The sequence below is a fragment of the Cinclus cinclus genome, chromosome 19 (genome assembly GCF_963662255.1).
Source record: "Cinclus cinclus chromosome 19, bCinCin1.1, whole genome shotgun sequence".
NCBI classification, from domain to species: domain Eukaryota; kingdom Metazoa; phylum Chordata; class Aves; order Passeriformes; family Cinclidae; genus Cinclus; species Cinclus cinclus.
In genome coordinates, this window is record NC_085064.1 from 8,941,242 (window position 1) to 9,505,564 (window position 564,323).

General features: G+C 50.7%; 5 protein-coding genes across 6 annotated transcripts; 1 reads left to right on the forward strand and 4 right to left on the reverse strand.

The window, feature by feature from the left end:
- The first annotated feature begins 15,818 nt into the window (after positions 1-15,818).
- Positions 15,819-37,464, forward strand: NIBAN2 (niban apoptosis regulator 2). Its single transcript, XM_062505655.1, has 15 exons — positions 15,819-15,956; positions 16,994-17,108; positions 23,388-23,566; positions 26,749-26,877; positions 26,961-27,066; positions 28,223-28,390; positions 31,947-32,062; positions 32,145-32,249; positions 33,435-33,597; positions 33,963-34,150; positions 34,321-34,476; positions 35,169-35,285; positions 35,698-35,805; positions 35,913-36,024; positions 36,413-37,464. The coding sequence occupies exons 1-15, from the start codon at positions 15,819-15,821 to the stop codon at positions 37,462-37,464; spliced, it is 2,952 nt and encodes a 983-aa protein (XP_062361639.1).
- Positions 37,465-39,033: 1,569 nt separating this feature from the next.
- SLC31A2 (solute carrier family 31 member 2) lies at positions 39,034-44,048 on the reverse strand. The gene is made up of 4 exons (XM_062505753.1): positions 43,998-44,048; positions 41,237-41,303; positions 40,225-40,402; positions 39,034-39,695 (listed from the first exon to the last, which is right to left on the reverse strand). The coding sequence occupies exons 1-4, from the start codon at positions 44,001-44,003 to the stop codon at positions 39,527-39,529; spliced, it is 420 nt and encodes a 139-aa protein (XP_062361737.1). The 5' UTR covers positions 44,004-44,048; the 3' UTR covers positions 39,034-39,526.
- Positions 44,049-45,729: 1,681 nt separating this feature from the next.
- On the reverse strand, positions 45,730-125,663 carry LOC134051704 (collagen alpha-1(I) chain-like). The gene is made up of 69 exons (XM_062505657.1): positions 125,572-125,663; positions 98,609-98,679; positions 93,888-94,038; positions 93,158-93,316; positions 92,505-92,700; positions 91,681-91,818; positions 79,511-79,754; positions 79,103-79,440; positions 76,582-76,626; positions 74,794-74,913; positions 70,001-70,039; positions 69,837-69,890; positions 68,967-69,020; positions 67,894-68,001; positions 67,135-67,188; positions 66,429-66,482; positions 66,256-66,300; positions 65,986-66,039; positions 65,383-65,427; positions 65,079-65,132; positions 64,949-64,993; positions 64,674-64,727; positions 64,345-64,389; positions 63,796-63,849; positions 63,106-63,150; positions 62,485-62,538; positions 62,013-62,120; positions 60,838-60,891; positions 60,576-60,629; positions 60,329-60,373; positions 59,721-59,774; positions 59,481-59,525; positions 58,834-58,887; positions 57,936-57,989; positions 57,675-57,728; positions 57,437-57,490; positions 57,090-57,143; positions 56,859-56,903; positions 56,519-56,563; positions 56,106-56,213; positions 55,781-55,834; positions 55,529-55,582; positions 55,297-55,350; positions 54,931-55,038; positions 54,481-54,534; positions 54,123-54,233; positions 53,796-53,849; positions 53,617-53,670; positions 53,329-53,382; positions 52,872-52,925; positions 51,952-52,059; positions 51,766-51,819; positions 51,573-51,626; positions 51,230-51,283; positions 50,798-50,851; positions 50,568-50,621; positions 50,285-50,338; positions 49,573-49,626; positions 48,677-48,730; positions 48,547-48,600; positions 48,329-48,382; positions 48,202-48,219; positions 47,991-48,044; positions 47,741-47,803; positions 47,352-47,517; positions 47,006-47,112; positions 46,631-46,711; positions 46,200-46,388; positions 45,730-45,879 (listed from the first exon to the last, which is right to left on the reverse strand). The coding sequence occupies exons 1-69, from the start codon at positions 125,661-125,663 to the stop codon at positions 45,730-45,732; spliced, it is 5,367 nt and encodes a 1,788-aa protein (XP_062361641.1).
- A 6,593-nt stretch (positions 125,664-132,256) lies between these two features.
- Positions 132,257-420,749, reverse strand: LOC134051787 (voltage-dependent N-type calcium channel subunit alpha-1B-like). The gene is made up of 49 exons (XM_062505763.1): positions 420,490-420,749; positions 417,180-417,285; positions 410,619-410,758; positions 321,335-321,426; positions 318,133-318,285; positions 313,243-313,430; positions 290,874-290,977; positions 275,742-275,857; positions 268,927-268,983; positions 268,214-268,288; positions 266,201-266,290; positions 262,458-262,667; positions 253,245-253,357; positions 247,428-247,540; positions 243,202-243,333; positions 242,326-242,398; positions 237,327-237,444; positions 232,028-232,095; positions 225,843-225,949; positions 208,322-209,146; positions 206,934-207,160; positions 205,104-205,224; positions 201,989-202,118; positions 200,558-200,617; positions 199,685-199,791; positions 190,841-190,937; positions 188,557-188,717; positions 187,375-187,512; positions 186,343-186,544; positions 184,642-184,806; positions 183,543-183,653; positions 183,267-183,350; positions 178,871-178,876; positions 172,439-172,555; positions 170,237-170,302; positions 169,559-169,650; positions 167,796-167,946; positions 164,707-164,834; positions 160,010-160,106; positions 148,634-148,742; positions 146,204-146,311; positions 144,860-144,969; positions 143,305-143,432; positions 141,629-141,755; positions 140,846-140,956; positions 139,058-139,093; positions 136,664-136,871; positions 136,294-136,502; positions 132,257-134,614 (listed from the first exon to the last, which is right to left on the reverse strand). The coding sequence occupies exons 1-49, from the start codon at positions 420,747-420,749 to the stop codon at positions 134,087-134,089; spliced, it is 7,074 nt and encodes a 2,357-aa protein (XP_062361747.1). The 3' UTR covers positions 132,257-134,086.
- A 27,789-nt stretch (positions 420,750-448,538) lies between these two features.
- On the reverse strand, positions 448,539-499,183 carry LOC134051571 (histone-lysine N-methyltransferase EHMT1-like). Of its 2 annotated transcripts, XM_062505382.1 has the most exons (25): positions 498,630-499,172; positions 489,377-489,554; positions 487,983-488,119; positions 486,866-487,054; positions 486,137-486,217; positions 484,009-484,129; positions 482,074-482,205; positions 479,421-479,566; positions 476,372-476,515; positions 474,424-474,650; positions 473,613-473,777; positions 472,470-472,552; positions 471,115-471,221; positions 469,098-469,220; positions 466,823-466,924; positions 466,035-466,139; positions 463,006-463,160; positions 462,117-462,284; positions 461,627-461,771; positions 460,640-460,717; positions 459,273-459,388; positions 456,989-457,075; positions 452,227-452,305; positions 449,979-450,154; positions 448,539-449,209 (listed from the first exon to the last, which is right to left on the reverse strand). In XM_062505382.1, the coding sequence occupies exons 1-25, from the start codon at positions 499,170-499,172 to the stop codon at positions 449,026-449,028; spliced, it is 3,771 nt and encodes a 1,256-aa protein (XP_062361366.1). In that variant the 3' UTR covers positions 448,539-449,025. The 2 variants fall into 2 exon arrangements, with proteins under 2 accessions (XP_062361366.1, XP_062361367.1); XM_062505383.1 differs by lacking the exon at positions 476,372-476,515 and having other exon boundaries at positions 498,630-499,183.
- Positions 499,184-564,323: the final 65,140 nt, after the last annotated feature.

Consider the following 564,323-nt stretch of genomic DNA (forward strand, 5'->3'; position numbering starts at 1 on the left):
GATGGGGGACACAGGGGGACATGGACAGAGGGACACAGAGGGACATGGACAGGGGACATGGATGGGGGACACAGGGGGACATGGACAGGGGACATGGATGGGGGACACAGGGGGACATGGACAGAGGGACATGGACAGCGGGACACAGACAGGGGGACACAAACGGACATGGGGACAGGGACAAGGGGAACAAACCCTCCGCAACCAGAATCACCCACGGATGCGCACACAGAACCCCCCATACACGGCATCACCCACAGACACTGACACAGACACGCAGACAGACACACAGACAGACACACAGACACGGGGACACAAACGGACCCACCTCGCTGGAATCACCCACGGACACACAGACAGGGAACCCCCCTGCAACCGGAATTAACACAGACACACCCCCAGCAGCGCCCTACATCTGAAATCACCCCTGCAGCCAGCATCACCCCCACACCCCCAGCATCACCCCCACACCCCCAGCATCACCCACAGACACGCACCCGGTGTCCCCCCACAGCCAGCACACCCCCTGCCCCTGCCCCAGGGCTCAGCTCTGCCACCAAAGCTCTGCCAAAGCAAAGCATTGCCCCCCACCCCGTGGTGGGGCTGGAGCCCTGCCACCCCCAGGGCTGCACTGGGGAGGGGTCTCTGGGGTGCATCAGGTTTATTTCCCAGTAAAATATCATACACACACACAGGGGATCAGTCATCCTGTGGCCACCCCTCCACGCTGGGCACAGCAGGGCTGTAAATCTAGGGGCAAAGGCAGTGTGTTCAACCTGCACCCAGCACGGCACCCAACACATTTCCCTCCAGGTCAGCTGCCAGGGCTGCCAGACTCTGTGGCAGACTCCCAGCGCTGTGCCCAAGGGGTTTAGGTGCTTCTGTGCTTCTCCTTCTGAGCCCGGGCTGCCCGTGAAGAAGGGGAAACGGGGAAGGAGGTGGGGAATGGCGAAGTGCTAGCCCAGAGCCAGAGCAAATGGCAGCGATCCAGAGACAGGCTGTGCCCGCAGGTGTGTGCTTATGGAGATATTTATATGTATGTATGTATGGCCATAGAGAAGTTCACCCTGTCACAGAGTGCCTGGGGACACAGGACAGAAAGGAGCACCCAGAGGGACAGCAGAGTGACAAAGGCAGCAGCCCAGGCCAGGCAGCTGCGAGCCCCAGTCCTTTGCTACAAAACCTGCTCTCGTCGATGCTTCCTTAAAAATAATCCAGAGATGAGTTTGTCAGAGGCTGGACTCAGTGCCAGGCGCAGGCTATAAATACTAGCACGTTATTTAGGAGCGAGGTATTTCTACTGCTCCTCCATCTCCCTGTCAATCTTCCCAGGGAGGCTGAGCATCGCTTGTCTGTAGGAAAAGCCACAGCGTGTGTAGGGAGCTGCAGGAGAGCTGGACCTGGCTGGAGGGAGTCCCCAAGGTGTGTCCCCTTGCCCTTGGGGACAGTCGGCTCCCTGGCAGCTCGGAGGTTCTCTTTCATTCATCACACCTGGTAGAAAATATAAATAAGGAAAGAGTGGAAAATTTTCATTGGAAAAATTGGAAACCAAGCTGCCCCGTTCCACAGGCTGCCTGGGGAAGGTGTCAGGCTTGTCAGGGATGGAGGCTTTGGAGGGGAAAGCTGGGAGAGCTTTGGAGGGATGGGAACATCCTCCCCATGGTGGGTGGAGAGGGATGCTGTGGGAATGATGGAGTGCCTTCCTGACAACACAGCTCAGGTATGGGCAGGCCCCATCCTGACATCCAGGACCCTGCTGGCCTCGGGGCTGGATGGGACCCAGAGGCTGCTTCCCACTGCAGGGCATCTGCTGGAGTACAAAATGCCTCAGGACGGTGGGTGCTCCAAGAAGGGACTATGGGATGGTTTGGGACCCCCAGAAGCCTCTTCCTGCTCAGGGGTATGTGGGTGAGGAGAGAGGGCTGGACACTCCCAGCACAGCCAGATGGGACGGGAAGGGAAGGGAAGGGACGGGAAGGGAAGGGAAGGGAAGGGAAGGGAAGGGAAGGGAAGGGAAGGGAAGGGAAGGGAAGGGAAGGGAAGGGAAGGGAAGGGAAGGGAAGGGAAGGGAAGGGAAGGGAAGGGAAGGGAAGGGAAGGGAAGGGAAGGGAAGGGAAGGGAAGGGAAGGGAAGGGAAGGGAAGGGAAGGGAAGGGAAGGGAAGGGAAGGGAAGGGAAGGGAAGGGAAGGGAAGGGAAGGGAAGGGGTTTTTTCTCAGCCACCTTTCCACACAGGGCTGGGAAGGAGCATCAGAGTGGATGGGGAGAGGTGATGGCTGCTCCCCTCACTCCATCCTGTGCTGTTTTGGTCCAAATTATGGAAATTGGGAAATTGGGATGGCCAAGTCTGGCAACCAGTGGCTGCTGGTGTGGGATGGAACTCTGGGAAGTAACAGGGAGCTGGGAGGGCAGAGAAGGGACTGGTCTTGGGGTCAGAGCTGCCTCAGGCTGGTTTTCCTGACAGACAAGTTTAAGGATGTCTGTGGTACCAAGGGGAAGTTGATGTAGGAGATGCCTCCCCCAGCAGCTTTGGGGCCACATCCTGATGCCTCTTTCCTGGTCCTCTCCTAAGGAGTCCAGGCCAGGAGGCCTCGCTCTGGCCTTTTCACCCCCAAAAATTCAGTTAAAAATTATTAAAATGCTGTAAATAGGTTTACTGGTAGAAATTGGGGTGCCCCACAATCTTCTGATTTCTAGGGCTGAAGGGGAAAACACTGGCAGCTCCTGCTGATCTGCTGAGCATCTTCCCTGGGGCTTCCCCAGAACATCTGGGATTTTAGGACACTGTGGAAGGGTGTGAGAGTATCCAGTATCCACTGGGGAATGCATTTATGGTCTGGGGTGTGGGATGGGGAGGGCACTACCACCTCCCCCTGAGTGAAGGCAGAGGCAGTGCTGCCTGTTAAATGCCTGGCCCCGGGGCTGGGAACATGTCCCAGGGAAAGGTGCTTGTAGGGACAGCAAGGGCACAGTGTCACCCATTGTTTGTGCCTGGGGCACAGCTGCTCGGGGTTAATCATCTCCAAGAGCCCAGTGTTTGTGCTGGGGGCAGTGATGGCTGCTGGCTGAGCAGACCCTGCTCTGGGGGTAGGCAGGGCCCAGCCTGGGTGCTTTGGGTTTTCCCTGTTTCCAGCTGTTCAACATTGCTCAAACACGGAATTTTTTCCTTTCCCTGGTGCAAATGCCAGAGCTGGGACCCAGCACTAGCCCCTGCACCTGCACAGGGTTTGGAAGTGGGCAGAAAACCACTCCTCCCAATATCCCACAGCAAGAAGCAGAGCCAGGGCCACATCCATGCCCATATCTATTCCTTGTGCTCATCCCAGTGCTCAGGTTGTACTGCCCATGCCAGTGCCTGTCCTGTGCCACATATCCCATGTCCCATGTCCCATGTCCCATATCCCATATCCCATATCCCGTATCCCGTATCCCATGTCCCATGTCCCATGTCCCATGTCCCATATCCCCTATCCCGTATCCCGTATCCCATGTCCCATATCCCATATCCCATGTCCCATGTCCCATGTCCCATATCCCGTATCCCGTATCCCATGTCCCATATCCCATATCCCATGTCCCATGTCCCATGTCCCATGTCCCATATCCCGTATCCCGTATCCCGTATCCCATGTCCCACATCCCATATCCCATGTCCCATGTCCCATGTCCCATGTCCCATATCCCCTATCCCGTATCCCGTATCCCGTATCCCGTATCCCGTATCCCATGTCCCATATCCCATATCCCATATCCCATGTCCCATGTCCCATATCCCGTATCCCGTATCCCGTATCCCATGTCCCACATCCCATATCCCATGTCCCATGTCCCATGTCCCATGTCCCATATCCCCTATCCCGTATCCCGTATCCCGTATCCCGTATCCCGTATCCCATGTCCCATATCCCATATCCCATATCCCATGTCCCATGTCCCATATCCCGTATCCCGTATCCCGTATCCCATGTCCCATATCCCATATCCCATGTCCCATGTCCCATGTCCCATATCCCGTATCCCGTATCCCGTATCCCATGTCCCATATCCCATATCCCATGTCCCATGTCCCATGTCCCATGTCCCATATCCCGTATCCCGTATCCCGTATCCCATGTCCCATATCCCATATCCCATGTCCCATATCCCATATCCCATGTCCCATGTCCCATGTCCCATGTCCCATATCCCCTATCCCCTATCCCGTATCCCATGTCCCATATCCCATGTCCCATGTCCCATGTCCCATGTCCCATATCCCGTATCCCGTATCCCGTATCCCATGTTCCATATCCCATATCCCATGTCCCATATCCCATATCCCATGTCCCATGTCCCATGTCCCATGTCCCATATCCCGTATCCCGTATCCCGTATCCCATGTCCCATGTCCCATATCCCATGTCCCATGTCCCATGTCACGCCGGTGCCCATCCCCGTGCCCATACCGTGCTCACGCCGGTGCCCACACTGGTGCCCGCTCCCCACGCCCCGTGACACGCCGGTGCCCACGCCGGTGCCAATGTCGCCACTCTGTCGCACCCTCCGCAGGCTGCACCGAGCCGGTCCCGGCTCCCTGCCAAAGCCTGGCTGGCGGCCACCAGTTATCCCAGTGCCGACCAGCAGAGGGGAATGATGGTCCTCAGGAGCCTCCCTCCTCCGGGGCTGCGCCCCCCCGGTCCCGCCGGGGTGCTCACCCACCGGGGGTGAGGGTGCGGTGACACCCCCTGTGCTGCCTGTCACAGCCCCCGGCACCGGCCTGGGGGGTTTTGCGGATCCCCGGGCGCCCCTCAGTCAGTGTCATCCCTCTGCTCAGAGCTCTGTGTCCATCCTGGAGCCGATGGATCCTGCTCAGAGCTCCGTGTCCATCCTGGAGCCGATGGATCCTGCTCAGAGCTCCGTGTCCATCCTGGAGCCGATGGATCCTGCTCAGAGCTCCGTGTCCATCCTGGAGCCGATGGATCCTGCTCAGAGCTCCATGGAGTTGGAGCTGGAGCTGGTGCTGGGGCTGGAGCTGGGGCTGGGGCTGGGGCTGGTGCTGGAGCTGGAGCTGGAGCTGGAGCTGGGGCTGGAGCTGGGGCTGGGGCTGGAGCTGGAGCTGGAGCTGGTGTTGGAGCAGGGGCTGGTGCTGGAGCTGGAGCTGGGGCTGGGGCTGGGGCTGGATCTGGGGCTGGGGCTGGAGCAGGGGCTGGAGCCTGAGCTGGTGCTGGAGCTGGGGCTGGAGCTGGGGCTGGTGCTGGAGCTGGAGCTGGAGCTGGGGCTGGAGCTGGGGCTGGGGCTGGAGCTGGGGCTGGAGCAGGGGCTGGAGCAGGGCCTCTGGCTGGAGCTGATGGATTCAGCCCTGATTCAGCAGAAGCCGGGGGAGGCAGGCCTGATTCAGCGCTGTGTAATCACGCTGTTATCTGGGAGCGCAGCGCTGGAGTCAGCAGCGGGACGGAGGGTGCAGCAGCCCACGGGCACGGCTGTGATGCTCACGGGGCTGGGCAAAGCTGCCCTCACCTTTATCAGCACTGGAAAGTTTTATTACTGCAATTACGATGCTTTTAATTGCACGGAGAGCAGTTCTGGGGAAGGCGAGCAGCTCCCGGCGCAGGAGGGCACCTTCACCCCTTCTCTGCCGGGTGCTTCTCCCTCCTGCCCGGCCTGGGCCGGCTCACAGCGCAGGGCACAGCGGGTCCCTTAACAAGGACACGTCCTAGGCACCTCCAAGCCCTGAGAGGTGACCCAGGTGGGTTTCCAACCCCACCCTGCGCATGGGGACCTGACCCAGGGATACCCCGACCTCCCCTTTGCTGCATCTCTTGCCTTCAAACCCCAACCACACCGGCTCTTCCCCCACCGCGATCGGGTTTCCCGGTGATCTGGCGAGGTGGAAATAAATCCTCGTGCCAGGGTCATTGAGAGTGGAAGGAAAACTCCACTGATTGCTCCTCGTGTCACTGAGAGGGAAATCAACATTTACTGGGCTGGAAGCTTTATCCTGCAGCGTTCAGTGGCTGCAGGAGCTCAGCAGCATTCGGAGGTGATTTGGAACAGCCTGTTCTGGGTGCTCTGCAGGTGCATCCAGCATCTCTGCTGCTGAGAGGTCAGGCTTTACACCGTGGTAATGGATGCATGGAAAACCCAACGGGAGCAAGGTGGGATAATCCTCCCCACAGGCACTGAATCCAGAGCGATCAGCTGAGAGGCAGGAGGGCAGGGAGCTGAGCACACAGCCCCTGTCAGGCTTGGTTTGACCTCTGTGAGCAGAAAAAAAATAGCCCAAATAATCAACTTTTTTTTTTTTTTAAGTGCTTTGTCACGGCCATGGATTGTGGCATCAGGATCACCCAGTAGAAGTCCTGGGAGGGTAAAGGACAGGTATGGAACACTCTGCTCATCATGATGGACGAATGCACTGAAGGCTTTGAAGGCTTTAATAATTTGGAAGCTATCTCACCTTGCTGTGGCCATCTCCACCATCCCAGGGGCTGCCTGAAGTCATGGGAGTGTTTATTCTCCTTGGCTGCATTCATAGGGAAATCCTTCATTTCCAAGCTGGGATAGTTAATTCATCACTCTAGGCAGATAAGCATTATTTCCATCTGTTCAGTGTGATGTAATTAGCTGACATGATTAGACTTTATCAGGCTGCAATTCTGTGGAACTGTACAACTCCAACGCTGCACAGCCTCTGATGGGAGGGACGTCTGTGCTGGGTCCTTTGGAGCCCCAGCGTGTGGGACAGGCAGGGGACAGGGTGTGACAAAGCCATTTGAGCATCACCTGTGCTGCTGGAACTGATTGTTTGCTTTCCTGAATCCAGGGACTTTACCTGGAGCCTTTGCAGAGGGATATGAGGAAGCAGAGCAGGGAGCTGAGCCTGCAAAGGGGGGTGGATTTAATGATATCCCTGGGAAGGATGGAGCCAGGAGGGAAGGCAGGAGGGGAGTGGGGGGCTGTGTCTGCACCCTCGCGCTCAGCAGGATGGGCTCAGTGCTTGAACAGGGCCAGGCTGGGCTCCCAGAAATTGCAGCTGGAGAGGAAGGAGAAACCACCCCCATCCCCGTCTTCATCCCCATCCCCATCCTCACCTTCCTCAGGCACCCACTGGGGTGGTGGGGATGAAGGAAACCCTGACCAGAAGCACCTTGGGGACAATCCCCTCTGCACATGGCCATGTGGGAATAAACCAAAATGTGCTGGAGAGGAAGGTCAAACCATTCCCATCTCCATTCCCCATCCCCATCCTCCTCGGGCATCCGTCAGGGTGGCAGGGATGAGGGAAACCCTCACCAGGAGCATGTTGGGGACAATGCCCTGTGCACATGACCATGTGGGAATAAGCCAAACTGTGCTCAGCTGCTGAGTTTTGAGCTTCCAAATGTCTCCAGGCACAATAAAACCCTCCAAACAACTTCTTTACTTTCCTGTCCCGAGCTTTAGCAGCTGAGTCTGTGCCTGCCACCAGCCAGCCTGTGCCAAAAGCTCACTGCTGTGTCACCACGTGGCACTGACAGTGCCAGGACATGGTGCCCATCCTCTGGTGGTTTTTGGAGCCCCCAAAGCAGCCTGTGTGTCTGTGTGAGAGCCTCCAGGCTCTGTTGACATGCTATTTCTGTGTGCCACAAACATCCCCTTCCTGTTTGCAAATACAATACCAATGCTGTCTCCTTTTTACCTCTTCATTCAGGTTTCACTATTTTTTTATTTAAGAAACACACCAGTGGGCAAAAGAGGCAGTGATGATTCAGTGCTCCAGTGCTTGTGCGGATTAATTTTTCAAAAATAAAGCTTTTAAACCACTTACTTGGTTTATTTAGCAGGACTTTGTATGCACTGCCTAAATCATATTCCATACATTGCTTTTTTTGGAAGGGATGAAGCTTCGTTTGTACTAATAAAGTTATTTACATGGATAGATGTTCCCATTTATTTTCAATTTGAAGGGGGTGGATGCATTTTCATCGCCTCTTAAATACCATCACCCTACTAAGACAGAATTTCAAATTAATTCACAGAGAGACTCCTCAGGGATCAGCACTGGGGAAAGTGTTTAAAAGCCTCAAGTGGAAAGATTTTTTATTGGAAATGAGATTTTGCTGCAGATAAATTTCCCACGAGAATCTATTGATATCAGCAGCATTTTGGCCAGGCAAACAAACTGCAAATAAGCCCCGTGCTAAGGGTAAAACCTTCTTATGGGGACATCTCAGAGGGAAAAAAAAAGGGGGAAATATTCCAGCTTTGGAATGATTTTCCCATTGAAATGAGTCGCAGGGGGTGAGAACAGTGCTAGGACAGAAAAGGCTGATGCACCGTGGGCATTGCTGGGGGGAGAAGGGGCTGGGACAAATGCAGGTGGCATCTGGGTGCCACTCGATGTCCCGATGCTTTTTTGGCCACCTGGGGAGGGTCGGGCTTCGGCAGAGCTTGGCACGGGCGCACCCGCATCCCTGCCCGAAAAGGAGGATTCTTGGCTCCAGGGTGGCATCCCCCTGGCACGGCGAGGGGGCAGGACCCGCTGGTGTCCCCGGGGCGGTGGCACCGCCGCAGGGCCGGGTGTGGCTGGTGGTGGCCACGGGCGGGGAGGGGGGTGCGCATCCCGCCGCCCCCTGCCCAGCCCCGCCGCGGCCGAGGGCAGCTATTTCGGGAGGATAAACAGGATGCCTCGCTCCCAGCCCGGCCACTTCCAATCCTCCCTCCCACCGCTCCCGGCTAAACAAGTCCAGCCCAGGGAAAACCTCCCGGAGCGTCCTGGAGCCGTTTCCACGCTGGCTGCCCCACACCGAGCCAAGCGGCTGAGCCGAGCTTCGCCCGGCCCAGCCCCAGCTTCCAGAGGTCTGGAAGCATCCAGGGACCCAGAGCGATCCCAAGGCGTGCGTCCACCTCGGCGGCGACTCCCCGGAGCCGCCCTGCAGCTGGGAACAGCGTGAACTTTCTGGTCACGCCACCACGTCCTCCTTCCTCCTCCTCTTCCTCCCTCGGTCACACCCCGAGCTGCCGGCGGTGCCCGGGCTCTGGGAATGACGGATGCGAGGCCTTTGGTCCCCGCGGATCGTGTCCAGGCAGCGCCGCAGGATTCTGCCCGGGCTGTTTCCGCCTGTTGCGCTCGGGGAAGGAGCCGCAGCAGCAGCAAGAGGAAGGAGGAGCTTTTCCACCGCTTCCTCCAGCTCCGCGGCTCCAGCTGCTTCCTCCCCGGCTGTGTCCGAGGAGACTTTGCAGGACCGCTGGCACATTCCCGGTTTTAGTGTCCCGCTCTGAGCGTGCCCTCCTGCTCCCTGGAGATGCCAGCCCTTATCCCGGGACAGCTCCTGGTCCCAATCCTGTGGCCGGGGCGGGTTTAAAATCAACTCGAGCGTTCCCATCCCGTTCTCCCACGGGCTGGGGAGGGCGAGGGGCCCCTCGCTGTGCCCGCTGCCTCCCACGGCCGCTCCCCAGTTTGGCACCAAGGTCAAGGCTGGCGGCTGCGGGGTGTGGGCACAGGTAGGACGGAGCCCGGGTGTGGCAGTGCCGGCGCTGGAGCAGCGCGGTGCCAGCACGGAGCCGGTTTTCCCGGTGGGAGTGGGGGGGGGACACCGGGCACTGCCCAGCTCCCTTCTGGGGGGCACGACCCCCTCCTCCATCCTGCCCGTCCCCCCCGCCGGCAATTAGCGCGGCTAATTACCCGGTGGGGGGACACTCGCAGCCTCTCCCCGAGCCTGGGGGCGGCGGGCGGGACGCGGGGCGGTGCGGGAGGAGTGGCCGGGGGGGGCCGTGGGGCGCCGCGCTGCCGGGCCGCCCCGAGCGCTGCCTTCCTCCTCCTCCTCCTCCTCCTTCTCCTCCTTCTCCCTCTTCCCTCCTCCTCCTGCCGCTCCTCCCGCCGCCCGGCCCGGCCCGGCTCCGCTCGCCATGGGAGATGTGGTCTCCACGCACCTGGACGAGGGTCGCCGCCAGCACATCGCGGGTGAGCCCCCGGCGCGCCCCCCTCTCCGCTCATCCCCAACGGGATCTCGCCATCCCTCCTCCCTCCTTCAATCCCTTTGGGAACTCCCCGCTCAGTCTTCCCGAGACCCCCACGCCTGCTTTTCGCCTCTCTGGCTCTTTAAACTTTTTAATTTTTAGTTTCCCCGTGGTTTTGCCCCCCCCAGCTGGTGGGGGGGTGGGGGTACCCGAGGTGCCCGTGTGCCTCCAAAATGAAAGGCGGGGTTGTGACAGGGGGTGTTTGTGTTGGCAGCGGGGCTCGGGGATGGGAGAGGGGAGTTGGGCTCCGGGGGATGCTGGAAGCCGGGTCCGGCACAGGGACACCGCTGTCAGCACGGAGGCTGCTGCCGCTGGCTGGCAGATGAGTCTCATCCCCCTTCACAGTGCTGGGAGATCCTTAGGGAACCCCCCCTCAAAGGTTCTGGGCCGGAGGGAAGGACTGGCTGCAGCCCTGGCTGCCTCCAGGCAGGACACAGCAGTGTCCAGCCGGCGCTGTGGGACGGGCAGGGGTGACAATGTGGTCATTGAGAGTCCGTCTGTCGGGGAGGCAGCGCCTCGCCCCTGGCACAGGATGTCTGGCCAGAGCTGCCTGGGAACCGCGGGGTTACGGCTCTGCACAGGCACGGATCGTGGGAAGCCGTGGCTGAGGGGCTCAGGGCTGCTAATTGGGGTCTGGTCTGTGCTGACCCCTCGAAGTGGGGTCACCCCTCCGCCGCGCTGCTGGGCTCCCCCAAGGCTCTTTGCGTCACTCGTGATGCGGGCGCTTGGCTCCCCGGGGCTTCTGAGCCCTTCCGTGTCCCAGCTTTGGTTTCGGCTCCCCAGGCTGGCAAAACCTCGTGTCCAGTGGGTAAAGCCACACCACGCACCTGGGCGGGTGTCACAGCCGAGTGTGGCTTCGTGCTGGACCTTGTGCATCTCACCGGCAGCTCTAGGGCTGGGGAGTGCCGATGTTTTGGAGGTGACTCCGCCGTATCACTCCTCCTGTGGCGGCCATAAAGCCACGGGAGTGGCTCTTGAAGTCCTTTTGTCCCCAAGGGCTCTGGGGGAAAAGCTGCTGCCGGCGGAGCAGAGCCGGAGCTGCCGTGGGGCTGTCTCGCCGTGCAGCCCATCCGCCCTGCCAGGCCCCATCCTGGCAGGAATGCTTACGTGGTATGCGGCTCAGCAGGACGCCAGCAGGTTTCTGAGCTTTGAAGGAGAGCTTGGAACTCGCTCTGGGGTTTTCATCTTGCATTAGTTAAAGCTCAGCCCGGCTGATCTGCGAGGCAGCACTGGGTCGGGGCTGCCTGTGGCGTGTTTGGATCCGAAGCACATTCCGAATTTCTCTGTAACTTGCTGGTTGTCTGTGCAGAGAGAGCTCCCTGTGCAAGCCCCTGTGATCCTAATCCTGAAGAATAACAGGGAGAAGCCTGGCTGGGTTTCCTGTGCAGCAATCTGTCTCTGCTGGGTCAGGGATTGGGTGTTTGCAAGGCCAGGCTGGATGGTTGCACCCTGGCAAGGACTGAGCTGTTTCCCCAGGGTGGGATTTAACCCATGCCTGGGGACTGCAGAGGGCTTTTCATGAGAGAAAGTTTTCATGGGGAAAAAGATTTAATGAGGAAAAACAGATTCCTCTGGAATAGGATTATGGAGACTGGGCTGGGACATGTCCCGTGCCATGCTGGGGTGAGCAGGGGGACACACACCTGTACTGGGACACCTCCCTGGGAGAGACTGGAGCAAACTGGGTTCCTGGAGCACCTCTCTGCTCCTGCCAGGGCTCCTGGCTGGCTGAGGAGCCCCCGGAGCTGGGAGGGGCTGGAACCCAACAGGCAAGGTACGACTTGCTGTCAGGCATGCAAAGCAACGTGGCGGGGAAAACTCCAGGTTTTCCTGCCTAGCTCGGCCTGTTCTCCGCTGCTGCTGCCCCAGGAGGGATCCAGTCCTTCTCCAAGCAGCTTTTCCCAGTTGTCCTCTCAGATTTGGGGGGTTTGGATTTGCTGCCCAGGCCACCATGACCCGTGGTTGCTGGAGGGATGGGAACTCTTTGGGCTTGGCAGAGCTTCCCATGGTTTCAGCCCCTTAGACCAGCAGAGCTGCTGGGGAGAGCCTGGCCCAGACCCCGACCCCTCCTGGCAATGGGTAAAGGCAGGAGGGAGGTGGGAAATGCCCACAGTGCCCAGCCCGTGAGGTCCCATGCCCTGTCCCAGCCCATTTGATGGTGGTTGTATGAGGCTTATGCCAATGTCTCCCAGAAGTCACGAGCCACGCACATGTGGCTTGGCTGGCTCAGGGTCTTTCCTCCCACTGGTGGGGCTGGAGGGCTCCAGGCAGTCACAGAGGCAGCTCCCTGCCAGCACTGGGGATGCTGGGGCTGTCAGGGCAGCCAGATGCGATCCACAGCTGCTGGCAGAGCTGCCTGCAGCTCCTGCATTCCATTCTCCAGGGTCTCTCGAACACTGCCACCTCCTCCTGCCACCCTGCTTTGGACATCTTCCTGCTTGAGTCATCCAGTTTGTTTGTCAACACTCTTCAGCTGTACTCCTCCTCCTCCTCCTCCTCCTCCTCCTGCTCTTCCTCCCAGATGTGGGTTGGGAGTTGCTTCCAGGCTGCTCTGTGGGCTGGAGCTGGGACTGGCTCATCCTCCTTGTGCAAGGATGCCTGGCGTGGGCACCATCACTTGGGCACACGAGAGTGGCAGGCATGGGGTGTCCTGGGAAACCAGGATGTCACTGGGTGGCCTGGAGTTCTGCACAGTGGCCTCTCATGTCCAGGGCAATGGGTGCTCTCAGCATGGGACTGGATGAAGCTCTTCCCTCATGCTGGAATCACTCCTTCCCTGGAGCATCCCATGGACCCCTTCTCCTGCGGGCTGAGGTGAAGCATGGCTGGCAGGAGCTGGCTGGCTCTGGGTGGAGCTGCTGGTCCTGGGCCCAGGGATGCCAGCACCCAAGGATGCAGCAGGAGCTCCTGGATGCTATCCAGGGTGAGTGGCAGAGCCCAGGGGTGCAGCAGGAGCTTCCAGATGTCTCCACCGGAGGGATGTGGGGTGGGTGGCATCACAGGGAGGGTCCCTGGGAGCTCACACCTTGCTTTGGCATCTCCGGGCAGTCACCAGCCCGTTAATTACTGAGTGAAGCAGCTGCTAATTTCGGGGTAGGATTTCCACAGGCACCACCAACCCACGCAGAGGTGGCAGAGTGACACTGAGCCTCATCCCTGGGGTGGACCTGCAGCCTCCCTGCTCCAACGAGCCTTGTCGGGCATTGGTGTGTGCATATCCCTGACTCCACCAAGCAGGGGGATGGGGTGGGATGGGGTGGGCTGCAGGGCCGGCTCCAGAGGTGCCTGGCAAACGCCAGAAGGCACCAGGCTGTGGCATGCCGCAGGGATGGAGGCTGCTGGCAGCTGGGGGAGGTTCGCTGTGGCTTCCCTAAGTGTGACACTCATTTCCCAGCCTCTGCCACAGCTCAGCTCCCGCCGGCGTGGGAGGTGGAGGCTGCTGGGCTCTGGGGTTGGTCTTGAGGCTGAAGCCCTCACCCTTCCCCGGGGGAAGCCGTGCAGGGAGGCTCCGAGGGCTCAGCGCTGCAGCCGTGCAGTGGTTTCTCCCAACGAAATGCGTGTCTTTCATCGCCAAATAAATAACTCCCCTGGCATGTCAGGGCTCCCTGCCAGCAGTGAGGGCTGGTTCTGGCAAGCTGGGGCTTTACCTGCAGCCGTCGTGTCGGGGCACGGGGCTCGCTCTGAGCCAGCGTGTCGGGGTGGGGGACATGGCTCTGGTGACCTTCCCATGGAGCCCTCCCGGCTGTGCTGTGCTGTGCTCAGCCCCAGGGCAGAGCTGCCTTCCCTCGGGGAGGGCTTTCCCTGCCTTCCCCATCGAGGGTTTAGCCAGAGGCCTCAGCTGGAGCGAGCTGGGGCACGCAGGGAGGGGATCCCTGCTCTGCCTGGGAGCAGCAGGGCTGGGACAGGAGGAACAGAGGCAGGATGGCAGCTCAGAGCTCTCCTTGGGCCAGCCCAGGGAGAGAAAAGCACCCCCAGACCAGGGAAGCTCCATAGCAGTATCAGACACCCCAAAACCCATTGCAGGGACACAGCCAGGAGCTGGGGTTTCCTGACTCAGAGCTCAGAAGGGCTCAGTGCCTCTGTCAGCTCCAGCCCATCCTCCTGGGACTCACAGGCTCCTGTGTCTCCGAGCTTCCAGCAGGAAGCAGGACTGGAGGGATCCAGGGATGTTTATCCATGGGCAAGGTGCGAAGGCAGCTGAGGACCAGGACCCAGCTCTGCTCCCACCACCCAATTTGTGGGGGATGTCACCTCATCCTGGGGCTGCCGCCCCCAGAGCCCCTCTGGTGAGGTCCCCAGGCAGGAGCTGTGCCCCCTCCCCAGCCCCTGCCTGGCCTTGGAGCTTTGTCCCATGCCTGGACGTGCCTGCAGTGGCCCCATGGAGAGGAGGGGAGGAAGGGGCAGAGCAGAGCAGCTCGTTGCTTCCTCCCAGTCTCTTGGACCGGTGGGGGAGGAAGGAATAAAACTCCACCTTTTCCCCCTTTTCAAAGGGAAAGAGCAGTGACATTTGACACAGGTCCCAGCTCTGGTAGAGCACAGTGCCCTTCTCCATGCCTTTCTGCCCTTTGCCATGCCCTCCTGCCCTTCTTTGTCCCCTTCTGCCCTTCCCTGGCAGGGATCTCTCCTGGGAACTTGGACCCCTTCACTACGGGAGTCCCGGATGGGACATTCCCACAGAGCAGGATGGATGGGACACTGCCCTGGAGGTGACAGAGGGCCTGGGGCAGGATCTCTCCCACCTCCTGCTGTGCTGGTGGCCTCTGGGGCACAGGACACTTGTCCTGGCTTCCTTTCTCCTGCCAGCTCTGCTCAGCCCCTTGAGGTGTTTTCCTGCATGGAAGGATGTGCCCAAAGGTGGGGTGAGCCAGCTCCCGGACCCCAAAATTGTGGTGGCTCAGCATCCTATGGTATGGGTACGGAGAAGCTGGACACAGGAGCCTCCCCAGCAGCAGGACAGGCTCCAGGACAGGTTCAGGTCTGTTTTCTTCAAATCCCTCCTCATCAGGTTGTTTTTTTTAGATGCACATAAAAATCTTTGTTTGGTCTCCTCCCCTGGGGCTGGATTGGTTTTCCCCCTGGGTACAAGGACAGTGTGCCAGGTTCAGCTCCATTCCTAAGGGCTGGGCATGAGGGGACACAGGGGAAGTGGCTGCTGGGACATCCCGGAGCAGGGATCGCTCACCCCCAGCTGCCCCCAGCGCAGGGGATGCCCGAGTTTGCTCTGTCCCCTTTGCCGTGGGGACCTCAGCTCCCGGGGGTTGCAGGATGTGGATGCCTGAGCGCAGCCCGGCTGGGCACGGCGGGATTGCGCCATTCCCGAGGGATGCAATGCTGCCCGGCCGGTGTGGGGGATGAGCCGGGCCTTATCTGGGCAGGGGTGGTGCTGGGTCCCACCCTGCTGTGGGGAGAGCCACAGTGGTGGCAGCTCTTCTCCACCCTGCCCGGGTGCTGGTGGGGGACAAGGGACGTGTGGGGCGATGAGGTTGCAGCCAGGATGAGGGCAGTGGGTGCTGGTCTAGCGCAGGGTTTGGGTTTCAGCTTGAGCCAAGCTGCCCTACAGAGATGCTCCGTCCTCCCACAGCCACCTGCCCGTCCACGGGACATATCCTGACAGTCCTGGGAGTGCAGTCACCTCTGCTGGTGGCTTGCACCTGGTCCCCGTGCCTGCTGTCAGGTGGCACTCTGGGCTGGGGTGCCCTGAACACACCTGTGCCCCACGGCTTTGGAGCATTGCCCCAAAGGCTGCTCCGAGGGAAAAGGGGCTGGCAGGTTGGATGGGGGCAGGGATCTCCTCGTCCCCCATCCCTCGGAGGCTGTTCGGGCAGGGAGGCTCAGGGCAGGGATGTCGGTCCCTGCTGGAATGGAAGCCCCGCTGCTGTTTGTTATTCACAGGCACATTCCTCGCACGCAGCAGCCCCGCACTGCTGTTCCCAGGAACCAGCGGGACACCGGCATCCACGCCACGGGAAAACACCCTCGGGCACGTAGCAGGCCACTAATCCCTGTCGTGCCGGGCTGGATGTGACCCCGAGCCATGGGAAGGGGCTGGTGCAGGGGGCTGAGCCCGGCTCACGGCTGGGATTGGGGAGCAGGAGCAGCGGTGTCCAAGGAAGCAGCAGCAGCAGCAGGTGTCCAAAGCTTCCCTGAGAGTGGCTTTTTCAGTGTTTTTCAGCTGTTCAGAGCTTGAAGAGCTGCTGTGGAATGTGCTGCTTCGTTTCCAGCCCCGTGGTTCCCGTGGTTGGCGCCGGAGCCCGGCAGGGCCACGGGAGCGCGGCTGTGCCCTGCCAGGTTGGATGGGGCTGGGAGGGCAGTGCTGTCGGCAAGCAGGGCGAGGTGCTGGGGATGGGCACGGAGCCCTGGCAGCACCCCCGGGGTCCCAGCTGGCCGGAGGGTGCTGCGGGATGGGGACAGCTCTGGCAGAGCCGTGTCCCCGGCGGGTGCCCCAGCCCCGCGCTGGCACCACGGGCGCTTCTGACTCATCCGGGGGCAGAGCCCGGCACGGCACAGGCACGGCCGGAGAGGATGAACCGGTTCAGGCCTGGCCCCAGCTGGTTTCTCCGGAGAGGCTCCGCTGCCTCATCCCTTCCTGCGGCTCAGCCCACCCTTCCCACCGCGGCTGAGTCACAGGGCAGCCGGCTGCTCCGAGGGAGGGAGAGAGGGAGGGAGGCACCGTGTGTGCTCCCTTTCCACCCCCACCGCCCTTCTGAGCTGGTTTCGGGCAATATTTTCAATTCTGAAAATATTTTCAATTCTGAAAATATTCCCGATGGATTTTGGAGTGGTGCTGGAGCCTGGCGGTGCCCCTGTCCTGCCAGATCCCTGGTGCTGGGCAGTGCCTGGCATCAGAGCAGCCTCTGCTCCCACTGGTTCCAGTCGAGCTCAGTCCCAATCCTGAGAGCAGCCCAGAGCAGGAACACCCCAGGGTGGGTTTGTGTGAAGGGTGCATTTGGGTTCAAGGAGATCAGAGGGGAAACTCTCCCACTTTTTGCTCTGCCCAGTTTGCTTTCCCTGCCCCAGCCTCTCCTGGTTTGTATGAGGAGGAAATACAGAGAGCTGCTGGGCCAGCCCCTGGGTTTTGCTGTGATCAGGAAGAAAACCTCCTCCAGCCCCTTCTCTGTGCCCGTGCCCTCGGGTGAGGAACTGGTGCCCAGCTTCCCCCGTGCTGCCATCTCCTCTGGATGCTCAGCAGGGCTGAGTCAGGCCCATATGAAGGCGTTTGTGTTTCTGTGTGGAAATGAGCTCACATCCAAATCCCCAAAACCCTAAACTGCTGGCTGGGGCTTAACCCTTTGGGTGCACCCGTTGGCTCTGCAGGATTCCTGTGCCCTACAGGCAGTGTCACTGTCCCTTGTGCTGGCTGTCACTGCACTGCTACTGTTCAGCCTGCCTGGAGCCATCTCCTGCTGTCAGTCTTTGCCCAATTCCTGCTGGGATGAGCTAGGGCAGCCCATGGCCATGGGTCCTCATGGCTGGGTGCTGCTCGGGGCTTGTGGGGTGCCCTGGGCACCTCATGCATGGCATCCTGTGACCCCCATCCATGTGTGCACCCCATCTCACTGTGCAGTGCCCTCAGGGGCATGCCCACACGCCCTGTCTGCATAATTCCAGGGTATGGGACACAGGGGGATGGCCAGGGGACAGTGGGAACACCCCTGGGTGTGCCAGGCACCAGAGAGGGCTGGCTAGAGCAGCCCCACTGAGAGGGGTGACCTGGACACAACCAGTGGCATCAGCCTCACTGCAGTGGCTTTGTTCCCCTTGCTGGAAGAGCCATCCAGGAGTAGCTGTCCCTGTCAATGCCACCATGGTGGTTGTCCCTATCAATGCCACTGGGAACCTGTGCTCCCCTCAGCAGCCCGCCCCCACTCACTAATCATTTACAGGCTAAATTAGTAATTAACTCCTCCCCCAGCAGCCTTGGCAAACTGGCCAGGCCAGCACTCACTGCCCCATGGGTCACCTGTCCCACCATGTCCTTGGCCAGCACCACCATGGCACAGAGGGACTGTCACCAGGGCAGGGTAAAGACGTGGCCCCCGCTGCCCTGCAGGCACATCCCAGTGCCACCCCCTGGCTGAGCTGGCAGGGGGACACAGGACACAGCGTGGGGCTGGGGTGAGCTGGCCTGAGTCCTGCTGTCCCACAGGGCTGGGAAAGGAGCCAGGCCAGGCCTTGCCCCCCCTCTCCAGCCTGGGGGTTCTGCTTCAATGAGCTGGTTTGGGCTTTTTGTTTTTCTTAATTTTTTCTGGACCAAGAGGAAAATTTCCTGCCTGGGGTGAGGCATCCCTGTGGCATCCCCAGGGGTTTGGGCACCTTGCTCCAGCCCCTGCTGTCACTCCACTCCTGGCATCGTGGGAGGTGTTCCTGCCTGTGGCAGGGGTTGGAAAGGGATGAGCTTTGAGGTCCCTTCCAATCCAAACCAATCTATTACTCCATGATTCCATGATCCTACATCATCCCAGGGGCCTTCTGCAGAGGGCTGGGGTTCCAAAGGCACCTCATCCCCTGGACAGATGGAAAAGGCAGTGGACACATGAGGACTGTGGGTGCCAAACGGGATGTGGGCTTGGAGGAGGATGCAGATGACTGTTCCCACTGGGGATTGCCAGCTGCTGGCCTCCAGCCCCTCCGAGGGGGTGTGAGAACACACGTGTGTGTGAGTTGTGTGCATGCTGGAGAAAAGCAGGTCCTGTGGAGACCTCACAGGTCCCTCCAGCATCTGAAGGGGCCACAAAGAAGCCAGAGAGGGACTTTCATTGGGAATTGTAGTGACAGGACAAGAGGGAATGGCTTCAAACTGAAAGAAAGGAAATTAGGTGAGATACTGGGAAGGAATTGTTCCCTGTGAGGGTGGGCAGGCCCTGGCACAGGGTGCCCAGAGCAGCTGTGGCTGCCCCTGGATCCCTGGCAGTGTCCAAGGCCAGGTTGGACATCGGGGCTTGGAGCAGCCTGGGACAGTGGGAGGTGTGGCTGGGGTGGCAGGGGGTGGCACTGGATGGGCTGTAAGGTCCTTCCAACCCAAACCAGTCCCTGATTCCCCACTGATGGGTGGGGTGCCTGTGCTGCTGCAGCCCCTCAGCCCCAGAGCTCTGGTCCCACTGCCTCTGGGAGCAGCTGCTGAGCCCTGGGGACACACCTGGGCTGAGCCACATCCCTGTCCCCATCAGGGACACACTGCATCCCCTGATACCCCTGTAGGTCCTGGGTGTGTTGAGCTGAGCAAGAATGAGGAGGGAGAAGAAAGACAAGAAAACCTTGGCACAAACCTGTGCAGGACTGACCTCCCTGTGGCTGGATCTGCTGACTGGGCTGCCCGGCCTGGGCTATTTACAGCAGCACTCCCATTTTCACATGATCTCAAGGGCAATGAGGAAAACGAGCTCCGGACACACACTGGTGCTGGAAGGGCTCTCCATGAGCCTGGGGCTGTGGGCTGGGTTCCTGGAGCTCTGCTCTTCCCACTGTGGTGAAACAACCTGCAGGCAGCAAATGCAGCAGCTGGGGGGAAGAGCAAGGTCAAGGCTGGGCTCCAGGTGTTCAGGGCTCTGGATCAGACCTGCAGCTCATGGATTGTTTTTCCCCCATTTCTCAGAGCTGGGGCTGGCTCTGGTCTCATGGGAGCTGGGGATCAGAGCTGGCTGTTCCCTCGGGATGTGTCTGTGCTGGAGAGAGTCCAGAGGAGACCACGGAGCTGCTCCAAGGGCTGGAGCCCCTCTGCTCTGGAGCCAGGCTGGGAGAGCTGGGGGTGCTCACCTGGAGAGGAGAAGGATCCAGGGAGAGCTCAGAGCCCCTGGCAGGGCCTGAAGGGGCTCCAGGAGAGCTGGAGAGGGAGTGGGGACAAGGGAGGGAGGGACAGGACACAGGGAATGGCTTTTCCAGGGTTAGATGGGATATTGGGCAGGAATTGTTCCCTGGCAGGGTGGGCAGGCCCTGGCACAGGGTGCCCAGAGCAGCTGTGGCTGCCCCTGGATCCCTGGGAGTGCCCAAGGCCAGGTTGGACACTGGGGCTGGGAGCAGCCTGGGACAGTGAGAGGTGTCCCTGCCATGGCAGGGGGTGAAAGGAGATGATGTTTCAGGTCCCTTCCAGCCCGAATCAATGCATGATTCCGTGTGTGGGACTGACTGTGGTGCTGGAGATGCTTCCCAGGGCAGGACAAAGCCAGTCCAGGCTGCTGGGCCAGCTTGGACACTTTGCCTTTGGAATCCTGAAGGCAAAATCCAGTTCCTGCCCTGCCTCAGAGGGACCAAGACCCAGCCAGGGCTGCCCTGGCCGGGCTGTGACCTCTGAGCACTTGAGGGCTGCACCTGCCCTTGGGCACCGACTGCTCCAGGGCTGTGCCCTGCCTGTCACCCTGGGCTCGGTGACAGCAGTGGTGGCAGGACCAGTCAGGGGGATGGGCAGGAGAGGAGCCTCCTTTCCCGGCTGGTTTCACCCACAGGAGCCTCGGGTCTCTCCAGGGACAAGGACGAGCCTGTGCTGTCCCGCTCCGTCCCCGTGTCCTTGCAGGGCCACTGCCCTGCTGTGCCCATGGCACAGGCTGGCTGAATGATGCCAGCAGAGTGTGGGGACCCTGGGGACCTGGCAGGGAGGGCTGGAGCATGGCTGGGAGCTGCTGTGGCCTGGCTGAACCCCTGCCCTTGCTGCCTGCATCCCGCCTCGTACCCAGCCCTGGGTTTGCCAATGCCCAGAGCCCTCTCTGTGCCCTCCCGGCTGTGCAGCCCCTTTATGTCGCTCCTGCTGGAGCTACCACGTGTGCCTGAGTCATGGAGAGGCAGGAGGGGAGCTGGAGGCTGGGGACAGAGGAGCTCTGTGAGCAGAGGTGCTGACACAGGGATCCTGCTGAGCCAGGCGTTGGTGCTGCCGCTGCTCTTGGAACCCCACAGTGGCTTCCCCCTGCCAGGAGTCGGGAGCCAACGGGACGTGCCAGGGCCTGCAGCAGCCCAGCCACCCCTCTGGGTGTGACAGGGACAGGGTGGTGGCAGGGGGAGGGTGTGGGTGCTGCGGCGGAGCGGTCCCAGAGCAAACACGGGGATTGGGAAAGCGCTGTGGGTGGCGGGCTGGGGACACCCGTCCCTGGGAGGTCCCGGGGTGCTCCTGTTTGCCAAAGTGCTTTGGGGTGTCTGAGCCCACACCCACTGGTGTTGGCTGTGGGGGTCCCTTCCCTCCTCTGCCGTGACAGAGGGGCTCAGGTGAGGGCTCTGGGGACAGGTGACAGTCTAGGGGGCTGTACCCCCAGACCCCTCCAGCTGTTGGCTGGATGTGCAGCCAAAGCTGCTCATGGAGGGAGGGCCACTCGTGGGTGGCTCTGGTCGTGGAGCTGGAGCACAGAATACTCTCTGTAGCCCTCAGCGCTCCATTGTGCTGGCAGGGAATGCTCTCCACAGCTCCCAGCACTTCAGGGAGGCTTTTTTCAGCCTGATGAAGGAGCCAGTGGGTGGCTGAGGCACTTCCTGAGTGTGACACACCAGCCCTGCAAGGGTGTTCCAGATGTGAGGGGTCAGGACACTCTCTGGCATCATCAGCGTGGGCTTTCCCCCCTCTGCTCAGGCACAGCCCACTACTAGCACTCCACTCTTATGTCCCTTCCTGATCCCCAGAGGTCCGTGTCCCTCTTGCTCCCCTGGGCTTGCCACCAGGGCTACCAGGCAGGGAGCATCAGTGACCCCCAGCATCCCCTCAGCACCCCAGAGAGTCCTGCTGAGCCTGGGGAGATTTAGTCACCTTGGGTGTTTGACTGCAAGTCTTGTTCCAACCTCTGCAAATAATTGACTTTTGCTTTTCCATTTACTTAAACCCTCCTAATTGGCCCTGCTGTTAATCAGGGAAGAATGAGTGACTAAGCCGTCTTGCCTGCCCAGGGACCGGGGGCTCCTTTTTTTCCCATGGACTGAAAGGAAATGAAACCTCAAAACATCCTTTTAAATCTCAGTTATCTGCATGGCTGCCCAGAGCCCTGACCAAAATCACACAGCTTGGGAGATGGGAATTGCAACAGAGGTGCTGCGTGGACACCAGGAGGAAAGGCCAAAATCCAGGCTGAGGCATTGCTGTGCCGGGAGGAGCTGGGGGTCTCATCCTTTGCTGTGAATTTGTCAAATTTCTGAGGGTTTCACCCTGGCATAGCGTGGTGCTGGTCTGTAGTTTGCTCCCATGGCTGGCAGTGCTGGCATCTCCTCAGGGATGGCTGTATCCCTCCTTGGGCAGCATTGTCCTCCGGAGCTGCTCATCCCATGGGGATTTGCAGCACCCTGCAGCAAAGCTGCTCCTTGTGCTGCATTGGCTGCCAGCACAGCTCCGGGCTGGCTCCTGCTGGAGATGTTGGCTCCTGCTGGAGATTTTGGCTGCTGCCAGGCTGTGCTGAGCCGGCGTGGGGGCTGTTTTGTCTGGGTTCGTGCCCCCAGCATCATGCTGGCTCCAGCACTGGGACGCAGAGCCAGGATCCGTCCTCCCGCACCCATCGCCAGCGCTCTGGCAAAGCCTGAGCTGTCAGAAATTGTTGGAGGAGACTCAAATTCTTCATTTTTCACAGGCTCTGGGGCAAAGTTGACTGGGGAGTTCAAAGTCGAGGCTCTGTGTGCCAAAAGCAGCTCCGGGGGGAGTTGTTTCTCCAGCTTTGGGATGCTTCAGGATGGGGTTTTGGTGTGGGACCTCCATCTGGGGTCTGGAGCAGGGGTGGGGAGGGCGCTGGGTGGCTCAGGGTGCCCAAGGGGCTCCTCTGGCCACATTGGGGCTGGAAAAGCCCTGTACCTGCTGCAGGGGGTGGGTTTGCAATGGGCTCCCACTCTCTGCATCGAGGGGCTGCTGGCTGGGGAAGGGGCTGCCTGTGGGATGGGATCTGCTCCAGTGTGGGGTGCAGGGGGATACCTGGCAGCTCAAGCTCTCCCAGGACTCTGGACTCATCCCAGACTGGAGTTTGGGGTCCTGGTGAGGGTCCCTGCCTCACACCAGGTGAGTGTCGGGGGTCCAGGCTGTCCTTTCCTCTCACTCCAACCCTAATCCCAACCCTGCTGCATCAGGAGCTGCAGGGCTGGGAGCCCCCTTGTGGGATGGCCCTTCTGGGGACACAGCAGGGTCAGGGGGATGTGAGTGATGTTTGGGATGGGGAGGGGGGGCTGCCCCCAGTCTCAGCCAGCTGAGGTGGCCAGAGCAGGGCCAGGAGCTGCACAAGGCACAGGAAGCCTCGGCACCGCCGGAATCAGCTCAATGTCAGGAATTTCCTGCTGGGGAGAGGAATCCATGAAATTAATGTGAAAGGCCAAAAAAAGAGATCATCCTGATCCTGAATCAGGCCCTGGGCTGCACAGGGAGGGCAGAAGTCAGCGGGTTCTGCCATGATCCCTGCACCAAAGGCTGTTCCAGCAGGCAGGAGGGTGGTAGGGGAGGGGTCTGGGGGTTTCTGAGGGGTCTCAGACCCCAAACTTAGCCCGTGCCTAACGTGGCTCTGCTGTCCCATTGCAGAGAAGACGGGGAAGGTGCTGGGAGAGTTCTGCCGGTGCTACAAGGAGCAGTTTGGAGTAGCTCTCTTCAACAGCGTGCGCTATGAGATCGAGGGCACTGGGGGCCCGCAGGCACAGCTGCTCCACCGCAAGGTAAGGGCTCCATCCCCCAGATCCATGTCCTTCCCAGAGCCCAGGCACATCCCCTCACCCTGTCCCAGCCTGCTGGGTGTGATGTGGCCCTGTGCTCCTGGTCCAGCCCATTTCTGGGGCATCGTGGGGCTCCCTGGGATGGTTTTCTTCCTACCCCATGGAAGGAGCACATGGAGCCAGCAGGGTAAGTCTGGCTTTGGATGTCTGTGCTTGATGCCAGGGCTGGCAGGAGCTCAGGGAGCCCTGAGCACACATGCCAGGCAGTGTCCTCCTGCTCCAGTGTGTGAGTGATGCTCCCACCTGGGCAAATTCCTAGGGAAGAATGGCAAACCCCTGGCATGTGTCCCTGACCCCAGAGGTGGCTCCTGATCTGCAGCAGCCACCTATCTCCTGACTGGTTAAAGGGATTTGTGTCTGTGGCCTCTGCAGGAGATCCTGCCTTCCTCTCCCTCCCTCCTCCAAAGGCAGATGCACCTCAGGTGGGGCAGCTCACAAGCTGACGTGGCTTGGGGACCTCTCTAGCATGGCTTCCTTGGGGTCTTGGCCTGGACAGGTTGCTCTAGCTGCTGTCCTGAAAGCAGGAAGAGATGTGATTGCACATGGCCACAGGCTCCTGCTTTTGTCTGGGGTTTAGAGGGGTGGCTCTGTAAAGGAATCTAGGAAATGCCTCCCTGAGCTCAGCCCCGAGCCCTGGGCGCTCACAGCGGTCATGTCCCTGACCCACCCATGAAGGTGATACCTTGCCCAGGCACCAGGACGTGCCCCATCTCCTCGGGGACCTGCCTGGGCACTGGGTGTGTTAGAAAAAATAAAGGAGTGGAGGTTCCTGGGGAGGAGCTGGGGCACAGTGTCCTCAGCACCCTTGGGTTCCTCGGATGCCTTCGGCCCCCCTGGGAGGTGCCTCCATCCCCAGGTTGGTTGCTTCATCAAAATGCTCCAGCAAGCAGCCCAGGAATGTCTGAGGGACAGCAGCGAGGTCGGGAGGTCAGGGACACCGCAAGTCTTGGAAAAACTCCATGTGTAAATAGGAATTCTCCCTGCTCAGTGTCCTGTCTGCTGCCCAGCCCCTCTCTGGGTCCTGGCAGTGCCACTGGGATGTCCCAATACTCCAGATACCACAAAAGTGAGGGATGAGCATCTCCACCTGCACTTTGTGCCCCCCAAACATGCCCCAAAAAGTTGTGGATGGCACCCCAGGATGGAGGGTGTCATCCTGCCTGGCCTCAGCTGGGATGTGGCACTTGGGATTTTTAAATGTTTGTTGTTTATTCCCCTTTTTTTGTGAGCTCTGTGGTGCTCGGAACAGTAACACCAGGGGTGACATTGGTGGCCCTCCTGGCAGAGGGGGACAGCAGGAATGTCTGTGAAGGATGATTCGGGCACCTGAAACTCCAGCAAGATACAACAGCAATAAGATTAAGGAATAAACACATCTGCCTTTGGACTCTCCAACAATCCAGAGCTCCTGAAAAATCACCCCTGACATCCTGTGCCCCCTGGCCATGTGGCAGGGATTTGGGCAGCACAGGGGCTTGCCAGCCCCTCCCTGCCCAGCCCCAGTTTGGCACACACCTGCGCGTCCCAAATATTTGCTGGAGCTGGGAGGAGCCCCCTGGGTGCCTCCCTGGGGTGGGAAGGGTGTGTGAGGTGGGGGACAGCTCTGTTGGGGCTGCCAGGATGCTGGTGGCTCTCTAGGGTCCCCAGAGCTGTGTCAGGGCTCAGCCTGGGTTTTATTCCATCAGCAGCCAGTCTGTGCAGCTCTCTGCCCTGAGGTTCTGGAACCAGTTTAGGAGGGCTCATTCCCCTTGGATGAGTCACTGGTGGGGACTCCCCAGAGCTGGCACCTCCTCTCTGTCCCCATCCCTGCTGGTGGCCTTGGGGCTCAGGTTCTCATTCCTCCTGCTGGCCCCCAGCCCTGCAGGGCTTGCTTTGAGCTTTCTTCTCCCTCTTCCAAAGGCTTTGGGAAGCAGTGGGGAGCAGTCAAGCTGCTGTCAGACCTCCCCCAGCCCAAGGGGGTGTGTGGTCAGGGCTCGGGGAAGGCAGAGAGGTTCCTGTGACCCAGGAGAAGGGCGGAGCAGGGAAAAGAGTGGGAAAAGCTCCTCCAGAAGGGTCCTGCTGCTGGGGCAGGGTGGGATCCAAGCCTTGGCTGGTTCCTCCTGGCGGCCACCATGGTGGAGGGTGGGTGGCCACAGCAGCAGAGGCGGCTGCCGCATGCTCTAGCCCTCACGAGAGCTCTCAGCTCTTGTTTATATTCCTGGGATCATAAAAATTCCTGGGACAAATTCTTGGCTCCCTCAGGCAGGCTGTGTTTGGGATGGTGTAAATGCTGCTGGCCAAAAGGTGCTGGGGAGGGGCTGTCATGGAATCATGGACTGGTTTGGGGTGGAAGGGACCCTAAAATCATCCAGTGCCACCCCCGCCATGGGCAGGGACACCTCCCACTGTCCCAGGCTGCTCCAAGCCCCAGTGTCCAACCTGGCCTTGGACACTGCCAGGGATCCAGGGGCAGCCACAGCTGCTCTGGGCACCCTGTGCCAGGGCCTGCCCTCCCTGCCAGGGAACAATTCCTGCCCAATATCCACTCAAAATCTCTCCTAGTTTAAAAAAGCTGTCACTGGTCCCAGTGAAGTCCAGAACATCTGAGTATTGTCTGGTACTGGGCTCTATGGGGTAGCTTCTTGCTTTTCCTCTGCCCTGTCACATCTGGAGACCCTGCTGGGTAGGGCTTGGTTCCTGCCCCCTGCAGATGCCCCGGCAGTGCCACACATCTCCCCCTGCCCCGAGGCAGGGAAATTGCAGAGTTGGGGCTGGAGGAGCAGCTGGAGAGCTCTGCTCCAACGTTCCACTCAGCTGGGGGAGCTGGAGTGGCTCAGCTGAGCTCAGCGTGTCCCAGGGGGGAGATGCCAGGGGCAGAAGTGTCACCAGAGGTGTGACCAGAGGAGTCACCACGTGCTGGATGAGCCACCCCTCGGAGATTTTCTAGGGCTGTGCCTGTGCTGCCCCTCAAAACATCACCCAGATGCACCAAAATTTGTGATACCATGGGAGCTAATCCAGTGCAGACCCTCAGCATAGCTCTAGAGAAGAAAAACCCACCCAGACCACCGTGGATGGACCTCGCTGAGCTCCCCAGGGCAGAGCTGTCCCCTCCCTGATCCCCTGTGCCTGTCCCTTCCCTGCAGGTTCCACTGGAGGACCACGTCATCTACTCAGGCAACATCTTCCAGTACATTGAGGAGAACAAGAAGTGGAGGAACCGCTTCTGCGTGGTGCCACACAACTACGGGCTGGTCCTCTATGAGAACAAACTGGTGAGGATAACCCCCCTTCCACCCAGCTCCAGTGGGGCCACTGCCCAGGGGACACCCCATCCATGACCATTTCTCCTGCCCAGGCCTATGAGCGGGAGCTGTCGCCCCGGGTGCTGGTCAACAGTGCTGGCTACAAGATCCTCACCTCTGTGGAGCAGTACCTGGAGCTGGTCAACAACAGCCTGCCTGGTGAGCAGCCCCTGGGGACCTTTGGGTGGGTTTAGGGGGGTGTGATCCCTGAGGGCCATCAGAAAAGGGTGATTTTGGGGTGTTGTATCCCTGGGAACCTTCTAGAAAAGGTGGGTTTGGGGTGTAGCATCCTTAAAGATGTTCTGGAAGGGGGAGTTTTGTGATGTAGCGTCTTTGAGGACCTTCAGAAAAGGGTGATTTTGGGGTGTAGCATCCCTGGGAACCTTCAGAAAAGGGTGATTTTGGGGTGTAGCATTCCTAAGGACCTTCTCAAAAAAGATGGGTTTGGGGCATTGTATCCTTGAAGACCTTCAGATATGGGTGGTCTTAGGGTGTAGCATCCCTGAGGATCTTTTGGAAAGGGTGGGGTTGGGATGCAGCATCCTTGAAGAACTTCTGGAAGGGGTAGGTTTGGGTATAGCATTCCTGAGGACCTTTGGAAAGGGGTTGTTTTAGGGTGCAGCACCCCAGGGATGCTGGAAGGGACCATTTTAGGGTGTAGAATCCCTGAGGGCCTTCTGGAAAAAGTGGATTTTGGGCATAGCATCCTTGAAGACCTTCAGGAATGGTTTTTTTTTTTTTTTGGGATATAGTATCCCTGGGCACCTTTAGGAAGTGGTAGTTCTGGGTAGTGGGGTTGTAGGGAAGGAGAACAGCCCTGTTCCCACAGTGGGGTGTGTGGGGTCTCTGCTGCTCAGGTCCTGCTACAGCCACCAGGGAGGGAGGGAGGAAGAGAGGAAGGGAGGAAGGGAGGAAGGGAGGGAGGGAGGGAGGGAGGGAGGAAGGAAGGCAGGAAGGAAGGAAGGAAGGAAGGAAGGAAGGAAGGAAGGAAGGAAGGAAGGAAGGAAGGAAGGAAGGAAGGAAGGAAGGAAGGAAGGAAGGAAGGAAGGAAGGAAGGAAGGATCCATGGCTCTGTGAGAATCACATGATTTTTAATTACCTTCAATTTTACTTTTCAATTTTCATTCTGATCTCCTTTTTGGAAAAAAAAAAGAGGCTCTTTTTGCATTTGGTTTTTTTTTTTAGAAACAGCTCCCAGCAAAGGCCCTGGGAAGGAGCTGAAGGGTCTGTGTGTCCCTACTGGACACCCCCAACCCTGCAGCTTCCCCATCCCTCTCCCCCATCTCCCGCTCAATCCATCCATGCTTTTCCACAGGTGTGACCCCAAAATCTGGGCACTCGCCCATTCTGAAGTGCCCCACGGATTTCCCCCTGATCCTATGGCACCCCTATGCCCGGCACTATTATTTCTGTGTGATGACGGGCAAGGAGCAGGAGAAGTGGCGGGCGGTGTTCCAGGACTGCGTGCGGCACTGCAACAACGGTGAGTGACACCTGGGGACACACCAGCGTCCTCCTGCTCCACTGAGGGACCCTGCAGAGGCCAGGTCTGGGTTTTTGGGTAGAGGAGATGGTGTGGAGCTCATGAGGAGCAGTTGGGTGGGAGTTGTTGAGTAATTCTGGAGAAGGGAAGGATTTGGGAGATCCTTCCAGTGCCTAAAGGGGCTCTAGGAGAGCTGGAGAGGGACTGGGGACAAGGGATGGAGGGACAGGACACAGGGAATGGCTTCCACTGCCAGAGAGTGGGGTTAGGTGGGGTACTGGGCAGGAATTGTTCCCTGGCAGGGTGGGCAGGCCCTGGCACAGGGTGCCCAGAGCAGCTGTGGCTGCTCCTGGATCCCTGGCAGTGCCCAAGGCCAGGTTGGACACTGGGGCTGGAGCAGCCTGGGACAGTGGGACGTGTCCCTGCCATGGCAGGGGGTGGAACAGGATGATTTTAAGGCCTCTTCCAACCCAGACCAGTCTGTAATTCTATGACTGATCATCTCATCAATGCCAGCATCACCCCCAGCTCCCTGGAGCATCCCTGTGCCCTGCCTCCATCCTCTCCCCATGAGGATACCTGCCCTGGAGTCAGCACAGAGCCTGGCTCCAGAGCTGCCCTGATGCCTATTTCCCAACCTGAGGGAGAAAATATTTGTTAATTAAAGTCATCAAACACCAACTCCCCCCTGAGGGCTTCTGGGGCTGTGGGCAGAGGGTGCAGGGCTGTGCAGCCAGCAGAGGCAGGACCTGACTCCCACGTCAGTGATACTCTGGCAGGAAAACACGATTTTCCTGCTTGGCTGTGGCCTGGGCACTCCTGGGCTGAGCCCCAGATCCTGGCCGTGCTTGGGATGGTGAGAATTTCCTGAGGAAGGCAGTGCCAGAGCTGAAACCTCCTCAAAATCGAGTGTTTTAATGGGTGTTCTAGATGGTGCCCAATTTCTAAATGCTTCTTTCATTCCTGGGAACTCTGGGTAACCTCAGTTTTGCCAGAACTGCTGTAATAGGGTAGGCTCTGGAGCCCGAGTTTCACTGAGGGTTTCCATCCTCCCATGTCAGATTAAATCTCCTAAAAAGCTGCTCTTTTTATTTTGGGCTGGAGGTCTCTGAGCTCGTTGGGCTGAACGTGTCCCCTCGGTACAGCCAGGGCTGGGCTCCTTTGTGTGGGGCTGGGTGTTGTGGCCCCTCTTCCCCCTGAGGATCATTTCTGGATGAGCTCAGCACCCCAGAGCCCCCCGTGCTGGCTGGAGCAGCAACTGTGAGCAGAGCCAGTTGTGGATAAAAGAGGACTCGATCTCCTGCTAACAAACCCCCAGTTTTTATCTCCAATTCCCCTCCCACCTGCTGGGTGCTGCTGTGGGACACAGGGGAGGTGTGAGCCCTCCACCACCCCCTCTGCCAGCCACGGTGGTGCCAGAAACTCCTCTCCTGCCTCTCCTTCTCCTCAGCATGTGATGGAAAAGCCTTCCCAAGTGGGCAGTGGCCAAGGAGAGCTCAGTGCTGGGGCTGCTGCATTCCTCTGGCCCGGATTTGTCTGTGACATTGTTCTTCCTGCCCGTCTCTGCTCCTGGGAGCTCCAGGATCCTGTTTCATATTCCATGAAGGCTCTTTTGTTGTTGTAAAGCACTTTAGGTTGTTCCCCCCCCCCCCACCCTTAAATTAGAGGCTCTGTTTCTGCCTCTGTTGTGATTCGTGTGGGAATTTTCACCTCCCTTTCTCAGACTGTGTCTGTGTAACAGCAGCTCTTCTGTAAGGACTGGGGATGTGCAGCTCTGTTCCTCACACAGACGGGGTCACCCTGGTGTCCCTGGAGCCCCTGGCTGCCCCAGAACTGTCCCTTGTCAGTCTGGTGTCACCTGGGGCTAGGCAGTGCCCACTCTGAGGGCTCTTGCCCCTTGTTGCAGGATGGTATGAATTAAAAAGGGGCCTTAAATCTCATCCAGTGCCACCCCAGCCATGGCAGAGATACCTCCCACCATCCCAGGCTGCTCCCAGCCCCAGTGTCCAACCTGGCCTTGGACACTGCCAGGGATCCAGGGGCAGCCACAGCTGCTCTGGGAATTCCACCCTGTGCCAGGGCCTGTCCACCCTGCCAGGGAACAATTCCTGCCCAATATCCCATTTATCCATCCCTGCCCTCTGGCAGTGGAAGCCATTCCCCGTGTCCTGTCCCTCTATCCCTAAACCACACACTGATGAAGGAAGTTCATTAAATTTGCCCTGTGAAGTGGCACGGGAGCTTCTCACAGCAGCCCTGCCAGGACAGGGCACAGGGCTGGGGACAGACTCGGGGGGTGTCCCCAGGCTCAGCTTGGAGTGAGTGACCTTGGGAAGATTCTTCGGGGGCAAATCCTGCCCCAGGCCCTGTAGGGACAGAAGATGAGAAGTTGTCCCACGTTGGAGAGGATCTGAGCTCCCAGGAGCTGTGGATGGAGCAGCAGCAGCCCCTGGAAGCTCAGCCCAGCTCTGGCTCCCAGTAAAGACTGAGAAAGGAATGTATTTTACTTTCTCAGCGTTTTTTGGTTTTTTTTTTGTTTTTTCCCAGTTACAAAGCTGCCCCTTAGCAAAAGCTGCTTAGGCTTGGAGTTAATTGTAATCACCTTAGAAAAGTCTGTATGCACTGGGATGGATCTGCTCACTGCCCTGGGCTGTCCCTCTGGGACACCTGGCCGTGTCCCCAGCTCTGCCAGGTGCTGTGGGACTGTCAGCACTGCAGGGATGATCCCCTGGAGCCTCCCAGCAGGCTCACCCTGGCTCAAATCCCATCCTGATCCCCTGCTCCGGGCATGGGGACGGGAGCTGCGGGTGGAGGGTTCTCTCCTAGGGGTGTTTCCCTGTCTGGCAGGGACCTCCACAGCCCGGACAGGCTGAGACGAGGCAGGGACACGCATGGGACATATGGGACAGCTCCTGGGCTGTCCTGCCTGCCCGATGAACCCATCTCCTGGCTGTGGCAGAGTGGGGGTGACACCTGAGCCCCCCTCGTGCTGCAGTGACTGACCCCAGGACATCCCAGCCCTGACTCACTCCTGAGCCTCTTGGCCACTTCCCTCTTCCATCCAAGCCACGCTGCTCCCTGCAGGGCCTCTCTTCCTCCTTCCATCCCACAGTGCTGGGGGCTCACTGGGTGCCATGTGCTGTTGGGGGGCACTGAACCCCCCCATCCTGGTGAGCCTCTGCTCCTGTTGTGCCTTTGGAGCTCACTGAGTCCCCAGATCCCTGTGCACCATTTGGGGTCATTTGGCCCCCATGCCCCATGCACCATTTGGGGGTCACCGAGCCCCCATCCTACCCAGCCCCTGCTCCTGGGTGCCTCCATGCCCTCGGGGTGGCTCTGGGGGGGATCACTCTGGATGTACCAGGAGCCCCCCCAACCCCTGCTGCCCACCAGCCTGTCAGGGACAGTGGCTTGGGACAGGACATCCCGGTCCCAGTGACACCCTGGGGGCTTGCACGGGTCCGAGGGTGTGGGGGAACCACACAAAGGTGGGCTGGGGGTGCTGGGCTGCCCCTCATTCCCAGTTCCAGGCTGCTCACAGGTATCCCCTCGGCAGGGATCTCCGAGGACTCCAAGGTGGAGGCTCCAGCCTTCACGGACGCCATCCGCATGTACCGGCAGTCCAAGGAGCAGTACGGCACCTGGGACATGCTCTGCGGCAACGAGACCCAGGTGAGCACCCGCACCCCCAAACTGGGCTGGGAGGGGTGGGGGGGGGCTCAGCAGGCTCCCCAAAAACTTCCTGCCTCCACAGGTCCTGAGCAACCTGGTGATGGAGGAGCTGCTGCCCGAGCTGAAGAGCACCATCGGCCCCCGGCTGAAGGGCAAAGCCCCGGAGCGCCAGCGGACCTGGATCCAGGTGTGGGGCTGGGGCTGGGCTGGGCTGGGCTGCCCGGGGGGGGTCCGCACTGCCTGCCAGCACACCCTGCTTGGGGAGCCTCCCTCCATCCCATCCCATCCCATCCCATCCCATCCCATCCCATCCCATCCCATCCCATCCCATCCCATCCCATCCCATCCCATCCCATCCCATCCCATCCCATCCCATCCCATCCCTCCCTCTCTCCCTCCATCCCTCCGTCCGCGCTGGGCTCGCTGCCCCCTTCTCCCGGCCCCTTCCAAAGAATCCGTCCTTTCTCCACTGCGGCTTTTTAAAGCTCCTCCCGTGCCCCTGCCCAGCCCTGCCCAGCCCCGCCTGCGCTGTCCCTGGGGCCGGGCGAGCAAACAGGAGGAAGCCCAGCCCTGGAGCGAAACCCGTCCTGGCTAAATTTAGCGAACCATTTTTAGAGCAGCACGGGCTAAATCCAGCCCAAACCCTTGCGAAAGACTGAGGGCTCTTCAGAACTGCCTGTTAAAAACCTTAAAGCCCGATAATTACCACCAGGCTCGTAATGGGCCACTTGAGCGGCCTGAAAACACACAAACGCTGCTTTTCCAGCGGCTGCGGTGAGCTGAAAGCCCGGGGGAGGGAGGAGAGGGAGCGCTCTGCATCCTGCCAGTCCCAACAACCCCCAAATCGCAGCCTTTGGCAGCAAAGTGAGCCTGAAGCCTCAGCGAGCGGCTCCATCCTGCTCAGGAGGTTGGCTCTAAGGAAACAGGGACAGGGAACAGATTTTAGGGTGGTCTGTGGTTCTCCTGCTTGGAACCACTGTCCCTGGAACACCAGGATCCCCAGGTCTGCAGCATTTCCTGACATGCAGCATCCCCAGACCTGCAGCATTCCTGGACATGCAGCATCCCTGGAGCACCAGCATCCACAGCATCCCCAGCCCTGCCTGGGGCAGGTTGCCTGGTGGAGGTAGCACTCAACCTCTCTGCCCCTCCAGCACCACTTGGAAGCAGTTTCTGCATGGCAGGAGCTCCATCTCACCCAGCTGGGGGTTCCCTGGTGTGGAAACCCCTGCCAGGCTGTGGGCAAGGGTCCTGTCAGGGCACAGGGGATGGTTCAGCAGGTCCTGCAGCCAGCCGGTGCTGCAGGTGATGGTTGGGGGTGCAGGTGGAGGCTTCGGGGGTCTCTGACCCCCCCGCCCACCTGTGTCCCCAGGTGTCAGACGCTGTCTATAGGATGGTCTATGAGCTGGCCAAGGCACAGTACGACGCAGCAGTGGCCAGGTGTGAGCAGGAGCGGCCGCAGCTGGAGAGCACCATCCGCACAGACATGGACCAGATCATCACCTCCAAGGAGCACCTGGCCAGCAAGATCCGAGGTACAGCCCTGCAGGGATGCACAGGGATGTGTGGCTGTGCCCATGGCTCTGGGGGTGGCTGTTCCCAGGGTGCAGCACAGCCCCTGGCACCCTTGGGTGGTGCACGGCCTCATTGGCATTGTCCCAGGAGGTCGGGGACAAGGTGAGCAGTCACCCCCCAAGTGTGATAGTGGGGCAGGAATGGGTTCAGTACAGACCAGGGGCACTCTTCAGGAATTCCTTGTGTTGTCCTGAAATCGGGAGACTCCTCCTGGAGGGGCTTGGAGGCAGGAGCAGCTCCTCCTCCCTGGGGTGGGTTTAGGGTGTGATGTGAAGGGCTGGAAGGACAGAGGAGCCTCACCATCATTATCCCTGCTCTTTGCCAGCCTTTGTCCTGCCCAAGGCAGAGGTCTGTGTCCGTAACCACGTCCAGCCCTACATCTCCTCCATCCTGGAGGCCCTGATGACCCCCACGAGCCAGGGCTTTGCCGAGGTGCGGGAGGTGTTCTTCAAGGAGGTCACCGACATGAACATGAACGTCGTCAACGAGGGTGGCCTGGAGAAGCTGGTGGAGGTGAGACCTGGTGCTGCTCCTTGCCAGCCTGGGGGTCACAGGGCCAGTCCCGCTTCCACCCCCAGTGTGGACAGCAGTGGGAGACCCCAGGCTGAGAAGATTCCCCCCATGTGGTGTGGAATGTCCCTGCCCCGAGTACGTGGAGAGGCTGAGCTTGGCTTTGTCCCCAGTACATGGAGAAGCTCTCCCACCTGGCCTTCCACCCCGTGAAGATGCAGTCATGCTATGAGAAGATGGACCAGCTGAAACTGGAGGGTCTTCAGCAGAGATTTGATGTCTCCAGCACATCTGTCTTCAAGCAGAGGGCCCAGATCCACATGAGACAGGTGGGATGGGGACCAAGGTCCTCCCTTGTCCCCCTGGGCTCAGAACAGAGGTTTGGGGAGCCCAGCCTGGTCCAGCCCAGGCTGGGATGTCTGTGCTGTCTCAAAGGGTGGATGATGGAACCCCTTTGGTCTAGAGCCCATGCTGGGCTTGGGCATCCTGGCACAGCTGTCCCTTTGCCACCAAGCCCACTGGCACCAGCGAGGCCAGTAAGCAAATTCTGGGGTCTGATCCATCCTGACCTGGAGCGGGATATAGGACGATGAGGGGGTGCAACACCAGCTTTGAGAACCCTCCTCTCCCAACACCCTTGATCCTCGGGGTGAGGGCTGTGGATGCCACGCTGGGATATCAGGGATTTCTCCAGAGTGAAGGCTCTTTACCTGTTGGATATTGGGAAGGATCTGTTCCTGGCAGGGTGGGCAGGCCCTGGCACAGGGTGCCCAGAGCAGCTGTGGCTGCCCCTGGATCCCTGGCAGTGTCCAAGGTCAGGTTGGACATTGGGGCTTGGAGCACCCTGGGACAGTGGGAAGTGTCCCTGCCAGGGAGGGTGGGGGTGGCACTGGATGATTTTAGGGTCCCTTCCACCCCAAACCAGAGTGGGGTTCTGTGCTGAGTCTCATCTCAGTGTGCCCCAAGAGCCCCCTGGCCACCTTTGGGTGCTCCCCACGTGACCACGTTCCTCTGGTTGCAGCAAATGGACGATGCTGTGTACACCTTTGAGACACTGCTGCACCAGGAGCTGGGGAAGCTGCAGGGCAAGGACGACCTGTGCAAATCCATCCAGCGCATCCTCGAGAGGGTGCTCAAGGTGAGGCCGGGGCTCAGAGCCTTTGGTGGCCTTGTTCCAGGGCCAGGGAAGAGGCCAGGAGTGATGTTACCTATTGCAACAAAAGTCTTCTGGGAAAATGCTTCTTTATATTGAGGTGTTTATGGGTTTTGCTGGGGGCAGACACGTGGGAAATCAGCTGGAAGAGCCAGGTCCCCTCTGACCACATCTGTAAAAGCCCCCCAGGGTTCACACTGGCACCCAAATCCTCCTGCAGCCAGCAGTGGAAGAGCCGGCTCCTACCCAGGAGCCAAAGAGAGGAATGTGAGGCCAGAGAGGTCTGTTCACGCCTGTGCAGATGGGCTGGGGGGCAAATCTCAGGGGTTTGTGCCCGCGGGCAGGGGGCTGCCAGCCCACCACCCTCGGTGACCTGGTGCACCCTCTCACCCTGCAGAAATTTGACTATGACAGCAGCACCGTGAGGAAGAAGTTCTTTAGGGAGGCCCTGCTGCAGATCACCATCCCCTTCCTGCTGAAAAAGCTGGCACCCACCTGCAAGGGGGTAAGAGGGGAAAGTCTGGGCTGTGGGGAAGGACTGTCCACACCCGTGGAGGGGCTGGAGCATCCATTCCCCACAGCCTGCTGGGCTGAGCCACCTCTCCCTGGCAGGAATTAGCCAAGTTTCAGGAGCTGATCTTTGAGGACTTTGCCAGCTTCATCCTGGTGGAGAACACCTACGAGGAGGTGGTGCTGCAGTCGGTGATGAAAGACATCATGCAAGGTAGGGTCCTGTGGCACCTGTGTGAGGAGGGGGTGACCCTCTGCAGGGTGCTGGGGGCTGTGTGAGGAGGGGGTGACCCTATGACAGGGGCTGGATAAGGAGGAGTGTTCTCATGCAGAGTCAGCTGAGGGCTGTACAAGGAGGGGTGACCCTGTGCAGGGTGCTGGGGACTCCATAAGGAGGGGTGACCCATGCAGGGTGCTGGGGTCTGTCCCAGAAGCAGCTTTCCCACCTGACTTCCCCACTGGCAGGGCTGAGCAGTGGGTGAGATACTGACCCCTCTGCCCAGCTCCAGCCACCTCTCTCATCACCCACGGGGAGGACTGGGCAAGGTGCCCCAGCCCAGCGGTGCCCACAGCCCCCGTGACCTGTCCCTCCCTGTCCCCAGCTGTGAAGGAGGCGGCCGTGCAGCGGAAGCACAACCTGTACAGGGACAGCATGGTGATGCACAACAGCGATCCCAACCTGCACCTGCTGGGAGAGGGCCTGGCCATCGACTGGAGCGAGGAGTACAGCGGGCAGCCCGAGGCCGAGCCGGCGGCCGAGCGGCGCCGCAGGGCCAAGCAGGTGGTGTCGGTCATCCAGGACGACGAGGGGGCCCTGCCCTACGGGGCCGAGGCACTGCTGCAGCCCGGCTCCCCCGAGCCACATCCCGGGGTGCCCCCGAGCCCCGTGGATGCAGTGAAGGAGATCCGGGAGGCGCTGGCACAGGAGAGCCTCGGGGACGGCGCTGGGGCGGAGGAGCGGCTGATGAACGGCACTGACCCCGGTGGTGCCAGTGAGGAGGGGGAGCTGCTGGCAGGGGCTGCCCAAGGGGATGGCACACAGCAAGGTCCAGCCCGTGACGGGGATGGGGTACGCTGTGTGGCACCACCAGCACCTGGAGCTGAGATCCCATCAGGGACTGGGGGAGAACGTGCCACACCAGCATCATCACCCGTCCCTGGAGCCGAGGTCCCGTCAGGAGCTGGGACACGCCGGGCTGCACCAGCACCGCCTGTGCCTGAAGCTGAGGTGTCATCGGGGGGGCAGTGTGCCACACCAGCATTGTCACCTGTCCCTGGAGCCGAGGTCCCATCTGGGACTGTGGGACAACATCCTGGACCAGCATCACCTGTGCCCAGAGCTGATGTCCAATCAGGGGCTGAGGTGCCACACGCCACACCAAGATCAACTGTGCTGGCATCACCTGTGCCCAGAGCTGATGTCCCATCAGAGGCTGAGGTGCCACACGCCACAGCAGCACCAGCCAGCCCCGGAGCCGATGTCCCAGCAGAGGCCGAGGTGCCCCATGTCACACCAGCACCGCCCAGAGCCCAGAGCCCATCAGCAGCGTGTCACCAGCGCAGTGACAACGAGACAGGCGAGCGCGGGCAGCGCAGCCCCCCGCAGGCCAGGGCCACCACAGAGAGCGGTGAGGGGGTGCAGACTGAGTTCTAGCCCCAGCCCCCTGCCATGGAACTGGCCCCGGTGACACTGGGGCTGGGGGAGGGGGCTAGGACCCCCGGGATGGAGAGCAGCACCGCGGGAGAGGGAGGGGATGGGGACACCGAGACCTTACTGCCTAGCGGGGGTCCCGCTGCCGTGGGGGGCTGCCCACAGCCACAGCCCCTGCTGGGTCAGACTGGGGATGGCCCCAGTCTGGCATGGGGCATCCCCTGCGCTCTGCTCTGTCCTTCTTCTGCCTTATTTTCTTTTCTACTGAGGAGATGCTTTACTGAAGAGCTTTATCTGCCCCCCACACCAGTGCCTGGGGCTGCCGAGGGGGGGGGGCTGGCACTAGCCCTGCTGAGGGTGGGTGTGCAGGATGCTCCTGGCTGTCCCCAGGGTTGTCCCTGCTCCAGTCCAGGGGGGTTTCCTGGGAGCCTGTCCACTGCCATTCCCCTGGCCGGCTTCGGGAGCGCCAGTGGAGCGGGGGCTGCGGGGGATGATGGAAAACAGGATGGCAAACGGGGACACGACAGGGACAGCAATGCTAGGGGACTTGAGCCACTGCCGAGTGCTGGGTCAGACTGGGTCAGGTGTGGGCTGCCGGTGCCCAGGCCGGGCTTACAGCATCCAGGCTGGGCTTACAGCATCCCAGGCCGGGCACAAAGCATCCCAGTCCAGGCTCACAGCATCCAGGGTGAGCTTGCAGCACCCAGGCCGGGCTCACAGCAGCCAGAGCCCATCCCCAGCCATCCTCACCCCAGGGTCTTCTAGGGGCTATTTTAAGTTCAGAGTTAAATCTCTGGGGGAAGGTGGCACTCACACCGTATCCCAGCTGTGCCTGGAAGGACTGGGATAATTCCAGGCTCAGCTTGCTGTGCAGTGGAGAGATCCCAGCCCTTGCCCTCCAGATCTCTTCAGCACCTTCCATGGATGGTTTCTCCATCCATCGATTTTGGCACCTGCTGAGACAGCTGAGCAAAGAGCAGGGGTTTGCTCACTGTGCTCACTCTGTCACGGGGATGGGGACAGGACTGCTGTAGCTCCCACACAGTGATGCCAAAAGCCCTGGAGGTGCTGTGGGTCTGCAGGACTCCTCGGTGTGACACCTGGAACAGGGACTAGCACCCTGACACCCACCTGTGCTTAGGTGCCACCATTCCTGCCTCAGGAGGGGGGTGCCCAGCCTAACCTACTCAGGAGGGCCCCCAAAGTGCCTTGGGAGGAACCCCTCAAAGTGCCTTTCTCTGTGAACTTCAAACCTGTCTCTTCCAGGATATTTTATTAAGAAAGTTATACAAATGTTTAAAGATATGCTTATAATAAATAATAAAATGGAAAAGCTTTATTTAAAGCCAGAGGAGACTCTCCTTACTCCTGACCTCCTCCCTGGGTAGGGTTGGGGATCCCCAGTCCCACTGGGACCCAGGGGTGTCACACCCTAAGCCCACCAAGCAGTGACACAAAGCAGGAGCAGAGCTGAGATGATTTTATTAAAAGGGGTGTCCTGAGGAAGCAGCAAGAGGCACCTGGAGCAGCATTTCCCCCCTGGCACAGCCACACCAGCGGCTCAGGGGTTGCTCCAGCCCCATCCCTGAAGCGCTGCACAGGAGCAGGGTGGGGGTGGCAGGATCCCCCCCAGTGTCCCCAAAGGCACTGTGTGAAGAGGGGCTTGGTGAAGGGCAGCTCTGGGCAGGAGGGCAGGGGGTCCCTGTCCCCAGCTTGTCCCCTCCCCCAGCAAGTCACCGGATCTTTCCCGTTCCAGCCAGGATGAACCTCCTCGAAAAGCAGGGAGGGGGAGGAAATGCCAGCACCCCCCCGCTGTCATCACCCGGACAAAGGTCCCTGAGAGCCGGGGGACAGCCACCAGCCGAGGCCAGTGGCAGCGTGGTGAGTGCTGGCCATGGGGCTCCCCATCCCCAGAGCAGGGCCAGCCCCGGGGGCCCCCAGCAAGTCCTTCAGGTTCTGCATCCCACAGAGCACGGGGACAAAGCCAGACCCAGCAGAAGTGGCAGCAGCTATTCCAGACAAAGGAGCAGGAGGTGGGACACGTGTGCCACCAGGGCGGGGGGCCCTAGCCCCGGCCGAGCAGGGGGTACACCATGAAATAGCCCAATGTGGAGCCAGCGATGGCCCCCAGGAAAATCCAGGCATTGTAGGACATGACAGCCAACATCACCATATAGCCCAGCACCACCTGCACCACGTGGAACAGCGTCTGGCCCACGTGGAACCAAAACCACCTAGGAAAGGAGACGGGAAATGCCATCAACGAGGGGCTGGGGCAGCTGGAATCACCTCCCATTGGGAGCCTGGAGTGGGCAGAGGGGGGTTTGGGGAGCAGGGAGACAGGTGGTGGTTGTGAACAGCAGTTCATGGGGGAAACCCTGCTTCAAAATCAATGAGGCTGGCAGTAAGAGCAGCCTCAGGAATGATCTGGGATTAAATACAAGAGGAAAAATCCTGGGCTTGGCTCCAAAGGAAGGAACTGCCAGGGCCAGGCTTGTGGGGACTCCCCAAACTAGTAGGACCCTCCTGCACCCACAACGGCTCTTGGAGGTGAACATGAGCCTCTAGCCACCACCCTGGACATCTCCCAGAGGATCCGGAGGGGCTGGGCTGCCCCTGGAGCCACCTCCCCAGGCTGTACCTACCCCCCTTCCCTGGGAGCCCACAACTCCTCCTCACAGCCCTTCTCCCCTCTGTGCTGGCCATGGAGCCACAAGCCACCCCTGAGCCGCCAGGTGGGTGCCGGGGGGGTCCCCGTGGTACCTGCCCTGCGCAGAGCTGCTGTCCCTGCTGTCCTCCTCCTGGGGCTCCGTCAGGGCCTCCTGGCTGAGGCTGCGGGGCAGGGCCAGCAGTGCTCGCTGCAGCAGCACAGCCTTGCCCATCTTCACGGCCTCGTAGAGCACGGACAGCAGCAGGATCACCAGCACCGAGAGCACCATCCCTGCAGGAGAAACATCCCAATGCTGCCCATGCATGGGGAGAAGCTGTGGGGCTCTGCAGTGCCCCAGCAGTGCCCAGCACGGGGTGTTTGGGAATATCTATGGGGTGAGGTGAAGGGCTCCTGGCACTGGGGTTGGGCAGCAGGGTTGTTAAATGTCAGGAAAGGATGTATTTAGCTTTTTAATTCACAGAATCACAGAACTAGGTTGGAAAAGCCCTTTGAGATCAACCTGTGACCTCACCCAACAGAACTTTGTCACCCAGACCATGGCACCGAGTGCCCCACCCAGTCCTTCCTTAAACACCTCCAAGGACAGTGACTCCACCTCCCCCTTGGGCAGCCCCTTCCAATGCCCTCTCTGTAAAGAAATTTTTCCTAATGTCCAGCCTGAACTTCTCCTGGCTCAGCTTAAGGCTGTGTCCTCTTGTCCCAGAGTGCTGCTGTGAAACAAACACACAGCTTTGCATCGACTCCACGAGAAACAAAGGAGTTAAAACATGTTGGGATAATCATCAAGAACAGAGAGTAAAGTGTAAAAGTGGGAAGCTGAGCCATCCCCAAGTGATCTGGGGAGTTGGCAGGCTGAAGGGGGATGCTCCACACAGCTCCCTCTTTGCTGCTCTTGGCTTGGGAGGATCAACTCCTGCCCTGGGCATGCCCAGGGCCCAGCAGGGCAGAGCAGGTCCTGCCAAAAAATGCTCCAGAAGCTGTGGGGTGATGACTGTGAGGAGTCCACAGCTCTGCCCAAGCTCTGCAGAGAGTGGATGGATGGATGGATGGATGGATGGATGGATGGATGGATGGATGGATGGAGTCCCAGTGCTAGCAGCCTACCTGTGGTGCTGTGGACATTCCAGAAGTCAAAGAGCAGCACTGCTGTGTCCGAGAAGTAGAAGGTCATCTGGAAGAGAGGCCAGGGAAGGAGCAGTGCTGGAGCCCCTTGGGGTGATGGGTGCCCACACTGTCAGCAGGAACCCCCTACCCTGGGATGCTCATCTGGGGATTCACCAAATGGTGCAAGTTTTTTCCCCAGTTCCGAAATGGGAAGAGGAACTTGCACAGGCAATCATAGTCACGCTGGCTGGGTTGAACTGTGATCTTCAGCAGGGCAAGTTTCACCCCCAGCAGCAGCTCCTGTGCGTGTCTGGGCCGGGACAAAAAAACAGTTTACCCCTGTGACAAAGAGAGATGAATCCAGGACTTGGATTGGGGGAGGGAAGGTCCCTGGGGACAGGTGGAGGCTGAGGGGAAGCTGGGGAGCAGAGCCTCTGCTCCCCTCTGCCTACCAGGGCAGAGAAACCTCCTGCACTGCCAGCACACCCAAAAACTCAACCACCAAGGCACCCAGAGCCACAAGTGTGACCCCCAACAATGGGGGCCAGGTCCAGGGCTGCCTGCCTGGCAGAGGAGCGTCAATCCCAACACTGCCAGGCCCTGCGAAGGCAGCACCCCTCCTCCTTCAGCCCGCTGAAACAGGAGGAGCAGGAATTGCTCTTGTGTAACATCAGCTGCAGAGCTCATAGCCAGCTGTCATGTCTTGCTCAAAAGGTGGAATTTTGTTGGGTTTTCCGTGCTCCCTTTGGTGAATCTCTCTAGGAGGTGTTTGTGGAGCTCATGGCTACTCCTCTCCTGCATGGATCCATGTTTGGATCTGTGTTTGGCCGCTCTCTCCTGCCTTTTCCAGCACCGGCAGGGGTGACTGACAGGACCAGGACCAGCCTCAGCCAGAAATACCATCCAATACCCTGTGGGTGTTCAGGCACAGCCCGGCTCCAGTTACACCCCCCGGCCCTTGTTACCAAAGCACATTAGCTCATGTAATTGGCTCGCCCTTTTAAGCCTCCTTTGGCCACAGGTTAATGATAATTAGCCTTCAAATGAAGCTATTTCTCCTTCACGGCAGGCCTGCAGTGTGGTGGAAGGAGCGGGTGACTGTTTTAGGGATGGGGGACAGAAGTGATGGGCAGAATCAGAGTCGTTAACTTTGGAAAACCCCTCTAGGATCATGAAATCCAAATTTTAACCCAGCACTGCCAAGGCCTTCACTAAACCCTGTCCCCAAGTGCCACCTCTATGTTTTTTGAACAATTCCAGGGATGGTGATTCCACCCATTCCCTGGGCAGACTGTTCCAGAGATCCAAAAAGATCCCTTTGGTGCCCCAGCCTGGGGTGCAGCCCCATGTTTTTGTGTGGCACCAAATGATGCTCCTTGGGCCAACAGCTCCTCTCCTACAGCGATGCCACGGAGACATTTCTTGGTGGGTGAAGGTCGGGAGGGCAAAATCCTAAAAATCCCTGCATTCTTCCCAATAGGGAAGAGCCACCACAGCCAGGGAGGTGTGCCAGGCTCAGAGATGTTCAGAGGGAGGGGATCCTGTCCTCCCCCACCTGCCCACGCAGCAGGGATTGAGCAGGTGCCCAGGTGAGGCTGCGCCCAGCTCCTCCCCCGCAGGAATTCACACCAGGAAAAAAGGGAAACCTCACCGTGCATTAAGGGCCGGATCCGCTGCAGTTTTGGGGTTATTCTTAGCAAAACCGGTGGTGCCTGCACAAAGCAGTGCCAGACTGCATCCCAGCCTGCTGTTCCAGTCCAGCTGGGATGTCTGAGCCCACACTTGGGGATAAAGCTGCCTTCCTGCAGCACCCCGACCCCACTCTGAGCAGCACAGCGTCCCTGCTGTGTCCCACACTGGGACACACTGCCCATGGGGGTGTCCCCAAACTGGGATCCCCCTCGGGACCGGTGTCATCCTCCAGACCTTGCTGCTCCAGGGGGCTGCTGCCAGCAAACCAAGGGGGCTGGGAGCCTTAAACATCAAACAGAACCGTGCCGTGGTTTGGGTTGGAAGGCATCTTAAAGCTCATCGTGTCCCATCTCCTGCCATGGGCAGGGACACCTTCCACTGTCCCAGGCTCTTCCAAGCCCCATCCAACCCGACCCTGGGCTCTGCCTGGGAGATTTAAGGAGTTTTGGTGGGGGGGGGGGGGGGGGGGGGGATATTCATGGGGTTCCAGAGCAGATTTGTGGGGTTCCAGGGAGACTTAAGGGGTTCCAGAGGGGTATACATGGGGTTCCAGAGTGGATTCTCAGGGTTCCAGAGAGGTTTTAAGGGGATCCACAGGGGATTTAAGGAGATCCAGAGGGATTCCCAGGGTTCCAGGGAAGTTAAAGGGGTTCCAGAGATAATTCTCGGGGTGCCAGGGGGGATCACGGGCTTCCAGTGATACCTGAGGTATTCCAGGAGGGGATTCACGGGATTCCAAGTTGAATTCTTGGGGTTCCAGGGGGATGCATGGGGTTCTGGGGTGGAATCACTGGGTTCCAGGGGGGATTCTAGAGTAGATTCACAGGGTTCCAGGAGGGATTCCCGGGATTCCAGGGGGGATTTCAAGGGGTTCCAGGGGGGATTCCCGGGGTTCCAAAGGGGATTCCTGGGGATCCAGGGGGGTTTCACGGGGTTCCAGGAGGGATTCCCGGGGTTCCAAAGGGGATTCCTGGGGATCCAGGGGGGTTTCACGGGGTTCCAGGAGGGATTCCCGGGGTTCCAGGAAGGTCTCCCGATCCCGGCCGTGCCCTGCCCGTCCCAGGGCTACCTGCATGGTGGCAGCGGCGACAGCGGGCGCGGGGCCCGCGCGTCCCGTCCGGCGCTGCTGTCCCGCCGATGTCACCGGGGAATCCCGGGACTGTCACGGCTCTGTCCCGCCGATGTCACCGGGAGTCCCGGGACTGCCACGGCTCTGTCCCGCCGATGTCACCGGGGAATCCCGGGACTGTCACGGCTCTGTCGCGCCGATGTCGCGGCGCTGTCGCAGCCGCGCGGGGCTCCACGGGAGCTGTAGTCCGGCGGGGCGGGGCGGTGTCATGTGTGTACCACGTCTGTGCCATGTCTGAGCCATATCTGAACCATGTCTGTGACATGTCTGTGACATGTCTGCGCCATGTCTGTCCCCCTCCTCCCGGATCCCCGGTCCATGCTCAGCATCCCTGGGTTTCAGGGTTTCACTTTCCCTTCTCTCCTGGCTCCACCCGCTTTCCCCCCGCCCCATCCCGGTCCCGGAGCTGATCCAAAGCGCTCAAGGGTTTTTGTGTTAGTCCCCCCTTCCAGCACCCGGGGTGTGCACCCTAAAAATGCTGAAAGTTTTTGGGGTGTTCACCTGGAGAGGAGAATGCTCCAAGGGAGAGCTCAGAGCCTCTTGCAGGGACTAAAGGGGCACCAGGAGAGCTGGAGAGGGACTGGGGACAGGGGATGGAGGGACAGGACACAGCGAATGGCTTTTCCAGGGATGGATGGGATATTGGGCAGGAATTGTTCCCTGGCAGGGTGGGCAGGCCCTGGCACAGGGTGGAATTCCCAGAGCAGCTGTGGCTGCCCCTGGATCCCTGGCAGTGTCCAAGGCCAGGATGGACACTGAGACTTGGAGAAACCTGGGACAGTGGGAGGTGTCCCTGCCATGGCAGAGGGTGACACTGGATGGTCTCTAAGCTCTATTCCAACCCAAAGCATTTAGGATTCTATGATTTTATTTTCCCCATAGACAGGCAGAACAAAGAGGAACTTTCCTTCCAGCTGTGGCTAGAAGCACACGGGTGCTTGCTCCATGCTGGGACATTCCAACCATCCCCATCACGTCTGGGAACAGCGAGGGCTCAGCTACCCCTGCCTCAGTTTCCCCAAGTGCTAGCAGGTGCAGATGCCCACAGAGGCACCCAGTGCTGCAGGGCCTGGCTCTACACCACTAAAATCCCTCAATGAGATGGAGACTCAGCAGCGTTTGGGGGGCATTAACATTTTCACCCCTTTGCAGCACTTGGTGTCTGGCTGGGATGGAGGTGCTGGAGCAGCTCCACACTGAGCTCTCCCAGGCTCACCAGGGCCACTTCCCAGCCCAGTCATGGGGAATCAATGTTCCAACCATTTCTGCATTGGAACCTGGCAAAGAAAAGCTCCTTTCCTTCCCTTTTCCCCAAGCTGGCACTAGTTTTGCTCCTTGCTTTTTTTCTTCCTTACAGACAGTTCCCAGTGATTATAATTACATGAACATCCCCTAAACAGTAATTAAGTCAGCACCTTCTCATATAATAATATATACATATATAATATATATATAATTTATAGAGAAATTACTTTTGTAAACAATATTCCTCTACTCCAGAAGGAAGTGAAGTCCAGGGCATAATACAGCTCCAAACACTGAGTTTGGAGAGAACCAGCAGCTCTGTGGAGCAGATGGGAGCCCTGTGCCACCCCCAGCATCCACTTGTCCCCAGTGGGATGGCTCCTGGGTGGGGACAGAACCAGCTGGCTCGGTTTAGGTGGCACCACTTTCAGCTGAAGCAAACTGGTCCGACTGTGAAACCAAACTGGTGCGAGGCGTCGCCGTTGTGGAAGACAGCCAGGTCCCGCAGGGGCAGCAGCCACAGCTCCTCCGTGCTGAACTGGAAGATGGTGTCGGTGATGGAGGACTCGTTGTCCAGCTGAAATGACCACCAGGGACAGCTGAGTGGCACCAAAGCCTTCAGCTGAGGGCCTGGAGCTCCCTCCATCAAGGCTGCTCCTTGATGCACCCACTTTCCATCCCCAGCCCTTCCTGGCTTTTCCAGGGTGGTGACCTCCCCCATATCCCCCAGGGCCCACCCCATCCCTTGCCGCATCTCAGGACCGGGGAGGAGAGGATGTCCTCCATCCTCAACCACCCGCTGCATCCCAAACTGTTGGAACTCAAACACCCTCCAAAGGGCTCCCCAGATGGCGGGAGGTTTTTCCAGGCACAAAGGCTGCGCAGGGCCGGGCTCACCAGGCAGCCCTGCAGGCTGGCAGCATAGCTGCGATCCCGGGAGTCGGTGAGGAAGCGGATTTCCTTGTGGGGCCGGGGCCGGCCGCGCTCGGGGGCCGGTGTGCAGGAGTACGAGACCTTCTGGGACGCGCGGTGGCTGTGCAGGCGCAGGAAGCGCAGCTGCACCGGGCTGGCCCCCGCGTATTCCAGCTGCAGGGACAGAGGGACAGAAAACAGCGGGGGATGCTTCGGGGGGCTCTGCTCCCCCCGAGGATAAAACCTGCCAGGGTCCACCGCCTGCTAAAGCACTGGAACTCCTCGCAGAAAGGAGGTGTCCCATCCCTCCGTGCTCAACCAGGGGACCCGGGTGCTGTCCCACCACTTCAGGGTGACACTTGGAGACCCCCGACCTCATTTCTGTGTCCCCCTGGCTGTTCCAGCCGGGCACTCACCAGGAAGCCCCCGGGCAAGGTGCTGAACCACTCAAAGGTGTTCTCAGAGCTGTAGGTGCTCAGCCAAGCCTTGATGGGGACCTAACGGGAGCAGGGACAACTGTCACGCTGTGCCAGCAGGGGATAGTGGCACTGACAGGACAGAGAGCCAGCACAGAGCCTGTGTGTGTGACCTGTCCCTGCAGCCTGACACACACGATGACCAGGATCCTCACTCCAGAGTGCTCCAAGAGCTCCCTGCCAGGGCAGTGGGCATCAGAGTGAGGGACTGGTCACCACAGCGTGGGACTGGTCACCCTGTTCATCTCCAGCCCCATCAGCCCACCCTGAGGGGTCCCTCGGGGCTGAAGCTGCCCCATAAAAGCCACCCTGTACCTGGTTGTGGACGGGGGCTATGCAGGTCTCACCCCCAGCTGTGAAGTTGCAGAAGGCCAGCAGTGCATCCTGGGGGCTGCCTTGGTTGGGGTCGATGTAGTATTGCCCTGGAGGGAGGAGAGGAGACCCCCTGGCACCCAGGCTTGGCAGAGGGAGGGTGCCACACAGTGCCATCCCACCCCAGCTGGTGGCCTGGCTGCCAGCCTGTTTCTGCAGGGATGCTCACAAAGCCCATCTGACCTCATTCCCCAAATCTTTATTCCCTCTTTATTTCAAATAGCTGCCTGTCCCTTCACAGGCTCTGGAGACAGGGCCAGGTCCAGGGGGTCCCCCATGTCCCTGGTACCATCGGGCAGGCTAGGGTGAGCCAGCAGCAGCTCCTTGCAGGTGGTGGCTGGGTTGGTTTTGGTGCCATTGGGATGCTCCATGAGAGCTTGGAGCTCTCGGCTCAGGGTGCCCAGCAGAGCCCAGACCATGGTGTAATTCAGGTGGTTGGAGGAATAAATGAGGTGCTGAAAGAAAAGGAGGGGATATCACCAAGCTGACCACAGATTCCCCCACCAGGAGCATCATCAGGTGCTGAGGAAGGGGATGACACATGCAGGGGACAAGGACAAATGTGGAGGGAGAGGGAGTAGCTCGATCTTCATGGTCCTGGTGCACAGGAGACCTCAGAAGCAGCAGGACATGGGACATTGCTGGCAGCCTCTTCTCTCCTGGTCAAGGGTCACTCACCTGCAGCTCCTCCTGGGACAGCATCAGTGCAGGACCACTGGGACCAGGGGGACCAGCCAGACCCTGGGGGATGATGGCAGTGCTGCTGGCACTGGCTGCTGCCCATGAGCCCCTCAGCAGCTTCTCCATCAGTGCCAGCAGCTGGACATCCCCATGGAATGACAGCATTGCATGGCAGGGCCTCACCGCCACATTTGGGGGAGTGGGGGATCCAAATTTTGGGATGAGGGGCATCTTTGGCTCTGCTTACCGGCATTCCTGGTGTGCCCCTGGGGCCTGGCAGGCCTGGGAAGCCTCTGAGCCCCTGCCAAAGGAGGAGGTGGAAAAGGGAAGGAAAGTGAGGTGGGAGCTCTGCTGTGCTGAGCTGCACCCCCACGGCCCCCCTGCACCCCTGGAGCTGGAAGGAGGGAAGGGATCCCATGGCAGGGCTGATCCTGCTCCAGCTGCTCCCCACGACTTACTTTGGGTCCAGACAAGCCCTGGAAGGGAAGGACAAAGCCAGGCTAAGAGGGAGGCAGGTGGGATCAAAGCTGCATCCCTGTGGGGCCAGGAGTGAACCCCAAACCTGCGGCAGGGGGAAGGACTCACCGGTGTCCCAGGTATTCCAGGGTGTCCCCGTGGGCCAGGGGGGCCAGTGTCACCCTGCAAGGACAGCAGAGGAGCTCAGGGTGCTACACAGGACATCCCCCAGCCTTGCATCCTTCTACAACCCACCCCCTTCCCCAGGTGGAGTTATATGGAAAAATAAGAAATTCACCCCAAATAGTCATTTTATATCCTGACATCCCTTTCCACCCTACCCTTACCTGCTTTCCCTTGGGTCCTGGCCTCCCAGGAACACCATGGGGTCCGGGCTTGCCCTGGGAAATGTGGCAGGACATCACACAGGGTGACAAGGGACTTAGAGAGGGGAGAAGAGCCAAACGTGTCACACACCTTGAAGCCATCATCCCCTTGCTGGCCAAGGTCACCCTTGCTGCCCTTCTCGCCCTAGGAGAGAGTCAGGGAGAGCTTGGTGGTAAAAGGAAGGACAGACCCCCCAGGACACCAGTGTGGGTGGAGATATTCCCAGTTAAGGCTGGCTGAAAAATTTCAGGACCAAAACCCCCAACCCCCCATCCTTTTGATTCCATAGAATTCACTGAAGCCACATTGCTGGGCACAGAGACAGCAGGAGGGATGATCAGCTCCAAACTGAAAGGATCATCCCAGACTGAAATATCTCTCAGGAAAACCTTGGAAGTTGTCAGACAGCACTTGGAGAGAATCAAGAAGATTCTCTGTCTGCTGAAACCAGAAGCAGGGGGGGAAATCCCAGCACAGCCTCCCCCCTGCCTGCTCTCCCAGGAACTGCTCACTGAGCTCACAGTAAATTTGAAGTTTTAATTAGTTTAATATTTTTTTTTTCCTGAAGGGTCTGATCAGCTCCCTATTGCCAGGGACTGCTTGTCACTCTTATTTATGGTCATGGGGCTGAGGGATGGGATGGGATGGGATATTTGGGATGTGCTCAGCTTCTCCAGCCAAGGCTGGACCCATCAGGAATAGCACAAGGGAGGTTCAGCTCATGCTGCATCAGCATCAATGCTGAGAGCAGGGATTAAAAGGCTCCACACTGCTGCTTGCAACTCCAGGAGGATAGAAAAGCTGGAAAAGCACTGGATTTGGGAGAAAATCCAAAGGTTCTCTTTCCCAGAACCTGGCGGCCAACCCCCAGAGAAGGATGGTGCAGTCATCAGGGTTCAAAAAGAAGGGAATTAGGGATGGCATTCAGCCAATTAAATGCCACCCTGTGCCCAGTGTCCCTGCTGTGCCTGGCACATGTCCCCTACCTTGTGTCCTTTTGGTCCAGGGTCTCCTTTGATGCCCTTCAGCCCTGGGATACCCTAAGAGAGAAACATGGAACTGCCTTACCCTGCTGCTGAGCTGCTCCTGTCAGCCCCTGGCAAGGAGGGATCTCCCCACCCCTGAGGATTCTGAGGATTTCAGGCAGTTTTAGAAATTTTGAGGCATTTTCTCATTGTTTCTTTGATTTTTGCTTTCAGGAGATCCCTCAGCAAAGCCCATTAAAAATGCACTGGAGGTGCCTTGGCTGGCTGAGAATATCCAGATTTTTTTTAAGGAACTTGCCAAAGTCAGGCTTTTTTTTTATTTTAAGCAGAAAAAAACCAAAACATTTTCTAGTAATTAAAATAAATATTTGAGTCCTTTTTGCTGGCTGTAGTTTGTCCCTCCAGCCATTACAGCTCTCTGGTTAGGTGGGCACAGTCCCACCAGTGCTCAGCAGTGCCTGGCTTCAGACGCACACCTGAAAAGAAGAATTTGGCTTCCAGAACCACGTTTTGGGAATGATTTGATTTGCCTGACTACACACACCATCCTGGGATGATAATTAGGGAGAAGAAGACAGAAAGAGATGGATGAACCACTTAAAAACTTCCATCATTTTAAACATGTCCCTGCTTGAGGTCCCTGCAGAGCTGGGTCACCCAGTGGTGTCAAACAGGGAGCAGTCAGCACCCCAAACCCCACACTGATACTCACATAGGGTCCCTGGGGGCCCTGGGGTCCTGGAAATCCTTTGTCACCTGGGTAGCCCTGAAATGCAAAGGGAGAAGCCCTGGCTGTGCCCAGGGTGATGCTCCAGGGCAGGGAGAGCAGCCCGTGGGGGGCTGCAGGTGTGGGAGATGCCCCTGTTGGGCTGGGAGGCTCTGGGGGGACAGAGCCCTCAGTTATCACAGTTAATTCTTTTCTAACCCGGGGTTCAGGCAGGTGGGAGCACCCCCAAACTGCCAGGGGGGCAAGGCAGCCTCACAAAGCCACCTACCTTGTGTCCCCAGGGACCCCGTGGGGGCTGCTGGCCCATCTTGCCTCGCTTGCCCTAGGGACCACAGATGAAAGACTCACAGTTCCAAATGAATCCAGACATCCCTCATCCCTCCAGGATCCCCTCTCCAGGGATTCCAAGACCCCAGAAAACTGGGACTCCCTGCACGGGCTCCAAGGAGCAGCTCCCCACTCCCTGCCACCCTCTGTGGGGACAGCAGTGCCATTTACCCGTCTGCCAGCTTCTCCTGGGACTCCTTGGTCCCCTTCCTGCCCTGGGTCACCCTGGGGGAAGAAGAGATGGGGGATGTGGGTCTCCCACAGCTCAGCCACATCCCAGGACTGGGGAGGAGGAGCTGCTGCCTGCAGGGAGATGAGGACAGAGCTCACCAGGCACTGGGGGATTCTGGAGATGGGCACCAAGAGCTGAGGAGACCCCCTGTGCCTCCCAGGGCCTCCTGGAGGCAGGATCTGCCAGCCCCTCACCCAAAAAACAACTTAGGGCAACCTGTGTTTGCCAATGGGGAAAAACAGGTTCCCCTGGGCAATTCCCAGTTTTCTCTCCATGGTACCCAATGGGATTGACCACCTCAGGCTTGCCCACCCCATGCCTACTGGGCCGTGCCCCCAGGTGCCATCCCCAGGGGAAGATTTTGGGGGTACCTTATCTCCTTTGCATCCTTTCCATCCTTGAGGACCAGCTTGTCCAGGAGACCCCTAAAATCCCAAAGGAGAAGGAAACCCCTCTGTGAGGATGCTGTGCCAGGGATGCCCCTCCTGGCTTCCCTCCCTGCCTTGCCCCAGTGTGCACAGGAGGATTCTCTAAGCTGGAATCTTCCCTTTGGGATTTTCCCTCTCTCTGGAGCAGGCTGGGCAGAAGGGGGCTGTGGGAGGAATCAACAGGAGCAGGAGATGGTGCCTGCATTGGATTTGACACATCCAGGAGATGCCAGCATCCCACGACCTCTTCCAGGGAATACCACCACGGCTCCATCCCACTCCTCACCATTTGTCCCGGTTTTCCTGGCTTGCCTGGCTCCCCTTTTGCACCCACCAGGCCCTAAGAAAGAAAACAGAATTCAAGGCAAATCCAAAACTTTGGGTTATTCACCCAAATCCCAGGCAGGCTGTAAGAGGGACACAGATGTAGGAGGCTGGAAAAGCTGAGCAGGGAATGGGGCAGAGAGGAGCCCGCTCACCTCGGTGCCACTCAGCCCGGTGACTCCAGCTTCGCCCGGTGGCCCAAGAGTCCCCTGAGTTCATTTGGGGACAAAACATGAGGCTGGCACCAGGGGAAGGCAGGAGGGCACAGCTGGGGCTGTTGTCCCCAGGAAGAGCTGTGCCAGGGATGTTCCCTGCCTGTCCCTGTGGAGCAGAGGCGTTACCTGCTGGCCTGGCTGTCCCTTGGAGCCCATCACTCCTCTGGCTCCCTCATGCCCGGTGTAGCCCCGGAGCCCAGGGGCACCTGCCAGTCCCTGAGCCCCCTGCGAGCCCTGCAGGGCACAGAGATGGGGACACTGCTCACCCCCAACCCCAGCAGGGCCTGAGCAGCTGCCCCTCGAGAGGCTTCAGCTGCACTATGAAAATCCCCCTAGGGTTTATCCCACAGAAAATACCCCGGGAGTTTATTCCACAGAAAATCCCCCTAGGGTTTATCCCACAGAAAATGCCCCTGGAGTTTATTCCTGACCTCTCCCAGTAAGTCGCCCAAGATAAAGGCTTGGAGCAATCTGGTCTGTGAAAGGTGTCCCTGCCCATGGCAAGGGATGGAATCCAATGAGCTTTGAGGTCCCTTCCAACCCAAACCAGTCTGGGATTCTGTAAGGGCACATCTTCTCCAGGCAGAACGGCGCTGCAACGTGGGAAAACTGGGATGCACGTGGGATTTTATCCTGCAGCTGAGCTCAGGGCGTCCATAACTCTCTGTCATGGCCATAATCCTCATCCTGGGGCACCTCAAATGTTCCAGGCACTGGGCAGCTCCCGGAGCCCCTGCGGATCTGCTCCAAGCAGGGGGAAATGCAGAGCCCTGGAGCTGCCTCAGGCAGATTCCAGCAGCCAAGTGCTACCTGTGCAACAACCCTGGCACTCTGGCACAGCTTTTAAGAGCTCTATTAAAATTCCTTTAGGGAGCTTTTGCTGTGGGAAAGCCAAGGAAGCGGTGACTCAGTCCCAGGGCAGGAGCTGGGAGCCATGGCCAGGCTGGCAGAGCTCACTTTGCAGACACCCCCAGGGTGAGACACATCCCAAAATGCCACCAAACCGCTTTTCCAGGGGAAATTATTGTGGGCAGACTGGTACTCACCACTGGGCCGGGCTTGCCACCATCTCCCTTCACTCCATCATCCCCAGCCAGTCCCTGTGGGAACACTGGGGGTCCACACAAAGCCCCTCACCACTGTGTCCTGCACCTCTGTGGGGACTTGGAGCATCCTGTCCCACATCCCACACTCAGCTGTCCAAGACAGCCCTGGGAGCCACGTGGGAGTGAACAGGATTCAGCAGCAGGAACAGGTTTTCCATGAGGCACCCCTGGGTGCTGGAAAGGGTCTGAGATATTTGGGGTTTAGGCACTGGGAGTTTGGGGTTTTAGGGTCCCAGGAGTCAGTGCTGAGGTATGAGGTGCTAAACCCCCTCCTCATTTCTGAGCCCCCCGACCTGACCAGTGAAGGGACAATAAATCCTTTGGGTTGTACTGGAAAGGGAAGAGCTGGGGAAGCCTTTGGCAATTCCCAGCTCTGCAACATTCCAGGCATCAGTACCTCAAATCCTGCAGCCCCAGCAGGTCCATCCATGCCTCGTGGCCCTGGATCTCCCTGGGAAAGGAGGGGAAACAGCTCTGTCCATGGAAAAACCCTTCCCTGCCTTGCTGGCTTTGGATCTCAGGCAACAAGGGAAGGGCTGTCCCATGGCAGGTGTCCCTGTCACCAGCCTGCCCAGGACATCCATGCAGGCAGTCCCAGCACATTCCCACCAGGAAAGCTTGGGAAGAGGCCAGAAAAGGGAGTTTCACCCAGAGATGAAGGGTTGGAGCCATCATCCCTCCATACCTTCTCTCCCTCGGGACCATCGATCCCAGGAGGACCTTGGAGTCCTGTCCCCCCCTGTTCAGGGAACAAGCAGAGGAGCGCAGGTCACTGAGCCCTGCCCAGTGCTCCCAGTCACTCCCATGTCCCCTCACCAGGTCTGTGACAGATTGAAAGTGGAGAGGGGACATGATCTGACTTACAAACCATCCTCTGGCTCCAGCAGGTCCTGCAGCTCCGGTGACACCGCCCTGGCCCTGGCACACAGAGGCAGACGTGTTCCCAGCCCGGCATTACCCCAAACTGCCCCACAAACCCAAACCATCCTTTTGTGCCAACAAGACCCAATCTGGGTGTCATGCCTGTGAGACATGAAACTCCCTAATTATGGAGATTTGATGATTCCTAGGACTTCCTGCAGCTCCCAGAGCCCCAGGTTTCCCACCAGGGGTGTGTCCCCCCCTTGGCACCCATCACCCGGCCTTTGGGGACACTGGAGGGTGAGGCAGCCCAGCCCCAGCTGTACTTGCCAGCAAACCTTCTCGGCCCTTCTCTCCCTTCTGGCCTTTCCCTCCAACTTCCCCCATGGCAGCTCCTGGACCAGGAATTCCAGGAAGGCCCCTGGGGCCAGCATTGCCCTGCTCAGGGATGGAGACGAGTGTCAGCACAAAGAGGGAAAAGTAACAGCAATAAATGAGCTTCTGCATGGACATGAACTGTGTCACCCTCTGGGCAGGTGCCACAGAGAGCAGGTCACCCTGGGGTGCTCCTCAGCCATGGAGATGCCCTCATCCTGCTCTGTCCCCACCTTGGAACAGCAGAGGTTGAGAGGGCTAGGGGTGTTCCCAAGCTGCTGGAAAGAGGGACAGAGTTAGAGACACCCCTCACCTTCTGTCCCTGCAGTCCTGGCTCACCCGGGTCTCCAGTGTCACCAGTGTCACCCTGCCCAGGGGGAAATGCCCATGTCAGACACAGCAACTGCTCCCCAGCCCCATCCCAGGGCGGGTTAAAAGCTGGCTTTGATTTCCATGGGCATTTCCACACTCCCCTGGCCGGGATTTTGATGCTGGGTAAGGCACAGCCTCACCTCCTGTGCCAGGAGATCACCCCAGCTGTGACCCTGCTACCCCAAATGTGAGCAGGGACAAAATGCTGAGCACACCTTGCCCAGCAGAGGGATCCCAAAATATCAACCCCCGATTCCATGGGAACATCCCAGGCTCTGTGGGACAAAGCCACGGCATGGGCAGGGTGCAGAGGCAGCACTTCTCCCATTCCCTTTCCCTTTCCCATCCCCATTCCCATCCCCATCCCCTGTGGGGACAATCCCACACGTACTTCCTTGCCTTGCTTTCCAGGCCGTCCTGGTGGCCCCTCTGTCCCCTCGTCCCCTGAGTCTCCAGGACTCCCTCTGATGCCTGGAGCTCCACAGGTTCCTGCCTCTCCCTGGACAGGATGAAGATGACCAGGATGATTCTTGACTGCCTTTTCCAGCTGAGTCTGATTCTGCCCTCCATCATTTCCCATACTGGGAAAAACCCACTTTTCTTATAGGACCCCCCTGCCATGCCCAGCAATGTCAGTCCCCAGGCATGAGGGTGCTGGGGAGCATTTCAAACAACTCCCATGGATTCAGGCACCTGTGTGACCCTTCAGGAGTGGGGTGAGCCCAGCACCACCCCCAGCATCAGCCCCAGCACCCACCTGCTCACCCTTGGGCCCCATCTGACCCTCTGCTCCTGGTGGTCCTGGTGGTCCCTGTGGAGGAAAGAGAAGCCCAGCCCTAGCACAGCTCGTTGACCCAGCTTTAACCTTCTGGCTGTTTGGAGGATCAGCAGCCTCTTCCTGCCCTTTCCTATCATTGGAACAGGGAATTGGGGAGGGAGAGGCTGGAGCAGCCCCATCAGGGTGGTGACACGGTTCCCAGGTGTCGTACCTGCTCCCCATCCAGCCCGCGGACTCCAGCTGCCCCAGGATCTCCCACCTCACCCTGCAGAGAACACAAAATCAGGACAAGCAGCCGTGGTGGTTCTCTCTCTGCAGCTCCTTGAGATGTAAATTCCCATCCCACAGGGATGGGGCCAAACCGGGATCGGTGCTGGCCCCCACAGCCCTGAGGAGCTCAGAGGGGCGAGCCCGAAGCTCTGGGCAGCTCCCAGGGAAAGCAAATCCTCTCCTCTGTCCTCACCTTCTCTCCTCTCATCCCTGCAGGCCCCTTGTGTCCATTTGGACCTTCCCGGCCCTGAGAACAAACACCTCACATCAGCAGAGAGGCTTGGCCCAAATTCAGCAGCCTTTGCAGCTCCCGAGTGGGGTCTGGGATGTCCTGGCACATCACACATTGCCACGGGAAGAGGATCCACGCTCCAGCTCCTCAATCCCCCTGCAACAGCTTCCCTTTTCCTTCCCTTCCTGCAGGTGCTTCAGGGAGCTCCCCAAAGGTGCTGCTGCAGCAAAATCCTTAATGCCTGTTCTCCTGAAAGGATCAGTGGAGAGGCCCCAGCAGCACTCACCGGGTACCCGGCTGGGCCAGCAGCACCAGCTGCTCCAGGAGCGCCTCTTTCTCCACCCAAGCCAGGCTTCCCAGGAATGCCATCCTGCCCTCTTGTGCCAGGAACACCCTGCGAGGCCAAAAATCCCTTTAGGCCCCCCAAAACACAGCTCTGGCAGGGCTAAGCCAGGGAGAGCCCCATGGCTGATGCAGCTCAGCCACCTCAGGGTCCAAAGGTGCCACCTGCTCCAGGCTCCATCCCTGCAGGTGTAGGACATTGCTGTCCCCACACCCCACCTGTCACCACCCACACACAGGGTTTGGGGTGTTCTCTGCCCCACAGCCACCCCAGGGATGGAAGTGCCCTGGAGTGGGCACCAGTGTCCACCCTGTGGGACATCACCCCAGCCTAGCAAGGTGTAGCTCTGCACTTACAGGCAGCCCTGGGAGCCCTCGAGGACCTGGGTCACCTGTTCTGCCCTGGGAAAAGAAGGATGTTCAGCAGCGTGTCCATGGAACGGGGGACCAGGGAACTGGGATCAGAGTGAGACTTTGCTCAGAGAAATGCCCATGGTCTTGGGACCATCTCAACGGTGTCTGTGCTGCATCAGGACAGAACTCAGCCACCAGGGAGTGGGACCAGGGTCCTGCCTGCGCCCAAAAAGGGGTTTGGGAGGGATCCATGCTGCAGGCAGCACAGGGGATGCACTGCAGGTCACACATCCATGCAGAGGGATTGGAGCAGCAGGAATACAGGGAGCAAGGAGAGCCCTACCTGGGAGCCAGGAGCACCACGAGGACCAGGGGGACCTGGCAGGGCCTGGGGGACAGGAGCACCATCAGTGACACAGCCCTGACTGAGCCCTTCCCAATTTAACTGCAAAACTGGCAAAAATTCCCCATGGCAAAGATTTGCTCTTTTCCCCACTCCTGGCCCAGCACAGAGAATTTGCTTGGTGCCTTCCAGGGGGCTGGAGCTGCCTGAACAGCGGCAAACAGAGCTTACCTTTGGACCAGCTTTTCCTGGAAATCCTGGTGGACCTTGAGCTCCTCTTTCTCCCTGTTGGAAGGCAAGAAAGATTTCCTTTCATCTGTATGTTTTAATGCAAAAACATCTTTTAAAAGCACAACAAAACAAACAAAAACCAGCTCTTAGAACATCCAGAGGTGTTCAGGCAGAGGAGGTGCTGGACTGCCAATGGTTCACCTGCTGTGGGACACAGATCCAGCTGTTCTCCTCCCACCATGGCTGATGGAGACTGTGGACACCTCCAAACCCATCCACTGGGTTCAAAACTCATCCCAAAAATGCTTCCAATGCTTCCAGTGCTGGAGTGGGTATCCCATCCCTACCTTGTCTCCCCTGCGTCCCAACCTCCCGCGGTCTCCAGCAGGTCCTGGATAGCCCTGGGAAGAGCTCGGGGTTAGGAGGCAGCTGGGGCTGCCTGGCATCTCTGTGTTTTTGGGAGAAGGTGGCTGAGGGAAAGGCAGGAGCCCTGGGAGGATGGTGAGTGCCCAGCTGGAGGCTGCTGCAGCCTCCTCCCAGTCCGGCCACCGCCGTGTCCCCTCTGTGGGCAGCTCCATCACTTACATAGGTGCCCACAGGTCCTTGTGGCCCCTCCAAGCCAGGCTTCCCAGGCAGCCCCTGCCAGGCAAAACAAGGGAATTAGCAAACCCTCACTCCTGGGATGCATCAGGCACCCTCCCTTCCTCAGTGATCCCACGGGATGTGAGGAGCCCTCTGGCTGAGTCCATGCAATCGCCCCAGGTCTCCCTGTGGCAGCCCAGAGCCTCTGGGGGCTGTTCACCACCATCACTCCCCAAAACAGCCCCCCCAAGCCCCAGTTCTCACCTTTGGGCCCAAGGAACCTGGGTCTCCATCAGGTCCAGGCTTTCCTGGAGAGCCCTTGGGGATTATTTGGGGAAGAGGTGTCAGTCAAAGGCTGAGACGAGCCCCACCGAGCCCCCACTGCAGCCCCTGAGCTCATGGCCAGGGTCACCTGGGGCCAGCAGGGTCACAGGGGGGCAAACTCGGCCACTGTGGCTGGCCCTACTGGCTCCTGCACACTGGCCCCCGTGGCTGGTGGGACTGTCACCAGGGAAGGGGACAATCCTTGCTCCCAACATCATCACCACACCCAGCAGAGTGCGAGCTCTCAGGGAGGAGCTGTTCCAGCTCCAGGAGCTGTTCCAGGTCTCCATCCCAGATCACTGAGCTGGAAGGGGCCCACCAGGATCACCCAGTGCAGCCCCAGTCCCTGCCCAGACCCCCCAACAATCCCCCCCTGTCCATCCCTGGCAGCGCTGTCCAAACGCTCCTGGAGCTCTGGCAGCCTCGGGGCCGGGACCATTCCCTGGGGAGCCTGGGCAGTGCCCAGCACCCTCCCTCTGAACCTGTGCCACCCTCTGCCACTGGGATCTCCTCCCAGGACCCAGAGCCAGCTCCTGATCAGCCATGGAGGGTTTGAATGAGCTGCCATTGCCCATGGACACTGTGCTGGGCTCAGGGAGACCCCTCAGTTCCTGGAGCTGGCTGATTCCTTGGGGGAGTGATTCTGTTCTTCCCTAGCCCCAGCTACTTCCACCATTGAGGCTTTTTAATGTCTTTTATCAACCAGGTAACACCAGGTCCTATAGATGCCCTGATTCCCAAGGAAAGTCCCACATTCCCCACCAGCAGCACCAGCCCCACTGATATCCCACCTAGAAAAACACACAGTTCATGCAGAGGAACATTATTTTTTCCTTACTACGGATCCAGGAGTTCCGGCGTGCCCACGGCCCCCTGGCAAACCAGCAAATCCCTGGAGGAAAGGGCAGCAGGGGAGCCATGGAGGGAAGGCAGGAGAGGAGGATGGAGACACTCAGCCCTGGTTTGAGCCCCCCACAAAGCACAGGGGAAAGGCACAGCCTTCCCAAGGCTGCACTGGGGCTTTTCCTTAAAATCCAGCTCCTGGATTTCTCATGGAATCACTATAGTTGTGTGTGGACAGAGACAGCACCCACTTGTGCCCCCACATGCTCTGTGTGATGCTGGCAGCACTCGGGTGTGTCTTTGACCCAGTTTTCATCCTCCCTTTTGAGGGAAGCACCAGGTTTTTTTTGTATTGTTTTGTTTTTTTTAATTTCAGAGCAAAGATAGATACATGAAATCCTGCAGAAGAAAACACCTACTGCCAGCTGTGGTCTTGCTGCTGGATCTGTACAGGATAGCTGTGCCAGGGGTGGAAAATCCCACTGGCCTGTTCCCAATCCCTCCCTGCTCAGCAGGATCCCCAGAGGAGCACCCTCTGGCTGCTCTTGCTCCACCCTATCCCACAGACATGTTTTGGGGGCACATTCCCAAAGGGATAAAGCTGAGCAGGGGGATGGAAGGCCAGAAATCAGTTCTACTCACCAGTGGTCCCTTCCTGCCTGGGCTGCCCATGATCCCTGGGTGGCCCTGCAGGACAAGGATGAGGATGAGGAGGCAGAGCAGCCTCTCCCAGTCCCCATTATGGCAAAGTCCACGGTGTCAAGGTCTTGTCCCACACAGCCACGGGGATGGGAGGTTGGGAAGTGTCCCCCTGGGCTCAGCTTCCCCAGTCACACATGCCAGCACCCTGTCCCCAGCCAAGTACAGATGTAGGATGGGAACCTGTGTACCAGGCTTTCCTTCTGCTCCCTCCGCTCCCGGCACGCCCCGCGAGCCCTGCAAGGAGAGTTTTGTCTCAGGGTGACCCCACCAAGGGCTCCTCTGGCCCCAGGGGCTCCCTGCAGGGTGACAGTGTGGGACATCAGCGGTGGCACTGCCTGGCGTGTGTGCAGCTGGGGGTTCCTCAGTGCACAGCTCGTCCCACACAGTTCCTGCAGCTCCCCCTGCTCCACTCCACCTTGGGATGGGAAATAACATCCGTGTGGGAGGGAAGTTGTTTTCACCAGGAACACCTCAGCTGGGTTTTCCTTCCTCCTGCCCCAGCTATTTATTCCTGGCTCCTTCACCAGCCACAGCTCTGAATACCAGAGCTGCCTTATAAAGTTCTTCCCTGGAATTTTCTGTGCTCAGCGTTCCAGAGAAAGTCATAGTGCTTTTAGGCAGGTGGTTTGTCAAAACGCAACGTGCCACAGCCTGAGCTGCTCATCCCCAACTTTTCCTGTGCAAATTCCCAACCCTCTGATCTGGCCACATCCCACGATGCTGCTCCCACGCCCCAGAGCTGACAGCTCCACGTGGCAGCACAGGGATGTGGGATATCCTCTACTTACGGGCAGTCCAGGGACTCCAACCAGCCCACGCTGCCCCACACGGCCCTGGAAAACACCAGGAATCACAAAACCACCCACCTGCCAGAGGCAAATTGCAGGTTTGGGGGAAAACCTTGTGCCTGAACGATGTGCTCTGTCCCAGCACATCCCAAGCCAAGCAAGGGATGTTTCAATCCAGGGTTTTCAATCCCCCACAGCCAAAGATGCTCCAAGATCTGGTCCCAAATTCCAGCATCCTATTAGTTACCCGGGCTCCCCGTGGTCCTGGGGTTCCCTTGGGGCCATCAGGTCCTTGGCATCCCTAAAATCCACACAAAGGAGAATGCAGACACTGCAAATCTATAGAGGCAGGGTAGGGGGATGCCATGCACAGGGAGGGGACCAAGAGGCTGGAGACCCTCCCAGGATGGTGTCCCTGGGTGCTGGAACCCTGGCAGGGTGGGCATGTCCCTGTTTTCCATGCAAGGAAGTGGGCAGCCCGTGGGAAAGCAGCAAATTTTGGTGCTGACCTTGGGTCCCTCGCTGCTGTTGAGCCCTGCAGGGCCAATCTGACCTTCTTCCCCCTGCAAGGAGAGAGGGGAGGAATCATTCCCAGAAATCATCAGCCAGCCTCTGATCCTGGGGGAGTCACCAGCCTGCTGCTGGTGTAGGGAAAAACACTGCGAGTGTGACCAGAGGTGACATTAATAAATGTCCCCAGTTGAGCTTTGGTGGGAATGGGGACTTCTCCCATCTCCCAGGGTTAAAAATCCAGGCAGAAAGAAAAATCTCAATGTTTTGGTGTGGCCCAAAGTGTCACAGTTGGATGTTCTTATTTCCTGGTGGACAAATTAAAGGCAGCTCCAAGGACCGCAGTGCCAAGGCTCCTGCCTGCTCCAGCCCCAGTGCCAGCAGCGCTGCCTGGGAGGGTGGACAAGGCAGGGAGATGATTCCTGCTGCATCCCCAGCCCCTGGAGAGGTGGGAGGAGTTGTTATGCCTCCTGAAGAGCACAAGAGCAGATCCACAAAGGTATCCCAAAAGCCTTGAGAGTGGGAGGGCATCCTCTGAAGACTAGAAAGGTGGGTGGGAAAATAATCCTCCTTTTCCTGAGAGCTGGGAATCACTAGAGAATCACAGCCTGGCCTCAGTTCCCAGCTCAAACACGGATCTGGAGGTGGGTTCAGTCACCCAGACAGCTCTCTGTGAGCACACGCTGCAGGAAAAAGCATTCCCAAACCCTCCAGGGCTGCCAGCACAGGCTCCAGGAGCAGGGAGCCTGGCAGGAGTCAGAGAGGGGCACAAAATGAGCAATCCATGAACCGTCTGCGCCCAAAAGCTGCAAAGGAGCTGGCCCAGAGAAGGGACCCAGCAGGATCCTGCAGAGCTGCTCGGGCTGGGGCAGCTGGGGAGGGCTGGGAATCCTCTGCCTGAGGCTGCTCTGGCATTAGTGAACCCAGCAGTGAATTTTGGGATGAAGAGGCATGGAGCAGGCACAGCAAAACTCGGTCTGGGTGCTGGGGGCACCTGCAGCCCCAAGGCCAGGGGCTCTGGGCCAGGCTCCCAATGGCTGATGCTGTTAAAGGCATCCCTTAGGAGAGATCCCATAAATCAGCACTGCCTGCCCCCCTCAGGGCTGTCCCCATGCTGTGACACAGGTCACAGGTGTGCTGCCCCAGGACACTCCAGCCCAGCAGTGGCACTCACGTCTGATCCCTGTGGCCCTGCTGCCCCTCGGGGGCCAGGGAAGCCCTGCAAGCCCCCCTGGCCCCGGGTTCCTGGGGGTCCTTTTGCTCCCTGTGCTCCTCGTGGGCCCTCGGAGGAATAAAACACAGAATGTCACAAAGGAGGGGCAGCAATTCCCTGATCCATGGGCAGGAATTCCCCTGGAGAACCCGTCACTGGCAGGGGTGAGCACCCCAAACCCTCCTCCCCAGCATCCCTGGGGCACCAGAAATGGGGAAATACCTTTCTCAAACAGCCAAAGTGAGATGGAGCAGTGAATGATGGATCAGGTGGTGGAATCAGCAAAAAATGAGCTGCCTGGCTGTCACAGTCCCCAAAACCCAGCAGAGACCCAGGGTCCTGGGCCAGCCACACCCACCCACCCGAGCTGGATGAAGCACATCTGAACAAGAGGGAGCAGCTCTGGGAATTCCACAGGCTTGGGAATTGGTACCTTGCCTCCTTTGGCTCCCAAATCTCCCTTGGCTCCACCTGGACCTCGGCAGCCCTATAAGAGCAGCAGCAGTGGAGGTTACACTGAGAAACTCCTGTTGCAAGCTGTGATCTGATTCTGGCACCAAATAAAGAGAATTTTGCCCTCTTCTAGTCGGGGTTTTCATCTGGATGGGCCTTTCTGAGCTGGGAGCAGGGATCTTCTGGATCTGCTCCTCGTGGTGGGGAGGCTCCAGGGCTTTGGGGCTTAATCCTCACCAAACCAGCCCCAGCACCCCATGCCAGCACCAGTTCCAGCTCCCAGCTGGTGGTGGCATCTCTGGCACCACCAAAACAATGACAAGTGTCTTATCCTGACTGCTGTGTTCCTTAACTCAGGCCAAAGCACTCCCACTTCCCTGAACCTCCCAAAGGCAGGGGATCCTTTAGGACACTCCCAAGTCTGAAAGCTCCTCTTATTACAGCAGAAGGAACCTGAGCTCAGCTCTGCCTTCCCAAACAGCTCCAGCTGCCACCTATTCAAACATCAAATCCAAGCACACATAAAGACTATGGAGCTACAGCTCTGAGCTGCTCTGCCATGCAGGATCCAAAGCAGGATCCCACGGATGCCATCACTCACCCGCTCTCCTTGGGGGCCTTTTGGACCTGGCAGGCCAAGAAAACCCTTCAGAGAGAGAGAGGGAATGCAAGTTAAAAAAGAAAAGCACAAAGGGAAGTACTGCATATGCTCTTGGAGGTGAGAACCCTGCCACAGCACTGGGATGGGATGGGAAACGGAAGGCACGGATTTGGCTCAGCAGAGTTGCTGCTGAGATCCCCCAATGGGATGTGGTCCCCAAAAAGGGACCAGAAGAGTCACAAACCCTCCCAAGGCTGCCCCTAAAATGAGGATGAGGACCTTGTTTAACTCCAAAGTGCACTTCCCCAGACCCCACCCTGCATCCCTGATCCCATTGCAAGCCTCAGTTCTCAGCTCTCTGGGTTGGGGTCCCAGGACATAGGAAAAGGGCACCTGGGCCCGGCAGGAGGAATGTTGGGCTGCCCAAAGCCTTTGGAAAAGGCAGCTGACCACCCAAACCCCTTGGGAAAAGGGTGCCCCAGGGAAGAGATGGGCAAGGCTGGGCCATCTCTGCTGATAAATCTAGGGAAAGAAAAATCGAGGTGCAGGAGTGTCAGAGGAGCTTTGGGGGTGACATGGGCATCTCCATCAGCCCTGTGGGAAGCCAGAGGAAACAGTGCTTTCCCTGCAGGATTTTATGGGGAGGATGAGAGCACCCCATATCCAGCCACCCCCTTCCCATGCACTTACTCCAGGACCCTCCTGTCCCAGCTGTCCCCTCACCCCAGGGGCACCATCTGTACCCTGCAAAAAGAATCCTGGAATCACAGACTGGAGGCTGGCAGGGACCCACAGAATCACCCAGTGCAGCTCCTGTTCCTACCCAGAACCCCCAACAATCCCCCCCGTCCATCCCTGGCAGCGCTGTCCAAACGCTCCTGGAGCTCTGGCAGCCTCGGGGCCGGGACCATTCCCTGGGGAGCCTGGGCAGTGCCCAGCACCCTCTGGCTCAGGGAAGAACCTTTCCCTCATCTCCAGCCTGAGCCTGCCCTGGCCCAGCTCCAGCTGTTCCCTGGCCCAGAGTGAAGAGCTCTCATCAGAGCACCCAGCCCCTCCATGTGCCCTCCCCAGCATGACCAGGGACCTCCAGGTGGCATTTGGGAGGTCACCTGGATTGCTGCCTCCTCTCCCCTCCAAAACCAGGGACAGGGACCCCCTCAACCCCATGGGTCAGGTCCCTGAAGGGAAATCCCTCCAACCTGAGCTTCATCCCCACCAGGTACAGAAGAACGCTCTTACTGTGTCTCCTTTGGGACCAGGGCATCCCTCCAGCCCCACTGGACCCTGGGGAAAGCAAAGGCAGGGGGTTGTTGGGAAGAAGATGGATGTGGCTCCCTGTCCTGCTCTGTGGATGAGACCCCAGGAGCTGCCTCACACCTCAGGGACAATATCCCCACCAGGTCACCCAGGGGACACAGCCCTTCCCACCCACCCACTCCTGGGTGGCCACAAGGACCCCCAAGGTCAAGGATTTCACATCCACTTCCCAAATATATCTGGGACAAATCCCAGCAGCTCCTGAAAGAGAGGCGGGGGGATGCACCCACCCCAGGACAGCACCCACTCACCTGAGAGCCCCTGGGGCCAGGGGGGCCACGTCTGCCCTGCAAGCCCTGGGGTCCCTGCAGAGGGGGGACAGGGAGCTGACATTAGGATCAAAACCTCTCCTGGGAATTCCCAGCTGCTGAGGAGTTCCCAGTTTTTGGCACACTAAGGGATACAGAAAGGATTCCGACTCCTGACACAGTTTTGGGGTGGGTTGGGATCGCATCCCAGCTGGAGGACAGCACTCCAGGCTGGGTGAGGCTCCATCCCAGGACACCCCAGCCCGGGGATCGCCTACCTTGGGGCCGCGGGGACCGGGCATCCCAGGAGGGCCCATTTCCCCCTGCGGAGAGAGCGGGGCAGGGGCGCGGTGAGCGCAGCGACCGCACAATCCCAAATAACAAAGGATGGGAGCGGGGCACACCCACCTGAGAGCCATTGATGCCTCGCCATCCCACGGATCCCGGCTGGCCGGGCTGTCCCTGCAAGGCAAGACCCACAGCCCCCACGGGGGGGGTGGGACAGGGACTTCTGAGCATCCCCGGGCTACTGGGGATGCTGGAGCGTTTTACTGGTGAATTTTAACACCCTGTGTCCTTTTGCGATTCTCCCCTCACTGCCAGGGATGGTTTTAACCAAATGCAGCATTTTTAGGTGTAAATTAGGTGCCACTCTGGGCAGCAGCAGCTCTGCCGCCTGAACTTCCCTCCGTAACAAACTCCTGAGACTCACCATGGGACCAGCAGGGCCTGGGGGACCCACGGAGCCACCTTCTCCCTGAAGCAGGAAAGAAAAAAAAATGCCTTTTTTTTTTTTTTTTTGCTTTGATTCTCTCCTTCATCCCAAGTCCCTCTTTTCCTTTACATCATTTTTTCACATTTCTTCACATCAGCTGCTTGATGTCCCCTTGGACATTTGCTGACCAACCCCAGCTGCCTCTCATGCTGGAGAATGCATCCATTCACCACCAAACCACTTCAATTTTCCTTTAAAATCCTTTTCCAACCGTTTCCTGGACAGGATGTCTCCCAGTTGTGTGGGAGCACTGAGATATTCATATGCTGAGAGCAGCCTGGAAAAACCAGGTGCTTCCAGCCTGGGGTTCATCTCAGCTGGAGGTGGCCACCTAAAATAAATCCCAATGTGCTCTGGAAAAGCTTATTTCCCTTCATTTCTCCTCATTCCCAGCCAGAACAGGGATGGGAAATGCTGGAGGCAAGGCCACAATGTGTCTGGATGCAAATCCCTGCTCCAACCCCTCTTCCCAGCAGGAATTCCTGGCTCCTGCAGCCCTCTGGGGAGGACAGGTGGCACAGGGAAGGTAAATCCACTTACCTCTGGCCCTGCAGGGCCATGGAAGCCCATGACCCCCTTCAGCCCTGCCATCCCCTAGGAGAGAAGGTGGGAATGAGGCGTCAGCACCCCGAGGTGACACTGCCTTTGTCCCCTCCCTCACAGGGACAATACAGAGACCACCAGGGCTTTGCCAAAGCCAGGAGAACGTGGGCTGGAGCTTGGGGACATGGCAGAGAGGGACAGGGGTCAGGCCAGCCAAGGGGATGGAAAGAAGGGTGAGAGACACCTCCAGCTCCCCAGGTGACTCACCTGGAGCCCAGCAGGACCTGGCAGACCATTCTCTCCCTTCACCCCCTGGAAAAGCCAAGAGCAGCCTGAGTGAGGGAGGAGAGCAGGACCTGGGGCTGGGGGGCTAGGGCAGGGAAGGAGAGACCCCTGCCCACCCTGGCAGGGCTGTGAGGGGCAGGGACAGCCATCCTCACCTTCACTCCCTTCTCTCCTTTGTCCCCAGCTGGTCCAGGGGCTCCCAGGAAACCCTGAAATGGAATGAGGATGACATGGGAACAAAGATGAGCCCCAGCTGGGCCACCAGGAGTTAAAATGTGGCTGCTGTGCCTCAGGGGACACAGTCAGGGTGGGACAGGAGGATGGGGACCCTCAAGGTTGTACTAAATGGGGCAAAGCCTGGCTGCTGGTCCCCAGCATGGTGTCACCTTCCTGCAGCTCCTGCTGCACCATGCCACCCACAGCAGGGACACAGGGCTGGCACAGGGCTTGGCACAGGCAGGAGGGCACCAAATGTGTCCCAGAACAGGGGGATCTGACAGCCCATGTAGGACTGCTGCTTCAAAAAGTAGAAATTAGGTCTCAAACCCACCAGGATGATCAAACCCTTGAGGAGCCCGAAAATCTCCTGGGCAACTCAAAAAATTTTGACCTTAAGAAGACTAAGTGTTGGTAAAATTAAAAAATTAAAGGGTGACAAATCACCAGCATTCACTCTTTTATGGACATTTTCCATCCTCACTGACAAAGCCCTGGATTGGCCTGGGGAGGAGCTGCAGGACCAGTGCTGGTACCAGTGCAACCAGTAAGGAAAGGTGCTGGTGTTTGGCACCAGGAGGATGGGCTGGGGCAGGGACTGGCACCTCATCGTGCTCGTGGCTGTGCAAGCCAGAGCCAACTCACCTCTTCTCCCTTGTCCCCAGCCAGCCCTCGGTCACCCTGGAAGCCCTGGAGGCCCTGGGAAGAGGGAGGAAGGAGGAGAGCAGGCACTGAGGGGCTGCCCAGCCATGTCCACCCATGTCCATGTACCTCCCACTCATATCCACCCCGCTCCCCAGCAGCTGCTGAGAACCCCAAACTTTCCAGCACCATCCAGTCCCTGTCCTTTAACCCCCCTGAGAAAGCTCCCAAGCCCAGGGGTCTGGAAAAGGGCAGGGATCGAGGAACCAGATTCCTGGATTGAACACTATCCAAGCATTCTGGAATTGCTCTCATTTCCTGGTCACCCTCCAAATTTTGAGCCCTTAAAGGGCTTGGAGCACCCTGGTCTAGTGGAAGGTGTCCCTGTGAATGGCACAGGGTGGAATGAGATGATTTTTAAGGTCCCTTCCAATCCAAGCCATTCCATGATTTGCAGTTATTTTCCACAAGGAGGTCCAGGTGCAGCAGCCCAGCCCTTGTGCTCAGACCCACCACACCCAGGAGTTGCAGCTCTTAATCCCAGCCCCTTAATGCACGTGTGGCATGCCCCACAACCCTTTTATTCCTGGGAAACCTAAACCTAACCCAGGCCTGCCTGGTTTGGGGGCTGAGGAGAAATATTCTGAAGGAGGCAAGAGAAGGAAAAATAGCTTTAGGAGCTCCCTGGCTCCTGCCCAGGGTTTGGAGCTCCAGTTTCCCCTGCTCCTGCCCATTCCCTGGCCCTGCCTGCCCATGGCTCACCTGCTCCCCTGGCAGCCCCCAGGGCCCAGGTTTGCCATCCAAGCCAGGGAAACCATCGGAGCCAGGGTATCCCACATGTCCTGGCAAGCCCTGGAGCCCGGGTTCCCCCTGCGGAGAAAAATCCAAGCACAGGAAACTTAAAAATCCACATTATGGAAGCAGTAAAGGAAACACTGGAGCTCTCCCTGCCTCTGGCTCTGGGGAAAAGCTCCATGCATCCAGGGGCTGCAAGTGTTGGGCACGTGGATCTGTCCAGGTCCTCCTCCAAAACCCTGGGGTAGCTGGAGCCAGGGGTTGTAGAGCAAGAAGCAACACGGAGGGCAGGGAAGAAGAAATGCAGTGAAAGCTCCTGCATCAGCTCCCGGCTCAAAGCCATTCCTGATCCTTTCCCACATGCAGGAGTCAGAGCAGATCCACCTCAGGATCCATCACCAGCTCAAGCTTCAGGGCAGCTTTTCCTTTACCCCTGAGCTCAGCGCAATCCTGAATTCAGGCAGGTGGAAGAGCAGAGTGGAGCAAAGCTGCAGTGATCTGCGAGAGTGGGACATTGCTCTCCTTTCCTTGTACCCACAGGGCACCTGAACCCCACAGAGAGCTGAGCTGGGCAATCCCAGGGAGATGGGATCCCATGAGGGAGGAGCGCAGGCAGAGCTCACCCATCCCATCCAGGGCTGGGGGGTTTCTAGAGGGGGACAAATGGACCCTGGGACAGCTGTTTTGGGACACCTGTGTGGGAGGGCATCACCCAAAGTGGGGTGCAGCACCCAAAGGGGCTGTGCTGAGCCGTGGCTGAGCCATCCCTGGTGCTGCAGGCACAGCACAAGAGGAGCAGCAGGAGAATGATTTCGTGCAGAGCCACCCCTGCCTGGTGCAGCAATGGCTGGGAAGGGACCAGGGCATCAATCCCATCCCCTCCAAACCAGGCACACCACTCCCAAACTGCCCCCGACCCCGTCACGACTCTCCCTCACCCATCCAGGGGCTGATCTAAGAGAAGCAGAGTTCCTGAGGGTCCCAGGGCAGTCCTGAGGGCACATTCAGCCTTTCCAAAGTGTCCCCGAGCCCTCACTCACCGTGTACCCCTGCTGGCCTTTCTGCCCCGGCTCTCCCGGCGCTCCGCAGGGTCCCTGTGCACAAACAGGGATTGAGTCACCCAAGGTGTCCCCTCATCCTGCCCTGTGCAGGCTGGGAGAACAAGCAGCAATGCCCAGAGGTGACCTTGGGAAAGGCAGAGTGGGAGAATTCGCATCCCTGGCACCTCCACCATGCCAGGGTCTGTGCCCAGGGCAGGTTTGGGGTCAGGATCCATTTTTCCACTGCTTTGGTTCCTGATGGGACATCAAGACAGTGAGCTTTCCTTTCCTTTCCTTTCCTTTCCTTTCCTTTCCTTTCCTTTCCTTTCCTTTCCTTTCCTTTCCTTTCCTTTCCTTTCCTTTCCTTTCCTTTCCTTTCCTTTCCTTTCCTTTCCTTTCCTTTCCTTTCCTTTCCTTTCCTTTCCTTTCCATCACCCAGCAATGCCAGGGTAGTGGACATGGGGCTGAGTCCCCCCCAGCACAGGCTGGCCCCACACAAATCCTGCCCCAGCCCTTCCCTGCCTCGTTTTGGTCCCTCGTTTTGGAGGGATCCACATGGTTCCTTCCCCAAAAACAAGGGCTACAACCTGATGCCCCAGGAAACGAAGGCAGTCCTGCTCAGCTAGCAGAGATAGAGGGGCTGTGGCTGCCAGGAAAAACCTGGGAGTTGGATATCAAACATCCCGGCTTTCAGTGGGAAGCAGACAAGAAATCCATTAGGCTGCTTTGAAACTCAATCCCAAAACCCCTAATTACAGAGCAGCAGCAGCCACAGCCCGAGTGCTTGGGGACATTCACCCTGAAAGTGTCCCCAGGGCAGCCAGGGTGGCAGCAGGGCCACCAAAGGGAGAGCAGGGCTTTTGTACTTACAGGTGCTCCTGTTTTCCCAGGATGTCCTGGGGGCCCGGGAGCTCCGGGTTTTCTCTAGATTAAAAAGAAAAACATTGGTAAAACCCATCGAGTGCTTGGAGCAAGGAGAAATCAGCTGCCAACAAGGAAAAATCCAAACACAAAGTGACTGAAGTGGCACTCACCGGCCAGCCTGCATGCAGGAGTTGGTAAAATGATGATTGCTGAAAGAAAAATGAGGGGGGAAAAGCAAAATGTTTTTTTAAAAAAATCCCAAATCCCTTTTTGCTGGCTTTAAGGATTTTCTCCTTGTCTTGGGAAGATGCAGCAATGAACCACTCCTTTAATTCATTTATTTATTTCACACTCTGCATGCAAGCCACAGGAGGAAGGACAATCTGAGGATAAAGTGTGGGAAATAAGGAACTACTTCAGTAGAGAATTAGGCAGAGAGCCCACTTCTTCTGGGGTTGGTGAAATTCAGCTCCTCCATGGATGCCCTGTAGCCCTGGGACACCAGAAATGTTTGGAATACGGAAAGGTCAGAAACCAAGGGACTGTTAGAATTTGGCCTAAAATCAGCTGCAGTTTGCTCTCAGTGGGGAATCTCCTCCAGCCTCTGGAAAACCCAGAGGAGCAGATGCTCAGTAGGTTTTCCTCTTGCTGCTCCCAGCAGCCAGTGGATGCACTTGGATGCACTTCTAATTTTTTCCAAAGAGCAGATGACCACAGAGAGGGGAAACCCACCTGAAAGGCCCAGGGTGAATTAATCCCATCCCAATCACAGCAAATCCCATTTTATTTCCCAACCAGCATAAAGCTCCTAAGACCACCTGGTGCAGCCTCCTCTCTGCACACTTCCAAGCCAGGTTTTCCCAAATTTTGGGAGGTGTCCAGGAAATAAAATGTCCATCTCCAGCTACCTGCAGCAGGGAGGCAAAACTCATCTTTCATCCTTCTCCTCCTCCTCCTTCCCATGGTGACCCCAGACCTCTGGTCCAGGCAGCTCCTCCAAATCCTGCCTTGCACCAGTGGCTAAGAAATCCTTTTCCTTACCCATTATCCCAATCCCAGGCAGCTGGAGGGGCAGGATTCCTCTGTGCTCCCCAATTTCAACCTCGAGGGCACCAGGAAACCCCTCCTGTCCCCTGTTCCAAGGAGCTGTTCCCCAATACCAGTGGGGAGAGAGGGGAAAAGCCAAGGGACTCATGGAGGAAAATAAACTCAGAGCTTTCAACAGATGGAAATGTTCCTAGCAACGAGCAGCACTCTCAGAGACATGATGGATGGCATCCCTGCTCCCTTTCAAGCTGATCCCAAACTGATTTGCGTGGGTGAACGGGTGCAGCCCCTGCCAGGACCACGTTCCTCCTGTCCAGCCAGCTCTCATTTCCCTCAAAATCCGCTCCCAAAACCTTTCTGAAGGAGGCTGGAGCGCAGCCAATGCTTTTGCCTTGTCTCAGGAATCAGTGAACTCTGATTCACTCAGGACAGGATATTATTTCATCCAACCTTTTAAAAAGAGGGAAGACAAAATCCCACGTGAGACACGGGCTAGGATTTCAGAGCACCAGATGCCAAGGAGGGGGGAGAGCAGTTAATTGGTTCTGCAATTCCAGCAGGAAACTGTTGGAGCTTTGCTGCTGCTGCTGCAGCTCCGGGAAGGGGGGGCAGCACAAGGGAGGGGATGGAGGATGGGGAGCAGCAGCCATGGGGATTTGTGTGGGATTGGGGATCTGTGCTCCTGGAAATCTCCAGCTGGGAGCTGAGCACAGGAACTGAACCCTTCAGCAGCCCTGAGGGGAGCAGGGCAGGCCTGGCAGAGTAGCTTTGGCTGCCCACCCTGTGCCACCCTCTGCAGTCACCCCAAGGCCATCCTCACCCTCTGCAGTCACCCCATGGCCATCCTCACCCTCTGCAGTCACCCCATGACCATCCTCACCCTCTTCAGTCACCCCATGGCCATCCTCACCCTGTGCCACCCTCTGCAGTCACCCCATGGCCATCCTCACCCTGTGCCACCCTCTGCAGTCACCCCATGACCATCCTCACCCTCTTCAGTCACCCCATGGCCATCCTCACCCTGTGCCACCTCCACCATGGCAGATGCCAATCCTACAGTAGCAGCACATCCCAAAAAAGTTCCTTCTTTTTTCATGGATCAATTTTTTCTTTCCCTCTGAGCTTCCCAGGCACCATTCCCCAGCCTGACCTACAGCTTTTAAAGGCATTGGCTGGATGAAAGGAAAGGAGCCTGGTGCTGCAGATTTAGCTCTCCAATAACTGTGGGAGCTCCAGTTCTCCTTCCCAGGATTCTGGGACTTCCCCACTGCTGAAGCCAATTCCAGAACAAGCCAGCAGCAGTTCCTGCCCCTCCAGCCTCACTGAGACTTCTTGACAAAGCCAACATCTGTCAACACATTGGGAACACAAACACAGGACAGGGGCTTGGGCTGGAATCACAGTGGCCTTGAGCTGCTTTTCCTTAATTCCCCTTAACAACAAAGGCTTTTTTTCCACGGGAAAGGAGCAGGAGAGGCTGCTGAGCACCACAACAGCCACAGCTGCTCTGGGACAGTCACCACATCCCTTGTTTTCCCAGCCCATCCTCCTGCAGTGCCCCTGAGCCTCAGGGGTGGCTTCCCTGCCCCAGGGTACCCCAAATCCCCCAAGCCACAGGGATCTGCTCCATGGAAGCAGTCCCACACCAAAGCACAGAGCTGTGGGGGCTGCAGGCACAGCCAGCCCCATCCCCAGAGCAGCCAGTTTCACCCTGGCCTTATCTCAACAGAGATTAGCAAATCCCAGCCCAGGGCTTTGGGTTTTCCTGCTGCCGCCGGCGGCACCGCCAGGGTCATGGGGCCACAGACACAATGGCCCTGGGCGGCTTGGGGGTGGCCCACGGCCCCCTTGGCAGACACTGCCTTCCCCTGAGACTGGCACTGGGCCAGCCCTGCTGGGACAGGGCCAGCACAGAGCCCAGGGGACAAGGGACAGCACAGAGCACAGGGGACAGCACAGAGCCCAGGGGACAGCACAGAGCCCAGGGGACAAGGGACAGCACAGAGCCCAGGGGACAGCACAGAGCCCAGGGGACAGCACAGAGCCCAGGGGACAAGGGACAGCACAGAGCCCAGGGGACAGCACAGAGCCCAGGGGACAAGGGACAGCACAGAGCCCAGGGGACAGCACAGAGCACAGGGGACAAGGGACAGCTCTCAGAGCCCACAGCCAGGATCCAGCATCTCTCCAGCTTTGGCTTCCCAAGCACAGACAGGACATAGTCCCTCCAGCATTCCAAAGTGGGGAGACCAAGGAATTCCCAGTCTACAGCAACATCCATAGGTGTTACTGTTTCTGCCTGCAGGACAGCAAAACCTGAGGTCTCCGCAAACACAGGCAAGGGGAAAATAAAGGGAATTCTGACTGCAGAGCAAAAGATGGGAGCAGCTCTGCAAAGTGCTGTAAGCATGGCCTGAGAGCAGGAATTGGTTAGGGAGGGGTCTGCCCTGGTGGAAGCATTTGCCAGGCATGGAGATCTCCAGCTCCCTCTCTCCTATCCCCGTTTATTCCCACATACACTGCGTGCCTGTGATGGATCTTGGGAGCACTGAGAGCTGCACAGCTCCTGCCCTGGAGCAGCAGGAGAATGGGAGAACAAGGAGGTTCTCCAGGTCACCCAAAACTTCTGCAGATGGTCAACTGTCCTGTGCTTCCCAGCAGGAATTTGATCTCTGCTTTGATCCAATCCAACCCAAAACCATAAAGGTCTGACCCAAGGACTCCCAGCAGGTCAGTCCAAGCTCAGATCCAGAGCAGCAGAGGACCATCCTCCTCCTCCAGCACCATCCCCACCCCGGATGTGCTGGCGGAGCAGAGATCCTCCCGCTGCATCCCAGAATCCCAGCATTTTCCCTGGAGCAGAGGATGCAATGATGGCTCTTCACCAATGAATGAGCTGAGGAAAACTCAAATATCCTGCCCAGGGTCATTGGAGCTCTTGGAGAGCTGGAGTGTGGAGCCTAAGCTCTCACCAGCCCACTGCTCTGGCCCTGAAGCCACTGATACCATCATGGCACCCTTCAGGGCCCAGAGGGTCAGCAGAGCCATGCAAAGCAAAGAGCATTGCCAGCCCCAGGAAAAGTGCCTGGGGCACTTAGAAACCCAGTGCCTTCAGTACTGCCCTGCCCAAGCCAGGCTCCACAGGGAGATTAAAATTAATTAATCACAGGAGCTGTGAATTCTTGATGAGCCTGGCTGGGCTGTTCAGTGAGTTTTGAAGTCATTCCATGGAGTTTTGCATCTAGCTGTGCAGTGCCCGGGGCATTCCTGCCTGCCCACAGATCCCTGCTCCAGTGGATCAGGTGAGAAAATACCTCAGCAAGAGCTGGATGGGCACAAACCCTGTGAGCCAAAGGCTGGGGCACAGCAGGGAGCTGGGATAGGGTGGAAAACAGGAGAGGGGTTTTGTAATCAGCAACAGAGAGCAGGAGAAGGGCTGCTCATGCCTGGCTTGGATCTTTCCTGAGCCCTGTCCTGCAGAACTGTCCCAGGGAGCTGATGGATGGACCATGGAGGGCCAAGATGTCCTGGTCAGTTCCAGGGGAGAGAGGGACAGGGCACACGCTGATCCCATTCCACTCACAGAGCCACCCCCAGAGAGCGGCACCTCCTTCCCTGTAATATCCCTCTGCCCTCATCTCCCACCCAACAATGAGGAATCTCAGCCGCAGCAAACCCTTCATCCCATCCCATCCCATCCCATCCCATCCCATCCCATCCCATCCCATCCCATCCCATCCCATCCCATCCCATCCCATCCCATCCCATCCCATCCCATCCCATCCCATCCCATCCCATCCCATCCCATCCCATCCCATCCCATCCCATCCCATCCCATCCCATCCCAGCAGAGGGCTGCAGGGAGCTGCTGGGGGAGGTGTGAGTGCAGCACGTGTCCAGTGTGGCTGTAACTCACCATGAAGGACTGCCAGTCCTCCCTGGAGTTCCTCCAGAGGACGATGGTGGGGACACCGGGAATGCCAACAGGGCCAGGGTCACCTGGGGGGCCTGTCCTCCCCATGGCCCCAGGGTATCCCTGCAGAGACAAGGGCAGCTCCTTAAAACCAGCAGGGATTTAGGCTGCAGACAGGCTCTGACTCAGAGCAGTGTCAGGGTCTGGGCAGGGAGGGCAGCCTGGGTCTGCAGGGCTGGAGGACAAATGTCCCTGCAAGATGATTTCATGGATGAAATGGGGCTGGACTTTGGGACAGAGCAGCGTCCCTGCTCCAGTGGCCTGAGCTGAAGCTGCTCCAGCTGCTATTGAGTGCTCAAAGGGAAGAGAGCAGCTCAGTCACAGAATCATAAAACAAGCTGAGCTGGAGGGACCCACAGGACCATCAATTCCAGCCCCAGTCCCTGCCCAGACCCCCCAACAATCCCCCCTGTCCATCCCTGGCAGCGCTGTCCAAACGCTCCTGGAGCTCTGGCAGCCTCGGGGCCGGGACCATTCCCTGGGGAGCCTGGGCAGTGCCCAGCACCCTCTGGCTCAGGGAAGAACCTTTCCCTGATCTCCAGCCTGAGCCTGCCCTGGCCCAGCTCCAGCTGTTCCCTGGCCCAGAGTGAAGAGCTCTCATCAGAGCACCCAGCCCCTCCATGTGCCCTCCCCAGCATGACCAGGGACCTCCAAGGTGGCATTTGGGAGGTCACCTGGATTGCTGCCTCCTCTCCCCTCCAAAACCAGGGACAGGGACCCCCTCAACCCCACGGGTCAGGTCCCTGAAGGGAAATCCCTCCAACCTGAGCTTCATCCCCACCAAGGTGCAGAAAAACGCTCTTACTGTGTCTCCTTTGGGACCAGGGCATCCCTCCAGCCCCACTGGACCCTGGGAGCCCTGCCCCTCCTCTGTCCATCGTGAGGATGTTGAAGACCACAATGAGCTCTGCCCCCAGTGTGCTCCAGGTGAACAATCCCAGTGCCCTCAGTGTGCTCCAGGTGAACAATCCCAGTGCCCCCAGTGTGCTCCAGGTGAACAATCCCAGTGCCCCCAGTGTGCTCCAGGTGAACAATCCCAGTGCCCCCAGTGTGCTCCAGGTGAACAATCCCAGTGCCCCCAGTGTGCCCCAGGTGAACAATCCCAGTGCCCTCAGTGTGCTCCAGGTGAACAATCCCAGTGCCCCCAGTGTGCCCCAGGTGAACAATCCCAGTGCCCTCAGTGTGCCCCAGGTGAACAATTCCAGTGCCCCCAGTGTGCCCCAGGTGAACAATCCCAGTGCCCTCAGTGTGCCCCAGGTGAACAATTCCAGTGCCCTCAGTGTGCCCCAGGTGAACAATTCCAGTGCCCCCCGTGTGCTCCAGGTGAACAATCCCAGTGCCCCCCGTGTGCTCCAGGTGAACAATTCCAGTGCCCTCAGCTGCTCCTCAGGAGCTCCTCCAGACCCTTCCCTTGTGTCCTGCTCTGAACACTCTCTAGTAACTCAATGTCATTTTTTATACGGTGCTCTCTAATAACTCCATGACATTTTTTCTATTGTGGTGATCAAAACTGCCCCAGAACTCAAGCCTGGCTTAATCCTGAGCCTGGGCTTAAAGTTCTCACTAAACCCAGTTACTTCCTTTTCCAAACCCACAGTCAAGGCCACCACCCTGCAGCCACAGGGGCTCCCACTGCCCTCTGGATGAAAAACCCCCAAACCAACCCAAACTGTCAGTGGTGTTTGCCCCACACCCCACACTGGACTTGCCCCTGTTTTTCTGGGTACTCACTTTGTCTCCTTTGGGTCCCACCAGTCCCCGTCTTCCAGGACAGCCCTGAAAGGCAAAGGAGGAGAGCTGTGACCCCAAAGGGGAGATCCCACAGTGACTGAATGACCAGGGCTACAGCCCCAGGGAAGCAGGGACTCAAATGGTTGATTCAGAGCAAATCAGCAGCTTCAAGTCCCCAAGAAATACCCCAAAAACCAGTATGGGGTGGGAAGAGCCTCCTGGTTTGGCTGCTCCAGCCCTGGCACCAGCAGCTGAACTGTGCCATCCTGAATAACCACAGAAACACCCTAGAGCAGGCAGGGGAGCAGGAGAACATTGCCTGACACCTGGGAAGGACAGGCAGTGTGTTAGGGAAAAAAAACAAACCCAAAATTGAATCATATCCACACTCCAATAGGTGTTTCGACCAGAATAAAAATATCTGCTGCTTTTAACTGCTGGGAGATGTGATCTGGGTAAAAAAGCACATTTTGGCCAAGGGCTGACCCCACTTCAGAGCTTGCCAAGGTGCCTGTGTAGGCAGAAACAGCCAGGTGGGAGATCCTGGCCTTTTGGGATGACAGCAATTCCCTGTAAGGTGTTCCCTGACAGCCTGAGCCTGTGTCTGCTACAGCTCTGACAGCTTCAGTTCCAGACACCAGCTTTGTTCTGAGCCTGAAGGTCATGAGATCTGAAACCCACAGAGCTCCATGGCTCAGATTCATCTCCCTGGGGGCCCCAGAGCCCCCCTGCCCTCAGTCCTTGGGAGCAACAGGACAAGAGGGAAGGCTGCCAGGCTGGGGACATGTTTTATGACTCTGGCCATGGCTAGCACATGCCACCACTGAGCTTCAGTCCTACACAGAATCCCACTCTGCTTTGGGTTGGAAAGGAATCCCAATCTTAAATCCCATCTCATCCCATCCCTGCCATGGCAGGGACACCTCCCACCGTCCCAGGCCGCTCCCAGCCCCAGTGTCCAACCTGGCCTTGGGCACTGCCAGGGATCCAGGGGCAGCCACAGCTGCTCTGGGAATTCCACCCTGTGCCAGGGCCTGCCCACCCTCAGAGGAAAGATTTTTTCCTAATATCCCACCTAAACCTCCTCTTTTTCCATGTAAAACCATTCCCCTTGTCCTGTCACTCCACACCCTTAAGAGCCCTTTCCCATCTTTCCTGTCAGCTCCCCAACCCCTAAAGCTTGGATGGAGCTCCAGGAATGGTGTTTCCATCCAGGATACTCAGGACCAAGGACAAAAATCCCATCTCCAGCCTTTCTCCAGGAGAGCAAAGCAGTTCCCCTGGCTGGGTCCCTGGCTGACAGCAGGGCTGTCAAACGTCGTGACGTTTCCTCTGCTCCTGGGATTTTTTCAGCCTCCAGCATCTGTTCCTTTTGCCATTTTCTTCTATTTTTGCAGGCAAGAGCTGCAGCAGCAAGGAGATGACTTGAGGGGGAAGTTAGCAGTCCTAAATTTAAACCAAGACTGGCTCAGGGATGATGGATTTAGTGCCAGGTCCCTCAAACACAGCCATGGAAACAGCCCTGCAGGAACCCCCCGAGCCCCAGGGCAGGGCCCACAACTTCCACAGGGGTGGAAGGACAAGGGAAAAGAAGGTGCCTAGGGACACTTCAATGGGGAAATAAAATAAAATTTTCTAAAGAAATTGTTAAGAAAATGGAACCAAACGAGGGGAATAATTTTAGCAGAATAAACAAACACAGAAAAATATTTGAAAACATTTTTAGCTACTCCTCAATGAAGACAAAACTCCTCTAAAGCTTATTCTATTTCAAGTTTATCTTTTTTGTTTTACAATTTTCCTTTTTTTCATGCTCATGAAGACATGACTCCTCTAAAGCTTTTCTTATTTGTTTACCTTTTTTTATATTTTTTTTTTCTCAATGAAGACGTGACTCCTCTAAAGCTTTCTCTAGTCTAAGTTTACCTTTTTTCCCCCCTGATTTTCCCTTTTCTCATCCTCTACAATGGTTGAATGGCTTGAGAAACAGTCAGAACTTATTACAAGATAAATTCAGTGCTCTGCTTTGAACCAGGCATCAGTTTGGGGGTGAAGAAGCCAAAACCAGCAATGCCAGTTGGGCCCATGGATGGATGGCAGAGGTTTGTGTGGGTACTGGAGGACATGGCTTGGTCCCCTCTGATCTCCTGAGCCTGATTCTGGGCTGGACCAGTGTGAAATAAAAACCCACAGTGTGATTTAATGATCTGAGACCATCTCTAGAGAAATGAGGACAAAGGAATCATCTTCTCTCCAGTTTACAGCGAAGCTCCTCCAGGAATATCAACAACCTTTCCACAAGGTCAATGCACAGCCCCACTGTGCCTGCATGGAGAGGGTCCCCCACTCTGGAGAAGTTTCCCACTCTGGAGAAGTTTCCCACTCTGGAGAAGTTGCCCATTCCGGGCAAGGTTCCCATTCTGGAGAAGTTTCCCCACCCTGGGAACGCTTTCCCTGTGCACTTTCCCCATCTCAGCAGGCTTTGGCCACCAGCCAGCCCTCCCTGCCCTGCTCCACTCACCGGCAGCCCCGGAGGTCCCGGCAGTCCCGGTGGTCCCGGCTTCACACAGCCCTGGTGTCCACGTGCCACCCACAATCCAGGATGCCCTGCTCCAGGGAGAGGCTCCGGGACACCCAGCGCTGCCCCTGCCCTCAGGGGACCTCTGGGGACGTTTCCTTTGGGAGCAGCCCCCCGATGAGCTGATGGGGACACCTTGGGGAAGGGCTCCAGGTGGGGTTTGCTGGGCAGGAGCCGCCGTGTGCCTGCGTCCCCCGACAGCTTCTCCGTGGTGACATTCTCCTCCCGGGGGTCAGAGCCACGCTCCTTCTTGGCTGCTCGGGGCGGTTGGATGGAGGCTCCTGGGTGGAGGAAGCACTGTCAGATCCCCAGAAACTGTGATGGGGAAAAGGAGGAAAACCATGGACTCACCTGAGCTTCTCCTGAGCGCTGGCCTGCCAGGCCCGGTGATTTTATTGTAGGTGGAGTTCAGCAGCTCAAAGCCTTCGTCCTCAATAGAAAGGCTGCCCTCCTCCTCCTCGTCAGCTGATGGCATCTCGTGAGCAGAGAGGGAAGCCAGGGCACTCCCATCAGGCTGGAGGCTGAGGGTCCCCTGGGTGTCCTCCCATGGCCAAGGTGGCCCCGGGACCAGATCTGAACTGGTGAGTCTGGAGCCCTGAAAAAGGAGAAGGGGAAAAATGAAGATTGAAGGATTCGCTTCTTTCCCCCCCTTTCCTGCTCAATGGACTGTGCAGGAGGGGTTGGAGTCCCCATCCCTGGAGGTGTCCAAGGAATGACTGGACATGGCACTCAGTGCTCTGGGCTGGGTGACAGGGTGGGGATCAGTCACAGGTTGGACTCGATGAGCCTGGAGTCATTTCCAACCTTAATGATTCTATAATTCCTCATTTCCCACATGCAGGAATGCTGCTGGGGGAACAAGGCAGGGCACAGCTTGTGAGTGCCAGGCAGGAGCCATCAAATTCTGGAACAGTTAATGCAGAGTAAGCAGGACACTGCATCCACGTACAAACAAAACTCACCTTCCACAAGGGACACGGGCTGCTCTGGGCACCCTGTGCCAGGGCTGCCCACCCTGCCAGGGAACAATTCCTGCCCCGTATCCCATCCATCCCTACTCTCTGTCAGACTGAAGCCATTCCCTGTGTCCTGTCCCTCCATCCCTTGTCCCCAGTCCCTCTCCATCTCTCCTGGAGCCCCTTCAGGCCCTGCCAGGGGCTCTAAATCGTCCCCAGAACCCACAGCCTAATGACAGAAATCCAATCTTGACAGCAATCACTAAAAGAGTTACAGCAAATGTATGAAGTGACACCAGGGATCCATCAGTCCCTCTAGGCTCTGGATTCTGCTGCTCCTGCACATTCCAGGGCTCCTGGTGCTCTCCTGGGGGAATGGTGCCAGCAGGTCAGAGGGGAGCTCGGAGCCCCCACCCCACAACTTCCCCCTGGAGCAGCTGCAAACCTCCCAGGGCTGGGAAGGGGAGACAGGCACAAGGCCAGGAGGAGCCTCCTGGATGCTTCCAGCAATTTAATCTGAGGCAGTGACTTGCAAAGGGCTCTCTCTGTCCTCAGCAGTCACCTTGAATGGTCCCTGCAGCTCTCAAGGGCCCAGGCACTGCCCTTGGATGGGGGCAAGCTGCAACGCTGGGAGAAATATCCACACTCAGCACACAAACACTGACTGTGGCAAAGGAATGAAACTCCAGAGTTCCCTGCATTTCGAAATCCCACCACTTTTCCACTCAGCACCAGGGAAAACACCTCGGACTGGGCTGGTGGGTGGGTGTGGAGGTCCTGGAGCATTTCCAGCAGCCCCACATGGCCACCAGCCCTGCCTGGAGCCTGCTCCAGCTCCCCTTGCCCCCATGGGGACACGGGCAGTGTGTGGCACCAGAGCTGGTGGCTCCTGGAGGAGCTGCTGGGGAAGCAGCTGAGAGAAGTCACTAGAGGGAGATGCAGCCCCACGCTTGCCTTGCAGGGTCGGGAAGGAGACCTGGAGAGTCCTTCCCATCTTCACATTCCATGGGCTGAGCCATCACCTGGCTCCCGTTCTGCTCCGCTCCATTGGCCTGGGAGCACCAAGGGGGATGTGCAGGAGCAGCAAAAACAACAATTTCCCTGCCAGAAGGGGTGATCCTTCAGGTGAGAGCCCAACATTCCAAGTCCCATTTGGGATGACCAGGGAAGGCAGAGGGTCTCCAAAGGCACCACGAGGTGCTGAAGCTTTGACTCTTTGACTCCAAGCTCTTCCCATCCCAAGTGTAAGAGAAACATGAAATTTTAACTTTTTCATTTTCAAATTGTAGGTTTGAAGAGATTCTTTCATAAACACCTGAACTGGTTTGCTCTCAGTTATGAACACTTATTTTACGGGTGTCTTGTCTTTTGTTGTCACATATAATTTTTTGCAATTTGATACAATGATAACAAATTTACATTAATTTTGATTTCAAGGAGTCAGCAGTGCTCAGCACAGGGAGAAATCGCTGTAATAAGGGTTGAAGTCTCTTTATGGTTGGACTCAATGATCTTAGGGATTCTTCCAAGGTTAAATAATTTTATTGTACTAAAAGCAACCCCAATTCATCCAGGTGAGCCCCTGCATGGCCACACATCACCCAGACAGGGATGGGTTGGGATTATCTAATTAAGGGAAGAGTTACCCTGAATTAAATCGGCCTCCCCAAATCCATCAGAATCAATGGATTCAGGTGCACGAAGGGAAAACCCTTCAGAGGCTCCTTCAAGTAATGTAAGAGCCAAATTTCAAACTCAATTAGGAGCCACCCTGTCATTACTTTAACCAACTTGGTTTGTGGTTCTGTTTCTGTTCCAGCAGGATGGCTACGAGCTGGGGGTGGGCAGGAAAGAGCTGTAACAGAGATACACTAAAACAATACCTTTTTAAAAATCCTTTTTAAGCTAATATATATATTTTATAATAGTTTATTTTACAAAGTCTTTCCAGGCAAGAAATCAAATAGAGAACTGCAGAAAAAGGATCCTGGCTAAAACTCAAGACCCTCATTTACCCAATCTAAAATGGGTTTAGCTGGTAAGTGTGAGTAACCACATTCCCTGCAAGGTCACCTTCCCAGGAGGAGCCAAAGGGGAACTGAATGGATCTGGAATTCATCCTCAGCCCAGTGCAGCACTAGGATCTATTCAAAATCCTTTGAACAACACAAGAAGTTTGTGCTTTTTGGTGCTGCAGCTCTTCACCTCCCCAGCATGCAGCTCCTGTGGCATGTCCAGAAGATATTCCTGGACAGACTGAACCCCAAGAGGGACACACAGCCCCAGATGAGCCAGGCAGGCACCAACAAGACCTGGGACCGAGGGAGAGCCATTGGTTCAGGATGGCCCTGCTCCCACTTGGAGCTGCCTCCTAATCCAGACGTTTGCAAATAATGAATTTATTGCAGTCACAGGAATACCCAAAGGAGCCAGGAAAGAGGATTCAGGCACTGGATCAGACTCCAGCTCAGGCCCAGGGAGCTGGAGAAGGGGCAGAGGGGGCAGGAGCAGCTCGAGACTTCCCCAGTGGAGGGATTCACCAGGACACAAAGGACAAGGACAGCCAAGTTCAAGGCATGAGGAGCTGCAGCAGGAGGAAAACGTGGCTGGATGATGTCACACCCCCTGCTCTGGATGATTTCCTGCTCTGGATGATGTCACACCCCCTGCTCTGGATGATGTCACACCCCCTGCTCTGGATGATTTCCTGCTCTGGATGTTGTCACACCCCCTGCTCTGGATGATGTCACACTCCCTGCTCTGGATGATTTCCTGCTCTGGATGATGTCACACCCCCTGCTCTGGATGATGTCACACCCCCTGCTCTGGATGATTTCCTGCTCTGGATGATGTCACACCCCCTGCTCTGGATGATGTCACACTCCCTGCTCTGGATGATTTCCTGCTCTGGATGATGTCACACCCCCTGCTCTGGATGATGTCACACCCCCTGCTCTGGATGATTTCCTGCTCTGGATGTTGTCACACCCCCTGCTCTGGATGATGTCACACCCCCTGCTCTGGATGATTTCCTGCTCTGGATGTTGTCACACCCCCTGCTCTGGATGATGTCACACCCCCTGCTCTGGATGATGTCACACCCCCTGCTCTGGATGATTTCCTGCTCTGGATGATGTCACACCCCCTGTTCACACCCAGAGCCAGCCCCACACATCCATCTCCAGCAGGAGCTCAACACCCAGGTGTTCACAGTGCTCTGCACCCCTCACCAGCTTTTCCAGGACATTTTCCTCTCTCCATCCCTGGCTGCTGCCATGGAGACTGGTGTCTGCCAGTGGGAATGCCTTGAGCAAGAAAACCCTTACAATCAATGGGTTGTAACTTGGATTGTAATTTTTTTTCATTATTTTGCTATTAAAATGCTTAAAAACAGAAGGCACTTTATGATAAGGCAAAGAAGCTGCAAGGGTTGCAATTAATCAATGAAAATAAATTAGTGGAGGCACCACTCCACACAGAGAAGCAGAGGGGTGGATTCCAAAACTCTCCTTTCAGCCCCTCACCCTGCACCCTCACAGTGTCCCCCCACAGATGATGGCTGGTCAAAATCACCTGAAAAGATGCTAATATTGTGTCCCTGATGCAACTAAACCCACCTGGGCTGGACCTCCCCAGCCTTGTGGAGTTAGAAAGAAACTTTGCCCAAAATTTGGAGCATCACCAGGTCCTCCCTGTGCAGCCCCTGCCAGGGGCACCTCAAGAGCCCCATTCCTGAGAGGGGACAAGGGACAGCAAAGTCCCCACAGGACAGCAGCTCCCTCAAGGAGAACACAAGGGATATTTGTTCTCCTAAGAGCAGATCCTGGAAGGGATTAACCCCACATTTTATCCCATTTTATCCCACACACATCCATTTCTTGTGGAGCTGAAATAAAGAGTTGAAATAAATAATTTTTCTTTCAGAAATTAAGCCATGAAGCAGTGCTGCTTTGGTGGTTTGGGGGGGGTGGGTCTCTGATTAAGAGCAGGTCTTGAAATACACCTTTAATGATGAAAAAAAATATACATTAATGTACTTCAGCTTCCCAACTTGATCTGTATTTCTCCCTCCAACCAATTTTTCTAGTTTTGGTCCAAAGTGGTCTTTTCCTTAAAGCACATTTTGCAATCTCCAGGACTGGAAAGTTTCAGCTACAGCAACCTGGTGCCTCATTTTATACACCTTAAAGTGCAAAATAAATGGAAGACAACAGCATCTCTCTGCTCCACAGGGCTGGAAGATTAACCCCAGAGGTATCAACAGCCAAAAATTTAAAACCCAGTTCTTCCCAGGACAGTTACCTGTGGATAAGAGCTGGCAGGTGGTGTCAGGGAATGGTTTGGGTTGGAAAAGACCTTAAACCCCTTCTCATTCCACCCCTGCCAAGGGCAGGAACACCTTCCATGGACCAGGTTGCTCTGATTTCCATGCAACTCGACCACCAGGTGAGAAAAAGTGCTGTGAGAATTCCCAAATCCTATTAACCATGGGCTGTGAAGTGCTGCAGGGGCAGGAGCTGAAGTGTTCAGGTTCTCAAGAGATGATGCTGGTGCAGAAGAGCCCCACAGGATGTGCCAGCCTGGGAATCCCAGTGGGAAGCCACATCCAGGACTGGCAGCTGGCACTGGGAGCCCAGAATTCCCACACAGTGAAGAAAAAGGATTTTTAATTCAACGCTTGACATGGGAAAGGTCCACACTGGAAGCTCCCATCTGGCAAGGCTCTGGGGAAAAGGGTCTCTAAAGAAAAATTATTGAGGCACAAGGCTGAATTATATTGGTTTGTGTAAACACAACTAAAAGCCAAAATCAATAGAATCCACCCTTGCTCCTCCAAACTGGCCAAATTTAGAGGAGAACCAGCTGAGAGGGACAAATTTGGAACAGCTCTGAAGCTGTCCAAAAGCGTGAGAGTTGAGTGAGGCATGTGGGGTTGAACTCCCAGAAATTCCAGCTGGGAAGTGGGGAAGCAGCCCAGATTGAAAACAGCCATTAAGAATGATAAAACAGAAGGGGGGAAAGAAGGAATTGGCACATGACAAGCAAGGCAGGATCTGTGATTTGCAGAAAACTGGATTAAAGAAGGAAAATAAAAGGCAGGGGAGAAGTCTCTGCCCCAGCCACATCTTGGGTCCAGAACTACAGCAGTGATGTGGGAAGAGCTGGAGAACCCCAGTTCTGCCCACATTTAGAAAATCCAGATGACATAACCAAATGACAGTGAAATATTTCCCATTCCAGAGGGGACACGGAACAGAGGTTTCTCAATCCCAGCCCCAGAACTCAACCCCAAAAGCATTAAAACCTCAGGCTCTCCCCAGGATGAGCACTGAATTCTCACTTTGGCTCAGAGAGCTGGGGAAGCTCCACGGGATTGACTGGGAAAAGGCTTTGTGTTGTGCCAATATGGAATTTAAAAAAAAAAGGCAAAAAAAAAAGGCAAACAGGAAGCTTTGAGTAATTACAGGCCTCTTCCCTCAAGCTGAGCCCAAGCAAAATAACAGAACAACTGACATGGGGCTCATTAATAAAGAAACCACAGATATGTAATTAATGCCATGGTTTTGGAAAGAGTTTTTAACTTGGGATCTTGCCTGAGGAGCCTCAGAGTGTTTTATTGACAAAGAAAACAATGTTGCTGGACTTCTGCAGGACTTTCCAGTGGGCACCATGCTCCAAAAACTCCTAAGTGGCAAAGGGGTTAAAGCCCAGCTTGGAGCATCCCTGCTTTCAGACAACCAGCATAACATTCTGCCCTAAATTTTAGCTGGGTCAGGCTGGGTAAAAGAGACTTCAAAGCTTAGGGTCTTCTCCTAGGAAACAGATTTTTTTTTTGTTAATAGAAGCCTCTTCCATCCAACAGCCAAAGGTACAATGTGACTCACTCAAGCTCAAGATCAGAGATACACCATTTTAAACTATTTTTTCCAGCACTTTCTAGCATCAAGGCCCTAGAAGAGGCTGCATTGTAGAAGGAAAAGAAACAAAAAATCAAGGTTGGACTGATTTAAAGAAGGAATAAGTGCCAGGAAATGCCATGGGCTGTGTCCAGCAGCAGATGAGGTCACAGTTGTACCTGAGGAGCTGCAGGAGCCTGCAGGGGATAAATCCCTCCTGGTGCTCAGCACAGCCCCATCCTTCTCCAGCTGCTCCAGGCCAGAAATGCAGGAGCCTCTACCCCATGGAAACAGGGATAGATCAGCACAAGCATCCCCCACCCCACAGGGCCTGAAATGTTTGCTCACAAGTTTCCCATATCACACCTAAGATTAGTTATTTCTAGTGCCAGCTCCTAAAGGGGCTACAAGAAGTTTGCAGAGGAGACTTTTTACAAGCGCATGGAGTGATAGGACAAGGAAGAACAGTTTAAACTGGAAGAGGTTTAGATGGGATATTAGGAAGAAATTCATCCCTGTGAAGGTGGGGAGGGGCTGGGATGGAATTCCCAGAGAAGCTCCGGCTGCCCCTGGATCCCTGGAAGTAAAAGAAAGGCGTAACACTTGTTCTTGGCTTTAAGTGACAGCAGAATGCTCCCAGAGTAGCAATTCCTTAAAGTATAATGGTGTCCAGCCTTAATATATTGTGTGGCATCAACCTAGGTTTGTCAATAATACATAACTTCATGTCTGAATCGATTACTTCTTTAAGAACCCATATAGAGTATTAGTTTCCTAAACATTAGCAATTGTTCTAAACCTAAAGATGAATCACCACTGGTGAGCTCCCATCTGGAAAACAAAATACAGTTTTTCCTGCAGCACAGAAAAGAATTGCATCTAAGAACCGTAATTCATCCACAAGACATTAAACCCAAAGTAGGAAATGAAAGGAGAACTTTTTCATGTCTGTGTGATCAGCAGACATTTGAATTTCTTATGACCTGAAAGAAAAACTCAAACAAAGGAGCTATCAACTTATAAATCCTTGAGATAACACTGGGGAAAAAAAAAAAAGGGGGGGGGGAGGGTGGGGTGGGGCATGGGGGATAATTGCTGTTCAATGCCTTGAGTGTCCCAGGCCAGAGTGGGGGGGCCTTGGAGCACCCTGGGACAGTGGAAGGTTTCCCATGGAAACAGGATGGTTTTCATTTGGGGATCCCTGTGACCCCTCAGCAATGCCCCATTTCCCAGGGGGGATGTTGGGGGCTCCCTGATGTCCTACCCAAGCTCAAAGTGATGCAACCCAAAATCCTGAACATCCCTGCAAGACCCCATCCAGGGGCCACCCTGGGAACCCCGGGAGGATTCCATGTGCTGCCTGCCACACTCCCACAGCACTGGTGCCTCACCTTTCCAAAGGAAAGGCAGGACAAGCCCCATTCCCTCCGTGCCCTGTTGGGATTTCCCAGGGATGTGGCTCCTCAAGGACAGGGCCATGAAGCTGCTGCAGGACATGAGATACTGGTGGGCACAACAACAGCCTGGGAAGCTTCTGGAGAAGCTGAAGATCAACCAAGGTCATGCTGCCACACTTCTGACACAGGAGAAGCCCTAAAAGTCAGCAAAGGGCACGAAAGCTGCTCCAGGCAGGAGGCCAGGCCATAGAAGGTTGGAGAGCAGGATAATTCCCACCAGAGGTTCCTCACAGCATGGCTGTGTGGGACAGAACTTGCTTTGGGGATTAAAAACCTCTGGGGTTCAGCTCAACAAATTCCTGCCATTATGTTAATCCCACAGTGAGTTTTTGGGACAATAAATTATCCAGAGATTTTATCCTACTGGAGAAACTGGATTCAGACTCTGAGATATCAGAGCTATCAGGAACAACATCTCAAGATACGGCCTGAGAGCAGGGAGATGGAGCAGGGATATTTGGTTTTATCCATGTTATCCAAGGAACCAGCAGCACCAGGGAAACAGTGGGGTGGAGGAGGGACAGTTCCCCCATGAGGGCTTGTCTTTGTTAGTCAGGATGGGTGAGCCCAAGCCTTTTGTGACGGGTTTTAAAGCCCAGCACCAGGAGTACATGCAATCCTGATTTCCACAGGCTCCAGACTGCTCTGATTGGACAGGAAGGATGGAATTCCAGGATTGAGTGAGCCTGAAGGAGCGATTCCCATAGCAGCTGTGCTCACTGACACACCCAAGCACGAGAGAACAGAGGTACCACGACCCAAACAAGTGTTTGCATAGAGAATTCACAACATTTTTAAATCAAGAAGGAATTTCCCAACTAGTTTGAACTGCCCAGAAAATTAAGCCTGTGAAGTTTTGTCTCTTTGGAAATCTGTGGGATTTAAGCTTTGACTGTTTGGGGAATGGCTTTAGGATCCCAGGTTAAGCTGCCTTGGAAAAGCCATTCAGTCCAGGAACCAGCTCAGCCCTCCTGTCCTCCTTCACGTTTAGGACAGGCAGTCAAAGAGAAAACAAAATGCAGGAGAAGTGGCTCAGCACCATCCATGTCCCAAAAATTGCTCCGAAATGGCAATTTATTCCTCAAAAAACTTGCCAAAAGGAGTGGGCTGCAATTCAAATACCACTGCCAGTAACAAACTCATCTATTGCCTTCCCCCCATTACATCTTCCTCTGCCATCACCCTGAGCCTCCATAATTATTTAGCTCTAATTAACAATTAAGGAGTCCACCAATGTACTAATTTACTCCTAAATGAACAAAGGAATTAGAAAGTAGAGCTGCGGCCTGTCCCTGCAGCAGAACTGGGCTGCTCCTCATTACTCCCAAACTGCAGTGCCTTTTTTATTCCTAATAAATCTTAATGCCAAAGATTCCAAGGCATCTCTGCTCCTTATTAAGTGCTTGAAAAATAAACTTGTCCCAAATCCAGAATATTGTTCATTTTCCCCTGCAGACTGCTGAATTTCACCACTTTCCTTGTTATGGCAACGTCTTGCCAGGGTCTGGAAGAACCAGCAGCTGGGAATCACATCCCAAATAGGATCCAGCAGGATGACAGAACCCACCTTCCGTAAGTGCCCAGGAAAGGTGATTTTGCCACCTCAGTTCATTATAAACTCACCCAGCAAACCTGGAGCATGTTCCCCCCTGAGCTGCTGAGCCTGCAGCAGAGGGATGAACCTGGCTGCCAAAGATCACCTGGCAGGTTCCAGTTTAGAATTATCCAGGTGTAGCCAGGCAGTGAAAGCCAGCTGAGAGAAGAGAGACTCTCCCCAAAGAGTTAACAGGAACCAGGAGGGTGAGGGGAATGAAGAACTCCAACTGCTCAGTCACACACGCACACACATCTCGATTTGCATTCGCTCTTGGTTTTCCCCTCAGGATGTGTTTGCGGGGACTTGAACACCAAAGCTTGGCTAAAACCCCCAAATAAAGCAGGGACATAGAGGCAGCCTCACTTAGAGCACTCCCTCATGTCCCCAGCACATGCACAAGAGCTGGGGACACGCCGCAAGCTCCAGCTGGGGGACAGCAGCTCCAACAAGGAGCTCAGCGGTTTTGGGGGGCTGCCACCCCTCTGCCAGCACCAGATCCCAGGAAACCACACCAAGGAGGGCCCAGAACCACAACCACCTCCTCCCACAGACAGCTCCAGCCCTTCCCAGCTCCTCAGTGACAGCAGGGAGATCCTGAGGATGCTTCCCCAGGTAGGCATCACCTCCCACTGCGGGCAGGGGCAGCGGTCATCCTGCTTTATCCCAGATCCTGCCACCCTGCTGACCTCACCTCCTTCCCTCCCGGCTAATCCTGCCTGGCTCAACTCCTAGGCAGATCCACAAATCCTCTGGGCAGGCAGTGGCCTGACCCACATCATTCCCTGCTCCACCACCACCCCTCCAGCTCCATGCAAATGCTCGGGAAGTACTTGAGCACTCACTGTGACCTCCACCAGGTCTGGGACATGGCAAGGTATGTTCAAACCATTAAAGAGAGAGGTTACAGTAAAGAAAATAACAATACCAGCCAAGGAAAATTAGAATTAGTGGCCTTGTTTGAGTATTTTGGTTTTGCCTTATTGCTTATCAGAGCAACTGCTGTCCCTAGGAGACAGCCTGGGGGTGACAGCACAGGGACACGAGGAAGGACAGTGCAGGAGTCGTACCTGAGCAGATGAATCCCGGATTTCATTGGTTTCCTTTGGCACCTGGAGAGTTGGAGAGAGAAAAGAGGAAAAACATCACTGCCCAAGGACCAGCAGTGACTTCAGCACGTGTTTATTGTTGGCTCCAGGACTGAGGAACTGCCTCTGCCAGCACAGGAAGCATCCAGGGAATGCACAGTGGGAGCCAATCCTGCACAGCAACATGAGGGAAGGGCTTCTGATCAAACCTCTCAAGAGTTTGGGTGGGTTTTTGCAGTTTCTGTTCATTTGGAAACTCAGCCCTGAGGAGGGCCAGCAAGGGATGGGAATGGGGGGGATGTGGGGCAGAATTATCCTGTGGGGTTCCACCTGCAGGCAATTTACTGATGATTAAAGTGACATTTTCTGCTTGACGGGTGAGATCCCAGAGCCATTCACGGAAGAGCTCCAGGCTTCCAGAGCTCGGGACAAGGTTTCATTTACAGGTTTCATTTAGGGGTGAGCAGAGGTTGCACTGGACACTCGGCCACTCGTCTCTCCCTCAGAGCAGGAGGGAAGCAGTGTGACCAGCTCTGTGTTACACTCAGCCCACTCCACACTCCCCAGCAAAGCCAGCTCCTCAACCCCTCATCATCAGGGCTTTCCCAAAAATCCTCCTCTTCAAATAACACCAACCAAAGCAACCCATCCAGGACTGCAGCAGCCACTGTAGGGCTGTCCCAGGTGTCACCACTCCCTGTTCCCTGCCTGGATGTGCTGGCTCCAGCATCCCAGAGGAATCCCTGGGCAGGAGCCAGGCAGGCCAGGTGCCCCATCCCACACCCAGCTCCCTCCCTTGGCGCTGCCCCTTGCCAGCAGCTGTGCCAGCTCCTCACCAGAGCACAGAAATGGGTCACACAGGGGAGGCTCGTGCCAAGGTCTGACATCCAGCACTTGCCTCTCTCCAGCTTTTCCCAGGAGCCTATGAAGCACTTCCTATGAAGGTACCTGGCCTAAGATGTGAGGAATTTCCCTGGGTCAACTCCAGCTCCTGAGGAAAGCCTGGGTTCTTCGTGTTTTGGGGGATTTATGATGTGATCCGAGCTTTTTGACACAAATACATTTGTTGAATGCTGCAATGTCTCCCAAATTTCCATTTTCCAGCAATGCTGGCAGAACAGAGGGACAGCTTCTGGAAGGATGATGTACCAAAGAGTGCAAAGCTGCTGGGAGTGGGCAGGAACTCCAAAGTGGTGTCCAATTCCCAAGGACAGCTTTCACCTCCTCTCAGAAGCACAGCTCCAGCTGCAGCATTACTCAGAGCTTTCCTGTGCCACACATCCAGTCATAGCCACCCCCAGGCTTTCCCTGGATCCCAAACTCTCCCTTTAACTCACTCTCCTTGGCACCAAACCCATCTGTGACTTGAAGGGATGGAAAAGATCCACCCCACCTCCTCCTATCCCACCCCAAGCTGGAGATCCCAGCAATTCCAGCCAACGCCCTGGGTTGGGTTTTTTGGAATCGTGTGACACCAAGGAAAATCTTGGTCCAGCAGTCCCTAAATTTGCCAGCTGCCCCAGCCACACCTGTGGCCGGGCTGTTGGGAGGTCCCAGGGTGCCCTGTTGAGGCTGGAGGAGCCAGGGCAGGTTGAGCTGTAGCTGTGGCACTGCTCGGCAGCAGCTGCTGGGTCTCCCATCACGAAGGTCAGCTGTTGGAGAGTGCCCTGGAAGAGACACAGAAACCAGAGTTTATGCTCCTGCTTCTTCCAGAGGAGAGGGAAAGGTCTGGAAGGGACTGAAGGGGAGGTCATCTCCAGCTTCTCACAGCCAGGAATTTCTTTACTCGATGGTTTGGGCAATCAATGTTCCCTCTCCAGCCTCAAGAGTAGCACGGGAAGATGCCATGCACAGGGACCTCTCCCACTGTCCCAGGCTGTTCCAGACCCAGTGTCCAACCTGGCCTTGGGCACTGCCAGGGATCCAGGGGCAGCCACAGCTGCTCTGGGAATTCCACCCTGTGCCAGGGCCTGCCCACCCTGCCAGGGAACAATTCCTGCCCAATATCCCATTTATCCATCCCTGCCCTCTGGAAGCTTGAAGCCATTGGACATGCTTCCCCAACCAGATCTTTCCATGCTGACTGCTCAGAGCCTTCTCTGCATGGTCCAAGTCATGGCAAACACCAAAGGATGAGTGGAAGTCCAACCCAGAGGAGACCTGAGTGCTGCTCCTTGGGCTGCCCTGACCCAAACCCAAGCCCTCTGCACAATTCCAAGCCTTTGCTAAGTTTATCCTGCAAAAACATGAAAATAAATGTTGTTTTGGGAAGAGAAGGCGATGAAATGGATTCCATCAGAGGGAATTTGCAACCTCATTCATGCAGGTAGAGCAGACTCTGGCCAGCTCTCACCTTAAAGGGGATCTCGAAGGACTCGATGAGGCCCCCGATGATGATCAGCCCCTCAGTGTTCACTCCCATCCCAAAATAGTTGGACCAGCTCACTCTGTCCAGCAGCCGACAGTCCACGTGCAATTCCAGCCTCTCCAGGGAGATGCTGAGAGCCACTTGGTGCCAGTGCCCATCTCCCAGGAAAGACACAGGGAACCTGAGGGAAAGGGGAGAGCACAACAGGAAACTTCATCCCACACCTTATCCAGGACCAGGCTTTACCCCATGGCAGCTCCCAGGGTCCCTCACGTATCCATCCTTATTGCAGACTCAAGGAACAATCTGAGAACTGCTCCAACACCATCACTTGTTTTCCATGGATTTGGGAATGCCTGCAACCACTTGAGAAATGACTGGGGTTTGTGTCTTGATGTATCCCCCAGGGATCTGAACCTTCTTGTTCTTTGCTTTGTTTTCCAGAGCTGCACCATTTTGGCAGAGTGGAGTTTGGAAGTGACAACCTGCACCAGGTCTGAGGGACATCACCTTCCTTCAGCTGAGGGGAGCCCAGGACTGCCCAAAGCCCACCAGAGAGAGAAACCCTAACCCTTGGCCTTGGGATGAGAAAAGGAAGGATAGAAAGGCAGAAAAACAGCACCTGGGCTGGGACTTACTCGTAGTGTCTCCTCCTCGTGGTGACAAAGACCAGGGCGTGGGGGTTAACCCTGATCTGGAAGAGCACGTGGCTGCGGTGGCTGAGGATGGTCACCAGGCTGGTGTCCTCCTTCAGGGAGTACCTGAGCTTCAGCAGCACGCTCAGCTCGTCTGCAAACCTGGCAGAAAGAGGGGACACGTGGCATTGTGCAGCTGCTGCTGTGCCACCATCAGCTGACCTCTTAAGATAAAAAAATTCGAGTCACGGCACAAATGAACCGAGTGAGAAGGAAAAATAAAGGGAAAAAGAGCCAACAATCATTCCAGTTGAGAGGTTCAAAGAGGAGCAGCCAGGCCTAAATTAGCATTGCCCACACAGCCTCAGCACGGGGTGATGGGGCCATGCCAAGGTGTCCTTCCTGTACCCAGCCAAGAACGATCAAAGAACCCCAGAATCATTTGAGCTGGAGGAATTCAAGCACATCTCATCCCACCCCTGCCATGGGCAGGGACACCTCCCACTATCCCAGGCTGCTCCAAGCCCCATCCAACCTGGCCTTGGACACCTGCAGGGACAGGACAAACTGTTCCAAAATGTAAGAAACTAAGGAAGCTCAGAGCACAGAGTGGCTGAGTTATTTCCATGTCATCATGGCATGGGCTCTCCAAGGAACTCCTCAAACCAAGAGCCACGCCTTAGATGATTTTTGAGCCCCACCAGCCCATTCCCAGCCCCTGAAGGGAGGTTACCTGTCCCCAAAGGCCTCCCTGGTGGGGATGTTGAGGGTCGCGTACTGCCCGATCTCCAGGATCCTGCACTTGCTCTGGTCATAGCCAAAGGAAACATTGCTGAGGTCCTGGGCATGGAGAGTGATTTTGTCCAGCAGGTTCACCTCATCTGCTTTGGGGGAGAAGAGAGAGATGCTCAGTAGGCTGAGAAACCTCTGCTGCAGGGCTCTGCTCTGTTTATTCTCCAGCAAGAGAAAAACAGACAAACTGGACAGCACACAAAACCCATAGGAAGAAGAAAGGTAATTTGGGAAAATAAAAACTCAGTACACAAATTCAGCAGACTCAGACCCCTAAATCCATTCAGACAACTTCATGAACAGCCAGGTAAGAACCACAACATAAGATAGGAGGTCACAGTCCCAAGGGTAGAAAGGGGCATTCCTTCCCCAGGTGTGGTGGTCCCTTTACAACCACAGAGTTGGGATGCTCAGGGCTGTAGGGTAGAGCTTGGGACACAAATGTCCCAAATCCCAAGTCCTGGAGCAGCTGGGCACAGGAATACTGCTCATCCTTTCCCAAACTTCCTTGTTGATGCTGTAAATAAAGAATTGGACCAAGGAGTGGGAAGAAGTCGTTGTGTCCCTCAGTGTGTCCGGCCAGAGGGTGGGGACACCCCTCTCTGCCCACAGCAGGGTTCAGCCCTATCACAGGGTCAGGAATTCAAGTGGGAATTCCCAGGAAGGAAAGGATCCACTCTCAGAATGTGCTGTGAACTTTTGAGATGGTTTGAAAGGAGGAGAGCCCCTGCCCTGGGCTGTTTGGCATCACCACAAGAAGCTTTTCACTCTCTTGGTGAACAGACTTCCTCTTTCCAAGTTCACCTTTAACTAAAGAATCAGGAACACCTGAGGAAAAACGTGTTTAAAACCTCAAGGTTTCTTGTTCCTCTCCATTAGCAGAAAGACTCGCAGACTTCGGACATCTAAAACCAACAACGCTGCCACCAGCAAGGAGTGGGGACAAGGGACAGACTCAGATCAGCACCCTTGGTCCAGCCTTGCAGGATCACTGCAGACCCCACAGTCCCATTCCTGGCAGGGTCTGGATAATCCCACTCGATGATTTATCAGTGGGAATTGTCCCAGCACCATCTGCACCAGCATCTGCCATGGCTTGGGAAGCATCCAGCCCCTTCACTCGCTGTAATTCGCGCTGTGGATGAGGCGTGAGATTGATCTGAGGGCAGACAAACAGCCCCGGGCATGCTGTGACCTGCCAGGAGATAACCACAGCCCAGAGAAGGAAAATAACAAATCAATCAAGAAGAAAGCAGCTTTGATCTGCTTCAGACACTCGTGTGTCAATCCTGACACCATCTCCTTGGAAGATTTTGCAGGGGAAAGAGCCCTGAGATGGGAAAGAGGGAAAGGAATGGATGGGACATGGCTGTTTGTGGGGAGCTGCGACTTCACCTGGGATTTCCCCAGTTCCCCACGTGGGCACAGCATACACAGCATCCAGAAAACCTAAAGCTCTGCAAAATGAAGGTGCAGCAGGAACACCAAAAAACTGGAACCAAGCTAAGGGGTGCAAGGTTGAACACCTGGGAGCCCTGACCAGCCAAAAACCCCCAAAGGCAGAGCCAGAGGTTTATCAGCACAGCATGAGAGTTATTCCAAGACCAAACAACTCACAGAGGGGAAAATATCAGGAATGGTGTCCCTCTCAGTCCCGAGCATTTTTTTGGGAGTGATTCCCTCCCTCACTGCTGGCATCACTGGATGTGCAGGACCTGCACAATTCCACCTCCAGGGGCTGCAGCCCCCACCAGAGCCCAGCTTTGCTGGAGATCACAGGCAGTGAGAGCTCACTGGATCCTGTCAGGGATGAACCTTCCCACATCTGCTGTAGCTGGAATTAACACACAGGGAATATTCCCTGGGCAGGCTCTGATGGCAGGGAACAAAGGGGGAATGTTTTTATTCTAAAAGATAGATTTAGATTTGAGGTAAGCAGTTTTTTTTACAGTGAGGCTGGTTAAACACTGGCACAGGGTGCCCAGAGCAGCTGGGGCTGCCCCTGGATCCCTGGCAGTGTCCAAGGCCAGGTTGGACACTGGGGCTTGGAGCAGCCTGGGACAGTGGGAGGTGTCCCTGCCATGGCAGGGGGGGGGGGATGGGATGGTTTTTAAGGTCCCTTCCAACCCAAATTATAACAGGGTTCCAAGAGTAGATTTCTGCACTCTCTGCAGCTCATTGCTCCACAATTTTTGGGCAGGAGCTGCTGCACGGTGAGGTTGTTCACAATACTGAATTTAGGGCTCAGCCAGCCTCAACACCAAAGCTTTTCCTTGCTGCTTCTCCCCAGCATTAACCAAGGGCCACCTCTCCCTCCTGGCACAGCTGGATTTGTGGTTACTACAAGAACATCACAGATTTGCTGTACCTTTCCAAGCAGGTTCATTTTCTCCCTTTGCCTTGAACTCAGGGAGCAGACAGGCTGCTTCCCAAGGACATGGATTACCTGGGAAGCAATTCCCAGCTGCAGGTGCTGTCCTCAGCTCAGAGAGCAGGGTCACACCTTCCTGGGAGCACACTAATCCCAGGCAGGGGATGCTGAGGCTGCTCAGTGCAGTTGTTGCAGCAGCCAGAGGCAGGAACAGGCCAGGCTGTACAGCCACTACAGGAATTCTGGTTCCTTTACAAAAATCCCTCTTTCTGTGGGGCTTTCAGCATTCTCAGGGCTAAGTTGTTTTATCCCCACCACCAGGCTTCCCTTCTCCTTCCAGAGCCATCAGGGAGCAGCTCTGCTCACAAACACTGTTTCTATCCCTTCTGAGCATCCTGCATCCATAGCACCCCCCCCCACCTCCATCCTGGACCCCAAAACAGAGCTCACAGCCCAGCTGTGCTCACCTTGGGCTCTCCATGTCCACCCCACAGAGCGCATCCAGCATCCCAACCCAACACCTTTGCTATTCAACCTCTGCCCAAACACCTCCAGAATGGCTATTCCTGCACTGGAAAGGAGATCCCTGGAGTTCAGCTGCAGCTGTCAAATCCAACTTGCCCCTAAAAGCAGCACAGGAATCTTCCCAGGCATCCCAGTGCCAGGGAGATTGGAGCAGGGGCCCTGGGGCAGGGAGCAGCTGCTCTCAGGAGCTGCTATGGGGAGTTGGGGTACCCCAGGACAGGCAGGGCCTTGTTAACAGACACAGATTCCAAGGGGAAACATCCCAGGCAATCAGGAATCAGGCACAGACCCCTCCTGGAGCACCCTCAGTGGTAAAGGGAAGCACAGGAAGGAGCTGGTGTGGAAACCAGGCTGTAGTGAGGTGTAAAGTCCATCCAAGGGACAGAAAGCAAAAGGACCAGGAGAGAAATTCCATCCGGGGAAAGTCCATGGTCCATCCAGGCAGTAAAAATCCTCCACCAGAACCCAGGACAGGGCTGAGGGCACAGGGCTGAGCTTAAATGGGGCTGCTGGGATCCCAGGTGAGGCTGGGATGAGCTGGGGGTCCCAAGTGAGGCTGACTGGGGTCATTAAGGCCCATTAGTGTTCTCAGAAATCAGTTGGGTTTCAACAGTGACTGTCCACCATCCCATCCCATCCCATCCCATCCCATCCCATCCCATCCCATCCCATCCCATCCCATCCCATCCCATCCCATCGAGAGGAAGGTGTTCCTGAAGGGGCACCCCGAGCTGCAGACACAGAAAAGTGACCACCCATGTTCTCCTCTGATTTGTTTCAATGTGTGAAGCTTACACTGAGCTTTATGTTCTCCCCAAAAGAGGGAAATGAGGGAAAATTATATTAAACAGCCAAAAATCAGGGCCTTGGAGAGCTCCTAAGAGGGTCTGTCAGGCTGAGTCATTTCCCCTGGATGTGGCACTGGTTGGAACCTGAAATAACAGGGCTGGCCAAGCCCTGGGGACAAGGGCAGGGGACAGCCCTGGCTGGGAAGTGGAGCCTATGACCTAATGGGCCTTTCCTCCTTTTACTTCCTGCGTGCCTGATGGAAATGTCCTGTCAGGACTCTGCTTAGGATCACTCCAAACTCTGGATCAGAGAGGCTGGGGCATCACAGCTCCAAAATTTAATCAGGAAGGCTCCCTGCATTAAGGGTTGGCAAACCAGGGCTCCATCCCGGGGCCTCACACCAGCGACACCAGCAAAGCCCTCCCAACACTCCAGTGCTCCTCCCTGCCATCCCACAGCAGTGCAAAGATGTTGGAGGTTGTGCCTGACTTTCTCTGGAGCAAGGGCAGCAAAATGGCAATTTCCCACTTGTTTGGAATTGCCTGGTGACTCCATACATTGAGGAGGCTCAAGGACACCTTGCCATGAAGATTTTTTGTAGGCTGATCTTCCTGCTTCTCCTTCTATCCCAGAATTTCTGGTGCCAGTGATCATGGCAGCCACCCGTGTCACTGCCAGTGCCACATCCATTCCCTACTGTTCCCATTTCCATCCCCATCCAGCCATCCCTTTCTAAGGGCATCTCCAGAAGGCACCCGAGGTGAGCTCTGAGCTGCAGCACTCACAGCTCCCAGGGCTGCTTATGCAACAGGATTTCAACCTTCTCCTTCCTGCTCCGGAGAGCAAGGATAATTTGGGTTTGACCCCGTGGCTGCAAGTCCAGGAGGGGACAGTGCCAAAGCAGGAAGAAAAGGAACCAGGACATTTCCCACGGAGGACGCTGGACCCATTATGGAAGAGTGAATGCAGCCACTCACCCACAGAGAGGACAGCAAATTCCAGGGGAGAGAAACCTCCTCGGAAGAAAGAGCTCAGCTGCACGCATTGTCTGGACAGGAAAAAGGGAGCACAGGTTCTCCTGGAGCTCATTACCCAGAGCTGCAGCTGTGCTGCCGCCCTTTGTGCCCGCCCAGCACGGGGGGCTCTGCGGGGTGGGGATGGGGATGGGATGGGGATGGGGATGGGATGGGGATGGGGATGGGGATGGGATGGGGATGGGGATGGGGATGGGGATGGGGATGGGGATGGGGATGGGATGGGGATGGGGATGGGGATGGGGATGGGGATGGGGATGGGGATGGGATGGGGATGGGGATGGGATGGGGATGGGGATGGGGATGGGGATGGGGATGGGATAGGGATGGGGATGGGATGGGATGGGGATGGGGATGGGGATGGGGATGGGGATGGGGATGGGGATGGGATGGGGATGGGGATAGGGATGGGGATGGGATGGGGATGGGATAGGGATGGGGATGGGATGGGATAGGGATGGGGATGGGATGGGGATGGGGATGGGGATGGGGATGGGGATGGGGATGGGGATGGGATGGGGATGGGGATGGGGATGGGGATGGGATGGGATGGGGATGGGGATGGGGATGGGGATGGGGATGGGATGGGGATGGGGATGGGGATGGGGATGGGGATGGGGATGGGGATGGGATGGGGATGGGGATGGGGATGGGGATGGGGATGGGGATGGGGATGGGGATGGGGATGGGATGGGGATGGGATAGGGATGGGGATGGGGATGGGGATGGGATGGGGATGGGGATAGGGATGGGGATGGGGATGGGGATGGGGATGGGATGGGGATGGGGATGGGGATGGGGATGGGATGGGGATGGGGATGGGGATGGGGATGGGGATGGGGATGGGGATGGGGATGGGATGGGGATGGGATAGGGATGGGGATGGGGATGGGGATGGGATGGGGATGGGGATGGGGATGGGGATGGGATGGGGATGGGATGGGGATGGGGATGGGGATGGGGATGGGGATGGGGATGGGGATGGGGATGGGGATGGGATAGGGATGGGGATGGGATGGGGATGGGATAGGAATGGGATAGGGATGGGGATGGGATGGGGATGGGATGGGGATGGGGATGGGGATGGGATAGGGATGGGGATGGGATAGGGATGGGGATGGGATGGGGATGGGGATGGGATAGGGATGGGGATGGGATAGGGATGGGGATGGGATAGGGATGGGACGGGGATGGGGATGGGGATGGGGATGGGATAGGGATGGGGATGGGATAGGGATGGGGATGGGATGGGGATGGGATGGGATGGGGATGGGGATGGGGATGGGGATGGGATAGGGATGGGGATGGTATAGGGATGGGGATGGGATAGGGATGGGACGGGGATGGGGCTTCTGGGGACAAAGACTGGGCAGGAGGAAGGGCTGCTGGAAGGCAGGATGAACCCGAGTAAGGAAAAGCTGGCTGCAGGGAAAAGTAGAGCAAGTGGCAGGAAAGGAAGAGAGCTTTGGGGGCACAGAAGGGTTTCAGAGCTGTTCTAGCCACAGAGTGGGCACAGGACTGTCAGCTTTGTCCTCCTCAGGGCAAATCCCAACTCTCCAAGCCATGAGCCAGCATGAAAATCTCATCCCATTAACTGAGGGGGAGAGGTCTGAGAGATTTTCTGCTGCCCTTTGGGGATGTGGAAGGGTTTGGGACATGGAGCAAATGGATATCCTGGAAGCTGAGCAGGAGACCCTTCACAAGGAGGTGCTGGGAAGGGCTGGGAGGGAGCCTCACAAGGACCAGCTGCTCTGCAGGGTTTGCTGGCATCACTTGATTTGGGGCTTTTTAATAAGAAACCAACAAAGAAGCCATTCCAACCTTTCCAAGATGTGCTGAGATCACAGAATCACGATGTAGTTCGGGTTGGAAGGGACCTTTAAAGGTCACCTCACCCAACTCCCCAGACCTCTCAGCGCTCCTCATCCATTTCCTTCCTGGGCAACCCCAAGAGTTAACCCCACCAGAGCTCCTGGTCCCTGGGGAGGTGCTCTGGTGTCCCCCCAGCCTTGCCCAGCCCTCACCACACCTTGGTGCATCTTCCATTCCCTGTTCTCCTCATTTCCCCTCCAGATCCTCCTCCTCTGCTCTGTGCATTCATCTCCTGCCCCTCCTGGAGCACTGACAACTCCTGGGCTGAGCTCAAACCTTCACTTATCTCAAGTCAAACACCACAAAAATTATGTTTTATCCACATTCAAGGCCTATAAGTTTTAGCTGGAGGAGCATTTTTACATGGTTTTAATTTAAATCCCCACACAACTGCTCCTCAACCTGTTCAAGTTTGCCTCGCAGCAATTAAATTAATTACTGAATTACAGGGAGTCAGCATTGGAATTGGTGTACAATGTCTATCCAGCAGATTCTGTGGGATTCCTTTAAAAAAACCCTAAAAACATTCCAATAAAAATTGTGTGACACTGAGTGGGGACAAGTTCCATAAACATTGGCCCTCACTGTCTCTTGTAAATAAATTTCTCTTTATTGCTCCATTGTCAAAGTTAATTAACAGCAAGTTCTCCAGCCTCTCCCACTCCAGGGACTTGCTTCCAGCACCAGCCTTCCAAGAGCCTCCTTATCTGTGGTTTTATAAAAACAACCCCATGTTTTATAGGGTTGGAAGACAAACAAAATAAACACCAAAGCCATGAAGGGATAATCCCGAAATCCTTCTCCGGGTGGGATAGACACCCCAAGCTGGGAAGAACACACAGCCAGGGATTTTAGCCCTCATTTCCACCATCCTCTGGTTTTCATCATTAAAACCCAGGATCATCTAGGTTGGAAAAGACTTCCAGGATTGAGTCTGAGCTGTGCCCAGTCCCCACCTTGTCCCCAGTCCAGGGCACTCAGTGCCACATCCAGGCCTTCCTGGGACACCTCCAAGGATGGGGACTCCAAACCTCCCTGGGCAGCTCTTCCAATGTTTAAAAATGTTTAACAACGTTTTCCATGGAGAAATTCCTCTTGATGTCCAACCTGAGCCTCTCCTGGCACAGCCTGAGGCCGCTTCACCCTGAAGAGCACATGAATATTGGTGTAAAAACACCCCCAAAACTCCCAGGAATCGTCTGGATTTGAAAGACTCCAAGGTCAGGACCAGGAGGAGCCTCCAGCCCCAAGCCCTGGCTCCAACAGCAGGAGAGGGAGAGGGAGAGGGAGAGGGAGAGGGAGAGGGAGAGGGAGAGGGAGAGGGAGAGGGAGAGGGAGAGGGAGAGGGAGAGGGAGAGGGAGAGGGAGAGGGAGAGGGAGAGGAGCAGGGCAAGTCTTTCCTGCTGGCTCTTTCCAGCTCCCTGCAGGGTGAGGATTTGCTGATCCAGTTTGTGTTTCCATCATCAGGAACTGGACCTCAAGTCCCTCCTGTCCCAGGAAGCTCAGGTTGATATTCCTGCAAGGGATCCCTGGGCACACAGAGCTTTCCTTCTCTTCCCCCTGAGCCTTCCTGATGCTTTGTGGAGCCTTAAACTCCTCCTGAGGCAGCCTGGGATGTGCCTGTACAGCCTGAGCCGGGTGTTGAGGCCAGGCCAACAGGAGGAGCAGCGATGCCAAGCCAAGGTGTGCCTGTTCCCAGGTGACAGATGGCTCCTGGCACAGGTGCCACCCTCCCTGGCTGCCTTTCAGCACTGACTCACATCTGGGCCATCACCCCCCACCTGCCCCAGGGATGTCAGGTTTATCTACAGGCTCCCAGCCTCCCCTGACATTCCATGCCAAAGGAACCCACCAGCACCAGAAGGAGCAGGAGCAGGAGCATTTTGTGGTGTAGCAAGCCTGCATTTGCTGAAATGAGAGGAATTCCCAGGGCAGGCTCTCTGGATGTATTCATTTGGATTTTCTCAGGCTGTAATCTCTCCCAGACGTGTGTCTGCAGCAGCAGATAACACCAGGCCCAGCATTTCCCTGCTCACTCAGGACACTTTTAACACCGCTGAAATAATAGCCCAGACTGAGCTGCTGCCAGGCTTTAAAACAACATCTCTGAGACAATGGCAGGTTAAGCTGGAGAATCATTCATGGAGATCAGCTTGGAATGGAGAAGGAGGGGACCAGGGTATCCCAAAATTGGATATTTCCCATCAAATTGTTGCTTCATTCCAGAACCCTGACGTTGCATTTCCTGTATGTATGGCCTCAGGCTGGGCCAGGGGAGGCTCACTGTGGACATCTGCAGGAATTTCCCCATGGAAAGGGTGATTAAACATTGGAAAGGGCTGCTCAGGGGGAGTGCCCATCCCTGCAGGTGTCCCAGGAAGGGCTGGAGGTGGCACTGAGTGCTCTGGGCTGGGGACAAGGTGGGGACCAGGCACAGGTTGGACCCAATGATCTTGGAGGTCTTTTCCAACCTAAATGATCCTGGGATTCTAAACTGGTTGCTGTTTTATTCATGGCAGCCACAAAACCAGAGTGTTTTTCCCCTAACCTGATTCCCTAATCAGCAGATCCACCTGGCAGGAGCCTCAGCTGAGCCAGAGAGGCTCAGAGCAACCTCCAGATGAGCCAGAGATATCCCAGTTGCATCTTCCCAGAGCTTCCCTGTGCTCAGAGCTCTGTCTGCTCCACTCCTGCCATCCAGCCTGGCAATCCCAGCCCTCTCTCAGTGGGTTCATGACAAACACGTTTTATCAACATCCCTGAAGTGACCCAGGAGACAAAGTGCCCGGGGGCAGGCCAGGGAATCAGGCAGCTCCATTTACCAGGGACAAGAGCCAGTGACTTCAGCCAGGCAGAAATCAGAGAATGCCCTGGGAAGGCCTGGCTCAGGTCCTGTGGCTGAGGGAGCACTGAGTTATCACATCCCAGCAGGAGAAGCTGGAGGATGGGCAGGAATCCCACCTGGAATCTCCCGTGCCCTTGGCCTCATGCCCCCAGCCCCATCACACACCCTGCACCCAGCACAGAGCTGCCAAATTCCCACTCAGGTCTGCTTGGACTCAGAAAAACTCACAGGTTTAGGGGAGATAAGAGGTCAGAGAAGCGAACTGAGGGGATTTAACAATGAACCCTGTGGTGAGCAGGACCCAGAGCTGGTGATAGGAGATCCAGGCACCCCTCGGCACCCCTCGGGGGGCAGGATGGAGATGCTTTCACATTTAAACTTGGCTTTCTTGCCAGCCTGCCGAGAAAACCTGGGAAACAGCACCGTGGGGTGATCAGTGGTCCTGAAAGCTGAGGGCAAACATGACAAACCCTGCACTGCCCTGCCCTGAGCTGGCATTCGGGGAAAGAGCTGGAGGCCAAAAGGCAGGGGACACGCAGGGGACACGCAGGGGACACACAGGGGACACACAGGGGACACACAGGGGACGCAGGGCTGGGCGTGAGGCTGCCAGGGACAGGCTCCTGTGCTGTGCCAGCGGGCACAGAGCCAGTGCCCAGCCATGTCTGGGCTCCTGGGAACGGTCTGCTGCCTGCCCAGCAGCGATGGCAGCTCAGGGGAGCCTGTGGGAAACTCCAGCATCCTCTCAGGACTGTGGGGTTTGTTCCAGGACTGTCCCTACTGCACCTCTTCCAAACCCATCCCAACTCAGGGACAGCCTTCCCTCGCCCTGCCATCCTGCAGCCAGGACAATTGTCCCGTTAAAGATTGGCCACAGATCAGTGCAGGGTTGAGTTTAACTAAAATGCAGCCACTTCGTGCTGCCAGCTCCACTCTGGGGACACTGACACCCCCTGAGGAGGACCCAGGCCCTGTGCTGAGGGACAGGGGACAGGCAGATGCTGCTCCTGGGAGCCCATGGGGGAGCTGGACCTGCCTAAGCTGAGCTTTGCACCTTCCAGTGCCTCCCCCAGCTCGTGTCACTCTGGTGTGACCAGTGCTCCCCCCAAATCATCACCAGTGAACTTCATTAGAGGGAGAGTGACCAGTTCTCCCCCCAAATCATCACCAGTGAACTTCATTAGAGGAAGAATGACCAGTTCTCCCCCCAAATCATCACCAGTGAACTTCATTAGAGGAGAGTTTTGACTGCAGGACAGCAAAGCCCCTGGCACCTCACAGAGATCCCAGTTCTGCTTCCTTTGCTTCAGGTGCTGCTGTTCCAAGGGTCAGAGCTCAGGGTCTGACCTGGTATTAAAATTCTGGACCTGGATCAGTGTCTGGAGGTTGCATTTGGCCCCTGGGCATCGTTTTCCCTGGGGGATGTGCAGGAACAGAGCAGGAGTGAGAGGAGGAGGCACCAGAGCCTCATCCCAGCCCAGCCTGGGGCAGAGCAGGGCAGGAGCACCAGCCCCAACCTTCCCCTCCAACACAGCTCCCAAGAATAGAAAAAATAAATTCAAAATGAGGGTTTCCAAGCCTAACAAGCTGCCATTTCACAGCCAAACAACACTCAGATTTTCACCCCAGGCAAAACATGTGCACGTTCGTGATTCACTCCGTGCTGGTGGCTGCCAGGTTTCTGTACAAACGATTGAATTGCTGCGGTTTCAACCTTGACTCAACTCCCAAATGCTCTTCCAAGCAACTCTGACAGAGATCATCACCTCCCACCTCTCCTCCACCACTGGTATTTTTACACCCAAATTATCTTTGGGTTCCTGGGAGCTTTCAGAGTCCCTGACGAGCTGCTGCAAGCCAGGAGCTGCTGCTTCCCTGGGTGTGGGAGTCACTGAGAGCCCCAACCAAAAGATTTCTTCTTGTAAACTCCTTTCAGCAGCTCAGGTCGAGCCCATAATGCTGGAACCAGAGCTCAGGAGGCTCTGGGCAAATAAACATCTCAACCAGGACTTTATTCACGTGCAGAGAAGCTGCCAAACCCCAAAAATGGTGCTGGAGGCACCACTTTGCCAAGCCCCAGCAGAGGCTGAATGCTCTGGAGCTCCCTGGGCTAGATCCTGGGCTGAGGAGGATGCACAGTTGGAAATTTGGATGAGGATGAGCATGGATGAGGCTGAAGAAGCTTCCAGCAGCTTCCAGCATGGACAAAATCCCAAGGAGGACACATTCAGCACGAGGGCATGGGCCAACCTTTGTGCAAAAGCCCTTGCTGGATGTGGACATCTCTGTCCCTTTTCCCTCTCCAGGGTTCAAAATCCTCCTGTTTCCCCTGAAAAACTTCCTATCCAAAGCCTGGCTCATGCTCATTCCTGCATTTTCTGCTTCAAAGGCAGCATCATGAGTATCCCACCCTCAACAACGATTTCCCAGCTCAAACCAATTTTCGTTTCTCTCTATTTCTTCACTAACCTAAAGAATTTCCCAGAGTTTTATTTTATGCAGTAGAACCAAGAGGAAAAAATCTTTTTTTTCCCCTCAAAACTCCATGTTTTGAGCATGGATTATTTATCACAAGACAAGCTGAGAAGGGCCTGGGTCAGACACGCTCCCCCATCCCACTTCCTCTGCACAGAGAATTGTGTGGATTTGGGGAGAGCCCCAGACAGAGCTAACAAGTCTTGTTTGAACAGCAGAGATGCCTCTGCCTTGCAAAAAAAAAAATAAAAAATAAAAAAAAAAATATATATATAATCTGTTCTTCATTCCTCCCTCTGCCTTTGAGTGGGGGAAAACATTTGTTAGTGATTCATCACTTCCCTGAGCAGCCCAGACTGAGGAAAGGATGGATTTGGGATGTGGGGGAGCTCTCAGGGTTAAAGGGAATTGCTGGAAAGAAATCGTGTGTCAAACAGAAAACTTTCCCAATGTTTGAGTTTGAAAAAAAAAGGAAAATGAGTCAGTTTGAGTCAGCCCAGAAAGGAAAGGTTTCACCTCTGTGGATGAGCTGCCTCTTTCTTGCTTTCTTTTATTCAGTGCAAGTTCACTTTAGTTAACTGAAACTGTTTGAAAGTGAAAATTCAGTGTTATTTTTAACCCCTGGAGATGACAGGACATTTCCTCCCTCCCCCATTAAACCACTTTTTGGGTTTTTTAATCTTCTCTTTTTTTCACAAACCCCAGGAAACCAAACAGTTTTAACAGGCAGGCGTTTCACTCCCCCTTCCTGATTGGGAATTTCCCACCTGATCAGACCCAGTTTCACCAGCCTCCACCAAGTCCACTGAGCTCCAGACTCCTGAGCCCTCCCTCCCTCAATTCCCTGTTCCTTCACCTGGAAGCAGCCACCCTGAGGAACATATCCAGGCAGAGAATTCCTCTATATTCTATTCCACATCTTCTGTTCCAGTGCCTCAGAATCCTCTGGATTCTCTCATGTCTGACAATGCAGCCAATATTTTGCTGCATCTCCATTCCACCTCATTTTCAAGCCACCTCCAGAAGAGAAAAACTCTGGAGCAGTGAAGAGGATCCCTGGAATTCCCACCTCTATGGACACACGCTGGTTGGAAAACACCAGGACATCACCTGTAACCCATCCTGGAATGCTTAAAAAGAAGAAAACCGAAATCCATTAATTAACCATCCTGACTGGAAAAAAGGGATTTCCTAAACCAAAACAATATTTCACATTGTCCCCTCAAAGTGGCAGCAATTATTTTTTAAGCCATATCCTGTATCGCAGTATCGCAATGGGAGAAATCCACCTGATGGAAGGTTTCAAAGTTTCTCTTTCCAAGACATTAAAACATTCCCAGCTGGTGAAAAGCAATCCTGGCTTTGCCTCTCAGCGCCAGGAAGGGAGAGAGCCCTGCCAAAGCGTAGGTCAGGGGGTTTCCCATGGATCCTGGGGGTGATTCCCAAGGGGTCTGGGCTCTGAGAGCTGCCCAGCATCCCTGTGGGACCAGTAAAGCCCTGCCCCAGGGAGAGCCACTGTCACTGTGCAGCATCCACAGCTTGCAAAGGCACCCCCTGCTCCCTAACCTTGGGCTCCACCATTTTTCCCACCAGAAACGTGCCAGGGAAGCCCAGATGTGCCCAGGACAGATGTGAGGTGCAGACACAAACACCAGAGCAGGTGACTCTGCAGCGGGAGTGGCCCCAAGGAATGAGAGGGTGGAAGAACTGGAATCCCACTGGATAGAAATCTCCAAAAGCCCTCTGCACACCTCACTTGGGAGCTCTCAGACATGGACAAGCCCCTGCTGCTGCACAGCTCTGCTCCTCAGGGCTCTCCCAAAAACATCCTTAAAAAATGAACTCCTCTACAAAGCTCCCTGACAGTCTGGAGTGCTGCAGACACCGCAGGATGCTGCTCCTGCTCCCGCACCTGCATTTCCTCAGGGCACAAAACCTCACTTTCCTGTCGAACTCCAGCAATTCCTGCAGGATTTATCCAGCCAGCAGTGAGCAGCTCTCGCAGGGCTCCTCCAAACCCACCGGGCTGGGTTTGTTTTGCAGTCATCAGATTAAATGTCCTGGAGATTGCTGCAGCATCTCCCCCGCTGGGCTGGAGCAGCGTTCCAGCCTTTCCAGCACACTCCAGTGCTCTGGGAGCAGCAGGAGCACATGAAAGAATGACTTTGCTTCTTTTTTTCCTGGTTTGGAAGTGAAGCAAACAACGAAAAGTAATGTAAAAAGTGGAGTTGGCCTGAACTGCTGTGCCATTCCCATCTAACCTGCAGCAAAAGAAATACTCCAAGGGATCAGCTCAGCCCTAAATATTGCGTTCTTTTAATTCACTGTAACATCTGACAAAAGGTAAAATCACACATCTGCACAGCCATGGGGCTGTTCCCTCTCTGCCACAGCCACACCAGGACACTGCTGCAGGATGTGGACAGCCTCAAATACCTCTTCTCCCTAAAATATTTGATTCCTGCATTTCAAGAGCCTGCCCAACTCTCCTGAGCCCAACCATCCCCCCAGCTCTGCCAAGGCCACCTCTGGCCCAATGTCCTCAAGTGTCACATCCACACAGCTTTTAAATCCCTCCAGGGATGGAACTCCACCACTGCACTGAGCAGCCTGGGCTTGAAAACCCTTCCCATGAAGGAATTTTTCCTCATTTCCAATCTAAACCTGTCCTAGTGCAAACTGAGGCTGTTTCCTCTTGTCCTTTCAAGAAAGAGCAAGAAGCAGTTTCTCTTCTAGGGAAAACCACGGGGAAGGGAATGGGATTTCCAGTCCTGGGCGAGGAGCAGGGAGCCCCATGTGATGGTGTTTGGCAGCAAACTGTGGATCACAATGAGGACAAATCCCAGCTGGGGTGTGGGGGATCCTGAGGAGCTGCAGGGGAGTCTTTGCTCTGCCCCTCTGCAGAAGGAGCTCCAAACACGAGGAATTCAGGGCATGGTTTTAAACACAGCATCAGCCACCAGTCAGCTCCTGGCTCCTGCACCCTGCTCAGAGCCAGCAGCTCTGGGAAGTCTTGGAGATGACAACTCTTGATGTGAGGACTTAAAAAAAAATCCACCTACGGTCCTCCAGCCTTAACCCACTTCTGAGCTGAGAAAAATCCACTCATTTATCCCAGCAGAGAAACATTCATCTGCATGCTGTGGTAATTCCTGTGCCTTGCTCCCTGGCAGTCAGCTCTCCAGTACGGGCAGGAGTGTAAAGCAGCAGCAAACATGGAATTGTGGAATTGTTCAGGCTGGAAAGGTCCCCTAAAGCCACTGAGACCCACTGTTCCCACAGCTCTGCCAAGGCCACCACTAACCCAGGTCCCCAAGTGCCACATCCAGGGATGGGCACTCCAAACCTCCCTGGGCAGCCCCTGCCAATGTTTAATCACCCTTTCCATGAGGAAATTCCTGCTGGTGTCCACCCTGAGCCTGCCCTGGCCCAGCCTGAGGCCGTTCCCTCTGCTCCTGTCCCCGTTCCCTGGAGCAGACCCCAAATCCCCCCCCGGCTGTCCCCTCCTGTCAGGGAATTGTGCAGAGCCACAAGGTCCCCCCTGAGCCTCCTTTTCTCCAGGCTGAGCCCCTTTCCAGCTCCCTCAGCCTCTCCTGGTGCTCCAGCCCCTTCCCCAGCTCTGCTCCCTTCCTTGGGTGGCAGCAATTCCCAGGAGCGCGTCATTCCTGGCTGCCTCAAGCCCTCTTGGAGCAGGGAGAAGGGGGTGAGGACAGTCCCAGCCAGCCTCTGGCTGCTTTATCAGCCCATTTATCTCGGCTACTTCCAGCCCTATTCTGTTTCCAATCAGCATCCCTGACCCACTCGGCCTGTGGGAATTCCAGAAAAAGCCTGGAAGGAATATAAAAATGAAACAAAAACACATTCAGTGAGATTAAAGCTGAGAAAAGGCAACTGTGTGATGTGAAAGGGAGCAGGGTTCATGTTCTCAGATCACACTGGGTGCATTCCCTGGCAGGGTGGGCAGGCCCTGGCACAGGGTGGAATTCCCAGAGCAGCTGTGGCTGTCCCTGGATCCCTGGCAGTGCCCAAGGCCAGGTTGGACACTGGGGCTGGGAGCAGCCTGGGATGGTGGGAGATGTCCCTGCCATGGCAGAGGGGTGGTAGAATGGGATGAGCTCTAAGGTCCCTTCCAGCTCAAACCATTCCAGGATTCCATGAAAAAAACATTTCTTGGGTCAACACTGATCCAGTCCCTTCCAAGCTGCAGCAGAGCCATGTTCACAACCTGCTTCTGCAAACTGTTTCTGAGGGGGGGGAAAACAAACACAGCAAATTAAAAATAACAGCACACGAGTTGTTTTAATCAGGATCAGGAGGTCATTCCAGGGTGAATTCCCAGCCATGCCCATTCCCTGTGCTGCTGTTCACGTGCACAGCAGCTCTGGGATGCACAGACACCTTCCCGGGGACGAGAAGCCAGAAGTGCTGGGAAGGAGATTTAATGTTGTCCAACATGGGCAGGATCCTCTGGACTGAAAATCCAAGTCCAGTTCAGGATAAAAACCACAGAGCCCCTAAGAGAGAGCCCAGGGCCTTGGAGCTGCTTTTGGGAGCACTCCCCACTTGCTGATGCAGACAAAGACTTAATGCTCCAGCTGCTGGACTCATTAACAGCCTTAAACCTCTCTTTAATTAAACTTCCTGAGCCTCACAGCCATGGAGAAAAGCACGGGAAACCTGACTGCTCATGGTTTAAGCACAAAAACTGGATGCAAAAAATTCAGAGGCAATTTTTATTATTCATTCTTTTAAAATTTTGGTTTTGTTTTTTGGGGGGTTTTGGGGTTGTTTTTGGAAGGGATTTGTTTTGGGGGTTTCTTTGCATTTTGTTTGTTGGGTTTTTTTGTTGTTGGGTTTTTAGGGTTTTGTTTTAGTTTTCTTTTTAAGACAGGAGCTTATGAGCTCATCTGGAAAATCATCCAGCCTCTCCCCATGCTCAGGATCATGCCAATGTCCATCCACACACCCTAGCCCTGATGAAAGCTTCCATCCCCTCATTAATCCTAAGACCAGGCTGGTGTGGGCAGTGCCTGCCCCACTCCTGTCCAACCCCAAACCCCCTCCCTGGCTGCAGCACCACAGTCCTGGATGGCCCCAGATGGGAAATTCACACTTGCAGTGACCCACCCCAGAGAGAAACTCATCACCTTCCTCCACAGGGACACCTCCAGAGAGCTTCTGGGCAAGGGACAGCCCTAGGGAGACCCTTCCCAGCTCACAGGAATTGCTGAGGTTGTGATCCATGTCCCCCTGCCCCCTGTGTCACCCCTGCCCCCTGGCCATGAAACATCCCAGAGACCTCTTGGCTCTCTGGATGGATGAACCCTCCCCAGCCCCAGAGTGACCCATGGAAAAGGAGGAACGTGTTTTCCCTTCCTGCATAGTCAGGAGAGGACCATGGCATGAGGCCTCTGGGTGTCCTTGTGCTGGTCTGCAGCTCAGCCCATGGAACATCCCAGCTGCTGCAGGCATCAGGAAGGGATTAACCAGAACCAGAAGGTTTCCTCTTCAAAGCATCCCCTAAAATGCACTCCTGGAAGCCAGGAGTGCACAGGAGCCAAGAAGGGATCAGGTTGAAACCATCCCGGATCTCTCCTCACCCTGTGACACTCAAAGTCCCAGCACAGCCCCCAAATCCTTCACTGGAGGAACCTTTTCCCGAGCAATTGAAAGGAGCAGGGATGCTGGGGCCACCCCTTGGGGGTGTCCCTTTGAGAGGTGTCCCCTTGAGAGGTGTCCCCACCACCACACCACAGCTGGAGAGGGAGCACATCCCAAAAAGGAGCCTGGAGAGACCCCAGAGCCTGGGAGACTGCAGCAGCCCTGGGCAGCACGTGCCTGCCAGATGCTCCTGTTCTGCAGGAGGGGAGGGGAGCTGCAGGGTCGGGGTCACCAGCGATGCCTGACGGGGTTCATGGAGAAGGGGCCATGCAGGGGGAGAGGGAGCTGGGAGGAAATACCAGCCTGGGGGAGGAAAAGCCATCCCGGGTGGATTCCCGGTCACGTTTGCACATTCTGGTTCAGGAAGCTGCAAGGGATGGGGGTCCCTGGGCTGAAAGGAGGAGGCAGAGCAGCCCCACACGCTGGGACAGCCTGGGGTGCTCCTTCCTGCATCCCTGTAATGCTTTGGAGAGCTGCAGATGCCCAGTCTGGGCTCAGCCTCCTCCCCCTCTGCTCCTTCCCTTTTTGGTGAGGGTGAAACGCTGCTCTGGGAGCTGCAATTCCCACAAATTTGACAAAGTCTGGAGCTCTCTCCATGCCCTGGCACCTCCTGGAGAGTGTCAGCCCTGTCTCCTTTGCCCATTCCGGTATCACTTGGCTCCTTGCCCTCGACAGGAGGAAGCTGCAGCCTCTGATGTAACCCCAGACCCTTGTCCCCAAGGCTTGAGACCAAGTTAAACAAAACCAGACTGTGAATCTCAGAAACAAGAGCCCAGACACAAAGGAACAGCTTTGGAATTGCCACTCCTGTCCCCACAGGAGCCAAGTCCAGGTCCCTGGATCAGGCTGGAGCTGCCCAGAGCAGCTGCACCATCTCCAGAAGTCTCTTCCAAGGTGAATTATGCCCTGGAAGTGTCTCTAAAACACCTCCTACCCCTCCTGCCACTGCACAAACACACCTGCCATGTCCCAGCAGCCATGAAAGGAGATTTTTTAGCAGCCCAGGTCTTCCAGAGGCCAGCTGGAACTACACCAGTAACACCAGTTAGTGTTGCTGGAACACTGTCACCCCTGCCCACCAAGATCCTCAACCACCTGGCTGATTTAAGACAAAAAAAAAAATATAAAATCTGAATCATTAAACAACAACAACCACAAATATGACCCCTAAGCACTGCCTCCTATAGCTGTGCCTGGGATAAACAGAGAGGCACAGCATTTTTCCTGCTCTAGTTTAATTTTGGGTCACTTTTTCTCAACCAACATTCAAAAAATGGTGATAGAGGGGTCACTGAGTGTGGGAACTGCTCCTATTCATGCAGGAAAAAACCCCACTGTGATCTGGCCCAGAAAAGCTGTGGCTGCCCTGGCAGTGCCCAAGGCCAGGTTGGACACTGGGGCTGGAGCAGCCTGGGACAGTGGGACCTGTCCCTGCATGGCAGGGGTGGCACTGGATGAGCTTTAAATTCCCTTCCAACCCAAACCAGCCTGGGATTCCCTGATTCTGTGGTCTGCTGTCCTACAGAGAACTGGCCAAAGAAGACCTCTGGCTGAATTTGGAAAAAAGATCCTTCCCTTTAGGAAAAACATCTCATCTGGATTTAAAGCCTTGCCAGCTGCTGAAACTATCACAACCCAGCCTCGGGGTAGGCCAAGAGCAAATGAAATAATAAATACATGAAACATGTGGGTTGTTAGAGCTGACGTGGGAGTCACAATTAAAACCAGCAGAGCTGGGGGAGAAAATTAACAGCACTTTTACTGCAGAAGGTGGAAGGTCTACAGGATTCCCCAAAGCCTCCTCAAATGGAGAGGAAAACCACAAGGATGAATTAATGTGGATTCAGAGCTCAGTGTGCCCTGGGCAGGAGCTGAGCTCTGCTTTAGGAAGAGCCACAGAGGAAGGGGGAGCTCAGAGCCTTTCTAACAGCTGGAAGGTTTTCCCTGATAAAGAGGGAACCATCACAGGCCTCTCATGGCCAGTGATCTTCCAGGACCTGCCCAGTGGGAGCAGGGTGGCTTCACAGGTGCACAGGGAGATCATGGAATACTGGAATATCCTGAGCTGAGCAGGATACACAGGATCACCCAGTGCAACCCCAGTCCCTGCCCAGACCCCCCAACAATCCCCCCTGTCCATCCCTGGCAGCGCTGTCCAAACGCTCCTGGAGCTCTGGCAGCCTCGGGGCCGGGACCATTCCCTGGGGAGCCTGGGCAGTGCCCAGCACCCTCTGGGAGACTTCTACTCCTCTTCAAGTCGCTCAAACTCCACATGCAGAGTGCAAACCCTCTGGTTTTCTCTCTTTGTCCCTATTCTTGGCAGCTCATTTTAACTCCACACTCCTCAAAACGTCACCAGGCAGGCCAAGGGGGACCATGTGGCACGATGGGCACCGTGTCCTGTCTCCTGACATGAATCATACCCCACCTTTCATTTGCCATCCTCAAAACTGAAACATCCACAAAGCTCCAGAAATGAAAAAAAAAAAAAAAAAGAAGAAGAAAAAGCACAGGAGTTGATTAAAAATCTGCTCACACAAAAGTCGCTGCCAGAAACTGAGATCTGACTTCAAAACTCCTCTGCATCTCTAACGACCTTTTAATAGCTCTCATTACAGAACATCTCCCCGAGCCCTGCCAAAACAGAGCCCAGCATTTCCACAGGCAAAGCCCAGCTGTTTCATTGATCCATTCCAGGACTTCAAACAAGTATTAATAACGCAGCTCTGTCAAATGAAAGGTTCCACTCCTGGGTGCTGCTGCCTTCCTTGCATGGCAGCTCGTTTAACCTGCCTCTTTAATCAAGCATTTCCCACTCCCAGCAGGAGCTGCCGTGAAAAATGTGGCTTAGAAATGAAGGTACAGCAGCAGGGAAGCAGAGAAAGTAATAAATAAAATGTATCCCTTTCACTGTGAGCAGAAATTACCTGTCTCATGTACTCCTAATCTTCAGTATAAACACATTTAGTTGTTTATAGAGGAAATGGGAGTATGATGGAATGGTTTGGGTTGGAAGGGAATTTAAAGTTCATCCAGTGCCACCTCTGCCATGGACAGGGACACCTCCCACTGTCCCAGACTGCTCCCAGCCCCAGTGTCCAACCTGGCCTTGGGCACTGCCAGGGATCCAGGGGCAGCCACAGCTGCTCTGGGAATTCCACCCTGTGCCAGGGCCTGTCCACTCTCCCAGGGAACAATTCCTGCCCAATATCCCATTTATCCATCCCTGCCCTCTGGCAGTGGAAACCATTCCTGTGTCCTGTCCCTCCATCCCTTGTCCCCAGCTCCTCTCCAGCTCTCCTGGAGCACAAAGGGGCTCTGAGCTCTACTTGGATCCTCCTCCTCTCCAGGTGAATACCCCCAGCTCTCCCACATCCCAAAACCCCTCAACTCTGGGTCCTACTGGGTGCTGTGCTCGTGGATAACATCCCAATGAATCCTCCTCACCCCACAGTTCCCTGGTGTTCCTGCCTGGGATTTCTTCTTCTCTCTCCTTGGATTTAGGGACCTTTCAGTCATGGGTCATGTCCTGTCATGTCCCTCAGCCCATGACCTGCACCATGCTGGGATCTGCTCCAGGGAATTCCATCAGTTCCTGGAGGTCTCTGCTGGACCTGGAAGGGCACAAACCTGGCTCTGCCAGGAGTGGCAAGGAGGGAATACTGCAGGGCCAGACAGAGAATGCTGGCAGGATCACAGCTCTGCTTCCAAACACGTCTGGCAGGTTAAAAAAGGAAAAGGAGAGGAGCTAATGGAACCAAATCCCTGCCTGGCTGCATTTTCCCAGCTCAGATCCCAGCCTGGAGCCACTGCAGAAGGAGGGGAGGCGTCTGTCTCACACCATTCCCCGCTGGGCAGATGGGAACCACGGGCAGAGAAGCATCACAGTTAGCCAGGGCTGTGCAGAGTAAGAAACCAGGGAGCTGCAGCCCTGCTCTGTGCCACAGCCACCCCACCCCACTGCTTCCCTCTGCTCCCAGCCTCGCAGGCTGTGGATGTTTCCTTTCCCAGGAATCCCCACCCTGGTGCTGTTAGGGCACATTCATGGAGAAGAGGGAAGAACATTCAGCCCCAGCCACAGATTCCCAGAATGCCAGGAAGGTCTGGGAGGAATCCTTTGAAGGAACCTTGGAAGGAATCTTAAGGATCCCCCAGTTCCGACCCCACCGTGTCACCTCCAGTAACATTGGGCATCTCACAACCAGACCTCTCCCCATCCCAAAACCATGGAATTATCAGGGATGCTGGGGAGCTTCTGCCATCAAAACCCTCCAGAGGAGCCAGTGTGGATTCTCCCTGCAGGCCTTTCCCTGTCCCATGCTCCCTCTGTTCTCTCCAGGTTTTCCAGCTCCAAGCAGCTGGGAGCATCAGCTGCATCCTCCTCCCCAGCTCCCCAGCAGCCTTTCAGCTCTCACGGCTGAGTTTGGGACTTCAGAACATTCAGATGTCTCTGCAACCCATCACCACCTCCTCCTCCTCCTCCCATTCCTCCGAGCCCTGGTGGAAATATTTTATGTATTATCCAAATGAATCAACTCCAGGACACATCCATCTTCTGGAGTGAGGGGGTAGATCTGGGACTGGGATAGGAAGGTTATCAGATTCCAACAAATAAAAGTTAATTACCTTCCTGCACCTTTTTTTTCCCCCTTCAAGTAAACAGTAACTGCCATTTGAATGATTTTATAAGACCAAAAGTAATACTTTAAAAATTACTTCATTCACACTCTAGTAAATGCAACAAAAATCAAGTGGATTTTCCCTGGGCTAAATCTGCTTGACATGTGCCTCAGCCCTGGAATTTCCCTGCAGCAGGTTCAGATGAACCCCCCAAGGCACACCAGGCACAATGGCAGCAGCTCCCTCCTCAATGCTGGGTCCCCACCTTGAGCAGAGCTTCCAAAAGAACGTGAATGCAGCTTATGGGGCTCCTTGGAGCAGGAAAAAGGTTCCATGGACACTCAGAGATCCTTCCCTTCCCTTCCCTTCCCTTCCCTTCCCTTCCCTTCCCTTCCCTTCCCTTCCCTTCCCTTCCCTTCCCTTCCCTTCCCTTCCCTTCCCTTCCCTTCCCTTCCCTTCCCTTCCCTTCCCTTCCCCTTCCCTTCCCCTTCCCTTCCCCTTCCCTTCCCCTTCCCTTCCCCTTCCCTTCCCCTTCCCTTCCCCTTCCCTTCCCCTTCCCTTCCCCTTCCCTTCCCCTTCCCTTCCCCTTCCCTTCCCCCTTTTTCTTTTCTTTTTCCTTTCCCCTTTTTTCCTTCCTCCTTTTTCCTTTCTTTTTCTCCTTTTTCCTTCCTCCTTTTTTACTTTTTCCTTTTCTCTTTTCCCTCTTCCATTCCTCCTTTTCCCCTTCCATGGATGTGTTGCCCATCAGTGATCAGAGGGATCAGGTATTAGGTTTAAACAGGACACTGGGAAGGAATTGTTCCCTGGCAGGGTGGGCAGGCCCTGGCACAGGGTGGAATTCCCAGAGCAGCTGTGGCTGCCCCTGGATCCCTGGCAGTGCCCAAGGCCAGGTTGGACATTGGGGCTGGGAGCAGCCTGGGATGGTGACACAAGGATCATTTTCTTTAATAAGAGTGAAGAGTCCCTGGATGAACCTTCCAGGGATGTGGTGGATTCCCCAGCACTGGAGGTTTTCTGACACAGCTGATGGGACTGGCCCATCTGCTCTCAGTTCCCTTCCCAGAGCATCTCCTGAGGTTCCTTCCAGGTCATTCTGGGATTTGATGGGGGCTCAGGCTGCCACAGCCACCCTGGCAGCCACCGTGTCACCTCGGTCTCCCTGTCCCCTCCCAGCACTGCTGTCCCCAGCAGGCACCAGGGACAGGACAGGGAGGGAAAGGAATCACAGCAAACCCTGGGGACCTTTCCCTGGAACCACCACAGCAAAGCCGAGGGGAAACGTTTGTGGATGGAGGGGCTGCTGTGTCCCTCTGTCCTGCTGTGTCCCTCTGTCCTGCTGTGTCCCTCCATGTCCCTCCATCCCTCCATGTCCCTCTGTCCTGCTGTGTCCCCCTGTCCTGCCGTGTCCCTCCATCCCTCCATGTCCCTCTGTCCTGCTGTGTCCCTCTGTCCTGCTGTGTCCCTCTGTTCTGCCGTGTCCCTCCATGTCCCTCCATCCCTCCATGTCCCTCTGTCCTGCTGTGTCCCTCTGTCCTGCTGTGTCCCTCCATGTCCCTCCATCCCTCCATGTCCCTCTGTCCTGCTGTGTCCCCCTGTCCTGCCGTGTCCCTCCATCCCTCCATGTCCCTCTGTCCTGCTGTGTCCCTCTGTCCTGCTGTGTCCCTCCATGTCCCTCCATCCCTCCATGTCCCTCTGTCCTGCTGTGTCCCCCTGTCCTGCCGTGTCCCTCCATCCCTCCATGTCCCTCTGTCCTGCTGTGTCCCTCTGTCCTGCTGTGTCCCTCTGTCCTGCCGTGTCCCTCCATGTCCCTCCATCCCTCCATGTCCCTCTGTCCTGCTGTGTCCCTCTGTCCTGCCGTGTCCCTCCATGTCCCTCCATCCCTCCATGTCCCTCCATCCCTCCATGTCCCTCTGTCCTGCTGTGTCCCTCTGTCCTGCCGTGTCCCTCCATCCCTCCATCCCTCTGTCCTGCCGTGTCCCTCTGCCCTGTCGTGTCCCTATGTCCTGCCATGTCACTCTGTCCTGCCGTGTCCCTCCACCCCCCTGTCCTGCCGTGTCCCTCCACCCCCCTGTCCTGCCGTGTCCCTCCATCCCTCCATCCCTCTGCCCTGCCGTGTGACTCTGCCCTGCCGTGTCCCTCTGCCCTGCCGCGTCACTCTGCCCTGCCGTGTCCCTCTGTCCTGCCGTGCCCCTGTGTCCCTCCATCCCGTCCCCCATCCCCTCGCCCATGCCGCCCCAGCAGCCACGCGCCGGTCCCCCCTTGTCCCCAGCAGCCCCGGGATCAGCGCGATGTGACCTGAGGTGCCTTTAACCCTGCAGGGATCACACAGCCGGCAGCGCCGGCAATTAGTGCTGCACTAATTGCCGTCTTTGTGGCACAGAAAAGCCCCGTCAGGCTCGAGGTGCGCTAAACAGTAGCTGCTTTTTGTCATTTTGTTGCTCTCTCGAGTTCCTGGAGTGGCAAACGCACGGGAGGAGGATGCTTAAACCCCGCAGAGGTTGGTTGTTGTTTTTTTGGTTTGTTTTTTTTTTTTTTTCCCCTTAATTGACGACCCCAAGAGAGCAAAGCTTTCCAGCCGAGCGCTCCTCGCGGGTAGAATGAAGCCTCTGCAGCATGAAGGAACAGCGGGGACACGGAATCCCTTTGCCACCGGCCGGCAGGAAGGGAGGAAGCGTTTCCCTGGGCCAGTGTCCCCAGGTGCCCCCGGCAAAGCAGAGCCCGCGGTCCCTGCGAGCCGCTGCATCCCACGGAGCCAGGGATGCTCAGCCCCTCCGCGCTCTCTGGGGGATGGGAAGGAAGGGGACAGAGCCAGCCTTGGCAGCCGGGATTGTCTAAAAAACCGAGAGCAAAGCACAGAAATCCCGCTAATCCCATAATGGGGCGGTGGGTTGGGAGAGCAGCCTCTTCCTGGGGGAAGGAAATGGGGTTTCTGTGCTCAAAGTGTCCCCCAACACGCTGCCAGGGCCGACAGGGGCAGGTGGAGCCCCTTACTCCTGCAGCACAGCACAGCCCAGAGCTTCCCATGGACGAGGCATCCTGGTGGGGCCCTTCCAACTCGCCACGTTCTGTGATTCTGTGACTGATTCTGTGATTTATGATTGATCCTGAGATTGATTCTGTGATTCTGTGACTGATTCTGTGATTCTGTGACTGATTCTGTGACTGATTCTGTGATTTATGATTGATCCTGAGATTGATTCTGTGATTCTATTACTGATTCTGTGATTTATGATTGATCCTGAGATTGATTCTGTGATTCTATTACTGATTCTGTGATTCTGTAACTGATTCTGTGATTTATGATTGATCCTGAGATTGATTCTGTGATTCTGTAACTGATTCTGTGATTTATGATTGATCCTGAGATTGATTCTGTGATTCTGTGACTGATTCTGTGATTTATGATTGATCCTGAGATTGATTCTGTGATTCTGTGACTGATTCTGTGATTTATGATTGATCCTGAGATTGATTCTGTGATTCTATTACTGATTCTGTGATTCTGTGACTGATTCTGTGACTGATTCTGTGATTTATGATTGATCCTGAGATTGATTCTGTGATTCTATTACTGATTCTGTGATTTATGATTGATCCTGAGATTGATTCTGTGATTCTATTACTGATTCTGTGATTCTGTGACTGATTCTGTGATTTATGATTGATCCTGAGACTGATTCTGTGATTCTGTGACTGATTCTGTGATTTATGATTGATCCTGAGATTGATTCTGTGATTCTATTACTGATTCTGTGATTCTGTGACTGATTCTGTGATTTATGATTGATCCTGAGATTGATTCTGTGATTCTGTAACTGATTCTGTGATTTATGATTGATCCTGAGATTGATTCTGTGATTCTGTAACTGATTCTGTGATTTATGATTGATCCTGAGATTGATTCTGTGATTCTGTAACTGATTCTGTGATTTATGATTGATCCTGAGATTGATTCTGTGATTCTGTGACTGATTCTGTGATTTATGATTGATCCTGAGATTGATTCTGTGATTCTATTACTGATTCTGTGATTCTGTGACTGATTCTGTGATTTATGATTGATCCTGAGATTGATTCTGTGATTCTGTGACTGATTCTGTGATTCTGTGACTGATTCTGTGATTTATGATTGATCCTGAGATTGATTCTGTGATTCTGTGACTGATTCTGTGATTTATGATTGATCCTGAGATTGATTCTGTGATTCTGTGACTGATTCTGTGACTGATTCTGTGATTTATGATTGATCCTGAGATTGATTCTGTGATTCTGTAACTGATTCTGTGATTCTGTGACTGATTCTGTGATTTATGATTAATCCTGAGATTGATTCTGTAACTGATTCTGTGATTTATGATTGATCCTGAGATTGATTCTGTGATTCTGTGATTTATGATTGATCCTGAGATTGATTCTGTGATTCTATTACTGATTCTGTGATTCCATGATTGATTCTGACTCTGTGACTCAGTGACTGATTCTGTGGTTGATTTTGAGATTCTGTGATTGATTCTGAGATTCTATGACTGATTCTGTGATTTTGCGATTGATTCTGTGATTGATTCTGAGATTCTATGACTGATTCTGTGATTTTGCGATTGATTCTGTGATTGATTCTGAGATTCTGTGACTGATTCTGTGATTTTGCGATTGATTCTGTGATTCCATGATTGAGCCTGTGATTCTGTGACTCTGATTTTCTGACTCTGTGGTTCTGTGGATTCTGTGGTTCTGTGATTTTGTGGTTCTGTGATCCCTCCTCACTCCCTGCAGAGCTGAGCCCTGAACCTGCACCCAGCAGGACCACGAGGACCCAGCCCAGCACCCAAGAATCCACTGATATCCCCCAGCTTTCCCTCCCAGACAAGCCCCAGACACCCCAACCCCCTGAGGAGGGACTGATCCCACAGCCTGCAGTTGGAATGGAGGGACTGATCCCACAACCCAGGGAATGGGGCCCCTCCTCAGAGCTGAGCTGTAAAGCCATTCCCAGCTCCTGCCAGGGTACCACAGCCAGAATTCCTGGCCCACACAGGCAGTGCCAGCCCCAGGCTGGCTGCGAGAGCCATGTCATGTGTATATAAACACAGAAATACATCTACAGCACACCCCCAATGGACACAAAGAGCTCCAGCTGCCTCAGCCAGGGAGGCACCGACGTTACGTCACCCCCACAGCCAGGACCTCAACCAGGAGCAGATGGTGGCTCCTCCTGCAAGAAATTAGGAACTTTTTGGGAGCCTGCCCAGAAGAAGGAGGTGTGGACAGCAACTCCAAGCTGCTTCTCACACCAAATTCTGTGTCTGCCCCTGGAATCTTCCACCTAAGCCCAGCCTGGCTTAGTTTGGGCTTGACACCAGGAGCTGGAGGTCCAGATAGGGTTCAGGCAAGTTTTAGGTGTGACACTCAGCCCAGACTGCCCATTCCCCATGGGAATGGTGTTTGTGCCTTCCAGCTCAGGTCATGGTGAGCTGATCTGATCCTAAGCCTGCAGGATGTTCCATTACACTTCTCTTGAAAAGCTTCCCCTAAGGAACAGCGCTTGAAACCCTTCCCCAGCACCCCAGAGTTTAAATGGAATGAGATGGAATTATTTCCTCCTACTAAGGTGCAGAAAATAGAGGTGAAAGTAGCTCTGGCTGCTCTGTGGTGGCACAGGGGACTTGGGCTGTGAGTGCCAGAGCCAGCTCAGAGCAAGGTCTGGATCTGGAGGGAAAAAGGCTTTAGGAAATGAGGCTTGTGCAGAAGTTTCAGGTTTTTAACTTGGTCTAATCTGGAGGGGTCTCGTGGGGATGCAGCGAAACACCAGCTCTGCACTCCAGCTTCCAGGAATACCAACATATTCTGGAGACAGGGATCCTGGGAACAGCTGGCAAGCTTGGGCTGGAAGTTTTCAAATAATCCAGCATGAGGCAGACTTAAAGCAGAGCGAGACTTTTCAATCCAAACAGCTGCAGCTGGGCAAAGTTAAAGAGCAGAGCAAAAAGCACCACCCCAGCAGCTGGATCTGGCAGCCCAGGATGGATGTGCACCCATCCCTCAGTGTCCCTGCATCCCAGTGTCCCATCCCTCAGTGTCTCCTGTCAGCCTGGGAAGGAGGCAGTGCCAGGGACAGCAGCATTCCAGGGGGACAGCAGGAAAATGTCCCTCATGTGCCACAGCCCGAATGCAGGGCCAAGCCCTGGGCCAGCATCTTCCCCTCCAGATGTGTCCAAGGAAATTGGGGCCACTTCCAGGCTGGAATTCCCAAAGCAGCCAAGCCAGAGGCACCTGGGTGTACCCAGGTCAGTGCAAGGGGGGTACAATCACACAACCCCAAGGGATCAAGAGAAGGTCTTTGAGGGAAAGCAGGAACTCATCTCTTCCCTATTCCCAGATAAAAGCACGAGGATTTTAGGGAAAAGACTCTTTCATCCAGCAGAAAACAGCTGGAAAATGATGCTCAGCAAACCCAGAGTTCAGGTAAGGGAGTCCTTCAAATGGATCTGAAGCACAAACCCAGGCGGGGTTTTTCCTCGTCCCTCTGGAGCACAAAGAGGAGCCCACGAAGGAGCTCAGGGATAAAAGCTGGATTGTAAAAATACCCTGGTGGGCTCCCAGAAGTCCTGAGAGCCCTCAGGGTTTGGTTTTCCAGGGGCAAAGCCTCAGGGGAAGGCTCCCAGCTGCTCTTTGTGCTGGGGGCACAGGCAGTGACCTCTGTGTTTATTCCACTTCAAACGCACAATTTAGGGTCTTGTCAAGGGGAAAAAAATTGGTAATTTCATATAATTGCCTAATTAAGGACATCATGACACTCCATAGAATGGAGGGCCATATGGAAATGACACAAAAAGTACAAATCTGGGATTTCTGGATTTTTAAGAAGTCCGACTTGGAATTAGTTAAGATTATCAGCATCAGGCCCAGACACAAACATGATGTAATATAAATAAATACATATTCAAAAAATATATATGTAAAACACATGCAACTGTACATAGACAGCAGTGATGCAACACAATTTATGTTTCCATATTTATATTTTCCATATTTTCATCAGGCTCAATGCTTAATTTACCAAGTCCATGTGCACATTTCCAAAAGACCCCAGATTTGAGGACCTTGCACAGTGCTGGATCTGACATTTTTGGAGTCTCAGACCTCCGGCAGGATAATTTCCTGAAAACCTCAAAGCAAGGAATTTTTTTTTCCCCCAAAACCTCAAGCAAGAAATGCCATCTGCAGGAGCCAAGCTGTGCATTTTCGGATGCATCCCTTAATTAAGCAGATTTTAATTGGATGACTCCAGCTTTAATTAATGGCAAATTGTTCGTGCGCTTTCCTTTTTGGATCTCACTCCCAGACAGGATTTTCTGGGTTGATTTGGGGGAGTTTTGTGTTTTGTAGAGTGCGGTTGCAATTATCATTTATTTCATTTCCTGAGGGGAAAGTGGCTCCCAGGAGCTCAGGAGCTGCTAGGCTCCCAATGAACCAAGGAGTTCCCATTTTCTCTTCCTTCTTAACCAGAGCATCTCAGGAATGGTGGGAGGAGCTCAGCAAAGCCCTGGAGACCCCCAGGTTGTGAGGACAGGAAGGGGAAGCTGGGGATCATCCCACCCTACAGCATCCCAAATCCAAAAATTCCTGCCAGTGCCATCCCCCATCTCAGACCCACAGCACTACAGGGGGAATTCTTAGGAATTTTTGCAGCTCCTGGCAATAGAAGAACCAGAGGAGGCCACGGAGCTGCTCCAAGGGCTGAAGCCCCTCTGCTCTGGAGCCAGGCTGGGAGAGCTGGGGGTGCTCACCTGGAGAGGAGAAGGATCCAGGGAGAGCTCAGAGCCCCTGGCAGGGCCTGAAGGGGCTCCAGGAGAGCTGGAGAGGGAGTGGGGACAAGGCATGGAGGGACAGGAATGGCTTTTCCAGGGTTAGATGGGATATTGGGCAGGAATTGTTCCCTGGCAGGGTGGGCAAGCCCTGGCACAGGGTGGAATTCCCAGAGCAGCTGTGGCTGCCCCTGGATCCCTGGGAGTGCCCAAGGCCAGGTTGGACACTGGGGCTGGGAGCAGTCTGGGACAGTGGGAGGGGTCCCTGCCATGGCAGGAATGGCACTGGATGAGCTTTAAATTCCCTTCCAACCCAAACCCTACCAGGTTTCTACAAAACCACAAAAAACAGACACAAGTTCAATAACTGCTCCCTTAAAAATGAACCTCTCCACCGTCCCCAGACCAGCTCAGCACTCCAGCTGACACTTGCTTTAGAGTGCATGGGATGGATTTGGTTCAGTGCTAAAGGATATGGGTGAGCTGCAGTGGGAGCTCTGGTCATGGGGACAGGACACCAGGAACACCAACAGCTTCCTGCCCAACCCAGAGAACCAGGAGCAACAAATCGCCCTGTCCTGAGCTGGAGGGAGGAAAGAAGACAGGGATCCTTATTTCCAAAGAAATGGATCCCAAATTCCTTCCGAGCCTAAGGTGTCACAACTGCCACGTGCCCTGCCCTCTTCTCTGCCACTGCTGGAGCAAAGGGGACACAGAACCTCAATAAGGTCTCACCAGATCTGAACACCAAGTCCTGGCTCCAGCCATGAGCTGCTCTCCTCTGGAACTCTTTCCACACTTCAACTATTCCCCACCTGCCTCAGGATCAGCACTCAGGGCACCCAGCCAGGCACAGCACTGCCACGGGTCACTGCTTCAGCTCCTGAAGCCAAGCCCAGCACCAAGGGCAGGAAGTCCAGCCAAGCTCAGCAGACAGCTGCCCCTCGCTCCCCATCCTGCTCCTCGAGGGTGTTTCCTGGAGCTGTGCCACCACACAGGTCTTGCCTGGAGCAGAACTGCTCCATCAGTAGGGACTGGCCAGGGAACAAGAGCCTCAACCCCAGAGAAGTGTCATGGTTTAGGCCAAAGCCCAGGAAAACCCCACGTTTGGAGGATAGCACCATGCACCAGTCAGATCTACAATAAAACCCTCCTGAGTTCAGGACGTTCCCCAGCCTGGGCAGCAGTGACCAAAGGGCACAGCCTCACACCTGGATGATGCTCAGCCAAAGGTGAGGGTGGGCAGGCCCTGGCACAGGGTGGAATTCCCAGAGCAGCTGTGGCTGCCCCTGGATCCCTGGCAGTGTCCAAGGCCAGGTTGGACACTGGGGCTGGGAGCAGCCTGGGACAGTGAGAGGTGTCCCTGCCCATGGCACAGGGTGGATCAAGCTGACCTTTAAGGTCCCTTCCGACCCAAACCAGCTTAGGATTCCATGATTCTGTGATGTGAGAGATCCAAGAAGCCACACACAAATCCCAGCAAACCCAGCCGCTCTGCCCCGCAAGGAGAGGGACCCAGACCCCGCTCCGTGCCCCCCTGTGACACAGGGACACTGCACAAGGGTCCGTCCCGCCCGCCCCCAGCAGCTCACGGGGGACGCCCCTCGCCGTGGGCGAATCCTTTTTACCTCATAACATTTTTCGCTGCCCCGTGGCCGGGAGGCCGGGAGATCTGGGGGGGGGTCTCCTTCACCCCCATGGCCAGGAACCGCCGCCGCATCCCCCCAGAGCCCCGGGGGTCCCGGCCGAACTCCTCTCTCCTTTCCCCGCTCTCCACTCCGCGGCGCCGGGCTCCCAGAGCATCCCATCGGGGACCGCCTGCATCCCTGCCCGGGATGCCCCGCTGAGCCCCAGGAACCCCCCAGGACCCCCGGCCGCCGGTCCTACCTGTGTCCAGCCCGGAGCCCGGCTCGGGGGCCGCCAGAGCCGCCGGGGACAGGGACAGGGACAGGGACAGGGACAGGGACAGGGACAGGGACAGGGCACAGAGCAGAGCCAGCGCCCCGGCGCGCATCGTGCCCGGCGCCGGCCCCGCCGCATCCCGGCCCCGCCGCATCCCGGCCCGGCCCCGCCGCCGGGACAGGCACGGCCCCGGCCCCGCCCCCGGCCCCCGCCCTGCCCCGCACCGCGCAGCGACGGGAGAGCACCGGGGCTCGTGTCCCACATCACCCCCTCCCCAAAATCGGCCGCGCTGCCAGCGCCCCCCGGGGATGAGCAGTTTGGGGCGTGGGGGTCCTCCTTCCCCCCCGTGCAGGGCTCCGCGGGTGACAGACGGACGGACACACAGACGGACAGACACACAGATGGACAGACACACACACACACACGGCTGCGCTGCAGGGGTTGTTGACTCCCCTCCTGTGCTGGTTCGCCCTGCACAGGTAAAGGACGCATCCCACATCCTCCCGCTCCCAGAATCTCACTGCAGGTGTTTCTCGGGGTGCTTCGGTCCCCCGGCTGCGCCCAGCTCGCCCTGGGGTACGCGGCCCTGCTCCTGCAGGACGGGGACAGAGCATCCTCCCGCCCTGGCATTTTGGGGTGAGCGAGGCACCGCAGGTCTCCAGTGGGAGCCGGACTGGGTTTAACCCCTGTTTCCTTAGGGTCTGGGCCAGTCCAGCCCCTTACTGAGATCACAGGGGGTAAACCTGACACAGCCACGCCACCATCCAGTGGGAGGGATTTGCAGACTCACCCCAAAAGTGAGTACCCCCAGTCCCCACTCCACAGCAGACCCCGCCGGGTCAGCTCTCCAGTGTCACAGTGTCACACAGCCCTGGGTGCTCACAGACGCCCGGGGGGCGTTTGGCTCAGGCCCATGGGGGACGCAGGCTCATTCCCAACCCATGATAATATTTCCCCTGCAGCAATTTCCCCTCTCATGCAGAGACACAAAAGACTTGGGAACCTTCAGCAAGAGACAGGCAGCCAAACTCCGGCTGGATATCCCTGCCAGGGAGCAGGAGATGCTCAGGAGTGACACCCAGCTGTCATTTTGTTGGTGAATGCCACACTATGGTTTTGGGAAAAGAGATTCTGGAATCCTCAGCTGAAATCCTGGTTGACACATGAGCAAAGCTCGCTGCAAAACGTGCTGTGCCCACCTCTCTCTGCCCCCTCCCAGCCACTTCCCCTGCCACGCTGGCTCAGCTTGCCAAGCAAATGAAGGTCAGAGACACTCCAGGAGCCTTTGCTTTGCCATGTAGAGGACTTTATTTGTCAAGAACATATGACACGGGTTTGCCTTTCCTTCCAGAATTGCACTGATTGATTCCCTTGCATGTGACCATCTGTCCCAGCAGCACATGTCCCATCCCTTGGCACGTCCTGGAGCCCATTCCTGCTGGGGGACCCGTGGGACTCCGCCCTCTGCTCCTTGCACATCCCACCAGGTCTGATTTAGGTGGATCACCTGCAGAACCAAATCTTTCAAACACTCTCCAATCCACGAGGAGGAAAACCCCCTTGTCAAATTCCCAGGATTATCGTGCCACAGTCCTGTCTCTCATCTCAGCATCCTGTTTTTAACCACCCTCTCGTTTACTGTATCCATGACACAACCACATCCACACCCCACCTCAGCCCTCAGAGACCCAGTTCGGGTTTGCAGCACTGCAGGTATGCCAGCCTTTGGTGCAGGAGTAGCTGGACAAGGACCACACCTCCTCCTCCTCCTCCTCCTCAGTGCCGTGCTGGGCAGATAAAAAAAGGCTGCCAGAACCCGAGAAATAATAAAAATAGACACAGACAAAGCCACGGCTGGGATATTCTGTTCCAGAACAATGACAGAAAGTGAATGTGAGGCTAAAATGAATAAACCCTGGTAATTGATACAGTTTGCTTCAAATTAACAACTCTGTTCCATCAGCTTGTTCCTGCCTTCTTCCTTGGGTCGAGGGGCTCCATTCTGGATTTCCATCCCTTCTCTCAGGGTTGGTTTGCTCAGATCTCCATTCTCCTGCTGACTCACCCACCCCAAGACTTCACCCCAAATATCAGAGCCCCCAATGCATCAGTTGCTGCCATCCCTCAGTCCCCAGCCTCCCAGCAACCTTCCGAGTGAATTCCTTCCTAGGGAGATGACAAATTCCCAGTGACCTCCCCTCACTGGGATCCTACTAAAAATTTGTGAATGTAAAAAAAAAAAAAATGCTGCACACACCAGTGACTTCAAACAGGAAGGAAGAAGCAGAGCAACCTTGACCTTGTTCTCACTTGCTGGGTGACCCTGGGCAATTTAGTCCCTTTCAAGGGTCTAATTTTTTTTTTAATCACCTCTTTTTTTTTTGTTTGTTTTTTTTTTTGTTTTTTTTTTAAATTCACCTCTTCTGCAAAATATTTTGGAATGTACTGAGTGACAGCATTGAGTTGAGGTTTGTTATCACGATCAGGCACTTTCTGAAAATGGTGTTTTCACAGCCTGGAAAATATCAGGAGATCTGCTTAGGCTTGATAAAGAGAGATGAATACACTGGGATGAGTAATCTGTCACCTTGGAGGGGATGTAGGAGTCTGTGGGTGCTGTCTGAAACGTGGCTGGAATGAGGAATCAGAGGATGATCCCAGCTTTTCATGCTCCAGGGAATAAAAAAAGCCAAATTACCTGAGTACCTTGAACTCAGGTGTGCTCAGCATCTCACCCTGAGTTTTCTGCATCCTAAAACAAATATTCCAGGGAGTAACTCTCAAGCCTTTTGAATCAGTGTTTCAATTTTTTTTTCTGTTTCCCTAGAAAGTAGAAAAAGCCTGAAAATGCTACCCCCTAATGGCACAACCGGGTGTGGGGTGCTGGCCTAGGAAAAGCTGATCCAGGTTTTATCCACAGGGAATAAAGGAAATGGAAATCGTGTGATCTCTGCTAGAAAGATGTGCCCCTGGGGGGAAGAGACCTTGTGCAAACACCCTGACAGCAAAACCTTCCACCAGGAATGGGATGAGGAGCAAAAATAAAGCCATTTTTGGGATTCAGCTGAACTCAAACCCAGAGGTTCCAGCTCTAGCATCTCAGATGTGGGAGAAGCTTTGAGTGTGGGATCAGGGATCCTGCCTGTTCCAGCTTCCTCAGCCCTGGAGAAGCTGATGGGTTCATTGCTGCCTTGGACCCAAAGAACACAACTGGAACAACGAGAAAGAAAAGAAAGGAAAGGGGGAAAAAAGCTTTTAAAGGGCAGGGTCACCAAAAGGTTTTTGGATTGTAAAACCCCTGTGGGGTTGTAAAGCAGGTTTGGAGGTCTCTGTGATCCAGGTGTGAAGGGGAGAGGTTGCTTGGCTCTCCCCAGGCAGACTGCAGTGAATCCTGCAGGGTCCCTGTGGTGGTTGGGGTGGACACTGATCCACACTGATTCCCAAATCCTCCACTTCAAACCTTCCCTTGTACCCTGCTCAGAAATCTCCATTTCATGTTTATTTGGGATATTTCAAAAACTTAATAAAAATCCTGCTCTTCAGTGTCATGCAGCCAAGAACCCCAAACCCCACACAGAGCACACTGCAAGCCAAGGAAAGCTCTCCTGCCCCAAACCTTGCTAACCATCAACTGTGTGACCTCAAGCAAAACATCTCCTTCCCAAGCTCCAGCCCGACCTGGAGGTCAGAGAGTTGAGGACCTTTTCCTTTCATTCCACACCAAATCTCAGGTGGGATCTTGGGTGATCTCATCACAGAAAAGATGCAACAAGAGAGAAGAGTCAAGACCTTGTGCTCTAAAAAGTGCTCTACAGCATGCAAGAATTTTTGGAGAGTCCTTGGTGTTGTGTGACACCAGAAGACCTCGATGAAGGAGGAACACAGTGGATTTCTGCCCCTGGAAAGGAATGAGGGGGATTCTCCAGTTATCCAGAGAAAAGAGAAGTTATTTCCTTCTGTCCCAACAGCCCTTGGGATTTTCTGCTCAGTGCAAATCTTGGAAGTACAACTTCCAATTAATCCCACAAGTATGATTATGACTAATTCTGTTTTCTCCAGGTGCTACAGCAGGGTCTGGACACGAGCCAGACTCTGCCACCAATGCGACCCCTAACTCACTCTGCTGATTTCAGGGCTGCCTGATGGAGCCCCAGGAACCAAAGGAAGCAACACACCCAGCACATAAAATAGTCTGGGTTAGATTTCGGATTAGACCCTTTAAAGGTCCTCAAGTCCAACCCTTCTGGGATGAGCAGGGGCACTTTCAGCTTGTTCAGAGCCACATCCAACCTGACCTTGAATGTTTCCAGGTCTGGGGCATCCACAGGTTCTCTGAGCAACCTGTGCCAGCATTTTATAGGAGAAACATCCCTCTGTTAAAAAGCTGGCAAGAATCAATCACTGCTGGGGGGTTTTAACCCTCGACTTTACAGTTCTGCTGCCTGCTGGACTCCAGAAACTGCCATCTCCATGCTGGATCCACACCACAAACTTCCAAACAGCTCCCTACTCAAACCGAGCATCTGTGAAGCCTCTATGGACAAAAAAAAAAAAAAAAAAAGAAAAAAGAACAAACCCACAGCCGCAGTTAATTCGTTGCAAGCTCCCAGTTTGGGATGCAGTTTGTCCCAGGCTGTCACTCCTGGAGGAGGGGAGACCCTCGGCGTCTCCCGGTCAGCAGGCACACCGCACACACCGTCTGGGAATTGTTCAGGTTGGTTTTTGGTTTTTTTTTTTTTTTTTGCTAAGTTTTTATTTTAATTCAAGGACTTTGCTTCATACAAAATGGAATTGTAGAAACAACTGCAGAATTCAAAGTTTGGCTGATAAATATTACTCAGGCAGCAAACTAGGCAATCACAGAACCCTTTTTTTTCTCAATTTTCCCCCCCCCCTTATTTTTTTTTTTTTTTTGGGTAAAGTTCCGCTTGTGTTGCATGGTTGGAACTTTGATCGTTTTTCACACTGTTTTTTTAAATATAAAGTTTTGCAACAAACCCCCAAATTTATATCAAATATAATTAAAAATTAACAACTGATGAATACATTGTATCAAAAAAGTACGAAGATAAACATTTTCCATGCACATACTTTTTATAGATATGTATATATGTATATATATTACATGCAAACATTACTTATTCAAAGTACAGCCACTACGAGACTGGTTCTGGATGCAGAAAACTGATTGGTGCAATTCAAGTTTGGCAACTCACTATGAGGATTCTTGGAAAGATGGAGAGACAGCAGAGAGGCTGTAAAAAAACATCAGGAAAGGGTTATGGATAATTGTGGTCAGGCTTGTCTGTCACTGTCATCGACCCCTACGAGGTGGGAGGAGGATTTGGACAACTTGAGATTCTTCTTCATGTTCTGCCTAGTAACTGAGGTGACCCAAGGCTGTGTTAGTGCAGGGCTGGGGGGTTGGGGATGGAAAATGGGAGAAAAGACAGAATTATTCCGTACAGAAAGGCATCTCTGTTGCTTTCCAGTGTGGGTTCAGTGTTTGCATGCACGGGCAGAGAGATGGTGTTGTCCCTTCCCCTTGACTTGCTGGAGTAAAATGGGAACGTTCCCTTGGAAAATTTCAAATAAAGTGTTTGTGCCTTCATTTCAGGAAAAAATGTATAAAACATTTGGTCACAATCGTGCGGAAGCCTGAAACAGGAAAATCCAGCAGCTAAAGCTACAAATGGGTGAAGGTCTTTGAGTGGCGGTGTGTCCGGACGTGTCATCTGGTTGCATAGCCCTCCGTTTGGGAATGCCAGGAATGCCAGCCGTGACCTCTGGCTACCACACTGCCTTTATTCCGAGTGCACGCAAGTACAGAGACAGAGATACAGACGGGAGTTATCCTTTAGCAGAATCCAGGGATGAGATTGGCCAGAGTTTGCTACTGAACAGAACAAAATTAAAACAGAACGCCGGAGGGAACAAAACCAGGTTGAGTTTCCTCACGGGAAGAGCTACGGGAGATGTGAAGAACCACCCTAGAGCAGACTGCTCCTGCCTGAGGCTGGCAGACTTTGCTGAGAGCTCGAGAGACCTCCTGAGCATTTTGGTGGCATCTGATCCCCTTCAAGCACCCCAGGGACAGAACAGATCACCAGGGCCAGCGGAATTTCCACCTATCCCATGCGACCGCTGCACTTGGAGAAGTTCCACAGGTCTGGGGCTTGGGAGATCCTCTGAAAAAATTCACCTCTCCAACCATATCCTCTTTCCTAGCAGCGTTTTTAGGGACGTGCCCAGCACCTCCCACCCTTCCTCCTTTCACCTTTCAACCTCTCCACGTCCTCTGGCTGCCGTGTGTCCTGAACCAGCCCTACAAGGGCTCAGCAGAGCCCCAGGCACAAGGTCCTGGCTGAACTTTGTCCCCAGCCTCCCTCCCTGCCAGCACAGTGCATTTGCCCCTTTCCCAGGCTCACAGTGCAGGAATCCACACGGGCACAAAAGAAAGAAACCAGCCAACACAAGAGTCATTGCAAAGAACGCAGAAATCTCATCCCTGAGAATCAGAGTTAGAGGTTTGGATTATTATTATTATTATCATTTTTTTTAACCTTCTCTTATCAGGCAATAAAAACAACTCACTCCAACTGCCCTCCACACCAGCGATGCATGGCCAGAGCTCTCTCAGCTGGCCTGTGGGATATGCTGCTTCCCCTGCAGGAGCTGCCCTTTCCCACCTGCATTTCCTCCACTGGGCAATGAGACAAGGCTGGCTTTGTTTGCTGCAATCACTTCCCTCCCACCCATAAAAGTACATCTATATATATATATATTTATATATTCTAAAAAAAAAAAAAAAAAAAAAAAAATTAAAAATGAAAGGCCAACAAAACCCAAACCAACCCCAAATCATATTTGCCTTCCCCACTGGAAGCTCCCAGCCTGGGGCGCAGTGTCTGGGCCGTGGTGACCCCATGGCCCCTCCGAGGCTCCTGCCCCAGCCCCCTCTGCCCTCCCCACGCTCGCCCAAGCTCTGATGCCTCGAAGCAAGAGGTTGCATCGTCACTGTGAAAGATTTCAAAGGTTAGGCACTTAGTAGTGAACAACTGGAGCATTCGGTAGAAACGGTGGGACCTGGAATGACAACTGGACTACTTCTCTACAGAAAGAGGAAAATTTTTTCTGTTTTTTCTTTTTTTTTTGGTTTTGTTTTGTTTTTACTGTACAATTTACAAAAATGCACACAATGAAAAGTTAAAGTTTTCTATCTAATAGCTTGATATAAAACCAATAACATTTCTTCCTGTCACCCCTACGCTTTTTTTCCTCCTTTTGTTTGGGTTGTTTTTGTTTTTTATTTTTTTTTGTGGACTTTTTTTTTTAGGTTGTTTTTTGCTAAATCAAGCTTATATTGTAAACAAGACAAAACAGTGAGGGCGTGTTGCAGTCAACAGGAGAGAGGGATGGATTGAAAAGTCTCAGCAGCAAGGAAACAGTCCTTACAAAGGAGCTCTCTTGTGACTTTACCGTGTGTCAGTGTGAAGGACCCGATGTGGTGAGTGACATTAGAGACCCCCAGGGCAGCGGTGCCACAGCAGGGTCAGCTCCGGGAGTGGCACCAGCTCTGCCCTAAAGGATTGCAGTGGCTGAACATCAAGTCCCAAAGGACTGTCCTTTGTTCTGGGCTGTGTTTCTCCTCTCCCAGTTTCTTGGGTGCATCACTTCCTTCTCAGCGCTCAACGAGACAGAACGTGGGGGGCGAGCGTTGTTTGCGCGAGTCCCTTTGAGACCCCCGGCTCCTGCCCTGGCAGGGGGGAATTATGATGGGAAATTAATTACGAAATAGCCCAACAAAATTGCGCCAATCTCGAGAAGGACCCACAGTTCTGCTTTTCCACCATGGAAGGTGAGGATCGCTCTCCTCCCGGCTCCTTGCGTCCGTGGCCGGGTTGGCGCCTGGTGCGTGTCTCGGGATTAGACAAGGCAGTGGGGAGAGGGCAGAGAGGGATGTGCTCCTCCCCCTGCCTTCCCCAGAAGGAGGGAGCCTTCTTCCTCCATCTGTCTAGTGCAAAAAAAAAAAACAAAAAACAAATCAAAAAAGGAAAAAAAACTGAAGAACAACAGAGGAGAGAGGCTGCAAGGGCATCTCCGGCCCCGGGCGCTGAGCAGTTCTCGGGGCTGCCCTGACGGCCGCCTCCGGCCCCAGGCCCCCGTGGGAGCTCCCAGCCCTCCAGATGATAAAACTCATCCTTATTAAGCACGCACACCTCGCAGGGTTCCGCCGAGCCGCTAGCACCAGTCATCCTCATCGGCTTCGTGGTAGTAACTGCGTCCTCTGGCGCCGGAGCCCGTGCTGAGCCCCAGCGTGTAGTGGTACCCATTGGGCACCCGGCGGATTTGGTGCGACTGCGAGGTCAGGGAGGAGACGTAGGAAGTCCTTGAGGAGCGGCCCGAGTTGGTGGCCACGGCCTCCTCGAAGGTGAGCGTGTCCTCGGGCGCGGCGCGCTGCGGGCTATCGGCGGCGGTGTCTCGGTGGCCCAGGTAGGGGTCGGAGCCGATGCGGGCCACGGCAGGTGGGGGTGGCTGCTGCTCCCCCCGCAGCAGCGCGTTGTGCTCGGACAGCCCGCGGCTCAGGCGGCCCGGGGAGAACGTGGGGGTTTGGAAAGTGGTGAAGTGCACGGGCGAGGAGTTAGCGGTCTTGTAAGTGATGCTGGGGCGTGGGGTCAGTGGAGTCTGTGGGAGCTGCCTCCGACCCCGGCAGGGGGTACTAGCACCAGATGTCGACAGCAAGGGGCTCCCATTAACTGAACCACTGCCCTACATCAAAATTGGAACAGAGCAAATCAAAAAATAAAAAAAGGGAAACGCCGGACAAACACAAAGGCAGGCAGGTATCAAACAGAAGGAGAAGCAACAGAAGGCGGAGACAAGTCACAAGAGGAAAGAAAAGCAAAAAGAAAGAGAGAGTTTAGACAAGCACAGTCGAGGGGGGAGGCTCTCGAGAGATAATTTAACACGAGATGTGAAGAGCTGGAGAGTTCAAGTCTGGGAGCAGTAGGAACAGAGAGGGGCAGAGCATCGGTAGGACGCAAACGGGAACACGGCTCCAACAGAGGGGACACTGCCCAGGGGAGGCACCCACAGCATACAGGGCTTGACATGCGCCTTACCTGGCCGGGGAGCAGCTCAAAAGCACCAGTTATTTGGGGTTTTAACAAATTGTTGCTGTTTTTTTACAGTTTAGCTTCGGGGTGTGTCTGTGCAGAACTTCACCCCACAGTTGTGCGTGCTGGGTTTGTGGGAGGTGTCCCTGCCCACAGCAGGGAGCTGGAAGAAGATGAGCTTTAAGGTCCCCTCCAAATCAAACCAATTTAGGATTCCATGAATCTATTTCTGTTGCCAAAACTGGATTATGGGTTGTTATTATTGCTATGGATTCTGCATAGAAGGAGGATCTGGGTGAATTTTTTGCAGGTTGGGAATGAAATGCCTTTAGATTAAATAGCCAATTTCTGAAAAAATAACAACCAAAAGCTTTTTGGACAGGCTTTAACAAATCCTTTTAACAGAAATGTGTTCACATTCTCTTTTTTTAATATTACACATTTGATTTTGGATTGGTAAAAGGGTCTGCAGCTTCCTGGGTTACTACTAATGCCTTGTGAAAGTGAACTAAGCTGCAATAATTTACAGAAATGCCACGAGTGAGAGGAAAGGGCCCCTGTCTTCCCATTTCTGATTACATTCTCCCAAGGCAGGACATGAATGCATTGAACAATCCCTCAGCCTTTCCCAACCTAACATTTTGAGACCAGATCTTTAAATGTAAGAGCACTTTTTCCTTCCAACCCAAGCCCATCAGGCTTGTCAGGCTGTCAGTCACTGCTTGTTCTGCCCTGCCTGGCTCTCCCCGTGACCAGCAACACTCCAGCATCCAGGGGAAGCTGCCCAGCTTCTCCCAAGGGCCTGAGCACCTCACAGTTACCAAAGAAAGAACTAAATTTTAGCCTGGAGAGAAGGAGGCTCGGGGAGGACCCTTTTGGCTTCTACAACTCTCTGACAGAAGCATGGAGCCAGGTGGGGCTCGGGCTGTGCTCCCATGTAAGAGGAAATAGGACAAGAGGAAACAGCCACAAGCTGTGACAGGGAAGGTTCAGGTTGGCCATCAGGAGGAATTTCTTCATGGAAAGGGTGGTCAGGCATTGGGAGGGGCTGCCCAAAGAGGTTTGGAGTGGCCATCCCTGGAGGTGTACAAGGAAGGCCTGGATGTGACACTCAGTGCTCTGGGCTGGGGACAAGGTGGGATTGGGCACAGCTTGGACTTGGAGGATTTCTCCAGTCCTGGTTTTAGGTAGGACCTCAATGGCTTTATCTACACCTGACTGACCCTTCCCCTTTCCACCTCCTCCAATTTAAGCAAAACACAGAAAAGCTGCAGAAATCCCTGGCAGAGCTCAGGGTTTCCTGAGCTGTTTCCCCACCCTGCCTCTCCTCACCTGTCTGTGTGGGCCATGCTCCGGGCCCCCGTTGGGGGAGGTGGGCCTGCTCTGGTCAGCAGATTTGGGCTGGGCACGGTCCCGGCTGCCGTAGCGGTCGCAGGAGTAGAAGCGCTGCTTTTCGGAGGAGGAGGAGGAGTGCTGCTTCCTCTCCTGGGAGCGGCCACGCTCCTGCTTCTTGTCCTTGGAGGAAGACTCTCCAGACTGGGCTACCGGAAGGAGAACATTGGGAAGGGGTCACCAGCGTGTGTGGGGTGGGGAGGTCCTTCCACACAGGCAGGACCCCAAATCCCACCTGAAAGGAGGTGGACAGGGGACACACATCTCCTCCTGACCTCCCAGGGACCACTCCTCATCTCAAAGCACTCACCAGCTTGTCCATCAGGCAAGTGATGGGCGGCCCTATCCAAGGACTTCTGCTTCTTCTCTTTGCGCCGGTGGCAGCGGTGGTGGTGGTGGTGGTGGCCTTGCTCCGGAGGCATCCTCTCCAAGGAATACTCGTAGAGATGCATGGCGTGAGGGCGCTGCGGGGCCAGCGTGGAGACGGAGCGCTTCATGGGGCTCGTGTCCGGGATGGGCTGCGGGGAACAGGGAGGGACACGCAGCAGGGTGAGGGAAGGCGCCGGGCCCCGCTCGGCTGCCTGGCTCCCAGCATGAAGGGGTTAAAGAGCGAGAGAAAGGGGGGCAAGGAGAGGAAGGACAGAAATGGTTAATTGGAGACAACCGGAATGGGCAAGAGGGTTTGTGGGATGCAGGTTGAGTGTGAAATTTGGGGTGCGAATGGGATCTCCGAGTGCCAATCCACAGGGACCACGGGAGCAGAGGCACAGGCAGCACTGCACAGCACAGCCAGCAGGGATCTCAGCAGGGACACAGGGCAGAGCAGCAGCCAAGCGCCTCACAAGGAGAATTCTCCAGCACTAGGGGCACCCGCAGCTGCTCCAGGGCCTGCATCCCAAAGCAGCTCCAAACTGGAACGCAGGTAGCATTGCTGAGCACCACACGGAGGGGGAGAAAGATCAGGAATCGGGGCAAGGTACAGGCCAAGCCACCAGGAAATGTCATCTATCTATCTCCCTGCAGTGAACACAGCCCCATCAAACATTTAAACCTCTCTTGTCCCACCATGGCTCCCTGAAGCCCTTTGCCTGGGGCAAGGATAGTGTGTACATCCTGCAACCCACCAGGACAACATCCGAAAGGAATACCTGGGTTTGCTATTGCTGTTTTTGAAACATTTGTGCCCAAACATCTGGGCACCAAGAGCTGTAGCAGCATTGCTGGACCTCCCTCCCTGTGCCAGTGGAACCCCAGACAAGTGTCCTGCAGGACAGCTCCTCTCACAGCCTCTGCCCTCCCTCTGGCCAGGGATAAAGCTCAGAAAACAGGGACAGCTCCCACATCTGTGCTGGCATCTGGTGGGTTCTGTGGCCACCTCTGCTGGCCACCTCATCCATCCTCTGGAAGCTTCCCTGGGTCTGTCTCTGCATCTGAGCCGTGTGCCAGAGGAAAGACCTCAGAGTGCTCCAGCTCGACAGTGAAATGCAGGATGTTCCCCAGTCCCTCAGCCTTACGCGTGTTTGAATTCCCAATCCAATAAGTGCCTCCAACAACAGCTCTCAGGGAACATTTACTCTGCTCACTGTAACCTTTCCTAAGAGCTCTGTATGATTTTTCCTGTCTGCTCTCCTTTGTTTGCTTATCCCAAAATCCAGATCTCTTCTTCCCCGTGATATTTACCCAAAGCAAAGCCAATTGTTTCACAGCTCTGCTAATAATTTTGAGTGGAAAAACCAGTCTCCCTCCCTTTGAGGGCAGATTATCCTGGGTGTAAAGGCACAGTTTGGGCAGTTACCCACATTTTAGTGCTTCCCACTTAAGGGCAGCTGGGATCCTGGTGCTGCAAAGTTTATCAGAGGCACAAAGCTGAGATGAGGGAGTCCAGCAGTCTGTGGTGTGGCCTTGGAAGCAGCAGTTCCATCAGCAGGACCACGTTGTGCTGTTTTTGTGTCCCCTCATTTGTGTGGGCAAGAAATTACACTCAGGAGCTTTGTATCTGTCCTTGCTTAGTGCTGAGCCTGCAGTTGGGGGAAAGCAGGAGGGGCTGTAAACTGGACAGCCTGATGGGCAAAAATTTGGGAAGTGAAAGTATTTCCCAATGAAAACACATTCAGATTTTCAAAATCCATACAGGGGCTGCCAGGAAGAAAGCAACAGAAAAATCCCAAACCCAAACAGACAAAAAACCCAAACAGACAAACATGTAGATTGACAAGAAATGAACTTTTCTTTCTGGGCTTTGGTCCTGCTTCCACACTTATTCCAGGGACAGAGGTCCCACTGACACGAATCAGTGGCAAAGCAATCAATCCCTTTTTCCATAAATCCTAGCAAGGTTCTTGTCATGGGAGGCACAGGCTCCCAAAAAGCCTCTGGAGACTGCATGCACCCCTGCAGAGAGCTCCTAATTGCTTCTTCATTACCAACCCGACTGTTTTCACTGCCTAAATTCTTGAGCAACGAGGCATGAAAATAAACAAATAATAAAATAAAAAAAAAAAAAAAAAGCAAACCACCCACCCACTCACCCCCGGCTACCAGAGCGAGCAGCGTGCAACCATGGATCGAGGGAAAAGTGGGGGGAGAGAGAGAGGCTGTGCTGGCACAACTCCAGATGAGAGGGGAGAAAAGTCAAGGGTTAAAGGAAGGTTCATTAATTGTTAAGATGAATTTAATAGGATACGATTTAGTGCAAACTACATACTGCCAGGTAACTCCCAGGTGACCGCGCTTTGCTCCTCTGCAAACAATTCGGACAAGGTGAGGGACATTATTGGAAGCAGCCCCACAGTACAGCCAGTGTCAGACATCAGATGTGCAGCAGACATGATGACGACCAGGGAGGGAGGTGATGAGGGCAGGACAGCAAAGAAGGAGGGTGGAAACACAGGAGGAGAGGGTTTTTTTAAATTAGTGGAACATAAAAAGAGAGAGGCAAACGGAAAGGGAGATGTCCAGGAACAGAAAGTGTTGCAAATAAGAGTTAGAAAGAACTCAAAGTTTGGGGAGAGGCAGGGCAGCACGTGAGGGGGGGTAGGGGTGTGGAGGGGGAGACACACACAGAAAGGACATCAGTTATTCACCCAAGCTACAACCACTGAACACTGTATTATTAAATGGTTAGATCTGAGATGCCGGGCCCGATTCACAGCCAGGTGTGGCACAAGGGGCAGTGACACCCTGGGGACACAAGCCATGCTTCTGTCAGGGATGCTCCTGCAAATACATGACTGCCACAGAGAGGAGCTTCCCAAGGGAAGGCTCTGCCAGCTGCAGTGCCAAGGAAGGAAAGACCTATCCTAGACCTGTGATGCAGGACAAAGGATAATTTCTGGGAAGGGGAAAGGCTTTACTTTGTGGGTTGTTGCTTTTATTAAGCACAGTGAGGAGTGCTCCTGGTAATTCCAAGAATCCCAGAACATCCACAGAGGCTGCAGCTTCTGGAGCCAGGTGGGAAATCCTCTGGCTGGCGAGGGGCAGCTCCAGCAGGTTGGCACAACAATTCCATCTGTTGGAGCTGCTGCTGTGTGTGCACAACACAGGGTTTCACTTTAGGGTGCAGCAGATCTTCACATTCTGCTCTCCACAGAGAGCCACAGAAACAGAGCCCAAGGCAAGGCTGCTCCCTCCTGGCTGTGTGAATCAGGCCCTGGGAATGGGGCAGGACACGAGTGGTGGGTGAGATGTTGTGACACAGGAGGCAGGATTGTGGCTGGGTAGCACTGAGGACAAACAGCAGTGAATGTGTGAAATGGCCAAAAATGAACTGTGACATCCTACACACTAAGCAGTGCCCACAAGCTGCTGTGAAAGTCAACTCCAGTGACGAGGTTTCTTTAAAAAATAAATTAAATCAACAAGGGAAATCCTCAACACCAAATTACTGGCCAAGGTCACAATACAGGAAAATAGAGGGGACACTCTCAGTGTCCCAGTGCAGCTCCCTGGCACAGCTGCCTGCTGGTCCCTGTGCCTGCTGCATCCACCCGAGTGTCAGAGCACATCTCCAGCTCTTTGTAAGGATTGGGCACAGGAACGTGGCTTGGCTGGCTGGAGAGATAACACACAATTAACAAGAAGTGTGAGTTCCATGAGTACAGTCTGCAACTGGCCTTGTCCCCAAATAGTGACCCAGACACTCCGGGTGGCCCAGCCAGAGGGATCATCCTGGGCTGCTTTTTGCTGCAAGCAGGGAGGAGTAAAAGTGGGGACAGGGCTGTGACTGCACAGGATAGCTGCCACCCCTGCAGGGAATCACTGCCACAGCCTGCAGGGAAGCCTGGCATCCCTTGAAGGGAACCCCGGCCATCCCTTGAAGGGAACCCTGGCCATCCCTTGAAGGGAACCCCGGCCATCCCAGCACAAGGCCTGAATTCCTGTCTCCTTTTAAAACCAACATTCCCAAGCCAGTTCCAACCCACGAGAAGCAGAGAGAAGATGCTGAGACCTTGGCCTGCTCTCAACCTCCCACCCTCAAACCCCCATCTCTCACCTGGGTTTCAGCAGCCAGGCGTGGCATGGATGCTGCCCTGCCCTGGCTCTCCAGACCTGGTTGGGGCTCTCCATTGGCAACTGTGGGGCTGATCTCCTTCATTTCCACCACCTGACCAAAACATGGAATGGTTTCAGTAGCAAGAACAGGAGCACCAGCTTCTTGCAGTTTGATTTGACTGGGAAGAGATGCTGGTGTGGGAAAGAGAGCAGCTGAAGAGCTGTGGAGTGCCCAGGTTACTCTGTCCTCAGCACAGACATCCCACAAGCAGTGGGACGAGCTCCTCCCAGCTGTGAGCTGGGAAACACCTCAGGTCATTCTGACCAGAAACCCCTCATCTGAGCTGGGACAATGGGATTGGAAAAGGGGAAGAGAAAGCCTGAGGCAGCAAGACACAATTCCAGGAAAAGGCAGACCAGGCTGTGGGAGCTGCCAGGTTTGGGGTTTCTTCACAGTGCTCAAGCAAACAAGAGAACAGTGCTTGCCTCAAGGACAGAGTTCCGGCTAACGCAGGTCCCCCTGTCTTCACCTGGATTTTCTAAACACAATCTGAAACTTCTGAAATTCCACCACAGCTCTACAATTTCCTGCACCTCACCTTGTCTTCACCTGTTTTTTCTAAGTATTTTCTAAAACTTCTTAAATTCTACCACACCTCTAAAATCTCCTGCATCTCACACCATCTTCACCTGCTTTTTCTATACGTTTTCCTAAATTTCTCAAGTTCTCCCACTACTCTAAAATCTGCACCTCCCCCTTCCCACCTTACCCCCATTTGCTCACCCTCTCAATGGGGATCTCCTCGGAATGGCCTCTTTCAAAAGCTGGGCTTCTGGTTTCATAAAACACATCCTGGGTGCGCTGGGTCCCCCAAGAACTGGACTCTTTGATCCCTCCCTCTGGGGGTGGCCTGTTCAAAGGAAAATAGGGAAAGAAATATTCATACTTTTGCAAACAGATTTTGCTGAATTTGGCAAACCAAACTTGGGCACCCTTTGGGGTTTCCCATGTGAAAGTCAGTTGCAGGATGGGCACAGTGGCTGGTGAAGCTCTAAGGTCTCCTGGGTTTTTCCCCTGTAGAGCCTGAAGATCCCATGAGAACGAGGAAATCAAACTAACCATGACTCTTTTTTTTTCAATAATTAAGGAAAACAACTTCTGCCACTTAATTCCTGATGGACAATGAAGAATTTGGGAGCTCAGGCCAATTTTGTATGCAGAACCAGCTGGACACTGGTCAAACACCTCAACCATGCTGAAGTCCCTTCACCAGCTGTCAAGCCTGGTGTTGCTTTCCCCACCAGGACTATCTGGGATGCTTAAACCTCAGCTGTCACTAAAAATCCATAGTGCTCATGATCCAGAGGAAAAGCACATGGAGAGCAGGAAACAGAGAATTGATTAGGGATCATGTCACTAGAACTGTTTGGAAAGTTCTCCATGAAGGGATAATTTTCCCAAAGAGACAAATTGTGTTGTGGCAAGCACTTGCTGTTGCCCAGTGCCGCAAGCTCGAGGGATGAATTTATTCCCAACGATCTTTGGCCTTCCAAAAACTCACTGCTGGGATGCTCAGGGGGGTTTGTTTAGTTGTTTTGCAACAGTCTCAAATTCCTGTGAACAAACCCACACTGGGAAGCTCTCCAGCGAGGATCCATGAAGGAAACACTGAGATCCCAATGCCACCAGGACAGGGATAACCACAGTGGGAGCATGTTGGATCCCACAAACCTGGGATTTTTGAATTTTCTCTGCTTTCTGGCACTGACACCCTGGAGAACACTGCTTTTGACCTGAGGCCTTGGAGAAGGCTTCCAAATTTGAGTGATGGAGTTAAAGTCACGAGTGTGTAGTTAAATAGAAGTGAGTGATTTCACATGGTGAAGGGTTTTGAATTTGAGGGCTTTAGAATATAGTAATAGGTATGGGACAAGATTGAGGATTTTGGGTGGTCTTTCTGTGTTCTTCTTCTTCTCCATGGTTTCAGGTTGTAGTTTCTAGTTGTACAGTCAGTGCTGCACTGCAGGGCACAGGAGTTTGGTTATTGGGTCAAAAGTATAAATAATACAGGTGTTAGTTCTTTATTGGACTGTTTAGCTTTAAAAGACCATGTAGCTAGCTAGATCTATCTCCATTTTGCTCAATTACAGCTGGTAGTTAGAAGTGTTGCAGAACTCTCTGTACTTTAGATAAGATTTAATAAACAACCAAGCCTGAACACAAGAAAATTCACCTCCTTTGTATTTTCAATCCTGACTCTGAGTAAAGACAGAATAATGACAAACCACTAAATAAGCAGTGCAAATACCACATTTACAGGAGCAGAGCCACCAGCGGGAATTGTCCTAGCCATGGTGAGAAGGGGCTGCTGGCCTTGGTGTCACCAGAGCCACTGGGGCAGCAGTGGACGGGGTGACCCCCAAGGTGTGGTGGCTCTGGAGGGGGTCAGGGATACTCACAAGGCTCCCCCGTTGTTGAGGGAGGCCGAGCTCTTCTGGCGCAGGAAAGCCTTGGCATTGCTGAAGGTCGTGGGCTGGGTCTGCTCCAGGGTGGCCTTCAAGGGATGGAACAGGGACACCGGCCCGGGCTACCAAGGACAAGGGAAGGTGGTCAGAGCTGGCATGGGCTGCAGGGCTTTTCCTACTCCATGGAAAGGCCACTTTGCCACCCCGGGAGAGCAGAAAGGCTACGCCAGCCTGGGCACAGCTGGGAGAGATCTGAGGGACACCTGGGACCAGTCCTGCTTCAGTCCCCTTCCCTCTGAATGTCCTCCCAGTCCCTGCTGCAATTCCTTCCCTCTGAATGTTCTCCCAACCCCTGCTGCAATTCCTTCCCTCTGAATGTTCTCCCAGTCCCTGCTGCAATTCCTTCCCTCTGAATGTCCTCCCAGTCCCTGCTGCAATTCCTTCCCTCTGAATGTCCTCCCAGTCCCTGCTGCAATTCCTTCCCTCTGAATGTTCTCCCAGTCCCTGCTGCAATTCCTTCCCTCTGAATGTTCTCCCAGTCCCTGCTGCAATTCCTTCCCTCTGAATGTTCTCCCAGTCCCTGCTGCAATTCCTTCCCTCTGAATGTCCTCCCAGTCCCTGCTGCAATTCCTTCCCTCTGAATGTTCTCCCAGTCCCTGCTGCAATTCCTTCCCTCTGAATGTTCTCCCAGTCCCTGCTGCAATTCCTTCCCTCTGAATGTCCTCCCAGTCCCTGCTGCAATTCCTTCCCTCTGAATGTTCTCCCAGTCCCTGCTGCAATTCCTTCCCTCTGAATGTTCTCCCAGTCCCTGCTGCAATTCCTTCCCTCTGAATGATCTCCCAACCCCTGCTGCAATTCCTTCCCTCTGAATGTTCTCCCAGTCCCTGCTGCAATTCCTTCCCTCTGAATGATCTCCCAACCCCTGCTGCAATTCCTTCCCTCTGAATGCAGGGAATTCCCCCATGGATGTGGCCAGAGGGGCTGAGCAATCCCAGTGGATCTGGATGGATCAGCCTTAGCCATCCACACAGGACAAATCTCCACCCTGTGCTGGAGATCAGCTAGATGCTCATCCTAAAAACAACAGGGGTTTGTTCTACTGGAAAGAACTGGGCTTTCAATGCCAGTTGTGTGAAAATATTTTCTAGAATTTGTAAAAACCTTCAAATTAGAGTCAGTACTACTTTGAATAATTTCTATTTTCAAAAATAACTTAAGCCTTCTATAGCCAAACTATCAGCAGCTTTCAATAGTTCTTTGGTTTCCTAAGGAAATCTTTTGGTATTCCCCAGGCCCTAGGCCATTTTTAAATACAGGATTTAGACTTTCAAAGATCAGTTGTCATTTTTTTGGAAAAGATCTTTCTTTATCAGAAAAGGCAACTACAATGATTTTTTTTAAATATTTTTTTGAGAGAGACTTTCAGGAGATATTTCCATTTTTGAGCCAGAATTTTTAAACCCTGCCTGGAAGAGCAGCCAGGATGAATCCTGCTGGTGATTCTTGCTAAAGCTGTCCAAGAGGGAAGATGAAAAGACCCCTTTTGTACCTGGCACAGGCCCCCAGGGGGCTGGACTTGCTCCCTGCTGTTCTTATTCTGCTTGTAGAAGTCAAATATCATCAGGGCTGCGTAGACCTTCCCCACAGTCATCTCATCAGCTGCCAGAGCATGGGGAAAACACAGCAGAGACATTCCAATGATGAGGAGAAGACAGGAATAAGAAATAACAGCAAATGGGTGTGAAAAACAGGGAGAGGCAGGAAGCAACACGAAAATAATGAAGCAAAACAGATGCAGAAAAGTAAGGGAAAGAAAAAAAAAGAAAAGAAAATGTTACAACAGATTCTTCAACTCTTTTCCTGTTACTGCCTTACCTTGGAGCTCTCTGTGGCAAACGCAGGGATTGTGTAGGAAAAACCAGGCAGGAAAACTCACAGTGGCATTGTCAGCATTGCTGAGAGAATTCCTAAACTCATCCCAGACCCACAGCCTTGCTCCTGCTTCACTGAATTACCGTAAATGGGGTTTAATGGGCTAATATATATATTTAAGGATTATTCTATTTCTCCAGATGGTTTTTTTTTCGCCCTCAGAGCCGTGGGACAGCCCTTTCCTGCCTAGCCCTGGAGCACTCACCATGGAAAAAAGAACTGCAACAGCAGATACATAAGAACTAATAGAGGAGGGGAGGGAAAGACTTTAGCACTCACTACCCACTGATTTGCACCACCTCAGCTCTCTCATTTTTCTTAATTAGCAATGCCTTCTTCTTAATTAAAAATGTCTTTACTACTCTACACTACTTCTCATTAATCAGGAATCCAGAGCTAATCAAGATAACAGCAAACTTTCCATTTTATCTGCATTTTTGCCCAGGATATCACCAAGTAACACAAAGGCTTTTAACCCTCAAAAACCTCACATCTGATTCTCTAAGTCCTCAGCAAGCTTTAAATTCTTCTCCCTGTTTTTCTGGAGCTCTAATGGCAGAAATTGCTCTCCCACCCTGCAAGGCACAGGCTGGAGGCTGACAGCTGGGGAACAGCTCTGGAAGAGACCACTCAGAGCACTGGTGTTTTCTGGGCACTGTTGGGAATTTGGGTTTTTCCATGCACAGGACACCTGCAGCACAAGGAAGTCCATGCCTAGAGGTGAGCTCAGCTTCCCCAGTCCCTGTGTGACAGAGCCAGGGCAGCAGAGAGGCTGCCAGGGAGGTCAAGTGCCCTTGGTGTTTTTACTGCATCCTCCAGGTGACCCAGATGGGGCTTGGGACAGAGCAGGCAAGGAGGGAAAAACCTCACCCGGGGTTTGACAGGGCAGACAATAAAAAGGGAGAAACCTCATCGGGGGTTCCTGGGTGTCCGGGATGGACCCAGTGCTTGAAGCACTTACGTTTGTGAGGAGGCACCAGCAAATCCAGAGTCTTCTGGGACAGGTTGGGCCAGACCAGTGAGATCTCCTTCCTCAGCTCAGCATCGCACTGGTGCTGCTTCACACCACCTGCAGGCAGGGAGGGGAGGAGAGCAGTGAAACCCTGTCCTGGCAGCACATCCCACTGTCCCCACCCCAGAGTCCCATTCCTGGGCAAGGGCCAGCACAGCCCTTCCTCGCCCAGCGAATCCAGCAATTCTCCGTGGCAGAAGTGCATGAACTCAGCAGGACCGTCCTGGGTTCACCCTGGGGACCCTGAGCAGTGATCCGGGACTTAAATTTGAGCTCCAACTTATTCCATGTAACTGCAGGTGCCTCTTCCTTTGGGGGGTGCCCATGGAGGCGGCAGCACCTCCCAGGTGAGATGCAAAGGACCCGGACAGGAATCACAAAATCCCATAATCACAGATTGGTTTGGGCTGGAAAAGACCTTCAAGATCCTCTAAGCCAACCCCCTGTGCCATGGTCAGGTTCACACTGTCCTGATGGATTACAAGCCTCCGCCACCAACCCTTCCCAAAAATCCCTGGCAATGGCACACAAGTACAGAGCTCTCCCCCAGCAGCTGCACCCTAAGCTAGAGCAGAGCCAAACCCACAGCTCTGCTCCAAGGGCCAAAGCCAGGCCTAAATGCACACGTGGAAAAGTGATTAAAGGCTGAGGGAGCCCCAGGCCAGCTCCAGCCGAATTCCCCACGCAGCAGGCAATTAAGGAGTTCATCTGAATGACAGAGATTATTTTCCTAAGAGCAGAGTGACTGGAGGAGGCTCTGGGTACTCTGTTACACCATGGTTTGAGCTCCCGCATGGGAACTCATTAGGGAGGTTTATTAAGGGCCTGTTAAACTCACTAAAGACTCAATTAAATTTAGCACATGAAACCTATTCAAAGGGAGCTCATAACAACAAAACAGGTCAGAACTCAGACCCCAGAGCAGAGCTAAACCACAGAAATAATCCAGGGCATCAGCTGAGCTCTCCTCTCTGGCTCCCTTCCAGCTTTCAATAGGGTGAGGGCAGTTTTTCCAGTTGAAAAAGGCTGACAGGTAACCAGAAACTGAAAATTAAACTCTCAGCATCCTTATCTAGGAGATATTCCTGAAATAAGGTGCTGGCTCTTAAAGTCACAGGAAATCCTAAAAGCATCCATAGAAATGTCTGATCCTTGTCTTGATCCCACTCCTCTGGGGAGCCCCAGGCACCTCGAAATTTTGTCCTCTTCCAGCAATACCTCCCCAAAGCATCAAAGGCAAAGTTTAAGCAGCATAGGAGGGAGGAGATGAACTCAGATGTTTGCACTGGCCTAAAACTGCTTAGGAAAGCACAAGAGCCTAACCCTGCCTTGCTCCCTGCTCCTGAGAGTGTTGTTACCTCCTGTTAACTTTTAAATTAGGTGTAAGAGTGCTTAGGTCAGGCATGCCTTGACTGTGACCCCAGCCAGGCTGATGAAATGGGGTAACGACCCAGAGAAAAGGCCGGTGCATTTCATTACATTGCAAAGTTTAATTGGGAGGCGAGTAAACGCCTGATTAACCACTTCACTAATTACATTTTATCTCAAGGCAGAATGTGTTTGGGGGCACTTGGAGCTCCTGCCTTTCTCCCAGCATGGAGGGATTGGAGAGGCAGGGCTGGAATAGTTCAGAACAGAGGGGTGGAAGCTCATTTCTGATTCAGAGCACAGAGGACATATCCTGGGCTTCTCCTCCCAGGGGTCTCAATTGGGAAGGGCAAAGTTTCCCACTTTTCATTGCCACCCCAAAGGCACAGGGATGCTCAGGACCCCTCTGTCCTCTCCCCAAGCTCCCTTGTCCTCAGGGATGGGGAGACAGGATTCCCACCTGGGGCAGAATTTCCATGGTTTTGGAAGGATGCCAAGGCCACAGATTCCACTAAATACTCTGAGCTAGATGGGACCCACAAGGATTAACTCAAACACTTCAGTGAATGGCCCATCCAGGGACCAGTGTGAGGCCTTGGTGCTCCTGGCACCTTGTTCTGACCAACCGAGCCCATCTCGGGGACAGGAGCTGGGCTTTGAGCCAACGTGCTCTCAGAAAACTCCACTTTTCTCCTGGTTTTCTGGAGCTCTGATGGCAGAAAATTCTCTCCCATCCTGAAAGGCACAGGCTGGAGACTGACAAAGCTGGGGAAAAGCTCTGGAAGAGACCACACAAAGCACTGGTTTCTTACTGGTGCTGTTTTGGGATTTTTCCACGTACAGGAAATCTGCAGCACAATGAAATCCACACCTAGAGGAGATTTCAGCTTTCCTAATCCCCGTGGGACCGTGCCACAGTCACAGAGGATTCCAAGGAGCTGAGCTGCCCTTGGTGACTTAGCTGCATCCTCCAGGTGACCCAGCCACCCCCTCAGGCCCCCTCCCTCTCACCTGAGGCCAGTTTGATCTCCAGGGCTGTTCGGATCAGGGCCATCAGCGTGGAGGTGAAGTGCACAGTTAAATCCTCAGGAGAGATGGGCATGTTCATCCTCACCAGGCGCTGGGGACACACAGGGCTGGCTGTCAGTGGGGGCCAGCAGTTCCTCCCCCCACCCTCACCTGCCCCTCTCTGAACCCACAAAACACCCAGAAATACAAGCAGGAAGGAGCTTTCTGTGTGCTGAGCTGAAATTCTTCTGCACGCGGCTGTCAGCTCGTGCCCAGGATTGGGTTTGGGGTAGAACTTCAGTGATTTGCCAGCACTGCACTGCAATCCTACAGAGCTCTCCCTAAAGAAGCCAGCTTGGAGGCTCATCCCATTTCCTGACTGTCTCCAGGGGTGGCTGCAGCATCCAGACACACAGCTCATACCTGTCCCCCCTGCCAAAGAGTACGTGCCAAGGAGATAAAAACCAGAACTCCACCTCCTCCACCCTTTCCCACACTTAGTGAGTTGGCCTCGCTAAGTCCTTCACCAAAATCCTAACACAGGACAAAATGGGCCCTGGCACCACTGACTCAAGTAAGATGGTGCAAGGTCTGCATTTGCCACCCGAGGCTGCAGCTCCATCCCGAATATGGCTGTGCCTCTTCCAGGTGATCAGGATGTGAGGAAGGCACTCCCAGTGCCAATGACACTGTGAGGGCTTTGTGCAGGAGCTGTGCTGTCCCTGGAGGAGGTTGGGATGGTGGATTTTGGTCCCAGATGGAAGCACGCTTGGGAACAGCTGCTGAGTCCCGGAATGCGGCTCAAGCACCAGGTGTGGCGTGGTTGGTGACAGGTAAAGGTGACAATGTCCTTCCTGCTGGGGACACCTGGATTCTGGCTCCTATCTCCTTCCCTTCCAGTCACTGAGCTGCACAGCTCATCCACAGAGAGGAGAGAATGGATTAACATGGGTAGGACTGTAATTTCCACCCTGTTCAGCATCAGTATTTTCCAAGATCTTCAGAGCTGGGAGCAACTCATTCCCCAGCACCAGCACCTCTGGCAGGGCAAATCCATCATTCTCCTAAGCAGGGAGCACCTGAAATTGCTTTGGAAAGCTTTGACCTGCTGGCAGCAGAACAGGTCCATGCTCCAAGCCTTGCTGATAACCTCAGCATACAGCGAAAGGATGGAATTGTCCTCCTTCAGCAGCCTGATGATTCCTTAGCTTTCAGGAGCTGCTTGAAAACCTCCCTGTGTGGACCTGCATCAGACAAAGCTCTGCATTCGGTGTTTCTGTTCTCCAGAGGGATTTTCAACCCAAGAAGTCCCTGGGTGTTGATCTGCCTGAGCACAGCCTCAAAAACCCAGTGGCAGCTTGGCCTGAGCCCCTTGCTGGGGAGAGAATTTCATCCCCATCTGAAAGCTGCCTGGGCTGTTATCTACATCCCTCTGGCTGCCCAGAAACCTCCTCTTTGTTTAACACCAGCCCCAGGATGCTGTTGGAGATGCCAGCTGCCCTCACACCCCGTGGCTCTGGGTGCTGCAGCAGTGGGCACAAGCCTGGCACTGTTTTCAGACGTGCAGATTTTGGTGCAGCCTCTTTGCTGTCCGGGGGAAAATCTGCAGCAGAAACTCCTCTGCTGATGGGCATTTTCCTGCTGGTGAAGGGAACGTGGCACAGGGACCTGCTGGAGCCTCGGGCAAGGTGAGTGGCTCAGCAGGAGCCCTAACTGCTGCTCCTGTGTTTTTCCCAAACCAAGCCCTGGCTGGGGCATGAAGACTTGGCCAGGTTTTCCATGTCTGGGATAACCTCCCTGCTTAGAGAACCTTCCAACCTCAACTTCCCAGATGTATGGGTTGAGCTGCCTTAGAATCCCAGATCGGTTCAAGTTGGAGAAGACCTTAAATCCCATCACATTCCACCCCCTGCCAGGGACACCTTGCCCTATCCCAGGTTGCTCCAAGCTCTGTCCAACCTGGACCTGGACACTTCCATGCCCTCAGAGAGGGCAGGCCCCAAACCTGGCACCTTCTGCCAGCCAAGGAGACAATTTCCCCCCAGGGGGACAACGAGCAGACAGAAGGCACAAAATTCTGCTCCAGTGTAAAATCTGCTCAGAGGAGCGAAATCTCTTTGTTTATGTACTGGCAGATTTTCAGCTCTCACTGCCTCCTGCAGGGACAAGAGACCACTGTAACCACATCCCTGTCACCTAAAGTCTGGGACAAACCCTTGAGATGTCCCGGATCTCCCTCACAGCATGCCCAGAGGTTATTCCATGTCTGCCCAGGGACAGGGAAATCAAAGTCCAGCCTTTCCTCCCCTTTCAGTCAGTGACAGTAGCAAGTGCTGGCAACACCACCAGGTTTTTACTGTTCGCTCCTGTTAAAGGAAACAGGGTTTAATTCACATTCTGCCCTCAGCACACAAAAAGCTACAAAAACCATCAATGAGAGGCCACAGTTAGCAATCAGGGAGTCCCAGAATCCCACTGGAATAGGAGAGAGTTCAGGGATGCAGAGAGAAAGAAGATGCATGGAAGTGAAGAACAGGCAAACAAGGAACAATTCCCCACAGGAGAGCTCTATCCTCACAAAAAACACCACCAAAAACCACTTTGTGACTGGCACATCTCAGTCTCCCCAGCTACTTTCCAGGCTGAATTCCCAATGGATATGGATGGAGAACACAGGCCACCCACAGCTGTACAGAGCAGGGCTCCCCTCCTCAGTTTTAGCCAGGGACAGACAATTTAGGGGAAGATTTTCCAAGGGGATTCCCACTTTTGGAAATCTGGTTGAGCAAAAGCCACATTTTGCTTCAAACAGGTACCTAGAAGAGGCTCTCCCTGCCCCATCCTTGCCTTCCTCCCTGCATCTCCCTCTGCACTGGCATTTTCTCCAGCCCAGTAACCAAACTGGTCAAACAGGTAACTCTGACACCTCCAGGTCATTGGAATTCCCAACCTGAGAACCCAGCAATGAGCAGAAAGGGGGGGTTTGAGTTACTCCTCCATCAAGGATAGGCAGCTGTGATGGGATGAGTCCCTGTTGAACCTTCCAGCTGCCCATTTCTTGGCCCCCCCAAAAAAACCAAAAAAACAACAAACGAAAAAAAAAAAAACCCACATAAAATAAGAGAGAAATGCTTTAGAACCTGCAGCAGCCAAAGACAACAGGCCTCAGCTAAAGCCACCCAAGATGCCCCAAAAGCAGTGGAAATGCCTTTCTTAGATACCCATGGCTTGAGAAAATCTGTTCTTTAAATGAGTATCTGGCATGTCTGGAGAACTCCTGCTGAGGATGGAGCACTTGGAAGAAAATAATTGATTCATTTTGGATCCAAAATAGCCTTGCCACCATGCTGGGGTGTTGAGGAGGGCTCGGATGAGACATTGCTCACCCCAAATCAATGTCCCAAATCACTGTAAGCACCCAGAGGAATCAGCCAGACACTGGCACAGCCAGGAGGGATTTGATCCTTGAACATTGTCTGGTGCCATTTCCCAATGCCAGAAATGCAGCCAAAAGGCTGAAATAGCATACAAAAAGTTATATTAATATTTTTTCCTTTCAGTATTATAAAAGAACCTTATACGTAAAAATATCTCCTTGTGCACATTGTGAAATTTCAATCCTTTCCAGGCTACTTTCTAATTTTATCTGTATTTAATTCCTCTCTATTTCTAGAGGATCCATTTAAAATGAATCCAATTGAAACTGGTAACATTTCTCAAACTCACAATATTCTGCTCGACCCAAAATTTCTCCTTGAAATATTCAATCAAGATTCTTTTGATTTTCATCCTGAACCAGGCTAGAAGGAAAAAAAAAAAAACCCTCACGTTTTCTCAAAAAGTTAGGGGCAATAACATAAGCAACAAAAATTGAACCAGTTCTTAAAGGTGTACTCATTTTTTAAGAAATTAAGTTTTCCCCCATTTTTTGCTGTTTCTTCTGCCTGAAGTTGTGCTTCAAGGCTGTGTCAGAGCAGTGGCTCATGGGGGGGAAAGGAAGGGGAGGGTGTGAAAAAAAGAAAGGGGGGGGAGTGCGGAAAAAAAAAGAAGGGGGGGGAGTGCGGAAAAAAAAAGAAGGGGGGGGAGTGCGGAAAAAAAAAGAAGGGGGGGGGAGTGCGGAAAAAAAAAGAAGGGGGGGGGAGTGCGGAAAAAAAAAGAAGGGGGGGGGAGTGCGGAAAAAAAAAGAAGGGGGGGGGAGTGCGGAAAAAAAAAGAAGGGGGGGGGAGTGCGGAAAAAAAAAGAAGGGGGGGGGAGTGCGGAAAAAAAAAGAAGGGGGGGGGAGTGCGGAAAAAAAAAGAAGGGGGGGGGAGTGCGGAAAAAAAAAGAAGGGGGGGGGAGTGCGGAAAAAAAAAGAAGGGGGGGGGAGTGCGGAAAAAAAAAGAAAGGGGGGGGAGTGCGGAAAAAAAAAGAAAGGGGGGGGGAGTGCGGAAAAAAAAAGAAAGGGGGGGGAGTGCGGAAAAAAAAAAAAAGGGGGGGGGGAGTGCGGAAAAAAAAAGAAAGGGGGGGGAGTGCGGAAAAAAAAAGAAAGGGGGGGGGGAGTGCGGAAAAAAAAAGAAAGGGGGGGGGAGTGCGGAAAAAAAAAGAAAGGGGGGGGGAGTGCGGAAAAAAAAAGAAAGGGGGGGGGAGTGCGGAAAAAAAAAGAAAGGGGGGGGGAGTGCGGAAAAAAAAAGAAAGGGGGGGGGAGTGCGGAAAAAAAAAGAAAGGGGGGGGGAGTGCGGAAAAAAAAAGAAAGGGGGGGGAGTGCGGAAAAAAAAAGAAAGGGGGGGGAGTGCGGAAAAAAAAAGAAAGGGGGGGGAGTGCGGAAAAAAAAAGAAAGGGGGGGGGAGTGCGGAAAAAAAAAGAAAGGGGGGGGGAGTGCGGAAAAAAAAAGAAAGGGGGGGGAGTGCGGAAAAAAAAAGAAAGGGGGGGGAGTGCGGAAAAAAAAAGAAAGTGGGGGGGAGTGCGAAAAAAAAGAAGGGGGGGCAAAAAAAGAAAGGGGGGGGCAAAAAAAGAAAGGGGGGAACCCAAACGAAACAACAACCAACCAAAGAATCCCAGCAACAACAAAAATAACAGAACCCAAACAAACAGAATAAAAAATTCCCCAACTCTAATTTAGATAACTTCCCGCATTTCTGGAGCCCAGAAGGAAATTTTAGGAGCCCGCTGCTCCTTCCCTGCTCTGACAAAGACCGTGCCTCACTCGGGATGCGCTGGGAATCGCCAGCCACATCCCGGGGCGCTCGGGTGAATTAACGATGGGCAGCAGGAACGAGAAGGTGAAAACCTTGTCCTGACCCGCCAGGAAAAGGAGTCCCAGCCCCTCCGGGCCAGCAGCCCCCTCTCCCCCGGGTTTAATTAGCGGATTTGGAGCTCGGTAATTCAGCGCTGCTAACGAGGATTTCATTAGAGGCGGGCTCGGGAGGCCCCGGCGCTGCTTTAATTGCCAATTAACAAAGGCAGCGCTAACGAGGAGCCAAATCTCTGCCACGGGAATGAATTCCCTTTCACCTTTGCTCAGGAACTCCTTGGACAGCGGCCTAAAAAGCAGGGAAAGCGTTGGAGGAATCAGAGGGGAAATTCATCCCGGATCAAGGGTGTCTTGCTGGTCCCCAGCCTGACCCACAAAAACTTACTGCACCCTAAATCCTCTTCCCTGGCACGTTAATCCAGAGGCAGCTGGAAGAGGAGCACGCAGTGCCTGAAAAACTACTGGCACCCCAAGGGATTTGAATTATTAAGAGCACCCCGTCAGCCTCTGGGACAGGAGCTGCTCTGGGAACGATCCCCAGACGGGAATAAATTTAGGACAGTGGAGCGCTGCTGTGGGAAATGAGGTCAAGTTTGGTGAATAAATTATTTGTCATGAATAATTCACCCCGACCTAGTTGGAATGATTCTATTCTGATTTAATTCTGCTGGCTTCAGAGAGGCTTTCCATGGCCTTCATCCCTCTCACTGTGCCCTGCTCTGAGATCTTCCCAGGAATCCTAGAATCTCAGGATGGTTTGGGTTGGAAGGGACCTCAAAGCTCATCCAGTTCCACCCTCTGCCACAAGCAAGGACAGTGAGCAAATCATAAGACACCAGAGTGAAGTCAAAGAGGTTTTCTTTCCCCTTTTCATCTGATGGGGTAGAAAAGACAAAAATTCACGGAATCACAGAATCATTTAGGATGGAGAAGAGCTCTAAGATCATTGAGTCCAAACACTGATCCAGCACTGCAAGGCCACCACTGACCCATGTCTCCAAGTGCCACATCCACATCTGTAGGGTTTTAAATCCCTCCAGCAGTGGTGATTCCACCACTGCCCTGGGCAGCCTCTTCCAGGCCATGAAAACTCTCTCCATGGATAAATTCCTGCTGGTATCCACCCTGAGCCTGCCCTGGCCCAGCCTGAGGCCGTTCCCTCTGCTCCTGTCCCTGTTCCCTGGAGCAGATCCCAAATCCCCCCTGGCTGTCCCCTCCTGTCAGGGAGTTGTGCAGAGCCACAAGGTTCCCCCCTGAGCCTCCTTTTCTCCAGGCTGAGCCCCTTTCCAGCTCCCTCAGCCTCTCCTGGTGCTCCAGCCCCTTCCCCAGCTCTGTTCCCTTCCCTGGACATGCTCCAGCCCCTCAGTGCCCTTCTCACTGTGAGTGGCCCAGAACTGAAGACAGGAATTCGGGATTTTCCAGCCTCTCTCTTCCCCAGCCCAGTGTAGGATAGAGCTCCCTGATGCCCGAGCAGCACATCCCGAGGATCCCATGCACCGTGGGGAAGCAGCAAAGCCACGCACACGGAACTGCAGAGGCTGGTCAGGCTGACCAAGGAGAACAGCTGAGAAACGGGAACCAGAAAACAGCAGAAAGGAAGGACAGCAGCCAAAGAGGCTGCAAAGGGGGGAAATCCAAACAAAAACCAGTGTGGATGTACTGAGAAGGCAACGAAGACGTGGGGAAAACACACAACACCTCTGAAGAGGACTGGGGAAAATAGACATGGAAAGAAAAAGGGGGGATATGTGGGGCAAAAGAGCTTTTGCTGGACAGAACAGTCAGGGGGGTTAAAAATCAGAGGGTGAAAATAGGGCAGAGACAAAGCCCTGGCTACACCTGCAGGAGCAGGGGCTCGGTGCCCCTCTCCAGGCTCTGGGGAGAGATTTCAGTGTCCTCCTGAGTCTGTCATCACTTGGGAGTGGATGTCACATGAGTGACACCACTGGGGACGCCTGGCAGGAGCAGGGCAGGGGGAGCCACATCCCACCACAGCCACGGGGGAAGGTGCCCAGCACCAATCCATGGATGTGCTGCAGGGAGAAGTGGGAGAGGGAAAGGGCAAAAACCAGTCCTAACCCACAAGGGTTTAATTTTATCAGCAATAACTGGGTGAGATCAGCCCAAAGTGCAGCTCTAATCCATGGGGAAAATCCTGATCTTGTTTTAAATCTGTAGTTTGTAGTTCAGGGCTCTTTGATAAGGTGGGAAATTAATGTGATCATCTCCAAACTCAGAGAAATCTGATGTTCACCTAGACTGGAGCTGTTTGAACCCATCTCTGTCTGTGCTTGTGACACACAGACAAAATCCAGAGATGGGGAAAAAGGTCTTAAAAAAATCAGGAGTCTGAGTTATAAAAAAGAAGCCATTCCTATGTACCCAGGTTCTGTGGGTTTGTTCTGTAGGGACAGACAAATTAAAGGAGGTATCAGCAAATTCTCAGGGAAAAGCCTGGCTGAAGAAAAGTCTGCTATGAAAATCAGCCCAAAATCTTATTTAAAATGCCTGTTTTAACACATGATCCCTTTATCCCCTTTTGTTTTCTTCCTTTTTGATTTCTGCAAGATTTAGGGGGGGAAAAAGTTTTATCCTTCTGGGACAGCCCCAGAGCAGATCTGGTTGCCCACCTGCAAACACCTTAGTTCAGCAGGACACAGCTCTCCTACACCAATGGACCCTCACAGGTGGCAAATCCTTGGATTTCTGTGGATAATTGGTGCCTAAACTAGCTGAGACCTGGAATTTTGATGTAGTTAGGCTCCTCAAGCTCAGTTATGGTGGCCAGAAACAAATCAAATACAGCATAGCCACCTAACTGGAGAGATTTAAGGTTGTGTTTCATTTTCCTTTTATTTTAAATCCTGGTACACTGAGGAAGGATCTTGTAGGAAGATTTATGTGAATTCTTCTTGCTGCTATGTGCCCTGAATGAATCAGACCCAGGTTTGGGTCTAGCTTGAGCCTCTTCACAAAAATCTTGGGTTTACTTGGTCTCAGTGAAAAATCCCTCAGTACAAGAAGGGCTGTTGTGATGTGGATCCATTGGATGGAGTTTTGGGGTTTGGGGGTGGCTGGACTGACATTGACAGCCAAGAAATCTTGTTGGGTTTGATGGATTCTCAACCACACCAGTGATAAATGGTTCTGAGTAACCTCTCCTTCTAAACTGTGAGCTTCAGTGGTGAAAATTCCAAGGAATCACCCTGGAAATGGAAGTTTCCAAGCACCCAGAGAGGTTTTGGGAGTGAAGCCTGGCCTTAACTGGCTCTGCTCCCTTTCCACCTGGATTTCCACCCAGGCAGCAGCCTTTGGGATAGAATTCATTCTGGTGACTCAATTAAAAAGTTTTAACAAATCAACAATATGCTGGAGTGATTTCTCCATCTCCTTGTCCTAAATGTTTTCTGTTAAAGTAATTTTGTCCACAAGGGTGTTTAAGGAACCCTTCTGGTGTTGTCTCCGCTTAATTGCTTGCTCACTCCTACAATACTGCCTACTCTAATTACTCCAGTCTAATTAAGAGGAGGAAAAAACAACATTCTGTTGAAGGGTTAGTGAGACAAAGAGCCCTAGGAAGAAAAATGGGGATCTAATGGGGGGTAATTTGCTCATTAGCACAGTCCCTCCCCAAATTAACCTAAATGGAAGCAGAATGAGAGAAGAGAGAGAGAGAAACACTGATAGAGAGAAAGCAGAGACATACTTGGAAAGACAAACTGATGTGCCAGAGTTTCAAAGACCAGAAAAAAGTTACCCAGAAAAAAATTGTGTATACATATATATATATATATATAAATTAAAAAGAAAAAAAAAACAAAAAAAACCCCAGAAGATCCAAATTCTGGCTTGGAAAGCAGAGAAAGCACCAGAAAAGTCCCAAAGAACAACAGCAATGCCACAGAAACCCCACTTCAGCCACTGCACAAAAAGCTGCTGGTTGGGCAGGAGCTCCTGGGGAGGTTTTCTACCTTATAGGCAACACGAGCTGGGCATTTCTTCCCAAGGCCTAGAGGTGGGGACATGTGTCTCAGCATCTCATACATGTCTGTGTAACTGATGCGCCCGCTGGGACCACAGGGATGGAGGCAAAAGCACCAGGACACAGAAATCCAATCGGATTGAGGCGAGGAAAATGGGGAAGGGGTGGGGGAAAGGCAACACAGTGGAGCAAATGAAAAGGAGGAGAGAGAGAAAAGGGAAAGCAGACAAGAAAACAGAGATCTGGTTAATCAGATTTCTCCAGGGAACAAAACCAAACTCAAGAGATGGGGCAGGAGAAAGGTGGCTCTGCTTCCATTGCTGTGTTTGCACCCAACATCTCCTCCTCCTGCAGGGCAGCCCGTGGCCCTGGGGAATGCTGGATGTCCCCTGGGGAATGCTGGATGTCCCCTGGGGAATGCTCCATGTGAAGAAGGGGTGGCAGGGCTGGGTTTGGCTGGCTCTTGGCAGGGTGGGGATGAGGGTTCTCCCATCACTCCCCAAACCAGTCAGGTCACCATGCCAGGGGGAGCTGGGGGGCAGAGTTATGGGACAGGGTGGGAAAACAGCCCAACTTTCCTTCCAGGAAGCAGCACTTTGGGTTTGGGTGATGGGATGAGGGAGAAGCCATCATGGGGGTTTTTGCTGAGGGATGCACTGGGACTGCTCCCACTCCCACCTGAGGCTGGGATTCTGCAAATTCCTGCTCCAGCAAAAGCAGAGCCCAGCCCTGGCAGGAGGTGGCAAGGGGACCTCCCTCACTTTTGGTGGGGCTTGTTTTTCACCAAGCCAACCTCAACTGGGAATGGCAGAGGTTTGGGAAAAGTTCCTTGCTGAGGGCATCTCCCTTCAGCACACAGTGGTGGTGGTGAATAAATTCTGGCCTGAAAAACAAGGGGTGCAAAACAGCAAGGAATTCCTGCTTCACTTTTTAGTGCGTGTTGGAACTGGAAGCAGAACTGTGACAATCTCCTTTAGTTTCCCCAGTGAGCTGCCTGCTTATACAGCGTGCAAATCTCTGCTGCCTGGCACCTGAGGAGACCCAGGGATGTTATTAATTCAAGTTTAATCCCTGGAAAAGCAGGATAATGTCATCATTTCTATACCAGCAGGGAAAACCTGAGCACCCATTTAAACCTTTTCTGAGCAGGAACCTTCCCACCAGCCCAATGCCCTGACACAGTTCCTATGTAAGCTTTGATGGAGGAGGGGGAAGAGGAGGAGGGAACTCACCCAGCCCAAAATATCTATTCCTGGCCCTGGTAACTGCTGCAGATCAAATCCCACCCAGCTTTCCCTGCCCAGAGCTGATTTAAAGGCTGCTGAGAAACACAAATGGGAACTGGAGTCCGTGTCCTCCCCTGGCTCCTTCCTGCTCCCGGGCTGGGGTCTCCTCTTCCTCTGCAGAGCTCCTGAGCTCTCGATCCTCAGTCAGGTGAGGGAAACACCTGGGCTGGAGTGGAGAAGGAAAGGGAGCTCTGGACCGGTTGCATCCAGCCTTCTTCATCCTCTGTTTTCCAAGAAATTCCCTGCCTGCAACTGGGTCCCCACTGAAGCTGAATCCACCCAGGCTGGATACTCAGAAGATCTGTCCCAAATCCCCCACCTGGGCTCCCAAGCACAGTGAACTCTCCCTGTGCCATCAGCAGCTTTCCCTGGGTGTCCCCCACAGCTTAAAGACATCACTGAACCCCCAGGCCATCCCTGGCTGTGGCACCATGAAAAGCTCATCCCTCATCTCTGCCCAGATCCAATGGTTTTCCAGCTCAGGAAAGGGCAAGTTGATCATTCAACAATGCTGCAAAGCCAAACCAAAGTTGCTGCTCCCTGGAAACCTTGGGATGCCATTTCTCTCTGGAATATATTGAAGTGCTGGGATGTTTTTCCCCAGCACTTCCCACCTGGAGCTGGCAGGATGGAAGCTGGAGGGTTCCCTGTGCCATAAAACTGCCTGTCCTCAGCCAGCCAGGGTGTGGGAGAGACAGGGAAGGGATGCATGGAGGGAAGAGGAGGCAGTCACTCAATCATTCCTTGGTTCAGGCAAGGCATTGGTTATGGTACAGTTTCTTTTCTCTACTGGTTGCATTTGCAGTCGGGGGAGAGAAGAGGGGATAAAAAGAAACAGAACCAGGACTAGAGATGCTGCAGGGATCTCTGAAATTCCAAACCTTGTAGGCCACCCTATGAGGGCACTTCTTTCCTAAGCCCAGGGGTGGAGCAATTACACGTAACAAATTGTACATATCCTTATAATGAATGCGGCAACTGGAAAGGAAACACCAGAGGTTATGACAGCAAAATCCAACAGGAAACAGCTTTTCCACAGGCAAACGAGGAAGAGTCAGCTTTTCCACAGGCAAACAGGACAAGTTGGAAGGGGAAAACACGCTGAAAAGAAAAGTTAGTGAGGAAAGGAAGGAGCCACTTTAACACACAGAGAGAACTTCCAGCTGCTCACCCAACTTTGTATCCTTGGATTCTCCTCTGGGAAACCCTCAGTGCCATGTGCAAGGCTTCCCAAATGTTTGGTTTCCTTTCCCACTCGTGTTTTAATTCCCTGTGCCTGAGCATCAGCCTCCAGACTCTGCTGCCCAACACCCAGAGCCTGCAGGCCACAAAGAGCCTCTCAAATGGAATATTGCTGGGATTTTATTACAGCTCTTCAGTGGATTATTCCCAGGATTCAAATTAGCTGCTTCAAAACCTTGGGAACTTTCCCTGCCACTGTCACCCCTACATAACCCCAGCAGGGCCATTCCTGGGCAATGAGGAATTTGCTGGGAGAGGAGAAAGTGTCACCTGCAGAGCCATGTTGGGCATTGGCACTGGGAAAATCCAGCTTTCAATACCAGGAGGAGAAATCAGACTCCTCCTGGAAGCTTTATGGTCCCTCTTATTAACTCCCAACAATAATTTCAGCTAATTAAACAGCAGGATTATATTTTTCAATCTTTTTTTTTTTTGTGTAACCAACTCATAGGCAAAAAGAACTGAATTTCAAAATTACCTCTGAAGAAAACTGGGATGCTTTGACCTCCCTGCGTTTATTTTGGTGCATTCTGTAAAGAAGGCTGGAATATTTTGGGAGAACTCCTTCAATGTTGCTGCTGTTTGGGATGTGAAGAATTAAGATCTATTCAAAGCCTTTCCCAATCAAGTCCAAGCTATGAATTCAGAGGGAGAGCAAATGGAACCATGCAAGTCTTGGCTCCAGGCCTAATTGTGGGTCTAAAAGGGGTTTGGTTTAACTGAGGCACCAAGTTTACACTTTCCTTACAATTTTAGAAGGATTCTGGAAAATCAGGTTGTGGAAAATACAGCTGAACACTTCCCTGAGCTCTCCAAGAGTCCGTGGAAGGCTGGAAAACCAATCGATGCTTTACAGTGGAAGATCATGGCACAAAATTAGGACAAACAGGGATCCTTTTCCAGGTTCAGAGAATTCCAGAACGGTTTGGGGTGGAAGGACCTTAAAGTCCATCCCATTCCATCCCTGACATAGCAGGGACACCTCCCACTATCCCAGGCTGCTCCAATTCCATCCAACCCAGCCTTGGGCACTGCCAGGGGAGGAGAAGCCACAAATTTTTATTTCAATCTGATTTTCCTCAGCATTCTGTTCTCCCGGAGAGCAGAACTCCCTTGGGAGCACCTGCAGCTCCTCCTGAGTGCCCTGGGGGACAGCTGATGGCAGTGGGATGGCCAGAGTGCCATCACCACTATCTCCATGAGCTGTGCACTGGGAGAGGAATAAAACAGATAAAGAACTCACTTTCTATATGTTGAACAAATAAAAGCTCCTAGAAAACCAATTATATTTTCTTTCCCAGTTCATCCTTAAATCCTGTTTTCTCTCCTTTCTTAATTAACTCCCACCAAACCATCCTGTTCCTAATTTCTATCAGTCTTTTTTTTTTTTTTTTTTTTTTTTTGGTGAGCTCAAGGCTTTTGCCACCCCTAAATCCAGCATTTTTCCCATACTCATCCCTAGGGCATGTGGCACAGCTGGAATAACAGCTCTTAACTGCCTTTTTTACTTCCTTTTGAACGTTTTTCCCCAGGAAAGTTCCAGGGAGTTGGATTTTATAACAAAACCAAAGGTTATATGGGAAACAGAGGTAAAACCTCATATTACATTGTGTTTAAAACATTATCTGTATCATAAGAATAAAAAAATTCTGGAGCATCTTCCATTGAGGGTCTCAAGCTAAGAAAAGTGGATAAACACTATAATTCCCTTTTCCTTGGGATAATCAAGGAAGGGACCTTGGGAAAAGTGATCAGTGAGTGACCACATTTGGCTCAAATGATGGAATAATCAAATCATAAAATCAGTTGGGTTGAAAAAGACCTTCAAGATCAGAAAGGTGTTAAATCAAAATCGTTGAAAGCTCAGTTCTGGTTTAAAGTGTGAAAAGATTTTAGATTTATGGAGATTTTAGTCCTGCTTCTGAAAATGTGATTTCAGTGGAACTATTCACACTCAGTAACTTCCCACCAGAGTGAAAAGGGTACAGGGTTAGAGGAAAAAAATAGCAGAATTAGCATCTTAATATCTGACATTTTCTGCATTAGCAGCTCTGGGAGTGGAAAGGTTTGGCCTCTGAGTGACTCAGAGTTAATAGAGCGAGAAATCTTCCTGTAAACTCAGTGCTGGTGCCTCTTCTGGGTGGAAAGTTCCTGAATATAAATATTAAAAATCCACATTGATCCAAATTTTTTCCCTTGCAGGTGTGTTCCTCCTCCCACGGATGTAGAGCCAAGGCTGGTTTTTTTAAGGAGCAACCAGGCACTCCTGTTTTTTCAGCCTCATTGAGATTTTCTGGTGGGAAGGGACAGGAGTGGATTGGAAAAAGGGAAGAAGAAAAACGATTTATGCCTGCTAAATCCCCACAAAGGACGTGCTGTATCACAGAGCTGGTGGGGATGAATATCTGCCTGGAGATTACAAGCTGGTAGTAACTGTGGAGTAAATATTCAGGTTGGCAGTAGGGGTGGCTTGGAGCAGTTAAAATCCCCCACAGTTCAGAGAAATGCAGGTTTTTGGAACAAGTTTCCATTTAAAGTTAGGCTAAATCATTTAAAGTGAGATTTTAAAGCAGTTTAATTGCATCCTAGCAGGGAGTTGGAGATGTTGATTATCCAAACACTCCCTGCCTCTGTCTCTGCTGAAGGGGGGGAAAAAAAAAAGAAAAAAAAAAGAAAAAAAAAGAAAAGAAAGGAAAGATTGGAGGAGCTGGAGGCATCACAAATCCAGAGGAGAGTCACGGCAAAGGAACTCATGGGGAAGAAAAAGGGATCCAAAATTAGGAGAGCTTTAAATTAACAAAGAGTCTCCCAACGGGCAAATTCCCAAATAGAATATCAAGGGAATTATTGGGACAGAGCATCCAGCAATGAGAATAACCCTGTCACCGGGGCTGGGGTGCAGCAATACAGAAAAGCAATTTATTAAATCAGTCCTTCTTCTAGAAGTGGTCATTGGGCAGGGCCATTCCCTTAATTTTAAAAAATTCCTTAATTTAGGGTCTGTGCTGCTGCTCCAATGCCTAAGCCCAGTGTGCAGGGATCCCTGTGTCTTGGAAGAAATAAAATTTTCAAGTAAACCCCTAAAATAAACATCTCATTGTCAGTCTGTGAAAACCATCCCCTCCTTTAATCAGCTTATAAATCAGAAATATTTTATCGGAGAATATAAGAATTAAACACTTCCAAACTTTGGCCCATTTCATTTTATCCTGATTATTTTGCAATATCTTATAACCTCAACTGCAACGCCAGAGCTAAATATTACTCCAAAGGCCAAAATTCCCATGTAGAGTTTGATGTCATTACAAGGAGGCTTCCAGAAGAAAAACGTTGCGTTTAATGGGGAAAGGCTGTTTCAAAAAATCCCATCTTTTCAGGAAAACACCCGAAGGCTGAGGAACATCACATCATTCCCTGTGGGAGGGGTGGGATGATGGAAGCAGAGCCTGCAGGACCTGACTCACGTTCAGCCTGGGCTGTAGTGCAGCACTGGGGAAACCACCAAGGTGCATCTCAATTAGAAAAACGCTGCACAAATGAGATGTGAACCTCTCCCACTCCCTCAAGGCTGCCAACAGCCAGAGATTTGCGGATTTTCAGCTCCCGTTGACACGCAGGAACCAAAAGCTCCTTTTGGAAGTGCTAAATAGCTTTTCTCCAGCACCGCGTAGCCAGGCTCAGTGGATTGAGGTTGTTAATCTGTTAATTTTTGACCGAGTTTTGCTTTCAAGGAAACGCCCTTGCAGTGACACCAGGTTTGTTCCTCAGGGAATCGGAGCATTTAACACCAGTGTTACCTCAAATCCTGGAGTTGTTCCCGTTAAAACGGGCTCTGGGCGTGCCCAGGTGCAGCATTACAGCCGCAGTGTCCCCCTGTCCTACCCCGGTGTCCCCCTGTCCCACCCCGGTGTTCCCGTGTCCCCCTGTCCCTGTCCTACCCCGGTGTCCCCCTGTCCCACCCCGGTGTCCCCCTGTCCCACCCCGGTGTCCCCCTGTCCCACCCCGGTGTTCCCGTGTCCCCCTGTCCCTGTCCTACCCCGGTGTCCCCCTGTCCTACCCCGGTGTCCCCCTGTCCCACCCCGGTGTTCCCGTGTCCCCCTGTCCCTGTCCTACCCCGGTGTCCCCCTGTCCTACCCCGGTGTTCCCGTGTCCCCCAGTCCCTGTCCCATCCCGGTGTCCCCCTGTCCCACCCCGGTGTTCCCTTGTCCCCCTGTCCCTGTCCTACCCCGGTGTCCCCCTGTCCCACCCCGGTGTTCCCGTGTCCCCCTGTCCCTGTCCTACCCCGGTGTTCCCGTGTCCCCCTGTCCCTGTCCCATCCCGGTGTCCCAGCACGTACCAGGCTGCGGGATCGTACTCAGCCCACACCCGGACAAACTCGTCCAGGTGGTGCGGCCCGAGGATGGAGGAGTCCCGGGTCAGGTACTCGAAATTGTCCATGATCACAGCCACGAACAGGTTCAGCATCTGCAGGGAGGGGAAGGGAAGAGAAAGGAAAAGGAAAAGGAAAAGGAAAAGGAAAAGGAAAAGGAAAAGGAAAAGGAAAAGGAAAAGGAAAAGGAAAAGGAAAAGGGAAGGGAGGAAAGGAGAAGAGAAGAGAAGAGAAGAGAAGAGAAGAGAAGAGAAGAGAAGAGAAGAGAAGAGAAGAGAAGAGAAGAGAAGAGAAGAGAAGAGAAGAGAAGAGAAGAGAAGAGAAGAGAATGGGAAGGGAACGTTAAGAATTAAAACCTGGAAGGGGAACACGCATGATTCCCTTAACTGGATGTTTGTACAAGGAGCAGCCTCACCCCAGGAAGAAACTCTCCGAACAGAGCCTGGATCCCTGGGAATGCCACTGCTGCCTCCTCCTCTCCTGCCCACTGAAGGGGAGGGCATTTTTCTACATCCCCATCACTGGGGGTGCCTCCAGCATGATCCAGTGGATCCCAGCTGGATCAGCCCCTCTCCCTTCCCTTCTCCCCTCCAGCACAGCCCCGTGCAGGGGCTGCAGCCACTGCTCCTCCAACCAGGAGATGGAAACTCTTCCAGCACTTCCAGATCAAGGCACATCAAGACCAGAACAGCCGGAGGAAATCCCATTCTCCAGCCTAAATGTGGTATTTCAGACTCAGAACAATTGCAGCTTTCAAAGGTCTCCAGAAAGATGATGGGCAGGACACACAAAAGACTCCTGTCCCTAACAGCCGCCAAGAAGAGCCTGGAAAAGCCTCTGGCACAGAAAATTTTCCTGGTATTAAAGCCAATGGAGAAGTCACAAGGACTTCAATGGAAAAGTCACAAGGATTTCCATGGGAAAAGATCAATGTGCAGAGTGGAGAGCAGGAGGACAGCTAGGAATGGATGCTGGATAAAGCCCCAGGATCTCAAACTTTCTATTTTTTAAATATACATTTCAATTTATATTTTTCTCCCTCCTGTATATGCGTAACTTCCATTTGATATTTCTCAACCTCAATTTCAATTTATGTTTTTCTCCAGCAAATGATAGGAGGAAAATTCTGTCAAGCTGCACATCCACAAAGAGCCAGAAACACCATTCAAACCCCCTGTCTATGGGGTGATGTTGAAGAAACCATAAAAATGTGCCCTCCTGGCAAGGCTGGGGCACTGCAAAGTTTTAATTGCTCATGGGGAAGCAATGAAGTGCTGAATAGTTTTTAAAAGCTCAGTTACAGCCTTGTTCTATAGCAGTTCAGCTCCTTGGCTTTGCCTGGTTTGGGGTTTTTGCTCCTTCGAGGGCTCTCCCCTTTCCTGGTCCCATTTTCTAGGATTTTCTGGGAGTGCTGACTCGTGGACAAAGCTCACACAGAGCTGGATTTGCACGGATCTGCTCCAGCCTCCAATTCTGCTGCCACATCTTGAATGGAACAGTTGACAAACCCAGGGAAAGGACTCTGGGGAGGATTTGTTGGTGTTCTTGATTTGTTTCTTTTTGGGTTTTTGGTGGGTTTTGGGGGCTTTTGTTTTGTGCTTTTGTTTTTTTGTTTTTTTTTTTTTTTTAATAAGCTTCAGAAACAATAATACACTTGAAAACAACAATGAGAATGGCTGATGTTGGGTTAGAGTACAAGGGAAACATTTGTGTTTAAAGCCCAGAATGCTGAAGGAATCAGTAAATGGAGCATTAACTTTGGATAAGCTTTCAGGGCTGTAGGTTTTTTCATACATGCACAAGAAATAATCCACAGGCGATCAAAGGAACACCAGCAGCCACACAAAGAATTTCAGGGGAGGGAATTGAAGTTGGTGTGTCCATATCCAAAGTGCCACATGGAGCTCCTGTTCCTGCTGGAGGGGCTCTGAGGACAGCAGGAATTGGCTGCACAGAGCATTAAATGTGGGATTTTATAGCAAACCCCTGGATCTGAGCAAAGGCTTCGTGTGCTGCTTTTGGGACATCACAGAGCTTTCAGCTCACCCTGCCTGAGCTGTCATTGGGTCCCTGTCCCTGCTTTTCCATTGCTTTGGCTTTTATATTTTTCATATTTTTGTAACCCTGCAATTCTTTGGTGTATAACTCTAAACTCCATACCCAGTGTGAGCTGCTGCTTTCCCATTTTGGGCAGACACAACAATTCCTCTCCAGGCTGGGAATCAAGGACCCCTCACTGCCTCAGGCCCCCCAGAGATGGAAACAAAAGTGAGTTTTGGGGGGAGCAGATTTGGGGTAAATGACTTCATTACCTGAAGCTGTAATTGGAAGATTAACCCCCAATGTGCAAATGGACCAAACTTATAAAAGTGTGAAAACCTGTGACCCATTGTCCCTTTTGGGTGTAGCCCCTGGGGGGCTTTGTCTGCCCAAAATGTACCCGAAGGCCCTTCCATAAATAGAACTGCTTTTTATTGCCTCGATTTTGTCTGGCCTCTGTTTTTAGGTATCCCCAAAAGGCATTAGCAGCTCATAAAGATCAGCCCCACAACAGCCACAGGCACAAACCAAGCCCAGCAACTCTGAGGGTTTTCACGCCCAAAGCTTTTCTGGCAGAAAAAAAAAAAAAAAGTGATTTTTGCATTTGTTTGGCAAACAAATGATGATCCTTGAGGGTCAATGCCACCTCAGCAGATCCTGGGATTCTGTGAAATGAGTGTGATGCTCCCAGGAAACACTGCTGAACTCACACATTGTCCCCCTGCCCTCCCCGGTGCCCTTCTTCAAAGGGATGGTATAAATCAAGACAAACCCGATTAATGCTTAATTCCAAATATTAGACCCTCCTGTGAGAAGAAAGATAAACCCTTGCCCTTTAATGACTAAATGACCTCTTTGGGGATTTTATCAGCAGGATGATGAATGGGGTTTAGCAAAGCTGGCTTGGTTGTGTCTAAATTATAATTAGGGATGAGGAAGGAGGCACAGGGGTGAGGAGGGAAGGGTTTGGGGGATCCACACCAGCACCTCCACTTTGGGGGTCAGGACTGACTTACCAGGAAGGAGCAGAGGAAAATGAATGACACGAAGTAGAAATAGGCAAAATCACTGCCACATTCCTTTTTGGTGAGGCCAGAGAGGGGGTCACAAGCTCTGTTGCTCAAGCAGGACAACATGATCTCATGCCAAGCTTCCCCCGTAGCGCTCCTGCAACACCAGAGCAGAGGCTGAGTTTATCCACCCTTCCCTATGACAGACATCCTGCAATAATACTGCACCCAATTAAGCAAATCAATTAGGTGGAACGTGGAAGGTTGTGTTTAGGAGCAGAGACTGTATTTGCACTGGGAGTTGGAACTACTCTTAAAAAAGAAAGGAGAAAGAACATTTCCCTCTGTTACAGGGGGGTAAAAGAAACCAGACAGGCTCAGGTAGGCTAAAAGCTGTATTGCTTCTGTGGAGAATAAAACCAGATTGATTTAAACAGCAGAAATCTGAGTAAACAGAGTTTAGATTGTTGCCTTTTGAACCCAGTGCTGGCTCTAAAGCCAGTGGAGAGGATGGGAAATTAAACCAAGATTCTCCACTGGAATCTCTTATTTCCTTTATCAGACAGATAAATTCCAGCATGGGCTCTTGGACTTGGGTCTCTTTTTCATCACAGCCTCCTGGGTGTTCTTCACCAATTCCCTCCTCCCTCTCTAACTTCTACTATTGAGAGAAAAGAGCTACAAGGAAAAGCTTTGGAGTTCCAGAGAATTTGTCCTTAAATAAAGCAGTCCCTGTGAAGTGCACCCTGTGAAGTCAGGGATTCTCCACATGCACTCACTCTGAATTCCTGCTTCCCTCAACATTCATCTGCCTTGTATTCCCACAGCCAGCACACAAACTTTGGTCGTGGTCTTTGGGAAAGCTCAGTGCTCCATCTAACCTGGAGGAACTTCCAGGCTACTCTGAATTACAGCAAATTCCCCTACTGGTGCCTGGATGCTGAAGGCCCATTCCTTTTGTGGGGAATTATGGAGAAACCAACTCCCATCCCAATCCTGCTGCCCCTGCTGCTCACTCCCACTGCTCTGGGGCTGATAAGGGACCATGAAGCTGAATAATGACCCAGTTTTATTACAATTCAGAGCTCTGAGCCCAGTGATTATTCTGAGCTAGAGAGGGCTATTTCAGTTTCTGTCTGGTTTCACAGAAACTCCCAGGCAAGGCATCCAGTTCCAAGCACCAAAGAATCCTCAGAGCTGAGCTTTGGCAGGGCTGGAAGGGACTGGTGTTCACTGGGGGTCTCCACAGCTGGATGAGGAACATCTCCACCAAACTGCCCCAAGCTGGAGCAGGGCCCGTTTTGCCAGGTCTTAAAATGAAAAATCTGTTCTTTGATTGGTTTTTCACTTGAAAATGCTTCTCTTCCAAGCAGGATGAACCCAGAGGGAAACACATGAATTCTGAAGCAGAGGTGAGGTTGGTGTAGGAGCTGTTGACTTCTGCTTATGCAAAAATGGCCAGTTAAAGCAATTCTCACTTAAAAAAAAGAAACATTAACCTAGTTTCAGGACAGGAAACCCATCAATCAGTTAAACCAGTGGGATTCTATATTCAGCTTCTGCCTGAGCTGCCACGGGGTGTTCCAGCTCCAGGTGACATTTGTGGAGGGGTCGAATCTGATCTGCTGAGGATGAGGAAGCAGGAATGGATAATTTACACAAATACCTATTTTAAAGGATGTCTAAGTCTGAGCAGCTCAACTGGCACCTGCACAAAGCTGTTTTTGCTGTTCACACACGAACCAGAAGGTGTTTTATCCTCTCCTTACCTGAACAGGAGCATCAGGGCTTGGAGGAAGGTCCTGAAGTTGTTGTGCCTATTAATGGAGGTTTCATCATCTAAGGCAATGTTCCCAAATACCTGCCAGGGAAAACAGAAGGGATTCAGCCAGGCACATCAAGCACAGTTGGAAAATAAGGCAGGGAAATAATTTGTCCTCATTTAAGGGCTTTCAAAAGCTGGGATAATTTCTGTGCCGAAAAGGGAGATAAAAATGTGTTGTGGAGATGAAACACAGATTAATGTGCTTTGTATTCACACAGATCCTTTCCAGCAGTTCAGCTCCATCCCAGGCCAAGAAAAGTTTATTATTTCTTCTCTGGAAGGTGCAGTGCCTGGGCTGCTCCCTCCTCTCAGCCTCTTGATGTGTCCATAGCCAGGGGTAGGGATGTCTTTTCCTGTGGGATTCAGGGATGTGCAGTGCTGAAATGTGATCCAGGCTCATGCCCACAGCTGGTTTGTCCAGCTCACTGGGAACACTTCAACATAAAAGCTGACAATTAAAGTAGGAAAAAGAGGCTTTTTTTTCATTTCTAATTTACCTGACAACAGACAAGAAGAGCTTTTGCCTCATCCCAAATCAGTGCTGCTGTGGAGGCAACAACCATCTGCACCCTGGCCAAACCCAGGCTGCTTATGGCCAGAATGAAAGAATTAAATATTTTACCTGCATGCCAATAATGGCATAGATGAAGAAGAGCATTGCAATGAGGAGACACACATAAGGCAAGGCCTGTGGGAAAGGAAAACGTGGGATTAACGACAGCAAATGCAAACATTCAATTCCCTGGCAGGAATGAGTTTTGTGGCATTTGTCCATCAGGTGTAGGAACTGGGCAGAGGATATGAAGAATTCTGGCAGCCTTCAGGAGACAACACCCTGAAGCAGGCATTCATCAATCACTCAACACTCAGGGCTTTCCAAGGGCTCTCTCTGTATCCTTGGAAGCAGCAAGCAGGGAAAACACAATCCGAGGCTCGCCAGTGAACACTGGAGCTACCAGCAGGCACTGGCACTTTGTGTGCATAATTGTATGAACATTAATTGTTAATAATTGTATGAATATTAATTGTTAATAACCTTGATGTAAATTCAGTCTGAGGAAAAAAATCTCCATCCCAGAAATGAGTTCCTGCTCCAAAACAGGCCCAGTTTGGGATCCCAGGAGGACAAAAAGATTGTGAGCTTTAGCAAGAAATCAGTGAAGGCTGCAATATAATTATGTCACCCAGGCTAAGAGTGACAGCTATTTTCTACTTGGGCTAAATGAGTGGGTAATTAATGCTTCTTAATTAGTAATAGCTCAGAAAATGGAGAAGTCTTGCCCTCTGGCCAGCGCCTGCGGTGCCTGGAGCAGGAGTTCTGCAGGCCAAGGGAGCCCAGCAGGAATTGTAGTATCATGAAATATCCTGAGTTGGAAAAGACACACAAGGGTGATCCAGTGCAGCCCCTTTCCCTGCCCTGATCCCCCAACAATCCCCCCCTGTCCATCCCTGGCAGCGCTGTCCAAACGCTCCTGGAGCTCTGGCAGCTCTGATGTGGTGTCTGCTGGACACCTCTGCACGAGGGACATGGCCTCAGAGCTCAGAGCTGGGGGGGACAGACACACAGACAAACAGCTCCTCCTGAAGCCCAGGAATGTCCTGGCTCTGCTTCAGGGCCACACTCTGCACACAGGCTTTGGGAAGGGTTGGAATTGTGCTGGAAAAGGCTGGGCCTGAGCCCCTTCTCCCAAAATTCACCCACCGTCTCCTGACTGGGAGCACCTCACACCTGCAGCCCCCACAGAGGGACTGGGGGCCTGCACCCCCAGCCCATAAATACTGGTGTGGCTGAGCCCAGTATCACTGCCACAAATCCTGGTTTCACTCCTGTGTTCTCCTCCCTGCACTGCAGAACCCGAGCAAGCCCCAGGACCAGGGTTAAAGCGTAAAACAATGAAAAATGGGCTGCAGACCAGCTGAGAGCAGTAAAAATAACCAGCTTTGGGGTTATCATAAGGGCTTTTGTTTAGATCTAGAAAAGAGCTAATTCAATGTGCTGAGGATTGGTGGGAGGAAAGACGGAGGTAAAGGAAACCAGGAAAAGCAACTGCCTCAACTTCACAACAAAACATCGTTGCTTTAATCCTCCACATTTAAACCCAGGCCTGTGGCTCTACAGCTTCAGTTTGTGTTAGCAAAGCCCAAGGGGCTGGGTTTCAACTCTGCCAGATCCCACCACACCCAAATCCTGTGGGAGGTAATTTAACCTTACACGCACTGCAGGTGAAGAACAAGGCACTCATCAGCCAGGCCACCACTTCTTTATGCAAATTCCTGAGCGTCCAGACTTTGCCAGAGGGATTTTTGGGTAGTTTCAAGGGCAAGCAGAGCGTTGAGCACTAGCTGAAGTCTGCATGAGCAAGCAGCCCTTCAGCCTCATCCTCCAAAATGCAGCATTCAGGGGATGGTCAGTGCTAACCTGTCCTCTTTTCTGTAGAAAATTAATATTTCTGGGGCTGGACAGTGCCCACCAGCTGTCTATTAATTTCGCAGAATTAATATTCCTAGGTATGGCCAGTGCAAACCAATTCACTTTTAGCAGAATTAACATACCTTGTTACTCTAACCAGTTGAATTAATAATGAATATTGTTGATGCTAACCAGTTTGATTTTCTGCAGAACTAATATCCCTGTGGCTGGGCAGTGCTCACCAATCCTCTTTTCTGTAGAATTCCTGAACTGTGAATTCCTGTAATGGCTCTGTAGAGGTGCAGAGAGGCCGTTCCAAGACAAGGGAAGTTCTTGGATCCTCACTGGAAGATGCTCCATATGTGCCAAGCACGACCCTCTCCCCAGACCTCTTCCCACATTGCCAAGGCTCACCTTGAAGGACTGCACGAACGTCCAGAGCAGGATGCGGATGGTGTAGCCCTGGCGGAGGAGCTTGATGAGCCTTGCTGCTCGGAAGAGCCGCAGGAAGCTGAGGTTGATGAAGTTGTCCTGTGGAAAGTAAAGGTTTTGTGTCCTTCAGAAACGACCGCGATCCAAAACCACAGCCCGCAAAAAAGAAATTAAAATTACCAGCTTCACGATCTAAGCAGCAAATCGGCCACCAGAAAACCTTCCAAAAGAAACATTCGTCAGTGCAGATCACTCCACATGCAGCAAGAATGAGAAAACCCCTCTCCACAAGAGCCCTCCCCTCTGCTACTGGGTCAATGAGAGAAAAGGCCCTGTCACGCTGTCCTTGGAGGGCTGATTTGCTTTGAGCAAGGCAGATTTTCTCTCCCTCAAGACTCAGGGAGAGGGGGATGGTGCCGGATTTTCATTTAGAAAAGGAATGAGGTTGGTTGAAAGTCTTGGTCAGCTCAGTTTCGACAGGGAATTGAACTTAAGCCAAGACACAAGAAAGGCATTGTCCAGTGAAGATTCAAACATCCTTGGAAGAATGAGGATGTTTTCCAACCTGGAGGTTTTCAGTGTTTGTACAGCGCGTAACTGGACATGTTTGCCAAGGAGAAACGGCACCAGAAGATTGTTTGGAAGATGGATCAAGGGCAGCGAGTCAATTGGGGAGGCTGAGCTTTCACCAGCAGGAAGATGCCTTAGGAACCTGCTGGTTTTCCAAATTCTCATTAAAAGTGTCTGCACATGTGGATCAAAGAACTGCTGGAGGCAGGTTCTGATTTCCTTTTTTTTTCTAGGATTTTCCCCACCCCTCACCCCATTCTTGAAAATTTTCTTCGGGGAAGAGGATTCTTGCCCCAATGAGCTAATCTAGAGAGGGTTCTTTCCAAAACAAAACATGCAAAAGCCAGATCCCTCTTGCCCTCCTATTTTAAGGAGATGAAAAAATATTCCCCCTTTCCATAATTCACTTTTTTGTGGATCTCAGATTACAGCCACTTATTTGACTGAGTGAGCTAAAGAGAGAAAACATCCCACTTTAAACTATTGAGTAGTGAAGCAGCAAATATAATCATAAGGAGCTCTGCTTGATAAAGATGAGCAAAAATTGTATTTCCCTTGGATTATTCTTTTACCAGAAGTCACATTGAACTGACCCACATTGCTTGCTCATTTGACTACAGAGCTCATGCTGAAATTGGGGGGCTTGTTGGATCTATGGATTCTTTAAATGCCAGCTCAGTTTTGGGGCCATTAGCATTGCATTCCACCAATCCCATCAAAGAGTTCCAGAACTCAGTCTCAGGCATGCACTGGGTTTCTCTCAGGTTAAAAACACAAGCAGCTCAGAGTTAGGCACAGACCAAAAATCAGACTCGATCTTCAAATAAAGAGAAAAGAGAAAAGCACAGGGATGTTCAATGAAGGAGCAGACAACACTGAGCTCATTCAAGCCAGCAACAGAAGCCATCTCTGGCAGGCAAAGCACGAGCGAGGATTCCCCTGGGTTGGGCAGTAAAACAGGCACTGAAAATGTCCAGTTTGTCTCAGCATCAGCTCCAGGTTTGTTTTCACAGTGCTTACCTTCCCTTCACAACAGTCCAGCTGCACTCACCTGAGCAGGGCAGGGCTGGGTAAGGCCCCTGGGGCAGAGCTGGAACCCAGTTGGGTAACAGGGACCATCACTAATGGGATTTTTCTTCCCCTGGTCCCACTGTGAGCCCGTCCCAGGGCAGAGGTTTAACCATGAGCCCTTTTAATCAGGAAAATCTCCCTTCCAGTGGGAACTGGATCAGCCCTCATGTGTAATGCTGGCAGCATTTAGGTCTGAATGCTTGATTTTTAACTTCAGAGTAATGCTCAAGTAAAGCCAGATCTTTCCTGTGCGCAATCCTCAGGCTCCAAGGAGGAGCAGGGGCACAGGATCCATCTCCGTGGGATCCTGGGGGATCTCCCTCTTCCCACATTACTGCAGCTCAACAGCAGGAACTGTCCCTGCTCAGGCTTTGCTAAAACCTCACCATCACAGCTGACAGGATGTTAACATCTGCTTTGGGCTGAGCTACCCCAATGCTGCCTGTGGAAAAGGGATATAAACGGGAAAAGGGCTCAAGACTGTGCAGTTATGTCTGTGACCCCCCCAGTCCCTGGGATTTAGATGAACAAACAGCCCATAGATTCCCCCGCCCCATTCCCTATTTGACTCTGGCATTGCCATTTCCTAAAGAGCAGTGAAATTCCTGGCTCCATGTGGAATCACTCCCAACCCAGGAAAATCCCCCATCACCGACACCCTGGGAGTGTTGGAAGGACCATTCTCAGCACTGCCCGGAGAGAGGCAAATTCCCCACGCTGGTGGTGGCTGCAAGGGCTCCACGTGTGTGGCACCCTCAGCACCCCACAGAGAAAACCCATCCTCCCACACCTCAATTCTCCAGGCAGGAATTGGGATGGCATGCAGCCAAAGGGGAAACTCCACATTGCCATATTTCTCAGGTAAAACAGTTTTGGCATCAATTCTCCTCCCACTGAGCCACCTCTGTGCCATGCACACCTCTGATATCTGGGTTATCAAAGTCATTCTTTCCAAGGTTTTTTTTTGTTTTTTTTTGCTTTCCTGTTGCACAGATGCTCACGGTGCTCACAACAGGCACTAGAGCTTTAGGACTTTATCATCCATCTGAGGAATAACAAATTATTTGAAAATCATTTTGGCCCCTGGCCTGTCACTATTTTCCTGAAAAAGGAAGGGATGGCACTGAAGGGACCCAGGCACCAACCAGGCTCTGGGGGTCTGGGCATGGCCAGGCACTGCCACCATTTCCCACAACATGAGATGGGCGACACATCCCTGAAGAAAACTCGGAAGCAGAGGGGAAACAGGGAGAATAAATACCACGGGTCAAAAGCTGCCCTTGAAGGCTGTCCCACTATGGAAGCCTGCTCTGTTACCTTTTCTTAGGTTGTCTTCATAGAATCCCAGAATGCTTTGGGTTGGAAGGGACCTTAAAGCCCATCCAGTGCCACCCTTGCCATGGCAGGGACACCTCCCACTGTCCCAGGCTGCTCCAAGCCCCAGTGTCCAACCTGCCCTGGGACACTTCCAGGGATCCAGGGGCAGCCACAGCTGCTCTGGGCACCCTGTGCCAGGGCCTGCCCACCCTGCCAGGGAACAATTCCTGCCCAATATCCCATCTAACCCTGGAAAAGCCATTCCCTGTGTCCTGTCCCTCCATCCCTTGTCCCCAGTCCCTCTCCAGCTCTCCTGGAGCCCCTTCAGGCCCTGCCAGGGGTTCTGAGCTCTCCCTGGATCCTTCTCCTCTCCAGGTGAGCACCCCCAGCTCTCCCAGCCTGGCTCCAGAGCAGAGGGGCTCCAGCCCTTGGAGCAGCTCCGTGGCCTCCTCTGGACTCCAGGAGCTCCATGTCCTCCTTCTTTTGGGGGCTCCAGAGTTTTCCATACTGAAAATCAGGAAAGCCATGAAGAGCAGGGCACAGGCAGTGCCTGCATCTGTTCCCCAGTGCCTTCAGCAGCAGAGTGGTTTCTTGCCCAGCACAGGAGCTGCTCCCTCTGTCCACAGGGACGCAGAAGGAGCTGCAGGAAGAGGCATCTGACCAAGCCAAGAATGGGATCACTTAGGAAGCTTTAAGACTTCTCTTCACCTGGCATCAACAAGAATCACCTTATTAATCAATTAAGGAATTACTGATGAGGGTGAGTTCCCATTTAAATGTCCATGGTATTGCCAGCACTAAAGAAGTTTTCCTGAGCCTTGCACAGGGTCTTGGATTCATCTGGAGCTTGGGGAATCCACTGCTGATTTTAAGAGGCTGAAGATTTTTGCCACCCTTGTCTGTGTCTTGAGGACTCAGTCTTTGGAGGGACACCCTATCAGTCCATTCCTTCCATCCTGAGTCAGGAATGCTGGAAAAATTATTTCGTGTGGGATGCCCAGAACTCTCCTCATTCACTACTTGACAGAATCACAGAATATCCTGAACTGGAAGGGTCCCACCAGCATCACCCAGTGCAGCCCCAGTCCCTGCCCAGACCCCCCAACAATCCCCCCCGTCCATCCCTGGCAGCGCTGTCCAAACGCTCCTGGAGCTCTGGCAGCCTCGGGGCCGGGACCATTCCCTGGGGAGCCTGGGCAGTGCCCAGCACCCTCTGGCTCAGGGAAGAACCTTTCCCTCATCTCCAGCCTGAGCCTGCCCTGGCCCAGCTCCAGCCGTTCCCTGGCTCCTGTCCCTGGCCCAGAGCAGAGCCCGGAGCTGCCCCTCGGGAGGAGCTGCAGCCCCGGGGAGCTCTGCCCTCAGTGTGCTCCAGGTGAACAATCCCAGTGCCCTCAGTGTGCTCCAGGTGAACAATCCCAGTGCCCTCAGTGTGCCCCAGGTGAACAATCCCAGTGCCCCCAGTGTGCTCCAGGTGAACAATCCCAGTGCCCTCAGTGTGCTCCAGGTGAACAATCCCAGTGCCCTCAGTGTGCTCCAGGTGAACAATCCCAGTGCCCCCAGTGTGCTCCAGGTGAACAATCCCAGTGCCCTCAGTGTGCTCCAGGTGAACAATCCCAGTGCCCCCAGTGTGCTCCAGGTGAACAATCCCAGTGCCCTCAGTGTGCCCCAGGTGAACAATCCCAGTGCCCCCAGTGTGCTCCAGGTGAACAATCCCAGTGCCCTCAGTGTGCTCCAGGTGAACAATCCCAGTGCCCTCAGTGTGCCCCAGGTGAACAATCCCAGTGCCCTCAGTGTGCTCCACGTGAACAATCCCAGTGCCCCCAGTGTGCTCCAGGTGAACAATCCCAGTGCCCTCAGTGTGCCCCAGGTGAACAATCCCAGTGCCCTCAGTGTGCTCCAGGTGAACAATCCCAGTGCCCCCAGTGTGCTCCAGGTGAACAATCCCAGTGCCCCCAGTGTGCCCCAGGTGAACAATCCCAGTGCCCTCAGGTGCTCCTCTCCAGGATTCCTCTCAGCTTTGCTGCTCCTGCTGTGTCACTGCAGCAGCTCCAGAGGATAACATGGTGCTCCAACAACCTCATGGATGCTGAGTGGTTGAAGGAGCCTGGACCTGTCTCTATGGAACAATGACCCCAATCCTAACAAAGTGCAGGATGAGTTTTCAATCTTTAATCTCCCTCTCTAACAGGGAGAGCAGACAAAATTTAATTTTTTTTTTTCACAGCTAGTGCCAGAGCCTTTGTCTGTGCTGCCTGGGCCAGGTGTGCAGCAGACAAAGTCTCCTAATTTATCCAGATGTCCCGCACATCTGGAAGTGATCCAGCACCATGGAGGATTCCCTTCTTGGCTTGCACTGGGCAAGCTTTGAACTTACACATTGTCTTTTTTCTCTGCTGCATCCCAGCAGAAAATTCCCCCAGGACCCTCTATGAACATTCATTGAGCTTCTGTGCAGCCTGGAAATTAAAATTCACCCTGAATTCTTTCTTAACAGCATCTGTGCAACAGGAAACGTGGATGTTCACAGATTCAAGAGCTGGTGTCAGGTGGCTGACCCAGGATTTTTGAGAAGCTTTTGGTCTGTTTGTGTTATCAACCATAGCCAAGATTTAAGAATGGAAATATATATATATTTCTGATTGTATTTTTCTTTATGGATTCTCTTTTGCTTAATTGGTGATTTTGAAAGAAAAAGGTCAATATATCCAAAGGCATTTTTGAAATAAATTTGCACTTTGGCACTGAATTCCCAGTGGGATCTGGTTCCTGGTACTTTTCAGCTCTGGTCATGACATGATTTATTCATTTTATTTGGGGTTTTGGGGTTGCATCCATTGACTCTGTGTCCACTGTGGTGGCAAAGTAGGTTCTTTGGGTTGGTGTCACAGAGAATTTTGAAATTTAGGATCCCTCTTTCCCATCCCTTTTGATTTGAGGGAAGCAAGTCTGCCATCACCCCAATAATATTTTTGCCTTACAATACACAGGTTAAAACACCTGTTAGGCTGTCAGGTGCTTCCTTCAGCAGAAAGCTCCATCCTCTCATCCTAAAAGAAGCCAAACCCCCTTACAGAGAGCTGGATTTGGTACCACCACCTCCAAAACCCCAGCGTTTGCAGGTGCAGAACATCCTTCCCTCTCCATCTCCTCCCATTTCCCACGGAAATAAAGCAAGTGGCAGCGTCCCCTTTGGCACAGGGGGTGGCACAGGGGGCAGGGATGGGCTATTGGCAACTGCTCAGGTCACCAATGAGCCCAGGGAGGGAGGTGCAGGGCAGAAGCCACTTTGGGGCACGCTGCAGTGAGGCTTTTCCACCAGTGCAATCGGAACTTTCATTAAAAAAAAAAAATACCAAAAACAAACCAAAAAAACCCAAAAACGGATCAAATCAAAGAAAAACGAGAGAAAATCAAAGCAGAGAATTTAAAGAATTGTTTAAATTCAATGAAACCAACCGTGTCCTATATGTGATGTTGTCATGGATGGATATTTGCAAGATTATTTACAAAGTTTTATATTTTTTTGAGCAGCAGGTGCACAACATACAGACGGAGACATGGTTTTCGCATTGTATGTTGATTGGATGGCGTGATTCAGCAGGTAGATAAGGAAAATAAGGAACAAAAACAGGAAACAAAAGAGAAAATGAGTAATCAGGACAAGCAAAAAGGAAACTCTGAAAAATTTCACTGGAAAAAAACCATTGGGCTATCGGGGGAGGTGTTATTTTATGGGAACTCCAGAAATAAAAAATACTTCGAACCAAAACAGATTCGGAGATCCTTGAGGTAACACAGACAGTGCAGTTGTTATTTGCATTTCAGTTTGTAATGCAAATTTGGAGACAATTCACAAACACTTCTCAGGATGGGTTTTTGTATTTCCAGGCATAGAAATAGATGTCAGTTTGCCAAACATCCCCTCGGCCTCCCAAGGCCAGCTGTGTCCACAAGGACACCTTTTCCTTAATCCCACCTCTTTTCCCTCAATTACTGAGGGTTAAAAAACTGACATTCATGCTTTTGCCTGAGGAAATAAAAAAAAATAGATATCCCACTACAATCACAAAGTAAATTACATGTGACATGACCAGGAAAATTAAAAGAAAGCAATTAATCCACACATTTCTCTTCCTTTTGTCTTTACTTCTCAGAGGGTTAAAGGTACCAAACAAGGCTGGTGGAAGCCAGGTCTCTCAAGGTGAGGCCACTCAGGATTATTTACCTTTGGAGAACACTTCTAGCTGGAAAATACAGAGGAAAACGGTGCTCTGGCAACTATTTGTGAGCCTGAGCTCAGTGTCACACCTAGGGAACATCTCCACCTGGGAGCTGGAGGGCAGTGGGACAGGGACAGCCTCAGGCTGGCACTCAAGGGCACCTTGTGGCTGCCACCTGGATTTCCCAGCTGAGGAAACTCCTGCCAGGAGGGCTGGAGGAACTAAAGGGGCTGCCCCAAACTGTGCCCAGCAGAGGAGGGGAGGCTGGAGCTGAGGAAGGCACATGGAGAAGGGGCCATTCCCTGCTGGGACGCAGCTCATCCAAGACCTGCTCTCCTCTCGGGTAATTCCCTGCCACAGGACAGCTCCTGCACCCTGCTCGAGCCCTGAGCAAGGTGAGGTGGGGTTGGTTCAGCAGCAGCAGCTCAGTGGGTGTTCATCCCCAGCCTTTATTTCCTGCTCTGCCCTACCTGGAATTGCAGAGGGAAGGAGGCTGGGCAGAGGCCACAGCTGGGCTGTGCTCTGTGAATGAGGCACCTCCTGCTCCTCACCTCCATCCCTGCTCCTTCACATCTCTGCATCAGCTCTCTCAGCCCTTTTTTCCTACATTTTTCTAAAATTGGTTCTATTTTGGAACTGCTGGTTCAAATTTGGATCAAACTGGTTCCGTTGGTTCATTTTTCTACATTAGTTCTAAATACCAGAAGTATTTAATTTTGGTGAAGATGCAATTTAACAAAATATCCTAAAGCTGGCCACATGGGGCAGGAACAGAGGGCTGCATCCTTCTGCTGCTTTTCCATCCTCAGGACTGGAAGGGGAGAATCATAAAATCATGGCATGGTTTGGGTTGTAAGGGACTTTAAAGCTCATCTCCTTCCACCCCCTGCCATGGGCAGAGACCTTCCACTGTCCCAGGCTGCTCCAAGCTCTGTCCCACCTGGCTTTGAGGGCAGGAAGGTTTTAGTGGCAGTGGAGAGCTTGGTACAAGATCACATCCACAGCATTTCACTGGCTGAAGTGGAGTGAACTCCATGAGGGGCATCCTGCCAGCTGCCACTAACAATCCAGTAATCAATCCAGTTATCAATCCAGTTATCAATCCAGTAATCAATCCAGTTATCAATCCTGTTATCAATCCTGTTATCAATCTCATTATCAGTGCGATTTTCAGGCCACCACTGCCAACACTCAGCGCCAGAACTAAGCAGGGATGTTCACTGTGGGCATCACTGTGCCCTGCAAGCACTGAGCTGCTCAGGGCACTGTGCACAGTCCCTCTGATCCATTGTCCCCGGGGAGGCTGCCGTGGATGTGTGTGGCCTAAGGAAGCGTGTGCTGGTGGCTGTCCCGTGGGGCTGGAGAGCTGCTGGAGAGGGATCAGGAAGGAGCTGCATTGAAGAAGTGTCAAAGACCAAGTTTAGAGAGAAAAGTGGCAGGGGATGAGCCCTAGGCCATCTCTGTCTGAAGGGAAAAGCAGGGAAGGGGACCTGGCTGCTGCACAGAAATCAGAGAATGGTTCAAGTTGGAAAAGATCTCTGAGATCACTGAGATCATCGAGTCCAACCATTCCCCCAGCACTGCCAAGGCCACCATTAAACACTGTCCCCAAGTGCCACATCCACACAGCTTTCAAAGCCCTCCAGGGATGGGGACTCCACCTGTTCCAGTGCCTGACCACCCCTTCCATGAAGCAATTATTCCTAATATCCACTCAAAACTTCCTCCAGAGCAACCTGAGGCTGTTTCCTCTTGCCTTGCTGCTTCTTACTTGGGAGATCAATCCCCACGTGGGTGCTGCTGAAGGGGAATATTTAGAGAGAGCAGAGGCACAAACAAAGAACCAAGAGCTCAGGGCTGGAGTGCTCCTGGGGACATCTGGCTTTTATAGGAGAGATGTTTGGGATCAGCTCCATGTTGGATACTGCCAGTGGAATCTGGTGACCTCCTTCAGAAAATCCTCACTATGGACTGAATGAATCCAGTTCTTCATCAACCAAAAAACCTCTTCTTCCCCACCTGGGAGGAGAAGGGGAAGGCACATGGCTCCCTGGGAGCTTAGCCCTGTTGGGGTTTTTGGGGTAATTCCCTCGACTTTGCAAAGCTTTGGAAATGTCTCACAGCCCAAGCTGATCCAATTCCCTGCCTGGGCCATCCTGAGGGAGCTGTGGGGAGAGGCAGTGTCCCATTAACTGAGCAGGGAAGGGCAATGCTGTGGCTGCTCCCTGCCTGCAAAATAGCTCCAAAAATGAGGATTTTAGCTGCATGGGGCTTGGTGTTGAGAAGTAGAAACCCTCCTGAAGGAGAAGACACCAATCTGGGAGCAACCAGAGGCTCCCTTACCTCGTGTGAGCTGTCAGTGCTGCTTCCTCCCAGGAAAAGTGGCCAAAGTGGGGGTGGAAAAGCTTCGGTCTGTTTGTGGCTGATTTGCAAAAAAATTCACTAATTTTCAAACCGTGGCAAAAGTTTGGGTGCCCTTGGCAAGAAAACACATCCCATGGCAGAGGGAGTGGGGACAAGCACCCTGTGCCATCCCACAGCACTCAGAGAGGGTGAGCTGAGTAACTTTAGCCTGGCTGCAGTGAAAATCAAATCCAAAGCCTACAACATCGGATTCACCAGCAGATAAATGAACATCATTTGTATAGGGAGGAAAACGTGGGGGGGGGGGGGAGTTATGCATTATTTTGTAGCAAGGAGATTAAATAAAAATGCATTTTGTTAGAAACAGTCACATGGTCTTCACCAGCACCTGTAAAGGAATGTGGGGTGCATAGTTCTGAGCACACACAAAACAGATCTACAGGCAAACCCCTGGGACTGAGGAAAAAAGTTACAGTCAAGTTCAAATTCATCACACTCTGATACATCATCAGCTACACCATGCACTGGGAGGGGAGAGGAGCAATTTATACATCAGGGAATATCAGACTGTCAGGGATTGAGACAGACATTGACTGCCCTTATGGAAAAATCCTCCAGAATTTAATGATGAGTCTGTCCACTTTGTGAGGTGTACAAGACTTGTTAGCAGGGAGACAGCAGCCCTTGTAGGGGGCTGAAATCCTACGTTCCCTGTAGAAATCCTATGGGAAAGCTGTTTGTTTCTTCATTACCCCACAGAGCTTTTGTGACAGGAACATTCCCCCAGTCCAGACTCTTCACCTCTTCCCTTCCCACTGTCCCTGTGTCCCTGTCACTTCCCTTCACCCTCACCCTGCCCTGTGACCCAGACTGGGCAAGAACCCCAAGGACCAGACATGTGCCCTGCAAAAAACCTCCCACATTAACACAGCAGAATCCCTTTGGTCTTTTCCCTCTCTAAACTCAGCAGGATTTTTCCATGAATAGGCAGAAAAGGCCTGGGGATAGAGTAGTTTGCTGCAGGAGACAGGGAGCTGCTTCCTGGCAGAGTCATGAGCACCGTGGTTCTCATCACAGCTTTCCCTCTTTGGGGCAGACAGCTGTGCTCAGCTCCAGGGAAAAGCAGAGCTCATGGAACAGGGTCAGCCAAGGCCATCATGACTCCCAGAGGCAGCTCCAGGGAATAAGGCTGGTAGGGAGAAGGTTCAGTGTCTTGACAGGGCACAGCTTTGTTTATAAATGAAATAAATTGAGCAAACTGTACTTACCGCAATCTCTGTTACTAAAATATCAGTAATACTTCCCAACACTGTTACAAAATCAAAGACATTCCAGGCATCTCGGAAATAATTCTGCCAAATGAGAACACAAGGGGAATAGAGGGATCCAGGGGTTATTTTCTTTTTGCTCTTTTTGCCAGCACAGGTGGGGGGGGGGGGGGGGGGGGGGGGGTTGTTTGCTTGTTCTGAAATGTGCATCACAAAATGCGAGCATTTCATAGAGAGAGGAGGACAGAGGTGGAAGAGAACGAGGAAGGCACTTACCAGTACACCAAAGGCAATGATCTTCAGCACACATTCCATGGAAAACATGGATGTAAACACAATATTCAGGCATTTCAGCATTTCTTCGTATGCTTCTGGAGCATCATAGAACTAAAGCAGGATGGAAGAAAGGCTTTTACTGGAAGAACACTGACAGAGTAAAAGCTTTCCCAGCTGATTCCTGCTCATTTTAGTCAGGATTCTGTGCTCACTCGAAGTGGGATTTGGGGTTACAACACAATTATTCCTGTCTCTCTTGCTCCATCCTATACTGAGGGGGCAGATGGAATATCCCCAGAAGTGGGGACTGTTGCTGAGGGACATCCCCCTGTAAGCACAGCATGGACCAGGAGGGGGCAAGGACGTTTTCAAACCAGAGGACAAGTGCACAACTGTGTTTCTTCCACTGAGAATATGGGGACTCCTTGACTGTGAAGAAACTCTAAGATAGGCAAGGGAGAGGTGGGGACATCATCCACCTGTGTCTCTTTCCCCACTCTGGATCACATCCCAGAAGCCTGGTGCTGTTCCAAAATTGAGTAATTTCACAGAATCACAGACTGGCTTGGGTTGGGAGGGACCTTAAAGCTTATCCAGTGCCACCCCTGCCATGGCAGGGACACCTCCCACTGTCCCAGGCTGCTCCAGCCCCAATGTCCAACCTGGCCTTGGGGCACCCACAGCTTCTCTGGGCACCCTGTGCCAGGGCCTGCCCACCCTCACAGCCAGGAATTCCCTCCCAATATCCCATCTAAACCTACTCTGTTTCAGTTTGAATTTCCATGGCCTGACTGGACTTTGAGCAGCCCCAAGACCCTGCTCTGCAGGAGAAAGCCCAGGCTGAGCTGCAGATCGGGACCTGCAGATCCCAGTTCCCATCCCATGTTCACACACCAAAGGGGCTGAGCCCAACCACCACTGTTCAGGGAAGCCCCCAGTGGGATCTCATCCCAGCTAATCCACCTCCCTCAGGGGCCAAGGGAATCCCACCAGGCACATGGGGAGTAGTGGCTGCTCTGCTGAGCCCCCCCAGCTCTCAGGGTGAGGCTCTCCCTGTCCAACAGCCCAAATTTCCAGGATTCAGGAAGATCCCACTCACCTTCATCATGAGGACAATGGTGTTGAGAGCAATCATGACCATGATAAAATACTCAAAGGGAGGGGACACCACGAATTTCCACATCTTGTACTGAAAGGATTGCTTGTTCTGAGGCATGTAGCGGGTCAGGGGCTTGGCACTTATGGCAAAGTCTATGCAGGCTCTCTACAAAATAAAAAGGGGATGAAAAGATGCCAGAAAAAGGGCTGGAAGTCTTTATCCATCAGGATGTGGCTGGGAGAGTGAGCAGAGCATTTACACCCAGTGAGTATTGATTGTTCCTGTAAAACACAGCACAAGATCCCCAAATCCTGATCAATTTTCCTGGAATATTTACCCTGTAACATTCCTATGCCTCTTGCAGTCCTACCCCGTTCCATTAGAGCCCAGCTCCTCCTGAGTCCTGATCCCTTACCACTTCTAAAAACACTTCCAATTCCTCCTGATGGTCAATTGTAGGAGCCAGAGGATTGGTAAAGATATTATTTGTGGTTTTTAAAAAGTATTGTGGAACTCAGGGTGTTCTCACACACAGCAACACCCAAACAGCTCAGAATGCTTCATAAAATGAGGACTGAATTTAGCAATAAATTATCCACCAAAAGCACTGGGGGAACTCTCAGAGACGCCTTTCACTGGCTATTTCTGTTCACTTTGTTATAAATATAAAATGATGATAAAATTTGCTTTCTACAAGAGGTTTTGATTCTGGAGCGTTTTCTCATCTTGGATTTACATAAGAATTACAAGTCTGAAATCACTTTTTGCTCAGTTGTAAAATAATATAGGTAAAGTTCTGTAAATATTCTGCTTTATTTTGGACTTTTTGTTCATTTAGACAAACAAGGAACTGATTTTAAAATGATTTTAAAATTCATCTCTTTTCATCAAAAATCAGGTTCCAGTTTCAAAATACATGAAAAGAGATGGTTCTTCCCAAAAGAGGCCGTTGAGGCTGTGTGACCCTGAAGGAAGGATGCTGCAGATGCTAAAAACCTGCATGGATTGAGAAGGAAACTGGATACACCCATGGAAGGAAGATACACAGATGCCAGTAACTAAAGAAAAACCAGCTCAGGAGGTCTCTGAGTGGCAAACAATGGTAGTTTGGGGGGCATTAAAGAAAAGCCTCACAGCTTCTTGTGCTGGTGTTACACTTTTCTCAAGGCATCTCCTTTCAGCTGCTGCCAGGAGGAAAAACCCCAGCCAGGCACAAAACCAGCCTGGAGAGAGTTTTCCTCTGGTCTGGCCTCAAGGTTTGCCTCCTTCTACCCCTCCACACTTGAGCAAACATAAAATCATGGAATGTTTTGGGCTGGAAAGGACCTTAAAGCCCATCCAGTGCCACCCCAGCCATGGCAGGGACACCTCCCACTGTCCCAGGCTGCTCCCAGCCCCAATGTCCAACCACAGCTGCTCTGGGCACCCTGTGCCACTGCAGATCCATCCTCACTTTGCTGTGCTCCAGGGGGATGTGTGACAGTGCTTCCCAACAGGAAGCACTTGGGGGCTCTCTCTGGGTTTGTTTTTATGCAGGAGCTGAAACAGCCACTCATTTCTTTGGTCTCTGCACCACACACCCTCCAGTAACCCCTGCTCTCCATCCCCCCAGCACAGGGGGAACAGAGAGTGGCCTTCCACCAGTATCCAGGTGCTCTGAGCCCCTGGGACACCAACTCTGGAGCCAGAAGAGGTGGGTACCTCGTTTTTCTCGAGGCTGCACTCTGACATCACTTTATCTCCTTGCTCCTGGAAGGTGATGATGATTAACGCCACAAAGATGTTGACAAAGAAAAAAGGGAAGACAACAAAATACACCACGTAAAAGATGGACATTTCCATCCGGTAGCCAGGGCTGGGCCCCTGTTCCTCGTAGGTGGCATCCACCGAGTGCTTCAGCACACTGCAAGCAAATGCAAAGAGAGAGGAAAGGTCAACACAATCCCTGGGAAGCACCCGGGACCCCCTGAGAATCACTCCCTGGCCTTCACTCACGTGCAGGGTTTCCCACATATGCTCAGGAAAAGCTTGGTCACATCACTGAGGCTGGGAAGAAGTTTTCCTGGAGGATATTTTTAGGGAAACCCTTTGTTCTCACCATTCTGCAGAATGGCAGAGATTTGCTGTGCCCAGATCCACTGATTCCCCCTGGCCAAGGGGAGAGGATCCAGCTGGATCTGGCTTCTCTTGTCTGGTCAACAAGGATGGAGTAAGAGTGGGAAAAGAGGAGTGTTGATGACATCCAAGTAGGGGAACACAGTGAGGGACTGGAAAAGGGAGGCTGATGCTGTTTTAGTCTTTTTTTTATGGAAGAGTTGAACGTGGAGGCAGAGAAGCCCTGGCCACACACTGCACTCCACACGTGCCAAAATAAAGTCACGTGCTGAACAGGGAATGTCATTTGGAGACTGTCACACCCAGCAGACTTTCAGCAGAGCTCACAACACTTTCTCCCCTTCATTTTCTTACATTTGCATTATCAAATTCACCCCTGAGAAAGGTGTGTGAGTTCAGAAGCCTGAAGCAAGAGCTGAAAACTTTCTGAGCATCCCTGTGCAAGCTTAGAAGGGCACCAAGGAAAATGCAAAGCTCTGCCTGCTGCTTCACCCAAGAACCACACAAAACTTAGCTGATAAAAGACTTTTCTCATTTCCCAGGTCACCTGCTGTCCCTCAGAGCTTTGGGGACCTGCTTTACCTGCACCATCAGCCCCTGCCAGGGCCGTGTACTCACGTTGGCCACCCTTCCCCTGTGGACACGGTGAAGAGCGTGAGCAGAGCCCAGAGCACATTGTCGTAGTGGAACTCGTATTTTTTCCATTCCCTGGGCTGTGCCTCCACCTCATTTTTTTCATAATCGAGGTACTGACCCCTAGGAAAAAGAGATTCAGAGCCAATGAGATAATTAAATCAGATGAGGCATTTCTCAGCACTCAGGAGTATTGGAAAGCCCCAGCAGCACAGTCTGGACTGTGCTGTGGGTTAAAGACAAAGGGACTCCCTCAAAGTCCATGGCAGAAGTAAAGGCCAATTTTTGAGCCAGTTTTAGCCATGGGAACTGGACCTGAGGTCTGAAAATGAAAGAAATTTTAATCAGGGCATTCATTAATTCATTAGGCAAAGCCAGCCATTAACACCATGCCTGCCCTTCAATTGTCTGACCCCACAGAAAACTTCTGCTTGATGGGGAAGCATCTCTGGCTCCTACTCCAGGGTTGGACCTAACTTCTAAACGTGTCCCACTTCTAGGGGCCTAGCACATGGAGAATCTTCTCCAACCTACCCTATTCTGTAATTTCACATTCCTTTCTGTAATTTATCTGCATTTTTCCAAGGAAGAACTGCAGTGACAGCGCCCAGGATCCCACCAGGGACATGCCCTGCAGGTGCCAGGCAGCAGGAGAGGGATGGGCAGAGCAGGGCAGTGCTGAGGAGGTGCTTTGGGTGCCAAGAAAAAAGCTAATGAGATGCACATTGTGGAGTAACAGTCCTTGCCAGCCTGCTGGGAAGGACAAAACATGACAGGGCTTTTAAGATATTCACATCTCATCCCTCTCCTTGCTAATTATTAGCTCTTTAACATCCCACGCTTCTGATTATTTATTCAGTGTGTTTTTCTAATTCATAGGAGCTCTAAGAATCGAGGCAACAGGTGGAAAGAGGATTCACACTATCAAAATCCCTTCTCAAAAATCACAGCCAGCTTTCCCAGGAAAGAAGCTGCCTCCCTTTAGCCTGAAGATCAGAGCCAGGAATGACACAGCTGATAAAGGAGAAGAAGGGAAAATTCACCTCCAGAGTGCTGTGCTGAATTATTGCTCTTATTTACAGGACACTGTTCCCACGCAGGAAATCCCTGCCTTGGGGCCAGCCTAGGGAAGCTGCTCCCTCCCACATTCCCTGCTCCCAGCTGTACCTGCAGTCCTTCTCCAGCTCCTTGGACTCGTCCGTGCAGTAGAAGAAGCGGCCCTTGAAGAGCTGCACGGCGATGACGGCGAAGATGAACATGAAGAGCATGTAAACGATGAGGATGTTGAGGACGTTCTTCAGGGAGTTCACCACGCAGTCAAAGACAGCCTGGGGGTGCAGTGGGACAAGGTCAAGGGGTGGGAAGAAAGGAAAAGTTCATCCAAAATCTTGGCACCACCATACAACCACACGCTCAGAATCACAGAAGGGTTTGGGCTGGAATGGAACTTAAAGATCATCTCCTTCCCACCTCGCCCTGTCCCAGGCTGCTCCAAACCCCAGTGACCAACCTGGCCTTGGGCACTGCCAGGGATCCAGGGGCAGCCACAGCTGCTCTGGGAATTCCACCCTGTGCCAGGGCCTGCCCACCCTCCCAGCCAGGAATTCCTCCCCCATATCCCACCAAAATCTCTCTCATTTGGGACTCATTACCCATCCCACCACCCATGGATGCTTCAATGGATTTTTACTTCCCAAACACTTCCCAAAGCTGTGAGAAATACCTCCAGCTTCTTTCATCTCCCGCTTTATCTACAACTTTGGCTGTGAATTTTATAATACTGCTCATAACATTTATAAAGACAATCACAGCTTGTCAAGACAATATTAGTCCTGAGCAAACATTTCATTATAAAATGAATTTGCACTTGTTTTGATTTTACTTCCAGTGGCTGGGTAAAAGCTGTTGGAATAATAAGGAAAAAATATCAGAAACAAAACAACCAAATGCTTTGAATAAATATTTTTCTAAAGAGCTGTCTGTCAAAATGAGGTGTGACTAATGTAGTCAGCACGTGCACTCCTGAACTCCCTGCAAAGAACTCCTCAAACCCATTTCCTATGTGCGTATGAGGCTCTGATTCATTACAAGTAATTTGCAGTTTCATTTTAATCAGAAGTTTGTCATAATACCAGAAATTGAGCAGTCCCTGCCTAAGCAGAGGGTTTGTATAATCCTGCTCCTGTTCCTCTGAATGGAATCATTCACAGAATGACACTCCTGATGCAACCCAGAAATCCTGATGGAAATCCCAGTGATCAGCCCAGAAATCCTGATGGAAATCCCAGTGATCAACCCGGAAATCCTGATGGAAATCCCAGTGATCAGCCCAGAAATCCTGATGGAAATCCCAGTGATCAGCCCAGAAATCCTGATGGAAATCCCAGTGATCAGCCCAGAAATCCTGATGGAAATCCCAGTGATCAGCCCAGAAATCCTGATGGAAATCCCAGTGATCAGGCCAGAAATCCTGATGGAAATCCCAGTGATCAGCCCAGAAATCCTGATGGAAATCCCAGTGATCAGCCCAGAAATCCTGATGGAAATCCCAGTGATCAGGCCAGAAATCCTGATGGAAATCCCAGTGATCAACCTGGAAATCCTACATGAAATTTCTACATGGTTCAACATTAATGTTTCTTTTCAGATAAATTCAGTGTGCATAAAACTAAAATTATTTAAGCATGAATGGTGGGCTATGACAAAAGCAAATCTACAGAACAGCTGACCCTTATTTTGATGTGAAAACAGGAATTGTCAAACACATTTTCACCCTTCCTAAACATTCATTGCTTTTTCCCCAGCTCTCAGAGAGAACAGCCCACAAAAGGTACTGAAGAGTCCCTAAACCTTAGAAATTACTGAGTTTTGTTAACTCTTTCCATTTTCTCTTTGCAGGGCCTGGCTGTACCTCAGATTGCTGGTGTTGGATAAGTAATCACAGGTCATTAAATTTATTTTATTTTTTAGATCAGTGTTCTAGGGATAAATCCCTGAACTATGGATTCTTGAAGAGAAAGATGAATAAATTAAAGCTTCTCCCATAGCAATGACAAATCTCTTTGAACAGCCCATGGAAAACCTTGCAATATTCATATTAAATTCTCTAGGGAAAGCCAAACCCTCCCAATCCCATTTCCTCCTTTATCGCATTGAAAAGCATCCCACTTACAAACTGTAATTCAATTTATTTGTGGGGTTTTTTTCTATTTGTAGAGGTTTTATTTTCACGTGGATTCAAAAGAGTCCCTAACATTGCCCATAATGTTTGCACAAGCACCAAGTGTTTGACATGTGCTCAACATCTGCCCAGCTGTGCTCATCTGGCAAAGAAATTCATTGCAATGAAATCACAGCAACAGAAACAACTCAGATTAAGTGGAGTCCACCAGCTTCCACTCAGAACAGCCAGAAACCTCCAAAGAAGGAAAAATTTGGGTTATTTTCTAACCTTCAGTTTTGGCAGCCGTTTTATGGTCTTCAGAGGCCTGAGCACCCGCAGGACCCGCAGGGACTTGATGGTGTTGATGTCCTTGCCCTTGGTTCCTCTGCAAGGGAGAAAGAGGCACAAGAACAACAGAGGGAATCATTTGCTTCCCAGGTCACTCACTGGGATATTTGGGTATCCAGGGTGGCTTTGGTGGTGGAATTGCTTGGGTTTGGGATGTTCTGACAGGTTTTGTGTCCATCCTCATCAGGGCTGCAGGCAGGATGACCCAACCTCACCTGGGATGTCTCCAGCTGCACAGAGGAGAAGGCTGGGGCAGGACAGGGTCCTGGCAGGGCTCAGCCACAGGTGCTGGCCAGGCTTTGTCACCTCCCAGCCACTCGTCAGGACATGGGACCCTTCCTGCTCTGACTCCACAGCTGGACAACGCTCCCAGCCAGGGCAGCGGCACCGGGACAGGAGGTTCAGCTTCTCCATCCCGTTCCCAGCAGGAGAAGGGACAGAGCCACACCTGGCTCTTCCCTCCCAGCTAGGTGAGGCAGGGGGTGTTCCTGGGTGAGGCAGGGGGTGTTCCTGGGTGAGGCAGGGGATGGTCCTGGGTGAGGCAGGGAATGGTCCTGGATGAGGCAGGGGATGGTCCTGGATGAGGCAGGGAATGGTCCTGGGTGAGGCAGGGAATGGTCCTGGATGAGGCAGGGGATGGTCCTGGATGAGGCAGGGGGTGTTCCTGGGTGAGGCAGGGGGTGTTCCTGGGTGAGGCAGGGGATGGTCCTGGGTGAGGCAGGGAATGGTCCTGGATGAGGCAGGGAATGGTCCTGGATGAGGCAGGGGGTGTTCCTGGGTGAGGCAGGGGGTGTTCCTGGATGAGGCAGGGAATGGTCCTGGGTGAGGCAGGGGATGGTCCTGGGTGAGGCAGGGAATGGTCCTGGGTGAGGCAGGGGATGGTCCTGGATGAGGCAGGGGGTGTTCCTGGATGAGGCAGGGGATGGTCCTGGGTGAGGCAGGGAATGGTCCTGGATGAGGCAGGGGATGGTCCTGGATGAGGCAGGGAATGGTCCTGGGTGAGGCAGGGGGTATTCCTGGTTGAAGCAGGGGGTGTTTTTGGATAAAGCAGGGGATGTTTGTTCCTGGTTGAAGCAGGGGGTGTTTTTGGATAAAGCAGGGGATGTTTGTTCCTGGTTGAAGCAGGGGGTGTTTTTGGATAAAGCAGGGGATGTTTGTTCCTGGTTGAAGCAGGGGGTGTTTTTGGATAAAGCAGGGGATGTTTGTTCCTGGTTGAAGCAGGGGGTGTTTTTGGATAAAGCAGGGGATGTTTGTTCCTGGTTGAAGCAGGGGGTGTTTTTGGATAAAGCAGGGGATGTTTGTTCCTGGTTGAAGCAGGGGGTGTTTTTGGATAAAGCAGGGGATGTTTGTTCCTGGTTGAAGCAGGGGGTGTTTTTGGATAAAGCAGGGGATGTTTCTGGATGAAGCAGGGGGTGTTTTTGGGTAAAGCAGGGGATGTTCCTAGATGAAGCAGGGGGTATTTCTCCGTGCACTTCTCTGGCAGGAACTTTATGCCAAGACGGTTTGGGAACCTTCCTGGTGAGGGACAGAGCTCTCCTGGGGGTCAGAGCCTGTTCCCTCTTCCCTGAGTCTCCCCTGGAGGACATGCCACCAATCCCATGCAGGAACATGTAATATGGCAATATATTACATGCCTGGAACAGTGCTGGGCCAACTCCCCACTCAGGCATGCAGGTGCTGGCAGTCACATTTGGGTTTAGGTTTTGTTAAAACCGAGTGCAAGGCTCAAGAATGTTCCTCTTGGTAACATCAAGAGGGGTTTTAGGGGAAGGATAGAGTTCTTTTCCTCGTGCACTTCCAAAATAAAGAAACAAAAGAAGACAAGAGGTACATCTTCTTCCAACCCCACAGCAAAACAACGACATTCCCTTTGTTTCACATGGAGTGGAAAATGGGATGGAAATCTGGAACAGAGTTTTATTCATGGCTGGAGGTTTGGCTCTGGGACTGTGCTGAGAACACAGGTGGGAATGATGAAGAGCGTGTGGGACAGATGCTGACACACCTATTCTGTGCTCTCCAGGCTGCTGAACATTCCTCTTCTCCAAGAGGTGAATAATGGAAATCCGAGAGACCCGAGAGACCCCCGGAGGTTTGTGAAGGACTGCAAAGCTTCCCCAGCCTGCCCTACACCCTGTGCTGAGGGACGAGCACCAGGAGTGGAGGAAACCACCCAGTTTTGTGGCTGCCTGAGCCTGCTCAGCCCTGCAAAGGGACTTTTTGGAAATCCATCCACTTCCAAAGGATGAAGAACTCGCTCCTAACCCCATACTACTCAATAGTAATGCTGGGCAGGAATCTCCAACCCAAACCCATGTTCCTGCCTCAGCTGCAGTCTCAGGCATTGCAGTTGTCTGGAAATGCAGTAAGAGGGAGACACAGGAGTTTTTGGAGGATTGTGGGTTGTATCCCAGGGATGTATAACTTGAGGAGAAATTTCCTTTCCGTAAGATTTAGTAGAAGTGGAGGAGAGGGGGAACAGGACAGAGAGGTCCCCGACCTCTCCCTCTCTCATCCTTCAGGGCTGTTTTAGGGCCATTTTAATCCATCCCAACTGGACCCCGATCATTGACGTGGCTCTAAATCCAGGCACTAGATTTACTCCCGGAGCTACAGGACTAATTTAAAGCCACAAAATAACTATTAAATATTTTTTTTAAATAATATTCAATTCTGATGCGATACCTTTGATCTGCTCTAGATGAAGCAGGCACTGCCAGCAGAGCTTTTACTGCCTTTCTTGTCAGGTTTTAGCAGAGCTGAAGGTCTGGCCTAGGCTTGGCTTTGGAGATTTGCTTTCAGCTGTGTCCCTGCCATGGTCACCTGGGTGTCACCAGAGCCAGCAGCTGACCTGGAGCTCCCCAGTGTGACTCCCAGCAGTGCCCTGGCTGCAGAGCAGATTGTTCAGCCTCTCCAGGAGGGTGGGAATGGCAGCAGGGAAGCAAAAGGGGAAATGGGTCATGGCCAAGGAGATGCCACAGCAGATCCCACCTGTTCCAGGGCTGGTGGCCACCCCATCCCCGGGGCTGGCCCCGGTGCTCCCTGCACCCCTCTGCTCTGCCAGGCCCAGCAAATCCCCTGCACTGCCCCTGAGCAAAGCCAGGGAAGCCGGGGAGCTGGGGAGGGTGGGGTGAAGGAGGAGTGAAGGGGAGACTCTCTGGGCCATGTGGTTGGGGCAGCAGGACGGGGAAGAGGGTGGGACACAGGACACCAAGCCCAGAGCTCTGCTCTGTTCCCCACCAGCCCTGGCCACGCTTCTGCTGTGCACATCATCCCCCAGCCCAGCAAAGCTCAGCTCTGCTCTCCTGGGCTCTCTCAGAAGCCCAGAATATTCCCACATGGTGCCTTGCCCTGCTCCTCACTCCAGGAGACCCGAGCGTACGGCGCTGCTCTTGTGCCAATTAACAACTGCACTAACGAGAACTGAGACACGGCTCTGCTCTGCTCTGCTCTGCTCTGCTCTCCCAGCGCAGGCTCCATGCCTGAAGCCAGAATTTCTGTGGATTTAATATTCCCAGGAAGGTTAAAGAGACGTGGGGCAGAGCAAATCCTCGCTCCTGCTTTTCCCTGGGATGGGAGAGGCGCGGATGAGTGAGCTCAGAGGTGGAGCAGACAGCTCCAGTCACACGGAATTCTTTCTGCCTCAGCAGAGGACACTAAGAAGGGCTGACTGATTTTTTTCCATTCAGCCACTTAAGTGAATAAAGAGCGTGAGCCAATTAAATTTTAATGGGATTTATGCTCCGAGCCATATAGAGAATCCTGAGGAAAAAAAAACCTCCCATTTCTTGTCACAGTAAGGCCCCTGCTATAGGAAAAGCTTTTCCTGGTGCTCTGACCTAGAGTGATGCAAATTGCATTTTAATTAAAAGGATCCTCTGCAACTCTTCTGTCAAATAAAACCCTAAGGGTTGGGTTTGGGTGTTTTTAAAACCCTCTCTGCCACTATTGGGGTTTTATTGCTGCTTTCATACAAAGCCAGATGTCCAAGAAAATAAAAGGTCCAGATGGAGCTGGGGTTCAGTGAAAAGGTGTATCCAAGCACACATCTGACCTGAATATTCCTCACGACAAAAACAAATTGCCATGGAAGGACAGGGTTTTAATTGACTGCAGAATAACAACTGCAACATTCAGGAGAGCTGAATCTTGAATCAGAGCTAAAGAGGAGCACAGGATAATGGCAGACAGAAAAAAAAAAAAAGAAGAAAAAATAAAGATAATACCACTAAAAAAAAAATTGCATTAGATCAATTTTGGGTGCATTAGGCCAGTGCTGTTTTGTTATTTTCTGTGTCAGTTTGCTGCCTGTTTATTTAAAACACTAAGAATATTTTAAAAGAGCTTTGCAGAGCCTTTTCCCCCTTTAATAAATAAAAGAACCTTTAAAAATTTAGTGGTTCTTTCAAATGGAAGCTGTTTGTTCCTGTTGCTGCTGCCAGCAGCTCTGATTTCAGGTGACATGGACCTCTCAGAGTTCAGGGCATCAAAAATTCAGGGTGAGCTGGAGCCTCTGCCTTCTGTGATTGCCTGGAATCCTCCTGGCAGAGCGAATTCCTCCCTGGAAGAGTAAATGAGGTCACCCCACCCTGCCCAGGCACAAAAGCACCCTCTTCCTGCCCTAAATCCTCTGCTTTCCTAGAGAGAAGAAGGAACCAAGTGCCAAATTTCCTGGACCACTTTTCTTGGCATCCTTCTCCTTGCTGTGGAGGATCCCCTTGGAGCTCCTGGGATGTGGGGACAGAGGACACAGCTCTGCCTCCCACCCTGACAGCACTGACAGCAAAACTGCCACTTGCACAGGGTTAAATACAATTTTTAGAACCTCATTCTTCACAAATCACCCCTGCAAAAAGCTCCCTGAGCTCTGTTTGCATGGCAGAGGCTTTCCTCAATATCAGAGCCTGGATCCCAGCTGGGTCACTAAATTAGTCCTGGAGCTTCCAGCTTGGCTATTCAGAGGTGAAATCCTCTAAAAGAGACTCAAACTGCTTTAGACCTGGTTATTAAGATTTTCATGAATTGTACCTCACCCATCAGTGCCCACTGAGTCAGCCCCTCAAATCTTTTTGGTACAGATATATCTCCTTGTGCTTTTTGATTCTCTGGTTTGGATTTCTGGTCAGTTCCTATCTCTGCTGAAGGAAAATCAGGATGGATGAGGAAAAATAATACATTTCACTGGGTAATGAGCAGTAAAGGGACAGAGGGGTCGATGTGATGGGTGGAACACGGCTGGGTTGTCTCCACAGTGGCAAAGTGTGTGGACACAAGTTGGACAGGCAAAACAGAGCAGCAAGAGACAGGAAGAACATATTACCCCATGAAACTCCTAGAGAGAGATTCCAGCGAGGAGAAGACAAAGAAAGAGCAGAGTCAATGACAAACAGAAACATCAGAGAGATCCCCCAGCCCCTGGCCCGCTCCCACCAACTCCACAGGATAAACCCGAGGGGAAGGGACAGAAATCCCACATCCCCTACTGGATCAGCCCTTCCACTGGCAAAAACACCTCCCTAGCTCTCTTCTCTCCCGCTTCGGGAGGGATAACCTCCAGTATTTGGGTTTTTTCCAAGAGCATCCTGAAATTCTGGGCATCTCAGCCACCTTTCCTCTGTTCCAAATTTTTCCAGGCCAAATCTTTGCTGCTCCCCCTCAGCTCTTCCTCCCAAGTACATTCTGCACCTGGAGCTGAGATTTTGGTGACAAGTTTTCACAGGTTTTTTGTTTGCTTCCATTTCCCTAAGGACTCAAACGTGTCTGGATGTTTGTGGCATGTTTATCTCCAGAAAAAGAAAGGGATTTCTCTTTGAAATGCTTTGCTAAATGGAAGACATTAGTTTATTATTGTCATCATCATATTATTGTTCCCAGCATCACTCTGGGGGTGTTGTTTGAAATTTACTTTTTATTTTTTTTTTCTAACCACAGAGCTGCTTCTAAAGAGCTGCAGGCAGAAAGAAAACCCATAGCTGCTTTGAGAGCTGGATTTTATCAGTCTTGTACCAGTGACTGATACCATCTCAGATGCTTCAATTAACACAGGCTGCTGCAGTATTCCAGATGGGAGCATTTCAGGGAGATCTGTTACACCCAGGTTTTTAGGGGTGGGTTAATTCAGCAAGAAATTGGTTCACATCACCTTCAGTGGACAGTGAGGAGTCCAAAACCATGAATTAAATCCCACCTTGCCTGTGACAGTGGTGGGTTCTTGCAAACAAAGTGGTGACAGCCACGTTAAATCCCATTTTTAGTGACACTGGGGAGGGTGATGGAGCTGTAGGATTTGCTGGAAAAATCCAACTGATTGAACAACAGTCTCCACAAGCTCCTTTTTGGGATGATCAGCATTCAGTGGGCTCTGTGTGTCCATGTGGTTTAAGCAAACCAGGAGCTGGGCCTGAGTGACAGCTCTGCCCTGTCAGGATTGAGAACTGGAAGAGGGAAAAGTCATTTCCTAGGAATGACTGATTTCCCAGCTTTTGGGAAAGGCTGCGGGGATTCCCTGGGTTGGATGTTCCCTACTGGAACAGGGGTGGGGAGCAGGGCTTACCGAAAGCAGAAAAATCACAGAAGAAATTCAAATTTTCCTGAGTCTCACACATAAGCTCGTCTGACTTTAATCTGGGAGACAGAAACTAGGCAGGGTTTATGCAGTCCCTGGCTGTAACACCCTGCTCAAAACTCACTCACAGTGGAAAATAAAAGCAGCTTGGGGCACCTATTATAAAGCACAGGCAGGGGATGTAGAAGTAATTTATTTAGAGGCTGATGAGGTGCTGTTAGATATTCATGGACCAGCATCAGCAATAGAAGAAAACCTGAGCACGAAAAGCCTCGGAAGGATTAAAAATTATTCATTTTAATGCATAACTCAAGCAAGGAAAATCTCCCTCAAAAGAAAATCGTGTTCAAAGATTAGGTGTTTTAAAGGCAGAGCCTGAGGTTGGTTCTCAGCACAGGGAGCTGCTCTGAAGGGCTCCCAAAATTCTCCTTCTCCCATCAGGCTTGGAAGTTTGAATTCCTGATAGAAAAGGGAAATTCTCATGGAACCCCAGACTTTGAGTTATGTTGTTGGTTTTTTTTTTTTTGTGATTATTTTACTTCTCTACCTCTCTTCAATTCAGAAGAGCTTTGTTAAATTTTAATGTTGTGACATGGCTTTTTTAAGTTAAATTTGTGGTTAACTCAGTCTGTCTTAAGTCTGAAAGATGTTCCACAGATATATTTCATGTGCAGGGAAGCAAAAATGCCCTTTTGTCTAGTCAAGCTTAAAAAACAGCTTGGTTTTGGATATTAAATTTTAGGTTAGCAGGACATTCACCAAGACAACATTGCTTAGGACAGAGCAATCAGCTCCTCCAAAAATCTGATTTTTAACAAGGGACATAATGTTTAAAAAAGGGTGGGCAGCATACCTTTGAAAACAATATGTTGGATACTATTTTCTCCAAGACCTAACTAATTTGGTGAAGGAAGAGGCACAGCCCAGATTTCAATGTCCCCAAAAATCACACCTAAAATATCAATCCTGCCCATCCACTTTTTGGTCAATTTAACTTAGAGGGTTTATTTGTATTCGGCATTTGCACTGAAGAAAAGCAGGTCTAAAACCCAAATCTCACAGCCTCGATGCGACAGGAAATTTTGACAGGTCGGAAAACAAAAAATTGCTGAGGAACATTTTAGCCGGAAGGCAACTTTTGTGCATTTTTTTTTTTTTTTGTGCAGAATTGAGGGAGGAGCAGGGATTTACCTCTGTTAAATAAATTTCTGAAGCAGCCCAGCCACGCTGTGCAGCTCCCTGACAAAGGTGGATGCTTTTCTCATTAGCGAGTGGAACGCTGCTAATTCTCATTAGCAAGTGAAACAATTTCCTCTTCTCTAATCATCCTGTCTCCAAACGTGAGTGCTGGGCTGCTGAACATTCCCCTAATTACTCGGGGCTAATTTAGCAGAAGATTAAACTGGTCATGTCCCGTTGCCTGTTTCCAGGTCTCTCCTATTGTTTCTCAGGAAAGGATTTGCAAACAACAATCCGAGTGGAAAATTTCTTTCCATTCTCCAGCTCGGCTCCTGAAGGTTGGAAGGACACGCATTGCTTTTCCTCTGGTTGTTTCCAAAAAAAAAAAATGGGCTCGAATGAGAAGCTAATCTTAATTTTTAAAGTTATTTCTCCAATTCCCTCTATTGTTTGTCACTCAAAATCCTCCACGACGTGAAAGAAGAACGCGGGTATTATTTAAAGGCATAAATACAGAGTGGGGTTTGAGGGAGGGACCACTAAAAGTGAAACTCAGTGGAAATACAGAGAGAGGAGAGAAATAGCAAAGGTTTTTGAACCAGAAATATCCACAACTCTGGAAATAAGGGTTTGCCAAGAGTTCACGGAGTTGTCAGCTGATTTCTTGAGCTGTTTTTTCAAAATGAGAGCAATTCTCACAACTGGAGACACTGGACTGCCACAAAGCCTTACAGGGAGTTCCTGAGAAGAACTTGGCCACAGAGTCACAAGAATCTTGGCTTCGTGTTTGAATGAGCAGTGAATGGACTCAGCCTAAGGCTGGGAGGATTTATACAGGATTCCACAACACAAATTCAGTTGGGTTTATTCTTTTCTTCCCACCCCCACAGCCCGCTAGCTATGAGAGGAAAAAGGGCAGGCACAGAACATTTCACTGAGAAATGGAGCCACAAACATTGCACATCCACTGTCCCTGTGCCGGGATCCTGCCCCCCTCGCTCGTTCCCTGGGATTTGGGAGGAGAAGGAAAATGAACTTACGAGAAGGCAAAGGCCACCAAGGCCCCACTGACCACAATGAAGTCCAGGATATTCCACAGGTCACGGAAGTAGGAGCCAGGGTGGAGCAGCAGCCCCAAGTCAATCATCTGCAGAGAAAACCCAGGAAAAGGAAGAGTTTTAATAAAACACGGCCCAAATCCGCCCTGCCGAAGGGCAGGAGAAGGTTCTGGATCAAAGGACTCTTCACAAATTGCTGAGATACTTGGCCAAGCTGCTCCTCTCTAACAGGCAGGAAAATTCTCCCAGAGATGAAGCTCAAATCAATAAACCACAACCAACAGCTGTAGAAATGAGGGCTCCCACTGCTCCCTAGGGCTTTTTGCACACACGTGCATTAATCCTGCTTTTATTCTGCATCTCTTTTGCATCTTGCGCTGACAGGAAAACCCAACTCCTGCCTTACCCCAACACTGAATCCTGACTTTATGGAATTGTGCTCTCTGGGAAGTTACTGCCCCACAATCCTGGCAAAACCTGTCACCCTGCCAAGTAAAAAGATAATTCTCAGCTTTATGAAACATGCCAAACCAAGAATCAGTTGTTCTTAATATTCCTGCTCAGTGCCAAAGGAACAGGGAAGAATCAGGAGTGTCTCAGGAAGGTCTGGCAGCCCCTGTTGTCTTCCCAATTCTTATCCTCTGACACAGCCACAGTTCCTAAAGATATCCTGATTTTCCTGCATAAAATATGAGATTAAGAAAGCCAGGAGAGCTGCTGCCTCGGATGGTGAGAGCTGTTCCCAGGGTAGAGCTCTCCATCCTTCCCATCTCTGTCCTGCCCCACCTTTTCTCCAGCTTCTCACAAATAAATCTGAAAGAGGAGGTGAATCTTTCTGCTTGGAGAAGTTCTTACCTTGATCACCATCTCAAAGGTGAAGACTCCTGTAAATATATAATCCAGGTATTTCAGAGCCTAAGTGGGAAAGGGAAATGTGTGTTAGGGAAGGCCACACACTGAAATAACCTGCACATGAGCAAGGAGTAAAATACCTAATCCAGCAATGGTCTGTCTGCTGGGAAGGACAAAAATCATCTGGTGGGAGGATTTCAGATCATTTAGGCACTGAATCACCTTATTTAAAGCAGCATTTTCCCAGTCCTTGCCACACTGCACCCAAGGCTGGCTCCAGTGCACCTGCATTTCTGGCAGGTTTACAGAGGCAAAAGGGCTCTTTCAAAACGAAATGTCTGATCATCCTTTCCTCAGGAGTTTATCCAGCAGCTTTCCCACTGCAGAATGGAGTGCAGCTTTGCAGCTCCTCCAGCAGAGCCACAGCAGCCACACAACCCCTGATTTCCCAGCTCTCAAACTCAGATGTGGTTGAAGCAGCAGAAAGGGACAGGAATTTGAGCATTTTGATAGTGAAACAAAGATAATTGGAGTGTGCGCAGTGGTTTTGGTTTACTAATTTGAAATTTTCTTGTTGTGAGATAGGATTAGGAGGAAGGTAAAACAGGCTTAACTTTAAATGGTACAAAGAGAAACTTTATAGCTAGAAATTATAAGAAAAAAACTTCAAATTAAAACTTTAGACTACTTTTTTTTTACACGCTGTTTTTTCACACTGAAAAGGTATAGAAAACAATTCAGTGAGTTTACAATTTTTAAAATAGTTTTTCACTAATTTACTTGGAAGAGGAAACTTTCTTTTTTACGTCTATGGAGATTTTTCTACAAGAAACAGTTTTGTTGCAGCTTTGATGTTATAGTGATCAGTTGCCTGGGAGAATGGAAATTTGATTACTATGTAAAAACACATTCTTTAACTAACAGGTTTTTTAATATATTGAGGACTATATCAACTTATGAGGCACCCTTTAAGGACTATAATAGTTTAAACAAAAATTCACTTCATCTTTGAAAACAGGTTTTCAAAAAGAACCTCTGAACCTTTGTTTTTTTCTGAAAACAGAGATTTTTTTTTTTTCTTTTCCTTCTTTCTTGGAGACCAGCAGGGATGTTCTTACTATTTAAACTTGGGGGATCACAGTAATTTTAATTTCTGTTTAACACTAATGCTTCTGCTCTACAGTTAGAACAACTATATGTACCTTATTTTTCTGTGTTATAGGGAAACACATCCTTGTCAGGTACAAGGGAGACTGCCCAGGTCTTGGCAGGTAAATATTTCAGGAAACTTTTCCAAACCACCAGAGTGCGTTAGCAAAGCCAGCTCTAATTCTGCACTGCCAGCACAGGGCGTTATCCTGAGCTGGGAGCGGACGCGGCACGTGCTGGGAGGAGAACAGCGCCCGAATTGTGGGGATTTTGGGTGGCACTCACGTCATTCCTGGGGGACTCAGCTTGGACAGGGTCCTCTGCAGCCAGGGCGATGCTGCTGAGGGCGATGACGATCAGGATCACCATCTCAAAGTAGCGCAGGTTGACGATGTAGTGGAACAGGCGCCGGATCCTGCGGGGACAGGAGCACAGGGAGGGGTCACAGTGAGGGGGGAGACCTGGCACAAACCCAGCAGGAGCAGCACCTCTGGCGTTCCTGCTGTAATAATGGGAAGAGAATTTAAAAAACGGGCTTTGAATTCCAGTTTGCGGCAGATCTGTGGTGAGAGTTCAACACCTCTGCACGTCTCTCTACCCCGTCTGCAAAGCAACAACATCCATTCATCTCTTCATCTCTTTATCTACTTATCTCCCTATCTATTTATTTCTCTATCTATTTATCTCTCTACCCATCTGTCAAAAGAGCACTGAGAGCTTTCAAGCATCCACACTCAATTCTACAAATTATGTTTATGGCACTTCCCCGTCCTTCTCCCTCTAACTGACAGGTTAACGCCCTGTGAGTTCAAAACAAGGTTTGAAATCTTTTTAATGTCAACTAATCCCTTTAAAATGTTGAGGCTCTCAGCTGAATCTGCATTTGTGGCTCTGAGTGTTCCTCCCACCAATTTCTCTCTGCCTGCACTTTCCATCAACTCATACTCTACAGCACAAATACTTTACAGGAATAGATTTGATTACTTCCACCTAATCTTTTTATTGACAAATTGTGTCCAAGGAAAGTGGTAAATGCTTCCATTTCTAAGCAATCCAAAGCTCTTCACAAATGGCAGCTAATAATTCCTTCTGACCACAATTCCCAAATCCTTAACTGCACACAGAGCTCTGCATTTTCACCATATCTGTCAGCTGAATAAAGGACTTAGCCCAAGAATTAAATTATAGATTTAACTCACCAACAACTTTGTTATCTGAGAATGTATTTCAGCTCCTCTATCCTATTTTCTCTTAAGCAAATATCTGAACAGTGAGAATTAAAGTCTATTTTTCACATCTACTTACAAACTCCTTTTCTTTGGCTTGCTAATGGATTCAGAGTGGAAAAGAGCTACAAATACCAAGGAAGCAAATTTGATAGAAAATAACCTGCAGAAAAGTGCTTTTGTGGACCCTTAACTGTGGTTTTCAATCTGCCAAGAGAAGATGATCATCTCGGTGCTCCCAGAACCCACAGAAGCGAAAGGCAACATTTCCAGGAACATTTGTAGCCATAATTCCTGCATCAAACTCAATTCATCAAAGCAGTAACAAACCCCTATTTTTAGCTCCTGATCATTCATAACCAGCAGTGGGATGTGGGAGCATTTGTGAACTGCCAGCGGGGCTGGAGAAATCACAGCCCTGTGTGCTCCAAAAGAGTGGTGGCACTTGGGAAAAAAGGAAATTTATTTCTGCTTCCCTGAACTGTTTTCCCCTCTGGCAGCACCCAGGTCACGGATCCCCAGCAGGGTTTGGAAGGAGATGGCAGCACTGGAGTGGGGAGAAGCTCTGGCCCCAGAAAGAGCTCTCTGGAGGAGTTCCCAGCAGCCAGAACACCTGGGGGATGCAGCTGGCGCTGCACCTTGCCCAGAGGAGGAAAAACAAGCTGCTCTCATTCCTGGAGTTTGGGTTTTAGCTATTATTCTCCCTTGGCTTGCTTGTAACATGTTTTTTTATCCCAGTGAACTTTGTTTTACCAATGGTTTTTCAGCACAGCTATTTCTTTTTTTTTTTTTTTTTTTTTTTTCCCCTGGGGGGAAGTGTAAACTGGAGGAAGCTGAAACAACAAAGTAAGTGAAAGAACCCCCGGATCCTGGACTCTTAAAGCTCAGAAGGTCCTAAGTGGGATGAGGGGAGAGAAAAGAAGCAGCCATAAGGAAACAAGGAAATTCTGCTGCTTCTCTGCCTGCCCAGCCCAGCCCTCAGCTCAGAGCCCCTGGGCTCAGCACCTCTCACTCCCCACCAGCGATGCCGCCTTGGCAAATCTTTCCCAGCTCATTTTTGGTGGTCACTTCACAGCAGAAAGACCAAATATTAGGGAAATACCATTTCCTTATCCATCCAGACAGAGGCCAAACTCCATAATCCTAAATTGGCTCCCTAGGTCAGGGTCCCAAGGCTGCCAGAGCTCCAGGAATGTTTGGACAACCTGGGATGCCCAGGGTGGCATTGTTGGGGTGTCTGTGCAGGACTGGGAGGCAGATCAATGATCCTGGTGGGTCCCTCCCAGCTCAGGAGATTCCGGGATGCTGTACAGCCTGTCCAGGGACTGGGGGTGCTTCCACCACAGGGGCTTTTTGGATGTCAAATCTGAGAACTCAGAGCCTGTCTTGTTCCATGACTGCACAGAATGTCACAGTCCTCAGCAGCAGGAGGAGAACTCATCCTTCTCTTAAGTCCAGCTGCCAAAGAAGGGCCTGAGCTCCCCTTTGGTATCTGGGCAGATAGAAATTCTGAGATGTACAAGTTTACCTGAGCCAGAGAGAAACCTCTGCTCCAAGGGGATCTCCACAAGTTCCAAACACCCTCCCTTAAAATGCTTAAAATGACTCACAGCCCTTCATGCCACAATAATTCCAACCCCTCTCCCCGCTGATCCTGCAGCCCTCCAGAGCAACAGATTCAGAATTTCCAGGCTTTGAGTCCAAAGCTCCCCAGGAGGCAGCGCTGCCTGAAGGGGAAGAAATGGCCAAATCCCAGCAGATCCCACAGGCTGCACTCCCAGCCTTGGCAAATAAAAAATATTCAGGTTTTTCCCAGAAGTTCAAAGTTTGCAGTGATGCAAAATCACTTTATGGAAAGAACAGGAATTCCAGCTGAGGAACCTGCAGGAATTTGCTGTGATCCAGATAGTCCTCAGCCTGTTATTCCAGATAAAATCTTTTCCCAACAGAACCTGTGCTCCCACTTTTTGGGATCTACATCAGCAGTGTCTGCCTAAAACATTTCATTTTCCCTATCCTGATAATTTATGCCCCCAAGAAAACTAACAGAACAGCATCTGGCCCACAGAAATAAGCTTTTATTTCATGTCCCAAGGTGTTTTCAGAGATGAAAATCCCACTCAGTTATTGCTTGGAAGCACCTGGAGCCCCTAATTGGTATTAGAAGAACTTACGGGTTTGTGGGACTGAGGATGAACATGGAACTGTAAGGCAGGATTGGTTTAGGCCCATTTTTCGTCAAGTCATCGACGTCCTTCTTCTCCTCTGTTTTGCTTTCAAACTCCACGTTGTTCACTGGAAATGGGAATTCAGGGAGAACACAAAGGAGAGGGTTAAAAATGGATCTGCAGCCTTCCTGCTGCCTGAACAGCTGGAAAGGCAAACAGTGCAGCTGGGAGAGCAAACAGCCTTCGGAAGTGCTGATTAAATGGGATGAACAATCACTGCATCATTATCAGGAGTGAGGCAGCTCTGCCCCTCCACTGCTGATGAGCCACGGAGCAGGAACAGCCAGGAAATGAAACCATGAGCTGATTTATCCCAGAGCTGCCAAACTGGGGCTGCAAATCCCATCCCAAAGAGCAGAAATTCTTAGTGAGAGGGATCAGCTCGGGATCCTTGAAGGAAAATAAAAAGGAAGTTGGACCAGCCTCGTAGTTCAGTGTTCTCTCCCACGGAGCAGGAGCACAACTGGCTTTGGAACACATAGAAGAGCAGGTTCATGGATGAGGTTTAATAATCTGGGGGCTGAGACTGCTGAGCTTCTCAGATATAGGAAAAGAGATATGGGAAGGACTTCTTGGGCATCCCATAGCTGTGCCTGCATCGTGCACCTCGGTTTGGTCAGAATTCCCCATGTGCAAAGGTCAGCAGCTCCATCCTGCAGCAGATTTTGGGATCTCCTTCTCTAAGATTGCACCCAACCTCCCTCCCAAAGGCTGGAAATTCTCCAGTTCTCATCTGACTTCACTTGCAGGGGGTTTATGGAATAATCTACTGAAGACAATTTCCCATCTACTAATTGGGTAACATTTCATGCTGCAAATACTCTTCTTAGACACATATAAAGGTTCTTCCATTAATTCCCAGGGCCTAAAGTCCAACAATCCCACCCTTTGGAATGTGTTTAGTGCAGGGCTGTTATTACTTTTTATCTTATTTTTCAAGAAAATGACATTTCGTTGTGTTTGAATGACATATTCAATAAGCTCTTTATTGGATCTCCAGTCAGATCCAGAGGAAATGGCCAGGAAAGGGAGAGGCTGATAAATCGTGATTGACAGAAAGTCAGCATTGCACTACAGGAAAATTACCATTGAATAGGGGAAAAAAAGGAGAAAGAAGAAGAAGAAGAAGAAAAAAAAATATATATATCTTGTGTCTGACAACAGAGTGAAAAAGCACAGAGATCCTGCCAGATCTTGGCTGTGCCTCTTGGAAAGCAGAGTCCTGACAGCCTGAAGTTTAATGTGGACCTCTTGGATTTCATACTGGGATTCTCCTCAGCTCTCCAGAATTCTCCAGGCTGTTCCCACCCTGCCAGGGATCAGCCCCAAGGTGGTGGGAACAGGCTGGCGGTGGCTGGGCACAAGGATTTGGGACCGTGTGTAAATCTGTGCTGGGAGCTCTGGACAAGGACAGGAGGGTGGATCTGCTCCAGCTGTGATACAGAAGACTGTAAAAAGCTCTGGAATGTCGCAGGATCCCAGAGCAGCAGGATCACACAGGGATGTTGTCCCTGCTCCTTCACCTTTCACCTACACAAAGGGAGTGGCCTGGCTGAGCCATCTCCAGGGAATCTCAGGTGAGTCCCAGAGCCACCAGGCACCCAGGAACCCTTGCTGAGTTCCTGCAGTCCGTGCGGCAATTACAGATCCTGTCTCCAAGTTCCCTGCCTGCCTCTCCCGAGGACGGCAGCACCCAGAAGAGCCCCCATCACTCCTTGGAACTTTCCATTTCCTGCCAATCCCGCAGCAGGAAAAGCAGGGGACAGAGGCACTCACTTGGAATGACAGTGGTGTCCCCTGGAGGGGCAGTGATGGTGACAGGGATGTTCACAGCAGTGGTTTTGTCCAGGGGGGGCTGAATCATCCTCGTCACATTCTTCTGGTTGTCAGCATCCTCCGGCTGCTCGGGCACCTTCTGCAGGTAAGTGCTGGGCAGGGTGTGCACAGGGACACTCCCAGGGCCACTGCCACTGCCACTGGCCTCCAGCTCACACTGGTTCTCCCTAGGAAAGAGCAGGATTTGTTCAATATGGCCCGGGAAAGGTTTGGAGAACACGTCTCTGATTCTGCACCTCATGCTGGGTTTGTTTCCTCCATGGAAATCCTTTATAGGACAACCTCTGACAGCAAAATTTGGGTTATATTTCTCTGAGATCTCCCAAGCCAAACCCAATCCCAGCATTAGGAGGGGACTGTGGCACTGGACATCCCTGGGGTCACTTTAATGATGCTCCTAAGATCCATGCGGCCCTTGCATGTAGCAGTGCCCTGAGCCACTCCCCAGAGCATTTGCTGGATGAATCCTGACACGCTGCTCCCTAATGCTCTCCCCAGGACTTATTTAAATGTGCTGATTCTCTTTCCCAGCTTGGAACTGTTCTGGAAGGTGGCTGTCAGCAGCTAAATGGCTCCTGCTCTCCTCTGCAGCAGCAGCTCTGCTCCAGTTAAGAGGAAAGTGAGCCCGTGCACATGAGCGCGCTGAACAGCAGGCAGAGTGTTTGGAAATTCAGCTGAAAGGAAGATAATTTAGACAGGAAAATTATTATCTCAGTGCCACTCACGGCTCTCCACGGTGACATGAACTCTGTTCTAAAGAATCCCAGTGCAATTTCTTTTCCATCAGACTAATAAAGCTGAAAAGGCAATCTATCCTTCTTTATTAACTACTCCAAATGCTTCACCAGGGCTGTTTTTCTCACTTGACTTACATAAGAATTAAAGCAAATGGGGGCTATCGTTGCTCTTAATGGAAGAGGCCATGTGCTGGAACAACTGGTGGTGCAGCTGAAGGCTCCCCATTAAAAATGAAAATCAAAGGGCTGTAAGCAAGGCTGGCTGAAATTTAAAAAGACGTCCCTCAGGAGCTTCCTTCGGAAGCTGGGAAATTCTCTGCTCCACTTGGTGTCCTACAGGGCCTGTTGGTATTTACAGCAAGGATATTTCCTGCCTTAAACCTGAGCTGGTTTATGAACCAAAATCATCTTTGGGAGCCTCTGTCACTGCTGACTGAGGCAAAAGAGAACTGCAGGTTGTGGTGGGGGCTGGTGTAGGGACAGGGACAGCAGGGAATGCCACGGGGAGGGTGAGAAGGGATTTTCTGGAACGCATCTGGGGCTTTGTGAGCCCCGAACCGACCCGGGCAGGGTCTGGCAGCACTCACTCACTTGGGCTGGTGATTCCGGTGCTCCTTCTCGCCAGCCTCCCCCTCCTTCTCCACACCATCCTTCTCCACGGACTCGTAGGTGGACAGTGCCCTGCTCCTGAGCCGGTGCCGCCGGTGGGGCTCCTCTCCGTTGTCCCCCTTGGCCCCGGGCTCTCCATCCCTGTTGGCAGAGCGGGGCCCAGCGCGGTGCCGGGAGCGCCGCTCACCGCGGGCACCGTTGGCAGTGCCATTGCCCTCCTTGCCCGGCCGGTCGGACGAGTGCCGGTGGCTGCGGTGCCTGCGGTGCTCCTTCTCGGCCCCTTCCTCCACCGAGCCCCGTCGGTGGTGCCTCTTCCCCCCTTCCTGCCCCCTGTTTCTGTCGCTTTTCCCTTCCTTGCTGCCCCCTTCCACCTCCTTGCTGCGGCTCCGGTGCTGCCTGTGCCTCTCCTCCTTGTTGCCCGCCCCGGTTTCACCGCTCTCATCCTTGGTCACGTCTCCCTTCTCTTGCTCTCCCAGCTTCTCCTTCTCCCGATGCCGGTGGTGCTTCCGTGGTGCTTCTGCCCCGTCGGTGGAGGTTGGTTTGGGGTGCTCCACCACCTCCTGGACATCCACGGGGCTCAGCTTGGTGATGTTGTTCCTGCCTTCGCTGCGGGGCTCCACGACCAGAGGCCGGTCCAGGTGGGTTTTCATGTCGGGTCGGATGTGCAGGGTGGTGGCGTAGCGGACGCGCTCCTCGGGGTCCAGCTCGTTGTACAGCGCCTCGCAGCTGGCTCGGAAGTTGTGCATCCGGATCTGGCTCGTCCTCTGCTCCCAAACCGACTTGGATTTGGAGGAATTCTGCTGTTTGCTAAGGGTGGGAGAAATGGGAGAAGTCAGCACCCGACTTCGCGCCAATTCCCTAAATACCAACCAAAAAAAAGAGGGAATTTTCAGCTGAGGTGGGGAATTAGAGGGTCGAACCAAAGGAGTAACAGGGATGGAGAGAGAACATGAGCAGGGAAAGCCAGCGGGATCATCCGTGTTAGTTTGCCCACACACTATGAAATCAGCCTTCTGGAAAGGAGTTATTCTGCGTTTCGAAAATGTGGAAGCCTTGGGAATAGTCTGAAGGATTAAAACGTCAGCACACAAAAATCACACACCCCAGCCAGAGCTTTGGAACAGCCCACAAAGTTTCCCAAAATTAGCAGCACTTTTCTCCCCACCTGGAAATATCTGGATCAGGAAATTAGCGGTGGGCAAGAGAAGTTAGATCAGCAGGAGGAGCAGGGAAAATGAAACCTGTCCCTGAGGATCTGAGCCTGCCACCAACCCCTTCCCCTTCCAGCCAGCCCCAGGGGTTGTTTTCCAGCTGTGTTGCCCTGCTGGCTCATGGTTCAGAGCCAAGTCTAAAACTGCTCTAAATCCACAGCATACTTCCAGGTGAGCATGGACCAGCCAGCCCACACATCACTGGAGAATGGGAAACTGTCCTGTGCACCAGGAAAAGAGCCCAGAGAGACGGAGAGTCACACACAGATCCATAAAAGATCCTGAACTGGAAGGGACCCACCAGAATCACCCAGTGCAGCCCCTGTCCCTGCCCAGACCCCTCAACAATCCCCCCTGTCCATCCCTGGCAGCGCTGTCCAAACGCTCCTGGAGCTCTGGCAGCCTCGGGGCCGGGACCATTCCCTGGGGAGCCTGGGCAGTGCCCAGCACCCTCTGGCTCAGGGAAGAACCTTTCCCTCATCTCCAGCCTGAGCCTGCCCTGGCCCAGCTCCAGCCGTTCCCTGGCTCCTGTCCCTGGCCCAGAGCAGAGCCCGGAGCTGCCCCTCGGGAGGAGCTGCAGCCCCGGGGAGCTCTGCCCTCAGTGTGCTCCAGGTGAACAATCCCAGTGCCCTCAGTGTGCTCCAGGTGAACAATCCCAGTGCCCCCAGTGTGCTCCAGATGAACAATCCCAGTGCCCCCAGTGTGCTCCAGGTGAACAATCCCAGTGCCCTCAGTGTGCCCCAGGTGAACAATCCCAGTGCCCCCAGTGTGCTCCAGGTGAACAATCCCAGTGCCCCCAGTGTGCTCCAGGTGAACAATCCCAGTGCCCCCAGTGTGCTCCAGGTGAACAATCCCAGTGCCCTCAGTGTGCTCCAGGTGAACAATCCCAGTGCCCTCAGTCCCACATTGTGTGACCCCTTCAGACCCTTCCCCATCTCAATATCTCAAGATGAAGATGAGATGGGAACAACTGGAGACACCAGCTCAGCTCTGTCACCTCTTGTGACGAGGACACCTCCTCTGGCATGGCCTGAATGCTTTGATTTTTCAGCACAGCAGTTGGGTTCTCACCACCACATTCTAAGTGGCCATAAACCCAACCAGGGTTTGAAGGTTGTGAAGGGAAGACATTTTCCTTTCCTCCTAAAAACTGCAAGTCAAACTCTGCTTTTCACTGGCTGCCAGGGCAAGTTCTGGATTTGACCTCGTGGAGGTTCAGCACTTATTTTCCATTTTTCCTTAATGAAACTTTTTCTAGCAAAACAAGGAAAGGCATTTTCCTCCTCCCAGCCTGCTCTTACTTCTCCATTCCCCACACCTCAGCGTGAGCTGTGCAGCTGGAGGGAGCAGAGCCCACATGGGAGGCAAACACAACTTCCTTACGCATTTTCTGATCTCTCCTGGCAGTGGAAAAAAAGCAGCTCCTGCGTGTTGTGGTGCTGATTGGGACTGTCTGGTTCTGTCACCGTGTGCACACCCTGGGGAGGTGACGTCCAGCCACGCTCATGTGGCACAGTGGGAGCTGTCAGAAGGGTTTTGTGTCGCTGGGCTCTGCTGGGGAATCGCTTCTTTACCGAGGCTGCTGCTGCCTGGTGGTGCTACAGAGGCAAAAATTCACTAAAACCCTCATGAGAGCACCCAGGCAGATGTGAAGAAACCTCATTTAATCCCAAAATCAGAGCCGAACACCAAAATTAAATATCTACACCCTGTTGCCAAGTTCTGGAGTAATTTTCCAGCAGCCGAGTCCCCCATTTGCACCACAGCAGGAGAATAAGTGATAAAGATCACAGTTCTAAATGTAAATAGTACCAGAAGGTCCTGGAGAAATAACTCGGAGCCCTATTCTCCCCAAATCCCACATTCAAGGGAGGACAGGCTCCTCCTGAGGGAGAGCCCCTCCAAGCTGGCACAAGGATGAACAGCCCCATCACAGTGGGCACTCACCACTTTCTTTAGCTCAAAATTATGAAAAATTAAAATATTCTCATTCATCAGCAGCTTTCCTTGGTTTGAGAAGGAGTGATGAACATGCAGAGCCTCTGACTGCCCAGCCCTGCTGCCCTGTCCAAGGATTTCCCATGGGAAGGCACAGGAGAAGCTCTGCACAGGCAGCAGAGGTGGAGCTGCCTGGGATGAGCATCCTGGGATGTCTTGCACATCCTCTGGTGTGGGTGGGTGCCTTACTCTGCCATGCTCCAGGTTTTAGCTCTGCTAAACCCAACTAGGCTACAAATCTCTTCAAGCCCAGACTCAGGGAAAGCTCAGGGATTTTCCGTGCCTGGCTGAGCTCCCTGAATGCTGCCACAGACACCTCTGTGCCTAGGGAATATTCCTCACTCCATAATGAAAGTCCTGGGGTGGGGACTGGCCTCTGTCCTCTACTTTGGGCAGCTGATAATCAGCTTTAATGATTAATTAGCAAAGTGTCTTTGTGCTGAAGCTTCCAGTTTATCTACAGCCCAAGGGCAGAGGGAGGAGCACAACCACCCCTGCTCCATCCTGCGCTCCATTGCCACGGGTCAGAAACAGCAGGGCTGGGACAAAACGCCTCAGTGTCCCTGCAGTGATTCCCCAAAGCAAAACAGTGAGAAAATCATCAGGCAGCTCCCACGGACACCGCCTGTCCCTCAGTGCCTGTGCTGAGCCCATCCCAGCCCAGCAGAGTCCCCTCGGGCAGGATGGATGTGGTGAGGAGGAAGGCTGGGATTCAGGGCTGATCCTCGAGCTGTGCCACTGCAGGAGGGCTTTTGCACTTGTGCTTCAGTTCCACCAGGGACATAAATCAGCTTTTAAATGATCTCTGAGCCGTCCCCACTGCCCATCACTCAGGGCTAAGTGAGAGGTGCTGCCGGGGAACTGCACCCCTGAGAACCTGCAGGAACCAGGCAGGGCACACATCACCCCAGCCTGTTCTGCTCTGATCCCTGTGTAAAACAGGCACTGACATTCCAACCTGGAACTTCCCAGAAGCTGCAAATGAGCTGCATCCTTAACGCTGACACAAGTCACGGAGGCGAGTGCCAAAAACCCCGGCACAAAGCCACCCGCTGGCTCTGGGCACCAACACCTGCAGAAAGGAGCTGCAGAGGCAATGCCTGCACAGCCATTCCTCTTTCCACAGGGAAAACACTCCAGATTTATCTTCTCTTAAAGGCAAATCAGGATATAAAAGCCCAATCAGGAAAACACAGTGCATGTGAGCTCAATTCCATCTCCAGAGCAGCGAGGAGCATCCCAAATCCTGTCATCCCAAAAATACCACTCAGGAGCCAGAGCTGGGCACAGGGGCTGCTGTAGCAACAGGGGCAAAGCACCTGAGCAGGATGGGCCCTGTGGGGACAGTGCTGAGAACTGCAGAGCCAGAGCAGTGGGTAACGTTCAGCTGCTTGTCCAGCTGCATTTATCCAAGCCTGGTTCTCTCCGAGTCCCCACAGCCACTGAGCTCGGGGATTTGTGGCAGCTCCTCCTGTCCTGGTGCTCTCTGGGCATGGGGACAGCCTGGGAGCTGATTTATGGCACCCCTTAAAGCAGAGCTTCAGCCCAGCTGCCTGCCCGGGGGCAAATATAGCAACAGGAGGGGTTCCGAGAAGATGGAAAAACATCAAAGGGGCAGAAACGAATTCCTCTGCTTCCCCCCTTGTCTGGGGCAGGGAATTCTGCACAAATCTGGGCAGACACAGCCCAGCTACAGCACGAGCAGAGGGGATCAAAACTAAACTGATCGAAAAGAGGATTTGTGATAACAAATATTTACTCCACCAAAAAAAAGAAAAAAAAAAAACAAACAAAAAAAACCCAACAAGATAAAAAAACCATAAAGCCAACTACTTATCTGAACCCTGCTCACCGCTGGCTGCTTCAAACCCTCCTGAAGCCATTAGGGAAATTGCCCTGTAAATCACTCCTGACCCGCCCACAACCACTGCTGCTAATTCACTGCTTTACTCCCCATCCCTATTTTCAGGAATATTTGGAACTCTTTGAAGGCTCTGCTCCATCCCCAGATCCTCCAGGCTGGAAATACTGAGCTGGCACCAGCTCCACTGGTTTTCCTTGGATTGAGACACCAACAAACAACTCCTGCCTGTGGCTGGAAAGAAAACCCTGCAATTCCTGGAGAATCAAATAAAATTGATATTAATGAACCAATGACTGACATTGGTATAAATAAAAACTGCAACTGCTGTGTGGTTTGTTCAAGAAAGGGAAACGTGTGTTTAGTCAGACTCTAATCTTAAGGTGCTCCTTTAATGATTCAGGATTTTGTTCCCACAACCTTTGAAATCACTGCTGCACTTCATGGAAATCCTTAAAATTTTGCTGCAGTAAATAATGAATGAAAGCAGCCTATGGAAAGATAATAATTCTATGTTAAAAATAACCACACATAACACGGTGGCTGTGAAATTCTATGTTTCAGATAGAAGGGAATTTTTTGTTGAAATGCAACAAAACCTTTCCACTCAAATCCTATTTTCTGTTCATGAACTCAGGGTTCATAAACTCCATATCTCCATTTTCCACTTGGAAAACACAATGGGATATTTCACTTCGGGGTTTGTGTGCACAAAGCCCAATGTTTTATCTCTCTGTGAGTTGCTAAGACAATTTTCTCTCAGCTGAACTGAGCTCTGGGGTTTAAATAATGTGTTTTGCCAGTGACCCTGGAGTTGGTGCTTGAATGCTTCAGCACCTTTTTTATCCTTCTGAGCTCCATCTCCTTCCTGAGCTCCCTTGGGAGATGCTCCAAGCATTCCCAGGAGCTGAAGCATCACAGACACCAGAACCAAGGTGCAGAAAACACCTTTTAAAGTGTTACTATCTCTGAGGGGAATAACAATCTTGGTTTTAGGTAATTTTTCTCCAAATTTTAATCACTCCAAAATTATTCTTGAACCCCTTGTTCCGTGCAGCTCTGAAGGGGCACAAAGCTCAGCCAGGCCAAAGCTTCCTGCTGTGAACAGATCCAAACATTTCCTGCTTTCTGCTGGAGTTTTCCCTATCAGAAGGGAAACCAGCCAGCCACAACTCAGTACCCTCATGCTGCTCCTTATTTCTCCGAGAAGAGGAATTATGTCAGTTTTCAGTACCTGCCATCCTCGTCCCAGGAATACAAATCTGGGGGTTTGCTTTATGCACATCCTGATCCTCAGAAAATGCCAGGAAATATTCCTTCTGTCTCAAGTGGTTTTGCTGTCCTTAGGCACCAGATCCCTCTGCAGGCATCAAGCTCTGGTTGATATTTCAGTTATGAATTGTGATCAAAGAATTCCACACTCAGTAATGAAAAACAGGGTGAGCGGGTTAAAACAGAATAAAAAATGGAGGTTTAAAGCCTGATTGCTGTGGCTTGATTGAACAAAGAACACAATGGGATTAAATTCGTGGAACCATTAAATTCTCCCAAACCCCAGGCAAATTCTGCTTTATTTACAGAATATTTGCTTTAAGTTATTTCTTTCCTCTGAAGTGTTGAAGCCCCACTCTCCAGAAGATGTTCTGGCTAATAGTCCAGACCAAAATCCCACCCTAAACTCCAAACTTTTGATAAAAACCAAGCCAAAACATCACAGAGGGAGAATGGAGAATGGAGAAGGGAGAAGGGAGAAAAAGAAAAAAGGAAAAAGAAAAAAGAAAAAAGAAAAAAGGAAAAAGAAAAAAGGAGAAAGGAGAAAGGAGAAAGAAGAAAGAAAAAAGAAAAAAGAAAAAAGAAAAAAGAAAAAAGAAAAAAGAAAAAAGAAAAAAGAAAAAAAAAGAAAAAAGAAAAAAGAAAAAAGAAAAAAGAAAAAAGAAAAAAGAAAAAAGAAAAAAGAAAAAAGAAAAAAGAAAAAAGAAAAAAGAAAAAAGAAAAAAGAAAAAAGAAAAAAGAAAAAAGGAAGCGGGCTGGGAAATGAATCTGAGTTTTAATCTGGAAAAGAAATATCAGTGGCAGGTGCAGGAATTCAGCATTTCCATTTTATGGAACTGTTTTTCCCTTTATTTCCCACTCTAGAATTTGCCTTAAGAACATGGAATGTGTCACACCCAAGCAAGGACTGGCAGCTTGGGGTCCTAATAAAAATAAACAATAAACAGCACTAAAAGAAAACCTCAAGTTACTCATTGGTTTTCATCACCTATTGCAATTTAAGGATTCATCTGAAAATTCAACATCCCACAACTCTTAAAACTATTGGAAAAATCCAGCACAATTATTCCCTTGGCTGTGTGTCACCACCTATGTACATTTGAATTAATTGCCAAATTCAGTGTGTATTTTAGATAAATCTACTCAAGGAAATAGAGCAGATGTGTATTTAATTCCCTCTGCTCAGTGAATGAAAAATTCATTTTGTCCCATGCTGGAATTGTGGAACGTTTTTGTGACAGCACCAAAGGCTGGAATTACCACAAGAAAATGACTCAACTTGAGATTATTTAAATTTTTTAAAGAAACTGTCTCCTGTATTTTGCACTTAATGTCTTACTATTTAAAAATTTATAGATTTTTTTAGTTAGAATTTTTTTTTAAATAATCGAAGAGCACATGGAAAACCCAACCCTCTGTATCTCAAAAGATTTTGGGATAAGTTTTGTTCTTTCAGAGCAAAGGACCACGGCTGAGTCCTGGTTCTCACTGAGGCACTGTTTGAGCAAGGAAGGGAATTAAAGGCATTGGGATTTTTTGCAACCTTTGAAGCCCTTCTTGATCACTAAATTACTGCCCCATTTCCACCTGTGCTCAAAAATTAGCCCAGTTATCAGAGTAATTACAGCAAAACCGTCCCACAGAGGCATCCTGAGCTTATCCCAACATTCCCAAAGAAAAGAGAACCCTCAGCACCTGCCTAGCCCTAAGAGGGGCTGGTCCAGATTCGTGATTTGAATTTAAAATTTAAAAAAAGATAAAATAAAACCCATTTCTAACCATGACATTTGCACTGAGTAAATAAAACCTTCAGCTGTCTGCACACTCCACGGTGGCCCTGAAGCTCTGGGGTGGTTGTACTTTTATATATTTCACATTCTTATGGGGTTCAGTCATTTATTGAATCTTTTTTTTTTTTTTTTTCCCTGGGGGATTTCTGGAGGTTTTTGGGGAAATGCTCCTTAATATTCATAGAGGAAAAAAAAGCACATTCAGCTCATCCATCTCTGCACCTTTCTGCCTGTCAAAACTCCCAGCAGCCAGGAAATACATTGGAAGAAATGATCCAAAAGATGACTAAATCTAATTTATTCCCCTAATTTTCACTGTCCCAACCCCATGAGCCATGAGACCTGGGCACAGACAGGTCACACCAACTTTGGGCAGTCACAAAAGCTCAACCTTGGTCACAGAAGCTAAACTCCAGGGTGTCTGCTCTGGTGGGGAATTAACAACAAGCCCTGATGAAAAATGCCTCAAAATGTGGCCAAATCCTCCTTCCAAAAGGATTTTGGTACTGTACTTTGATTTCATCCTTTTAGAAAATGCAACTGTGCCTCTGGAAATTTGGAGAAGGGGATAAAATAGTTGTGTTGGTTTTGGGGGTTTTTTAAGGCTTTGTTCCTCGTTGGGAAGACATTGATTTGGGGCAGTTTGGGGTAACTTCTGCAGGGGAAATTGGAATTCTGGGGAGAGGGCAGCTCCCAGCACCTCCCTTTCTCCATCCTGTCCCCTCTGTCAGGGTGGGAGGCACCCAAAGTGCAGCTGAGCCCTGTCTGTGTCTTTCTGCCAGTCAAAACTCCCAGGAGCCAGGAAATACATTGGAAGATATGATCCAAAAGGTGACTAAATCTCATTTATTCCCCTAATTTTCCCAGGGCACAGACAGGTCACACCAACTTTGGGCACTCACAGAGCTCAGTCTTGGTCCCAGAAGTTAAACCCATATAAAGCATTGACAGATTTTAAATCCCAACTTGTCCAAGACCCACCCAGTGCACGAGGAGCCCCAAAACACCCAGGGAAATGTCAGCGAGGAAAAGCTGCTGGAAAAGCTCCTTGGCTTCACAGTACCTTGGTCCCTGCTGTGGGGCCAGGACAAACCCCCAGGCTGGAATTGCACTTACTTGAGTCTCCAAAAGCATTAAAGAAGAAAGACAAGGTCACATAGTTAAAGGAGAAGCCAAAGGACACTCGCAGGGGTGGGACAGGAGCTGATGAGGAGTTTTTGGGGTTAGTCAGCAGCAGTAATGATGTTTTTACCAACCTGCTCAGTGTCAAAGCACACCCTGACTCACAGCACAGCCAGCAGGATTGGATTGGGAGGAAGCACATGGACTGAGAGAGAGTTTGCCACGGTGTTTGCTCAACTCCAGCTCCAGAGGAGTTGCCAAGAGCCTCATCTGGACAAAATCTGTCGCTTTAAGCTCCAGCTCGAGAAGGTCAGAGAGCAAAGACATAACCAGCTTTGCAAGAGTTTTCCAATTTAGTCTCATTTGGACCCCATTTCCAGAATTCTTTTGAAGTCCTCCTCCAGTTTTCCCTCCAAAAGAACTCTCCTGGTTCTCCCACTGAACCCAGAGTGCAAACACTGGTGGAACATCAAAGCCAACAGCCCAGCACAGAATAAACACAAAGAACAGAAAGAAATACAAGTGAGAACAAGACAAACCATCAAATGAGGGAAAACAGGAGAAGAGAGGGCAGTAGTTCAGGAGAAATGATGGAAAGGAATTAAGGGAGAAAAATGGAGGAAGGAGGAGGAGAAGTCACAGTCAATGTATGAAACACAAGAGTTGCTCACAAGTCACAAGCATCAAATGACAATGACACCTTCCAGTCCTTTCCCTGGATGTTGGTCTGGAGGCTTTCCACAATGATGGGAATGATTTTGGGGGAAAAAAACCACAGGGAGAGTGAAGGCACCGGGAGAAGGGGAAGGTTTATAGAGCTCTAAATGAGAAATCCATGTAGTGAATATCGTAACAGAGAGCAACTCACGGTGAATTTACGCTGGAGACTGACGAGCTGCGAGATACAGTACCTCGAGTTTGCTTTACAAAACTGCACATGCAAAAAAACAAAACAAACAAAGAAAACAAAAAGTGAGAAAAGAAAAAGCCAAAAAAAAACCAAACCAAAAAAAAAACCAACCAAACAAAAACAAACAAACAAAAAACGAGCAGAGAAACCATAAAAGACATCAGGAGGAGACTCGTACAGGCCGTGTCCTGTCGGATGCAGACGGGGAGGAGACCGGGCAAGCTCCAGGATTGTGGAAGCCATGGACACGCCACCCCCTGGAGAACGGGCACACAACCAAAGAGTCCAAAACGGAACCAAAATGGAGCCAGAAGGCAAAGGTGACCAAAAGGCACGCGACGATCTCGGGGCTCCAGGGCTCCCTGGTACTCACACCGCCAAAATCCTGCAGGAGCCACCTCGGGGGAGGTCTGGCTGCAGCACGTGGGGATCGTGCTGCAAATCCTCCTTTCCAAGGGGAGCAGGATGCCAGCTCCTGCTCTCGGCACCAGGAGGAAGCTCCAGCACGGAGCAAGGGCTGGGGAAAGGACCTCGGGCTCCAAAATCCACCTGAGCTCCAGCAGCTGGTGCCAGGCAGCTCCTCCTCAGTCCCTGCCTCCCTGGCTCTTGGAGACACCACCTCTCCTTGGACAGGGACTGGGATGGGCCAGGCTCAAAAATGGGGCACTGGGCCTAAAAGCTCTGCTGCAGCTCCACCGGGGCAGGACCCGGGGTGAAAGGAGCTTCCTGCAGCTCAAGGAATTTTGTAGATTCTCCTCCACACCATTTATGTGGTGTGGTTCTAAACATGGAAATTACTGAGTCACACAGAAAAGGCAGGAAACCCACAGAAAACCAGAATACTAAATATCCTCATCAATCCTGGCGTGAGGCATTAATTTTTTCCTAGCTCTAAATGATTATTTTTAACAATCTACAACATTCCAAAAACTGTCCCCAAAACTGAAAATAAAATCCCTTCACCTCCTGATTTGCCTTTTCAGTTGCAGCATTTTTCCTCCTGCTTTCACAAGCATTTGAATTCGTTAATAATCAATTCTAGCTAACCAGAAGGCCCAGTTAAAATCTAATGTTCTTTGGGTATCATAGAAGTAAAGTTTTAAACATACATTTATTAAAATTAATGGATTGTTCTAAACAGAAATGTTGGCTCAGATAATGCACATAACACAAAATCCAGAGGTTCAGAAACCTGGAGTGAATATAAGAAAAATTATGGAAGGCATCATTAAAGTTTTTCTTGAAGCAAATAATCTACTGAGCAGCCAGGTGAAATATTTAACCTAAACCTCAGGATTTCCCTAATTGTCTGGTGCCAAATGAAATAGGAGCAGAGGCAGAGTGGGGGTGGCACGTCCTGCATGCTGGCCAACAAAATTATTATTTCCAAGTTGCTCAAGCTGGGCACCTTTTTACTCTTTGGCAGCAAAATCCTGTAGAGAACAAGCCCCTGCCTGCACGAATTCCTCAGGCATAACCGAGAAATTCCTTTGGGCTGGAAGAGAATGCACGGGGCTGCCCTGAGTTACCTGGGAGTCAGCACCAAGCCCCTGCAGTAGGTGTGGAGCTTTTGGGATGAATTGTGGAGAGCAGATGAACATCCCTCAGCGGGAGGCTGGGATGAAGCTCTGTGTGTCTCCCTGCCTCATTTGGAGCTGGGCAGGATGGAGGCCACGCTCTGTCCTTGTCACCTGTGCAGGGAATGTGACACAAGTCCTGCAGCACTCCAGGGTCACTGCTCTGCTCCCGTGGCTGGATCTGCCTTTTTGGAACCAGGAATTTGCCGTGGGTGAAACAGCAGGGCCGGCACAGCCTCCTTTTCCAGGGTAAAATGACAGCAGGAGTTGACTTTTACCAGATGCTACTTACCAGAAAGGAGGGACAGAGCCCAGGGTGGCTTTGGGTGTGGCTGAGGGACACCAACAGCGAGGACAGAAAGGAAAACCCACAGGAGGAACCAGAACCTCACACACAGACACACTCCAGGGGAGGAGGAGAGGGAAGAAATCACAACCAGCAAGAGAAAAAGAACACCTCTTCTAATCTACACCCCCCAGCACAGCACAGGGCACGGGCTGGGTGTTCAGGCAGCTTCTTGCTGGGTCCTGTTGGGTCCCCAGAGCCCAACAGAGACGTGGAAATCAGCCAGGGCACTCCCAAGACAGAAGGAAAACATGGAACCTCCGAGATGGAAAACCTGGAGAAACAGAGCAGCTCCCCCCTCCCTGCACCCCCAGACCTGTACAAAAGGGCCAGAGGAGTCAGGCTGAAGTGATTGAGGGGCCACCTTCGGTGGCTTTTCTGCCTTGCTCACACTGACAGGCACTGTCCCCCTGTGGGGCTGCAATTCCAGCACCAGTTCTGTGAGCAACCCCAGGAGGAGCCAGCAGAAACCAGCCCTGGAGACAGAAGGAGGTCTTTGCAGGCTGGAAAGCTGTCCTGGGAAGCCCAAATCACCCTGGAGCAGCAGTGGGCAATGTGACAAACGGTGCTTAGGTCTGGTGCCCACATCCAGGAGCTGTCTCTGCCACTGCCCACAACGTTTCACCCACCACCCAAGTTCTCCTCCCACCCAAAACTCACACCTCACACCCGTGATTAAATTATTTCCTTGGATCTGGCTGCAACTGTAATCCATTACCTCATGGAATTCAAAAAACCCCAAACCTCATAAATCACAGAGTGCAAAAAGGTCCTCAAAGTGTGGCTGACTACCTGGAGGGCTCCTACAAATTTAGGGGTGCTGAAAAATTGCTAATTTAAGGCTTTTGCCAATAAAAAGTGAGGAGAGGGCACTGTGGGTGCCAGGTGAGCCCCAGGTCATGCCCTGCCTGGGGCAGGGTGTGCTCCTGGCAGCCCCTTTTGTACGGGCCATTGGTGCAGCTCTGGCTAGGATAGGAAAGGCAGAGGAGGAACCCAAACAGGGGATTCAGGCATCAGGCCAGGCAAAACCAGGAAAAAACCCATGTTTGCTTTGGGGTCTTTGTGTGACCCACAGGGTCAAGCCTGAGGGCTCTTTCTTCCACTGACAGTGGCACCAAAAAGCGCTTTGGACATCCAGTGCCTCGGAATTGTCCCCTTGTCCCCCCGTCCTGGGGTCTGGCTGCCAAGGAAGCTGCACCAATGGTTTGCCCTAAAGACCCCTGGCTCTGTGAAGTCCCTCAGGTGCAGAGGCTGAGCAGGGCAAATGACACAGAGGGGCTGAACAAACCCAGAACTCACCTCCAGAAACAACAAAGCAAGGAAAATGCTAAACGGAAAACAAACAAAAAAAGTCACCAAAAAAGAAGAATGAAACAATGGGCTCGAATCAAACACATCTCCTGTTTTCAGCCAAACATTACAAACAGTGACAGAACCAATGCACCACCCTTGCTTTTCATCCTAAATAAATCCTTCTGGACGGAGTTCACCAGGTGAAAAAACAACTGTGGTCAGACAAATCTGCTCAGGTGAATCCCTGTGGTGGAGCAGAGAAATGCTGGGAGCTGGATGAAGCAGGAGCTCCAAACCAAGGCACCAGCCTCATTTTTTCATCCAGAGAAGCCACAAAATAAATCCTTCAGGATAGAGTTCACCGGGTGAAAAACCAACTGTGATCAGACAAATCTGCTCAGGTGAGTCCCTGTGGTGAAGCTGGATGGAGCACGAGCTCCAAACCAAGGCACCAGCCTCGCTTTTCATCCACTTTAGAGAAGCTACTAAATAAAAAAGGCCCTTTCAGGATAGAGTTCACCAGGTGAAAAAGGTCAGAAAAATCTGTTCAGGTGAATCCCTTTGGTGGAGGAGATTTCTGGGAGCTCCAAAGCCAGTGCAGGATGCTGTGAGGCAGATGCAAGACAAACGATGCCTCCCCAGCACTGCAGTGATAAGCCTGTTATTAAAGGAGATCCCTGGTGTCCATCAATCACAAACCAATTCCATCCAGCATCCAATTCCAGGTGGGAAGGTGAAGGTGCCTCTTCAGAGCCTCTGAGCAGGCTGGAACCCTGGATAACAAGAGCTCCTTATGCTTAGGAAATGATGTTTAGTCACCAACAGAATAAACGGAGCTCAGAGCAGAGGAGGGGGGGCAAGGGGATAATTCCAAGGCACTGAATGTGTAAATCTTATGGGGCTTGGTTAGGAGGGGAGGCTGGGGCAGGAGAACTGGTGATGAAATTATGCCCTTGGATCTGGCTGCAACTGTAATCCATTGCCTCACAGAATTAAAAAAACCCCAAACCTCGTAAGTCACAGAGTGCAAAACAATTCCTCTTCAGGCACAGCTCACTCTGTATTGGCACAGGAAAAACGCCAGAGGTGGAGGATCCAGCAGCGTGGGAAGGGCTGGAAGGAGGTTTAGGGGGAGCCACACTCAGTGCTCAGAGCAGGACTGACAAGGGAAGGGAAGAAAACAGCACCTCAGCCCTGACGTAGCACAAAAAATGTGACTTTTCCCAAGGCTCAGCCCAGGGACAGCTTTGTCACCTCTGTGGGAGGTGGCCAAACACTGGGAACATGAACATCATGATTAAGAAAATCCACATCATGGTGTTCTCTGCCACCACCCTGTTTAGACTGATGCAGGCAGGGAAAATATCAATGTTTTCAGAACATCGATCTGTGCCATCGATGCCTGCTGTTGTTATAGAAATCCATTTTCCCATGTTGGAAAAATAACATTAAACGATATTAAAAAAATCCTGAGAGGAAAGTACAAATATAAATTGATTGGGTGAAACCACCTTTGCAGGAGCTCAGTCCCAGTTTTACTGGGAAACCTACAGGTTGGATCTCAGTCCTTTGTACCTGAGTTTTACAGGGGTCTGGTTTCCGGGGATATTTCCATTTGCCAAAAATCTCATTTTTAAGAACACCCAGCACTGTGGCATGTCCAGCTCTGGATCTGATCTGCCAGGACACAGCATCTGCTCTACCCTCAGAGTACCATGGGGATGAAGAGCAGGAGAAATGAAGTGTTGGGGTGGGTTTGGGTGCCAAAAGGTCCCTATATCGGCCCTGCTGCACTGGAGAGAGATATCCAAAGGATTTAATGCTGTAAACCACCCCTTATCCAGGATTTAGGGCTGCAAACCACCCCCTATCCAAGATTTAGGGCTGTAAACCACCCCCTATCCAGGATTTAGGGCTGCAAACCACCCCCTATCCAAGATTTAGGGCTGTAAACCACTCCCTATCCAGGATTTAGGGCTGCAAACCACCCCCTATCCAAGATTTAGGGCTGTAAACCACTCCCTATCCAGGATTTAGGGCTGCAAACCACCCCCTATCCAAGATTTAGGGCTGTAAACCACTCCCTATCCAGGATTTAGGGCTGTAAACCACTCCCTATCCAGGATTTAGGGCTGTAAACCACCCCTTATCTGGGATTTAGGGGCTGCTGAGCCCTCTGGAGTTTCCTGACGATGGACATTCCATCCCTGTATGAGTTGTTCAGTTGAGCACTTGATTTGATCGTTATAGGTCTCTCCCAACTCAGAATATTCTGGGATTTATGCATAAAACAAATTGCTCTGCCATGGATTCCTGAAACCTGACAGATTTCAATCTCACAGATCACGAGCCACCAATCCCTGCCCATCTCCCAGAACCTGTCTCCTCCCTTGCTGTTCCTCCAGGGCATCATCCCTTTGGGTACCAACCTCTGCACCTAAATGCTGGGTTTTTCCCCCAGAGCAAAGCCTTGTGAGCTCTGGGAGTGGTTGTAGGGACTCAGCCTGGCCCTGCAGCAGATCCCAGGAGATGTCACAGGGTCAGAGATGTGGGAACCATCCTTCCCACTGTGCTCCTGGGACTTTTCACACAGTCGGGGCAGGACAGACTCAATTTGAGGCAAAATAAGCAAAACTCCACAGTTTTGTCCTCACTTTGAATTGTTGTCACAAAACCCTCCTTGTGCTTTTGAAAACCTGGTGAAAAACCACAGGAAAAGGTGGTTTAAGCAATTTCAACCTTAGCTCCATAGAAGGGAGTTGTTTTTTTCTCCTGATTTCTAAGAAATCTTCCCATGCAAAATGCTTTGATTAAAACAGAAGCAAATAAGTACCATCATCATCTTGCATTTTAAAATACCAGAACCAAGAAATTCATCAAAGAGCAGGAGCAATTATCCTCATCTGACGTCTTTTCAAGGCTCGCCAGAAAATAATCGTAAGGAAAAAATTGTATTTAAAACTATCAAACAGCCAGAGCATAAAGAGGAACTGATTACAGCAGTAATGACAAAATCAAATGTTAAGAAGAATAAAATAGGCAAATTAATAATATTCTTTTCCTTCACATGGAACAAACTGGCTCCACTTGGCCTTTTGTCTTTGCTAAAGTGGATTAAACTCCCAGTAAAAAGAGATTTCCACCAAAGGAATCCGGCTGCAGTTCAGTTTTCTTTTTCCAATAAAATTCAGCAGGAATTTTTTTTTTCCCATGCTTGAGCTTCTCCAGCCCTTGGAGGTCTCCCCTGTAAAAAGGGTCTGGAAAACATAAGCAGCTCCCAGTAAAAAGCAGGACCAAACATTTTGGTGCTGATACTGAAATTCCAGAAGAGTTCAAGGAACCTTTTCAGCAAATCCTTGTGAGGTATCCCAGAACAGAATCATGGAATGGTTTGGGTAGGAAGGACCTTAAATCCCATCCCATTCCAACCTCTGCAGGGACACCCTCTACTGGCCCAGGTTGCTCCAAGTCCATCCGACACTTGGATATTTCCAGGGATGTCTCAAACAGAGGAGCCTGGAAAATTATTTCCACCTACACCTCATTTTTGCACCTCTAGGATCCAGGAAAAGTTGGGCCCAAGGCAAAGCTTTCCAAGGGTTTCAGTATCACAGAGCCTGTGCTTGTCCTCATCCAGGCATCTGAGAATTTCAAATGGAAGTTCCTACCTCCAAGCCAGTTCATTTTATTGCACCCAGCTTTTTCAAACAGCAAGGAAAGGGAATTCAAGCACATTTTTCATTCATTTTCATTTAAGAGGATGCCTTTGCATTGAATTCTCAAGATCATTAAAAAACAGTTATTTCTGTGTACACCACTCTCCTCATTAAAAATCCAAAGTGGAATGTTAACACTTCACCTGGTGAAATCTATCCTGGGACAGCTTATAAAAAAAATCCTCCTAAAATACAATTATTCAAAGATGAGGCATTACAAAGAGAACCAAACTGAAAGAAATCCTTCATTAAACTCCTAATTAAGTGCTCAGCACTGATGTATTTGGCCTGTGAGTGCCAGAGATGGTGCAGGAGGGCTCCCAGACCCCAGGGGATGCTCCAGCTGGACAGACACAAAGTGACATTGAAAAAGGGGAATTCTCTCCCAAGGAATCAAAGGTGCTTACGCAGCTATGGAGATGTTGGCTGCAGACATGGGGCTCACTTCGGCCACTTCCTTGGCCTTCTGCAGGGCCAGCTTCTGGTTAGTGGCTTCCTCCATCTCTTCCTCATCCTGGGACACAAAAGAAAGAGAAATCCAGGAATAAATCATGGAATAACAAACACCAGAGCTCCCCAGTGCCTGGGCATGGGTGGCTGCCACTGATGTGCTGCAAGGACACAGATGTTTTAATTTAGGGCAGATTTTCCTGCAAGGAGTCCCTGGTTTGGCACAAGTTGAGGTGAGAAAGGCAAGGTTTGGTCAAGAGGGTTGTCTTAGGCTGCAATACAGGATGTGACCAGAAGTATGGATTCTATCACCATCTGTTAAATCAGCTGGGGCAGTGAGCCTTATCTCAGTGGGAGATATCTCCTGTTAATGGACCATGTGTTTAAACCAGGTGTGGCGGTGATCCTTCTCTGTGGGGAATATCTCCTGTTAATGGGCCATGTGTTTAAACCATGTGTGGCAGTGATCCTTATTTCTGTGGAGATATCTCCTGTTAATGGGCCATGTGTTTAAACCAGGTGTGGCAGTGATCCTTATTTCTGTGGAGATATCTCCTGTTAATGGGCCATGTGTTTAAACCAGGTGTGGCAGTGATCCTTATTTCTGTGGAGATATCTCCTGTTAATGGGCCATCGAGTCCCAGTGTACGACTGATAAAATTCCATCACCCCATTGGGAAATGCTCCACCCAGGGGGAGGAGCCAAGCATTTCCTACCTAGATAAAATCTGAGATTTGGAACATCAGAGCAGCCTTTTTCCACTGGATCCCAGAGGAAAAACAGACCCTTCTACAGCATCACTGGTCCTTGAGAGGAAAACTGCACCTTCTACAGGATCATTGCTCCAACAGAACCACATCTGTCACTGCAGGAGGACTGCAGCCACCAATTAATGGGACTGCTACCCACACCCTGACTGACTGATGGGGTGTCAGGTTGGATTCTGACCCTCAGTGGTTTTTTTGGATTTGTTGCATGGGCTTTTTGGGGTTGGTTTTTGCAATACTGTATTTCTATTTTATTTTTTCCTGGTAAAGAACTATTATTCCTCTTCCCATATCTTTGCCTGAGAGCCCCTTAATTTCAAAATTATACTGATTTGGAGGGGGAGGGGGTTTACATTTTCCATTTCAAGAGAGGTTCCTGCCTTCCTCAGCAGACACCTGTCTGTCAAATTAAGACAAGCTTTTTTACCCTCACAAACTTTCTTCACTCTCCTGGCTCTCCTCTCAGCACACAGCACTGGGGAAGGAGACTCTGAGGGAGCAGGGAGAGACCTGAGCAGGAGTGGGCCAGTTCCAGGTGGAATTGCCTGTGGATCCCAGAGCAGTGTGTGCAACAACCCTCAGCAGCCAACGTCCCGCTGAAACACAGGGACAGGCTCCTAAATCCTTCCTGACCTTCTGCCAAGGGCACTTTTCTGAAACAATCATAAAAAACCATTCATTTGGGACTGGTCCTGCTCCTATCAGTTATCCACACCCACCTCAGAACCCCGAGGACTCAGAAAACAATAAAAGAACCATTTAAATGTAGTTTGTAGAGCAAAGCAGGGTTCTGCTCCTGCTTCCTGCATATCCCTGCATCATGAGGATTTTTAACCTCCGGTGGCACAGAAGTGCCTGAAGACTTTATCTGGGATTTCTCTCTTCCTCCCCAACATGAAAAGCACCACTAAAACTCAAAATTAAGGATCTTAATTAAAAAAACAACAACAACAAAAATTGATTTTAAAAATTCAAAATTTAAGGATCTTAAACATTGAGGTGAGAGCAAAACCCAAAGAAACAGCCTGGCTCCCCTTCAATGGTCACCAAGGGTTGGCTTTCCTGGAATTTTCTAACCAAAATAAAGTCAAATCATGGCAGCGTAAGCACAGAGCTCTAGTAGCAATGCCAACATCTCATAAACCCAGGGAAAACCACAGTGAGAGCATTCACAGGCTCTCCTGTCAAACTTTATGGAATGCCACAGGTCTGCTCTGCTCTCCCAGGGTGATGCTGGAAGGAGTCATGATTAGAATAATAAGAGCAAACAGATCTCCAGCTTTGGAAGAGGAAATTATAGAGATTTATCCACCCTGAATTCCATCTGCATAAACAGCTCCTCACTCTGCCTTTGGTGCTATTTGCTTCAACTGAACTCATTTGGAAACTGTTTTCCTTTTCTCTTTCAGAAGGAAAAAAAAAAAGATGGTAACTTGATTTTTAAAATTGTTACCATATAAATTTCTTTTTTTTTTCCTCTTTGTAAATATTTGCAAGTCTATAACCAGGCCTGAACAAAAGACTTGTTGGGCAATTATACAAAGTCAATATTTCTCAGCTGCCAAATTCCAGTAAATTTATCACAGCTTTGTGAACTTGTTGCAAATCAAGGGTGTTTGGTTTAATCCTGGCCCACAGCTCAGTCCCAGGTACCTGTCCTGTCACCCTGGTGGGATGGGAAAACACCATGGGGCAAAGTGCCTGTGGATTGGGATAAATTCAGTTTGTTTGGGAAACAAAAAGACATGGAGAGAAGCAGAGAAAGGAATTAATTCCACATTTCCCATCCCAAGTTTTGCTATTCCCCAGGACTGCAGAGCTCCCTTCATTGGAACAGGACTGGGACAGACAGATGTTGTCACTCTGACTGGAATATCCCTGGGCTCAGCTGTTCCAGCTGTGTGTCCCCAAATCCTTGTGCCCCCAGCTCCCCCCCAACTCTGCAGGTTCACTGTTCAGAAATAACAAAATATCCCAGAGTGGTTTCAGCATAAATCCTCGTTCTCCACACAAATCCCGCAGCAGCTCCTGTGAATCACATTAACTGTTCCCATCCCAATCCAGCAGAAATGTTATCCTCAGGACACAAATTTTAAAATAAATAAGACCCCAATAATAAAAAAAATCAGCTTTTCCTTTCATCCTCCAGGTATATTCAAGTTATTTCTTCCTTTGAGGGATCTCCAGCAGCCTGAAAACCAAAGGCTGCTGATTTTTCTTTCTCTGCCCCTAAAGCACCAGGTGCAGGTATTAAAACCTCTTTTAAATTTGTGGCTTCTGCTCCATTCTCCCAAGGGCCTCTGTAATTCTGCTGGATTTGACATCCTGAAGGAGCAGCAAAATGCAGCTGTTTCTCACTCACAATGAGTTCAGTCCTCAGCAGATGTTTGCTTTATAATATCTCTGTATCTCCTTCCATGCAAATATTACAGATGACTCCAAAAATAGTTAATTTTTTACCTGATATTTAAAATTCCATTTCACACTGAAGCTCTGAACAGCTTCACTCCCATTTCACAGAGGCAGGTGCAGATGAAGTTGTTGACCATAAGGACATCCCCAGTTTATGTCCCTTTCTGTTTTCTAGATCTCTAAATCTAAATTTAAATCCATTTCTCACAGGGTAAAATCCAATTTTGGTGCCACCCATCATGATGTGCATCATGAACATTGAATTTTCTCTCATACATTCAGCCAGTTAAAGCCTTTTCCTTAGGGAGCAAAGGGAGGGGGAAATATGGATGTTCAGCTTTTGGTTTAGCCACTCCCTTCAGTCCAGAATTTCTGGGCATTCCTCAATAATTTTATACAAATTCATATAAAATTCCCACATCCCTCATATGTGTTTTTATCCTGCTTTTTCAGGGATCACTGGCAGTGGACAGAGATGAGAAAACACTTCCTGCTTGAAGATATTCAGGAAAATAAAGCCTAAGTTGTAGTGCTTTTAAACTCCAATTTAATAAGGATGAAGCAGGAGCTGCTTGATGTCACCAGAGGCATTCTGGATAATCAGCAGAGAAACTGAAAGGCAAATTTTGGAGGCGATTGTAGATTCCACTCTGAGTAAGTGAACAGGAAGTAAAACCTGTCGATATATTGGAAAAAACCCTCAAGGTTAGGGAACCCGAAGAGATTCAGGAGAGCTCTCAGGAATCACTAAAAACTGGGTTGGCAGAGTTTGAGTCAGTGCAAGGCCAGAAAAAGAAGAGCGGGAGAGGGATCCGGGAGCAGATTTTCTATAGATTGAAAACAAAGGTGGTGATTCTTTACCTTTTCCCCAAAAAATGAGTCATTCCTAAGCACTGGTGAGTTCTGTAACAACCACAGGATGATCAAGCTGCAGCTAAATATAGTCCCAGCTCTGAGAACTTCTCTTACAGGTCACAAAGCCCAGAAATGGTCAAATTGCCACCAAAAGAAATCCAAATTAGCATCCAGAAGTGGGGAGAGTTGAAATGCTCCAGTCGTGAGGCAGGAAAGTTTTCTGTCTTCCCTAAACAGAGGCAATTTCAATTGCTCCTGGTTCTCCCACATTAAATTCAGCACTGATCTCAATTCATTTCCCAGAATAAATGGGGACCTGGGACCAACTGACTCCTGAGTAACTTCCCTGTATCTCTGAGCCATTTTTGGGGTTCCACGATCATATTTACTCAGCAGGAAATCCCTCATTCTCCAGGTATGTGTCTAATAGAATTTTAGCTTTTTCCTCCTCTTTTGAAAGCCTCAGTGATTTGGAAGGGGGGGGGGGGGGGGGAATCATAAATAAAATTTAACTAAAAAAAATCCCCAAGAGAGTTTCTGGAGAAGCTTTATGATTTGGCACTGCTGCAGAATCCATCAATATTTAATTAGACTTTATAAACATCCCCAAAGTCAGGTTTCTAACCCACCCTGTCAGCTGCTGAAATATTCACAAGAAAGCACTTAAAGGATTAAGAAAGAAGCAGGATGAGCTTCATTATCCAAGAATTGTGCTGGGGCCTCATCCCCCCTCTTAGCACATGCAAGGGATGCCCATAAATCTGAGAGGATCTTTGCCTCCAGGCTGGAGATTTCTGTAAGCACACAAACAGCTGAGCTGCTGAAAGGGAAAAAAATTCCCATAAAAAAAAGGAAAAGCTGCAAAACAAGAGAGAGCCATTAAATACAGCCCTGAGCAGCATTTTAAGGGAGGAGGGATGCAGAACACGGAATTGGAACATTTATTTTTCACCTGGGAGCCACCAGGGTCTTTGGAGGGTCTGTTGGGAAACAGCTCCAGACAAGCTGGGAGCTGGATCCAGTCCTGCAGGAAAAGTGGAACTGGAGTGGGGATCCAAAAAGCCATAAATGTTGGAAAAAATTTAGTCCAGCAGTGCCAGATCCACCTCAATCCTCAGCACTAACCCTGAGCACCACATCTCTATGGTTCTTTGAACAATTCCATGGAATGGTTTGGGTTGGGAGAGACCTTAAAGTCCCCATCCAGTGCCACCCCTGCCATGGGCAGGGACACCTCCCACCATCCCATGCTGCTCCAACTCCATCCAACCTGGCCTTGGCCACTGCCAGGGATCCAGGGCCAGGAATTGCTGCACCTTCCCCTAAAAGGAAAACCACCCTTGCCTGCTGCTGCCTCAGCACATGGCTGCCACTGGCAGGAGTACAGAAATTAAAGTTATAAAACACAACCACCCCAACGGGGACACTGCTGCCTTTGCCCCCAGCAGGTCACTGTGACTGGTGCCAATGGCAGCAGCACAGGAATGGGTGAGAAAAGCTCAAAACGTGCAAAAAAACCCCTTAAATCTCCTCAGAAATCCACCTGAATCCACCAAGAAATCAAAACTGTGTAATAGCCCAAGTACCAAGTGCAACACTCACAGTCCTCCCTGCACAACCCTGGGGCTGAGTTGCTCTCCCTGGGGATGCTCCAATGCAAACATTCTCCCGTGGGGATTCTCCAACAGAAATCTGTGCCCACATCCAGCTCTCTGCATCCAACAAAGTCACATCAGTGTCATTCCCATCCCCTGCCAGGACCTGCCTTTCTGCCTCTGATTTCTCTTGCACCTGGGGAGAGGCAGGAATATTCCAACATCTCACCTAAGTACTCACAACAGCCTCTGCAAATTGTTTTGCCTGGAGCTGATTGGAAAATTTTAATTCTTTAATCCATCACCAACCTTGGCGAGGTAAGTGACACAAATGTGAGACCAAACTAAACACAAAATATTCCCTGCAACCTGAAATAAAGAAACCTGAAGGGGAATAAACCTCCAGGTGCCTCTCTGCAGTGCAAACCGGTCACCAGCTGTGAGCAGGGCTCCAGGGGACACCTCAGGGTGTCACCCATGCTTTGGAACACAGCAATCTCCCACCCACCTACCTTGGTCAGCTCCTGGGCGTTGGCCAGGTTGTCCACAGCGATGGCCAGGAAGACGTTCAGGAGAGTATCTTTGGTAGCAGCTAAGGGAAAAAACTCTTTGCACAGCACAGATATCAAATATTCCTTTCCTGCTGCCCCTCTTTCCCTCCTTGGTGCTTCATGGATTGATCCCTGGAAGCTTTGCCACCATTCCCAGCCCAGCAGGGGCTCCACACACGTTTGTGTCCCCATGACTGGGGCAGGGTGAGACCTCCTGCTGCTCCCAGAAGCACCACAGCCTTGGTTTTCCACCCCTCCGGCCCAGAAATGCAGATTTCAGCCTCATGTTTCCCTCGAGTTTAAAAGGACAACCAGCAGAGCTGCAGGAAATTGGTCGTTTTAAGCCAACGTTTACATTTTTATATGCACAGAGGTGAATAAAGTCATGGAGTGCATGGAAAAATGAATCTCAGGTCATTGCTTCTGGGAGGAAACGATCCTGGCTTATCCCTCTGGAGTAAGGATGGCAATGAGGGCACCCCAGCCAGAGCTCAGCTCCACCAGAGCAGCACACCCAGCCCCATTAATGAGCTCTGCTTATAGAACAGCCCCTAAACCCAGCCCAGAGCCCAGCTAAGCCAGGGCAGTGCCCACACCAGGCCTCTCAGCACAGCTCTGCATTCCATCACTGAGACATCAGAATTCTTTATTCCTATTTTACTTTTATTTTTCCACTTAATGATTTCAGCTATTGCTGAGTTTATTGTTGTTATTCCAGCCTTGTGGCTGCAAAACAGCCCCAGAGCAGTCCTAAATCAGCTGCCTTTGCACATGGAAGGGGGGCAAACTGAGCAGAACCAAGCAAAACCACTCTCCCAAGGAGAAAATGCATTTGGCTCTTGCACATCACCTGGGGACAGGAGAGTCACTCGTTCCAGAGCTCTGTTTGCTCCTCCAGATAGGAATGTGCATGAGAATTGTCCATAAACCCAGTGAAAGGACTGCAGGAGTTTTAAGAAACTAATCCAGGTATTGGGAGGAGGCTCCAGGAGAGCTGGATAAGGACTTGGGACAAGGGATGGAAGGACAGGACACAGGGAATGGCTTCCACTGCCAGAGGGCAGGGATGGATAAATGGGATATTGGGCAGGAATTGTTCCCTGGCAGGGTGGGCAGGCCCTGGCACAGGGTGGAATTCCCAGAGCAGCTGTGGCTGCCCCTGGATCCCTGGCAGTGCCCAAGGCCAGGTTGGACACTGGAGCTGGGAGCAGCCTGGGACAGTGGGAGGTGTCCCTGCCATGGCAGGGGTGATCTTTGAGGTCCCCTCCAACCCAAACCTGGGATTTTCTGTCGGGTTCACTTTCTCCTGCCTTGAGCTGTGGGGTGGAAGGGCAAGGGCAGGACTGGGGTCAGGGTGATGAGAAGGGGAAAGCAGAAATCCCTCCTGGGAGGGCAGGAACAGCAAGGAATGAACTCTGAGGTACTGCCAGCCTGCAATAAGATTTTGGGAACCCATGGCCGTCTGTCCCTCAGAGGGCTGTGTGGAGGAGCACCGAGCCAGAGGAGCCAGGAAATTCCAATCCATCTCTCCCAGACAGCAGTCCCGGGGTCCCTGCAGCTCCCCCCGGCTGGGCTGCTGCAGGAACCTGTCCCACACACACCAGGAAACTTCCCAAGGCACACAGGGACCAAAGCTGGCCCAAGCCAGCAGCTCAAAGCCCCTCTGCTTCGCTTCTCCAGGGTTTTAGCAAACACAATTCAGGCCAGACTTCAGAAGCAGGCATTCCCAGCTCTAACTCCCACTGAGGGAGTGTCTCCAGACCTGGAGCCCTGTGGCACAGGAGCTGGAGCTGGGTTCATCCCTTTCAATGTTTCCACATCCTCCTGGTCTGCCAAGCCCTGCAGGGCATGGACACAGAGCCCAGGGGTTTCTCCAGCCAGGTACCAGCATTTCTCCTGGGTTTTTTTTCCCTCTGAAGATGATTGTTCAGGGACAGAAGGAGGTTTAGAATGTGATGCCCATTCCCTGCTCCTTCCTCCATCCCAGCACGACAGCAAGGAGTGGGTGAGAACACCTCAATCCCAGTGAAGCCGGTGGATACAGAACAGGGAAAAATGATGCTGGAGTCATCACCTCTCCCACAAAGAGCCAGATTTGTCCTTTACAAAGACATTAGCTCCCCCCTTTTCTTTGAGGGTGGGGGGCTGAGGGCTCCCCTGGGCTCTGGGCTGTGCTGGGTGTTTGGGTTTTTTTCCTCTGGGGTGCTTCCAACAAGCTGGAAACACTTCCAAGCTTCCAATCTGGGAATAAACATCTGGGCAATAAAATTGCCTCCCTACCCCTGCCTCCCACACATGCTGCAAGGGGCTCGTGTAACACAAGCAGCCCCTGGAAATGGAATTAATTTATTTTTATCAGATCAGACCGGCCTGATCCATTTTGAAGCAGGCACAGTCTGGCAGACTTGGTGTTTCTGCCCCAAAAAAGGTCCCTCGGTCCTCTCTGCAGAGCTGGGGGACTCCCAAGTTTCTCCTAAACACCAGGCTCTGGCTCAGGCTGTGTAACCTGGATGAGGCAGTGCCTGGAGCCAGGAATCATCTCCTGCCTGGCACTTGAGGGCCAGGGAAGGACAGCATCCTCTAGGCAGTTCTGCTTTTCTTTTCAGGCTCCTCTGCAGTTTTTCTTGGAGTTTTTTTCATTTTTTTATTGTCTCAACAGATGCCTTAATTTATCAATTAAGTGGATAACAGTGAACGCAGGCATGGTGTAATTTCCTGGAAAATGGGCCAAATCCTGTTGTTACTTTAATCATAAAATTTTCATTAAACCATTTCTGGTTCCACAGAGACTCTCTGGAAATGGAAACGTAACATGAGATACTTCCCACTTAGAAAAACAAACTTTTCCTAGCCATGATCCTCTGAAAAAGCAAATGGACTCAAAGAACCAAAAATGGATTCCAAAAGCCAAGTGCAATGAGGAGCAGCAGAATCCAGCCCCACCACGACCTTTCTTCCTCAGGAAAAGGAATAATCACAGAGCCCTGAGCAGCTGAGTGCCCCTCAAGGAACAAGGGAGAATTCCCCTCTGAATTCAGGGTGAGGAAGGGAATGAATGCTCTGCTCCTCAAAAACGCTGGATCTTAGCAGCTCGGAGGTGAAAAGTCTCTCCCTCAGCTGTGCTGTCAAGGCTGATTACAGTTTAATCTCATTTCCAAATGCCAAACCCGGAGGATTTAGAGCTCTCCCTCCTTCCCTGCTCTCCACTGACCCAGTTTTCCAGAGCCTGGTGTTTCTGGAAGGGGCTGTGCTGGCTGCTGTGAGGAGACATCTGAGCATCTCTGCCACGGCTCTGGGAATGGGATAAATCCTGTGGAGACACTCGTGTGACAGGCACAGCTCCCACTGCCTGCTCTGCCCTTCCCTTCCCTGCTCCTCATCCTCAAGGAGAGAATCCCAGCAAAGCCAAAGGGCTGGAGCACTGCTGTGCCATCCACAGGCACCAGTGTCACCACTGGCACATTTTGTCACCTCCACTCCAGCTGGAGCAGCCCATTGCAGCAGAAACTCTGTCTTTAGCCCCAGTATTGCCCCCACTTCACCCATCCCTTTCTCTTACATCTCCAGCCCAAACAAGACTCCCAGGAAACAAGGAATGTTGGGACTGTCACCAGCAATAAGGTTGGGAAGTCCTCGTGGGAGCTCCTGGGGGGAGCAGCAGTACTGGGCATCCTCATCCCCCTTTGGGATGTCCTCATCCCCCTTTGGGGCATCCTCATCCCCCTTTGGGATGTCCTCATCCCCCTTTGGGGCATCCTCATCCCCTTTGGGGCATCCTCATCCCCTTTGGGATGTCCTCATCCCCCTTTGGGGCATCCTCATCCCTCTTTGGGGCATCCTCATCCCCCTTTGGGGCATCCTCATCCCCCTTTGGGATGTCCTCATCCCCCTTTGGGGCATCCTTATCCCCTTTGGGATGTCCTCATCCCCTTTGGGGCGTCCTCATCCCCCTTTGGGATGTCCTCATCCCACTTTGGGGCATCCTTATCCCCTTTGGGGCATCCTCATCCCCTTTGGGATGTCCTCATCCCCTTTGGGGTGTCCTCATCCCCCTTTGGGATGTCCTTATCCCCTTTGGGATATCCTCATCCCACTTTGGGGCGTCCTTATCCCCTTTGGGGCGTCCTCATCCCCCTTTGCTGAACAAACAGAGCAGCCAGGGCTGCCTTGGCTCTGCCACAATTCCTGGGTTTCCTGGCTGCATCTACAGAATCACAGAATCAATCCACTATCACAGAATTAATTAGGCTGAAAAAACCCTTTGAGATCAACCTAGACCTGGCACCACCTTGTCACCCAGAGCCACATCCAATCTTTTCTTAAACACCTCCAGGGATGGGGACTCCAAACCTCCCTGGTCAGCCCCTGCCAATGCCCAACCACTCTTTCTAGGAAGAACTTCTCCCTAAAGTCCAGCCTAAACCTGGCCTGGTGCAGCTTAGGGCTGTGTCCTCACACCAGTGGTGCTGTAGCTGGTTGGTGCTGGCACTGTCACAGAGCATTGGCCACCACTGGGACAGGGACAGGGCCACCACAGCCCCTCTGCTCTCCTCTTAACACCAGCTGATCCAGCAGGGAGTTGCTTTGCTTGTTTGTGTATAAAATGTAAAATACACATAAAAGGCCATCCTGGTGTCACTCTGTCCCTCTGGGACACACCACCCCTTCCCCAGCAGACACCCTGGGACACTGGGGGGATGAAAACTCCCAGTTTCTTGTTACCCTCAAGAGACTTGCATCTCTCAGAAGAACAAAACAGACACTTCATGTGCCAAGGCTTGGAACAGAGAACACTCCCAGAACCTGAAACCCAAGATCCAGAATTAAATTATAACCATTATGTGGAGATAAATCCGAGCATTTGGGACAGCACAGCTGGTTAAGGTGCCCTAGACAAAGGGACAAAAGAATGGAGCCTCATCTCCACCAAGCCCATCTCAATCCTCCCCTGAGTAGAAACAAAGTGTTTATGAAGATACTCAAGGTCCTTAATTATTTTTCCCACAATCTAAATTAACTCTTAAGAGAATATTTTCAAGGTAAAACGCAACAATTAAAATGAAATTTATTTAAATTAAATTAAAAATTCTCACACTGCCGTAATGAAAGCAACACCAAGTTGGACAACTCACCTTCAGCGCTGTCAGGAGCACAGCCACGGCAATAATTTGGCTTTTAAAGGATAAGGCTGTGAGAATTTAGGGATAACCGGGGATTTCTAGCAGCCTGGGAAAGACTGTGGCTATCTGTGGAAGGATACAGTTACCAAACAGGGTGAGGACGATGAAGTAGATGGAGGAGAACATTCCCGAGTGGACACCGCCCTGCGACTCGATCCCGTGGTACATCACAGCATTCCAGTCCTCCCCAGTCAGGATCTGCAGGGAGGGACAGAGAGAGGGTCGCTCACAGGAAAGCAGTTCGGGGGGAGCCAGGGAAAGCAAAGGCAGCCTGGAATGTCCCTGGGACACGAGGAGCACGTGGGGGACACCAGGCACAGCATCACCAGGTGAGGGAGGGATTGTCCTGCTCTGCTCAGGGCTGGGGGAGTTTTGGGCATCTCAATATCAGAGAAAGATCTAAAGGTGTGAGGGAGTGTCCAAAGGAGGGGCACGGGGATGGGGCAGGGTCTGGAGGGGCCATGAGGAGCAACTGAGGGCACTGGGATTGTTCACCTGGGGCACACTGAGGGCACTGGGATTGTTCACCTGGGGCACACTGGGGGCACTGGGATTGTTCACCTGGGGCACACTGAGGGCACTGGGATTGTTCACCTGGAGCACACTGAGGGCACTGGGATTGTTCACCTGGGGCACACTGGGGGCACTGGGATTGTTCACCTGGGGCACACTGAGGGCACTGGGATTGTTCACCTGGAGCACACTGAGGGCACTGGGATTGTTCACCTGGAGCACACTGAGGGCACTGGGATTGTTCACCTGGGGCACACTGAGGGCACTGGGATTGTTCACCTGGGGCACACTGGGGGCACTGGGATTGTTCACCTGGAGCACACTGAGGGCACTGGGATTGTTCACCTGGGGCACACTGGGGGCACTGGGATTGTTCACCTGGAGCACACTGAGGGCACTGGGATTGTTCACCTGGAGCACACTGAGGGCAGAGCTCCCCGGGGCTGCAGCTCCTCCCGAGGGGCAGCTCCGGGCTCTGCTCTGGGCCAGGGACAGGAGCCAGGGAACAGCTGGAGCTGGGCCAGGGCAGGCTCAGGCTGGAGATGAGGGAAAGGTTCTTCCCTGAGCCAGAGGGTGCTGGGCACTGCCCAGGCTCCCCAGGGAATGGTCCCGGCCCCGAGGCTGCCAGAGCTCCAGGAGCGTTTGGACAGCGCTGCCAGGGATGGACAGGGGGGATTGTTGGGGCTGGGGTTGGACTGGGGTACCCTGCCCTGCCCTTCTGGGTCACCTGCCCACTGCCCACCTCGACCAGGTGCTCTCACACAGGTGGAGGAAACAAAAACCAAATTCTGACACTTCATTCCCAGCAAAATCTCTCTCCTGCCCCTTTCTAAGCCATGCAGAGATCCCAGGTTTCACCAGCCCCCCAGCCCCAGGAAAACCCTGAGCTCCCAGAGCAGTGTCCTGAGGGGGAGCTCTGCCAGTGCCAGCCCCTGTTGTGCCCTTCCTGCAGGCAGGGTTGGGTTTGTTTGGCTCCTCCAGCCCTCATTCATTGTCCCCAACAGCAGGAGCTCTGTCACCTCCTGCCACCCCTCCTGTGCTCCTCAGGGCTGGGACAGCCTTCCTGCAGCTGGAATGTGCCTGGGCATCACTCCTCCAACCACTGCAGGGGCTGCGCACCATGGGCTCCTCTTCAGCTTCCCCAGGTTTGACCCAGAGGGCCACAAAGCCCCCAGAAAATCCCTAAACAGAAGCAACAAGCTGTGTGTGAGTGAGGACAGAGCAGGGACAGCTTGAAGGGGACTCTGATCCTCCTTGTCCTTGAGCAGGGACAAGCACAGAGATGCACCTCTGATTAGTGACCCAGGGCTAATTAACAAATACAGGAATAATAGGAAAACTAATCAGTATACAGGACTCTAACAAGCCTTGCCATGCTAAATGCTCATTTTGCACCAGTCTGAATTGTCTGGTGTTCCTTCCTTCACCAAAACGTGGAACACAGCAAAAATTCTGGGCACATCAGCACATCCTCTGCCTGCCCTGGCAGAATCAAACAATGACCACTTTTAGTGCATTAAAACAGCAGGATGTGAAGATCCAACTCCTAAACAGGAAAATGTCTTTGGGTTTGGTAGGTGGGAAAAATAAAACAACAAAAACAAAAAAGAAGACAAAAAGCCTGAAGCCTGATGCATGCTGTAGTAACAGGGCTCCATGTGCACACAGGAAGCTTGGAGTAAGTGCAAATTCCAGCCAGCAAATTCCAGCCAGCAAATTCCAGCCTGGCTGTCAGCTGCTGAGAGAGGAAATTTCTGGCTGCAGAGATGGTGCTGATGACAGCACTGGGCTAAGAATGAGTCTAGACACAAGGACACCCAGTACAGACACCAACTCCTCTCCCACATGCACAATTCAGCCTCAAATAATTCCAAAATCAGGACTGAGACCCAACACTGCTGGAGCTATTCCGGCTTTACATCACAGAATAGGAAACAGGGCTTTGGGCTTTCAAATCTGTCACTCAATTATGCAGAGCATTGTCCACAAATGTGCATTCACAGAATTTCCATGAATTCACAACTGCTCCTGCTTTCTGGGAATAGCCATAAAGGGATTTCTGATAACAGAAACATTCATGGAAAGGGCAGCCACTGAGAACTTTTCTATTCCCAAGCAGAAGACCAGTATTTGCAGGTATGACAAAGTCCAGCAGGATCTGGGTTCAAAATCCAACTTTTGGATTATGTGGAACAAAAAGTCCAGGGGAAAAAAAAAAAAGAGATGTTTTATAGGGCTTTTGCAGAGAGATAAATAATCTAAACTAAGCAGCCTGCCTGGGCAAGCTGAGGATGCTCCCTGAGACCCTGGAAAGAGGAGCTGGTGTCCTTCCCATGTCACTGATCAGCTGCAGGAATTATTTAAGTCATTAGGGAGCAGCCTGGAGGATCCAGGATCTTCTGGATCTGTCCTCAAGCAGGCAATGAAATTCATTCTGCTCGCTCAGGTCTGTTTAGGGATGCTGTAAGGAATTCCTGCTGAGGAGAGGGAAGGACAGCACTGCAGAGGGAGAGGCACAGGCAAGGAGGACCTGGGAGTAAAATGAAGCCTTTTGTTATTCCCTGGGCTCCAAACTGCCTCAAATGAACATTTTGAGTGCATCCCACTGTTTAATACTGAGGAGCTAGCAGGTGATGGAATAACGCAGCTGTCAAGAGCTGCTGTGAAATGTTAATGGAGTAACGAGCAGGGAAGGGGTGGGAGAGGAACAGGAACAGGACTGTGCTGCTCCCAGGGGCTGCAGTGAAAGGGAGATGCCTGGGGAAGGCTGAATGCCATCAGCTCCATGGCAGATCCCACAGGCAGGGTGCTCTGACATCAACCCGGGGCAGACATGGGCAGGGCAGTGCCACCCTGCCACTGCCACTCCTCATCTCCAGCTGTCACCACTGCTCGGCTCTGCCCCGACAGCCTGCCAGGATTCCCAGAGGAAATCAGGGAGCAGGGAACAGGTACCTAACACAGAGCTCTGCTTTCCAGAGGCTCTGTGCTCATGGATGTTGTTTGTGAGTGCATTTTGATTATTCACAGCTGGGTGATAAAGGTGTGATGCTCCTCTAAGGGAATTTAGGTGGAGCTCAGCCAGGTGCCAGGTGGACAAAACGCTTCCTGGGTGCCCAGTGACAGGACCATGACCCAGCCAGGGCTGCTGGGATAATAATGGGCTAAAGCAGAGGGCAGAAGAGTTTGTTTGAGAAGCTTCTCACACAGAGAATCTCCAAAGGTACAGGGCTGTGCAGGGTGTATCTAACTGTATTTATGAATTTATGAATTTATTTATTGAATGCTGTCTCCGAGTGCTGCTGCTCTGCTTAGCCTGGCTGAGGTTATGGAAGAAAGGCTTGGAAAGGGATCCCAACCCCACAGTGAAGAAACACTGCCCTGGAGTTTGCAGTTCAGGGAAGGAGAGGGATGGAAGGAGAGCAGAGAGCATCAAAGAGCCTTGGGACACCACAGATAATCCAGAGCTGATGGCTTTGGCTGGGTTTAATTCCTACCTCTGACATTCCAGACAAGTATCTTAAACCCATGTGTTGTCCTTCACCCCACCACCCCACACTGCAGCGTATTTATCTCAGGACTAACAGGAAATATTCCAGCTGAGTATTCCAGAGTCCCAAAGCAAACCTAAACCAACATTCCCATTGCTCATATCCGGAGCTGCTCCTGGTCCCAGCTCCATGGCAATACCTGTCTCTGAGCCCTTCTTTTGATGAGCACTAAAATCTTATGCAAATCCTAATCCCTGTGATGGGCAATATCCTGGGAGGTGAGCACTGAACCTGCCTCCCATCCTTCCAGCCAGTGACTCCTGCAGAGCTCACAGGAGACTTTTCCTTGAGACTCTTTTTCTGTCTTAATCCAGAAATTATCATCATCCCCTTCCCTTCCTTTTTATCTCCTTTTCAGGTGCTGACACTGAAATACATCAGCCAGACCTTGCTGAGATCTGGGGAAGTTTGGATGTGGGGGGAGCCCACATTGTGCAGGACAAGGCTGGAAATGTTGATCTGTGAGGGTCACCTGCACCCGGAACAGCCCCAACTCTCTCGAGTTGGGAAACAGCTGAAAACATTCCTTTCTAATTATTTTAGATGATTTTTAATTATTTTAAACCATTTAAAATTATTTTTTTTAAAAAAAAAAGACAGGTAGGAAACAGCTGCAAAATTCGGCTTTAAATCCAAGCATTTGGATTTGCATCTGCCAGAGCTGCAAGTCCATGGGCAAGGGCTGGAGAAGACAAAGGGCACACACAGATGTGGCACAGCCTGGGCACACACAGATCTTAATTCAGCACAAAAATATCTGCTTTATCAGCATTCCCCCCCCCCCCCCCCTTGCAATAAGTCTTTTGTTCTAGCTTTCCTTAATACCACAGCATTGATTTTTAATTGAATTTTTAGTGATACATGTATTGGTCAGCAAAGTAAAGCACATAACAAGGAAGTATTTCCCCTTTCCTAAATTCCACAGGGTTTTGGGGACTTGTTTTCCTCCCTAAGTAGTAAGGAACACCAAGGAATTTCAATTCTATCACTGCCCCAGGACAAGGAATCGCTTTACCTGGAAGACTGTGAGGATGGCAGCAGGGAAGGTATCAAAATTCGTGGTTGGAGTTTCATCTTTGAAATTGAACCTGGAGAGAAGGGAGAAATAAAAACCAGAGTGGGAAGGGACAGGTAGCTCCAGGCAGCCTTGGAATACCCTTTAACACCCCATAAACCAAGTTCAGGGAGCAACATTTGTTCCACTTGGCTGTAACACCCCAGGCAAGCTCGGTGGGGAACATCTCAGAAGGTGCTTAACAGAACCATCAGCAAAAACTCAATTTCATTCCCAGAGAAAATTCTGATCCTTTGAAATTCATTTTCACCTCCAATTAAAATAAACAGTCAAAATCTCCAATGATTTTGCAGAATTAACCATTCCAAGAAGTTTTCATCCTCAAGGGAGCCCAAACTGAAATTACTCTCTTAGTAGATAATTTCTTCTTAATATTTTAAAGATAAAATAGGGATTGACTGGGAAAAATAAAAGAAAACAAAACCATTCCATTATTTCAGTTCAGAAGCGAGGCTGGAGTTTAAATGGCAACACTGTGATGGTTTTTACTGCAAAGTTCACCACTGCTGGCTTTTCTAATGAGAATAATCAGATCCAACAAAACTGTGTTTGCCAGCAGGAAAATATTCCAAGTGGATAAAGCTAATGGCACTTTGGTTATCAGGGAAAGAACCAGCACAGAAAGTGCTGCCCCCCAGTCCTGTTTCAGCCCTGGGGACCACGGGATGATGGAGGAGCTTTGAACTGTTGACATTCTTCCTTAGGAATGAATCCATCTCCAGGGAAAACACCAGAACAGGAATTATTTCCCTATCCCCAGCACTGACATCAGGGATGTGAACCCTTGCAGGCAGAACAAAGATTCCTCAGACTTACTGTCCTCCAAAGAGCTGCATCCCCAGCAGAGCAAAGACCACAATGAACAGGAACAGCAGGAAAAGCAAACTGATGATGGATTTCATGGAGTTCAGCAAGGACACCACCAGGTTCCTCAGGGAATTCCAGTACCTGCATTGGATCAGAGCAGCCAGAGGAGAACACGAGTGGGGAAAAGCCTTTGGTGAGAAATTACCAGGAATTTATTTCCCATGGAACAAGGGGCAGTGGCCTCAAGTGGCACCGGGGGAGGTTAAGGTTGGATATTGCTCCTGGAAAGGGTGGTCAGGCATTGGGAAAAGCTGCCCGGGGCAGTGGGGGAGTCCCCATCCCTTCAGGGATTTAAGAGATGTGGCACTTGGGGACACGGTCAGTGGTGGCCTTGGCTTTGCTAGGAATGGTTGGACTTGAAGATCCTGAAGTCTTTTCCAACCTCTCTGAGTTTGTGCTTTATTTATTTCTTATTTTAGAAAGGAAACGAATGACAAGGAATATCAGAGTCCTTAAACTCCCTTCTACTGTTGGAAAATACAGCTCAAGTAGTGGCAAAATCTCTTGGAGAACCACGAGAGCGGAGATGGTCACTTGGAGTGGGAGCACCCACACACAGCAGTCAGTGAATGTCTGGATTAGTTCCTTAGGAACCTTTTCCTGGGATTTTTTTCTCCTTCTGGCATCTTCTCACCTGGCACAGAAGTCAGGAGGGGTGTCAGAAGCAGGGATGTATCAATGAAGATGAGACTGGAGATGGGAACAGCGAGCCCCAGCCTCCATTACACACAAATCAGGAATAAAATCAGGAATCAACAGCTCATTCCCACCTGGACATCTCTGCAGAGTGTCCTTCCAACCCATCCACTGCAAGTATCCAGCAGTGGGTTAAATCCCCCCATATTAAACATTCCTGTGGGAATCTCACATCCAGGCATGCAGGACCAAGCAGTGGCCTCAGGGTATGGAAACAAACGCAGAACGTTAATTCCAGCCTGGCAAGAGGGAATGGCTCAGCCCAGCCCTGACTGACCCATCCCAGCACACATGGCCTGGTTTGGTTTGATGTCCCCAACCCCTGGGACAGCTCCTGGCACATTCCAAGAGGGTGCTCAGGAACAGCTCTTCCCTGGATTTCTTGCCCTGCTGGGAACAGGCAGGGAGTGTTTGTATGAGGAAAACCAATGGATCAGGAAATGCAGAGGGAGCTGCCAAGCTTTGACAAGCTCACATGGGAACCTGGAACAAGGGGGATGGAGCAGGCAGGAGGAAAGGAGGGATTTAGAACCATGGGGAGGATTTTTCCCTCTCTCTCTCCTTTCCAGCTCCTGACACTGGGAGCTGCCATCCAGAGCCAATTCCCTGCAGCAGCACATGACTCCTTCCCCCCTGAGCATCTCCTTCCCACAGTGGCTATCCAGCAGAAGGCATTCCATGGATTTGTCTGAGAAGTTCAGAGCTTGGAGCTGCTGAGGAGAAACACCATCCTTTCTTTCTGCCTGTTTTCCCCCTCTTCATTCCCCCAGACCTTGCTGGGAACATTGACCCACCCCAGGTTTCTCTGATATCCATCCCAGGAGAAGCAGGATCTCACATCCCACTGCACCCATTCCAAGCAAAAATTACATCCACAACACAGTGACAGAGGTTTCACGGGAAAATTTCAGCTCTTGCGAGAATATCTTCAATTTTGAACAAGCTGAAGCAAGCCTGCTCAGGGTTTAAAGGGGCTGAGTTGCTCTCCTTGGAGGAGAGGAAGGATTTCATGTTCCCAAGGCACCAGGAGTTGGTTCCTGCAGCAGCCAGACCCCGCTCAGCTCTGTCAGGACAATGAGCAAAATACAGGGAGCTGCTTGGTCCTTGTCCTCCTCACTGAATTTCAGCCCCTCTTGGGTTGTGTCACCTTTTAACCATTTAACTCTGCTGTCCATGGCCAGGCTGATTTGGGACATGGGAACCAAAATCCCAATCCCAATCATAATCCAATAAATTCAAATTATAATTTGAATAATCCCATTGATTATTCAAAGCAGGAGCACTGCAGCCTCACCTGCTAAACACAAAGGAAAAACAAACCAGGACAGGGAGTTTCAGACAAGAATTGCCACAAAAGAGATGGAAAATGAAGAAAACTGCTGAGGGTCAGGATGTTTATCCAGCAAAACTGCACTGAGAGGGGTGGGCAGCAATCTGTGCCTGCTGCCAGCACTTTGGTGACTCTCCTGAGGCAGGCAAACACTGAGCTGTGCACTCAGGAACTGGGATAATGCAGGATCCCCTGGGAGCTGAAAAAAAACACTTAATTAGGGCAGGGGGACTTCAGCACCAGTGGCTTGAGAGTGTCACTTGCTGTCCTGAGAAGGGGCAGAGCCCTCAGCTTGGTTTGTGAAGTTAAATCTCCCAAGGAATGAGCAATAACAAGAGGGAACAGCCTCAAATTGTCCCAGACCCGTTTAGGTTGGGTAATGGGAAAAATGTCTTCATTAAAAGGGATGTCAAGCCCTGGCCAGGCTGCCCAGGAAGGGGTGGGGTCACCATCCCTGCAGGGATTTCAAATCCTGCAGATGTGGCAGTCGGGGACATGGGTGAGTGGTGGCCTTGGAAAGAATAGCTGGACCCCATGATCTTGAAGGTTTTTTCCAACCTAAATAATTCCATGATTCGTCCCTTTATAGTGCTGACTGCAATCACTGGTCAAAACTCATAAAAATAAAATTGTAACTTGCAAAAACATCCAAAATTTTCACAGAGTCTAGCACCCAATCAGCAACAGCAAATCTCAGCAGCTCTGGGTAAAATGAACTTGTGATAATTGCTCCGAATTTGCTGCAAACCCAAGAGTTCCCCACACATCAATCAGTGCAAAGCTAAAGCACAGTGACACTTTTGGTGCAGGTACCCACCTTTTTTGCTGGACATTTACAGAACTTAAAGTTTCCTGTCTGTCCCAGAGGACAACAAATTACTCAGTACCACACACAAATCAAGGATCTGAATAATAATAAGTATCAGTAAACAATTAGCAGGTACAAATCAGCCCACAGAGCTACAAAACTCATTCCTGGTTACTTCAAATGACTGGTTTGCTTAAATTTTCTTTATCTATTTAAGGTGGTTGGGGTATTTTTGGAGGGAAGGGCTGTTCCTTCTCCTGTTACTTCAAGTTATGAAGAATTCAGGGAGTGATGGGAACAAGGGAGGGCTGAAGAAGTAACGGTGTAAAAAAATAAGGTGGAAAACAACAGCAGGAGCACCTAAATTTGTCATTTATTTCCACTGCACGCCTTAGAAATCCTGCAGAAAGAGTTCTGGATGGATTTGGAGAAGGCACAGGAGCCGTTTGCTAATGCCAGCACACATTAACTCAAGGCAGGAGCACAAAAACAACAGAAAAGCTGTGACAGAAAAGCTGAGTGAAAATTCCACCTCAGAGTCTCCAGGCTGAAAAATTCCAACATTCCCGGGCAGCAGAGAAACATTTCAGATTCGTGTCAGCACAGAGGCTCAGCCCTGGGATTAGCATCCAGCAATCCCCAGGGAAGCTGCTTTTCCAGAGCCTAAATACTTAAGGAATTGTCATCACATCAGAGGGAAGCTGATGGGACTCAGAAAGAAAATAAAACTTGGGGTTTTTACCACAAAATATGAGTGATAACCTGAGATATTTGTTTCAAACAAGCTTAAAACCAAAGCAGAAAAGGACATTCTCCTGTCAGCCCACTGTCATTCCCACTTAAGGAATTGTCTTCAGATCAGTGGGAAGTTGACAGGACTTAGACAATAAATAAAACTTGGGGTTTTTACCACAAAATACAAGTGACATTACAATATTTTTGTTTTAAACGAGCCTGAAGACAAAGCAAAGCACATTCTCCTGTCAGCCCAAGGGCACACAAACCTGGACGTGAGGCTGGGCAGAGAAAGTGCTGTCAAAATTCCTTGTGGGTGTAAATACAGGCTCAGGAGTTCCCAAAATGTCCAACTGCCAAGCAAAGGGGAATTCTGTATCTGCAGTTTTAATCTGCTCCTGCTCCCCAGGTTGGGCTTTTGTGCCAGCTACCACAGCGGGTTGGGACACTGGGGGCTTTTTTGGTAATTTTTAACTTTTTTAGCTATTCAGTGATTAGTTTATTGGTGATAAAGGTGGGAAGCACTTCTCCTGGCCCTGGGGCTGGGGCCAGGGATTTCCTGGGGTGCTCCAAGTGTGCTGTGGGTGCCAAGGGAGCTGCACTTACTTTGTCACTTTGAAAATCCTCAGCAGCCGCAGGGCGCGCAGGACGCTGATGCCAAAGGAGGTTCCCGGCTTCACTGCAGCCCAAATCACCTCAAAAATGCTGCCCACGATGACCTGCAGGGACAGATCACTTTAGTGATGGCACTGCTGCTGTGGTGCTCCCAGAGAGGCTCAGGAGAGCTCAGGGGTCGCAGTTCGGGCTGTTTCTTACAAAAACTTCAGGAGAATCCTAAATTAGCCAGGAGAACTGGAAAACCTCATCCCAGCTTTGTCCATACCCAGGAAGGGAACAGCCTGTGATTTATACACGGAGGGGAGCTCGCTGCTTTCTTCTCTAGCAACCAAACTACCTTAAAATACTTTTTTTTTTTTGAAGGACGCTGTAATTTTTAATTAGATTTTTTTTAATGCTGGCTCAAGTGTAAAAGCCAACAGTTCCTTTTCCAAACGCCACACAACCTGCAGAGCTGCAGGAGGGCACTGTCCCATCCTCCCCTTCCCATCAGAAGGACTAAAACTCCTCATCTACAGCAGAACAGCAGCTCTGGGTAAGATCTACCAGAAACTTCTGGCAACTGAGAGTCTTTAGGAGAGCAATTAAAGCAATAACTATTATTAGATCCTGCAAAGCCTCTGGCACACACATCCCATCATCTGCCTGGCCCCCACCTCAGGGGACTGAAAAATCTGTCCCAAATCAAGGTGGTTTTTTTAAGTTTTGTTTTGCCTGCTTGGTTTAAGGATGGCAGAATTCACCCAAAGAAAGGAAAAAGTCTTCTTAAAAATCCTTCTTTAGGAGAAGGATGAACAGTGATGGGTTCAGCACAGCTGAGAAGGATAATTAAACCCACACAGGTTTCTGCAGATTTAATAGGACCAAACAGGCATTTCCCTGCCAACTGCTGGTATAATTCACATTAACCCAACACTTCTGAGCTCCCACTGCCCGTGGGCCCCAGCTGGGCAGAGCACACCATAAAAACCAGTTTAGAACTGGTTATCACCAGAGCCCAGCTGGTTTGTGCTGTGGGAGGGAGGATTAATGGGGGAAGCAGCACTGGGACCCCCTTTCATGGATGTCTGAAAATTCCAGCACTGCTTGAGTGTCCTGCAACACAAGCTGTGCCTGGAGCTTCCAGAAAATATAGAGGGAAAGGGAGATAGATCCACAAGAGTCGATAATTCCACTGACTCCCATCTGAAGAAGAAGGAACTAAAACTTCTCTCCCACTGGCAGGAATGTCGAATTTGTCTTTACAAACGAGCTGTGGATCTGCTGGTAGGTAGGACCAGCACTGAGAGATAAAAGAAACAATGGGATGGATTCCACTGATTGATGAATGGAAGAATATATTTGCCTTTACAAACAAACTGTAGGTTTGCTGATAAATGAAAATGGATATTGAGAGATGAAAGAAGAAATGGGGAAAAGCTATGAATTCTATAAGAGTTGAAAATTAAAAGGGAGGGTTATATATTAAGAGGGGAATCTCAGGTACCAGGTGTTCTGGGAAATCTGTGCCTCTCAAGTACCTCAGCCCATGGGGAAAGAGAGAGGGAAATGCAGCTGGGAAATCAGAATAAAAAGGAGGCTGCATCCTCCAAAAATTCAAGAGATCCCAGGGAAATGGCCCATGGCCTCTCCCTTTATTCAAATAAAGCAAAAATGACTCCTCTGTCTCCTTTTTGGACATAAACTTCTGGTGTTTGTGGATTAATTTTCTTGATACCACCATTGGGAATCCCTCATAAATCAGCAAAAACCTTTCCCCAGCCCCTCCACACGGCACTGGTAATTAATTTTCCTCAGCAGACCCTCGTGGGAGCTGTTTCACACCAGACCCCACGGCACTGGTGCTCCCCAGGCACCAGGATGTCGCTCCGGTTTCTTGTTTCACCCTTTGGTTTCATCTCCGTGGTTTGTCAGACAAAACTGGGGACAGAGCTCTGTGATGCCGCAGTGCTGAATTCATTCTGGGGGCTGGAAGGTGGGTGAGGGAGGAAGAAACACAGACAGAGAGAGGATCCCTATGGATTCTGTGAGGGAGGAGGAATTAGTTATTGTGATTGTTAACAGACCAACAGCTTTCCCTCCTGGGAAATCCTCAGCAGAGCTCCCTGCCTCCCCGCACACCCCTCAAAGCTCAGACACCTCCTCAGTTCAGCTTTTGCTTTGTGCAAGCTCCTAAATCACCTGCCCCAAGAAGCTCTTGCTGTGGAAGGAGCATCCTGGATGCAGGGATCCAAGGAAGGGGCAGCCAGCCTGGGGGCAGCTCAGAGCCCACCCAGGGCAGGACATCGACCCCGCGTGGGTCACAAGGCAGTGACCCCCGAATTTATGGGCACGTTACGGGCAGTCTGGGACTGCCACTGTCCCTTGGGCTGTGAGGACAACCCACCCCAACCCTCCGAGCCACCACAGCCGCCGGGACACCCCAAAAGCAGAGCCCCGCATTTGGGACAGCCTCGTGCAACACCTCGGGCTGCCGGACACGGGTGGGTGAGCTAATCCCAAATTCTATTTACTCTGAGCTTTGCTGCTGTCACGGCCAAAAGGAGAATAAATTGGCTCTACTCAGAGCCTTGGATTTAGCAGGGTCACTCACTGAAGGCGACAGCACCTCCTCCTCCTCCCTTATGGGAGCAGAGGATTTTGGCTTCACGGAGGAAGAGTCACTCCCAGGATTTTGGCAGATTAAAACTACAAACACCAGCCTGAATGTCAGAGCAGGGCTGGGTGATGAGTGCAATGACCCGAGCCAGGCTCCCTTTGCCCCGGTGATGTCTGAAAAGCTCTTGTTATAAAAACATATTATGGTATTGGCTCTTTGCAAGTATTAGAGTAAATACTATATGTGTAGTATTAAAATAACTTTTTAAATAGTTTTCTTTAAAAAATAACGTTAATAAAATACTTTACAGTAAATAAACTACTTAATTAAATAACACCCAGTAAAAACACCTACTACTAATATACCAACTACCAACACCAACCATTTATAAAAATTAAAAACCGCAACCCAAACTAAAACTATTAAAAAAATAAAGCTCCATATCTGGATTGTTCCAACAGCCTGTGGCTGCTGTGCATCCTGAGAATGCTGTGAATCCTGTGGCTGCTGTGAATCCTGTGGCTGCTGTGAATTCAGTGAATTCTGTGGCTGCTGTGAATTCTGTGAATTCAGTGACTGCTGTGAATCCTGTGAATTCTGTGAATTCTGTGGCTGCTGTGAATTCTGTGAATTCAGTGACTGCTGTGAATCCTGTGAATTCTGTGAATTCTGTGGCTGCTGTGAATTCTGTGAATTCAGTGAATTCAGTGAATCCTGTGACTGCTGTGAATTCTGTGGCTGCTGTGAATTCAGTGAATCCTGTGACTGCTGTGAATTCTGTGAATTCAGTGAATTCAGTGAATCCTGTGACTGCTGTGAATTCTGTGGCTGCTGTGAATTCAGTGAATCCTGTGACTGCTGTGAATTCTGTGAATTCAGTGAATTCAGTGAATCCTGTGACTGCTGTGAATCCTGTGGCTGCTGTGAATTCAGTGAATTCTGTGGCTGCTGTGAATTCTGTGAATTCAGTGAATTCAGTGAATCCTGTGGCTGCTGTGAATCCTGTGGCTGCTGTGAATTCAGTGAATCCTGTGACTGCTGTGAATTCTGTGGCTGCTGTGAATTCTGTGAATTCTGTGGCTGCTGTGAATCCTGTGGCTGCTGTGAATTCTGTGAATTCTGTGGCTGCTGTGAATTCTGTGAATTCAGTGACTGCTGTGAATCCTGTGAATTCTGTGAATTCTGTGACTGCTGTGAATCCTGTGGCTGCTGTGAATTCAGTGAATTCTGTGGCTGCTGTGAATTCTGTGAATTCTGACTGCTGTGAATTCTGTGACTGCTGTGAATTCAGTAAATTCTGTGGCTGCTGTGACTGCTGTGAATCCTGTAGCTGCTGTGAATCCTGTGGCTGCTGTGAATTCTGTGAATTCTGTGACTGCTGTGAATTCAATGACTGCTGTGAATCCTGTGGCTGCTGTGAATTCTTTGAATTCAGTGAATCCTGTGGCTGCTGTGAATTCTGTGGCTGCTGTGAATTCTGTGAATTCAGTGAATTCAGTGAATCCTGTGACTGCTGTGAATCCTGTAGCTGCTGTGAATTCTGTGAATTCAGTGAATTCTGTGGCTGCTGTGAATTCTGTGAATTCTGACTGCTGTGAATCCTGTGGCTGCTGTGAATTCTGTGAATTCTGTGAATTCTGTGACTGCTGTGAATTCAGTGGCTGCTGTGAATCCTGTGGCTGCTGTGAATTCTGTGAATTCAGTGAATCCTGTAGCTGCTGTGAATTCTGTGGCTGCTGTGAATTCTGTGAATTCTGTGGCTGCTGTGAGTTCTGTGAATCCTGTGACTGCTGTGAATTCTGTGAATTCAGTGAATTCTGTGAATTCTGTGACTGAGTCCTGCTCAGCCCATGCTGGAGATAAGAGAGGCTGAGTTCTCCTCTGCGAGCACAGATTACAGCTAATAGCTCCTAATGAATAAATCACCATCCACACGCCGGGCTCTTTGTGAGCTGCAGCCAAACCCAGCCCTGCCATTCACACCAGAGCTGCAGTTTGAGCCTGGACTTCTGCACTGAAAGAATCTGAATTATCGCCCTGCTGTCACCTCATCAGGTGCTTACTCTTCTACTCCTGGTGATGTCTGAAAAGCTCTTGTTATAAAAAGATATTATGGTATTGTCTTTTTGCAAGTATTAAAGTAAATACTATACGTGTAGTATTAAAATAGTTTTTAAAACACAGTTTAATTTAAAAAAAATAATAAAATACTTTACAGTAAATAAACTACTTAATTAAATAACACCCAATAAAAACACCTACTACTAATATACCAACTACCAACACCAACCATTTATAAAAATTAAAAACCGCAACCCAAACTAAAACTAATAAAAAAAATTAAAACCGCAAATAAAAACACACATACTCTAAAATCACCAAAAAATAACTATGTAAAATTATTCCTAAAATAGAAAAGATAATTTATAAAAAAAGTTTAAAAATATATAATAAGTCTATAAATATACAAGAAACTAATAAATTTTAAAAATATTTCCAAAACAAGTATACTCTTAACAAAATACTACTAAACTTAACTAAATACTTAACTATAATATATTATAACCTTTTACTTTATCTCTTACTATCTTCTATTCAACTTTTTTAAATCTACTAAAAAAAATTAACCTCATTTTTCACACTTGGCCTGTGTGACTCGAGGTGAAGGCTGCTCAGTGGGTGACATGAGCAGGAAGAAGCGTGGGGGTTTTTTGGGCTTTTTTGTTTTTCAATCAGCTCATTGAAACGGGAGGGACAGAATGTGCTGATGCTGGGAACCCGCTGGGGGCTGCAGGAAATGAAATCCCCCAGCTGTCACATCCCTTCCAAAAGCAGGATAACCAGGGAAGCTTAATGCCTTTCACTGCTCATTTATACAGGGACTGCTGTGGATTTCCACACTCATCCTTGGCCACCCAGCACTGAATGACAGGAGAGACCTGCCTGGCACAGGGAGGGCTTGCAAGGACATGAAGTGACAGGATAGAGGTTTCCCACTGCCGCGGGACAGCGATGGATGGGATGTTGGGAAGGAATTCCAGTCCTGGGGCTGCCCCTGGGTCCCTGGCAGTGTCCAAGGCCAGGTGGGACATTGGGGCTGGAGCAGCCTGGGACAGTGGGAGGTGTCCCTGTCCATCAGATGATTTGAAGGTCACTTCCATCCCAAACCATTCCATGATTTATCCACCCTGCTGGACGTTACTCACCCCAAAATCAAAGCAGTTGAAGGAGGAGTGGAAGTAATTCCTTGGCCCCAGCCCATACATCTTCAAAGACATCTCAGTGAGGAACAGCCCCAGGAAAACAAACTCTGCGAAATCTGGAAACGGAAGAAGAGATTAAATCGATGCATGAGCCCTTGGTGGGCAGAGCTCTTCATGTGGGGAATTTTTGTTCCTTTTGCCACAGCACCGAGGCCCTGCTGGCAGAAGAAAATCCCCGTGCAGTTGCAAACAGGAGCCAGGCACCGTTTGTCACAATTCCTTCTGTGTGCCCATGAGCTGGCAATGTTCACCTGTACTCTTGGGTGGGGGCAGGAGCATTAAATGATATCCTCATCGTCTCTATCAAGGAATTTCAAAGCAAAGCCCTGGATCTCATATTTTTTAAATGTCAAATTTAATTGCAAAGATGTTTTGGGAATTCTATACTTGCAAGAGATGGAAACTTTTGGGTGTGGGGTGTAAGTTTCTGTACCATCCTCTGATGATAAAAATACCCTTCTACCCAACAGAAGTGCTGACTCTGAGGGCTCGTATTCAGAGGTGTTGTGTCTCCTGTTACCACATTTATTTTTATTATGCCTTTATAGCCCTGTAATTATGGAAGAGCCCCTTCTGTTTCCTTTTCCTTCACATTTCACAGGCTGGGAAGCTTTTGATGGGGAAATTTATCACCTATGATGAAACAAAGGGCAGAAGGAACAGAGCTAGAGGTTTCAATTTCCACATCAAGTTTTGAGGACTTGAAGCTACAGCAAACACTGCTTTTGGCATCTTAAGTTTGGATCTGGAGGCCAATAAGCAACAGCAAGAGTGAAAAATCACCTACACTACCAAGAAAAACCAAACAACAGAAGGCAAACATCTCTGGAGAAAAGATGAGGAAAAGAATCAAACCTCAAAAGGTGGGGATAAATCACCTTGTTTTGTCCAGCACAGGAGGTTCTCAGAGGCTGCAGCAGCACAGATGCTACAAGAAAGTGTCCTGTAATTTCAGTTTTATGATTCCAGGAATGATAAAGAGGAGATGGTGCCAAACTTTACTCAGAGGTGCAGAGACAGACAAGGCACAACAGACACAAGGAACATTTCAGCAGGATAATCCTGGATTCCAGATGCTTTGCACTTTGGGGCAGCTCCGGGCTCTGCTCTGGGCCAGGGACAGGAGCCAGGGAACAGCTGGAGCTGGGCCAGGGCAGGCTCAGGCTGGAGATGAGGGAAAGGTTCTTCCCTGAGCCAGAGGGTGCTGGGCACTGCCCAGGCTCCCCAGGGAATGGTCCCGGCCCCGAGGCTGCCAGAGCTCCAGGAGCGTTTGGACAGCGCTGCCAGGGATGGACAGGGGGGATTGTTGGGGGGTCTGGGCAGGGACTGGGGCTGCACTGGGTGATCCTGTGGGTCCCTCCAGCTCAGGGTATTCTGTGATTCCACCATTCTCTGAGCTCCTGCAATCTGCAGCTTCAGCTAAGTGTGGGGAGAGACAGAGCAGGGAATGAGGGTCCTTCTCACCTGCCTGGATTTCCATTCCCAGCCTTGCACATCCACAGGGAGTGAGCAGAGCTGACCCTGGTCTATTCTGGGTGTCTTTGGAAATGCCTTGAAAAACGCAGCTTCAGTTGCCCAAAAATAAAAAGGGGTTTTAAATTTTAAATGAAGGCCAGTCATGGAACACCATGGGCATAAAGTTCCCTGAAATCCAGGAAGCAATAAGGAGATGAGGGAGGCTTTATTAACACCTTAGCGAGGAGCCTGCAAGGACACCTGTGCCAACATTTGCAAAAGGGGAGGAAATTTCAGGCAAGTATTAATTATCCCACGTGTCCTGCTCTCCTTGAAAACAGGAGCAAGATCATTACAGGAGACTCTCAAGGGCAATGTGTTCCCAGGTGAGGAATAAGATAACAAAATCTGACATCCACAGCCTTTTCCCCAGGAAGAAGCAGGCTCCACCCTCTGGATCTCAGTGCTCAGGGAAGAGCATGGCCACAGGAGCAGCACAACTCCCTCTCACCTTGAGCTCAGAGCTTTTGAGGAGAAGCCTCTTCACACCTGACCCAGCTGCAGCTTTCCTGTCCTTTCTGACAGGAGGTGCAAGGGCGCAGGGAGGAATCTGCTGTCTCCAGCACCAAGGACCCCGGAGCAAGGAGATATCCATCATTACACTGGGAATCCATCTGACCTTCCACCTGCTCTGCTGAGGCCTCACCTGCAGAGCTGCCCCAGCACTGGGACCAGCAGGAGGACCTGGAGCTGCTGGAAAAAGTCCAGAGCAAACCTGGAGCTGCTCCCAGGGCTGGAGCCAGGCTGGGAGAGCTGGGGATGCTCACCTGGAGAGGAGAAGGATCCAGAGAGAGCTCAGAGCCCCTGGCAGGGCCTGAAGGGGCCCCAGGAGAGCTGGAGAGGGACTTTGGTTTCACACTCAGCAGGTGATGCTTACTGGAATGACCTGCAGGGGTAGACTCCCTACCCCAAGGATTGACATCCAGCCAGTGCTGTGAAACCTTGTTAAATCAATTGATGAAGTCACTGGGAGAGATTGTGGATCCTCCAGGAAGCAATGCACAGCCCCCACGTGTGTCATATCTCCAGCAGGGAGATTCTCATCCCCTTATCTCTGCCCCAGCCTCACCTGTCCAAGTCACACCTCAGGTGCCCCCCAGATTCTTCCACACAACACCAGAATTCCTCAGTAGTGCCTTTTAACTGCAAGTTTGCACCAACAGACCTCAGGAAACTTTGCCAAGGCAATTATCATCATCCCAAAGGAGAAAAAAAGGAGGAAGGAACCAAGGATTAATGTTCAGTCACTGCTCCAGCAGGAGGCTGAACACACCCCAGGTAGTACCAGTGCAAAGGTGCCACCATCAGACTGACACATCCTGCAAACACATGTGCAAATCCTGAATATCACACCAGAAAAAAAAAGACAGAAAGTGGTAAAAGAGAATTAAGAAATATTTGACTATATGTATAGAAAAAAAAAAATAATTCAGGAAATGTTTAAAACTCAGAGCCTCTAAAATCCAACTTCCTTCTGTTGCTCTTGCAAGAGCCACCCTTGGCCCTTCCCAGCTGATGAATTCCAGAGCAGAGCCCAGAACTGGCAGCAAGAGCTGTGTCTCAGCAGGTACCAGATGCTACAAATCACAGCCCAGTGAGGCTGGGATGGAGGGAAAGGAAATTCAGACCCTGAACTCCTCGGGCAGAAGGAATTGGCTCCATGGAGAGGCTGCTGCATCCAACACACGATTTCTTCTGAGAAGGCCCTGCCTAAATAATTGAAAATACAATTTTGCTGTTTGGGCCTCCTGGTATTCAAACCTCCCCTAATTTCATTTGCCTTACTCAGAAGCATTTTGTGATGTGATTTAAGGAGGAAAAGCTTGATATAAACACTCTTATTTCATTTCCAAGCTGTGCTGTTGGCAAAGGCCATGCAAGCATCCCTTCACCCCACACCTTTGAATTAGGTTCCTAATTAGAGTTACCAGCTTCTCTCTGTCAGTCACAATGGATTAATTCCACTTCTGCCCCATCTCCAAGTCCAATAGCATCAGAAGCAGGTGCTGAGCCTGACACTTCCCTCTCCTCACTCTCACACTAAACAGAGCAGGAGAACCTCAGCAGGGCAAAACTTCCCCCTTTTTGCCCAAGCAGATGTGAAATGCTCAGCAGACAGAAATAAATATGCTCCAGAAAGCCTTCTCCTTGCAAATGCTGCATATTGATATCCAGAGGGAGCTGGGTCTTGACTTCAAAGGCAACAACAGCATCCAAAAAAAAAAAAAAAAAAAAAAAAGGCAAAACTGCCCCAAACATGAGGTTCAGCACTGGACAGGGAAGGGGCTCTCAGGCCACAATAGATCAAATGCTGTGTTCAAATACTGGATTTATCAGAAAGGAGACATTATGGATTTGGGGTTTAGACCTACATGGATGAAGGAGCCAGGAAGGATCCCTGCAGGATTTGCTAGAGAAAGAAGAGAGCTTTGGGAAGGGCAAGTGAAACTTCAGTGATCCAGTGCTGAAATCTCATCCCCACAGTTCCTAAACCCCATTCCACAGCTCCAGAGAGCTCTGCCCCAACCTCATCCCACAGCTTTAGGCAGAGGAAGAGGAGCCCCATCCCTGGGGCCTCCTGCACTGCCCCAGTGCCTGCCCCTTTTGAGGCAGGAATTTTCCATTGAAAATTCATCCTTGCTGCTCCCAGACCTCGGTGATGCCATTCCAGAGTTGGTTTTTGACAGAAATCTCTTCTTCCTCAGAATATTGGCAGTGGTTGGAATAAACATGAAGAGATGGTAATAAAATCATGAAAAGCATGCATGAAATATATTCTTTTATAGGCAACTGCAGCTTATTTAACCAAAGTTCCGTGCTTCAATGAGCAGTGTCCATCTGCAGCATGAAAGAAATCCCTTTTGGCCCTGGAGTCCTTTCCATACAGAGAAGGACAATCTCTGATTGAATTTGAGGATAATTACAGGGGCATGAAGTATGTCCTGTTATTAATGACGCCACAAGAATTCAAAGAATTCCTCATCAGTTCTTTCAATAAGGCTAAAGAAATCCCAAGCCTCTCTCCAAAGCTCCTGCAGTCCTTTTTTGCAAAGCAGTTGTAGAGATATGGAGCATCAAGCAGAGAAAGCTACTCAGAACAATTCAAAACAGAAAAGTTAAAAGAAAAGACCAAGGGAAAAATAAATCAATGCAGACCCGTAGGCTTTTACCAACCGTTCTTTAAGTAAAATTAATTTGTAATGTAATTAAACTTCTCCCCAGAGGGACAGGTATAATTGAATTAGAGGTGCCTGGGTAGAGTTGCAGGGTTTAGCAGATCCTCCCAGGCTTTCCTGTGCTCCTCTCCTGCTGCTACAGTTCACAGAAAGCCTCCCCAGTTCATTCCTAAGCACCTTCCCTCAAACAACACCATCAGAATTTTTGATTTCTCTCTTGCTCTGCATCACACCAGCCAGGTCCTGCTCCTCTGCAGCGATGTTCCCTCTTCATGGATTAACTCCTAAGCCATTTTTAAACTCTGTCACTCTCACAGTTAAATGATTTTGCCAAGTATTTCCAGGAGCTCATTCAAATCCCCTGGTTTTGTGCTATCTCGTTTTGCCTCTGTCTAATGGATTTGTGGACAGATCTTGGGCAGAACGGGGCTTTCCAAGAGAATTCCTGGAGGGCTCAGCCCCAGCTGGGCTCCTTCCCAGATGTTGGTGCTGCAGAGTTATCCAGGCAAGAGTGAGGGGACACGTCCAGTGTGGCCATCACTGCAACGTCAAAACAACCAGCAGAGTCCTTAGGGCACCAAGCATTCCCTGCACTCAGTACTGCATTAGGGATTGGTAGAAATATGAGCTAGGAAAACTCTGCCATCCCCCAGGAAAGGGGTAGAAAGGTTTAGGTCATCCCTAATGCACAGCCAGGTGTGCATGCAGTCCCACATCTCCTCATCCTGCAATTCAGGAGGGTTTGGAGGTATGGGATACTTGGAATTTAAGAGGTTGAACTTTTAGGACTTTTCAGGACAATTCTCCAAAGTTTTTTGTTCAAAAATCACACTAAAATAGGTTTCTGCCCAGAGCAGAGACAATAGTCCCCAGAAGGAGCCTGCAGAGCCTCTGCTTCTTCTCTTGGAGAAAACCATCTTAAAAATAAAATAAACCCCAAAACAAATCATCCTCTGAAAGAAACCCCAGAGTGGGGCTGGGAAAGGACCTGAGAGGGTCACCTGGTGCCACCTCCCTGCTCCTGCAGAGACATCCCAGAGCACAGGGCACAGGATTGTGTCCAGATGGCTCTGGAATATCCCCAGGAAGGAGACTCCACACCCTCCTGAGTTACTTGTTCACCTCACAGGGAAAAAATTCTTCCTCGCATTCAGGTGGAACTTTTGGGATCAGCTCCTGCCTGTTTTACTTGTCCCATTGCTGAGCCTCTGGAGCAGAGACTGGGCCCTGCTCTGAGCCCTTCCCTCCAGATATCTTTTTGAGACTGAGATTCCTCTCAATCAGCTCTTTTTGAGGCTGAACAGCTCCAGCTCTCCCAGCCTTGTCCTCGTAAGAGACATGCTCCAGTCCCCTCAGCATCTTTGTCACCCTTCATCCAGGAGCTCCTGTGTGTTTCTGGGATATTAAACAACACTGGCACTGGTGGAGTGTAACCCAACCCAGTGTGGGTTACAGAAAAAAACAGATTATCCAGAAATAGAGAAAGGTTTTGTGGATGCTGACATTGGGTTTTTAGACAGGGTGGTACAAGATTGGTCACTGTGACGATAAGAATAAAAAACCTGGTTTGGGTTAGAAGGGACCTTAAATCCCATCCCATCCCACCCCTGCCATGGGCAGGGACACCTCCCACTGTCCCAGGCTGCTCCCAGCCCCAGTGTCCAACCTGGCCTTGGGCACTGCCAGGGATCCAGGGGCAGCCACAGCTGCTCTGGGAATTCCACCCTGTGCCAGGGCCTGCCCACCCTCACAGGGGACAATTCCTGCCCAATATCCCAACTAAATCTCTCCATAAAGGTCATCATGGAAATTCCAATGCACAACAGACAATTTTTGTTTGTTGTGGGGTTTTCTGCCTCTTCCATTATATGTAAGGCACTGGGATCCCCCCCTCCCAGCTCAGTGGGGAACTGGCATTTCTTTCTACACCAACAAATTCAAACTTGCTGCCCAAGTGCTTCTGACACTAATTCATGTTATGGACAACTGTAGAGCTCCTGAAAAATTGATCCATCCCTAATTCCAACCTATTCCTTGTTTTTTGTCTTCACCTGGGATAGACTGGAAGCCTAATTTGTAGCCTCTGTCTCAGATAAGTTTCCCAGCTGGAGGTGGATCTTTAATTCAAGAGACAGAACCAGCCCTTCCAGCCCTCACTGGAACATGAAGGAGCTTCTGGCTCATGGGTTTCTTCCCTTGGAAAAGTCACTGCATAAAGTGCTCCCAAAACTGAGATTTGTAAATCTGCAACCTTTTTATGAGTTGAAAGACTTCAGCTGTGGGGTTTGTTTCCTAAACATTTAGTCCTAATTCCAGGGGATATCCTAATCCTCAAACTTTTAATTACCTTGCCAATCTAGCTTATTATTTCCTCTGGTAAATTGAGGTAATGAATAAGCAAGAGTGACTTTTCTGTATGGTCTGCCTCTCTTTTCAGTTGAAATCTTGCAAAAAAAAAAAAAAAAAAAAGGACTTGAAAGAAATTTCTGTCCTTATTATACATCTCTCATTAGAGCTCCATTACCTGGTGGCATTAAATATTTCAACGAATATTAATAAGGAGCTTTTGATGTCAGAGCAGTCAGTATTCCTGACCTCTTAGGTCTAATAAAAAAAAAACTTCAAAAGTTTGCCTTCCCTGTAATAAGGTAAGACCTGAGGATCTGAGGCAAGAAATATTTAAGTGTCTAATTTATAGAGAAATCGAGGCAAATTAGGTAGACAAGGATCTTTAAAGATCTAAGCCAATATTGTTAGATTGTTGGAAATATTTGATGTTTTTTCCCAGCCCTCTGTTTGCTTTTTTCAGAAGTTTTATTGATTTTTCTTCTGGTCAAGTGCTGAACAACAGATTTGTTCCTGGCCATTTTATAGGGTCAGAAATGGCCAAAGGAATGGCTTTGTCTTCCAGGAACAAACCTCATCCCATCTCTTCAGAAAGAAAAATTTGCACTAGCAGCATCAGGAATTTCTAGGAGTTTATCAGCACTAAGGGTCTCAGCCTCCAAACTTCATTAAAATAAACAAAAAAGCTCCTCACCTTTCACATTCTTTTAAAAACCAAAATTTTTGAGTGAGTCTGTGACCTCAGAAAGACACAATTTCTTATTCATCAGAGCAATTTAAAAACCCAAAACTCGTATTTCAAAAGCACTTCTGGACTCTCTGAGCTAAACCAGGTGACCACAGGAACCAGCTAAAATAAAATCTCCTCACAAATAGAGGATAATCTTCCCTTTGGGATTATTTCTGTCACTTAATGTCACAGGAGGGCACCGTGACACCCATCCCACGTCATCACACCCCATCAGGGAGGGGGGCACAGACCCAGAAAGAGTTGTAAAGTCACAACCTTTCAAAGGCTCTGACAGGAATCACAGCACATGTGGGGACAGTGCCTGACTCCATAAGCACTGGCAGGACTTTTATCTCGCAGGCCATTCCACCTGCTGCTATCCTGGTGATATCAGAGCTGGCAGAGCTGAGTGTGTCCTCAACAGGAATCACCCCTGGGTGCAGATGAGCTGCAAAAGTGACACAGATTTGCAGTTCTTTGGGCACAGGTTAGCCAGAGAATCCTGCTTTTCCCAGGCACCTTGCCCTTCCTTTTGTGCATCCTGCTTCAGGACAATTCCTCCTGCCCTGCTCCAGGACAATTCCTCCTGCCCCATTCCAGGACAATTCCTCCTACCCCTTTCCAGTACAATTCCTCCTACCCCTTTCCAGTACAAGTCCTCCTACCCCTTTCCAGGACAATTCCTCCCGCCCCATTCCAGGACAAACCTTCCTGCCCTGCTCCAGGACAATTCCTCCTACCCCTTTCCAGGACAATTCTTCCTATCCTGTTCCAGCTTTTACACGTGACTGAATCTCAACTTTGCAATAACTTTTAGGATAACATTCCTCTCTCAAACTAATACCCTGGTGGATTTTTTTCTGAATTGTGTGCTTCTGTAATTTGAAATAAGATTTGAAAGGGAATTGGAATTATTCAGTCTGGAGAAGGGAAGCTTTGAGATGACCTAAAAGTGGCCTTCCAGGACCTGAAGGGACTGACAGGAAAGATAAAGAGAGACAATTTACAAGGGCCTGGAGTGCTAGGACAAGGGGAATGGCCTCCCACTGCCAGAGGCAGGAATAGATGGAATATTGGGAAGGAACTGTTCCCTGGGAGGGTGGGGAGGGGTTGGAATGGAATTCCCAGAGAAGCTGCGGCTGCTCCTGGATTCCTGGAAGTGTCCAAGGCCAGGTTAGACAGAGTCTAGGGGAAGGTATTCCTGCACAGGGGAAAGAATAAGCTGAGCTTTAAGCTCCCTTTCCACCCAAACCAGTGACTCTGTGATTCCATGACTGGTGAGTCAGGAGAACCAAGCTCTGAGGGAAGCTGCGAGCGGGGACGCGACCGCGGCACTGCGGGATCAGAAACGCCAGAGCTGCTGAGGAAACAGCAGTGGCCAGTACTCACAGAGAGCAGTGGTCAGCTTCTCAGGCTGGTCATAGTGCACCATGGCCACACACAGGGTGTTGAGGGCCACCACGCAGAGCACGACCCAGTAGAAGCTCTGAGCCTTCACCATGCGGCGGATGAAGAAGCGGAACATCTTCTCTTTCCTCCTGAAGTAGGACGAGCTCTCGTTCTTCCCACTCTTCAAACTGGCACGGGCAAAGGGAGACCCTGGGACAGAAAGAAGAGTCACCACACCTCCATCCCAGCAGGGAAAAGGCTGGAGGGGGTTCCTGGGCACACAGAGCCTCTCCAAGCACCAGCGACAGCTCAGCGGGAAGCTGGGAATGTTGAGAATGGGCCGAGCAAGGGAGTCTCGCTTGTAATGAGGGATGAAGGCTGGGATTTTAAACTTCATGGATCAATGCCCAGCTCCACCATCTGAACTGGGCTTCCAAACCTTTGCAGCAATCCTGACTGTCCCAGTTTAACTCATCACTTTTTCCTGGTTGGCAGGGACAGAGAGCAGCAGGCACAGGGTATTCCTGCCCACGGTGTGAGGCAGTCTTCGTGGAGCTGGGTAGGTGCAACAGGAAAGCTGTTCCCTATTTTCCCTGCTCCAAGGACCAATTACTATGGGATGGAGTGAATTCTCCTTATTTTACTCTCCAGCCTCAGGCATTTCCTCAGCAGAGGGCTCAATCTGCCTCCGTGCATCAGATTTTGGGTGCAGCCACTCATTTGTCTCAATTCTGCCTCTATGAGCTCCATTACCACTCCGGGCCAAAACCCTGGCAAAGAGTCAGGTGTTTCAACAATAGGAAGCTGATGGAAGAAATGATTCCTGATGTCAGCTCTCTGCACGGGGTAGAGGCACTGCTCAGATGAAAAGGCAATCTCCAGCCAGTGCTGAGGCAGGAGAAATCAGGAATAAGGGAATAAACACATGGACCCTTGGGGCTCCTCTGCAGCAGCCACAGAAGCTGCTGCAAGCAGGGGAGATGGTGACTGTGCCAGGCTGGCCACAGCCTGTGCCAGTGGTTTGTGACACGATATCATTATTGCCCTTCCCCATCCTGGGATGGAGCACCCCAGCAGGATGAGCAGGACATGTCCTCGTCCTGTCCTGCAGCAGGTGACTCTCCTAGGCTCAGTGGCATGAACAAAGAGTTCTGCCTTCAGCAGCCAAATCTCGGAGTGTAATCACCTCCACGTCAGCACTTGGAAAGGGTGGGAGTCTCACCCAGCCTCATCCTGCAACATTAACCACAGCAGCCAGAGAAAGGATCAGGCATGCAGAAGTGGCATGTTCTCCAAGCCTTACAGCCCCACACAAGTGTGATGTTCCTCCATAGAAAGTGAGCTCTCTGCTCCATTTCACATTTCTGGCCATCCACCAGCACTCCAAAAGCAGAGCTGGCTTGGCCAGGCTTTGAACAAACTCCTTGATGAAAAAATCAGTGTGTTCTTCTGTTGGTTTGAAAATCCTGCCTTTGGCAGTTTGGAAGAGAAGAAATCACAGTGCTCCTCCTCTGCTTTAAGACAACAAGAGCCACAGGTTGGGATTAAGGCTGCTTCATATCACAGCACTCCTTAGCAGCTACAGAGCTCTTGGATATCCAAGCCCCTCTGTACACCCAGACTGGCAAAGGAACATTGCTGCCCTCTCATTCCTCTCTGCTGATCTTCCAGAAAAGCAAAGCTGTGATATTTAAACTGGTCTAACATGGGAAACATCTCCTCTGGGCTTCGGTGTCTGGGAATCAAGGCAGTGCCCTGTGCCTGGTACAGCACAGAGGGTGTGAAGCCAGTGGGATTGGGAAGAGAAGAACAAAAGCTAAGAACAACTGCAGAGAACACCCTGGGAAGTGTTTACAGAGTTTTATACTACAGAGCTTTATGCTGCGGTTATAAAGCTCATCAAGGTGCTTGTGTCTGAATTAAAGTGCAACATTTTCAGCCAATGGCCAGAGAGACACCTGGCAGTCTCCTCCACCCTGAACTGCATCTTCACGTGGCACTCAGGGATTATTTGTTAGTTCTTCCACACTCCTTCTGTCCCCATCTGAACACATTACAGAAAACCATACAAAAACCCCTTTTCTCCAGAACAGATCCTTTATGCATAATTGCTCACGTGATCTGATTGTTTATGCTCTGCATCTCAGCCTCTTCACAAGCGTGCAGAAGTAGCTGTTTAATCCAGTCCTTCCTTTCTGCCTCATTCCATGAATCAAAATCAAAACCACTTTCCCCAAGTGGGTGGAGCACTTGCAGAAGGTGGAAAGCACTGCTGTTATTTTCCCTGCCATATGCTCCCGAGACAGTTCCCAGCTCTGCCTCGGATTATTCCCGAGCCCAGATGCTCTGTCATCCGTTGCCACCTGAAATGTTGAAATGTTGAATTCCAAGATCTGTTGGCGTGGCACTGGCTGCCCAGAGCCTGGAGGGACTTGGACTTGGAGGCAAAGATCTCATAATTATTGTAACCATGAGCAAATATTCCAAAAATGACCATTCTTTGTTATCCATGCAGGGATCTGAGAAAAAAGCAACAACAAACCAAACCAAAAATGCACACAGGCTGCTGCATTTTTACCCTTTTTCGGCACCAAACCTCTCCTGGGAGTGGCAGCAGTTTCACCACAATCTCTGCAGCCCAGGAGATTGTGGCAGCTCAGTGTAGGTGTCAGGAACATGCCAAGCCACACACATTTTTTGCAACCAGGTCTTCCTTTAAAGGGGGGAAAAAAAATGCCAGCAGCAGCTGTGATCCCTGAAAACACCAATGCCAACTTTCCAAAGGGCAATTGAGGCACTCATGCTTTGTAAGCAGCCACGGGCATGGATTCTCAAATGTGCTGTTTGTGCTGCTCCTCCTGTGCATCCTGGATTTGCTGCTTCGTGGGGACTGGGCTGCCAAGCCATTTCTTTGGAAGATAATGAGAACATCTGCTGCTTCAGCAGCAAAACACACTCTGACAACAGGGGATAAGCAAAGCACCCGACCGCAGAGCAGCAGGAGACGCCTCTCCCACGGCTGAGAGGCTTTTGGCTCCAGCAGCTCCCTGAGGTGGGTGCTGAGTGCCCAGAGGCTCCCCTGGCAGCCCAGAGCTGCCTCTGCCTCCCCACCTGGGCAGATCTCAGCAGGGATCAGCTCTGAGAGCTGCAGAACAAGCAGCACCTCCTCAGCCTGAGGATCCCACATTCACCCCAGCAATACCCCCCAGTGCAGGATGCTCTGCTCTGCACTGGATCTCCAGATCTGGCTTTAAAATTGCTTTAAGATCTTCCTCTAAGACAAGAATGAGAGAATTGAGGCCGCTGCCCAGCACTTCGCAGTGACCATCCCCACAGCAAAGGCTGTGACCCTTCAGCTGGCCATTAGTGGACAATGGGACTGTGGCCATCTCCTCTCCTCCCTCCAGCAGTGTTGTTTGGCAGATTTGGGGTTCGTTAGCATGAATGAGAAGGTTCCGAGCAGCATCCCAGGATGGCCAGCCCAGCAGGGATTGTCCCAAGGCTTTGCAGGGCTCTCTCAAGGGTGCAGCATGCAAGAGCTGAGCCAGGCAGCGCAGGGAGAGCGTGAAGCCACGGAGCTTTTTGCTTTGGGAAGTCAAGTGCTGCTGCAGCAGCAGCGGAAATTCATTCTCCTTCAGGAAACTGCAGCTTCTGGAGCAAAGGATCCGCTCCAGAGGAGGAAACATGACATGGAGAAGTTCAGGTGGAGTCGAAACCTCAGGGGATGCGAAGCCAGTACTCACCAACGGAGCAAATGTCTGTGAAATGGTCCTCACCTTCTTCTGCATGAATCAGGTCATTTTTGCTCTTCTTTATTGCGGCTCTTTTCAACACTGCGTGCAAATTAAAGAGAAAATGCCCCATGAGGATGCAGAGTGGATTCTGTCTCCCCCTCCCTTCACTCTCCGGGGCCAGCATTTCCTTCCCAATGCCAGCTGAAATCTCTCCCACCAGGGTACCCTGGAGCAAACCGGACAACCCACAACCCTGCAGGGCCTCTGCACGCCTCAGTGCCAGGGTGCTTCACTTCTTTGCCCTTCCAGCTCTTGAAGGTTTGCCAGGCACAGCTCCGCACGTTTCAGTGCATGCAGCAGATGCAGGAGGATGGGGGGGTCGCTGCAGCTGCTGGGCCTTTCAGCACAGCACAAAGGCTGGGCAGGGACTGGAGCTTCCCGAGCCCCACGGGGCTGGGAGATGAGTGCTGCCACCCCTGAAACCACCAGTGATGTTCTCAGTGGGCACCGTGAGGGAGTCAGCATTTACAGAGCTCAGTTGGCCACCCAGTCATGCCTCAAGGAGCAGAAATGCTGCACGGAAAAAGCGGCCGCACATCAGTGAGCAGCCTCTCAGCAGCACCCGGTGTGCAGCCCCTGCCCTCTGGGGATGGCAGAATTCCTTGAAAACACTTTTTATTTCCGCCAAAAGAAGCTTTTAGTGGGAAGGGCAAACACCACTACATTTACTCCAACAGGGAATGAGAGCTCTGCACTGTCCACCCACAGCACGGGGGGGTGAGGCAGGAGCACTGAGGATGCTGCTCCCAGGACCACCTACCTGCAGAACCTTGAGAAGTGGCAGAAAAAAAAAAATCACGTTGGTACAGTTTGGTGACAGCTTCGAGACAGACAGTAACTAAGCAGCACTTTCTATCAGCAGTAAGACACCCCACGGTGTGGTGATACAGACTGGTCCGTGGGCACACACAGCAAAGCCACTCACGCTGCAGAGACTGCCCCGGGGAGGCTCCTCCACAACATCCCCTCACCCTACACGGACTGCCCTGCCCTGCCCTGCCCTGCCCTGCCCTGCCCTGCCCTGCCAGAGACACGGATGCGCTTCCTCCTCCTAAGGGCTGTGCTTGAGTCACTTCCAGGGAACACCCAGAGCTTCACCCACGTTCGGAGAGGCTCGGAGAGGATGCTCCTGAACCTGTGATCTGGATCCATTGTTTTGCAAATAACCCTTTGCTCTCCTTGCTGCCCCACCCGGCTCTAGGCTGAATCCTCAGTCCCAGCAATAGCAGCTTCGGGGTCCCTCGGGCTGTGTCTGTCCCAGTTCACTCCAGCATGGCCAGGGCCATCCTCAGAGCTGGAACACAACCAGCACTGGGATTAAAATGTCCCAAAACTCCCTGGCATGAATTGAGCAGCTTTTTTATCTTCTCCCCCAGAAAACTCCTCCGTGTGTTTGGCAGTGAGGTTGTGCCACCTCTCCAGGCGCCCTGGACGCCGTGCCTCTCTGTTTTGGGGACTCAGAATTCACCACCACAGATGTGGGCTGCTCCATAGCAGCTGCCCCAAGGCTGGGAACGTTCTCAGGCTCCTTTAGCTTTAGGATAAGAGGAGCCCGAGTATGTCTGTGTCTTTACACCGTGCCTTGCGCCCACCTGGAGTTTCTCACAGCACTCAAGCCTCTCAGACCGCTCCTCCAGCCACCGAGCCCAGCTGAAGCGGGCAGCCCTGGCTGCACCCAGAGCCGGACAGGCTTCCCCAGCTCTCACACACCCCCGCACGCACACGAGGACTGGCCACGCACACCTCGGCCCTGACCTGCTGCAGCCCCAGCTCTTCCAGCCCCAAATCCTCCCCGGCGCAGGTCACCGGGCTGGCCCGGGCCGGACCAGCTGATGCTCCGGGAGCTGCAGGGCTCGGAGCCAGGCGAACAGCGCCTGGGGACTGGCACCGGTGAGCTGGGCACGGGGGCCGTGGGGGGAAGCTGCCCCTGTGTGCCACCCTGGTGATTTGCAATCCACTCACTGTTGTAGCTGCTGCCGCTGCCAGTCTCTGCCGGCGCCGTGCCTTGAGGAATCGGCCCTTCCGAGGCGGCCCTCCCTGACAGTGAATGGGAGGAGAAAAAAAAAGAGGGGGGGGAGGGAGGGGAGGGGAAAGGAGGAGACATGGGAGGACGAAAGATGGTCAGAAAAGGGAGAGGGAAGAGTCTTTAACTGAGCTTTGAGTGGCTGGCGCATCCTAAGAGCTGTCGGGGCTGGAGGCACAGGGGGAGCATCCCCGTGGCCTCGCTGCTCGGCTCCTCCGGCCGTCCTGCCACGCTGGGCTCGCACGTCGGAAGGAAGGATCACCACACCCTGTTATGTCTTACTGCTTACAGCTAACAGGGGGCTCAGTCCCTTGGTCAAATCCGTTCGGAGCCCTGCCTTCTCTCGGTCAGCGCATCCGCTCTTCTCCATCCTCCGGCAGCCTCTCCCCCCTGCACACACAGCCAGCCACCCTCGGCAGGGCGTGGGCACCGACCCCGGGGGCACATCCCCATCCCGGGCCGGTGTGGGGTGTCCCATAACTGCTCCTCGGCCACCTGCAGCCTGGAGAAGCCCCGGGAGAAGGGGCTCTGCGGCCGGATTCGTGCCGGGTGCATGCGGGAGGATCCTCCTGCTCGGGAGGAAGGCGTGGCAGTGACAGCGGTGGAACCTCTCCCGTGGAACAGGAGGAGAATGCCCAGCAAAGCCACCTACCGTCCAGAGGGGACTTCTCCTCCGCGTTCTTGTCCTCCTCGGCCAGCATGACCTCCTCTGGAAAAGGAAAACCGGGCAGGGTCAGCTCAGGTTCCTCCCAGCCCTGCCCCGACCATGGATGATGGAGCAGCAGGTGCCTGTCCCGGTGCCACCCACCGCACCCCGACAGTCTGCAGAGGGATTCGTGCCTCAGGGATGTGTTTCTCAGCCCCGTGTCCCTCTCGCACAGGGAAAGGGCTCCAGACGAACCGCTTCCCCCGTGAGGTCCCTCCTCACCACCACCCTCTGCGGGTTCTTTACCTGCTCTCATCCCCGAGCACCTCTGGACACCAAGGAACTTCCTCCAGACCAGACAGGACCACAAGTCCCCACAAGCCCCAGGAAGGTCGCTCATGGCCATTCACACTGGAGACAGTTTGGGAAAGGTGCTCCACACCCACCACTGCTCTTTTGTCTCCAAAAAAATCAGGATTCAGCCGTGGGGAGCAGAGTGAGGGTGAGAGCAGCAGGGCCACATGGCAGGAGACTCGCTGTTACCACAGAGCCATCACATCAAATCTTTGTCCAAATAAAATCCACCGCAAGTGGATTTTTCCATGGGGGTGCTCTGCCTGGAGCACCGATTACAACACCACCCTTCCATTCCTCTGCAACTCTTCTCCAAAATACGACCTTGCGCTTGCCTAAACTAAACAAAAAATCAGGAAACACTAAAAACAAACCTCCTAAAATGGAATAATTTTTATCTGTGTGAAAGACAGCCCAATTTCCTGAGGCTTCCAGGGCACTGCCACCCCCCTGTGCCAGTACTTGTGACCACACTCAGAACCACAGATTTTTAGTTTGCTCCTGGAAACTGATGTGGGGATCTGCTAAAGACAACCCAAAGCAAACAAAACATTGAGTTGGCAGCTGGTAAACTCCACACTTCCTTCTATTCTTATAAATGGTAAAATCATGTGCCTGTAATTCCATCGATGTGATTTGGGCTCTTACTAAAACATCTGACACAATGTTCCCACCAAATTTTGCTTTAAAGTCCATTTAAGCCAGTCTAGATGGAAGAGTAACTTCAGAAAAATAAATACAAACAAACCAGAGGCCAAACATCAAAGTGTGTAGCTGAGAGCTGTCTAGAAGGATCCCAGAGGGATCAGCCTTATATAAGCCTACATAAGCCACACAAGACTTATATAATCTCTTTATTAATCATCTGGGAGAGAGAAGGAATGATACTGTAATAAGACAGCAAATTGAGAAGGCTGAGAAATAATACCAAGGACTGAGGAAGGCTGGAAACCCAAGCAGATGGGAAGGAAATAAAAAATGCAAAGTAATGGACCAGAGATGTGAAAGAAAGGAGAGGTGAGAGGGTTAAAAATGTCAGAGGAGCTCAAAGCTGCATTTTCAAAGGTATATATAAAAAAAGGTATAAAAAAGGTATAAAAATGTATAAAAAAGGTATAAAAAGGTACAAAAGTCCTTCCAAAAACCCACAAGTTGTGCCTGCAATTCCCACCTACAATTCAGGTAATTTTCAAGTCTTCTTAAGTCAGGTCAGAAGAGTGATATGGGCTTTTTTAGACAGGTCAAAAGACTTCTCTGACCAACCAGCACCTCAGACCAAAAGGTTCTTCTGAAGTCCTCCCCAAGAAAAGCTGCACTGATGTTCAGGGACTAAAATATGGGAGGAATGAAATGGCAATTCCCAGTCTGAGTGCCCTGAAACACAAGGAAGGAATGGGTTAGGCAGGGAGAGCCTTCCCAAAGGCTGCTGCTGTACTGAAGTCTCACCTAAAAATTGCTTTTACAAGAAAATTCTGCAAACCTTTGCCCCTAATCCAGGGTCCTGAATTGGTGCCCAAACAAATCTCCATCCATAAAGACAGCTGGGCTCAGTTTTGCTGTTCCTTTAAAATAACCCAACCCTCCTTCACCTCTGAAATTCCCTCAAGCCTTGCTCTCCTCCTGCAGTGCTCCCAGGTTTTCTCCCTTGATAACTATTCTGTCTGCCTCGTGTCCTCTGGGAATCCAAAGGACCATGCTACCCCAGGAGGTTTTTAAGGCTAAAAAGGGAGCTCAGCAGGTCACTGAGCACTGCTAGGAGGGGTTTTTAACCAGCCAGCATCCTGAACAGAGGCTCAGGGGCTGCTTTGATCTTAGTCATCACTAACAGAGCCTGGAAGGAGATAATTGGGCACCTGAAAACCCTCCCCAAAACGGTGCCTCTGTGTTAGGAGGAATGTTCAGTAGAGAGATGGGGCCAGATCAGCAATTCTGAGCCTCCAAACAAAGGCTCGAGGGCTTTGTCGGGGTATCAGAGCCAGGGGTGCCTCGGCAGCAAGAGAAATTTTTGGTCATTAAGTGCTGGGTGTGACTGGTCTGGAAATAAAGGCAAAGCAGCTGAGAAAGTGGTGCCCCTTCTCCTTCTCTTTGGTGTGGGGAGAGAAGACATTGGGGGCTCAAAGGAGCAGCAGATTACTGGAAATAACTCACACTCAACAGGTAACAGAGGTGAGGAAAAACAAAGACTACATGAATTTAATTTCTGGCTGGATAAATAGAAAAAGTTGATAAAAATGTAGCCCTCAGAGGTGGCTGTCACAGTTTCCCGGGGAACTCTGCTTTGTCTTCGTGGCAGTTCCCCTGCCTTGGCAGCTCACACGGGGCTCATTGCTGGAGGTGTCTGTTCCCATGTCTACCCAAGGGCTCAGGGCTCTGCTCCTCGAAAAAAGCTGAAACCTGAAGTTCAGCAAGTTCTGTCATGCCAAGGGATGGCCTTGAAGTTACAGAGGGCTGGGAGAGAGAGGTGAAACCATTCCCAAAGCCTGGTGCTCCAGGAGAACAGAAGCACTCCAGTTTTCTGTGAAAGAGGTGGATTTGGGAAGAATTAAAATGCAAAAAACGTGAAACTTGATTAGGCTTGAACAGGAAGTCTTTGATTCTCTGAGCAAAGTGTTTTCCAAATGATTCATGTCCTTGTAAGACAAGAGAAACATCTTCAAAAGAATGTTTGTGGGCTTACAAGCTCTTTACTCTGTGTGGAGAACTTGTAGGTCCCTGTTTTCCAAAAATTCCAGCCTTGGAGTTCCTGCAGTTCTGCAGAGTTTAGTCGAGAAAGCAACAGGGGCAAAATTATTTGTATGGATTGCACCGCTTGGCTTCCCCACTTTTCATTCTTCTGGAAAGCACAACTGCCTACAAACTGAAGGAGGGCAGGGTTAGATGGGATATTGGGAAGGAATTGTTCCCTGGGAGGGTGGGCAGGCCCTGGCACAGGGTGCCCAGAGCAGCTGTGGCTTTGCCCCTGGATCCCTGGCAGTGTCCAAGGCCAGGCTGGATGAGGCTTCCATCCCAAACCAGTCTGGGAATCTGAGATAATTCAAATTACAGATATTAATGGGAAACATTAAAGACACTTCAGAGTGGTCAATGAGCAATAACCACGATGTTAAATTAAAATTACTGTTGACTGAAGGGAGGTAGGGCACACATAAAGGAGTGATTTTAGTCACTCACACTTCCCTTGGTGCTAAAACAACCCTTGAGGTGCAAACCTGAGCACTACAAAGCACAAGGGCACCTCCTGTCCAGGTCCAGCAGCTACACAGAGTATGTAAAAAATTACAGAGCAAAAACCATCTAGGGATCAAGACATCATTTTTTGAAGCACTGGAATGGAGCTTTCCACTCTTCCTGCCTTGCATCAAAGATAAATGAGGGGGGAAAAACCCAAGCAATCCAAATGCTCAGGGAGTATATTAGAAATATTGGAAACCTGGTGAGGCTTCCAGGGGAAGACGGGGGAGGCTGATTGGTTCTGGGTGCTCTAGAGCAGGAAAAAAATAAGATGAAACAACACAGAGGGAGATTAGAGAAAGAAAAGTAATTAAAAAAAGCCAATTTTTCCTCTTGCTGCACCAAGGCAACAGATTTCAAGTGAACCCACAGCTGGGTGGGGTTGGTTTACTTTTTAAAATCAAACTGAGTGTTAACATGTGGCACTCTTTGCTCCAAGAGTCAAGAGGTCAAGGCCGGCAGAAGGATTTAAAACCAATTAGGTAGTCCCAGGAATAATGACCAAATCCTCCAGAGTTCCATTAGAGCAGAATCCCAGGAGTTTCTGCTCTTCCTTTTATGCAAACAGCTCCTGCCTGGGGCTGCTGCAGGGGATTTCTGTCTACTTCTGTCTGTCCTCCCTGGCTGTATCTGGCCCCCTCCCTCCCCAAATCCTGCACAAGGAATTCCAGATCACTTCAGAGCTGCAGTCCCCAAAACAGACCTGGGAAATCCCTAGGGACGGCACAGTCCCAATTTTCAGTGCCTCACTCCTAAAGCTTGCCTCTGCCTTCACCCTGCATTTTTATTCAAAGATTTTATTAACACAGCTAAGCTGATTTTAATTACTGTTATTATTCAGCTGTACTAGGAGGCTCTTTTATATTCCTATTGTATTCTCAACAATGCCTTTCCAGAGTATTTTTAACATTCCCTGATTCAGCTCTTTCGCATGCACTTCCCTGTTCTACAAAACCTTCTGGATCATGTGTTATTAGGCTAAAAAATGTGCATTTTCCAGCAGTTTCACTTGAGATTGGTGTGGCATTTACTCAGCCCTGGCAACAAAGAAATGGAAGAGCCAGGAATTCCCACAGGGATGGGAATTGGAACAGAGGTTGACTGTACATTTTAGAATTTCTCCATCCCAAGTTGCTCACAAGTTCAGTTGGTGATGGGCAGAGCAGGCCCCAAAGTGACACAAAGCCATTCTCAACCCTGCAGGGGAATTCTCAGCTCTGTTTTATTGATGGACATCAGGAGTTAGAAACCAGAAATCACCAAGAGCTTAAAAGCAAAACAGGATGAGAAAAGGAGAAGCCCAGAGATCCCTGCTCCAGCCACTGGGCAAGCCAGGAATTAATCTGAGTTTGAGGCTGCACAAAAGCTGTAAACCAATGAGAACACAAATTCTAAATGGAAAGGAAAGGGAGTTCTTTATTTTCTGATTCCTCCAGAAGCACAGAATGAAGGATGGTTGCCTGAGTTGCTGCTGAACAGTCACGGTAAATAAAAGTCTGACAACACAAGTGGCCCTCAATTGTCACCCTTGTGCAGCACTCTTGTGCAGTGCTACAAGAAATAATGAGTTTAAAGCACCACAGAAACAGCTGATACTTCTATTTTACATTTCAGTTGTAAAGAGCAAAGATTAAACTGATCTGTCTAAAATGGCACCCAGGAATCCATTTGAGAAACCAGCACTTGCTTTCTTCCCCATCATTGTTTTAAAAAGCCTTTTGACTTGGCTCAGATGTTGAAAAGCAGGCAAGGAGGAAATCACCCCCCGTTTGCTTGGTTGCTGCATGAAAGAATTGACTGTGGTTATGTCAATATATAAATATCAGCTCCTTCATGAGGCAGGAAGGTTATTGGTAATCATTGCAGTCCAATAAAAATGCTATTTTCTGTTAAATTAATGTGTCTGGGTCCTGGTTAAAGTTGCTCACGTCTTGCAATAAAGAGCAATGTTCAGTTCCAGTGGTTATAAAGCAATGTTAATATGGGCTGGGGGGAGTTTCATGCAAGTGATCTTTGTAGCTCATAAAAAATGGCACTTGGCTGGGTTTCACCAGCATAGAAAGAAAGGCTGAGAAACCAGCTGGGACAGTGTCCTAGGTTACAATGTGAAGATGTGCCCAAAAGTATGGATTCTATCACCATCTGTTAAAATCCAGCTGGGCCAGTGCTCTTTACCTTTTCCACAACCCATCCTTCCTCCATGGAGATATCTCCTGTTAATGGGCCATTGAGTCCCAGTGCATGACTGATAAAATTCCATCATCCCACTGGGAGATGCTCCAGCCAGGGGGAGGAGCCAAGCATTTCCTACCTAGATAAAAACTGAGATTTAGAGCACCAACGTAGCCCTTACCCATTGGTTTCCAGAGGACAAGAGCTACCAGACCTTTCTACAGGATCACAACTTCAACAAGACCACTTCATCTGGACTGCTACCACCACCCCAACTAACGGGGTGTCAGGTTGTATTCTGATTCTGTTAGTGGTTTTTCTTTTGTACTATAGCATGTATTTTATTTTTCCTATTAAATTGTATTTCTGACTTGGAGTCTCTTACTGGTTTTGCTTTCAAAGCAGTACAGGCAGGGAGTAAATAAAACAGCAATTACTCATGGAAGGGAACAGTTCCCCTCTGTGCAGGCTTTGAGCACTTGATCACTTTTTATATTATCCAGTGGTAGGATAATTGCTTTGATCTCAGCAATAAAGTTGCCTCAGCTGCTTTAGTTTTGCTCAGTGCAAACCAAGATCATCTTGCAATAACTTTGGTGCAAACGCTCAGAAAGAATTCCAACAAAACCAATGAGTGCTGCTGGGCCCTCCCCAGGCTTGGCCACACCAAGGACTGTGGTAACTGTAAATGAGACTGATAGTACTGTAGATTTAATTAGCTCATGCAGTTTGATAACCAAGATGCCTTGGCAAGAGAAAACAGAGCTTTGAAGATGACAAGAAGACTGGATCAAGTCCAGCTGACAGGAAAGAAGATTTAACTAAGTAGAAATGTAAAGTTTGTCTGTGTGATGTTTAACCCAATGAATGTAGTAAAAAATTCCTAGTTTTCCTGAAAATGGTATATAAGCATATGTAGCTCACGGTAAATTTGGATTCTGATCACGAATCAGTAGTCCCCATCTCACTCTCAATCATCGACAAAGGACTAATTCTGGAGCCCATCACCAGACCTCACTTGCCCTAGAACCCATCCAAGCAAGCGCAGGAGATCCCTGCCTCACCTGCTTTGAAGATCCACTCCAGGTACCCGTTGAGCTCCCGCTCGATTTGCTGCTGCCTGCGGAGCTTCAGGAACGCCCGGCGGTTCTCCACCCGCTCTCGCTCCTTGGCAAATTCCCTGTGCGGAGAGAAGAGAGGCAAAACCCATCACAGGCAGGCACACAGCCCTCCCTCATCCTTCCAGAGGAGTTTAGGGAGCCTGTGGAGTCCAGGATGGGAGGAGGGGGTGGAAACCACAGCAAGGGACTTCTTGTCGTCCAACAAATTATTCCTCAGCGCTCCTCTGCCTCTCTCATCCTGAAAAAGAGCTGAAAAATTCCATGTGCACTCACCACAGCCAGTCATGAAACACAAATTATCATCCTCAATGCTAAAAACCATCCTCCAGCTCTCTCCTCAGCACAGTCTCCTCTAGAGGCCAAGATTGTCACAGACATCAGCACTTTTCTAAAGGGATCTGCTCTTCCCTGTGAGCCTTTCTTCAAGTTTTTCCAGGCTTTTGGTGATTGTGACAAGCACAAATCAAATGAGAACTGAGTGGGGATAGGTTGAGGTGAAATAGCCCAGATGTCATGGGCTGGGGGTAGAAATGATCCTGCCATTTTCTAAAATCACATGGAAAGCAAGAAAGCTGGTCTAGCTTGAAATGAAGGTGACAAAAAAGTGCAGCCACCAGCCTGACAACCCATACTGGGGCCTTCCCCAAAGTAATTGCTGGCATCTTTGGAAATTTTCTGATTTTTCTGGACACATGAAGCTGTCCAGCTGCCATTGATGGAGCTCTGAAACATCCCCTGCAATTCCTGTTTTAAGCACACACTGGAGTGTTTCCCACAAGAGCATTGTGTGCATAAACGTGGGATAATGAGGCATCAGTCCCCCAGCACATCTCAACTCTTCTGTGTCCTTCACACCTTCAGTTAACTATTAATTAATTAACTAGCTAATGATTTTTATTAAAATCCCACCTAATCAGCCCACATGTGCTCATCAAAAGCCAGCAAGGAGCAGGAGCTGGGGGAAGGGTGGAAGAATGGGGGGGAAAAGAAGCTCCAAGTGCCAGGGGCAGCTTTGCATTCACAATCTGCAGCTCCTACCTCAAAGGTGCCACTTTTGCTTTGTTTGGCAGGAACTGACCCACAGAGAAGGGACTGAGGGAGGACCCAGAACTGATGGGAGAACTGAGCTAGAATCTTCATTTTAGCAGCACATCCCAGTCTCTTGACTCCCCTGTCCTATCCCCCCTGCCAGGAGAGCCCCTGACCCATCCTTGGAACAGAGGCAGTCAAAACTCTGAGCTGACAGCTCCCCCTTGGCACTCAGCACATCCCCAGGGTGATCCAAGATCCTGCACGTGTCAGCTGGGTCACCCCTCTTCCCTTTTCATGCTGTCATTCCTGCTTCAGCCCCTGCTGCCTGGGGCCAGGGACCTTTCCTCAGTCTGGATTTGTGTCTGGAGGAGGAGGAATGAGATCAGACAGCACGAGGTGACAACGTGTGTTTCATTTTCCAGGCGTGGGCTTGCATCAGCACAGATTTCCCAAAGGACGAGACAACAGCAGTGGGAAGTTTCCTGGAGGACCCCTGAGGGCAGGAAGGAGAGCAGATGAGCCATGGCTCTGCTCCCTCACCCCTCAGGAGCAGCAAAGGGAGAGCTCTCCTTGCAGAGCTTTTCATCTTTTGCCAGGTCCTGTCTGGCCTGAGGACAGTAAAAGTTACCCACGACTTGTCCCTTTTATCACAACTTTATATTGCAAAATCACAAAACAGAAAGGACCCACAAGGATCAGAGTCCAAAATCTCAAGTGGAAGGTCTGTACTTTGAAAGTGTGAGAAAATGAGGGAGAAACTGCTGGAAGTTGCAAACCTTCAGCGGTTTCTGTACAGCCAAACACAGATCTGCCAAGACACCAGTGAGGTTAAAATCACCTGTGCCCTCCTGCTCCCTGGAACTGACAGCTTTGGCCACAGAATCCCAGAATGGTTGGGGTTGGAAAGGATCTTAAAAGTGCCCTAGTCCCACCCCTGCCATGGCAGGGACACCTCCCACCATCCCAGGCTGCTCCCAGTCCCAGTGTCCAACCTGGCCTTGGACACTGCCAGGGATCCAGGGGCAGCCACAGCTGCTCTGGGAATTCCACCCTGTGCCAGGGCCTGCCCACCCTGCCAGGGAACAATTCCTGCCCAATATCCCATTTATCCATCCCTGCCCTCTGGCAGTTTGAAATCGGGGTCCCTTGTCCTGGCACTCCAGACCCCTGTAAATTGTCTCTCTCCATGTTTCTTGTCAGGCCCCTTCAAGCCCTGCAAGGCCACCCTGAGGTCACTCCAAAGCTTCTCCTCTCCAGGTGAACAATCCCAGCTGTCCCAGCCTTTCCTCCCAGCAGAACTGCTCCATCCTCTGATCCCCCTGGTGCCTCCTCTGGATCTCTCCTTGAGCTCCAGCTCCTTCCAGTGCTGGTTCCAGGGCTGGGGCAGCTCTGCAGGTGGGGTCTCACCTGAGCCCAGGGGCAGAATCCCCCCTCCCCTGCTGCCCAAGCTGAGGCTCAGCCCAGGGCAGGGGGTTCAGGGCTGGGGCATGTCCAGCTCTCCCCCACAGCACCCCCAGGTCCCTCTCCCAGGGCTGCTCCATCTGCTCATCCCAGCCTGGACTGATCCCAGGGGTTGTCCTGACCCAGGGGTAGCTCCAGCACTGGTGAAACCTCGTGAGGTTCCTGTGGCCACTGCTCGAGCTTGTCCAGGTCCTTGAGCAGTGCAGGCACTGCTGTAGAAGGTGGAAATGTAACTTCCAGGAGAAGGCAGTTCCTTGGGTGTCTGCCCATGAAATTCCTTCTGAATACTCCAGAGCTGCTGCCCAATCAGGTTCAGGACTGGAGGGTCTTGATTTAGGATCTTCCTGGTGAAAGGTGCTCCACTTGTTCTTTCTCATTTCAGAAGATGGGAGAGGTTTGGTGAAGCTGGCACTTGTTAAAATGAGGGTTTTCTATATGAAATGTAATAATAAATGATGTGTGTCTCTTCCATTGCATCCATCATCATTCAGGAAATGAAATATTCCCCATTTGCTGCAACTGGAAAACTCCCAGAATTTCCCTTTGAGAGCTCTTCAACAAATTTCAGAACACATTCAAAGAAATGGGGGAAAATTATATCAAAATGCCATATTTCATCTAAAAATATTTCAACTGAAGTTTCCTTGCCAGCTCCAAATGAAAACAAAGAGGGCCCCACGGGAAGGATTGGAAGCAGTAAATAGGTTTCCTCTTCTATTCAGAATAATTCCCATTTATGCCATTGACTTGCAAAAATCTCCCAAATCACCAGAAAGGAAAAGCCTGAGCAGAAATTTGCTGCTTTCTGCCCAGTTTTGCCTCCAGGATTTTTTTTCAGAGATGGTTTTCCACCCTTTGACCAGTTCTGGAATGTCTAATGATGTTTTTTTGTGAGGGTGGAGAAGTCTCAGCACAGAGCAGCTGTGGCTGCCCCTGGATCCCCGGCAGTGTCCCAGGCCAGGTTGGACACTGGGGACACTGGGGTTTGGAGCAGCCTGGGACAGTGGGAGGTGTCCCTGCCCACGCTGCAGCTGATTGCACATGGCCAGCAGGAGCAAACAGGGTTCCAAGGCAGTGCATCCATCATGGAAACCACATCCACTCAGGCTCCATGTGTCACATTTTTGTCCTCGAGAGTGGCCGGTGCTTAATGTCACCAAGAAATGGATGGGCTGTTGCTTTCCACCTTGGTGGGTGGAGGACTGAAATCAATCTCGGTGTGAAATATGCACTGAAACAGCCACTCCAGGGCAATTCCAGAGTCCCCCGAGCCACACAAGAGACAGAGGCGGCTCCTGAATAACCACCAGGGTCAGTAAATATAACAAACTAATGAAATTCTTACAAGTACTTTATCCACGCTGGCCCTAAATTAAAAATACTGTCACACCAAAGAGGGGGGGGGGAAAAAATCAACAAACCACAGTCGTCATTCCCTGAGCGTGTGATTAACTTTTCTGTGTGACAGCAGAGAGCTGGGATGGAGCATCCTAAATGCTCCTCCTGCTTTGGTTTTCATGGCACACGCCCAGGGCAGCGGCAGTGCAAGACTGATCGCATCCCCAACCCTTCGCAATTCAGGTTTGCTGCTCAGAAATCAGCCAGAAAAATCAGCCAGAAACGCTTTCCCACTTGCGGGGAAAGGCAGAGAGAGATGAGACAGCACCGCTGTCATCCTACCGCTAATAGTGCTGGTGATTAGCGACTCGTAATTACAGCACAGGTAATTAGCTCCTCATTGAGAAGGATCCCCCGTTCAGATCTCAGGAAATCTCAGACTTTACACAGGAGAGCAGCCCCATCCACGGAGTGTTGTTGAGAAAGCAGCAGATCTTGGAAGGATTCTGCCAGCCGCTCCTGGAAAGCAGCTGTGAAGTACTTTAAGAATTTCAAGTCTTCAAATTAGCATAAAAAAAAATCCAAGGAGTTTTAGGATTTGCTTTGGCTCCAGCCCGAGTACATCCAAGGAATGCATAAAGCTGAGCCTGGATGGTATGGGGACACCTCAGGAGGGATGGAGACACCTCAGGAGACATGAGGACACCTCAGGAGGGATGGGGACATCTCAGGAGGGATGGGGACACCTCAGGGGACATGAGGACACCTCAGGGGACATGAGGACATCTCAGGAGGGTGGGGACACCTCAGAGGACATGAGGACACCTCAGGAGACATGAGGACATCTCAGGAGGGATGGGGACACCTCAGGGGACATGAGGACACCTCAGAAGACATGAGGACATCTCAGGGGACATGAGGACACCTCAGGAGACATGAGGACACCTCAGGAGGGATGGGGACACCTCAGGGGACATGAGGACACCTCAGGAGACATGAGGACATCTCAGGAGGGATGGGGACACCTCAGGGGACATGAGGACACCTCAGAAGACATGAGGACATCTCAGGAGGGATGGGGACACCTCAGGGGACATGAGGACACCTCAGGAGACATGAGGACATCTCAGGAGCGATGGGGACACCTCAGGAGGGATGGGGACACCAGTCCTGCTGTGGGCACAGAGCCCTGGCCCTGGAGAGCAGCCAGGGCAGCAGAGGCTCCTCCAAAAGCAGGAGTGCTGGCCAAGAGAGCAGCCAGGACTGCAGGTGTTGGGACGAGCTCCTCAGGGCCAAACCCATCACATGTGCAGGTGGAGAACCCGGGCTGGCCCCGACTGGAGGCAGCGTGAGGCAGCTTTGTTGGTTGAAGGTGGAGCAGGGATTTGGGAGCTGCCAGCAGCCCGGGAGCATCCCTTGGGAACAGGAGCAGGAGATGGCAAACAGCAGCTCCCTGGCTGTGGGACAGAGCCAGAGCAGCAGCTTGGGACAAAATCTCAGGTTGTGCTCCTTGGGGGCTGCCTGGGTGAGGAGGGGGAAAGCGTTTAAAATTCCTCTCCTCAGCAAGGAAGGACCCTCCAAATGCACTTGGTACCGATTTTCTGCTGAGGTTTGAGCAAGAGCAAGCTCGGGAGGAATTTCCCCAAGGATAGGAAAGATGAGTGGTGATGGCTTTACAAATGTGAAGGTCTTTAGGGAGAAATGAGTGTCGATATCTTTGAAATGGGTTGTAATGTCTCTCCCAACCTCAAGCCACACAAGTTTGTTGCAGAACCCGGAGAATTTAACAAGACAACTTGAATTCCTAAACTTCAGGGTAACGGGAGAAATGGGTCGATGACCCTGAATTTCCTGAACAACCACCAAGGTCAGTGAACTAAATAAACTAATTAAATTCTTACAAGTACTTTATCCACACTGGCCCTAAATTAAAAATACTGTCACAGCGACCAAAGAGCAAAACAAAATCAACAAACCACAATCTTCATCCCCTGGGCGTGTGATTAACTTTTCTGTGTGACAGCAGAGAGCTGGGATGGAGCATCCTAAATGCTCCTCCTGCTTTGGCTTTCATGGCACACGCCCAGGGCAGCGGCAGCAGCTTGTGCAAGACTATTCACACCCTCAAACCTCTGCACTTTCTGCACCTGGGGGAAAATGACAGGTTCAGGAGGTAGAATATGTGGAAAACAGTAAATTTCTAGTGCCTCAGCAATGGGGAAAGGAGGAGGGAAACACGTGGCCGGGAGTTTGGGATAAAAGGAGGCTGCACCCTCTAAAACCTCGAGAGAAACCCTGCAGGGATAATGCCCCAGGGGATTACTCCCTTTATTCGAGTAAAGCTGCAGCATTTCTCTGTCTCCTTTATGGTCACCGGCTTTTCCCAGTGGGATTTTCCACACCCTAGGAGGTTGCAGAGGAAGTGCAGAGATCAGAAGATGCTCCCGTAGCACCCCAGACACTGCACAGGTGATAAGAGAGGTGAGAGCAATGCAATGCCATCTCCACCTGTCAGTAAAACCACAGCTCGTGCTCTTGGCAGGCCACAGCCACTGCTCAGGGGTTGCACATCGCTCAGGAGATCCTCCAGAGTGCCTTGGGGAGCTGCTCAGCACTGGCACCACACACCTCCCAAATTCCCATGTCCTGAGAGCATCCTCAGGCAAGCACAAAATTGCACCTTAAGGGTGGAAGCCCATCTCCTACCATTTATTTTGGTTAATCAACCGTGAGAAGGAAATAGAGTTAATTTTCCTGTCCCTCTCAGTTCTGCGTTTTTATGCTGGGATTTGCCACCTTGTCCCAGTCCAACCAAATTCCAGCTGCTTGGGTGAGCCAGAGAAGGCAGATCCCTGCTGAGCAACCTCTCCTCATGCTCCTGCCATTCTGTGGGTCCTGCAATCCCTGTGGGATTGGGTTTCCCACCTTAAACACAAAATCCTGCAAAACTGCTCCTGTCGCGCCGCATCAGGATGTGATCCAGTCAATATTCCCAACATTTCACCCCCACCCACAGCAGTATCCACGTACTGTAGAAAAGCAGATTTTTCCTTCAGGAGCATAATTTGTTCTGCAAGTGCAGAACTCTGTGTTTTGTCTTCCTGGGGAGCAGCAAATCCTTTATAAGGGGAGGCCTCTGCAGGCTGCAACAAAAAAACCCCAACACCTTTGTGCCTGGGACTGTTTGTGCAGTGAAGGAAACAAAGCCTCAGTGGGGTTAAACATTTATTTTACCTTCTGCAAAGCTGTTCTTTGAAAGGCAGAGGCAGCGAGGGGTCTGAGCAGACAGAGCCCACAGAGAGGAGGGAGAGGGGCACTGGGAAGGGGGAACAGGGAAAAGCAGGTGCTCACTGGCCTGGCTAAAGGTGCAGAAGAGCTGGGGAGCTGCTGAGCGTCCCCACCACTGCTGGGTGCTGAGGGGGCTCCTGGCAGGGCAGGGGGAGGCAGGCAGGACACCAGGTAGGAAGGGGGAGATCTGAAGGACAGCAGGATTGCCCAGGGGCTGAGCAGGGACAGAGGACACCGTCTCTCCTCGGTTCCTGAAGCATTTTCCTTCAGCAAGGTGCTCTGTCACCAGGGACCCATCATCACCAGCAGCACCGAGGGCTCTTTGGTCACTCAAACGGCACAGCTCAGCCCACAGCCAGCTCTGAGAGCCTGGAAGGGGCTGCCAGGGAGGCAGCAGCCCTGCAGGGATCAGAGGAGGGATCAGGCGCCCCAAAGGCACCAACCTTTGGAGTTTCTCACTGAAACTCCTGAAAGAGAGCAGGAAAGGCAACCACAGCAGAGGCTGAAGTAGCCACAGCAGCAGCAGGAGGCAAGGGACAAGGGGAAGGGATGGGAGAGAGGAGGGAGAGAAGGGAGATGTTTATTCCCTGTGGCACACAAAGCTGGGAGGATGTTGGTGGGTTAGAAACACACTGTTAGAAGTTAGAAACTTGGCTCGGGGAAGAAAAATCTGAATAGATCCAGGAGTGAATAGAAAAGCAGTGCAATTTCCAGCCTGGACATGACTCAGAGCTGGGAAGATGCAAACCCAAGAGGACAAATCTTAGCTGGCAAAGCTGGCATTTTGCACCCACAAGGGCTGCAAACAGAATGACAGGAGGGCAGCAAAAACACAGATTTCTTCTCCATAACATCAGATCTTCACCACAGCAAGGATCAAGAAAAGTTCAGGATGAACTGACTTTGATTATTCTCATCCACAGACAAAATCCTCAGAAATCTGCAGGCAAAACTAAAAATAATTTGATGCCTCTGACTTACTGCTCTGAAAACATGAATAGAGATGGATGTGGTGTATTGTTAAATCACTGGTTTCAAATAGTTCTAAAAATCAGGACCAGGTCACCATTGAACACAGGCAAAGTATCTTGATTGGAAAGGCCACATGGAACAAGAAGAAAAGCATGGAAATGCATCTCATTTGGGCAAGGAAAAAACCTGGGAGAGGTGCAAGGAAGCCCATCCATGGGGCACAGGGAGAGCACTCTGAAAACTGCTGGAATGAGAAGAAACCAAACAATGGATTCACTGAAGAGCCAGAATTTTTTTAACAATTTCTTGGTGCTGGTGACAGCACCTCTAAGTTAAGTTTTACTGCAGTTTGCTGAGAAGCCAGAATTTATTAAAGAAGGAAAGCCCAGAGATGACAAAGCTCTGTGGCTCCTCACCCACCCCAGGCTGTCCCACCAGCTGCTCAGGCTCCCAAAAAACACATTTTTGTTTTTATTTCACTTGAAGCTGCATCCAGCCAGGATCCCACTGGGAAAGGTGCAGACTGAGCCCAAAGAGCTGCTTAACCCAACCCAACCCAATATCCAGTGCTGAGGAAAAAGTACTGGCTCCATCAGTCCTGCATGGGGAGAGCTGCTCCTGCTTCCTCCTCATTGCTCTAGAGAGGGGAAAACTCAGCTCTCCTCCAGCAGCTGATAAGGGATGGAGTAGCTCGGAGAGAATGAGCTCTGAGCACCCAGTGAGGCTTCAGAGTCACTTTAATCACTGCCACAGCAACAAGAGGCTTCACATGCAGGCCAGATATGGGAAATGTCCTGTATTTCTGGGAAGAGAAGAGGAACAGCAGAGGTGAAGCCTTCACTGCATCCTCCTTCCTCCTTTCCTTTGTCTTGTGCCAGTTTGACTTTGATTCCCCCTAATCTGATTTGAAAACTGCAAGTGCCACAGCTGGGCAAACCTGGCTGGAAGGAGGCACCAACAAAGGGAGAAAAAGGAGCTCAAAAGCCCCATTTATCTCCTCGCCTCAGCCTGCTGCAATTGTGGGATGATCCTCTGGTTCTGTTCAAGTTTCCACTCCTAGGATAAAGCAGAGGCCCCAGGAAATTCAAATTTAGGTCTCCTCTGTATCATTTTTGTGTTCCAGGCTTTGATTTCCATTGTGGCTTAAGAGAAGGGCAAATAAAGGAAGTCCAGCTCTCCTGGACTAACCAAAAACACAGAAGGAGCAAAGGACCCACATTCAGTAGGATCAGTCACTGCTCTCTGCCCCCTCCTGCAGGAAACACACATTTTTCCCTCATTTCATGTTTGCAATGATGGCTTTGTTAAAAGGGTGATGAGCAAAGAAAAGGGAGAAAAAAGTTCTGCTTTTTTCTTCTGTATCCCTTCCCTTTTAAGCACAGCCTTGGAACAGACTAAAAGCAAGGAGAAAGCCAGGATCTCATCTCTTTCCATGATGCAGCTCTTCTGCTGCAAATAATTAACACCAGGCAAAGTCAGATCACAGCAGGTACAGTGAACTGGGAACAAATGTGCAGGGAAATGAAGGATTGTCTCTGTAATGAGGGGAAGGAGGACAGAAGAACACTTTGCCATTGTGACAAATTAATCAGCACCGCTCTCCTCCAGCCCCTGCACGTCTTGCAGGCGGAGGTTTTATGATCTCAATCTGGCAAAAGTCCTGAAGATGGAAAAACTTGGCATGAAATTCAGCAGGACAAGTCCCTGAGCCAGCTGGGGAAGGTTCAGAGAGGTCAGGATGGGGCTGTGCTGCCTCTGAGGAGCTGCTTCAACACCACAAAAACCTCAGTGACCCCAAAAAGCAGAGACACGGAGATGCCCCAGGAGCCTGGAGCACAGCACAGGGAGGGTGTTTGGTGAGATGAAGCATTCAGGCTCAGGAAAGGGTGAAAAAAAGAATTAAATCCCTTTTCCCTGCCTGTTTTTCCCTGCCCCTTGTCTCCTGCAAAGTCCAGTACAGCTGGAGCTGTGTCCCCTGTCAGGCTCCCACTGGCACAAAACTGCTGCACCCATTCCAAATGTCTCCCCACAGTCCCTGCGATGCCTTAGGATTTCAGCTTTTATATTTTTCATATTTTTGTAACCCTGCCATTCTTTGGTGTTTAACTCTAAACTCCATACCCAGTGTGAGCTGCTGCTTTCCCATCTTGGGCAGACACAACAATTCCTCTCCAGGCTGGGAATCAAGGACCCCTCACTGCCTCAGGCTCCCCAGAGATGGAAACAAAAGTGAGTTTTGGGGGGAGCAGATTTGGGGTAAATGACTTCATTACCTGAAGCTGTAATTGGAAAATTAACCCCCAATGTGCAAATGGACCAAACTTATAAAAGTGTGAAAACCTGTGACCCATTGTCCATTTGGGGTGTAGCCCCTGGGGGGCTTTGTCTGCCCAAAATGTACCTGAAGGCCCTTCCATAAATAGAACTGCTTTTTATTGCCTTGATTTTTGTCTGGCCTCTGTTTTTAGGTGGCCCCAAAAGGCATCAGGTGGCCCAGGTGATCCCATAAAGCACAGGCGTGGCACATCCAGGACAGAGCAGTCCTAGCCCTGTGGAGCATCTCCAGGCTCGGCTATCACAGCCAGATGAGTAAACCCTGGCAGCAACCATCACTCTTCCAGCCTGGGCTGGAAATACCTCAGGCTTCACCATAAATATTTGAGGATATGACAAGCAGCGTTTTTCACACCCGAGAGGCGCAGACTCGCAGGATCCCAATGCATCATTCTGGGACTGTGGCCCCTCTGGCCACAATTCCTGCTGTCTCGCCACCCTCGGCGCTCCCCCTGCCTGGATCCGTGCCAAAAAGCACTTAGCCTTGAAATAAGTTCAATCATCTTCCTCCCAGCATCCCAGGATAACGTTTATCCTTTTTGCATTGTGTAATCCAATGCATCGAAACAGTTCACCAATGTATTGTGTGGCATCATCCAGCTCATTACCAGGCAAAATTAATTCCCCAGCTGGAGGAAGCTCCATAATCCCAGAGCCTGTGGAAAAAAGCTGAGAGCTGGGATGAGGGGAGGCTGAGGGAAACAGCAGCAGGAGGGAAAAAACAGCACTGAAATGGCTGGGAACAGCAGGAAACCAAGGTGGGAATGGGATGGGATGGGATGGGATGGGATGGGATGGGATGGGATGGGATGGGATGGGATGGGATGGGATGGGATGGGATGGGATGGGATGGGATGGGATGGGATGGGATGGGATGGGATGGGATAATGGGATGGGATGGGATGGGATGGGATGGGATGGGATGGGATGGGATGGGATGGGATAATGGGATGGGATGGGATAATGGGATGGGATGGGATAATGGGATGGGATAATGGGGTGGGATGGGGTGAGGTGGGGTGGGGTGGGGTGGGATGGGGTGGGATGGGATGGGATGGGGTGGGGTGGGGTGGGGTGGGGTGGGGTGGGATGGGGTGGGGTGGGGTGGGATGGGGTGGGATGGGATAATGGGATGGGATGGGATGGGATGGGATGGGATGGGATGGGATGGGATGGGATGGGATGAGGTGCCCAGCCCTAAGGAGCACAGGACAAGGAACCAGAATTAAGTCAGAAAAAGATTCACTGTGGGGCAGCACTTCTCAACTCTATGTGGGGATTTTTTTCCTTCCTCGCTGCAAACCATGCGCGGAGTTCAATAAAAAATTCATCCGGATCATCCCAGGACATTGTGTGGTCAGAAGTGAAGCCTTGCCATCCCAAGTAGCAAATGACCCTGTGTTTAAGGGACACAGGAGGGCAGCTGGGGTCAGCACTTTGTGCCATGGTTTGCAGTCAGAACAATCTCATGGTGTCATGGTGCCACCAGAGGCAGCCAATCTTTCTTTTTTTTTTTCTTTTTTTTTTTTTTGTTTTAAAGTTGTATTCCCCTTTATTGCCACCTAGATCATAAACGAAGAGTTTACAAATGATCTAATAAAAATAACCCCCTACTGCAGTCAGCACAGAAAGCTGTGGATACATTATGGATACAAATTCCTAAACTTTCTGTAAAATCTCTCTCATGACTGCAGTTGCTCCACCCTCAGGAAATGCCACCTCGATTTCTGGGAAGCAAGGTGCCCCAGCTTTTGGAACAGGGATAACATCACCTGGGGGCCTGGAGGCCAGCAAAACTTCAAGCAGGTGTCAAATCTCCTAATTCCACCTAGTTTTCAATTATTTATTTTTATCATTTATATTTTCCCCTTTCTTGTGTGTGTCTGTGACTGGGGAGTCACCCCAGCACAATTCCCAGCGCATGGATGGGCAGAACACATCCATGTTCCAAAAGCCATGTTCTAGAATTCCATGGTTCACATGCAGAAGGAAATTAGCTCCTGAATGTTACTGGTATCAAAAGGGAGAGGAATTTCCCCTCCTGCTCCTGCTCTCCTGGCCCTGTGCAGTCCTGAGCTCCCAAATCAGCTGTGGCACTCAGCAGAAGCTCCTGCAGAAGGAAATAATCTGTATTTTTCTGCTCTATTGGGCTCTGCAGGGCTGCTGAGCTCTCTTGGTTCATGGAAGAATCAAGCACCAGGGAAGGAAAATGAAAAGGAAGGGGGGAGTATAAAGTGAGGAGCAGGGAGGAAAATCCCCCATAAGGGACACGAAACCACTGCTCCAGAGCAAATGGGATGCTGAGTCCTGCTGGAGAGCCCTGGATATTCCATAAAAATCCCCAGGATCCTGCAGGATCTCAGTAAAGGCCACGAGGTGCACAGGCCATGAAAATCGGCAGCGGATGAGCAATTGCTGAGCTAACCCTGTTCAAGGCATGTTTGTGGATTCCCTAACCCTCAATCAACTTTGTTTTATTGAAACAGGAAGGGAAGGTGTTGCCAGGAGTTTCTGTGTCAGGAGCTGGGGCTGATGCTGGGATGTGATGGCTTTGTGTCCCTGAGTGAAGCTCTGTCCTATGGAATTCAACTTCTCTATGCCTTTCTCCATGCAGAAACCCAGGCCAAAAAAACCTCCAAAATAAAATTATCTCTTTTTTCTTTTTTTTTTTTTTTTTTCTTTTTCTCCATGGTGCTATCTGGGCTTTTGGCTGCTGAGCACATTGACAACAGTCTCTGCTTGCTAAGGGACTTTCATTTTATTCTGGTGTCTTCTCATCACTCCTCCATTCTGACGCAGAATCATGGTCTGGGTTTAAAAGGCCTTTAAAGCTCACCCTGTTCCACCCCTGCCATGGCAGGGACACCTCCCACTGTCCCAGGCCTCTCCAAACCCCAATGTCCAACCTGGCCTGGGGCACTGCCAGGGATCCAGGGGCAGCCACAGCTGCTCTGGGGCTCCCACCCTCACTGGGAAGGATATTTCTACATTTTATACCTTTTCCCTTCCCTGCTCAGCAGCTCCAAGGCCACCAGGAGCCCTGTGCTCCACACCTGTGCTGTGATGTTTATTTCCTCCGCCTCTCCCCAGGAATTATTCCAGGCAAGGACGTCAAAGCACTCTGTGGAACAGAAATTAAAAGCTCCCCTCTGTGAGGAAGATTTTCTCATCCACTGACAAAGGGGATCCTGCACAGAGCTGTGTTTTTAAGAGGAGATACACATTTATATAATATTCATATTTTGCCCCAAGCAACAAGAGGCTTTCAGGAGAGTCAGACAGAGGTCCCTAGCTCCTCCTCACCAAACCCCTTTGATTCCAGCACAAAGGCACAGGAGCCTGCAGGATTTTGGGTTGGTTTAAATCCCACTGGGGAACGAGGATGATGAGGCACCTAATGAACCACATTCAGCCCTGCTAGGGTAATCCTTGCAAATCAGCCATCAGACAAGGCCTCCGACACACCAGGATGCCCTGTAAATGCATCTGATCATTTGCTGACCTTTCACAAATGGCTTGGGTCAGTTGTTGATCAGTTATAAATGGCTTTGATCAGTTATTGATCATGATGATTGTTCCTGCACTGAAGGGTGAGACACAGCCTCACCCACAGCCCTCTCCCCTCCTCAAACACCACTGCACTGCTGCCCACAGCCTGTGCTTCGAGGAGGAAAATAATAACAAAATAATACAAATCAGCATTGATGTGTTCTTTGCAAAACACTTTCCTTTCCCCAGTCACTCTAAAAGGAAGAGGAAAGGTGTAGCACTGAAAGGCTTTTACCACACAGCAGCAAGAGCTCATTTTTTTCTTCCCCTGCTGCCAAGAGGCAGAAAAAAAATCCAGATTTTAACACATCTATATGATCTCAATCACCTGCATGATCTAAGAAGAAACTCAGTGCAGAACGAGGTGCCAAAGTCTGAGAGCTTTATAGTCCTGGAGTGTGTTAATTCCAGATTACATCTCCCCTGACACTGGGAATGTTCCAGGTTCAGACTTGGCACCTCGATTCCTGCAAAGGTCCAACCCCAAAGCTCAGCTGCAACACACACCAAATCCCTGGCTGACCTGGGGTTTGAACATCAAAGGACCAGTGCGTCCCCAAAATCCAGACATTGGATCAAGCAGGTAAAGATCAAACAAATGAACCAAGTCAACAAAGAAATCAAACACAAGAAAAACAAAAAGCCACCACAAAAAAAATCCCAAACCTGAGATCTTTTAATTGCCTTGAGTTTGAGCTTCCCCTTTCCCCAGGCTGCACAGTTGCACCAAATGCATTATCAACATTCCCATGTCCCATTCCAGCATTTTCTTGGCCCCAGCAGGTTCCTGATGGCTTTTCAAAGCAACACAGAAGTGTTGGCTGCACTGACCCAAATCAGTCTCATTCCACAGAGCTCACTTCACTTCACTCTTGGGTCTGGATTCAGAACCATCTCAGTTCAGGGTTTTTCACCAGCCTGTCCCCATCCTAGAACTTTACAGAAATACCCTCCTGAGAGGAGAGGATGGGGTAGAATATGTGGGAAGGGGACACAGTGTGATGTGCCACCCACCTCTGCCAGTAATATCCCCCAGTGCTAAAATCATCACATCTTCCCTTTTAATATCCAGGTGGGGACAAAAATTCATGAGTGCCTTACCCTGATAAGACGCCCAGCACCAAGTTGAGCATGAAGAAAGAGCCAATGATGATGAGAGGGATGAAGTAAAGCCAGTTCCAGGTATTTCCTGCAGCATCATTTGTCTGGAAACAAACGGAAAAGGGAGAGACAAACACAAGTATTATTTCACCTCAGAAAGAAAACATAGAACCTGCAGGGCAGAGGAGATTCCCCTTGGAATTCCACAGGAGTGTCCCACTGATGTCCTGGTCAGTTCTGCTGTGTGCACCAGCTGAAATTCCAGCCAAAGAACTGAGTGTCCCAACATCCACACAGTGATTTTTCTGATGGGGAGATGCCTCTGCTCTCTGTCAATGGCCTGATGAGGGGATGGAGCTCCCAGGTGACACCAGGCTGGGTGGGACATGGATGTGCTGGAGAGCAGCAGGCCCCGCAGAGGGGCCAGCCCAGGGTGGATCCATGGGTCACACCAATGGGCTGAGGGTCAACAAGGGTCCTGTCCTTGGGCCACAGCTCCAGGCTGGGGCAGAGGGGCTGGAAAGCTGGGAAAGGCCCTGGGAGTGCTGTAACAGCCCTGGACACGAGCCCAGGGGTGCCCAGGTAGGCAAGAGGCCAATGGCACCTGGGCTGTGCCAGCCATGGTCCAGCAGGACCAGAGCAGTGACCACCCCTGTGCTGGGGCACCTCAAATCCTGTGTCCAGTTCTGGGCTCCTCAGGAAGGAGCTGGAGGGGCTGGAGAGTGTCCAGGGAAGGGGATGGAGCACCAGGAGAGGCTGAGGGAGCTGGAAAGGGGCTCAGCCTGGAGAAAAGGAGGCTCAGGGGGGACCTTGTGGCTCTGCACAACTCCCTGACAGGAGGGGACAGCCAGGGGGGATTTGGGGTCTGCTGCAGGGAACAGGGACAGGAGCAGAGGGAACGGCCTCAGGCTGGGCCAGGGGAGGTTTAGATTGGATATTGGGAAAATTCCTTCATGGAAATGCTGCCCAGCCGTGGCACAGCTGCCCAGGGCAGCTGAAGGGATTTAAAAGCCATGTAGGGGACATGGGTCAAAGGCCTTTCCAACCTAAACAATTCCACAGCTCCAGGCTGACCATGCTGCAGGACCAGAACACATTTTGAGGTGGCCTAACCCTGGGCAGGTTCTCCATGGCAGCCTCCTCCCTCCCCAGCTCTGCTCTAACTCCCTCTGCTCAGCATCAGCAGTGAATTTCCATCTGAGATGAGCCACTCCAGCAGGGAACCACAGCCTTCCCTAAAGCCAGGCTGCAGTTTAACCCAGAATCTGCTCACACACAAACAAAGAGACTGCAAGAAACCCAGGATCTCTGGAGCGACACAATTCCACAATTCCACACAAATCTGCTCACTCCGCACCTCGGGCTCCTGCCAGCCAAACCCACCCTGAGTGGGACGTGAACAGGAGGGAAGGATGGTGGACTTTATGACAAAGTTTCTGCATTCATCAGCCTCAGGGAGCATTTTGGGGAAGTGCTGAAAAGGAAAATGCCACATGGCCATTGACAGAATCCCAGTGCTGAGGAAAATGCAAATTGCTCTCTTGTACAGGAAGAATGCAGCAATCCGAGGATCTGATGTTGGGTGGAAGGAAAAGGAGAAGGGAAGCAAAAAGGAAAGATCTAAACACATTCCCCTCATCCTTATCCCTCCTCCTGCAGAGGGTAAAGTAAAACAGGAGCCCTGAGCTCACCTTCCTGCCCAAAGGCAGAGCCTACAGGGAAGGGCTCAAACACCTCCAGGCAAAAACTGCATTAATTCTGATATTGGTGCTTAAACTTATTATCTGTGATGCTTTTTGGTCACTGCTCCCAATCATATTCCCAAGAGTAATTTTGCTTGCAGGATTCGCAGAAGGAAATGCTTTAAATGTGTTTTACCTCAGCCATGCATGTACTCGGTGCCACCTCAAAAGTCTCTGTATAAGAAGTCACCCAATGAACAGGCAAAACCTACATCACAGCATTTCTGACAGGTGATAACATTTATAGCACTGATACAACTAAATTCTTACATTTTCCTTGTCCTTCTCCCTCCTTCTGCAGAGGGTAAAGTAAAACAGGAGCCCTGAACTCACCTCCCTGCCCAAAGGCAAAAACTTCTCTCAAACACCAAGTGGCAAAAACTGTGTTAATTCTAACTGATACTGGTGCATTTAACTTATTATCAGTGATGCCATTTGGACAGTACTCCCAATTGTATTTCCAAGAATAATTTTGCTTGCAGGACTCAGAAAAGGAAGTGCTTTAAATGTGTTTTACCTCAGCTGTGCATGTATTTGGTAGCACCTCAAAAATCTCTGTATGAAAAGTCACCCAGTGAACAGTGAAGTGAACCCCAAACTGTCAGAGTATTTCTCACAGGTGATAACATTTATAGCACTGACACAAGTAAATACCCTGGGGTTGGCTAATAGGGTGCATTTCTGAAGAAATCCTTCCTCCAGGAGGGATCAAACACCAGACAAGCATCTCTCAATGACTCCGAGGAGAGGAATGGGCACTCGCCAACCTCACCACAAACCCCCTGCTCCAGGCAGAACCAGCCCGTGAGGGATATGGTTATCTGAAGAGAAACAGGCTGGGAAAATGGGAGCAGAAATGCAGGGAAAGCTCTGAGCTGCCCAGTGAGGGTTTTGAAGGCCTTTGGAATACCTGACATCCCACCCTAATTCTTCATTCCCTGTTTTGTCCTTCCATTTTTCTCTCTCTTTGCTTTCAGCTCTCTCCTAGCCCTGCTCTCCTGCCCTGCATCTCTGCAGATGGGCTCAGAGGGAGCAAGGAAATTCATTCTCGGTGCTTCCTTCCCAACATGAGGGAAAGAAGTGCCAGTGATGATGACAGGGATGAAGTAAAGCCAATTCCAGGTGTTGCCTGCAGCACCATTTGTCTGGAAGCAGAGAAAAAGGGGGAGTGGGGAAGTGCCTGGGGCCATTTTCAGAGCAATCCCAGGGTTTTATATTTCGGGGCTGCTCTTCAGCTCCAATCCTGCCTATGAAACATCTCCGGTTGCAGGCAGCGTCCCATCCAGCGTCCATCCAGCCCATCCAGGGCTCCATGGGTCCCTTCCAGCTCAGGATATTCCGTGGTTCTGGGAGGCTGGGAATGCTGTCAGCCAGTCAAAGGGGCTGGAGAGCCCGTGGGGAGGAGCTGGAGGGAGGAACAGATGGGAGAAGGGAAAACCACATAAACATGCAAAGGGAGTGCAGCAGGTTCACTGCTGCCAGATGATAGTTTATCATTTATTTCTCCATTTGAAGCCCAAACTTGGCGACAGATCCACAATTCCATGCCACGATCAAAGCCCTTAAAAATGAAATGTGTTAAAATACAACTAATTAAGCGCCCTTCCCTGAGCATTTGCTGGATTACCTCCTGCTCAGGGCAGGGCAGGGCCTGGCTCTGCTCTGCCTCGCTCACGAGGATCCAGGGCAAACTTCACTTTGGATGGGGTGACAAACACCAGACAAACTGCCCCAAAAAAGCAGAGCCTTCTTGGACGTGCTACACCTTCCCCAGTGCTCCCAAGGGAGCTGGAACCCCAGCACAGAGTACAGCACTGGCTCTGCCACAGGGAGATGCTTTAATGACTCAAAACCTGTTTGCTGCCAGGAAAACCAAACTCCTTCCCCCAGGGAAAGCCCCCAGAGTCTCACAGGCAGCTCTGTCTGCCCCAAGCCCTTCATCCACAGAGCCCCCGAGCTCCAGGCTCACTCATTAAGCAGGAAGAGCCAAGAGATCAAATCAATTTTTATGTTCCAGCTACAGCATCTCACTGCTTTAACGTCTGGCTGTCTGTCAGTGCCACTTGTGCCCACAGAGATGTAACACGAGGGCAAGAGAAATGAAATACTCAACACAGTGTGCCAGAATTACATCCAGAAATTCAGGAGGAGCTCTCACACTGCTCCTGAGCCTTCTGGTGAAAAACAGCCACGGGGCTCTTCCCGAGCACCCCCTGAGCAGTGCCCACACCTGGCCCCAGGAGTGCCCCAGGTATGGAAAGATCCTTATCCCCTAAATGTGACAGCACAAGGCTCCCACAGCTGCACAGAGGGAAACTGAGGCATCTGAGGGGCACTTTCAGGGCCACAGGGATCACCACCTCAAACATCTAAAGCTCACACAAACTCTCCAGCCCCTGGAGTGCTCTCCCTGAAAATCTGAGCTCTGCTCAGCCCCCAGCTGCTCCTACCCCTGACCTAGCTTGTACATACCCCTGACTTGTAGCAGGATGCACCCAGTGTGCTAAAATACCAAATACCCAATTCCCAAAAGCATCTCTCTAGTCTGTTCCAGGTGACTCTGCTCTTCAGGCAGACAAAGCCCCCCAGGGGCTACACCCCAAATGGACAATGGGTCACAGGTTTTCACACTTTTATAAGTTTGGTCCATTTGCACATTGGGGGTTAATCTTCCAATTACAGCTTCAGGTAATGAAGTCATTTACCCCAAATCTGCTCCCCCCAAAACTCACTTTTGTTTCCATCTCTGGGGGGCCTGAGGCAGTGAGGGGTCCTTGATTCCCAGCCTGGAGAGGAATTGTTGTGTCTGCCCAAAATGGGAAAGCAGCAGCTCACACTGGGTATGGAGTTTAGAGTTATACACCAAAGAATTGCAGGGTTACCAAAATATGAAAAATATAAAAGTTAAATCCTGAGACATCACTATGGGCTTTGAGCCCCCAGGTGCTCTCTCCTCCCTCCGTGCACAGTGCTGGTGTCCCCAGGCAGTGACAGCACAGCCACCCCTCGAGGTGCAGGGGGCTCTGGGGGAATACTGGCAGCTGTCACACACTCAGAAGCCAAAGGCTGCTGTCCTGCAGGGGGACTCATGCCCTGAGCTGCAGAGCAGGGCATTCTCCAGCACAGCACATGACACTACCCACCATCAGGCCTTTTGTGACTTGTCCGAGAGCAGAGCAAGGCCAGGATTAATCCTCACTTTGTGTCTCAGGCACACAGAGCTGCTCAGGCACCGCTTCCCCGTGTTAACAAGGTGGCAGCTGTGTCTGGTTATTAATTCATTCCAAGATATGTTTTGAAACAATCGACTTGAAAGCAGCCAACTGCTGCTTGTGCTGTGCTGCAGAGCCCAGAAATGCTTTTGTATCACCTTTCATCTCTTTTCCTGCAGCCCTGGCCACCACCCACCTTCCCAGGGCATGCTGGGCTGCTCCAAGGGGAGTTTTCTCACCCCTGGAAGTGCCCATGTCCAGCCTCGATGGGACCTGGTGCAACCTGGGATCTGTCCCTTCCATGGTGGAGGTGAGATGATGTGATCTTTAAGGTTTCATCCAGCCCAAACCAATCTGGAATTCTCATGGTGGAGGTTCTTGTTGCTGCAGTACCAGCAGCAGCTCTGCTCCAACCCCATTCCATCACCAGGCAATGGCCAAAAAAGCCTGGTCTGCTCCAGCATCCTTCTCCCATCCCATTATCCCATCCCATCCCATTATCCCATCCCATTATCCCATCCCATCCCATCCCTCCACTGGCTCCCCAAGGTCTCTGTCTGATTTTGGTTCCTTATCCCCACCCCAGGGAGCCTCAGGGCTCACCAGATAATCCCAGATCCCACTGCTCAATCAAAGGGAGCAGGAGCTGCTTTGGGAGGGGAAGGAACTTCACATAAAATAACCTTTAATGTGAAAGACAAACAATTAAGGGGCTGCCATGTAAATGAATGGGGGTCAATAACAGGATTTAATTGGACAGATACAGCCAAACACCACAGACCATTTGCTTTTACCGTGTTTTTAATCAAAATGCAAAATACAGCACACCTAGATTTACTCATTGAATCTAATCAGTGGCACAGCCTGACTTATCCAGGGCAATTAAAGTGTAATATTCCCTTAGTTAAATGTTTTTGCATTGAGAACTTTCAGGTGTCTTGGAGAGATGAACTCTCTTTACCCTCGGTCTGATTTTTCACAACTCTCTTCCTCACTATTTCTGATAATTAGCAAAGCTGTTTACGGGTGATTTATTTCTACCTGCTCCTATTCCGACATTTAAATGAACATAGAAATTACTAAGATTAAAATCAAAAATCTTACAAGCATGTACAAGAGCACATGGAACCTGTCTTACAATAAAAACACGAGGAAAAAAAACACCTTTTAAACCTTCTGTAGCCTTTCTGACCCACAACCACCACTGAGGAGGTCTCTGCTGCAATTCCACCCTCCCAGGGGGTGAAATTGGGTCACAGCCAGGTGAAAGGTGAGCAGCTCCCACACTCCCCAGCAGAGCAGTGAGAGAAATCCCATTTCTCAAGTGCTGACCCCGTGTGCTGCTCCACACAGAACAGCAGGATCTGCAGAAAACCTTCCCTTACTCTCCCCATCCCAGTTTAAATGTGATCTTGGCTCAAAACCAGCCCAGTTGCTCTGGTTTCTGACTCTCAGATGTTCCAGCCTGTTTCAGGGAGCATCTGGTGCTTGGCTCTGCAGGGCAGCCAAGGCTGGGGCGTGCTGACCCCCCTGAGCCAAATCCAACTGGCCCAGAAATGTCCCCATGGATGCTCCAGGGCTGTGCCACCACGGGAGGGACATGGCAGAGCCTGGGCTGCTCTGTGGGAAGGATAAAATTGAAATGGGCTTAATGAAATTAGTGATTGGTCCAAATGCTGCTGTGAGTAAAGAGAGAGATGGGCTTGGGTTAGAGTGTGAAAAACAGAGACCTCTCCGAGTTCCTCAGAGAGATCAAAATGCAGGGTTTGAATTAAAGCCTTTAGAGAAATTAAAATATATTAAGCCACGCAGACATGAAATACAGGTGTAAGCTTTAGTTTTAATTAAATAGAAATATTATTAGGTTGCATAGATACGAAGTAGAAGCATAAATCTTAGTTTTAAGTGAGTAAAAATATGTTTTTAAGTGCCTTAAAGAGCAAAAGCCTTAGAATCTGGTGTAAAAAACAAGCTTCAGTGAGAGCTCAAAAACATAGTCCTAGACATTAGTGTAAAAAACAAGCTTCAAAAACAAGCTTCAGTGAGAGCTCAAAAACATAATAAAAATATAGTAAGAATATTGCTTACATTCTCCAGATAGAACAGATAGGCCATATGTGTAGATTATACATAAACTTTTGTATTAAAAAAAAATAGAATTCTAATAGGTTTAGAAGAAATGCTTCAGATTCATGTTTTTAGCTCATTGGGTAATTTGTAAATAAAAATCCACGTATTGGAGTGAGAGCTCCCTCGCTCTCTTCCTCCACCATCAGCATCATCACTACCACCACATGAAAGAAGAAGAGGAAGAACAAGAAGAAAAGAACAGAAGAAGAAAGGCCAGGGAGCTTCTGCCTCTGAGACTCTGTAGCAGGCTGCAGCTCCTGCCTCTGCCCAGGATTCTGGACCAGAGAACTGCTGCTCCTGCCTCTGCCCAGCACTTTGCACCAGGGAGCTGCCTCTGCTTTATTCAGGACTCTGCACCAGAAATCTCCAACACAGACTTTAGAGCCTCGGACTCTTGTACTTGAGACTGATGTGCCTTTACCATAAACAACTTTACAGCAACCAACACCTGCTCTGCTCCTTTAAAGGTACAAACCCATAACAATTTCAGCAGGTTGGAGTTCAGAGCCTTCCCCCAGCTGGGGTCGCAGAAGGTGCCCCTGTTCAGAGAGGGAAGGAATTAAAGTAGAACAGCTCCCACCAAGGTGCAGGGGACTGGGAGCCAAGCTCAAACACCACTTTAGGATTTTACCTGCTTATGCCTTCTGGGAGGAAAACCCCTCAGCTAGAGGTTCCCATGGCTGGATTTCAGGAACCTTTAAACTTCATGCAAGGTCCAGACAACAATTTGAGACTGGAGACACTGCCTGAAGCTGCACCAGGGGAAGCTTAGGCTGGGAACTAGGAAGAAATTCTTCACTGAAAGAGGGATTGAGCCTTGGAATGGAGTCACTGTCACTGAAGGTGTTTAAAAGAAGACTGGAGGTGACACTCAGGCCCATGGTTTAGTTGACAAGGTGGTCTTAGGCCATAGATTGAGATCATCAAGTCCAAAGGTCTTTTCTCAAGCAGTTCTGGGATTCTGTGATCTGATCTCCTCCTAGATCAGGCATCATAACTGTGATGATCAAAACTCCACATCATAACTGCGCCTCTGTGGGGGTTTGGACACCAGGAAAGATCCCATGGCAGAGGAAGGGTTTCTGGGAGCCCTTTGGGATGGGGTCAGCAGTTGTAGGAAAAGCCCTCAGAGAGTCACCAGTGAGCTGCAAACCCCTGGCACATTTACACTCAAACCCATGTTCCTGAGGAGATCCTCTCTCTTTGAGGTCTTTGAGCTATTCCACTCCTCCTTTTCACCTTTGCACACACCTAGATCACCTTCCCCTTTAGGATTCTCATTTTCCACCTTTTATTTCCTCTGGCAGGACTCAGAAAGTGCCAAGGAAGAGTGAAGGGAGAGATAATTCCCTCCAATACACCAATCCAGAGCTGGGCTTTCCTCTGAAAGCATCCAAACACATAAAATCAACCTAAATACAAGAGGACTCCGGGTAAAATCCTCAAAGCTGGCAGCATTTTAATTTTGCACAATAGCAGTAGATGTAGGAACACGTTTTAACTGTAGTTGTTGCAAGCAATATTAATGTTAATTCAGCCTAGTTTAAATAGAAGCAAATCCTCTCCTTTGTTTCTCCCCTTCTCCAGAGCTGGGGAGGCTGAAAAAGCAGAACCACTGCTGTTTTATGCCTTGATCCAAAGGCTTATGGCACCAATATATCAATACATAAATATGCTAACAGGGTTTCTTGATAAAAAATTCATTCTTTCCCCCGCTAGATTGAACACACTCAGCTGCTTTATTCATGAGCCTGCCTGGCACTGGGAAAGCTCTGCCACTGTCAAAAATAACAGACTGGCCAAAGGACTCTACCTCTTTTTGAATGTTTTTATTTTGATTTCATACCCTCTCCTCCCTTTCTTTTATTTTTAAACAGCTGTGGGCTTGAATTATGGATGGGAGCTCAGTCCAGACTGTTCCTGGTGGGGATAGGTGAGGCACGTTCAGGGTGAGGAAGGGAAGGCCTCTGGCAAGGGTTCTCAAGAGGAAGTTTTGCTCCAGCAAACTCCTGCCCCCAGCCCCTCTCTGAGCCCCACAGGGCACTTATCTGGAAGATAAGGAGCATTAAGGGCCAGGTTAGATGAGGTTTGGAGCACCCTGGTCTGGAGGAGGCTGTCCCTGTCCTCAGCAGGGAGGTTGGAACAAGATGAACTTTAAGGTCCCTTCCAACCCAAACCATTCTGTTGTTCTCTGAAGATGCATTTTACACACTTCAGCACAAATCTAGAAGCCACAGAGCTCATGAGACCAAGTAATTCCAACCGTTTCACAAAATGTGACTCTAGCTGAGATGCTACAGGGGCAGCAGTTCATCCAGCAAAACTCCAAATATTCTGATTCCCACCAGCAGTGCCTCAGTCACCCATGTTCAGGTGTCTCTGAGCACAAGAACTGCTTTTTCTGGGAGGGGACACAAGGAGAGCACAGGAATTCTTGGGGTTGGATGGGGAAGGGAGGAAGGAAGGAGGGAAGGAGGGAAGGAAGGATTCCAGGAAGGAAGGAAGGAAGGAAGGAAGGAAGGATTCCAGGAAGTATTCCAGGAAGGAAGGAAGGATTCCAGGAAGGAAGGATTCCAGGAAGGATTCCAGGAAGGAAGGAAAGAAGGAAGGAAGGAAGGAAGGAAGGAGGGAGGGAAGGAAGGAAGGAAGGAAGGAAGGAAGGAAAACAGGCTCTGCTGTTGAGGTTAGAATTCTTATCAAGCACAAATCATTCATTCCCTGGGAGAACTCCTGTTTGAGTCAAGCTGCCCTTGGAGTAAATTCAGCACTCTCTGAACATGGTTTTCTTGCTCTGCAAAGGCTTCACATGTCTGAAGAGCCAGAGCTGTCCCCAAATGTGCTCTGAAAGTCATGGGGAGGGAGAAATATCCCCAGGTATAAATGTATAAAACACAAAGAGAGATTTAGAGCCCTGCTCACTTTGGCTGCTCAGGGATACATGAGATTTTCAGATAAGAATGCATTCAGACCCACACAGAGTTTTTCTGGTCTAGTGAGTAAATGCAGAATAAACTTTTCCTGCCATTCAGCAGTCCCTGGGCCCTGCAGCCCCTCGGTCAGCAGGGCAGAGCCAGGCACACAGAGCCATTCCCAAAGCAATCCAATACTCCATCATTTGCTGGCTTTGAGCAGAGGAAATTGTGGGGCAAGGCCCAAAATCCCTGCACATAACAACAGCCCTAAGAATAATGCACAGGCTTCCTCTTCATCCTAATGCAGATCCAGATTCTTCTTGATTTTTCCTCTAAACATTGCCAGCAAAGATTCCTAAGACATTTCCAGTAGCAGAAAATTGTTTCAATGAATTAAAGCCTTGATTCCATTGTATAAAATCATATCCAAGGGCTGTTGCACACCTGCCTTCCCCAGCAGAGGATTGGGAATGAGCAGAGTATCGATTTATTTAGGTTAGTCCACCTTCTCATTCTTGTCTTCTAATGAGACACCTCCAGCAGTTCAGCTTTTTCTTAATTATGAGCGAAACATATCCTTGTAGCTGAATCTACAGGAGCTGGAGCTGAGAGCTCAGTCCCACAGAACTGAGAGCACAGCAAAGCCCCCAGGCCATACAGCCCTTTGTCAATGCAATCCCTACTCAGAACAAGATTCCAAAGGTCTTTTATCCATCCCATTTCCCTGCTTCAGACAAAACAGAACAAAAAAAACAGTTGGGAATGATCCTCTTGGCTCCATCTAAAGATGTTTCACAAGGTTTTGGGAAGACATTTCAAATAATAAGGACTGTCTGCTATAGGAAAAAAAAAAAAAGGTTTTTCTAACCACAAGCCTTGCCAAGTTGTTCCAAATTTGAATGAAAACTGCCTGTGAAATTCCAAATTGAAGTGTGAAAATATTTACTACAGTGTATATTCATTAAGCCTGTAAAAAATGATGAGAGCAACTCAAAGCTGCTCCTCTCTGGACTCCAGGAGGAGGAAACAACCTGGGAACAGGGATGAAAAGCAAAGGTTTTGTCACAGACTAGTTTATAAACAAACCAAACCCAGAAGGGACAGGGACACCCAGGGCTTTTTTGGGACGAGCTGCTTCCCACAGTTCCTGGGTGATTTTCCTCCCCTGCAAGGGATTTGCTGGGATTTAGAATCATAGAAGGGTTTGGGTTGGAAGGGACCCTAAAACCCATCTCATCCCTCCCCCTGCCATGGGCAGGGACCCCTCCCAGCATCCCAGGTTGCTCCAAGCCCTATCCACAACCTGGCCTTAAACTCTGCCAGGGATGGGGTGTAGAAGAACAAGAAAGAATAGAAGTGTTGGTGTAATAAAAAAATGGGTTAAAAATGTCCTATTAAAGGCTCTGTCATGTGAACTTTGATTGCCCAAGCTGCTGCTCAGGGCCAGAAAGTGCCATCATTCTCTGCCACTGGTGACATTCCAGCCTCCCTGCTTCCTTTCTTGGAATCCTGGAACGCTTTGGATTGGAAAGGACCTTAAAGCTTACCCTGCCACAGGCAGGAAAACTTTCCACCATCCCAGGTTGCTCCACACTCCATCCAGCCTGACCCTGGACACTTCCAGGGATGAGGCAGCCACCACCTCTTGGACAATCTGTTGTTTTTCCTCCAAAAGATAAAGTTCCTGTCTTGACAGAGGCTTTAATAGGAAATTTTTAACCCTTTTTTTTATTATTATTACACCAACACTTTTATTCTTTCTTGTGTTTCCACACCCTATCCCTGGCAGTGTCCAAGGCCAGGTTGTGGATGGGCTTGGAGCAGCCTGGGATGGTGGAAAGTGTCCCTGCCCATGGCAGGGTAAGCTTTAAGGTCCTTTCCAACCCAAAGCATTCCAGGACTCCAAGAAAAGAAGCAGGGAGGCTGGAATGTCACCAGTGGCAGACAGAGAACCACAGCCCTAAGCAGCTCCAGCTCACAGCTGGTTGTAGCTCCCCATGGAGCCCAACACAGTGACCACAGGTGAGCTCTCCCCCAGCACAGTGTGCCCCCTCATCCTGCTGGTGACAAGCACACACCCAGCCCTGCCAGCTGCCATCTGTGCAGCTCCCCAAGCCCAGCACCCCCTGAGCAGCTTTGCCCCCGCATGGAGCATCCAGCTCATCCCACCACACCAGCACCCAACATTGTCCCGTTCCAGCAGCTTCCCTGTCTGCTCCTGTGCCATGGGTTGAGGAAAGAACAAAAACCTTCTCCCAGAGCTCCCACAGCCTCTTCTGTTAGAACATGGATTTGGGACTGCCATCAGAACTACAAAATCAAGTGGAACCTCCCCTTCTGCTTTTCTCAGACCCATTCTGTCTCTCAGTGTCACTGCAGCCCCTGATGCAGCAGGGATGGCAGAGCACTGGCATGTTCTGTAAGCACCCGGCTGCCTTTTACTTCCTGGGCATGAGAGCAATTGTCAGGCACGTTCAGAGCTGTTTGTACCCTGGGTGCTTTCATGCTGCCGAGCTGCAAGTGGATTTCTTCAGCTGGAGGTTTTTTCCTTGGCAAGCCCCCACGATTACGCTGCTGTTCAGACAGGTTTCATTGCTTTTCAGAGAGCAATGCTGCCTCGGAGAGACTCTTGCAGGTTGTCTGATATATGTCACTCTCCTGCTGTATATCTGAAATGTCTCCTATTAAACCTGGAGGTGGCCACCCCACAGTCATTTTGAATAAATCGTCCCTGAGACACTAAATCAACCCCAGAAGATTCAGGGAGATGCTTCAGCTCTGCTCAGCTTCATCACACATTTGCTCAAGTGCTGTTCTGAGCAGGGTTGAAATGTCTCAATCCTCTCAGGCTCGGAGGGAATGCCCACGTGGGCATGGGGTCAGCCAGGCTGTGTTCCCACATGGATGGAGACCCAGGCGTGGGCACAAACCTGCAGCACTCTTGGCATTTAAATATTCCAAAGCCATTTTAGCCTTAGGCTTGCTCCACACATTTCCTATTCCAGCATCTTTGGGTTTCTGCAAACCTTCCAGAGGAGGAGGAGGAAGGCAAAGCCTGCATCCCTTAAAAGAGCTGGGAATTCAGCCCTTTGGCAAACAGCTCCTGCAGATTCCAGGAGGAAAGCAGGAATCCTGAATATCAGCCAGGGCAGAACTGGGACTGGTGTAGGATTCTTGTACTGACAGCTCACACAGGATCCATCAGCTGTGCAAATTCCTCCTTTTCAGCTTGTGATGCTGGTTCAGTGCTCCACAAGGGATTTTTCCTACAAATCCATGGATGCTCACACCAATTTATTACACTCCTGAACTGCTACACCCAACCAGTAGTAGCAAGTTAGTTACTCCAAAGCCTGGAGTGAGGCTTCTCATTGGGGAAAAGGGAGTTCAGAAATATACTCCTGCTGCTCAGGAGAGTTGGGACACAGAGCTCTGGGGAGGGGTTTAAGGCACAGAGAAATTTGGATATTTTTACACACATGTTGGTAGGTGAGTCTGTTTACACTCAATTACACAAGAATTTCTGAAATTTGAGATGCTGAGATGTCTGTCACACACCAGTGATCAGCTAAGTGAATGAAGTTTGACCTAAAAGACTGATTTTTCTATATAATAATAAATCTGATACTCAAAAAAACCACAGGCTGTAACAACACAATGGGATGGAGGAAGCTTAAATCCAGCAGGAAACATGGATGAAATCCACATCTCAACTGGCAAAGTCTGTGCCAACAGCAGGGGGGTAAGGGGGTCATGGGGGGGACACAGCCACGTGTGGGCTCTCTCTGTTGGGATGGGTTTCACACATCCAGAACTCCCATTGTGGTTTTGTGCTCAAGTCAATCATTGGGTTAAGCTGGTTTGGGGGTTTTGTGCAAAGGTTTGGCCACCTCAAGTTTCCCTGATTTCCAGTACCCTTCTACAAAAGCAGCATTCACAGGAGAGGTTTTTCCTTTCTTCCCCCCCAGCCTTTCCCTCTCAAACCAGCCCTGCACTCGGAGCAGCTGCCAGGCTCTTGGCTGCCTGCTCCAAACTCTGCCATCACTGCCCTACTTTCCTGCAGATGATTGGTGATACTGAGCCACAAAATCTACAAAATCAACATTAACCCCACAGCTCCAGGCTGGGAATTATCATTTATGTGCATGCCAAAGGTGGCTGGTTCCTATTAGCCAATTCAAATCACCCTAACTCGATAGTGAGTGCAATTGAGCACTAACAGCATTAGATTTTTCTCTTCTTTATGAAGCTGCAGAGAGAAAGAGAGAGCACAATTACACCATGGCACAGCTCAGGAGCTCAGCTCCCATCTCCATCACGGGTGCATGACACCAGCATGTGACATGTGCCCTGCTGGCTTTGTCCCCAGCATGTCCCTAGGCAAATGCACAGTGACAAGAGAAGTTCAGCACTGCTGAGCATCAAGTCCCAAGGGTAACCTCTCCCTAGGTCAGGGCTGTAGGGGATCTTACACTAAATCTGTGGCACAGCTGAGGCAGATGCTGTATGCTCTTGGCTCCAAGATGCTCGAAAAATCTGAGATCAGAACAGGCTCTGCTGCAGACAAAACCATGGTGACATTTCTTCACACACCTGTGGGCATTGCATGTTTCAGCATTCATTTTTCATCTCTTGGTTCCTCCCTTCCCACATGTGCTCCATTGCTGGATTCCCCAGAGGGTGCTGGGCACTGCCCAGGCTCCCCAGGGAATGGTCCCGGCCCCGAGGCTGCCAGAGCTCCAGGAGCGTTTGGACAGCGCTGCCAGGGATGGACAGGGGGGATTGTTGGGGGGTCTGGGCAGCCCTGGTTATCCTTTCAGCTGTGATTCCCTGATCTCCACCTCTTCAAAGACCCAGCTGAATCCTGAGCTGTGTTCCAGAGGAAGCAGAGCACCCTTGTTCTCATGTTGCTCTGATGCATCTCTTAATGCCAAGGCTGGCACAGTCCCTGCTCTGTTTTCCAGCCCTGGATTCTGACACCCCACACTCACCTGGAGCAAAACTTAATCCTTGGACGCAACAGGGAATGCAGTGGCAACAAAGGAACCATGTCAGAAATGTGCTGTGGGATTCAGAGTGGCAAAACAAAGCCTCTCCTTGTCCTTCTTTTCCCTGTTATTGTAAGGAAAACCCTTCAGCAGCTTTTCCTTTTGCTGTCCGCTCACACTTTTGCTGGTTAAACAGCTTTGCCTCTCAATATTTATTCATAAGGAGAGCTGATGGATGAAGAGAGTGATCATAGGAGACTGAACCCACCCTAAACCTCCTCCCATCACTGCTGCCAGCCCCAGGACACACAGACATGACTGCAAACACAACTCTTCTTCTCATTCCTCTCAATATTCAGCAATTGTGGGTCTGTGATTTAGTGAATTGGCTTCAGGTCACTTCTAACAGAGAGCAGACCATCTGCTCACAGTTGTACGAGGAGAGAAGAGCAATTCCAGTGGCACCAGTGACACAGAGCAATTCCAGTGCCACCTGCAGAGTCCCACAGGCTCTGCTGGAGCAGTCACTGCACCCCCAAATCAGCTGGGACAGTCCCCATGAGCAAAGCCAAGTGCAACCCCCACCCCCAGGAAACCACAATCTGAGCAAAGGGCCAGCAAAAAGACACTGAAGTCACCTGTAAGCCTGACCTGGCAGGTTTCAAAGGTGTTTCAAGTGTGGAGGTTCTTGAGCCCAGAGGAATCTCAGGAGCAGCCAGGGAGCAAAGAGGAACCTTCATCCAAGTCTGAGATGAGGAGATGAGCTTTGTGTGATTTATTTCCCTTCTGCTTCCTGTAGTGCATTCAAACTGCACCCTCAACCACCTCCCTGGAAATCACCTCATGCTCCAGGTAACCAGTGCTGGTCACATCCAAACTTCTGAGGAGCATCACCTTGGATCCCCCAGCTCACACTTGTGAGTGATGGAGACAAAGAGTCACAGGTTTGATCTTCATAAAGAAACCTTTCACTGGCACAGGGTGCCCAGAGCAGCTGTGGCTGCCCCTGGATCCCTGTGAGTGCCCAAGGCCAGGTTGGACACTGGGGCTGGGAGCAGCCTGGGACAGTGGGAGGTGTCCCTGCCATGGTGGAGGTGGAACAAGATGAGTTTTAAGGTCCCTTCCAACCCAACCATTCCATGCTTCTCTGAAACACCCCAAAAAGACACATGTGAGCTCCCCAGACTGGGACAACAGAGTCTCTCCTGCCTCTACAGCCCCAACACCATCCCACCAAGAAAACCATCTCTGGGTTGGGCTGGAAATGGAACAACAATTACATCCCAGATTTTCATTTCTGTATCTTCTTAGGAATAAAGACATTCAAAGGCACAAAAAGGAATGAAAAATACCAAGTGAATCATAAGCTATTTTAATTCAGGGAGGGTAAAGTTCCCATTGGGATCCAATTTAAGGTAGATTTATATCTTGTTTGAACTGTTCATCCCTACTCACAAGAATATTAGGTTAGGCCCAGTCCACAGTCTCGGAAGACCCACTGGACACTAATATTTGTCAGTAGGAAATAGAAGAAACATGAAAACCTCTCACCATTAAGATCAAAAGAGAATGAGGGTGCACTTTGACATTTCTCGTCCCCTGCAAGGAGCCCCTGTTTTGCAAAGCAAATTCCACTGTGGAGGTTTGAACTCCTGGAGAGGAAAGAGGAAAGGTGAAAACCCAGCTCACTGAAAGCCAGCACTGAGGTTTCTCACAGCTCCAGATGGAGCACGTTTGACCCATGATTTTCTGGGACCACAAACACAATTCTCAATTCCTTGGAAGTTCCTGGTGCACACCAAAGGCACAACTGCCCCTCACAGAGGGAACAGAGCAGAGCAAACTGTGCTGGCTCTGGAGGACAGCGAAGAGCCCCAGCCCCTTCCCAATCCACTGAGGATCTCACAGAAAGCTCTGAGCTCCAAACTCATCACAGGTCCGCAGCAGCTCCCTCAGGATGGCTCCCAGCTGGCTCCTTTTTGTAAGGAATGCTTAGACTCAGCCTAGCAAAAGAATTATTTTAATTGAGGAATTCATGGGCAGGCACAAAAGTTTTCAGGCTTTTCTCACTTTGCAAAAAAAAAAAAAAAAAAAAAAAGGAGCGCTCCCCATGACAACCAGTGGAGGGTTTGATGATGGACAATAAGGATCTAGCATGGGCAAAACTGGGAATTACTGCTCAGAAAAGGAAACCAGAGTTGTACTATTGCCTCTTTAAAAGGTTTTCCACCTCCACAGAGCCTATATTAGCAACAGATGAATCACTGTCATTCACAAACACCAAGCACGTAAACAAGAGGATCTAAAATGATCCAGAAATTATCTTAATTTGAAAATGAGATCTGGAGGGAAAACAGGGCTCAGGAGGACTCAGGTCCCAGGGCACCACAGCTCCCCTTGCTGAGCAGTGGCATTGTTTCCTCCCACCCCTGCACAATGGTTTCTTCACCCAGACTCTGCCCTTGGAGTCCATCACTGGAAATATTCTCCCTCAGCTGCACCAGCATCCCCTGGTTTTTGTCAGAGCCCTGCTCAAAGCATGATAAAAAATTTAGCAATACTTGTCATATCCAGACCCTTCATGGGAATAATGAATAAAGCAACATAACAGGCCCCAGAGCTGATCCAAGCACCAGTTACCTCTGACCTCAGGCATGAGCTAAGTGGGTCCTTGCTGTCCCAACCTCAGCAGCGACCTGTGGTGTCCCATGTCACCCCAAGGCCAGTGGGATGCTCCAGGTGAGCACCACAAGCTCAGAGAGCCCGGAGCAGAGACTGGCCCAGCAGCACCACACCAGATGCAGAACAATTAATGGAACCCAATTAATGCTGAATGCACACAGAGAGACACACAACTCCTGCCACAGCCCAGCCTGCACAAAGTCAGGTCTAGGTCATGTGGCCCCTGAGCAGCATTGCCCCCACAAAAGCTGCTGCTCTAGCAGATACTTCCCTAATTTTTTGGTCCAGAAAATGCTCTGCCCATGCTTGAGGAGTTGCACTGGGTTGGACTGAAAACTTGGTCACAGCACTGGGCTCCCACCCTGAGTAAAACACTTGGGTTACTCTATTTTAATACATTCCCAGATGATGCTGAAGCTTGGAATTAGCAGGAGGTGCTCCATTTGCTGGAAAAAAACATTCTTCCCCATCACTAACTTGTCTAAATCACCTACTGCCCCCTGGGCACTTTTGAGCACAAACAAGCCACAGCTGAGACAAACCTGCAGCTCCCAGAAGAGCTTGGTTGGAGTCATTGTTCCAATGCTTTTGTGCTGCTGAGGCAGCAAGGCCTTTTCCCCAGTTTATCATTGAAGAATTTCACCCTGCTGATGATTCAGCCTCTTTGCTCCAAGCATAAATCACCTCCTAAATCAGGCTACATAAAGCCTTGCTAGAAAGCTTTCATGGGCCCCAATTAAAAGGAAAAGTCTCTGGAAGTATAAACAGTGGACCAGCAAGGAAAAAATGGGCTGAGATTGGTGAACTTTCTTTCCCCTTGCTGTCCTGATTCATCAGTTTATCACAGGACAAGGAGTGAATATTTACAAGGTAAATTTCCAAATGCAAAGGCTGTGCTGAAGCCTTTGACGCTGTGACTTTCTAAACCTGTAGGAAAGCTGGATCTGGACCACATATAAAGTCACCTCAGTCCTTTCACAACAAACCTCTCACTGAGCCAAGCCATCAAACCCCAATCCCTCTTTGCTGAACCCCCTTGACACCAAACTCCTCAGTTTGCCTGATGCCGTCACAGACCAACTTTTCCAGCCACCAATCTGCTCCCAGGACAGAGCAAAGCTTCCCAGATTTCAATTAATGCTGCACTGGTGAAGCACATCCCACCCAGTGACTGATCCCTGACATCACCACTAGAGACTAAAACCCTGGCTCCCCTAAACACCCCCAGCCACAGCCCAGCAGGAAGGGGGGAGTGATGACAAAGCCCTGATGCAGGACAATCAATCCAGCAGGAAATGAAGGGGCCATTAAGGAAGAAGTTGTAACCTCAGCCTTCCCCTAATGGTCTCAGTCCCAGACTGCCTGGCTGCAGAGGGATTTCAGTCCCAGCAGGGCTGGCTGCTCCAACAGCATCAAGGGAGGGGTTTGGACAAGCAGGAGGACAAACCTACCCCAACCAGAGCCAGCCTGTGGTGGTGGCACACATGGGAAGGGGTGAAGGAAGGGCTCAGCTAAGCCTGAGGATTAGCAGCTTTCACAGAATCACAGATTTTGGTTGAAGGGACCATAAAGATCCTTTCATCCCACCCCTGCCATGGGCAGGGACACCTCCCACTATCCCAGGGAACAATTCCTGCCCAATATCCCATCCAGCCCTGCCCTCTGTCCATGTGAAGCCATTCCCTGTGTCCTGTCCCTCCAGCCCTTGTCCCCAGTCCCTCTCCAGCTCTCCTGGAGCCCCTTTAGGCACTGGAAGGGACTCTGAGGTCTCCACACCTCTTCTGTGTCTTCCTCTGTGTCTGTAGGAAAGGTGCTCTGTTCCCAATTTCGTGGCCTCCTCTGCACTTGATCCCACAGTTCCATGTCCTTGTTACGTTGGGGGCACCAGAACTGTGTTTTCCCCTGCTTTCATGAGTTAGCAGGAGAAAAAGCTCCAGCCTTTTTTCTTACTAATGCTTACTCACAGTTTACACAGACCATATCTTGCCTCCCATGGTCCCACAGCCTTTTGCAAATCTTAATTAAGCAAAAGATTAAAAGTAGGTCCAGAGCTCAACTCTGATGAGTATCCTACATCAGGGGAATGCTGCTCTCCTTGAGGAGACCAGAACCTGGGGCTGACAGAGAAACTTCTCCTGATAAAATTTTCCTGACAAAAAAGCATTTTCCTCAGCAGTGGAGAACTCGGTGAATCAGAGCTCCCTGAACAAGGAATGACCTCTGACACTCCCCTTTTGACTGAGTCTCAGCATTTGTTCAGTTACTCTACCAGTTCTGGATTCAAGGAGAAACATCTGCCAGATTCTTCCCAGTGTGGGTCCAGGAAGGATCAGGCTGGCTCAAGCAGCAAACCTGGGCAGTTTCTGAACTGCCTGGAGCTGGATGGATGGATTCCACCTAGAGGAATCCAGGATGAGGGAGGTGATTCCCCCACTTGGGGTTCTGTGTTCAGGTCTGGGGTCCTCAGCATCACGAGGACCTGGAGCTGCTGCAACAAGTTCAGAACAGATCATGGAGCTGCTCCAAGGGCTGGAGCCCCTCTGCTCTGGAGCCAGGCTGGGAGAGCTGGGGGTGCTCGCCTGGAGAGGAGAAGGATCCAGGGAGAGCTCAGAGCCCTGGCCAGGGCCTAAATGAAGTTATGAAAATGAGAGAGACTTTTTATATGGGCAGAGTGAGAGAACATTGGCAATTATTTCAAACTGAAAGAGAGCAGACTTAGATGGAATACTGGGGAGAAATTCTCCCCTGGCAGGGTGGGCAGGCCCTGGCACAGGGTGGAATTCCCAGAGCAGCTGTGGCTGCCCCTGGATCCCTGGCAGTGCCCAAGGCCAGGTTGGACACTGGGGCTTGGAGCAGCCTGGGACAGTGAGAGGTGTCCCTCCCATGGCAGGGGTTGGAATGGGATTGTCCCTTCCAACCCAGACCATTCTATAATTCTATGACTTCGCTGCTGTTGTCTGTGCACAGCCTGACAATGCATCCACAAACCCCATGGGGGATTTTCAGTCCCTGCTGCAGCATAATCTGGGCTTTGGTCTCCTTTTTCAATTTGATGAACTTGGAGTAGGCACAGAAGATGCTAAACCAAAAAACAAGTGGCCAGAAAACAGCACATGACTGAAGCTGTGAAAAGGCTGAGGGCTGCACAGAGTGGATCTTCTCCACCCACAGCTTCTCTCTGTTTCCAGCCTGTAAAAGCACAGCCAGGTCCTCAGCAAGCACAGCAGCACAGGGAGGGGGTGACAGCACTTCGGGACAAGGGACAGGTGGCAGGGGTGGCTCCTGGCATCCATCACTTCTGCTGAGAGTCCCATGGCACAGCACAAACCACTCACCCTCCCCTCAATGAGAACATCCAGTGTCCCTCAGATCTGCCAGATCCAAGCACTCAACCCTAAGCTGGGGTCTCAGACACATCAAATCCAACTCTGCATCTGCTCCAGGACCTGTTCCCAGTTAATGGGTATCTGGAATGAAACTACAGCAGCTTCAAAGCAACCCCCAAAATCAATACCCCCATAGTAAGCTTGGGGTTTTGCATGTGGTACGAGAGGCAGGTTGGGAAAAGATGATCTCATACACCACATATTGATTAATCAATTCCAGCCAGGATGCTAATGGGCTTTTCTTACAACACTTGGCACCAGGAGGAAGGAGCAGGAATGCTGAATGAGAAGCAGAGAAACTGGTGCTGTGGTGAAGCTTTAGGGTGAGGGGAGAAATGCATTGGGGAAACCTTCTAGAGATGGCTTCTAGAGTGGTCAGAGACTGGGAATAAATGGAGGAACTGAGCAAGAGAGGGAGAAGGGAATAAATCAGATTTATTGGCTCCAGCACAGCGGAATTGTACCTGGCAATTCAGTGTGGCTGAGGATAATCCTTCCCTGTTGCTACAAAAGCCCTCCCAGGAAGGACTGAAAGGGCCCAGCATGGCTCTGGAGTCTATGATGAAGAAAACTGAGCACAGCTGAAAATCCCTTCAGCCAGAGAAATGGGCTGAGGGCATCATTAATGTCTGACTTTGTGATTTTTCCACAGAAACTGCACACTCAAATGAGCATTGCACTGCCTGGAAGGCAGCAGAGGCTGGGTGAGATTGTCTTGCTCCTTGTAAAACTGGGAAAAGCAAAACTGGCCAGCCAAGAGGTTGTGCCAGTCGTGCTCCTGCTTTGCAGGAGGCAGGAAAATTCAGCCTGATCCCTCTTCCCTGCAGCCCACAGGGTCATGCCAGGGGTGAAGGAGAGTGATTTGTCAAACTGAACTGGACTAACCAAAACCAGTACTGGAGCTCAGTGTTACAAGTTTGATCAACAAGGGCTACACCTGGTCAGGAGGGAAAACCTCCAGGTACAAAATACTAAGGAGTTGCTGCTTTTGGCACCCATTTTTGTACAATCTGGATTTTCTGTGGGGCATTGTGAGAAGCTGCTCCTAGTCACCCAGCAGAGCACAGGAGCACTTTGGGGTGACACCAACTCCTGCACTGCCACCACCCCAGTGCCAGCACCCATCCCATTGCAGCTGAGCAACTCTGTAGCCTCAAAGCACCACAGATTCAACCAGAGCCAGATCCTGAGGAAAACAGAAACAATCCTCCTGAAAAGCAGGGGGTCAGGAGGTGAAAACCACACTAATAACATTGCTTTTTTCTTCCAGAACCATCTTTTCCCAAGCAGCACCCCCAGCCCCAGCAGAGGACTCACGTTGTAGAGGATGTCAGTCCAGCCCTCCATGGTGATGCACTGGAAGACGGTGAGCACAGCGAAGAGGATGTTGTCAAAGTTGGTGATGCCATAGTTGGGACCCTGCCAGTACTCCCTGCACGTGGTCCCGCTCTCACACTGCCTGGCAGGAGGCTCCTCTCCACAGGGAAAATCCCCCACCTCCTCACCTGCAGAGAGGGAAGAGAAGTTACTGCTTGGAACCATCCTGAGACATTCCTGCTTGTTGGAACCATCCTGAGAAATTTCTGACTGAAACCATCCTGATTAATTTATGACTGAAACCACCCTGAGAAGTTCTTGATTGGAACAATCCTCATTAATTTCTGACTGAAACCTTCCTGAGAAGTTCCTGATTGGAACAATCCTCATTAATTTCTGACTGAAACCTTCCTGAGAAGTTTCTGCTTGAAACCATCCTGAGAAATTTCTGACTGAAACCTTCCTGAGAAGTTCCTGATTGGAACAATCCTCATTAATTTCTGACTGAAACCATCCTGAGAAATTTCTGACTGAAACCATCCTGAGAAATTTCTGATTGGAACAATCCTGATTAATTTCTGACTGAAACCTTCCTGAGAAGTTCCTGGCTGGTACTGCTGCATCCTTCCAGCACCACAGCAAGGATTCAATTCACATTTTAGGTTTCTTTGTGCGGCTATGGACATGGAGAAGTGGTTGTGCCCCTGTAATCATTTCCACACTGCTGGGCTCTGAGAGACAGGTCAGTGGAAGGTGGAGCAGAGCCATCCCTGAAGTGCCCAAATTTGTAGTTTACCATCTCACATTGTGGAATTGTTTAGGTTGGAAAAGACCACTAGGATCTTCAAGTGCAACCATCAACCCAGCACCACTAACCCATGTCCCCAGGAACCACATGAACACATTTCTGAGCATTTCCAAGGATGGGGACTCCACCCTGGGCAGCCCCTTCCAATATCTGACCACCCCTTCAGTGAGATTTCCCCTAATCTCCAGTCTAAGCCTCCCCTGGTGCAACCTGAGGCCATTTCCTCTTGTCCTGCCACTTCCTACCTGGGAGAAGGGGCTTCCAAACTGCAAATATTTTCTGGCTCATGACAGCTCAGTACATTTGAGAGGCCTGGGAATGGTTTAAAGCAACATGAAAAATTCTACACATAACCTTCCCCCTTAAAAAAAAAAAAAAAGCAACACCACAAAAATAAAACCAACAGTGGCAGGGCTTTGGGAATAGCACACACTTCAAACAGCCTCAAAGTGCTAAATATTTGCTCTAGAACATTAAAGCAAAAAAGGCACTTCCTGCATTAGTGCTGGTTTGGGGGTGTGGACTGCCCCAAAATTGCCCAGGTACAGATGTTCGAGCACAGCTGCATGAGGAGCCCCTGGTGTCACACCAAGGCAGCACTGCAAGGACTCCAGCTTCTTCATAAAGTGCATATTTTTGTTCCAAACAGAGGGGAAGGATCCATGTGGGATGGTGCTTCTCTGCTGAGTTTCACTGCTGACCCAGAGAGAGCCAAAGTGGAGAAATCTGTCAGGGCAGGAGCACCAGGAATGGCCAGGAGGTTGTCCAGCACCTTCCAGGCTCAGCTGGGAAGTGTTGCAGGTTGGAAAACTCCAGTGCTGTGTTTTCAGAGTAAGCAAATATCCCAAGCAATATCCCTGTTTGGAGAGCTGGGATTTTGGAAGCATTAAAGGGTTTCTAAAGGGACACGTTATGGTAATGGAGCAGCAAAAGGCACAAAACCCAATTCACCAGGGGGAAAAGCAGGACCAGCACTAACAAGAATTAGGAATAATCATTCCACGGAGCAAAGCCTGCAGGAGGAAAGCAAAATTGTCACTGTGGAGCAGGATGTAAGTGTGTGTAGATATATATAAATATATATGTGACACTTCCCTGTTGACTCAACACCTCGATGCAGGGCAAACCTCCAGCTCCCAGATGGGTCACCACAGGCTCTCACAAGGGTTTGGTGAGAGAAGAAAATGCCAAAGCTGGCTCCTGCTGACCGTTTGTGAGTGTGCATTAAAAGAGGATCCAGTTTCATCTCGGTTTGGCCTTTTGCTGCCAGGGAATTCTCTGAAAATGCAGTGCACATCTACCACAGAGGGGTGGGTGGGGCATTTTCTCCTTTTTAAAATAGTGACAAGAACTGGCCCTTACTACTCATGGCTGGAGAAGACAGAGAAAGGGGGAACCTCAAGGAAAAATGGGAAGTAAATGTGGTGCCCCTTCTTGCTTTGGGGCATCTGGGCTGGGTCAGGTGCTTGAAAATAATCCTGTGTCAGCAGAACAGGACAGCAAGGAGGGTGCAGAGAGAGGGAAACAAGACTGGAGCATGCACTGGCATGGAGTTTTACCCATTTTTTTCATTAAAATAATGACATGTTTCCAGCTCAGAACAGTCAGGCTGAAGGGGAAAGGCCTTAAATAACCCTTTGGTCATATTTTGGTACCCAGCACCCCTTTGTGCTGCAGTTCATCACTGACCTACCCAGGCTATTGGCTCAGCAGAGCAACGCTCGGTGCTGACATCTCTGCTTGGTCCCCTCATGAGGCACAGTTGGTACCTCTGGCTCTTCATTCCAGGGAAAATCCCAAGGGTTTGCTCACTCAGGGGATTTGGAACATAAAGAAGCATGAGCAGCTTTCCCTCCTCCCATTTTCTACCCCCTACCAGAGGCATCCCTTTAATGAGTTCACATTTCCACCCTCAGGCTGGTTTGGAGCCCGTGGTCTCTGCCCCAGCTCCTTAATGCACCTCTGTGCAGATGAGGAGCACTTAGATTTTAAAAAGCTTTGTGGGTTGCTCTGCTGTTCTGCTCCCAGGGGATGCAGTGCCAGGAAACCTCAGCCCAGTCTCCTTTCCAGAAGCAGCATTTCCCACCCAGCAGCTGGAATGGATCCTCAGAACTCACCCAAGGCAGCTCTGCAGCCCTGGAGCACGGAGTGACCAGGCACAGGCACCTTGCCCTCCTGCTCAGGGGCTGTGGGAGCTGAGCCACAGCTCCCACTGAGCTGCCAGCGATGCCTTCAGTTTAGCTTTTATATTTTTCAGATTCTCTACTGCCTTGGTGTGTAACTCTGAACTTCATATAAAGTGTTATCACAATAAAACAATCCTTTTCCAGCCCCAGAACCAAGGGCTTGCAGCTTCAGGCCCAAGAAGTGCAAACAGCAGAGAATTGAGGAGAGAATCTGGTAGGATGGGACTGCAGAACCTGGAGTTGGAATTGGACAATATGGAAATGGACCAAAACTTATAAAAGTGTAAAAACTGGTGACTTGGGTCCATCTTGGGTGGAGCCTTGTACTGCCCGAGGTGAATCCTTTGAAGGCCTTTTAATAAATCTCTAGTTTATTCCTTTAATTCTGTCTGGCCTCTGCTCCAGGTCAGCCTCTTTAGGCATCAGCAGCTGCACAAATGCAGCACAGGCAGCAGAGCTCCAGCTGCCCTCCCCATTCCGGGCTGGAATGCACCCAGCCAGCCACAGGTGACATTACCCATGACAAAAACCTGTCCTGGGTCCCCAGAGCTGGTACAGAATCCCTTGGTCACCACAGATGGCAGAGATGAGGCTGCAGGGAGCACACACGGCTTTGGGGGTGAAGAAAATCCTCCCTCAGCAGGAGTCAGCTGCGAGGGCTCTGCCTGCAGCTGCCTCCTGCACACAAAGGATGCACAAACATCCCCTGCCTTGTTTGCAGTCTAATAGACCTGAAGATGCTCCTGGAAAAACCCAACCCATGCTCATCCTCCCCAGCACGAGCTCTGCTGCTCCCTCCACACCCATCCTGTCCCTGCTGTCCCTGTCCCTCTGCCATCGCTGCCACAGCCCCTTGCAGGGGCCACACCGCCCACAAAGAGACTTTTTCCTCCAGGAATTGCCATGATTTTCTCACAAGTCACAACTCCCAGATCTCCTTCACAACCTGTGTTATGTTTTTCCAGCAGGAACATGAGCAAGAATTCCCTTTGCAAATCTCTATGCACACTGAGTGTATTAAACTGTTCCCATCTGAAAGCACTGTGAAGGATGCCCAGAGATTTGGCAAGGATGTTGTTTTATTTCCATTGGATTGCATGGAAATAAATCACTATTAAGACCTATTAGTGATAATGACTGAAAATACAAGGCTGTGTTTTAAAGAAAGTCAATCGCACATTAAAATGCAACGATTTGAAGACAAGAACCACACTTTAATGTGTGTTATCAGATAACAAACACATATTAACACCACTATAAAGGAATGAGATGGAAAGAATTTAAGGTCCCTCCCAGCCCAAAGCATTCCACAATTCCATAATTTGACACAGCTGTTCCCAGCCAAGAATCCCTGGGATCATCCTTCTCCACCTCCATCTTCTGGAGTTTATCACAGTCACTCAGTCCCACTCAGTCACAGGCAGACACAGATTTACCCTTCAGTGCCCAACTGCCCTTCTCTGAAGGTCATTTTTATCCTTTCTCCATCAGAGCACTCCTTGCCTTCCATCTACTGTCCTTTTATTTTTTGGTTGCTCCCAGACTTTTCAGTGTTTGACTATTCCACACCTAAGTTTCCCCAGGAACCTTCCCAGGAACCTCAGCCGTTATTTGTATGAAACAACAGGAATTTGGTTCTGTGCTTCTGCTATGAAAAAAAAATTATTTTGGGATAGGAGGCCCTAAGAACTTTCATCTCACCCTTGGGCAGACTGGGAATAGCCCAGAGGCATCTGGGAGAGGAGAATCTGTCCCAGTCCATGTAAGGGTGGGCACAAAATTCTGTTAACTCTCAGAATATGTGGGTAAGGAGAGAGACAATGCAGGGAATGTGGAAGAGACAAAAGGAAAAGCAGCACAGAAGCAGGAGAGAAAGGTCCAAAGGCCAGAGCTCACCTGTCTCGTTGGAAAAACAGGTTTTATGGAATTTGCCCATGTAAAACTCCAGCCCAATGATGGCAAACATCACGATGGCGAAGAAGAGGAGCAGCCCAATCTGCAGCAAGGGCACCATGGCCTTCATGATGGATTTGAGGACAACCTGCAGACCTGTGGGGACACAAAAACACCTCAGAGAGGGAAGGAAAAGGGGGCTTTGGGAGGGGGGAGAGGCTGGGAGAGAGGGGCTGTCCAAGGGACAATTCAGGATTGGCAATACCAAGCAATGCTGCTTTTCCCAGGGCTATAAAATAACTTCCTGCCATGTGAGCAGGAGAGACATTTGGGGGTTATCCTTTTCTGATGTCTTTTCTTCAGGTGACAGATCCAATGGTTTTTCAAGCTTCAGAGGCACTCAAAGGATTTTTCCGGAAGCTGCTGGAGCCCTGAGACTCAGCCTGGAGTTGGACCAGGTCCTTGGGGAAATTGTGGTGCAGCTTTGAACTCTACCTAGGACACCTTAGGGCCAAGCAAGCCAGCCTGGTGTAGAGCAGAGGGAAGAAAAGTTTATTCCCTCTTCTCCACAGATATGCTGGAAGTGTCAGCTTTATCCCACCAAATATACACAGTGGCTGGACTCTGTGGTAATTAAGAAATTGGTGTTAAATTGTTATTACTGTTATTATTTGACTGTACTGAAATGTAAGTGAGACCATAACAGGAGATTAAACCTCAGCTAATACAGTTATTTAGCTGCATCAGGGACTCTTACAGATATTTAGCAAAATAAATTCCAATTTCTGTCTGTACACACGAGGCTAAAGCATTCCTTTGGAAGGAATATTATGGTGGTACTTGAAGACATCAGGCAGGATTTGGGCTGCAGAGAAAACCTGTCCTGAGGAACTCCAAGTGAGGGCAAAGAGAGCATTTCCCAGCATCTCATATTGTCACTGAGTTTGAGAGTGGAGGAGGGAAGCAGAACCCTGTGGATGAATGTGGATGGATCCTCCCCGTCCCAGGGATGTGACCCCATTGTCCCAGGGATGTGATCCCATTGTCCCAGGGATGTGATCCCATTATCCCAGGGATGTGACCCCATTGTCCCAGGGATGTGACCCCATTGTCCCAGGGATGTGATCTCCCAATGTCCCAGGGATGTGACCCCATTGTCCCAGGGATGTGATCCCATTATCCCAGGGATGTGACCCCATTGTCCCAGGGATGTGATCCCATTGTCCCAGGGATGTGATCCCATTGTCCCAGAGATGTGATCCCCCTGTCCCAGGGATGTGATCCCATTGTCCCAGGGATGTAATCCCATCGTCCCATGGATGTGACCCCATTGTCCCAGGGATGTGATCTCCCAATGTCCCAGGGATGTGATCCCCCTGTCCCATGGATGTGACCCCATTGTCCCAGGGATGTGATCCCATTGTCCCAGGGATGTGACCCCCATTGTCCCAGGGATGTGATCTCCCAATGTCCCAGGGATGTGGTCTCCCTAACCCAGGGATGTGACCCCATTGTCCCAGGGATGTAATCCCATCGTCCCATGGATGTGACCCCATTGTCCCAGGGATGTGATCTCCCAATGTCCCAGGGATGTGATCTCCCAATGTCCCAGGGATGTGATCTCCTTGTTCCAGGGGTGTGATCCCATTGTCCCAGGGATGTGGTCTCCCTAACCCAGGGATGTGACCCCATTGTCCCAGGGATGTGACCTCCCATTGTCCCAGGGATTAAATCTCCCTGTCCCAGGGATTAAATCTCCTTGTTCCAGGGATGTGATCTCCCTGTCCCAGAGAGTCTGGGCTGCTCAGGTCCTGCCTCTGCCTCCACACCACACAGAACAGCCTTGCTGCTGTCCCTGCCCCAGGCTCTGCAGAAACAAACTCTGCCCCCAGGGCTGCCCATCCGCAGCAGCCCTGAAACTCATTTTCAATTAAGGGCAGGGGAGATGAGGGAGAGAGGATGGAGATGGAGGTGGCTGATGATATCCTGCAGATGCACACAACAAAACCCTGCAGTGATGGGCAGCAGCTGCCTTGGTGGCCTGTCCTGAGGGGTGGGGTTGAAGGATCTTCCTTGTCTTGACCAGTGACATTTAAAAAAGCATCAAGGTCTCTTTGACAGGAAATATACCGAGGGTATAAAAGGGAAGAATATTCCGTGTTTGTGTGTGGTTGCACCTCAAGGTTATACATTTACTACAGGGGAAAAAACCTGTAAAATATTCTGCTTTCACCACGTCACTAAAAACCTGAGAGCAATTATTGTGGGGAAATGTGCTGGTCTAGGACACATCCCCAGGTGGGAGCACGTGTCCCACAGCAGGACAGGGACAGATGTGAGGGGCAGCCTCACTTTTGTGACACCCTCAGACTGTCATTGCCATACCTTGTACAGGCTAAAGGTCCAGGAAACAACAGCCAGCAGCATCTCCTTGGTGGAGACCCTGCTAACAAATGCCACCTTTCCAAGGATCTCTCCTGAGTGGGAATTCAGATTGATGCTGTGCCCATGAATGGATCCTGATTTCAGGATTTTTTGGTGCTGTCATTGCCCTCAGGTAAATTCAGGGAACACCAGAGCATCCCACAGTGCTGCAGCTCCTTCCAGCAGCCCTTGCTGGAGGGTACAAATCTCTGAATTCCACATCCAGGAATGAAAATGCTCCTGGAAGTGATCCCTGCTGGGAGCAGAGCAGCTGAGACTGTGACAAATGAAAAGGCAGAAAGCCACGGTGTGGGCACTGGGATGGTTTCAGTGTGTGATGCAGCTCCTCACTGGAGAATTCAGACCCTTCAGGTTCACACATAAAATATATAAATTGAGTAAGCAAGGGCAGATCCCACCAGCTCTTTCCCTTTATTTTCTCCCCCTTATTAAAGGGGTAAAGTCCTCAGTGCGGGATGCTCAGAAGATCCAAGCTGAAAAGCCTGAAAGCGGCAAAAATTCTGCTCTCAGGTCTTCACACCCCAGAGAATTAATTCACCCCCAGAAGCAAAAGGGTCCTTGGACAAATCCCTGCCCCTCACCTGCAGATTTGGGAGCGCTGAAATCAGCACAAAGTGGGATGAGAGACAACCAGACCCTGCCAAGGGCAGGAGCCAGCGACCCCAGAGAGGCAGGGGGAGAAAATACTGCTCAGGAAAGCAATAACACCCCAAACCTACAGAGCCCTTGGGCTGTGACACGGCCTTGTCACGACACTCACTTGGGATTCCCGACACGAGTTTCAGGGGCCGCAGCACCCGCACAGCTCGCAGGGTCCGCAGGTCAAAATCAGTCCCAGCAGTCGCCAGAATCCTGAAGGGAAACAGGAAAAAAAAAATCCAGATTAAATGTAAATTCCTCTTTTTGAAGCATGGATAAGTGTGGTGTAAAACCAGCAAATATTGGAGCTGCTTTAAACTCTGCAGCCGTGATCATCTTGTGGATTGTGTTCACTGAAAGGAATTAATTCCCACAAACTCCAGGGCTGCTGGAGGAAAATCCCCAATCTCTGTCTGTTTAAGAGGCCACTGGATATCCTCAGGCTAGTAAAGGGCTGCACCCTCTGCCCAGGAAAGCACAGCCCAAAAGGAGACAGAGAGAGGGAACTGAATCCCTCAGTTATGCTGGAAATTACCTGCCAGAACTTCCTATAATAAATCCACAAATTCCTCAATTTGATGTCTTGTGTTTCCCAACACTTGAAGCAGTTTCTGCACATAGTTTGTTCTCTGTGTGCAAAATTAATTTTTGTTCAGAGAATCCTCTTGGAGGAGAACAGGCAGAGAGCAGGGTGTGAGTCTGAGACACTGAAATCCAGCCCTCAGAGCAAAGGAGGGGGCAAAGGAGGGGACATCACTTAAAAATGTGATGCTCTGCACAGAAAATGAAATGGATTCCCTGGTTTAGGGCACAGCAAGGGAAGAAATATTGTCCCAGTGTCCAAAAGTCCCAGTATGAGAACTCACTAAGCACAGAGAGCACAGCACAGCCACCTTCATCAATTCCTGCAGCCCTTCCTGGGATGCTTCAGCAAAAACATCCTTTGTTTGGGCCTGAGCTCATCTGAAGGTGGGATTTAATGATCCTGGAGGGCTTTTCCAACCTAAACAACTCTGATTCTAACACAAGCCAACCCAACACCCCCCACCAGCCCTCCATCCACTGCACCACTCCCAGTGACCAGGAGAATTTGGTCCTTTTTCCTCCATTTCCTGATAACAGGAGCCCTTTTTTTTTTCCATTTTCTTGCTAACAAGAGCCCCTTTTCCTCCATTTCTTGACACCAGGAGACCTTTCTGCTTAGCTTCTCGCTAACAAGTGCCCTTTTTGCTAAGTTTTTTGATAGCAGCCCTTTCCCCTCCATTTCTTAATTATGGGAGCCCTTTTCCCTCAGTTTCTTGATGCCAGGAGCCCCTTTTCCTCACTTTCTTGCTAACCAGAACCCCTTTTTCTGCAGTTTCTTGGCACCAGGCTGCTGAGCATTCAGCAGTGATCAGCCACCATGAAAACCAGCACAAGGAAAAGCAGAGTTTTCTGAAAGCAGCCGTACAATTGCACTCTGAGCTGTGCAGGAATGGCTGTGGCAGTGCAGAGAGCACTCCCAGAATAAATCCCTGTCCTTAAGTCACTGACTTAGCCTGGCCCAGGGAAGAGCAGGCTCAGCATTGCTGGGCGGAAAGGTCCAGACTCCATCAGCAGGAGGTGCTGGAGATCAGGTAAAAAACCTGCTGGGATCTTGGATGGCAGGAGGCAAAAGCCAGCCAGGACCTGAGGAGCTGACTATTTATTCTATAGGACACCTGTCCCCACATTTTCACGACCTTAAAATTCCCATGACATCAGCTCCATGCATGCAGTTGGAGCACGAGCAACAGGAGAAAATTTAAACCAAGAACCAGCACGTGCAGAGCCTTCTAATTTAATCTTCTGCACCCAGGCCAATGATTTCATCCTCTGCTCCCTTCCCTCCATCCTCCCGGCTTAATTGCTCACTTACGGACCTGTGCAGTGTGGGAACAACACAGGGAGGAGATAATCCTCAACATCCACCTTGGATGATGCTCCCAACAGCACATCAGTCTGCACTGAGCCAGGGCGGGTTTGTGCCGTGACAAGGCAGAGCCTGCCTTGGGACAAGCTGAGAGGAAGGGTCCTTCATGCCCTTCTTGTTATGGTTTTAAATTCAAAGAGAAAACAAGAGGAAATGGGTGCCAGTAAATGTTCCTATGGGTTGAAGTCTTCATTCAATAATTCTTTTCTTCACGGGCTTGTTGTTAAAACCAGCCCATTCAACTCTGGCAACACACACAAAGCCCCTTTCCCAGGAAAAAAATCCTGGGTTTGACCATTTAAGTCATGAATTCTGACATAATTTTCACTGTCAACCCCCGGTTAACCTGCACAGGACATCCTAGAGCCATCACTTCCCATAGCTGCAGAGCTGCTCCACAGATTCCATCACATCCCACTCAAATCCCACAGACGACCCAGCAGGGCTGAGCTGTCCTGCTCCCTCTGCCTATGAATCCACCACTCTTGGAAAACAAAACAGCCCAGGTGTTGTCTAGACAGGTAAAAAACAGCTGCAGGCTAAAGAAAACTGGAAAAAAAATCATAGAATGGTTTGGGTTTCTCTGGGCACCCTGTGCCAGGGCCTGCCTACCCTCCCAGGGAACAACTCCTGCCCAATATCCCATTTATCCATCCCTGCCCTCTGGCAGTGGAAGCCATTCCCTGTGTCCTGTCCTTCCATCCCTTGTCCCCACTCCCTCTCCAGCTCTCCTGGAACCCTTCAGGCCCTGCCAGGGGCTCTGAGCTCTCCCTGGATCCTTCTCCTCTCCAGGTGAGCACCCCCAGCTCTCCCAGCCTGGCTCCAGAGCAGAGGGGCTCCAGCCCTTGGAGCAGCTCCATGGCCTCCTCTGGACTCTCCAGCAGCCACTGAGGGGCTGAGGGGGCAGCTCTGGGGCTGAACCCCCTGGGAACCTTGCAGGTCACTGAGGCAGGGGCTGAGAAAGCCCAGGCTGGGCATCCAGCACCTTCCCTGCTCCAGCCAGAGCTGGATCCTGCAGCCTCCTGGTATTCCATGCCCACCCCCAGGACTCTGCAGCCCCAGCCAGGCTGTGCCAGCAGTGGAACCAGGGCACAGGGCGCCCTGAGGCTTTTAAGAAATGTTGTGGTGTCAGCATCCATGCCAGGAACCCTCAGGATCTGAGGAAGGACCCAGGGCAGCAGCTGGAGCGCAACAAAGCAGCTCAGGAGGGGAAACTGTGCCAGGGTGGGGATGGTGCCTTCTCCCCCTACAAAAACAAAGCTCATTTACAGGATTCCAGTGCCCTAAAGTGCCTGAAAAAGCATCTCAGTGAGGGGGAGACCCTAATTAACATCATCTGGGGCATTTGCCAACGTGCTACCTTTGTTTTACTTTTTCCCTCTGAAAGCTCATAAAAGCCACTGCGAGTTAGGTCAGGACAAGTGAGAAATCATCCTTAAAAGTAAGAGAAATGGAGAGATCAAAGAAGCCAGCTGACAGGCACATCCCAAAATCCTGATGGAGCATCCCTGGCTGCACAGCCAACAGCTGAGAACAAAGCAGAGGTGATGGGGGACCCCGTGCCAGAAGAGAAAATCAGTTAAGAAAAGTAAAAGCAAAAAGGAAAAAATCAGATTTTAGGTGGTGAGTGGCTCGATCTGCAGCCATTTCTGTGTCTCAGTGGGGTGTACAGGACACAGAGATTGAACATGTTTGGGATGTTGCCTTGGATTGCACTTTCAAGGGTTTAAGTGCAACAAAATCAATTCCTCCATGGAAGTTGTCTTTTTTGTGACGGCCAAACACCAAACCTTTCTTTTTCTTGTGCTGCTGAGGAGGTCCTGGGCACCCACCCTGCCATCCCTGGGGGCTCAGGACCATGGCACTCATTCCCCAATTTCCACAACACTTGATTAAATGCTGCTTCTCTCTCTCTCTCTCCTCCACTAGCGAGCCCTGACTGACAGCTCTTCCCAGAGACAGCCCAGCTGTGGAATAAATGCTTGATAACTTTGATTCCAGCAACGCCTGGAATAAATTATGAAAGCAGCTTGTTCCTCTGGGTATAAAAGAGAGCAAAGAACGAAGGGAAAGTTCCTTCCCTGAACATTCTGATAACATAAATAATTAGCAATCCCTTCCTGTAAGGGCCTGGGAGCTCAGGATTGATTTGTTCTGGATCAGCAAGACCCCAGCTGCCAGACGTGGGGGATGAGCATCCTTAGTGAAGCCTTGAGCAAAGAAAATGCCTTGGAATTCCTTCAGGTTTAGCCCCAGTGCTCCAAATCCTGAGGATTGGAGAGGGGAAAAGCAAGCCCTGTTCCTCAGGATCATCCCCACCTTGTCTGGGAACCACTGATGCTTCCCATGGGATCTCACCTCTGGATAACACTGGTGCCACTGGTGAAGAGGAATCACTAGAATAACTTATAAGTATTTTAATTTAACCTTGATAATTTTTATAAACTCTAGTCCTAGAAATAACTCCAAAAACTCTGAGAGAGATAAAACTCCAGTAAATTATCCCCATTTCCAAAACCTGACTTTGAGCAGCCCCGTTCCCAAAACCTGACTGAGCACCAACAATTAACAAGCCTCAGTGACCCCTGGGAATGGAATCCAGTGGGAAAAACAAAATAAATAACTTCATGAAGATTGTCTGAGTAGTTTAAGATGTTTCCCTGTCTGTGGCTCACCTGCAGGCTGACTGTCACCTCTGTCCCTCCCAATGTCTCCTCCGCTACCCACAGGCTGGAGAAGGAATTGGGAAAAGAAATATTGCATCATTCTGGCCCTGAGGTGCAGCAGAGCATCAACAGCAAACAGGCAGCACCTAGAGGTGGCACTCTGTGCCAGCAGGGCACCCCCAGCCTCATTTCCCTGAAGGTTCCCAGTGGATCAGGAAGGCCTGGAGAGGATGAAGCCCACAGGCAAGGGAGAGCCCACCCAGCTGCACCCCCTGAGCACTGCAGGAGGTGCAGGGAGCGTCCCAGGGTCTGCCTGCTCAGAGCCCTCAGCTGCAGGGCACAGCAGGATCAGCCACTGCCACCTCCCTGCCACTGCCACCTCCCTGCCACTGCCACCTCCCTGCCACTGCCACCTCCCTGCCGCTGCCACCACCCTGCCACTGCCACCTCCCTGCCGCTGTCACCTCCCTGCCCCTGCCACCTCCCTGCCGCTGTCACCACCCTGCCACTGCCACCTCCCTGCCGCTGTCACCTCCCTGCCCCTGCCACCTCCCTGCCGCTGTCACCTCCCTGCCACTGCCACCTCCCTGCCGCTGCCACCTCCCTGCCGCTGTCACCTCCCTGCCACTGCCACCTCCCTGCCGCTGCCACCACCCTGCCGCTGTCACCACCCTGCCACTGCCACCTCCCTGCCACTGCCACCTCCCTGCCGCTGTCACCTCCCTGCCGCCCACCCGCAGGCCGGGGACGCTGCGCGGTGTCACCGCGGGATGTCACCGGTGGATTGCCCCACGCAGGACCTGAGGGCAGCGCAGGCACCCAGCCAAGGGGTGCCCGTGGCCGTGCCCTGGCATGTGGCTGTCACTCTCCCAGCTGGCTCGTGCCAGGCCTGCGCTGGCAGCGCCACAGCCCCGAGCGGGGACACGCGGTGACCGGAGCGCTTGGAAAGGTGCCCCTTCCCACTAAGTTTGATTTCACGGCGTGTGAGCTTCATCTTGACTACCAAAGGCACGGAGCGGAGCCCAGCCGGGGCTGATAAATCGATGTGAGGTGCTAATTGCTCAGTTTAGTTGATGGCAGCGCCAGGTTCTGCTGGTGGCTCTGCCACTCTGCGCTGGTGACTCCCCACCAGCTGTCCTGTCCCTGCCACACAAAGGGCCCGGCTTGGCAGGTCTGTGCCTCTCCTTTGGATCACCAATACCCAGCCTAAGCATCCCAGCAGAGCCCTGCATGTTCCATCTGCTCCTGATCCTGACTCCCACACGGACAACACAATGGACAGATCCCACCCTTTCCTTCCAACAGAGCACCTCAGGTTGATCCCCGGCCTGAGATAAACCTGTCTGTTCCCAAACGGATTGTATCCATCAAAACTTTGTGGGGTAAACCTCTCTTTAGCTCTAACATGAAGGGAACATAGGGCGAAGTTAAGTACACCTAGGAAATAACAATATTTGGCACCAAAGGACTTCAGAAGCACAAAAAAGCCATCCAGAAGAAGAGATTCAGAGGGGATCCTGTCAATCCATAAAATACCTCCAAGGGGTCTCAGAGGATGGTGCTGGACGCTGTTCAGTGAGAGGATGAGGAGCAATGGCCATAAACTAAAACACAAGTTCCACTTCAACATGAGGAAGGAATTCTTTTCCTGAGGGTAGCAGAGCCCTGGAACAGCTGCCCAGGGCAGGTGTGGAGTCTCCCCCTCTGGAGACATCCCAAACCCACCTGGACGCGTTCCTGTGTCACCTGCTCCAGGTGACCCTGTCTTGGCAGGGGGCTGGCCTGGATGATTTCCAGAGGTCCCTTCCAATCCCAGCTCTTCTGGGATTCTGGGATTCCCTGGTCTCACCCCAAACAGGTGCATTTCTGAGCCTTTTGTAGCCAGCATTAAATTAATCACCAGCATCCAGCAGTGCCCAGATGTGAACACAAACTCCCTCCTCCTCGTCTGCATGGCAGAAACACTCTCAAGTCCTGGGGGAAGACAGAGCAAAACAGGAGCAGAATCCCCTTCCCAAAGCACCTAAAGCCCACTTTTGTGAGTGTAACTCCTGAGCCAGGCTCCAGGGAGAAGTCGGGGAGGGAGAGTTTCTGGAGCCAGACCCTCCTGTGCTACAGCCAGCCACAGCAGCCAGGCAGGGAGGGCCATTCAAATCCATCACACGAGGATTTGCAGGGCTTGGATTGCGCCCAGGATGAAGGAAGATGTTCTGATTATGAGGTAGCTGCTCAAAGAAGTCCTTGTTGCTGCTAAGCAGGAGAGACAGGGACATGCCCCACTGCAGAGAGGCAAAGGAGGCTCGTTTGCAATCAGCAGTGACAGCTGGCAGGAAAACGCACGCGGCCAAAAGCATTCCTGGGAGCTCACGCTGGGAAAACGGAGAGCAAAGGAGTTAAAACCATCCTGCACTTCACTGGGGCTCGGAAAGTAGGTCACACCTTGAGCCTCAGCCATTAACAGCACAAAGGAGAGATGCTGCTATCTGTCCTTGGGAATGAGTGTCCCAGAATGTCATTCCAGAGGTTTCCGAGGGCAGGAGGTGGGAGCAGAGAGCATTTCCTGGGGAGTCCTGGAGTCACCCACCCCACGGTAAGCTATGAAGGGTTTTGTCTCAGTAGCAGACAAAAGGGGAATTTCAGGATCAGCAAAACCTTTCAAGTATTTTTACTTTAGGGGATGTAAATGAGAGAGCAACAGAACAACATTTGGGGATTGTTTCATTTGTCAAGTTCTAAAATGAAGCATTCCTGGCTTTAAATACATTTTCCTTTTTAGTGGAAGCAATTCTTGTCAAGCCTGCAAATAGTTTTGCCTTGATTTAACGCTTCCATTTTCCCAAAAAAATACAAACTCCCAAGCCCTGTGTGAGTGAAAAACGTCACCCAAAACCAAACCCTGCCTTTCAGAGCTGTGCCAGGAGTGCTGGAGGAGCAGGGCTGTGCTCTCCACGAGCTGGAAGCACAAAGCAAAGAGCACAGGCCAGCTGGTGGGTGGATGGGGGATGGATTTTCCTGCCAGGTGGGCTAACAGGACAGCACAGACTGCAGGAGGACAGAGCTCTGAGTCACCGAAACACATCCCAACCCTCCTTCCCTCCAGGAGCCACGGAGCAGAAGCTCCTTGCCAGGCTGCCCTAGGAGCTGTGATGAAGGCTGTGTTATTTGGAGGTACAGCCACCTCACCCTCTGCACTTGGCCAGCCCCCAGGAGGAGCAGCTCATGAGCTGGGCAGAAAATGTCAGCGCTCTCAAATCCCATCAGTGTTTGAAAAGCAAAATAAAATGGGTGGGAAGAAGAGCTCAGCATTCCCCACTGGTGCTGCTGGAGCTGCCAGGAGAGGGATGGGAGCAGCAGCCAGAGAGGGGAAGGAAAAACACCTGCCAGGGATGGGCACATCTGTCAGGAGGGAAAGGAGACCTCGTGGCAGGTCATTCTTTCCTGGGCCCCTGCACTGCACCCAGCCCCAGCTGAAGCAAGCACTGGACTCTGCAGAGCTGGGGGATGTCCCAGTGCAGCCACCCCACCCCAAATTACTGCTGGGGTGGGCAGATAATGAGAAAAGATCAACACCCGTGTAGAGTGAGATAAAAACATCCACAAAATAAATGGGAAAGCAGAGAGGACAGGGAGGTGATTCCTGCTGCCACATTTGCTGTTCTGTGCTCTCTCCCCAGCCTCCGAGCACAGCCAGAGGGGGAGAAGTGGCCAAAATTAGCACCACCACACCTGGGACTGTGAGACCAGTGAGAGCCCCAAACCCACCAGGAACTCAACCAAGGTGGAGGACTTCACCAGTATGTCAAACATTCCTGGGCTTGCCTTCCTGCAATATCACAAAATACCAACAAACCAGGGCTCCCTGCTGCCATCAGCACCCCCAGCACCTCTGCTCCTGCCTGCACTGGTGTGCTCACCCAGCAGGGACACCCAGGGAGGGACATGGGACACCCAAGGAGGGACATGGGACACCCAAGGAGTGCTGCAGGACATCCAGGGAGGGACATGGGACACCCAAGGAGGGACGTGGGACACCCAGGAGATGTGTGACACCCAGGGAGTGCTGTGGGACATCCAGGGAGGGACATGGGGCATCCAGGGAGTGCTGTGGGACATCCAGGAGATGTGTGACACCCAAGGAGTGATGTGGAACACCCAAGGAATGACATGGGACACGGAAGGAGGAACATGGGACACCCAGTAGATGTGGGACACACAAGGAGTTCTGTGGGACACCCAGAGAGTGCTGTGGGACACACAAGGAGTTCTGTGGGACACCCAAGGAGGTATGTGGGACATCCAAGGAGGGATATGGGGCATCCAGAGTGTGCTGTGGAATACCCAAGAGATGTGTGACATCCAAAGAACAATGCAGAACACTCAGGGAACAACATGGGACACCCAAGGAGGGACATGGGATATCCAGGGATGACTTAAGCCATGGATAAAAGCCAACATCAGGCTCCAGAGGGGCCAGGACAGGACCAGGATTGGTTGCTATCCCCCTGTAGATGTTGAATGGCTCCAATGGCTCCTCAGGGGCTCCAAGGAACCATCCTGAGGGACATCACCAGCGCCCTCCCCTCCAGCTCCCCCCTGTGCCTTCTCAGGAACAGCTGGGACACGAGAGGCGTGCTGGAGTGGAGTTCAGCAAGACCAGAGAACTGCACTCCATCCATTCCAAGGCAATCCCTGTAACAGGGCAGTTCCTGGAGAAAGGCAAAGGCTGGGAAGGCACAGGTGCCTCTCCCAGTGGGAACAGTGGAGGGAGCTGGTTCTGAGTCACAGGACCCTTTGTCTCCAAGCTGGGAGGGCTCTGGGGGAGCTTTTCCCAAGGAATGCCCTGAGCAGGCACAGATTTTTTGTTCCTCAAACACCTCCTGTCCCAGCCTGCTGCCTCAGAGATCCCAAATCCCAGCAGTTTTCCACCTGCCCCTCGCTCAGATGTCCTGTGGTGCCAGTGATCACATAGGAAGGCAGCCCCTAAATCAACAAGGCTGGACTAAAACTCAGGAGATCCTTAAAAAAGTAATAAAATTTAAACTCTCCCTTTGCCTTGTGATCCCTCAGCTTTTGGAGGTAGCTGAGGTCAGGTTTTCAAGCTTTATCCACAAACCACAAAAAGACAGATTTCCAAGTGAAATCAGAAACTCTCCTCTTGCCACAAGGATTGAAATAAGACCTCAGATCTCCTAATCTGACTTGCAGTGTAATATTTCTTCTTTAAATACACACCTTATTGCCCCTCAAGGGATATAATTATTCCTCTTTCCCTGTTTTGTTGTTTTATTTTTGGCCAGAACTCTCACACCAAACATGCAATGTTGTTCTAAGGAAAACACAGTTTGCCAAGACATCTAAAATATTGTGTATTCCCTCCATCTGCTTCTCCTAAATAAACCCAGGGTCTTATCTAATATAATGAGTAGCTGTTGGCAATAATTTCACAGCCATCTGTACCGTGCTTTAAACCTGTTGCAAGCTGGGCTGTGGATAGGGAAAAGTCAGAATTTATTCCTTCAGTATCAAAACCAGAATTTGTAGCTCCCCCCTTCTGTTTTTTAGGATAATTTAGCCATGACAGCTCCCATGCTGGGTGTTTGGGGAGCAGTATTTCATGAATGTGGCAAATAAATGCCATTTCCCCCCTGTTTTTTGTAGATAAAAGCCAAGTTCTGCAGCTGAGAAGGTGCAGGCAGTTCCAGGTGGGTGCTGCCTCCAGGAGCTTGGTCTGCCACCACCATATGAGATCCTTCACACCCCCACAGGCCCTGCTGGGGATCACCAGCCCAGAAAATTTAATTCTTTAATTAAAAAACCTCTTCTGGCTGTACTCAGCTGCAGGAACCACAGCCTGCAAGTTCCCAGCACGCAAATATGTTGGGGAGTTCCTAGGATCATAAAATCCCAGAATATCCTGAGCTCAAGGAATCCACAGGGCTCATCCTGTCCAGCTCCTGGTGCTGCTCCACCCCACCACGAGCCTGAACACAGGGTCCAGATGGCTGATGAGGTGAATTCTCTCCCCAGCCCCACTCCAACAGAGCCTGGACCAATTCATCAGCTCAAAAAAAGAGATGTATTTTGTTATTTTTAACCCTTGTTGTTGCCCTGTGGGAGTGGGGGGGAGCTCCCACAGCCAAACCACTCCCCACTGGCAAAGCTGGGGAAAGAGGGATCCAGCTGTGATTACAGGCCCAGGCTGCCAGATGTGCAGCAAGAGGATGTTTGAGTGAATTTATAACCTTTAGGACATGACAAAGCATCTGTAGGACAGCAGTAATGCTCCACAACTTTGCACAGGATTCCAAAAACACAAAAGTCTTTGGATAAAGAGAATGGGGGGAAGAACAACTCAGTGTCAAGGGAATCTAAAGAACTCGATGTACCCAGGTGAACATGGGCTGGAATTCAGATATTCAGAGATCCCAGCATGGCTTCTGTGTTCCCAAAGGCCACCTCTAATGACCCCAAGGATCTCCTCAACACCAACACAGCTCACACCCATGCTTGCACTCTCCCTGGGCATTGGTTTGCCACTCCTGCTTTCCTCCTTCTCCACCCCATTCTTCTCCACCTTACCCATTCCTTCTCCCCCAGCACAGCACCACAGTCCCCTTCCGAAAGCCAGCACGAGCTCACAGACACTCCCTGGGCAGCAATCAGAGAATGACAAAATGGTTCAAGCTGGAAGGGACCACTGGAGAACGTCAAATAAAATCTGAAAGAGGGAACATTTCAACAGAGATCAGGATGGAATTGTTCCCTGGGAAGGTGGGCAGGCCCTAGCACAGGGTGCCCAGAGCAGCTGTGGCTGCCCCTGGATCCCTGGAAGTGCCCAAGGCCAGATTGGACACTGGGGCTTGGAGCAGCCTGGGACAGTGGGAGGTGTCCCTGCCATGGCAGGGGTGACACTGGGTGAGTTTTAAGGTCTCTTCCAACCTGTAACATTCCATAATCCAGTCCCTTCCTGCCTAGCAGGGTCCCTGGAGCTGCCACCCAGGACTGTGTCCAGATGGGGTTTGGATGCCTCCAGGGAAGAGGCTCCAAACTTCCCTGAGCTCCTGTTGCAGCAAATGAAAGGGACAATGCAATGGGCAGGTGGGACCTCAGGGGCCAGAGCAATGTCACTGGCACAGGGAAGTGACAACTCTATAGCAGGAGAGGGGAATGTGCCTAAATTAATTGGCTATTCAGATAACAGAGGCTCCTGCTCTCCACTGGGCTGTTACCAAGCCTGGAATTGCTGCAGATAAAAGTCTGGCAGCGTTTTCATCATGAACTCCACATTTCTGGGCTGTATATTGCAGCTGAAAAAAATCCACACTGCGGGCAGAAATCTGCTATCCCAGCTCCCAGCACGGCAGCAAATGTTTGTGTTTTCCAAATCTCCAGAGCACTCCCATGGGGCAGCTCTGGAGCAGAGATGGAAACTGCCATTTTCCAAGGTTTCAGAGCCCAGGCAGGGAAGTTTGTCCATGTGCTGCAGCCACCTGAAACACAGAGCACGCAGCAGGGATAACCCCGGGTGAGCTGCTGCTGCTGCTGTGCTGCAGCCACTTCTCATATCACAGATTCAGACCTGGATTTATGGAGCAGAGAGAGAGATCCGTGGGGGATTTCTTGGGCAGCTGCAGGAGATGAGCAGCCCGTGGCCCACAGCAGCTCTGTGCGAGGCAGCGCAGGAGAACATCGCGCTCAGGGCTTTGGGATGCCGGCCAACAGCATCAGATGCTCGCTGTTGATGCAGCCCATTGCTGTGAAATGGTCCAGAAACTCCCCCCAGCTCTTCGGCAGCCGAGTTAAGTGTTGTGTTCGGAGCTAAATCAGCCCAGGCTTAGCTCTACAGAGAGCACGGGCAGGGAAAAAGAAACCCAGAGCAGCGCTGGCAGTCCCTGGGGTGTCCTAAATGTGCAGGAGGGGTGTGAGACCTGATGAGTATAATCATCTGTGAGACAAGTCACTGTTTCACTCCATGCTGCCGTTTCCTCTCTAAAATACCCTGGTCTTGCTTAAGCTGGCATTTTTGGGGAGAAGATGCTTCGTGTTTGACTGGGTTGATATCTCAGGTGGGTGGTAGTGCCCAGCTCCAGTCTCTGCCCCCTCAGTCCCTCTCAAACCCTCCTGACTATGCTCTAAGAGCGCAGAAACGCCCCAGAGGGGCAGCTCTGGAGCTGCAGCCGCCCAGGCGGGCGGGGAGGGAGCTGGGAGCGCTCTTCCAGCCGCTTTGCCATGATGGTAACTGGGATTTGCGCGGAGCAGACCAGCGTCTAGACAGCGCTGAGCTGTGAGCCGGGAAGGTGCGGGAGGACTCAGCGCGGTTTCCAGAGTAAGCGATTCTGACATTTGCGGAGTCATCGCCTTCCCCCCGCCCGGGATCCGGGATCCGAGCCCTCGCCTCCTCCCGTAGCCCTGGAAACAGCAGCAGGAGGCAGCTCCAGATGTGCCCGCGTGGGCTGCGAGCTGGCACTGGGGGCACTGGGGGCACTGTGGGCACTGGGCTTTGTCTCCCCAGTCCATCGGGGGAAACGTATCTAGTAAATTCTTTATCTGCTAATTCCTGCATCCAGCCTCAGGGCACGGGACTGCTATGAGGAGGGAGGGCTGGGGAGACACCAGCACCTAAAACCAGTCAAATCTTACAAAAATTCGACTCCTTCTCTCCAGCTTGTTTGGGATTCTCGTTCTGCTTTGTCCCTGCTCCGACTGTTCTCCCCAGATGCCCTGGAGCAGTTCACAGCTCAGGCCAGACACTTCAGCAACCAGTGGCCAGCACGGGGACACTGCCATCATGTCCCAGGCTCCGAGGGGAACAGCACAAAACAAGGACAGAGCACTCCAGCCTCTGTTCTAGCATTAGGAGCTGCCCTGGCAAAATGCAAATAGAAACACTGGATTCCAGAATGGTTTGGGTTGGAAGGAACGTTGAAGTCCATCTCATTGCATGGGCAGGGACACCTCCCACTGTCCCAGGCTGCTCCAGCCCCAGTGTCCAACCTGGCCTTGGGCACTGCCAGGGATCCAGGGGCAGCCACAGCTGCTCTGGGAATTCCACCCTGTGCCAGGGCCTGCCCACCCTGCCAGGGAACAATTCCTGCCCAATATCCCAGCTAAATATCCTCTCTCATAGATTGGTGTGGGTTGTAAAGACCTTAAAGCTCATTTCATTCCAAGCCCTTCCCAAGGGCAGGAACACCTTCCAGGTCACTCAGGTAAGTGACATCTCTGTGGCAATAACTCCAGCAAACTAAGAAGTGTTGCTTGTTCTTAGAAAAAAACACTCAAAGAAAGATGGATAAAGCCCCTTTTTTCCACCAAAAATGTTTGTTTTCAGGGAAACATCAATTTCAGTTTTCCAGTGGGAAATAACAAAACATTTTGGTTTCGCTTTAAGTTCAAATATGACTTCAGATTTTATTTTTATTTGCTTTTAACTGCAGCAATATTGTAAAGCAGGCTGAAAGCAGCATTTCCACTTAAAATCAGGCTGAAATATCCCAGGGGGAATCTCTGCTTTCTAAACCAGAAATTTTTGGAACGGGGATTATTCCTCCAGTATTTTTCAGTAGGAAAAATGTGGATTTCTGGGTGACCATCCTTCAAACCTGGAGGGAAAAACAGTCACCCTAAGTTGTCTCATCACCCCTTTCCATTGGGATGAGGTTTGGGGTCTGAGAATTTGGGATGGAGCCAGTTTGGTGCTTCCAGCTCACCTTCAGAGCCACAAGGAGAGGTGGGCACAGCAGGACCCTCCTGAGGAGTCCCCAGCCACCATTCCCAGCTCTCTTTCTCCTGGCTCAGGGAATCCCACTCACCTTTCAGCTGTGACAGCTCTGATGACTGATGGCACTGTGATATTTACCCGAGCGTGCTGCTTGTCACAGCAGCCTTCAGCACATCATACTTTTGGCAAGAGAGGAACTCCTTCAGTTCCTTGCAGCTCGTAGAAAAGCGATGGATTTATGATGGCCCTTCCCTTGTCACACTCCCCCAGAGCCTGGCATGGCATGGAAGGAAGGAAGGAAGGAAGGAAGGAAAGCTCAGCCAGGTACAAACACCAGGAAAGGGAAGAGGCTCCAGGGGGGTTGGATCAAGGGGAAGTTGGGGAATGAAGCAATGGGATCAAGCAGGATCCACCCAGAGGGACTTGGCAAGACTCATCCTGCTCCTTGAGCACGGGTCCTGGAGATGTGCAGGATGCAGAGTTCCAGCAAATGAGGAAAGTCAGGCTGTGGCAGGGGGAGAAAAGGAGGGAGCAGAGAGGAGGGAGGCTGGAAGGTGCCAAGCACCATCAATGCCATGGCTTTGCCAAGAGCTGGAGGGACAAGGCTGACACCTGGGGTTTGCAGATAACAAAAGTTACAGGCTGGGCTAGACTCAGGATTTGGATTTTATCTCAGACCCAGCCTTTCTTCAGGGGAAAATAAAAAGAGCATTCTAGACTGGAAGTTCCTAAAACCCACTCTGGAGTGGCTCGGATGGAATGAGCAGGTTTTGAGGGACACAGCTCCTCCCCTTTCCTTTCACTCAGCTGCAGTCTCCTGGCAGTGAGACACCCAGTCAGTGTCCATCACTGCTGTCCCACCCTGCCCCTGCCACCCTACCCCCTCTTCCACAAGGGATGCTTAATCCTGGAGTATCCTGGACTTTGCTGTCCCAGCCCTCAGCACCTCTGAGCCAGCAGCTCATCCTCACATGCTCTCATTCCAGCTAAAATGACACAAATGGACCTGCCAGGATCGATGTCTCCCCATCCCAGCATCTCCTGGATTCTGAGCACAAGCTCTGCCAAAGACCAAGCTGATGAACCCAAAGTGAGGGGAAGCTGAAGACACCGAACCCATTAAAGTAATGAGTGCCCTGGAGCAGGATTGTAACTCCTTTGCACAGAAAGAAGAGGCTGAATCTGCACACGCAGCTACATCAAACCCCTGCAAGTCACAGCTGAGTGCAAGAGTTAAACTTGCAGCTTTTCCCTGTCCCAGTTGCAGGAGGGAAGACTTTTTTCCCTTTTATTTTCCTCTCTCTCCTCTTGCCTCCCTTGTTACACGAATGAGGCAGCAGAATTTCAAAGGCTTTTATGTTCGACAAAAGCTCAGAGCAAACGGGACTGCTCTGACCTTTGCAGTGCTCTGTAATTCCAGCAGCTGTCCTGATCCCCTTCCCTCCCCAGGGAGAGGGACAGCCAGGAAAATCACCTTGCTGCTCAGAGTAAATCAGCCATGGGATTTTCCTGGTGGGAGAAGAGCAAGGAGATGCTTCCCACATCATCAGCATTTGTAGGATCAGCCAAGAGGGAATACTGGGAATAACCAAGGGCTGGATGCAGGAGGCTCTCACCAGTCCCTGCCCCATATCCCTGACCAGGTGGGACCAGGGTGGGGAAAACAAGGGCACAGCACCCCAGGGAGCTCCCAGGGATAGAGTTTTGTGCTTCAAAGGGGATGAAAGCAATGGAAAACACTTTGGTGCTGCTCAAGGGGAGAGGACAGTCAGCCCTTCTGACAGCACAGAGAATGGATTCCTTTGGGAAATGGAGATGCAGTGAAGTCCTGAGCCTTACACAAGAACCACCAAGACCCAATCCCAACCCCAGGCTTTTCCCTGAAGCTCTGCCTTCTGTTTTCCTCCTTCTTGGCTGAGCTGCAGCTCCACAGTCCCATTCCCATTGGATGGGACTGCCACAAAACCCATCCTGCACATGGGTTGCTGCATCTCCCTCCCAGCTGCTCAAAAACACAAAAGGCTTCTCCCCCTGTTCCTTCCTCTTCCCCAGTCCTCCTCTTTCCCTTTCACCTGAAATCCCCTCGAAGCAAACAGAGAAAACAGCCCTGGCTGCCACAGGCAAGCAATAACCCAGGACATTTTAATCCCTGTCTGTGATTGTACAGAGGAACACAGAGCGAGATAAAAGGCTCACCAGCACTGGCATTATTATATTAGAAAGGTAATTATCTCTTCTGCCACCTGACTTTAGGCTTTCTTCATATAATGAAGTTTCCAGCTCATGTTTGCGAGCACAGGAGCAGCCACCAAACCTTGCTAGGAATATGAGAGAGAATTGTCTGCTCTGAGGGGAGAGCCAGCAGAGCCAGGCTGGAGGAGAGGGAAAGGAGGGGAGAGGAAATCAGAGTTCCTGGCAGCTTCTGGTCCCACCACAGAGCCAGGCCCGAGGCATCCTCAGCTTTCAGCCCAAAGCACAGCAGCACACACCCAAATTTACATTTGTTTCAAGGCACCTGCCCCACTGGTCCTGGTCTTTTGGGCTCTTTCCAAACCATCATGAGGGCTGAGGGGATGTTAAAACAAAAAGATAGTTTTGCCTTTTGATGCTGCTGAATAATGCAGAAAAGAGAATGCCCAGCCCATCAGACAAGCCTGGAATTATTTGGATGGAAGAGACCTTAAAGCCCATCCCATCCCACCCCTGCCATGGGCAGGGACACCTCCCACTGTCCCAGACTGCTCCAAGCCCCGATGTCCAACCTGGCCTTGGGCACTGCCAGGGATCCAGGGGCAGCCACAGCTGCTCTGGGCACCCTGTGCCAGAGCCTGCCCACCCTGCCAGGGAACAATTCCTGCTCAATATCACATCTAATCCTGGAAAAGCCATTCCCTGTGTCCTGTCCCTCCATCCCTTGTCCCCACTCCCTCTCCAGCTCTCCTGGAGCCCCTTCAGGCCCTGCCAGGGGCTCTGAGCTCTCCCTGGATCCTTCTCCTCTCCAGGTGAGCACCCCCAGCTCTCCCAGCTTGGCTCCAGAGCAGAGGGGCTCCAGCCCTTGGAGCAGCTCCGTGGCCTCCTCTGGACTTGTCCCTGCAGCTCCAGGTCTTTCCCACCATCACCCAACCAGGTCCCCATGTTTCTGGCAAGTTCCAAATGAGAAGGGAAACTGAGGCACAGAGCAGGAAAGGGACCTCAGAGCAACACCAAGGCCTCCCCCAACTTTCACCCACATCCAACTCCACCCAAAAGTTTCCTGTGTGAATTCAGACTGAAGCTTCTCCAGGCCCCTGATGCACCCTGGTTTGTGTCTCTAAGCATGGAAGCAACAGGAGGGTTTGTCTCCTGCAGACAATCAATTATCCAGAACAGAACAACCGAAATACAATTTAAACGAGGACACGTTGTACAGATCACACCATGAAGATGTTGCCTGACACATGTTGGCTGCATTGTTTCATAGAGGGATTTTTTTTTTTTGCGCTTTGTACCCTGAGTAGAATGAAATTCCCCTTGCAGACATTTAATTGCACTAATTACAACCTTTGGGGGAACATTTTGAAAAATTACTGTCTTTTACCAGTACACAAGTGACCATATAATGTCCCCTGCATCACTGCCACCAAAGTTTCAGTTTAAGAGGTGGGACAGTGCCATGGAAAGCTCCAGAAGGATCAGTTCCTGGTCTGTGCTGTTTGTCTTATGCCTTTGCACAAGAGGATTTGCTTTTTTTCCTTAATGGTAAGTGATGCTCTAATGACTGCGAACGATATCCTACAAGACCAAAAGTGACAACAGGTTTCAGCTGACTCCTCTCAGCCTCAAAATCTGCACTGGTTTTGCTCAGAGTGAAGGCTTGGTGTCTTTGGGTTGCTGTTCTCTACTCCCAGTGCTTTCCATTTTAAGATGGAGATGAACTATCCCAAAACTTTGGCCTTCAGAAACCTCTCAGCACCCAAAACCTCTGGGCCCCAGAGAAGGACCAGCACAGACCCTGCTCCACAGGTCCACCAGGGCATCCCTGGCCACCCCAGCTGAGATTTCCCTGTCTCTTCCCACTCATGGCTTACACAGAAATACGAGATTTCATTTTCCCTTGTGCTCTTCAACATCTCAGCACCTCAGACTGCTTCACCTTCACAGGAAACATGGAACTCAGAGCTTCTCCATGCTTGGCCCCAACCTTCCCACCTCCCTCAAGGACCCACCACCCACCCCAAACAGTTTAAAACATCCCTGCACAGCAAGGACCCTCCTGGGGACACCTGGTGTGACAAGGGGACATCCAGGGGAGTTTCTGCTCCCTGATGAGCAGTTCTGTGGAAGCTGCGGGTCTCCAGCAGCATCAGCAGGGACGGGGGACAGTGGCACTGCAGCAGAACACAGCAGGAAACGAGTGCCTGCTGCATCCACAGCTGCCCTTCCAGCATCTCCTGACCCTGCACAGCTGCAGCAGCAGCCCTGCAGGATGCACTTCCCAAAAGCCATTCCAGAAAACTGCCTGGGAAGGAGCCTGACACCAGCTCCACATGGAGGTGGGGGCACAAGCAGAGGGGATTTGGCTGGGGCAAGGTTTTGGTAGGTTTAAAACTTTCAGCCTGCAAACAGCTCTCCCCAGGATGCTGCTGGCTGCGGCTGGACTGTGTGGATGAAGCAGAAGAGAAGTAAAAGCAGAAAAAAATCAGTTTGTGCAATCTGATGTTCCTTCCAACAGCACTGATCCCTTCTGCTTTGCAAGGCATCAGTTCAGGGAGCCCTCTGTGCTCACAGAAACCCCTCTCCAATCCCTCATTTGTCCCTGGGATTTGCCCCACACAGCATTCCCAGGGAGGTACCAGGAAGGGCAGAGCAGGATTTATCATCTGCTCATCTGGGTGATGCTGAGCCTCCAGAGCCATGCACAGGACAGCAGGAGCTGCCATCTCCCTGTGGCACTGCCCTCACAGGGACAGCTCCTGGGTAGTGCCATCTCCCTGTGGCACTGCCCTCACAGGGACAGCTCCTGGGTAGTGCCATCTCCCTGTGGCACTGCCATCCCCCTGTGGCACTGCCCTCACAGGGACAGCTCCTGAGCTCTGCACTCACACCAGGGCCAGGCACTTGGGAGGCCCAGGGCCGCAATGCTGATAACACTTCATGAAGTTAAAACACAAATAGATAAAATAATTTCCATGAGAATCCTCCTCTCCCAGCTCAACCCCCAGGGGATGCTCTCTGCAGCACAGACAGGTCCTGTCCCTACACCACGAGCACACAAGGAAATTCTGGAAGAGTAAATGAGTGGCAGCCGTTCCCTGCACCTCTCCCGGGCCAGGCCCTCACCACCAGCACTGCAAGGTGGCTCCTCCAGCCAGGCTGATCTTTGATTTTTCAGACAATCCCTTAATGGTTTGGGCTGGGATGGACCTTAAATCTCATCCAGTGCCACCCTTGCCATGGCAGGGACACCTCCCACTGTCCCAGGCTGCTCCAAGCCCCAATGTCCAACCTGGCCTTGGACACTGCCAGGGATCCAGGGGCAGCCACAGCTGCTCTGGGCACCCTGTGCCAGGGCCTGCCCAACCTCACAGGGAACAATTCCTGCCCAATATCCCATCCAGCCCTGCTCTCTGGCAGTGGAAGCCATTCCCTGTGTCCTGTCCCTCCATCCCTTGTCCCCAGTTCCTCTCCAGCTCTCCTGGAGCCCCTTTAGATCCTGCCAGGGGCTCTGAGCTCTCCCTGGAGCCCCTTTTCCCCACCTCAATGACAGATTGTCTTCCATCACAACATCCAGCCTCTCACAGGGTGCAAGGTCAGCAAATGCTCCTCCCCAGCTCAGCCTGTGCTCTCCTGCAGCCCAGATAATTAACTCGTGCAGCTTTCATCTCCTCCCTGCGCTGGGAAGATGAAGTCAAATTCCACCTTCCAAATTCCAGACACCTCGTGCCACCCTTGCCAGTCCATAGATCCCTCCCCACCTCCCCTGTGCTTTGCAGCTCCAAGATCAGGGCCATGGCTCCTCTCATCTGTCACACAGCTCGCCCTGAAACACGAGCAGCCTTTCCCCTGCTTTTACTTATTTATCTCAACAGGAAAGGAGAGAGGAAACACCCCCAGCCAGCCTGTGTCAGCAATTAGGAGCATGAAATATCTGGCATGAGCAGCTTTAAAAGCAGAGCTCTGCCCTGTCCTTCTCCTGAGGGTCAGACAGGGAGGTAGGGCTGGCTCCAAGGACCAGCAGGAATTCTGCCCCAAGGGATTCCTTGGCTGGCCTGAAGCCTTTCACCCTCCAAGGTGCTGTTTTAGCCCTCAGACCCACAGCAGCAGAACCAGCTCTCAATTATTGTTCCCCACTCCCCTCAGGCACCAGGCACTACATTCCTCCCCAAAAATGATCATGGCCACAAAAACCATCACCCAAACTTCCTCCCACACCTGCACACCATCCCTACACACCACACCTCCCATCCCAGCACCGTGACCAGCAGGAATTCTGTCCCAAGCAATCTCTTGGCTGGCCTGAAGCCTCTCAGACCCACAGTACCTAACACGGCAGAACCAGCTCTCAGTTACTCCCAGTCCCCACTGCCCTCAGGCTCTGCACACTCCAGGCTGGCACCAGGCACCACATTTTTCCCAAAAGCATGTTCATGGCCACAAAAAATTTCATCCAAACTTCCTTCCACACCACATCTCCCATCCCTGCCCAGGTAAGACATGGCTTGCTTTCCACACTCCCAGCCTGCTCCACAGCAGGTGTCTCCATTCTGTCTTTTAATCCTGACATCCCAGGCTGCCATTTCTGTGCTACTCTGACACCACAAGCTCTCAGGCTGGAATAAATAAGCTGAGCCTAACATCTGTTCTTTAGTGAGATTAAACCTGACAACAAGGACCTGTGGTGATCACCAGTGACAATAAAAAAATTAATAATTAAACACAAATACAGAATCCCAGAATCATCTAGGTTAGAAAATATTGAGTCCATCCATCCCTGGATAAATTATATTTATATCTACAGGTCAGACCAGCCCTGGTGTCCCAGGACTGTGGCCACATCCACCTTCTCTCTTACTCCAGTGAATTGGAGAGACTCTGCACTGGCTCATCCTGGCCCCAAGGGATTTCCCTTCCCCTGGAGTGGATCCAGAAAGACACCAATAATTGTGTTAGCAATGATTTCAGGAGCCTCAGGCACACAAAACTAGCTGAGCTCAGAGCCAGCTCTGCCCCAGGGCTCCTCGGGGCAGGGACTGTTGCTGTCTGAACACAGCATTCAGCCCAACCTCAAAGATCCTCAAAAATGACAAAATTCGAGTTCATCCTTTAGGCTCCCTCCATGGACATCCCCCAAGGAGAAGAGGAGCAGCCAGGAAGGGTGAGGGTGTGAAGGATCATGGAAAGGGCAGCATGAGGTGACCTCCATGACATTTCCACCAGGAGCCATGTGCTGGCCTTCCCCTTCCAAGCTCTAAGTGCCAAAATCCCTTATAAATTCTATTACCCCCATTTATGCAGTTTCCTCTGCTCCAAAGCTTCCAGCCCCAGCTATAAATGGCATTTAACGAGGAGCTGCCGGTGCCTGCTCATATTTCACTTCCAAAAGGGCTCTGCCTTTGGCAGGGACCTGCTTTCCAGGAGGAGCCAAGGTTCCTCCCTGCCTCCCCCCTCTCTCCTGGCCACCACGAGGAGGTTGAGGGCATGGAACAGTGACCCCATGTCCCAGTAATCAGGCAGGGAGTCAGGAAAAGGCAGGAAGCCACCTGAGGAGTGGCAGAGGGGTGATGCCTGTTCTAGTCAGTCCCTGGCATTTTAATATTGCCCTAAAAATTCTATTTTTCTGCTGCATCTGAGAGGAGCCTTTAAAAAACCCTTTTTGTCCCCACACAGCCCAGTTTCACACATATCCCACCACTGCCAAACCCCTCTCAACCCCACAAAAAAATCAAGAGCCCCTGCAAAACCAGCGGGGGAAAGGCTTTTGGGACATGGCCTCAAACCCTGCTCACATCAAGCCAGGACATCACACACTTCGCCTCCCAGCAGGCTGGCAAACGGCTGCTGGGATCTCAGGGAGCTTTTTCATCTTTAAAAGGCATAAAAGAGAACAAAAGGCAGAAATCCGTGTGCAGCATACACAGATCTAACAGAGCTAATGAGAACTCCAGCTCCCGGGCTTGCAAATGCACTCAGCGTTGCTGAAATCCCTCTGTAATTTCTTACCCCAGTGTTTTGGGAGCAGCTGGATTCACCTGCAGCCTCCAGTGTCTGGGACTCACCCACAAAGGAGCTCCAGAGGCTGTGGAAGGGAGCCAGGGAATTCCAGGGGAATGGTCTGTGGCACAGGCTGGGGGAATGAGTGCATGACCACCGTCCCCAGCACCATCACCTGGCCAGGGCTGGGTGACACAATGGGGACCATTCCCAGCACATGAAGGACCTGGAGCTGCTGGAGTCCAGAGGAGGGCATGGAGATGCTCCCAGAGTTGGATCCAGGCCAGGAGAGCTGGGGGTGCTCACCTGGAGAGGAGAAGGATCCAGGGAGAGCTCAGAGCCCCTGCCAGGACCTAAAGGGGCTCCAGGAGAGCTGGAGAGGGAGTGGGGACAAGGGATGGAGGGACAGGACACAGGGAATGGCTTCCACTGCCAGAAGGCAGGGATGGATAAATGGGATATTGGGCAGGAATTGTTCCCTGGCAGGGTGGGCAAGCCCTGGCACAGGGTGGAATTCCCAGAGCAGCTGTGGCTGCCCCTGGATCCCTGGCAGTGTCCAAGGCCAGGCTGGACACTGGGGCTGGGAGCAGCCTGGGACAGTGGGACCTGTCCCTGCCATGGCAGAGGTGGAACAAGGTGAGTTTTAAGCTCCTTCCAACCCAAACCAGTTGATAAAGCCAAACCTTCTCAGCCCAGTAACCTGCAGCACCTTTGGAGATCTGCAGTACTCCTGTGCTGAGTGGATTTCAATTAAGGCCACCACAAAGAGACAGGGCCTCTCTTCCCCTCGAAATCACAGCAGCTGATCAGAAGGAGCAGAAAAATTATTTTTGAACTCTCTACCTCAGTCGGTGGAGAGCCCCATCCTCTTCCACTGAGGGGAAAAACAAATTAATTGATACAGGTCAAACCAGAGCAAGACTCTCAATTACTCCCCGGTAATTACCTCCATAAAAATTTAAACACACATAAAACCAACTTGGTAAGGTTTAGCCTCCAGACTTGCAACACAGGAAACTCATCTTGTAGAGAAAGAAATTTAAGAGTCAGCTCCCAATAACAGCCAGATGTCCAGACAGGTCTCATTTATACAAAAAATCATTCAGGGCACACATAAAAATGAGCTGCCAGCACACACACATGCAAATTCCCAGCTTGTGTGTGAACTTGAGGAAACGAAAATCTCTTTATAATATTTTACAGCATCTTCCCTCCACACACAGAATATCCCTTACAAAAGCACTGGTGTGCAGCCTAAATAACACAAGATTCCCATTCAACAGCCTGGGAGGATGAGAAAACTGATTTTTATTCTCATTCTAAACACTGGGAATGGAAGAAAGCTGAGCAAACTCCTTTCGGAAAATACTTTCTCAAAGGAAAATGCATGTGGAGTGAAACCAAAAGCGCTGGTTAATTTGAGCTGAATACAGTAAATGGCCTCAGCCAGGAAAAATGAGGAGTTGAAGGAGTAATCAAACATTTCCTTTCAGTGTTTGCCCAATTAGGTGGTTCAAAATGGTACTTTAACTTGGCTTATTCTCCATGAGTCAGCACAAATGAGCTTTTAAATTCATATATAAAGCCAGAAAAATGGAGCAACAGCGGATTTTCACACCTTGTGAGAAAAAGTAATGAGAGAAGTACCCGGGTCCACTGAGCACGCTGAGCTGATTTTCCTCAGGTTGTTCAACAGAAGTGGAAAATATCAGGCCAAGCTCTAAAAATCAGGATCAGAGGGATACCTGGAGGCCCCTGGAGTGCTCAGTCCAGCCCTGGACTCCTTTGGATGGATATCCTGGACTGGGAGCTGCCTTCCCTTGGGTGGCAGAGCCTCCCCAGGGCCACAGCCCCAGGACTAAGCTGCAAAGTCCCTCCCTGCATCCCCCGTGCTCTGTCCCAGGGCTGCCAGCACAGCTCCCACGCAGGCAGCATGTTCATCCTGGTGGTTCTGCTCTTCCCAGGGATGGGCACAGCTGGAACAGCTCAGAGAAGTAGAGATGTTGTTCCAGGAGCTCCCAGCCAGCTTTCCTCTTTCCCTTTTCACTGGTTCTCCATGGAGCTGGTTCCTCTCAGCTGTTCAGTTCATCAGGAGCTTGACTTGACAAGAAAATGTGTGTTCATCGCAAACCTTCAGCTGATCAGGTGATGCTTTGGAGCACCTTTCCCCAGAGGAATGCACCCTAAGAACCTCCCAGTTAGGTGAGCTGTGTTTGCTGCCCCGCAGGTCAGATATTGTGGGTTGGGAGGATAAATCCAGAGCCACATCAGAGAAAGGCAAAGCACTGATGCCCTCCCTGTTTTCTCAGGATCTCCAGCTTGGCACTCTGGCACAGGAGACCACAATTCCCACCCTGGGGAGCACATCTGGGCTCACTGCTACCAAAATGGGCTCCTTGTCCTAGGCCAGGGGAGCAGGGAGGAGCAGCTCTGCTCCTGAAAGTGCTTCAGTGAGTGCATATTGGAAGGAATGAGAGGGAGGTGTCTTCACAAACAAACTGGGTCTGCTGGTAGATCAAGCCAGAAACTGAGAGGTGAAAGAAGCAACAGAAGGAATGAGAAACTCCAGAGGAATTCCACTAATTGACACAGACTGCTGCTCGCCCAAGGCTGTGCTACATCCCTGGATTTAGGGGAAAAGAACAGAGACACAAGGAAAAAGAAAAGAGGGGGCACACATTAGAAGGTCTGTATTAGATGTCTGGGGAAGTCTGTACCTCTCAAGTACCTTGGACAATGGAGAAAGAGAGAGGGACATGTGATTGGGAAATTTAGATGAAAAGGAGGCTGCGCCCTCAAACAATTTGAGGGAGCCCAGGGGAAATGCCTGTGGCCTCTCCATTTATTCAAATGAAGTTACAGGACTCCTCTGCCTTCTTTTTGGACATAAACCTCTGGTGTTTGTGGATGGATTTTCCTGACAAGATGAAGCTGTGCTGGGAGAGGAGAGGAGAGGAGAGGAGAGGAGAGGAGAGGAGAGGAGAGGAGAGGAGAGGAGAGGAGAGGAGAGGAGAGGAGAGGAGAGGAGAGGAGAGGAGAGGAGAGGAGAGGAGAGGAGAGGAGAGGAGAGGAGAGGAGAGGAGAGGAGAGGAGAGGAGAGGAGAGGAGAGGAGAGGAGAGGAGAGGAGAGGAGAGGAGAGGAGAGGAGAGGAGAGGAGACATGCTCCCCCAGAAGGAATTCAAAGCTCCCAGTAGCTGATGAGCAGATCCTCTTTAAAAATGCAGCACTGCCCTAAAATCCAGCACAGCTCAGCTCTGAAGTTTGCTCTCCTGACTCCGAAAGGTCCGAGCATGAACTGCAGGAAGCTCCTGGGGAAGTTGTGTCCCTTCCCTTGGAGCTGTTCCCTCTGACATAAATCGCCTCAAATCATCAGGGGGTTATCAAAGCAGTTACAGCCTCACCCCTGCAGCAGATCACCCCCACTCCTGTCTGGTTAAACAGCAAACCAGGGCAGGAACAGGCTTCAAACAGAACACGATGTTCTGATTTTGTTCCTCCAAGAAAAATCCCCCAGCTCTCCATTCTGGCCACCCAAACCAGGAATGAATCTCCCAGACTGGGGAAAGGTTGTTGCACCCACCCTGCCAGGGAACAATTCCTGCCCAATATCCCATTTATCCATCCCTGCCCTCTGGCAGTGGAAGCCATTCCCTGTGTCCTGTCCCTCCATCCCTTGTCCCCAGTCCCTCTCCAGCTCTCCTGGAGCCCCTTTAGGCTCTGGGAAAACATTACCATGAACCACACCAGGACATTCATTCCCAAGGTTTCCAGAGCACAAGAAAGGAAAATATTGATTGGAAGTGGCTACAGATTTTCTGGAAGAACGATTTTCTGACAGAAAATGACAATTTGATCATATCAAAACCTCCTGCTGGAAAGGGTCAAACTTAGCAAAAACTCATTTAGGAAAACAGTCACAATCTGTCGGACTGGGTTAAACACACTTGTCCTTGTTTTGAAAATGTTTGTCTTCATTTTATCAAGATTCATGCCAGAAATAAACCCTAAAAACAAATCTAAAATATTTTATCCCCACCTAAACAAGCCCTTCTCCTTGGAAAATTCTGACTTCAGCTTTCCAAAGAGGGATTTTGGCGCTGCAAAATATTTTTGGCATGGTGGAAACTCCAGGTTCTGCCCTGGCTTTGAAACTGTGTGATGACTTTTTTCCCAAGAAGGTTAATACGATGAATAAATTATATATAATATTTGGAATATTTGCAATAATTGTTTTAACTTTAAAGATGATATCAGTTGCAATCACACATCTTAATGAGAATGGAGGAGGCTGAGGGGATCTTTGGTGTGCTTTTGTGGAAATACTTCATTTGGTAGTTTGGGTTTTTTTTTCTTTTTTGGAGTGGGGTTTTCAAAGTTATTAGCTATAAGGTCCTGGTCCAGGAGACTGAACAAAATCCTTCCATTCCAGCAGACCCAGCTGGGATGCAAAGTCCCCATGGATGGCTGGCAGTGACATCCCTGATTTTCCCGGGCTGGAACCCCCCATGGGAGCTCTGGGTCTCATTCTTCTTGATCTTGCCAAAATAGAGCAAACACCTGCAGTGTGACTAGCAACCAAAATTAGACAAAAAATCTGAGCACCAGAGCCACAGCAGTGTTTATGTTCTAACTTCTCCTGATTTCAAAGGATCCGGGAACCAAACCTTTCATGGATGCAGGCTGCAGATATTATTTCTCTGTTCTTTTCCCTGGTTTTCACTCCGTTTCTCCTCTCCACTGTCATCACACACTTGATTTCATTCACCAGTGCCTTTGCCTTGTTCCCTCTGGTACTCCGAAGGCATTTCATTTCATTTCATTTCATTTCCAGTTTTTCAGATGTTAAAAGCATTTCTTTTGAATTCTGGTGCCTTCATCACGTGAAAAGAGCCTCAGCTGCACTGAAAAAACCCCAGCCTGATCTCCTTACTTGCCAGCTCTTCAGCAGGAATTAAGAGAAAGGGGGAAGCATCTGCTCTCAGATCCATCCCTGCATTAACCATGCTCCAGGTTGAAAAGCTGAATGCAGAGGACACAGCTCCAGGTGCAAACCCTGCTGCTCCTGCTGCATCCCGGCTGCTTCTGGGATTCAGAGCTGGACAGGAGTGGTGGAGCCTGTACTGGTTTTTTAACAGTATGGTGTGACTGACACAAAATCACGGGATCACAGAATACCCTGAGCTGGAAGGGACCCACCAGCATCACCCAGTGCAGCCCCTGTCCCTGCCCAGACCCCCCAACAATCCCCCCTGTCCATCCCTGGCAGCGCTGTCCAAACGCTCCTGGAGCTCTGGCAGCCTCGGGGCCGGGACCATTCCCTGGGGAGCCTGGGCAGTGCCCAGCACCCTCTGGCTCAGGGAAGAACCTTTCCCTGATCTCCAGCCTGAGCCTGCCCTGGCCCAGCTCCAGCCGTTCCCTGGCTCCTGTCCCTGGCCCAGAGCAGAGCCCGGAGCTGCCCCTCGGGAGGAGCTGCAGCCCCGGGGAGCTCTGCCCTCAGTGTGCTCAGCTGCTCCTTGTGCGACCCCCTCCAGACCTTTCACCAATTTCTTAACTCTTCATCAGATTTAGATCTTTCTTCTAAAAGTGGAGCCAGGGGCATCCAGAGCAGAGAGGACTTTGTGTACCCACACCTCCACCAGGTGAAGCAGAGCCACCACCTCATCTCTTCAGAACAAATCCCCATTCTTCCAGATCTCTCTGGGACAAGGTAGGAAATTCCTGTCCTGGTTGGAGGATTCTTCCCACATCAGGGATGTGGTTCCTAATGCAGCTCTGCTCAAAGTGACGTTGAGACAGAACTAAGCCAAGCTGCTCCACTTGGCCTGCAGTGAGCCAGGAACCAGCTTTAGATCTGGGTTTGGGTGACCTGATTTTACCTTCTCCTATTCCCTGGGAGTGTAGGGAGGCCCTGGCACAGGGTGCCCAGAGCAGCTGTGACTGCCCCTGGATCCCTGGAATTGTCCAAGGCCAGGTTGGACACTGGGGCTTGGAGCAGCCTGGGACAGTGGGAGGTGTCCCTGCCCATGGCAGGGGTGAGGTGAGATGAAATGAGCTTTAAGGTCCCTTACAACACAAACCATTCTACATTTTCCATGAGCATTTTCCCATGATTTTCTATAATGTCACCTCCCAGACAGGATAGGATCTGTGTCTGCAGCACTTTGCACAACACAGCCCCCCCTGTACCCAGGCAGCCTCAGCATCCCAGCCCATCTTGCACAACAAACATATCCTGAACATGGCCTGGAGCTGGGCCAGGGCAGGCTCAGGCTGGAGATCAGGGAAAGGTTCTTCCCTGAGCCAGAGGGTGCTGGGCACTGCCCAGGCTCCCCAGGGAATGGTCCCGGCCCCGAGGCTGCCAGAGCTCCAGGAGCGTTTGGACAGCGCTGCCAGGGATGGACAGGGGGGATTGTTGGGGGGTCTGGGCAGGGACAGGGGCTGCACTGGGTGATCCTGTGGGTCCCTTCCAGCCCAGGATACTCTGAGATTTTGTTCTTCAAACACCATGAGCAGTTCATGCTCTGGGCAGTGGCAGCTGCCCCACACCAACCCCCAGAGCCCTCCTGGCTTTGTTCCCCATTGCTGAGCAGGAATTCCACAGCAATGGGAGCAGGGTGTGAGTAAGACCCAGCTTAGCAGGGCTCCAGGGAAGCAGACAGCTCCTGTGTTGTCCACACAACAAACCCAGCCAGCTTTTCCCGTGGGGATTGCTCAGCACTGGCATCTCCCTTGTGCGTGCAGTCACACACAGAAACTGCACAGCCCCTTGGGCCCTCACTTATCCCAGCAGCTTTACACGTTCTTTGGGATTTAGGTCCTATTTTAGCCTTTACCCTAAAGTGAAAAAGCACCCAACCAACAGAAAACAACCCCCAAAATCATTAGACTGAGAACTATCATCAGTGATTAACAGAGAATAACAATGAAGGAGCTCCCAAAACACATGAGCTGGGAACAATCTAGGGGAGCTCTTTGAAAGGAAAGCTTTGCATCAGGCTCAGCATGGCACTGAGCCATCCCTCTGATCCATCTTTCCCCTCCTCTGCCACACCAAACACACTGATGCAAGGTTTGTTTTCACCACCAACCAGCCAACTTTTATCATTAGAAATCAAACAGGAAAATCTACTGCTAAAACAGGCGAGGTGGAGAGCAGCAGGTGCTGCCAAGGGCTCAGGGTCAGCCCCACGTGGCCCCAGGTGCCCATCCCAGCACGAGGTTGGGGTTTCACCAGCAGCTCCCCCAGCACTTGGCATCCCCACCAATGGATCAGGATCAGCTCCTCTCCCCCAGCCAGGCAAACCTGGAGAGACTGAATTGCCTTGTCCAGGGTCATGTAAAAACCACTGGAGACCCGGGAGAAAGAGCCCACTTGGGCCTTTCCAAGTGTTTCCCCTAGTGGATCATGGTGCCACATCACTCACGTCCCTTGGCAGGGATCTGGGACAAGAGTTCTTCTCTGCAGAATGCCTGAACCTGTGCTCAGAGCTGAGCTTGGGCTCAAGGCTTTAACAGGAGGTTCTCAAGGTCTCGTCCAAGAGCCACAGCTTCCAGAATGACCAGGAGATGGAGGGCAGTGCTGGCAGTGGCCACTGGGGAGCCTGCGAGGTCTCACACTCCCAGCTTCTGCTCGTCCCGATATCCCTGCTCATCCCGATATCCCTGCTCTCCCTGGGTACAGCTCTGGGCTCCCCCCCCCGCGAGCCTCCAAAGCAGGCGAAGCCCAAAATCCCCCCTGTGCTGGATCCCGCACCCATCTCCAAGCTCCCTCTGCTGTTCCCGAGCGCGTGTTACATTCCCGCATCCCCTGGTCCTCCACCCACGGCTGGACCAGGGCAGGAGCCGTGTTCCTCAAAGGACATCCCCACCCCAAAGAGCTCACAGCCCACCCCACCCTTCAGCAGCCCCACAGGTCCCCGTCCGCTTCCAGAGGGAGGGAAAGGACGCGGGGCTCAAAGACAAGGCCATATTTCCTTGGAGCTGCAGCTGTCTCCATATGGGAAGTGGCCCAAAAGGAAGGCACAGGTTCCTATTATTGAGGAGCCTAAAGACAGCGCACGGCTTCCCCCAGCTCCATGGGCTCCACCAGTACCCGCCTCGACTGGGAAATGATTCATCTCCATCTCCCGAGGATTTTTCTGGTAACTGCTGCAGATCCACCTTGGGATGACAGAGCAAAACTAGCAGCAAACCAATCTTGTCGCTTCTATTTTTTTCCCCCCACTGAAAAAGCCATAATTTCAGGATTGAGGTATCAGAATCACATCTAAGGACGAGCTGGCTCCTTACGCAGAATTTTTTTTTTTTTTTTTTTTTTTTTTTTTTGGAAACCTGTTTTCAGCTGACAATGTTAAAGCTTCCACCCATAGATTTATTGGGGGAATTTATGAGCCAGTGAGGAAAGCCACCAAAGAAGGAGGAAGCAGAATCCATTCCAAATCTGGGGACAAGGAACATGTTTCAGTGGGACTGAAAGGTGTTAAAGACAGTAAGCCAGAGAGAAAGCAGCACGAAATAAATACAGACACCCTCTAATCCCTAAATACTCTGTCTGGAGGACATGGAGAACTATGCTGCAAACTCAAAGCAATAACTCCTAAAGGGCAGCCAGACCTGCCTCCCAGACTGATAGGGAATAAGGATGAAAGCAAGGAAGCAGCGGGACAAGTTAAACAAATACAAACATGTGGCATGGCATTTATAAGGGGGAAAAATAAGAACGGTTTTCCTTGACTGGGACTTTATTTCCAGGTGGCCCAGGTGAGGGAGGCTGCTCTGCCAGACCCTACGGACTGCTGGATCCCTCCACCACACTCCAGTGTCCAATATCCCCATACCTGGAGAGGTTCCCTGCCCTAAAAATGCCTACAGCAGCATTTGTGGTGCTTTTCTGTGCCCACCTCCGCAGCAGGAATGACGAACAGATGAAATATCTTATGGCACACCTGAAGGAAATGCCGGGAGTTGTCACCACCTCTGCCTAAACCTGTCCCCAGCAGGGACACTCCCCTGCAGTGGTGACAAGGGACACGCTCAGCCCTGTGCTCCCACAGCCACCGGAGGGGCAAAGCTCTGCCTCCAACAAACGTCAGCAGGGCCACAGATCCACGACAAAGAGAAAAGGGCAATAATGGGATCACAGACTGGTTTGGGGTGAAAGGGACCTTAAAGTTCATCTCATTCACCCCTACCATGGGCTGGGACACCTCCCACTGTCCCAGGTTGCTCAGAATTCCATCAACCCAGCCTTGAGCACTCCCAAGGATGGGCAGGAATGAGGCTCCAAAATAGTTTTTAAGTTCAAGAGGCACATTTGCAGTTCATCATATTTTTATATGTGTGCGTGCATATATATATGTATAAAATATATATATCACAGACACAGCATTTTTTACTTTTTTTTTTAATTCAGCTCCTGGGCAAACCAGGCAGTTTATTATTTTTATTTCTCTCCCCAGCATACACAGAAAGCTCAGCAAGAACCGAGCTGCACACAGGCAGCACTTTGTCTGCAAAGGCCTCCCCCTCTCTTAAATCCCTTTACAAATCCCCAAAAGGGAATAATTTACTGAAGAAAAAAAAAAATTGAGGTCACAGCATGATAGTCAGAAAGGCAGTGGAGAGCCAGGGCAGATCCTGCTGGGGAAATGCAGGGGCTGAGCAGACAGGAGCTGAGCCCCCAGCTCACGTTTATCAGGGACAGCAGGGCAGCCTGGCTTGGATAATCCAAACCATTTTCCAGGTCCATGAGAACACAACACTGATGGGAAAAGCTGGCAGGAGGCAGAGCTGGGGCCAAGTGAGAAATAAGAACCAGAACACCTGGCTGCAGAAATGGTCTAAAACATCCCCAAACAATTAGCTCCTCAGCATTATCGCTTTCAGCAGGAATGACTGGAAATGAATTGGTATTTAACCAGCGACTTGGAGGCTTCAACACTGCAATATTTTCAAGCTAGGAAGAGGGAAGGGGAGCATTGCTCTAAATTTCTCAGGGGTTGGGTTAAGAGAGCAGAAAAAATAAAATAAATTTAAAAATAAAAAAGGTTGAACTTAGAACATCCAAGCGAGAGAATTTATGTGAATTTATTTAAGGCTCAGCTCAGTTTGGGTTCCAGCAATGGGCAGTGCAGGGGAGCTTGCTGCTGGCAGGACCCTGTGGTGACAAACACCCCATGAGGTCACAGCAGGGCTGGACACGGGACAGGGCTCCGTGCCAAGCAAAGGCCATGGCAGAGCCTGCGCCAGGCTCGCTCAGCCCTTGGGTCCAGAGGCACCAAACCCCCCACCCAAAGGGGCTGTGACAGTGAGGGACAGCACAGACAAGCACAGCACAGCCCTTCCCACAGTGCTGCTCCTGTGGGGCTTGCACCTGGCAGCTCAAATTCATTTTGGAAACGCTTCCAGCAGTTCTCCAACCCAGCCAGTCCTTCAGCCACTCGTCCTTCACGGTATCTGCCTTTATCAGAAGGAAACCTCCCACAGCTACTCTGCAAAACTGTTCTTTGAGTGAGCCCCAGATTCTCCTCTTTCCTAAGAAACAACCTATGGAAGGGTCCTGCAACACCCACCAACAAATCCTCCAGTGAACCCCTCCAATATCCATCCCACAGCATCCTCATCTTCCCCTGGGCAGAGCTGATGGAACAGGAGCTCTCCACCTGCTGCTGACCCTACAACCCCAAACAAGGCACAGGGAAGAGCAGGGGGCCAATTAATAGGGAGGAATTAGTTTCTTTAGCAGCTCCAGCAGGCACAAAAGTTTTGGATGCTCTCGGGGGAGGGAAGATTCTTGTCTCAAGGCAAACTGGCCTACTCACTCTATTTATAGAGGAGCCCTGCTGCAGCTCAGGAGAGCCCACTGAGATGCTCTGCTCGTTATGCAAGTGCTCCAGAGCCAGGTTTGTCCCCTGGCCCACAGAGATGACCCACAGCCCCACAGAGAAGTCCCATGCAGGGCAGGAGTCCCCATCTGGCACATCCGTGGGGACAACAGTGGGGAAACTCAAGCACAGGACATCCCTCTCCTCCACTGCCACAAACTGGGCCTGGAAAAGCAAAATAGACCATCCAGCTTTCCTTAAACTCCTCAGCTGGGAAGGAGGTGGAACTGCAAGGAAAAAAAGGCAGAAAATGGGATTGTTTGGAGGTTCCTGTGTCGATGGGAATGGGAATATTCTGCTCTCTGGTGTCAGTGCCAGGCCTGGGGACACTCCAAGTGTCCCCTCATCCATGGTGGGCCAATGTCCAGGGAGCAGAGCAGGGGCTGCTGCTGCAAGCAGAACTTTGGCCCTTAAGGTGCTGTTCCTGTTTTTGGGATTAAAACAGCGACTTTGGGATGAAAAGAGCCTCTCTGGCCACCTCCAATATCCACGGGAGGCAGATGTCAGGTGGTGACCATGATGCAGCCAAATTAATGAATATCCCCTTTCTTCTCCTTATCTTTCCCAAGCAAATTTAGCCTCCTAAAGAATGCTTTGCCTGCATCCCATCTCAGCTGGTAATAACAACAAAGGAGCCATCAATGGGAATTTAATCCTCATCTTTCAGGATAAGGTCATGGGATGTTTCAGGAATTCAGTGTTCTCTTCATGCACCGACAGCAAGAGCAAGAAAGGCACATTGAACAGAAAATCTTATCAATCTCATGTTCGTGGGACCCCTCAAAACTGAAAATCAGTGGGTTTATAACCAACCCCCAGATGTAATACAACCTGTAATACATCCAACACTGAGCCCTTAGTCACATCCTTCAGTCCAACTCTCGGGAGCGTCCCACAGGGATGGGATCAAACAGCAGGGCCTGAGGGTGAGCAGCAAAATGGGAGTGGTTTTTTCTTCCCACAGCCTCTGCCACCTTGCCCAGCACAAGGGATTCAAGTAAAGCCGCCAAAGAAAAATATTTAAATCTCCACAGATAAATTCCCAGCCAGAGCTGACTCCTGCAGAGTCAGGGACATTTAACCAGGGAGCAGAACTCTCTGATCCAATGGGCTGTGCTGTTTTTAGGGATAATTCACCAAAACCTGGGGATTTTCTGGGCATCTCCATCACCCTTCCCCTCCCCTCCTTGGCATGCCTTGCTACTTATTCATCATGCTCAGTATTAACCTTTGAGAAACTGCTTAAAACTCTGAATTTGAATGCCATGGGAGTGCATCCAGTGACAATCACAGTCTTTGAGCCAGAGGGGACAATCAAGGCACATCTCTCAGGAGTTCTTCAGCACAAACAGAGCAGGATTTGGAGTTTCACCCAGGAAAGATCCAGCCTTTTCCAGCACAGCTCACAGTGCCTGCAGGGACACCTGGGGACTGAGCTCCCAGACATGGCCCTGGCTGAATTTCTCCCACATCACCCTGGAGTGGGGTGGGACGGCAAGAGGGGAGCTCTGCCTGCTGGGGCTGAGCACCACTCCCCTTTGCAGTGCTGCACCTTAATATCCAAAACTCCATCGGCCCTTTGCCTTCACCTGCCACCCCTGCTGGGAGCAGGAGAACACCAGACAGGGCAGAATGGTCCCGGCTGGGGCCACCCAGACTGTTGTCCCTGAGCAGAATTGCCACCAGTGACACCCAGACTGTTGTCCTGAGCAGAATTTCCACCAGTGACACCCAGACTGTTGTCCCTGAGCAGAATTGCCACCAGTGACACCCAGACTGTTGTCCTGAGCAGAATTTCCACCAGTGACACCCAGACTGTTGTCCTGAGCAGAATTTCCACCAGTGACACCCAGACTGTTGTCCCTGAGCAGAATTGCCACCAGTGACACCCAGACTGTTGTCCCTGAGCAGAATTCCCACCAGTGACACCCAGACTGTTGTCCTGAGCAGAATTTCCACCAGTGACACCCAGACTGTTGTCCCTGGGCAGAATTTCCACTAATGACACCCAGACTGTTGTCCCTGAGCAGAATTTCCACCAGTGACACCCAGACTGTTGTCCTGAGCAGAATTCTCACTAATGACACCCAGACTGTTGTCCCTGGGCAGAATTTCCACCAGTGACACCCAGACTGTTGTCCCTGGGCAGACTGGTCCCTGCTGGTGACACCCAGAGTATTGTCCCTGGGCAGAATGGTCCCCACCAGTGACAGCCACGCCGTACCCTTGCAGGCTGTCACACCAGTGCAGTCACAGGGTTCCCACCGTGGGCCCCTGGTCTCCCTCCCACTTCTGCATCCCCACACTCAAATCTTCCAGCCCCTGTCCATCAGTCCCCCCAGCCCCTCTCCATGCCTCAGGCAGCTCTCCCAGACACCTCAGCTGAACAAAGAGCCCCTATGCCTTCCACACATCCTCAGCCTGATTAAAGGGGAAATTAAAGGGAGAGTAAAAGTGAGCTGCTGCTGCTGCTCACAGAGACAGAAACACCCCAGGCTCCATGGAGACCCCTTGGCATCAGCCAGGCTGGGACAGCAGGAGCAGAAACGCTGCAGCAAAGGGAACAAACAAATAATTCTGGGCACAGAAGGACTGGCCCGGGTTGAAATGGAACCAGCAATTAACAGAATTCCTCTTCAGCTCATCTTCCTGTGGTTACTAGAGGCAGGGAAAGCAGCTCTTAGTCCTTGCTAGAGGCCAAGGAATTGTGGAAGCCACCTCAGGCTGAGATTTGGGGCTGCCCCAGAGGCAAGAGTAGTCTGGAGTTTGCCAGACTGCCTCAGCCCCAATGGCACATCCTCTGAGTAAACCTGTAGTAAGCCAGGCCAAGACTGCCCATGCTTATAGGAAACCTGCAGTGAACCAGCCCCAGTGCACATCCTCTGAGTAAATCTGCACTTAGGGTGGAGAATGCAATGACTTCTAAGGGAAACCTGGGAATTGTCCATATACAAATGTGGGATTCCACTGCAGGAGCCTGGCTGGAATGTGGATGGTTTCACCCTGGCCTTTGGGTGGGAGAGTCAAAGAAAACAAAAACAAAGCAGCAGCTCTGGGTGTGGGAAGGGCACAGATGGCTGAGACTGACACTTCAGGGAGGAACATGGGATCTTAGCGAGTTCTTGAGACATCACTTTTAACAAAAGCTGGGTGATAGCAAAACATTTCTCGAGACAAACACTTCTAATGGCAATGACAGTGCTAGGGAAAGCCCTGATGTACCGGGGAGAGGCTGAAAAGAAAATGAGGATCCCGTAAACACACCCAGAGTCCCAGGTCAGATTGGAATATTTGACAGTTCATTGCCTCAGGCTCCACCACGGCAGTGGCATCAGTCCTCAAATGGGGGTGACACCAACCTGGCATTATTGAGGGAGGAAAGACGGGAAAGGGATCAGGACACTTTGGCGAGTTCAACCCAGAGGCTCCTTGCTCAGGCTCCTGGAGGCTTTCACACAGTGGCTGCCTGATTTCCCCACAGGCACAAACTGGGATTAGCAACAGCAGCCTCCAGCTTCCAGGGGTTCTCGCAAGGCTGAGTTCATTGCTTCAGATGCTCTATAAGGGAAGTTAAAAGCACGTGGCATTGTTCAATTATCCCTTGCACACATTTGCCATGTGTCTGCAGTGTCCTGAGAGCTGTTTGTAGGGTACAGAGCTGTCCTTGTCCCTGTCTGTGCCTCCCTGGTGGCAGAAGGGTCAGAGCAAAGCAGCACTGCCAGTGTCTGTCCTCACTCCTCCTTCCTACACAAGGACAGCAGCTTTTAATGGGAAAACTGAATAGAACAGTGCTGAATATCAAGGATAATGCCAAGTCTAAGATACTGGCAGTGCTGCTGCCACCTCAGCAATGCCTTGAGTTGCTGCAAGAAGAAATACTGAGATTGCCACAGCCCCAGAGTCATCCTGCTGTGGATTACAAGCACATGGAAGGCAAGGAAACCGCTTTTGCCTCTTCCATCTGGGAAGGCTGGGCACAGGTCAGCTGGAACAGCCAGGAAAGGCTTCCTCCATCCATCCCTTAACCCCTTCTCCCCAGGCTTGCTCAGGTGCTTCACATCCCAGCTGGGAAGGCAGAGCTGTCCTCACACACAGGGGCTGCACTGCCTGGGCAAAGCTCTGCTGAGAGAATGTGGTTATCTCATGGTTATCTGCTGGTTATCTCATGGTTTGTGGTTATCTCCTGGATATCTCGTGATTATCTCATGGTTATATCATGGTAATCTTGTTGTTATCTTGTGGTTATCTCATGGTTGCAGGGGGAGCACACTGCCAAGGAGCAAGAGAAAAACCCAAATAAACCATTTCTCTGTAGTTCTAAAGATCTCCTGCTCTGGGTGAGGACACAACAGTTCCCCAAAGCTCTGCAGCTTTGATTCCTGTTAGATGTTATAGAGAGGCTCCTTCAGAGATGCCCCAAGCCCAGTTTTACCAGGCCAGCCCAGTGGTTTCTGTACAGTCCTGGGGTGTCCATGGCAGCCCATTCCTGGGGGCTCTGGGGGAACATCTGCCAAGAAACCTGTGCCAGTATTTGGGTGTTTTTACAGTCCCTCCTGCCTAGGATCTGCCACATGAACCACCTCCTGGCCAAGACAGCTCTGTTTGGGATTCTTCCCTCCTCATTTCAGGGGCTTTGATCCCTTCATGATACCATCATTTGCTAAATGGAGTTTGTGAGCTCCCCATGATACACAAGAGCCCCTCTGAACCCCAGGGCTCCCCCAGCCAGGAGCTCAGGAAACTTTCACCTCCAACAGTGAAGCTTTCCTTGGTCTCCATGTCCTTTCTAATATCACCCAATAGAGAAATAAAGATCCTTTAGTGCCTTTCTGCCATGAATTGCACATGCACAGAGGGTACCACCCTCACCCAGCAGAGCCAGGAGCACTCTGTGCTCCCCAGAGGCTCCAGGACAACATCTGAGGTTACCAAGCAGCATTTCCTGGGAACACAGGTCAGCTCCAGGGCCTGTTCCCTTCCAGAAAACACAATTATTCACCTAATGGACAATTTGCTGCCATCTGGACACTGAGAGCTTGACCTGTGCTGTGCCAGACATCCCCATGAGGTCAGTGCTTGGCACCAGCAGGGCACTGCCACTGCCTGGCACTGCTGGAGAGCACAGATCAAAAAAGCCTCTGAGTTCTCAGATGGATCTTCCCAGTCTGCCCAGCAAGCATTCCAAGATGATTCCCTCCTGTCCCACACAGGTGCCGGGCAGATCAGTGTGGGAGGGTGGCTTAAATTCCACTCCTCTCTCTGCAGAGTTGGGAGCAGCTCCTCATTTCCATGGGAAGCCAGTTCATGCTGCCAAATGTCACTTTGCAGTCCTCCAGGCTGAGCAGAGCCCTCAGCCCTGAGCAGTTCCCTGGGAGAGTCAGGCCTTGGCACTCATGCAGGGATTTCAGCAGCAAGAGAACACCTCAAGGTTGTTCCAGCAAAGGCTACTCCAGCATCAGGTGTGAGTCACGGGACAGCAAGGAAAGGAGAGCTTTGGGAAGGCACCGCTGTCAACAAATCCTCTCCTGCTTGAGTTCCACCTGTAGGATCCTGGTCAGGAGTCACTGCAAAGAACAGAGCCTGGATCCCAGTTCCCTGCCCAGGCCCAGCACCCAAGGATGGGAGCTCTGCTCTAATAAGGGAGCACAAAACCCGCTGCAGGTTTGGTTTTATTGAGAAGCAGAGTCCCAGGAGCCTCTCTCCCTCCCAGCAGCTGACCAGTGACCACACACAAAGCAGCTCTGACACGAAATAGAGCGGCACAAAAGTTCTGGGGATCTAATTCTCCTGCTTTTGGACTCCAAGGGGGAGCTGAGGACTTGGCAAAGGATGGGAATGAGTGTGTGCACGCAGGCTGGGATGACTGAGCCTGTATCCATGTGGATGAGCGAGTACGTCTGAGCAAGTGGGCTGGAGACGTGAGTGCCACGACAGCAGCGCATCCCCAACAGCTCCCGCTCGGCCCTCATCCCAAATCCTGCCTCATTTCCACAATATGAATTGCAAAGGACCCACAATCACACCCGAGCAGGCAATAAAAAAATAAAATAAAAAGAGAGAAAAAAGAAATCAGACATGAGAAGGGAGGACCAGGGAACAGGAAGCCAAACACAGAACTATTTCCAGGAGGAATAACTGCCATATGGAAAAAGTTACTAAGATGATGAATTCTGCCTTCAATATGTTCAAGAAAGAAACTGCATCAGACCCAGTCTGGGGGTGGCCAGATCCTTCAAGAGGGGAGAGAAAAAAAAACCTGCCACCCCAGCTTGAACTTGAACATTTGGTGTTTCATTTGCATCTTGGAATGAGGCAACAGTTATCAGTCAAACTTTGCATTCCCCGCTTGGATCCCTGCCTTGCCGGGTCACATTTGTGGCTCTCACATAACCAGGAATCCCCCCACTGCAATATGCTGCTTCTGGCTTGGCCCTGCAACCGAATTCCAGAGCAGCTGACATGGAAATTTCCCATCAAACAACGATTAAAGTTTTACCTCAGGCTGTAAAAGCCAGAGTTGGCGTGCTGTGCATAAGGAATGGAAACCCGCCCTAGGCTCACGTGCTCTGTGGCACCGTGCCGTCCTCACATCCCAGAATCCAGGCTGGAGAAGTGCAGGGTTGGGAATCAGCCCCAGCCCTACAAATCTGCAGCTCCCTGGAGGCTCCTTGGCTGCACTGCAAAAGCCACTTGAATGAGCCAAGGGTGTTTCCAAAGATTCGTTCCGCTGTGTTTGTGATCCCATCTCACCCGGGTCTCTCCCTCTATTTTCACATCCAGTTTTATTTCCTCACTTGAAGGGCTGGGGGAAAGGGAAGCACAAAGGGCCACGGAGGGTTTGCACAAGGATGCCTCAGGCAGAGCAGCCCAGCAGCTGCCCTTGTGCAATTTCACAAATTTCTCCCCAGATTTCTCCCTCCTCAATTCACTGAGGTGCCCCCAAGGTACTTCTGCCTTGTGGAGACACCTCTCTGATTCCTAATCTTCCAAGGCAAGCACATCACTCAAGAACTAAAATATTATTGGGATAAATCCAGTTTTTTCTCTCCAATTAATGGCAATTTCTTTTTCTACTTTACATCCCAACTTCATCTTGTGTCTTTCTTTCCATGCAAATCACCACCCACTTGCCTCCAAGGGTGGACAGCCTTTGCCAATAGAAGTATCCAGCAGAGAATTAAAGCTAGAAAGTATTAACCATCACTGGGTTTTTTCCATCACCATCAAGCTCTAAACACTCTTTATTCAAGCTACAAGTGGGCTGCTATACATCTCCTGCAGATGTCTGTGTTCGAGGGGAGAAAACACAGCAGCAGTGAAATCCTCTCGTGGCTCATTAACAGAAAGGAATTGCAGTTGGGTTCTTTGCTGCCAAAGGAGCTGTGGCACTGATAGCATTGCCTGAGAGGGGCTGATTTGTACCTTTAATTTTACAGCCCCCTCTGAACCCCATCCCAAGCACAACCACACCTCTCATGCTCATCCCTTTTGTCCCCAAAACCCACATAATGATGGCTAGAGGCTGTTGCTCTTCCCCATTCCTCACTATATCACGCAGCAATATCAAGCTTATTTTCCCCAAATTCCTACCGAAAACTGAGCCCAGTGAGACATTTTCCAGCACAGAATAATCCCAACAGCGTGCCAGACTGTGAGCCCCATGGATGAAATGCAAGGGAAGTTGCTTTGCCCGAGATGCAGAAGTGACTCTGCAGGATTAAGGAGCCCAAAGAGATTTTGCCACCAGCAAGGTTAAACACTTGCTTCTTCCTTCCTCCTCTCCAAAGTGGCTGATTAATTCTGGAGCAAGGTAAACAATAAACAGTGATTATGTGCATGGGGGTGATGATTCAGCCAAAGCAGCAGAGCAGCATTTGAGTAACAGGCTCCAAACATGGGCTTTATTTTCCCAGTGACGATTCCCCCGCGAGCAACGGAACAAGATGTCTCAAACAGGCACCAGGCAACAGCATGGCCCCAGTGTCCAGAGCTCCCCACACCAGCGATCCAAAGGGCTGACACCAAAGTTAAAAAATAAATAAATAAATAAAAATATCAGCCCATAGGGGATCACACATTCCAGGAGCAGTTCTTTCCATCCAGGCAGCAGTGAACACAAACCAGCTGGGATGTTTGAACTGGCATGGCAGTGCCTAGGAGAACTGTGTCAAAAGATATCTTCTGGAAAAGTGAAAATGTAGCAGGACACCTGCAAAACATCTCCTTTCTGCCTGCATAACCAGGCCCTGAAAAATTTAAATGGGTACTGCAAGAAAAATGTGCTGGGGGAAGTTCTGTGAAGTCATAAAACCCTGAGCCACTGAGGGGATGAAAGAAATCATGCAGGCAAGCATTTGTTCTTCTGCTTTATGCCTCATAGTTTTGTTTTACCTCATCACAAGCCTGATTGGATCCTGTCTGTTCCTTGGATAAAGAGAAGATGGAAATGCTTTCTGTTGCATCAACAAAAAGCAGCATGAAAGAAGTGCACGGGCAGCGAGCCAGCTCCGAGCAGCGCCGCTCTGCAGCACTCCCCAAACTGCCCTGAGCCAGGGGGATTTCACCTCCCTGCATCCACACTGAGTGACCTGCACCACTTCAGCTTGCAAGCCCAGCATATTTTCCCAAACACCATTACCTGGATGGGGAAAGAGGGAACAGCCCCTCTCCCTTTGTCCCTTTGCGGGTGGGCAGCTGGGAGTTGTACCAGGACATCACCAAAATGACAAAAGCCTGGTAAATTCATCCCCACCTCGGTGGTTAATTCCCTCTTCCAGCTCATCCAGCAGCACAGCCCCACCCCGGCTGTTTAAATTCACCTGGTGACACCTGCCAGGGTCATGGCAGCAGCAGCAAGCAAGAGGTTAACAAATCCAAGGAATAGATCCACTCCACTTAAGCAGAGCCCAGCAGCAAGGGGGCCCCGCGGTGTTGACAACTCTAACAGCAAATTAAGAAGCTGAAATAAAATGCACCATCAAGCAAGCAGCTGGAGCGAGGCCAAAAATCAGAAATAGATGTAAAGAAAACTAGATCAAGAAATCAGCTCCAAGCAGGCTCATTGAGCTCAATTACTAGAAATTAGAAAAGGAAATGGAAAAATTGATATTGGAAGGACAGAATGCATTCTGTGGCATCAGTGATGGCTGTTCTGTTTATTGTCTCCCTCCTAATCATGTTTTTACCGCGTGGGATTGGTGGTACCAGCTCGAACTCCATCGATGCCAGAGGACAGCCTGACACTTCCAGGCAGCAATTCACAGCTTACGTTTGCAACAGCAAACCTGAAGTGAAACTCAGTGGCTGGGTGTTTCCCCATGACCCTGGTGACATTGCCATGTGCTCACAGCTCAGTGCTCAGCCAGCCTGGGGAGCACAGAGGGCAGGAGCTCCCATCAGGTTTCTTCTTGAACATTTGAAGCCAGTACAGTCCTGGTTTGAAACTCTGCTCTGCAGCCCAGAACACTGATAGAGAGGAGACATTTATTTAAAAAGTAAAGAATACCAAAAGCACTCGTGGGCAACGTGGAATAAAAGAATATTCTGAGTTCAAGAGACGCATGAGAATCATCAAGTGCAGCTCTTAAGAGAACGGCCCAAAAAACACAGCAGAAAACAACAAAGTTTCAACCCTCGTGGTTCCAGGAGCTGGCAGTGCTGCAGCAGCGAGCAGAGAGAAGCAGAGCCCACCCTGAATAGGTTTGGGGTCGTTATCCAGAGCCCTCGGACCTCCCAGAACAGCTCAGAGCAGCAGCCCCTCCCTCCCCACAGCTCTCCTTTCTCAGCACCTCTCCTGCTCCAGGAGCCTGCCCAGCTCCTCCCTCTGCCTTTGCACCTGGGAGGTTCAGCCAAGTCCTGCTCAGTTTTCTTTTGTGACACACAAACCTGTCACTCCAGGTGTCCCAGAGACAGAGAGGCTGGGGACAGCCCTGAAGTGTTTGTGTTTCCAGCACAGGGCAGCACTGCCACGTGTCCCCCTTCCCACTGTCCCCTCACTGCCCAACATCTCACAGGAAGGTCTCTGGTTTATCCCTGAGGCTCCAAGGGGTGCAAACCCCAAGTTCATTATGGACATTCTGAACTGCATCTCCTGCCTGGGGAGCCAGGCTCTTAGGAAGGTTGAAAGCAGCTGCCTTGACCTGGTGACTGCCAGGAGTTCAGGTAAAACCACTTGGTTTGCCTCGGATTCTCCTAAATTTGGATACTTGAGAATTTGTCCTCAATTCCTCAAATCTTTTGCCCAAAAAACCTTTTTCAGGGCCTTGATTTGTACCTGCTCAATCACAGTTTCCCTCCTGCTGCAGCTCCACTCCACTGTTTGCACCCATTCCCATTCTTATCCCTGCTGCTCAGGGGCTGTTGGTAAAGAAATTCATCCCAGCAGGACACAGTGTTCCTGGAACACAGCGCTCCTGTCCCCACAAGGAGAACAGCTCAGATTTGTCCCCAGGTGGGAGCAATCCCATACTGCAGGGCATGGCAGGGCTCAGAGCCAGGTGCCACCGTGCCCTGGCATGGGGGACAGCCCCAGAGACCCCCTGAGCAGGACTCAGCCTTGCTGTCCCTTTGCCTCCCTGGAAGTTCCATTCAACTTTCCCTGGCAGGGATGGAGATGGATTGGGAACTGCAGGAAGTGTTCTCTCTCCAGCTCACTGCTTAAATTGACTTAGTTTCTTCAAAATGTTTTCTGTTATTAGATTTCAGAAGAGGAAAAACCCCTGTGAAGTTACACAAGCAGAAGTAAGGAGGCTGATCCCTGGATTTGCTGATTTAAAGGGCTTTTGGGGCACAAGCAACCAGAAGTTTATTCCTTCAAAGAATTCTGTCCACTGGGGTCAGCCACATCATTCAAGTTTTAAAGTTACCTGGGTCAAATCCAGGTTTTTCTCCAATTAATGGCAATTCTTTTTTCTCCTTTGCATCCCAACTTCACTCCAAAGTGAAGCTGTGTGCTCCACTTGCGTGCTCAGCAGCTCTCTAAAACCAACAAAACAACTCTGGCCTCCGAGGATCTCTCATCACACATTCGGCATTCCAGGGAATTTGATGGGATTGATATTCCCTATCCCTGAGGAAGGGCAAGGCCAAAGATGTCACCTGGCACCACCGTGCTGGGCACCCCACACACAGCACACCTGGCCCAGCCCGGCCAGCACGTGCCCAGTGCACGAGCTGCTGGTCCCCGTCCAGCCCAGCGCAGCGGGGATGCTCAACCACCATCTGATGGCTGCCTGGGGCCTTGTGGGAAGCCAGTGGGATTAATCCAGGTCCTGGCAGGCAGGTATCCATGTGCCTCAGAGCCGCTGCCTGCCAGGACCAGGCTCGGAGGTTGCCAGGCACGAGTGGGACGGGGTCCTCTGAGGTCTGCTGGCACCTCACAGCACCTGCCCCGTGCTCAGACACGGTGCTCCAAGTCTGGCACCTCAGAAAAAGCTTCTCGTGCTCTTTGGGGGATGCAGCTTTAGCCCTTTTCCACGCTCCGGTACAAGGGGAAAGCACAGAGCCCCAAAGTGATCCCAGTTCCCTTCCCTCGCTCGGCTCGGGGCGGTGCTGGAGGGGCTCTCAAGCAATGAGGCTTCCCTTTTCCCTAAGCAATGGGAAATTGCTTTTTTTCCCAAGGAAAGCCACAGCATGGAAAAGAAACCAAGAGGGTGGCGTAGGCCTGAGGCTCCCAGGAAGGCATCAGGGTTCATCAGGAACAGCAGAGAAGCTGTCAGGGAGAAGGGGGCGAAGAACACCCGGCAAGGAAGGACCGCAGGCGAGCAGGGGTGGGAGCTGGAGATGCTGGGGAAGCTGCTGAAGGGGTGGAGGGATGAGGAGGGGGGGAAATAAAAGCAAAAAGGGATTCTCAGTGTAAAATTTGGGACTGTGGTAAAGTAGCCCTGGTTTGCAGAAGGGAAAATGTGGCAAATCAGCAGCAAAATCCCAGTCTGGCCATGTGAGAACAGCAGAGGAGAGATTCAGACAGAGTTGCAAGCTCAGAGCACAGGAGGTGAGGTCCAAAAATCCAAAGCAGATCAGCCTGGGTAAGGACCACAGTCCCACGAGGCACCCAAACAACACAGGGCAGTGAGAATTTGTCCATCCCCAAGAGGCTGAAATCCTCCCCAGCTCCCTGCAGAGCTGCTCCCTGAGGGAGGGATCGGAGCCTTGCTCTGCAGAGCTCAGGATACGGCACCGCTCCCGAGTGGGCGCGCAGCCTCATCCTTCATGAATGAAAATTTTAAAAAAAATAGCAATACAAGAAAGAATCACACCACCCACCAGCAGGTACTCTATAAATACCATGGCAGGGGGTGTCTGCAGAGGAACTGGAGGCACTGACTTCATGGCATGCTCAGAGCCACAGATGCAGCTTCATTACCATGTAGAGCTCTTGGCTGAGACCTCAGAGCTGTGCTGAGCTGCTCTGAGCTTGGCCTGGATCTTCTGCCCCAAAAAGAGCAGGAAAACTATGAGCAAGCCCAATTCCTTCCCCTGGAAAACAGGAAAACTGTTGTATTTACACCACAGTGGTACCTGCAGGTACCCCAGTCCTGAGGAGAATTTAACTATAAACTCTGGAAGATCCTGGATGAAAACACAACACTCAAAATCCTTCCTCAAATATTTAAGATCCAAGTTGGCTGAAGAAAGTTGGACCAGCTGAGACCAGCTGACCTTCACTTCAGTATAAACGTGCTGAGCTTTACAACAGCCAGAGCAGGGCAGAATTAAAATATTTGGCAAGCTCCAGCTGTGCTCACCTGCCTGATGTGCTTGCTAGGCAGAGAGAAAGGAGGAATCCCAGCAGAACCTTTCACAGGAATTAGTTTAGAGGAGAAAATGATCACTTTGTGGCTGAAGTAGTGCTGGTCAGGGCCCAGATCTAGGCTAAGCTGCACATAAATCACAAAACCACCTAATTTCTGCATCAACATACCCCATATAGAAGTGATCAGAACCCAATCCTTTCATTCCTGTAAGACTCCTTAAAAAGCTCCTATAATACAGATTGCAGCAGCATTTATTTACAAAGACAAAAAAGATATAAAATCACATAATAGCACAAAGAGACCCGTCTGCTGAGAAAAATGTCTGGGTTTACTGTTGCAGAGAAAGAACATTGTTACCTGGAGAATGAGCCCAGAAGAAGAGCTGGGATGATGGGAGGGAACACTGGATGGATCACAGAAGGCAGAAGAGGCTCAGGCACAGGCAGAAGCTGCTTTTGAGTGGCCCTGGAGCCACTTGTGCCAAGTTCTCTGCAAAGGAGAGAAGCTGGAGGGCTCTGCTGAGCTTTGCCTGCAGCAGCAAAGTCGAGGCAGCAGGGAAACCAGGTCCAGTTTCCAGGAGGATTCGAGGTGTTCCTTGTATTCAGCCTGTGGGTGCCTCAAAAGAAGATCTTTGCTTCTCTGACAGAGAAGATGAAACATCCTCAAGTTGTTACCAAGCAGAACAAGCTCCAAGCACAGCACAGCCAGAGCCAGGGCTGAGCAGGGACCACAGAGAACCAGGACTAGCTGAGCCCAAACTGTCACCTGGAGCCACCAGAGAGTTTTGTCCCCATCTGGCTCACTGGGAAGAGCTGGCACTGGGATCCTCATGGATACTGTCACCTCAGTGCTCTACAAACAGGGCTGTCCCATGGCACTACACAGCTCACAGCAACCTCAGAGGCTGAAACGCTCAGCACAGCCAAGGCTCCAACAAGTCCTGGGGCTGCTTTAAGGGGAACAATTACCCAGCTCTAAAGCTACCTGTAGAATCTCTCTTCTGCATTATCCTCGAGATTTAACTCAGTGTGAAGATGCTTGCAGACTTTAGCTGGCTCTTGAGAGCTGACAGGATGTAACTTGGGGTTTAACCCTCTCTGAGCACAGCAAACCTCAGCAGCACAGCTGCTCCATCTCCAGCCAGCCCCAAAAGCAGCCTCGTGTTCCCCTTTCCTCAGGGCATGTGGTAGGGAAGGGAAATCAAGCACTTTGCCACAGCAACAGCAGTGCCAGGGGCCAAAGCACAGGGTCCCTTCCCTGTGGAAGTGTGGAACCAAACACGCAGCTCCTCTAAAAACTCCCTTCCAAGAGGCAGTTGAGCAGGAAAAACTCATTAAAAAGAGATGTACTCAAAATTTACCAACATTAAGTTTATGTGCCTGTACTCTCACTGGAGCTGTATGAGTGGAGATTTTTATTCTGTTCCTTCACCTCTTTTAGCAAGAATGAGACTTCAGGCAGAACCTCTGCATGCAGGTCTAATAATGATAATGATATTTTGGTGCTTGTGGAGGTGTTTTTTGTACAGTTATTCCTTGGACTAATTCCCATACCAGCTCTCCACATGTCTCTCATGGGACAGGGCACAGTTTATGGTTTAACTCAGCACTGGCTGATTCAGGATGGGACAAATGAGTGAAATGCCACCACCCAACTCACCAGAGTGTGAACCAGGAAGCAAAACAAGAACTCAGTAATTGCTCTGTAATTCGCCTCCTCTATGGACCAGGTCCAGAAAGGAGCAAACACAACTAACCAGTCATCAGCAACAACCTTTTGATGATGTCAGATCCACAGCAAAGCATCTCAGCCTCATTTTTCCAACCAAACTCATTGCCTGAAGAGCAACAAGGTGGGGAATGAGACTTCCCATGGAGACCAAAACAAACCAACCTTCCCCTGTAGTCACAGTCTGGCCCAGCTTGAACTGCTTTTCTAGATCCTCTAGAAAAAGAAAGGAAGGAAAAAAATTGCTTAGCAAGATGATTAAATAAAATGTTAGCTATTCCAGCTACCCACTGGCTCTGGCTTTGACGTCAGAGCTGAATGCATTAACTAAATTTGTCACTCAACAGCTAAAAATATCTAAGGCATTAAAAAAAAATAGGGCATTGCTGGGAGAACTGGAGGTCCTCAAGAGGTACAAAACCCCTCCATGTGGGGTTCACTGTGCTCTTGGGACTGGGATGTCATGGAAGAGCTGTAGCTGGTGAACATCCAAAGGAAAGGAATGGGATGCTGCTGCCTGCCTGCTGTTTGAACTGTTGGATTGCCAAGGATGCCCAAGGTGTTTGAAGATTTCCCCTCTTCCTCAGCTTCCCAACTGATGGCCAGTGGAGTTGGGATGCTGGAATGAGTAATCCATAGCTTCAGGGGTCACTAGAGGAAAGAAAATTCTCTTTAAATGATGCAACAGAACCATGTGTTGAGTTTAGGAGCCAGCCTCGTTCTTTTCCAGCCCCTTCCAAGGTTTTTCATCTCTGAGGGAGCTCTGCCTGCTCTCCAAGGGTGCTATGGAGACACCAGGTGCCATCTCCAAAAGAGAGCAAAGCACAGCAAACACTGGGGTAAAGCCTCAAGCATCCATTTGCTTTTGTTCTTTGTCAGAGGGAGCTCCCAGAGAGTCAAACATCCTTCACCACAGCTTGCTGTCAGCCAGGCTGCTGAAATCCAGAATTCCTGAAGGGGTTGTTGCAGGGTGGCAAATATCCGAGCAGGGAAATCAGCTGCACAGTCTGGGGTGTGCTGAACTGCTCCAGGGTCGATGCAGTAGAACAAAGGAAAAGGACCAGAGAACTTTGGCTACACAACAGAAGCAAGAGAAAATAAGCGTGGGGTTTTTTTAAAGTCATGGAAAACAAACTTTTAATGCTCATGTTTGTGCAGGCCCTGATTGAACCTGACTGATTGATCAGGTTCCTGATTGAACCCCAGGAATAAATCCTGGCCTCAGCGTGTCATTAACGTTTCACTGATAGAGACAGAGTCAAGCTGGTGCTTTGGACTTGGGACAGAGACCTGGAGTACAGGAATTACAATAAAGAGATGCTTGAGTTACCTGAAGTCCCCTCCTGCTGCTGTTCCTGTGGCATTGAAGGGGAGGCTTTGCTTCACTAATATTTTACAACAGGTCTATTTCTTACTCTGCTGGAATTTGCATGGGAAAAGCAGTGGTAGGAAACAAAAATCGGAGGATTTAATGCCCACACTTGGAGGGATCATTGTAATTGTGTTACTGGATGTACAAAGAACTTAGAGAGAGCGATTCTGCAAACTCCCACAGCCAAAATCCTGGCACTACGCATCAGACAGGAGTCAGTGAAGGAGCAGAAAAAGCATTACAAGTGATTAAGTGGCATTAATTGCTGTGAGAGTGGGGAGGCCCTGGCACAGGGTGCCCAGAGAAGCTGTGGTTTCATCCCTGGAAGTGCCCAAGGCCAGGTTGGAGCAGTCTGGGATGGTGGAAGGTGTCTCTGCCCATGGCAGGGGGTAGCACTGAATAGATTTTAAGCTCTGTTTCCACCCAAATCCCTCTGTGATTCCATCAGGCTGCAGCACCAGAGCCCAAACACAGCTGGGGCAAAATGCCACCAGGGACAGCATGGAGAGCAAAATCCATTTCCACAAAAACAGGGGTGATTCAAGGTTGCAGAAGCCACCCGACGTGGGGAGCTTTAATGGAAGAACAGATGGATAAAAGATATTTCTATTACCAGCTGGAATCTTTAATTTTGCTCCAGCCCACAAAGTGCTGACTCCCCTCACCTGAGCCCTGCTAGAGCCGTGTCACCTCCCTTCCTCCTGCCTCTGCTCCTTCCCGTTGTGGGACATTAACATATGTCCAATCTGCTGAAGGTTAGGGAAGGAATTTCTCCCCAAGAAAGGTTAATAAACAAAGAAGTCCTGCAGTAACAATACAGCCATTGTTTGGAAATCTAATTGGATCAGCAATGCATCAAATGTGCCAACACAGGGACAAACTTGCAAAGGAATTGTTTAATCTCAGCCCTAGGTCAGGGTCTAAATGAGTGCCTTGCAACAGAGACTGCTTCTAATTGCACTGTGAAGCTACAATATGCTGGAAATAAAAGCTGTGAGTAGCTGGCTCTTATTTTTAAAGCAAAAAAAATATTTCTTTCAAAATTTAAACAACTCAGAAAAGATCAGCTGTGATATTCTTTAAAATAATGCATTTTAGCAGAGAGGCTTTTTAAAAAATCAAAAATAATACTTATTCGATGTCAGCGTGTTTGTAATCAGATTGGATTGGGGAGTACAGGAATCCACCAAAGCAGAGAGAAGCTTTGGAGATCACTCACCCAAGTGTCCACCATCTCCCCATGAAATAAGGGGAGGATACTCAACACACAAAGCCCAACATTAAAAATGTTATATTTTTGAGATGGCTGTGAAATTGATTGAGTTAGATTTTCTTGGAAATGTCATAGTGAATCAACACACTCCAGGAGAGATGTCAGAACTGGCCAGTGAAGACCCAGTGTTTAACTGGAGACTAAAACTTCCATGCTCAACTCTCACTCGATGTGAGCAGCCCCTGGGGAACTCAATTTACAGCTCTGCCCACAACAACCCCAGCTCACTTTGAAGCAGAATGGAGTCTCCTCATCAAAGCAGCTCGTTTCAACCAAGGGGGAAAAAACTGCTAAAAAAGGGGTTTCTGGGTGCCTTGATTGTAATTGGGAGAAAATTAAAAATAAAGAGGAGCTAACGCTGACAGCCTGATGAGTACAGTGTTCCGTAGATGCTATATATAATATTCTATATATACACACTACATAATAGATACTATGAGTATTTAAGTAGTAGATACTATGATAGCATCTACTATTGGCACCCCAAAGGCTGCCAGAGCTCCAGGAGTGTTTGGACAGCACTGCCAGGGATGCACAGGGGGGGACTGTTGGGGTGTATGGGCAGGAACAGGACTAGGACTGGATGATCCCTGAGGGTCCCTTCCCACTCTGAGTATCCTGTGATTCTGTACTACGCAGGGTTTACTAAAGGGACCAAAGTCATACAGGTATGTCATCCAAAGGATGGTTTTTTTAAGTGACCACAGCAACAAAGCAGCACGAAAATGTCAGTTTTCCCCCAAATATAGATAATTACACATTTCACAGTGACTAGGAGGGAGTATTTCTCTTGTTTGCTGTTTCTCTGGTTTCCTCCATCTCTGGGCAGGAAATCCATTCTGATGCAGGATGAGCAAAATGGCAGCTTCCCTTGGGAGAAGCCATTCACAGTTACCAACACCAGAGCAGTGACATTTCCCATGCAGTCCCTCCTCCGAGGGCTGAGGGCAGGACCGAGGAGTGGCAGGAGGAAGGAGCTGCTGCAAGGCTGTGCTCGGGGAGAGCTCCTGGCCAGACACCACTGCCAGGTACCCAAGCAGAACGGGCACAGCTCCCTGGAGGCTTGGGCAGATCTGCAATCATCAGCACAGATACTCCAGGGCCACAAACGTGGGGTAGGCACAACCTCTGGAGGGGGGCAGAGATGTCTTTACAGCACAGCTTTATCCCAGGGCACCATAAAACGCCAACAGGAACACAGTCCATAGACTGACACCCCAAAAACCATTCCACAGCCTCAGAGCCTCTGTCTGTCCATGCCTCTGGTCCTGTAGCATCATGAATTTGTCTCTCTCCTGCCCCCTTCAGAAACCCCAGCCTGTTTTCCATGTGCTGGATGGATTTCAGCAGTGCTCCAGCGCACAAGATTCAAGATCCAGGTTTGTTAAAGCTGCAGAATTTGGGGATTTGGAAGCTTGAGGGTTCCCCTTCCTTGGGGTAGGGCTGGGCAGGACACAGGTGGGAGCAGACAGACAGATGTCACTGTCCCTGGTGCTCTGTCCCAAAGGGGATGATGCCACTGTCCCACAGTTGTCCCCCCTCTGTTGTGTGGCTCTTTGTCATTTAACACTCTCCAAAGCCTCGTCTGGGTCCATTCCTAAGCTCTGGTTCAGAGCGAACCCCACCAGGCATGGAAAGGTGCACAGTCCACATGGGGGTTTCTGCCACTGGCCTGTTCCCACAGAGCATCCTGAGCAGGAAGGGACCCCCAGGGTCATCGTGTCCAACCCCTGCCCTGCACAGGGCACCCCAAGGGTCACATCAGAACCTGGGGATGACCCAGAGTGCTGCAGCATCTCATCCAATAATCCCATTCCTGGCCAAACACTTCCCCTGGGTTTTCCCAGCATGCTTCTCTTAAGGAACGGACCTTTAAAGACATTCAGGGCACGAATTCCTCAAGTGCAACTGCCTACTAAGTAATGTGGTCCAAACACAGTCCCCATGGGGAAAAAAAAGCCAGAGCAGGAGCAGGGGTTGGGTGCAGAAGGGAATGTGGAGGTGGGAAATGCCTGGTCCTGGCTGGGATTTCAGGTCAAGTCAGGGAGGACCAGAGTGGAGGAGGATTCTCTCCTATGTGGGTATTGTGTGTCCAAACACTGCTGAGCACCACCAGCCCCTCCCTGAACCACCCATCCTCGTGCTGCAGCACATCCCCTCCATCCTCAGGGTGAGGAGAGTTCAGGTTCCTCCAGGGACAGCACTGCCCTTTCTGCACCTGGGGACAAACCCCAAAACGCACACCAGAGCCTGACCCCTGCCCTGCCCCAGTCTGTGGCCATTGCAGGGTTGTCACCACTCCCCTGCTCCCAGCCCTGAGAGCACTCATCCTCCCTCTTCCATCCTGAATTATTCATGGGTGTCAGCAGTGATGCAGAAGTAGAGCCAGAGACGGGACTCAAAGACACTTTGGGAAGCTGTCACCCCATTCCCAGCCGCAGATCTCTCAGGACTGGGCTCCAGCCACTGTAATGAGCTCTGGAAGTACCTCAGCTCTCGGTCCCCAGCCCCAGGGGGAGAGGAACCAGCACAAGAGCAGCTCTAATGGTGCAGCACACAGGCAGGGATCAAAAACTCCTGCTGAATATGGAGGAGAAGAGAGATATATGCTCACATATAAAACATAAATGCTCTCACCCATCAATATTGATGTTTTCCTGTTCCCATAGAACCAGACCAAGGATAATTACATGCAATTTTTATGCTTCCTCTAACATACTTCAGTCTCTGCACATCAAAGCCTGGGTAGGTAACACTACAAGTTGCCAGGAGTGCCATGGATCAAAATGGAGCTCGTGGGGAGAAGCGATGGGTGGTGAGGTGGGGGAGCTCAGCAGCCTCTCCACGCTGCCTGTGGTGACAAAGGGAATAAAAACAGAGGGGATCACAGGCTGGGCCCAATTATCCCCGTGTCCGAGCCCAGTGTCAGAGCCTAGAAGGGCAGGGGAACTGGCTGGGAGCCTGGTGGGAAGCCAGCAGAGCCACGGGATATCAAAGCCATGCTTCAGCTCTGAGCCAAGCAGAGAAACACCTTCAGCAAACTCCAGGTGCCAGGGAGCAGGAGCAGAATTCCTGGAGCAGGGAGCAGCTGGAGGAGATGGAGGCAGATCCATCCCAGCCTCCCATCCCCAGCACGGAGCGAGGGCTGCTGCAGTGCCTCGGGGGAGCCCTGCTGAAAGCTTTTACAGAGCTGGCCCATTTCCACCCCACCTCCATCCTGGAGACAGGCACACCCCCGGCCTCAGACCGTAAGTGCCTCTAAATCAGAGCCTGGGAAGCGTTTTCCACAGCCCTGGGAGGCACACGCAGGCTTTCCTTGTGGATGCAGCTGATAAAAAAACCCTTGTTTTCCTGAGGGAGCGCCTTCACCTGTGGCTGGATAAAAGCAAGGATCACACAAAACAGGGCTCCAGCACACCACGCCCAGCTCCTGCAGCCACCTCTGCCGCACCACCGCTTTCCAGGGAGCACCGGGGGATGGAATCAAACACAACCTGAACCAGCTGCCCCCCAGGCCCATCTCTTTCTTTCCAGACAAACCAAATTCCCAGCCAGCAACACCCAGATGTGCCCGTCCCGGGGCTGTGGATACGAGCGGAGTTGTAGCGTGCGGCGAAAGCGAACGCACGATTCAACGTTTTCCCTTGAATGACAGTTTTAATGAAAGACATCTCAGCGCCTGGAAAATCAGCATAAATGATCAATTGCTAATCTTGTTCTCCCAGTAACTCTGGGAAGGCAAAAATAGAGCAGGCAGAATAAACTGGGGGCTGCACACGGGGGTGGGGAGGGAAGCGGGGGTATGTTTTGCTCCTCTTTCTGAGAACTCACATAGCAATTGCCACTGATTAAAAAACCCACTTTTCTTACAAAAGGCACGATTTGCTGAGCACCAGTGTTGAACAATAGTGGGGGCTGCCTCCAGGCTCAGCAGAGGGAGCTGGATCAGTCACTTTTCGTGCAGACTCCAACCTCCTACACCCAGCACGTCCCTGCCATCACCCAGGGCCTTTATCACAACCTGAGGAGCCACCGCTGGGAGCTCCCTGGCCCAGAAACTTTGCAGGGTGAGGAGAGATAGGAACAGCAAGAGATGAGTGGGTGATGGAGATCTTCTGCCTCTAAATAAGCACAAAGCCATGAGGCCCCAGTTGAAGACAAACACCAAGAGGATACCTCTGCCTTCACTGGACAGAGGGGGCTTGTGCACAGAATCCCAGACTGGTTTGGGCTGCAAGGAACATTAAAACTCCTCTCCTTCCACCCCCTGCCCTGGGCAGGGACACCTCCCACTCTGCCAGGTTGCTCTGGTCATTAAAACTTCGGGCTAAAATCCAGGAGGAACCAATTTCCCTCTTGTGCCCCAGGCCCTGCTTTGATCCAGGCTGGTATTCCCTACTTCCCAAGGCCAACAAAGCATCCTCTACTTTTCCTTCAACTTCTCCATCTCTTCTGTTCTCCTCAAAATCTAACCCTGGCCCTGTCACCATGGTACCTGAGTTCCCAGAGGCAAATTATTAATCTTTACAGCATAAGGAGGGACAATTTTGACATCAATATATGACTTGTAATAGCTGCTGTCTGTATGATAGCACCATTTTAGTACTTCTTTTCATTTCTGTACTTTTTTATGAGGCTATTTTCTTTATTAGTGCATTCTTATAGCTTGTGCAACACCTTAAGTGCCTCCAAGAAGCTACTTTATAAATAAAATTTTAATAAGATTAAAGATTTAACTCCAAGAAAAAACCCACTTGGCCAAGTTATCAATCACATGGTCCCTGTTCCATACCCTTCTTCTTTGTGCATGTCCTCATATAGCCCACAGGTTTTTAGTTTTGGTGCCATACTTCTGGCAAAACAGTTGGAATCTCATCAGATCTCCATATTTCACATGGAGAGCTAACAGGACTTTTGGAGAGATTGTATTTCATCTTTTTTGTGCATTTCAGAGCTGAGTTCCAAAACTAGAACAGTTTATATCACTTTGTTCGAGGCTTTTTAAAATTTTAATGGCAACAGAGCTACCAATTACCTGCAGCCAACAGGATACAGCCCAACAGGCCAGAGGGGTTATATAAACTTGCTCCTGTGGCAATTTGATTTTCACTTGCACCACACAAACAGGAAAATTAGGGCTGGACAACCCAGGCTCACTAAATTATCATTAAAGATGCAGCTACAGAGCAAAGCAAGGACTTAACGTGGGGTTGAGTCTCTCCAACACACACTCCTAAATTACAAATGAAACTCTGGTTCTCCAAGGAAATACAACTCTTGTTTGGTTTAACTCAGGAGAAAAGGTAAAAGTCTCAACCTCAGCAGAAAGAGCTGGCTGCCTTCCCTGGATGCTGGAGCACAGGAATTTCATAGCCCACCTTTAAGGATAACAGCAGAGCCTTTTCTCCCTCTTCCCAAAGAAGACTCAGCAGCTTTCCCTATCAATCCAGCAGTCCCATCTGTGGGAAAGCAAGAGGTAGTTTCAAAGGGATGCTGCAGCATCATTTGAGTTAAAAACTAGGCACCTTCCCACAGCACATCCTGGGACACCACAGCAGCCCCACAAACTCCCTGTGTCCCACACCCTGCTTCACCTCACCCAAGCAGACTTTTAAATATAAATTACATTGAAACCCCTTCAAAAAAACCACCTCCATTCTCAATAGAGACAACAGTCAAAGACTTCAACCAGATACCTGCTGGTCCCTGCTTTCTCAGAGAGGAGGAATTCAGGGGCAAACACATCTTGAGCCTCAAAGGTGATGTCAGGTCTCAGCCTTTGTGCCCAAGCTCAGCCAGCATCAGCTCTGTCTTTGGGATCAGGCAGAAGCTGCTCCTCTGCCTTTTGTAACCTTCCTTTCACTCCCCTGGTCCCAGCATTCCAGGAGGGTTTGAGCCACCTGGAAGAGATCAGCTCCAGGCCATTCCTCACCTGTTAGCTGGGCCAAAGGTGTCTCAATGTCTTCAAACAAAACCTCTCCTGCTGAACTCAGAGATCTCTCATTTGTCCATCAATGCTCCCCACGCTTTCAGACGTTTTCCTAACAAATGGGATCTTTCACCAGAATCCCTGAGGAAATGGGCAGGTGCTGCATTGACAAAATGAATTCATCCCTGAAAAGATTCCTGCATTTGGAGACTGCTTGTTGAGCTGAAGGAAAGGCTGATAAAGCACCACAAGGGCCAAGATTTGAGGACAAATGCATCCCTTGGGTCTCACAGGCAGGACGTGTGAGCAGGAAGCAGCATCCCATGGGTGGTGACACCCTGGGAATGGCTCAGTACCTGGATGGAGGCAGCACCTTCCTTCACAAACACTCTGAGCTCCTCCTTTCCTTCTGCACAGACACTTCACACCCCTCTGCTGCAAAGTCCTCCTTCAGCTCTGAACCCAAAAGCCTCCCAGAGCATAAAGTTCCTTTATTTCTCCAAATCCACCTCTTAAGCCCCCTGAAATAGCCTTCAGGGTATCAGCAGCAAAGCCCTTTGGCACACAGAGTCCCTTTCCAGTGGTGGCCCATAACTGCTTGTCAGAAATAACATCATCAGCCCACTTTGTATTAATCAGAGCTATCCAGAGAAGAAAAACAATTTCTCCCTGCTCCCTTCAGGTAATTATATTTTGCCCTGCAGCATGAGATTTTATTATGTTCAGTCCCATTTTATTTTGAGCCTGAAGAGAGACCACGAAGTCTCAGACAGGAGCAATAAAAGGAGATGATGCTCAAGCACAGCCTTTTGCAAGTCAGCATCTGACCTGAGTTAAAATCATTCAAGCACAATGGGGGGGAGGAAGTCCTTCAGATTTGTATCTATTTGAAGAGGGCAGGAATGCTGGCTGAATCATGACCTCTGGGGAATACGAATGCCTCCCAAAGGAGAGAGGCCTTCATTGTCAATGTGCTTTAAAAAGAAAAGAATGTTTCATGTGGGTGTGTGCTGTTGCTTTATTTCCACTGTGGAGCAAGTGTCCCATCTTATTTCTCAAATGGTCTTTTCTTTGTTGAAGCCTCATCTATTAATAATCTTTCACTGGAAGGGGAAAGGAAAAAGCAAGCTTCTGTCAGACATACAAGCTGTTAGTCTGGGATGGACAAAAATAAACCAAAGTTGCACAATTAGCTGCACCACAGGTCACTTGTCTGGAGTTCTTACTGGCTATTACCGTAACCTTCCTGAACTTTCCCTAGGAAATGTGGAGTTGGGCAGTGCTTGGGGTCCAGGAGTGTCCTGGAAACCTGGAGTAAATGGAGGAGGTTTTCTGAACTGTCCAACAGCGCCTGCTACATCAATATCCTCAGTCTGGGTAAACAAAAGAACAAGATCAGTGGAATCACAGAATGGTTTGGGGTGGAAGGCACCTGAAAGTTCATCTGGTTCCAGGCCCTGCCATAGGCAGGGACACCTTCCACTGTCCCAGGTTACTCCAATCCCCAATGTCCAGCCTGGCCTTGGACACTTCCAGGGATCCAGGGGCAGCCACAGCTGCTCTGAGCACCCTGTGCCAGGCCTGCCCTCCCTCATCCTGCCTGTACTCCTTATGGAACCTGGACATCCATGCCCTGGGCTCAGGAGCTCCCTCAAGATGTGCTGTGTTTTGTCCATAACATTCATTCTGAGTTTGCTCTGAGCCCTGCAGAAACATGGGGGCTTTTCCCTCAATCCCTTCTCCAGTTTGAGGCGGGTGCCTGGTGCCAAACTGGCCAGGGAGCTGAGGCCAGATCACAGGTGGCTGGACATGAGCCCTTGGTTAGGTGATGATGCTCCATCCTCAGACTGCAGGATGTGGGCAGCAGCTTCAGGAGAGCTCTGGGATGAGCTAAAATCTGCAACTTCCCAAGTGAAATCCTGCCTTGTTTTCACAGGTCTGTTCCAAACTGCAGCCCTTTGCGAAGGAACCGAACTTGCTGGAAGCGTCAGCCCGGAGCTGTGGCGGTGGTGGGGATGTTAAAATGCCACTGGTGAGATCAGTCGTGCCTGGGAGAGGTGTGAAGTGTAGCAGGGAGGCAGCCAAGTACCTGCGTCAGCCCTGGCTGGTGCCACCACGCTGCCTGCAAAGGCACAGATGCCACAGCAGAGCCTCTTCCTCACACAGGCAGCACTCACAGCATCCCAGAATCTTCCCAGGATGGGAACCCAGCCCTCGAGCCGGGCTTTAGCCCAGGAGCATGGGGTGGGAGAAGAGGTGACAGTGACAGGGACTGAGATGAGAGCCCAATAATTACCAGGGCACGGCAAGGTGGCTCATGAGATGTTGGCACTTCTGCATTGCCAGCTCCACCAGGCACTGCAGGGTCCCAGCATTTGGGATTGCAGGGTCCCAGGGCACAGCCCCAGCATTTGGGATTGCAGGGTCCCAGGGCACAGCCCCAGCATTTGGGAGTGCAGAGTCCCGGTCTCCAGGGCCCAGCCCCAGCCTGTGGGACTAGCTGGCCCCTTTTTCCTGCTCAGAGGAGCAGCATCACTCTTTGTCATGAGTTCTGCTGCAGTATTCCCAGTCTTTCTCTTCCTCCCCAGGTCCCCCAGCTGCAGAAAAATGTGCTAATTCGTTAAAATAATTCACTTTTCAGGTCCTTTCAAAGCCCACAGCCTGGTTTGCTGGGTTGGGGGGGATCCCATTTTCTCCCCAGGTTTATTTCTTTTCCCTCTGCAGCAAATACACAAGCACGACTCATGTGGGAGAACCTCAGCAAACACATCTTGGTGTGTGGAAGGATCAAAGCTCTGCGCACAGCAAAAGGAAGAGACTGCCCCTGTCACAGCAAAGGGCAGGTTTGGAACCTTGTTTTCTTTGGAGATGACTAAAGAAAATATCTCCATTCCCAAATAACACCCCAGTGAAAGCTGAGCTGCTGCATGAGCAGCACTGACAGTGGGACTGAGCCTTCCTCTCTGGGGTCTGATGGATGCACAGGATCCTCGGGGGTCTCCTGGCAGCTCCTGTGGGGAGGGATGAGCTGTGGCCATGGGAGACAACCTAAGGGAAGGTGTCCAGTCCCAAGAGCAGCAAGAAGTGACCCCGTATTCCCCATGTACACGAGGAGTCGTTCATCACCTGCCATCCCCTTCCCTCAGCAGTACCCGGAGTCTTCAGGCCTGGAGAAAGGAGGAGAACCCAGGTGGGTGTGCTCCCAAAAACCCCCTGCGTGCAGCGGGGATGGGAACTGCAGCAGCTCCTTCGTGGAGGGAAAGGCTGTGAATTCCTCACCTGGAGTCCACACAGACCCAGCCTGCACACCCCCAGCACGGCCCCTTTCCCACTGCTCCCAACACCCTTCCCTCACACGTTTTCCCTCCCACATCACGCACTGCATTCCAGCCAAGCCCGAGCTCGCTGTTCCTGAGCAGGAACGGGAGAATTCACATTTATTCCCCTGTGCATCCCGGCCCTCCAGCTTCAGGGCACCAAACAGCCACAACAAACAGTCCAAATCTTATTCCGTGAGCTAATTCCATCCATTGTCAAATCCAGCATGAAAAACCTTCCACCCAGAGCCATTCCAGCTCAGTGGCACCAACCCTGACTTGTTGCCAAGCCCCAGAGCCCAGGCTGCAGTATATCAGCACAGGCTGCTTTATCTGCAGGGAAATAAACCCAGACCTGCTGAGCACAGTTGAGTGCAACATCACCATAGAAACCAGGCGAGGGACTGGGAGAAGTGGCTCTCCCCAGCTCCTTCCAGCGTGCCAGCAGGCAGAGCCCAGCCCCTCCGGGCCGGGGTGGGGTGGGGTGGGCGAGGGGGATGCCCGGAGCAGCCCCAGCCCCGGATCCGCTGTGTCCCGCTGGGGAGATCCCCCACTCGCCCCTGGGCTGTATTTTTAGCCTCAGGCAGGTTTCCTCCACAGCCACCTGCCAGCCCTCTGGAAGCATCCCCGGGATGCTGGCGTGGTGCTGCCTGGTCCTGCACACCCCCAGCAGGCACCAAACACATTTTCCTTCTCACCTGTTCATTCCTTCAGTGGAGGAAGGGAATAACCAGCCTGGGATGAGGCCGCAGAGCCCCTGGAGCTTCCACCTCTAGCACAAATTGAAACTCATCCCCACTCTGGAGTCAATTTTGTGTGTGACAAGGCATTTTCTGGAGAAAGAGAAAATCCATCCTCAACTGTGGTCTTGCCCAAATTCCTCAGAGTAAAGGCAGGAAATCCCAGAGAGGATCACATTCACCTCCTTCCCTCCCGTCCTGGCTTGCAGGTGCCATGAAACACGACCATGACAACAGGATTAGTGCAGCACCAGCAATGCTGGACTGCAGGGACGTCACAGACAGAGCTCCTCAGCCCTGACAGCACCTAGAGACAGAGAACCTGGGTTGTGTCAGTGTCGTGGAATCCTGGAATCATGAGATCCTCTGGGCAGGAAGGGACCTTAGAGATCACCTCATTCCTCCCCTGCCATGGCAGGGACACCTCCCACTGTCCCAGGCTGCTCCCAGCCCCAGTGTCCAACCTGGCCTTGGGCACTGCCAGGGATCCAGGGGCAGCCACAGCTGCTCTGGGCACCCTGTGCCAGGGCCTGCCCACCCTGCCAGGGAACAATTGCTGCTCAATATCCCATCCATCCCTGCCCTCTGGCAGTGGGAAGCCATTCCCCCTTGTCCTGTCACTCCAGGTCCCTGTAAATTGTCCCTCTCCATCTTTCCTGTTGGCTCCTTCAGGCACTGGAAGGTCACAATTAAGTCTCCATGAAGTTTCTCTTCTCCAGGCTAAACAATCCCAATTCTCCCATCCTTCCCTCACAGGAAAGGTGTTCCAGCCTCCCACCATCCTCCAGATCAGGAGAAGTCCTTGGGTCCTCTGTGAGTACAAACATGGCGCTTCCCCCCATATGGGGTTACTTTCTCATTCCTTTATTCAAGAATTACCTGCAATTTCTCCTTGTGCTTCACAAGAAAGAAAAGGCGCTGCTGATTCACTGGTCCATTGTCTCTTATTTTTTACATCTCTCACGTCCCCTTTTTGTCATCTTTTACATTAACTGATCCTAGACTTTTCATTAATATTTCTCTGGTGCTACTGGTTCTCATCCTGACAACTTCCATTGCTCTTCCATGAACTCCAGGGATCAGGGAGTAGCTCAGGAAAGGGTCTTATGCTGATATATTGACATTATTTTTATCCCAGTGTTAATATTAATGGGTTTGTTACTACTTTGACTTATTTTATTACTATTTTCACCATTGCCAAGCACTGAGGAGATTTTCCACTTGCTCTCCACAGCTTCACCTGGATCTCTCACCCCTTTCCCCACAGTTACCACTCCCTTAGAGTGCATTTGTCATCCAGAAACTCAAATTATCCCCTCCATGGCTGTCTTTCCATGGCTGTCAGCACTGATTCCTCCTGCTCACATCCTGCCTGCTTGTTCCTCACTTCTGAAATCCTTGGCTAATCTCACTAATTCCATGAGACTTTGACCCTTCCATCCTCACACTCACTTTTCTGGGCCATTAACACATTTTCCATCAGTGCTAACTGATGTTTCCTGCCAGAGGAGATGCAACAATTACAGCCTTAGATGAAAGCTTCATTTCTTCTGAGTCTCATTCCCATATCCAGACATGGAGCCATTGTGCTGGAGAAAAGAGTTAGATTGTCTGGCAAATCAGAGATTAATAACTGTCCTGCAGGTTGAAATTGAGCCTCTAATTGGTTTCAGATCCAATTGCTGTTTGTATAGGACCGAGTAAAATACAGGCCTGGATCATCTATGGGCTCTTTACAAATGGGGGTAAATAGGTTCATAAAATGAAATGTTAGGTAATAATTTCTTAAATTAAAATATTGCGGATGTGCTGTTTGGGAGGTGAGATTACCCAGGACAGAGCCCTGCTTCTGTTGAAGAACTGTAACAAGAAATTCACTTCAATTAAAAGCCCTTTTCAGATGCTTTGAATTTAGGAACACTGGAAGAAAGCACTCAGAGACAGTGGTGTGTGCAGGGGAAAGGGGACTGTGTGTGCCCAGAGCAGCTGTGGCTGCCCCTGGATCCCTGGCAGTGCCCAAGGCCAGGTTGGACACTGGGGCTGGGAGCAGTCTGGGACAGTGGGAGGTGTCCCTGCCCATGGCAGGGAGGTGGAACAAGTCCAATCCAAACCATCTATGATTTCATGTATAAACAAATACTTTTCCACATTAAGAGCTCCAGAAATGGCTCCTCTTTGGAATATCCAATGTGAAATGGAAGAAGATCTTGGTCTTGGATGGAGAACACAACTGATTAAACCCTGGAGGGGAAAAAACTCGAATTTCTAACAATATTTTAGGTTCCTCCTCCTAAATCAGTTGAAACCTGTCCTGGTCTGTCCTGCGTGAAACTGGTGGGACAAACACCCAGAGAGAAGAAACCCTAAGAAATTAAAGGATGAGCGCATCAAACCTCCCCAGCTCAAAACAACAACAATGAAATTGTAAATATTGAATGCGCACACATTGAGGGCAGAGGAAATCCCAGGTAAGAGGAATGTTGGAAAAGGAGGGACAGCTCAGCTACTCCTCTCCTGCCTGAGGACTTCCAGGGCTGGCCTACAACTGGCCCAGGGCCACCTTGGGCAGATTGCTCTGTAGAGGAGTTACAAAGAGGTTCTAAGAGAATCCTGCAGAGCTCAGAAAACACCAGAGCAAAGGAGACGGGAATAGGGCACTCGTGGAGTGGCTGCCACACTCACTCCAGGCAGGAATTTGTTTGGAAAAATCTGCTCATTCTTCACTCAGCTCCTTTTCCCTCTCAGAGGGAGGCAGAGGGGACCTGGAAGCCCTTGGTTTGGCAGAGGGGGTGGTTATTGAAAGGGGTTTTTTGCCTCCAGAATTGTTTCTGCTCTTCCTCACCAAAGCCCTATTTTATGAGCCATAGCTTCTTAAAGAGCATTAAAGCTTCAGAGCATTTTGTGAAGGATAAAATGAAGAAAAGGAAATTTTAATTCAACTTCACTGAAATCCAAGGAAAAATGGGGAAACTTCCATGCCCCTCTGGATCATCAGCACAGAGGCTGAGGAAGATGAAGGAAAAACAAAATGGAATGAAATCTTGAAGTGCCTCTCCAGCAATTCATCAATCCCATCAGGAACAGGGAGGCCTAAAACAAACAGGAGGGAGGCCTTTTCTAAGCATCTTAAACTTGAGATTATCACTGCAGATTCTGGTTTTTCCAAACATTTTCTTGAGAAAAAAAAAAGAAAATAAAAGGACTCTGTGAGGCAAGAGCCACCTGTGCTTCCATCCCCTGGGAATTGTGCTTGGAGATGCATCTTCCTGCCTCTTGTCTGCCTTGGGTTCAGCCCCTCCTTGGCTGCAGCCCTTTGTGATTTCCTCTGTTTGAAGCCTGCTCCAGCTTCTCTTTGTTGTACAAAACCTGCCTGTAATGCTCTGTGTTTTCCAGGAAAATGCTGGCAGGAGATCCATAACCTTTCACCATCCCTTTCTTGTTTCCTTCTAAGGCCTGAACTCTTTCAGTGGCCCCTTCAGATGTTTTCAACTGAATTCAACAGCCAGGAGCTGCCACCAGCAATGCCCAAATGCTGCACTGAGGAATTGGGTTTATTCCAGGCAATTCTGCTGGAATTACAGGCCACAGACACAACAAAGCTTTGCGTAACACAATATCCTTCCAATCAACATCCTTCCCAAACAAAAGATTTCAAACCAGGCCAGATAAACAGAATAAACGCTTCTTCTTTTTTTACAGCATGCTTTTCTTTTCCCCAGAATTCCTTTCAGGTCTTGGTGCAAGGGAGACAAATCATCTCAGTTACAAATAATCTTCATTTCCTGAGTCTCTGTTGACTTTGCTGTGTTTCCTTGTCAGGTCCAAGGTCTTCCCAGGGCAGATCCCTTCTAATCCCAGAGGAATTTGATTCAGAGGAGATTGGCAAAGGAAAATCCTAGTTGTTGACACTTTCCTGAGAGGGAAACCATATCTCTGAGTGCAGAAACCACAGGAAAAAATAATCCTTGCCACCTGGAGCTGGACAAGGGAACTTTTCAGTTGGATGATCCAAATGAACTGAAGAAAATAATTTTACAGAATCACAGGATGGTTTGGGTTGGGAAGGACCTTAAAGTCCATCTCATTCCAACCCCATGGCACGGGCAGTGAAAGCCCATTTGCAGACATTGTGCTTTCCCAGGGAAAAAGCATCCGAGAAAAGCCACCTTAGGCCAACCAAATATTCCATTTGACCTGAAGGTAACAGATTTATGGTGTCTGAGTCACTTAATTAATTTTTATTTACAGTTTAGATCAGTGCTATTTCCAAGCATAAAGTCAAAAGAAGCATTTCAAGTACGTAAAAGCAATATATTTCAAAATGAAACACTTTCAATTTTCTTCCTTCCCCATTTTTGGCTTGAAACATCCATCTTTCACCAAATAAATTAAGATATTAAAAAAGAAATTTCATGTTTTCTTCATGGTGCTACTTTTTTCCCTGTGTATGCTCTTAATGGGCTCTTTGGCCTTCAGGAGAGCCCTTTGTTCAGCAAAAAGGGCTGGAACAAATTGCAAACAGCTCTTAACAAACACATCAGAGTTTAGAAAATGAGGATGAGGGAGACTTGGGGTGGCCCAACCCCTGGAGGAGATCACAGCCCAGCCGAGAGAGCTTTGCTGCCTCTCCCTGGCAAGAGCCAACAGCCTCAGAGCAACCTCATGCCAAACTCCCAGCTCCCAAACCTGTAAAACGTCATCACCTGCAAACCCAGCTCCTCTCCTACCCAGTTTTCATGGGATTTGGCAAAGACAGTATTTTCTTTCCCCAGGTTAGCTCTGACTTTAGAAGATGCTGAGCTGAGGAAGCTCAGCCTTGCCCAGCACCACACAACCCAACTGCCCATAACCAGAGGTGCTGGCATTTCTCACTGCAGTCATCTCAGCCTCCAGGCCCAGCTGGATGATCTGACATCAAAGACAATCCCAAGATCCACTGTCCAGCCCCTCTGGGTGAACCAGGCTCCACAGCACTGAGGAAATCACCTGGGCCTAACCATTGTGAGCCCTTCAGAACAGCCCCATCCATCTCTCCCTGTCCCTTCCACCACACTGCTGCAACCTTTTGCTGTTTCAGGTCAACATTTTCCACATGGACTCACCAGAATTTTCCTGAGGGTTTCCTGGGCAATCCATCTGTGCAAAGGGGCAGAAAGTGCCATCTCAGCTGGTCCCAGACTAAAGTTTAGATTAAGAAGCTTGTAGAGCTGACTTGGAACAATCTCAGGGAGATCTCTGGCTTCCTTTCAAATAAAGGATCATTCAATATTTTGTCCAAAGTAACCAAAATAAATTGGAATGCAGGAAAACCAGGCTGTTGTGATTCTACCCTCAGCCAGGTGGAGGACAAGTTTCTCTTGATGCCCATGACTTACACTGTGGAACAAGAGCAGAGTCCCAGCTGATAATTCTGCCTGACTGGGACAGCATTCAAGACTCAAGAAAATAACGTCATACAAGAGAGGACAGGAACCAACTGACTGTACAGGAAACAATCTCGTCCAGGAAACAAACTCTCCAGAGCACCACAGGTGACTGTCATTGCCATGGAGCCATTTTCAATGTGCTTTTTTTATGTCCCTCCTTTTTTTTTTTTTCTCTCTTTACAAGAGGGGAAGGGATCAGCAAGCTCCTTCAGGAAGTATCAGAGATGTTTCCTGCAGCGTTTAAGACCCACAGATAACAATTGTACAAAGACAGGGAAGCAATAAAACAGTTTTCCATTAAAAAATCACACTTCCACTTCTTGACTTCACCTCTCAGATCTCCATATTTCCCTAATCAGAAGTTCCCAGCGACAGCGCTGAGCTTTTCTTAGATCCGGGGATTCTCCCTCCAGCCTGCAATGGGTCATTTTTGCCAACATTCACTCAGAGAGTAATTGATTTTATGTAAAACCAAACTGTGCAGGTAAAACACCCTGGATTTAACAATCCTGATCCTGGACACATTCAGCCCCTCTGTAGGAAATGATGCCAGGATGTTTTACCAGCTGGAACAGTCATCTCACGTAGGACAACCTCCAGGATGGATGGCAGGGAGCTGCTTCCCAATGTCCTACGGGGCTTTGAGGATCCAGCCAGGAAGAAAACAAGTGATTAAAGGTGCAAGGAAAGCTTAGGGAGGCAGATCCTAAGATGTGTCACAGCCAGGATGGTAGGACTACAAAAAGCCAGTTCAGCTGGTGTAGCAATGTGTTTGAATAGTTTAGGCCGTAGTTTAGACCAGGTGCACCAGCCGAGCCATTTTTAGCTGTTTTCCTCCTGTTTTATCAAACACTCTGGAATTCCTCAAGGCTACTGAAACATAAATTGTGCTAAACTGGAAAAGAAGCAGCTGAAAAACAGAATACCAAGATTACAAGAACTAAGATAAAGAAGGGCCACGAAGCACTGGACTGTAACCAATCATATTTCCTGCAAGGTGTGTGCAGAGCTCGTGGACAAGATAGAGGCACCTATCAAGTTATGTGTGATTGCATGGACAGTGGTTTTAGAATGTATAAGTAGGGTATAACATAAAGAATAAAGTGGCTTCTACTTAATGACATTGATTTGTCGTTCAGAAGTCCTTTGTTCCTGCAGGATGGAGATGCCAAGTGGGCTCCATCACCCTGCTGGGTCAGGACCTCACCTTTCTGTCTGCACGGGGAAGATCTGCAGCGAACTTCACAGTGAGTGCTAGAGGAGGAAGAATCTGCCATGCTCTGAACCTACTCCCCTTCCTGGCCCTAAAAAAAGCAGACAGCTGCCTAAACCCAGCACCAAGGCAACTGCAGATTTGTTCTTTGCTTTATTACTCTTCTACTAGTCCTTCCTTCATTTTCTCTCCTCATAGATGGGTAATAGTTATGCTCTCTCTCATCTTTCATAAGATACTCAATAACCATCTCTTTCCCAGTTACTTCAACTCCTTGATGGATGATGCAGGGAATCTGGAAGCGTGTCCATCCCTACCAGGCCTCATGGAAACTCGCTCAGGGGATCTTTGTGGAGCATTTGGATTCAATCCATGGCTCACACAGAGGATTTCAGTCTGGGGAAAAAGCTGCTTCCTGTCTTAGCCCGTTTTATGAAAGTTTCTACTAAATATCAGCAGCAGGGCTGTGTAATGGGTCTCCTTGTTGGTCAGAGGGAGCAGCTCTGCTGGGAGGAAAGGCAGAGTGATCTGGGATTGTTCAGCCTGGAGAAGAGAAGCTTTGGGGTGAACTCACTGTGGCCTTGCAGTGCCTGGAGAGAGCCCACAAGATGGAGAGGAACTGTTTCCAAAAGGGTGGAGTGACAGGACAAGGGGGAATGGCTTCATACTGACAAAGAGTAGGTTTGAATGGGATACTGGGGAGAAGTTTTTTATTATGAGGGGAGTAAAACACTGGCACAGGGTGCCCAGAGAAGCTGTGGCTGTCCCTGGATCCATGGAAGTATCCAAGGCCAGGCTGGATGGGGCTTGGAGCCACCTGGGACAGTGGGAGGTGTTCCTGCAGTGGCAGGGGGTGGAACAAGATGGTTTTAAGGCTTCTTCCAACTCAGGCTATTCCATGATCCCGCGATTACTTGGGCAGGAGCCGTGACCAGAAACGTGTTCTCTGCTCTCCAGACTAAGGTTTCTGAGACACAACTTCACCCTTAACTCATGATGCAATAAATTTCCATTTTTACAGATGGGGAAATGGAGGAAATTTGTCCTGGGGTCAGCTGTGATAATGGGGGAGTTCTTGGCTGGCAGAACCTCATTCATCCCATTCCATCAGGCACTTATTCATCATTTAATGCAAGGATCCTCATTCATCCTCGTTCTCAGAACTCTGCAGGGAGTCTTTCAGTGTCACCCAAGATATTTCAAGCTGGGGGCCTGGCAAGGACAGCTCCAAGGATGGCATCAATTGTCTGCGTCCAGTTCCTTGACCCTTTCCTTTGAAGAGCTCCCTTGATCCAGCAGCAGGGGTTAAATGCCCCTTATGAAGATGAAATAACCCAACAGCAGCACATCTATCTATTCAGATCGTCAGGGCCATCTCACTTGTGATCCTAAGCATGAGAGAAAGGAGTTAAACCTCTTTTGAAATCTTCTGTTAGAAGAACTAAGGCAGATTTGCAGCCTCCAGAGATTCATGAGGAGACAGACACCCAAGAGATTATATTTAAATTTTAAATAGCTCTGGTTGATTGGGTCAGGGCCTGTTTAATGACACAGACTGATGGTCCTTCAGTTTGGGGTGGATTTTTCTTGAGGATTCTGGCACCAAGTAGTCATTACGACATGAGGTAATTATGGAGCAGATTCATTAGCCCACAAACAGGTTCAAGTATCTCCCTATATCTCATCCATCCCTCTGCATCCTTAGATGCCCTGGGTGGGAAAAAGGGAACTGGTCTGTGTGACTTTCTGTTCATGATCTTTCTGTATCAAATGATAAGGAGGTGTAAAAAGCCCCATCACAGAGCTCAGATTTTTACAGAATAGATTGAATAGCACTCTAAAAATTAACAAATTGAAAATCTAGTGGTGAAAACCACAAAAGGAGAAACAGGGAAAAGTCTGATTGTTAAAGTGTAAGACAGAGTGAGCATCCTAGAAACTGGGGAGATATTCACATTGGTAAGGCTTCTTTTAGACACCAGGGTCAGTTCCTCATCTATAGCCAAAAGAGCAATTTTTTAATTCAGCAAGATAAAGCACTAAGCACCGATGAAGTGGGAGAAAAGGATTTCCTGGAAGAGAGCAGATTAAAAATTCCTGATGCTCAGTGCCACCAGTTGTTTCTCACATGAAATAAGTGGGGTCAGATTTTCCATCCTTGTGCCCAGGGCACTGAGATACAGAAGGGAACCTGGCAGGCAGAAGGACAAGAGCTACATTAGCCCAGAGCTGGAGTTCTTCCTCTCCTTTCAGTGGCAAAATTCCTGTCCTGAGATGTTCCTGAAGCACCCACTCACACCTGTAAGGAGCAGTAGAACACACCTGCGACAAAAGATGACCACAAGAATCTGTGTTTTGCTCCAGGAGGGTCAAGAACGAGCTGATGTCACAAGTGCCAGGCTGAGTCCTAAAAAGCAACAGGGCTCTTGCAAATCACTCTGGTGACCAGGACAAAGTCATCCAGAGATGTGCTCCAGCCATACTTCCAGCCTCCAACAGTTCCACAAAACCAATTAAAGGCCTAAAAACTTATCAGCACCCACAGTCCTTGTATATTTTTGGTTCAGACCAGCTTGAAATGGACAGTTTGAAGGACTTTGGGGCATGAGGGAACAGAAAGCTTCATCCAGAGGTACAAAGGATTCCTTTATGGGACAGTAATTACTTGGCAGTAAAGGACATTAATTTGAAGTTAGCAGGGTTCAAGATATTCCATTATTCACTGCGCACCCCATTTGCAATGAAATAATTTCAAAGTGATGGATTCAAATTTAGGCAAGTGATGATGGAATGGGACAGAGGATAGACTTGCTATGTTTTATGGGCATAAAGAGATCCATAAATTTTGAATGTTTAAGAGTCATTACAAAGAGAAAAAATATTTTAGCTGTCAATCTGGCTGTCTTTATTGCTGAGGGAATAATTCCATGGGATACAGGAGCTCTGAGCTGGGAAATATGTCCTGCAACACGGCCAAAGGATTTTGGGATCTGATCTGAAACCCACTGAAATCAGCAATAAGAAGGTTAAGGATCTGCCACCCACAGCAAACTGCTAAAATGTAAACCCTAAACCTCCGCCCTTCCCACTGGCAAAAGGACAAGCTCTTTCCAAAGGTGGTGACCCTGAAAAAGCAGCTGCACAGGGGCTCAGCCAGGTTATCATCCCAGAGACTGCAGGATGGGAGGATGGATGTGTTGGAAAACTTCCCTTGCACACCAGAACAATATTGAGATGGGATAGAGGAGGACAACTGGGAGCTCCCTCACCTTCCCATCACACTCTCCATGAATTTAACACACTAAAATCCTTGGAGCTGCAGGTCCCAGGAACACCCAGAGCCTACAGGAACAGCAGCACCCAAACCAAACACAACTGCAGAGCCCAAACCATTACAAAAGCTCTGGAAGGGATGAATAAAGAGAAGGAGGAATAAAACCCCTGTGTAGATTTGCCCCAGAATTTAATTCCCTTGCCAGTCCCACAAGTCAGCCCAAATCAGGTGGGATTTTCATCTCTTGGAACAAGGAGTATCCAAGTATTACCCCAAAACAACTGCAGATTGCAGGATCACATGGCTGAGAATGTGCTGCCTCTCCAAAAAAGAGTCTCCAAAGTGGCATTAGACTTGCTATTAAACAATATGGAGAACATGATCCTACCTCAGCAAGAATAGAAAAAGAGTAGCTATTTCCTCCTAACTATCTCGTTCCAAGAAAACTTGGAATATATGCTTAACGTTGCAGACAGCTTTTCCTATGCCTGCTAAGCACTTCTGTTTGAAACAAATATAAACCTCATTTCATTTTATATATACCAACAAAATGCAAATTACAAGAGCAAGAGTCTGGAGTCTTCATCCTTTAGCTCATCTGTATCCCAGGCTCCCTACTTGCAAATGATGAATGTCTGCTCATGGATTTTCTATTTTTTTTTTCAACCAAATAACTTCTGCCACATTGTGTTTCTCTCCTGCAATATAAATAATGTTCACTTAACAGTGAATGCATTAGAGAACTATGCTTCCATTGAGTTGTCATTTCCAGAAATATTCTTCTTTTGGGTAGAAATTTTCCATTCTCAGTCTCAGCTAAAGAACAGTTTTTCACCCCACTTACTTCTATTTTTTCGGTATATTTTGTTCTTATTTTTAATTTTAAACTAACAGCAATATCTCCCAGTAAGAAATGCACTGCAAACTCAGAGTTTTCCCCAGAGATTTATCTGGGGGCTGTTTAGACCCAACTGAATTTCTGGGAGCAGGTTAGTAGCTAAGGTGAATTTTTACTGGAACTAGTGCAAAGCATTAAAAATGGCACAGGGAAGAGGAAGAGCCCTCAAAACTCCCAAGATTTCCATATTGTGGCAGCTGGGAAAAAAAAAATGAAATAGCTCCTGAGCAAGCTATAACCCCAGTGTCAAACGGGGGAAGAGGTGGAGACAGGGAGAAAGTCTTCCCTTACTTTACTGACTTTCATCCTTTTCACATATTTAGACAATTCTTCATTTGGACAACTGAAATAAAACCAGAGAGGGAAGAAGTTTTATTCAAGGTTCCCATGTTTCCTTTTTCTACTTTTTCCCTCCACAACTCAAAAAACTCAACATGAAAAGCAACTGGATTTTGTCAGCTCAAATAAACACAAGAAATCCTGCCCATCACACCAAGGCTCGATCAGTTTATGGTTGTTTTCTGCCTTGCTCCTCCTGGAGGGAACACAGGATCTAGGCCAGCAGCTTCATCCACTCCCCAGCCCTAAAAATAAACAGAGTTTGTTCCTTGCCCCTTTTGCTTCACAGGATCTAAGATGTTAAATATTCAGAAAAGACACATATAGTAACCTGATTCATCTTGATTATTCTTGGACATTTTCCTCCTAAAGCACAGATATACCAAGGGGACAAATAATGCCACGAAATTTGTTCTTCCGCAGCACAGCTCCACCAGCAGCAACTTCAGAAACCGCTTACTTTTGGCTGAGATGGCAAAGAAGACTCAGTGATGGGATGGGTGGTGGAAGGTTTCAGACCAGCATTCAATACAAGTTGAATAAAATGACAGCTTTAAGCTAAGATGTCCACTAGGATGTTCTTTGCCACCATCACCTACATGATTTTTATTTCCTGTCTGCATCATGAGAGGAGAAATACGTGAAGTTATCTCTTTTTATTGTTTATAGTTTTCTACTTTTAGGTGAAGTTTTCTAGGTGCTGTCTGAGCCCTAAATCAAGAAAAATCATACAAAAACTGTGATGTGAGTTTATGAGAAGCCCTAGAAATCTTTCTATTTGGATCGGTGCCCTAAAACTTGTCAGGGAATGAGCCCATGCAGGAGAAGGGAGACTATTGCTGTTCCCAAAAAGAGGTTTTGAAGGTATTAAGTGAAAATTAATGGTTACTTTTGTCTTTGATATTCCTATACCTCCCTTTGCACCATTAAATAGGAAACATCAAAGTCTGTCTCGCAGGGGTGTTGTGAAATTGAGTTAATGCTGGTGTGAAGCTCCCAGTCTGTGGCAATGAGGTCCATAAAAAATAGGCCTGGAAGGAAATGATGATTCCCATGTTCAGCCCACGGTTTGAATAAGACTGTAAATAAGACTTAGGGCTGTGCACTGAACAGTAAAGATGGAAAATGAGATTGGAACAATCCCTTCTGCCACCTCAAACAAAGCTGGAGCCCAGTGTGGAGAAGTGTGGGGGTGATCAGAGCCAGGCAGGTTAATGCCAGCATCGCCCCACTGCCAACAAACTGCTGAGAAGAAAATGGGTTTGGAGCACCAAACCTGCTTTGCACCTGGATAATAGACTCTGGGGATGCAGCAGGTGCCTGGTGGGCTGTTCCTGCTCCAGGATTATCCCCACTGAGCATTTCAGTGCTCCCAGGAGTGTCATCTCCTCCCATTCATGCTCAGGATGAGGCAGACCTGGAGCATTCCTCCCCACGTGCCCCATGAGGAGCTGAGCCCTGAGAGCAAACAGAGCTGGGACAGGACCCATCAGGTGTGTGCTGCATGCTCGGGTGGTGAAGGCTCAGGGTCAGGTGTGTGAGGAGGACAGGTTCATGTCTGCCAGTGTGAGGAGCCCACATGGACTCGGGAGCACAGGACGAAGCAGGTTCATCCCAGCGGGCACCTGAGCCGGGCTCACCTGCTCCGCGTGCTCCATCCCTCCCTCTCACCCTCCCCACAGAGCAGCACAGCCAAGGGCTTTCCATCTGGGATGGGCAGGGCAGGCTGGCTCAGAGCAGCCCAGCTCCTCAGCAGATGGAGACCCATAAAATTCCTCCTGGACTCAGCTCGGTGAGTGATCCCCTCGCTGGACTCGGGTGCTGTGTCCAGGGTTGGGCCCCTCAAGGCAAGAAAGGCACTGAGGGGCTGGAGCAGGTCCAGGGAAGGCAACGGAGCTGGGGAAGGGGCTGGAGCACCAGGAGAGGCTGAGGGAGCTGGAAAGGGGCTCAGCCTGGAGAAAAGGAGGCTCAGGGGGGACCTTGTGGCTCTTCACAACTCCCTGACAGGAGGGGAGAGCCAGGGGGGATTTGGGATCTGTTCCAGGGAACAGGGACAGGAGGAGAGGGAACGGCCTCAGGCTGGGCCAGGGGAGTTCCAGCTAGGACATCAGGAAGAATTTCTTCACAGAAAAGATGATTAAACATTGAAAGGCACTGCCCAGGGAGGTGGTGGGATCCCCATCCTGTCCAAGGAACATACGGGTGAGGCACTCAGTGCTCTGGGCTGGTGACAAGCAGGTGGAGATCAGTCACAGGTTGGATTCGATGATCTCAAAGGTGTTTTCCAACCTAAATAAATCTGTGATAGATTAAAAAATCTCCAGTGACCACAACTTTGGGATGCGACCCTAAAATTAACTTGGGTAAATTCAAGTTCAGTTTCTGCAGACTGGGCCATCCCTCCATATGGGGAAGCACAGAGAAAACATTTCATCCAAAAAGTGCATTTTTAAGGACTCTCAGCTGGCTCCATCTGCCCAGAGATTGAATAGCACAGCAGCAGGAGTGAAATTTTTTGCTGGATAGTGTTTGTTGAATACCCCCCTACACATTCCCCCTGGATTTAGGTCAACCACAACACCTCAGTAATTCAAGCCAAGTTTGCCAAAACCTTTCCTTGAAGAAAGGGAACATGGAGAACATTTTGTGTGCCGACACTGTTAAATCAAAACCTTCAGAGTCTGGTCTTTTCTACTTGAAAGGATGTCACAGTTTAATTTCCCAAATAAAACTGAAGTCAAAAATTAAAACTGAGAACATTAAAAGCTCAAAATCATCATAATCCAGATTAGACAAAAACATTACTCCTCATTTTCCCCAATTTTCTTGCCTTTTTAATCTGCTTTTCGTATGAAACTCAGTTCTTTCAGTGCTTCTGCATGGCATGAAACAATTCCCTTGATTTTTCACGGAAGCTGAAATCGTGGTTATTTGCACAACCAAGGCAGTTGCACCACATGCATTTCCATACCTCTCAGACTAAATTTAACGAGTTAATTACATGGGGAGGAGAGGGGAAGTGTAAGAAAGGCTGCACCTGGCAGCAGGCAACCATCTCTGCTTGCTCCAGGAGCAGCTCTGGATCCCTTTCATGGAGGAGCCTCTTCATCCTCCCATTCACCTGCTTGATGCTGGAACAGTCTGGCACATCTCAGCCCGTACATTTTGTCCCCATCTGAAATCCACCTTTGAAAAACTACAATAATTCAAAAAAAAAACCAAAGGAAAAAAAAAGCTGAGAGTTTAATTACTTTTATCCCTGTCTGAGAGGCGCTTTCAAGTATAGCCAGGGTTCCTGGAATTGCAGTCCCAGTGCCAGGGAGAAAATGAACAGCAAGAGACAGGCTAAAAAAATCACCGGCTCCCGGATATTTGCCTGAAACACTGCTCGTTTCCAAGAACGAGGCACTGTTAAGTCTGGATGGGTCTCCAGCGATGCCCTTCCCATCGCTCTGCTCCAAGGTTACCCCGAGCCTAAGCTCAGGGATTTATGGATCCTCTACACACGCACAGCTCAGGCTGGGTGAGGTGGAGAGAGCTGAGAGGTGGGTTTGGTTCTGCTGGATTTAATGAGAGTTCGGGGGGAGAGGCTCTGTGTCCCTGACAGAGGAGCTCCGGGGAAGGCACAGCTCTCCAGCCTCCAATCCCCAACATAAACTGAGCATCCCAAGAGTCATTTCCATGGAGTCACCTTGGCGGGGTCTGCAGCACCGGGCGGTGCCAAGGCAGGGCAGGCAGCCCCGGGAGCTCAGGTGCCAGCTGAGGTGCCAGCCCTGGGATGTTCAGGGTGATGAGACACCGAGTGCAGCCCTTGCCCAGGATGCAGCTCTGCTAAAGGGTATCAGCTCAGCAGTTTCATACCTGGCACCTGCGTCAGTGCTGGGCTTCGGCAGCGGGGGGTTCTCCTCAGCTGCAGGTTGAGTCCTTCAGCCAAGGCACGCAGACAAACCGGGGGGTGTTCACCCCACTTCTACTTTAAATCTTTTCAAGGTTTTGTTTATTTTGGTTTTGCTCAAGCCCCTCATTTATAAAGCGGAAAACAAACCTAGGCATGGCCTCATGAGTCTGGGGATGGTGAGCTCCTGTAAATCACAAATTTCTCATGGACAAGAGGCAGCAGCCAAGGCTTGTGGCTTTCCCTGCACCTCACAGCCAGCCATGCACTGCCTGGCTGTGCATGTAAACAAACACCACAGGGCTCTGCCTCACGGCTCAGTCCCTCAGGCCACTCTCCTGCAGCCGAGCTGCCCACGCAGCATTTGGAAACTCTGGCACGAGGCAGCTGGATTCCACAGATTCCCTTCTACAAACATTCCTGCAAAAAATACGGTCCAAGAGGCTCAAAGTACGAGGGGACTTACACAACAGACACACACCAAGGCCTTGTCTCTGTCCCTCTCTTGAGCTTTCTTCACCCTGAGTCACCATGGCCACTACAGGGTCCTTCCCAAGCCCACCTCAATCCCTCATCCCAGCACCACAGGCAGAGCTTTCCCAGCAAATTCACTGCAATCCCAGCTCCTGTCACGCTTCCAACACCAGCAGCAGGACCAAAGCACTGTCAAACACGAGCTGTGAGGGCAGGCAATGGCTCTGCCCCTGCAGCACAGCCCTGAGCAGTGGGCACCCATTAAATCCCACTCCATGGAAGGGGCAGTGGACAGGGACCTCTTGGGGGACAGGGACCTCTCAGTCCCACCTTTACACCTAGTCCTGAGCAGTATCACAACAAGACTCACCTTTCCATGCACCTGTCCTGCAAGGACACCCAGCCTCTCTCTGTCACTCTTCTCTCCATGGATCAGGATCCTCTTTCACAACCCACATTAGAATCAGTTTAACAACCCAGCAGCCATGGACAGAAAGTTCTTTCTCTCCATCCTCTCATACCTCCAGGCCCTTTGTCACATGATAAGCTCGTGGTCACTCTTCAGTGTCAGCAGCAGAGTCCCAGACACCTCCAACATGTCAGATCAGGCTCTGCAGTTGGATGAACAAGGCTGGAGCATCTCCTGGTGCTGCCAGTGATGCTGGGGTGGTTTTAGCCAAGCAGCCCAACACCATCTCTACCAGGGCAGGGGAATTCCTCCCTCCTAACCCCCCTGGCAGTGGCTTTACACCACAGTTCATGACTCTGACCCCTCATCCCTGAGGAAGCTCAGCTTCTGCAGAGCTGACAACATCCAAGAGCAGGTTTGGCCCACACAGAAGCCTGGGAAGATCAAGAGGAATAAATGACTGCAGCACCAAGGACCCTGTTTTGCAAAGTCACTTTCCTTGATCCCATCCATATTTCAGCACAGCTCCAACTGAGCCCCATTAATGTAATTGATTCTTAATGGCATTCTCCAAGAAACCATGTGAAGATTTTAACAGGCTATTAGATGGAAATTAAGCCTCACCCAAACCTTCCTCCTGTGGAACAAAGGTTTCCAAAGATGCAGGGGGGCTATTCCATTCTTATTAATGGACAAGAAGGTTTGATTTGAGGAAAAGGGACACTAATTCTGCATTTTCCAGCCTCACAGAGGGACACCAGAGGTTTGTAGTTACAAGGAAAGGGTTTCTCATCCTTCCCACACAAGCCAGATCAGAGGGCAGCCCTAGAGGGATCAGAAGCAGAAGTGGTGTTTGATGAGCTGGAAGGCTTCCAGGTTTCAAAAAGGAAAAATAAATATAAATTTTGTTTGCTTTTGTCCCCTGGGCACCTTCATGCCAAGCAGGCCTTGGCTGATTGCTCAGATGTGGCCTTTGAAACCCAAAGAGGTGAACCTGGCCCAGGGTCACAGCTGTGGTTCCAGCATTGCTGGAACCCTGGGGAGGCTTCTGCTTCACAGCCCCATCCTTCTGTGGAAAGAGGCACCAGGAAGACACTCCCAACTTCTGCCTTCCATTCATGAGCCACAGCTTTTGAAAACCAACCCTTGATTCCAGCATTTCAAAGCCAGGACATGATCCTGAGCACTGCCTTTGCCATGGAGGACGTTCCCCTCTCTCCATCCAAGGTGGAGCCCCCCATTTTCACACCACAGGTCAGTGACAGCACTCGTGGACAATGTGACTCAGAGCATGTCACCTCCCCCAGAGGTCCAATCCTGCCTCAGGTTCAGCTCTGACAGACACCCCCAGCTGCAGTTCTGTGTGTGCCACGCCGTGGATTTAGCACATTCCCCGTGGAACACGAACGCTCAGCTCCGTGCAAGAGTCTCCCACTCACTGTGAGTGAGCAGCTAGAAGATTTCTAGCTGATGATTTCTAGAAGATGATGCTGTTACCATCTCTTTTACTTCTGATTCAAGTTCCCCACACTTCATTTCAACATTTTTAAAGGCTTATTTTTACTTCTTTTGAGATGTTTCAAACACCACTTTTCAATGCTGACAGCCAGCCTCCTTCACAAGTACATTACAAAGTCAGGTACCAGCACTGCCTTCATTTTTAAAGAGGTGGAACTGTGGAAACAAAGGGGAAAGAAACAGCCTAAAATCCCTTATTAGCCAAAGACATGAGCAGAAGAGAAAAACAGAACACCCAAAATCCCATCCATTGCCCAACCTGCTCCACAGGAGGACCAGAACTGCATAATCCTGGATCTGCCTCAGATACAGCATTAACTGGTCTCCTATCATGGTCTCCTATTCCTTCAGGCTTCAAATTAAAACAAGAAATTGGATCATGCTGAGCTTCCTTTGTCCTTTTCACCCTTTGTGAAAGGCAGGAGTTACCATCATTTTGTATCTGTTATAACTGGCTTTAAAGTTGTAACTTTAGTGAAAAACAGTAGACAGTGAAAAAAATAAAGCATTTTTTAAAATGTGCTTGGGGTGGTCCTGTCTGTACAGCTGGTAACCAAGTCGAGCATTTCTAAATCCTCTTTAATTGTACCTATCCAATCAATAGATTATTACAGAACAAGAAATTTAAAGAAGCTCAGGATTCATCCAGCCAGTCCAGAAGGTAAGTTTGGCCACAAAACTTCAGGAATTTGGAATGATTCTGTTAAGGAAATGGGTAAATAAGGCTGAGGTTTGGCATCAGAATACAAGAAAGGTAAAATTTTTCATTTCAGCACATTTCTCAGAGCAGAGATAAGATGCAAAGATCTGTGATGAGGTTGTTTGTGTTATCAGCTAAATGGTTTTGAACTGATACAGCATCACTTACTAGGAGCGCAAGGATATGAATTTCTGAAAATAATGGGATTAAAATAAAATGTAAGGAGTTTTCTGTATTTCAGTCTTCATCCTGCAGCCAGAGCAGCCAGGATTCTGTGATACACATCTTTATCAAGCCAAGACTTCACCTCATCTTTTCTCCAGGCCTATTTCTAATGACCCTCAGGAAAGGTGTTACCCACCCACCAGCAGCCAAGAGTGCAGATCCCTTCCCAGTGTGGAAATAACTCCCTGCAACCTCACACAGCCTTTGGCTGCCACCCTTCTCTCCGTGCTGCAGGCCAGAAAAGCAGCAGAGATTTGTCTTTGGCACTGGGAGGGAGGTTTGTTAATGCTCCTCCCCAGCAGGAGAGCTTTCATGCCTGACTTGTGGCAGCTGGACAAGCTCTCAGGTCTGACTGAAGCCTCATTGAGGACAGGGCCACCCTCTGATTAGATAATTTCACCTGCCAGAATCTTCTCCTGTGTTCCAAATCCTGCGAAGTTGGGAGGCTGCGGCCAAGATCCTCCCAAAGCAAGGTCAAGGGGATGTTCCACCATGGAAAGGGAGCAGTGACACCCCTGCAGCACCAGGTCTGAGGGTGCCAGGCCTTCCTCCTCTACAAAACCAGCCCTCCTTTATCAAAGTGGCAGCCACATTACCAGAAACTGCCTGGGATTCGTCTCAAATGAGTGACAATTTTCAACCCCAGATCTTTTCCTGAAGCTGAGGCTTGTGGGCTTGGAGGGCACACTCAGCACTGGAGCATTGAAGTTTTTCTCTGAGCTGTAGCAGGAAGATGTTTGATCTTTAAATCAGACACGAAGTGATGAAATAGCACCACTCCTATCACTATTGTTTCGTGTCTAAACTGACAAAGTCGTATTCCCAGGTCAGGCTGTAACAGGCTGGATCCTGCTCCCGAGCCGTGGCTCCTACAGGATTCAGAAGAAATTACAAGATAAAGAAAAGGACAATTATGAAACAGCCTGTTCACATTTCCACCTAACTTATTCAGGGAGCACCAGGGAAAGGCCTAATCATCCCTCTTCAAAAAAAACCCATTTCCTTTCTGGTGGATCTGAAGATGATCTCAAGGCTACTTTGGTCTCAAGACCCAAACCAGCCCATTTCAGCTGGAGCTGAATGCTTGTGATGATTTCCATGCGTTAATTACATTTCCATTAGTGAAGAAGTTCTAAAACTTCATTTTCGTCACTGATGCTTTTTGAGTCCTACCAAAATAGATAGGGAAACATGATTTCCTCTCTGCTTTTCTTTATCTATCTCATCCTTATGAGACTTTGCTCTTAATTTTAACTCTCTCAGCCTTTCATTTTTCCTTAAATGGACTTTCCTTCAACCCTTTAATCATTCTCACAGCCTTCATCCTAAGCTCCCATGCCCAAACTTTATTTAAGGATTCTGGTTCAGGGTGTTTGAGAGGGGGAAACTGAACCAAAAGGCTGAAAGATTGAACTGACTTCCTTTCTTAGTTCTTTTTAATTGGAAAATAAGTGGAGAGCCCCAGTTTAAGTTCTTTCAAGGCTGTTTTGAACCAGAAGCAAGCTACATTCAGCCAAGTATTTCTGATTATCAGAGTTCTTCAGCACAGAAACATTTTGTAGCTGAAAAAGTCTCAGTCTCTCCAAGCAGCTCATTTTTGTCCTTCACTGCTGTACTTCTACATCATCCCATGGACCATCAACGTGCTCCTAAAGCCTCAGTCCAGCTCTGGGACCTTCCAGTAGTGCAGAGTCCGACAGGAAATTTGTGTAACCAGGCAAAAAGAGGGGAGTCAGAGCCCCTCTTCAGAAACTTCCCTAAGGAACAACCTTCTGGCCACAGATTCCTGGCTGAGAGCAGCCCTCCCCTCTTTGGAGAGCCCCAAGAACAATTTATATTCCCAGGGAAGCCTGGCACTGCTCCAATCTCTACTTCTGATCCTTTCCTTGCTTAAATCTCACCCAGCCCAACCTGAACTGATTTGAACTGAGCCAACAGCTAAAGCCATTATTGTCTAAAATTGGGTTTAACTCAGGAGTGACCTGAACTTCTTGCTCCAGAGGGAGGCTTTTAAAATTCTGCAGCTGATCACGAGAACCACCTACACAAACACACCCAGCCCTGCAGCCAGCTCGGAAACCAAGACAACTCCAGCACTGACAGAATAAGAATATCCACCAGAAAAGCCTGACCTGTTTCCTGAACGCTCCACCCTGAGATCACCAAGCAAATGAGTTTGTTTCATTTATTAATCCAAATTAATTTGGATTAACCAGTGACTTTTTTGGCCACCAAAATATGGGAAGATGGAAGAGGGAGGAGACACAATTGTGTCAGACATGCATTTAGCTGATGCTGACCATGCCAGGAGAGAAAAGTTTCTTCTTTGTATTGTTTAGGTGGCCATGCTCCTTTGTGAGGAACAGGGAACCTTTCAAAGCCTCTAAGCTGACCCCACAGGATTGATGTGTGCCACAGGAGGCAGGACTTTCTCAGGATGAGCTGCTGGGCTTGCCCAAGGCAGAAGAGTGGCCTTCCCACATCAGGAGTTCTTCCAGAGGAGTCATCCTGCAGCGTGACCCAGTCAGGATCCCTTCCTCTGTCCCAACCCCATCAGACCCTTCAGCACAGAGAAGATGCAAGAGAGCTGAAGTTAAGCAAAAAATCGTGTGGAATTGTGTGGAAAAGCATCTCCAGGTGCTGATCCTGGACTTTGCTTGACCTGGAATTCACACTTTCACTCCAACTTCCAGTATGGAGGCCTGGCCCTGACCAGAACATCCTACACACCTCATTGGTAGTTCAGCAAGAACAGAATGGAAAAACAGTTTTCCGAATCCAAGGTTTCCAAATCCAAGTTTTTCTGATGTTTTCAGAGAGCCCTGAGGAAGGGAATGGTCTGAGAGCACCCAAAGCCTTTGGGGTGAGATGTAGGTCCAAGGACACGTGTGCAGACGTGGCACTGTTGGTGCTCAGGCTTAGATCACAACTAAAACCAGGCTGATTTTCCAAATCTTCTCCCTCATCCACAGTCACAGGCAGGTCTCCTCTCTGGTGAGCAGGCACTTTGCCATCCAAAGCTGCTCCTTTGGGAACTGGGACACAGCAGCAGAAGCACCATTTGAGAAACAGGAGTCTGAGGTAACCTGCACCCTCCTCCTCATCTAATTATGGGACAGCACTCAACGCCACACACACAACTTGTGTATTTTGGTCTTGGCAATTTTTTTGTCTGTTTGCTTTTAAACAAGGAAGCATTAAAAATAAGAAATTAAAGCACTTCAGAGCTCCAGTTTAATTTGCTCGTTTGGGGTTGAATTCCCAGTATCCACTCAGCTCAAAGAGCAGCTTCCAATGTTTACAACCTCCAGGTGCCCACAGGACACGGTTGCCAGGGCAGGATCACACATTAGGAGCAGACCCCAAGGTCCAGAGTCCTCTTCCCACCTGCGGCTCCACAATTGCCTGTGCAGCTGCCTCCCTCACAAGAGACAACATTTCCTTGCCGCCCACCTGCTTTTGAGAGCCATAAAAAGCTAAAAATACTGTCTGGACTCTAGACCAATGATCCTGCCTGTCTTTGATAAAGCCCTGGCTACCCTGAGAAGCAGCCCTTGTTTTCACTTAGGATGGTCACTTCTATTTGACAGCTGCCCAGCTTCAGGGAGAGGTAAACACCCATAAATGTTGTCTGGCAGCTTCTCTTGGTGAGCACAAAGCTTCCAGGAAGAACGAACAGGCACAAAATATGGAAATGGGCAGAAGATGGAAACCTGGGTGGTTTTGTTTCCTCTCTCTTTAATAAAAAGGGGTTTGGTTTTGCCTCAACCTCCTGGCTCCTTGTGCTGTCCCACCATGACCACTTCCCACCCCAGGTATTCGATACCTCACAGTCCCTTTTAATAAAGTAAGACAGCAGCACATCCATCTCATTATCTGTTTGCCCTTAAGAAGTTCTCTGACCTGAAACGTTTGGCTTGCCACCACCAGAGCAGAGCCAGAGAAGGATAATTTCTGCCAGGGAAGGGCTGTCCCCACCTGCAGGTCCTCTGATGGGCTGGGACCATCTGCAGCCTTCCTCTAAGCACAGCCCAGAGTCCTCCTCTGCCCAGGAAAGTCTCTTGATTTAGCAGCCAGCCACACAATTACTCACCCACCCGCTTCTCTCAACCTGCCTCCAGCCACCCCCACCAAAATCAATGCAGAAAAGCCACTACAAGCAACAAAAAAAGACACAAGCCCTAAGTAAATCTCTGAGAGGCTCAGCTCACCCCCTTTGCTCAGAGAAACAAGCCCAGAGGGAAAATGAGTGCCAGTCCCAAGGAAGCTGCTGTTGCACTGGGCAAAAAAGGAAATGGGGACATTTGCCAGATGGGTTTAGAGGCCTCAAGCCCTTCCTTCCGTCCAGTCTTCTCTGAAGGGAATGGCTTCTTCAGCTTCCAAGAGCCCAGACAGCCAAGGGACAGAGGATAGAACAATTTCTGTCCAACCTGAGACCTCACACACCCTCCTCCCTCCCAGTTACAAACTCTCTCTGCTTCAAAATTGAAAATTTGGGTGCTTGTCTTCCTCCCTTGCTGCCCTCACCCACCAAGCAGAACACCAGGTAACACCTTACAGGTGAATTCCCTGTGTCTTGTCCACCTTTGTCTGCTGTAATTTCAGAAGAGACCCTTTGCTCTTCTGAGCCAGCAAGTGTCCATCCATCACTGGAGCATAAAAGAAATTGAAAGCAAGGATCAGCTGCATTAAAATCCATAAAGGCTTTGCTCCTTACATGACTCATGCACAGTGCTGACAGCACTCACCCCGAGTCCATCACCACCCTAACCAAACAGCTCCTTTTCCTTGTCACAGCCAGCCAGGACTGAGCTGATTCCTTCTCAAAGTGTCCCTTTTCCTAGCTTCTGTTGCTGCTCTTCTTTGCTCTCCAGCACACAGGCGTCAAAATTTCCACACTGGGAAAGCAGAGGGCAATCTGCACTTCCCTGCTCCAACCCCTTCATTGGCTACATCTCCAGACCCATCTCCATACACAGAGCATTGAGCAATTACCTGAAGGGCTGCTACAGGGCATCCAAGGGGGATGGTTTCATTTGAATTTCATTTTTCTAATTAGCTCTATGGTTACTTGCAGGTGGAATATAGAATCAAAGGATCGCAGAATGATTTGGGTTGGGACGAACCTTAAAACTCATCCAGTGCCACCCTTGCCATGGGCAGGGACACCTCCCACTGTCCCAGGCTGCTCCCAGCCCCAGTGTCCAACCTGGCCTTGGGCACTCCCAGGGATCCAGGGGCAGCCACAGCTGCTCTGGGCACCCTGTGCCAGGGCCTGCCCACCCTCCCAGGGAAGGATTTTTTTCCAAGTATCTCATCTAAACCTCTCTTCTATTTGAAGCCATTTCCCCTCATCTTGCCAGCCTTGTACACAAAATACACCAGAGCTCAGATATCCTCATTTAAGGGCTTCTGAATGCACAGGAACATGTACAGGGAAAGAAATAAATGCTGGAACCAGAGCTTCTATGAGCTTTAAGACCCCAGTCCTCACCCAGGCATTTCCTTCTCAAACACTTCCCTGGTCACATCCCCCCCACACACACCCTGTCTGGGAGGTACATCCACCTCAAAGGGGCAGATCCAAGGTCCAAACCTGCTGCACAGCCCAGGCTGGGTGGTTCCTGTGCCTCCCACTCTGTCAGTCATCACTGCATCCAAGGCTGCTGCTCCTCAAACACAGCACCAGGAATAGCAGCTCCCACTGCCCACATAGCAGGATGATCCTGGTAACCAGCAACACTCACATCAAAGATGAGCAGGGCTTTATGCTGGTACTAAATGAGTTGCCTTCCAAATTATTAGCAGCATCGGGAGCTGGGAGCACATTTCTCCAACAATCAAGATAATTCTGGCTTTTGTAATTTGTTCCAGACAGCCTGAGACATCCGTACCCACACTGAGACTTTGTGCACATCATTTGGCAGCTCCAGGCCTGGCACACGCTGTCTCTGCCAGTCCCACCCAGAGATCCAGGCAGCTGATCCAACTGGCTCAAGAAGCCACCAGAACTCTTCGAGAGTGTTTAATCCAGGCTGATTGGAAGCCAAGAGAAATTAATTCTGCTCATAAAGGACAGAGCATGGTCCTGTCAAGCACTCCATTATTTCGTGCCAGCCTTTAGCCACTCTTGGTGTTGGACAACCACATGGTTGTGGTCACTCCATAAGGATGTGGCAGAACTGGGAAAGGACCAGAGCAGCAGCAAAAATCTGTGGTGCACAGAAAAGTCCTCAGGCCAAGGAAGGCTGGGCAGCATAAATCTCTGACTGGGGAAATGCTGGCATTTCATAAAACCACAGGCATGCAGGAAAAGGAATTCTTCTTCAAATCTTACTAGAAGGCACCAAGGGGAATCTCAGGTAGCCGGTGATGAAAAAGGGACATGCAGCTCCTTTCTTAGAGTATGGAATTAAACCCTAAGGCCCATTATCCATGATATGATGAAATCAAAGTATAAACAAGCTCCAAAACACAACTGAGGACAGAGCCCTTGCACACCATGGTTTAAAAGCCTTTCCCCCCCGCCCCCTCAAAAATGCCTAGACACCTGAATTTTGGGAATTGAAGATCAATATCATTTTGTCTATGCCATGTTCTCCATTCTTCCCCTCAACACACAGCCCTTGACACCAGCTCCAGCAGTTCTCCAGGCTTTGCAGCCAAAGCCCAGGAAAAAACCTCTCATGAACTCCAAGAGGAGCAGGTCTGAACCCTCCAGGCCCTGAATCAGAGCTCATGGCTCCAGCTGGGGAATTTGGGGACAGGACAAATTTGTTCCCAAAACAACTGTGGATTTCTGAGATTTTCAACCCAAAACTTGTAGCAGCAACAGAGTTAAAAGTCCCTTTGCCTCCACCTTGGCAAAAGCGCATTAAGATCACCCAGTCCCAGGCCAGTTGAGAAACTGCAATTTTGTGTGATTTAGAGCTGCTAATGGGTGATGTCATCACTGGAGCCAATGGAATCCCACATGAGCAGGAGCTATAAAATGTGTGGTTTTTCTCCCCAAGAGCAACAGGCCCATCCCAGCAGGGGCAGCTTTCATTGAGACTCATCTACAACTGGTGGAGATCACAAGAAATTGCTAAAAAAAATCACAGGGGAAACAAAATCTTTCAAGGAGAGCAACCTATTCTTTTCCCAGTCCTTTATTAACAGCAGATCCACAGGTTTCCTTGGAAGCAAATGAGAAATAGGCACCACAGCATTGCTGGGAAAAGAAACCGAGGGAGTGTTTTCTGGAACAGCAAACCAAAGCCATTTTGGGCCACTATCTGTTAGACTCGAGTTTAGCTCAATAGGATATTGATCCTGGCTGCATGGAACACAGCCCTGATGTATTTTCTGATTAACAACTTCTACTGTCTGCTTTTGACAAACAAAGTCTCCCTCATTGCAGGTAGATAAAAAATATATTTATCAATAATTCCAGGGTGCAGGCATTGAGTAGCCAAAAAAATAAAAAATAAAAAAGGGTTGGAAAAAACAGGTGGGAAGGATTGCTGCATGATCACTGGAATATTTACATAAGGCTAAGTTCAATCAATGCAGAGCCTTCCCCCACAGCCTCCTCCAAAACACACCCAGACTCTGGCTGGCCTTTTTCCTATGGAAACAGAGAATGAGAGCAGAGCTGCTCTTTGCTTTTCTGGGGTTTAGCTAAAGGCTGCAAATGAGATCAGGTTTTCTGACATTCGCCATCTACCTTAATAAAACCAGGTAACACTTGTCAGGATTAGCAGGTACACAACTCTGTGTGGGGTATCATGAAGCATCTTCATCGTCCTTCATGCTTACACAGAAATAAAAAAATAAAAGAAGAGGAATCAAAATCCCTCTGTAATATTGAAGATCGATATAAAACAGAGCCTGGGAGATGAGCACTGCCTGGGAAACATGAAGTAACATTTTCAAGTAGAAATCTTGCACATATGGCAAAGGGAAGCTTTTGATACAGTAGCAAAATGATATCTCAAAAATTGATGTCCTACCTATCCATATTTAGAAGAACACATTAAGTACTGCCTTAGCACTGTTCTTTTTTATTATTCCCTAATCAATTACAGCTTGATCATTTTTTGAAACACACAGATCCAAGTCTGCCTTCCACAGAAATGAAAATGAAGTTGCCACTCGTGTCACCACTTTGCAACCCCTCCCTGGAGGGTTTGTCAGCAGGAAATTTCTTTCTCATCAAGCTGACTCTGAAGTCTTGATGCAGAAATTAAGAAGATTTTGTCTTAAATAAGCAGCCCTGCACAGACTTCCCCTCTCACCTGAGCTCTTGCAGGCAGCGGGCACATTAAAGGGTTCTGGCCACTGAAGGAAGCCCAAGGAAGAGGAACTCCAGATTTGCAGCACAGCCCCATGGCAACACAGGAGTGAGCTAAGAACTTAATCATGATCTGGGCAATGCAGAGCAAAACACACCAGGCTACAGAGAAAACACTAATTCAACCCCCTGTGTGAAGCTGCAGAGCTTTCAGTGCTCCCTCCACCTGGGCTGGAAACATTCAGGAAAGCAACAAACCAAGCATGAGTAACTCTGTTATTTTCAGTACCCTCCCCCTAACACCAAAAATCAGGCACGAGCTCAAGTGCCTTATTAAATCCAGCCCTCGAATTACAAGGATTAGAGGTCTGGATTTCCTCAGTGGAGATGACTCTTGGGCTTGGTGCCGATGAGTTCAGCCTTTGCCACCCCTGCACTGCTGCCTGGTGGGAAGCCCTTGTACAAGACAATTTCAACAGGGCCCAGTTGGTGTCACCATTGGAAACAGCAGCGGTGACGTTAACAGGATGGCACTTCAAAGGCACCCGCGGGGTTGCAGATGGCACCGGGGGTCCTTGTTCCAGCTGTCTCATCAAGCTGATATTCCACAATTATTTTCCAGCATCAAACAGTGCTGCAAACAACTCCCACAAGAAACCCAGCTCTGGGGAGGCGCCGTGCATTCCAGGGGGATCCTGCAGCTGTTTCAGCTGCTGCTGCAAAACTTGAAATGTCTGGGTTGTAAAATAAAACCAACAAACTCTGGAGTCTTGGGTTTATGGAGAGAAAAAAAAAAAAAGGAATTCAAATCATGCTTAAACAATATGGCTGAGGTTCAGAAAAGCTTTTCTGTAGAACCAGAACTTGAAGTAGAGAACCATTGGAGCCAGCTGAATTCCTGCATATACTGGAATGCTTTGCTGTAGGATAAATTCAACCAATGCCAAAGTCCTTTCCAGAATCACAGCCTTTATTTTTTTTTAACACAAACAATGGTGTGGAGCTAACTAGGAATCAGAACAAAGCATCAGTGAGAACTATTGTAGCATCTGTGCTAATTCTCTTTTCATCCTGGTACCCCCTTCTTGTAAGTACAGAAATCTGACTCTCCTTGTGTCTCCACTGAAGTTTCTATTGATTAAATACCCAGCCCCAGCAGCAGGAGAATCAAGCCCTGCATATTTATTCTCTTCCTCTTAATACATCAAGAATTCCCTTTGGCCTCTCAAGTGCTGTATCACAGGGTGCCCTGAATGCAAATGGAATTACAGTGATCATGGCGCTAATGAATACATTTGTATATGTATGCAAGTATTTCCCTACTCCACACCACCAGCAGGAGCAGGGAATATCCACGCTCACCACACACACAGGCAGGGAAGCAGTGGGAAAGGATGGATATGGAAAGGATATCAAGAGCAGGAACCAGGCTGCAGTTTCTGGGGAGAAATGAACTGAAATCCTTCCAAGATGAAGGCTGCAAGCTCAGGACCTCACAGAGACCTTTGGATCGCTTCCCCTGAAGCTTTAAAGCCCAATTTGTAGACTAGAAGTGTTCATGTTTATGTTTTTATTATCCACTAGCATCACCCTCTATTTATATAAATAGACAGAAACTGCTGCAACGCATAATGTAAAATATTGTCAGCATTTTCAAGAGAGAGATCAGTGATCTCATCTCAAACCAGGGTACAAAATGCACACGTAACCTTTTCACCTCCATCCTTAATAGGACATTTTGAATTCTTTTCAAACATCTTTGAATTCTTTTGAGAAAAGTTATTTTATAGGGGAATGAATTCATTCCTGCAGAAACTTGGTTGATTTCAGAGTTGTAACAGCTTAAAACAGGATGCATTTCATTTGTTAGCACACTCCATGTTGAATTCTAAAGTCATCCTGTAACCTCAGAAAATAAATTGATTTAAATCAGGTTCAAGTACCAGTGGCAATTAGAACCTGCAAAGTCACAGAAATGTCAGAAAGTGTCTGGATCAGATACACACTGGAATATCTACAAAGAAATATCCTCAGAATCACTCTTGAGTTGGTTCAAACACTTGGCAAGTGACTCACTCAGCACAAGAGCCATTCTTTGGATTTACTACAAGCAGAAATGCAGATTTTTAGTACTATTCCACTCCAGTCAGTCCTAGCCCAGCCCAGAGTAAACAAACACCACAAATCAAGGTGAGAGTCCCCAATAAGCTCAGGGGGAGAGGAGGTCACTTACCCTGTGAGGACCACAACAAAATCCATCACGTTCCAGCCGTTCCTCAGGTAAGAGCCTTTGTGAAAAACAAAGCCCAGAGCGATGATTTTGATACCAGCTTCAAAACAAAATATTCCAATAAAGTACGGCTCGGTGTCATCCTGGAAAAGAAAGGAAATTACAGGAGTCAAGGAGATATCCATGTTCCTGCTCTGATAACCAGTCCTCTAAACAGCTACTGGCACCAACTTCACACCTTCTCCACTCTTTGAACAGAGCTGAAATTAGAAAGTTTAAGTTTAGTGGAACTAAGCTCAGAGTGGAATTTCATCATTATTTCTCTGAAATGGATTTTCTTTACAAATTCGCAATTCTATTGGCCTTCACCCTGGTGGTTCCACGCCACAATTTCCTCCTTTACAGAATGTTCTGGAGAGAATTTTGATGCGGAAATTTTGCTCTAAGTGTATATTTAAATTAGAGATGACAGTTTTCTGGAGTTACTGGCATGGAAGATGCTCCAGAAATTCATCCAGGAACCTGAAACAAGAGGATGTCTTGGGGAGCAAGAGTCGACACAGCAAGCCTGACAGCACTGACAGGAAATTATTTATTTATCATTTATTCCATCAGTTCTTTCTTCACTACTTTCCTCCATTTTATCAATTTTCACAGCTGCAGCCTCATTTGTTTTCCTTTCACTGGGGATCTGGTTCAGGGAGAAATCCCCAACCCCTCCCACGAGCAGCAGGAGCAGCAAGGTTTGTGTCTCGGGTGCATGGTGCAGACTAACACATCCCTTGGGATCACAGACTCGTGTCCTTGCTCACTACAGAGAAAATCAAGCTCAGTCTCTACAGTTTTACTGAACCTTTTATTCCATCTCTGCACCAGATCTCTCAGGATTAGACTTTATTGAAAGAAGTTTCAACACTAATTCAGTGCCAAATGGAAGCATTCATGTTTGGAAGGAAGATTTGGGCAAGAAATGGGAATGAAGCAAGAGGTAAAAGCAGCGGGCATCAATTTCAAGAACTTGTTCATCAGCTTTGGCACCAGTAGCCAATTTCCAAATGTGCCTTAGATCCTGGTTTTCAGTAGAATTCAATGGAAGTAAAGCAGCCCTACCCAAAAAAGAAACAAACTTCCACACTGAGAGATTAGAAATCTCTTTTCCAGTGGCTTTGGCATTTCTGGTCACAAGAACCAAAGAGCTGAGCTGCTGTTTGAGGCGTAATTGTTTATATTTTGCTGTTCTCCCAATGACAAAAGGGGATTGTTTGTTCTCTGATGGGAAAAAAAAAGCAAGAAAGTGGAGGCTTGTGGCCCAGGGAAGAAGTGGGTTTGACACAAACATGGCAGCTCCTGCTCAGCTCTGGCACAGACTTACACTTCAGGACAGCACTTTTTCCAGAAATGAAGGTTTTCACCCCTTAAAGCTGGACCTGTCCAGCCTCCAGAGGTGATGCTGAGAGGGGCCCTCATCCCTGTCTGTCCCTGGGTGTCCTTGGGTGTCCCTGTCTGTCCCTGGGTTCAGAGAGGAGCAGAGCAGTCCCAGCCCTGTGCTCTGTGCTCTGGGATGGCCCTGCTGGAGCAGGGAGGTGGCACCAGTGACCCACCCTGGGATGTGTAACTTGACAGCACAAGGGGGCTTGGCCGGACATGACTGGAAAATACAACATCTGAGAGGTTATTCCATCAGCAGCTGAATTCATGTTCTGTTCCCGATATCCCTACACTCCTCAGTGGGAACAGCTCTTCCACATATTTCATCTGTCACCCCATGTTGCCTCTATTCCCCTCCACCTTTCTGACCTCACAGCCCCAGCAGCTCCAGCTCCCATGTCCCTGTGGTGAGGTGAAGTCACCTGCAGAGACACTCACAGGTACTGGCTGGCCAGGGAGCAGAACACAGCAGGGGCCTGTTCAGCTCACACTGGACCTCTGGCTGAAATAGAGAGGAGAAAATGGAAAGGCACCCCCAAAACTGGCTTCCCCTCCAAAGCCAAGGAGGGGTTTGCACAAGCAGCAGCACCTCCAAGCCCTCTGTCCCTCACTGATGCTGCTCCTAGGACACAGGAGCCACCACTGCCAGACCTCCAGCTGCCAGTCTCAGAGCTGTTTACCCACAGAGAATCAGGAACAAAGGCCATCAGACCTGTTATGATCTTCAACACCAATCCTACAATACAGATCTTCTTCTAGCAGCTGCTCCACAGCGAGAGCTGGAGGCATCCCAGGGCTCCAACCCAATAAGAAAAGAGGGAATAAGGCAGAAGGGTCAGAAACCATCCTATGTGATTCCAGGACAAGTTCCTTACAAGTCCTCTGCCTTCCTTCATGGCCACGGGAGCCCAATCCACCTGTTCTTCAATCCCCCACAACAGCTCCTGGTTCAACAGCTCCAGATAATGACTGCACACAAAGGTTCCTCCCAGCCCATCCCAAATTCCCATCCCACAACTACTCGTGTGCCTCTAAAAATAGCTCTTCTAACACACACAAAAAAAGGTACCTTTACCCACATCCACTCCTCCACATTACTCCCTCACTTCCTTGAAGCCTGGTATCTACTCCAGTCTCTGCTCAATCTAGGTCAGGTGCCTGGTGATTACAGCTCCCAGCTTTAAAGAGCCAGGCTCAGGTACTCCAGGGTTTGATGGGATGTGCTCTTCCCAAAGCTAGGGCTACACAGAGCTCTTAGGAAGTGGGTCAAAGGAGTTTTTGTCAGCTTCTAGGGAAGTAGGAAGGCTCACTCATGGATTTGGGTATTCATTACAAAGAAAAACTGTCATCTGTAAGGTTGGCAGGGAGTAGCTGGGGAAATAAGAGGTGAAAGAAAGAAGGTCTTTTCTAAAGCCTGCCTAAATTTACTCTGATTCAGCCCAAGAATCAGGGCAGTAACAAGAAGATGAAAAATAAAATCTATGCCCCACTGGGGAAAGGTCCTGCAACTGAAAAAAAAAGGATTTGTCTGGCTGCGTGTGATGGAAGGAGGGAAGGTGAATGCCCTGTGCAGCACTGAAATGGCCCTGCCTCAGCTCAGAGACTCTGCTAGGACACCCTGAAGCCCCCTCAGACCGAAGGCTGTGCCCCTGCTCAGGTTCCAGAGGGGCAGAGCAGGTGATAATGAGGATCTGTGTGTGTGTACTTGGAAGGAGGGCAGAGAATCTGGGCAGCAGCCAGAGCTGTGCCAGCAAGTTGTTTGCTGTGGACACAGCAGAGCTTGAGACTGGGCCAAACACACATTTAATCAATATGTTTCTGATCAGAAACAACTTCTGAGTCTGGAAAGTCATTACCATTCCTACTTCACGTCCTAGTGTCTTTCCTTGGCCTTCAGATGTGACAGCCTGGAGAGGTTGGGGTGTGAAAGGTTTTGTTCATTCAAAGGTTAATATGAGCAGCTCACATATTACTGCTCTAAGTGCCTGTGGATGGGAAAAAGCATTAAATCCATTAGTGAATTGCCAGAGCTATCATGCTGAAAATCTGGGAAAAGTTATGTTCTGTCTTCACATCCTAAACACCCAGGGGAGCCAAACACCCCGAGCCTGCAACAAACATCCCACTGTGCCTTCCAACAGGGGCTGCTCCAGCGCAGGGCAGAAAGGAGATTTCCTGTCCTGCAAGTTCTGAAATCATCACTCTCCTTCTGGCAGACGTCTCCTGAAGCTTCTCCAGGAAAACTGAGCGGTTAGGAAGGAGGCAGGGAGAGAAGGAGGCCTTGTGAGCAAGGTCCCACAAGGCCATTCGGGGCTGGGATGGGAAGTTCCCATTCCCACATTTGGAGCTCTCAGCAGCAGGCTCTGGGCTGCTCAGAACAGCTCCCTCAGCATCTCTGCAGCTGGCAGCACTCCAGTGTGTACAAACAATGCAATATTTGTTGGGATAGAGGGAGGCTGACTCCACAGCCCACTGGCTACAGCACTGACTGGAGATGGACAGGGACAAACCTCTTCCACCGGGCAATTCCTGATGGCAGGGAAACATTCCCAGCATCCAGGGCATGTGAGACTTCCAGCTAGGAGCAGGATAGAGCCTCGGGTAGGTCAGTCTGGCTGGTGGGAGAATGAGTTGGTTCCTCTGGGTTGGTGATTGAAGACCTGAGCCAGTCCTCCAGTTCACCACTAAATGGGGGTGGTCACTAATTTCTCAGAGCACCGATTTTGACCAGAATTGACCAGAGCCAAGTAATGCTTTTCTGTGCATACAGAAAATGGGCAGAGAAAGAATTCTCCTAACTCAGACACTCAAAATACTTGAACATTGCATGTACTGAGACATGTGCTCAGTTAACTCTGTTTGATAATAACAGGGGAACAGAAAACAGCCTGGTGAGATTGCACTGCAGGATCATATCCGGGTCTTGGGGAGATAAATAGAGGGAAATTTTTATTCAAATACAAAAAAAAATGTTTGCATGGGCTCCTCCCTTTTTCCCTCAGCTTTCACAAACAGACAATTTTTTTTCTTTGTATCTGTGGAACAAATAATCTGGGCAAATTCCGTTTTCCTTCAACAACGCTGCCAATACCTCCCAGTCACAAAAAGCTTGTGATGTGCACCTCATATCCTTAATATCCTCAACATCTGATTAACTCTTCACTGATGATCTCCAATTTGGAGATTTTAATGAATTCAGGAGGGGAAAAAAAAGCCATATCCATTAACCATTACCCAAAAAAAGACCAATTCCATTCCTGCTAAAGACAGCAATAAAGCACCTGCTGTTCTGAATGGACTAAAAATTTGTCTGAACAAACCTGCAAATGTATGGGAAATGTATGGGAAATGCATGGGAACGTTCTCCCACTGTGATTTAACTTGGATTTGAAACATTTTCAATGAAACCACTTCCAGTTTAGAGGAGTAACAGGAAAATTCTAAAGAGCTTTCACTTTGAAAACTAGAAGACAGTTTTTCTTAGTCACAATGCTTATTCTTTCCAGCTTATGTTGAAAATAAAAAGTATTCAATGACTTGTAAACATTCTCAGTTCTACTCTATGAAAAATCGCTTTGTACTTCGGAGTTAGGAATGTGCTGTAGTTAAAATGGCTTCAGGATACCTGGATCAAACATAACAGTGCTTGGGACAAAAACCAAGGGCTAATTCTTCCTTCCACCCGAGGCAGAGATCGTGCATTTAACTCCCACGGCTCTCTCACACCGTGCCGTGGCAATGCCAATACCCCTCTGTGGAATGATTTAGGCAGGATCTGACGGTGTGTGCGCTGTAAAATGGAATAAATACACTGGGGGAAAGGACAATAAAATGCCTCTAGGATGCCCTTATAAATTGAGGGATACAGAGAAACATAAAACCAACATGAACCAAAGGATTGCCAAGCCAGAACATCCCCCAGACTGCTTTTCCCCCCTCACTAATCCATGTTTATAACTACGGAATGGGCTTTCCCACTCAGTCCTGGCTCTAAACCTGTGCTTTGCTCACACTCCCAGGCTGGCCTTGCCAACCAACCCTCAAGTAGACAAAGACACGTTTAATGGCAGAAGGATCTACATACAATCATTGATTCACTTTATCCTCGTATCTTCTTAATTAAAAATAATTCCAACAGCAAGAGGCAGCAAGGCCCATGCAGGAGGGCAGCCAGCAGGAGTGGATCCATTTCCAAACCAGCAGCAATTTCTGACCCTGACTCTCCAGATTTCTCACTAACACACTTTTTCCTGTTTCTGGAGAATGAGATTCTGAGAGCTGCTCACTGGTATGGGCCATCTTTGGGAACTGCAGCAAATACTATTCAGTGGCTCTCGTTTCTGGCAGCACGCCTAATGTTATCTTTGTTTGCATAATATAGCATCTACATGGAAAACACATATGGACCCATATTTATCCATCCTTTGAACATACATCAGGATTAATGCATTTAGGCATGCAAGACGTTCCAGATCATTGAAAGTAGGAGAAAAATCAACCCAAGAATTACACAGTTTTCCTACAGTGATGATAAATGAGAGAATTATTTTGAAGCTATTCTTCTATTTTCTTTTGAAATAAGGTAATTGGGCTCATTACCATAAAGCCTGCGGGTAAATGATTTTTCTCTGTAAGCTAGTTGCTGGTGTTTTTTTTTGGGAAAGGACTCCAGTCTCTGCTCAATCATCTGAACCCAAAGTTTGCTTTGAAGGATCTGTGCTGTGGCAGGAAGAGACACACAAATCCTAAAAGGTTACTCTGTTCTACCACTCCCTGGGAAAATGAAAATAGTTCATTTGATTTCAAAGATAATTCTAAGCATTCATCAGCTCCTTCCTGTGCTGGTTTGGAGAAAACCTAAGTTTGAAGACTTTCTGATCATCACTCAAGATCCAGCTCTCTCCTTTGGCTGGGCAGGGCTGGCTGGAGTGATGAAGCATTCTTGTGCAGATGGGATCGGGAGAGGACGCTTCTCCGTGCTGTGACTGATTTTTTTTCTGATTGTCAGAACAATGCTTGTCTGTTTACGTGTGGATCTCTAAAAAAGATCTAAACACTCCCAACATCCAGCAGCCAACTGCTTTCTGTATTAGACCAGGGGCAAAACAAAACTGAAAATGAATGAATGCAACTCACCAGTCTCTCTGACATCGGTGTCTTGTCTCCATCCGGCAAATGTTGTTCCAGAGCCAGCACAATACAATTGGCTATGATTGTAGCTAAAATCATGTATTCAAATGGAGTGGGGACCAGAAGTTAAAGAAGACAGTGGACAATACGAGGAGAACCCCATCCAAATCCTCATTCTACCCACAAAGTTGCATTAATTGAGCATTCTAAGATTTCTGGAATTTTTTAAAGACATTTGGTCTCCTTGACTCCCTCGGTTCTTTTTGGGGTGTGTTTGGGAGAAAAGTAGGCAATTGGCTCCTCTCTTCTTTGAAAGAGTTAGAGACTCACACACAATCGGAGCTGCTCAAGGAACTTGGGAGCAAGAAAGCAAAAGGTCCAAAGGAAATAAAAACTATTAATACCTATTGATTTTCAATGAGATTGGTAAACTAAACTGCCTCCAAATTGATTATATGGCTAAACACCATCTGCTAAAGTTTTCTTCAGAAACATTTAACTTCAGCATATGGTGCAAATAAGTGATGGGCACAAAACGTTCAATTAAGAGTATCTACCCAGGTCTAAAACATTTATTACCGCTCGATTGCAATGCCCACTCTCCATGAGAATAAAACCCTCAGCGCCCTTTTGGGAAGGAGGGAAGTGGGAAAGGAAAAGAATCCAAATCCAGCACCAGGATGCCCCTTGCTCTTTGCCACCATCTCTCACCCTGAGCTGTGCCTAGCCCCAGCTCTCCCAGGGTGGAGCCATGCCACGGGCAGCAGCAGAGGCCAAGGGTGATGATGGCTCTGCTCAGCACCACGGGGAGAGGGACCCAGCACCGTGGGGAGAGAGACCCAGCACCACGGGGAGAGGGACCCAGCACCGTGGGGAGAGAGACCCAGCACCACGGGGAGAGGGACCCAGCACCGTGGGGAGAGAGACCCAGCACCACGGGGAGAGGGACCCAGCACCGTGGGGAGAGGGACCCAGCACCGTGGGGAGAGAGACCCAGCACCACGGGGAGAGGGACCCAGCACCGTGGGGAGAGAGACCCAGCACCACGGGGAGAGGGACCCAGCACCGTGGGGAGAGAGACCCAGCACCGTGGGGAGAGAGACCCAGCACCACGGGGAGAGGGACCCAGCACCGTGGGGAGAGGGACCCAGCACCGTGAGGAGAGGGACCCAGCACCACGGGGAGAGAGACCCAGCACCACGGGGAGAGGGACCCAGCACCGTGGGGAGAGAGACCCAGCACCACGGGGAGAGGGACCCAGCACCGTGGGGAGAGGGACCCAGCACCGTGAGGAGAGGGACCCAGCACCACGGGGAGAGAGACCCAGCACCACGGGGAGAGGGACCCAGCACCGTGGGGAGAGGGACCCAGCACCGTGGGGAGATGGACCCAGCGCCATGGAGAGGTGGGCTCAGAACCGCGGAGAGCTCAGCTCAACACCACGGGGAGCCCCTCTGAGCACCACGGAGAGCTCAGCTCAGCACCAGGGACAGCGCCGAGCGGCACCGCAGACACAACACCCTGGAGGGCTCAGCTCAGCACTGCAAAGAGTTCGCTCGGGCACGGAGGAGAGATCAGTTCAGCATCGCGGGGAGCTCAGCTCAGCACCATGGTCAGCTTGGCTCAGCACCACCATCAGCCCGGCTTAGCACCACAATGAGCTCAGCTCAGCACCGTGGCCAGCCTGGCTTCAGAACCACGGTCAGCGTGGCTCGACAGCATGGTCAGCTCAGCTTAGCACCAAGGTCAGCCCGGCTTCAGCACCGTGGTCAGCTCGGCACAGCACCACGGTCAGCCTGCTTTCAGCACCACGGTCAGCCTGCTTTCAGCACCACGGTCAGCCTGCTTTCAGCACCACGGTCAGCTCGAGCCAGCACCGCGGACAGCGCCCGACCCCGCCCGCCGGCCCCGCCGCTCTGGCGCGGGGAAGCGCCGGTGGCTCCGCCGGTCCCGCCGGCTCCGCAGTGCCGGGGGTCGCCTCCCCACATCCTCCAGAAAGATGCAGCCGAATCGCCCAAGACGAAGGAGAGGGAAAGACTGGGTCTACCCGTGCAGTCAAAGCGATGCTCTGCCTGTCACCGGGGGTTTGGGGCTTGTTTATCCACATTTAAATGCAGGGAAGGAGAAATGGATGAGGAAATGCAGCAATCGCTGGGATTGTTTAATATGGACAGAGAGATCAAAACGTGTTTGTGTGTGTTGAGGGAGAAGGGAAGTGCATTGACTCCACTGGTGTATTTTTCCTGTCAGCCCCTCAGGAAGTGAAAACTGGGGAAGTCTAAGCAGAAGCTGGCCTCTGTGGCAACTGAAAGTGTTGCTAGGAGGCTGGGAGGAGGCCCTGCTGCTGCTAGCTGAGGATTAATAGGGGTGTGATATGAAATGAAAAGAAAACAACCAGCTCCCCTGAGACCCCCAGTGTAAAGCAGTCCTGTACACACACACACACACGAAATCTGCTCCCTGGGAGCCTCAGCCTGCTCCCCTCTGCTCCCGGCTTACAACCATCACTCCGAGCAAAGCCCCCTTCTCACTGCAGCTCACTTGGCCTGGGAGCTGGGTCTCAGACAGAAAGCATCTGCCCCTTTCACAACACAGCAGATGATCTCTCTCCCCACTTACTGCCTCCTTCTGCCACAAGGCTTTGCTAATTTTTTTTTTTTTTCCTGCAGCCTAAGCTTAGGCTATGCACCTAATCAAAGTGCCATGATTCGTGTTGATTCGAATGGATTCCGGAGGGGATGTGCTAAAACCGAGCTGCAATGATTGCATTCCTGGGATTTACCTGGGCTGTCAATGTCCCCTACTCTCAATGCAGCTTCAATGCTAAGGTATCACCATTTTTATCCCACATTCCTTCTTTTATTCACAGGAAGACAGAAGAGCTGACAGGCTCCAAGATGAAAATAAAAATCAGGATTCATGGGCACGAATCTCACAGAACCTGACTTGAATTGTAGGAAATGTCAATCCATGCACCTGTACATCTCACCCCTAAATACACCCTGACATGGCTTACACACACCCCTAGCATCAAACACACCAAAAGCACCCTCGGTGCTCCCATGGAAGCGATTCCTTGATTCCCTGATCCCCTGATTCCCACATTCCCACATTCCCATATTCCCACTGCCACAGCCGTGCATCATGTCAGGCACACGGCTCCCCGGCACACACACCCATGGCACAGCCCGATCACACCATCTGCACCAGCACCAGCCGCTCGCCCTGCGCTGCCTGGAGGGGTCCGTGCCCCTCAGCCTCCCTCTCCCCCTCCCCACCTTCCCCCCGTGCCCACACAGCCTCCCTGAAAGGATATGGCCACTCTGTTATTCGCTTGGCGTATTTCCGTATAACATTATCTTCACTGAAGATGAAGAGGGATCTGTTGACTGTGAAGCAGTTCTGTTTGACAGGGATGGGGTTGTAGAGAGCCATAGTCCTGGCTCTCTGAGCCATCGACTGTTTATACATCCTTTGGCCGGCTTGGGGGCCACCTTGCCGGCTGCTCCCTCTTCCAGCCCCGGCCGGCCCTCCACCTCCATAGCGGGTTGGCAGATCATCCCCAAACCGAGCCATCCTCGCAGTGCACGGAGCCGGGCGCTACAATCCAAACTGGCAGCCGAGGCGAGAGGAAGACGCATCACAGCGCGCAGCACTTCTCCCTCCGGGGGCTTCAGTTGCGGGATCGGGATCGATCGCGGCAAAAAGAGGTCGATATATAATAGAACAAAAAATATCCCTTTTCCTTCCTCCACCCCCTGCGCTTCCCCCCCGCTGTGGCTGTCCGGGGGTAGGAGGAAGGCGCCGGGGCTCCGCTCACCTCCCCGCACAGGTGGCGTCTCTCCGGCCCGACCTCATGGCCGGGGCGGCGGGGGGTGGCCGCGGTGGCCGCGGTCCCTTCGGCGACGGAGCGCTGGGCTGGGAAGGGGCTGCGCTGCCGCCGTGCCCGCCGCGGGAGCGCTCCGCCGTGCCCAGCCCAGCCCGGCACGGCTCCTGCACGGCCCGGCCCCGCCGCATGTGATGCCCGGAGCCAATCGGCCGCCGCGGCTCCGCCCGCTCCAGTCACCGGCACCGGGGGGCGGGCGGGGAGGGAGGAGGGAGGATGGAGCCGGCCCGGCCCGGCCGCCGCCCCCCCCCCCCCCCCCCCCCGGTAAATACGGCGGAGCAGCGGCCCCTCCCCGGGGGAAGGAGCGCTCGATGCCCCCCGCCCCTGCGCGGGGCTCCGCGGGCGAGCACAGCCCCGGCCGGGGGTGCCGCCGCTTGGGTGGGTGGGGGGCACAGGCGAGGCAGCCCCGGCGCCTGCGCGCCGCTGCCCAGATGTGCACTGCACGGCCCAGATGTGCACTGCCCGGACGTGCACTGCCCAGCTGCTGCACCCGCTGGTGTCCGGAGCCGCGGCGCGGGCAGCGCAGCTCGCGTCACCCCTCCCGTGCCCTCAGAACCCCGCGGACGCCGAGGGTGGAATGGGGTCACGGTGTGAAATGGGGTGCGGGATGAGGGGGGTGCTCAGCTGGAAGCCCCCGGGGGCTCAGGGCGGGTGCGGGTCGGGGGATGCGGTCCCTGCAGCGCTCACGGGGCTGGGGCGGTGCGGGGATGTGCGGCACGGGCTGGCTGCAAGCGGAGCTGCGCCCTTCTGCACAACTTACTTTGTTTCTCCTTGGTTTGAATGACTGCTCCTGCAGAGCGCTGGATACCTTTAATCCTGTATTTATGGATGAAATCCTTTAATCCTGTTTATTCCAACACCCTCTGTTGCTTCCCTCCAGCACAAGTCAGAGAGATAACTCCTCCTTGTTCCTGGAGCGCCGCACGGCAACAGTCACTGCAGTAGCTGGCGAGGAAATGCTTTTGCATTTTAGGCTAAATTTGGGATAGAAGCTATTAACTTTGAGAAGGGACCCTCCGGAGAAGGCAGAGCTGTCAACAGGGGGACATTTTCACTTCCTCCAGAGCAAGAAAAGCCTGGACTCTGCCGCTAATGTGGTTTTTACCTTAGTCATCCAAGCTCAGTGCAAAACCAACCCACCGACCAGGCAAGCCTGGAGCAATAACATCTGCTGGCTTCAGGAGCCAGTCAGAGGGCTGGCAGCAGCCACAAGTGACACAAATCAGGTCTGGCAAGACGCAAAGGGTGACTCTCCGGAAGGAACCGGCTCCTTACGCCGGGGCTTGGTGTCTGAAGGGCTCTCGCACACTGCAGCACAGCCGGGAGACGCTCCCGGAGGCGGCACTGGCAGCCGAGGGGAGCCGGGAGCGGCTCAGAGGCGCGGGAAGCAGCGAGGGGAGGAGGTGAATCACATCCTGCTGCCTCCAGGGTCGCACGCAGCAGGAACAGCCAGCCCCCGACACGGACAGGGGTCTGCAAGCCCTGGGCACAGGGCAGCGAGAAGTAGCTCCACTCTGGAGGTTGCCTTCCCCTGCACTTGCTGGCAATGCAATAAAAGATCTTTTTCCCCTCACCAGGTTTGGGTAATTTGCAGATTAAGCGGAGTGCTGGAGTCTTTGGGAGAAATTTTGCCCAGAGACGGATGCTGGGGTGGTTCAACATCCCTGTTCCACTCAGACAGACCCTGGGCAGAGATTCAAACGAGGGTTTGCTCCTAGGACTCTTCACCCCTGAGCACTGCTGAGCTGATCCACACAAATGGGACAGTTCCCTTATTTTGTGGATGGAGAAGGAGGGTGCAGCGAGCTCTTCTTTCTTTAAAATTTTCCCTAATTTTTTTTTTATCCTCACTGCATTGTATTCTATGATGGATTTATCTTTCACCTGAAAGACAAGTTTCCCCAAGCTGACTTATTTACTCATTTCATTTTTATTGAACTTACTCAGTGGTTTAATTTTTCACTTTTGTGCTTCTGTCCACTTCATCTCTTACATCCTTTTTTAGTGGAAAAGCCTGACTTTTTCTCAGTGACCACTAGAAGAGAAAATGCTGTTTTCAATAATCCCTCACTTCTTCAGATGGAAATCAGTATATGGAGAAAAAAATACATTGGTTTCTACAAATCTTCATCCTCCTATGCTTACAGAGCCAGGGGGATGGATGACAAAACAGCTCTGAAAAGGCAAAGGTTCTTTTTTTAATTTGTCTTTTGCATCAGGTCTTATTGAGAATCAGGGTAAGTCCTGACCTCCATATCCCCTTCTCTCTTCCTACAGCCACCAAACCACTCTGCCTCTCCCAGAACAAACTCCCCACCACAGCACTGCAGTGAAATCAGCAGCCAGGGTGGTGGGGGTGTTTGTGACAGTGAGAAAATGATGTGAGCGTGTCGTGAGGATGCTCTGCTAAACCGGTTTGCCCTTTCCTCAATCTGCATGCTCAGGGCTTTTTTCCTGGTTTGTTGTTTTTATTTTTTTTTCACATCCTAAGGAAGATCACGCAGACCTTAAGCACTGAAAGCCTTAAAGAACAGAAGGAGATTGCAATTGTGAGGATTATTTGGCTTTGAGAGGGGAAGCGTCAGGATTTGGTTGGGCTTTTTAAGATTAAGAGAAAAGCAGGGAAGTTAAGAGAAAGCAAAAAATTTGGAGCGCCAAAACAGGTCAGACATCCATAATCTCCCATTACAGGAGGGCAAAGAGCATTCCATGGAAAATTCTAAAAATGGACCCAGTCATGAGTGACTTCTCATAAGCCCCGAAGACAGAGGTGAGTAAATCACTCTGCTCTCAGCACTGCTTAGCAAGGAGCCTTCCTCCTCCCCGAGCAGCTTTGCCAGGCAGCCAAGCGTTTCCCTGGACTTTGACTTCCATCCCAAGGCTGAGGCAGGTGACTGGGCTTAATGGAGCAGCACTTCCATCTGGCAAGGCACAGTCAGGGCAGAGAAAATGGCCCAGAATGGTAGGACAGTTCCTGCACGATGGGATGGTGGCAGGCACCCCTGGCTCTGTTTGCCCCAGGAGGGCAGCTCCCAGGAGCTGCTGGGACACTCTGGATCCACCCCTGGAGGAGTTTCTGGGTAAATCACAAAGTGGATTTCCAGCTTGCTGTAATCCAGAAGCAGCAGCACAGGCTTCCAGCATGAGGAACAGTGGCTAAAATTTAGGTACTCAACCCCAACATCCCCCTGTGAGCAGGACAGAGGGGGGACATTTGCAAAAACAGCAGCAGGAAAGAAGATTTCTTCCCTTAAGAAAGGAAAGGACTCCCTCCATGCCCTGACTTCCCTGGATCCTGCCCTACACCTTGGAGGAACGTCAAAGCTCCCCAGCACACCTTTTGTCCAGGTGAGCTCAGGAACTGCAGGTAGGTTGATATTTACTCAGAATTCACAAGGCTGAGGAAAAAAGGAGCCTTTTCAATCTCATCTTGAGGCTCTGGATCCAGGGTATTGCCAAGCAGGGCAGCTCCCAGGAACACATTTCCTTTAAAAATAAACAAACAGCATACACTGCACATCTCCTTCCAGCCCACAGGAAGGCCCAAAGCTTCAGGCCAAGAAAAGCAGCTTCCCAAGGTGTTCCTGGCCAGGGATTTCTGCTCTCCTTGCTGCCATTTTACACCAGCTGTGCTGGAGGAAAATCCTGCTGCCATGTAGGCAGAGGAAATTGTTAAAGCTGGCACTCAGGTCTACCAGAGGGTGTAGAATTGCTTTATGTAAAATCCATGAGGAAGATGCTCTGATACTTTTCATAGAGAATAAGAGAGTGAACAAAGGGAAAAGAGGCCTTTTGAAGATACAGCTCCTCCTATGCAAGTCCTGATCGTGGCCTTGTTTAGTGTCCTAAAGCCCCAGGGCCCATTACCATTACCCTCAGCTGATGCACTAATGTGGAGCAAGAGAGACCCTGAGCTCATCACTTGGGGTGGGGGCACTGCTGGCAAAGCCCCCAGGCTGGCACAGCAATTCCACCTGTGCATCAGGGGCTGCACAGGCCCCCCAGGCTGGAACCATCCCAATCCCACAGCAGCACACAGCTCTCCCAGCCACCACAGACCAAGGGGGGTGTTTAAAGAATCAGCTGAAATGGATTTGAGGAAAGAGGAATGAAGGGATGGTGTTTGAAGCCCAAGGAGGGCAGGGAGAGAAATCAGGAGCTGGCAGCCCCTGCTCAGCACCTTCCCCACGTCACCTCCCCACCCTGGGGGAACCCCAGGGGACCAGGAGCTGCTGTGCTTCTTCTGTTCCTCTTGAACTGAATTCCTCTGTAGGTGGATCACGACTCCAAACCCAGCTGCTGGCTGTGGCAGGAGCCAGCTGAGTTCTGTTCCAGGCAGCTCAAAAATGAAGTTTTCAGCTCAGAAAATACCTCAACAAGCAGGACCAATGTCTGAACAACACCACGCAGGAAAATTCACAGGAAATAACCAGGAAATCACAGGATACAGGGAGACAAAGCTGCTCATGGGTTGAAGAGGGACAAGAAACCTCAGTGGTGCTCAGAATTCCCTTCTGAGCTCCAGCACCATCAGAACAGGGTTTGCTCTGTGGGGAAGCAATGTGTTTGCACACAGACAGTGCTTGTGGCAGGGGGCTGTCAGAAGATGAGTTAAAAGGGACTTAAAAGTATATCAGGCTTCATATTTTTATTTTCCACAGCATTTCTAAGATAATTTCTACCCCATTCCCCATCCAGCAGGGAAAGACAACTTCACACCTTCTCTTCCATTATTTGGAACTCAATTTAACTGAGGACTTGATCACCAGGAGAGGGAGATTTGGGGAGTCTTTGCCTTTCAGTACATATCTGTCTGTGGTAAATGATTAGATATCTAAGCCTCCTTAAGATTCAGGTCTCTCCTCTCCTTAGGCTCTTCTGAACATTTGCCTGGATGCTTCTCAGTGTTTCGATGTCAAAACAGCTTTTCAAATCTGACTTTATCTGAACTCGAGTCGTGTACAGGCTCAGCTCTGCAAGAGCTTCACTCTGGAAATCCAAGAGGCAGAAACATCCTAAGAACTGACAGAGCAAAACGTCCAGATCTGGAGCCAGATGGGCAAAAAAGTCTGAGAAATTTGGGAATTTCACCAGTCACTTGCCCAAAGGTTAATGCACCTGAAGACAAAAACCCAGCCCTTCTCCCACAGGAGTTTGCTGGACATTACTCAAATCTCCCAGTGCATCAGGTGTCAAATCCCACTGCAGCAGAAGTCACACCCTGTGTGGGTTAAGTTCAGTGTTATTGATTAAAGACCAAGAGCTTTTCATCTTCCCAGTGATGGGCAAGAGAAATTATTCAGGCAGAGAAATGATCAACCAGGGAACTGCTCCATGCTCAGAGCTGCCACGTTTTGGGATGAAATACCCAAAGACAAAGTGCAGGAGAGCCCAGATTCCCAAAGTTCTCCAAAGTTTTGAAGAACTTGGGGACTGAAGATCACACAAGGTAAGCACCACATTTCAAAGCCTTCTCCTTCCTCAGCTGGAGGATGGCTGTTTCTGTGGAATTAAGGGAGAAAATAGAGCCCTGCAGCTGCCATGCAGGTTTCTCCACCCAACAGCTGCAAAAATGTGGCCAAAATATGTTTGCAACATCAGTGATCAGGCTCTGGTTTATGCTTCACACCTGAGAGAGGACATGGAGGGGGAAGAGAGAACCTCTATGGTGTTTTCTTGTACTAAAAAAGGAGCCTTTGCTCTGGAGCAGCTAAAAACAGCTGGCTGGGTGAGCCCAGCTCCCGGAAGGCATCACCATGGAGCAGAGAACAACCTGGAGCAATGACAGCACTGATTTCTGCAGCTGCAGGCAGTGAGAGTTCACCTTCATCCATTGGAAATGCTGGTGCAGCTCGAGCCAGAGTGGTGGCACCCACCTCACACATCTCCACATCTGCAGAAAAACAGGGAAATGCCCCTTGAACTGTCTTTGAATCAATCCCAAATATTCCCATTTTCAAGTTGGTGTTGGCCTTTTTAATTAGGAAAGGGAATAGGGTTTAGTGTCACATGGTAAGACGGCAGAAGAACCTTTTCAGTTTCCCATATGGGGACTTCATTATAGCACAACCAAAATACATCACACATGCAAAAATGCAGGCAAGATACCTCAAAAACAGGGTATTTAATGAACTTTTCTTGCATGAGGTTGGAGATACCTTCACTCACATGTGACATACACAGAAACAAAGCCAGGGCAGTGGCAACTTCTGCCCTTTTCACAAACCCTGGTGGTGCAGGAGTCGTGCTGCTGTTGGTGCTCTTACAGAGCTGAGGTTTGCTGGCCAAGTGCTGAAACCAGAGCCAGGACACCTGGGAGGACCCAAGGCTTTGTCAGGAGTGCTCTTGACATCCCCGGGCACACAGCCACACCTCCAGCCTTTGAATCGCCATTTCCCCCATCTCAAAACAGGCATCAAAATTCCTTTGCCTGTGTTTTCCCTGTTTCCATGATCCTGGGATATTCTCTCCTCCTGTACAGAGTGCTCAGTTCAACGAGGCTTCAAACCCTTTCGGGACCTCCAGTCCACCTAAGACACCAATCCAAGGTCTGATGAAGTGCTCAATGAGCTGCAGTAAATGGGGGAATGGCTGTCAGTCTGTGTGGGACTGGCTCAGGAGCCGTGCAGCAAGCACAGATAATAGGAAAAAGAGAAAAAAAGGAAAAGAAAAAGAAAAAGAAAAAGAAAAAGAAAAAGAAAAAGAAAAAGAAAAAGAAAAAGAAAAAGAAAAAGAAAAAGAAAAAGAAAAAGAAAAAGAAAGGGAAAGAAAAAGAAAAAGAAAAGAAAAAGAAAAAGAAAAAGAAAAAGAAAAAGAAAAAGAAAAAGAAAAAGAAAAAGAAAAAGAAAAAGAAAGGGAAAGAAAAAGAAAAAGAAAAGAAAAAGAAAAAGAAAAAGAAAAAGAAAAAGAAAAAGAAAAAGAAAAAGAAAGGAAAAGAAAAAGAAAAAGAAAGAAAAAGAAAAAGAAAAAGAAAAAGAAAAAGAAAAAGAAAAAGAAAAAGAAAAAGAAAAAGAAAAAGAAAAAGAAAAAGAAAAAGAAAAAGAAAAAGAAAAAGAAAGGGAAAGAAAAAGAAAAAGAAAAGAAAAAGAAAAAGAAAAAGAAAAAGAAAAAGAAAAAGAAAAAGAAAAAGAAAAAGAAAGGAAAAGAAAAAGAAAAAGAAAGAAAAAGAAAAAGAAAAAGAAAAAGAAAAAGAAAAAGAAAAAGAAAAAGAAAAAGAAAAAGAAAAAGAAAAAGAAAAAGAAAAAGAAAAAGAAAGGAAAAGAAAAAGAAAAAGAAAAAGAAAAAGCAATGCACACTGTACAGCCTTCTAAATCTGAAAGGTTAATGCACACGGAAAGGGAGAAACACAATAAAAAGCTCTGCAGCTACAGATTGACTCTCACTTTCTAGAATCTCTCATTGTCCTTAAGGAAGATATTGAGAGGCGGGAACAGGAGCTGGCTGCCCTATTTCCACTGCCTTGCACTGGGAGTTGGGGTTTGGGTTTGCTTTTACGCCTTTCAGTCTCTCCCTCATTTGTTTTTGTGTTTGTTTTTTTCTTTTTCCAAACCTGAAGTGAAATGAGAGCGACGACTTCGAGAAGCAGCCGGAAAGCTGAGTAACATTTCCAGGCAGGGGATCCCCCAGGCTTGGGGCAGGTTCGTGCTTGGGAAAGCAGCTCGCCCTTACCCCAAATCCGTGGCCAGGCAGGAGGGGAGCGCGCCGGGAAAGCCCCACATCCATCAGGCGCAACCGCTTAGCTCGGGTGCTCCTTGTTTGTTCAGCTAATGGTGAAAGTTATGTCCACATTCCCGTCTAAATTAAGTATTCAGCTATTTTACAGACACAGTAAGTCGGTCAGCCTTAGCCTCGGTAATTAGGGCTTACTGTTTAATTAATCTCTTGTGGTCACACAGAGTCTCTGTCACTCTCTCTGTTGGCTCACACGGCGCAGGGAGGGGAGGCTGAGATACAGGAGGAGTTAATGCCTTAAACCGATCCCCACTGCACAGACGGGGACGAGAGGGGCGAAGGAGAGCTGCTCCCTCTCGCTGATGGGAGAAGATCGGGATTACGAGCGAGCAAAACCCGCAGGGTGCGCCGAGCTCGCTGTCCCGGGGCCGTGTCACACACGGGCGGGGACAAAGGAGGACACGGGCGGGGACAAAGGAGGACACGGGCGGGGACAAAGGAGGACCTGCCCTGCCCCGCCTTTGCTTCCCCCAAGGCTCTCTCCGGCAGCCGCAGCCCCAGGACTGATGCCCAGGGACCGCGGCCCTCGGGACACCCGAGTGTCCCACCCCTGGCAGTGCCATGGAACCAGGGCCAGCTGCAGCCCAAGGCTCGGGCAGGAACCGCGTTTTCACCCGCTGTGAAGGAGTCAGAACTCCTCAGGAAATAGAATCGCGGGATTTTTAGGCTGGAAATGCCTCTAAAGTCACCGAGTCCAACTGTTCAGCCAGCACTGACAAGGCCACCGCGTCCCCAAGTGCCACATCCGCAGGACTTCTAAATCCCTCCGGGGATGGTGACTTCACCACCTTCCTGGGCAGCCCATTCCAGTCCTTCGAGAGAAGCAATTTGCCCTCATATCCAATCTAAATTTCCCCTGGAGCAACTTGAGACCATTTCCTATTGTCATACCAAGATATCGAGGGGAAGCAAAGCCCAGTCAAATCCAAACGTGGTAAAGGCTGAAAATCAGCTCCCAGGGCGGCGGAACGCGGGGGGGAACTGTGAACGGACCGAGATAACTGCATTAAAGTGCTAAATAAACAATGTGAGGATTTTATGCGGGTTAGAGAGCCAGCAGGGAGGAGCTAAGAGGGCGCTACTTAGTGTCGATCCCAAATATATAAGCAGGTGATCACCCGCATTTTAAAGTGCTTTTCCCTTTCAGGATGACAAGGAAAAGATTCTGGGACCCCAAGAGGTCCCGTGGAGGGTTAGTAGCACACGCTGCCCTGAGCTGGCGGCCGAGAGACAGAAACCCGGCGAGGGTCTGGGTTCCTCGGACTGCGCGGAGCTGCTGGGAGAGGACGGGGAAGTGCCTCGGAGGAAAATCATCACCTCCGAGCTCCGACTCTCCCTGGCGGCCACAAGATGCCGAGACGAGCACCCCCGGGACAGGGAGCACCCTGAGCGCCAGCCCTGGCGCCGGGAGCCCTGCCCATCCCCCTCCAGTCTCAAGGAGCGCCTGCATCCCACAGGGTCCATCCCGCAGAGTCCCGGGATCCATCCCGCAGGGTCCATCCCGCAGGATCCCGGGGTCCATCCCGCAGGGTCCATCCCGCAGGATCCATCCCGCAGGATCCCGGGGTCCATCCCGCAGGATCCATCCCGCAGGGTCCATCCCGCAGAGTCCCGGGATCCATCCCGCAGGGTCCATCCCGCAGGATCCCGGGGTCCATCCCGCAGGATCCATCCCGCAGGATCCCGGGGTCCATCCCGCGGGGTCCATCCCGCAGGGTCCATCCCGCAGGATCCCGGGGTCCATCCCGCAGGATCCCGGGGTCCATCCCGCAGGGTCCATCCCGCAGGATCCCGGGGTCCATCCCACAGGGTCCATCCCGCAGGATCCATCCCGCAGGATCCCGGGGTCCATCCCGCAGGGTCCATCCCGCAGGATCCCGGGGTCCATCCCGCAGGATCCATCCCGCAGGGTCCATCCCGCAGGATCCCGGGGTCCATCCCGCAGGATCCATCCCGCAGGGTCCATCCCGCAGGATCCCGGGGTCCATCCCGCAGGATCCATCCCGCAGGGTCCATCCCGCAGGATCCCGGGGTCCATCCCGCAGGGTCCATCCCGCAGGGTCCATCCCGCAGCCCTGCGAGCGCCGGGACCCGCTGGGGTTGGAGCCGCTCTCCGCATCCCCGGGAGTTTTCTGGGGCTCCAGCGCCCTCTGCTCCGGCACGGGCAGAACTGGAACTCCGCTCACCCCACGCGGGGCAGTGGGGCCGGGGGTGGCTCCCCTCGGTGCCACCCTGAATGTCACCTGCGGCTCTCCGCCGGCGCAAGCCCTGGCACCCAGAAGGGCGGCGGCGTCCGCGAGGCAGCTTTTTGTCTTAGACTCTGGCAGCCGGATTATTGGCAAGGCAAATCGCCAGGGGAGTTGTCCCCCCAGCCGGGGGACAGCGACTCTTCGGGGCACCGGGGGAATCTCTGCTGCCAGCACGGCTCTGGCTCCATCGGGAGCGGGACACAGCGGGACTGGCGCTGGATGGAGAAGCTGCCAGCGCCGTGTGACAGCTCCTCCACCCTCGGCACGGCCCCACGCGGCTCTTTCGGGTGTTTATAGAGGTATTTGCTCCCTTTCTGCCCATTCTCCCCGGCCCCGGGAGAGGCAGGAGCAAGGCACCCACTGCCCACCCTGAGCTCCTCCTTCTGGAGGAAAATTTCTGGTGGTAACTTCGTGCCTTCAGGTCTTGAGAGCGCCCTAAATTTAGGGAGCAGCTGGGCAGGGAGGACACCTGAGCATCTCCACACAAATCCTTGCACCAAGTTTCCAGCAGAAATTTTTCCTCCATCTCTAAACCCCCACCTGCGTTCATGCATGGAACCACCCAAGGCTGCCCCATGTCACGAGAGCCAGGCACACAATCAGGGATGAGGCACCCCCCTTCTAACACCATGCACCTGCTAGGAGCTCCTGATGCTGTGAGACAGAGCCACCATCACCTTGTCCGACCCAGAAAATCTTCTGAGAACCACCTCGAGCAGAGAGCAAATAAATTAAGATTTAAGAAATAAGCACGATAGAAACGGTTCAGAATGCACAGCCATGTTCTGCTGGGTTGTTGGTGGTAAAGCTGCACCTTTTTTTCATATTTCCCTCAGTTTTCCCCAGGTAATCTTGTCAGGCATTTATCTCTTCCCTTACACCTGCTACGTGCTCGGTCTGGGCTCCCAAATTTCAAACAACAGAACTACTGAAAAAAGCTGAAATGTTGCTATTTAAATAAACATATTAAACTCTATATATGTAAATGTGCATTTATGTCTTGATAGCCCTGGATTCTGTCAGGCCAGGCCAGCTTTCACCTCAGAAATGGCAGAGGCTGTTTGGGAGAGGGACAGCCCAAAATCCCCATGAACAGCTTCCATAAAACCCTGGTAGGTGCCAAGCAGGCCCTGGGGACACTGGGGGCACCAGCAGAGCCTTCAGGCAGTGCCATCACAGGTGGCATTAGGGGTCAGCAGGTGACCAGAGCCTGCTGCCACCACCCAGCTCCAGGACACGAGGAGGGGGCACCTCAGGAACACGGCTGCTGATTTATGATGTACTCAGGACTCTCCAAAGGAATTATTTATCTACATTACTGAGAGGACCTAATTATTCCTCCTCACATCAGAGGAGACACTGAGAGCTTCTATTGCTGAGAAAATCATTTTAATCAGCAAACAGAGCACACACCACCACCAAACATTTATTTCTTCACATGGCTGAAGTTGATGCTTTCAACCTCGCTGGGTACAGATCCCTGAGCCTCAACTTCACAGGCTGGCCTCAAAAGGAGAGAAAAACTGCCCAAATGCAGCAGAGCTGAGCAAGCTTTTCACAGGGAGTACTGCAGGAGAGGCCCAGCAATGCCAGAAAATGGGAAATTAGAGGAAGATATCGCAGTTGACAATTTCACAGCACAAGAACTGGCAAGAACAGGGGTTAAAAGCAATAAATAAAGTGAAGCAAAGCAGATTGAGGACCAGGAAAGGCATTTTCCTGTCTCTGCTTTGGCAGCAAGTGGAGCCCAGTGGTCAGAGAGGAGCCTTGAAGGGATCTGGCAGCTTTTCACAAGCAAAGCACTAAACCCACACCCAGCCTCTGGAACACAAACACAGTCAGTGTCCCCAGAGCATTTCCATCTTTAAAAATTGAGGCAAAGTATCAAGAAGTGCTTGTAACCCTGTGGGATTCCCACAGGCACCTCAGCAAGAGGCACCCAAGTCCTGGAACTCCAAAGTTCTTTATATCTGACTGCAGTTCTGTGCAAGACAAAAATGAACATAATTTAGAAAGCCTGTGGGATTCCAGAGGGAGGTCACATGCATTTTTAAAGGTTCAATTCAAGCCCATGCTTGCATTCTTATTTATATCACAAAGCAACTTCCATTAGATTATTACTCCTGTGCCATCGCTTGGTTTTCTGTGATCACAGAAATTCTCCACAGTCTTAAAATAATAAAAAACTTTATTGTGGTCTGAACCAAAACCATCCAAACCCCAGGGCCTATGTCTCTGTCCTTGGCAGTTACCCCAGCTCAATCTGCTGCAGTACTTGGACTTTTCCTGAGGTAGAAAACTGGAAAATCCTGGGAGAGCTGGTGTTCCTGGCCCAGCTGGGGAGGGTGGGCTGGGTCCACCCAGGACAGGCACTTTCACTCTGCCTTTCATGCCCAGTGTCTGATGTTTTCTTGAAGATCCAAGAAACCTGTGTGATCCTCAGATCAAATGTTCCTTCAGTGAGCTTTGGATGCAGCCGGGGCTGCTCCTCTCCTCAGGCTGGATTTTTTGCCTCTCCCTCCACCCTCTCCGTGCTCCTGTCAAGTGATGCTGTTTGCTGTTCCTTGGAGAAATCCAGATGTACAGCCAGGATCTGCAGCACTGGCATCTCTGCCAGTTAAACACAGTAATTACAGCTCCCAAGCTTCAGAGGAGGGGACAGCTTCCCTGGCAGGGAATGGGCATTTCAGAACCCAGGTGACATCGTCTCCTGGAACATGAGAATTAGAGGGATCATCACCTGGGTGAAATGGAAATGAGAATTTGTGCTCAGCTCCCAGCACTGCCGCCACCCTCTGGGTCATTTGTCCAGTGAGGAATGATGGCCAAAACCACCAGGAGCAGGGGTCAGTCAGTCACCCGAAGGTTTTGGTGAGAGCAGAGTCAGTTCTTCACGATTTAGAGAAACAAGGACAGAGTTCAGAACCACAGGAGCTCCTGCTGGGGCAGGGTTTGGGGAGCTGAGCAAAGCTGGTGGCACCTCCTGCAAGGGCAGCAAGGTCATGGCAGTGTCCCCAAAAACACCCCTGATGAGTCCCCCTTGGTTTGGGGGCTGAGCTGAGCGGGAACAAAGGGAATGGAACATCCTTGTGTTCCCAAAGCTGCCAGGATCACACCCTGCTCTCAAAGAGCCCCCCAGGCAGGGGTTGGGGGGGATGAGCCCCACTGAACACAGCACAGGCAGGGCAAGAAAAGGGAAAACTGCATGGAAGAGGCAGCCAGAGCCACACAGGCTGATTCTTCTCTGCAAAAAACAGCCAGGGAGCAGCTCACCTGCTGGGTTTTTTTTCCCTCAAGAGCAGGGAGCGCTGGGAGCAGGGTGAACTGAATCCCAGCAGCAACAAAGGGCACAAACTGGGCCAGTCACCAGTGAAACCAGTCCCATATAAACCAGCAAACATCCCTGGGACTGATTTTCATTGCCTGGGAAGAGGAAATCTGAGAGGAACGTGACCATTTTGGCCACATTGAGGTGACACCCCCCTGCTGGGATAGGGGACAGCCCTGCAGGTTATTTGTGAGCAGTTCTGCTCTTCCATTTAGTCCCAGCTCCAGCAGCCTCCCCTGCAAACACCAGGTCCAGCTCATGCTCATACTGCCAGGGATCCTCATCCTTCCAGTTCCAAACATTTCCATGTGCCTTGTTCATTTTACAGGTAACCAGAACAACAATAACAACAACAACAACAAATCAGTATTGCAATCAGAAATTGGTTGCTTGCTCTAGTCCTGAAACATTCAGTAACACCCAGTATCTGAGCAGCCCAGTCACTGTTTAGAATATTTCTCTTTAGTGGGTTTGTACTGTTCCTATTGCAGACAGTTTATGAAAGGATTAGTTCTTGGGAACAGCTGCATTTCTCACTTCAGTGAGAAATAAACACATCAGGCTCGCTCTGCAAGTGGCATAAAAGCAAAAGAGCTCAGTACTTTCCACGTGTTTTTCCCTCTCATCCCACCTTGGGGCTCTACAAATCCTGCTCAGAAAGTGATTGGGGTTTGGGAGTGATCCCAAATATCCTGGGATCACAGAATCATGGAGTGCTTTGGGTTGAAGGGATCTTATGATTAATCCCATCCCACCCCTGCCATGGCAGGGACACCTCCCACTGTCCCAGGTGCTCCCAGCCCCAGTGTCCAACCTGGCCTTGGGCACTGCCAGGGATCCAGGGGCAGCCACAGCTGCTCTGGGAATTCCACCCTGTGCCAGGGCCTGCCCACCCTCACAGGGAAGGATTTCTTTCTCATATCCAGCTAAATTTCCTCTCTTTCAGTTTGAAGCTGTAGCACCATTGGGCTGCATCCTCATTTCTTCCCTTGTTGCCTTCTCCTCTTGTTGTTTCCTGAAGGAACAGCCACAATTCACCCTTGCCAATCTCCCTGGGCTGTCAGGGACCTGCAGGACACAGCCCATGTGAGGCTGCAATCCAGCAAGTGTTTGGCACCTCTGATCTGGGGAGGGAGGGGGCTTTTTCCTGGGCTGTGAATAAAAACAGCTTCTTAATTAAGCCCTGGATATTGATTTCATTTTCATCCTATTAACTGCCTTGCCCTACATGGGTTTGCAACACTCTGTAGGATTCCCCTTGCCCCCACTCTGTGTACACACAAGTTGTCAAGATAAAAAAGCTTCATTAGTCCCATCTACTCTTCAAGCACCCATTTCTTTATTTTTTTTTGCTTTCAAGTGCTCATAAAAGAGGCTCCTTGACAGCTTCCAGACCTGCATCTCTCCAGCAGAGCAAAGATTCATGAAGCAACATCAAGAGCTCAGCTAGTTTGCAAAGAGAAGGAGGAAAAAAAGCTTCTGCAGAACCCCTAAAGAAACCCAAGTTCTGGGTTCCCTCATGTGTGGGGAGCTGGAGGTCTCAAAACAGCAAAACCCCCAAGTTAATGGCACTTGTTGATCATTTTTGTTGTTCTTAAACAGTAGGAACAATTTGGTTTTAAGCCCTGAGCCCCAGCAGAGCCTGAGCAGCTCAGGGCTGGCTCGCCCTGGGTGGGAGTTGCCTTTGTTGCTGAGAAAAATCCCAAGATTTTTGTGTTTCCCCACACACAGCCAGAGAGTGGAGAAGCCTCAGAAGGGAGAGGGGGGAGAGAAATATCAAATTAGAGAATGAAAACACAGAAAAATGGAAAAGTGGAAAAGATGATAAATGAAGCAGAAAACCAGTGCTTTCCATGATGATCAAAATCAATGGCACCAAAAGCTTTGGGAGTTTACTCTCAGAGGTTTTTGAATCAGTGACCAGAAACCTCATGAACCTACACAGACACAAGAGCTGTGACCCAAAGAATTCATAAGCAAAATTAATTTCCAACCAGGAAGAAAAACAACCAGAGGGAAAATGTCTTCAGACAAGAGGAGCTATTCAAACATTTGGGGGAGGAAAAAAAAAAACCACAAACCCCACAACGATTTTTGAGTCTTTATTGTGACTTTTTTGGGATGTCACAGGAAGGGACTGAAGGAATGAGAAGTGGTTTAGATGTTCCCTGCAGGAACAAGGATTTGTGGGGCTGCTCTGTGCAGGACCAGGAGCTGCACTTTGATGATCCCTGTGGGTCCCTTCCAGCTCAGGATGTTCTGTGATTCTGACAGAGAGTAAAACCCAGACAGGCTGGTCAGAGCTGCTTCCCAAACATCCACGTGTTTCTGCTTCCTTTGATTTTGAGCTGAAATCTCAGGAATTTTTAGCACTCAGTGATGAGCAAATATTCCTGTCATCCAAATCTGGGAATTGCCCTGAAGCGCAGCTGGAGAAAGCAAAGAGCCTGGCACTTGCTGGTCTCAATACCAGGGGCAACTACTAAGAAAGTCAAAGAAGAAGAATCAATAACCTGAAGAGTAAAATTAAGTTTATCTACCACAAATATCTGGCTTTAAAACACGGGGCTGATCTCCAGCCTTCTGGTAAAGGTTCACATTGGGATCTGAGTTGTTTTTGCACAGCAGAGCTGAGCTGGATCATTTGCCCCATTCCAGGCACTGCTTTGATGTTTACACTGATTTAGGAATTAGCCTGGAAATCATTGCCTGTGCCAAGGGAAGTGGCAGTGAGGACTGGCTGCAGGAGAGGTACCCGAGCTCTGCTTCACAGTCCAGACTCTTCCTTCTATGTTCTGTTTCAAGAAGTAAAGCTCAGTAACATCAGACCAGCCTCTCCTCAGATCCAGTCAAGCCCTCAGCATCCCAGACATTCCCTGGAGCTGCAGGAGGATCTCAGCCCTGCAGATCCCTACAGCAGGCAACACTTACTCCAACTGAATTAGCCAGAAGGGTCTGGAATGGTTAATTGGAATTATTTAGCCATAATGTCTTGCCCTTCTCCTCCTCCTCTGCCTGGTGTGATGTTTTCTAAATTGAATTCCTTTAACAGGATCCAATATGCAGCAAAACTGTTGGTCCTGGGAAAAATTTTATTTGGGGTGTGGCTGGTGGACCCTCTTGGGGGGCTCCCAGGGACCCCTTTTGTGTCCCCATCCTCTGCCCAGCACCAGCAGGAGCCAGGAATGGCAGTGGGATTTTCCTTCACTCCAGGGCTGTGGGATGTGATGGGATCACTCAGGGAGCACAGCTGGGGAAGGATCAGCACCAGGAGCTCCCTGGGCAGCTGCAACTCCCTTCCCACTGCAAATTCAGGAAAGTCTGTGCTGGCAGAACCACAGAATATCCTGAGCTGGAAGGGACCCACCAGGATCACCCAGTGCAGCCCCAGTCCAACCCCAGCCCCAACAATCCCCCCTGTCCATCCCTGGCAGCGCTGTCCAAACGCTCCTGGAGCTCTGGCAGCCTCGGGGCCGGGACCATTCCCTGGGGAGCCTGGGCAGTGCCCAGCACCCTCTGGCTCAGGGAAGAACCTTTCCCTCATCTCCAGCCTGAGCCTCCCAAAGCTTAACCAACCCACACAGCCCTTGTCTGGCTTTTTTTTTTTTTTTTTGTGCACATAATTTGTGAAGAATTATGGAAGCCTTGCTAATAACTGGGAAAAGCTGATTTTGCTTAGGCCAGTAGACCTTGAACTCCTGACACCACCGAAACCACGGTGGATTTTTCCCTCGGGGGTTGTTTCTGCACATAGGACAAACACAGAGGCAGCAAGCAGCACCTCCCTGCAACAGCAGAGGGCTGGGAAAGAGCTTTTCAGAGATGCAGAGGTGCAATGCCAGCAACAGAGGCTGTCACCTCTCAGGGGTGTGGACACAACCCTCATTGTGAGGTGTTTCAGGTGCTTAAAGACAAAGCTTTGCCCAGAGAAACCCTGAGAACACCAGACCCAAGGCACAGGATGCTGTTTGAGGAGATGCCTCATCTCTGGCAGCACTTCTGGGGGCCCTGCTCCAGGACAGCTGAACAGGGCCCTGTGGTGAAGGGGGACCCAGAACAGCACCTGGGACTGTCTGACCATCCCAGCTACACCCAGCTCCATCCCAGCTCCATCCCAGCTACACCCAGCTCCATCCCAGCTACACCCAGCTCCATCCCAGGCACACCCAGCTCCATCCCAGCTCCATCCCAGGTACACCCAGCTCCATCCCAGCTCCATCCCAGCTCCATTCCAGGTACACCCAGCTCCATCCCAGCTCCATCCCAGCTTCATCCCAGCTCCATCCCAGCTCCATCCCAGCTCCATCCCAGCTCCATCCCAGCTACACCCAGCTCCATCCCAGCTCCATCCCAGCTCCATCCCAGCTTCATCCCAGCTCCATCCCAGGTACACCCAGCTCCATCCCAGCTCCATCCCAGCTCCATCCCAGCTCCAACCCAGGCACACCCAGCTCCATCCCAGGTACACCCAGCTCCATCCCAGCTCCATTCCAGCTCCATCCCAGCTCCATCCCAGCTCCATTCCAGCTCCATCCCAGCTCCATCCCAGGTACACCCAGCTCCATCCCAGCTCCATCCCAGCTCCATTCCAGGCACACCCAGCTCCATCCCAGCTCCATCCCAGCTCCATCCCAGCTCCATCCCAGCTCCATCCCAGGCACACCCAGCTCCATCCCAGCTCCATCCCAGCTCCATCCCAGCTCCATCCCAGCTCCATCCCTGCTCCATCCCAGCTCCATCCCAGCTCCATCCCAGCTCCATCCCAGCTCCATTCCAGCTCCATTCCAGCTCCATCCCAGGTACACCCAGCTCCATCCCAGCTCCATCCCAGCTCCATCCCAGCTCCATTCCAGCTCCATCCCAGCTCCATCCCAGCTCCATCCCAGCTCCATCCCAGGTACACCCAGCTCCATCCCAGCTCCATCCCAGCTCCATCCCAGCTCCATTCCAGCTCCATCCCAGCTCCATCCCAGCTCCATCCCAGCTCCATCCCAGGTACACCCAGCTCCATCCCAGCTCCATCCCAGCTCCATCCCAGCTCCATCCCAGGTACACCCAGCTCCATCCCAGCTCCATCCCAGCTCCATCCCAGCTCCATCCCAGCTCCATCCCAATTCCATCCCAGCTCCATCCCAGGTACACTCAGCTCCATCCCAGCTCCCTCCCAGCTCCATCCCAGCTCCATCCCAGCTCCCTCCCAGCTCCATCCCAGCTCCATCCCAGCTCCATCCCAGGCACACCCAGCTCCATCCCAGCTCCATCCCAGCTCCATCCCAGCTCCATCCCAGCTCTATCCCTGCTCCATCCCAGCTCCATTCCAGGTACACCCAGCTCCATCCCAGCTCCATCCCAGCTCTATCCCTGCTCCATCCCAGCTCCATCCCAGCTCCATCCCAGCTCCATCCCAGCTCCATCCCAGGTACACCCAGCTCCATCCCAGCTCCATCCCAGCTCCATTCCAGGTACACCCAGCTCCATCCCAGCTCCATCCCAGGTACACCCAGCTCCATCCCAGCTCCATCCCAGCTCCATCCCAGCTCCATCCCAGGCACACCCAGCTCCATCCCAGCTCCATCCCAGCTCCATCCCAGCTCCATCCCAGCTCCAACCCAGGCACACCCAGCTCCATCCCAGGTACACCCAGCTCCATCCCAGGTACACCCAGCTCCATCCCAGCTCCATTCCTGCTCCATCCCAGCTCCATCCCAGCTCCATTCCAGCTCCATCCCAGCTCCATCCCAGCTCCATCCCAGCTCCATCCCAGGTACACCCAGCTCCATCCCAGCTCCATCCCAGCTCCATCCCAGCTCCATCCCAGGTACACCCAGCTCCATCCCAGCTCCATCCCAGCTCCATCCCAGCGCCATCACAGCTCCATCCCGGGCACACCCAGCTCCATCCCAGCTCCATCCCAGCTCCATCCCAGCTCCATCCCAGCTCCATCCCAATTCCATCCCAGCTCCATCCCAGGTACACTCAGCTCCATCCCAGCTCCCTCCCAGCTCCATTCCAGGTACACCCAGCTCCATCCCAGCTCCATTCCAGGTACACCCAGCTCCATCCCAGCTCCATCCCAGCTCCATCCCAGCTCTATCCCTGCTCCATCCCAGCTCCATTCCAGGTACACCCAGCTCCATCCCAGCTCCATCCCAGCTCTATCCCTGCTCCATCCCAGCTCCATTCCAGGTACACCCAGCTCCATCCCAGCTCCATCCCAGCTCTATCCCTGCTCCATCCCAGCTCCATTCCAGGTACACCCAGCTCCATCCCAGCTCCATCCCAGCTCCATCCCAGGTACACCCAGCTCCATCCCAGCTCCATCCCAGCTCCATCCCAGCTCCATCCCAGCTCCATCCCAGCTCCATCCCAGCTCCATCCCTGCTCCATCCCAGCTCCATCCCAGGTACACCCAGCTCCATCCCAGCTCCATCCCAGCTCCATCCCAGCTCCATCCCAGCTCCATCCCAGCTCCATCCCTGCTCCATCCCAGCTCCATCCCAGGTACACCCAACTCCATCCCAGCTCCATCCCAGGTACACCCAGCTCCATCCCAGCTCCATCCCAGCTCCATCCCAGCTCCATCCCAGCTCCATCCCAGCTCCATCCCAGCTCTATCCCTGCTCCATCCCAGCTCCATTCCAGGTACACCCAACTCCATCCCAGCTCCATCCCAGCTCCATCCCAGGTACACCCAGCTCCATCCCAGCTCCATCCCAGCTCCATTCCAGTTCCACCCAGCTCCATCCCAGCTCCATCCCAGCTCCATCCCAGCTCCATCCCAGTTCCACTCCAGGCACACCCAGCACCCTAAAGCACAACCAGCCCCTGGGTTTAACAGCACCTTCACAAGCAGATTCACTGCACAGAGATACAAGGATGGGAAGCTCCCAGGTAATCTGGGGCTCTTCTCCCTCAATACGACAGCACTTCTGTAAAAAATATCAACTGAAAACATAAAACTGCTGGAACAACCAAAGATGTCTTCCAGGGTAGCTTTATAACAGCAGCTTGGTCCTCTCACAAACTAATATTTAACCACACTTACTCTTTATCTCCCCTCATATCTTCCTAAGTTTACCTCCCAAATCCCTGATTTTCTACTGTCTCCATATGTGATAGCGAAGTTCTCTCCCAAGCACATCAGCACCTTGATAATTGTTAATGATTTGGTGAGAGTTTCAAAGCCAGAAGCCCAAAGCACCACACAATCTGCAGGGAAGATATTTATATATTTATATTTATATTTATATTTATATTTATATTTATATTTATATTTATATTTATATTTATATTTATATTTATATTTATATTTATATTTATATTTATATTTATATTTCTCCAGTGAAACTGAGGCAGAGAGAGATCTCCCAGCTACTGAGACACGCTGCATAGAGGGTGGGCGAGAGGATACATGGCACCAATTAGAGCTCTCTAAGAACACTTAAAACACCCCAAACCTTCCTGGGGGTGAGTGAGGAGCCAGGAGGGAATTGTTGATTCACGGAGCTCAGCAAGTCCCAGAGCAGGGCAGGTCCGTGTCTCACAGAGAGCAATTTAACTCCGTTTGAGTCCAAGTGGAGCACTTACATCCAAATTAAAGGTGGGGAGAGCTCAGGCACAACCTGCAGCAGCACAAAGCTGCTGAATTCGGTTTTGCCTCTCACTAAAATGCCTCATTTTGGTGTTTCCCCCCCCAGTCCCTGGGTGCTGGTGCTGAGCATCAAATCAAAGCCATCAGCTCCTGCTCCTTCCCCACCCCCAGCATCCTGCAGGTCCCAGACTCTCCTGCTCCTCACCAGAGCTCCAGGATTTGCACCTGGGCAGAAAAGCAGCTCCCTGCAGCAGGAGGGGAGTGCAGGCATCAGGAGAACAAAATGCCACAGAAGTTCCTCAACTTCTTCCAGCTCAAGCCTGTGTTAAAGGGAACTTCATGATATAAATGAGAATATTCCCCCTCAACCCATTCCCCTTTTATTCATTTATAAAGTCACTTTGTTAATGGTGCAGGCCATGTTTGCTGCTCACAAACTCCCAAGCAATTTATTCCAGCTATTTTCCCCCAACAGCTGCACAACCAGAGAGAAATTCTCTTCCCAGCAGAGGCGGGAGAAAAGGATATTTGTCTTATTATGTCTGGGTAAAGCTTATCTGCTTATTTGCTGCTCAGAATTGTATTTACAGAGCACAACAAAGGCAAAGCCAAGTGCACTAATTGCTGATGCTCAGGTGGAGTATTTTCTGCTCACCCTGAGCCCTGCATCAGTGGGGCTTTATACTTTGTCTAGCACAAGTGAGCTCCACAGAAGGGTTTTATTATTCACCCATCACTGCTGTTTCATTGCTGCTGTATTTTCTGAAAGGAGGGAGAAAAACCTCAGTGATTTCTTGCTTTTCAAACCAGGACTGCTGAGGGTTTTTTCCGAGCTCATTGCACGTTGCAAACAAATAAATCACCATTTAAATCAGCCTCATTCTGCACACACAGATGGAGGCTCCTCCAGAGGGGAAGCTCTCCATATCCAGGTGCTTTCCATCCTCCTCACAGTGGGCTCCACATTCCCAGGATCCCAAGGGATGAGCACAGAGCAAAAAGCAAACCCCTAGAAGGGAAAAAATCCAGCCCCAAACTTGTTTTGTTTTCTATCTGATCAACACCACAGATCCTCGTTTTACCTCTGCTCCAGCTTATTTGGTTACAGAGCATCTCCCCAAGCCTTTGTTCACACAGCAGAGCCCAGGTCAGGCCCCAGCACGGGGGGTTTATGGGCTGGAAGGGGGGCTGGAAATGGGGTGAACTGGTCTGAAAAGAGGGTCAGGGGCTGGCACTTCCCCTGTCCTCACTTTCCTTGGGGAAGGAAAAAGCATCCCAAATGCAGAATGCAACCTTTGCCATGCCCCCAGCTCCCTGCCACCTCCTGCACATCACCTCGTCCCAAAGGCTCGCTGGGCTCACAGGAATCCTGTGGCTTTTGCAAACCCCTCTCAGAGGGGCAGGGAGGATCCAGATGTGCAGCACTGTCTATTCCTGCAGAGTTACAGACCCTGCAGCCAGCAGAGCTGCCAAATGGATCCCTGTTAAACACCAGCCCTTTTTAATGCAATCTCTTGTCATCCTTGCTGGAGTGCAGAGCTCCGAGTGTTTAAACAAAGCCTGGCTTTGCCAAGGCCCTGCTCCCACAGGTCAGCTGGGACACTTTGTGTAATGGGGAATTCAATCCCAGCTCAACACCATGCTCTGGTGGCTTCACTGGCAGTCCTGGGGCAGAACCTTCAGAGCAGGTCTGGGACCCTGATCCCATCTCCCTGAAAACCTCGAGGAGCAAGGAGGGAGAGGAGCTGCTTCTCAAACCCCACTTTTGCTGGTGCTGATCAGGGTGTAACGTGGTGGGGACACTCCTTGTGCCTGAACTTCCTTTATTCCGTTCCCCCAAAGGGCTGGAGAGCATTTAAGGATTAAAAACTTCCTGGGGACGGGGACATTTCCTTGCTGTGGGGGCTGCTGGGTCCCTCTGGTGCTGCAGGGGGAGCAGAGGTGACCCAGGTGCCATTCTCAGGTGCTGTCCCCTCCCGTGGCACACAGGTACCTCCAGCAAGACCTTGTTTGTGTCCCCAGAGCCACCAGCAAAGAGGGAGCTCAAGCAGATCCTTAACCCAGTCCTGAGGGGCTGAGGCCTCTTTAATGACTCTCACTTTGGTTAAACAGAAATTAAAAGGCAGAGATGAGCAAAAACTCAGGTGTGGGGCTGAGCTTTTCCAACCTCCCCTTGCAGGTGAAGCACACTTTTCCCCACAGGCATCACCCAGCAATATTTACTTTTTCTGGGCATTCAGGACATTTCTGGGCCCGGGAAAGGAACAGGGAAGCTGAGCCTGCCCTCCCCTGACACCAGTTCCTGTCCCCTCATCACTGCCATCTTTCTTGAGCCTTAAACTCGAACCTCAGGCTGGTTCTCTCTCTCAGGAGGACATCGAGGCCCTGCCCTGCCTCCAGTGACTGAGGTTTTTCATCCTGCTTGGAGCATCAGAAAGGAAATTAAAAGGGTGATAAGGGAGCTCCTTCAGCAGACAAGGGAATATTCTGTGCTAGCAGGGAGATAAAGTAATATTTCTTTCAGCTCTGGCAAAGGCTCAGAAATGAGACATGGGGTGAAATTCCACATTTATAGAGATTTTATAACTCTTACCTGGGCTGCAGGATAACCATCAGCCTCGCTCATATTTCCTCGTCAGAGGAGGTCACAGCAGCACAAAGAGAGGGAAGGAGGCTATAAAGAGAAGCCAGATTAGCTCCAGTATCCAAGATAATTTTATGGCTTTGCTTACCCAGGTCAGCCCAGGGTGACGGCTGCTGCCTTTGGGGGCTTTTCTAACACCCCCTGTCCATCAGCACTGGGAGAGATGAGCCAGGACAACTCAGCTCAGTGTGCAGAGGGTTTGCAGTGTCCTGTGATCACACAGGGCTGGATGTGACCCATCCATGTCCCATCCCTGGGAGCCCTGGAGCTCAGGGGGCAGGTGACAGACCCTGTGTGCTGCTCCCCCATAGCTCTAGTGGGGTGCAGGGGGGAGGGAGCCGTGCCTGGAGGAGCCTGACCCCAACAAGGCCCCCCAAACTTTCAGCTGCCACTCCTGCAGGGAATGACCCCTCCCACTGTGCCCCTGAGCTGTGAGGGGGGCAGAACCCCAAAAAGGGCCCTCACACCCCACCCTGCAGCTCAGTGCAGACCCACTGGGACCCCACCTTGGCCTGGGGGTCCCTGACCTTCACTGGGCAGATATGGTGGGAGAAGGAACAGGAACAGGGATGTCCCTGGAGAAGGAACGGGAGCAGGGAGGTCCCTGGGAGAAGAAACAGGAGCAGGGATGACCCTGGAGAAGGAACAGGAGCAGGGATGACCCTGGAGAAGGAACAGGAACAGGGATGTCCCTGGGAGAAGAAACAGGAGCAGGGATGACCCTGGAGAAGGAACAGGAGCAGGGATGTCCCTGGAGAAGGAACAGGAACAGGGATGTCCCTGGAGAAGGAACAGGAACAGGGATGTCCCTGGAGAAGGAACGGGAGCAGGGAGGTCCCTGGGAGAAGAAACAGGAGCAGGGATGACCCTGGAGAAGGAACAGGAACAGGGATGTCCCTGGAGAAGGAACGGGAGCAGGGAGGTCCCTGGGAGAAGAAACAGGAGCAGGGATGACCCTGGAGAAGGAACAGGAGCAGGGATGACCCTGGAGAAGGAACAGGAGCAGGGATGACCCTGGAGAAGGAACAGGAACAGGGATGTCCCTGGGAGAAGAAACAGGAGCAGGGATGACCCTGGAGAAGGAACAGGAACAGGGATGTCCCTGGAGAAGGAACAGGAGCAGGGATGTCCCTGGAGAAGGAACAGGAGCAGGGATGTCCCTGGAGAAGGAACGGGAGCAGGGATGTCCCTGGAGAAGGAACGGGAGCAGGGATGACCCTGGAGAAGGAACGGGAGCAGGGATGACCCTGGAGAAGGAACGGGAGCAGGGATGACCCTGGAGAAGGAACGGGAGCAGGGATGACCCTGGAGAAGGAACAGGAGCAGGGATGTCCCTGGAGAAGGAACGGGAGCAGGGATGACCCTGGAGAAGGAACGGGAGCAGGGATGACCCTGGAGAAGGAACGGGAGCAGGGATGACCCTGGAGAAGGAACGGGAACAGGGATGTCCCTGGGAGAAGGAACAGGAGCAGGAACAGGGTGTCCCATGCATGGAAGGAGAGTGGCTTGTCCTCCAGCCCTCTGGAATCAGGGATGTCCCTGGAACCCTCCCTCCAGCCACAGGGACGAGTGGGGAATGCTGTGGGATGCATCCCCACACCCCACCTGAGCTCTGCACCCAAATCCAGCATCCAACCCTTTCCTATTCCCTGGGACCATGGGGACATCACAAAGAGTGCCAAAATCCCCGGGGAAAAAGCCAATGAGTGATTGAAAGTCGCTTTGTATCTTCAGCAGAGCTGAGGGGAGGTGGCTCAAAAGGAAAAGCAAAGTCTGGAGCCACGAGCAAAGGGAGCCCTGGCTGCTCCAGAGCCTGCAGCAGATGCTGCCAACGTGTTAAAAGGGAAGAAATCTCCCTCCAACAAGGTAAGATTGGGGCTGCAGCCCCTTGGGCAGCCAGGCTGAGCACAGAGCAACTCAGAGCAAAATATTGACATTAAATTAATTTTTCTTCAGGACAAAATATTCACGTTAAATTGGTGTATCCTTCAAATGAGGTGACCCAGCAAGCCACTGTCACATTTGAGAGGGGCAGCAGAGTGCCTGAGGTGGCTTTGGCCACATTTCCTGGCTCCTGACCCCTCAAATCCACAGCAGATTTTTTTGGGGTGAGCAGGAGGCAGAGATGGCTTTTGGCCTCCCCTGTCGCTGAGCTGGGGCCTGCTGGCATTGCAAAAATTCCTGTTAAAATAAACACCCCTTTTCCAGCTCATCCTTAACGCTGGAAAAGTGCTGGGACACAAACTGGGTTTATTTCATGTGCAGTTATTTGCACAAAAAAGCAAAGGAATCCCCCAAAAGTGCTGGGGGTCCCTGGGGCTGTGTGTGACTTCCACCAAGTCCCACCCAGGACCCCAAAACCTCGTGTGCTTCCCACCCTCCACCCCAGGGAAATTCTGACTTTGGCAAGTCAGGCCCAGAAATCAGATTTCTCTGGGGGTTTTTCCACTTCTCCCCTTCAATTAAAGCACATTCTTTTAATTACAATGCTTAATTATGCAATATTGAACAGTATTATTGTAATTAACCTGTGGTTAAATGGCCTGGACATGTGAGGGGACAGAGGTATCTTTGAGGGATTGTTTTTTTGTTGTTGTTGCTTTATTTTCAAGCCCACCAAGGAGAAGTTCAGCTCCACCCTGGGCCATCCCTCCCCCAAAGCAGACAAAAAAAAAGCCGAACTCCTTTTAAAGCACTTTTTTTCTTTTTTTTTATTGATTTCATTGAAAACAGAACAAGAAAATGATCAGAGCCAAAAGGCTGCTCCTTTAAAACTGTCAAAAACATTAACAGAAAAAAATAATAATAATAAACATGATGGCATTATGAATGTTCTAGAAGAGATGAACAAAAAAAACAAAAAAACTTGTTACTGCACTAATTACAGTATTTAAAGATATATGCAAAAAAAAAAAAAAAATTAAGATAATGACCTGCCCAGCCACCACACAAAAGGTGATGGCAAATTTATTCACACTACAATACTAACAATTTAAAAAAAGTTTTGTTTTTTTTCCTGCATTTTTATACTAAAATCACTTTGTTCTTTTTATACAATTGATAAGTTTATATTCACGTGGTGAGCAAAAATCACACCAGAATCAGCACCGTTTTGTTTTGTGGTTTCTTTTTGTTGTCATTTTGGTTTTTTTGGTTTTTTTGTGGGTTTTGTTGTTTTTTGTGGGGTTTTTTTTTAAGCCTTTTTTTTTTTCTCCATGTTTTTAATGCTTGTCCCCGATGTTTCAATAATGGTAAAAAATAAATCAGTTCATTGAAACCTCATAGCATGTGGCTTAAAAATCAATCCAAGGTGCCCAGCATGGAGCAAAGGGATGGGAACAGATGAGCTGGTGGCATCTGGGATCCTCTCAGCGTGTCACATCTGTCCAACCCAGCCAGCCCAGGTCCTCTATAATATATATTTCGTTCACTTTATCTTTAAAAAAAGGGGGGGTAAAACTGGTTTTCTTCAGGAATTAGTGTCTTGTAAAATCCTCTTCAGCCTTCTCTCTCTAAAACCACACAAGGGACGGGGTGAGGGCAATTCCTTCACGGAGGAACCCAACACTGAGACAGGAACAGGGCGTGGACCAGAGCTGGTTTGAACGGAGAAAATCCAGGAGGGAGAGAGCCAGGGGTCACAGGGATTGGAAAGATTCTGGGATTCTTCTCATCAGATGAGAAAAAAAGCCGTGGGGTTTGGAGAGAATTGAGGGTACTTGTAGGGCCCCACCACAACGTCCTGCGAGATGGGGGAGGAATTATTCATTTTTATATATATATATAAAAAAAAAAGAAAAAAAAAAACAAACCAAAAAACCAACCAAAAAACCAACCAAACCAACAAAAAACCAACCAGCACAACCTGCCCCGGGGCTGTGCCAAGCAAACCCAGGGCCAGCACCTCCCGCTCCCTCCCAGAAACGAGGCCCCATCAAGAATCCAGAGTTTATTGTGGGTGAACTGGAGGTCAGTGGGCGGGAGGGGTCCAGGCAATGAGACATTCCCAGGAGAGGACGGGTGGCTCTCCCGGCTCTGACAACACTCAGCACGTTCAGAGAGGAGGCCAGGACAGCTCGGGCGGCAAATAAAAAAATGCAACAGCCACCCCTGCACACACAGCTGTGAAACCCAGCAGCTTTCCAGGAGCAGGGAGGGGAGAACATCATCACGGAGGCGGGATTTGCTTTCACTCCTTCCTCAAGTAACAGTCGGTGGCACAGCCCTAAGTGTCACAAACCCTGGGCTTTCCTTGAGCGGGGTGCTTTTTTTTTTTTTGTTTTGTTTTTTTCCTTTCCTTTTTTTTTTTATTATTTTTAAAAAATTTGTGTGTAGTTTCGTGTGGGTTTTTCTTCTCTCTCTTCTTTCTCTTTAGATGGAACTTCAGACAGTATGTGCATGTCTGGAGATGGAGGGGTCAGTGTCAGAAGGGGCCGCTGGCCGTGGCGGAGCTGGTGTCCGGGAGCCCGTTCTCCTGCGTGCCCTGGGCTGAGGTGCTCGCCTGCCGCTGGGCCAGCGCTGAGCTCGAGTGTTTGCACTTGGGTGAACCACACTGACAGCTGAAGAATTTGCCTTTGATGTCCCAGAACCTGTCCCCGTAGTCGAAGCTGCAAGAGAGAGACAGCAGGGGTCAGGAACGGCGGCGGCAAAGAGGAGAGAGAGGGACATCGGTGCTGCCACAGCTTCAGAGAACCCCGGGGTGGTTTGGGTCGGAGCAACCTCAAAGATCATCCTATTCCATGGGCAGGGACAACTTCCATTAGAGCTCCACCCAGCCTGCCTTTGGACAGCTCCAGGAATGGGGCAGCCACAGCTTCTCCGGACAATCTGTGCCAGGACCTCACCACCCTCACTGGAGAAAACTTCTTCCTTTATCTAATACAATCCATCCCTGCCCTCTGGCAGTGGAAGCCATTCCCTGTGTCCTGTCCCTCCATCCCTTGTCCCCAATGCCTCTCCAGCTCTCCTGGAGCCCCTTTAGGCCCTGCCAGGGGTTCTGAGCTCTCCCTGGAGCCTTCTCCAGGTGAACCCCCATAGCTCTCGCAGCTTGGCTCCAGCCCTGGGAGCAGCTTTGTGGCCTCCTCTGGATCTCTCCTTGAGCTCCAGCGCCTTCCAGTGCTGGTTCCAGGGCTGGGGCAGCTCTGCAGGTGGGGTCTCACCTGAGCCCAGGGGCAGAGGGGCAGAATCCCCCCTCCCCTGCTGCCCACGCTGGGGCTCAGCCCAGGGCAGGGGGTTCAGGGCTATGAGTGCACGCAGCCAGGCTGAGCCTGGGGCTTTGCAAACTTCAGGGGGATGCTGAGGGACCCTGGAGCAAAGGGATGGAGTGCCCCAGCTGGGGGGCAGCAGAGCTCTCAGAGGTGGCAGGGGGACACGTACCCGATCTCCTCTCCAGCCTCTATGTGCCTGGTGCTGAAGAAGGCGATCCTGGGGAAGCGCAGGTCCTGGTGGGACATGAACACCCGCACTGGGATGAGGTTGGGCTCGCACAGGTGGTTGATGAAGCGGCTGATGTTGCCATAGAAACGGGCGTCGATGCAGTAAACCTCTCCATCCTGGGGAGAAACAGGGCAGAGCTCGTTAGGGCACGCTGGGGTTGGGTTATTGCCTTAAATAAATGATCGGGCTGCTGGTCTCTCCACTAATGCTCCAGAGAGCTCCGGGAACAGCCAGGGCAGGGCACTCACTGTGGGTTTGAAAATCCACACACAGACTTTTATACTTAATTTATATTCAACAGTACAGAGTTTACTGCACACCACTCTGACCCCACACACCCCCTAGAGCTGTTTTTTAACACTCTGGCACACCAGTTCTCCCAGTCCAAGCACCAGTTTAGCAGAATGGGATTGATGTTCAGTGCAGACTCCTTACAGGTACCAGCCCCTGGATAGGGAAACAGGCGTCTGTTCTGTCCTCTAATTGAACATGACAGCTTGGAAACACAAAGCCAGAGCCTTGAGAAAACACAGGGTTTTGCAGATAAGAGTGAAAGTGAGAACACAGAAATTCTCTTTCCAGAGAGCCCAGAGAGCAGTAATGCTTGGTTTTCCTTGAAAATAAAAGAACCCCCCTCAGGGCTTTTTTATTCCAACAGAGAATGACTGTGCAGAGCAGAGGCTTTAATTACAGAAGCTAATTTCAGTTGCAAAGAGGCCAAAAGCAAAAGGATCCATTAGTGGTGCTCCAAGTCCCTTTTGGACAAGCACCTCGGATCATTAATGGATGAGCTGTGCCAGCTCACACTCGGGGGTGCAGGAGCCCAGGAAAACATCCCCAGAACTGGGGGAGGCATCACCCCAACAGGCCTTGAGCACACACAATGTCACCAGCTCTGCTTTCATCAATCAGTGATTTCACTCCCCCAGTTTCATCCACAGAAATGTCATGGAGGGGCAGGATGGCAGCACCCACAGCCACAGCAGGACCTGGGACACTCCATGATCACCTCACACGGGGCTGTGACAACTCAAAGGACAGGGACACCAGACATGAAAACCCAGACAACAGAAATGACAACCCAACCATTCTTACCACAGCACGAGTCCACTCAAGGCATTCCTTCCAGACACACCAGGACCCAGGGGTCCCCCAGGGCTGGGATTCACACCCTTGGCAATGCCTCATCCCTCTGGAGGACACAGGACCCGCTGGCTCTGCCCTGCCCTTCTCTGCCCAGCCTGATGGGCAGCTTTAACCAACCCCCAGTGATTTGGTGCCTGATGCCTTTTCTCCAGATGCTCCTCCTTGATCTCCCTTCCCTGAGGGATTCCCAGGAGCCAGCACAGAGGTTCTCCCTCAGGGCTGCCTGTCAGGGCTAAGCAAGAGGCAGGGCAGGGCCCAGGTGGGCTCTTGCTCATACACCAGGCTAAAGTCCTTTCCAACTTCTCAATTACAGTCTGACCCCCTGTTTTCACACCAGACTCCTTATTTATCTCTTTTCAGCTCTTGAAATGGGTGTTGCTTTAAAAAAAGAGGAGGACAGAAAAAAAAGCAAAGCTTCTTTGTCACAAGCTGATGACACAAACAAGGCACACAGAGTGTTTTACAGCCTTTCTTGGAAGCCACCCCACTCCTGTGAGTCCCCAGCTCACCTTTTCTCACTTCTCCTTTCCCAGGGGTAGTCTGAAGTCATGGCCTTGCTTAAAACTTTTAGATTGTACTTTGTAAAGCAAAATTCTGCCCTGAGAGCCCTCACAGAGCAGAGCAGGAGGAACAAGCAGCAGAACAAGCCTGTGCCAGGGTGTTTGGTGGATCCTTTCTGAGTGAACAGGGTTTGTTGGTTTGGGGTTTTTTTAATCTTTCAGCTCATCATCATTTTATGAAGAACTCACAGAGCTGCCAATCACATGGGTGCCAGGTTGGGAGTACCAAAACCTGGAAAATTGACCTCAGGATGCTCCAAGGGGTTTGACAGAAGAGCATCTTGCTCAGAAGTGGTGTGGGCAGCACATGTTGGTTCTGCTGCCTTTTTTACCAGCCCTAACTCTCACTTTGACCACTGAAGCACAGCAATTGTGTTCTCTGCAGAATTCTGCTGCACACCAAGATGGAGACAAGCAGTCTCTGGGTTTTTGAGGAGTCAGGAGCTCAGGTTTGCCTGGCTGGACACCTGCACACACAGTACCTTGTTGTCCAGGTCGAAGAGGTAGGAGTCCTCCTCACGGACATCGGCCTCGGAGTCGGAGATCAGCTCCCCAACGTACCTGTGGGCACAGGGACAGGCAGGAATGAGGTCCTGTGATCATCACATGGCTGAACACTTCTTTTGGGGGAGAGAGAAACACAGGGATGCAGCCCAGCCACAGATGGGCAACCACAGCCACAGTGCTGGCCAGCTCCAAGCCACCAAACAGAGAGCTCTGTTAACTTCCAGCAGTGAAAACCTGGCTCCAATCTCCACCTCTTCAGAGAAACACTTCAATAATATTAGAAATTATGTTAATGATATTAAAGCCACTTTAATATTAAAAATCAATTTATTTTTTCCTGAGGACAAGTTTCCTTTTGCCCATCTCTCTGTTGGCCAAGATCAACACAAGTCTCCTGAAGTTCCTGGTCAAACTCAGCTTGTCCCACAACCACTGCAGTGCTTGTGCTGTTCACACCCCAAAACAAAACATTTGTGTCTGTCCCTCATGTATTTTCCAGGATACTTTGAGCAATTATAGGCTACACAACTTCTAAAGTTTTGATTTAAAAATCTTAGGTCTAACCTAACCTGGCAGGAACCCTGGAAAGATCTGGGCTTCTTCCTCAGTCCCTCCTGAGGCAGAATAAAAGTGAGCTGTGGTCCCAGCTACAGCCACCCTGTTGTAAAAGCAGGTGACAGGCACATCCTCCAAGGAGAATGAAGCAGGAGCTGCTTTGGCCTGGGCTTGCTGAGAAGAACCAAATGCACCCCCACAGCCAAGCAGGTCTGGGTTTGATGCAAACCCCTTTGTTGCAGGAGTCCCCACTGGTGCTCCCACCTCTGTCTCCCTATCTCCATTTTAAATAGTTTTGGACTGTCAAGGTTCAACACTTTCTGCCCAGAGCTGCTTTAGTCAGAGACTCAGAGTGGAGGAACTGAGGGAGGATGTGAGAGAGAAGCAGCAGCACAGCAGCTTTTCAAGTGTCCAAGGCCAGGGTTTGGAACAATCTGGGGTAGTGGAAGGTGTCCCTGCCCATGGCAGAGATGGGATTTAAGGTCCCTCCCAGTCCACACCAGTCTGAGTTTCTGTGATTTTGGTATGTAAGAGTTTCCAGCCTGCAATGAAGCACTGATTATTTCAAGCAAAGTATTCACCACATAAATAAATATTCTTTGCAGCATCAACAGAACTTCCATGGCCAGCAGCCACTCACAGAATTCCTGCAGTCCTCAGGCACATTCCAAGTGTTAACTGCCTCCAATCCCCCTGGGGCTCAAGGCAGCATTTAACTCCAAGGCTGGGGAGGAGAAGAGCCAGGAAACATGAACCTGGAGAGGATTCCTGTGCTCTGTGATCAGGGATTTTTGGCTGTAGTTCCCAACTGGGAGCCTCATGTTTGCCCTCACTGCTCCACTACTGGAAATCACCCACTCCTTGGAGGCCTAAAGCACAGAGAGGTGGCCAGAGAGGAAAATAAATTGCTGTGGAAAAGCCCAGCAGGCAGCAGCAGCTGAGAGGAGCTGAATAATTCTGCCCACAGAGGCCCCGTGCCCAGGGACAGCCACTGCAGGTTTGCAATTCCATGAAATAAAATACCACAATCAAATTTTAAACCATTGGTTTAATGCTCCTTTAAAGCCTATTCCTGGAACTCATTTCCTTCCCAAGGCTGTTTACAGATACTAAGAGGTCCCTGATTTTCCAGGCCCAAAGTTAGGGAAGGATGTGCAAGGGGTGCATGTTTCTCCCAAAAACCAGCAGGAGCCCCTTCATTTAAGAACTCCTGTGGTCAAGGCAGTGTCTTTCTCCCCAGCAGGATGTTCAGCACACTGATGGCAAATAACTCCATCCCAGAGCTTCACAGGGCCACTCATCACTGCTCAAACAGCCTGCACTTGAGTGAGGTTGGAACAGATGACCTTGGGGATCTTTTCCAACCTTAATGATTCTGTGATTAGAGGGGAGTCCATGCAAAAATCAAGAGCAATGAGCAGTGCCTAGCACAGGCTCCAGTGTTTTCCACAGGATGTAGGAGACAGGAAACCTGGGGCTTCTCTGCCTGAAGGTGTGGCTAAAACAGCTGGCTTGATGCACTGGTACCTTCCTAAAGTACCACTGGAACAGAAAGAAAATATTCCAAACCCATAAATGGATGCAAAAGGAACAGATCAGATCCTCTGACTTCTGCTTATCCAACAAAAGTCAGCAGCAGCTCTACTGTTTCCAGAAGGAGCAGCTCCACCACCTACCAATCAAGTATGAACAGAATAGATTCAACCCAACCCAGAGCAGCAGCAGCAGCACAGGGTGAGCAACAGCAGCTTCTGAACAGCACCAAATTCTGAGGCCAGGGAGAAATCTGAGCATGAGCACAGCCCCGAGGAGCTGCAGAGCCTGAAGGCTCCATGGGAGCCCTGTGGGACAGGAGGGTGACACTGTCACACCTCCCCTCACCAAGCTGCTGCTCCCAGGGTTGTGCTGAAGGGACAGGAGGCAATTGCAGCATCACAGAATCATCAAGGTTGGGAGAGACCTTCAGGGCCATAGAGTCCAGTCATGAACCCAGCATCACCACAATCACCCCAAACCATGTCCCCAGCTGCCACATCCAGATGCCTTTTGAGCACTTCCAGAGGTGGTGATTCCAACACCTCCCTGGGTGATTCATTCCAATGACCACTCCTTCAGCAAAAAGCCATTTTCAGATCTCTGGTCTGAAGCTTCCCTGGTACAACTTGAGGCCATTTTTCCTTGTCCTTTCACTGATTCCCTGGGAGCAGAGCCCGACCCCTTCGGCTCTCCCCTCCCGTCAGGGAGTTGTGCAGAGCCACAGGGGTCCCCCTGAGCCTCCTTTTCTCCAGGCTGAGCCCCTTTCCAGCTCCCTCAGCCTCTCCTGGTGCCCGTGAAGAGCTACAGGATAAAGGTCACACCAATACAATCATTCTTCCAAAGCAGAGTAACCACTGGACAAAGCAGCTGCCCAGCCAGGGCTCTGATCCAGATGTTTAACACAAAATGCTCTGCCAGAGGAGCTGATCCTAGGGTCTGCTAGGGTCTAGCACTGCCAGCACTGGGGCTGCTTTCCAGAGAAGAGGAAAAGAAGGAACCAGAGAAGGAACCATCTATGGGATGATCATAGAGAATCACAGGAAGGACTCATGGAGCTGAGGACTTGGGTTTGGTGAGTGAGAAAATGAGTGAGTGACAGAGGAGGAATGTGCATAGGCACAACATTCATTAGCTCAGCTGTTCAGTAAGCAGCTCATTTAGCTAATGAAGATAGTACCCAGCACTGAAACAGTGCCAGCAGCTCCTGGCAAGGTTGGGGGCAGTCAGGCTGTGGGATCTGCACCCCATCAGCCCCACATTCTCTGCAATGTCTGTGTTCATCACAACTTCCCTGGGCTGCCTCTTGCTGCCTGCTCCTCCTGTGTGCTGGCATTCCAGCAGGGTTTGGTGAAGACACTGTCCTTTTCTCTGGGAGCAGTTTACTCACAGTTTACTCAGTCCCTGGACACTGCACCACAACTCTGGGACCTTTGGTACTTATGGACAGCCCTGCATGAGGACAGGCCTGAGATATTCCCCACAAACAACAGCTTTTGGCTTTGCCTCTAAAAAAATATTCTAGCAGCTGGCAGCTCCTGATACAGAAGAAATACTTGGCCAATTCACTGCAGAATTACCTTTTTCTTTATTTTTTCTTTCAAATATTGCAATAATCTTCCTCAATCCCCCACCCAATTCTATAACACTTCAATAACTAGTTCTAAAAACCATCAGCACTTATTTCCATGATGGACATGAGTCCAGCCTTATTTAGAAGGTTTTAAGTCACTGTAGTACTGCAATGAAGGAAACATTTTTCAAACTATTTAACTAGGTATATATACCACTTTAAAGTCTCCAACTGTGGGGTCTGATGACAGGTTTTTCACTTAACATAAATCTGAACATTCCTGTGCCTAAGCACTTTATTGAGTCATGGCCAAAACATGCACTTAAACCCAAGTGCTTTATTGTTTTGCTGAATCAGACTAAAGCCAGAGCTGTGACACTGGAAAACCTCTGGAGAAGTCAGGATTGAACCAGAGAAAGTTGTTCCACAATGTCCTGACATGCAGCATCCCATATCTGTGGCAAACATGGGAGTTGAGCACATTTTGCAGCAGAACCCAAACGGGTTTTTCCCCCATCACTTGTGTTTCACAGGGGGAAGAGCTGAGCACAGACCCCAGCAAGACACAGGGCAGTGGAGAAAGCACCACACTGAGGACAGACAGAGGAGGAAGTGGAGTCAGGAAACCTCTGGCTGAGGGCAGGCAGCTGGGCTCAATGTCAGCTTGATTTGCATGAAAACCTCTCCTTTAAGGCCAGCAAATAATGTGTGTGTGCCCTGGGGAAGTGCTGAGGTTGCTGGGATGATGGAAGCTGAACAATTTATTCCTGGATTTGGGAATGGATGGGGTTTTTGGGATGATGAAAGCTGCACAACTCAGTGCTGGATTTGGGAAGTGCTGCATTGCTGAGCTGGTGAAAGCTGCACAACTCAGTGCTATTTGGGAATGGATGGGATTTGCTGGGATGATGGAAGCTGCACAGTTCACTCAGTGCTGGAGTTGCTGGGCTGATGGCTGCACACCTTACTCCTGGATTTGGGAAGTGCTGGGTCGCTGGGCTGGTGAAAGCTGCACAACTCAGTGCTATTTGGGAATGGATGGGATTTGCTGGCATGATGGAAGCTGCACAACTTACTCGCACACGAAGGTTCCCAGAGGAATGTCCTGCATCGTCCGCACTCCCCAGCCCATCTTTTGTGTCCGGTAAAGCTGCAACCGAGTCCTGCAAAAGAGGAAAAGAGGAAGTGAAACCACACTGATAGCAGCAATCCATGGAAAGAATGAATTTTCATGGAGAGATGAGCAAAAAGCCAGCACGTTCCATCACCACATACTCCCAGAGGATTTTAATATTCACCCTCCCGTTCTCACCCTGCAGGGATGCTCCACTCCCACAGCTCCCAGCTGTGGGCAGATGCAGGCATGGAAACAGCCCAGGGACAAGGGACAGGTGCCAGTCAGCCCCTCCTGCCTGCCCAGGTGCACACCAAGGGGCTGGGGAAGAGGGGACAGGGCTGGATGCTCTGTGTGATGATGATTTACAGAGGATATCAGAATCCCACCAGCAGCATTGCCTTCCCCTCCCCACAGCCCAGGGAGAAGCAGGGAAGGTGGAAGATCTACAGCAGTGGAGCTGTGCAGGGAGTGGTGCTGAGGGGAAAGGCAGGGAGCTCCCAGGGACTAAAGAACACCTTGAGCTAAGTGCTCTGACCCCTGTGCCCTCTGCCAAAGCCAGGGCATTCAGTAATTCCATCATTTCCAGCTGCCTGGCTGAAAGACAAGGAAGAAAAGCTGCAACTTGAGACTTCTTGGTGTAATAGCTGCTCTGTGGAATTTTACTGATGGGGTTTATAGGCAGAGAAACAATCCTGTAAGTCATTCTGCCTCGTGTTCAGCCAGAACCTGAGTTAAGTGCAGGATGAACAGTCTCCAGGGCTAGGAAAAGCTTGCTCTCTCCCTGAGGGACCCAAAACCCACTCTCAGCAACGCTGTTATCGGAATTAAGTGAAATCTGATGCTCACCTTAACTTCACCCTGTTGCTTTTCCCAGTACTTCTCTTGCCCCCACCCATTCCCTCCTGCACTGTCAGCTCAAACCAAGGGATGTGAATTTTATCCTGTCTGCCCACAGCTTCACCAGGGCAAACCATGACCTCAGGGGAGTGATTGCTCTCAGAGAAGCAGGGTCTAACACTGGGTTTGGGGCTTGGGGAAGCTCCTCCAGCTTCTGGCTTGTCCATCAGAGCAGAGCAGAGCCCAGCTCAGATCTGAGCTCTGCACTGGAGCCAACACTGGCAGCAGCAGGACCATGGCTCCAAGCTGAGCCTGCCAGCTGAGCTGGGCCAGGCTGCCAGCTGGATACGTGTGCTCTGCCAGGCAGAGTTAATTTGGAGCCAATCTGATAAAGGAAGCACTGGAAACAGAGCAGCAGCACCCCTGTGTCAGCTGCAGCCCCAAGGCAGACCTTCCCCCCTGCCTCCCCAGGGACCACAAGCTCTGCCCAGCACCTGACCCTCCTTCCCAGCAGAGCTGCTCTCCCCAGCTCGTGGTTGGGTTCCCAATCTTTCCTATCTTTCAGAAAAAACACTCTAGCAAGGCAAAAAATGCAAAAGCTCTAGCTGTACAGCTCCTAAAGAAACACCCACAGAGGCACTGGAGCTTGGGAGCTTGGCAGGGAAAACCAGAGAGAGGTAAAGTTCTGAGGAAACACATCGTTTCTTCCTTGCTTATTTTTAACACTGCAAAATGTCATTGAAACTACAAAGCTTGCAAAAAAGAGTGTTGTCAGCACTACAAAGAAATTCTAAAGTCTTTTCTTTTCTAGTGGGATCCCTTTGAACTCAGTGCAGTGGCAAACCACCACAGCAGAGGTCCAAACCCAAACACTGACATTTTTAGCCAGGCACCAAAATCCCAACAGTCTAACCTGGAGGAGCAAGGCCAACAGGCATCCAATTCAGGGGGAATCATGCCAAGAACCTGGAAATTTTAAGCAGCCAAGTCTGGGCATGCTGGCCTGTATTTCTAATCTAGACTGTTGGCTTACAAGATCTTCTGAATTCAGCCTCTGCAGCTCTGTTGCTGTCATGTCCTTCTCAGCTCCCCCCCGAAACACCACACTTGGGCTGTGCATGCAAACTCACAAGCCATTTGTATGTTTTACAGTCAGCTGATGTAAGAACACTTCAGTTCCCACCTGATGGTGCCATGGGCAGGGTGCAAATATTAACTAAGATGTTAATTTGGCTCATCAACCCACTGCTGCTTCATTCCCACCAGCAGCATGCAGGAACCCAATTCCGTCCCACCAGCCCCAGCTTCTGTGCTGGGTTTTATGGGATTATAGATGAGCTGAGAGCCAGCTCATGGGTTTGGGGTTGGTCCTGCCCAGATCAGCCGTGTTTGGCCCTCCTGCTCACCTGAGGCCATTCTGCACCACCCGGTTCCTGCAGGTTCTCCAGCACGAGCACGCGTGGTTGCACTCGAAGATCAGGGGGGGCTCAGCCATGTTGAACTCAGGCAGGAGTCTGCCATCCTGAGGAGAAAGCCACCCCAGACTGGGTTATTTGTCTGCTCCTGGGATCCCCAAAACCACAGACAGAAATTCCCCCCAAGGTAAAAACAGGCCAGAGAACCCCACAGTGGAGTCATGCCCCAAGCTCCCCAAAACCAGCATCAGAGCTCAGGCTCTGCAGTGGTTTTGCTCTACCCTGACAGCAGCACAGTCACCACTGTCACCAACAGCTGACAGACAGCCAGAGAATTTAGATTTTTGCTGCCTGCCATCACCCTACATAGCATTAAAAAAAATGCCTCCCAGTGCTTTGCAGAAAACTGGTGTGCATCGTCATCATGATTGCCATTTGCTGCGCTGGAGGGGAGAAGTGGATGCTTAGTCTGCCTCTGGAATAAAGCCTGAACTTGCAGAGTCCAAGGCCAGTACATACAAGTTCTGGGAACGACACTACCTTCCCAAATACCACTCTCAAAAAAGCTACAATTCAATTATTTACCAACATACAGGATTAAGGAAGTGATGGATGCAATTTATCATGTTTAACAAATTTGGCTTTTGAGACTTGAGAGGTGTAATCACCTATTAATATGTAAATAAAATGGCTGTAAAGCCAAGAAAGATGCCAACACTCCCCCTGAGAGAAACCTGCAGAGATTCACAGAACTTCTGATCTTTGCAGTACCTGCCCAAAGATGAATCTCAAAACTTCCCTGGAGGGTTGAAGCATTTACCCAAAACAAACCTCACTTCTGGCAATGTGGCAGTGAAAACATTTTTACTCTGCCTTCATCCAGAAGAATCACAATAAATAAAAGCAGATTAAAAAAATATCTTTCTGCTCCCCTCCCTTTGTTTACATCTTACAGCACTTTCCACGTTGCTCTGAAATGGAAGCTGATTTCACGCATGGATTATTAAATGCTCCCTATCACATGGGTGCAATTAATGGCTCAGTTGGCACGAGGGGAACACAAATAAATAACAAAAGAAAAGCTGCCCTGAGCATGCAATTTGGATTATCACACGTCTCAGAGCTGAGACTATAACTTCAGGCACTTTAAGTCAAGAAGAAAGGAGTTGGAATTACAGAAGCAGGGAATGGTTTGGGTTGGAAGGGGCCTTAAAGCTCAGCTCATCCCAACCCCTTCCATGGGCATGGACATCTCCCACCAGACCAGGGTTGCTCTAAGCCCTGTCCAAGGAACTGAATTAGGCAAAATTCAGCTCCCAGGCCCTGGTGTGAGTCAGGAGGGGGCTGTGTGTCCTCACCTTGTCGTACCAGCAGCGCATGCTGAGCTGACCACACATGCAGTTACTGGAGGAGCAGTCATCTATACAGACACAATACTGCAAGAGAAACAAAGGGTTAATTCCACACCACTCACACAGCTGAGACTGCAACTGATGACTGGGTCAGGAAACCACATCTCCTCCTCTTGCTGCAGCTCCTCAGCCAGAAGGATCACCAGCTTCACCATTCAGTGGCAGTTTTCCTCCATTGTTTCCTTCTGCGTGCAATGAGCACCAAAGGACTCTGCCTTGCAAGGAAGGATCTCATTCTGAGCCAGCCTCTCTGCTCAGGAGAGGATGTTCCCCTATTGTTAACTCTCCCCCATGAGCTGTGAGCTCTCTCCCCAGCCCTGTGAGCTGTTCTCCATACCTCAGGACAAGGAAAGCTCCAAGGAGGGACCAGAGCTAAGAGATGATGCAACTGTGCTGTCTCAGTTCTCCGCTGCTGCTTCCCCAGCAACCCCAAGCTAGCAAAAGCCCCACCAGGCAGCTGAACAGGGACTGGCCCTGGGAAGGTCACTTCAGCCACCTCAGAGCTGTGCCCAGTGAGGCCTCACCCTCAGCCTGAACTTCCCATCTCTGCTTTCCCCACCCAGCCCTTGCAGGACTGCAGTATCACAGCCAAGACCTTGGCCTGGGTGCTGCAGTCCATGGGAAGGCAGCATGGGAAAGGTCTCCCAACAAATCCCTGACTGTCCAGCCTCAGAAGACAGGACAAGGAGAAATGGGAGCCACATCAGCCAGCACCAGATGGCCAATGCTACAGCTGAACACAGAGCTCAGCTTAAGGCTCAAAACTGAAGAAAATCAAAACCCCACCTCCTACAACAAGAGCTGGAGGTGAGGCACTCAGCCTCAGCTGGAATTGGATGGCAATATCAGGATTCAACATTCCCATCTGGAATGCCAAATCTGTTCTGAGGAGCACTGCACAGCCCAGAACAGGAACAAAGCACGACCCCTCACCTGTAAATGAGTGATGTTTCTGTCAATGTCCATCGGGGAGGTGACACAGTTCTGTGACACGTATTTGTAATTGCTGGGACAGGGCTCACTGTCCACGGAATTGACACAGGGAATGGGGATCCGCTCGTAACCCCGGGCAATGTCTCTGTCAGTGGAGAAAGAATTGTCACAGGAGGAAAGTCCCCCCAGACAAGATGCCATTCAAATGCTATCCTGAGGCAGAATCACTGGCTTTGAGCACTCAAAGCCATTCAGACTAGAACACAACTCATGTTTTCCCACCCTGCCTTACAGATGGCTCTTTGTGCTTGTGAATATTTCCATTTGGAGGATGAATTTGCAAACCATGGATTGAATCAGCATGGCTTACTTCTTGCTAAGCTCACACTTAGCTCAGAACTTCACACCAGTTTAAGAAGCTACACAGTTCTTTCTTAAACCAGGCCCCCCAGCCTTCCCTGACCCCCAGCAAAGCCAGCCCTATTCTCACCTGCTCACCACCTTGTCTATCTGGGCAGGCTTCTCAGAAGATGATTCTTTGAGAGTCTTGTTCATCTGTAGGGCCACCCAGACCTGAGAGTTAAGGCTGGAGCACTGGAGCGGAGTCTCACCCTCCTTGTTCTTTAAAGTGACATCCGAGCCACGGGAAAGAAAGAGACTGCAAAACAGCAAGGAAGGATAAGGACTCCCCAGGAGAAACCAGGCAAGAGGAAAACAAGCTGAATCACATCCTCCAGCCAGCCCTTAAGGGACGAGGAAGAATCTGCAGTAGTGAATAATCACCTGAGTTTTCTTTATTAAGCATGGTTCAGTGAATCCTTCTGACAGAAGCCACAGACTGGAGCTCTGGGCAGCCATGAGAGCTCTAGGCAAACCTTGCCTTGCTTCAGGTACCTTGCGGGTACCAGCCTAACTTCAGACAGGCTTGAAACTCTCTCTGGCAGGGAAAGATATGGGGTGGGAAGAGCAGGCTGGAAATGGAAGAGTCCCACAGGAAACTGGTGGTGGACTTGGCCCTTGTTTATACTCACCAGCTTTTGGTGAGAACATGATGGCTTTATTCAGAGCAGGGATGAAGCAAAGGAAAAGCCCTGTTATCATGCTAGTTGTGGGGAAAAAAAAGCTTTAATCAAGGAAGCCTGACACCTTCCTGCTGGGAAGCCCAGGCTGAGCACAGCCCCTCAAGACTCCAGAACACTCCACGTTTTCTGACCAGCTATGGCAGCAGCTGGTACGTCACACCCCCTACCCCTAGGAGAAAAACAAGCTCTCCATCCCAATCCTGGGCTGTGTGTGAAGGCCAAAGGCATTTCAGAGGCTGTCCTGAGCCTGCCAGGCAGCAGCCAGGGAGGCAGGGGAGGGGTGAGCAGAGCACTTACACCACACACTCGTAGCGGTTCTCTCGCGCCGCGATGTGCAGGGGCGAGTCCCCGTGGATGTTCACGGCGTGCAGGTCACACTTTGCTGCCAGCAGGATCTCAGCTATGTCAACACAGCCAGAAAAAGCAGCCCAGTGCAAACAAATGTTTTCCTCCTGGAGGGAAAAGGAACAGAGTGGAGATTGTTTCAAACCCCGTGGCTTTGGGACCTCCCCTTCCTCAGCTCTGCACCTGCAGTGTTCAGCATGTGGCTGCCATCCCCACCCTGCTCTGGGAATGCCAGCGTGGACAGGGAAACCTCAGAGCAGCCAAACAGGGAGTCCTCACTCCATCCACCTCTGCACACCAAGGACAGGAAGGCTGCACACAAGGCAATCCATCATCTTCCCTACACACACACAGACAGCTCGTCTGTCTCCAAGCCACAAACCAATCTGGATCAATCCAGGAAAGAGGTGACAGACATGAACAAACATGCTAGAAAAGGCTGGAAAGCTGAGTTTCCCCAGCCCCTACATCGAGGAAAGCTACTGTGCCTCCCAGGGCTGCAAAATTAAGGAAAAAAAGAGCACAGCAGGAAATTAAGGAGAAAAAGAGCACATAGAGTACATGAAGGTGCCAAAAAGAGAATCAGGAGCCATGGGGTAAGCAATCAATCTGACTCCAGGCATCTCTTTAATACTGTATGTACTCATCTCTCACTAGCAGCACTGGAAATAGCTGAACACTCATCTTTCTGATGGAGATATTTTAAGGGATGATCCTGTTTCCTGCTACAGTGCAATTTGCAGCACACCTCGATCCCTTCCCCATGACAGGCTCTAAAGACCTCGATGACAACAGTGAAATGATAGTAATGATCACCCAGCTATTCTCTTTTTTTTTCTTCTTTTTAAAGCAAAAACAAAGCTGCTGCTGGAGTGTTTGAGCTGTTACCACCTAACTTAAGGTTCCTGCCTTAAACAGGGAGTTATTGCCACACACCAGGCAGGGGGAGACACTTTTCTACTCAGCTCCTGCTTCCCTTTACAGTAGCATCTAGAAAAGTCCCATACAATCCACAGAAAACATCTATCCTGTGGGTTGCACCCACATGCTGCAGCTCAGACAGGTCACAGACACCTGGACTGGTGTTCTGCCTTGCATTGCTCCTGCCTAAAAAGCAGCATCATCACAATCAAAAGCATTTCTCCCAGAGCAGGATGTTTCCCAGCATGAGTGACATTTGTCCTTAACCACATCCATCAGGACACCCCAGCTGCAGGTCCAGGACAGATGTGTGACATACACAGCTGTTAAGAGCACAGCTTTCTTTCATGTAAATGGTCGACTGAGTTGATGTTCATCACTAATGTGTGATCTTGAAGCTGTGACAGATCAAAGAGTCTGTTTTGTTCAGTCAACAAGCAGATGGAACAGTCCGAAAAGCCCCCTCTCACCTTGACTTTTGTTTTTAGGAATAGGATTGCATCCAGACCTGCCTGGGACTGGGAACTATCTAAGTGTGCTGGGTTTGGCTTGGGTAGAGTTAGTATTTCTCCCAGTGGCTGGTATGGGGCTGTGCTGAGCACAGGGATGGTGATACAGAGATGGTTTTGCTGCTGCTGAGCAGGGCTGACACAGAACCTGTTCTGTTCCTCATGCTGCCTCACTGTGGAGGAGGCTGGGGGACATGGAAAGCTGGGAGGACACAGCAGGACAGGTGACCCTGACCAAAGGGATATCCCAGACCATCTGACATCAGCTCAGGTTATAAAGTGGGGGAAGAAGGAGGAAGGGGGATGTTTGGAGTCATGGCTTTTGTCTTCCCAGGTCACTGTTCCATGGATGTTTGTGTTCTCCTGCGGGTGCTGAACACCTGCCCAGCCATGGAAAGCAGGGAATGAATGCCCTGTTTTGTTCTGCTTGTGTGTGTGCCTTTGGCTTTCCCCATTAAACTGTATCTCAACCCACGAGTCTTTTTCTACTTTTTAGCCTTCTGATTCCCTCCCCATTGGAGGGGGAGTGAGCAAGGGGCTGTTGGGGGCTTGGGGACTGGCTGGGGTTAAACCACACGGTCTCAGGAACACAGAGGGGTTTGCTTTGGTTTGGAAGAGACCTCAAAGCTCATCCAGTGCCACCCCCTGTCACTGACAGGGACACCTTCTACTATTCCCAGGTTGCTCCAAACCTTGTCCAACCTGGCTTTGGACACTTCCAGGAATGGGGTGGGACACCACACTTCAGTATCCTTACAGACTCCGAGAAAAAAAAAAAAAAAGAGAAACATAGTATAAGGAAAATAGAGGAGCAGTGCTGATACAATGACTCCCATGAAGAAAAAAGCAGAGACAGTATCTCCTTTGTATCTTCTCTATTTCCTCCTAAGTCCCTGGGAAAGCAGCTGGCACAGCCCCACAAGCAGTACTGGGGGTCCCACGGAGTTCCCAGGGAGCCAAGCACTGAGTGCATCCCACTGGAGCAGGATTTATGGAGGTGAGGGGCAGGCCAGCAGCCAGCTCCAGCCTGAGCTGCCAGCCTGGCCATGCTCTGGACACACCAGAGCTTTGTGCCAGTGATGCCCAGGAAAAGCCAGGCTTTGATAGCTGCTGGCAGAGTGCCCAGCCCATCCTGAAACACAAATATGAGCTCATTCCCCTTAAAAGGCACACAGGGTGCCCCTAACCCACACCCAGAGTCATTGGCCCGGGACAAAGGTGGAGCTGGTTAAGTCTGGACTAAAGGGGATCTGCCTGGTGCAGGGTCCAGTGGCAGCCCAGTGGGCTCCGAGGGATGGTAATCAGCAAGGCTCAGAGCTGAGTCCTGCCTGAGAATTCCACACAGCGTCCTTACAGGCTGGGACAGAGCAGCTGGAGGGAAAGGTCATCCCACAAGCTGCCAAACTTCTTCCCACAATGCAGGAAAACTCTCACCAGACACTTCTCACTCTCACTGTTACAAGGGACTGAGCCCAAAATCCGTCACCTCGGGCATGTCTGGGGTTCAAACAGAGATTGTCACTTCAGCAAGAGATTCCAGAGGAGCCTTACGTTGTCTCGGATGTTGATGTCTGAGCCCTTGGCCAGCAGCAGCTTCACCAGCTCGACGTGCTTGTACTCTGTGGCCCAGATCATCGGCGTCCAGCCACCATCATCCTGGGCAGGGACAGCAAGGGGTGACACACAGGACAGACACAGCCTGGCTCCCCACACGCCCCTGCCCTCCCCCTGGCTCTCTCCTTATTCCCCTCCTGTCTGCACTGCTGCAGGTCCCTCAGGTCCTGCAGAATCCAGAGTGACTGAGAGCAGCACACCTGAGCCAGCTGGAGTTTATTCCAGCTCAGCAGCTGGCACTGCATCTCCAGCTTGTTCAAGCACACTGACTGTCCAAAAGGCACAAGGAACAGCCAGGAAGATTTTACAGAAGGTACAGAAGATATTACAAAAACTCCCTGAGAAGACTGGGGCACCTGCTCTTGCCCCAGGTGCAGCTCTGTCTCACCCCACAGCAATGAATAAACCCCACAGTGACAAATGCCAGGCTCAACCCATTCCACACCTTTGTCCATGATCCCCCCATTAGGAAAAGCACAGGGAAAACAGGCTCCACAGCAAATTCAAGGCCAAGCAGAAACTGCAAATCAAGGGAAGTTTCCCTGAGGTCCGTGAGGGATCACCTTCCCTGACAGACAGGACACACACAGAACTGTCACCCTGTGATGATTTGGAGGTGTCCCCCAGCAGCAGGACCTTACTTGAGTGAGCACTGGGCAGATAGCACAGTGCTGAGGGAGTCCCTGACCTGGGCAAAGCAGCTCCTGCCCCAGGGAAGGCCTCACCTGGCAGTTGACATCCATCTTCCCATTGGAGAGCAGGTACTGCACCACATCATAGTGCCCCTTCTTGGCTGCCAAGTGCAGACACGTGGAGCCCTCAGCATCCTGCACACAACCACAGAACAAACCTTCAGGGATGTTTAGGAACAGCAGAGAAGTTCCCAGATGGAGGAGAGAACTGAAAAAGTCTGCACCCCACTGCCAGGAGGGCAGAGAGCAGGAGCCAAGGCCAGCACTAAGCAGAGCTTGGGAGCTTTTCAACAAAGAGGTGTCCCCCGTGCAGAAGAGGCTGAGAGTGCAAAGGGCTTTGCAAAGCCTGAGGAAGGCACCAGCCCCAAGCCGTGGCAGTGATGCCCCCCTTCTCCAACAGACCCTTTCCCACTCTTCTCCACGTGCTGGAGAGCCAAAAGGAAGCAGAAATCCCTTACAGAAGCAAACTTTGCACTTTACATCAGAAAAATCACTTTGTCCCAACTTGAAATGCTCCATTTCTCCAGGTTGTTTGCTGGGTTTGGTTAGCCCAAGGCCTTATCCCACCACCTGGCAGCAGGACCCAGGGCTGTGGTGTCTCTCTCTCCAGAGAGACCAGGTCCTCAGTTTGCCCACAGCCATCTGCCCAGACAGGAGATAAGAAACAACCCTGAAGGTTGAAAGGAAAAATGCCTTTGGGAGCTGGGAATACAAGTCCTGGAGGAGATGGACAGGCTGTGAGTCACGGTGGAGATGATCCAACCCTCACACCAAAGTTCTCTCTGGCTGCAGCCCGATTTTTATCATGCATTTATATCTTATATCCCAAGAACTTAGCACAGAGAAAGGCCCAGAGAGGAGGAAATCAGGAGGAGGAAACAAAAGACTGAAAACCAAATGATTCCTTCCAGCTAAATCCCTGGAAGCAACACTGGAGGTGAGAGTTTTGGGATGAAGCTGATGTGATGCAGCGTGAGGGAGCAACTCTCTGAGCAAGGAGGGGACATCTCAGGTCAGGGATTGCACCATGAGGGCTCCTCAAGACACAGAAGGAGTTTTTACATCCCCATAAGAGCCTGCTCCAGCTGAATAATTCCACAGCTTTCCCCTTGGATTGGGAAGAACCAAGTGCAGCTCCTCAGCCCTGGGAAAGCAGGCAGATTTTATTGTCACATTTCTTCAGGTATTGAGTGGGGTTTTTCCATCCTGGTAACAGGAGCTGGGGGGGCTGGGGAGCCTCCAGCCAGCTCCCTCCCCTGCAGTCCCAGGGCTCTGCACACACTTGCCTCAGCTAAGGGCTGGATTTCCCACGGAAATGGCTGGAGCTGCTTCCAAACCAATGCTGCTGCTTTCAAACAGAGGCCTGAGCTGGTGCAAGAAACTAATTAGCATAATAAACTAGCCTAGACCTCAGATGTGATCTGAGGCTTCTAATTTGCTTTTGCAGCCTCAGAATTTATCTCCTTCCATTGATCTTCAGAAGCACAAACTCTCCTCTTTTCTCTTCCACAGGAATAAATCAAGTGAGAGATTTGGGACAGTGGCCAGCACAAACCCACACGTGCCTGTCCTGTCCTTTCCCCCTTCCCAGCTCAGAACCACCCTCCCAAGGATCCATTTAGGGCCTGGCTTGGGCAGTACCTGGTACTTCGTGCAATGCTGCCAGTTCCTTCCCAAACCCTGCCAAGACCAGCAGGTTATGACAATAAGTTTGTGTGGGGAGGGTTCCTGTGCTCCAAATAGCATCTGATTTATGGGACTAATAAATGATCTGTGTATTTTCCAAGATTGCAAAGCAACACGAGCATGCTAAAGGCAAAGAAACAGCTGCATTGTATTGTTTTGGTTTAAATTAAGGGGTAGAGTTTAAAGATGGGGTTCAATTTTGCCACTGCAGCATGACTGCAAGAATCCACACATCAGTCCTTTGGACAGGAAAGCTTCCTCTGTCATTTTTTTCTGGACTGTCAAGCACCTAATTACAAGCCCATTTTAAAATATCACCCCAAAACTCTCATTTTTAGAATCTACAGAGAAGGGAGCTCTGAAATCCACCTCCACTGTGATGGATTTGTGACACTAAGAGTTATGAAATCAAATCTCCCTGACATTTGGTGCCACAAACTAAAGGGACAAGTGGTAACACCTGCCCCAAACAGCAGAAAAATGAGATTACCACAACTCCAGCCTTCACTTCAAGACAAACCAGTCCATTTCTCCTCAGCCTGGGCACTTCCACCCAAAACGTCAGGAAGAAATGTTGGACAGAGGCTTCCTCAGGAGAAAAAGGTAAGGAATAATCTGCTACCTTGGGATCTACTAGTGCTCCAGCCTTGATCAGGTATTTCACAGTTTCCAGGTGGTTGTTTTCTGCTGCTTCCATCAGTGGGGTCCTCTGGTCCTCGGAGCAGGTGTCAATGTTAGCACCAGCCTGTTGGGAGGCCAGGACAAGGACAAGGACAATTAGCAGAGGAAGGATGTGGGAGTAGAGATTTAGTAACAGGATTTTTTCCCCTGAAATTTAGCCATATTAAGCAGGGGAAAAAAGAATAAAAAAGAAGAAATAAAACCAGGAAAGAAGGCAGTGCAAGACCACCTGCTCTGGAAACAGCACATGATGCCTGCCCCCTCTCCTGCCTTCCCCAGGAAGGAAGGAACTGTAAGGAAGCCAACAGCTGGTATTAAATAACTCCTGTTAATAGATTTTGTACTCCTACTTTCTAGATATTGTTTGTGTAACAGTTTGGAAAAGTCAGCCTCCACCTTTTTCCAGCAGCTTTGTTTTCCCTGGTCTATCATTTAGACTACAACAACCAGCTCTTCTCAATGTCACAAACAGTAGGAACAACTTGCTGATTGTAACAGAGGCAGGAGCTGTAAAAAATATCCTGGGGGTTGGCTAAAAATTCCTGTGGAAATCAATGGCACCACTTCCACAGAGGTCTGAGCATCTGTTCAGTTCAACCCAGAGTGCCTTCAACCAATACCTCACTCTTTTCCAAACCATGGCTGTGTCAGGTTATCCTGCCTGCTTTAGCCCTTGGGCTGAGCTCAGGAACCAAAACTTCAACCCAAAAGGTCTCAGACACACAGGTCTTGGGAGGTGTGTGTGTGTGGGTGGGTGTGTGGGTGTGTGTGTGTAAGGCTCAGACCTGTTCACAGCAGCTGACTCAGGTTCACTTGGCACAAGGAGTTGTTTTCAGGTGCCTCCCACTGAATTCATTTGTTTTGACTCTTTTCCCCAACCAGAGCTATTTAAACCAGAGCAGAGGAGAAGCATTTCCAGTGGAACAAGCTGGGGCCATTCCCAGCCAAGCACTGGGCTGCTGCAGAAGCCAGACCTCAGGGAGAGACAAGATGAAGCACTTTGGAAACAAACCAACCCCACTGATAATTAAATTGTTTGTAATATCTCACAAGTTTTGCTCATTTTTCTCATTCCACTGTGTTCACATGCAGTAATTTCAGTGAGAGCAGCCAGCAAGGCCCATGGCTGCCATCAAACTGTACCTGCAAGCCTCCAATTCCAGGTGCTGAAATGCACCAGCCCATTTCCAAAGATCATTTCCAAGGTTCAGTCACTGCTGCCTTCTCAACATCCCTTTAAGGTTTCCCAATCCCACAGGGGAAACAAAATACACTTACAGTCACTCCAGACCAGATATACCAGTACAAAAAAGAAAAACTGTAACTTTTTCAATCCTTTTTCTTCTTTGCATTGTTTTGGAGCAGGCTCAACTACATCCTATGGCTTTGACCATCTTCTCTCAGTTAAAATCCAAATCTCAGACAATAAATCCAACTTGCATCTTCCCTTCACTCCTTTCCACATGTGCTGCAGAGGAACATTTATGTTGCAGAGGAAAATCCTGCTAGAGCTCCTCAGGTTTTGACAGAAGGGAAGACAGGGCCTGGCAGCTTCCAGGCTCCAGAGCCTCACTGCCCTCATCACCAAAAGCAACCTGGCTTTGAGATCAAATCCAAGAGCTTGGAGATCTCCTCAGCCTGGCAGCACATCTGGCAGTGCCATCAGGCTGTGCTGGTGCTGGCACATGTGGTAGTACCCAGCTCTGGCTGTGCTTAGGCACAGATCCCTGCCTGCCCTGCACCAAATCTCCCCCTGCTCCTTGCCTACAGAACAGCCCAGCAGGACAATTCCAGCTGTGTTCTCCAAGCCCTCCTGTCACTCTGCCCCGCTCCTCCCTCAGCAAACCCTGGGATGAGGAGGTTTTTTACAGGAGGGATTTTCCACTGCTGATTTCCATGTGGGGCAGACCAAAACCCACAGCAAATGGTTTGTACAGAGGCTGGAAGTGCAGACAGACCTGAATGAGCATATGACAGATGTCCACGTGGCCAGACTCGGCGGCAGCATGGAGAGGGGTTCTCTTACTCTGATGCTCCATTTTAAAATTAGGGTCAATTCCATCCACTGCAAAACAGAGCAGAGACACTTTCAACCACAGTTCAGATTGAAGTGTAACAGGGGAATGATGTCTCAGCTAAAGGCTTTTAATGGATGGGTTCCCAGCCCATCCTCAGCTCTGCTCATGTCTCACTGCACATTTCACCAGAAAGCTCTCAGGGCAGTCCCCTGCACATTCAATATGCAACAGCCCTCAAACCCAGAGCTTAGAAACAGCATGGAATTCAATACCTTTTTCAGGCTTTACTATCTCTCCAAAGGCCACATCCCTCAGCTTCACAACTCATCTCAAAAAAAAACAAACGCCATATGAGGATAAAAAAAGGGAAAAATGCTGCTTGGTTTAAAGCAACCCAGAAACTGGGAAGAACAAAGAGTTGGTACCACCTGGCCTCTGTCTCACCACTATTAACTGCAATTAGTATTAGTGATCCTTGTTGCACCCTTGCAAACACAGAGCTGCAACACGGATGGAATTTCTCCACACAGGCTCAGGGTCTGGCCAGAGATTCTCACAGCTGTGCAGAGACTGACAGATGATGCTGACAGCCAGACAAAGATGTCTGGGCATGATAACATGTTGTGTATGATGAGGCTGTAGTTAAATATCAATGAATAACATTTCTGTGCTATTGAAGACAGGAACAATGGAGCAAACACTCGCTAGAGAAAAAAAAAAGACAGAACTGATAAAGGGCAAGAACAGAAAGCATCCAAAAATGTACAGCAAAGTACTGGAGTGGAAAGGAAGCATCCTGAGGAAACATTGTGTCCTTCAGAGGGGGAAATTCCTGGGGAATATTGGATGCTAAAAACAAGCTCAGCAGCTCAAAGACATCTGGTGACAGGCAGCTCTGTCCCCCAAAAGAAACCCCATGGAATGAAGGTTCCTCCTTTTTGCTTTCTTGCTGATGGGTCTTGGCTTCAGCTGACTCCCATCTTTGCCCTCTCTACCGGATGCAAATACGTATCCCACACATGGAGAGGGGATGGGAAAAACCACACAGAGGTCATTCTGGGGACACAACCAGCTCATCTGGATAAAACCACACCAAAACGCTGACACAAGTGGGGAACACTGTACATTTCCCAGAGAGAGGAAGCCCTTTCAAATGACACATCACCCACAGGAGTCTCTCCCCAGGGGCACTGGGAAGATGACGTGATGCCATGCTGGGAAGTGGCCGCTGGCACTGCCTGGCAGGAGCTGGGAGTGCTGCCAGACAGGCCCTGGCCTGGGAAGGAGGCACCTACCCAACATCAGCAGGACCTTCTGCAGCTCCCCTTGCCTGGCAGAGAAGTACAACTGCTTCGGGTGGAACCGCAGCTTCTTGGGCCTGCAGGAGCAGGGAGAGAGAAGGAATTAATGCCCAGGGAAGAACAGCCAGGAAAGTCACCCCCCACTGCCACCCATGGGCCTGACAAAGTTTGGGCTCACCCCCCAGTGTGGGCAGCAGGGCAGGGGGAGTTCTGCCCCTCTGCCCTGCTCAGGTGAGATCCCCACCTGCAGAGCTGCCTCCAAATGTGGGATCCCCAACACGAGGAGGACCTGGAGCTGCTGGAGTGAATCCAGAGGAGCTGCTCCAAGGACTGGAGCCCCTCTGCTCTGGAGCCAGGCTGGGAGAGCTGGGGGTGCTCACCTGGAGAAGAGAAGGCTCCAGGGACAGCTCAGAGCATCTGCCAGGGCCTAAAGAGGCTCCAGGAGAGCTGGAGAGGGACTGGGGAAAAGGGATGGAGGGACAGGACACAGGGAATGGCTACAAACAGAATGCTGGGAAATTTAGGATTAAATACATTAAAGAAATCCTTCCCTGTGAGGGAGGGGAGGCCCTGACACAGGGTGCCCAGAGCAGCTGTGGCTGCCCCTGGATCCCTGGCAGTGTCCAAGGCCAGGTTGGACATTGGGGCTTGGAGCAGCCTGGGACAGTGGGAGGAGTCCCTGCCCATGGCAGGGGTGGAACAGGATGAGCTTTAAGGTCAGTTCCAACCCAGACCTTCTGTGATTCTCTGATATACCTCCAGAGTACAGCTCCAGAAAAACAAGTCTCCAGAAGGTTTTAAAACTTCCAGCTCCAGCCCTAACCAGTCCTGTTCCAGTGAGGGCTGGATCTGTTCATTGCTGTTCAATGACAGATTCTGGGTCTCACTACTGTGAACAGGAGCTCCCAGAAGTTACAGCTGCAGCTGAAGAGCCAGTGAAAAACCTAAATCCTCCAGAGAAATCAATAAGACATTTAGAGCTGTAACAGTTCTCCCAAATCTGTTGGGGATGACTAATGAGTGAAGCAAACACAGAAAGCTCTGAGTTGGATCAAAATCCAGAAAACCTAAATCTTGTTTTCTCTAGGCTAAGCAACTTTGCTGGGAACTGAAGTGACCCAATGGTCTTTTTCTTACTTTTCAGAGTCCAAGGCAAACAGGGCACTTTCCAGAGTTTCTTTCACTGGTCCCTGGGTCAAGCTAGTAGTAGGCTTTGGAAAAACTGAAGACCCAGCGATGTCAAACCCTTCAGCAGCTGAACTTTCTGGCTTGTCTTCCTCTGACAACCTCGTCCCAGTGCCACTGAAGAGGAAAAATGAGAGACAGCCAAAGTACAACCATTAAAAACACACAACCATCTCTCTCTTATGCCAAAAAAAAAAGAAAGCAAATGCATTTTAAATACAGATAAGTATAATTGAAATCGAAACCCAAACCAATATATTTAACAGCTTTTTCAGTAAGAACTTGCCCCAGAAAGGAACTGCACTGCCCTCTGACTGCACCTGGGTGTACTCTGTGCTACAGGAGACCCAGGCATACAGGGCAAGTCTTAAAGCCACCTAAACAAGGCCAGATGGGATGGGAAGTCAGAGCACAGCTCAACACAGGGCTGGTTTGATTTGTGTTTTCCTTCTCTCTTTGTATGTGCTTGTGGATGCGAGTCAGGAGCCATGGATGGCAATCACTGTCTCTTAGCAAACTTGGCAATATCAACTAATTCCACTATTACTCCATTCCTCACAGTAAGAGGAAGGAATCATTTAACTCCTGAACCCCCCAACCTCCAGAGCCTCTGCCTCAGCTCTGGGGCAGCGAGTGATGCAGAACACCCCTGCAGATTGCTGCAGCTCAGCCGGCCCAGGCAGCACTCAGCTCAACAGGAGGAGCCCAGACATTCAAACCAAAGCCTGGGCTGGCAGGAGGTTTGAGATCCCCCCAAGCTCACCTTCCCGTGGTGGTGTCGGCCCTGCCCTCCACGGCCGCAGGTTTCTGCTGCTCGTAGCTCAGGGACACCGTGGAGGTGGTGTCAGCCTTGGCTATTGTCACCTCCTTGGCCTTGGAGGCCTCCTCCCCGCAGTGAGGGCAGTAGCTGGTGTCGTTCACCTGCGAGGCACAGCTCTTGTGGAAGCGGTGGGAGATGCTGCTCTCAGGCTGACACTCCATGAAAGTGCCCTTAAAAAACCACAGAGAAGGAATTCAGCCCCTGCTCGGCCGTGCCTTGCCCCTTCACATGCTCCATGCCACTCCTCTCATCACCTCTCTCGGCCCTGCTGCGTCCAGTACAGTAAAGCAAGCACTGCCACTTCTTTAGAAGAGAACAAAACCAAGGTAAAGGGGGGAAAACTCACTTGGTTAAGGACTGCAAAGCAAGATTTTGAATTGTGCTTGGGAAACAGAACAAAGAAGTCCCAATTTCCAGCTCTTCCCTCTAACGCTTGAAGTTCTCACTTCTGTCTCTAGAAGTGCCAGTGCACTGTAAGGACGCCCCCAAAACTGGAAAAGAAAACTTCAGACCTGTGCTGAGCCAGCATTAAAACTACCTGAAACACAGCTGTACACAAACCGTTCAAGAACCTGCATGAATCTGTCATTGACCCCACTGTCAACCCAAATGACATGACTCTTCTGCCTGGACCAGCCTAATTAACCCAAACAAGCTGACTGCTCATGCAACAAACTGGGCAATTCCTCTTCAAATGATTTTTCCTTTTTAGCAAAGTCCCTGCAACTGCTGTGCAGGACCCCAGAACTCCCTGCCTGTGGTGTCAGCCTGAAGCCCTGCTGTGCTCTGGGCTGGTGATGGGTGGCACAAACATTCCAGGTTCACCTCTGTGCACCAGCACACAGCACTGAGAGATGGAAGAGAGTGCAAGGAAAGGCCAGTCAAACCCCCTCTTCTCCTGAATTCAGTCCTCCCAAGCAATCTAATTAACTCTATTTCAGCTTTGCAAAATGCCTTGAAGGGTTTTGAGGATTTTATCTTCTAAAGGATCTCTGAATCAGCAAGAAAACCCAGAATGGCTCCATTTACTACAATAATGCTTGAGACTACTGCAGCATCTTTCCTTCAGTCATCTTGAAAAACACCAGCATCACACAATTAAGCCTCATGATCACTCTGAGGCCTCAGTTGGTGCCTTTCAGCTTTATCCACAGGGAAAGCAGGACACTGACCACTAAAGGACTCCACCAAGTCCCTTAAAAGCCTCGGTGGCAGAGGTGGAAGAAGCAGCAGGAGGTCACAGAGTGGTTTCCATCGGGAGGGACCTTAAAGCTCATCTGGTTCCACCCCCCTGCCATGGGCAGGGACACCTCCCACTGTCCCAGGCTGCTCCCAGCCCCAGTGTCCAACCTGGTCTTGGACACTGCCAGGGATCCAGGGGCAGCCACAGCTGCTCTGGGCACCCTGTGCCAGGGCCTTATCACCCTCACAAGGAAGAATTTCTTCCAAACATTAATCTTTCTAATATCTAACCTAATTGAGATCTCCAACACTGCCTTGGTCTAGTGCCATTATTCAGGTTCCCCATCCTGAGGGGACACAGAGGTGGGGGCACAGGTTCATCTGCAAACCAAGCTAAGACAAGTTTTGGATGTGACTGATCTGTACACAGAAAGAAAAACAAACCCTTGTTCCAAAGAAATTCCAAAGGCAAGACTTCCAGCATGTGAAATCCCTTTGGTAACACCCCTTGGGGGTCTCCAGGAAGATAAAGGTGATGATTTCAGCTACCCTCACACACATTCCTATTGAAAACACCTCCTGATGTGCTGTGGAACGACGTGGGGCTGATGCCAGGAAGTCAGGAAACCCCTTTAGGGACCATCTCCACTTTCAGCTTACAGCTGTTGCAACAGGTACCCCCTTCCCTAGATTGAGAGCACGGACTTACTGCAGTGCAAAAGTATCCACAGCCAGGGCAACACTGGTGTTTCACCATCCTCCCTCTATGGTCCTCACACAGCACCAAAAGCTGGACTTTGTTAGACGGGCGCATCAGTTCATACTTAACCACACTGTTTGTGCATCGGCCCAGCTGGAACAGGAGAAATTAAAGGAAATGAAATTACTGGAGACCACAACACTCCCTGTCCTTGTGCGGAGGAAGATTTTGCACACTGCCTCGAGGAGCCCTGGCTTTTTCACAGGAATTCAGCTGTGTGCCAGAGAGCATTAGCAGTGCAGCAGGAAGCTGTGAAAGCTGCTCTCAGGAAGAAATGCATCATTTACTAACTAACATGCATGTGCACCCCGAGTCATTTGTTCCTTGCAACGACAACAACAACAAAATCATAACTGGAAATAGGCAACAGCCAAGCAGCAGAAGGGGCAGTCCCAGGGGCCTGACTCACACAACACACACTCTCCTCTTGCCAGGAAGAGCGGGTGTCAGTGACCAAGAGAACGAGACCATTCGCACTAAATCTTGTTACTGCTCAAAACTCCGACTCACAGGAAGATAAAGGGAAAAATAATTGCTCCTCATTGCCAGCGAAGTTATCGTCTGTACTGCTTCCAGCACTGGCCCCTGCCCAGACCACAGGGATGAAGAGCCAGGCTTTCATGAGAGCTCAGCTAAAATCATGTTTGGGGCAGGTTTTCCAAAGGATTTCACCAATCTACAGCTCTGGGCTTAAAAATCAGACAATCACAGAATCATGCAATGGTTTGGGTTGGAGGGATCTTAAAGCCCATCCCATCCCACCCCTGCCATGGGCAGGGACACCTTCCACTATCCCAGGCTGCTCCCAGCCCCGATGTCCAACCTGGCCTTGGGCACTGCCAGGGATCCAGGGGCAGCCACAGCTGCTCTGGGCACCCTGTGCCAGGGCCTGCCCAACCTCACAGGTAACAATTCCTTCCCAATCTCCACCTGTCCTCCTCTAGCTTAAAGCAACTCCCCTTTTCCTATCACTCCATGACTTCTCGTGCCCTCCCCTTGTCCTGTTACTGGCAGCAGGTTCCGTAATTGGGGTTCCCTGTTCCCAGCCAGGGCTCCTTGTTCTGCTGTACCAAGAGGGATCAGCACCTCCTACAGCCACCACACTGTCCCAGCCCAGCTGTCACCTACCAACATGACACAACACTCTTTGGGTTCTGTTTCAAGTTCCCCTTGATAATAAATCTTGCTTTCCTCAAATACCTGGCAAAGGAGATTTATAAACTAGGAATATAAAGGTGAAATGCTGCTCCAAGGAAGGGTCCCTTGGAGGGAAGGTGAATAATTTATTGTCCTCATGACAGAGTCAGTCAGGGGCTCAGTGCACAGACTGTCCCTCTGCTCCAGCCAAGGATCTGCTGCTTTTTCTCAACGGAACTAAACTTTCTAATTTTTTTTTTCAATTCCACTCTTGCAGAAGCAACACCCCTGGGAGAAAAGAGAATGGATTTTAACCTAGCTCAACATTCACCCTGGCATCTCCAATTCAGCTTTCCCAAATTCCAGCTTCAAAGACTTCCTGTGGTTGGGACACCTTGGCCAGACTGATCCCTGTCACTAGCCAACCCCAGGGGCTGCAGGGGTGGCACAAGGGGACCACGGATCTTTTCCTGAGGAGGAATTTTACTGAGCTGAGGAAATCCCACCGACATGTAGAAAGCTGCATTACCCTTGTGAGGAAGATCCTGCACTGTTATGCCACACTTTATTTGTTAGAAACTCTAAAATAAGTTCAACATGATTAATTGCTATTTTCCAACCATTAGAGAGTGCAGCAGGGTGCTCATAACTATTTATAACACTCTCCAAGGACATGACAGTCTGGAGAAGCCACGATTCACACATATAATATTCCTCTACCATCTCCGAGTCACTTATCCCATTATTAAAAAGAATCTAACATAAAGCATGGCCTTTGCTATTCCTCCCTGTGATTTATCCAGGGACAGAAGTGTCAACTCACCATAGCCAGAAGCAGGAATTCTTTCACACACCTTGTGTTTGTTTAGAAACCCTGGGGTCCCCCCTCTCTCTGATGAATCTCCCAGGACTTCTTCTCTTTAATGAATCAATTCTCACATTCTTTGGAAATTCCTCTCTCTACAGGTACCAGCACATACTAACAGAAGCAGAGCTGGTCTACAAACCTGATTATCCCTTTGTCCCTCCATCCACCCTTCTCATGGGATCCTAGAGGAGAACTAAGGATATTCTCATTCCTTGTGCTACCACCAGTGAGTGTGAGAGTGCTGTAGTGAGACTGAAGCTGAAAAGAAACCCAAGTGCCTTCCAGTAAAAGGAGAATCCATCAAGAGCTTTCCTGTCCTGCAGTTCTCACTTTCCAGATTTTGGAATGGAGTCACTTCTGCCACTTCCTTGCACGTTTCTGGAACCAGAAGAGCCCAACCAGCCCAGCTGTAACCGACCCAAAGGCATGGAGTGCAATCCCTGTCAGGCAGTCAGACCTGGGGCTGCAGAGCTGCCAGGACATGGAAGCTTTGGGACAGAAAGAGAGGAGGAGAGAGGAAGGCTGGGGCAGCAGAGGCCATGCCAAGCTCCTGAACTCAACACCTGGCCACAGAAAGGTTTGCAGCAGTTCCTTTGTAGTCAAGGGAAACCAGCTCCATCCTTGACTGGATTTTCTCCCTCTGATGCAGGTTCCTGTATTTGAGCCCATTTGGCCTGAAGTGTGAATGTTACATCAACCAGATCCAGCCACACAGGCCAGGACAAGCCTGAGAGACCCACCCAGAGCCTCTCCCAATGCAGACACAGCACCTGCTCCCTTCCCAGTGGCCTCACCCCAGTGCTGTGGCGGGCACAGAGCGCTGGAGCCCTCAGCTGAGAGAGGGGGACACCAGCCCTGCCATTCCTCACACCAGTGGGTCCCAGTCTAGCAGGCCCTGAGTGACCCCACACGTGCTCCTGGCACAGCTTTTCATTCTTTATGGCCTTGTCCTCAGCAGGAAAGGCTGTGGGAAGCTACAGGACAGGCTCCTACCTCGTTATCCACGCTCTCCGTGGCCATGCACTGGTTGTTGGCTAATGTGGTGATCTCTCTGCTTTTGGGGGTTTCCATCCGACAGCTACACAGGGGCACTTCCTGCAGACCATCCACTTCCATTGCTTCAGGGCCATTGGAGAGACCTGGGGCACAGAAAACCAGTGAATTAACTCGAGTTCTCTGCCAGGAGAAAGGATTCAGTCCATCAGCAGCAGCCATGTCCTATGACATCTTCCCATTCCATGCCCTGTAATGCTCTTCAGGTTTTAGCACCACCATGTAAAAGAGACCCTTTTACACCAGCTGGACTTTTCCTGCACTTTTCCAAGTCCAGCCGTGCTCAGCTGACTGTGCTGAAATCAAGAGCGGTAAGTTAAGATCAGCTTATTCTGAGAAAACCTCAAAAAGTCAAAGCAATGAGGTGAAGTTTTTATCAGCATCTCTCCCCTCCCCACAACACTGGGCTCTGGCACCAGGAAATTTGTAGGAAACCACCCAGAGCTGGAAATTTGAATAGGCGGTGGAGTGATAAATCAAGATGATCAGGAAAGCACAAACTCCTATTTGCAAAGGCTTATTACACAGATGGGAAAACCAAATTCCTGGGACTGTTTGGTGTCAGCCAACCAAGAATTATTTATTTTGGAAAGAGAACAAACCAGGGAAAAGAAAGCAGCAAGATGCTCCAACGTTCTTGTCTATTCCTCATCTCTTCTCAGATGTTGAACATTTACAAACCTATGGAAAGGTGGATGAGGGCTTTTGAGGGGGGTCAGTGTGTGAATATTCCTGTGGTTTCTCTGGATTTAAATCAATCACTGGGTTACCCAGGATTGCCAAACACTGGCCTAGTAACAAGGGGGTTGATTCTAGTCCTCCCCTCCTCTTCCAGTCCTGCACCAAACCATCTCTGCAATGTTTGCAACACAGAAGCCTTCAGGCTGGCTCACCCTGAAGCATCCCAAGCTTTCCCTACCCACTGCCACAGGATTGACTCCCACTGAGAAGGAAGCTTGCTGCTATTTTTCAAGCTTTTGAATGGAAATGGAGAGTTATCTTGCTGTGAGATTTTGCAGATTTAACTTCATTCCTGGGGGAGATTCCTCCTCAGCTGCCCTGGCAATGGCAGCTTTCCCCCAGAGCACCCTGCCCATGGCTCTGACCCTGCCAGACAAGCACAAACCCCTTTCATCCCATCAGGAATTCCCTGAGCCAACAAGTTGCAAGCCCAAGCCTAGCAAAGGGTATTTCAAGACATACAAGGCCAGGGAAAGTCCTCGCTGTTTCATGTAAAATCCTGTCAAGATCTTAAAGGTTTAAGAGTTTTCTCTGGGAGCACAAATCACAAAGCTCATTCCTCGCCTTCTGAGCTGTCACTTCCCCAATCTGTTTGACATCCAGAGGCTCTGGTGAAAGCATCCCTCATCCCTCCTGACCCTCCCTTGGCGGGGAAAGCTCCCACCCTCTCTTTGATGTGCCTCTATCAAAGGAGCCAGACAACCTTTGAGGGAGCAGTGGGGACAGGCAGGCAGATCCAGCCAGGGGATGCTGGATTTAGGAGAGTTCAGCAGTGGGAGCAGCAGCTGGGGCTCAGCACCCAGCAACAGCACCAGTCCCTCCTCTTCCCAGGGCTGAACGAGCCATTGCTGCGGGGGCAGTGGCAGCAGTTCTGGGGGGATGCTGAATCAGAACATTTCAGGGAATAGAGGGGAGCTGCTGAGTGGGACAGAAGGGCTGGGGCTGCACCTTGGACCCTTGGTGAGAGTATTCCCAAGCTAACCTGCCTCACTAGAACTGGGATCTCATCTACACCCTCATTCCATGCCAGCATCCTCCCTAGCCTCACCCACATCCCCAGCCTCACCCCATTCCAAATCCATCCCCATTTCTATCCCAGCCCCATCCCTACACTCATCCCCATCCCAGCCCCATACCTATCCTCATGCTCACCCCTAGCCCAGCCCCATTCCCATCTCCTCCTCATCCTCAGCCCCAGTTCCACGCCTATTCCAGACCTATCCCTATCTTCATCCCAGCCAGTCCCATCCACATCATCATCCTCGTTCCCATCCCAATCACATTCCTATCTCAGCCCCATCCCCACCCCAGCCCTACATTTATCCTCATCCCTACCCTCATCCTCATCCCCATGCCAGTCCCAGCCCCATCCCTATCCCGCTCCAGCCCTGTCCTCACCCCCATCCCCATGTCCATCCCTAATCCCCATCCCAATCCCGCCCCATTCCCGTTGCTCTGAGCGCTCTGTGGCCGCCAGGGGGCAGCCGGGGCCCCGCACGGCACCGCCCGCAGAACAAAGAGACCCCAAACCCGACCCCAAATCCAAACCCGACTCCAAATCCAAACCCGACCCCAAATCCAAACCCGACCCCAAACCTGACCCCAAATCCAAACCCGACTCCAAACCCAACCCAAATCCGACCCCCAAACCCAACCCCAAACCCAAACCTGATCCCAAACCTGACCCTCAAACACAGTCCTGATCCCGAATCTGTCTCCACACTCAAATTCAAACCAGACCCAAACCCAGCCCTGGCCCCAACCCCAAACCCAGCTTCAATCCCAATCCCAAACCCAGACCCAAACCCAGCTTTGATCCCAACTCAATCCCCACCTCAGCCCCAGCACTCACCTCCTGCTGGTGAGGAGAGGATTCCCTTCACCCGGAGATCCAGGGAATCCAGGGACACCTCCATGTACTCCATGCTGTTCTCCTGGCCAGAGACCTCCCTGCTGCCCAGCGAGGCTTTGTAGGCTTCAGCACCTGGATGGGAAGAGGGGATTTACACAGACCCCACAGGCAGAGCCACCCCGAGGCTGTGCCTCAAGCCCAGGCTGGGCAGGCTCCCTGTGGGAACCATGAGTGCAGAGCACACAGAATGTGCCAACATCACACCTGGGCACTGCTCTGGTCACACTGAGCTTCTACCTCCACCCAGATAAAGGAACAAGAAAAGGGAATAAATGAGACGAGTTCTACCTCTGCAAGGGCACAAGGAAGGCCTTGAGCATCCTCCTGCCCCCAGCTTGCTGCACAGGGCTCAGGTACACGCTGGCCAGCAGAGCCAACTGCACCTCAGGAGGAGGACGACACAGGTGACACCCAGCTTAGTGGGAGGGGAAACACAAAAACACCAAGTTGTGCCTCTAAGTGAACTGAGCTGCTACTGGGAAGAAACTGTGGGAGATTGCTCAGAGCCTGAGAGGGAACTGACTGTGTCTTCACATTCCCTCGGCTTCACTTTCTCTCCTGGTTTGCTTCTGCCAGTCCAGCTTGACCAAGACAGTTTGGTTAGGCTTTAAGACCAGCTCCCACTTCTACCAAAGGGCAGAAAACCAGTCTGCATCTGAAATGCAGAATTAGGCATTTGTTGTGATAGGGATCAAGGGTCCCTATGGCATCCTGGGAGGAAGAGGAGTGACCCAGGTGAGTGACAGAGTCCAGGCACAGAGCAGGGGCTGAAAAATAGTCAATTCACTCAGAAGTACCAAAAAGCTGCTGATAAAAAAATTACCTTTTTGCATTGAATTAGCAAACACAGGAGAATAAAAACAAACCTTTCGGTGGCAGTGGATGTGTGAAACCTTAGCAATGAGGCTGAAGGCACAACTGCACTATCCACTTTATCTCTCCCATGTTGTTACCTTTCCCAAAGAAGCATCACATCCAGCCTGCACACCTGCCCCTCCTCAACTCTCACCTCTCACCAGAGCTCACAGAAACCTTCTCTGGTGCTCAATGACTCAGGACAAACAAGAGGGACCCCCTGAACAACACCCACACTTGAGATGGGCCCGAGGCAGCTCCTTCCACACATTGTGGTTCTTCCACAAGGAGCAAACAAACCCACACATTCCAGTCAGCTGCACAAGCATCCACACAAAAGCAATGGAGCACCATTCCAGGGTGGTTCTGTCTTTTCCTTCTGTATCTAAACATGCTCCCTTGAGCTCATGGGACAGGAGCCCACATGGACACATCACAGAATCCCAGACTGGTTTGGGTTGGAAGGAACCTTAAAGCCCATCCAGTCCCACCCCAGCCATGGCAGGGACACCTCCCACTGTCCCAGGCTGCTCCAAGCCCCGATGTCCAACCTGGCCTTGGGCACTGCCAGGGATCCAGGGGCAGCCACAGCTGCTCTGGGCACCCTGTGCCAGGGCCTGCCCACCCTGCCAGGGAAGGATTTCTCCTGTATAGATATCAATTTCCCATCTTTCAGTCTGAAGCCATTCCCTCTTGTCCTGTCACTATCTCCCCATAAAAAATTCCTCTTCCTCCTTTTTGCAAGCCCCATGAGGCCTTTTTTTGGATACTCTAAAATAAAAGGATTAGTGAACAAAATAAAATTCCTCCAGCATTCCAAGAGCAAAGCCACGTGTTCTGCTGTTACAGTGACACCAGCAGCTCCTGACAGCGAGGGGCAAATCCACAGGCTGGCTTATCACACAGACCAACACCAAGAAGGAAGAGTGAGCCCTGCAGAACTTACAGGCCTCAGGTCCTTCCCCCTGCACCTGGAAGGTTCACTGGGATGGAATTAAGGAACAAAACTCCATTCATTACCTAGCACACCGCCTTGTTTCTTTTTATTCCTCCGCCTCCTCTTGCGGGTGGGTTTCAGCCATGGACTGTCTGTTTTCCCTTTCCTCTTCAGCAGCTTCTTCTTGACACTGGACTCCGAGCTCTGAAGAACCAGAGAGGCCACATGCATGTCAGGCATGGTGGCACCAGGGTCCCTTAGTGGAACAGCCCTCACCCAGCTCGACTTGTGTGAGAAGAACCAGGGGTTTGAAACCAAGGGGTGCTAAGATGCCTTTATAGCACTGAAAAGGAAACTCAGGCACACGTGTGGGTGGATTTCCTGTCAGTTCAGCAGGGCAGGCTGCACTTTCTCTTGCATGGAGGCCCTCACACCACGCTCACCAGCAGCACTGCAAGTGGGTAGGCACATGCACACTTCCAGCTTCTCCCAGAAAATGATTGCAGAATCACAGAATCTCCTGAGCTGGAAGGGACCCACAAAGATCACCAAGTCCAGCTCCTGGTGCTACACAAACACCCCACCCTGTGCCTCAGAGGGTTGTCCCAATGCTTCTTGAACTCTGGCAGTTGGGTTTTCAAACTATAATATTCCTATTTCTCCAAAAAAACCCCCACCTTGCACTTGAAGAGCCACCTGGCAGGGCTGGAGTGGACCCAGGGGAACTGAACTGTACAGCAACAGAGCAGCCCCCTCCCTGAGCCAGGCACGGGGCAGCAGAGACCAATCATGCAGAAAATTCGCAGCCACATATATGAATCTCAACAGACTCTGAGGTTTGGTTTAAACAAATTCAGTTGTCTGGGGTGGGGTTTCAAAGTCAACATCAGAACAGGAATCAGGCACCCCAACCCTGCCAGGGTTTAATGCATCAATCATCAAATTCATGTTCAGACTGAAACTGTCAGCTCCTGATGCTTATCCAGCAAAGCCTTGGAACAACCTCCTGGTACCACTACCAGCAGCTGGATCAGGCCCTACCTGCACAGGCACCTGTGCCAGGCCCTGCTCTCCCAGTGAGGGAACACGTGGAGCTGAGCCCTGGCCCTCCAGGGTTCTATGCTGCCCCAAAATCCCTGAGTGTGGGCTCAGCACATGGCTTTACCCCAGCTGCATCACTCTGCTCAAGGGAGAGAGGTCTGTGTGTGAGCCAGTCCTGGCTGGGAGCTGAGTGATTCAGCAGAGCTCAAACCCCTGTCCAGGATGTGGAGATCCCACCTCGGAGTTTGGATGCAAGTCCCAGCCCAACCCTTGGTGTAAGCTAACACAACAGACTGGCCTCAGTTGCCCAGAACAGGGACAGGCTGCACAGCCCCTGCTCCTCCCAGGCTCCTGGAGGGTCAGAGCACAGGGAACAAGACCCTGAAGAGCTTCAGTGATTCACTTGATGTGTTTTGTGTGCATGATTCTACCTTCAGCTCAAAACATCAAGAATTTTCTCAAGGTGACTGAAGAGTTGGGGTGCCTTAAATGCTGGCTCCTCAACTTGAGTGGCTGTGGAAAGACAGTTTTTAAGGAAGGGGAGGAAGGTGCACAGAGACAATCAACAAACAATTTAAATTAAAAAATCATCAGGTTCTCTTCACCAACCGTCTAAAAATAAAAAGTAGAAATCCCTAGCAGCTGCTGAAAGTCTTGACCTGGTGCTGTTCGACTAAGGACCCAAGGAGAGTGTCTGTCTGTCTGAGTGTTATTTGTCTCCCTGGTAAGAGCTGCTCATCAGGAACAGTGAAATTTAGGCTGTGGGCTGGGTCAATGGATCTGGGAACAAACCCACCCCAGCAGAACTTCAAGTTGGTGAAAAAGCTTTGCTGGCTCCTACCATGTGCCAACTGTGCATCTGAGGAACTCAGCACCCTTAAACACCTCTGCCAACCTTCAAATATCAAAAGCAGTCAACACCTTGTTGAAAACAACAAAAGACCATTAGTTAGCATCAGAAAGCAATTAATTGTGCCACGGATCTGGGTTAAGCACCTTGTGGAAAACAATACTCCGTGTGTGGGTGGTTTCAGAGAATGAGTTTTGTCAAGGACTTGAAACTGCACCCCTTTGGCTTTGCTCTCTCTCTCTTTCTGGCAGCAGTGCAAAGGGGAAAAATTATTGTTAACAGGCCACAGGCTGAAAAACACATTTAGCAGCCCAGCTTACCAAGTCAGACTCGTCTCCATCTTCCTCCTCCTCCCCAGATTCTACAGACTCCTGTTCTTCCTCAGACTCGCCATCATCGATCTGCAGCCACCATTTGCCCAAGAACAGAACAGGTCAGTCAGGTCTGGTGTCCCAAAGCAGAGCATCCCCCACCACCCCGATGGCCCCAGCAGAGCATCCCCCACATCCTGCTGTGTCCCACACACGTCAGAGCACCCCACAGCCCCAGCCTGCACATGCACTGAGCTCAGTGAGCTCCAGTCACATCATGGAACATCTGTGGGGATGGTAGAGGGAGAAAAAAAGACCAATTCCAGAATAAAGTTTTCCAACTAAATTTCAACTTCTTTGATAACCCCAAACCAGGCTCATGCCTGTACCATGTATCAAAATTTGGGGGAAAAAAAACAACTAGATTATTTTACTGCTTTCCCAAGCAAGATTGGGAAGATATCTCCCATTGGTTCAGGGAATCCCAGAACTACACATGGTGGGGGTTCTGCAGAGTGTGTAGGACTGGAACTGGGGGGCAGGTGGGGAGACCCTCTCAGGTGCAATGGAAAGCAGGAGATGGTCACCAAAGAGCCTCTTTACCATTGCTGATCCTTCTGTCATCCTGCAGGTGGAAAATAACCCTAGAAATTGCTTCAATCCATGCCCTTGCTATCCCTGACACCCCAGCAGTGTCCCATCCTGCTCCTCAGGCCCTGCTGAGGGCACAGCAATCACCTTCCTGGCGTTGTCTGCGTCGGACGCGCTGTCCTTGGAGGTCCTGTTGTCATCCACAGGGAACATGGCTGCCTGATCTGCTCCATGATCATCCTCCTCTTCCAACTCATCCGAGTCCTCCTCTTCAGAGTCCACATCAATGCTTTCCCCATTCACGTGAGGGCTGCCATCCCCCAGGTCCTTGTCACTCTGCAAGTTGCCCAAGCACACGAGACACAAAGACAACATCAATTCCTGGGACAGAACAGCTGCATCCATCCCAGATTCTCCTCTGTGCTTGGAGCTCTAAATCTGGCTCTGTGTCCCTCCAGGGCTCTGCCATGTGTCACCTCACCCTGCTGGACCTGGGGACCACAAGGAGCCATTCCAGACTCACATGGTTGCACAGGGAGGTCAGGGAGGAGAACCCCACTCCAACATGGAGGGGCAGCTCCACCAGGGATGCAGGAAGATTTCTTGGGAATGGAAAGTTACATCACATTGGGATTTTCGTATCACTCCTTGCAATCCTAGCACTGCTCTCCTTGACTTCTAAGACCAAAACTTCAGGTGACAGCAAAAGCAGAACTTAATCAGGAGTGAGTCCATGTTCAAACTTTTCTAATTAAACAAGTCTCAAGCAGCAATCTCAAGCATGTATGTGTATGTGTATGTGTGTGTGTGTGTGTGTGTGTGTGTGTGTGTATGTGTATGTGTGTGTGTGTGTGTGTGTGTATGTGTATGTGTGTGTGTGTGTGTGTGTGTGTGTGTGTGTATGTGTATGTGTACGTATATGTAGTCTCAAGCAGCAACACGAGACCTTGAGAAATAAAACAAAAAGGGGCATGCTTGAAATCTCTCCAGTTGCCCAGGATTCACAGGACGGAAGGGGAACATTTATTAGAAAAAGTTTGTTTAGGAGCTGGTATCTGAACAGCCGCTCTGGAACAGTCATTCCCAAAGCAGCAAGGCTGCTCTGGCAGGAAGCTGCTGCCAGAGGGAAGATGGAGACTCAGAAGGGAAGATGTTGATCCCATCAAGCCAGCACATCCCTGCACCTCCACATGGGTTTGGTGTCCAAAAAAAGGGACATGTAAGTGACAACAAACGTGTGCAGTGGGCTCAGTGCTACCCTTACCTTGGCACCCACAGAGGAATGAGTTATGCTCTTAAACATCTCTATCACTGTTCTCTGTTTTAACACTTTGGTCTTTTTCTTGGGAACCAGGCTATAGGTTCCCATTCTCCGCTTTTTCTTCCGAGATACTGCAGCAGCTGGAAAAGAGAAGCAGAAGGAACCCAAAGTTTGTTCAGGAATGAAACGAAGGGATAGAGAGTAGGGGCTGCACTGGAGAGGGACTTTGGACAAAGGACTGGAGTGACAAGACAAGAGGGAATGGCTTCCCCTTGCCAGAGGGCAGGGATGAATGGGATATTGGGAAGGAATTGTTCCCTGGGAGGGTGGGCAGCCCTGGCACAGGGTGCCCAGAGCAGCTGTGGCTGCCCCTGGATCCCTGGCAGTGTCCCAGGGCAGGTTGGACACTGGGGCTGGGAGCAGCCTGGGACAGTGAGAGGTGTCCCTGCCCATGGCAGAGGGTGGAATAGGATCTGATTTCTTTACAAGTCAAGCAGAAGATGAAACACACGGATGTGCAGACACACAGACAGCTTCCTGCCAGGCCTGCAGAGCTTCCCAAACTCTGAGTGCCCTCTGCACACTCTTTCTGGCCCCTCCATCAGCACACACAGCATCAAATCCTTAAATCACCCTACATTTGGCAGTGCTGCTGAAGTTGTAGGAGGCTGAATAGGATCCAATTGCTCAAATTGAGACTGCAAGGCCAACAATACTGACTGACAATGGAAGCAATCTGACAATAACTGAAGAACACACAGGGAAAAGGCACCTTACAAAAAGAGCTGTTTGCCATCTAACCTCATTTCACACCTACTACGGAAGTCTGTTTGATTCTTTCACTCCTTTGATTGGGTCTTAATTTGTTAAGTCTGCCTCTTGGCCTTCTAATCAAACCAGACATCACAGCTCCCTGTCTGCTGCTGTCTTTGGTGACTGCACAGCAGAAGGATGCTTGGTGCAGGCTCTTTTAGGAACAGCCAGCTTCAGCACCACTGTTATTGTTTGCACTTGTACAGCCTGTTCCTTGGAAGCATTTATTCATCTTCCATGGTAATGAAATTCCACCAGAATTTATGAAGAGACCTCTACAAAATTCTGTAAACCAAATTAATTTCATTTATAAGGCTGTAATTCTTGGTAAGCAGCTGTGCAGATATTCAAAGCCCAACAGAATTGACAGAAACTTCTTCAGAACATCCCAGAGGAAAAAGGGATCAAAGTGTCCCCTGTAAGAAAAGCTTTTAGCAGAAGCAAAGAAGGAAACCCTGGAGGAGACTGAGTGGCAAAAAGATTTTAATCCTTGTTAACCTCCTCATCTCCCTCTCAGCCCCACACACAGGTTTGGGAGGTGGGAGCTGCTCAGGATTCCAACATTCCAACCCTTTCCTTTTTACCCGTCTGCGACTTGGTGGTGGCCACATAGCTCTGGTTCTGAGGTAGTGACTGGTGAAGGCCCGGGAGAGAGGGCAATGACAACGGCTTCACAAAGTCCAGCATGTTCTCAAACTCCTTCTCCTTGGATTCCTTCTGATCTCTGCTGTCTCTCCCATCTTTGGGGTCTTTAATTACATGCTGGAAAACAAAAGGCAGTTAAATTGAGTTTATGTAGTGAATAAGTAATTTTTAAAAATTAGGGAATTAATTTAATTCCTTTCTCTGAACCAGAATCACTTTCATCTGAAGGCAGGACCACATTCCCAGTAGGAGCACACAGCCCCTGCTCCAGGCCATCAGGGGACTTTGCCTAAACACTCCCAGCCTGGCTGAGGTGACTCCCTCTGGGGCTGAAGGCTGTGCAGGTGACAGGTAACTCGCAGAGGTCATGATAAGGAGCAGACCCTGCTTCACACAGCTCTGGGTAACTCTGGAGAAGAGGAACCAACCCAAGCAAAGCACCTACACCCTGGAGCACGCCCTGAGCATGCCTGTCACAGCAAGCACGCTCAGCAACACTCCTGCAGAGCTGTTTCACAGCAGCAGGCAGCAGAGGAAAGGGATCTTTCCTTTTGGACAACATTTGGTACAACTGAGCCTCAGCAAACCCTCCAGCCCAGCACACAACAAACACAGCCAAAACAGCTCTTCCCTTGACAGTGAGGTGAATCTACAGAGAACTGTCCAAGCTTCCCTTAACCCATGTATCCCCACTCCAGCTGCTGCTATTCCAAGCCCCAGGCAGGCTCCAGGCTGTTACTGCAAACCAAAGGGACTGTGTAGTTGCTCCTGCAGCCCCTCCCAGGCATCACAGGTTCTCACACCTGCTCTGATTTGAGCTTGTAACCAATACAAAATCAAATCCTGCACCTCTGGTTATGAGAGTTCCTACAGCTCCACAGAAAATCATTTAGGTTGGAGAAGACCTTTAAGGTCATCAAGTCAAACCATTAACCCAGCAGTGCCAAGTCCACCACTCTGCCATGCCTCTGAATGCCATTTCTCAGCTTCTGATGTTACTTCAATGTTTTCCTCCTCTAGTTTAAGAAACAATCCCCTTCCTGAGTGTCTAACTCCATTTTATGTACCCTAAAAGCCTCAGACAGAGAGGTCCAGGCTCTGTGTTTCCTTTTTGCATCTGTGTTTATTCTTTAAACAGACATGGCTTGGTTTAATGGTGCTTTTATTCCCATGCCTTTTGTGTCAAGTGTGGCAAAGGGAAGTCAAAGTCAGGGTAAGACCCCTTGTCCAGTTCACTGAAACATTTTCCTGTTACAGCCCAGCAAGGAGGTACCTGGTGAGAAAAGGAAACACATGGAGGAACATGAAAACAAAGTTCCTGCTTGTCCTTCTCTCCCACAGTGTCAACAGACATCGGGGTGAAAGCTGCCTCTGCTGTGACATTTTACACTGGATTTACCTCTGATTTATCCCACTGCATCCAGCTGTGCAGCAGGCAGGTTTGGCAGAGCTGTTCAAGCAAAACAGAAGCACAAGCAACAGAACACAAGGAAAGGCTGGGAGAATTGGGATTGTTCAGCCTGGAAAAGAGAAGGCTCTGGGGAGACCCCATTGTGGCCTTCCAGTACCTAAAGGAGCTACAAGAGAGAGACTCTTCACAAGGGCACAGACTGCCAGGACAGGGAATGGCTTCCTACTGAAACAGAGCAGGGATAGATGGGATACTGGGAAGGAATTCCTCCCTGGGAGGGTGCCCAGAGCAGCTGTGGCTGCCCCTGGATCCCTGGCAGTGCCCAAGGCCAGGTTGGACACTGGGGCTGGGAGCAGCCTGGGACAGTGGGAGGTGTCCCTGACATGGCAGAGGTGGCAACAGATGAGATTTAAGGTCCCTTCCAACCCAAACCTTCCATGATTCCAATGTTTAAGTGCTGCTCCACTTGCAGGAGAAGTCTTCTTAAGGGACTTGTGAAGCAACAGCTGGAAAACCCAAACAGAAAGAGGAATGCAGGTGGAAGCAAGGCCGGAATAAAAAGCAGGAAGCAATAAAAGCACTCAGGCTCAGACAGGCACCCCAGCCACTGCTCTCAGCAATGTGACCTTGGGAACAAACCGGGAAGAGGCTCATTCCCCTAATTAGGCTGTGCCACGTGTGTGGTGCTGGCAGAGCCAGGCCCAGCAAAGCTCTAAGGATAATCAGAAATGACCCACAGCAAAAGGCCATCAAAGTGCCAATGATTCCTGCATCAAGCCCATAACTTATGGCTCAATTGCCACAGCTTTTCTAAAAGGGCAGCAAGTCTTGGATTAACAATTTCAAAGACGACAAATCCACCATAGCCTTTGATATGTTGTTCCAATGCTTAATTGCTCTCACTGTCAAATAATTAAATGCATTATGCTTTTGCAACTAAATTAAAAAGCCTGTCTCATCAGAACCTCTTGCTCCCAGGAGATACTTATGGACTATGACCAACTTATTTTTAAAAAAATTTTCTCATCAATAATTTTAATAGAACGAGCAAATTAAATGGCCATAGGATAATTTTCTGGACCTTGGATCACTCCTGAGTCTGCTCCCAGTTGTTCTACCCCTTAAAAAATGCACGTCAGGAGTGCAGGGCACAGTATGCCAAGAATAGTTTCAACAATACTATTTATACCTCTTAAAAGTCCTGAGTTTATAGATCTAAAGGTTAACAGTAACTCTTAGCTACACAATTATTCTAAGAATTCCCAAGTCCCCTGAAATATCCAATGTTTTCCATTTCTAACTCAAAATTAGAAAAATTAGCTCGGGACAGGCAGATCTGACACAAGTGTAAACAAGAGCTGCATTCTGTCCTTTAAGTGCAGGTTTGCAACTGGCCTTTGATAAAAGGTGCTGTTACTCCCAAACACCAGGAATTCACACTCAGGCCATGCCAGGCTGCTTGGAAGAATACAATCCAATTTTTTAAATTAAAAAGTATTATGCTATTAGCTTGGGGTTTTTCTCTCCCTTGTAATTACAACACAGAAATCAATTTAAAATCTTCAACAGGCTGCACGACAACTGCTAAATATGACTTTTTCATGGCAATGCTCCTAAATTTTTTTTAAATCAAATTAAGTCTTGTGAGATAAAGATTTACTTGGAGGTATATGCAGCCATGGTAAAAAACAAGAATTCCTGGAAAGAGGTGAAGACATCTCTCATGTATAAAAATATTACATCTAAGGATTGTAATAAAAAGGATCAGCACAAAATTTTCAGTCCATTTTCTCACCACCTTTCCTGGTTCTCAGCTACATAAAACAGTTACATCTTTGCTGTTCTTATTAAATTGGTTTTAGCCACAGTTTGAGAGAAGTACTGAGAGCAGAATCCCTTGCAAAGGAAACTCCAGGATGCAGTTTGAGCTCCCTGTGGTCACATGTGGGCCACTGGAGGCCAAGAAAGGACTATAAATGAGAGAGAAAAAGAAACTGCAACACCAACATCTGCATTTCTTGCAGCTTCTCATGTGGTATCAGCTCATCCTATGCAAAAGACTGTAAAGTCATAACTTCATGTAGGGAATAGTGAAGAAGGTGGGCAGATATTCCAACATTTCTAGCAATGGTTGTGCCTGGAAACAGGAAAAATGAGATCACCATTATGTCCAACCCCACTGTGAGAAATACAGCCAAGAAAACTGCTTAGATTGGGGCAAGAACACAATATTGGATGTGTTCACAAAAATTAAACTCAAGTGCTGTCTACATTTTAATGGGATTTACCACATTTCTATTATTGGCACAGAAGTCCACACCAGCAGTAGGGGGAAGTCATTAAAATGGCAAAAGACAGAATATCCTCAGTTGCTTTGGTTTTTTCCTAAAAGCAAAACTACAGCAGAAACCACCCTCAGTAATGGACCCCATGTTGGTTCTATAAACTCCACATGGCATTTTTCCCTCTGCCCAGCATTTAAAGGATCTTTCCATCACTAAAACCAGCATGTTGGGAGAGAAACCAGAGTGTTGGTGGAAGGACACAGGCACAGATCCTGCTTGGGAGCAGGGCAGCTCTAAGAGCATTGCAGAAGGGCTCTTGATGCCAATCCTAGCTTGGATTATGTGCTCTCTTAGTTCTCTGTTTTGCAGGACTTTCATCTCCAGCACACCACGAGCTGCAAACCACAGCCAACTGGGCAGGAGGAGTGAGCTGACCAGCACTGCCACTGGGAACAGGGCAGCTGCCAGGCAGCAGCTCTGCCTCCCCATCCATCAGGAGCAGGGTCAGCACATTTGTACCAAGGTGCTGCCATTGAAGAGCACAAAGCAGCAGCTCCCAGGGGGATCTGCCTCTAACAACTGGTGAGTGGTGGTTAAGCAAGAAATATCAGTCTGCTATAAAAAATTGATCACAAGCAGATGATAGTGCCTGTAGGAGCTGTAGTGATACTGCTCTGCCTTTGCTACTGCAGGATTGTGTTTTTCACGGTTGAATTTCAGGAGCCTGGTCAAGCCTTACCTTGGAGCAACAAACCTGCAAGGCTTTGGTCTCAGTCTAGACCAGACCAGCTGCAAGGCTGAACCACCTTTCATCTGCTGATTAACATGTGCCCATTAGAGGGGGGATTCCATTGTGACTTCATTACAATTGCACCGATCTGAGTGCAGTCACACACCTGCACAAAAATATGATTTAGGCAGCCAGGTAGACTGATCTTAAATGTGGCCCAAACCTGCACTCTGTGTATTTCTGAAGCAGAGCACTCAGGGGTGTGGATCTCATCTCTGTCCCCTCCTGCACCAAGCTGCTCCAAGGCAAGGGATTGTCACACATCAGTCAAAACGAAACAGGGGAGCCCATGCCAGATGTGCCACCAGTGCTCCTGACAGAAACAAACCCCTCTGCTGGGGCCAGGGTTGTTATTTCTGTGGGCTGTGGTCAGAGCTGGGGCAGCACCTCCAGCCAGCACGGCTGCCTCAGCAGCACCAGCACAACCAGTTAAATATCAAATTAAATGTACTGCACAACAGCCTTCATTCTCACTTCCCTCTGCAGCAGCCCCTCTGTTTAAAGGAGCCCAGTGTCACTCCTGAAGATTTCCCATCAGGGAAGATGGGGAAGGGTCTGGAGGGGCCATTGAGGAGCAACTGAGGGCACTGGGATTGTTCACCTGGAGCACACTGGGGGCACTGGGATTGTTCACCTGGAGCACACTGAGGGCACTGGGATTGTTCACCTGGAGCACACTGAGGGCACTGGGATTGTTCACCTGGGGCACACTGGGGGCACTGGGATTGTTCACCTGGAGCACACTGAGGGCACTGGGATTGTTCACCTGGGGCACACTGAGGGCACTGGGATTGTTCACCTGGAGCACACTGGGTGCACTGGGATTGTTCACCTGGGGCACACTGGGTGCACTGGGATTGTTCACCTGGAGCACACTGAGGGCACTGGGATTGTTCACCTGGGGCACACTGGGTGCACTGGGATTGTTCACCTGGAGCACACTGAGGGCACTGGGATTGTTCACCTGGAGCACACTGAGGGCACTGGGATTGTTCATCTGCCAACGCTGCCAGGGATGGACAGGGGGGGATTGTTGGGGGGTCTGGGCAGGAACAGGGGCTGCACTGGGTGATCCTGTGGGTCCTCCCAGCAGAGGATATTCTGTGATTCCATGATATTTAACTCTGCCCCAGCTCACACACACAGACTTCACTCTTTCAGTCCAATAGAGCACACCTGGATACCCCTCTGGAGAGGGCCCTGGATGGACTTTTTAAGTCTTCCCCAGGGACACAATATCCCCATTATCATCACTCTCATTAGGCCCTGCCCTTTTGCTTTATGTTTCCTGCACATGGGAGGGTCAGAGCTTGCTGAGGCAATCCCAGACCACTGCAATCCCCTGCCTGCCACCTGCCTAGCCCCAAGAGATGGGCAAAGGGTGTTCTCTCCTGCAGAGTAGCCCCAGCCCAGGTCAGCACAGCAGCACCTGTGTGCACACACAAAGGAAGCAGTTTAAAAGCTCTGGGATCAGACATTTAAAGGCAATGCTACTTAAGGGAATAGTTTGATGAATATTGGTAGAAAGACCAACATAAGCAAAGCATCTCCTGCTCCAAGCACTTCCTCCCTGCCCACACTGTCCCCCCAGTTAAACTGGCACCTGGCATTTTGGGGACACACTGTGAATCAGGCCAAAACACTCACTTAAAGTATTTTTGCACTGTTTCCTGACCCAGTCCTTTGCACAGCATAAAAATATACAACCAGAGACACACGCTCCAACTCCGGCCTCGTGGTCACCAAGGAAAGGAAACACAACCTGGGATTCCCAACTCATTCATCTGCTCCTCCTGTCTCCAAAGGTAACTCTGGGATGCTCTCAGTACCTTTATCATCCTTTATCCCTTATGTTTTACTGAAGTTAAGCTCAGAAACTGGCTTCCAAGCAGGAGGGGCCTTCTCCAAGCACAGGACACACATACAAACACACATTTGCCTTTCAGTCTGCTGCCTGGCCCTGGAAACTTTTGGGCTCTTAATAGGGCTGTAAAATGAATTAGGAGTGAAAGAAAGATTGTTCCAAAAGGGCAATGCTTGTGCTACTGCTCTATTCAGAAGGGAAGCAGAAATGATGCTGTCAACAACTCTTCTGAGGTCTCTGTTCAAAAACCACCTTAACATGCGACAACATCAATTAAAATTGTCACCTGTTTCAGATTCAGCTTCGATCCCAATTCAGGAAGCAACTCCTAGACAGAGAAAAAGCTGGTTAAATTGGTGAGAAAATTCTCTTCTTCCTTTCAGAGACCAATTCACATGTGCAGGAAAAGGCTACCAAGGTCCCCTGACAGCTATTGGATTACAGAAAACAATTTTTTGGCCCCCAGTGGGTTTCTGCAGGAGCCAGGGGGAACAAATGTTCACACTTTGCAGGCAGCAAGATACCTTTCTCCCCTCCTCCTCCCAGGCAGAACAGTTCTACAAGAACAGTTTCACCAAGAAAACAACAATGCCCTAAAAAATACTAGCCAAGCAAACCACTGTGTTTTCTAGTATCAGCTCCTGGGTGATTTGCACAATTTATTTCCTGGCGTACAGCACTTGATTTCATGGAGTTTTTGAAGGGGAAAATGTGTGAAGGTTGGTGCAGGAAAAGCTCCTGACCTGAGGAGCCTCCTCTAAACAGCTCAACAAAGAAATAATCAGGACAGATAAATGACAACTAGCAAGGACTCTGCTGCTCCAAAGAAAATAGCACGTAAATTCCAGAGACAATGGGTAAAAATGAGGTAGTAATTATCAGGAATGCTGAACACAACAGATGTTTTATTGTCTTGCAGAACTGAGATCAAATCTTGGGTTCCCATTCAGCTGCAGAGGCTTGAGGGGAGAAGATGGGAACAGCCTCTTCTCACCACCCTTCCTGGGAATGTTGCTTCTCTCCCTATTTTAAGCCCAAGGCAAATGGCCAGAGGAGCTGAGGACAGGCTATGTACTTTCTAGAGCAGCCCAACAAGTGCAGGCTTTGGTTTTTTGAAGCTGCCTTTGTCATGTGAGCAAAGAAGGATCAGCAGCAGCATCCCACCAAGCTGCATCCCAGAGCTCCTCAACATCACATGCCTCTTCCCAGAGACAAACCTTGAAGCCCAAGGGGTTGAATATAAATATTCTTCTGATGAATAATAGAATATGAATGAGGGAAACACTCCCTCCCAACCTAGCAGTTGCCTTTTAGGGAGGGAATTGCCTCTTTCAATTGCTCAGCCCCACGGGATCTCTGTCTGTGTTAAATTCCACAAGGATCTGGGGGTTTGCCCGGTCTAATTCCAGTGCACAACTGTGGGATGGAGGCACTTTGGGCTGCAAAGCCTTCCTTGGGGAAGAGACATCCTGGTGGGAGATTGATGGCAGCTGGTCTTCCCTGTGCAAGCCAAGAAACAGAACTGGGGTGAGAACAGAGAATTCAAACTGCAGCCAGGGCAAGGCAGAGGGGAAATGAGTGGTTGGGGGGCTGGCTGGAAATCCTGGCAGGCAGCTGTGGCTTCTGCCCCTCTCCCGAGCCTGGTGCCCACAGGTTGGTGATCTTGCTGTGCTCTCTGGACTCCCAGCTGCTGCTGGAGGCACAGGTGGTGCCACAGCCAAGGGACCTTTCCCCATCTGGGGCTGGCGAGGTGCCACCCCTCTCTTTGCCCTCCTTTCTCTCTCTTTCCTTGCTCCAGACCACAGGGCCTCACAGCTTTGAGCCCTTCACACCTCACCACTGCTGTGCTGAGTAGTGGGGGGCATCTGAGGGCCCCTTTGGATCTGCTGGATCACAGCACCAATGCTTTTCACCGACTTGACAAAGCTGGAGCAGCTTCCATGAATTTCTGTTAATGACTCCCTTGGCTAATCCTTTCCTTGACCTAAAGGCCAGTCTCCTTCCACCCTCATACACAGCACAATGAGAGGATCCAGCTCACTGTAGTCATATAAAGCAGCACAGGGATGAAAACCAACTGCTTATACTGGAGATCTGCCTGTTGCAGGATCTATTCCCTACCTCTGGCAAAGAACCAAAAAAATAACCAAATGTGTCTCATGACAAAGAAAGACCCATTTCTGTTCTCCCCACTATGACATGAGAGCAACAAATGACATTTCCCTACACCTCCAAAAAAAAGCAAGACTCTGCTTTATTAAGTGATGGTAAATCCACCCCTAAGGATTCTGGAGACCACTTCCCAACGACATGGAGAGAAAACATCATCTCTTTTAGTCCTATAATGATTCCTACAGCAATGCAATTGAGCTGCCTCACAGATCTTGACAGATTCCGAGCTTAGGAGGAGCCTCAAGTTTACATGCTATGCTTAATTTCCTTTCGGTTGACCTTAGAAGAAATCTAGTTTGTTTCACAAGCAGCTCTGGATGTCAGCAGAGGCTGATGAGCAATAGAGCTAGGAGAGAAAGGCCATTTAGTGTCTCATATAGATCTGTTGGAGGAGGCAATTGATCAATTACATATTTAGAAACACACTGGGGATGGGAGCTGGTGGTGGCCATGTGACCATCTATTTTAACATCTCTCTCTGCAGGAGAGAAAAAATTAAAATAAATAAATACATATATATAAAAAAAATTAAAAAAATAAAAAACCAATCCATTAGGCAGACAAGCTCTGAACACCACATGTTGCCATGCAGCCAGGTATCCCTCACACCCCCAGATAAAGCCAAGAGCAAGGCCAGCAGCAGCAGCTCTGTGCTGGGCAGGTACATTACCAGGCTGGGGGTAGGTTTAGGCATTGTCTTCCGTGCTCGGTGGACCTTGACTTCAGCATTAGCAGCGGGGACTTTTTTAGCATCCGTGTCCTTACTGCCCTCCCCGAGCTTGCTTGGCATCGTGGCTTGGAGCTGGGCAAAGGACCCCAGAGTCCTGCCTTTGCCTGCTCCTCCAGGCAGGGTTTTTGCAGCATGGCCAGTGAGAGAAGCAAAGCTGGTAGTCCTTAGAGGCTGCTCCTGTGCCATCTGCTTAGTTAGGATATATCCATTGCTCCCTGTGACAGAAGTCTGTGTGAAGTCATTTGCTTTCAGATGGTTTTGCTTCCCGGGCTCGCCGTCCCGCTCCGAAATGCCATTTTCTGCTATCCTATTTAATTTAGTAGTAGAGTCCTGCTGGCTCACTTTCGTGTTGTCCTGAGTGTTTTTCGCTGGGTTTGGGTGGCCCCCACCCTCGCTGTGCTCACAGGAACCATTGGTTTCACCATCTACAGCCATTTTTGGTTCCCCCACTTGCTTTTCCGTAGCGCTTTCATCTGCAGCCATGGCATTAAACCCTGGAGGGAGAGGGAGGAAGAGAGGAGAAAAGGGTCACAAGTGGTGTTGAAACTCCTAAGGGAAGGTATAGCTACTCACAGTGTAGGAGCAGCCCTCACCCCCAGCACCCCGTCTGATGTAAATCACAAAATCCCAGAATATTCAGGGGTTGGGAAAGACTTCCAAGATCATCCAACCATGGATTAACCACCATCAACTAAAACACAGCACTGAGTGCCAGGGTGTTCTCCCACCCACCTGCCTGGCCCTCCTGGATCCTCACACGGTCACATTTGGGGTGGGTAGCCCAGGTGACAGCAGTGCACTTCCTCCCACTTGTCTCAGCTGCAGATGTGGCCATTTATTCTCAACAATGTTTTTTTCAAGGTAAATATTATCTCTGGCTTTTCCAATAACTGCATTTATCAGACCATATGTCAACACCTCGCCTGGCAAACAAAACTCTGCCCCATCTAGCATCCGGATCTCTTGGTGAAACCCTTCCCAAAGCCAGTCTGACATGGAAAAGCTTTGCTGATAGGGCTGTCCCAGTGAGCTTTCTGTAGCACACAAACAGCCCAGCAGCCAAATGTCCACATCAGGGTTCTGCTGCTACAGGGAACATCACAAGGAATTATTCCCTGGCTATCTCTGAATGTTGTTCAGTGGGAATTGGCTCTTTCAGCACGACGAAGCACAACAGGACCAGGATTCAGAGGGAACAGCAGGAGTAAACACAGGAGTGAAGCGTGGTAAATGCATTTCTAGACTAAAATAATTCTATGATTTAAATGCAGCAAGGTTTTTGCAGCCTGACAAAGCTCACACACAACAACGCCCATATAAAACATTCCTTTTCCTTCCCTTCCAAACATTTCCCTGCTCCTTCAGCAATGACTTTTTCCCAACAAAGATTCCAAATCCAAGCTGAAAAAATCCAACTATGAATGTCATGTACTTGCAGGAAAGTTTCTGACATGACAACCCAGCAGCTCCCCAGCCAACCAGGAGTGATAACAACTTACTGGCACGCTCAGTGTAACGATTACATCAACCTGCTGTTAGGGATTCCTTGGCTTGTTTTCCTTCCAGAGACCAGACAGTTATGAAAAGCAACACAAGAAGTAAAGGAAGAGCTCTGTCAGAGAAGGGGGGATTGATTCAAACCAGCTCCCATCAAGGCAATTTTCACCTACAGGATCCAAAGAACCTGGAGTCACACTGGAGGAATAGCCAGACCTGGGTATCAGCACCTCCTTTCACAGTGCCCTCAAAGCTCAAACGGGCAAGGAAAACATTTCTGAGTCCCAGAATCAAAGCTGGAAAACCTCAGAGACCATCAAGTCCAACCTGTGACCAACCCCCACCTTGTCACCCAGCTCAGAGCACTGAGTGCCATCTCCAGGTGTTCCTTGGACACCTCCAGGGATGGGGACTCCAGACCTCCCTAAGCAGGCCCTTCCAACGGAGAAATTCCTGCTGCTGTCCAACCTGAGCCTCCCCTGGAACCCTGAGCCTCCCCCTGAGGCCATTCCCTCTCCTCCTGTCCCTGTTCCCTGGAGCAGAGCCTGACCACCTGGCTGTCCCCTGCTGTCAGGGAGTTGTGCAGAGCCACAAGGTCCCCATGAGTCTCCTTTTCTCCAGGCTGAGCCCCCCTCCAGCTCCCTCAGCTGTTTCACAAACGTCTCTTCTGACCTGGCAAGAACCTGGTGCCAGGCTAGTGCACAAAGGATCACCAGGACCCTGAGATGACAAATCCAGGCTGAGCTGACTGCAAAGCCCAGCTCCAAGCACAGGGAGCTCCCTGCACAAGTCAGCAGGGAAGAGACCCAGCACCACCCAGCTCACCAGAACAGCTCTTCCCAAAACCCACCCAAATTCTCTTTCCATTGGTAAAAAAATCCCCTCCCCCATTTCCTACCATTTTTTAATACGTGTTTAGTCCATATTAATCATGGAATGACAGCGTGTCCTGAGCTGGAGGGACCCACCAGCATCACCCAGTGCAGCCCCAGTCCCTGCCCAGACACCCCCAACAATCCCCCCTGTCCATCCCTGGCAGCGCTGTCCAAACGCTCCTGGAGCTCTGGCAGCCTCGGGGCCGGGACCATTCCCTGGGGAGCCTGGGCAGTGCCCAGCACCCTCTGGCTCAGGGAAGAACCTTTCCCTGATATTTAATATCTCCTTCCCAGTGCATTGACCAGAAAGATTTGGGTACAGTTCCTGCCCAAACAGCACTGGCAGCTCCAGATTCTAAAAGTGATGCACTCTGGTAGTTCAAGCGACCTTATCATTCCCTAAACTTCCTGGGTTTTGCTTCCCATCTGAGATTTAAAGACATTTCCAGCAAACTGAAAGGCCTTAGGCCTGGTCAATAGAGGTGAAGCATCCAATCCAGCCCCTGGATGGTCAGTGCTGAGCTCACACCAGGCTCTGCTCAGGGGCATCTCAAAGACCTCCTGCAGCACCTGACCCCTCCAGACTGCCCATCAGTGAAGAGGGGGACAGTCCCTCTGATGCTCCTGATTTCAAGTGAAAGCCACAGATATTTGGCACAAAGCATCTTTCCAGATGTATCTGGAAATTCTCTCCAAACCCTGAGTGGTGGATGCCCTGGGAATCAGCTCTGGCCATTTTTCCTGATAAGACACTGCATTAAGAGATCCATTCCCCCTAATTCCAGGCAACCCAGCATGGGATTGCCTCCCATGTGGGCTCTGCTGGCTCACAGCTTCCAGAGAGCTCCAAAACACCCAAAAATTGCTCCCCAGTGCTCTCTGGAGTACACAGAGACAAAAACCTCACCTGCAGGAGCAATGACTGAGGGTTCTCCAAGCAGGATTCAAAGCTATCACCTCCACCTGCTCCCTCTCACACCACCCAGACCTCCCTGTGTACAGAAAGAGGCACAAGGGTTTGTTTTTGATAGCAATAATTCTGGGAGAAGATAAAATGCACCTTTTTTCACTGTTTTATTTAACTATTTGAAAATCTGTGGGCAGAGGGAACCACAACTATGCCTTTATTCTTTCAATTCTTGTTTCTCTCTCTGCATTCAGGGTCTTTAAAAGGCCATTTAAGCAATTATTGCAGCCAAGTCAGTGCCAGGAAAAAAAAAAGAAAAAGAAAAGCAACAAAAAATAAGCTCTCTAACCACGGCTGGAGGTTTCTAGAGCTTAGCTTTAGGCACCTGGCTGAATGAAGCCTTCAATATTTGTTGATTTAAACAGTGTGTTCTCTCACCAGAGCAGTCAAAGAACTTCATTGGCTGACTGTGAGATAAACTGAATAAGCAGAGGGCAAGAATCAGTGTACCTGCCATGAAAGCAACCAAAACAACATGAATTAGAGCACTGCTCTAAGGAAGTAACTGCACTGCTCCAGAAAGCATCACGGGCTTTATGAAAAATCCATGAAGCTAAAATTCAAATCATATACACACTCTTATTTCTCTTATTGTGAAATGCAATCTGATTGATTGTGGAAGTGGCAGCAGCCTTCCAAACCTGTGTGAGCAGAGATTTGATGAAAGAGAGATATGGAATTTCTCCACAGCAGAGGCCAAGGACTGAGCAGGAAGAGAAACCATGCTTCCTTTCATGCAAACTCTGGTGATTTTATATGACACAAAAAATCAGTGGTTCAATTGGAAATGAACGCCAGACTTCAAAAGTGCTTAAAACATATATGGGATTTAGATTCCTAAATCTCAAAGGAATACAAAACCTTTGCCTTTAGGTAACTTAAGAGCCTGAATTCTGTTTGCAGAAGGACACAGATTCATAGTTTATATCCAACTGAAAATTAGTTAGATTAAGCTTTTTAAAGTACCTCTACCTTTTGTAATTAGGACTTCTGTTCATTATCATTGGAAACCTTTGGAACATTTATTTTCCATCTAGCATGCTGCCTGTATCAAGGGGATTAAACCTTTCTGTTCTACCAATTCCATTATTTTGAGGGGTTTGAAAGGAAAAAGCCTCCAACAAGCCTTAGACACTGCAAGCAGGATCTTCCCTTTCTTTGGGGTAAAACCCCCTTCTTTCTCCCATTTCCTCTCCTGGCAGCACTAAAACAAACCCACGAACAGTTTGGAATGCCATCATTTCCTATACACTGAGCTCCTGCACAGCTCTGGGCTCCTGCAAGAAGCACCACTCCATTATCCCCACCTCCAGCACAAATTACAGAGCTGCCCATGGAGAACTAGTTTATGTCAAGAGCTGCATCACAATTTGCATGGCAACTCAAGTGAGCTGGTCGGGTTTTCCCAACCAAGACACCTGATCTGGTAACAGGAAAACAGGAATTGTCATCCCAGGTTCACCAAGGGCACCTGCACAGCACTGCTGAATAGGCACAACTCGACATATTTCACACCCTTGCTGAACTCTGGCCCACATACAGGGATGGGAACACAAACCAGAGCCAGCAGGAGCCTCACAATGACAATACTGAATCAAGCAGCCCACAAAAGCTCTTCAACAGCTCCAGACACCTAAAGAAACACTTCTTCCTGACGTGACCTTTTCATCTCCCCTTCTTCATTCCCAAAAAAAAAAGCTTCACTGAAAATCTGCTAAAATCCTCATTTCAAATACACCTCATGGCAGTGAGTTCTCCCCTTGAAAATGCTGTTCAGCAGCTTTTCTGCTCCTGTGTTACAAGTGCAAGGGAATTATGAAAGTAAAGTTGGTATTTCTCTAAAACTTTGTGACTTCACAGCATTCATCCCTTCTAAGTAGGCCAAAACAAGGTTTTCTCCTCACATTAAGTCTTCTCTCCAAGTCGCTCACTGCTCTTTAATCTACAACCACCCTTTCTTTAATTAAAAAGAAATAAAAGGTAGGAAGTTCTAGCCTGCAACCATGAAGTGTAACTTTATTAATTAGAGGCATCCCCAATGCCAGATGCAGCAGGAAAAGCTTCTCCCATGGACCCCAACACTACCTGAATTCCCATCCAAGTTTGGATCCATTTAAAACCCAGGTAATGTGCCCAAGAGATTTACTGGTGGTATTTGAACTTGATACCAAGCTGGCACAAACTTCAAGTAAAAACATATTCTTTAGGGGCTGGGTACATTTCAGTAACACAAAGAATTTAAGACTCAGGAAGCTGGGCTATTCCACTATCCCTATGACTCTACATGGCAAAGAAAACCCAATAATAAATTTAAATCCCTCCTCTGAATTGCCAACTCCCTGAGAGCACTGCAGAGCTCCCAGGCTCAGGCAGAAGGGTCAGGCTCAAGTTTTCATCACAGAAAATCACAGTAATTCAAAACGGAATTAAAATGCCCCCAAAGAAAACAGATTGTGATGAAAGTAAGGGAGAAACAAAAACAGGATGAGACCACCTCACCTAACTTTAGGTTTCTAAAAGGTATCTCACACTCCAGGGGTCCCGAAGCCACAGCTCAAAAGCAGCACAGGCTGACTTTAAACATCTTTGGACAAACTCACCCCTGCCTGGACCATGCCTAACCTGCCTGCTACCATATCTAAGCAGAAACAAGATGGATTAATTCAGAATTAGAATGATAACTGTGAAAAAAACACAAACCTAAATTCGGCAAACTTAACTCTCTCCTAGCCCAGATGTCAGTTCCTCTTCACTCTCTTTGCCTGCTGGGGGTTCCAGCCCTTTCAGCAGAGCCAGACCTGGCTCCAGTCCTGCCCTGGAGCTCACCAGAGCTGGGTCCAGCCTGCCAAACTTACCTGTGGGCAGAGGCTATCTAACAGATGTGTCACTGTCCCCACCAGCCATCCTGGCCACAGCCAGAGGGGACACAATCACCTCTGTGGGGACCCAAAGGGACAAGCACCCACAGAAACTTCCCATCTGAGGGAGGCCAGCTATCAACTCAAAACCCAGTGTTACTCTGACAACACTCTTTTGAAAACAAAAACAAAAAACGAAGGCTTAAATGTATTTTTAAAGTTTGGAGTACAATGCCTGGTGAAACAAAATAAGAAAAACATGCAAATATTAGGAGCCCTTGTGCTCCAGGCCAAACTGCAGCCACCAGGCCTGAGGGAAAAGAGAGCAGAAAAGAAAAGAAATAGAAATCAAAATATATTCTGCAACAAATGCACTACTATCTTATCGGAACTTTTACACATTTTTCTGAGCCTCTTGGTACTGAGGAGTGGTGATGGAAAGACACTCTGCCCATGGGATTCTCCATGCATTTCCTCAGAACAGAGCCCAAGCAGAGCCAAGAGGCTTCAGCTGCTGCAAGACAAATGCTCAGTCAAAGACAGGGCTTAAATGAACTTAGCTTAAATGAACTAAGCAAAGGCAGAGCTTAAAGGAAAAGCTCAGGATTTGGAAGTGCAGACTAAGAAGTGTATACAGCTGTATTTATATACACACACACACCACACAGCTGTTCTACCTTAACCACTTTGCAGATCATCCTTAAAACACCACAGATCCCACAGCCTTTGATTCCATACCCAACTGTCCTGCTGGATAAAAGTGAGAAAAGCACCTGCTTTTAATCTTTATGTTACAGTAATTCCCTTCCCGCTTCTTCCTCTAACTCCAAAAAAAAGGAAAACTGCCAAGTAGAGAAGAGGCCAGCTGCCATCAGAAGGATGAAGATGTTGGGACTAAAACCACACAGATGAGGGAGACGTGGCAGCTGGAGACCCTGAATCCATTAGGAAGGAAAGCATCCCCTCCATCACTGAAGGCTGGAGAGGGCCCTGAGCAACCTGACCCAGTGATGGCATTGCTGCCCATGGCACAGGGTGGGAACTGGATCATCTCTAGCATCCCTTCCAACCCAAACCAGTCTGGGATTCTGAGATTCTGGGACTGAAGCCAAAAAGCAGAACATTTTGAAGATCAGAAATGCAGACAAATGTGTTTTCAGGCAAAAGCTGGTCTCTGAGGTGAGTTATTGATGGTCTCTTCTTTCCCCCAAGCCCTTGTGAAGATGGGTTAGTGTCCAGTTATTTCCAGACTTCAGATGTCACTCCTCTCTGGAGCACTGTGACCCTGCACACCAAGAGGCAAAACAGGAAAAGTAAGCTAGAAATAGGAAGAATCAACTTCTGCTGTCAGTGCTGAACATGGAGGTTACACAGGTAGGATTAATGGGATTCAGCACCTGGCCAGTGGTCTGGGAATGCTGGACTCAGAGTCACAGAATCAGAGGACTCAGAATCACAGGGATTGGAAGGGACCTCTAGAGAGCACCCAGCCCAACCTCTGCCAAGGAAGGGTCACCTGGAGCAGGTGACACAGGAACATGTCCAGGTGGGTTTGGAATGTCTCCAGAGAGGGAGACTCCACAATCTCCCTGGGTACCTGATCCAGAGCTCTTTTTCCCTTCCTCATGCTGAGGTGGAACTTCTTGTGTTTTAGTTTATGGTCATTGCTCCCTGTCCTGTTACTAGAACCACTGAACAGAGGCTGGCACCATCCTCTGACACCCCCTGGAGATATTTATGTGCATTAATCAGATCCCCTCTGAGCTTTCTCTGCTCCAGACTAACCAGACCCAGCTGCTGCAGTCTCCCCTCATATGAGAGATGCTCCAGACCCCCTCACCACCTTTGTAGCCTCTGCTGGAACGTCTGCAGTAGCTCCTTGTCTTTCTTGCATCATGAAGAACTGAACCCAAAACTCCAGATGTGGTCAAGTAAAAGGGAAGGATCATCTCCCCTGATCTTCTGGCCACACCAAAATGCCCTCCAGCATTCCCTCCTAGCCCCCAGGACACAGATTGAACATTAACAGTTAAACTGTGTCAACAGTTTAATGACTCAGAGCAGGTTAACAGCCTCCATGAAACTCATTCATCCCTTTGCCATGGGATGGGGCCACAGCCACGAGCTCAGCTGTGTCCAGGGGATGCTCCTGCTCCAGGCACATCCTTCCAGGGGCAAGGGTTCCAAACACAGCAAGCGTTCCGTGCACAGCTGGGTGAACGTGTAAAATTCTGAAGCATCACATTGCTCTGCCTGGCCTCCTGCCGTCAGCCTCAGCAGGAGATCCCAGTGCCAAGTACCTGAGGAGAGTAGATTAGTCCTTCCCTCCTTTCAAGCTGCCATCCCTGCACCTGGGAATGCAAAGGCTGCAGCTGCTCAGTGGAAAGCAGCACTTCCTGTGCTCACAGCAGCTTCCTACCTGCAATAAGAGGGAGAAAAAGGAAAAAAAGCCCCTCCAGGAGTTAAAACCCTGACAGTCTCCCAAAGTAGGTTGAAGTTTATCTGAGAGCAGTGACTGTGCAGGTCTCACCCAGCACTAGGCTCCAGCACTGTGGCTCCTGTAAAGCAGCTGCCTTGGGTGAAGGCTCTGAAACTCTGGAGCAAATTGAGTCCTTCATTCCCAACACCCCTTCCTACTCCTTTGTGCTGCTGCTTTACTGGAACTTTCCACCCCTGGGCACGGGAAATCAGAAAAGGAGTGGTTTGCCTTGAAAGGTCAAGGGAGTGAAGCACATGAGGAGAGCTGAATTCACTTGCAATTCTTGCAAAGAAACCACTTTTTAATAGTTTCTTTCTGAGTCAGACTAAAGACAATATGGCCTAATAAAAGCTTTTTTTCTACTCATCTCCCATCTCCCTGCCCCCTTCCCCACCCTGTCAAAGGGAAGTATGAACTTAAGCTCACACCCACATGTAAAACTGAACTGAAACATTTCCCACGGAGCACAGAACAGCCTCATCACAGCTTTTTTCTATCTGTGTTGAGCAATTTTAGACAGAAAGGGACAATGAGCCTAGTGAACACTTCCACAGGCTGGGACTCACCCCCAGAACTGGAAACAAAAGTGCTGGAACATGCAAAGAGCTTGTTCCTACAAATGCATGTTACATTTATAGTTCACTCATTTCTCTTTATCATGATAAAGGCAGAAGAGGACAGCCCAGGTGGGAACCACAGGGCACTTCTGCAACACCTCCCTCTTGAGGAACAAAGAACAGAACACCACAACTGCCCACCCAAGGGCCTCCCACCCTCAGGATGTTCCCTGAGAGCACCCACCCCATCCCAAACATCAACAACCTATCCCCAGCTGCTGAGATGCACCAAATGAAGGCTGACAAGCTGAGGACCAGGAAAGGTCCACAACCTCAAAGCAGCACAGCAGTGAGGGCCGGGATGGATGGGGCTTGGAGCACCCTGGTCTGTGGAAGGTGTGCCTGCCCATGGCAGGGGTTGGAATGAGATGAGCTTTGAGATCTCTTCCAGTCCAAACCAGCCTGTAATCCTGTAATTATGAACTGGGGCAGCTCAGCTACTGCCCCACCAGAGCAGGAGCCTTCCCTGCAACAGATCTCCATGGAGATCTCCAACATGATGACGTCCACCAGTGCTGGAGCCAGGCAGTGCTCACAGGCACCACTGCAGCTGACAGGCCTTGGGGTCACACCCCTAAATATCAGCCAAGGCTTCAAGCTACCTGAATTTCCTGTCTTGTCTTGGACTCAGGCAAAGCTCAAGTTTGTACAGAGGTGGAACTGGTGCAAGCCCATTCAGACACAGCAGTGCAGCTATGGGATGTGCTAACACAATTCCAAAGGGGACCTGACCTGCCCTCGGCATCAGCACCCTTCTGAGTCAAGGGGGAGTGAAAAGAGGGGAAAACAGAGCAATTCACAGTAAGCTTTTAGCCTAAACAGCATCTTTAGTCAGCCTTTGCATCTGCACCTTCAAGCCTCGGGAAGTTTAGATTCCAGGTTGAATATTGACAGGTTACCTGCCAGGGGGGTTTTCCCAAAGGTAACACAATCCAGAGCAGGTTCAGTCACATCATGGCTCCCATCAAACACACCCTCAGTAGCCCAAACCAAACCAGTCTGTGCCACTGACAAAGATATTCAACAGCACCATCCTCACCACTGAATGGAAATGACTGTTCAAGAAAACTTGAAGAGAGAAAGCTGAGACTTCAAGGTGCTTTTCTAGTCCTCACATCCCAGCTCTATCCCTGAGTCAGGAAACTGGGCTCAAAGAAACTATTCCATGCCATCCTGTGAGTGTGCTGGAATGATTTCATGTTCAAGCAACAGTCAAAAATGTGAATTCTGTGCCAGCACTAAACACTGTTATTAACAGATTTTTGGGCTGTGAACCAATGTTCTGGTGGTGATGATGGTCTGAGGAACCCAGCTGGGGAGCCAGGGGCAGCAGGGACAATGTCCCAGCACAGCACACACACACAATGGTCTGTGACACTCGTGTGTGCCTGCAGAGGCAAGGACACGTTCTGAACATTCTGGAAGAATGGAGACTCACATTTAGGAGTTTCTTTTCCCTGGGAACAGAGTAGGACAACAGACTGGAGTGGTTGGAATTTCAGCACCTTGTGAAGCCTCAAGACTCTTTCTGCCCAGGGAGGGCTCTCAGTTTCCTTCTGACTCAGCATTTGCTCCAAGGCAAGATCAGTCAAGAGGCACAGAAATGTCTCTTCCCACCCTCCTCCTGGATTTTTTACCTCCACAGATTCTTGACACCTTAAGATCAACCAAGAGCTACAAAAACAAGCTTTATAATCCTGAGCTAAGAAAGGCAAAGGGTCAAAGTGAGCTTCCCCCAGAGCAACACAACCTCCCACCGGCACCTCCTGACACCTCAGACTTTGTCTCTGCTCCCAGACCAGAGGTCCCTATGCCATTACTGCTGGCAGCAGGATTCCTGTGCTCCCAGTTAATATCCAAGCACCTGACACAGCATTCAGTACTTCTGCCTGTCCTGAGCTTTATTTTCTAACTAGAGCAGCTTGACAAAACATTATGCTGGACAGAAAAGAAAAAGAAATGCTGTACTCACACACAACTAAATTAAGTCCAAAATTTTACTTCTAGATAACAGTACGGATTTAGATGGGGCCAGTTCAGTGCTTTCCTAATGCTCTATTATGGAAAGGAGAACAAAAATACACCAAATCCCTGAAGAGTTATGAGAAGTAACTAGTCCAGGAACAATAAAACCTTGGAAATAAAGGAGGGAGCTGGGAGAAAGATAAAGGGTGGTGGGTTTTTTTTTTCCCTAATCCCACTGACACATTCATTAAGCCCTTAGATTTGTGTGCATGTAACTCACAGACAACCCTGCAGGAAAAGGCTTTGTCAATTGAACCTGTGCTGCATCCTGCACAGTAAAAGCTGCAGAACACACACAGGAGCCATGAGGTGTGGGGTGCATGACCCCTCTAGCCACCCTGCAGCCATTGGGGCTGCTCTGCAACAACAGAGAAATCCACAGCAAAACAGAAAGTCAACGTTCCTAGAGGGAGGAAAAGGTCAGTGTGGGGTGGGATCAGAGTTCAGCTAAAACCAGTCACACACAGGAAGTTCAAAGTAACTCCTGTGCACTTCACACCAAAGCATAAGTGAAAATTAGATCTTCTTCAGGGGAGTGTTGAGGGATGAACTGAAAAGCAAATCTGCATCTTTAGTGGAAGAGCCCTGCTGAGAATAAACACAGGAGAAGGGAGCCTGTGTTAGTGGAAGCACACCTGAGGTGCTGGGAGCACTGAGCACATCTCCAAGCCCCCAGTTTTGTCCCCATCACGAGCCAGCTCTGACCCTCAACCAGGGCAGGTGCTCACCTTCCTCTTTGCTGTTGGTGATGTCTTTCAGCAGCTCAGTCTTCATGCAGCTGTCTTTCCTTGGCTCTCCCTTACTCAGCACTGCTCGCTATGGTGGGGGAGAAAAAACAGAAATATCAGGGTTGAGCTCAGTGCTCAGACACACGGTGCATTCAAAAGAAGAGACAATCATGGACACATCCTGTTTACAGCACAGCCAAACCTCCCTGTGCAAAATAAAGGCTGCCAGGAAGTTGCCACCAAGGCACAGGTCACAGATAAAACACGGCAAGGTTGGCCCCAGCTGACAGCCCGAGGAGCACAGGGGCTCCAGGCTCTGCCCTGGGCTGGCACCTCCCAGCTCTGCGTTGGATGCAGCCAGACAGATTTTCCCAGTGCAACGTGCCTAGGAATCCAGCTGAGTCCATCTGTGTGAAAGGCGTCTTGAGGAGGTGACTCTGAATCCCCCAAAACTTTTTAGGCTTTGGGTGGGGGAAGCAAGATCTATCAGACTTCTCACTACAACTTCATTTATCAACATTTCCAGCCCATGTGCTTTTGGTGGTTCGGTTGGGCTTTTTTTGTAGCTCATTCAAATGAACATCCAAAAATGCAAACCATCCGTCAGCTACAGCTAACTCCTCATTCATAACATCCATGTTTATTAAAGTTAATCAGCTCTATTTTTAATTCTATAGAAAGCAATTTTTCTTTTTCCCCCTCTTTTTTGAAAAAAAATTATGCAGAAAGGGAACACCTGCTCATCTCCTCTGCCTTTCACACGCCTGGCATCACGTTGTTAGCTCAGGTTTGCAGCCTTAATACCTTCTCTTTCTATTTTGAAGTAGCAAGACCAAACAAAAAAGGAAAATAACAACAACAACAAAAAACAACTACCAAAATAAACCAGAAGGAAAATTATATTGAAAAAAATAATAATAACTAGAAGGGGTCTTTGCCACAGCTGTGTTTAAGGAGAGCACTGGTGTGGAGGCAGAGATGGGGAGTGCCCTGCAGAGCTGGAGGTCGGTGCCGGCACAAGAATAAGTCCAGGTCAAGCCAACTGTTGTAGGCCAGCACGGGGAGCAGATGGTGCCTGCAGCCATGCAAATCACAGGGTTTAAAGCACACTGGGTGATAAAGAAAGAAAAACAACCTGCCCACCTCCCTTAAAGCAAGTGAGGGGGATGAGACCGCATGGAGCCTGGTGTGGCAGCTCCCAAACCTTGCCAGCCTCACCCACGGCTGTGTGGGATTGTCCAGAGCTGGCAGGGGAGATGGGCTTTGCTGCTGCTGCTGTCACCAGCCACCCTGCCAGGCTAGTGAACTCAATGCAATGCCTTGTGCTGGCAGGTGCTGCAGAGCAGCCCCCAGCCCCATGCAGGGCTCATCCAGCCCCAGATGCCTGCAGGATCACCCTGTCCTGCACCCAAATCCACCACGGCAGAAACAGACACCAAGGGAAGGAGGGAGACAGATCCCTGGGAAAGCCTCCACCACCTGCCAGGCCCAGAGCTAAGGGCACTTCAAGGATGGCTCCTGCAGCACAGGACAGAGTCTGTGGGTGGCTGCCTGTCCCTACCTGTCCCCAGTCTGCCCCGAGCACAATCAACACAAACCCGCAAAGCCACATCTCAGTGCTCTCAGCACCAGGAACTTGTGCTCCAAACACAGCACCTTCAGACCCCCCAGTCACAGACCAAAAAGCTGCTGTGAGCATTGGAAAGCTCCACTCAGCCCAGCCTGACACAGAACCTACCTTCAGCAGACAGTGGCCAACAGCTTCCATTAAGAAATGATCATAAAACACAGCTTAAACTCTGAACATAGAGCATCTGGTTTATTTATTTATTTGCTAAGCCTGTAATATATATCCATGCTGCAAACATGAGCTTGTAAACCCTACTTCTCCTCTAGTCAGATCTCTTGCAAACTGGGAATAACCTTGATTTTTCTCATGGATTATCTTGCTGCAACACTTGAGCAAAGAGAGCTAAGAGTGCTCGAGGGCACCCCTGGCTCCCACCACAGCCAGGGGCACCCAGGCCCTCACGACAGGCACCAGCAGCAAATAAAGAGCCTCAGTCAGTCTAACAGGGACCAGTTTGTTTTCCCAACCTTTGTTGCAACAAGGAGAGGTCTTGATATTCCTGCTACTCCACTGACTCATACAAGAAGCCCCAGGATTTCCAGGGGCCATTCTTAGCCATCTGAGCCTAAGTTTTTCTATATTTTCTAAGCAGTACCCTCACTCCACACATCACCCACGCTCTCCCTTCCACAGAGGCACTGCTGCTGCTTGCCCATGAAGAAAAGGCACTGCAGGAACCCTGGAGTCAATGAGACCTTGACCACCCTTCCTGCTCGCTGCAGTCGCCAGCAGCTGAGAGCTGCCTGCCCAGCTCTCAAAGCAGAATTCCCAACTGCAAGAGAGAAACCATCACTTTTGTCCTTTGAGAGTACAAAAGCTGGGTGCCAGGGCAAGGCTGGCCGAGGTGGCATCTCCCAGACTCTCCTGCTTCCTACTTCAGAGACAAACCCCTCGCTAGCAGAGGCGACGTTACAACTTCCCAACAAAAACTCGGCACCAAGGTAGAAAATAAAATAAGAATTAAAAATAAAAAGCCAACTGTGAATTTTGAAGCATTTTGATCAGAAGGAAGCTATAGGAAACCCCTGCAAAACACTCGAAGCCTCATCCCCCCAGGCCAGAGCTCTCCCGTGCTTGCTCCATCAACGCCCAGCACCGAGGGGCACCCATGGGGCACCCAGCACCATTCATTCCCACCCAGCTCCACCCAGCCAACTTAGCACCAACTTCACCGCAAGTGTCAATACCTCCAGCTTTTGTGTGTGTGTGTATGTATGTGTGTGTGTGTGTGTTGGGGGTTTTTGCCCTCCCCTCCCTTAAATCCAGAGCAAACTTCCCTTTCTGCTCACCCTCCCCATGCCCCATCCGTCCGCTCCCGATTGGCTGGGAAATCCTATACCCACCCTCCCCGCCGAGAAATGTCTGCTCTTGCAGCAGTCCCAACAAAGCCAACTGCCAAGCACACGCTGCTTCACAATAAAAGTCTCACTCGCTCCATTTCTTTTTCTCCTCCTTTCCCCCTTTCTCGCAGCCGCCTGCCTCCATTCCCTCGCCCACCCCAGACTGATTGTTAACCATCCGTGGCTGGAGAACCTCCATAAAGAGCACACACCAGCAGCCATGAAGCATTCTTGCCCTTCCCCCCCCCCCCACCAACCCTTAATTTTTAGGTTTCAAAGGGTAGAAAAAATTAGTGCATCTGAAGAAAGACTGATTGGGTCTTTGAAAGGGCTTTAAGAGCCATGAGGAGCCAAGCAGAGGAGTTACTGCTGGTTTAATTTTTTCCTCTCTGCGTCTGTTTACAAGAAAACAAGCTTCCTCTCCTCCATGAGGTCTTTGGAGGGGATGGAAGACAGGTCAGACCAGCCAAGGAAAGGCTCTGCAGCATTTCCAAACAGATGATGACTACAAACTACAGTGGTGCCTTTAAAACAAACAACAACAACAACAACAAAAAACCCACCCCATGAAGCAAAAAAAGCCCACCCAAAAAAAAAAAAAAAAAAAAGGAAAAGAAAGAAGAGAAAAAGAACAAAGCTGGGAAACACATAAAGAGCTTTCGCAGCCTCCTCTCCTTGGCATTTTCATCAGCCATCGGATGCCCTTCGCAAAGGTCCAAACAGGTTTTATAGGCAAAGACAACACATGCACAGCAAAACTCCAACATATTGCAGCTTACCGAGCCCAAGGGACCAGAGTTACATCATGAGCCTGAGCTCTCTGCTCTCCCGGCAGCCCGGGAAGGAGCGCAGGCTGAGGTGCCAAGATGTCTACCTTCACCAGGGTCTTTTTTTTTTTCTTTTTTTTTTATGTCTTAAAAATCAACGTTCTGGGAACCCGAGGCTCGGCAGCAGCGTTACTGTGAGCAGAGCCGTGCACACACAGCAGGTCCATCGGGAAGAGGGCTGGCAGCAGGAGACCCCTCAAAGTCCCTGTTCCCATCCGGGCAGTGGATGCACCAACAACACCTCTGTGGGATGGACAGCACTGGTCCTGCCTGGGAGCCCCCAGCTGGTCACCAACCCCTCCGAGGTGACACCACACCCCACTCACGACACAACCCCAGGGAAAACTCCCACCAGCCAGGAAAATGAGGGCTGCAGCAAAGGCAGAGACAAATCTCTCAACAAATGATGCAACCCCAACAGCGACAGATTCTTATTCGTTCATTTTTTCCCTCCTTCTAAAAAAGAAAATAAAAATAACACAACCCAAAACAACCTGTTCATAATAACCTTTGCCTTGAAGAGAAGACAAACATTTTGTAGTTAATTATATAGGAAGTAATGATTAAGAGAATGTTTGTAGAAAGAGAGTGTTTCTTTTGTAGGCATGGCGTGGCTGCTCATTTCAGATCTCAGCACTGGGCTTGGGCAAGGCCTGAGCTCAAGGCTTGTGGGGACGCTGACCACGGGCCTGTCATTAGAAACAACAGAAGCATTTGACCTGGAGAAGGAAGGAAACACATCCACCAGCATACCTGCCCTACAAAGCAGTCACCAGTCTCAAAGCTCCTTTTTTTCAGGCTAAGGCCACTTCCTTATAAGCCTCATGCAATCATGTGAACATGGAATTTTATCTGCAGCTCACAACAAGCACTGCCCTCAGCCTGAAGTTTGCTCCCAAATCAAATTCTTTGCAATTCTTTTGTCTCCTGAAATCCTTTCATCCAGACTCTTCTCCATAGAAAAGAAACATTTCCTTCTCAACCCCCATGTCCTCTCTCCTATTCCAGCCGCACACATCAACTCCCTGAGAATGGGGAAAGCACAGAAAGAGGTGCAAGTCCCTGCATGCAACAGCTGGGAACACGGAGACACGTGCATGAAACACAACAGGACTTAAAGTGACTTCTCCCAAGACAAGGCATTCCACGACGGCGTGCAGGCTTCAGGCAAGGGGGGTCTGCAGAGCCCCTGCCCTCCTGGAAAGGGGAGATCGATTTACACTTCCTCACTGCTTCCAGGCCCATCTAGCTGCATCCCAGTAGAGTTAAAGCCAGTGCAACTTGTGTGTGCAGGCAAATGTAAATCCAGAGCAGACAAAGGCGTCCCCTCCTTCCACGGGCTGAGGGTAGCAAGGAGTCCAGCTGCTGCCTGCCTTCTCCTAGCCCCCAGGAGGGGAGGGGGGGAAGAAAACCCTAAAATGGAGACCAAGATTCATCACTATCTCTAGCAAAAGCAAACCAGCCATTTCAGAAACACCCAGTCCCCAGGAACTGGCTGAGCCAGGACAATACCAGAGCACCATGAGGAGCCTGGCTCCAGATCCCAGCAGTCCAGAGCAGGGGAACTGGGAGGCAGCTCACCCCCATCAATGGGGCTCAGGTACCTCTTCAGCCTCCGCACTCCTCTTCCTCCCACCCCAAAGCACCGCAGCCAGCGGAGCAGGTCCCTGTCCCCCTGCCCATCCCCATGGGTGCCCAGCCAAAGGGCGCATGGGGCAGCAGAGGAGGGAAAGCCCCTCGTGGGCTCCCATGGGACCACGAGGACCTGGCTGAGCTGCCCACACCACCTCCACCTGGGTCACCTCCGGCCATCGAGCGGCCAAGCAGCGAGACAGCGGTGCCTGCGAGCTGGGAAAGCGGACGGGGAGAAGGGGGGAGAAAAAAAAAGACAAAATAATAATGAAAATAATCATAATCATAAAACTTGCACCCTCGGGCCTGTCCCTCTAATAACTACAGCAAAACCTCACCAAGGCCTTACTCTGCTGGAGGGCGAGAAAGCGACACAGCGCTGCCCAGCACCCGAAGTCCTGGAGGTGGGAGATCCTCACACCCTCTCCTCCATGGCCTACGGGCTTCGTCCCCGGCGTGGGGCCTGGTTTTTCTGCTCTGTCATTAAGAGTGGAGCCTGGTCTTTTCCTTCAATCCCAAGAATTGCACGGAATTAGATCATCTTTCTGGCTCGCCTCCCCCTACAGGCAGCTCCCGAGCATGCTCAGCGCGGCCGCGCTGCCATTTCATAACCGCATTGTTTACGGACACACGGACCTGCCATCTTTTGACAGGGACACAGGGCCCGAGTCCCTGCCCAGCGCCCCGGCCCCGCCACAAACACCCCTTTGGGGACAGGCACACGGCTAAAGCATGGAAAAGTAGAAGCCTGGGGAGTGATGGTGGTGTGTTTGTTGTTTTTTTCTGATGGTTTTTGTTTCTGTCTTCTCCTTTTTTCCTCCTTGATTTAGGTGAAAATCCACCTGCTTTGGAGGGAGAGGTTAACGCCTGTGGGGGCTGTGGGGAGGAGGAGCTCGCAGGGCTCGATGCAAAATGCCAGCCATGATTTTTAGCTTCTTTGAATCACAACTGTGCTTCGATGTCACCTAAAAATATAATCCCCAGCCCAGTCTGCCATCCTCTGCCGAGCCTTCCTCTGTGAGAGAAGGGCTTGGAAATATGGTATTTCCCTTAAATAAACAAGTTGGCTTAGTCCCAGCACATACAGTTTTCTCCTTTAAATGCAAACCAGAGTATTTTTGCAGCCACACAGGAAAACGAGGAGAGGAGGAGGGGAAATGTTCCTCATTTAACACCAAGAACTCCATGAAAAGCCTTGCAAGGTTGCTCGGAGCCCTGCTCCATTCCAGCCCTCTCCCTGTCTGTGCTGATCATACTTCACAGGTGAAAGCAGCTCTGACTTATGACAGAGAGAAAATGCCAGAAGAGCTGGAGGTTTCCTCATCCTTGGAACAAGGACAAGTTGTGAAAAGCTTCCTTTGCACGAGCCACTGTGCTGCTCAGGCACAGTATGGCAGCGTTGCAGGGAGGACACTTGCACGTCAGACCTTCTTAACCCCCACTGCCTCGACCCTTCTCCACGTCCTTCCCCCTCCCGATGGGGACTGAAGGAAAAACGTAAATAAATCACCTGTTTTGGAGGATGCAAGCTGTTGTGTTGGAGTCCACAGCAAGCTTTTAAAAGCTTGCTCAACATTTTCTCCCCTTCTATATTTTCCTTTTATTTTTTCTAATGGATGCTTTCCAATTAGCTTGTACAGTTTGAGAGCTTTGCTCCTGCTGCTTTCCTGACTACTGTAAATCCTGGCAGGCTGCCCTCCTCCTCTGCCCCCCTCCAGGACCAACACCACCCTACAGCAAAGCCAGACACATATCCTGCACCCAAGAGACCAAGGAGCTCACACAGGCACAAGAGGGACAAATCCCACTGGAAACACAAGGGGCCATAAGGGTCTGCAAAGAGGGGCTGGTGTCAAAACTCTGAATTTGGAGGAGTCAGAAAAAGTAACTGGCTGAAAATGGGAGTTGAGAATTATAAACTCAGGGATTCATTTCCAGATCACCGACATTCCATGTCACTGCAGGAACATATGGTCCTCCAAGGCTTGCAAGCAGGGAGCACATGCCATCAGTGCCCCGAGCCTTTGGGCAGACCCCAACACATGGTCACTCTCCCGCTGTGGCCATTCCTTGACCACTCTCAGCTCCAGGAGAGGGAAGGTGAGTAGGAAAAACTTCAGGGACAAGCAGCAAAAGGAAAAACAAAGAGGAGCAGTAGGAACCAAGCCAGCCCTCCCCCAAACCAGCTGGCCAGGAGAGTGAAACTCCTTAAAACTCCTTGTTTACCTGAATAAAACAACTCACTGCCATTGCATGACGTGCACATAATCCTCTTTCCTTAGGAGATAGCACCACATAGGAGAGCTCAGGGAAGTCAGGTCATGGAGCTGACTCTGCTCCCTGCTCAGGGCTGGTCTCAGAGGCTGAGCTGCAGAAATATGCCCCATGTGTGCCACAGAGCCCAGTTCTACCCAAACATGTTCTGGGACAAGGACAAGAACTCGTGCTGGCACTTCACAATCAGTTAAATACACGAAACGAAGCAAAACCAAGACCCAAAGGCCCCACTTTGGGGTCTTAACCCTTGCTGAGAAGCAGTGCCAAGCCCAGACCTCAGCAGCTCTCTTCCCTCCAAAGTAGGTCAGGCTTTTCTGCGTCTCTGCAGACGCTTCCAAAGGGCCCCAGCTGGCAGGGACAGAGTGCTGGGCGCTTCCAGCCAGTGCCACACCAGTGTCACCATGGTCACCACCACCCAGGAGCACACCTCACACACCTCAGCAGGTTTTTGGTTGTCTCCTCAGCCTTCATCAAGCCCAAAGCCCATTTTCTCCCTGGGTAAAGATGCTCAGGCAGCAGGTCAAGGCCTCAGCTCTTCACTGTTAAAGAGAAATCTCATCTCTCTCCTCGTGACTTCTGATGCCTTTTCCTTTTCTTCTGGATGATGAACAATAAGCACATTTATAGTCCAGTGGAGACATGACAGCTATTTAGATTAGGTATCACAGATTGTTTGTGTAAGATCCCTAATCTTTTAAATGCCATCTTCACATCTTGTTCCTTGATTGAAAATTCAATATTGTGCCTGCAGCTTTGAGGGTCTCCCTGGAGCACAGCAAGCTCAGGCCAGTGTTCTGCAGGGATGTCCATGCCTTTCATGGCCCCAGGACCTTCTGTGTCCATCACAAATCTCACTGAGGTCTGTGGCAGCCAGCAGAGTTCTTGCATGGAACACAAATCACAGAGAAAAAAAAAAAAAGACCCAAAAAATTCACAAGGGCAGAACCAGGGGGCTGAGTTTTAAAATATGTTGCAAACATGGACCTCCTGCCATGAATCAATCAGGGATGTTTCTTTTTAATCATCTGTTTCCTTGGATTGCTACTGTGATAAAAAAATAAATAAAAAGAAAAAGAGAGAGGGGAGGAAGTTGCCCCAAAATAAAAAGGATTGTTTCTTCCTGGTAAAATATTGTTGGCTCAGGCCTCCACCCAAGTGAGCCCTAGGCAGAGGCTGTGAAGAGAGACCCAGTGAGGAGGTGCCATGTGGCTACAGGCCCTCTCCTCTCCTTTAGAAGCTCAGTCTTCGAGCAGCTTGGGCACCCCAGGCTTTTTCTTCTAAGAGCTACAAGTAGGGAGGGCTCCTTGGAGAATTTTCCAGAAACTTCACACTTAAAAAGCACAAACAAATCCTAAAAACCCCCCAAAAAACCCAAAACCAAACTAACCGAGAGCGAGCCTCCCCATCCCAGGAGACAAACGAAAGGCACAAGGAAACAAAGCCCAAGGCCTGGGGGCAGCAATGCTCGGTGCTGAGCCCCTTGGAACCCATGGAACGGGACCATCCCAGCGGGACGGGGCCATCCCAGCAGGACGGGACCATGCCAGCGGGACGGGGCCATCCCAGTGGGACGGGGCCATGCCAGCAGGACGGGGCCATCCCAGCCCTCCTTCCCTCCCGCACACGGGGCAGCCATGAGCAGGAATATCCAAACAAATGAACAAACAACCCCAGCCATGCTTCCCCCGGTCTCTACTCCTCCTCTCCAAGGCCTCTCCTTCCCTGGCAGGACGCAGCCTGCCCTGCCAGGTCCTCGCCAGGCACGGGAGGTGGATGGACCCTGCAGTACCTGCGGGCAGCTGTTGTCTTCTTCTGGTGAAGACTCCAAGAGTTGCATATTCCAGATCCTCATGAGCAGTGATTCAGTTTCTGCTCATGTGATAAAGCTCCCTCTACAGAGTGAGCATGCCCAGAAGAGCCCATTTCACTGCTCCCTCCACTGCAGCCATTTCACAGAGAACCTGCCGGCTCCAGGGCATCCATTGGAGCGCGATTATCCCGGGCATCCCGGGGACGCACCGGTAATGCAGATCATCTGTCAACTTTCTGACAGGGTGCCAGGCCTCAAAACTGATCACTCGCCTGAAAGAAAGAGAAAGCTCTTTAAACCAGAGTGCTGTCTCGTGGCCCTCAAGAGTAGCACTTGCCCGTGGGAAAAGAGAGGCAGCAGGGACAGGGAGGGATGTTCACGGCTTGGGGATGTCCCTGGGCTGATGTTGTTGTGCTTAACAAAGTTCCTGACCTCTGAGAGCTGGGATGAAGGCACATGGGTTAAACTGATGCAGTGAGCATTGTCCAAGACAGTGTCTTCAAGATCCGAGCTGCTGATCTGAAAGGGAGATCATTTTCACTTTGGGGATTAATAACCTGACCTGGTACAAAGGACTTTGAAAGGGTATCACAAACACAGTCATGGAAGAGTGGGGGGAGAATGGAATGAAGGGATATCCTCATGGATCCATCCTCACCTCAATGAAGGGATAGTTCACTAAGAGCTGCAGGAGCTCTAAGTTCAGCCTGTGTCAAACCCGACACTACTGCTGGCCCAGCCAGCAAGATAACAGAAGAAATTTTAGCTTCAAAATAAAAGTAGTTTGTCTCTGTTCCACTTCACAATTAAGCACAAACTCTTGGCAATCTTCATATCTGCTCAGGCTCCCAGTAAAACTGCCAGAACAGCTCACAGGAACATCTGTAAGCAGAGCTAGGCTGGAAGGCATTCAAGGAAGACTGGCATTCATGGGAGGCAGGAGCAGGAGGCTGCTGGAGCCGGGTGTCAGGCTGGAGAACCTCCCCCCAAGCAGGGGGAGGGCGGCCGGCAACCTCGGGGAAGAGGCCAGAAGGAAGAGGAAACTCCAACATGGCCCTGTGGCACTACCCGTGTGCTCCAAGGCTAAGAAAAAACAGCTTTCCAAAAGAGGAGAGCACCAGAGAGCATCCTCCTTCAGAGAGAGTTCTCTTTAAGAGTAGAAACTGCAGTGAAGACTGGAGTGTAATGTGTGACAGGGAGCTGGGGAGGGCAGGGAGCAGCCTGCACTGTAGAGAGGAAAAGGCCATCCAAATCCATAGGGAGATCTGGAGGAGCCTGGGGATGATGCCTGCCCTGTCCTAGCACCAGGTCTCAGCACAGCACAAGAGCCATGGCCGGCTCTGCCAGGCTGGAAACATCCACAAGCCGCGTTTCCTCCAGTCCCAGCAGCTCTTTCACCACCTTGGCCAGGGACATTTGCAGAGATGCAATAATTAAAGCAGCAAAGAGCTGCTACGGATCTCCCTTGGCTATGAGGATGTTGTTTTCCTCTCCACACTCTGGAGAAGTTTCACTACTAAACAGTTAAAACACACAAGGATAAAACAAGATGATTGAAATTCATAGGCAAGGAGTATTTGAGGTGACAGTATAAAGAAAGGATCGCTCTTTCACCCACCGGGTTTTCGTTTGATGTGAATCTTAAGTTTTAATATACACAAAATGAGATTTTCCTGGCCTTTCTCTGAGTCGCTGAGAGGTGTAGAGGTAACTCATTTAAAGACAAATTCAAAAATCCCCAAACAAAAGCAACAAAACCCCGGCTACGCAGACAGAAGTTGCATTATCCACCGCATCAAAAGATTACTGTACTTCAAATCAAAGATGGCTTTAAAACAGTTGATGTGCTGCCCTTCCTTGCAGCATGAAATTACCAAGCTTTCATTAAAAGTCCAGAAATAGAAACGAAGATATTAACAAAAGGCAGTGTCAATGATCCACCACAGTCAACATTCCCTTTCTAAGATAAAATAATGCCGGAGAACGGCGGCACAGCCGCAGCCTTCCCACTGCATCTCCACACCAGACGTGTTTTCACTGCTGAGGTTAAATATACACTGAGAGCAGATGCTACCAGAGATGCTTTTCACATCTCATGGCCACCCTTGAAAGCACTAAACACTGTTTAGAAACAAAAAGGAAAAAGCAGAGCTCATCAGGACACTGCAGATGTTTCAACAACCAACTTGAGTAAAGCAATCGATTGGTGCCGTAAGCAGCACCTCCACCACGGGGGATGCCTGGGTGTCAGTCAGTGAAACCTTACATTTATGTCATCCAAAAGGAGCAAGAAGCTTCCAGGGCACAGGCAGTGGGAGAGGTGCCTCCTGCCTGGGACCCCCCTGTCCTCCCTTGGCAGGGGTTGGGGTTTTGCACACCAGCAGTCACAGTGCCTTTTCCAGGCTGGCTGTGGAAGAGGTTTTGCTGATGATGGAGGATGAGAACAGGCCCGTGCCCCAAGAAGCTGTGCCCTTTATTTAACCCAGGTGCTCTCCAGCAGCCTTCCCACCATGCCAAACACACAAACATTCCTGCCAGGCCCCACAGATTGCAGGTTATTTTCACTCCACGGCTCTCCGGCCTCCCTTCTCTGATTGAAGGCTCAAACACCCCTTTCAGAAATCCCACATTTTCAGTAGGAAGGGAGCAGCACAAACACCTCTCTTCAAACAGGACACTCAGGGCTCTTGTTTAATGACACCATTAAGTCCAGCATTTTCACAGCTCCCTTGCAGGGGAAGCCTAAGTGGGAAGGTTTTTTGTTTTATAGGAAGAACAATATTTAGCTCTGCAAATTACAGAGGATTCTCCTTATTTCTTTTTTTCCATCAGGCTCCTCTTCTTGCAGACCCTTCAGCTGATCAAATCTGATGCTCCCTTTCAGCCTCCTCAGAAGCAATCCCAAAAGCTGAAGGGACTTTGGGTATGACATGAGCATTTCTGCTGGAATTCTGATTGTTTCTGCACTGCTATAAACCATTCTCCAGCTCCACCACAAGCTATTCAAATGTTCCTTTTGCTCTTCAACTGTTATATACAATATTTCTTAATCAGAATGGCCCAGGACACACTGGGTATCCCCAGCACCCTGCAATGTCCACCTCCAGGCTCAGGTAACAGCTTTGAAAGAACAGGCAGTCATTAATGCATCTTTTGGAATCAGAACTTTCCCTATCTTTCAAAACCTTGTTTTACTCCCCCAAAGCTTCCAAGCCATCTCCTTTCCTTCCCCCTTTTCCCCAGCAGAGTTGAAAACTGTTTTTACTTAATAGGAAACAAGACATGTTCCCTGGGATGCTGCACTGAGTAAATCATACATGCTAAAAAGGAAAAATAAAAGTAAAAGAAAAAAGATCCTCTTGGACAGCAGTTGATATGTGAGCTCTCTGGGAGATGTTGCTATGTTTTGATAAGAATATGTGTTGAATATTTCATTTACAGGGCAATCCTAGAACTTTATTTAGCAGCATATTGGCCAGACAGCTGTAATTTAGAACATACTGTATTCCTAACAGTTCCCAATTATAAATTCTTTCAGCTTTAACTTACAGTAACCACAGCTCCTTCTATTTTGAAGCTCTAAATCCACCATTTCTCCCCTTTGTTTGGCTATGGCATATCAAGAGCTCCTACAATACAAACACAGCCTTGATGGAGAAGGGTTCTAAATCCAGAATTCTCTACCCCCAGCACAGAGAGCATGCTTCCAGCACACTCACGGCTCCACAGACCAAAGTTTTATTGGTTTATTTGGGGACAGAGGCCCCATTTGTCAGTGCAAAGCCATCCTGCAGTGCCCTGCCAGCAGCAGGCTGGGGAAATGGCTGTGCACATTCCATCCTCCTCCTCCTGCTGCAACAAGCACTGGAGACCCTGCCAACAAGCCTCACGTGTTCAGCATGGCCCTGTTCTTTGACCTCACACCTATTTTTTTTTTAAGGATTAAGGCACTCTCATGAAAACAAGCAAGTTCTTCACCAGAGGAGAATCAGTGCTCCACGAGGCCTTTGTGCCTCTCCCCAGATCATGAGCTCCTATGGAACAGTGCCTGTTGACAGCTCTCCCAGCCATCCTGCTGACTTTATCAAATTTCTGCAAGGAACAGAAGGAGCAGATGAACTCTGTAAAAACAAAGCTCCTGCCTCCATGCAAATATCCTTGCTTAAGAGGAGTGGAGAAATAGAGCGAGCATGATGTGTGTACAGAATTGGCTCCACAGACGCTGCTTCTCAGCAACTGCCATAAGGTGGCAGTGGGTCTTTAAGGCTACCTTACACCTTCCCACTGCACAATAGGAATGAGCACACCAGTGGGTTTCCAGCAGCTGAAACTGATTAAGTCATATTTCCTCATCAAGGGAACCAGGCCTTACATGAAAACTTGGGGCTGAGATCGCCTCCACTGAGAGAGTCACACATGGAGGAAAAGCCACGGGGGTGAATCCTGCAAAGCCATAAAGGCAGCCCCCATCTGAGCCAAAGAAAATCAACCCCTTTTCCCTCTCGCTGTACAATCACAATGCTGTTTGTTTTACAGAAATGCTTCTCTTTGTGCATTCATCCAGCCATAAACAAGCCAGTGACCATTAAAGAGTAGGAGAAGTTCTGCCTGGCCAGCAAGCTGGGCTCCAGCAGGATTTTATGCAGGGAACATAAAAGCCAGCTCAGTAAGCAAGCTGATCACCAGCTCAGCACAGGGTTGATGTAGCAAAACAGGCCCAGAAAGCACCAAGGAAGAATTGGGCTCACAAGAACGATGGAACCAGGCAACAAACAGGCAAGTTACTTTAGGCAATGAAGCGACTCATCATGCAGAATGCCCATCACCTGGGACACAGCAATAAAATCAAATCTATGCCAGTCACCCCCTGATCAGTGCTGTGAAAAGTGGCTAGAGGTGCCCTGAATAGAGCTGACCTACCATACAGTACACAGACAGCCCATGATCACAGAGATTTCTGCTCAGAAAGTCAAACACAGTAACTCTGTACCACCCAAGGATTCACAGTGCTGACAGAGCAAACCTTACCTGTACCTACAGCCAGGCTGGAACACGGGTGTCACACCTCCCATGTGTGAGGGGACAGGTCAGAGAGAGCTGATGTCCCCCTGCTCCACAGCAACCCAGAGCTCCCCTACACCTCACTAACACAAACATCCAGAGCCAGTGTAAATGTTTTAGTGGCACCTCACCAGCACAGCGTGCTTGTACAACAACTGGAGTCAATCGGCTCGTGCAGCACATCCCTGCTGGTGCTTACACACTCCTTGTAAAAAGCTGGCAACTACAGGTGAAATCCAAGAGCCCAACCGAGCACAACTCACACTGCCTTCCCCCAGACCAACTCACTGACACATTAAACCCTTGCAAGAAGCACAGAAAAATCTCTCAGCCGAACAAATAAACGTACATATTCCCTCCTCTCCAGGCCAGTTTGAAGGACCTGATGTGGCAAGGTCTGTTTGCCATTACTGGAATGCAAAATAAGTCTGAAAAAGGGGAGTTTGAGTTTAACATTCTTTCACCCTCCCACAGTCCCAGACGGATCTGGGTTTAAACCGCCCAGAGCAGGTCTGAGCCCCGCCAGGCTCCCCATTAATAATAATTAGCGCCCGAGCCCACGATGAGACGCAATCACGTGCCTGCCAATATGAAGGCTCAGCCCTGGCTGCAGCCCCTGCCTGCTGTCACCTCATGTCACCACCCTGACATTGCACAGGTCCCTTCTCCAGGCCAGCCAGCGAAGGTCAGTATTCCAAACCCCTCCCCGCGGATCCGCAGGAAGCGTTTGAAGCCATCTCGTGTCAGTGGTTTAACTACGCTGCTTTTGAATCAATTCCAACAGTTTGCACTCCATCCGGTCTCCTGGCTGCCCCAGCTCAGGGGCACGGCAAGGAACCGATGGATTTGCCCTACCTCCATCCTGGCTGCGGGTCCCTCCAGGTCCTGACTCCAGGCCTATCCCTCCTCCAGCCACAAATCCATCTCACTCCATGGGTGCAGCCTCCACCCCGGAGCATGCTCAGTACGGGCTGATCTTCAGCCATTTCAGAGCTTTAATGAAATGTAAGCATAAGGAAGTGTCATTAGCAAAAAAAAAAAAAAAAAAAAAAAAAAAAAGGGGGGGGGGCTGAAATGGTGCAGGATTCATCCCGATCCGGCCAACCTTCCTCTTCCCATCCTCTTGTCAAGGAGGCGAAGCTCTCGCTGCAGGGATCACAGGCATTTTTAGGCAGCAAGCATCTTGTTTTAGAACAAAAGCAAGGAAAATCCTGTCTCAGGCAAGCCTTGTGCAAAAAGAGCATTTCCCAGTGACACTCAAACCAGCCAATTTGTCACTCTGGGCCTTCCACAAATTACAATATTTTCATGAAATGCCATTAATATTATTCTTTCCCTCAACAGGCTTCAAGCAAGGCTTTTAGCTGGCAATGCAAATAGTGCTTCCTAGCCATCTTAAAGCTAAACCTCCCCCAGTCTACCTTGAAGTCCTTGGAGGTTATTTTAACTCCATTTGCAAGAAAGTTAAACAGCAGGATGAAAGAGAGGGAAAGAGACTGCAGTGTAACACACTTCATGCTATGCTTTCCTAAGGACCTGAATTTTAAGAGAGGTTTGTTTTTCACTCATCAGTCCTGAAATTCCTCCATCATTGCCTTGTCTCCTCGATGCAGTAGGATTGTTTCACGGAAGAATTAATAGAGGATTTTTTTTAAAAATCCTTCCCAGGTTTTCAAACAACAAAATATAAAAGACATACAAAGTTGAAGCACACTTGGGGAATAAAGCCCTGCATACTCTGAGTGATGAGCACATGGAGTTTGACTATTCCTTAAAAACTTGTATTTCCCCACATATCCTTTGTATGTCCCCTGCCAATCCCTCCCAGACCACTGAACTACAGTGGAAAGCAAAGACAGTTGGTGCAAAAGTAAAGCTTTGCCAGGGCAAAAATTGGTTATTCAATCCTGACAAAGTTGGAACATATATATCCTGTTCTCATGTTGGGCCCAGGCCAAAACCAACTCTGGATGTTGAAATCCGTGAATTGTGTGCGCTCTGCTGAGCGATGTTCGCTTCCCGTGGAACACGAGCACTGTCTGCTCCAGGGCTGGAGTTGGAGGAAAATTCAAAAATAAAACAAGTGACTTTATCAACACAGCCTTTCAGGAAACATCAGGGTGGCAGCTCAACACCAAACCAGCTTTTTTCCCGAACAAAACTTCCAAGTCAATCACAACAACGCTGCAGCCGTTCTGTGCCGCTCCACGAGCCAAGTTCAAACCAAGATCTTCGTCAGGCCCCAGCACAACTGTGCCAGATGCACTATACAAACAACTCATGATGTTGTTCCCTCATCCCTTCCCTGATAAATTCAGCCCAGTCCTCAACACCAAGCCACAGCTTTTTAGTAAATTCTTTGGGCCCGTGTCTGCCACGGGAGAGCCAGGCAGCCTGGCACGCCAAGTGCTGGCAAGTTGCTTTTTACTGAAATATTTTTAGAGCACAAAACATTTGGTTAAAGTGACCCAGGATAAACCACACTACTTCAGTGTGCTGAGCTCTGCTCAGACCTCTCCTCCCACTGAAGGATGTCACCAAAGGCCATTTGGCCCCAGGCTGTCCCTTCCCAGGGACCTTCATCAGGATCCCAGCACAGGATCAATTCCCTCCATGCCACACTGGGCAATCCCAGGTACCGCCCAGTGCCTTCATTAAGCACAGATTGATAAACTGCCAACAAATTCTATTCCCATCCTCTGCCTTGCCTGGAAATTGGAGGTAGTTTAAAAATAATATTCAGACCATAAAATCCCGAGGCATGTCTGCTGAATCGAGCGGTGTTTGCATCTCGCACAGCTCAAGCATGTCAAATTTGTTTCCTTGGAAACAAAGACCAATTTGCAAGCATTGCTTTCTTCCATTTTTTTATTTTAGGTAACGAAGACATCCATACCTGAAGCTCTTACTAATACAAAGGAATTAAAGCAGATTCACCTACCAACAGGGTTCATAAGAGAATTATTAATGTATTTCACTAATGAACCATTGGTTTGCTGCACTAAGAGAAAACCAGAGTTCATTACTGTTTAAAAATCCCGTTTTCCCTCAATGGATGCACACTCGAGGCATAGCATTTATACTGTTTCCCTGGGGACAGGTAGAAAAACCAGCAAACCCCAGAGTGATTTCCTTACCCCAGGCTGGGGATGGTGGGTCCAGTGGAGGAGCAGTCTAAGAGTCCTGTCTTGCTCCTGCCACATCACTCCAAAGGACACACAGCTCAAACACACCTGCCTCCAACACGGGCTGAAGAGTCAACACATTCTTCATAAAAAACAAAAGTGGTAACATCTTATAGATGTGTTTTGGCAGCTTTAAGCCCACCTTTCCCCCAAGACATGCAGTAGGGAAGCCAGACCTTCTGTGCAGCCATAAGTCTTCTCCCAGACCCATTGCCAGCAGATCCTCCCAGGGAAGGCAGTAAATCCTAAAGCAGTGACACACAACCTCTCTGTGAGGGCATGAAACAGGAGGGAGGGCAGAAGTGTCAGAGCTGAGTTATCCACAGGCTCATTTACAAAGGCAGTCAGTGCCCCCACCCTCCGGAGCCTCCGCCAGGAGCTCAGCACCTCTCACAAATCCGTCAGATACGGTGAAAAAAGGACACATGAGAACAGCAAATGGTATTATGGCTCCTCAAACACACCCTCCCCGAGGCCTGCTCAGCACAGAGGTCATTCCCAGCACGCCTGGGCTGAGGCTGGGTTGCAATCTCTACCTAAGGTGACCTTCACATGCAGGGGAGCAGAGCTCCAAACCTCCCCTTCTCCTGTTAGGATCACTGGGAGCTGCACAAACAGAAGGTGACAGGAGCAAGAAAACCTTCCTTCCTCCACATAAGGGACAAAGCCTCGCCATTCCCTGTCCCTGGAGAATCCCAGAATTGTTACTGGAGCCAATGACCAGCACTAAATCTGATATTAACTGTGGATGCTTCGTACTTCAGGCCTTGGACTCCAGCATTCCAGGTATTCCAAAGGAGTTCCAAGCTTGGCAAGGCCACTTTCCTGACAGAGCAGCCTTGCTCTCCTCTTCAACATGCCCACAGTAGAACCAATCACCTGGAGGGCAATCTGTAAACAAAAAGCACCATAGAATCCCTAAACCCTGCAAATGTCCAGCAGAACTCCCACAGGGTCTCACCCTTGAGCTTGAAAAGTTAAATCTTTTTTCAATACATTGGCTTGAAGAGCACTCATCACCACCAGCTCAAGGTTCCAATCTTGCTGCTCTCAAGGGATCCTGGAAGCAAATCCCCCAGACTACCAACAACGTGGATCCTTTCCCAAGTATTGTAATTACTCACTTTTATTCCAACCAATGCCACAGTCTGAAGGAGTTTTGGAGACTGTTAAATGAATTGTGGGGAAAGACCAAGAAAAGCCATCTAGTTCTTCCTGATCAAAAGCAGAGCAAATACTGAAACAACTCTAAACGTCACCAGGTAAAAAAGAACCTGATAGATACATGGTGATTTCCTTAAGAGATATTGTAAGAATAATTAGGACTTTATACAGCAATTTACAATAAAAGATAGGAATAGTAGGCAATATTAATGCATCCACTTTTGCAGATGGGAAAATCAAGGTCTGGAGAATTAATTTAAAAATTTCTGGAGTGGTCATTCACAAATGTATGGAGCAGAGAAACAGGGTACAGGAGAACCTGACTGAAGTCATGCTCAGCTGCTGATTTACTGAGTCACCTCTACTGGCCAAGCTGGGCTAGCAAGGAATGTGTTTGGACAGCCCACATGAGATGAGTCAAATTTAAATTCCAGTGGAGTCTGAGCACCTCAAGCTCCCTTGAATAAAATCCTCCATTATTTAAAAACAACCAGAAAACCCCAAACCACATAATGCACAGAACAAACACATCAGTATTTTCTCCCTCTGTCTGATATTCCCTTAACCAACATGTTTTTGGAGAGGAGGGGAAATATTTATGCAGAGCAGTGACCTCACAATCACTAAGGAGCTCTTTATGCCCACTGCCAAGTTTGAAAGTGGGTGGATGCCATGTGGGTGAATCTGTGACACCAGAACACAAGCCAGACTCATAAAAGGAGTCAGACACGTTGGAATCAACCAACAGGAGCAATAAATTCTGAGAAGTTCCTTAGAAATTTTGTCAGATAACTGGGCTGCAAATCAAAGCCCCTGGGGCAAGGGCATGAGCTCTGCTATGGGGTTTTAATGCAGAAACACCTGGCAAAGGCTTGGGTGAAAAGATGGGATCAAACAAAAGGAAACATGGAAATAGAGGGATATGACACCACTTCCTATCAAATTTAACTATTGCAGGTGTGGGAGGGACAATGAGCTGATGGATGCTGAGAGCCCCAGGTGGGTCTGGAGACCTCTGAACTCAGGTTTGAATTTGGGGTGACATTCATGGGACTTGTTTTAATATCCAAAGCATTAAACCATCCTATTTGCTTGGGCTCTCAGATATACAACACTACAGCCTTGCTGTATTCTGAAGGACAGAGGCAAGGACAGTCTCTGGAGCTCAAGGCTAAGACTGACGAGCTCATTGTGATGCTTTCCCACACGAAAGCTCTGTAGAACAAAACAATAAATTTTAAATCAAGTCACACACTGATTTGGGGTGGCCAGTTCAGATAAAGGTTTTCAAATCTATTTTTAGAATCACAGAGTATCCCAAGCTAGACATGACCCACCAGGATCACCCAGTGCAGCCCCAGTTCCTGCCCAGACCCCCCAACAATCCCCCCTGTCCATCCCTGGCAGCGCTGTCCAAACGCTCCTGGAGCTCTGGCAGCCTCGGGGCTGGGACCATTCCCTGGGGAGCCTGGGCAGTGCCCAGCACCCTCTGGCTCAGGGAAGAACCTTTCCCTCATCTTCAACCTAAACTCCCCTGACAGAGCTCCATAGTGTTCTTCTGAAGAACATCTCCTCCCCATGAACAGACATTCCAGTAAGAGGCAAATGGTCAGCACACTTTAAAATTAGGCAGTGGTTTCACAACAAAAATTAAACCACTATTTCAAAAATAACTTCTCTCCAATTCTCCCCCCTCCCACCCCCCCATATAAAACCCATTCATTTGCCTCACAAGGAGGCACAGAGCTTCATTTCGTTAACAGTTTAAACTGAAGGATTCAAAATACAGTGAAACACTAGGAAGATAAAAACCAAACAAACCACAAAATGCTGCAGTAACAAGCAGCTCTCAGAGCTGTGAACCAGAGACTGGGAAAGATGAACTTTGCAGAACGTCTGCCCAGCAGCCCCTTTCCTCCTCTGCCCACTCTTGGCCACAGCAAACAGAATTTGTTTGGGAAGCAAAGCAAGGGAAGGAAGGATTCTACCAGGGAGAAGTTCTGCACACTGAGAAAAAGACCATTTGCAATATTTTTGTTATACAAGACACGTGAAAGGGCTGTACAGGGCCTGGACTCTTCCTCCCAGTGCTGGTCTGCTGAATTCAAACGTGTATCAGAAGTATGGTGGACCTTTGGAAGTTTCTCCTCCACTCTCATACAGCCTCACCCCAGAAGAAAAAATAAGAACTCATTGGTTCTGGTTCAGTAATAATAGCTAAAATAAAATAAAATAAAATAAAATAAAATAAAATAAAATAAAATAAAATAAAATAAAAGCAGATAGGCAATAATGAAAAAAAAAACATCCTGAGTATTTCTCTTCTGCAACAGAAAGCCAAATGCCAGCCTTGATCACTCCTGAGCTCCAGTTAAACAAACTCAAGGACTGCAGGAGTCAGCTTCCCTTCCTCCAGCAGTTTTGTAAGACATTAACTGGGTAGCAGAAAGCTCTGGAGCTTCACATGAAACTTTTCAGCAGCTGGATCATGGCCTCAAAGCCAGGCCCAGAGCAGTGCACCAAGGCAGCTTCCATAATGACTCTGCTGCACTTGGGGAATGGAGCTGCAGCAGTGTTTGCATGCAAAAGCCAAGAAAAACCAGCCAGAGGGCAGAACATGGCCCTCCAAAAAAGATCCCCAGGATTTCCTGCCCATGAGCAGCTGAGGATACACAGCCAGGCCCAGGAGCAGAGGGGGGATCTCCACAGCATCACCACAGCACGCTCCTCACACCCAGCCTGCAGGATTTCTTCTCCAGGCTCTGAGAGCAGAGCCCAGAGCTGCTGCACCACCTGGCAGACATCACCCAGCTCTCAGGACAGATCCCACGGCAGCTGGGCTCTGACTGGGAGAGCACTGGGAGCTACAGGCACGGGCAGGGCTTGCTCAGGACACTCCAGAACAATCCCACCCATGGGATAGCTGCCAAATAAAAATGCCCTCATTTAGGCTCAGTGATACAGGGTTTCAAAGCAAAAACCCTTGAGGAAGTCAAATCCTTCATGATCCTTTCCCTGGATGTGCACCCTGCCCCATTCTTCCACCCACGAGGTCCTGGCAGCCCCAAGGGGACAGAGAGGGACCTGCCCAGCCAGCCTTGGGACAGCTGTCCTGTCCCCTCCTTCCTGGAGCAGGTCTGTCAGCAGGCACCTGAGATAAACTCTAATGCTTTCAAAGCCTTGAGAACAACAGTTCCATCCTAGCAGCAGAATTGCTCCGTGCCATTTTTTCCCCCCTTAAGGAAGGAGGAGGAAAAGCCCCACTCAGATCATGATAACAACATCAGCCAGGTGGATATAAAAGGAATATCCCTCAGGTACTGCCACCACCGCTGCTGTATCTCTGATATTCCCCTTCCCTGACGTGTGGAAAACCTGCAAGGCTGGGCATTTACAGGCCAATATGCTGTGACCTGCCTGGAGCACCAATTTTTTTTTCTAAGTCCTTTACAAAAGGAACAGAGTTAAGGATCAACTCTAAAGCAGCCCAAAGTGCCTATCATTTCAAACTGCATCTACCACTCCTCTCCCTCTCCACATGGAAACAAGCATTGCAGAAGGTTCTGTAAAGCCCTGCATATCCCTCTGTGAATCTAAACATGCCCCATTCCCAAGGGGAATGAATGGATATCATAAATCAAAGTTAGTCTTTAAAAACACAAAACAATGCATCCACTGCAATGCACAAGCAAAAAAAACCCCACAAGTACACACAAATCTTCCTGCAACAGCATCATCTGTGCACACCAGCCTAAATAACTGCCAGGTGTTTATACAGCAGGACTAGCTCTGCAGGGAGGGAAGGCACCCAGTCCAGTAAATCAAGGGATTTGTATCCATTTGTTTTGCCCAGGTTCTTAGAGCTCATCTCAATCCCAGTAATGCTGCCTTGCACTCAGTTGACTTCACCTTCAGTCAGTCTGCTTGGGAAGAAGGAAGGTTGTTGCCATCATTTTGTTTTAAAGAGCTACTTCCCCATGGATCCAGCTGTGCTGATTTACACAGCTGCATTGCAAACAAGATCCTTCCACAATTAAGGTCAACTCAGTCTGTATCTCATTAAAAAATGAATCAAATATTTTGTCATGTGTTTTTCTAGAGGTGAAAGCCAAATTTCGCAGGAAGAACCAAACCCCACCGAGCTCAGGCCTTCCAGACGTACCACGACACAAAATCTAACCATGCACAACTCATTTCTTTCTTGGCACATAATTAAGAATTAAATGGAGGCTGTGTCTTCGCTGCAAAAGCCGCATCTATGCTGAAAGGACTACCTGAAGATGGGCTACGTGAAGGTTAAAATGATACTACCTTGATTTGCTAGGAAGGATCAAATTGGAAATTATCTTAAATTGGCTCTCAAGGTCAAAATATCCTTTGTTTTGTCTGCACTGGTCTGCAGTGCTGGAATAGCCACCCATCCTGATGCAAACACGACACTTTTGGCACTGGGGACACTGCAAGACTGTGACAAAACCATAAAACAACTTACACAGGTTCTTCATCCAGGCAGTTGTGCTCCATTTCCTCTCCCTTCAACCACTCCCGGGGTTTGTGGGAGACCTTCAAACACAGGTTTGCCAGCCTGGCAGAGCCCTGTCTTCTCTAGCCTCTCTGAGATGCTCCCCGTGGAGAAAGGAAGGGTCAGTCCTTCCCACTCATCACCCCATCCACATTCAGGGCTCAGGGAACTTTCTTGGACCACTTTTTAGTGCTTGGCCTGAAGGACAATCAAAGGGAATCTTCTGCAGCCGCCGCAGACACAACCAGCAGCATTTGCCTCCCAGCCCTTTGCCATCCCCACCTGTTTCCCACCTTCCTACCTCCATCCCCAGGTGCCTGCCTTGAACATTTTTGGGATTAGTTTTTCCTGTTTGCAGTTGTTCACATGCACAGATGTGCGGTCCCTCAGAGTTCAAAGTTTCCTCTTGTGTTTCAAAACTCTCTTCCCATATTTTTAACTCCTATATTTTCACACACTTCTGTTTCTAATTTATTCTCTCCATCCCAATTCTCTCTCTTTAATCTTTTCATACTCTTCTGTTGGGGCATGTTTAAAAATGAGGACCCTGCTGCTGCTTACCTTGAGGTATAGGTAGCAACAAGGTTTAAGTACCTTAGTTTCAGACTTAAGATTTTTCTACAAGCTTAGCCTAACTTAACTGCCCAGCAAATGATGCTTCCCTATAAAGCACATATTGCATCCTGTCAGGAAATTCAGTTTTGAAACAGTTGTCCCTAGACCACATGGAGAATTAGTGCAGCAAAACCAGGAACCCAATTTAAAGATGAAAAGAAAGATCTTATTGCAGCAAATAATAAAAATAAAGCTGATGGGTAAAACAGGGGGTGGCACTGACACCTCCCCTTGCTTACCACAGTCCAATGAGTGTCCCAGCTGCCCCCTTAAAAAACCCAGGCTTTACTGTTTAATCAAACCTCCCAAAGGTCATGGAATCATTAAGGTTGGAAAAGTCCTCTAAGATCATCAAGTCCCAACATTCCCCCAGCCCTGTCCAGGCCACCACTAACCCATGGTCCCAGGTTTTTGGGGACACATTTTTGAACACTTCCAGGGCAATCTGTTCCAAAGCTTGGCAACCCTGAAGAAGCATTTCCATGAGGAAATTCCTGCTGGTGTCCACCCAGACCCTCCCATGCCCAGCCTAAGGCTGTTCCCTCTGCTCCTGTCCCTGTTCCCTGGAGCAGACCCCAAATCCCCCCCGGCTCTCCCCTCCTGTCAGGGAGTTGTGCAGAGCCACAAGGTCCCCCCTGAGCCTCCTTTTCTCCAGGCTGAGCCCCTTTCCAGCTCCCTCAGCCTCTCCTGGTGCTCCAGCCCCTTCCCCAGCTCCGTTGCCTTCCCTGGACACATTCCAGTGCTCCAGTGCTGGTGGGACCCTCCACATGGTAAATTCCAGAGCCACCAAACCCATCCAAAACTGGGATTGCTGCTGACTCCCTTCCCACTCTGGAGCTCTGCCTGCTGTCCCCAGCATTCCCATTTGCTTTTTCAGAAGACATTTTCAGCAATGACCCCATTCCACCGTGCCTTCTACTTTCACTTGCTTTCTTCCATCATGAATCATTAACCATCCCTATTTATCATCAGATAGTTACATATATATATAGCTTGACTATTTTTTAATATATGTAACTTTGCATATGCTTGAAATTAAAAGAATAAAGAAAATTGCACTGAACTTCAGGATTTGGAGGTTTTTTTCTTTTTAAAGAAAGCTGCAAAACCATTCCACAGAAAAGTATGAACTTTATACTAAAAAGGGAAAGACAAACTTGTTTGAATTTTGAGCCTACCAACCTCCTACCCTTTCGATGTCTGACAACGAAGAGGTGTGAATGCTATCAAATCACACACAGGTACAGGCAGAACCATCCTGCTCTGAGCTCGTTTTGATGCAGCACAAGCTGCCACGCAATTCAAAAAACCCCAAAAACAAAAGACTTTAGAAAACCTGCCCATATACCCCACCCCCCTCATTTTTAACTTTAAATGAGCATTACATAGGCACCAGTGTAGAACTGCTTTGGAAATGTGTCAGATTTAAAATCAAACAGCCTCTCCTGCTCCATTAGAAACCCTCCCACAGGGATGCTTTCCACATCCTGTATTATGGACATGTCCCAGGGAACAGGCAGAGTTTCATGGCTCTCTGTGCCACCTACTCCCACATTCCCAACTGCAAATTCCCTCCTTGGAATGGCTGCATTAAAGCAGGGAGAAGGACCTGCCTTACCATGGGGCAATTAACAACCTGGGGGGGAAATAAATAGGAAATAAATCCTCAGAGAGCCAAAGTGTTCTTGCAATCCACGGCCTTCCCTGCTGGGAAGGAGCCCTCCTTTAGCACTTTTAGAGCACAGAGGCTCCATCCTGCCAGAGCCACCAGCACAGGGACAAAGGAGGAGCCAGGCAAGTAGCCTAACCAGGAGCCAGGCAAGTTCAGAGGTGTTTTGTCCCAGGAATGTTTTAGGAAACCCCAATAGAGCAAAGCATCAGCAGGAAAAACCCCTTAGGGCAAGTCTGGGGTGAAAATTCCCTCTGGCCACTCTGGGTTCTTACATTCCCAACAAGGATTTTGGAGGCCTACATGGGTTTATCCATAAGCTCCACAGCGTGCAAGGGGGTGCTCGAAGGGAGCAGCATCCTCCTGGCACAACACAAATCCATCCCCATCCCATGGTGGATGGATGCTCACAGACCTGGCAAGGGCAAGGAAGCAGCTTGAGAAGAACAGGGACAGTTTTTAAGCACACTTGATCATTTCTTGGAATAAAATATTTTAAGAATTGCTCATCGAGAGATTAAAATGTGCAAACATTTTGCTTGGTGTTCCGACTGCCACATTTAATATTTCAAACAACATCCAGGCCAATATTGTTGCTTAATTTAACATAACTGGATCCTGAATGCATTTCTAACAGATTAAACCACAGAAATATCCACATGTTTTAATGAGAATTTGGCACTACTCGGAGCCAAACACATTTTAGCAATATTTTTGGACTACAAATTCTTTCATAAGAAAAGAAAGCCCATTGGTAATGGAGCTGCATTCCCTACATTTCAAGCCTTTTTGGATTTATGTAAATTGAAAAACTGAAATATTTAGTGCCATTATAATTCAAGCAACATCTGGACAATTTTCTTTGCCTCGTAAAAGATTTCAGTCAGCTTTGCAAAGGCTCAGGCCATGTTGCTCAGCAGAATGGCTCCTTTTACATTTGCATGCTTCACTTCCATTCTGCAGTTTCTATGCCAACAGGCATTTGTAACTCTCTAAAAAGCACATTTGGAACTGGGGGGAGATGGAAGATTGGAAATGTGATAAAGATTTGTTTGTTTTGGGGGGTTTTGTTGGTGGTGTTTCCCTAAATCTAAATAATCTTTTCTTTTCTTTTTTTATTCTTTTTTTTTTCTTTTTTTGTGCCCTGGAAACCTCAAAAAAGCCCAATAACCATCACTGCAGCCATGGCAACTCTTCCACCTGCTTCAAAATGCAGCAGTGACTTGGTAAGAGGAGTTTGTTCAGTCAATTTGATGTATAAAACATATATATAAATATGTATTACTCTAGTTCTCTCTCTAAAGAAAGACTCAGTAGCAAACACCACAAATTTAGGTGTCCATATCCTACTGCAGTATCCAGGCCCTGTGTGAGTTTCCAAATCCCAAAAAAAAGTAAACAGAGAGAAGCAGCTATGACTGAACTGTCACTCAAAATCCAGCAGTTTGATTTTTAATCAGATTTTTGGAAGTAACTCCTCCCCTTCCATCCCACCCCCAGTCCCAGACCTCAAAATGGATCAAATTTTATATTTAAAGCTCATGCACAGCACTGTGACATTACAGGTGCAAGGAGATAAAGGAAATCATAACCATGAAGAGGCACAATACAGCATTCAGAGCAAACAGAAGTAATGATCTTACAAAACTCGGAGGAAAAACTCTATTTTTTAATACACATGCAGCCTACATGGTGAATTCCTCTCCTCCTGAAGTTCCCACAGGACCAGGATGGAGCAGCCAGCCTGGGATACCAGCAAAGGTATCAAAAAAAAACAACCCAGTCAGACCAGGGAGTCCATGGACTGTGGGAATAAGTTGCTCCCACCCAAAGGCAGGACTAGGAGAAGTCCTGAGGAGCTGCACAAGCAGGGAGCTCCCACCAACACCTCCTCTTCAGCACTTTTATTATTTAGTGACAGTGATGCCTTGGACAAGGGGGAATTGCCTCAAACTGAAAAAAAAGTAGGTTTAGATGGGATTTTGGGAAGGAATTGTTCCCTGTGAGGGTGGGCAGGCCCTGGCACAGGGTGCTCAGAGAAGCTGTGGCTGCCCCTGAATCCCTGGAAGTGCCCAAGACCAGGATGGATGGAACTTGAAGCAACCTAGGACAGTGGGAGGTGTCCCTGCATCATGGCAGGGTGGCACTGGATGAGCTTTATGGTCCATTCCAACTCAAACCAGTCGGAGATTCTGTGATTTTTCTTGTCCATGAGCTGCAGAGAATGTCAGCCAGAATCCACAGTGATCCTGCCAGTGCTAAATATTCATTTACAGGCTCCTGGTTAATGATGGGGATCTATCAGCCCCCTCAATGCTCCTCCTGTGCAGATGTGACACTGCCCTGATGTACTGGGAGGGGACAGGATGATGGAAACCTTCTGCAATAATCAATCTTAATCACAGGACCAAGAGAAAATGACAGAATCATTAAGGCTGGAAAACACCTCTAAGATCATCAAGTCCAACCACCTCCATGTTCACCACTAAACCATGTCCCCAGGTGCCACATCCACGTGGTTTGTGAACACTTACAGGGATGGTGACTCCACCACTGCCCTGGGCAACCCCTTCCAATGCTTTACAATGCCCAAACATGATCAACTTCTCTTCCTTCAGCTAGACAGGACACAGAGAAAAGCAGCCTGGGTGCCCTTGGCCAAAGCAAAGTGTTTAACCCTCCCTGCACAGCCACAGACAATGCAGCACACCAGACAACTCAATTCAGCACCAGTCCAGGATTTATTTTTGCAAGAAGGGATCAGGATGAGATCCAGAAAAGGCAAAAATCTTCTCAGGGAGGAGCAGGAGACAAAAGGCCAAGATTATCAGTACTGCAGTGGGGACTAGAAAAAAGTTATTAATTTTCAAAAGCTGCTTTGTCTCCCAGTAACAGCCCCCAGGTCCCAAACACAGCTCCTGCTGCACAGAGCCATCCAAGAGCAGGAGCAAAGGCTGTGAAACTGTGAAACTCCTGCCATCTGAAAGAGGCCTCCAGGCCACTGCCTGGCACATGGCATCCTGCAGCACAAGGAAGGGGTCTTGCAAAAATAAAGCCATGAAGGCTCACCTATCCAGTCCTGGCCGTGCTGTAGGAAGGGGCAGCTCCTCCCCTGGCTCAGCTCCAGCCTCTGGTGTTTCCTGCCATGATTTCACAACCTTTGCCATTTCAAAAGTTTGCCATTCCAGCAAGCATGGAGCTATTTTACTGAGTGCGTGACTGATAGATCCAAGCTCCTCTCCTCACGTCATGCACAGGGAGCTGACACTGCCCACGGATCAGGGCCCTGACTGCTGTAAATGGGAGCATTTTCCCCTCCCTCAATGAACTGTATGGGTGTGTACCAGCTGGAAATACAGCTCCATCTGGGATTTAAGAGACTGAGCCTAAAATACTGGAATCAACATCAGCTTTCGACAGACAGGAGCTGGCCACATGGGTGGTCTCTGTCTTCCACGCTACGCACGAGCCAAAGGCACCAACAGCAAGAAAAAGCAATCCCTATCAGCTACAGAATGAAGAAATCTGGGCAGGTTTCTGCTGCAGCCCACACCTACACCTTCCCAAATGTCTGAATGGGGAAAAGAGAGACATCTCACCTATTAAGAGGAGGGAGAGTGATTTGAAATCAATGTTTGGCAAAATCAAAGTCTGTGGGGACTCACGTTAATGAATTCCCCTGCTGGATTTATGATGTTTAAAGGAAAACAAAAGACTGCTGCATGCAGGACAGAGCAGGTGAGACCTGGGGAGGCTGTTCACGCACCTGGTTTTATATTCCCTCAGCTCCCCTTAAGCAGGAGAGGCTCCCTCCCTGCCCTGTGCTCAGGGACACTCAGGTGATGAGCCACAGTGGTCTCCCGGAGCTGGGGGTTGAGATGCCCGTTGTTCTTCTGCTTGGGATGGCAGCTCAAAACTGGCTGGACATGCAGCAGATGATCTCATGTGCTCCTCAGCTAATGTAAATACCCAGGGGCCATGGGTCCTTCCTGCCCAGCCTTCCCCCAGTGGATCCCTTATGGGATTAGGCAGCGGCCATGCAGACAATTCACTGTGAGCTGGACTAAGTGCTATGGAGACATCATGAAAATTAATTAACTCCTGCCCTTCTCTCTTCTGTGATGGATTACACTCTGCTCCTTCAGAGCAAATTTCTCATAAGGGGAGAGGGAAACACAGGAGAGATATGAGGAATTTATTCCTATGTGGTTTCTTATGTGAACACACAACACTGGCCCTGCCTCGTGCCTGCGGGTCAGGCTGTGAGATGAGGAATGAGCCAGGGCCACATCCAGGATCTTCTCCCTGGATCCACAGGAGAGGAGCTCCTGTCCCTGGGAACCCCACCTGGACCTGCCTGTGGGGACATGAATGACTGGGCAACAAACCCTGGTCACTGCACGAGGCTCTCGGGTTCCCACACTGGGGTTTTCTCTTCGCCCACCCTCAGGGTAAACCCCGCTGGAAGCACAACCATCCCCAGCTCCAGATTTTTAGTTTTTACCTATTTCCCAAAGCTTGTTGGGATAAAACAGGAAAGCAAAGCAGAAGGGAGATCCAGCACTGCCCTGATGCTGACCTGAAGCTGGAGCTCTGTCAGTGCTCCCATACCACCTTCCCCAGAGCAGCCCTGGGATGAAAAATAAATGTGTTGGGTGATAAAACACAGAACTCCCTTTCCCAGCCAACGCACCCACCAAGGCACTCATTTAGCTCTGAGATTCATCACTGAATATTGCATCACTTTGGAGCCTTTTAAGGAAGCATTCCAGCATTTTCCCATAGTAATCAGGTAACTTTTTTTTTTTAGCCAGACAGAGTTAAAAATAACCAAGATCCAGGTAGGTGTCAGTGAAAAGTTCCAGCAGGGAAAATCTTGTCCCATCACACCTGGAAGGAAGGAAGTCCTTGCCCATCTCCAGGCACTGTCCCTGCAGCCAAACACAACCAAGCCCAATGACAACCCAACTCTCCCCATTAATGCTGGATAATTTTAGGGTGTCAGCTGCAGGCAGTCCATCTCTCTAGCAAAATCCTACCTAAGACTTGCACTATCTACCACAGCAGACTTGACCCTGTTTTCATATGCAGAAGCAAAACAAAAAACCCTCCTAATCCTACAGAACCCAGAGCAAATAACACTCTGGGACTGTGTGATACCACCCCATTAAATACAAACATGTTCCTACAGTAGCTCAATGGTTTTAAGCATTCACCATCTTTTCATTTCAGTTTTAAGCACTTTGCCTGGCAACTGTCTGAAGGGCAAACCATTATGGAAACAGGAAGACAATTAATTTTCCTTTATTCTGGAAGAGAGGATTATTGGAATAAATAAAATAATCAGCTTAAACAAGAGCACAATTCACAACTTCTGAAAAACAGAGGACAGGTCTCTTTCATTTTCCTTTCCGGAGAAATGATTTCCTGGGATGGCAGTTGCAAGGCAAGTGCAGAAGTTTTGGAGTTAACCTTGGACTGCTGACTCACAAATTACTGCCTCTATGCCTTCAGCAGGAGGAAGGCTGGCATTCCACTCTTAGAACCACTTCATATATTTATTTAATATAGCAAATCAGAACAACCCCCAAAAAAGATACAGAGGCCACTTCCCAATCTCATCTGGACCAGAGGTAAATCTGAACCAGCCACTACTGGACACCAGTCTTTGGCAGCAGATGTTCAGCATCACAATTAATATGGTTAAAGAGGGATCTGACACCCTGTGACATACATGTACACCTACATATATGAACTAAGTTAAAGGTATTTCACTCCCAAACCCCAGAGGGAGAAGGGAACAAATGGAAGAGAAGAACCTTCAAGTTAATATTAGCAAGAGATTAAATTATTTACTGAGAAAAATTTGGGGTATCTTGGTAAGAACTGTAGAGTTATTTCTGGAGGATTCCTCTAATAAACAGAATGAGTTATAAAAATAGGATGGAAACTGTGGTTCAAGGTTGCTAGAGCCTCAAAAAGAAACAGATAATTGATGGAAGCACAGATTCTCAGGAACACGAAGAACTGTAGAAGTACTAAGAAATCAAATTGATGATCTGGAAAATAACACAAGATTAAGAACGATCAGGTTAGTGGGGGCTCCTGAAGGAGCAGAGGCAGGAGAAGGCAGACTTTAATCTTGCAGTGGATTATGAGGAGGTGAAGGATGAATAATCCCCACTGTCCAGAGGGTCTGGGTAAGCCATGTTCTCACACAGGACAGTTCTCCAGTGTTCCATATCCCTAAGGGAAGGATCTCCTGCATCCAGGAGCCCACACATTTATGGCAAAAATCTCACAAATCTTAGCCTGGTTCCGGGATCCAGCTCCATGTCCCTCCAGCAGGAAATGGCTCAAACTCTCTGTGTCCTTCCTGCAGTCACAAACTCTGGGTGTCCTGGCACAGCCACATCCCAGCAGCTGAAGGAAGCACCACTGGGAAGAGCTCCTGCAGATGCCAGCAGCCAGTGCTTCCCACAGGGAACAGCCATTTCCTCTGTTTCTCCTCCAGCTGCAGAGCACTGTGGCAGCAAGTAGGTCACAGACAAGACAGCACCTGAAGAATCATCTGCAGTTTTTCCTCTCCCTTTTTCTGCCTTTTTGGGTTTTTAGGAACCACCAAATCATTTCACCACCACCTTCAAACCTCATCCATCCATCCATCATCCGTCCATCCATCCATCCATCCATCCATCCATCCATCCATCCATCCATCCATCCATCCATACCTCTCCCTACAGCCCTGTCTCCTGCGTTTCTACTCTCTCACAGCTGTTTAACTCCACCTCTCCCCTGCAGGTCATTGAAGCAGGATTTTTCTTCCATGTTCCCCTTTCCACAACCATATTTTTCCCAGCATGAGCTACCCCTTGCACTGTTCTCTCACCCTCAGAACCCTGGATGTTGTCTGTGCTGGTCGATGCATTAAACCCCATGCACCATGGGAATGGAGTTATTCTATAATTCCACATCTGGGTTAAAAATCACAGCTCCTTCCCTTGTGTCTGTAACTCACTCACTAGACCTCAGGGAAAAGGGGGGTAAGGAGTCCCCTTTGCCAGCTGGTGCTTTCAGGCTTCCTCAGATCCTCTCTCCATGCAGGGCTCCATCAGCTCCAAGGAGAATACCCCAAGACCCTTCCCTGCTTTACTCAGTAGTCTTTGGGCGGGGGGACAGCACTGCCAAAGGACACAAAACAAGGATGCAGCAGCAAGGACTGAGCCCAGGGTGTTAAGGAAGCCAAAATTCAGCCATAAGTTGGATTCAAAATGGCCAGGAAGGCAGGAGACCAGGAGGTAAAACTCCTCTGAAGGTGGAGAAATGCTGTGCATGACAGCAAACCCTTCCACACTGCATCACCAAAGAGAGGGCTCACCACAGCAAATAATTCCAAGGCTCCTGTCATAATGTCTGCTCTTAAAGGCATTTCCAGTTGAGTGCAGGTTGGCTGAAGCAGTTAGAAGGGAGAGAAGCAAAGCCACCAGGCTTTGAAGTGGTCACCATTTGATTATTAAAGACTGGGACTTGCATGCCATGCGTTTCCAGCACAGTTCCTTTCTCCTCCCTGGGATTGCCATGCTTGCATGAGGTTTTTTTAGCTATACCTGTAGGATTCAGTTCCATCTTGTTCTTTCTGGTTTGAATACAGTCCTGGGCTGATATGATACCAAAAAAGGTGAGCAAGTTCCAAATTCAGGTTTCAGTTCCTCCACTGAACAAAGCTGCGCTGGTGGAGAAAGAGACAACACTGGCCACAGGCAGAATTTTTCACATAAATCTGAAGACAGGAATGTGCAAATTCAAGCAATGAATCCTCCTGCAAAGTCCAAGTCACCCAGCTCAAAGAAAGCATCCAGGAGTCCCTGCCCTGCATATCCCACATCCTGCAGCAGGCACTGGACACAGTTCCATGGGATGAAGAACCTTCCTCAGCTCAGCCTCACCAGAGTGCTCGGGATTTGCAAGGAGAGACAAGTGCCCACTCCATGGGAACACCCAGCAGGGACCTGCAGAACTCCTCTAACCAAGAGCAAACCCACAAACTAAAATTAGATTTGGTTGCAGCTACTTTTTTCCTTCCAGACTTATCAGTTCCAGGGCTTGCTGGAAAAGAGCTGAATGTCTCCCTGGAAGAGAGAAGCCCTGCACAGGAGGGAAGCAGCTGTGGGATGAGGGTGTTCCAAAAGCTGCTCTGATCCAGAGGCATCAACTCCCCAGGCCACCAAAGGCTTGGTAAGGCTAAACCATGGTGCTCTGTGCTGGGGACTCTCCTCAGCCACTGAAAATAGCTCGTTTCCCCCATTTTAGTCTAAAACAAGAAAAGGGGGAGGGCTTTATCCTCTGGCTTTGAGCCAAAACCCATGGCACTAAGGGAAGTGTCATCTTTGTCCCTTTGCTGAGCTTTTCCCCAGTTCTGGGACTGGAGATGGGAGGAAAAAGTTTAAAGCTAGTCCAAACCATTTCAGGGATGTACCTGATTACTCTTCCCAGTGAGGGTGAAATAAAGAACAAGATGGATCCAGGCTCCCTAAAGTCACCCTCTGGAAAAGGGAAGGACAGCAACGACCTGCACTGGGGGTCAGCCACAGCCCAACACCTCCTTCCAGGCCAAGGACCAGTCCTGGTGTCACAGGACCTCAGGGCACTGTACTGGGAAAGCAGCCCCCACCTACACACCTCAGCCTGAAGATGCATTTTTGTCATACCCTGATCACAGATTTTTACGGTTTCCTTTAACTTTCTTGCTTTCAACTTTGCTTCTTCAAAAAACTATTTCCCAGCTCTTCTGCCAAATGTGCTTTTAAATAGAATTTGATCATTTTTCTCTGAACTAAAACCCCTTGTCATGGTGACAGATATGTCTCTGGCATCAGTTAAAAACGTGAAAGAGGAAACACTCATCCACTACTGAGAAACAAGCAGCACCACCAAATCCTGACACAACCATGGTCCTCCATGACACGAGTCTTTGTTCTCACAATCATCTCCAAAACAATATTCTGACAACATCCTTCTCTATATAGATTTATATTGCTATATCTCTATCATTTCCCTCACGCCCATCAAAATGAAGTTATAATTAACCCACCATCAATAGAAATTACAATGATTTTGAAACAGCAAGAAACAATCTATTTGCATTTGGTAGCTAATTATTCCCCCTACGCACACAGCCACCAATGTTCCCTAAAATCATCCACAGAACAGACAGTCTGTGCTAGCCAGAGCTTCTGGAAAAGAGGGGAAAAGGAGGGACTAAGCAAAAAACCTTAGCGTTGGGGTGGCAAAATTTTCTTCAAATCCGCAGCATCTCGAGCTCAGCCAAGTCTGTGATAGAATTGCCCTTCTGAACTCATCCAGCAGTGTTAGAATCCACCTGGGTATCACATGGAAGCTGACAGCAACCTCAGGACGAACCTAGTGGGAGCCACTGACATTTGCTAAATTATTGAATTATTATTCCCTTCTTCACACCACTCCAAGGCAACATGAAGCCATTTTCTGACAAAAGCCATTGAACATAAATTTCACACCAGGCAACACAAGGAGTGCTCCCAGAGCCAGGCAGCGCTGGGATTTGCAGTTGTACCCATGATTATCCCCTCTAGGAGGAAGGGTGTGCCCTCCTTGCAGCCATGCTCAGTCCTTGGGGACTGCTCAGGGGTGACCTCCAGCCCCTCCAGCTCCCATTCATTCCAGTCAGGTACAGAACAGAACAATGCCCTTCCCCGCCCCCACGCCAGGCAAGTTCTGCTGACAGATCACCTCCATTTCCTCACCATCCCCAAGGATTAGAGCGATGTTTGTAAGAGGTAAAGACACAAGCCGTGGTCAGGGAGCACTGCCTCCCCCAGCTCCAGCAGCCTGACAAAAATCAAGCCACCCAGGCATTTCTGCTTGATGTCCTGGGAGCCCCCGGTTGGCCCTCCATGGCTTGTGCTGTGTTCAGAGGAAGCTGATACAAAGCACCAGGGATGGTAAATCACATCCTCCTTTCACCCACGCTTCTGGAGACAAGTAGAGAAAACACTCTTCTCTCATTAGGAGCCAGCCGAGGTTCCCCTTCCTCCGGGATGCCCCCACAAAGCAGGGATTGGGGAGGAAGGGGCTCCATTTCACCTGGACACATCCCTGTGCCTGCAACACTTACCTGGCTGCCAAGGCATCCCTCCTCAACACGCAGAGAGTCATCAGCCTTCAAAGCAAAGCCAAAATAGCTCAAGTATTGTTTTCCTTCCCCCATCTGACACGGGATTGCAGCTCCTCAGGCATGGGGAAGAGGGGGAGCAAAATAATAGCAATAATCAAAAGCAAAAGACTATTCTTCTGTAGGCAAAGTTAATCCTGTCACACATTTTCTTCCCAACAGAAGCATGATAGATGGAGTCCCACAGGGTTCTGCTCACAACTAAACAGGACGAGGTGTTTTCAGCTCCCTCCTGCTAACACAGCTCAGCGAGCAGCAAGGCCTCACCTCCTCTCATCCTTTAACTCAACATGAAGCCACCCTGGTGCTCTACCCCAGCTCTAGACAGTCAGCCCGAGCCTCAGTATGGCCTTGTACGGAAATAGGATTACTTTGGCCTGGAGGAAAAAAAGAAACCACATCATGAAGGTCACCCATAAAATCATTACACAGCTCCCTCTTCCGCGGCTCTTGGAGAAAAAAACCTTTCTCAAACCCTCAACCTGAAAGGAGAAACACAAAAAGATATGTACATTAATGCCATATACCTCCGTCAATTTTTTTCCTCGTGTCTTTAGAGCAGTTGTTTACTGCAGCCAACTGCAGAGAAATTACAGTAGCTTAACTCTCCAACTCCCTCTAAAGGATTAATCTTCCAGTGAGCATGCTCACGCGGGAGCTTTTTCAGCACTTGCATCCATTTCATGAGTGAGGGCTGCTGCACACATGAGGAAATGCCATTTCAGGGCTCCAGGCAGAGCGAGCAGCCCCCAAACCAAGGGCTAAAGCCCTTCCCAGGGCTCCACAAAGGATCTCTGCCCAAGCCTCCAGCCCCAAGGAGGTTGAAAGATTTCACGTCCATGGCCCCTTTCAGGAAGGAGGGGGAGCAGTGGTTTCCCTGTGACACTCGTTTGAAATGTCTGACCTTGGCTTTTCTCTACAGCCTGGTGGACAGTTCATCCACTGAATCTGGAGTCAAAAATAACTTCTTCTCGCTGGCACATTTTTCCTTTTGTATCACTTGTTGGCTCATTGTTGCTTTTCAGAAAAAATCAGGAAGATAATTTGGGGTGCAGGGAGGGGGAAGGGAAGCATTCAAATAAAAAGGAACAGCTTTAAAAATCTAGTTCTCAACTCTGCATCACAGTTGGTAACAGATCCTGAGACACATTTAACTCCACAGATTAAGGACCCATGCAAATGAGGATTTGCTGGTAGACAATAAATCCAGTATCTAAACAAGGCTATTCAAGTAATCTTGTCCATTCTCTCCTAGACCACTGTAGATTAAACTGCTCTGTTTGAGATATTTCTTCCTCACCTCAAATGATGTACCTCAATTCAAAGCCTTCCTGGTGAAAATAAAGCTCCAAAATAAAGAACACTGCAGAAAGGATTTCTTCCATTTTCATCTTCTCATATTCCAGGGTTCTGCCCTTCCCCTTCCCATTTATCTATTTTATGTCCTGTTGCTTAATTGCTCTTTGTAGCTGAAAGAGATCCAAGCCTCCCCCTCCCCCCAAAGGCTCTTATTTCAGGTTTTAAACTCAGCTTGAGTCTAGGACACACAGAGACCAGACTGTAACTCCTGAATCCAGGGAAAATCACAAGCCCTGAGCCCAGGGAGAAAAACCCCAGAAGGGGCTGCAGCCCAAGGTCTGAGATCACTTCCCAGATCCAGCGCCAGGCTTCACTCCAGCCATCACAACCACCTCAACATATATTTATTTTTCGATAGGTCTTGAGTGTCTTCAATGCCATGAAGCCCCTTTAATGTTTTAAGCCCTACAAGTGAATCCACAAAAAGGCAGGATGTCATGAGAGTGTTAAAGAAGGACTATGGCTGCGTTTGACAATGCACGCTCACCATAGCGACCGCCCCGCAAGAAATGATAAAACCTATGGTGACACTGGATATTTTGCTCTGTTGCCACCTAAACAGAATCACCCCCAGAAGGGGAATCTCTGTTACCATGCATTAAAATAGAGGCTTTGTTTTATTTATAAAGCATCCAAACTGGTTGGTTTGGATGTGTCAGAGCACAGGCTGTTCAGCCACCCCTCCCCGCTCCATCCTTCGCAGACTTAATGACTGATGGCTGCACTTCATCCTGCCCTCGCCTCCCACGGATCTCAGGTGCTGCTGAGCCTGCCTCAGCTCCTCCAGGAAAGGTCTGGAGCCAGGTGGGATCCGGCCCTGAAAACCCCTGCAGAGAAAACCCCAGACTTTGGAGCAGGCAGATGTGAAAAAGCCTCAGTAGAGGAAGATCATGTCCCACGCTTCCTCCTCCAGGGCAGGATCACACCCACGCGTGAAGGTGGGACAGCAGCTATGGAGTTATCCTGACCTGTCACTCCTCATTTGGAAACCAGTCATACTCCCTGAGAGTTTAGACTTTGAAGATTGACTGCTATTGATTCTTCTGCAAGCAAACAGCCCAAGCTGGCAATCAGTCAATAATAAGCAATTACTCGACAGCCTCTTATCTGCAGATGCCAGCCCAGACAGCTCGATTTGTGGAGGCAGCAGGTCAATAAATCAAAGCTGTTCTCAAATTTTAAAATATCATCATTTAAAAACCCACCCAGCCTTCAAACTGGCTGGAAGAGCAGCCAGGTCAGGGGGATTCCTGCAGAACAGTGTAGTGGCTATCACTAATTTACAGCACAGGAGATAGAAGGTGATGTGCTGAAATCCACCCCTGACACTCCTCATCTCTCAGTAGTATGAGTGGCAGCTGAATGAAGATATGAGAGGGAGAGGAGGAAGCAAAACCCTTTCCCTTCAAACAATGACTTGAGCAGGGCAGCCTGCCTATTTCTCAAAAGGTTCCCCAATTCCTGGGACACACCTTGCTGCTCACCAGGAGCCTCAAACCCCAACAAAAGCGTGTTTAACACCACCAAGACAGCAAATTAATGGCACTCTCCTATCCCCCTGCTGTGACCTCAGTAGCCTGGGTGTACAATTAGTCATTTCATCCCAGGAAATGCACTTCCTCGCTTTTTCATGGCCTAAACATGATACAAGTACATGAGCCAAAGGCTCCTCTTCAGCATTTCAGTGTGACCCAGAGGCGATGCTTTAAACCCAGCAGTGCCAACAGTGCAACAAAGAAAACCAACTGAAAACTCATGGAGGCATTTTATGCTCTCAGTGCAGACTCCCTTTATAAATTCATTTATATGAAAAGAGATAAAAATTGCCTATTTAATTTGCAGAAGACTGACCACACAGCTGGAATGCCAGCCCACTGCAATGGCAATATCTATCTATCTATCTATCTATCTATCTATCTATCTATCTATCTATCTATCTGCAAGGGCAACCACAACTTTCCATCTAGTTCTGGAGACTCTAGAAACTTCCCTGCTTGTCCATGGGCTCTTGCACAAGTCATGTAAACAGCCCAAAAGTAGCAAAAGAACAACATTTCAGTAATACTGCTCATGCTGCTGGAAGAGGATGGTGGTCTGCAGCTGTGTCCTCCACATCAGGAGTTCACCAGGGGCACAGCAGGATGTAGCCAAGGCACTCAAAAGCTGCCCAAGCACTGCAAATCCAAGCCCCTTGGAGACTGTGAAGCTTTCAGTGCTTTCAGTGCATCAAGTGTCCCAGGTTCATCAGGTTTGGGACAGCTCCACCACCACACCACAATGACCCCATCTAGGCTGGCTGCCAGGAGCCCCAAAAACTGCAAAGTACCCAAGTCAGGAAAAGGAATGATTTTGGGAATATCCTACCAATGGTCCCAGGAAGGGAAGTATTTGTATAATCATGACCAAATCTTGAAGACTGAATATCTGCAATCATACCAGCTTGAAAAATACAACATTTTGAGCCTAATATCTAAATAAAAAGATCAATCCTGTATCTGGTACTCAATCTTCATACTCCATTTGCCACAAAATTCAGGTATCTGATGATACAATCTAAATATCCTCAGTCTTCAATACTTTTCAGTGGTCTGGGAGAGAAGGTTGGGTGAAAGGCAGCAGACAACAGATTATTTCAACTGTACTTGGCATTTGGGACAGACTTTTTGAAGAGCCTACTGAGGTTTTCACTTCCATCTCTACATGTGCATTCAGGTCCTTCCAGCAGGAAGCTGTGGGAAGCTGTGCCCAAAATCTCAGAAGGATTTCTTATCTTCTTACCCACAGAGCACCTACAGGTGGATTTTACACTGACAGCTTTGTCTGCAGCACTGTGGCAAAGCATGGGAGAGCACTCAGGAGATAAAAAAAGGTGTTAAATGAATCTTCCTGTATCATTCTCACCATTTATAGAGAAGCTACAAAATGCCAAAGCAGCTGACAGGATCCCACAAACCGCACTGCAGAGCGCCAGTGGCTCCTCAGTTTTGCAGAAAACCTACCAGAAAGATTTTCAGACAATACCTGCAGTTTTCTGATATAAAATATGGACCCTCTTACTTCTCCCTCCAGTTGTGCAGAAGACCAGCAGGTCAGTGCATCCATGCTGTAAGGACAGTCCAGTGGCAGCAGAGCTCTGGGGAGGAGCCTGCAAAGCTGTTGGGAGTTGCTGAGCATGGAAAACAAAATTATTTATTTGCCCAGAGAGGAGCTGCCTGCCATGGGCCTGGCTCCCACAGCCCCACTCAAACCAGTGCTGTCCTAATCCACACAAGGAAAATTATACAGCAACTTTACAAACCACAGCTGTGCCAGAAATACAAGACTAGTTCTCACCTTTCATGACAAAAGCAATGCCACTTGCAAGACAATAAGATATCACAACCTGCCATTCATCCTCCCATCTCAAGGCACGGCCATTCCATACAAAAGCTGGAGATCACCTGTCGTGCTCTGCTTCCTTCTTTCAAATGCAGCATTGTGTTAGCACCAGGATCCCGCTGCTTTGGGGCTGGAAGTGTTGCTAGAGCAACAAAAATGCTGGAAAGTAGAGCAGAGAACAAAAGGACTCCACAGTCCCACCGAGGATGTGATCAAGGAGACAGCAGCAATGTAAAATGGGAGCAGGAGACCTCCCTTAGAGCAGGGAGCTGCCATCTTCCATCCTCTGCTGGGCAGAATGATAATTTAGCAAGTGGATCATCCCAGTAATAAATTCCAGCAGCTCAGCCCCAAGTCTGCTTCTTATAAGGAGCCCCATGACTGACCAGAGCGCTGCTCCTCTCCATGATCCATCCTTCCATGCCCAGCACGAGGATGCCATTCACAGCTGACTTTGCACAGAGGTAGGAATTAGGGACATATTCTCCTGTAAAGGCAGAGTAAATCCCTGCTTGCATGTCCAGCAGGTTGTCCTTGCAGCAAGAGACATGGTCAGAATTCCTTCCTCTGGACAAATACAGATTAGGTGACATTGCAGAAGTAGCTGGGTAGACAATGGGATCCCACTGCACCTTGCAGGGCTTAGCAGAGTGGCCCTCACTTTAAGAAGCATGGATGCTTTAGGAACAAATCCTCAAAGCAGACTGATTCAGGGGTTCCCTTTATCCCTTCTGGCATGTTCAGCATAAGGACACTGTACCCAGGATGTGTGGAGAGTGTCCTGATTGGAGCTGTTACCCCCTGGAGCTGGGGAGGGACAGACAGCAAACACCAGGCTGCTGTGTGATGGCACCCCCCTGTCAAAATCCATCCATAGAGGGTGATGTTTGCTGCATCAGGCTGTCTGCAGTGCAATCCTAATCCTGGAGAACTTTGGAAGAGCTCAGAAGATCCTTCACACACACTTGGATTTGTTTGCACTACACTGGTCACAAGGATCTAGCTAACTCTGATTTGTAGCTCATGATAAAACACTGTTTAAAGGCAACCTTTGTCATATAACAAAAACTGTCCCTCTGTGCCTGGTCTTCCTGTCACTTGCACCTGTGACTTTAACCCTGGCTCTGCCAACAGCTTCCAGAAACTCTGAGAGGAAAGGGAGCCCCTTGCAGGAGTCACATTTACTACATGGGAATACAAACCACTCAGACGAGCTAAGCAGCAGCAGGAGGAGAAGTCCTGGAGCTGTCTGGCTTGAAGTATAAAAGCAAAAAAAAAAATTTTTTTCCAAAGCTTAAGCAAATCTTTCATCAGTGAAGCTGATGAAAACACAAAAATCCTCAGGGTGGATTATGACAATGAGCAAAGGCAGGAGCAGCTCCAGGGAAGTGAGGCTCAAAGCCTGGCTCAGAGCTGGTCTCACCTCCTTGTGATGACCTGCACAGGTTACAGACCAAGCAGAAAGAGAATGAACAGTATTTATGTCCCTCTGGATTAAAACTCAGAGGTGGAGAAGTCCCACAAACTGCTGAGGATCCCAGCACCAGAGCCTGCCTGGGAACAGCCAGCCAAGGCTGTGAGTGCTCAGTGAGACTCCACACCTGAGGAAAGCTGGAGGGTTTGCTGTAACTTCATCCAAGCCATGATCCCCATGGCTGTGCCTGTGACCTTCCAAACCAGCCCAGTATCAATGCTCAGATGCCTCCTGGTGCCTGCTCACAGCTGTGGGAGAATCTCTGTGCTCAGCAACGCACCTTTCCCATGACATGCAGAACAGAGCACTGGGATGTGCTCCAGCCTCACCTCAACTGGCACCTCCAGGCCCAGCTTCTCAATTCCAAAATAGCTTCTTCCTCATTTGACCCATTAAAACAAAAACCACAGAAAAATACAAAAATTCAAACAGACAGAATGAAAAATGCTGAAACTGTATAATGTAAAAAAAGAAGTCAATTAACCTGAAGACTGGTCCATCCACAATTTTGGCACCTTTTTAGCCATCCTTGATAAAATGTACCTTTATACATGACAGTTTTGTTGAGACAGGTCAAAGTCAGATCAACAGAAATGCTCTCCTGCCTGAATGTGCTGATACCAACACGGCTGTGCCCCAGAAGTCTTTCCAGAACAAGCTTCAATCTGGGTATGAACATTATACAAACACAACCTTCATTAATAGTTGCTGCTTTCAACATGCAAAGGAACTGCCATGATCATTCTGTCAATTATTTCTACAAATCCAATGGATAAAAAACTGCAACTAAGGGGAAAACACGTCACATCTGCTTCTTCCTGCTCTGCTGAGCAGGGCTGGGAGGAGCCCAGGAGCCCATCCAAGATGATCTTCATGCCATGGAAGCAGCTCACTTCACTCAGGAAAGCTAATTTTGCCAGCAAAAACTGCAGGCACGTTCAAGGCATCCAAGACACGCACACAGCATTCTGAGGCAGCATTCCTGGATGGAGGCATGGCTCACACCTGCCCACACAGCCAGGGCCTGGTCCTGCAGCCTGTTCCCAGTGTCTGTGCCACTGTGGCACCACAAACAGCTCTCCCTGCAGTGCTGAATGCTCTGGAATAGTACTACTCTAATAATTAGCAATCCTTGCACTGATGCATTAACATTTGCAAGTCCCAAACCCACCTGACCTGTCTGGCCTCGCTGGGTAATTCCAGAGTAGAGCCCTGCTCCTCTCCCTCCTGTTTTGCCCTGGACCATGGGGTATTCCCCCATGGAATTGTGTTCATATAAACAACCCATGCCACAGGCAGATGCCTCATCACACCCCTGGGGGCTGTCAGGGCAAGGAAAGGGGTTTTAATCTGATTTTGGGCACCATCCCCCTGGAGAAGCTGCTGCTGTCACATCAGCAGCTCAGAGGATGCACTGGAAAAGATAGAGATGTTAACTGCTCCTCCCAGAATCTGCCCAGCCCAGCAGGCAGTGAGGTGATACAGCCTCCTGTGGGGAGGGACAGATGTGCCCAGTGCCACAGCACAGCTGGAGAGCTCAGGGGAGGAGATGCAGCACCCAGATAATGGCAGGGGTTACAGGGGATTAGCTCTGAAACTCAGCTTGGGAAAACTCACTGCTCAACTCACATGGAGATTAACAATCATTTTGATTCAAGTACTCCCACAGAAAGAAATGGGTCTGATGAGCCACTGTGGTTCTTCCAGCCTGGCTAAGCCAGTGATTCTGTGGTTACCTATTTTCCTGGGAATTCGTGACCTGTGTCTCTCAGTCCCCAGGCAGCAAGGGAAGAACAATCTGTTGAGAGACCCAGGAAGCAGGGAATGTCTGGCAGAGGCAGGAAACCCTCTCTTTTCTCCTGCCTTTCCTCCCTGGGTGATGTGACACACAGGGATATTTCCAGTTAGCACAACTCTCCATTGGCCAAACCTTCACACAGTTCTGATAATGCAGTGAGAAAACAATCCTGGCTGATTTTCCTTCCGTGCAATTTAACTTTTAGTACTGAATATAACACACTCCTTCCCACTCCTGTGCCCAGAGCCAAACAAAGCCAATCTGCTGGAGAGGGAGGTTTAAGTAGGATTTAAGATCTGCCTTGAACTCCTGGTGGCAGCCCACGATGGAGTGGATCCTACCCAGGCTGAGCAACCACACAGGTTTGTCACATGTGGAATAAAATAAAGCATTGAGAATTTGTACCAAAACATTCAGGGCTTTTTATCATTCAAAAAAAAAATAAAAAGCGAAACAACCGAACCAACCAGGAGAGCAGAGTTTTTCCCAGGGTTTCTGCAAGGCCAGATTTCTGCAGCCTGTGGCTGGGAGGATCCTGCATTGTGACACAGCAGGGTAGGGGATGCTGGTGGGGGGATCCAGCCTTTGTGATGCCCTCCCTGCTTTCCTCCACTCCCCTTCCCTGTGAAACCAGGCCTGAACCTCCAGCTGCAACTGCTGTGCTCCTGCAAGACCATGTAAAAAATCCAAACACAACAGAACAAGAAAGGTCACTGAGGTGACTCTTTCAATTTTGCTTTAGGAAAGTCCTTGACAGGTTGTCAAAGTTGATTTGTTTATTAAAAGTGTATTTTTTCTAGCAAGGAGCACAGAATGTCTGTACAATAGATGCCATAATTGCCCAGGTTTGTTAATAATTGCTTCAGCTGGAACAGGATGCATTAGCCTAATTTAAGAATGAAATAAGAACATATGAATGATCACAGGTCCCATTTTCAAGGTGAATCCAAGGCTGCTATCTCAAGTCCAGAGAAGAGGAGCTGGGCATTCAGAGTCACACTGGCTTTGATCACAAATAGTTCATACTTTACAAAGTGTTTCTAGACTATTCCCTTCATCAGGCCTGGCCATGATGTCAAGGAATAAACCCAAAAACCAGAGCATATAAAATAGTGACCATTATGTAACTTGCCATCTCTTGCCTAATGAAGATAATCTGTACATTTAAAAATTAACATTCAGCAGTTCTTCAACAATTCCAGTTAAAGGCTTCCAACACCAAGTCAGGCCTTTGAACTTTGGGAAAATATTACCTCTGTTATACAGCCGGGAAAAGCACCACAGGCAGCAAAACCTCAACCAGCCTTGCCTGGACACTTCTTTAACTTCTTTTGTTTAAGCTGCTGCCTGCCCCACTGCCTGGGTACACTGCAGGGAGGCTGCTCTCACTGCAGCTGATGGCAAATCCCTCCCTGACTTCTGTAGGTTTGGATCAGGTCCCAAAACTCTTTTTAATATAATACTCATACTCCAGTCTGGGTTATCTTCTGTCTTACGGAGGGTCAATGCTGCAACTCTGCTTGCACTTAAGTCCTATTGTCTGTCTGCACTAATTCTGCACAGACAGCATTTCCTCAGCCCTCTGCTCAGACAGCACCACACTCAGTAGCCCCAGACATGAAGCCAGGCAGCTGCTAAGAGAGAAAAAAGAAAGCCAAACCCATAGATTTACCTTTTCTCAACACTCAACCACGCAGTCCAAGCCTCATTTTGCACATGGGACCATTCTTCAAGAACCCTGCAACACAAACTCTGTGCTTGCAAAGAACCCTCCACACTTACAGGCTAATAAAAATTAGCTTAATTAATAATACATCATCAAGGAAATGTTAACAAGCACCCAGCAGGGGAGCAGGGACTGCTGTCTAATCTCCTTGTGTGGACTGCTTGCTTTGGCAGGGATCAGCAACTGCATCAGCATCAGCAGGGGCAGGGAGGGCTCTGAGTCACAGGGCACACGCAGGAAACATTTACATCTCTCTTTACAGCAGACACTGTTGCATCAGGAGTTACTCTTGGCAGCTCCACACCAACTTCCACTTGTGGAGTTTTGGTCATTTCAAGAAGAATTTCGGCTATCCTGGGCATCCAGGGTATAAATACACACAGACACAGGGCCTCCTCCTGCAGCTCTTTGGCCACGTCTGCAAATTCTGCAGCTCTGCCCACGCCAGCCTCGAGCCGCTGGGTCACAGGAGGGACCAGATCAAACCTCCCTGTTCTGGGGAGGTCACTGGGAATATCCAAGCCACTTCCTTAGTGTTTGCCCACCCTAAAGAGGCACAGGGTGCTGAGGCTGATCCCAAGGCAGACTGGAAATCTCCTCCCTGGCACAGGGGGCAGCTTGGACACCCCACGAGTGCCAGCCCCACTCCAGGGATCCCAATGCAGCCCTGGGGTTCATCCCCAGCAGGGCTGTGGAGGAGCTTCCTGCAGCCAATGGAGCAGCTGCTGTTCCTGCCTTTCATGGGAAGCGTGGCTGGGAACAAAGGCCCGGGGACGACAGGCGAGATGGCTGGTGAAACTTCCCAGCACTGGCCAAGGCCCAGACCTGACACATCAGCCTCATTCCTCATCATCATCACCTCCTGCCCTTCTCCTCCTCTTGCACAGCACTGAGATCACACCGGGTCAGGATGTGAGCCACACGCTGGCTGGGGATAGGGCTGCGAATAGGGATGGGAATAGGAGTGGGGATAGGGATGGGGATAGGAGTGGGGATAGGGATGGAGATAGGCAGGGGGACAATCACTGTGTCCCGTGTCACTGACACAGCCTCAAACCCCAATTCCAGCCCACACACGAGGCACAGTCCCAGCAGCCACAGCCTCACAACGTGCACGTCCTCCCTGCACAAAGCACCAGCATCTGCAGCAGCAGGAAAACTTGGGGCTGCTGTCAGACAGGGGCAGGAGATAAATGATGTCTATAAAGCAGCCTCCATGAGGGCAGTCTGGAAGGCTGAGAAAACATCAAACCAATAAGGTTTTCATAAAAGCCATAAACGATTAATACAAATGTGCTCTTATCAAAGGCAAACTCCTAGAAACACGAGAATGTAACCACATCACCAGCACAAAGGGCACGTTCTACAGGGAAGGAAACAACAAAACTCACAACAAAAACCCCAGAAGAAGTGTGAGATAGGCATGGAGTTCACTGTGTGTGGCAGAAACCTGAAAAAAATCTTGAAAAAAAACCAAAAAACAACAACATGAGAAATACAACTTGCAGCTCCTAGAAACCAGAGTGGAAATAAAAGACAGAATATGATCCCCCCTCGCTGGCCTTTCCCAACGCTGCACGCCGGAGGCTGTGCTAGCTCCTGGCGCTGTGAATTCCCACATTCAAAGCAGACAGAGCTGCAGCTTGTCTGCTCACTGCTGGCATCTCCCTGCTGCAGGGGGATGTCGATTAAAGAACAGCCAGGATCTTCACCTCACCCCTCCACACATGCTCCTGGAGCTACAGGAGCTGGCACTGCAGCAAGAGGAAATATTCCAGCTCATCCGAGGGTCATCTTTAACGGAACAGTCCTTGTTTGTCCTCAAAGTGTGGCAAAAAGAAATAAATATTTCAGGTGTCACCTGCAGGCCCGACAGGACACCTCACAAACAATCGCCTTTGCATATAAAGAAGGCATTAAAGCACCAATCTGAATCCAGCCTATCAAAACTAAAGAACACCCTTCTTAATCCAAAGAACAAAAGGATTTCTAATGTACGGGATTCACAGATCCTTAACATTTAAAACACAGAACTGATAAAAGCCATTACAAACAAGTTTGCAATTAAAAGCATCTCATGTCTTGGTTACCAGTTCAGCAGTGGCAACCAGTTCAGCTTTTTGCAGAGCCTTCTGGGTGTTGATTTAAGCCATCAAATATTAATAATACTCTTCAATCAATACAATATTAGCACTCATGTTTTAGATTCTCATAATCTGGAGGTTTATGTACAAACTGGCAGGATCCTACATGGAATCACAGAAACCAGCTCCTAGCCCATTGTTAATGTTTTCATCTCCCAAATACAATTATTCTCTTCTTTACACCTCCAAATCCACACTTGACAGGCTGTAAATTTGCTGCCAACCCCAGTGGACATAAGAAATGCACCAAAACAGTAAGACAATTTCTCAGGTCCCAAAAATGCAAGTGACTTCAACACCCATCTCCCATTTAGTGCAGGTCCCAGTGACCTCCAGGCTGGAGGTGCTGCCCCTTCAGATCCCAAATCCTCCTCACAAGGCAGGAGCCAAATGGAGCCTCCAGCACCTTCCATGAGTCCCTTCCATGTGCCTAAAGCAAAACTCACACACAGAGAATGAACTTCGGTCAAAGCAGCCTAAAAATGTGCCTTGGGTGACACCCCAGGAGCTGAGATAATCAAGAGAGGACAAATTAAATTACAGGGAAGACAAAATAAAATATACAGAGGGCTTTTCCACCCAGCTGCTCCCACCTGGGCTGAGCTAATCCAGCATCAAACCTGGAGTCAGTCTGGAGATTGGGCAAGGCTTTGGAATCACAGATTTGGGATATTTGTATTCACTGGATGCCGAGGAACATGTTTCAGTACCTCCCTCCCAATCCTGCAACAGGCATACTTTCAATTCCCAAATCAGCAGCTGGATGAAGCATGTAATTTTGAAACCCATTAATCCTTTCTAAGTCTTCTGCCATGTGCATGTTTAATTTCCCACTTCTTGAAACAATATTATGATTTTTGAGAGAAGGAGAGCTTCTGAATGCTCTGGGTCAGCAGTATGAAAGATCCCAAATTCCCACTGAAGTTGGATAAAGCATTGGGGTAATTTGCCTTCTGGCTTTGAGCCTGTGGGAGAAATTACCTATTAAAACTTCCTGTGAAACTGCGAGGATTGGAAATGTGCAACTGGAGAGGAAGAAGGTAGCTCAGATTCTCAAGAAACCAGGAGCTGATGCTTAAAAATGAAAAGGACGAGGGAAATACTTATTTCACTGCTCTCAGGGCTGTACTCAAATGCACCTGCAGGTCATGGCCAAGAGCCTGGGGAGATCAGGATTCCGTTTTGCAAGACAACAAGATGAAATCCTTCTGTCCACATCTGCACTTGAGTTCCAAGGCCCCAGCACAGCCTGCTGCAGCTCGGACACCTGGACTGCCATTCCCTCCCCAGGGAGGTGCCCTCATGCCCTGCTCCCTCTCTAGGGATGGCTCAGCCCATCAGGGTCATCCCAGATGCCCCCAGAAGCAGACTGGTCTCAGAAACAATAAACACCTCTTATCTTTTCACCAGCAAGGGCAGCAGGAGCAGGTAGTGCTGCTGCAGCATCTCTGGGCACACTGCACCATCTTTGGGCACCACTGATCCCCACTGAGCTCAGCTGTCCCATCTCTGCTGCTGCTGTAAATACTGCACTGAGCTCACAGCACCTTCTGGAGCAGGTTCTGGTCCTGCTGACCCAAGGATATATAATCACCATCCTTATTTTTATCCTTGCTCACAAAATTTCACATTTCCCTATAATGCTAAGTCACTCACCTGTTTATCCATGTCAGCCTGGTTATCTTGCTCCATATTTACTTCTTCCCCAGCTGCACCACCTGCAAATCTCTTCCCTGCCCATGTGCTGGCTCTGCAGGATGATCAGCCTTATGCAAACAGAAGTGGACCTGAATTTTCTGCTCTGCCACTCAGCATCTCCCTGTCCTGAACTGACACTTCCTCCGAGAGCTCTTGTGTGAGAATGAGGCACTGAAAACGATGGATTTAATATTGAATAGCCCAGCCCCAGCCCCTGGTACACACAGACAGCTCAGGTGGGCTCACCTGGCTAAGGATTTGCCTGTGCCATGAGTCAGGCAGCAGCTTTGAGCCATCCCAAATGGAAACCCGGGCTGAGACAGAAGCAAATGGCAAGATAATGGTGGGGATTGTGCTGGGCATTATGGAAACAGGAATCCTCTTGGAGTAACATTTCCTACTTGGAAAGAGAACGTGCTGGATGTGCTTGATACTTTGCTAGGCTACAAAGTTTTAATTAAAAGCAGGAAAGCTTCGAAAAGCTTTTCTATTTTAGACACACTGAGAGTTCTTCCAAATGTGGTTTATTCTGGGTTTAGGAACTTCTCAGAGCCAGGAGGGCCACACCAAACTCTTCATTCCCTGTTGGATTCACTTTACCACTTCAACCAGACTCCAGCCATCAGCAATGGGACGTCCCTGCCCACACAGCCCCACATCAAGGGAGCACAGACTCACAGGACTGCTCCCTGCTCCACCTGATCCACACACAGCTGAGTGAGCTTCCTGGCGACCTTTGGCTCCCACAACACTCAGGAGGAGGGAACTCTCCAGCAAAATGTATCTTTAAGCACCCAAAGAGACTCCCTGAACCTCTCACAGTCCTGCACAAAAACTAACCCACTCTCACCTCCTCCTTTTCTGGGATGCAGTGACCCAAACTAGCACTTTGCCAGGGAAAAGCAAGAGGGGCAGAGCTCTTCAGGGATGGAGAGGGGAAGGGACAGAGCACAAAAGGCCAGGCAAGCTGATAGAGCCTCAGACTGGCATTCCAGATCAGCCCCTGCTCATTCAAATACCAGCTGCCCTCGTGCACATTGGGGAATGGGATACCCAGGGCAGCAGCACCAGCTCAGGGATGCTTGTGCCTTCCTGACTGAGCTGCTTTCAGGGAAGGGATCCAGCTCCAGAGACTCCAACAGCCTCGCTCCATGGAGGAGCTGCTTCTTCTCCTTGTTGCTCTTGGGTTTTATACTGGTAATTGCATCTCTCCCAGGGCTTCTGCTGACACAGCAGTGGGAGAGCAATTGCTTTGTGTTCATGGACAGAGAACTAAGTGGGCAAAACTTCTCAAATGGAGACCAAGGCTCTGCTTTGGAAAGCAAAAAATAAGCCACCTTGGTCTGGGAGCACCTCTAAACTAATAAAGCTGCATCCACAGCAAGGACTTTTATTACAGTTTCAGCAAGAAGAAATGAAAAATCTTTCTCTCCAACCAGCATAATTACATTGGAAGAGTTTATTTAAAGTTTAACCCAGGCCTTTGATTCTGCCTGGACTGACAAAATGCTCTTCAGATGCTCTCTTCAGTCACATTGGCTCAGTCACATCAGCTTAGCACAGCTGAAGGGCACTTCTAAGGCTTTCTTAAAGCTTCACAAGTCATATTTGCTCATTCTGTGATTATTTAAAGTTTCTCTAGATGGAAGAAAAGGATGAGCACCCTACAGGCCTTTGCCAGCCCACACCATGTGAGAATGCATGGAAAAAGTAAAAGTTAGCACCCATTTGACATAAGGTAAGACTTTGCCAGGGACGATGCTGTGTTTAATTATAATCATGTTAACAAAGTAACCTCCCTACTTCGGAAAAGTTCTAAAACCTCCTTGTGAGTATCAGAGAGGGAGGAAAAAACCCCTTCTTTCTCTGTCCAAAGACACAGTTAAAAAGCATTTACCAGAATGCCCCAGGAGAAATGTAACACAAGGGAAACACAGGTGTGCTGTCTGTGTTCAGCGTGCTGTGGACACACCTCAGAGCACTGGGGATCCCCAGGGAAGCAGCTGCACTGCAGGACACAGGGCTGGTGGGGTTTAAAACACACCAGGTCTCCCTGAGAGAAGTGATTGAAATGGGATGTGAATTAAAAACCACAGAGGCCTCTCCTGACTGGCAGGAGGCAATGAGGGAGGAGAGGCCTGAAAGCAGAGCTGGACTGTGTGACACCTGCCAGCCACAGAGTGGGAACCTGCAGCTCTTCCCTCCAAGGCACCTCTCCTCAGCTCCTGGCTGCTCCTCTGACACCTCCTGCACCCAGCACCTGCTGCAGGAGCCTCTCTCCAGGCACAGCCAGGGAAAAGTTGTCCCTTGATGCCGTGGGGAGGTCACTGAGCTGGCAGGGGGCTCAGCTGAGCTCTCAGCACTGGCTGGAGGGGATGAGAGCCAGGATCAAAGCCAGGGAGCAGCCTCAACATCACTGCTGATCTGAGAACTGCTCAACCCTGGCGTGGGGAGCTGCTGGGTGCTGAGTCCATCCCAGATCCAGCCCCAGCCAGGAATTCTGCCTGCTCTTCCAGCTCATCCCTTTAGAGATCAAAGCTGCACCTCCAGAAGAGAGATTTTACAGATTTGAAAAGACAGAAGGGGAAAAAAAAGATGAAAAATGCAGCGTGACTTCTGAAGGGAACCACTTCACTCAAAGCCACACACACACACACACACCTCGCTTTCTGCAGCAGCCTCCCCAGGTTACCACGAGCCCCAGGAAAAACACCATGGCTTGAACTTCAAACTTGCACTGAATAAGTATTTTAGGAAACACACAAACACAAGAGCAGCTCTTCACCAAACTGATGCAAACTGGAGGACCAGCATCAAATCTGAAGGATATGCACCACTGTACATGCTGGCTGAGCAAGGCTCAATTCCTCAAAACTCAACTCTTTAAAGTTTAAACTTTAGTGCAGTAGGTCTGAAGCACATAACAACCCCAAACTGGACTGGATATAAGATATCTGCTAAAGAAATCCAGTGGAAAAATCAGATTTTTCTGCAGCCTCGTGGTTATTGCAACACAGCCATTCCCCAATACAGAGATCACCTGGGACAGGTAATAGAAGAGAAAAACAACTGAAGTTCACAGGATTTAGCAAGAACTTGGTGTTTAAAGAGATACTCCCTCACCCATCAACACTAAAATCTGGCAAGAAGCTGTTCTAGACTGGGAGTTTTTGTCTGGAGTTCAGTGACTGCCAGCAGAACTGTCTGTAGGTGCTTGGGCACTCCCTGCAGACACACAGACATCACCTTCCCAACCTGCCCACTCCCTCCCAGCTCTTCGCTGGGAGCAAGGATCTCCTTCCAAAAACACACCTCTGCACCTCTCTTAACCAAGAGAAACAATTCCATCTTGCACTTGGCAGAACAGCATGGATGTGGAATGTTTTTCCTTGCTCTCCCACACCAACAAAGAGCTTCTCCTCCAGTCCCTACATTCCAGCCTGACTTAGACCAACTTCCTCCCCTCTAGCCCCAGAGGGGTAAAAGCAAGATCTGGCCTAAGACAGAACTGAGTTCATGGGGGAGGGGAGGAATTAAACTCCAAATGAGTCAGGGCTCCCTCCCCATAAGCCACAGCAACATCTGGGGATACTTGGTCTGACTCGGAAAGCAGTGGCTCTTAATGCTCTGCTCACAGGGCAGACCCAGCCAGGGCTCCTGGGTGATGATTCCCAAAACAAAACCTGTGTGTCTGTGGGGTTAAGACTGACCTGTGCATCAGGAGCTGATGAGCTATGAGCCAACGCCTGCCCCAGTTACAGCTGTGCCATTCTCCTGGAAGCAAAACTGGACCATGGAGTCACAGAGGCTGATTCCTCTGTCACAGGGAAAAATTAACACTCATCCTCTCCAAAAGCACAAGGGAAAGGAAGCAGGGTCAGGCCAGTTATGATGGAACAGAAAACAGAAAAGAAGTCTTGGACAATCTCCCAGCAATTATGGGAATTCTGTCTGAGTAATAAATCCAAGCTGTCTGCAGCACTTCGAAAGCACTGCCAGTGTCACCTGTGTGGCCATGCCACAAACTTCACCCCACACAGGACAGATGTTCCAGGCCAGAGCACAGCCC

What these genes read in the sequence shown, in the direction of transcription:
- NIBAN2 (XM_062505655.1), top strand. Translation starts at nt 15,819, where the DNA reads ATGTCGGTCCCTGCTGGAATGGAAGCCCCGCTGCTGTTTGTTATTCAC. An exon ending in GCCTGGAGAAGCTGGTGGAG is followed by an intron (nt 34,151 to 34,320) that starts GTGAGACCTGGT and finishes CTTTGTCCCCAG; the next exon opens with TACATGGAGAAGCTCTCCCA. An exon ending in TCCTCGAGAGGGTGCTCAAG is followed by an intron (nt 35,286 to 35,697) that starts GTGAGGCCGGGG and finishes CTCACCCTGCAG; the next exon opens with AAATTTGACTATGACAGCAG.
- SLC31A2 (XM_062505753.1), bottom strand. An exon ending in GAATGTCCACAGCACCACAG is followed by an intron (nt 40,403 to 41,236) that starts GTAGGCTGCTAG and finishes TTTCTCCTGCAG; the next exon opens with GGATGGTGCTCTCGGTGCTG. An exon ending in AGCAGCTCTGCGCAGGGCAG is followed by an intron (nt 39,696 to 40,224) that starts GTACCACGGGGA and finishes CTCCTTTCCTAG; the next exon opens with GTGGTTTTGGTTCCACGTGG.
- LOC134051704 (XM_062505657.1), bottom strand. Translation starts at nt 125,663, where the DNA reads ATGCGGCGGCGGTTCCTGGCCATGGGGGTGAAGGAGACCCCCCCCCAG. An exon ending in TCCCAACAGCCCGGCCACAG is followed by an intron (nt 79,755 to 91,680) that starts GTGTGGCTGGGG and finishes CTCCTTTTTCAG; the next exon opens with GGCTCCAGACTCACCAGTTC. An exon ending in CAGGTTCCTTGGGCCCAAAG is followed by an intron (nt 57,729 to 57,935) that starts GTGAGAACTGGG and finishes TTTGCCTGGCAG; the next exon opens with GGGCTGCCTGGGAAGCCTGG.
- LOC134051787 (XM_062505763.1), bottom strand. Translation starts at nt 420,749, where the DNA reads ATGGCTCGGTTTGGGGATGATCTGCCAACCCGCTATGGAGGTGGAGGG. An exon ending in TTGGTGGCCTTTGCCTTCTC is followed by an intron (nt 190,938 to 199,684) that starts GTAAGTTCATTT and finishes TCTCCCTTGCAG; the next exon opens with AGGAACCAAGGGCAAGGACA. An exon ending in GCAGCCTCGAGAAAAACGAG is followed by an intron (nt 184,807 to 186,342) that starts GTACCCACCTCT and finishes TTTATTTTGTAG; the next exon opens with AGAGCCTGCATAGACTTTGC.
- LOC134051571 (XM_062505382.1), bottom strand. Translation starts at nt 499,172, where the DNA reads ATGGCTGCAGATGAAAGCGCTACGGAAAAGCAAGTGGGGGAACCAAAA. An exon ending in ACATCAACATCCGAGACAAC is followed by an intron (nt 463,161 to 466,034) that starts GTAAGGCTCCTC and finishes TTTTCCCTCCAG; the next exon opens with GAGGAAAACATTTGTTTGCA. An exon ending in CTGGGAACCTTCGTGTGCGA is followed by an intron (nt 452,306 to 456,988) that starts GTAAGTTGTGCA and finishes CTGTGCCCACAG; the next exon opens with GTACGTTGGGGAGCTGATCT.